This window comes from Manacus candei, unplaced genomic scaffold (assembly GCF_025592945.1).
Source record: "Manacus candei isolate 608988 ecotype Guabito, Panama unplaced genomic scaffold, ASM2559294v1 h1tg000050l, whole genome shotgun sequence".
In the NCBI taxonomy this organism is placed as follows: Eukaryota; Metazoa; Chordata; class Aves; order Passeriformes; family Pipridae; genus Manacus; species Manacus candei.
In genome coordinates this window covers 16,876,221-17,444,160 of record NW_026138098.1, presented here as the reverse complement: position 1 = coordinate 17,444,160, position 567,940 = coordinate 16,876,221, and the positions used below count along the sequence as shown (strand labels likewise).

Sequence of the window (567,940 nt, the reverse complement as noted above, 5' to 3'; positions counted from 1 at the left end):
TGGATCCTCAACACGGAGCCAACAACTGAGGCAGTTTCACGTGGAGAACAGGAGGCTTCGGGGGCACCTCATCACAGCCTGCCGGTACCTGAAAGGGGCTTATGGAAAAGAGGGAGAGGGAATTTTTATACAGGCACAAGTGATGGCACAAGGGGAAATGGCCTCAAACTGAAAGAGAGCGGGTTTGGATGTTAGGAAGAAATTCTTTACTCAGAGGGTGATGAAGCCCTGGAAGAGGTTGTCTGGAGAAGTTGTGGATGCCCCATCCCTGGAATTGTTCAACACCAAGCTGGGTGGGGCCCTGAGGAACCTGATCTAGTGCATGGCATTGCTGCCCACGGCAGGGGAGTTGGAACTAGATGATCTTTAATGTCTCTTCCCAAACAAACCATTCTATGGTTCAGTGATTCTAACTTAATTTCCCTTATTTTTTTTTACTACCTCAATTGCAAGACTATTTTGAGGTGCACAGAAAGACAAAGCCACAAGCTGTTGTATGTTTTATCTTGTGTATTTTTCTGCCTAATTTTAACATTAAAGTCAGGAGGGACAGGTAACAAGAACATCATGCTTTCTCACCGACATAGGTCCTGATCACAGGACTGTTATCTGACTGGATTCAAGCGTTCTTCTTGTCTTCTTTGTACCATTCAAGCTACCTACAGATGGCAGCAAAGATGAAGATTGAAGTAATTTAATTAGAGGTCTGACTCTCCTCTTAACTAGCATTAGTAAGGTGTTGGTACTGGTCGACGTGCTCCAAAGGCAAATGGTATATCCATTGTTATTCTTCATAGCTGTGGCATTTAATATTCTTTTAGAACCCCTCTTCGGAAAAATATCTTAAAGGTTCTTAAAAACCTCTGTTTTAATGTCCTGACTGTCAGATGATCGTGTGTTTTTTCTTCTAGAGCACATAGTTCTCTTCCAATAAATTTGTTTGAGTCAAGTAAGTTTTCAGTGTATTTGTAATTTTTTTTTCTTCAGGGTCTGTGCTAGTATGGTGAAGTTCCTTGCACTTTTAAATATTCATAGCATATAAGAAAATAATAATGGAACAGCCTGGACTGCCACAGCTGTTTCACTTGTTTTAGAAATGTTCTAATTAATAGTTGGATAGGTTTTGCTGTTAAATTAATGAGCAAAAATGGGCCGCCAGCGATCTGCACCTTTCAAATTGTTAATTAAATTCTTACTGAATTTTTTAAACCCCAGTGGCTTTATGTACAATACAACAGGTATGGCAAGGGTTCTTATGGTCTGATGTAGATATTCTTAACTGTAGAATGGATATTTGATACAAAAATAATTCCTTATATAAACTACATCTAGGAAAGAACTCTGAGGTCAAGGAAGATGGAGATATTTTATCTGATAACCTGGTGACATAGTTGCTCATCAGACCCCGGAAGGGTGGAAGAAGTTCACTAAGCTGGACAGCACTTTAGTTTTGGACTCTTCTGCAGTACTAGAATTAAGTAATACCTATATGTGTAAGAATAGGATATATCAATGAATAAGTTTTATGTTTTAGGAGTTTTGTGTTCTACTACAGCAAGGCTTCATTTACCCTTTTTGGCATCAGTTTAATGATTTGTTACTTGTACTGAGTGATGAATAGACTTTTGATGCAATATTTTCTTCCCCTGAGAGTTGTCCTAGATTCTGTAGATCTATGATGTTCAGGTTTAATTTATGGGTTTTTTCTTTATTTGGTGCTTTATAACATGATTTCGTATTAACCAGGAGAGATGCATTATTCTCACAGAGTCCTTAGCTATCTTTACACCAGGATCTCTGGCAGCTACCATACTATGGATAATAACAGTCCAGCCTCCACTAGTCTCTGTAGGCATTACCAGAACAGAACTATTTGTAACTCTGCGTGTGTTATTCAAACCGTCTTGTCAATGGGGGTTTACTCAATGTGCTTTCAATTTCTGCTCTAGCAGAGAGCTTGAACATTAATTTCTTTTGGTATTTATTTTGTGTCAGTAGCCATACTGTGGAAAGCAAGAACTGTGTTTTGTGCCCTGGAAAATCAGTCCAGCTGGATATGAGGTAGCCAAAGCACAGTCATTTTGAAAACAGGGTGGTTTAAACTCAAACACGTGGGTCTTGGTTTTGGTTGTCTTCTGGTGAATTAGTGTAACCTCACACACCTTGTTTCCAAGAACTGTGGTGGCAGCATATATAGTGCTTGGGGGTTTTAATAGTTGCCCTTAATTAGTAGGAAGAAATGGGTAGATGAGCCAGTAACATATACCACACTGAGCAAAGAAGGCACTTAATTTTTCATCTCACTTATCTACTTTACGGAGAGATCTTTTCCCAAATCTTTCTGGATTCCAAGATGGAAAAGTATCCTGCCCAGATTTTAAAACTCCCTGACAAGACATGTTCTGTGATACTAAATACATCATATTAATTCTTAAATGTTCATTAATAGAAAAGTTAATTAATCATGGCAGATAAATGTAGCCTGTGTAAAACAGAGATGAGCACAGCAGCAGAAGAGAAAAAATTTACTTTCTTGTAGAGAAGTTCAATAGAATGGCTTTTTAGTTGCAGAAATCTAATTTTATTCCCTTAGCTGATGAGGTTTAATTTTTCTAGTGTTTAATTTCTTAAAGAGTTTAAGAACTGAAATTATCTTTCTTTAATTCAATCACCATGTTAGATAAAGGTACATTTGAGTAAAGTGTAATATTTTCCTACGTACGCAGTGCCTACTGCATTGTCTAATTATACTGAAATCAGTAAAATGTTCTACATCAGTATTCCTTTGGAATTCTAACTTTTCTGGCAATTTTTACTGTGAAAGAAGAGCTTTTCCAATCATTAAAAGCACTTGTATTCATTCAAACTGAAGCTTTTAAAGTAAAAACATAGATTTGTTTCTATTGCATATAAACAACCGCATTGCATTTTGGTTTGGGTGGTTTTGTTTTAGGACTCAGAATCTATTCAATATCATATTTCTGCATATTGATTGAAATGCATTAAGCTGTCCTGTGAAATGGCACATTCTGGAAGGTAAAAACTCACTTCCCAGTAGCTTGTGCTACTGGTAGTTACTGTAAATATATGAAAAGGATTCCAAGGTTAGTAATTTCTTACTTTGCTTTGTTAGTTGCCATATAGGGGTTGAAATCTCCTAACACATTACAACCAAGCTGTGTTTGAAATACCTGGGGGATGTTTGCTTCATCCTATTGATCATCTCCTAGCCCATGCTGGCCCAGTTGCTACCACTGATGGGTTTCACATACTTACAGGTGTTTTTAATTGTATTTCTTACATTGACATATTTAATATGCATTAATTATTCCTTTCAAAAAGTGAACTCAGTTTCTTCAACAGTCTGTAATGCTGGGCAAGAACTCAAAGGTGCAGAACTAAAATCTCAGTGAAATTAGTTTGGAACACTTTCATTTTCTTATACTTGATTTTAAGAGTTAAACATCATCCTATAATCAAAGCTGTTGAGGCAACATAAACTCAGGTATGCTGAGAGCTGTGTCTTCTGTTCCTCATTCCCTGTTATTTTGTGTAAACTACTGTAGGCATGTAACCAAAACATGGGAGATATGATAGAAGTTTTTATGTGAAAGTGATAGTGTTGGAATTTTTTTTCTCTCTTGGCTTGATTTCTCATCCCCATGTGCTACTTGTAGTTGTGTGTGTTTTTCATTTGTAACTATTTGCAATGTGAGCACTGCAGCTGGGAATCTGAAGGTGTATTGCATCATTTTTCATATCATTGCTTGCATCATTTTTCATATCATTGTTCAAAAGAAAAAAATTACCTGGATTTTTCTTCCCTGTCTTCAGGGCACCAATTGATGCATCAAGGCTTTTCTATTTTATGGTGCAAAGATATTCTCAGTTGATCTTTTGCCCTTGAATTTCTTCTCAGTTTATTTGTTGCTGGCTTTATTAGTTGGTCTTATTAATTATATATGACATAAGTATGGCTGCTATGCTTAATCATACATTCAGTATAACATTTTCATACTTGCAGGTGCACTGTGAAGAGGAAATTACTACTTTCATGCAGCAACCCTTGGTTAATTTCTGCTGTCATTACTTACAGCAACAATCTGCATTCTTTGTATAGTTATGCTGCCTTTCACCGTGTTCAAGATCTACCATCATTCATAATAGATAGGTAATTGTGGAATGATAAATGGAAGCTTTCACTTTGAATTTCCCTAGATTAGAAAAATCATCCCTTTGGCTATTTGTGGCATTTTTTTTTCTACTTTTTTTTTTTTTTTACTAGACCTCAGATTTTATTTTGTATTTTCTTGAGACATCGGGTAACTTAGGGGAATTTAACAGACATTTTAGAACTGAGTTGTCATTAACCCAGGTTAATTATTTGGCTAACTCACTTGCCAGTCCTTAGCCTAGCTGCATGCAATGTCAATCCTCTGTTTGCAGCACATCTGCATAAATCAAAGTGATTCTAATATTAAGGAAGAAAACATAGACAAAGCTGCTGCAAAAGGATAGTGACGTGTGTCTAGGGTACAACTTGTAAATGTGTCTGTGCCTCTTGAAAAAAAAAGGCTGATGGAAAACAATGGTTCAAGGTGGTGGCAGGGGGAAGTGGAGAGAATTGCTATCCTTCATCTCTCATTTCTGGGGAGCTACACAGAAGCTACATATTGAAGATATCCTGTATGGGAGAAAAATTGCTGTGGGATAACACTAGAAGCTTCAGATCAGTCATTGTAACTCAGTCTGCTCTTCCTTTTTATTGCTATTAGCTTATTATTTGAATTACCTTGGGAATGTTTGCTTTTTTCCCTATTGATCTTGCTGTAGCCCATGCTAGTGACAGGTTTCACATGCTTTGATAGAATTCAGATTTAAACTGAGAAATTGAGCTCCACTTACAAGATGAGAAAGGAGGCAAGGCTTGTCTTGGACCATCTGAAATCCCAACTTTTTTGACTATATATAGACAGCTGAAGTGTTAACAGTATCTATCTCAAGTCTGTCTTGGGGGACCCGTTTTTGACCAATCCTGATGGCAATGCTGCTTGCAGACCTTGTTTGCCCAGGTCATATCACAGAGGGCCGCTGCTGCAGAGCCAGTGCAGAGGCTGCAGCTGGGGCTTGGCAGTGCAGCAAGTTGGCTGCAGCCTTTCACTTCAGCTCTCTAAATGCTTCTCAGTTTTTCCATTTGGATTCATTAGCACTTGTTGATGTCAGTCAGTCACCGAAGGCCAGATCCCAGCTGAAGCTTGCTGAGAGTCTTGCCTCTGTATTCAGTTTTGATTTCTCAATCTTTTTAAAACAGGTTTTGCTAGAAATTGATAAGTGTGGGTGAGCAAATAAATTTGAAATGTTGGTTTGTTACCAAATTGATAAGATTAGTAGGTCAAATATCAGTAATTTCTTTTGATGGAAATAATTATGGGGGGAAAAAAGCCACAATCTATCTGCCTTTTTTAGGTTTCACTTGTTCATGCTTATTAGTGTGTGGCCACAGAGCTGTCCTGAAAATGTCATAAATGCAAAACCCTGATGTGCTAAATTTCTGCAATTAGCATTTGTCCTTAATTAGGTCCATGTAGGTATCTCTGTGATTCCTTCACTCAGTTTGAACCCCAGGGTCTTTTCAGCTCTGGGACCAAAGAAGAAAACCAAGCAGGAGATTCTTGTGTATTGGGTGGATCAAGTACTATCACCAAGTTGTCGGGCAGGTGGTTGGTGACTGTTATGAAGTTTTTTAAATCAAGGCAGTTTTGGAAATGTGCAACATTGATATAATTGCTTCATTTGTCTTAATTATTGCAGATTAAATGACAAAACATCTGTACCAAACACCATTTTAGAGCTTTTTATTAATAACAGCTTATCAAACATAAAAGCAGTGATATAAAAAGAATGTGGAAATTTATTGTTAGGATCAGAGCTTCATCACAATTATTGAATATTACTAGTCCAAAGCAGCCAAACAAAATAGTCTCATATTATCTTAACATATGGTACATTCCTGGTATTATCTGTCTGTTATATCTTGTAAAACTGGGTAACAGCCTTTCCCATCTCCCGCACTGTTTTTTTAGCATAGGCAGAATGTGAAGAGAGAGCCACAGAAAATACTGAGCCACCCATTGGCAACTTGCCTGAAAAAAAAAAAGGTTTGTTCATTTTTGTGTATTAAAGGAATTAAAGGACAGGGTTTCTTGAATTTGTTTCATTTTGGTGGTTTTATTGGTGGTGTTCCCAGACTGTCCACAAGCAGAGCCACAGCTGTGGGTGAAGGAAATTAAAAACCAAGAGGTAACTCTAGGGCAGTGTTCTATTTTCTAACTGCTCTTGACCTTCAGGTTATCTAGCCAGTAGTGTAAGTGCTTATTTCACTAATGATTTACTTTTATAGCAAATGTGTCTGGATTTGCAACAAGATAATAGAGCATCCATAAAATATAGCTACAGGGGTTTGCATACTTGGAGCTATTCAAACTTATAGTAATCGTCCCTTGTGTCTACTGGAGTTTTTTGTTTGATCCAAAATTGCTGATAAAATTTAATGGTTAATTTTGGTTCATGAGCTTTGTGGGGAGAAATATTTGGTTTACAAAGAGAGGAAGGTGTCATGCTTTTCCGTTCTTTCCATTCAACACTCAGGTGGTCAGAGCATTTACCAGCAAGGCAGGGAACTGGCATTCCAGTCTTCTGAGGGCAGGATATGAACTTGTGTTTGTCTGTAACCCTTGAGTTCCTAAATCTGCGGTTTCCATCAGGCAGAGGGAGGCTGGTCCTCTACTCCAGGTGAGCACACTGAGTCACCCAGAGAGAACTCCCACCATCATACTGAATGAGCTCTAGCTTTTAACTTCTGTGGGTGCTCTCGTTAAACTTCTCCAAGTGGAATAAAAGCTTCATTTCTGATTCAGTGTAAAACATGGCCTTCTACTTCCTCACCTTAGGAAAATAAAATAGCCCCACTCCAATGTTATCTTGATTTATCTTGAGACCCCACCCAGGGTACTGTGTCAAGGTCTGCAGCTCCCAGCACAAGAAAGACATTCACCTATTGGAATGAGTCCAGAGGGGAGACACTAAGTTGATCTCAACTCTGGGACACGTCCTGTGAAGACAGGCTGAAAGAGTTGGGTCTGTTCAGCCTGGACAAGAGAAGGCTCCAGGAATACTTATAGCACCTTCCAGTACCTGAAGGGACTGCAAGGGAGCTGGAGAGGGACTTCTGACAAGGATATGTAGTGACAGGACAAGGGGGAATGGCCTTAAGCTCAAGGAGGGAAGGTTAGATTAGATATTAGAGAGAAATTCTTTACTGTGAGGGTGGGAAGGCACTGGAACAGGTTGCCCAAGAGAGGTTGTGAACTTCCCATCCCTGGAGGTGTTCAAGGCTGGGCTAAATGGGGCTATGAGTAACTAGGTCTACTGGAAGATTTCTCTGCCCATGGCAGAGGGTTTGAAACTAGATGATCTTTTACGTAATTTTTAACCCAAGCCATTCTATGATTTTATATCAATCTTTGTTTTCTGTAAATCTTTTGTTTTGATGGCTAAACCAAAATATTAATCATGCTCAGGAGTCATGCCTGAAACCCTCCCTCCTACTCACAAGGCAGGTGTGATCCAAGGACAGAAGGGGCCGAGAGAAGGGGCATTCTGGGAAGTGTGGTAAATCTAACAACTAAAGTACTATTCTTCTTCACATCTCAGTATGCAATTTTCCTGAGCAACATGCAAAAATAACAAGCCAGAAATACCTTATTGGATGAAAATACAGAGAACCCTGTGAAAGCCATCATGGCAAATTGTTCAGTTATTACATAGCACTAACTTCTTTTTTACTATCAAACTCAGAAAATTACATGTTTTATCTTAATTTTAATGCTACATTCTTTGGGCTGCATTTAGCTGTTTGTGTAACATCATAAACCTTCAAACAAGGCCTTGCCTGGCCTCTGAAGCACTGAAAGGATTATTTTCTCTGGGGAAACTGCCTTCTCTCTGGGGAGCACTGACATTGGGTCAGGCTTGGAGCTTGATATCATTGTGGGATTTATTTCCTGATGCCAGTTTATTTACAAATATTTTCTTGTGTGAAAGAGACCTTATCACCTATTCTTACTGTTACTTTTTGATATTCCAGTCCATATTCTACACCGTACAGTAATTGTGTGAAGAACTGCAGTTTAAGGCATCCTAAAGTTTAAGCTTCTATAACTTACAGACAGATTTGTAAATGTAATTTTTAGTGGGTATTTGCAGAAACCACACCAGCCAATGAAATTATGAATGCTTTCTAGGCTATTTCTTCTGGAAAAATCTGTTCTGGGTTTCAGATAATTGAAGAAAAAAGTTTAATTGTTTTTTGCAGACTTTCTCAGTAGAAAAATCTTTGCATTTCAAGTGCTGGAGGAGAGCATGCCTATGGCACTTGGAAACCATTGCCATCACCAAAGAACAGACTATTTTGCACAAAATCACATACAGAATTGAATCCAACATGCCTTTCCTGACTTCTGGTTCTCTATTCTACTCATTAGCTGGGTTTTTTCCATGTAGATAAATGAAATATAGACAGTTTTGAAGAATACTGTGTTGAAAAATAAGCATCTGGAGTCTCTTGAAACTTTGAATTTTTAATATGCTGAAAAATTCTAAGCTGAAAATAATCCGTTTTGACTATAAAGCTTCAAGCAGTTTTGCAGAGATAGGTGTTGAGAATGCTGTGTCATTTGCATTGTGAAGCATATCCTGTTAAAGTCCTTATTCAAGCTCATGGAAATGCTCACAGATTTCGATAGGCTTTGGATGAATCCCATACTTGCCAACGTGTAAAAATGCTGTCAATACAGATCTCAAGTTTTGACTGTAGAAAATTCAGTTCAAAAACTTGATTGGCAAAGACTTCAATACAACTATTTATATACTCACTAGTTTACAAAATGTGTTCCCCGAACTTAACAACTTCATCACTCTTTTCTTATTTATGCAAATCATAACTTTGTGCATAGAATTGCAATCTGCCCAATGAAAAAGCATGTTTGAATCTTTATTTTCTAATATTTTTCCCCTTTATCAAGCTTGGATGTTTTGCGAATGTTTATATCCAACGCATGCAGCATGCCAAAACCATGTAAAGCTGTTATCCCCTCTGTACATTCCTAAATTTCCATATTATTAAGTTACTTCTTATAACACCCTTGAAAGAAAAATACTTCCAGTTCTAAATGAGGAGGAGTTTGTTTTCAGGCAAATAGCATTCCTGTAGGTATTCCACCCTGCCTAGAAGTACTACTGCACCAAATATTATGCATCTTTTTCAAGGAACCTCTCGTTTTTTAATGAATTGATTTTTGTCAAGACAAGGAAAATAGATTGAAATGGGCTTACAACTCTCCAGTCTGCGGGAGGGACCACAATCAGCTGCAGGAACACTGTGGTTCTGAATGTACTGTGGAGAAAAAAAGAAAAACAGCATGAGCAATTTTGTGTCTGTTTCCCACAGGTATTTATGCAGCATATATTGAAACATTTTTTACATACATCCTATTCAGTAAGAATGAATAGTACCATAAATTAGCTGCTCCACTTCTATGTTTGGGCTTAACTGTGCCTATTCATATTCCAGTATAACTCCCCTAGCTCCAGATGAAACTCTGCCTGAGGTGAGTTTGATCACTCCCTTACATGACTCTATTCTGTGCAGTTGCCCTGAGGGTGCAGCTGCTGCAGAGGGTACAGACCCAGGCCCTGATCTGCAGCCAGTGCCTTCCATATGAGTGGGCTCTTCCAAAACTGTTGACCACTTTTGAATGTTTAAAGTTTTGAATGATGAGCCTGAATGAATCACAGTCCAGAATTTTAATATTTGAAGTTTCTGCAGGTACATTGTATTGGCACATTATATACATTATATTGGTATCTCAGTATGGGCTTGTATAACTCACCACCTTTAACTTCATCAAAATCATATTTTTAAAATACTTCTAATTAAAAAAAATTTATTTCTGCAGTCTAATTTGTTTTTATTTATTTTGAAATAGCTGGGGGGTTGTCCACTAATCACGTGGTCTGTTGCTCTTTTGCCCTCTATTTTAATAAGAGTTGTTTGCCAGTTGTTCTCTAAACTTGTTGAAGAACGTCTGCTCTGTCCAAGGCAAGAAATGCTGTTGATAGGTGGACATGGAGTTCATGTGGGGAGCTTGCTCGAGTCAATGTATATTGTCAGCATCAAAAGCTATGATTCAGAATGTTAGCAGAAAGATGGCTATTTCAACAAGCAGAGCCATACTCCATCCTAAAGGTGCAAGTTCACACTGGGTGAGAATCTGTCCTAAGGCTTTATCTTCACATAATCCTCACTTTAATGCGATGGAGTATTTGCTCAAAAGAGAAGCCCCTGAAAGGATTTCATCTGCAGAAATATACCCAGTCTTGCATTATAAATTTTTAAATCATTGTTAAATGTTTTCTTTATCTAAGAGCAATTCACCACCTAATTACCTCTATCTTAAGTATAGTTGATGCATTCTTGAATCACAGCATAGCTTCCACTAATGCTGGGATTTGTGCATTATGGACATCAGACTGCTTAGAGCACAGAGTACCCTAGTGTCTCCCTAAAGCTGGGTTCATGGTCTCTGCCTCCTCTGACCCTGCAGGTGGTCTGGTCCATGAGCAAGAGCTTTCTCCTGGTAGAGGTCTGCATCTTCAGTCCCAGTCCCACAGTTTCATAAAACTGTTCAATTAGAACAATAATTTAATTTACCTTTATTTAATTTAACTTTGTTAAATTGTGAACTGTTAAATTGTGAAAGGTGAACTGTCTCTCATTCAAGTGTGAAATTGCTGATTTTCAGAAGGAAATAATTTAACAATCCACGGGGGAAGGGACTGAGGTGACCCACTATTGCTCCTCCAGGATGGAGCCAAAGCCTATTTGTGAGCTGGACTGGATTTGCAGCTGAAGGAACAACCTCTTGTGCCAAGGCTCTCAGCCTGCCTTCTCCGTAACAAGACTTTGTGAATAGTGTGTTAGCATGACTTGGCAATCACAGACATGCTTCAGGCAAGTGAAAATACTATTTCATACTACTCTTACAGCACCTTTCCAATACTCTGACTGTCGTGTCTCATTGCAGACCCTTCTCTTAAAATGCAAGCACAGCAGCTTGCAAAGAGATGGAGTATAAAGTGAAAGAAACCAGAGTTTATGTTCTTTTTACCTAAAATTTTTTACTTTGTGTATTTAGGTTTGCATTAAGCCTTGTCCCTGACAGCAACTGCCTCTGAGCCTCCCATGAGCAAAGTGTATTTGGCTGAGCCCACTCCCCAGGGTCCACACACTTCTTTCTGCAGCAGTTGGACTTCTGAGCACTATTAGACAAATGAGGAGGTCAATGGCACACAAGGTAAAATACTGCTTTCTTTCCCTGTGCATTCCCAAATCTTGTATTGTTACCAGTGCAGTAAGACCATGAGTGATCACAGGATTCAGAAGATTACAAAAGCCAACTTATCTATCAGGTGCCAGGACAAAACAAACAAACAAACAAACACCCAAACCACTAAATGGAAATGGCTCATCTGCCACATCAGCCACAGCACATTGTAGGGGCCTGCTCATCCCTCTGGTGCCAATTTACTGCTGAAGAGCAAAGAATCAGCATCTTGAGCAGCTGATGGCAAGAGGCAGCACTTCATGCAAATTGTAAGGTCATGGATACAGCAATAACAAGGAAAGGATTTCATTAGCAAGGCCTGCTCTGTTTCCCTAAGGCTGGTCATCTTGCTAAATCTGATCTGAAAGCTGTGTATCTGTTGGTAAATTATCCTTTCCTAAGACCTTTTTCAACATCCACAAACTTTCTGCAAAAAGCAGACAGGGATGCTGCTTTTTCAAGCTTGCCTCAGGATCAGTATTACAAAAATCAAATAGGAAAGTAATAAAAATACATCTTCCTGGCAAGGTACATCTCCGGGGAAAAGTCATTTAATACCGAGATTAAATTCAAAGCTGATACATACATGATAAATTTGGATAAAACAATTTTCCAAATTATGCCATATTTTAAACTTAGGCTCTGATAAATTTTGTGTGTCTGCTTTCTCTGGGAGATGAGTCTCTTGTGGATCACTGAGATGCCAAAGTCCTTTTTTGCAGCAATTAGACAACGGACGTGGTATGTCAGCTTAGTAGGTTATTAAATTTCCACCTAGTGGGCTATCACATTCACTGGTATTTTGGGATTGACAGCTGGTTACTAACGTCTCTAATACTTCTATCACAGCTGGCATTTCATGAATAAAGATACAAATCTAACTCTGAATTTAACTCATTTCATGTTATGAAACATGAATATGTTTGGGGGAACTTAGATGACAATGCGCATTCACATTGCAGGTGTGTTTAATGGGCAATCACCTAAAGATACAAAGGTAATCATCTTTCCCATCTTGCTTCACTTCACTGAAGTGCATTTGCAAGGTAGCAAAAGAATGTTTCATAAAACTATTCAATTAGAACCATAATAATGAATGTTAAAGGTGAGCTATCTCATTCAAATTGAAATATGAAATTGCTGATTTGCAGAAGGAAATAATTTCCCTGGCAATCTTTATGTAAGGTCCAAATGATAATGTAATGCTTTGTAAGCGGTCTTTTCAGGCTTGCTGCAGAACTCTTTAGCAGGAATAAAGGTTTCAATGAAAAGAACAAGTAATAGTTGTTGGTAAAATTCTGTAGACTTCTCATTATAATTTCTGTTAGATTCTTTTTATGAAATTCTTGCCTTTTTTTTTTTTTTGTATTCTGTGAGATTTTTCCATAAAGGAATTACAGTTTTTAGGTTTCTTTCATGGCTTTTTCTTGTTCTTTTCTTCTTTTCACACACCATCATATACCTTGCAATTTAAGTGTGAATGATTTGATGGAAAATGAAGGGGGTTTGTGATGAAGGAACTGGCCTGAAGCTCCAGAGATCTGTACCAGGCTTTTGTGCAGAGCACCTGGCTCTGTATCAGGGCTTTTATGGGACCTAGAGCAGGCAGCAGCTAGTACCCAAGTGCAGCCCTGCAGGGCGTGGGGAGAAGGACATGGAGTCTGGCTCTGGTCTGGGCTTGGTGGCTCCACAGGATCCATCCCTGCTGACCAGGAGGTGCAGCAGCAGTTTCTGTTGAGCCTGGGGACACCAAGATGGTGTGACCAGTGCCCATGTTAGCCCAGGTTTAGGCAGCTTCACCATCATCCCACCAACCTGCCCAGCTCCTGCTTAGCTGGTGAGCAGACCCACAGCTCCTTGCACGTGTCACCTCCAGCACCTGCAGTCACAACACAGCCACACCCACACACCCTCAGTAGAGCATGGGGGTCCCTTTAGCTCTGTCCCTTCCCCGGGAATTCAATCTCAACCACAGCAGCATTCCAGTCACCCTCCATAGCTTTTTCCAAGGCTCCAGTCATGCTCTTCCCATCTCCTTGCAGCTCCCAGGTAACTCCTCCAGATGACACCTGTGTAGATGGAGGCAGCAACAGACCTCTCTCCAGTAAGGTAAATATGATTATTTTGCTTTTGGGTTTAGTACAGCGAACTCATTCCCCGAGCTGCATAGGTTGTGTGTGACACTCCTTTTGCAAACATTGGTGAGCTTTGTTAGGGTGCTGTTTTGAGAGCAAATAGCCTACACCCAGAAATTATGGTATGTTGTCAATTTTCTCAAATGAGGCTGCAACAAAATTGTTAATTATTGACCTGACAGTACATCAGATAATCTTTATGGGCTTCAGTTTCCCCACATGAAAAAGGGTGAGCAGTGCTGAGTTTTAGTAAAAGCTCTGGATACTGAAGGACACCAGACAGTAGAATTAAGATAATTCTGGACTTAGAACAAACATAGCTGAGATTTCAGCTGGGGTAAGAGTGCCTTGATGCCAGAATAAACACTCTAGTTTTACTCTGGCCTTCCTTTGGAAAAACTAGCTGCACACACATAGCTGCCAGCTTCTGTTGGCTGAGCTGACGCACTTCTTACAAAAACAGATTTAACTCAGACAGTGATTACGACAGACTTTCTTTGCCTTTATATGGTTGTTTCATGTTTCTCTGCATCTGGCTCAGCCTACTCCCAATTATGTCTTCACAGCCTAAGAAACAAGCTTTGTGTTTCTGGGCATCCTTTTCAATTTCTTGAAATAGTGTGGCACTGATGCTTGAGGGATGCTAAACCCACGACTTCTAGTCAGTTGTTGAAACCTGATGGCACCAATAAAGAATGAGGCTGATAAATATTAGAGCAGCCCCATTTTCCTCACAAGAAATGTGTTATTCTTGATCGCTTTCCCCTAAGATTGATCCATATTCATCTTTTTAAAGAGTGTTCTTAAATAAGCATCTGACTTTGTTTGCACATGGAATAATTATTTGACCAAACCTTCACCATATTTTAGCAGAAGGGTGTTCTATTCCCAAGGAAAGTTTGCTCCAGGACATGGGCTAGTAGCATTGCATTAGCAGAATAAGTCTGGAAGCTGGAACACATATCTCTATGCTATTGACTTTTAGTTTGTACAGTAAGAAAGTGCAGCCTATGTCTCTATATATGATAGCAGGGTTTTGCTACAAACCAGCATTATCCCAGGAGACTGTTTTGTTTCTTCATGGGAAGCTTTGTCCTGAATCTGTGAGAGTCAGTGAAATAATACCACAAACTTGCAGCCAGCCTCAACTTTTGTTATTCCTGGGTCAAAGCAAGATGCTGGGGTGCCAGAGTGTTGCTCAATCTCTTACCAAGTTGCCTTTTGTCTGCCACCACTTCTTGACCGCAAGAGCCCTTCTTGCCCTTCAACAACTGCTAAGGTGTGCTCAGGTTTGCACTGTTTGGCACTTTCTGTGGCCCCAGCACTGCTGCTAGGAATATTAACACCATGAAATTCCATGTTAGTAGTCACAAAATTCTCTAAAGAGGGTTTAACAGACCCAGAAAACAACACTGGCAAAGGCAGCAAAGGGCAGGCAGGGTCAGGGATGTTTAAGAAACAAAATCCTGGAGATGCTTCGAAAGGAGAAAACTGTGGCCAGAAAAGAGTCCAACTCCTGGGGGCCATTCCTGCTTAGCAGGAGCTCACTTGGACTTTCTATATTGGCAATTTGTAACAGATTTCTACGCTTTCCCTATCCTGGGTAACTAGGGGAAAGAGAAAGAGACATCATGACCCAGAAGCACTGTGTAGCAGGTTGGCTCAGCCACAAATCAGACTTATCTGCCTGCTGAAAGTGAGGTCATTTTGATACCAAAGGTATGGCATAGGTACTTTCAGCTGGCTTTTCTTTGCCAAAAATCGTTGAACATTTGCCTTGGTTCTGCATTTTCCTTTATTTGAGCAATATTTGTGTCGCAATAAAGAATACAAAATAGATTGTTTGAATAACATAAACCTTATCAACATGTTATCTTTTTGACGCATTTAATTAATCCCACACAGAGCTACATTAGTCCACTACTGGAATATGACACACTAATTTCTGTCCACACCAATTATGCAGAATGAGGATTTTGGCCACTGAAATGAAAACACCTCGTACAATTTTCTTATTCTGAACACTTCAGGAAGAATTGGATGAGGCATTTGCTTTTGGATGGCAAAGAGCCACCTCTGTTCAGTTAACCAGGAGGACTAACAGCTCCGATCAAATTCAGAGCCAACAGAGAGACTCTGACTAGTGCACTTCAAAACTCAGGGGTGTATTGAGGGGCTGCATTTGGAAGAGAAGTATCACTCTTAGTGTTTCTGGTGGTGTGGATCCTCTCTGAGTTCCTATTACAGCTGTGTAGCTCTGGGATATAAGTATTCATTGTTTAAATGTAATTGAAAGTTTACTATGTGGCGTAACTACCCAGGGTTGGCTTTTGTTCCAGTGTTGGTGGATGAAACCTGTGTGGTTGCATCACATGAACAGGGTTGTATGCAACAACAGGCAGTATTTTGGCTGTTTGCAGATGAGTTTGTGTTTTCTGTATCCCGAAAGTGCATCTACTGGTTCACAAACCAGCTTTCTGGAAACCTCTGGCCAGCTGACCTCATGCCTCTTAGCTAAAGAATTTTAATATATCAGCTGTGAGGATTATGTATTTTCCTACATTTGTTATGAATGTTTTAAGCAACGTGCATGCATTTTTCCTTAAAAAATCTGTTGGGTTTTGTTGGGTTTTTTTACTGTTCTTAGATTGAAAAAAATGAACAGATTTTTAGGGGACTGAAATGGCAATAGGACTGCCTGTCAGACAATGAGTCCCAAGGTATTTCCATATTTAATAGCTAGTAGGTATGAAGATAGAAAGAAAGCCACTTTGATTTAATTTTTGGCAATACTGTTTTAAAGAAGTTTAACCACTTGTTTAGAGGCCAGTTGAATAGGTTGCTTGGGGAGGCAGGAGAGGAAGGGAAGACCTCTAGTGCATGACATGGTTTTAGTTCATTAAACTGCGGAGTGTTTACATTTTTATTTGCTAAAGGCAGAAACAGCCCATCTCTTTCAGCTGAGAGCTGCATCCAGGAAAGTGTGTAGAAATACAAAAAGCACAGAGCCAAGGAATGGCTTATGATGTTGCAGCAGAGTCATGTTTCTGGAAGACATTAGTGGGAGAATGTATTCTAAAATTTGTTAAGAAAAAGAAAGTTCTCACAGTTCAGAAGCATTTCCTGTAGTTCACATATGGCACACGGTTTTGTCAGGAGTTGTATTTCTCCCATAACCTGATAAGTAATTTTTGCTTTCTGTTGCAGAGGTCACAACAAAAGCTTTTGGCTTTATTGCCATCTCCTTGCATACCAACAGTAGTTCTTTAAGTGTCATATCACAAAACTGAAGTTTACACGTGCTACTGAACCAGGCAGGTGGAAATGAAGCACTGTGTATGTGCTGACACACTTTGGTGGGTACTGTCAGTTTTACTGAAAGCAGAGGTTCTTCATTCTGCTAGAAGTTTGTTTCATGACATCTCCAACACAGAGCAGAGTCTGAAATTTGCTGCAGGGCTTCAGAGATCCCTGGAACATTTTGGTGATGCTTGTGCCTGAGCTAGAGCATTTCATCCTCTCAGTTCTGGGAATGAAGTCAGCATCTAATTATAACCGAAAAAAACCCATAAAGTTGAACCTGTGACACTTATCTCCAGCCTCTAAAATCGTGGAAGAGCTTTCACAGCTGACCATCTTTTGAATTAATGATAATTGGATTTAAATGTGATAATACTTGACTAATAGGATATCAGCAGATATCTGTGTCAGACACAAGGTGTGTAGATGGGGTAAATACTGATATTCACACTGGCAACAAGTGACGTCTTAAAATATTTACACTAAAGAGAAACTGTCGGGAGGGTCATTTTTTGAAAGGGCAATCTGAGGTGATGTTTTTGAAAAAACAAAGCACAGAACAGTGTTGACGTGCCTCAGGGTTATCTGAGGTGGGTCAGGATGGGGATGGGGATGGGGAGCAAGCATGCACAGCTTCAGCAGCACACAGGAAAGCTGCCAAATGCCAGGACCTTGCTCCTTTTCCTGCAGAAGGAGGATCGGCCTTCAGAAGTTTAGGAAATCCTGCCACAAATGAAGAGAAGTGGTTGTACTGAAATTCCAGATGAAACCTCAAATCTGTATACTGGCACAAACTAAACTGAGAAAAATGGACCAAAAGGATGTTCCTAGTGTTTCCCTTCACCTTCCCAGATGCAAAGAAAGGTACATACAGTGCATATTCAGGCTCCCATTTGTCAAAGTGCTGTCTAAACAAGACATTTAAAGCCCCGTATGGACTAAAATTCTCTGTTGCATAGTTGTAGTTGTTCACATCTGGGCTCTGTGGTACTTTCAGCATAAGCTGCATACCCCCAAAAAAATGGTACTACTATACTGGAGAAGGAAGGAGAAAAAGAGGGAATGAGAATACCAGTGCCATCCCAGCTCCAGCAAGGAAATCTAACTGTTTTTGCAAACAACCTTCATTGCTCCAAATTCATCCTAAAAGAGCTGGGACAGAGGTCTAAAAGACTTATTTCAGCAGCACATGCAGATTAAATGAGAAAAGATTCTGCTTTTGATTGCTCAGTCCCATTGTGAAGTCTTCAAATTAGTCCATTAGACAGTTATTAATTAGCATCGCTCTGGAGAAAATATCTTTATTTAATAAAACATAAAAAGGGCTTTGGTAATCCCCATTTGAGGTCAACAATCTAGACTAAACTTTTTGCTGAAGTTTTTTGTCGATAGTTTTTGTCTCTTTTTTTTAACTTCAAAGGTGCTCAAAGAGGACAGAATGGTTTAGTGAATTGGATCCAAGAGACATTTCACCATGCTTAAGGCAGATGTTATCAACACGGATCATTTGTATTGGCAGTCCTTCAAAAGTTACTCTCTAACCAAGCTCAAATCAGGTGAGTCCCATGGAAAACTCCTACTTGATTCTGGCCATGGCTTCAAAGTCTGCAGCCACACAAGCGAGAAGATGACTGTTAAATTTTAACTGACATTACAGCTTCTATTTGATCTATTAAACTTGAATGACCTCTGATTGGTAAATACATATTTTTAAACATCTGCACATTAGCAAACACATGGAGGCTGATCAAAAAAGTTTGTCTCCCCTGGGGTTTGAACGTAGCTTTTTTAGTAAAAATTTGAATGGTTGCATCTTTAATATATTGTAAGAATTTTTTCTACATTGCTTCTACATCATGCTGGTGCATTTTAAAAAATCAGAAAATTTTACAAGTTAGTGAATTTCTTTCCTTCTCCTCTTCTGTTTCTGCTTCCTCTTCCTCTCCTCTCCTTTTATTTTTTTCATAAGTAGAAGGAATTAAAAAATACATAAAAAACCAACAACAATTTCTTTGTACAAGCTGTGAGATACCTTTTTAACTCTGTGTTGGGCAGCTGACCCACTGTTCAGAAGCCCAGGAAGCTGCTGCAGACTCTGCCAGTCATCAGATTCAGATTTAAAAAAAAAAAATGGCAGTACTTGTTTGCACTTCTTTTACAAAATTAACTCTGCAGGTGAATCACATAAACAAAGCACCAGTCCCGGCAAATAATGTTGGTATTTAATTTACCCACACTGGGTATTCAGAAATTTGCTCATGTGAGAGAGTGAGTTGTGCCCTTTCTGCACTGTCGCACCAGGGTTGCTGCAGCCTCTCCACTTACTTTTGGGGGCCTGGGGAGTCTGGGGGTGGGGAAGAAGGGATCTGAGACTCAATGCAACTGTAACAGTGAGAAATGTTCTTTATGTTCATCTTTGTGTATGTGTATGTGATACTTTTGTTTGGTTTTCTGATAAAGAAAGTTGAGTTCAAGGGGTGGTGGTGGGGAGGCTGGTGAGGTGCATTGGTCACTTCTGAGCCCTAATTCTTGCAGATTCAAATGTCTGTTCCAGGCTGCTGCAAGGCATTAAAAATGCAGAGGTTTGCTTTTGTAGAGAGGTGTATCTGCCACACAGTCTCATCTGAGGGGCAGGTCTCTGGCCACACTGATTAGGGTGAAAGGCTGGAGTCACACACATTACAAACAGCATCTTCCCCAACTCTAGAAATGAAAAAAGTACTGGAGGAAGCAAGGTATTTTTTATTCTTTTCACATGAGGGAGGCCCCAGCTCAAGTGTAAGGTTTTGCTTATAGGGAAGAAAGGTCAAACACACTTGGTGGCTTTAGCCAACTTAGTTTTACTTCTTTTGTTTTAGAAAGATTCAGCACATATTTAATATGGCTCCATAGAGCTGACAATCCTCTTTCGCTGGTATCTCCAGTCTTCCTTCCTGAGTACCAATTTTCTGAAATGCATTGCTTTGTCTAGCCTGTCACTAATTGAACATTAGTTATTCTAAAAACGTCCTCTTTGTGTCTGAAGGGATTTGGTCTGGCTGTGAAAAACATCCTCCAGCTCTCTCTCTTGGTCTGCCACACTGGCCTGCCAGTGCAGAGCCCAGGCTGTCACTACCCAGGCATCCCACAGAAGATGCTGAAAAGCTGGATAACCTTCATTTCTGAAAATTGCCACAGTCAAAGGGAGGGATGGGAAAGATATTCTGCTTTTCATATAAACGGGATGAGCAGCAAACTTGGTGCTGTAACCCGAATGGTTGCAGCACACCATAACTGGACAAAGAGGCTCACAGACTAATCGATGTGCTATCTACAAGAAAAATATTTGAACTGAAGTAGGCCTCTTTAGACACTCTGTTAATGTACAACACACTACATGCACTGGCTGCTGTCCCAGTGACACAGCGAACTAGAAAATGTGCCACTCGGGTTCACGTGCTCACGTGTTCCAAGCCAGCCTGAAATTCAAAAGTTCTTTGTAAGCTTCAGTCCTGTGCCCATGACACCTGGTCATCCTCTATAGTCAGAAGGAATACACAAATTCACAGGCATTACCAAAGTTTGGCATCATGGTTACAGTTGTACTTTAGGACATTTCTTAAAAACTTTTTAAGACCGCAGCCAAAGAAATACATCACTACTTTTTCCCTGTGAAGACCAATCCTGCAGGGCACTCCAGGGAGAAACAGGACTTATACAGGGCTCTATTGTGCTATATGTTCTTTTTCAGGGGTATTTTCATTTCTTTAAAGACGTATTTATGGAGTTAAAAAAGCATATCCACTGATCTTCTCACTGTAAGGTTTTCCTACATGGTGACAAAAAATGTACTTTGCATTTTTTCAGTTTTCTGAGACCAAAAGAATGCAGTGAAAATCATGAGCTGAAAGATGTACCAAGATGCTTAAATTCACTGGAACATAGGCCCCATTCAGAAACGTGCTTTTATGAACTCTATAAATATACTTTATACAGAATAAACCATTAACTAGGAGACCATTATTAAAAATAACCTAATATAAACACATTGCAGCTTAGACCAGGGATTTTACTGAATTAGTTCCTAGCTGAATATATGCAGTCATAGGATGCTTTATGTTGGGCAGGAACATAATGATTATCTCATTCCAACCCCCCTCCCGTGGACAGGAACACCTTCCACTAGACCAGGTTGCTCAGGGCCCCATTGAACCTGGCCTTGAACACTTCAAGGGATGGGGCATCCACAACTTCTCTAGACAACCTGTTCCAGTGCTTCACTACCCTCATAGTGAATAATATCTAATATCCTAATATAAAATCTAAACCTATTCTCTTTCAGTTTAAAGCCACTGTCCCTTGTCCTATCACTATATTTAGAATAAAGTGTAATTTGATTTCAAAATTGGTGTTGATGGAGTGTCCACAATAGTGCTTAACAAATTGCTCCAGCAAGTGAGATGGTCAGAACTTTGCAGTTTACTTAAATCATTTATTATCAGCTCTATTACTTGAATCTTGTTACATGGGTAAGTTTCTGGTCCTTTTATTCTGACAAAGAGTTCTCATATTTCTGATCTCCGTGTAAGTACTGTAGAGTCACGGAGAGGTGGATGTTGGCAGGGACCTCTGGACATTATCAAGTCCAAGTCCTCTTCTCAAAGCTGCTGCATCAAGGGCTGGTGCCCAGGTCTCAGCCTACTCCAGCTTTGAATACCTCCAAGGGTAGACAATCCAAAATCTCTCTGTGCTTGATTACCCCAAAGTGAAAATGCGGGTTTTTTTATGATTAAGGGGAATTTCCTGTGTTTCAGTTTTGCCAATTGCCTCTTGTCCTGTCACAGTCCTGTTAGCACAGAGAAGAGTCTGGCTTGTTCTTCTTTACTTCTCACCACAACTATCAGGTATTTATAAACAATAATACAATGTTCAGTTAATTATTCCCTGTGATCTCAAATTGTTTTTAGAATCCATTTCTTTCCACTTCAATGACCACTGCCTAGCTTCTTCCATTTTGGACAAATTCATTCCCATTTGCAAATGTACATTCATCATCCAGCTTGTCAGCAAGTGCAGATTGAGTTGTGGCAGTGGGTTGGTCTCTTCACGTTCGCCAGCTTCCTGTCTTCTTGGTAAATTGTCATAAGTGAATTTTAATTTTTTCTGTGTTTGAGATTTGCTGAAGTGGTTCAAGTGGAGGACCATAGCAAACTCGTTTAGCTCTTGCTCTGAAGTTCGTGTTCCTAGCAGTGTATCAAGTGAGAAGACTGGGAAGGGAAAAGGCAGAGGAAGAAGGGACACTGAATGACTGAATTTGGTCAGGGACTTGGAAGTTCATAATAATTTGCAGTCATTTATTGCTCTTATTTGGTAATTCTATACTAAGAGTAGATTTTACTTGCAAGATCTGGCAAAGAGATGGTTACAACTTATTATTACAGCTTTGTTATTCAAAAGAGAGATTAAGATAGAAATTAATTGACAGTCTACCCACAGTTGCACTTTACAATTCATAATGCAGTACACGAACAGGAACAGTCTATTCTATAAACTTGCTCAGGTTCCATAGATCTATAGATTTAGAATAGACAGGCCAGTGACTCAAGGAAATCCTGCTAAAAGATACTGTAGTCATGGCTCACAAAAGCCCACTGAAGTCACGACCAATAAGTGTGAGTCACCTCAATGCAAGCACCGTGCCCCTGATCATGCACTGGGCTCTTATCTGGCTGCTTTCCTGATAGTGGGAACTTGAAAAGTGCCTTACCTCTCAGGAAAGGTGGTAACTGCTAATATGCAATCTTAGGTTGTTGAACTCAGTCTGAACCCAATTTATTTTTACTTGTGCAGAGAGGACATGAATTATCCTTCTGACACCGGATCTGAGTAAGCAGATGCACTCCGCGTGATCATGCGCCTTCTATTGCAGGAGGCAGCAGCAGGCTCCAGTGCTTCCTCCCAGCACTCTGTTCCTATATATATTGCTGTGTGGCATGGATGTGCTTACATGGTCATGTGGGAAAATGATTGTGTACCCTGGGGAAAAGCGTGTAGGAGTGAATTCTTCTCAGACAGGAGAGAGTCCGCAGGAGTTCACAGCTGAGAACAACCCTCCCTTGATTAGCCACCATTGTAACACTGTTTACAGTGGGTTTCTATGTTGCCTCTGTTTCTCCCTTAAGAAACAAAACTGCATATTTACCATAGAAACTGTCATGAGCTATGTTAAACAGGAGCACACTTTAGAAAAATCACTAATTTTAGAATGATCATAAATATTTATACCAGACAGACCATAAACAGCACCTTAGAGACCATGCTGTGTTTATATAAACCCCTCTTAATTTAGAAAATGTTGATAGACTGAGGCAGCCATAGCCAACAAATGCATATTTGAGAAAACTCCTCTATAGACTCCTGTGACCTAAATTTCCTAATTTGTATAGTATTCAGCTTTTGTTTCTGATTAAAACTACTTTTACAAGTTGCCTACCAAATATTTTTCTTTTATAACTCTATATTCATCCTAAGTTCTCACGCTACAAAGTTTGCTCAGATGTAGACGTTAAGCTGGCAGCAGAGACTGCTCCCAGTCAAGGAGTTTCCTCCTGAGGCCAGGAGTTTCTTGGTGGGTGTAGGCTCCGGGCTGCAAGCTCTGGGCACCAGGGACCATGCAGGGCTGGGTGGGGAGCACACTGCAGCTCCCATCCTCCTGAGCTGCTGCTGTTGCAGGATAAACCAACTTATTTATTTACAGAAGTCAAAAAAAGTATTTGAATTGTACATGGTTCAAAAGTACTTCCATAACTAAAACTGTTGTTCTGCTGAAAATTGAGCCCAGCAAAGAATGAGTCTGTTTTACAGGTGGATGGGTGACCTGCTCCTGTCACTGCCTGGTCCCACAGGTCCAGTAGAAAGCAGGAAACAAACAGACAAAGGAGGAGGGCAGGGCAAATTTTTTTATGGGGCCTTGTACTTGGATTGACTTAGAGTTGTTGAGAAACCATTATGCTAGAAAGATTTCTCTGAAAGTGTTTCTAAAATTTGATCTTGATCTCAGGCCATGTAAATCTCATTATCTGCCCAGAACAGATGATTGTCTCTGGAAATACATTCTGTCATCCACAGGTTATAATTGCAGTTGGAGGCAACTTTCAGATCTTCTTAACTCAAAAAAATACAATTAAATGTTATTTCTGTTCACAAGAAAACAATACTGCTGACAGTCCTTCTATTTCATTTGTAGTTTGCAATGGATTGTGCAGCAGAGTTATCCACTTCAAATCATCTTTTATTATGATGTCCTTTTCTGATTAAAAGGAGGGGTTACTCGCTTCCCTCATCTGTGAGCAGGTTCCAGGCTCTGGGGTATGGGAAATAAGGGAGCTGCTGAGTTTCAGAATCTGCACCCAAACTACTACTGGATTACTCAGTGATAATTAGATCACATTCCCTAATACGAAAGTATTATTTATCTAAAATTTCCCATCCCGATGCAGAAAACAGGAACCAAGTTGACCAAAAATCTTACTAAGGAGAAGTTATTTACCAAGTTGCCATGTCCCATTAACATGGCGCAGTATTTTATATACTTGCATTACTGTACTTTTTTCCCAAGTTTGAGCCCAGTTTTCTGAAATAAAAGCAATTTCATACAAAATGTGAAGGCATGATATGAGGAACAGCAGCTGAAGGCTCTGGGTGCGCAAATACCATTGCTGTATCTAGTTTTAGTGACATGGATTGTGGGAAAGGGCCACTCTTCTAGAAGGATTTGTGAGTTTTTATGATGGGGGCAAAGTGCAACTGAGCTACAGTATGTTCTGCATTTTTTCTCTGATATCCTGATACTCTTATATCCAGATTATGTTGAACTTTCCTTGGCATGCTCTGTGCCTTCGTATTATATTTTAACAACATTCTTAGCAAATTTACTTAGTTAACCCAAATAAAGCCAAACTCCCAAGAATCTGTTGGGTTTGGTGGTTTGCTGAATCTGTGTTTTTATCAGAATGTTTATTTTGGTGCTGTGCCCATCTGCTAGACCTCTCATTACTTTTTAACTTTATTACTCTTTTGTTGCTGCTCTGCACATAAATCATTGATGGCATCACATGAGTTTGACTGCAACTTTTCTAGATATAACTGGTTTATATGGGATAAATTGAAGTCACTGGGTGAAATGATTCTCTGAACTATTCGGAATGAATTCTTCAGAGAATTACCCAGAAAGATGTTTCTCAAGAAGTGATAAGTTCTGCAGAAGCACTTCCTTACATCTAGCCTAAATCTACCCTATTTTAGTTTAAAACCATTACATCCTGTCACAATAGGCCCTGCTAAGAATTCTGTCCCTATCTTTTTTCTAAGCCCCCTTTAGGTACTGAAAGGCCACAATAAGGTCTCCCTGGAGCCTTCTCTTTCTCAAGGTGAACAATCTCAACCCTCTTAGCCTTTCATTATAGAAGAGATATTCCATCCTGTGACGACCCACCTTTACACTCCGAGCCTCTACACGTCCCTGATCATTTTTGTGGATCTCACATCCCTACATCAAGTCCTCTTAACTAACAGCCCTTGAAAGTCAGCTACACAACCCTAAGTCCTGTTGGTGAGATGAGTATTTTGGATGGATGGCTTAGAGGCAACTGAGCTAGTTGCTGCAAAGAAAGATTTCAGCCTGGAGTAATAGTGATGGCTGTCCTCTATCTTACGTCCTCTAAGCAATTGTCTCAAGAGACATGGAGAACTTAAGATTCTATGTAGAAATTAGGCTTTCTTATTTGGGAGACAGAAGATTCTGCTTGTCTGTGGTTTGCAGTTTGAAATCAAGTTGTTGTATTGAGCATAAAAATGAGTACCTTCTGGCAAGCTCTAACATGGGCATGTGGAACTCAAGCCCAGGACAGAGTGTTTTTAATGCAGCTCCAGAAAGAAAACCTCCCACTGAGCACGGCTGGTGGGCTGGGGATAGGGAAGAATGTCTACCACTGACACTTCTGGCATTTCTCCTCAGCTCTTAAATTACTCTTCTTTTTTTTTTTTTTCCAAGGCTCATTTAGTGGTTCTGAGATTTATGTTATGACCACTAGATCCCAGAAGCATCCAGAGTCCAGAGGGCAGACTGCGAGGCCTTGTAGCCTTCACTTTTCAAAGATTTAAGGCTAGAAATGCATCTGTCTTTTGACTCTGCTAGGGATTAAAATTGTGGTTCCTTCTCATAATCTTAATATCTGTGCTTTTAAACCTATGACCTGACCCTGTATATTTTGGGGACTTGGTAGTCTTTGTGCTGTAAAGTGGCTGGGCAGAAGATACACACCCCCTTTCCCTGCTCTGTTTGTGAAGCCTTATGTAGCCATGTACCCAATAGTCTGCCCATCTGCACTGCCCCTGTAGTCCCACATGTCAGTCTGTGACTCAGACTGACCTCAGGAAAGGTCTAGAGGACAAGCTGGATAATCAGAAATGTGGCCAAAGTGCTCTGTGGACCAACTGAGTCTCCCAGTAACTTCAGGGAGACTGTGTTGCTCAAAGCCTCAATAAAGGAGGGCAGCTCCTCCCCTCACTGTGCTCTTCTTATGCTGGGACCAGATCCAGAAGGTGCAAACCTGACTTAGCACACTTTTGGTTCTCTTCAGCCCCCCTGAAAGTCCCTGGGAAGCTACTGGGGGTACAGTCTCTGCCTGAGATATTTCTTCTTCATTACTCAATTCTGCTGTACACTCACTGCTCAATTATCCAGAATAAGGATGAGGTGGGATAACCTAGATAAAGCAAAAGAATTGTGATATAAAAAATATGTAAATGAGGCTATTAGAACGTACTGTGTGTTCACCTTTGCCATCAGTTCTCTAAAAAGATAAAAGTAGATGAAGCTGTGTTTTAGGTGAGCATAAAATACTTTCTGTTATGAAGGCATAATAAAGGCAGCAGCTGAAAGCAGGGCCTGATTAATCCACGACTTGGGTAAGTGTATGTATATTTCAGATGATGTTTCATTTTTAAATTAAAAAGAAAACCCTGTTCATTGAAAATGAAGCTGGAACATTGTTTCATATGGGATCTTTTGTGGCATCTTCTTGGAAATTTGGTAGTCATGTCCTTATGGAACTCTCTAGTGAAACAAATTTATGAATATATATTTTGCTACATCAGCATCACTGACATCAGAGCAACACATGACTATGCTTTATTTCTTATTAGGGAAAAATATTTTTTGGCATCTTGACTACATTTAAACAAGGTTTAGATACATGTTTCAGTGTAGACTGTGCTTCTAGCCATTGTTAAATGCTCAATAAATTTATCCATATTTGGGAAAAAATGTAACTTATCACACCTAAGAACTGTATAGGAACTCTGCAAAACTGTATACAGAAATTAGCTGTGTTTTTTTCTGGAAAAGGCAAATACTGTATACATTTCTGAGAGGGAATCTGCCATTTTCTCCATGAAAATCACTTTCCTCCAAGTACATACAAGTTAACCATTAATCCCTTTATCTCTACTTCAAGTATTATCAGGGGCATCTGGCAACCTTACTATGCATCCACCTTTCTTTTAAAAGTGAAGGAAGAACCAGAGGTCAAACAACAGGCCCCTTGTTGAAATCCAGTGGAAACTTCATTGCACTGAGGTCCAGATCCAGAAAGGAACTTTAGTATCCAAATCCCTCTGCTCCCCGATTCCCATTTAGCTGCTGCTAAAGCCCACAGGCAGATGCTGTCTATAGCAGCTTCAGATTCTGTTGTTAGCATTTCACAATTGCCTGGTTCTAGGAGTGCCTGCCCCAAAGGTATCTCAGTTGTGAGAAACCTCAGTCCTGTTGCAGGTAAGTGGAGGAATACATTCCCCCTGGACATCTTCAGGAATTGCTTGTGCATTTTATCCAAGAGCAATTAAAAAATATTTAAGTGTTCATAGGGCAGGGCAAGACAGGTTGATACTTTAAACAGTGTTAAGACATATTCATTTTTTTATTATATGCAAGGAAGTTTTCTTTTTATGTTGCACAATGGAATATCCTGAAAAAGTTGTTTCCAAGCATTTTCTCTTAGATCTGGAGGGAACATTAGCTCATGGGCAGGAGATGCTCCTAGAAGATATTTTTCAATTTTTCTTGGATGTGAAATGGAATCAAACTGGATGCCTTCCATTGGGGGTAGCTAGTGACAATCTAGAAATGAGAGTGGCTGCACTGTGGCTGCAAGAGCTCCCTCAGCTTATGCTCCACCTGGCAAATTTGCCATCTGAATTATCCACCATTCTGTGTGGTCTCAGTGAAGTGCTAACACTGAACTGCTGATGGGGGCATTGACTGGCTTTGTGCACTATGGATGCTTCTCACAGTATGCAGTGCCTGCAATTTGTCAGAGTCCTGGAGGACAGAAACATACTGAGCAGAAAACTCAGTAACTCCATGTGCTTGCAAAAGGCAGTGTTTGCAGTTCAGTCCTTAAGAGGCAAAGAGGGAGGAAACAGTGGGGTTATCAGAGCCAAGCTACCAAAAACCCATTTCCATTTAATCTTAGTCTCTCTCTATTGTCCTTTTATCCATCTTTCTCTTTCTTTTATTTAACAGAAATGGGAATCTTAAAAGGAGATATGTAGTTTTTAATTCAGAATTTTAATGAAAAAAATCAAAAGAGGGGAAAAAACCAAAAGCATCAAGGCAGCACTGATTTAAGAGAAATTTTTGAAGTACAATTAAATAAAATGTAAAATAAGTTATTGAGAGGAGCAAGACTTGACACACATTTTCATACTGGCTAACCTGAATGGTTTCTATAATCATCTGGCTTTCACAGAGATATTCCTGAAATGTCTTGTTTCCCATTAGGAAGAGCACAAGGAGTCTCAGTTCTGACCATAAGGAAAAGTTGTTGGATGTTCAAGACCCAGTTACAGTCTCAGCAGCCTCCATGTCTGCTCTCAGGTCTGACTCCCCCTGCACGGCCACAGCACTCTCATTCCACTCGCATCTTTCCCTACTTGGCATTCAGACGGTCTCTTCTGCTTACATTAAAAGCCCAGCACTTGCATTCTGAGATGTCTTCAAAATCTTGTCAGTCTTAAAGTGAGTATTTGCAGAATATAACATCTTTATACTAAGCAAACAAATAATGAAATGCAATTTTGTAAAATTTGAACCTCTATAAAATATACTGGTTTTATTAGCATCTGTAAATGCTGTTCAGGGTATTACACAAAACATATTTAGGAGATAAGGAAAGATTATCCACTTGGCCTCACAAAGCATTGTGAGGACAGTATGTCAGTGCTGTAAAATACTTGTAGGCAAAATATGTTAAGCATTGCATTCTTTAAGCCACAAACTACAAGTTTCTTGTTCTCATGCTGACCCTTTACTGATTCATCTCATATAAAATATCACGTAATTACCAGGCTCTGTTTGGAAGGGTAAACCAGAAGGGGAAGATCCTGCACACAGGGTTAGAGTGCTGGCAGGGCTGTACAGGAATCCTGCAGACTTACATGTCCTGCAGAACAATCCACTCTGTGCAGCTCAGTCCAGTGATGGTTCCCCCTCTGCTCCATAAAGAGCTACTCCCAGCCTTACAGTTTTAAAAAGAAATCAGAAATAGTTACATTTTGGAAGAAATTACTTGGACTTTAGTTTGCTAATTACTGTAATTTATAACACTAACTAAGCCAATCACACAACTAGCTGCAGTTCCTTTTATGGTATTGGTATGCAGTGCTGTTTTGCTCTTGTTTTAATGGATGTTGCAACATAACCCCATGGGAGATTCATTATATAAATCATATCATTTTTGATCCGACAGTAGATTTAACTCTGCTAGACTGACATCAGGATGGCACATCTCTGTGACACCTGATTGGTCATCTGCCTCCAGCTCCTTCAGAGCAAGCAGAGTAAGCCAGAAACACATGAGAACTGGCAGTGATTAAAAGGGCAGAACAACTGGAGAATAAGGTTTAATTGCTAGTGCCTTAGTTGTGCCAGGATAATACTACGTGCACTGACTCATCAAATTCAAAAGATTTCTAACTACAGGGCTGTGTTTTGAGAGAAGAACGTTTGACAGTTGACAATGGGAAATTGCTCACAGCACGTAGGCACTATCCCTGCCCTTCCATAGTGCTTCAATTTTCAGTCTAAATATAATGGGATAGGGTATTTCAGACTACTCCAGAAAGCCTTTAGGATGGATATCTATTACACAATGGCCTGCGACTGTGAAGTGGACCTGATGACTCAGGTATGATGATTTTCCACTGTGATATTGCTACTAAAAGTGTTCTGATAAATCACTTTCAACTCCTTTACCACTGTCTTTCCTACAGATGACATCTAATTACTGCTGATTCACACTAGCACATACAGCCTGTGAATTCCAGGCAGGGCAGAAGGTGAGAATAGCTTCACTGCAAGTTTGGGAATTGGAGATGCATGAAGAGAAAACTTGCAAGAAGTCCAAGAACAGAGGAAAGTATGATGACAGAATTACTGTGTTGCCTGACCAACAAAGCTGAGAGCTATCTGAGAGAAATCTTAACTATTTACTGCGTGTTCAGTGTAGAGTCAGAAATTCAGCCGGAAATAAAAAAAGAGCTCCTTCTACTTCAGAAGCAGTCTTTGCACTAAGAATATATTCGTTAATTGTGTTTGAAATATTCAAGCCTGCAGAAACATGAAAATGGGTGAAATGGTTTACATCAGCCACACCTCCATCTTCTACTCCACTCCTCCCTAAACAAAATTCAAATTTGATTTGTATCTCTGGCCTTTGCTGAATGAAGGAGTAGAACACCTGTGAAAGAAGTGAGGGATAAAAATATGTGTATTTCTCAGTTATGTTTCCAAATCAGTGAAATTAGCTGGAGGCTCTCAGCACTCATCTCCCCATCACTGGTCCATCTGTCAAATGTAGGAGTAAAATAGATGTCTAAGAGGAAGCAGATGCTGGAAGTACGACTATTTCAGTGTCTCCTTAGAGCAAAGAAAGCACTGAGCAGAAGCACAGAGCTGCAGCCCAGCCGTCCCTTACCCAGCCATCCCCTTAACCCTGTGTTTGGAGCTGACTGAGCTCTTCTTGGCAGCCAGCATGGGAAGTGAGGAGCTGCACAAGCATTAACGACCGGATGGTGGAAAATATCCAGGGACTTCAGTCCATGTTCTGTCCTTTTTCACTTCTGTGCTTCTTGCCAGTAAGACAGTCACACATTTTCCAATTTTATTGAAGGACAGAGACACTTAATTTGCACCATTATGTGAAGGGAAATCCAAACTGTCTAGGAAACCATGCAGGCTTATGGTGTTGAAAAGGAATGCCCTTTGGAGAACAAAAGATGCTTGAATATAAGGAGCCAAAGTCCAGCAGGACTGGCATTAGTATAGGAGGAACTGCCCTACAGACACTTCTCCCTTACCAGTGTAGCCACAAAAACAGCAAATTCATAGTAACATCAAAAGTTATTTGCAGAAGGCCAGAACTCATAATCAATTGGGAAAAAATACCTTCCAAACCACTGTGCAGATTTATCTCCATAAAGGCACATAAATAAATCCTTACATAAATTACTGTAGGAGCTGCATTCTGTTCTGCACAAACTTGTGACTCAGAGCAGGAAAAGCAAGAAGTTGCTCTGACAAAAATTGAAACCGTAAATGAAAAAAAATCCACCGCTGTCTCAAGATTTTTTTAAACCTGTGGCAAATGTCCCTCTGCCACCTAAGTCTCAAGTTAAGTACCTATGAATTACACTGCTCTATTTACCAAAAGAACAGTACAAAAATAAAGTTAAAATACTAGGAATTTATTCTGGTTTCTAGTCATGCAAGAGTGGTGTGGCAGCCCTGACGTCTGAGAATATCCTTCAAAAATGTCATGAGAGACCATTTTTATAAGTACTGCTTTAATAGCTAAGCCCTGAGGGTTTAAAAAGTACTCAGTAAACAAGATGAATTGGAAAACAGGTAGACTGGTGTCTGGAAAATGTCTGTAGGCCACTTCAGAAAGCAAGCGCTAGAGCTGTTAATTAGAGTAGAAAAAAACCCACACTTTTTGTTCTCTTTATTGTTTTAAGTAAAGATTTTTAGTTTTGTACAACAGGAACATTCAGTGAAAATCATTGGGTTTTACTATTTTCTCAAACCACTTGATTGCTAACAACTGCAGATATTAATTAAGCTGCAGTCCAATCCTTTACCTGGCCTGTAGACAAAACACTCTCCTCTTGTCTCCTGAAATAACACTTCAACACGTTTCCTTCCCAGCAATGAGCATTTGATAGGGCCATGATCCACAGCTTCCCTCTCCTCCGGTTGCTCCTGTAGCTCCAGAGGGACTTCTGCCTCTGTCCCACCTGCCATGGGCTCTCTTCTCACACTGCAGCTGCATCCCCTGGGACCTTCTGGCTTTATGTGCAGGTCAAGGACTATTTTCTCTGTTGCTAATCTGAAAACAGGAGGTGGCCAATACGCTTTACATTTTTAATCTTCACGTCAGCAATGCCACTCATTACATCCCAGAGCTGAGAATTCTTTGAAAAGGCTCCCAAGAGGTATAAGCAAACACCAGGGGGGTTAATATAATCCATATGGAAAGGAAGAGGGGGAAATACTTTACATTTGGAATTCGCTCTGCTCTTGCTGCCCTAACATAATAATTAACTATAAATATATGTCTTTGCCTAATTATTCTTTGTAAAGACATTGCTGCAATATGTTCACCAATGGCTGAGGAAGGCATTAGTACATAACCTCCGAACAATAGTTCCTAAAGCTGCCTTCTTTAAGGAGCTTTTAGACCAGGGAAGGTGATTGTTGTTTAAAGTGTAAGACCGCATAAACCTCTCTTTGTGATTCTGTGATTGACACTCGCCCTTCTTTGATTCTGTGATTATCTCCTCATCACTGCCATGCTGTCAGAAAGTAATTCTTTCCTGTACTACCACAAGAGACAAGAAGGACTACAGAGTGAACAGCTTCTCCTGAACTTGGCTCAGGTGCATGCCCTGGTCATCCTCCCTGAGCTGGCAGGAGTAAGATGTGAGCTCTAATAGCCAGCTAGCAAGATGTGATCTTGGAAACACATTTCATCCCTCTCTTTTTCCCCCTCCTGATTAATGACTGAAGTGTGAGAAGCAGAACAACCTGCTCTGTCAGTTGAGACTATGACTAGATGAGACCTTAACCTGCTCATGCCCAGTGTGTACACTTATAGCATTTGTATGACATTTTATACTTAAGAAGAAGCATATTTTTCACTGGCTAGAATAAAATGCAATGTTATTTATGTAACTGATGTTGAGAATAATAATATAATACTTGACATTTGCAATCCACTGAAAACAAAAAAATACTGGTTTTCTAATTACTAGCTAAAATTAATATCAGAGTTGAGTTCTTCAGTATGCATCTGCTCATGGATTTTGAAATAGAGGAGTAGACTCTTCACTCATACTCATCACTGAGTTATTGCCTGATGGCTCTCTCTTCCAGCTGAGTAGAAACACTGTACCTGTACCCACAACTGTTACTCCAGCACAGGCCCAGCTGCTTCTTCAGTGGTGACTTGACTTATGCTTTCACATGAGTCAATGCAAAAAGTTGAGCAACTGGTCCCAGTACACCTAGGATGCAAAGATAGGGGCCTGTGAAACACCCCTTTGTTTTTCTCCAACATGGTAAAGGTTTGATTTGGAAGGGAAGGAATGTAATTCAGTTATTTATCAAGTAACCACCCATTTTCTCAGGTGCTGCTAGTGCAGCCCTAACCCCCCACCCCTAGGCTGACGTCAGGCCTGAAGGAGATTTGCTTTAGCAATAACACCTGTCTCTAAAGCATCATTTCCACCTCTTTCTAGTGGGAGTGTTCCTAGCTCTTGTCCTTAGGACCTATGAGTGGTCCTAACCTTCCTATCTCAGTTGCTGGGGTCTTCTTTCCACGGGCAGACTTATCCTGTATACTGAGATTATATAATGCCTTGGTGTCCTTCCTGAACAAAAATAACGACAGACCTCTGAAAGTGATATTGTTCAGAAATTCAGATACCCACGGTCTTTTGGAAGAGTATGTCAGGTAAGAAAAGGAGGATTTTATAGCCTGATAGAAAAATAAGAAACTCTAGGGCTGGGCAGTTAACATTTCTTGACTTCCCAATGCAGTGCAAAGGGAAATGCTTTTGGTGGTGCAGCTGCTGAGGTGATAGTTACAGACACAGAGACCATAGGTTGGTTCTGACTGTGGAAGGCTGTCTCTTCCAAGGCAAGTGGAGGAGGAAATGTTAGGAGGTCTTCCATCACTCACCCTTGCTAGATGGAGAGTTTGAAGAGTATCAATATTTGACATATGACTGTCACCTGAACACAAAAATTGTCTTTTAACTCTACCTATCCAACTCTGCAGCTCCTGTGTGTTTCTGCACTGTACCAGTAAGTGGCCTGATCTTCTTACAGGTAGAGGAGGGGTGACTGGTAATAGTTGTGGCTGAACTCCGAGTTTATGGACAGATCTGTTTTCCTGGGGTCAGTGGATTTGCTATGGTGCTCAGAGCCAAGACAAAGACGTCTGTGCTGTACCACAACATTCTTGACACCTGACCTGATGGACCTGCAGAGTGTAATTAGCTTTAAATTGAGAACAATAGCTGGGTGTTTTGCTCGGTTGGTTTTTTTGCTTTTTTTGGTGTGTTGTAGTTTTATGTTGGAGCATTGGCAGGAGGGGGGTTTTGTATATCACTATAAATTCTATTGTAACTGTTGGGCTCAAGTAAGGCAGCTGGATGCCTTGAGAACCTGTGTGTCTCCTGGTTCAATGTCGAATTAGCTCCAGCCAGGAAAAATTGGAGGGAGATTGTGAGTAGGAAAGCAGGAGAAAAAGACAAAGCCTTGTGAAGAAAAATATTTAAAACCCACAAACATACAAAACCAAAAGTCCACGCCCAAAAAACCCACCTCATCCTGACCTTTCCCTGATTTCAGTTAATGACACTTGGTGCATGCTCTGGATTAATCTGTAAAATATTTTCTCAAAGTGATATCAGTAAGAGACATTTTGGGGAAAAAAAAAAAAGAGATACTTGCTTTTTGGCATTATAACTTCACAGATTTGACTTTATAGTTAACTATAGTTGTGTGTGTGATTCAGGGAAGAGTGGACTATTTAGGGCACGAGTTTTTGTGTTGTTTTACCATTTCTGCAAGAGAGGGGAATTGCCATGTCACTCCCATTGCAGCCAAGTGTGTAGCAACAGACACTTTTGTAAGAAACACAAGCCATAATTTGTGTCAGTAAAGGAAACAAATAGAAAACAAATGAGTTAATGTAACCTCAGGAAAGAAGGAAACAAATGGATTGTAGAACTTAATTGCACCCCCATAAAGACATAAAACAGACCATCACCTTCCATGCTCTCCTAGACATCAATTATAGCCGAACTAGGTCAGGTCAGTAGAACGCTTGCGTCTTTTGTCGAGAAATATATGAATTTATAACTTGTTGTAGAGATAACAAATTAGTCTTAGCTGTAAAAAGAAACATATGTTGAATACCTGGAATAGCGATGTAAAATGTGTATGTATGTGATGTAATGAATATGTATGGGATGTCTGAAATAAGTACCAGACACATACACTGTATCGGGGTAGCAGGTCTTGGAGCTAGATTCCCCTTTCACCCAGTGCTGCTTGCTTCTACTATGTAATAAGTTCCAATTTGGAAACTTATTATACCTCGAGACTCTGTTTCTCACACTTTCATGTTTATCCTAAAAGTAAGGTGCTGCAAAAACATATAAAATACTATGATGACCTGAAATATAAAGAGATAGCTGAGATATTTCCCCAATAACACCCCTAAAGCAAATAATTTTAATTTTATTCTTTCCCATTTATTTCTTTTACAGTACATTAAACTGTAGATCAATTTTTTCTCTTGCACCCTTAAAGTTTCTGCTATACTGCATTTGATTGCTTGTTTGATACTTACTCGTTTCCCCTGGATCAATTCTGGTTGCCAACTTATTGTATATAATGCCATCCTTAGAATAAATGGCCAGTGAAGTGCATCACTGATTCAATCTGCCTGGTTGTCATAAGCTTCACAGACAGGCCATCGAGTGCTGCAGAAATGAGCCATACATTCCTCAGGCCTTATTGTATGAGACAGATGAAGTCAGCTGAGCTATGAAAAACAGGTACTGAGCTGTGCTAAGCTTTCACTGGTGATGTTGAGGACCCCACCATGAGGCTTTCGTCAGAGATAGCCAGGGGGGATATTTCTGCATCAAGGACAATCCAAAAGTCTAACAGGTTCTTTCCAAACAAGGATGGAAAGTCAAAATATCAATTTTAATGAAATGTGTTATGTAGCCTAGAGAAGGGATGTGGGCAGAAGAGGGAAAGCTGTTCTTTATTCTCAAGCCATTGCAGGCTATTGCAAAAAGAAAGAAATAGTTTTTTCTTCTTCCCTATGTGGAATAAAACAAGAAACTAGAGAACTTAATTTCAGATAGGCTAAGACCTCAGGAAACTCTTAGAATAGACAAGGAAAGACTAATCAGAAAGCTTGTGGGGCCTCCATCACTGAAGTGCTGTAAGAACAGGTTAAGTGAATGCCAGCCGGGAAAGGCTGAAGTACGGGTGGTTCTTGAAACAGGAGAGACCCCTTAACAGGATTTAGCACATCCTTACCTTCTTTTATTTTGCCTCACTGCAACATTTTATTCTGGATTACATTTGATTTTAAAGCTCAGAAGTGTCTGAAAGGGATGTGAGTTGTAGCTTTATGTCTATTTAATACTGTAGCATCTACCACATTACCACTAATATACCAGATTTACCATATAAATCATGGTAATTTGCTTAGCTATATATAACTACAGAAAAAGACATTCACTAATTGCCTGTGAAAATTCTAATTATGTTCTCAGGAAATGTTCATACACTGATCTTCCAGGGTGACAGATCTTTATTCATATAAAATTTTAATTTAATTTTGCATGGAAAAACTAGATCTAGCTTTCCAAAAGCGAGTACAGCTATTAGGAACCCAACTTGAAACACTCATGTTTGAAGAATAAAGTCTGTAAGTACTGTGCCACCCATAGGCTAAAACTGAAAGCCAGACCTGCAGAGCTATAGGAGTGAATCCAGTCATTCACTCTGTCATCTTAGTGGTGGAAATACAAACCTACAATCCAGCTGAAAAAGCAAATTCCTAAGAGAATGAGATGATGCCATAGGTTGCAAGCTGTGTTTCAAGGACCACATCTGCTTTATACCTCCAGTTTTTGGAATGGCTGTGTTTGAAAGGGCAGATTTCTAAGATGCTAAAACAGTTTTCCAGTGGTGATGTCTTTATCCATGTCTGATAAATACATTTGTAAGATGAATATTTTTTTCAGTTAATATACCTTAGTTTTTTCTAGAAGCCTGTTACCATTCTGATGGATGCAAGCTTTAGTGTTAAACACTAGCTCTGTTTTAAAAGAGGAAGGAGTGAAACTGTGTTGCTTTGGTAAGGAGGGGAAAAAGGAGAAATCCTTTACCCTCTCAGCTGAGGGAGGGCTTTGGAGCTGCAGAGCAACACTACATTGACTGTCTGCTGGGCAAGTAAAACCTTGCAAGGCATCTTGGCAAAGAACCTGGCTTAATGCCAAGGCTTGGTCAAAGGAACTTGTCTCCTGGTATTTTTAAGTGATTTATGTGTCAGGCAGACAGTTGGGCTGGCTGGTCACAAAACCCAGCTGGAGGCTAAGAAAAGCTACCTCTCATGCTGGAAGGCTTCTGCTCTAACCAGTAGCCTGGCATCTGGTTCACTGAAGTAAAGTTCCACATTAAGGCAGAGGAGCCTTCAAACCACTTAAGTTACAAATCTCTCTTCAGTTCACTTTTTTCTAGAGCAGGGAGCTGGTGCTGCAGTATGTATCATAAGAGCTCCTGAGCAGTAAGACCCAGTGTAGTACATAGTAGAGTTTGAGACTGGTAGATAGTGTTGGGGAAAGGAGGGCTCTGCATTCAGTGCAGGCTTTGCAATGTGGAAGCTCTAAATTCATTCCTCAGGTCAGCAAAATGCTGTTAGCTCCATGTCTTCTGCCTTTTGGGAATTGCTTTTCCATAATTAAAGCTAGATCTCTTGCTGGGAAACCCTTGATTTTGTGTACAACAGATTGAATTAAACTGCATCTTGTCTCTGAGTTACTGTACTGAGAAATCCCCCATGAAGTAGCTGGTGTGCAACCCGTGCTGGTTAGCCTCTTCTGACTCTGTGCTGCTCAAAGTTGCCATGAAAGAGAATCAGGGATATATCAAAACCCTCTGCCAGCCCCCCCAGGGGACTAGGGCCCTTGGAAACTATGCACCCTTGTCTCCATTCTAAGTGACTGTGAGGTTAGGCCCATGGTGCAGGGGCAACAGTGAACGGCTGGCTCAGAGACAGACACCTCATTTTGCAGGGAGATTTTTGGTACTGATGGCAGTTCTGCTGGATTCCTGCATACAAGAAGAGAAAATTCAACCTCTCAATGTCCCAAGCAGCAGCATAACTAGTCAAGCTAAGGTGAAAGCAAGCCAGAAAGCATTAAGTGCTGCTGTCTAGATTCATCGATCCAAGCACCAAGTATGCTATAGCTCAGCAGGTAAGTCTGGCCATCAGATTAAGACAGACTCCTGCCAGTCTTGCCCACAGCATAGCAAGATCCCTGACAGAATCTGTCAAACAAAAATACTCAAGTTAAATTTAGTGAGATACAGTGGGGTTTTTTTAAGTGGCACAACTTGCCACTTATCTCTCATTTAGTGACCTCTCTTTTAGTGAAGGATTTTGTCTTCAGGGTAATGCCAGCTTCTGACCTGAGATGCCATACCATAGCCAGCTTTAGCATATCCCATGGTACAGAAGTGGTTGTACCGTGTATCACAACTGAGTTGTTTTACAGAAGTTGAGAAAATACTGACAAAGAGAGAACCAGGTATATCAAAATAAAGTTTATTCTTAAAATGGCTAGTTCACACATAACAGCAAGGATTACATAGCGGAAAAGTGCAATTAGTGGAGGAGATTTATTTCACCTTAGTAATTATCATCTCACTGCACTGCAAATAGCTTCACACTCAGGATATTATACTTCTTAGCTGTGGACAAAAATGTGATTTATAGTTTGATGTTAACACCATTTCTGTACAGCTAAAAGGTGTGCCAATATTCACACCCGCTGAGCATGTGTTGGACAATTTCTCAGACAAGTCTTGCATGAAACACAGATCACCTTTACAGTTTGACAGCTCAGAAAGCTAAATTATAAGCATATGGATACAAAATATATATTAGTTTATTGAAGTCTAAAAAAAAAAACTTCAAAAATGAGGTAAAATAGAACAGTTTTCTATGTGCAAGCCTATATTCAGCCTAGAAAAAACTAGTAGCAGCCTTGCTCTTTAAAAGAAATTAGTTTTCACAAAGTGCAACTAAATTCACTGTCTTCAATATGAAGGACCTTGCCTATGTTATGCACTTGTGAAAAGTCATTGCTAACTTTGCAATTGGGAGTAGGATACTCAAACATCAGATGCTGTAAGATTAGATCAGGTGATGAATAGAAGCACCTAATGCTGCTACAGATCAAGAAATTTACAAATTGCTATTTTGTCACCTGACCCCATTTCTGGCATATTAGGGTGGCTTGAAAATTTTTTTTAAAAGCACGTTTTTTTTTAACATTAAAAGGTAACCATCTGTCTGCTAAGTGAGTAGGATGATGAAGTCAAGGTTAGATTTGCTATCAAATGCAAAGCATTCTCAAAGCCAGTGAGGATAGACATCTTCTCAAAGTCATAGTCACTTCCACCACTCACTTTGCTTTATTTTCTTTAGTCTTTTTATCTCCTAGAACTTCCCCTGGGATTTAGAAAAACAGCTTTGGAAAGAAGCAATTAGAACATTGCACATCTCCAAGTTATATAGCACATTCTACCTCTTTCTCTTTTCTTACTTCTCCATTATCCTGTCCAAGTTTCTTAACCTATATTGAAGCCACAAATTTTTGCAATGCATCCCTACCTGCCTCTGCTACAAGCACATAGAGGCTCATAGCAAGTCTCTTGACAGCATCTACTGCACTCCTAATAGGTGCAATGTGAATTGTGACATTCTGTTAATATAACAGCCCTGTGCACACACACATACTCTCACGCATACAGTTATTACAGCTTGCTAACATACCATTGCCTTCCATACTACTTTGCAAGTCTCTCCCCTAGAGTGACCCAGGAGACCTGACAACAGAAAGAAAGCAGCATATACTGGAGATACGGGCATGCTATTCCTATACTAGGTGGCATACGCGTGTGTTTTATCTCGGTTTTCTTTCCTTCCAAGGATAAGGTTTGGCTAAGAACTTCAGTAGCATAATATGGTTTAACAAGTCCCACAGACTAGTGAATTTGGATTTCTTCAGACAGCAAACAAAACCTGCCAGGTGGTTTCATCATGTAGTATGTGAACCAGAAAACTAATGCTGTTCTGTTGCCAAATGGAAGAATAAGTCCTTGGTATTATGGATCACCAATATGGTGATGAATTTTCAATCCGACCCAAACTCTGCCACTGGGGAAAGAGGCCACTGGACAGCCTCGGACTGCCAAGCTGATCAGGCTCTCTCTCTTGTCCTCTCCTTGGAGTTTGAAGATCTACACAGTCTTCCTTGGCCGAGGGTGTCTGAACACCATCAGGCTTCCACTCTGCATGAACAATCTTGTAATTCTGACCCTCGTTATTGTCCCAGAAGGTATGTCCTTCACTTTGGTAAGAAATGCAAAACTCTATCTTCTCTTCAGAGGAAATGGCAGCAGGCAAGTCGATGGCAAATGAGAAGGTATCGTTTTCAGAATCGCTGTAAACATTGTTCATGTACACACACTCAACATCCCTGTAGGTCTTCCACGTATCAAAAGTAATTCGAACCTGAACCTTTTTCTCAAAGCTCACGTTTTTTACTTTCACAGTGCCCGACAGCACCTTCTCTTGCAGGGCGCAGTTCTCCAGGCAGACCAAGTTCTTCTGCAGGAGGTTCCTGAAGTCCAGGTAGTCAGCTGAGGGCTGAGGGAAACCCAGAATCAAGTTTTTCTCCTCGTGCAGTTTTAAGTTAGATGTTATGTGCTCAATGTCTAAGAGGTCAAACTGAAGATCCCATCCAGGGTTCTCCTGGCACTCAGAGAAGGTGTGTATCGCCGTCAGGGACAGCCCCTTCGAGTCTGCAAACACGACTCGTTTCTTGGCTCGGGCTGGCGAGTGGTTCCAGTCGTTCTCTTGATCCTTGGAGTCACGTTTCACATGCAGGCACGGCCTGAGAGGTTTGAGTCTGTTCACAAAGTTGTTTCTTTGGCAGTCCTCGAGAGGGCTGAGAAAGCTCTTCAGTGGTGGAGAATGGGCTAGGCAAATTCTCATGGCCATGTCCACAGGCATGATGGAGCTTGGCAAGGGTCTCGGGTCCAAGACCTGGATCATTCTGAAAGAAATAATAATGTCCTGTGTTTTTGCTAATTACATCAGATAAGAAGCTTCTTAAGAATGCATATTTGCTTCATCCACTCTCTTAATTATTCATGGCCTTGTCTCTGCACTGCTTTAAACAATGCAGCCTAAATTAAAATTGACAGTTCTACCTAAGGAACTAGGGTGAGACTAGCCAGTCATTTCTTGCCAATCCTGAACTTCTTCAATTCAAATCTTTGCTTTATGCAAACCTCTGAAAAACAGATTTTAGTGACAGCTAATTGAACATATTTCCTTGAAAATACAGGAAAAAGAACATTCTAGTAACCAGTAAAACAGATCCAGTTAAAGTGCAAGTGCTCATCTACTTTAGCTTCCCTCTTAGAGGCTCTAACCCAGGTCTTAAAATTCCAACAAGCTGGATCAGCTGCTTCATGTCTGGAGAGAGACAGCACTATATTAAGCAAGTTGACCATCCCATCAGAACATCAAATGGGATTCTATGTACCTTGAAGCAGAACCATCACACTGTGGCTTTGAACCGTCAGTCCACGTTTTAGACATTTATTTTGAATAACTCAAATGAACAAAAATCCTAAAGCACCTTTGGAAATGTCTTCTATGAGCTATTAACCCAGGTCTAAGTAATACAGCTCTTTGCACTGTTAATGTTGACTGCTGAGTGAAGAGGGGGAAAAAATGGAGGAGGGGAGAAACCTCCTTATGCTTCAAGAATTGGCTTAAAAACAACTTTTGATAATCCCCAAAGACCATGACAAAAGCCTACTGCAAGTATTCAATAAGAATGCTACAGCTTTATTTGTAAAGGCTTACTCATAATGCTCTGAGATGATGAATATCACAATTACTATGCAAGAACATGGCCCATTCAAGGCCAGTTAGCTTGAATATTTGTAAAGAGGGGCTTCGATGGCAGCACATCCCTACTGAGATGGATGCAGTCCTTGCTGGAAATGCAGAATTTTGTTGAGTCATAGAAAGGCAGAGGCTTTGCCACTTAAATAAAATAGCTTTCTGCTTCCCAGAGTTCTCCCTGGTATTCCAGAGCCCTGCCAAAACCGAAGCAGAATCTGTGCTGGCCTCGCCTCCTTTTTTTTTTCTTTTATTGTGGAGGTATTTGCCATAATAAGTAGTAGAGATTCGAGAGTACCCGAATCAAACTAATGAAGTTTTGCTTTGCTTTAATAGAAAAAGAACTCGGGTTTCAAAAATACTCTCTCTGCAACTTTGGTGACCCGCTGCTCCTGAGCTTTTGCAGTGTCAAAAAAAAAAAAAAAAAAAAAAAAAAAAAAAAAAAAAAAAACCACGCAAACCAAAAAAACCCGAAATAACGAAAAATAGCCAAGCAGGCAAAAGCCGACGCCCCAACCTGAAAAAGGCTGCTGGAGGAGGCAACACCGAGCAGCCAGGGAAGGGTCGGACAGCACCGCGGGGCACTGCCCGGGCTCAGGGGACCCGCGGGGCGGAGGGGCGCGGAGCAGAGGGAGCCTCGGCGCTGCGCTCCCCGGGGCCGGCTCCGCTCGCAGCCCCGGCCGGGGCGGAGCGGGGCCGGCGCTTACCTGGTGCAGTGCATGGGGGCCGCGCCACCGCCACCGCCGCCGCTGCTACGGGGCCGCTCCCGCCGCGCCGACGCCTTTATGGGGCCGGGCCGCGGCCCGCGGCCAAGGGGCGGCCCCGGCCCGGGCGGGGCCGTGCGGGGAGATGGATGCTGCCGCTGCGTCCAGGCCGGGCCGGGGGTGCCCGTGCCGTGCCCGTGCCACCCTCGTGCTTACACACCCCCGGGGTCCCTCTCCTTCCCCCCACCCCGGTCTGGCACTGCCGTGTTCTCCCGTCCTTTAGGGAACGGCAGGAGCGAGGCCCCCGCAGGGCGGCTGCGGAGCTGCGGAAGGGCAGGGGCTCCGAAGAGGCTCCTGCTGATGGATGCATGGCACATGGATCAGTATGCTGTCTCTGTACGTATAATGAGAGTATTCATAGGACAGTAAGACTTCAGTTTCTTAGCTCTGCTGCTTGGTGACTGAAGTTCCTGCCTTTCGTGACAGTACATGACACTAAGTGTCACACAGATGAAGCCTGAAGCACTAACTGGCAATGCAGACAAGGCTTTGGAAAATACTGCTCTGTTTCCTGGTGCCAGTTATTCAGGACGACCTTCCCTGGTCCTGTGCTTCTCGAGTTGCATCCCTGCTGCTCCCATTACTCTTCCTCTTCTTTACCTTATCTTTTGGTCACTGCAGCTCCCCCTGAAAAACAGATGATATTTTCTCATCATTTGCTAGAGAAAGTGCTAGAAAACAGTACCTGTGTGTTGGAAGCCTTGCTAGTAGCCTTACTAGTTGCAAAGGCTTAATTTTTCTTCAGGAGGAACTACAAATACTTTCAGCTCCAGCAGCCTGCCTGGCAGCAGTAAGCCAGGCCCAGCACCTCCCATGGGTATAAGGGAGGACTGGGCACATGGCTGGCAGTTATCAAATCTCTTCTATTTACCCATTATAAAAAATGAGTTAATAACTCTGGAGAAGTTTTATGAGCCTGTGCTACTTGAATGTTTGTCCATGCAACTTCCCCCACAGCACCATTTAGCTGGGCTGCTGCATTATCAGAGATCACGTGCAGCAGCTGAGGCTGCTCTATCACACTATCTGCAGGCATTAGATAAGAGCTGCTTGAAACCTGCACAAAAGGAGTTACTTCAAGGCTTTGCTACACATATTTCTGGTACTATGTAGTAGCTCATTGCACTGTTTGCTGCTATGAAATATTTTGCTCCTGTTGTGTTAAAATACCTGTTTTGCCTGACTTGGAAAACATAATGAAAGATTATTTAAAGTTATATGCTTAGCAAAAAAAAAAAGTACTGAGATGCAGAGCCTTTCATGTGGAGATCATTGCCCAAGTCAGTAAATATGGACTGGATACAGCAACTTTGTGCCTAATTGGTAATCTGGAGCACATTCATGGCCGTGGACTGGTGCCCCAGTTTCCAGTTGCCAATACAAGCAGAGAGCACTGTGCAGGGCCAGGGAACTCTTTCCTCATCTGAGGAGGCATCCCTGAATCGAGGCAAACTGATAGGGTTGTCTGAATTAGCACACCAGTTTGTCCTGTCAGTGATGATTCCCTAGCTGTGCTTTTTATAGAGGTCTCAGGTTTCCAGATACTTTGGTTCTGCAGCAGCTCTTCTGTCATCAGCAGATCTGTCTGTCTTACCTTTCAAATAGGAAAATGGGAAAATGCTAAAATGGGAGTACCAGAGGAAAAACATTCATTGTCTTACTATGCATTTGACAGCATTTTGTGGCATTTCAGCTTTTCTGACATTTTTAAGTGCACAGTGGCAGAAATATATTCCTGGAAGAGGCAGGACTGATTATAAAATCAAGATCCATCATAGGGAGTTGTACCTCCAACTGCTTCTGTAACAAGGAAACCCAAACTGATCACCCATACTAGTTCCTTGTCTTTTCCTGAATAAGTTGCACATTCAATATAGTAAAATAATTGCAACAAGTTAGCAATAGTAAATACAGTTTTATTATAGCTACCATAGTTTCACTAAACCTTAAATGTATATTTTTAAAAACAGTTTGCAGCCTAGATGATCCAGATGCAATGTAAGGCACAGGCTCATTTTGCAAGGAGTTCACTGAGGTTGCTCGGTGACAAACAGGCACTTGAGTTCACACTGTTCTGTTTAAAGACAAATATGTGGTATTAGCTCCAAAGTGAATGCTTTTATATGCAGATACCTTTCTGGGTCTCACTGTTCTTCACTTGCCTGAACTAACAGAGACCCTTCAATCAGCAGCTCTGAGAGCAGATAATGAGTGATCATGCCTTTCTATCAGCTATCAGGCAGCAATGAGCTGCTCTGATCATCTGTTTGTTGGCTCTTGCCATTTTATTAAAAATGAAAGAGCTGCTTTTTTTTTCAGTCTGTGTTCTGAAATTGAGTAGTTAAACAAAGTTTTTGTGGTTTACTCTAAATGACTTTATTACTTTCAGGTTGCTCTGCTTCCCTGCTGTCTTTCCCCACAGCTTCAGAAGGGAAGGAAGGAAATATGTTGGAGTTGAGGATATAGAAAGAGTAGAATAGCCTTTAGCATTTAATTGAAGCGTATTGAAGCAAAGATAAGCAAATATTTCCTTAGAGCAAAGTTAAGTCATGACCACATTTATAGTGGTCACATAAAAGTCCAGAGAGAAAAAAAGATAGCCATTTCACTTGCATAGTGATTGCATCCCTTGAGAAATTGTTGCTGTTTGCTGGGTGGGAGAGCAATGCCAGCTCAATGCAATTAGACTGTGCAATTCAATAGGGAAGTTTTTGATTTGATTTTGGGCTTGAAACTGAAATCAATTGCTAGGCCAAAGAATATATCCACATATGTTGTTCCTAGAGCATCCCACAACACCTGTGAATGAGACAGAGCTTTAAAGAATTTAAAGAATATCTGCGGTAATGACAGGCCCAGGGGTAATTCTGTCACACAAAGTTTACAGCAGCCTTCTTTTTTTTTTTTCCCTTGAACTGAGCTCTTCTGTTCAATATTTACCATCTGCTACTAAGACTGATCTTTGTAAATGTGTATTATCTAATTAGTTTGGCTGCAAGTTTCTATGAATGTGACTGTGATGGAAATAGTAATTATTGAGGTACATAGCAAGCCTGGTCAGTTGAGCCAGTGAGCCTTTGAAAATTTGAAATCACTGATTTATCTGATGAAATACAGTGAGCAGAAGCCTTATTTAGTCTAAACAGAAGACTATTTTCTTTACTTGCTTCTCAGAACCCTTTGGTGAACTTTGAAAATTCCTGATAGTTATGAATATATAGAAAGGAAACTTGTCCTGGGAAACTCTGTCATTGTTTTAGGTGTTTCTTCATCACTAGCACAGTCCATATGAGAAAGAAATATATTTTTTATATTCTTAGAATTTTTATTAGCCCATTTCTCATGGTTCAACCAGACCTAACATGCTCTAGCCGTTGGGATCCCCTCACCGACACATCTGTAAATTGTGATCACTTGTTAATAGGTAAATCACAAAAAGTCTGGAAAAAAGTATTGCAGTGCCCCCACTGCACATCCATCCCCTACAGGAAGGGGCAAGCATGTGCAACCAAACACATGCAAAGATGGATGGGTTTTATGTTTTCTTACAGCAACAGGACAGAGGTCTAACTCATAGAGCATTGGCAGAGGGTCTAGGTCTCATTTCATCTCAGTCAACAGTGCAAGTTCTTGCCATTCTTGGAACTTTGTAAGGCTAAATTCAAAGACATTTAAATCTGAGGCATTTAAATTCCTTGAAACTGAAAGCTTTGGACTGAATTAGAAGCTAGAAATTGATTTGAAATGTCTAAGCTTTTTAAGACTGATTAATGATAGATTAGTCAATTGTAGATGAGTCATCACTTTGGAAATGTAAAGTGTAAGAGAAGTGCATTGCTTTCTGAAACAAGTGACATAGAAAAAGCAAGAAAATGTATCTCAGGCTGCTCGAATATTTAATGTAATGTGATTACATTAAATTCAGGATATTTTGAGCAAGATTCCTTAAACAGCTTTTATGCAAAATGCAGCCTGTTAGAAGTATAATTGCTTTGCTAGTACATAGTAAGATGAAATAAAGACAATGCCACATTACGTATAAATTGCTGCAACTTAGAGTGAAAAGGGAAAGCAAACTGAAAGAAGGAAAAGCATGAACGTAGGTATTCCCTCTTGGAATAAACCTGAACTTCCCAAGAAGTTTTTCACAAAAGTGCAGAAAACAAAACACATACATATATTTTATACATGATTATAAATCTGGCTTATATATATAGATCAGTTTTTCAGAATGCAAAGGCTTTCCTAGATGTTTGAAAGAAATACAGTATTTCAATATTACAACATTCCTTTTCTCAATTTTTTGTGGGTTTTATTTTTAACCACACACCCAAGAAGGTTGAACCTTGATATTCTGTGGTCAAACATTTCATAAATATAAATCATTTTGCTGTGTGTAGATAATCAGTGTTTATTCTGTATTCTTTTTCCTAGGCCCAGGTGGAGGAATTACCTCTGCTGATGACTAGTCTTTTCCAAAGAAAACAGTAAGTGAAATGCTGCTTTGTGCAATTTGGTTTATGTTTAATGCTGTGTGAACAAGCAAATGTTGGCTGAATAGACACTTCCATCAGCTATGTGGGAAGTATCCTTGTTCTTTCCAATCTCTCAAGGAAAAATGTGATTTCTTTATCCGAATGTGCACAATTCCCTACAGACTTGCAGGAGCCACATGATTACTCAATATGGTTACCATTCATGTAAGACTTATGTTGAATAAAACCTTCATCCTGATTAAGCATCGCTATATCTGACAGTGGCCCAGCTAACAGCTGCAATATGTTCACCCAGAGTGTTTAGAAGCCTTTGAAGGGTCTGAATAACACTCTTTTTCTTGTTCTGCCACCCAAGAGACTTGATCCATTCCTGTATTTTAGGTTGTCTTACAAGGTTCTTTTTGTCTTGTCTATTACATGGGAAGAATGGGGCTTGGAAATCAGTACAGTGAAATTCTGTGTCAAGTTTTTCTTGGATTTTCTGTGTGAGGAAAAAGCTCTCCTCTATGGTATTGGTCTAAGAGATGAATGAATCTTTTATCTTTCAGATTTAGTCTAATTTCTAACCACATAAGACAAAAAATTTGAGTTTCCTAGGATCTGACCTAGTTATCCTTTTTGAATGTATAACATATATATATATATGTATATTTCTCCAGTTTCACAAGGGTCAAATTTCATGCAGAGATTAATTTAATTTTTAGATTTGCTGGAAAGAATGAAGCTCTTTAATCCAAGTGCTGTAACATCATTGGTCCCCTTTCATCCTGCAATGGGAGGGGAAATAGTTATTGTCCTGGATGTAGAGAGATTTGTGGCCTAAATACCAAATTTGCAATAAATTGGTTTCTTTGGGTTATTCTTGGATGCTGCTTCCCAGAATACAGATGGTTTACTGTCAAAATGTCCTTGCTCCATATATGCATTAAGTTTTGCAATCTTCAAAAATGGTTTTAAATCAGTGAGAATACTCTTGCATGCTTCTCTGGAGAATTGCAGTAATAGAATAACAGAGGTTGCAAAAGGCCTTTTGAGGTCGTCTAATCTAGTCTCCTCCTCAAAACAGGACTAGGTTCAAAGTTAGATCTGGCTGCTCAGGTTGCTTGTCCAGCTGAGCTTTTAATAAGTCAAGTACAGAGAGTCCACAGCTTCTTAGGCAACCTGTGGCATTGCTTAACACCTCTTGTCATTTTTTCCATTTATCTGTCTGGAATTCTTTTACTGCAATGTGACAGCTGCCTCTTTTCCTTTTGCTGTACATCTCAAGTGGAAGTCTGGCTCCATCTTCCTCTATTCCCTCTTAGTAGTGGGAGGCTGCACTCTGACCTGCTGTTACTTAGCCTTTTCTTTTGCAAGTTAAGCAAACTCAGCTCTCTCAGCCTCACCTTCTGCAGCACATTCCAGTCTGCTAAGCATCTTGGTGACCCTCCACTGCCTTCACCCCAGTTAATCCATGAGGCTTTCTTATTGAGGGACCTGAAACTGAACACAGTTCTCCAGAGGTTGCCTAAAAGACTGCAGAGAAAAAGCCTCCAGGCCAATTTAGTGTAGGAGATAAGATAAAGAGAGCAGGAGCTTTAATGAGTCCTTAGGCCTAGAGGAATACATACCCTGCACACCCGCCCAGACAGTGGTTTTATGATTTTATAAGGTCCATCCAATCCCAGGTCTGTCCACCCCTGGTTCTGCCCCCTCCCACTCCCCGACACGCCCCTTCGGGAATTGAGTCTGGGGGTGTTTGGGACCCCTTCTTCCTCATCTTCATCTTCTTCAAAGCATGTACGGTCCTTGGAGCTCCTCCAAAGTTCTGGGCTTGAAGGTTGCTGTGTGATATCTTCTGGTCCAGGCCTTAAGGTTTTTTTCTACAATTCTACCTTGAAAAGAAGACTGAACACGCTCACGGAATTTTGAGGGATTGATATGAGATGGGATAGTAGGGTTGGATATGTGTAAACATTATGCTACAGGGTAAGGGATACAATACAGCTACATTAAAATCTGCATTCACTACACATCTACTTCTAAAATCTATAAAAATTAAAAAACCCAAAAGCTCTGAGGCATCAAGATGCAACCTCATATGTGCCCCATGGAGGGGAATAAACATTTCACTTTGCCTTTAATTCAGGACTTAAAACCAGATCCATGGTGTTCTCTCATACACAAAATACAAGCAGAACTTCTTTGTTTGCTGAGGCAAAGGCTCTGTGCAGTTTGGTACATAGAAGTTGGTGCAATCTCTTCAAGGCTGTTTGGTTTGTTTGGGAAACAGCAGTTTATCTCACTGGAATTTTGACATACAATAAGTACATTTTATTTGTGGGTTGTGGGAGTCTTCTTTAATCACTCTTTGTTCCAACTCAGTAGTTCCAACTCAGTAGTTTTGGGGTTCCAACTCCATGCTCTCATATGATTTCAGTCGTTTAGGAAAAGAATATTGCACTTCTGTAAATAGACTATTGCAGTCTCAGGCTCTCAGGACTTTTGATATAACATCTGCCTCCACTTCCAAATGTTCACTGTTCACTGTTCACGCTTACCTCTAAAACTGAAAAAAAGTTTTCTCCAAAATGCTGATACACAAACCATTTGCTTTGCTTGCTATCACAGTCAGGCCAACTTCAAACCTGTTTGAGGCTTTTGCTCTGACACTACCTCTGAAGATTTTCCACAACTCTATTTCCACACATGTTGCAATTTCCATCTTCCTATCTTTTCTTCTAATTAATTTTGGTTGGGTGACTTCTCATGCTGTTGATTTACATTTGATCACACTTCATGTCCCTTAATCTGTTACCCAAGCCTTATTGCCCAGCTAGCTTAGTAAAAGCCACTAAGACTTTCATTACTACTTTACCTCATCCCACTTAAGCATTCATGATGGCAACCTTTCAGTTTTATTTTATAAAGCCCCTTAAAAAACCATCCAATGCAAAAAATCACAGCTGCTCTTCCACCATGCTGTTCCTACACTAGTAAAAATTGGCTTCAAACCACTCAAGGTTGCTCAACATAGCCTTTCTGGCTAGTTCTTTTTAACCATTTTATGTTAACTAGGCAACAGGATGAACTTTGTCCACTGAGCAAAACGGAGCCCATGCACTAATTTCTTCTAGCCTGCGCTCTACTGCAGTGGCATAGATCTCACCTTGGTGACACTGATATACATTTCCTAGTCATAATGTACTATTTAAGGATATGAAGAGTTATTTGAGGGCATTTATCTGAAGAAGAATGCACTGAGTGTGTTGGAAAGGAAAAGGAATTCTGGTTTTTATTCCCAGACTAGGAAAAAGGAAAAAGCTTCTCTTAACCAGGGATAATTAGAAATTTTTCTTTGTTACAAAATTCTAATGTTTAAAGGAATAAATGTTCAACAGAGTGCTTCTTGGAAACATAACATTAAACAAACAAACCAGCCCAATCTTCCGTTTTGCCTTTAGCAAGGAGTTCTATCAAGGATCTCTTCCCAGAGAATGAGATGGGACACAGAATAACATACGGTATGAGTGGCATGGCATTCACGACCTTCTCCTGGGCTAAGGAAAACCCATCCTAAAGTTCTTGATTCTCTTTCCTGTGCCCGTATATTTTCTCTTCAGTATATTTATGTGTGCAAAACTGCACAGCTCTAACAGGAGAGGCCCATGGATCTCTCTGGAGTCCAGTAAAGGCAGTTTGTAGCCTACTGACAGGGCAGGAGCAGGCTGTCTCCTGAGCCAGGGCCTGACCATATCAACTGGGTGTTATGGGAGAGGAAGTTGTAGTTCTGTCCTTTGGGAGCAAGTGAAGGAAGGGAGGAAAGTAAAATATTTACAAAATAGAAGGTTAATAAATCTTTTTCCATCCAACCCAGATTGCTAACTTTTTTAAACTCTCTGTGCCCCAAGGGGAAAGAAAAGTTCTTCCACTGGTAGCTTTTTTCCTCAGGGCAGTAATAAAGACAGTGAGCGTGAGAGAAAATAAATTCTAGCTCTGTATAAAACAGGTAGCATAGAAATTATGTATCCATTTTATTACTGGCATCATGTATTACACATTGGGATTCTCCAGATAATAGCCATATTCATAATTTATACAGTCTGTATTTGAATATCCCATGAAGAAGGTATTTAAGGAGAAACTTCTTTGCTAGTCATAGCACAGCAATGTTGAAAGCAGGATGGGGTGTTGGTCAATGGAATGTCTGTTTTAGAAATTTAGCAGTCCTATTACCAGGACTGCTAGCTCCAAAATCAGGTTAAGAATGCCCTGCAGGTATAATACCAGAAAATAAAATAGTATGCCTGGCCCTTTTATGTAACACAATATAAGTACAGATAGAGGAAGAGAAGTGATGATTCATTACCTGTTTATCCAAAACCCAAGGATGCTGATACACATGCTACCTCCTAAGGCTTCGCAAGTCTAAACGCATGCTTGATTATTGTCAAATCATCTTCTCAGATGCTTGCACAGGAGCATGACACTGCTTTCTGTCATTGATCTTGTTCTGAATCAAAAGGTCTAGATCAGACTTAGACTCATCAGTATGTAATGTGTCTTCTAGTATGCTCTACTTCTACCATTCCTTGTTATAACCTTTACAGGCAATCTAGCACTAGTTTTGTCCTCTGTGTTTTTAAACAGCAGATAGAACTTTCAAAATACATAATATAGTCTGTAGCACACCATAGCTTTTGTAAATTGCATTCCAGGCTCGTGCTCCTCCCCTGGTTTTTATGATAGCCATATACAAAAATGAAGGCAAATTAATCCTTCTTGCAGGTAAAAGTCATTCTATCCAGGACAGGGAGCTTCCTGGACTCAGACATTTCTTTTTTTTTTTTTCTTTTTACATCAGTCTGCCAAAATTAGAAAACCTCCTTTCTACCATTTTTTATCAAAAGAAAACATTAATCTCTGGTTTGTTTAAACTGTATAAACCTATTACAGTTGGATGCCATGTTGATTAGAAACAACTGTGCCTAATGAAATTGCAGATTTTCTGAAAACACAAGGGCTATTCTAGTGTAAGCACATCAAACTGTTTGTGAAGTGATGAATAACATCTTACCACATAAATATAGAAGGTTCCTGCCATGATTCTCTGGCTGACATTTCTAATGATACGTTCTCAGCTAAGTCTATAGAGATACATTCTCTCGCTTTCATGGGTCTTTGAGGTCCTCTGTTCTAAGAATCATTTCCTTTCTTTATCCATATGAACTTGAAAGAGTAATTATACTCCTGAAAATCTTTCCCTGAACAATGTTACCACACAGTGTGTAACCCTTACAGTGCAGCTAATAACAAGGGTGGAAACTCCCACTTGAAACTCCTACTACCAGTCTTTTCTTGATGGGGCAAGGGGATGCTTAGAAAGCCATTCAGTGGGATGTGTTCCGAGTTTGGAGACAATTATACTTTCACTGTGCATCATCCCCACAGCCACAATAGTTTGCAAAAATTTAATGGAGCACACGGTTCCTTTGAATATGTGGATTTCTGTACTTCAGTACCAGTATAATTTAATCAGATTGAATGGCAAAAAGCAACTTAAATCTGTTGCAATGCTGAAAAGAAACACCATAAAAAACTATGATAGTTTCAAGAAGTGTTGCCTAACATTTATTTCATCTGTCTGTGTTGTTTACAGAAAAAAGAGTGGTTCAGCAGATCAGCTGAGCAAATCTACTTTCCCTGCAGATTCATACTGGTATAAGTTTTAACAGCTGAATGGTGATGTTTCCATGCTTTATCAAAAGTAGCAGATGGCCAAAGATCTGAAACAAGGAATTAGAACAAGACTTTCTAGCAGGAGGGAAACATGACTTTGGATATACCATACTATATACGCTTCAAGAACCTGTAGGCAAACTACCATAGAATTCTTTGAGCCACTGTTATGTCATACAATGTTTTAATTACTACTAAAACTCCATTGCTGATACATAGCATCATATCTAAAACCAGTTTTCTTCCTTTTTAAGTCTTATGAGGAGAGGAGTTCAATTAGCCATTGAGACTTCATTCTTGCAGATAATTGATTACTCATCCACTTTAAATTTGCCTTTGGTAGCCTAGCCCAGAAGGTAGATGATAGGATGGCTGATGCAAAAGTTTATCCATGCATATAGAGTGGATAGGAGAGATATGAGCATACATTCTGAAAAAACACTTAGTTTGCTTGCTTTTTTAAAATCTGAAAAATAGGGCACTGATTTCCTGTTGGGGGATACTTTTGAGTAGGAATGTCTGGAATTACCTATTAAATTGGTTCTAACATGGAGTAGGAGGCAGAGAGCAGGAGGAAATCATGCTGGAAAAAAAAGGATGTCAGGCTAGGAAACAAGTCGAGCTAGAGGCTCCATATCTCAGAGGCTTTCTTCTGTCTCTGTGCAGAGCCCTGAAATGGCTACTGACATGGCACTTTTTTGTGGAGTCCTACACTTTCCTTGGGAAGCATAAGGGAACACTTCCAGTTCATGTTGATCCTTTTCCCCCATCGCATAGGTCATAATTTAAATGTAACATGTGCCAAGAAAAAAACTAAGCAAAAATCTTTTTATTTAAATACATTGTCTAAATATGAAGGGATATTTGAAGTCTTCATAAGTTCTATATTTTCCCTGCAGCTAAGTGTTTTGTAGGCACATTTGATTTTATCTAAACATCATTACTTTAATAGAAATTCAATCTTGGTCTTTATTTAAAAAAAAAAATCAAAACTAAAAAAACCAGACTTTCAGTGTCCTTGAGCAGTGCTAAGCACAAGGTCTCTAATTCAGAGGTGATGCTAGCCACTACCCTTCCTTCGCTCTGTTTCCTTTGCCATGTGCCTCAGGAGATGCAACACAGATGTTAGGAAAAGGTGACAGCTAAAATGGTGTGTGACATTTTAAGAGGCACATTTTTTCCTGACATCCCATTCCTCTTCCTCTCTCTTTTTTTTTTTTTGTCACTGCAGTTAGAGGAGCTGTGCTAGTCACAAGAGTGTCTAGCTGCTGTGTGCCAGCCTCGAGGCTGAACTCTCCACAGTGGAAAACTCATCACTCAACTGAGGTAAGGCAGGTAACAGAAGGGAATACAGCAGAAGGCTCAATCTGCCCTTCTTGCCCAGAAGACACCATGGGAAGGGATCAGATCCATCCTTGCCTCCTCTCATGTGTAGCTAACAAAGACAGTCAAGAATTGATTCAGTGAGTCCTAATTCATTTTGGGTCATGTCAGAGGTTTGCTGCAGACACAGCAGGACTTCAGATGAACTCTTTTGTCCTGAAAAATGACTAAGACCAGACATGGTCTCAGTTGCAGCTGAGAGGCATCTTAAAAGGTGAGCTCCAAAGCAGTGCCTCACTGTAACAGTGCTATTAGTCCTACCATATGCTAACACACCAGGTGCAAAAGCAAGGTTAGTGTGTCAATGGATCTGCTGCAAACACGTGCTGATTTGGCAGCACAAATGCACAACTATTAATGTATCTTTTAAAGGGAGGGCTCTATGCCATATTCAGAAGTAACTTAAAAATAGGAGGATGTTAATTTCATATAAATATACTTGGGAGAGTGATATAAGGTAGTAAAAGGCACATAGCAAAGGATAAAATAAATCCCTGCAGGTCACTGTGGCCTTGCTTTGAATTCCTTCTGAATTTAGCCTAGAATGTCAATGCCCATGTCAAGTTGTTGTTTGCACACAGCACAATACAACTGGCCCAAGCTAAGCTTCAGACAGAAAACCCAATTCTCTTACCTCTGTCATATTTTCCCTTGTTAATCACTTGATCATTTAAAGCCTTCCAATAGCTGACAGTAAAATTGCTAGTTAATAAGCTGTTTAGAGACCCCTGAATTGAAAGGCAGAATGTGAAATGAACACTAGTCAAGATACTAAGAAATCATGGAAGGTCTTTCTCTTCTTATTGCTTGGGTTTGGTTTGTTGGTTTTTTTTTTCCCAAACATAGTTTTTCCTACAAGAGAAGCAATATAAGTTTTCCTATTAAGAAGCCTCAAAGTGCAGATCATTGTCACTCACTAGTGAAAATATCTACCTCCCTCCCAAAATCTCAACAATTTTTAGACTTCTTTTATATGCAGTTTTTTATTGTTTCGGATTTTTGGTTAATATTTATGCTAATGGTTTCATTTAGTAACTTTAAGTGCCTCAGCGTTTTACAAGGTACAAAATAGCCTGGTTTTGTAGAATTACAAGGTAATTTGTTAGCCATATTTCTAAGGCAGTATTTAGCATAACAAAAGCACCATTTTGGCCTGAAAAACCAAAGTCTTTCACTGATTTTAAAATTTCCGGTTTGAAACTTTTTGACACATAATGCACATGATGTTTATGGTGGTTTCTCTTCACTCAACTTCTTTTTCCCTGAACAACAGATAGAAGGCAGGGTTTCCAAATGGCAGCAGCTGTGTTCCAAGATTTATCAGTGCTTGGCATCAAAAGTAAAAAAAGCAGTAGAATTTGCCAGTACTCGCAATGACTACGTACCTATCTGCTTCACACAGCTCCTCCCAATATAGATACAGAGGGGCTATATAAAGCTTTGACATACTTTTAAGTTTGGAAGCCCTGTCCAGAGAGTATGAAGTCACCTAAGCCTTCACATTTGTGCTGGCATCAGCTAAAGCAGAAGCAGTGGTTTAAAAGAGGACACTGGCAGTTTGCCCAAAAGAAAAAATAACTCACTAAATCCTCTGACTAAAGTATTTGGACAAAGTGTAACTTAGAAATTAAAAAAATGGGTAACCAGGAAATTTCAAAATACAAACAGACAATCTTGGACTCCTTGTTTCCTCGTGAAGACAAAGTGTATTTCTGAAGTAGATCAGTAACTAAAGGTAAAATCCAGTCCCTTAGGCTTCTTTCCTAAAGGATGAGTTTCAGTGTTGTGCCAAGCTGACTTCTGTCCATACATTCAGATCTCTATCTAAAGTAACACTATGAGCTTGACCTGTGTGGGAGCATAGCTTGGAGTTCACACATTTCTGATTAGAGTAATAATAATAAGGTCATGACTACTCCATTTTGCTGATAGAACTATTTGGGTGGTTCAAATATCACTTTGCAGCACATCTGCTTCTACTTAACTCATCCTTCACTCTTAAATTAACTCCTACCATTCCTACAGTGAACTCTTCTACCATCCCAACAGGGTAATTACCTCCATAAAAAAGACAAGACAGCTGTATGTACATTAGTATTGTGCTCCCTGTCCATCTTCCATCCATCCTGCTGCCTCACAAGTTGCCTGCAGCCTCAGTGGCCCCAGGTGCTGGAGTCTCAGCATTGTGAGGGACCAGCTCACACAATGTCTTAGCCTGTGCTTCCAACAGACAAGGTTGTTACTTTAGGGAGTGGTCTCGGGGTAGCCCTTAGTACAGTTTCAGTTTAACCACTATGGTTTCCCACATCTTTTTTGAGCAATGCAAGTAGCATGAATACTTGTTTCATTTCTCACTATTGTGAAGCATGTCTCTGATTTCTTACACAAAAGGTTTCTTCTCTTCAGAGACATTAAATATTCCTTTTAAGAATGTTATGAGCTCAGCATCAAAGTATGTTATAAATCTGTCCAGAGATAAATAAAACAGTACTGAGGAATGTTAGCTAAGGGAATCTATTGTAAGATTTATTTATTTCTCTCTCTTCTGCCAGGACAGAAGCAAAGCCTTCAGATTCTTCTCCAGTTCTAAAGGGACTGGCAGCTCACTTAGCAAAGCATTTAGGTATGCTACTGAACTTCCCATATGCAGGTCCCTCTATGCAAGTCAATATGACTACTCCAAATATTACAATACTTTGCTAACCAAAACTGGGCCACCTGGGGAAAAAATAACTGGTTCAGTTTTTAGCCAAGGTGGCCTACACCTACAGGACTCCGTGAGGTCTCTGCTAAAAGCAAACCAGTTCTCCCCCAGAAGCTGGTGTTACTGTGCTGTTAAATGCAGGGGGCAGTTTCTACATCATACTCTCTGTAAGGTGAATCCAACTTTCCAGAGCTGCCCTCTCTGTGTTACCCGAGTAGATGCCAAATGAGAACAGCTCAGAAAAAATATGATTTTATTTGATTCCAAGTTTGTTTTGCTAAATTTTTTTTGACTAAATTTGAGGATTAGTAATACCTCCTGATGTTTACTTACTGTGATTGTTCTATCTTGGATAAAATGAGGACAGGCATGTATCAGTTGTTCTGATAAGTCTGCACTTCAGCCTCTCAGATCTTTGCTACAGCAGAGGCTGCTTTTGAATCACTCAATCTAGCTATAAAATGTGAAACTGATATTCCTAATAGACTTTTTAGATACTGTCACAAAGTGCCTGTATAGAGAACAAAATCCCTGAGCCATTTGTTTATACACTGTCATCAGTTCTTCAGTGCTCTGCACCTTCTGAATACCTGGCTGGTTGTGTCAAACTAACTTCAATGATAAAAATAATTTGTTTGCCTACAATTAAAGATCCCTAGTAACTGGCATGCATTCCATGTATTTTTTCCAAGGAATGTAATTTATCTTGGAACAAATATAAATTAGGTCAACTCGTGTCCAGTGTTTATCTATTGCACAGGAGTTTCATTTACAAGTTAAGTAGGCCACAAGAACAGCTGGGTGCTACATCATCTACACTGCAAGGGTTATTCTAGTCCACATTGAAGAGTTTCCATGCATGGACAGTATCAAGAAAGCAGAAGTAGCTCTGCTGCATGAGCTGTCCAGACAACAGAGAAAGGATCATTAGTTAAATTATTTCTGAAGAAAACCAGTTAGTAACCTGCTGTGAGAAAGCTATTTCACTGTTAGATGCCTGTGGGACCTTTATTTGTGTGCCTGTATATTGTATGCAGTGATAGGATTTCAGATGTCTTTAAGGTTTTAAGGTCTTAATCATGCCCACTCCTCCACACCAATCTAATCTTCCATTCAGCTGTTCTGTTTCCAGCCTTGAAATTGTTCAAGTCATGAGGTGGATCTGGAAAGTAAGTTAGGTTCCCACTGGGCATTTACAGGTGAAGTGGGGTAGGAGACTCCTTCAGCTAAGTACTTCTTCTCTTGAAGACCAAGGGGCCTGGCCAAATGAGGCAAAGAATTGAAAGAGAGAAGGATTACCATTCACTCTCCTGGAGGGATTCCAGAAGGACAGAACCTGAGATATATTTAGTTTTAACCCCAAGTAACCTTGATATTGAAATGACATCTTGCGTAACTTCATCTCAGCAGCAATAGTTAGCATTTGTGTCAAGTAAAAAGGACCCATTTTTGAATTATAAAGAAATTGATTCAGTCACCCTAAAATACAAAAAGGATAACTTTTAAATGTATGTTCCAGGTAGCTAAAATCCCCATGACATAGGATTACCCTAAGGCCTCAAAAATATTGCCATCTAAAGAGGAATTTATCAGGTACTGGGCATTGGCTGTGCTGTCCCAGTACACAGTGAGCACATGTCATGGAAATTCATCACAGGCCCAGGTGAAATACAAGCACTACGATTTGCTATTTTTAGGCAGTAAGATTACATTACTGTGGACCCATGATCTTGAGAGAGTGACCACAAGGCAACATTTCAACAGTCAAGGTATGTTTGATGCAAGAAGAAAACGAGTACTTTTCTGGAATGAATGGGAAAATTGTGTTCTATGGATCAATACAAGTCTTTCTATAAACTATATAGAAGAAACATCTCAGTTGTTTGTAATAATTACAGAAAGAAGTGGATCACAGAAATAATCCTAGAATAAACCGTCTGAATAAAGTGCCTAAAATTTTCCCTCTTTTGTTAGAAAATACAAAATCCAGGAAAAGGCTTTATACATACATAAATGAATGTTACATTGTAATGCATTTATGTCACTGTGATGGAAACCAACAATACTTTACTTGCTAATATTTTCCCATCCTTTAAGTGTATAATATTAACAATAAACAAAGGCTACCAACATCCCAAAGGAGAAGTTTCTAGTTGCCATGTGTTGGTTTAGCTCCATGATAACTTATGCTTAGTAGAATATATACATAACTGTGTTCATGTCTCATAATCTGCCTTTGAAAAAAAAGTATTATTTATTTTTATTGGTTTTTACTGACAATTTGTGACAATGTGTGTTGGAGTGTGACTCCGACAACCATTTGAACTTGTTTCCTACTTTCTGTCCCTCAGTTAAAACCATGCATAAATATATTCTTCACAGTAAGTCTTAGGATTTTACTGTTTTCATATCTGATTTTAATTCCACTGTAATGAAATTCCTTCCTCTCATCTCAGTTTCTATTCTCAGTGCCATGGGCTACTTTTCATCAGGAGCCTTCCATTAGAAATACTGAAATTTAGTGGATTTGATAATTATTACTTCTTGATGAAACTAAGTAACTGTGTTTCTTAGGCTCAAGTCAAGAATAGCCTAGGGTTTGGGTTTTTTTCCCCTGGACTGTGAAACTAGCTGTTCCAAGAAGCCATCATTTGAATTGTTGAGAAATTGCCTCTCAAAGATCTGTCCTGAAATAACAGCTTGAGAGTGGCATCACAATTTGCCAATCTATGTGCAAGTATTTGGAGTAGTAGACTAACACTTTCTAAAAAAACATTGCATTTAGTTCCTTCTTTGCTTTCCTTCACACTGTCTGCTCTGTATGGTGTTTGCATAGTGTAGGCAACAACTAACTTAGGTATTGAAATTAAAAGTACAGGCTTCTTATGCCATCAATGGAAAGAGTTACAGTGCTTCAGAGGGCAATTAAGAGTGCATCACTGAGAAACCTGTCTGCTTTGTTAATTACTTGGAGGACTTGGATGCTTCTGTTAGATGCCTGTGATAAACTGTGAAGATGTCTGAACCTCCACACAGCCTTTTTTCTTTTTTTTGCTTTTAATTGCAATAGGAAACAAATATTGAAATCTGTTAAAATAATTGTCACTCGAACTGCAATTTAAATGCATGGAGAGTCTCTTGCTAGTTGTTGCTCCTCTGAAATTTTATCCCTCTAAGATTATTTTTCAAGAGAATTGCTATTTCCCTGTTAGTACCTCAGTGAGTTCTATGCAGATTATAACCTGAGTAGCCCACAATTTTTTTTATTTTGATTGGCTTCAGAAAAGCTGAATATGTCATGGTTGGACAGACACCCTAATTTGCCTTTAAATACTTTTAGCATTTTCGTATTATTGTACCTCTTTGAGATACAAATGAATCTGTTCTGCTGGCATCCCTAGACAATGCTGATCTTTGGCCTTACTGCTCCTCTGCTGCTTGTGGCTTTCCTACCAATAACAAATAAAAATTTCCCAGGTCTCTGCCATGTTCCCATGCTGGCACCCCATGTAATTCTGCTTTGCATGTGTGGAATCTATGCTTTTAAAAAAGCTCTCTGTCAGCCTGGAATGTTCCAGGCACTAGAGAAAAACAAACAAAAGCTCCCTTTAAGCCCTCTAGACATGTTTCTCTCCAGCAGACTTTGACAGCAAAACTGGAATAATTTTAAATAAATCACAAGGGTTCTGGACTAAAGGCCTTTTTTTCTGTGTAACCTAGTTTCCATGAACTCTCATACACTTATCTGTGCTTCTAATGCCAGCATCACAAGCTTCTCCCTACCACCAAAAAGAATCTTCTCTAACTGCTGTCACCACAGGTGGTCACCAAGCTGATGAATTATCTTGGTTGCTGCATACACAGATACAGTATTTTGATAACTAAATCACCCACCATTAAACCTCATCAACAACTCACAGTGTATCCCCATCTCCTAGAGGGGCCACGTGGCTCTGTGTTTGCTCCTCTCTGCAATGCTCAGTCTCTCAACATTTCACCATCTCCATGTCTCCTTTCATTTTTTTTAATCCCTTTATTTTTCCAGAACAACATTTTATATTTATTCCACTTTACCCCCATCTGCTGGTAAAACAAAGCTGGCTCATATAATACACCACAGATGACTGGCAGGTCTTGTTTAAGATGCATAGCCAAAGTACTTGATGGATAGAATAAGAAAGGGAAGGGAGAAAGTTTCTTTAAAGATCCACTGCTACACATATTCAGTGATTTACAGCCTGCTTTGATTTTGTTCTGAGTTCATATTTCTTAAATTGATCAGCATCTCTTTTAATTTAGAAAAAGTATCTTGGACTGAGAACATTTCTATTTATAGTTGTAAAAATTTAGTAACAAACAATAGATTCCTTTTACTTCTCTCCAAAATTAACTCTTATCTTTATAGGAATATTTTATTATTTCCTGATATTCAGTATTAATTATCTCTGGTTTGGGTTTTTTTTTCCAAGTCTCATCTGGAAATACTTCAAATGGAATAAATTTAAAATCATTCTCCTTTTGAAATAAGCTAAATTTCTGAGCTCTTAAAATGTTCTGTTTAATTCTAGTATTTTACTTTCCTTCCAAGAGCAAGGCAAAGCACTGCAGAGACCAATTAGAAAGAGCTGAGAAATCCTCATGACATGAATGGCTGACAGCCGAAAATCCTAAATCTAATGGACTGCCTTCCTTTTAGATTGGCATGGACAATGTCTCTCGCCGTCAGCAAACAGTCTCCTAAGCACAAAGGAAAAGTTTTTTTTAAAGGCTGCCTCAGTCTGTCCATACCCAGCAGTCTCTCTCTTTCTTTATTTTTCTAATTCTTTTTCTATTTATTTTTATTTTTCCTCTTAGTTTTTTCCTCTTTTTCTGTTTTTTTTCCTCCCTTTTTTTCTCCTTTCCTTTCCTGCCCTCTAGCGACCAACCAAGCATGTTTCTAAACAAGCTGAGCACACTTCCAAAATACTTTCTTTCTATTAGGCCAGATTACTCCACTAGGATAAATGAACTGCAAAGGTAGAGGCCATTGGTATAATACAAATTACACTAAAAGGAATAACAGTCAAATGTTTCCAAGCTGTTAATGGCTGAGCCTCTCGGGTAGTCTTGATAACAGGTGCATCTTGAACAATCTCTACCGCGTATATTGGGTGGGATTTGGCATATATTTCAGCTATGGTTTTCTGACCATACTATTGTACAGAAGATGGAAGAAAAACATTGGATTTTACAGATTATTTTCTCGTACCATAGAGAAATATATAAATAAAATTAAAAGTAGGGATTTTTTACGTGATGTGAATCTCAAAAGTCACTGTGAAAGCTATTAGGACACCAATCCTAAAATATGCTGAGTGTTTGACTCAATGAATTCAAGGCTAATTGAATCCTGCTCTTACAGTATAATTTTTTTTTTTAAATTGTTTCTATTCACAGATACCTGCCACAGTTTCAAATTCAAGCTATCAGGAAGACATACTGGAAAAGGAAGTCAGGTCATAGATAATTTAGAATAATAGTATCTTTTGGGTATAGTGATGTGGAAAGAATGGGGAGTTTGTTTATTTTAGACCACGCTCTTTATAACCCTACTCTTTTTCAAACTCTTTTTTTTTTTTCATTAGCACTTGATAACTCCTTTAGCCAAGGAAAGAAGCAGTGATAGAGTTTATAGAGAAGTAGTGAAATAATTGTTCCGGTTTTAAACTTACTTCAAAGACCTGAGGAGCAGGTTGTGTTTGTATTTATACAGGTATTTACACTTCCACAGACTTTAAGATACACAGTCTAGATACTTCATCCATTTTGAAATGAAAGCAACCAATGAAGTAGTAAATGAAAGCATTTACTACTACTTCTGTAGGCCTGGAAAATAGTTTATGAATGCAAAAGCTTGTATATTTTTTCCAGCTAAACTGATGGTGCTAACAAAGGATACAAATGGCATCATTGCAGGTCTTGTTTTCAGTCTGTAGAGCCTACATGTAGAAAGGGAAGTTTTCATCATGCATACCTTGGAGAAGTTGGGAAGGTCTGGGACAGCTGCAGGCCTATGAGCCACATTTGATGACAGTTTATGCTGAAACATTATGGCCCCATGTAAAGCAGTGGATGAATTATGTATGTGTGACAACGCTGATCGAGGGACTCTGGCCATAGCCTGACTTTTTCCTGCCTGCTGAGCACAGCTTGTAATTTAAGCGGAGACACAGAGAAAAGCCAGTGGGATTACAGAAAACACACATGACCAAGGCATCATGTGTTTGTCAAACCAGATGTTTTCTGTCCCTGTGCTGGCTGCATTCTTCTGTCACACTGCTACTGCGGCTGTGTGTAAATCAGCAAACTGTGTCCTCAGTGTGAGGACACAAACACAGGCATTGGACCTTGATCTGCTACTATAGCATAGTGTGGATCTGGGACAGGTAGTAGTCTCCCCCAGCAAAAAATTCCTAGGCACAGTTTAGGCAGTAGCACTAACCAGGGAGAGGCAATTTGGATGTAACTGCCCTGTTTCAGAGACAAGGATGTTTGACAGAGTGTAAATGACTAAACTGTACAAATGTGCTGGATCTCTTTCCATGTTCTTAGGTCACTGATTTTCCTAGTATAACAATAGTCTGCAAGTTCAATTGGGTTTGGAGGTACTTATCTCTGCCTTTGGAACTGGAAGCTACTGGCCCTATTCAACTATCTTTTACAAAAGTAAGCATTTTAATATGGCTTGAGTGGAAAAATACATTTCAAAATTATCAGCTGAATCCTCTTCTAGTCAGTCCCATCTAGGGTCAGGCTTTTCCATCAAGCTGGCGAGGGTTACTAGAGGGAAGGAGGTGCTTTCCATTGTCTTCCAAAACCTTGAATTGGCAGTCAACTAATAGTATTTTCTGATACCTGTTTTTCAAGATGAATAAAGGAAACTACATCATTTATATTGTATAATTTCCACTCCATAGTTAATATGCCATCACTTAACTTCCTTTTGAGCCACAGTACTTTGCTATGTAAGTAACTGTGCAAGGATCATGAAGTTATTAGCACCAAAATGCAGTCTGAGCAGCCATCACCTCCTACTCTACATTCAATTACTGTAAGCAGCACGGGCACATTTTGGAACGAATGTGGGACGAATCGCTATCCTGTACTTTTTATGCTCATCATCACCATCCCTTACGAAGGAGAGGGCAGCAGGTTAAAGACAGGCAGTGTGAGTTGTGTGTTTTACGCTGCTCCCTCACGGCCCCCCAGCACCAACGCACACAAACGCCGCTCGGATCCCGGGGAGCGGCCTCGGGATGGGCCTCACGGTGGGCGGAGGCTCCCGGCGGGCGCGCCTGCGCACTGAGGCGGCGGTGCCCGGATCCCTCCGCCGGGCGCAGCGCCCGCCCGGAGCGTGTGCGGGGCCGTGCGGGGGCTGCGGGGGCGGCCCGGCCCGGCCCGGCATGGCAGGGCGGCGCTGCGCGGGCGGCGCTGCCGCCCTGGCTGAGGCACCGGGATGCGGCGCGGCGGCCGCGGCCGAGCCGGCCCGGGAGCTGTTCGAGGCCTGCAGGAACGGGGACGTGGAGCGGGTCAAGCGGCTGGTGCGGCCCGAGAACGTGAACAGCCGCGACACGGCGGGCAGGAAGTCCAGCCCGCTGCACTTCGCCGCAGGTACCGGGCGGGGGGAGCCGGGCCGGGCCGCGGGGCAGCGCCGGCAGCCTGGGCCGCTCGGGCGGGCGGAGCTCGAGGGTCCGGGCGCTCCATCGCCCCGAGCATCGCCTCCCCCCGGCTCTGCCCGACCCCGGGGCCCGCTCGGGGTCACCCGCGCGGTGGGGGCTGCGGGCGGTGCAGCGGCGTCTGCTCTCGGTCTATTTCCTTTTCCCTTTTTCCTCTTTTAAAAAAAAAAACAAACCTCGGCTGGCCTTTAGGACATCTGGAGCGGCGTTTGTTCTGTTCGTGTTGTGACACGTGAGCTCCGACAGGGACACTTGTCCCAGGTACAGTTCTGGTGGATTTCTGCAGGCCTGCGCGTTTTTGGAATTGCACCCATGAAGGTCCCTGTCAGATAACACCATTTCTAAGCTTTTTGCATTCTTATCTTTAACAAGTGGACTTTGTTAATTCAAGACTTTAGTACGCAAACAACTGACGTCACAGAACAACTGCTTTCCCTGGCAGCAGGCCAGAAGATTGTATCCCACCTTTTCAGACAAAGACCTGACTGTAACTTGTTTTTGTGTTGGTGGTTTTGATTTGATTACAGCCTTAGATGTAGGACCCGAAGGCTGGCAGGCTGCAGAAGACAGCAGCTTCTTTTTGACTGAGCATGGATAGTAACAAAGATGTTCGTTTCTTTACTGAATTGTCTTAGAAAAAGTTTCTACTTAAGATGTCCTTTTTTTGTGTTAAGTAGTCTTGACTCAGACCTAAGAGGTCTAAGTTTTTGAAAGCCTTCTTAGGGCAGCAGCATTTCATAAATTTAAGAAACTAGATCAATAAGAGAGCCCCGGAGGCAACTTAAAATATCCTGTCAGAGGAAAACAATTTTGCAGCTCTTCTTTTATATGCAGCAGTCCTGCCTCTTCACTAATTGACTCTGAACTTCTAAACAAATGTGTATGTTTTAGAGCCTTTTGGAGAAGCGAGGGGTTTTGTTTGGTTGGTTTTGGTTGTTTTGGGCTTCATTTGGGTGCCTAAGATGTTTCTCATTCAATATAGTGACCTAGTTTATCTCTCTGAACAGGAGCGATCCGTCTTGACTTTAAAGAACTCCTGATCTACAGAAAGATTTTTGTTTGAAAAAATACACAGCAATAAGTTCACGTAGTTGTTCGACTTCTAATGTTGGTGTGTAAATGAGTAACACCATTGCCATGCTTAAGTGTTCTCCAGACCTGATAGAGAGAAATTAATTCCTCCTCTCACCAGACTGTAGGAGATGCTGAAAGTTTCTGGTTAACATGTGGTATAAAATATTTGCATCATTTCTGGATTTAACAGTCTTTACTGCCTCAGGTCGAACTCCACTGTTGTCAGCCCACCTGCAATAGACTCCATGTGAAAGGTGGACTTAAGTAACTCTGGAACTTGGGAGTTACTGGCTTTGTTTTGCTTTGCCTTTACCCCATTACTCACAATTGGAGTAATACTAACTTCCTTTGTCTTCTACCTCTAAAGGAATTCCATTCGAGGAAGTGAAAGCAAAAATCTGTTGTATTCCTGTTTTGTTTATACTAATTGGCTTAGTGTTCTTAGAAAATACATTACAAAACTTTTCTGACTAGTTTCTTTCAGTTTTGAGACTTCTTATATGGAAGAGATGGGGTTGAAATACACTGATAGGTTTTGTATTGCCTTTTTTTCCTTTTTTAGAGTGGCATTCTGGGGTCTGGACTTGGGTTCTATTTTTTAAGACTTTTCACAGATTTTACCGAGCAATTTAAGAAAAAAATAAAACTAAGTCCTCTTTTTCCATGTGTCATTTTGTAAAGGTGGATTTTAAAATAAAGTATATTAAAAAAAAAAACAAACACTACAAGCTCTCCCTGGGCATGTGTCATTATCAGAGATAATACATATTGGGCTTTGGGGAAGGTTGCTCTTCGGATTTTGTAGTGGTAAGTTGTAGTGAAGATTCAGTCAGGAGCCCACTCCCTTCACAATAAAATGGGCTCCATCCTTTCCCACTATAACCTGCATATACTTGCTCGAGCCAGTCTTTTTCACCACAGTATGTGTCAAACTTCAAAGTATCACAAGACTTCAGGGACTTGGCAAGTACCAAAATGCCATTCCTGCAATCTGAAATTCATCAAAAATATGAATGCCCAGGGTAGGGGAGAAGCGTTGAAGCTCAGTTCTTTCTGTTACCTTTTCATCTCATCAGTATTAGCTGAATGTCAATTGTGGCACATAGTGACTGTAAATAAATACATTTTTAATTATATACAGTTACACATTTCTATTATGGTTTATAATCAGGAATTGTCAGCTAAAAATTTGTAGCTGGTCAGGGAACAAGTGCAGTGAGGTGTTCAGTTGTCACAGATGGTAGAAGAGTGTCAGCTGGAGGTCCTGAGTAGCCACCCCTCCTTCTTTGCAACAAAAAAATCCAAATGTTCATGATGATAAGACAGTTACCTTGCACGGTTGCAAGCTATAATCCCACTTTGGTGGTCTTTGTATAAAAGCTCAAGAGCCAAAGAAAATCCCCAGCCCTTAAAAATCACGATGTTGTGGTTTGAAATAGTTTTTGCAGCAGCTGACTAATGGCAAAGGGGAACTAATACAGGAGGTAGTGGCTGCCTGCCCTGTGTCAGCAAAGGCACTCCCTGCTTTCCAGTCGTGGTGAAAACAACACGAGGAGAGACCATTGTGCAGTTTGGTCATTTCCTCTGCACGCATGCATCCTTTAGAATGTGATGAGAAAATAATTCTCCTTCCATATATGGTGCCCTCTTGTACAGATACTTCCACAAGGAAGTAAGGAATCCCTGCAGTGCACTCGGTGCTGGAGAGAAGTTAAAAAAATTGGTGTGATGCAAGTGAGCTCATCTCAACACTGAATTAGATACAGGTAGTTGGGGGGTGTTGCTGTACTGGAGGCATTTTCTGAATGGATGCAGGCTTTGCACAGAGAGAAGCTGCAGGCTGCTCAGGAGCTGTATCTGATCGAACCTCTGTACTAAATAGAGGGATCTGAGTGAATTCTCTGTGCCTGTTATGAGGTTCACTGCAGCTGGTTTTCAGTTATGGAGTTGATTCCTGCTAAGGTTGGCCTTTTACCTTCAAAAACACTCTGAGGGATAGGAATGCCTTGTACATAAGAATGAGTGGCTTAGCTACCAGATGTGTAAATTTGGGATGGAGAATTTGATCAGAGGCTTTTCTAACATATTGCAGCAGTCCTGGAAAACGTTTTTTTGGTACTCAAAGAAGAAAATACCAAGCCGTCTGTCATCAAATAACAGCTTTGATGATGTGTTTGCAGAACTCTGGCGCTTGCAAAAGTCTCATTTATGTAGATTCTCGAAGAATTTAGTAAATTTTGAGTATGCATTCAGAGTAAAAGCAGAAGTTTTAAAGGCTTGAAGTGGTAAAAAACAAATCAGGACACATTAAAAAATAACAGTATTTATCATACCTAATAGGTATTTATAAATACTGTTATTTATAATGCCTAGGTAGGAAAGCTATTAAGTATTTAAGAATGAGAAATACACTACGTAAAATTTAGTATATAGATAATATGGGTGCGTGGGTATATGTACGGGTATTGATTTTTTGCAGCAGCAGCAGAAATATGCATGCATGTGCAGTGAATATGGCTTACTGTGCCAGTGCAGATAAATGGGTTTTGCATGGACCACATGTCTGATCCAGTTCTTATCCCAAGTGAGCTGAGCTCCCATTCTCTCTTAGGACAGGCAAGGTGGGTAGGTGTCATGTTGAGACTCAAAAGTGATTTTGCTGTACAGTCTGTGATTCTGTCATAGGCAAAGTGCTAGTAAGCTAAGATTTGTGTTATTAGTATTGTATTTTGAAAAATTGAAGCACATCACCGGTATAGCCTTGTGACTTTTACTTGAAACCACCTTGAAGTTCGTTCTGGGATTAAAATGTTTCACATAAACTGATTTTTATAATAATGACGAATTTGTGGTGAATGTGGTTCCTTACCAGACTTTTGAGGGAAGAGGAGAAAAGTTAGAATTTAACTAAGGCTTTTCTGAATACTTTTTCTGGCCTCTTTCTCTTTGACATATATGTCTACAATATCTTCTCTTATCAAGTAGGATCCAGAAATTGCTTAATAATGGCAGTTGGGTTTTTCTGTGAGCTTCAGGTGGTGAAAGTGCCTCTTGATCCAAGAGAGGGATTTACTGAAGTCAGTTTTAGTGAAGAACATGCTATGAAAAGGTTGAGTCACAACTAAGCTAAAACTAAAAGTTCAGTTGTAACTGAAATGCTGTCACTTCTCATATGCTTTGGTGGCTTTGTCACTGAAACACTGTGTTGTTATCAGGACAATACATCATTTTTAGGTTATGGTTGCAGGGACTTAACACCTACCTGCTGACATTCCATGGATGATTTGTAGCAAAGTTTAAATTTGCTACAACCTGAGTATCAGTGGTGTTGGCAACTGTGTGGTTATTCTGTCTGAGGGAAAAGCCCAAACTTCATCCCCATCCAGGTCTTGATCTTTTTAGGCAAACGGTTTCTAAGTCAGATACTTAAAGCAAGGAAGATCAAGTCCTGCACACATGGGTTGTTTCCCAGCAGGTACTTGACAGAAGAGTGGTACATATCAAAATACGGTTCTTACTGCCATAATAATCCCTGAGACCCACAGAGACACTCATGGAACCTTTGAGGGATTTCTGTAGGCAGTGGTCTTTGGAACATAACCAGATGGGCATAATGGCTACAAGCAGAAATCCTAAGGCTTTCTGGCCTCCTGTGGAGATACTGGAGCAAACAAGATACAGCTTGTTGTCCTAGTTTATTTGCCATTAAAAAAAGCATGCAAGATTCAGCTGAAACTGAAAAATAGTAGGTATAGAAATGTTTTATAAGAGCAATTACCTTATTTATGATATATTTCTAAGCCCAGATGTACCAGTGGGTATATTTTTTGCTGTCCACTAACTTGAATAACAGGCTTGTAAAAAAGTGCCTGAGAATGTATAAGAGCATTTTTGTTCTTCAGTCAGGGTCAAATATTTATAATAATTTTAGACATCACTGAAAATAGAGACTATGAATATGTTTAAGTTATGGTTGTGCATATTCTCGTAATAAATTTCTTCGATTTAGAATGGTGTCAGTTAAACTTCTTATGTCCCTAAGGGCTTTCTTAAGTGATTATTTTAAAGATGGAATCTGTGTACACTTTTAAGTTAATTATTCCTTAGAAAGCAAATAGCCATGCTTCTAGTCTTAACCTGAGAGTAGTGCTGCCTACTTACTTCTTTTAAAAAACAAGAAACTTTATTCTGTGAAATACTTTTCCTGTTATATGGATTTTTTTTTAAAAGCTTACAATATGATTTGTATATAGAATCATAGAATTTTTTGGGTTGGAAAGGACCTTGAAGATCATGTAGTTCCAACCTCTCTGCCATGGACAGGGATGTCAGTCACTAGACCAGGCTGCTAAGGTCCCCATCCAGCCTGACTTTAAACACTTCCACCTTGGACACTACATGCATTGGCTTGAAGCCAGTCTCATCCTTACTGTTCCCAGGGCTCATCCATTGGTCCATACACAAACTGGCTGTGGGTTGGCAGAGTATCACATAAAATATTGTTCAGTTGAATAGCCATATAAAGTGACTAAAAAATAGGTTTTGTTGTCACTGTTCTGTTCTTTTTGTTACATTTTCAGGAAGCTGTTGACTTGTGGGAGCCCTATTCATTGTTCCAGTAATCTTGACTATTTTTCTACTGATTTTAATCTAATTTTTAGGGGTTTCAAAAACAGCCTTAGTGTGTCAATGCTCCTTTAGTAAACAGTGCCAGTTGTGGTTGTTATTTAGAGTGGTTGCTGTCATTTAAGTTTGTTGTTTCAATCTGTACATGTGGACATGGAATTTTCTTACCCCATCCTGACACCTTTCCTCCCTTTTTCTCTTCAAGGTTTTGGTCGGAAGGATGTAGTTGAATATTTGCTTCAGAGTGGTGCCAATGTCCATGCCCGAGATGATGGAGGCCTTATTCCTCTTCACAATGCTTGCTCTTTTGGTCATGCTGAAGTCGTCAATCTTCTCTTGCGGCATGGTGCAGATCCTAACGCTCGGGATAATTGGAATTACACTCCTCTTCATGAAGCTGCCATTAAGGGCAAGACAGATGTCTGCATTGGTAATTTTCTCCCACTCTTCCTGTGACTGACTCATTTGTTTTCACTGTGAAAAATCCAGAACCTTTTAAAGACCATTTTTAGTCTGTGAAGCTATGGCTAGTATAAGGGTTAAAACTAAAAATCTTTTGTAAACATAAGTTCATATGTCACTTATTACATATCACTGTTTTTGATATTTGCTGATCTATGAAGGTTCACATTGACATCATGGAGAAAGAACTACAGAGTGATGTGATGGAGCTAAATTTTGTTCTATTTCAGCTTAGACTCTTATGCTGCCTTCTGCTGCTGCTCACAGTGCAGTGAAAAGAAAAAACTGATTTTAATAATGGATTCATTCTGTCTATATGTAGCAGCTGTGTTAAATTAGTTAAGATGGAGCTAAACTTCAGTTATATTGACCACTTGTTTTGCCTACACAGTTTCTGTGAAGAACTTCTTAAAGAAGAGGTAGAATGTTAAGATATGTGGTCAAGAAACATTTTTTGATTATGTGGTTGGCTCTTCTTTGCACAGCCAGAGAGAGTTGTATATATAACATTGCCTGTTTGGCCTGAGTATGAGTGCAAGATGCACGGCCTGTCACTGCTGCATACAGTTTAGGGCACAGTCGCTTATGGATTTGGATCAGCATGCTCTGGAGATGATGGAATTTGCCACTGGTTTTTTGTAGTGTGTCATAAGCTTTCAGCTGAGATTGCCTCTTGCCAGTCTGTCGTCGTTCCCTTTCTGCTCCGCTTTTTTCTCATGAAATGTGTGTAGACATGTTTCACTGGATAAACTGTTCACAGATGACATTAGGGAAATCTGACATTAAAAATCTGAGAGAGGAAATTAGGATCAGGAACTGGATTTTTTTTTTTTTTTTGTTGCTTGCAGCTTACAGTAATGATATATCTCATAAGCCTTGTCCTGTAGAATTGCTTTCTCATGGAAAACTTTGGCATTTTTGTAGTATTGTTGCAGCACGGTGCTGAACCAACCATCCGGAACACAGATGGAAGAACAGCTTTGGATTTAGCAGACCCGTCTGCAAAGGCAGTGCTGACTGGTAAGTGATAATCTTTAAATTACTTTATGACTAATAACAGTTGAACTAATATAGTACAATAGTTTGGGTTTTGTCTTTTTGATGCTACTCTAACTTCTCCCTGGTTTATAATTCTAAATAGAAATTCCCTTATGGCCTTCATCATCTCAGTCATGGCATGTGTTCTGGATAGTTTATTGTGCTAGTTCAGTAATGAACTCTCAGATGGTTTGGGTTGAAAGGGACCTTAAAGATCATCTAGTTCCAATCCCCCTGCCATTGGCAGGGACATCCACTAGACCAGGTTGCCCAGAGCCCCATCCAGCATGGCCTTAAACACTTCCAGAGACAAGGCATCCCCAGCTTCTCTGGGCAACCTGTTCCAGTATCTTACTACCCTCTGAGTAAAGAATTTCCTTCTAACATCTAGTCTAAATCTCTCCTATTTTAGTTTAAAAACATTTCCCCTTGTCTGTCATTGTCTGCCTGTGTAAATGTATTGGGTCTGGCTGAGATGAAGTACGGTTCCCCATAGCAGCCCTCACAGTGTTGTGCTTTGCATTGGTAGCTAGAGAGGCATTGATAACACATCAGTGTTTTGGCTACTGCTGGGCAGCGCTGACACACCACCCTCCCCATGCCCAGTCAAGGGCAAGATCCTGGTAGGGGCACAAGTAGGCCAGCTGACCCAAACTCCTCTGTCCAGCCAAGGTCAACCCACTACAGTAAAAAATCATTCTTCCTATTTTCTGTGAGCATCCTTTAAGTGCTGAAAGGTGTGCCTTTACGTACTTCTAGCACTCGTGTTCTCTAAAATTTTAGAAGAGGAGGATAAGTAGTGAATTTCACGTATATAGATATTTGTTTGATTGCTGAAGAAAGCCCTTTTGTCTTCTAGGTGAATACAAGAAAGATGAACTCTTAGAAAGTGCCAGGTATGTAGGTTTGGAAGATATCTGGAATTATATTTTCAAAATTGTGTGCAATTAATGTATATATTGTCTTTTGAGCTGTCATTCCATCTAGATGCTAAGCTTTGGCTGTTTTCTGTGAATAAAACTACCAAAGTAGTTGTGTAAATGCATTTTTGTTTTCCCTTTAATGCTGACAATACAGAGGTGAATGTATTGCTTAAAATCTGCTGAACATTACAGCAATGTAAAATATAAACCCAGAATAAGCTACTAACAAATAAGATAAAAATATTTCTGCCCATTTCATATCTTGTTTTTCAGGAGTGGGAATGAGGAAAAGATGATGTCTCTTCTTACACCTTTAAATGTTAACTGTCATGCAAGTGATGGCAGAAAGGTATTTTTGTTTAAAACCTGATTTAAAATTAGTTCTCTCTTACACGTTTCACAGTCATTGTTTGACCAGATTTTAAAAATGTTAAACATAAAATCTGTCTATTTTCTTCACTCTGTGTGGGAAAATAAGATTCCACCTCTCTAGCGACCAGATGATTTTTTTTTGTTTGTTTTTTAATCTTAACTATGTAGGTATTTCTATCTAGGAACAATAAGCAAACACCTTTTCAGTTGAAACTTTGGCTTGACTTTCATATCTGCAGTGATAAAGAAACAGGGCCATTCCATAGGTTCTTATTGCTGTCAGAGAGATACAGGCCCCTTATTTGCCATGCACCCTAGGCAAGTGAGCTGTTCATCACTGTAAGTATTGGTAAAGAAAGAACATACAAATGTTCAAAATCTCCATTCTGAAAAATTTTGAATCTTCTGGGTTCAGCCCCTAGCCTGTGGAAGGTTCAGATTATTGAGTATCAATTTTTGGCATCCTTGTTGTTGTTATTAGGTATGTGTATTCATTCACCTAAGTTTTGATCTAATTACTTTCCCTTTTTGAGGCTTTGTGGTGAGATATTGGGATCTCCAAAACATTGATGTGTCTCTGTTTTCTTGTCTTCTAATTATGAGACTCATCCTCTAGGAACTGTACCAGCCTAGTTCAGCAGATGGGTATCTAAATGTACAGGATAAGATTTCTCCTCACTAAATTGTAGCTGTGCCCTTAGTGCTGCTGCTGAGAGTGCTTGAATGCATTCACTAGAAATGATTACAGAGCAGTTATCTGTCTGCTCTGTGGAGGGTGAGAGTTTGGAAGAGAAGATTAAGTTTCCCCCACATCCCACTAACTTACTGCACTCCCAAATGTGGATAACAATTTCTGTTGATAATTTCTAAACTTACTTTATTGATTGGCAGGGAGATATCTTCATAATTTATTGATTCTAATGGCCCCCTTACTTCCCCTTTCACAAGGGACATAGTTTGTGCCAGCAAAGTGTTTCTAGTTAGGGTAGGCTAAAAAACAAAAATGGACTGTAGGACTCAAAAATCCTTTCAGAGGACCTTAGTTGCCCAAATGTATTAGTGATGGAGTAAATTCAGGATTTGTGTTTATGTTGACTAGAGTAGTCAGTAAACAATGAACATAGTTATCAAATATCTGATTCAAGCACTCTGTTTTTCGGGTTTTTTTTTACCTTGTAAATCTTTAAAGACTTCAGTGTTTAGTACTGTTAACAAGTTTTGAAAAAAAGAATAAAATCAACCCTTGATTTTGTGTTACTGATTACTTCTACCTTCTTTCATTTCAGTCTACTCCATTACATTTAGCAGCTGGGTATAACCGTGTAAAAATAGTACAGCTCTTACTGCAGCACGGGGCTGACGTACATGCCAAGGATAAAGGGTACATTCCTTTTTTCTTTTGTTCAGAATTAACAGAATTTGTTAAGAAAGGAGATGAAGTAAAGAACAATAATGCTGTTTTAACTAGGAAGAATTTCCAACTTGAGGCTGTTCTGTCATCTTTAACCTTTCTGTTATGACAAAAATGCAACTTGATTAGTTCTCAAGCAAGGAGATATTAAAAAAAAAGATATAATTACGGTCACTCCTGAACATTCCCTGCAGATAGTTCTTCCTGCTTAGGGTTTCAAGTCTGAGTGAAACCAGCTCATCTGCAGTGAGACAATGCAATTCATTTCTCATCTTCTGATAATTTTAAGTGTTTGTTCTGATAAATGCTAATGGGATTTTCTAGTTTCTTCTCCAGCTTCCTGTTTCCCCTCAGCTTCATCTGATCATCTCTCATATTATTTTTGTAAAATGTTCAAAGTGCAGCATAGTACCATTTGCAATGTTATAGATGCATTTGGAATTGAAATATGTGTGCTAGAATAATCATCCTTCTCATTTTTCTTCTGTATAGAGATCTGGTACCACTTCACAATGCCTGTTCCTATGGTCATTATGAAGTAACAGAGCTTCTAGTAAAGGTTGGTCTCTGAAGAGATGAAGTTGAATATTATTAAATAAGAGCGGTTTATAATAGACTAATACAAGTTACATATTTTTTTGGTACTTAGATTTACAAAACTTCACAATAGATAGCTTTTGCTTTACATGTTAGTGACTATTAAGCTGGAGCTACAGAATCTTCTGCTTGCAAGGAAGCTTTTTCTTTATAAATGTGCTTTCTGTTTTTAACTCTCTCTGCTCCAGAGTTGAATATTTTGTACCAGGAAGTAAGTACTGCTTATCTCAACCTTTCTACCCTTACCCAAACAATTCCACCAAAAGAAAACCCTAAAAACTGAGTGATATTTTGAATTTGATGGTAGAGGAATATTTCAGAAGGCAGAGTAATAAGAGATGTTTTAAAAAACCTGGTAAAAATAGTAAATGTTTTAAAATTAAAGAGTGTTCAGTCTCTTGAGGAAATTAATTTTATAACATCAGTTCTGGCCCTGAATTGTAGCCTTCACCCCAAAAAGAAATAGAAACATGTCAATTTTCCTAACATAAGTGAACTCCTGTAACTGAAGTGGTTTATCTGGATTATGTTAATCTTGAAGATAAGTATGAAGCACATGAAACTAGTGGCTTGAAGATGTGGCCTGCAAAATAATCTGCATTTTCCACCAAGGGATTTTTGAACTATATCTATTCTTAGCTGCCACAGCAAATCCTGATCATTATAACAGCTGAGGGTGTTCTATTAGATAACTTCAGACATTTGGATGCTCAGGGAATAACCCTTGTTCCATCCTGGATGACTAAGCCCCCCACTAATTCCATGTGTCTTTCTATTTTTTTTCAGCAAAAAAAATAAGTAAAAAAAATTATTAAAATAAGCATGTATTGTAGTAAGTATAAATAGTCATGATTTTGTTACTTCAGAGGCCAGTTGTAAAGTGAATTTTTGCAATGGTGGTGCTAGACCCAAAAAAATCCATAAATGAACTTTTGGCTATACACTACTGTGTGTCTTAACTGTTAAGCTAGAGTTGTATTCCACGTTGGATTTCTCCTCCAGAGAATCTTGAATTACTTTTTGCAAAGCCATACAGCTTTAATAGAAGCAATGGGAAAAAGCATGTCCTATTAGACTTGATTACAGACTGAACTCGAGGTGCAGTCAAAATGTTACTGGAGAAGAATTCCACGTACATTAATCATCCAAGACCATTACTTGCAGAACCTTGTACTTAAATGTGATAGATTGAAAATGAGTGTCTTGGAAACAGTTTGCATATAAGCATTGATTTTTATTTTAACAGTCTACTGTATTAAAACTAATAACCTTGTCTTTTTCTAACGATCTGGTTTTGATGTTGCATCTTTTTTTACCCCTTTCCCTTTTAAGCATGGAGCATGTGTGAATGCAATGGATCTGTGGCAATTCACCCCTCTGCATGAAGCAGCTTCTAAGAACAGGGTGGAAGTATGTTCTCTTTTGTTAAGTTATGGTGCTGACCCAACACTGTTGAACTGTCACAACAAAAGCACCATTGATTTGGCTCCAACACCCCAATTAAAAGAACGATTAGCATGTGAGTATAAAGTGAGATCAGTTCTATAGTTATAGCTTGTGATGTGTATTTAGCTTCCCTAGACAGTGACCTGCCAGAAATCAGATTTGGAAAATGCTTACGCTTTCCAAGCCATTGTGCAACATTGAGCAGTACATTTCACTGTTTATAATTTGAGATTGCTAGATTTTCTGAATGTAGGCATTTAAAATAATTTTACTGTCAGTTTTACAGTCATGTGGTTGTGATGGGTTTCGTAGCTTTTCTTCCCAGAATACACACTTTCCCTCACGACCTTGCCAATACGCTATCATTTTCCATACCTGTTGAAATACTCGTTTTTATTCCACAGTGTTTTGTTTGAAGAAAAGAAAAATCATAACTGTTTAGAATGCTGAATATATTTCAGTATGCCACAAACACTGAAAGTTCAAAGAAGTTGATGAAAAGCATTGATTTTTGTCCAGCGAACTAAAGGAGTTGCAGAGAGTGACCTCAAATTCTGTCCTTGAGTGGTCAAACAATAACTTTCTGGGATATGTACAAAAATTATCAGTAAATACTACATTAGACTTCGTGTTAGCATCTAAAAATGGTTTTCCAATGATAGGTCAGAAGTAGAGATTTATATATGCTTGATTTGGTACATATGTGAACAGTAGAACCTATAAAGTGGGGAGTGAAATAGATCTTGTTCAGCCAGTTTGGATATCTCTGGCTTTGGTTTAGAAACAAAGCAAAATTCATACGGTGTTTTGACTTAACTAACAAGTTCTGTCAAGTGATGTAAGGCTTGAGTCAGAGCTGAAAATGTCTGTACTGTGGTGTGCTGAATAAAACGAATAGTTTTGTCTAACTGAAAGAAACAATTCTCTTGATCCATCTCAGGCCAACCTTGTAACCTTCTGCTATATATTTATTTGTTTTTAAAGATGAATTCAAAGGTCACTCACTACTACAGGCTGCAAGAGAGTCAGATGTAGCTCGTATAAAGAAACATCTGTCTTTGGAAACAGTGAACTTCAAGCATCCTCAGACACATGAGACAGCACTGGTAATATTTCAGGATTTATTACTGATTTTGCTTATATTGTAGTATAGTTTAGAAATAAAAATCTTGGTACTGAAGAGTGTAATTCAGACCAACCTGGAATATCCAGTGTCTAGTTAAACAAATAACACTGATTAATACTTTGTTTTTGAACTTAACTTTAAGACTAACCTAAATTGCCTTTTTAGGTTGTCTGAATTACTTTTTTGTAGAACAATCTCATTTTAAGCAACAGCAAGCTATGTTTGTAAAGCTTGATGGTTTCCAGCAATTATTGGAGAGGGAACTCTGGAAAATACCAGAGTAAATCCAAAAGCACATTTGGAATCTTCCAAATTAATAAGCTTCTGCATGTTTTGGGGCTTTTTTTCTGTTGACTTTCTACACCACTAGCTCTTAACTGCCAGCTGATCAGCAAGCAATAAAGCCTTTATATTGCTAGCTAGTTGTTAATCCTAAATTTTTTAATGTTCACAGCACTGTGCTGCTGCATCTCCATATCCTAAGAGGAAACAAGTATGTGAACTTCTGCTGAGGAAAGGAGCCAACATCAATGAAAAAACAAAAGAGTGAGTGGTTTCAAATGAATACTCCTAAGTGGTTGTTTAGAAGATTTTGCAAAATACATTTTGAATTATTCCTTTTTTTTTTTAAAGCTTCTTGACTCCACTGCATGTGGCATCAGAAAAGGCTCATAATGATGTTGTTGAAGTAGTTGTGAAACATGAAGCTAAGGTATGAGTATCACAGGGGTTTTTGTTGACATTTGTTTATTATATGGGTTTTCATGCTATGAGAATGGACAGCCAAGTAGACAGGCTTTTCTAAAATAATAAATTTTGGAAGGTTCTAGATTTATACACTTCAGATATAGGCCATCAATCCATCAGTACAGCCTTACAAATGGATCATTGTTTTAAATGAATGTTTGAAATGCAGTTGTAGTTCTCTGTGTGAATGGACAATTTTTTGAATGTCTTATTCAGTGCTTCATTGTCCAGCAGTAATAATGAAATGTGTAAGAAAAAAAAGTAGGAAATATATATGAGCAGCAAGAAGCTAGACTGAACTATGTGATAGGTAGATTTTACATGAACTTGTGTGCAATAAAAATTACAATGACCTTTGGATATATGCTAAATATGTTCTTTTAATTAAAGTAAGATGAATACTTGTGAAGTGCTCCCAGTCAGCAATGAAAACATCTTTAATGCTAAATTTTGATGGTGGTATCTCTTGTCTGCGTTATATTTAGGTTAATGCATTAGATAATCTTGGCCAGACCTCTCTTCATAGAGCAGCACATTGTGGTCATCTTCAGACATGCAGGTTGCTGCTGAGTTCTGGATGTGATCCTTCCATCGTGTCTCTGCAGGGCTTTACAGCCTTACAGATGGGGACTGAAAGCGTGCAGCAGCTGCTACAGGGTATGCTGATTAATTCAAGATCTGCTGTAGTGCTTTGTTTTACTTGCCATTTCAAGTGCTGTCAAGAAATAAGAGTTAAGACAAGTAGAAAAAAAAGTGTGTTCTTCAAGAGGCAGTACTGGGTTGTGGGGTTGCATTCCCTGGTTAACAATATCATTTACTCTCTAGATTGTCAGAGATGCTCGGAATGTTCATGGCATGGCCACCTGAAATAATTTTAGAAAAATCCTGACATAGTGTGTGGGGAATTTTGAAAATTAATTTCTAAAGCAAAATTGTCTCCTTTGCATCTGTGAGCAGAGGCAACAGTGTACAAGGATTTTCAAGAGTAAGGTTTGGACATTATACATATAGGTAAACTTGATATAGTCTAATTCTGAAACTGAAATAAGAATGGTTCCACAGTACTTCAAAACAGATAGGAAGCATGTTGCTAAAGACAACTTTGCAAACACTATTAGCTCTGTCAAGCTATAGTTGTAGCTAGTGAACAAAGACAAAACCTGTCTATAATTGGTTAACTTTATTTCAAGGATTTCCCTTAAAAAAACTCAAATGATTTCCTATCTTAACAAATCCCTTCAACTGTCTACACTTACCTGTCATGCAACCTCATTTATTTTGCAGAAGGGATCCCATTAGGTAATTCTGATGCAGATCGACAGTTGCTGGAGGCTGCAAAGGCTGGAGATGTGGATACTGTAAAAGTAAGCTTAAACCTGTCCTTAAAAATAGGAGGGAATTTGTCATGATTTAACCCCAGCCAGCAGCCAAGCCCCACACAGCTGCTCGCTTACTCCCCCACCTGTGGGATCAGGGAGATAACTGGAAAGGCAAAAGCTGGAAAACTTGTGGGTTGAGATAAAGACAGTTTAATAGGGAAAGCAAAAGCTGCATACACAAGCAAAGGAATTAATTCTCTGCTTCCCCTGGGCAGGCAGGTCTTCAGCCATCTCCAGGAGAGCAGAGCCCCACACTGGGAACACAAAACACTATCACTCCAAATGTCCCCCCTTCCTCCTTATTCTGCTACTGAGTGTGATGCCCTATGGTCAGGAATATCCCTTTGGTCAGTTTGGGTCACTTGTCCCAGCTGTGTCTCCTTTCAACCTCCCATGCACCCCCAGCCTCCTCACCAGTGTGGCAGCACAAGAAGGCCTTGGCTCTGTGCAAGGCCTGCTCAGCAATAACAACATCTCTATATTATCAACCCTGTGTTCAGCACAAATCCAAAACAGCCCCAAAGCAGCCACTGTGAACAGAATTTACTCCACCCCAGCCAAAACTAGCACAGAATTATATCTCATTCTATAATTTCTCAAAGCAGGCAATCAAACAGCCCTTCACTGACTGCTTGAGAGTTGTGATCCCTGTCCTAAGACCTTTATATTGCACAATTACAGATGACAGACTATAATATTCACCACCTCCAGATGTTTGCCTTATATAAACAAGTCACAGGTGTGGATTTGGGAGCAGGTGGATTTTTTTCTTAGGACACGATCTATGAAAAATAAAGACTACATAAAAATAAATTTTAAATTTTCTGTTTAATAAAAACAGTTAATCAAAATTAGATGTGTATAACAACATTCTATGACTAAATTAAAAGTGCCAACACTACATAATTAGTGACATATGTTTTGTTTTGGGAAATTCACAGAAGCTATGTACTGTTCAGAGTGTGAACTGCAGAGATATTGAGGGCCGTCAGTCTACACCACTTCATTTTGCAGCTGGATATAACAGAGTATCTGTTGTGGAGTATCTTCTTCAGCATGGAGCTGATGTGCATGCAAAAGATAAGGGGTAAGTGCTCAAATGTTTATTTTTCTTGGCAATTTTATTTAGTAATATCTGTCAGCTTTTGAATATTGCTAGCTGATAAGCATCCCATCTTTCTTCAGACATTTTATTTTTTTATTTTCATGGAAACTTCTGTTAGAATAATGATGTTCATAATATCCAAAAGCATTTTGCAGTACTTAAGACTAGACTGTCAAGGATTTCTCTGGCCCTGTCTTTTTGCTGCTCTTCAGTGCCACTGCATTTTTACTGCTTTGGCAATAGGTACTCTTACTGTATTAGACTACTGGGGGGAGAATGAAGTTTTTGTTACAGTTTCATTGTTGAAGGTGCACTGTGTTTTAAGTTTATATCACTTGGTGAAAAAATACCCTATTTTTAAAGAGAAATTTTCTTTTCTTTTCATTGTTTCCAGAGGACTTGTCCCATTACATAATGCTTGCTCATATGGTCACTATGAAGTTGCAGAACTGCTGGTTAAACATGGTGCAGTTGTCAATGTAGCTGACTTGTGGAAATTCACTCCCTTGCATGAAGCTGCAGCAAAAGGAAAATATGAGATTTGCAAACTCCTGTTACAGGTATAACATGCTGGAGAAAGAATGCTTTCTTTTCTTCCTTGTTCGCTCTGAAATGTAAATGAACTTCTTTGAGAAATGATTTGTGCTTTGTGGTTTCTAAATGATTATAGCTCAGTGTTTTTAGTAAAAGGGATACTATTAGCACCTATATTGTCCTTTCTCACACAGTAAATAGAGGGTTCTTTGAAGGATTCCAGCTTGTGTTCAAATATTTGCTCAGTAAGCTGGAAGATGCTTAAAATGCAGCATGTGTTTATTCTACTGACATATTTCCCACCTGTTTTTGATGTGCACAGCATGGAGCTGACCCTACGAAGAAAAACAGAGATGGAAATACTCCTCTAGACCTTGTTAAAGATGGTGATACTGATATTCAAGACCTACTTAGAGGAGATGCAGCTCTACTAGATGCTGCAAAGAAAGGTTGTTTGGCCCGAGTGAAAAAGCTGTGTTCACCTGACAACGTCAACTGCCGGGACACGCAAGGACGACATTCAACACCACTCCATTTAGCAGGTCGGTGTTCTAATTAACTAGTTTGATCGGCTACTGATTACTGTGGCTAAACTTTCTATATCTGGGCAAGTTTAAAATGTAGCCTCAAAGCTATAGGATTCAGTATTTTCTCTTTAAAAAAATTAGTATTTCAGGCATATTAATCTTACATTGCTCTTCCAACCATTTACTTACTTTCATTTCCTGTTTTCTCTAGCCGAAAAGGATCCTTTATTGTTTATTGACAGGTTTTAAAACCAAATACTCTCAATTAGGGTTAAGGTGTCCTCACTAATAAGTAGTATACTGTCTTCACTGGGATTGACGTATTAATTAACTTTCAAGTAATTTAAGTGAGTTAGTACTTCTCAATGGCCTGTTGGGGGTGGTTTTTTAATTCTTATTTATTCTGTTCTTCTGCAACCTTCCAGCTGGTTACAACAATTTGGAGGTTGCAGAGTACCTGTTACAGCATGGAGCAGATGTGAATGCACAGGATAAAGGAGGTTTGATTCCTCTGCATAATGCAGCATCCTATGGGGTAAATATCTCAAATTTCTTGTATTTTATTTATTAAAAAAAAAGTGATACATTTCACTGACAGCATTGTGAGCCAATACTTTGTAGAATGCTTTTGCTGTTGAGTTACAATGTAACCTTAATTGTAAAACACAAAATGAATAATTCAATCATAGCTCATAGGTGAAGACTTAGAAATTTGTGAAATTGTGAATGCAGTTTACCGAATTGAGTTTCCTGAGCATGAATACCTAGAAAACCAGCAGTTTAAAAGGTGTTCCATAAAATGCCTTTCTTTGTCTTTGCCACTTGAATTTTATCAGCAAGATCTCACTTCTTCTTATATGGCTGCTGTTGAGACAGCAGTTGTTTTTTTGGACTTGAATCTTTGTGCTTTAATCAAGTCTTTAACCAAAACAGTTGGAGTATTTTCCAAACTGGAAGTTTAAAATCAGGCTTTTTTTCCTTCAGATTCCCCTTGATTTGGGATTCTGTTTTACTCTGTCCTTTTTTCACAAGGGAACAAAACTTTTTACTGGTATGTTATAAGTGAGGAAGAAAACGCCTTGTTTTAATACTTTTTAAAATCGTAATTAAATGTATTCTACAAAAAATCAGAATAGCTCTGATTACAGAGAAGTGTCAGTAATAGTTCTGAGTTACTTTAATGCACTGTGGTACCTTGGAATTTAACAGGTGTTTTTATTTTTCCAGCATGTTGATGTAGCAGCTTTACTGATAAAGTATAATGCATGTGTGAATGCTACGGACAAATGGGCTTTCACACCTCTCCACGAAGCAGCCCAGAAAGGAAGGACTCAGCTTTGTGCCTTGTTACTGGCACATGGGGCTGATCCCACTCTGAAAAACCAAGAAGGACAAACGCCGTTGGACCTGGTCACTGTAAGTGATGGGGCTCATCTTGGGAAATCTGTACTTATCTGCTATTTGTGACAGCTCATCTAAAAACTGGCCTTGAACAGAAGAGTAATACAGCAACCTCTGCAGAATTTAAAATATTCTGGTTTCCCTAGTGTTTGTCTGTGTCTGGTAAGGAAAGTCAGTAGAGCCTTTATAAACCTGCTTTAAAGATATTCTTGCTTCAGACATCTTAATATAGATTTGGGGGAATAAACCCAAAACAACAAAAAGGAATTTATGGTTATAATTTGATGCTTTTAATTCAGTGCTTGTAGTTTGACTAGTACGAAAATTGTGACTATAAAATGTAAGCAAACTTTGTAGCAACATAACTTTAAGAAACTATCTGTCTGTTAAGTTTTTGGGCATGTTTTTTCCAAGTATTATAATGCAGTCCGAAGCTACACTCAGAGTAATTGTTTTGCTTCATAAATTCTATTGCCAGTAGAAGCTTCTATTCATTTTTCCTGGAAAATTAATTCTTTTTAACTGTTCCTAAAGTTTTTACCTCTTACCTTATTACAGCTTTTATTTTACAGCTTTTATTGTTTTACAGCTTCATGTATGCTGTTGGCACAACAGGCCATTTCTAAACTGCGCTGTTAAAATGCCTATTTTCCCAATATGCATTTATTTATTTTGTAGTATACTTAAGAAATCTGAAATAATGATAGTGCATTCTAGGAGAAAACATTGTGCAAAAGTGTTCCTCTGTTTTAATGAGTTGGTTTTTCCTCTTCAGGCAGATGATGTCAGTGCGTTATTGACAGCGGCAATGCCTCCCTCTGCCTTACCGACTTGCTACAAACCTCAGGTCATAAGTGTGTCTCAGACTACAGGTTCTGCAGCTGATTCCCTGTCTTCTGTTCCATCCAGTCCATCCAGTCTGTCTGCTGCAAGTAGTCTTGACAACTTGTCTGGTAGCTTTTCTGAGCTTCCCTCTGTTGTTGGTACAAACTGTGCAGAGGGAGCTACTGTTCTGGAGAAAAAAGAAGGTGAGGCTTTCTCAGGAGTGAGTAACATTTCTTAATGTGTGGTAAAAAGGCTACAAAAGTGTGAAGTTTCCCATATGTGCATACAGTTGTTATGGTGTATGCAGTATTTCTGTTCCTTATGATGCCATTAATGAAGAAGAGAAGTCTAAAAGTCTTGTAGTATAAGATTTTACTACTTTCCCCTTACAGAGCCTTTAAACTCTAAACCTTTGCTGTACAGAAACAAAATGGTGAGTTGTGTTTTAAAAGTGAGGTCAAATGAAATTGGGCTCCATACCAAGCAGTATTTTACTACAAACTTTATCTAGTTTCTAAGAAGCTATTCTTGATGAGGTATCTTAAAAGATTACTTCTGTGACATTTTAGTTGTCAATATATTTTCTGTTTGAATTTGCATTTCTGGTAGCTAATTAGTGGCTTGTTTTGTGGAAGCACAAAGACTACTCCTAGTGAGGTAGAAATCTTAAAGAACTAGCGTAGACTAAGTAATAGTTGCTACTGGTTGGTGACATATTTAATCTCCATCTGAAAAAGACCAGAAATTTCTGTCTCTCTTATTATTGCCACAGGCAGGGTGAGATGTGTATACTTTGTATTACACTACAGGTATGAATGTTCATTGTGAGTTTTTCTTCTTGCACAGTTGCAGGTGTAGATTTTAGCATTAATCAGTTTGTGCGGAACCTTGGCCTTGAACATCTAATTGACATATTTGAGAGAGAACAGGTAAGTGGCTCCATTCATTTCCAGATACTCAACCCCAGAAAGCAAGGGAATAAAGCTGGGGGCAATAATGTTCATATCACTGTAACAGCGTAGCAGTGTTTCCTTTCAGCGGTATAAATGGTAGCGTGAGTGAGTAGTCACTGTTGATTAGTAATTTCAGTTTTTGTTTGTGTCGGCTTGAATACATCTAGAAAAGTACTTCTCAATCAGAAACATGATCCTTGCAAGCAATACCCGTTACATAATAGTAGTTTGTATTATATTTATTTAAAGACAAAAGGATTGGAGAAAACAGTTGAGTAAAAGTGAAATATGAGAATAATACACTAAAGTCTCTATGTTCATGTTCTTTTCATGATTGCTTTTTCTCTCAGCTGTTGTGAGGTATATTTTCGCTGTCATTGGCAGTTGTTCTAGTACCAAAAAAATGGTGTTGCTTTCATTATAGATAACATTGGACGTGTTGGTTGAAATGGGACACAAAGAACTGAAGGAAATTGGAATTAATGCATATGGCCATAGGCATAAAATCATCAAGGGAGTTGAAAGACTTATTTCTGGACAACAAGGTATATACTCATTTTTAATTATCACGTAATACTACCTTTGTATAATCAGTTTTTATAAATGATTTATTTATTCCAAATTTATATTTATTCCAAATTATATCCATTAAAAAGAATTGATAATAAAACTTGTCCTAGAAAATGGCACTTCAAACAGTAAGAATGTCTTTTGACTTGAAACGTGAGCACTTTTATTTATGTTGTGAATTACTGTGAATCTTGCCTTTTGGTTCTCTGATATATTTTTTTCTCTGTGGTCACTGTCTTGTGTTTACTTAGATGAAGTGTTGTTCTAGTGCAAAATGGTCATAAGATCTTTGAGGTAGGAAGAATTTTTCTTCTTCAAACCACTCTGAAGAGCAGAGCATATCCTCTGTGTTGAGTTGAGGCCTGTTATGTACTGTTCCATTGGGTCCTGCCATAGAATACTGTCTTTTCTCACTCAGAAATTCAGCTGCAATTCTTATTTATACTTTTCTTTAAAAATAGGGTTCGTGTGCTTTCAGTGAATCAAAATTAACATAATTGCTTTAACAACTTTAGCTTACATTGAAGTTCTTGCTGAAGCCTCTTTATTTGTGCAGCGTTGTTGATACCAGCACAATCCTGGGAATCCTGAATTCATTGTAATTCAGTGTTCTTCGTTTGATTATGGCTGCATAAAAGGCAAAATCCCCCTCCAAATCTTTTTTTTTCCTCTTTGTCTCACTGAAACATCACTTACTGTTGTTTTGCTGTGTCTCATGGAAATGAAATAAATTCATTAGAATTAGCAGGATTTTTTCCCCTCTTGATTCACCATCTGTGAATTTTCATTCTAAATTTTGCACTCATAGCAATGAGTCACTATCCAAGCTCTAAATGACTTTTTGTTCTTACAAGATTGCCATCAGTAGTCATGGACTCTGTACAGGGACAAGTTGCTCACTGTTTCACTGCCTGGAGTTGAAATGAACTCTGAAGTAAGCAACTCCTTACAAGTAGTTTCCCTGTCATGTACATTATCATACTGAGCTAAGCACACACAAATGGGTTAGTGTGTCTGAAATGCTGATTCTTGCTGAGAGAAGGACTGACCAGTGTCCACAGATCAATGAAAATAATTGCAGTTATCTGCATCCAGATCTAGCTGCTGTGCTTCTCATGGCATTTATGGTGTACGCCTGGTAAATGTATGGGTAGAGGTTACAGAGATACTGAAAAAGTTTGAAAATAATGAAATAATTTGAGGGATCACATTTAGACATGCACAAAAATGTCTGTGGCCAGAAGGCGGCAATTAAAGTAATTTGTAATCTCTGCCTTCCTTAGCAGCTAAGCTCTTCGTCTGGTAAAATGAGTTTTGAGAAAATAGTCCCTTGAAAAAGAAAAGTCTTACTGGTTATCGTTAAATATCAGCAGTCTTAAAGCAGTTTCTGAAACTGTTGTTGTGTTTTATTACATTCACAGGACTTAACCCATACCTGACTCTAAATACTTCTGGTAGTGGAACTATTCTCATTGACCTTTCCACCGAAGATAAGGAATTTCAGTCAGTAGAAGAAGAGGTATGGCATTCTTTGTAGTCTCTCAGTATTTTTATTATTGCTGTTGAAGAGGTATTGCTAGACAATTTAATAATGCAATAAATATCACTAAGGCTAAGAAAAACTTGCATAAGTATACTTCAAATTTTCAACTTTGCACCACTTATGATCTGTGCTCATGATGTCTATAATTTTTTCTTACTTATATTATTACTGCTTTTAGTATTTTTAAAACCTCTACTATATAGAAAAGCTCTTTCATATATCATATAAATTCTATGCTATCAGTTGATTGCCTGTTATACACAGTTTTAAATCCTTTCGAAGTGTCATAATCACACAAGATAAAATTCCAAAGAAACAGAATTCTAGATAGATTAGTGACCATCTTCTATAATTTGAAAACTAGACCATGGACTACTCCAAATATGGGTTATTTTAAAATCATAAAACCTGTTCATGTGCATCCACAAAATCTGGCATTATTTAACATACAGTCATTGCCTAAAAGTTTCTTGTATGATTTTTTAATTGTTTTAATACATAATTAAAAATTAGCTCTTTTGATTATTTGACTTGTGTAAAGGAAATGTGTGTTGAATGTGTTCTGAGCCAATGTGATCCTCCTCAAATTCTCAATCTTAGATGCAGAGCACTGTCCGGGAGCACAGAGATGGAGGACATGCTGGTGGAGTGTTCAATAGATACAACATCTTAAAGGTACCTGTTGCAGTGGTTACACCTTTAGAGTTTTGGCTGAAAGTCCATAAAATGTTCTACGTTTGTTGGAGTTGCATTATGTGACAAGATGTATGTGTCCTTCTGAGACATGCATAGGATAAAGATCATCTTCCAGGGAAATTCAGTGTAAGCGTATATGGACAAGCTACTTAGGGGTTAATAGTCAGGAAGAAATTTTATGAGAAACTGACATAAAAGACCTCACAGAAAACTGCAGAATGTTTAAAGAAAAAGACAGGGTGTTCTATAGGAAACAAAAGAAGGTTTCTCTTGAGGGAGAATGGCAGGGGGGAAAATACAGCAAGAAGTGAAAACAAAATTCTTGAAATATGGAGCTAAGGGTACTTATTTTGGCTTGATTTAACATCAAACAAGTGTAAAACATTTGGTTTGTATTTATATATTTTCCCCCTGAAGAAATGGTAATTTTCATTAATATTATAAAGATTTTTATTTGCAAGTAAGTACTACTAAGTTTTATTCTGAACTGATGTTACAGTTTGCCCAGTAGAATTGCTGTGCTATATCCACATATATAAGGCTTTGCAATGTCCAGCATACCTGTGCAAGGCATACATAATTTATTTTCTATTAAAAGTGTTCCAGAAGTCTTCATGGAAGGCGTTTCTTAATTTACTAGTTGATCATTTTACTAGTGATTTGGCATCAAATAGAATTGTGACTAAGCCTGCTAAATTTAAATTATGAAGTATTACTCAAGAGCTCTTTAAAATGAATTGATTCTTAATTAAGTATATAGTTATGTTTTACTTGTCATGCTACAACAATGAACTTGTGCAGGATAAGTTAGAGAATTTGTGTTTCATTGAATTCCAAGGAAGGTATTCTTGTTTAAGTGGCAGTGTAAGTGTACTGTAGTATAGTGGCTGTAGGTTATACATCTCTCCAGTAAAATGAACAGAACTTTTCAGTTTCAAGATGAAACTTTTACATTTTGACTGTTTCAGATTCAGAAAGTGTGCAACAAAAAACTATGGGAAAGATATACTCACAGGAGGAAAGAGGTCTCTGAAGAGAATCATAACCATGCTAATGAAAGGATGCTGTTTCATGGTGAGATTTTGAAATTCACCTTAATCAACAATTAATTGGAGGGTTTCTACTGTCTCAAACAGAGTAAATTCCTCAATGGAAATAGGTTCTACGTTTTATTTGAGTTTTTATAAACAAATGTTTGTATATGTCACAATGTGATGATACAAGGCATTGTATCTTTCTTCTGAAGTTTGCATCTCCTTGTCTCTCCCTGAAGGAGACTTCACAGATCTAGATGAAAACATTTTAGCAGTTATGAATGAAGATTAAGTAGTGTACCTCCTCAAGTCTGTTTTATTGGCTGTATGACCAAAATTATAAAAGGTCAAACTTTTTTCTGCTATGGGTTGTTTTGGGATGGGATTTTTTTTATTTTCTTGGTTTTATAATTTAATAAGTTAGTTTTGTTCAAAATTCCAGAAAAGGTAGCTTATCATTAGCAAATGAAAGCCAACTGAAAGCTTTTCTGTGCACAAATACATTGTTTGTCCCAATGAACAAATTAAACAAGTTCATGGTATGTACTCATAATGAAGGCCATGTAGTTCCCAACATAATGGGAATGGATGATTGAATTGGGACACATACAAAAATCTGTATACTGTATTTTAAATATTTTACCTCCTTTCTCTTAGGCTCCCCATTTGTGAATGCAATCATTCACAAAGGCTTTGATGAGAGACATGCCTATATAGGGGGCATGTTTGGAGCTGGGATTTATTTTGCTGAAAATTCTTCCAAAAGCAATCAATATGTGTATGGAATTGGAGGTGGCACTGGATGTCCAATTCACAAAGATAGATCTTGTTATGTTTGCCACAGGTAAGTCCTTCAAAAGAATGGGATTTTGCTTTTGTATATTGTGTTCTAAACTATCAATGCAGCAGAGTTTGCACTTGGCCTTGATGTTGTTTTGGCTGTTAGATAAAAATCTGGCTTTAGAACGCTCTTGAATTATGTTGTCAGTATGAGTGCTGGGGGAGGGGTTAGAAAACTTTTGTTTTAAAAACAAACAAAATAACTAAATAAATTTAGAAAATTTAAAGAAAATGTAGTAACAATCTCAGAGTACCTCGTTAAGCATGCTGTTTCCAATAATTAGAATAAACATTTTTCAGTGTTATTACCAACACTTTCCTTGGGCTAAAGAGCTTTCCAAAGGAAGCATAACTTTTGTTCTTTAAAACTGAGCTTCAGGATTTTGTGAACTACAAAGACTGACTGAAGTGGCTTCAAAGTTCCACTGTTCTCCTCACGTAAAAGTTGCAAATCACAAAGATGAATAATCATTCATAAGCACTGAGTGTTCATGGTCCTTTTTCCCTTTTAACACAGGCAGTTGCTCTTTTGTCGTGTAACACTGGGCAAGTCTTTCCTGCAGTTCAGTGCTATGAAAATGGCTCATTCTCCCCCAGGACATCACTCAGTTACTGGGCGACCCAGTGTAAATGGATTGGCATTGGCAGAATACGTCATTTACAGAGGAGAGCAGGTAAACAGCGTTTGAGTTGGTTTTTCAGACTTTTTGCTTCTCCCAAAGGCATGTAATGCATTTTCTTATGTTTGAGGTGCTAGGACTTGGCTTTTGTCTTTAAACAAACTCCAGCTGTGGTTGCAGGTGAAAGGATACGTGTTTCCTGAATGCTCCAGCGATTTTACCTTTGACGTTTTGCCATTTTTATTTTGGCATTAATAGTTTTTTCTCCTCTCTAACAAACATTCTTAACTTATCCAGAGAATGAAATCGTAATAAAAGATGTGTGTGTCACTCTTTCAGGCTTATCCAGAATACTTGATTACTTACCAGATCATGAAACCTGAAGCCACCACTGAAGCTTAAGACAAGTTATTTGTGGGAAACCGTCAGACTTTGGATGAGAAGATACCAATGGCTGCTGTCCTGTTAATTACAAGTTTTTCTTGAAAAACTTCCATTCACAGGTGTTGTGGTAGCAAATGTGAACAAAATATACTAGTTTTGACTTGATAAAGCTTTAATAATGTACAGTATGTTTTTCTAAAATTTCAGAAATGTCCTCTTTTTCAGCACTTTAACAGATACCATTCCAGGCATAAACTGGGGTTTGGCTGTACTAAATTATAAACAAAATTATCTTGAAACAATGGTTTTATACAATACTGCATTCAAATTTAACAGAAATTGTAATGCTCTATACAGGAACTCATTTTACTAATATTGTGTTCTTTAAAACACTGCATTTACACTGAAAACGTTTTCATTTGTAAAACTGTAAATAAGAGCTTTTGTACTAGCCTGGTATTTATTTACATTGCTTTGTAATATACATGTTTTAGAACTGCAATCTTGTACAAAATGTTCTTTCCAGATGTTGGTTTGTTCAGCTGTTTTTTCTCATGCAAGATAGATTTGAGAAGCCAATTTTTTCAGGTTTTATCACTTAATTGTGAGGGGAAAAAGCAAATTTTATCTGAAGAGGTTTAGAAATATCCAACTTTAGATTGAATACACAAATTTTTGTTCTGTAGTTTTATTTATGAAATATACATTCCTGAGAGTGATGGGCTATGAAAATAGACTGTTCCAGATGAATACTACAGTGGTTTTCCACCTACTTCCTCGAGTTGCATATTTTATTCCTGTAAAATGTCTTTTGAAGTTTTTTATTTAACTGTAGGCATAGTTAGCCCGTATCCTCACTTCAAGGCTAGGAGACCTTGCAAGTTACAGTTTTAGTAAATTATTTCCTTTGAATGTAGATGGAAAATTAACCTCAAGGAGTTCTTTCTTGAGTTTCTCTTGCTTACATTTAAGCCAGGAAGTTAAATATTTTATTCCTAATATGAGGACAAACGACTTGGCCTATTTTGTATGCTTATTTGGTAGATTAATCTACCTGTTGGTGCCCTGAGAATATGAGTATTGCAAGGCAGAAATGTTAAAAGCCATCCTGTCATCTCCTGTGTCTCTTCCATGTTAACGTTCAGGCTGTAGTTGGGGCAGGTGTGTAGGGGTGTGTTTATCTGCTTTCAGCTGAGCAGGGCTGGTTTGGGGGTGTGGTTCTGCTCCCAGCTCGGCCAGCAGGGCGAGAGTGGGTGAGTGGGATGAGCAGCTCTTCCACAGCAGCAGCTGCCTTTGGTAGCCCTGGCAGGACCTCTGGGACAGAGGAAGAGTGCAAAAGGTACTACCCCCTGTCCAAGTCCCATTCAGGGTTACTGAATGCACCCGTCAGTTCTGTCAGCACTATCGCAGCTCTCCTCTGTATTCTGCTTCTCTTCCATCTGCAGTTTTTACCTACATATTTCAAAAGTGTGTAAATACAAATTATAGTTTACTTGGGGTTAAAGTGGGTAGGAGTATATTTTAGTTGTTTAATATTTCTACATACAGAACACTGTCCCAGAAGACAATTTGTTTGCAGGGCATGTTATCATACCATGGTTTTAAATGTAGTAACTGGTCAAGATAATGAAATCCTCTTGCTGATGTGGTGGTGATGTGATTATGCTCTATGTAAAAATGTATTGAACCTTACCCAGTTATGTGAGGAAACTGAATAATAAGATTGCAGAATTCTTGCAGAAAGTAATATTGGCTATGAATACAAAAGGCTTTGATTTTTAGGTACTTTCTCCCAGCATGTTGCCTGTTCCTTAGGTATAGTAATGCTGGAATTGGTGTTCCTGCAAAATTTGTTAGTTATGTTAAAAACTTTTTTGTTATTGCTAAAATGCTTCATTCTGTATGAACGATCACCTAATGTCTTGTAAAATGTTGTGGTATGATAGCATTTTAAGTGGTACCACAATGTTGGTTTTGTCTGGGGATTTTTGAGCTGTTTTTTTTTTTGCATGACATACCTTGCACTCTGAAGATGGAAGCTGTAAAGATTTGATAATACTGACTATTGAGGTGAACCTTTAATCCCTTGTGCGATTAGTTCTGCTTTACTCATCTTGAAGTGTCTTTACATGTACTGTATGACATTCCATATCCATAACACTAAATAAATTTAATTCACTGGTTTTCTGGTAGCATGGGAGTAATTACAGATGTAGTGTGTTAACCAATTGTTTTAAATGTAAGCATGCACAGTACTATAACAAACTACATCACTAGAGGCGAAATTAATTACATTAAATAGAAAAGCTTTTAACGTGGATGAAAATCTGTAAATACTGGAAACTTGTAGTTTGATACATGGCTAACTAACAGCTTTAGCTAGCAGTGAAAATGTTTTAATAATAAATCCAAAGGTAAGGTTCAATTTGTGCACTTAAAACTCCATTATATGGTCCAAAACTGAAAAAGAAAACTCACTTACATTGAGTTTGTAAAATGAAAAGTAACCTAAAAAGTCTTACCTCTCAAATAACTACATGGGTAGCAGTATGGCACAGGAGCAACAAAAGTAACTACTTAGATCACTGGTAGTATTGCAATAAGTAAATAATTTTATTTTGGTAGGACCATTTATAGATAGGATAGTTTTCCAAAACCGGGCTTGTATAGAAGACTGAAACAGACGTGAGCACTAGGGGGCAGGAAAGCAAATGTTTGGTAAGATCAAGGGTAATGAAAATCTTTAAATTATCTTGGGATCACAACTTCTAATAAAATTACTCCTAAAAATTTCACCTATCTAGGTTGCAATAAATTAACTTTCCATTATGCATTAGTGTGGGAGTTTTTTTAATTAAGTAATCACTATAAAAACAAGTGGTGCAACTAAGCAAATTGAAAATATTAGGTCTTTTTCTTAAAAAATTAGCTCATATCTTAGACCTTAGTTCTAAGAAATCAAATAATGATTTCACCAGACTCTTCTATTACATGTAATTGAAAAAGTTAAAATTATCCTTACAGTGCCTGTTTAAGAGGTATGTTGGCGCTAATTTTGAGTGCAAATGACTGTTTATAAAGGAGTTGCACTGAACTTGCTCGCTAACCATGTGTGTATCTATGAGCACACACACGCACTTGCTCACTCCCTCACTTCATTTATCAAGGAGCTGAGAAAAAGTTTAGAAGTGACTTTTCGAGCAGACCATCATTGTCAGTGAGGGTGCTGCAGCCTAGGAGCCATTTCCCCTTCTACCCATCCTGAACTTAACATAATAAAACAGACTTGCTCTATTGCTGTAAACAACAGAACCCCAGAGGTGAGTTGCCTTCTGCCTTCCAGTTAAAAAAAAAAACAAAAAGCCACGGTATAAAGGCTTGGTTGGTATTCATGTAAAGCAGCAGTTGCAGCAAAGTCTGCTTTCTTGCCTTCAGTGACCTGACAGTGAGACTGACTGAGGTCTGCTACTGGGTGGTTCTAGGAGCTGTGCTTTTCCTGCACCCACGGAAGTTGCAGTAGGAGGTGGAGGTGGTGTCAGCGAGGGAAATGCCAAAGTTGAGGGCGCAGGGGGAGGTGTGTCCTTCTTTTTGCCCCTCTTCAGCAAGCATAAGCAGTGGTATTTCTGAGAATACCAAGGGGTTTCTTTCCCCTCCCTGTGGCTCACTAGAGCCAGGGGAGCCAGAACAGAATGCCAAACAGAAAGAAAAAGCATGTAGATGACTGGTTTGAAGCTAACAAGTTCTGCCCTAAAAAGGCGCAAGGTTGGTAGCTGAGAGAAGACACAGGAGCAGAGAGATAGAAAAAGAACTAATAACCTGCAAAAAAAGAAAGGCAAATTCTACAAGCACTAAAAAGTTATGGTAGGAATAACTATTGTAATTATTAGGGATGGCCAAGACAATCACGGTACATAAACTTCCCAAACAGCAAACAGGCATTGTGTAGACATTACAGGGATTTCAAAACAGCTTCTTCTGAAAAGAACACACGTGTTTAGAAGGAGAAAGTTGCAGCCAATTCAAAACATTAATGTTAGACCTACGAAATAATGTGTGCAAGAAAAGAAATAGGATTTAAAAACTGAAGGCAATAGCTCTTCAAAACATTGGTTTGACACAAACACCTGGAGTTCAGATCCATCTCTCCATCTGTAATGTTGATAAAACTGCTAAACTTATGTTTCAACTGGGATATTAATGGGTGGCAGTGAAGGGAATTGGGGTGGTTCCTTAGGTGTGCAGTGGCACAGCCAGGGGAACACTTGCTTGCAAAGTTTTTTAAGTTAGAAGCATTAAGAGTTTTCATAAGATCATGGGAGTAGTATTTGCCAACCTTAACATTTAAAATAAATGTAAATTGTTTAAGGAGCGAAAGAAGATGCACTAGTGCCTAAGAACATTTGATTGAGGCCTTTTAGAGTTGGAAAAGCAGCTTCATGTCAGCTGATAATACTGTGCACAGATCCAGGATGGTACATGTGGGAAAGGATTAATATGGAACGGTGAAGCTCGTAGAAATAGCCTGAGAAATAGACTTGGTAATAGTCTGGGCTAGAGTTGTAAGGCTTTGTGTTGTTTAGCTGCTCTTTAAAAGGCAACATTTTCTAGCAATGTGTTTGGAAGCTTATTTCACAACAGGACATTTATTCAATTTTGTGAGATCAGTAGATGTGCATAGAAGGAGAATTTCTTACTAGCCTAATAAAGAAGCGGGTAAATGAATTAAGCAAGTAAATAGGATTGATATGTAAGTAGAACTGAAATTACAAGAAAAAAAATGGAAAAACAGAGTTTGTTGGAAAAATGAGTAACAGTAAATCAACTAGTGTATATAATATTTATGACCCAGTTGAGGAGGATATTGTGTCTAATAGCTTTTAATTATTGAAGTAGTCAAAGTAGAAGCTGACAGCAGTTACATTAAGTATTGTTTTAATTAATGTTAGAATGAGCTTCTAAACAGTCCAAAAGTGTCATCTTTAAATAAATAAATAAATAAATAAATAAACAAACCTGTATATGATGACCAGTGCCTGATAGTGATTCCCTATTTGAAAGTATTTTACTGAAGCATTGAAAACATGCAATGAACAAATTAGATTTTGAATTAAAGAGCTTTACTTTGAATAGTAAATATTCATTAGAGTAGTTGTTTTCAGAGAACAAAGTCTAATTCAGGATTTAGGGAAAGAACCTACTTAGCAGTTGGTCACCAAAACCTAACAATTTATAAATAATAAAAAAACTATATGAATAATCAAAAAACTCTATAGATAAGGGCAGTGTCACAGATAACATAGTCCCAGTAATAACATAAGGCCTCTGAAGTACGTAGTGTAGAAGGTGTTATTTAATGCAAAGATTCTAAAACCAATAATCAGACAGTGAAATAAATCTGACTTCAAACTAAATGAACTAATGGTAAAGCTTATTTTGAAAGATTAGGAATGTTAAAATGCGCTAGAAACTGCAAAACCGTAGGTTTTAAGAGAAGAAAATGTTCTCCTATTGGAAGGAAAGCTCTACAAATAGAGAACAGTTTAGTATATTACTAGTAAGATGGATTTCTAAAGGTGCAGAACAGACCTGGAATGAAAAAATGAGGTTAAAAAATAAGGGAGTGGGGTAGGGGTGTGTCAGTGTGTGTGTGTGGAACTGACTGAGCATCTCAGAGTGGTGGCAACTTCATTAACAGAGAAAATCTGGTCAGTGGTATACCAGAATCTACACTAAATTAGAATGAAAGGCAGTGTCTTGATGAGGAGACAAAAATAGAGAAAAGTGCTGCTCTTAACTATGTCAGATTGCTGAATTTCTGAAGTAAAAAACTTTTACACTGAGCCTTCAATCCAACGTCCTATTTATATATGCCATGTAAGCATTTAAAATATCTTTAAAAATCTCTTAGCATTTGTATAATCAGACTCAAAATGAAGTGGAGTGGCAGAATGATGAGCTGGTGCTCGTTCATTTTAAGCAATCCTCAATAGTAGTGCTAGTCCCGGGGGGAATTCTCATGGCAATAGCTCATTATGGATAGCATTGGACAAAAACAATATGGAAACCTGCTTTTTTTATGTAATTGTGTATTAGACCGTATTCCAAGGCACTTCTGAAGTATTACCTGCCATTAAAAGTGCACTTAATTATAAATTTGGAAACACTAATAAAAAAAGAACAGATGTTTACAAAATACAGAAATAAATAATAGTAATTCAGACCTGGCCCAATTAAATGGAATATTTCAGTCAAAAGGAATATTTCATACTTACTGTAAATAGATTTATTCAGGGACATGATTAAAAGCTCCTGATAGTTTTATTTATATAAGTACCGTGTGGCTGCTGTAGGGAGTCCAGCAGAAATACTGAAAGCAGGACAATTGTTTGCAGGGAATATGAAATAGATGTGGCAACTTTTAAAAGCCAAGGACTCATACAGCATGGTCCATAAAATAGTAGTTACAGATTTAGGTGTGCCTACTCTCTGAGACTTCCCATCCCCAGAAATGCCACTTTTCAGTAAAGGAGTTTAACAAAATGTGTGAGATAAATATTTCATATAACAGGTCTTGGTTTGTTCATTTTTTTGAAAAGAAGGAAGAGTAATGATGTGATGTTGTACAATTAATAGCTTAAATATTATTAATTGTGTAATAGGGTACATTGTTATGTATTACAGATGTTTTATGGCAATATCAATAAATAACATATTTTCCTTTAAAAAAAGAAAAAACTTTACAAAATAATGCTTAATATATCTCTTCACTGGACTGATTTTATGGTACAGATTTTGTGGAGTTTGTGGTTCAGCATCTTCAACCTACTTGAAATACTGTTAAAATAGTGGGTTTGGACTTGCTGACCTACTAGTTTTAGCATAATGAATTGTCTTGTATCTGTAAACACAAATTTGTCTCATAATTTTGTTAATTTCAGAAAAATTAATCAGAACTATAACTACACATACCCTAATTTTGCAATACAGGTGTTTTAAGGTTATTAAGCAGAATAGCTGACATCTCAAGACACAATTAAATCTCCCCTGTCAATCTAATTCTGAAGGTCAAATGTACCCAGGATTTCCCAAGCAAATTCGTGATGTCCTTTAGTTTTAAAACTGACTTTATTCAGGTTTCTTCTTTTTTTGTACCATTTTGTCTCTTTTGACCCATCAGAATTATTTATTTAACCATGGCTACCTGAAAAAAGCCTCACTTTATTATCACTGTTTCTACCTTATACTGAAATCTGAATGGAGTTTGGCAGGTAATACTATAGGGGCAAGGCTATGAACACATTTTGTCTCTAAAATTTACTTCCTGAACTAAGCTTTTGCTTGTTCACATCAAGAGGGACTTGTGGGTAGTTCAGGCATCCAGATAATCTGTCTCTGTTCCCCGAGCGATGCTGAGGGGTCAAACCACTGCAGTCAGCATCACCTGGGAGGCTCAGACTCACATCAGCACCTTCTCCCTTATTGCAGACAGCAGGGACTTGCTGGCATTAAGGACCTCAGCTTCTTGGTTCAGAGCCTGCCCCTCTACAGATCCTCTACCTGAAACGAAGAAGCACTAGAAGTCTGTTCTGTCTGGCTGGAGCTTCATGATCTAAAATGTTTTGGGTGATGAGGGTGGCATGTGACAGGAATATACACATTGTAAATGAACAGCAGTTTCCATGGGGATCTCTGTATCTGTAGACAGCACAGTTGTGTCATTTTCATTGCTGGAAATCTCTGTTTCTCTACAGCAATCTATAATTTTCCTAGTTTATTTTTTCAGCCCAACTCTCAGTTCACATAAAAGTGAAGTTCATTCACCTTGTTCCCAGGTAACTTCACACCAAAATATCTGCTGTGGTGCTTTCAGTATACATCCTGTAAAAGCAAATTATCATTGAATCCCAAAATGGTTTGGGTTGGAAGGGACCTTTAAAGGTCATCTAGTCTAAACCCCTGCAACAAGCAGGGACATCTTTAACTAGACCAGGTTGCCTAAAGGCCTATCCAACCTGAATGTTTCCAGGGATGGGGCATCTACCACCTCTCTGGGCAACCTGTGCCACTGTTTTACCACCTTCATTGTAAAAATTGGATTAAATCTGGCTGATGTTAAAGAACCCAAATTGCAACTCGTAATTTTAAACCTTGTACTTGAGAAGGATAAAATCAGTATATCTTTCTAGAAGTCTTTTATATATTTTTTATATCTTTTATATATTTTTGATGTTAAATCATAAGAGTAAGATCACATCATGTAAAAGCTATTTACCATTTAAAGTAGTTTGAAGTAAATAAGGAGTATCAGCCTGAGAGTAAAGGAACTGTGTCCAGCTTGTATTTATATTTTAGGATTTAAAATCTAAGTTGAGGACACCACTAATACAGCACTAATTGTTAAAAACAAGGTACACTAATCTGCATGCTAGTGATGTAAAATGCATGTGAAATCTATAGCTCTGTATATGGAAAGCAGGACAACCAAGACCACCAGTTCTGCCAATCAGTCATTCGCATTTCCCACTGTTTTCCTCTATTGTAGCAAAATGTGAGAAGCTGCTCTCGGGCCACACAAACAATGCTCTTTATTGGTCTTTACTGAGGCATGATTGGGTGTCTATGCTGAGACTGCCAGCCTCAAAGAAGGGCTAGTGGATGACATCTGGCAGCCTGGCTTTGCCTCAGATAGATTTATGAGCTGTGAAAGATGGTTAAATTAACATCTTCTGCATTCTTGATAGGATTAGGGTTTCTGGGACATGCAGCCATTTGCATATTGCCCTGACTTACCACATTAGTACAGTGTTTGTGGCTCATTTTAATAGATTTGGATGCAGCAGGGGCTTTCTCCCTTTACATCCTACCATTTTCCAGTCACTCTTGGCAGTGACACAGCTGTGTTGATTTAAGAGACCTAGCAGAAATCATATTTCGTGCTCTGACTTCTTCCTGTTACAAATCTTAATGTGAATCAAGAGCAGCAGCAGTTGTAATAAGCCTTTTCACTTGGGGCAGGATGCTCTTCACTAGGGGTGAGTTCATGCAGACACACACAAAGTTGAATGATAATGCACTTCTATGAGAGGCCACAAAAGTTGTCCCTAGGAGTTAAAGAGACAAGATCTGACACAAGCTACCTTTCTAGAGCCTCAAGCAACTATTGAAGGTCTTGGAAATCTTAATTTAATCAATAGAAACTTAGATGAAAACTCCGTTAGCATTAAATGCCTGTTCCTGTCCCTTCACCCCCTCCCCACAAAGGACTTAGACCACATGATTTATTTTTTTTTCCAATTATGATCATCCAGTGTTGCTAAAATATAGCCTGTGCTTGTCACTAGACTGGAAATGGCTTCAGTTTGCTGTGTGTGCTGAGTGACCATGGCCACACACCCCTCAACAGCTCCCAGTGGTCTGCCTGAGCAGTGGCACAGGACACTGTCCCCTTCCCAGGAGACAGGGAAGGGTCTGGGCTGGAGTCACTGAGCCCTGGGCAGCACAGGGCAAGGCTGACAGCAGGGGAGGGAGAGGGGGCTGGTGGAGCCCCTGTGGGGTGACAGAGCTAGTGAGGTGAGAGTACGACCAGTGCTGGAAGATGCTGTACAAGAATACAGGCCACCAAGAGTGACCATCATGGGTAGGAGTGATAGTGGAGGACATAAAATGCAGCTTAGATGCACTGTTATAATCCTGTCACTGAAAGCACTGGTGTGAGATAACCGGGTGAGCTGCACAGGCAGGCACTGAACAGGATTTCCAAGGTGCCTAGAAAAGAGAGGGTATCCAACAAATCGCTGTCTCAAATTTACAAAGAGTACTTATATATACTTACTCCTTACTTAGGCTGTAATAATAAAAAAATAAATGAGCTATTCTTCTTCAGGTAATTATGACTTCTCCAGTCTTCTCTTCTGAGTTACCTGCTCCATTTTTTATGCTCACTTCCACTCTGATTTAAAGTTTGTGGGTGCTTCCTCTCTAGAGCATATTACTTTTACTGCAACTGATGTGTGATGGAAATATTTTCATTAACCTCATTCAGGGGTTAGCTCCAAATTTCCAGCAAGAAGTCTATTTCACAGTGGCACCTTAGTTTTAATAACTTGAAAGGAATTAGCATCCCTGAGAGTCCCACCACTCCAAATTGTGGGCAGAAATATACATGAGCATCAGAGTCTGATCTCCTTGGGCAGCAAAGAGCACGAAGAAGGCAATGAAACATCTGCACAACCAGGGCAGATGAGGACCCATATGAAAAGTAGAGCAAACTGTGGCATTGTATTGTGCTAGCATTAGGTGCATACTCCTAGTTTTGTGATGTTATTTCTTTACTAAGCCATGTTTACCACAGGGGCACATTAAAAGGAAGAAGGCAGCTGTTACCAGGTGATTTGGGCTCTCTCCACCATGCTGATGCTGGCAGAAAGGGCCAGCTGGAGTCTCTTGGTGGCCCAGCCATGTGTTGTCCCCATAGGTGCCCCCTGCATGTGGCTGACCCCTACCCCAGGGCTATCTCATCTCCCAGAAATGAAAATAGAAGCTTTATCTCCCTTAGATCTATAATAACTTCTTAAACCAAACTACTTTTTGTTTCCTGGTGCTGTTTTCCTACATGACTATGGCACCATAATGTTCCTTGCTCAGAGACATCCATTGAAAGAAAGGGTCACGTTACAGCTGCTATTTACCATGGGCTAATAAAGCTTTAAAAAGCCCCCAGAAGCGATTAGGATGCTGGTGATGTGTACGTGTGTGGCGGGGCCGGGCGCTGGAGGACGTTCATTGGCCCCGTGCTGGGTGGGATGACATCAGGTCCCACTTTCCATAGGGCCTCCAGCTTGCCCCCGACGTCTGCTGAGGGCTGCAAGAGAATAGAGCTGAGGGGAGAAAACCTTCACACTACATCCTCCAGGATCCAATGGGAACACAGGCAGCTCAGTCAGGGATAAAAGAACTTAAAAAAAAAAAAAAAAAAGAGAGAGAGAGACTGTAGCCTTGGAGCTGCTATTAACAGGAGATGAATTGCAAGAGACCATTTCATGCCAAGGGACTTTAGAGAGCAGCATCCCCAAGAGCCATTAACTCTCAGTGAGAGTCGTGCTGAAGCCCTTTGCTGTCAGGACAGAAGCATGCATATAAATTTTATACCATTTGTCTTTGAGCAGAAACAAAAGATCAGCTCTAAATCCTCAACATCTTGTCTCGACTAACATGAAATAACACTCCCTTGTGTGGCTGTCTTGTTACTCTTTTCCCATCAAAAGAATACTAGTGATAAATTTATTCATAATTTTGAAAGGTTTTGCTCTTAAAATTAAAAAAGAAGCAGCAAACACATGGAGTTGAGGCTATATTTATTCCTGTTAGGGCAAATCATGCTGTTGCTAAGCATGGTGACTTTGAGAGGTGCACAGTACATTTTTAATTGAAAAGGAACATAGCTTTAAAAAGTTAGCCACTAGACTTTCTTCTCCTGCTTTTCACTAAACTAACTCTGAGGATAATACATCTCATGTATTTTCTAGTGCAGTCTGAAAAAAAAGAAATTATTGAAGGATTTTTTTACTGTAGGAATTTATGCTCCTTTTCAACCAAGAATTCAAACCTTATAGACATTTTGGGATCTAGGACTTCCATTTATTCGTGTGACAAAATCTGCTGAATCCAGTACTCAGATTAAAAAGGGCTCTTATTATTTGCATAATAAAATGCTTTAAGATGTTTTTTATTCAATTAAGAATGTGTGCTGAAGTAGATACTATATACAATTTTACATTTCAGGATTTGGATCTCTTTAATTGGACCAGATTTTGTCCTATGGTGTCCTTTGTTAAATAGATACTTCAGTACTTTGTGAACACGTAATAAGAAATTAGTTAATTCTGTGCTTTACCATGACACTTTCATCAAACATTTTCTCATTTTATGGCAGTCTAAATAGAAAATAACATCATGTTAGAGTCTAAAATTTATTACAACTAAATCCCAAGAAGTCTTGTTTTACGTGGAGCGATTATTCCTAGGTTTCCTCTACAGATTAACACAAAACTTCTCCAGCTGATCCAGTGGGTCTACAGTGGATGTAAAATGGGTGAGTGAATTGCAGGGCTCAGGTGCTGGCGTGGTGATGGTGCAGTGTCTCGGGCAGTGCCCCAGTGGGCAGCAGGGTCCTGTGCCCAGGGCACAGGTTGGCACTGGGCTGTTGTTAAATGCATGTACCTGTCCAGGGTACACGGGCCAGCAGCAAGGACAGAGCTCTGAAATATACACAGAAATAGATAGAATTTATATATATTTTTATATATGTAATTTTTTATTTTCTGTCAGTGAAGCAGCTGTGTGTTTCCCTGGTGTGCTGAGACCCCAGGGGCCAGCCCTCAGTGTTTGTCCATGTTGACTGAGGCTGCATGGGAGCCTGGGGGAGATGGAAGCTGCTCGTGGGAAGGCTGGAGTGGACAGTTAAAATCAGAGCCCTGTGCTCAGGCCATGCTGCTATTCAGCCATCGGGAATGTGGGCTGGGCTCGGGCTGTGCCTCTTGCCCCTCTCACACCCTCTCCCCCCTTGAAGAAATATGCATCATTAACCATCTCAGGGCTTGAAATAAATTGGACAAAATATCTGCTTTCCGAGAGCCCAGCAATGCCTGTACACACTTCAGAAAGCACAGCACATACCAAACGAGGTTAAGCCCTAAAACGCTGAATTATTTCTAAAGCTGTAGATATTTTATACATGCTTGTACTTAACAGATCCCTTCCACATAAGAAGGAGTGTGATGGCTGGGAGAGTTAATTTAAACTCTGTAATACTGTACAGTTAAAAGCCTCTTTCATGTAACTGTGTTCATGAACTGAGCTTGGAATTCTTAAAAATCCAGATTATTACAAAGGAAGGGATTTGGTGTTTGGCAAATTGACAAAGCCTGCCATTCACTCACCTCATGTGCTGCTCAGCTTTACAGTGAGTCTCAGACAGAGCTCACAGCACAAGGGAGAGCCTGAAATATGTCAGAGGCAATGAAAGAGAAATGCCCAAAGACTTCAGGTTCCGTTATCCAAACAGATCCCTTTTGAAAAGTTGCTTGGGTTTTTTGTGCCTCTGCCTTATTCTTATGATCAGATGTAGAAACAGTAAATATACAAACACAGGCAAGTACAGCTGGTAGAGATGAGGGTGGAATTATGACTGCCTGACCAGCTTTCACTTGTTGAACCTGTGAATTCAGAGGAAGTGTGAAGGCATGGCTGAGATGAAAAATCAACAAAGATTTATTTAATTTATTAATTTTCTGATGTCATTTTATAGGAAGGGATTGTTACACACAGCAAGACATATTATTGCCTGCTCTAACCTTGCAAATGAGTAATATCTTGTAATTGTTCCTTCAAAATCAGAAAGTGATGAAAGAGAGATCAGTAGTTTGCTATTTAATAAGATCAAGAGTTTTCTACGTATAAGGAGACTAATTAGAGCCAACTGCACTAAATGCATACCCAGATTCATCATCACTGATTTCTCTCCAAAAGAAAATCAAGCAATGGTATTGACAGCTTTTGAGCTTCTGTTGGAACCTGCAGACACTGAAATAAGTTCAGTAGCCAAAGGAAAGAAAACAATGCTGCGTGTGCAATATGGCAATATAGCTGATTCTATATTTTTTTACCTCTTAAAATTTCCAGAGTTAGAGCTCCCAGAATTCAATATCCAGAAGCTAAAATATCAATCGATTTTGTTTTAAGGTAGCTCATTTATCCTTGAAAAACAGACCTAGTGTCCTGATATGTCAAACTGGCAGCACCCTTGTGATGACAACTCAAGCAGCAGCTGCATGTAGGTGTTGTGCCTTCTCATTAATTATGCCCAGGACCACCTTCCTCTGGGAGGAAAGAGCTTATCAGGTTGGCTACACTGGCTCTTCTTGCTAAGGACATCAGGTGGTCAGGAGGAGCTGAGGAGGGACAGACAAGGTGACAGGAGCCAGCCAAGAGAGGAACCAGAGAAATGATGAGGGGCCACCACAGCTGCAACAGGAGAGCAGAGGTAAGGTTGGCTGCAGAGTGGATGTGTAGACACATTTGGGAGCCTGAATGAAAGCAGGATGGTGGGGAGTGGGAGTGGCTGTGTGTGGAGTGTGACAAATACATGTTGTGGAGCTGCCATAGGACTGGAAAGAAACAGTTTTTGTTGGAAGTGAAGATCTTGGCTACAAAGCATTCCTAGTTTTGGTTGGCTTAGCTAGTGGTATCAGCTGTTACCTAACCATGGGGGAGGATAAAAATGTTGAGATAGGAAGCAAAAAGCGATGGTCTTCCACCTTAAAAAACAAATCTGAGGATCTCACTATAGTTTTCCAGCCTTAGGGTCTGCAGTTCAGTTTTTCAGTAGACAAACTGAATATTTGTTGCTATTCAGCTCTAGGCATTGGTGTTATTAACCACAGTAAATGCAATTAATACAGTCTTTTGGGTTGTTGTATTTCATTAGTTGGTGGTGCTAAAAGGAAGATTTTGAGCTTTTTTGGAGAATCGGGGGAATAATGTGGTTAAACAGAGAGCTAGAGACCCTCTTCTTTCTTCTCCCTCTTGGGTAAACAATGAATTTGTTCAGAGTTCCTAGTTGGGTTTTTAAATGCAGAGCTATGTGGATAATCAGCTTGGTTGCCATGGTGTTCCACCTTTGCATCTGATGGTGAGAAATGCAAGCTCTAACAGTGCCATGGAAGTAAAACAAAGCTTTGTTTTATTGCAAGATACTGTGCAATGCTATGGCCAGCAGCCTGCTCTATGGCTGCTTGTGTGACATACACATGAAGTGAAAGTGAGCTGTCATTAAAAGAATAATCATGTAAGTCACATACATTGATGATCAAGTTCTTGCATAGTGCTGCTGAGGATCATCCAGCTACTTGTTTTAAATGAAAATCCTTTGGCATTGAGAGCTGTGTGCAACAATCCATAGCCTCGTGAAATCCACTGGGCAGATCCTTATTACTTCTTGGTGGCCTTGTCACAGACATCCTTAAAACCTTATAAAAAGACTCTGCAAGTGTTCCCGGTCATGGGAGGTGTCTGGGGCTGTGTAGGATCACAGGCAGATGAGGAGAGCTGGTTTGCAGAGTGGACCATTCTTGTGGCTGCCCTCCTACCACTCCTCACCTGCACTGTGACTACTCAGTCTATCTATGGCACTTGATACATGAATGAGGGCCGGGACAGGGGGTTCAGGCCAAATATTGCTTTTTTATTAAACATGGGGACTAACAGTACAAAAGAATGGCTAAAGGAGAAATAGCAAAGGGACACACACTTACAAAGCTACATAAGCAACAGTTTTGGTTTAGTACTTCTCTGGGTTCAGTTCAATTTAAAATTGTTAAAATTCTGGTTTATCTCTGTTGCATCATGTTTATAGGCCACGGTGCTTACTGTGAGGCTGAATAACACTTTGCCCTAATAAGCTCACCAACAGTTCAGCTGTGAAGTTCAAACTTTTGCAACACAATGTAGGAAAGGTGAAATTCTGTGATTCAGCAAAGTAAATAATGCTGCCATAAGAATACATATGACGTGACTAAACACTTACTCATTTGTAATGTTAGAACTTTTACAGAGGTGTCTTTTTCTGTGGGAGAGCTGGTGAGTGCTAGCCTTGGGAAAATAGTGCTAGCTTCCTCTTCTAACCCAGCTGCTTTCCCAAATAATTCTTCAGGTTAAAAAATAAACTTATTTGGTACCTTCTGATGTGACTGCTCCTTCAAATGCTCTTGTTTGAGGGAGACTGGGTTTTATTTTTGACATTTACCTGTCCGCTTTATCCATGGTTTATGTGGTTATTTTACTGCACCCATCAGAGATTTGATGTTTATTCACTGGTCTTGTGTGAGAGGACCACGATGGATGCTCTGCTGTATTGGGATACTGCTCCTCTGTTCTCAGTCTGTCAATGTGCCCAAGTGCTCTGGTTCAGGAAAAATGTGTGAGCAGCAGCCCTCTGAGTGACTGCAGAGGTAATTTTGAGATATCTCTGTGGAACAATTAAACCAAAGTAAGCGTTTAACCAAACACCTCTCTGCAGACAGGTATAGTTCCAGTTTCTGCAAAAGTGACTCCCAACCGCTTATTTTGTGAGTGAAGGGGCTGAGTCCTTCCCACATTTACCTGGAGTGTTGCCCTGCTTTCTGCACTGCTGTATTGGACAGCAGGGTAGAGAAGTTGTTGATGTGCAGTCAGGTATGCACTGTAGAAATCACAATCCTTTTTTTTAGCATCTGAGTGGGATGTGTCTAAAGAAGAAAAATCACGACCAAGGAAAACTTGAGCTCTCCTTAACAAAATGTACCATGTTTTGTGTGGATAAGGTATTTAACATCTCAGACCCCTTTTCTCCCTTGGTAAAACAAGTTGCCTGCTTCAACATTATGCCGTTAGCCCGGTGAAATACCATTCATCTCCCAAATCCAGTTTGTGTACCTAGGTACTCCTGAGTTTCTCAACCTTTCTTTTCACAGCTGGTTTTTCACCAAATTCTGTTCATGTTCCTGTTTGAAGACAGTCAGTTGACCAACTGCTTTGTGGAGAAAGGACTGGACTGACTTGTGTAGCTTATGAAATCTTTGTCAGCAAGAAAGATCTTTCTAGGACTTACTGTCTAGTGAAGTCTCAGTTGTTTCTCATTCTGGTATAAATGCTTGTTTTTCTACTTGTGTGATTTCCTTGTACTTGTAACTAGGCTTATAGGAATTGATTTCTGGGGAGGGAATAGCTGTCTCTTCGTGCTTATGTCCTTTGAAAACCTTTTGAGTGCACGAGTTGTGCCTAGATGCTCTCACCAGGTTAGCTGGTGGGTGCCACACGCACTGTTCAGCAGCGTGACGGTGCTGCAGCTGTTACAGGGCTTCGATGAGACAAAGAATTACGTGAACTTCTTGTCATAAAATAGTTACCGCTTTATTGGGGATAAAAGAGGAAAGCTGACAGAGTCGGGGGGCAGTGGCAGCAGTGGGTGAGGGCAGGCGATGCCGGGAGCGTCCTGGCGCGGGGGACGGGCGGCCGCGCTGCCTCCCGCGGGCCGGGGCGGCTCAGCCCTCCCAGAAGCCGACGAAGAAGCTGCACAGCGAGTGCCACCGCTCGGTGCAGTAGGTCTCCGCGGGGTCCTCGGTGGGCTCCGGGGCGGGGGCCGATGTGGCCGGGCCGGGGTCGGGCAGCAGGCGGAGCTGCGCCTCGGGCGGTGCCCGGCCCGGCCCGCACAGGCGGGCGCTGAGCGGCGCTCCCGGGGCGCAGGGATGGAGCCGCCGTCGCAGCCGGGACAGGATCTGCCGCCAGTACTGGTGGCTGCGGGCGCCGTAGGCCGGGCAGCGCCGCGGCTCCCCGCGGTAGGCGCAGCTCCGCGCCGCCCCGCCGCCTGCTGCCCGGCAGCTCAGCCGCAGCTCGCTGGCCCCTGCGGCCGAGTGCAGCTCCCAGCGGCACCGCTGCTGCTCCGGCGTGGAGAACCGGCCCTCCCGCGCCTCCTCCCGGCCCGCCCCGCCGCCAGCGGCGGCCCCCAGGACGGCCAGGGCCAGCAGCGCCAGCGGCATCCTCATCCTCGGCGCCGCGGGAGCCTCCTCGGTGCCTCAGAGACGGGGCGTCCCGGCGCGGGCCCCGCCGTCCCGCCGCATTCTCCGCGCCCTGTGGACACAAGGACCGTGCCGGGTGGTGCCCCCGCGGCTTCCACCCTCTGCCCGCCCCGTGGGAGCGCAGCCCCCGGGGGCTCGCCAGCCCGAGCCGGGCGGGGCTCGTCTCAGCAGAGGGGCGCGGAGCGGGCTTGTCCCTCCAGGGTGGGGCTTTTAGCCCTGGGGTTTTTAGCTTGTGTCCGTCCACCCTCATGCTCCGCTGACGGCCCGCCGATGGCGGCGAGGTCCCAGGATCATCCCGGCCAGGAAGCCTCGACGGGACAGCGCCAGCAGGGAGCCCGCACCCGCCGGCTGCGGCATCGCTGCTGCCGCTCGGCTGCCAGACCCGCCCACGGGCAACCCGCTCCCCTAAAGCCCCGTCCTTTTCCCCTGCACCCGGTTTCCCCCCACGCACCCCGGTGTTCTCCGCGCTGTCCCGAGGCACTCACGGTGCGATGTGGGCTGGGTGATGGTGCGGGACAGGCGTGCGCGGCGGCTCCGCGCTCCCGGGCTGCCCGCGGCGGGCCCGGCACGGGGGTTATCAATGGTCGGGGACTGCCCCCGCCAACGCCCCTCCCCGGCCACCGCCCGCGGGGGACAACGCGGGTACATGCCGGCAGCGCTGTGCCCCGACGGCACCGGCTGGTGGGATTTTCCCCCACACGCAAACACACACGCACGCTTTGTCCGAGGAAACCGCACGCCGGTACCTCAAAGCCATCCCGGGACTGCGGCTCCCTTGGGAAGTGGCGAGGAAATGGGGTCCGGGGGCCGAGCCGGGCAGCGGCAGCTCGGCTGTGCGGGAATCTCCCTGCGGGAGCTGAGGGGGGAATGCTTGTGTGCCTGATGGACTAGAATCGATTTATTTATTTTTCTTTGGAATTGATGAAGTTAAAAAGGATTCTCATTTTGGAAGTAAAATATCGATGTGGATTATTTAGGATGGTTACTTTTTGTTAATGTGGTGACAGTCTTCTCTATAGGATGTGTTTTTTAAAAATGCCAGAAGTTTCATAAGAGCGTAGACATAAGCTTTATGTTACTGCACCTTTGGGGATGGGAGAACAGACCCCCGTTTCAGAAATCTCTTGTCAGAATTAGGCCCTCAAAATCCACATATGCTTCAGTTTTGTGGGTGATGAACTTTGTACATCTGTTCCAAAGTCCTTATTGTTCTGACTCTGTTACTCAAAGATGAAGGCCCTCAAGTTACCAGCAAATTCCTGCTGTCTCCTCAGTATTGGATCACCAGAAGAGCATGTGGCACACTGAGCCCAGCCCTGTACTGCAGAGATACTCCTCGCTCAGGGCACTTGAAGGGGAGGTGTAAGCTGTCTCTGAGCTGTCACAAGCTTTTGGAAAAACTATTATTGGTAGACATGCGCATATATATATGTGGGTATATATATATATGTATATATATAGTCACACTCATATACCTCTTGTATTTATACTCCACATTTACATCGATGTGGAGATCTTACCCAGCCCATAATACTGTCAGTGTAATGTGGTAGCTGGACCACAGCTGTCCTAAGGCAGGCAGGATGGTGGGCTCAATGCAGACCATGGTGAACCCTGATGCTCATCTCTTGACAGCTGGTGTCAGCACCCTCCCTGCTGTGCAGAGGACACCCAATGTCAGCTGCCACCCTGGCCCTGCACAGTGACCAAGCTGTTGAAAGAGCAAATTTAAAATGTTGCCTTCTTTACACAACAAGATAAATGTTGCTGTAATGAAGACTGACTTGGACAGTGTCATGTGCTCTAGGCTTTCTTCTTGTGTCATCTCTCCTTTACAGTGACTTCTTCAAAGATCCCCCATGCTTATAGTAGGCTAAAATCTGGCAAAGAATCCCCAAAGAACGCCTCAGTTACACATGGGTATTTGGGGGGCTGAACAAATAGTATTTCACACAATGTCCCACAACATCCTTCTCTCTAAATGGGAGAGGCATGGATTTGATGGGTCAACTGCTTAACAGATGAGGGGTTGGTAGGATGGTCTCATCCAGAGGATAGTACTCAATGGCTTAATGCCCAGATGAACACTGGTGACAAGTGGTGTCCTTTAGGGGTCCATATAGGGACAAATATTATTTAATATCTTCATCAATGACACAGACAATGGGATTAAGTGCACCCTCAGCAAATTTGCAGATGACACCAAGCTGAGTGGTCTGGGTGACACACCTGAAGGACAGGATGCCATTCAGAGGGACCTCGACAAGTCTGAGAAATGGGCCCATGGGAATCTCATGTGGTTTAACAAGATCAAGTACAAGGTGCTGCCCTTGGTTTGGGCAACCCCTGGTGTCAATACAGGCTGGGAGATGGACAGGTTGAGAGCAGCCCTGCCAAGAAGGACTGGGGCTGCTAGTGGATGAGAGGCTGGACACGAGCCAGCAATGTGCACCTGCAGCCTAGAAAGCCAATTGTATCCTGGGCTGCATCAAAAGCAGTGTGACCAGCAGGTCAAGGGAGAGGATTCTGCCCCTCTACTCTAGTGAGATCCCACTTGGACTACTGCATGCATCTCCGGCATCCTCAGCACAGGACAGACATAGACCTGTTGGAATGGGTCCAGAGGAGGGCCACAAAAATCATCAAAGGGCTGGGACACCTCTCCTGTGAGAAAAGGCTGAGACAGTGAGGGTTGTTCAGCCTGAGAAGAGAAGGCTCTGGGGAAACCTTATTGCAGCATTTTTGTTACTTAAAGGAGGCCCATAAGAAAGATGGGGATGAACTTTTAACAGGGCCTGCTGTGATAGGACAAGGGGTAGTATTTAAACTAAAAGAGAGCAGATTTAGACTAGATACAAAGAAGGAATCTTTTACAATGAGGGTGTGAAGCAGTGGAACAGGTTGCCCAAGGAGGTTGTAGATGCCACATCCCTGGAAACATTCAAGGCCAGGTGGATGGGTCCCTGAGCAACCTGATCGGGCTGAACATGTCCCTGCTTATTGCAGGAGGGGGTACTAGGAGACCTTTAAAGGTCCCTCACAGCCCAAACCGTTCTATGATGTGACTCAATGGAAGAAAGAGGTTAATTTATTTTTCTGTGCAATAAGTCCTAAAAAGGAAAGACTTCTGCAGAGACTGAGAGAATGACTGCTGGAGGAGAGGTGGGATGTAGAGTTCTTTCCCCAGTTCAGGGAAAGGAGGAGCATTTTCAGATAGATCTCTTGTTTCCTAGTTGCATTTTGTATTTAGAGCTCTCCCTAGTTGGTAGTTTGGAGTGCGGAGGAAATGGCAAGAGAGAGAGGATCATGAGAAGGAAATAAAATGGCTTAGGCAACAAACCATAGGAGAGGGTTTGCAACCAAGAATTTCGAGTGGAAGCTGATATCTCCTTTTGACCTGCAATTACATAAAGAACCATCTCTGAAGGACAAGGCTTAGCTGACTGTTAGCTGTGTGTGGCTGCTTTCTCAGCATGCTGGATTGTGTATATTGCTTTCATGGGTGCTGAGGACCCCCCATGGGCTGTAGGAGAAATCTTGGCATCTAACTGAGGGCTGTGGGTACCATGAGGCATAAAGAACTGCATTGTGACTTTAAACCCCTCTATGGCTCCAATGAGCACGTGGCATGTCATGTACCTCAGCTTATGAGTCTGCCAAACATTGGAGTTGCTTTCAAATTAAGTTCTGACCACCTGTAATTGCTATATATTATTACACTGAGATCTTCATCCATTTTCCACATTCCACTGCTATCCTTTATGCAGTGAGAAATGGAGTTGTCTAATACGTTTGAGATCACTTTTATAGCAGTTTATTACCTTGGAGGAAAATATTACTGTGTGTTTTAATGAACATGTTGCTATTATACTTTTTAGACAGATTACATTAAATCTCATACAAGTTATTACTCCTCAGGAACTAAGGAAAGAAAATGAAACAGACTGAAACCTGTCTAACCTCCTCATACAGTGATTAATCTTCCTTAATCTTTGCTATATTCTCCTAGTACCTATATTTAGACACATATTTTCCTCCATGATTGTGACCCATCTTTTGCAGTAAAACAGATGTTAGTCTTTGATACTCATTGCTTCCATATTAATTTTCTTGCAAAAACTACAATTTTATCTCCTAGATTTGATGGGGGGGCAGGAGGGAGGGAAGGATCATTCTTACATTACTCAAATCACTTTTGTTCTGTGTTTGCAGTTTAAATCTAGTTAGTCTGTGTTGCTGCTGTAGCTGGATTTTGACTGCTCTTTCCCTACTGTACCCTTCACCTTAGAATAACCTTTATAGCTCTAAAAGTCAGCTGGTTAGGAAGTTATTTTTGAAAATGTGATCAGTGTGCACTGTGGCAAACATAGTCGCCTTGTCTCTGCAGAGAGCCTGAAACAAATCCCTGAGGAGTTAATGGGCCATCTAAGCAAATGACATTAAGAGTGTGGTTGCTATGTGAATCCTACAAGAAGACTAAACTGGAAAGAATTACAGATATACCACGTTGGATGCAATTTGGACTCTAAAGATTCTAAAACAAATTCCAAGTTAAAGTAAACACTCATAGGACCAGTTTAAAACATGGGATTCAGTTCAATAGAGAGAAGTGCAAGATACAGATCTAAAACACCTGCACAGATACATGATGGATGCTGACTAAGTAATGTGTCACAGAAAAGCATGCACTGTATGTGATTCACTGTACCTGAATGTGAGACAACGGTTGAGCTGCAACTGCAAAAAAAGCAAACACATAAATAAGGATGTCACCTATAAGACACAGGAAGTAAGGCATTGGCTAAAACCAGGCTTTGAGTGGGACATTGTATCCAGTTTAAGCATTACTCTTCAAAAAAAGATAAAGATCAACTGAATTGAGTCTGTGAAAGAACACTGAGAGCATCAGGGACCTAGAAAACTCGATTTATAATGAAGTGATTTAAACAATGGGCTTGTTAACCTAACAAAGAAAAGAACTAAGTAGGCAAATATGACAATAGTAAAAATTGAATCTATTATTTAATTAAATCTATTTATGCATCTTTTAATTTTAGGAGTTCAGATCATACCCTTAATCACACTTGTCATTAGTCAACGAATAAATTATCCTGTTAATTTTTAACTCTGAACTGAAAAACTTATATTCTGTTTGTAGACCACTTCATTCACATTGAAGATATTGCCCAGGAAATGGTGTTAGGGCTTTGACTTCAGGGTTTGATCTTTAAAAGTTCAGTTGAATTAACTGTTTGCATTTTATAAAAATTCCAGTCATTACGAAAAATAATATTTATTCCTCTTACTTCAGTCCCTAGGATTGCAGCAACAACTGTGAATGATTGCAAGAACAGTGTTGCTTTACAAGTGGAAAGTAGTCAGTCTCCAGCCCTGTCATTATAAACTCCTTTTCAGAGAAGTGTGTAGGGTAAACAATGTTGATGGTTCATAAACTTAAATTGTTTAAAATATACAAGACCATGGCTATGTTTAACCTACTTGTTTGAGTTATCAATCTTCCAATTTCTTGTTACTGGCTCAAGAGAATAACATCATATTTAACGTGTCTACAGATTGACCTTCTCGATTACCTGGTTTTGTTCAGAGCAAGTCAAGCTCTGCATGGTATAAAAGACAAAAACTGGTGGCTGAAGAGCTATGCAGTGACATTTATCTCAATTTGGTCATGAAGCAAAATGAAATATTATCTTACACTGGGAAGGTGCCCAACAGTCCCATTCACCTCTGCTGGCCACCTCAGAAATCCAATCCCTAAGGGTATCATGTTTTTACTGGCTTTACTGGTAGAGGTGTCTAGTGCTTCCTGCCTAGTTATGTTGAAGGATCCTCTGTGTGCAGACAGCTGTGAGGTCCCTTGCTCTGAGCTAGAGCACTACAAGGCAAAGCTGTGAAGCATTTTTTATTCTCCTTCCATCACAAGCTGGAAAATAAGCATGACTACTGAAGAGTTTTGTAAGATTAAGTACAGGTTCATTTACTATTACACCTTTGACTTGCAGATAGCTGAAATTCTAGGGTCTGTGCCCTGTCCCAAATTGTACAGAAGGAACAAAGTGAAAAAAGAATTTCCTTGCTCAAATTTTCCCATTCTGAAGTCTCTCCTAGGTACGGTTTAAGTACTCTTCTATGGTCAGACCGATGCTTTTGTCCAGTTTTTGACATGTTTTTGTATTGATTCTTTCTTTCCTTGCCAATAAACTGCTACTGAAGTTCAACCCAAATAGCTTTTTGAAAAATAATAGAAAATTTAAAGAAACTGCATAGGATTGATCAGGGGATTTATAAATCAATTTCTTATGCTGCAGAATCAGTTTGAAATTATCCATGAGCCCATCCTTCAGTCAACAGATCATTGACTGAATGTGCTCTTGGAAGCAGTACATAGCAGAGTGCTTCAGAATCATCCCAGAATACAGTTTCTCCTCAATACATTTGCTTTAACAAAAAATGTTCTACATATGTTTCCACCATCTTTACCGTCTCACATTCCCTGCAGACTTTTTGACAAGCTGGTCTGAGTCATTTGCCTTGTACTCTCCAAGGCTGTGTTTTCCCACTGGAGTTCAGGATATAGTGAATTAAGTTTTTAGTTCTTTTGCTCCATACGAACTACTTTGTTCCTTGCATCATGTATATATTCCTTTCTTTAATTGACTTATATATTCTCAACTCAGATTTCTGATTAGAGATGCATATTTGCATGCTAATTTTTCTGAGTATGCAATTTTTTGTATTTAAAATGCCACCTCTTAAGTGTTTTTTTCTGTAATCTGCCTTCCACTGTGAGGATGTTGCTTTATCGGTCATGTAAAGGCTACCATGCTTACTCTTTACATTCATCAAACAAACTTTTTTACCTTACCAAAAAAACTTAGGAAGTTTTTAATTTTTGTTTCTCAAATGTTTCTCAAAGAGTCATTGAAGTCTCTGTTCACAGAGAACCCACATGACTGACCACTATTTCCTACCTTCATTCTTCCCTGTGTAATTAATGGACTGACCTCAGACAAGGCCTCTTGCTGAGCTGGGTATGGGAGCTGCTAGAACACCCCTACCACTCCAGGCTTTTCTATCAGCTGATCAAAATGGCAAGTCTTGTGGAAGGATGAACTTCAGCTTTGTCTTTTCCGTTCTTTAATCTCGTTCAAAATAACAGTGAAGGAAATCAGAGAAATAATTTTTTTCAGCGTGTACTAAACAGAGGACTTCATTAGGATGCCAAAAAGACCTTTTCCTTTCATAGAACTTATGGTTGGTCATCCTACAGTCAATTTAAAGAAGCTGAAAATACATTCCTTGTTGTTGTAGCAACGTGCATGCAGACCTACATAGAATTAAAAATCCTTGCAAGTGTTGTAGAATGAAGATGAACTCCCTTTTAAATTGCTCTTGGCCCATTATTTTAGACACAGACAGAAGGGGTGAGGGGGACCCATTTAATCTGAACACTGCTAGAAACATGAAGTGTTAAAATTAGCTCAACAAATGCATCTTGACACTATTTCTTGGCTGCAGTGTGGTGGAGATGACCAACATGCCAGGAAAGGTTGATTTTATAATTTAAGTGATAAGAGTAGCTGAACAGCAGAAGGGTGTGGGGAGCTAGAAGGATGAGGGAGATCAGCTATTCAAATGTTACCAGAGCGTGCTCACATCAGATGGTGTGAGAGAGCACTTTTATTGAAGAGGCAGGAGGAACATGAGCAGAGCAGACAGCTGGTAATGTAAACCCTGGTACTGTAGCACGAGCTCCCCATTCACCACCTATGGGACGAAACATGTTTTACAGATCACTGAGAAAACTCAGAGGGGTGGGATTGCTTCTCATTTTTCTCCTTCAGAACTTCGCATTATGAAAATGTAAGTTGTGAGGGTTTCATTAACAAAGTGTAATTGCAGAGCATTTCAAAGAGGAAACAAATTGTGATTATTTAACAAACAAATTGTAAACAGAAGACCAAGTTCTTTAAAATGTCTTGCGGATTGAGTAAAAAACTTCAAGGCTATATGGTGGAATACAAATTTAAGAAAAAAATAAATTTCTAGAACCAAAGATCTGATCTACCAAATTTCAGTTAAAATCCTAGAAAACCTAAATGGCAAATCTATAAAATATACAATAAACTGTCCAGGTATGTTTAATTTTATTTCATAAAAAATAATAGAAATAGTCCATTTTTAATTGAGAAAAATGTAACATTGATAATGCCTGCTATATATCACCACAGTAAAATACCTCACTTGAAACTGGAGCAAGTTCAGACATTTAAGTTGCCCAGACATTCAGTTTATTCAGACTGAATTCTTTTACCACCTGCTCACAGACTGAAGGCTGGAGATTGGTTCCCCATGGTGTGGGGATATGTAGACTATTACAAGGAAAAGTAAATGTCAAAAGAGATAATTGTGAAAGATGTCCTGTACCTGAAAGGTGGATGTTTTTCTAAGGAGTTTTCTTATGGGTTATGTTTATTTTTACATGGTGGTTTAATCTAAAGATCTGATGTAGTGGGAAGAAAGTGGGTGTATTGCTTTGGAATGACTCTCGTGACTGGACTGCAGGGGAGCAGGCATGTTGTAGCAACACTTAGGGAGAAAGTATATTTTTGGAAGCATATGACTTGAGGCATTGTTTGAGCTCAACTTGAGCCACCCCAAAATTACACATTTCAGCTTTATAAAGTAAGACATACTAAACAACAGTTGAAGCATTTACAATTCAAATTTTGTGCCTGTCTAGCTTGCCTGTCACTGAAAGTTAGGCTTAAATTCACAAAGGGAATTGTTCAGAAGGGAAATAAAATGTTGTTTCTACAAAAAATTAATAAATAAATAAACAGAGTGCATATTCAGATAAGTAACTATTGTGCATTATCTGGAACCAAAAGTGATGGTAGTAGTGAGTGCAGTGACCTGTGCTGCGAACAAAATCAGTTTGAATTCTCAGATAGCAGCACAGCACAAAAGGCATTGTGTTTTTTCTCTGTTCCTTGTCCTTGGACTAGACCCAACCACATCCTCAGAGGTGGTGCCTCTGAGGATCATCATAGCAACATTTTACCACACTTCAAGGAAATGGCTTCCTCTACAAACGTCTTTAAAGTTACTTTGTACTTCTTCAGTAGCATAAGTTGTTAGCAGCACAGTGAAAATCTACTCTCTTTTTGAAAGAAGTCTGCAGTGAACTGCGGTGCCCCCAAAGCCCTATTGTTCCCAGTAATAGCTGCTCTGTGTTACTTGTGATGGTAACAGATGTTTGAGGGTTTTTAAGCTCTTGAGGAGCTTTAAACTAAGTCTGGCAGCACACCAAGGAGGTATCGATCTGGTGCTACTGTAATTCACGGCTTGGATGCATTGGTACTACAGCATTAATTACCCCTATCAATTAATTTATTGTCACAATGTATTTTGGCAGCACTAATATAATGCTATGGTCCAAAACATAAGAGGCAATATCTAATTACCAGTCTGATCTCTTGAAACTCAGCTGCTTTATGTATTTCTCATCCTCTGTTAACAAATGTGCACCAGGAACATTTGTCGTGATGTTGTCTCTGACTGTATTATTGGCTTAGGTGTTAGCAAATACTCCATACTCTGTGTTATTTTACGCATTCATTTATTTAAATTACTGTGAAAAATCGATAGTTCTTATTACTTTGATTATATTTTTTTTTTATTTCCTGAAATCTAAATGGTAAGGCTGGAGAAACTTTTCAGACTGACCATCCAACAGAAGAGCAAATCCAGCTCTGCATACATAGTAAAGATCATTACTTTTTGTCAGGCTTTTAGTATGATTTCTAATTGTTACCAACCGATTGTTATAGCTTTGTTACCAACAGCAAAAAATTGGAACTAGTTTGCACACTGGCTCATTTATACCCTGTCTGTTGCTGTCTGCATTGCTGACTTTTTTTCCCCTGTCAGCTAGTCAGTCTAGCGAGCTTTTCCTCTCATCCTAGATATCTTCACTTGATCCAGTAAATCTCTCTAGACATGTTTGACTGTTTGGCCTAGATTTTCCCCTGATTGTAATAGAAGCTCAGACAACTTGCTCGCGTGTTTCATGCAAAGGCATCACGGGATTTGAACCCATGGAATAGTGTGCATAAACTCCATTCAGCCACTTCAGATTTAAAAATGAAAATAGTAAAATGAAATCATGTGTTGTCAGAGCAGGATAGCACTTTGCGTCGGGTTATGTACATTGAGAATGCCATCTAGGTATCAGAACCTGTGTTTTCTGCAAAACAGCATTGCGCTATTTATTTTTTGTTTTGAAATATTATATAAAGAAACCAAAAGCACAGAAACCTAAGATCAGTTTGAATCTGTATTTTGTCAGAAAGTTGTTCGTGCATTTCCTCAGACACGATATCCAAAAGCCACCTCTATTTTTTCAGCCAAAGGTGTTTTCTGATGTATTTTAACATTTTAACATGTATTTAACATTTGCTGTTATAATAATACGCACGTTGTCTTAGAAATATCTTTCATATATTTACATCCTGATTTCAATAAAGTACCCTAATGCAAATAGAGTATAATCCTTTATTTTAAAAGAATTTATATGGTAATCCTGCCATGAGAAAAAGAAAAAAAGAGATTGTGATGTGAATAGAAATTATCAGTGAATATAATTAATTAATATGGGAAATAGGTATTTATTTTTAAATGAGGTATTTTTTATTTTCTCTTTGTCTCTTTATTAAAACTACTCCAGTCACTAGTGCCAATACAAATAATTTTCAAGCCAAAGTGTCTGATTTCCATTTACTGCTCTGTTATTCTTGGTAATTAGAACACAGAGTGGAAATTTTTAAACAAATTTTGAACGGCAAAGCTGGCAGCTTTGCTTGTAAAAAATCAGCACATTTAAGCTAAACTAGCTGGATTGTACCAGTCATAACAGAGTGTTAACATTTGGTTATGTTTTTAAGATTCTAATTTCTTTCTGCCTTTGAGACCATAGCCTCCATAATGTAGCCCACTGTTTTATTCCTGCTATAACATTGAAAATTGGAATACATTTCTAGTTAATGTGTTACTAAGATGAACTCATAATTCAAACAATTGATCTAGAATCTTCTCTAATGAAATATGTACTTTTTTTTAAACAGCAGTAGCTGTAAAAATAACATAGGTTCTAAGATAAGAGCCAGTTCCACATCTTGTCTTATTTGGAACCAACTGTAATTCTATGTACATGGATTTTGCCAACATCTGCAAACCACAGTAGGTCTCTGATGTTCATTCCAACACTAAGGACTAAATCTTAGTTTGTAAGAATTATCTACACACTTGCAAATTTGATTTAAAACATTTAGTTTTATTTAACAATCAATGTAATGTCCCTGAAGAACAGAATATATTTGTGAAGGATTTTAAATGGGACAGTAAATGGACCTAAGGCATTGCAGCACTGGAAAGAGCTATGCTTTTGCATATTCAGCAGATAGTAGTGCTGCAGGGCTCTGTAGTGGAAGGTAGCTAGCATTATCCATGTTAAAGCAACTGTTTGCAGTGTCTCTGTGTATTTCCAGTTCCTAGGATATCATTATGCTCTACTAATACCTCTGGCTCCTCTTTAGTGTGCATTATAAGGGAAAGTGTATGTATTGATGCTATTTTGTGCACATCTGCGAGTGCCCTACCTCAAAATTTTGTGCCTGTTGGCTGAAGTAAAATCTCACTTAGAGGTAGATATCTTAAGAAATTAATTTCCTATAGTTGTAATTAAAGTTGGCATCTGGGTAGAAGCCAGAGCCCCTACTAATAACCTCATTGATAGGAAGGTTGCAGTGTAGACTCAACCCTTACTAAACACAAGAGAATCTGCACAGAGGGAGACATTATGAAGGCTCTTACCACAAAGAAAACATCAACAGACACATTCTTCTTAGATACCAGAGGATCCAAGTGCAAAATGCAAATTCTGAGGAAACTATAGAGTGAGTCAGTGGCAAAGACAGGAATAGAAGCATTGCCCTGCTTTTATTCCTATATTGGGCATGATGGAGTGAAGTTTAAGCTTATAGGAGAGGGAGAAAAAAGACACAGGGGAAAACACAACACTGTGTGAAAATTAGTGTATGCAGTAAGTTGAAAATGCTGTAAACTTTGATTTTAAGGCCTGTAGCTATTTCTTAAATTTATCTTACTCAGGATAGAACAGGAAGGTTCTGAGCAAAATAATGGAAGAAAATACTGATGGAATGGATAAAACAGTCTCTTTTGACTCCCAGAAGATTTGCAAGCTTGTTCCATCTGTGAAAAAATAAACTTGTCCAGAGAATATACATAAAACATATTGCAATATATGTAGTATCTTGATACTGTATGGTTTTTTTAAAATGCAGTCACTTGTATTTAAAATCTCTCTCTCCAAGAAGAGAAAAAAGAGATTTATATAAGAAATCAAAATCAGTTTACTTCTCCCTCCCCTTTCCTTCTCCTTGTCTTACTTCTCCCTTGTAAAATTATCTCATCCTTGACTAAGTGTTCACATGTCTCTAGCACATATTATGATCAAGAGGAGATCTGATTCAGAAATTAAAATTAAGCCTTTAGTGGTTTACTATGATTATGTCTAGGTCTCTGGTGTACTGGCTGGACCACTGAAGCAGTTTAAACCGGAGTGCTCAACAGGATGAGATATTTCAACCCAAGCATGAAGGAGCCTCCTGGAAGAGCACTGCAGTTCTCAGGTCCTGTGAACAAGCCTCCAGCAGGTCAAGAACAGGGTCTGGTCTGCACCTCTGGGCTGCCTGCAGGCCAAGGCCAGGTCTTGCTGATGTTACGTGATCTCATAAAGACTGAAGGTCGCAGCCACATTTGTCCAGGTCAATCACTGCTGCTTTGTCAAATAAATGTAATACCAACAGCGGTTACTTAAATAGTTAATTTTATTTTGAGATCTTGTCCAATTTGGGGAGGATTATTATAATCAACTTCATGAAGTGGTGTCAGTTTTTCGAATGTGATCACACTGTGTAAAGATGTATTGAGGTACTGGTGAAATGAGGTTCTGGATTAGTTGTCTTCCTTGCAGTCTAAAAAGCATTGATAGCATGTGAATTATACTAAACTGGGTTTTGTGATTAGCTTTACAGGGACTTTACAGTCCCTTTAGGGACTGGTTTTAAAGTCTTGGAAGAAAATGTCATTGAAGGCAATAATGTTGCGTCTGAAACCAATATGACTATCTGTCTATCCATCTATTCATCTCTACGTAGGTAAAGAATCTGTCTGATTTTGTATGTATAGGAGTGTGTGTACACTTATAGTCTTGGTTTTATATATTATATTCATGCTTTCAAGGCCATATGAGTTTTGTGAACTTGATCGTATACTGAGACTGCTAAACTATTTGTATAGTGAATCCAGCATTTACTCTTGAAAATAAATGAGTTTTGATTACAGAAATATGAATTAGCTGTACAAGTGAACTGGAAGTTTATGAATAATTGTTTCAGAAACTGTGTGGAGAAGTTGAAGAAAGAATAACTAAATCAACAGCTAAGTATTAAGAAGATGTTTAGTCTGCTCAGACTTAAAAGAAATAATTTGAATTTGTATCATCCAATACAGAGTCCACCAAAGCTCTTCACATATTTTGAAGTTAATATGGTTCTTTCAGAGATTTCTCTATAAGTTGTTTAACAAATCAGCTCTTGAGTTTGAAACATCTTTATAGTTAAGTAAGGAAGAATAAAAAATATGTAATATCTAAGTAAATTATTTTTCTGGGAAAAGTGCCTGTCATCTTTCCCAGATAGAAAGGCCAAAGATATCAAATTCATTTTTAGGAAATGCCCTCCAAGCATCACTCTGTGATGGCTTATGAATACCAGTCTGTAGGGATGCTGTGACACTTTCATATGATCTAATTTGGAGAGACCCTATTTGCAGTTGGGATTTCCTGTGTAAGTACCTTGGGAGAACAATCACTACAGGTAAATGGCTTGTCACTGACACTTGCTGGTATCACAACACAATGGGTACTTAGCAGTGAAGATGCCACCTTTTGTGTGTCTGGACCACTAAGCAGCTAAACTGATTTCCTTGAGAGAGAAAGGGAAGGTGCACTGTTTTGACCCTTCAGGTCCCACACAAGAGCTGCATGTTTTTGCTAGCAGCCTAACCACTTCATTTATAAGCACTTTCAGAGTTCTTGGGTATGCCACCTGTACATGATGACTCTTATGCTTCTAAAATTATATGGTTGCTCTGATTTATCTTATAGATACTCTTCAGTTTGAAAGGATGTTCTATTTTCATTACTGAAAATATCAGATCAAGTGTAGCCGTCATGTCCTCCAGTTTAGAATTGAAGTAGAGAAGATAACATTCCCCATCGAAGGACTGATGGAATCTTCTTTGATTATTCCTTATAACCTCTAGTGATAGAGGAAATGCACAGATCCATTTAGAGCCATACTATCTCTTCTAATTGTTTTTTTATTCTTTGTCTGCTGTAGTCTACTATTCCTGAGGCTGTTTTCAGTGTTTGGTTTTGGAGCTGGATCTCAGAATTCAAACAGACTGCACTTTGGCTTAGCTTTGAGTGGACATCAATCATTTAGCCATCTTGGGTGTTTTTGGCAAATTGCTTTCTTTTGTCATGTTGTTATTCCTTCTACTATTCTCCAGAACCAGCATAAGCGAGCCTCTTGGTTTTTCCCTTCTGGTGTTCTCTCATCAGCTCCCTTGGCTCAGTCCTAGCTTGCAGCTTCCAGCAAAGCTGGTTTGGACCTTCCTAGGAGAATGCCAATGATTGAACACTAGTATTTTTCACCTTCAAAGTGGGTACCCTTCCCAACTGAGGTGGGCGTGAAATGCCCATTGTGACACTTAGGTACAGTCCAAAACCCAGCAGGGAAAACCAGAAGCTTTAGTGGCCAGGCAGCCCTGTGACAGTGCTCTTGGCTCTTCTGATCCTGAGCACCATCCTCTTGCAGACATGGAGCACCTCTGCAAGGCAAAGCAGCACACATCTAGCTGTAGTAATGGTGGGGTTGAGTTAGCTCCTGACACAGCCCAGCCGAAAGATGGTTTTAGTGCAGTCTTTGTTCTCTTCTGTGTGAGCTGTACTTTTGAGTTGCACTTTACTGAACAAAGCAACATGTCCAGTTGCTTGGGTATTTTATGGCAGTGGCTACCACTTTCCAGGGTGGCAGAGCATGGTAAAGAGCTTTCTGATTTTACTATTTAAACAGAAATGCAAAGTAACTATGTTAACTAGTGTTTAATCTAGATTAAAGTAATAAAGATAATAATAATACTGTGAAAAGCAGTCTATAATAAAGTGTGGACCATTTTAAAATGCTACCTCTGTATACTTCAAGATACAAATGGCTCGTTGACTTTTTTTTGCATTTATAAAACTAGCTTAAAAATTAAGATTAAAAAATACAATCCACCACATGTTTCCAATAGAGGGCACACACAGCACTTTGCAGAATGAAAGATTTTAGAAATTTGCTCTTACTAACTGATGTGGCAGAACTATTGTCAGATCAAACTCAGACTCCTGCAGAAATTATATACTAATTTATCTCCACTTATGACAATACATTTCCAACATAGCAGATAAATTATTTCTTTGGTTTGCTTCAGAGTATGCAAATTTTAATTATTCAGAAAATCAATGAGAGTTTTCCTTACTTTTTTTGCCCATGCACCGACAAGGTGTAAACAGTTTTTTGAGAGATGATGTGTGGTATTTTTGTGGGGCAGACTGCAAACGGGTTTTCTATCTATATGGGACACTGCTCAGCTCTCAGAATTAAGAAGTCAGTTTACTCTCTAATCAAAATTATTGGACTTTCAAGAATTTCAGACAGCCACGGCATTGCTTTTTGTTTTGTTTTGTGCTCTCTTATTTCAGAGATTTAGTGAAACAGGGCCTGTCAGTAAGCTGGAAAGATGTGATACTTGATAGCCACTGAATTTCAGGGTTTCACAAGGACCATTTCAGTCTCTCATCTTGTTACAAGTCTCTATAGTGCCACTATCACAGCTGGCTGTACTGCATGGTCAGACAGCACAGGCACGGTGCACAGTTGTTTTTGTCCTGAAGACAAGACCTAGCCACTGCCACCAGTAACGTCTGGTGCTTCAAAAACGTGTTTGAGGACTAACAACGGTTCAGTATCCAAAATATGAGCACAGGCAGAGGTGATGCCAGGAGGCAGATAAAAGCCTTTTGAAGGCTTCACAGCCCCATATCCACTCTTCTTTCTTTGAAGTTCCCACATCCCTACAGTCTATCCAAAATGTATTTTAGAACAATCTTTGGATTCTTCTCAAACACTCATTTGACAGCACAAACTTTCTATTACTTAAGCTAGGTTATTAACCTATACTGGCAAGCAGTGGCAAGCCTAATTTACACACTTAGTGCAAGCTCATGGCTGGACTACAGCATCTAAACTAATGGAGCACTGATGTTCCAGGACACTTACAGACATGTAGGCACAACAGATAAGGTCCCACAGTCTACACTGACTACTTTGAAAATTTAGATTCAAGTTCTTGTTCTTAATCTTCAAGGTTTCCCCAGACTTCATGCTGATAAAAGCCACACAAAATATTCACAGTTAAGATTACGGTTAATAACTACTTGGAAATTATCCCTGGTCAGAAAAAAATCCATCCTGCAGGAGTTGTTTGATTGCAATCTTTGCCCTGGAAGATCCAACACCTCACACACCTTGCTACCCAGTGCTCCATGTTCCTTCTCTAGCAAAAGCTGAGCAAATTTGTGTTTGAATACGAAACAACTAAACAAAAGTCCTTGTCTGCAGTATGTGCTTCTTTCCCTGTGGTAAAACATGAGAAATATTAGTTGCACTGGCTATATCTTCATTGCGTAATACGTACTTTCCATGAGACACTACTATTTAGATTTGGGACAGGTCCCTTTCCATCTTTCCTTGACCTTCCATCTACAGAAATAATTGCATGGAGAAGTGGAGGCATGATGTATGATTGGCTCTAAGACTGAATCAGGATAAGTTATACCACTGGAAATGAAAAATAAGAAGTGTTTCACTGTCCCACAGTTCAGACACAGCCATCGTCTGATAGCTGCATTTACAGCCATTACGTGATGCAGTGTTGGATTGGGACACTGCAGTGATAAGCAGAGCATAAAAAATTGTATAGAATAACTCATCAACACAAGCTTTCAGCGCTGTCTGGAAAATAGCTCAGGACGTGTAGGATGCAACACTACATAATCAGAAGGCGATATTTCTGAATAGTAAATATACGCCTCTTCTTTTTTTTTTTCCTCTCATCTTCCTCATTCCCATCTATCCATGCAAATACTGATGAATATTGCATGTTGGTTTTTACAAACAGACAAACATTTCTTAGCAAACATCCTTAAAAAATGGCCTTAATAAACAATACGCTTTAAAAGTTTCTCCCCTTTTGCACTGCCTGTGATTTAGTCCCAGTCCTACTGGCTGTGCCTGACTGCAGCATTTCCCAAGGGACTATCTGCCAGTTTAGTGCAGCTTAAACACACAGCAGTAAAGTGAACCTTACCCTTTTCAACCACTCCCTGTTATTATTCCATTTGCCCAAGACAAGGGAGACCTGTTTTTCTAAGGATAAACTCTTGTTTGCTATTATTTAGGACTTGGTTCAGCATTCACAAGTAATGCTTTGTAAGCTGAGGTAGAAAACTCTTGTTTCCAGCTATTTATTCCTGTATCTGCATCGCCCAACTTCATGTGCCATGAAACCAACAGAACTGCTAGGACAGTAATGTAACATGGCAAAAAAAGTTAGGCTATTTTTGATCCATGGGTAAGGTCAGTTCACACCAACGTTGTCACTGAAAACTGTTCACTTGTTTGCTCTTTGCTCACCCCGTGACAATTTCTTCAACTTTCGGTGAAAGGTTTGAAAGCTTCTATGTTGGTCATATCTCAAGAAAATATAATAAAATCCAATTAAAAGTTTTCATCTGCAAATAGTCCTAAGTCCAAACTGACTTGTCACTGAATTCAGGAGGAAACACTCTTTCAAGTTTTATCTCTTTTTCTTAATGGACTTCTCTTGTCACTGAATTTATCAGAAAGAATTCCAGAGCACCTAGAACCTGATGCTCAGCCTTGGCAACGTTTTAGAGCCATGCTGTATGTTTATACATAGCACCTGTAGGTTCAGGTCAGATTTAAATCCGATCAACTCAATTACTCCTAAATATTTAATATGACCTTAGCTTATGAAGCAAAGAGGACATGTTCGGAGAATGCAAAGACAGGCTGCTGTTCTCATAGCCCTCAATGTGTATTACAATATTTTTTTAAAAAAAGGAAAATTCCCAAGAATTATTTTTTTTTTCTGCTTTTGTTTTATCAGCCATAGGAGTGATTTCATAAGTATTAGTGACACAGTAAGCAAACAGAGCACAAGACTGAGACAGAAATTTGCTCTAGTCACCATGAGGAGGACTAACAAATCTTTATCAACAACATACTAACTTTAGAAAAGTAAACACTCTTGTTGCATGTTACAAGAAATGTTGGTAGGAAAAGTGCAAAGTAGAATGACTGCAGCTGAATGAGCTCCCACAAAAATATTTAGTGCTGTAGGTTAAGACCTTGCTGATATCCTGCCTAAAAACCAGGAAGAGTTGAGACTGAATATATGTGATTCAAAATGCATCTAATTAGTGGATGAAATAATTAAGGAAGAATTGCTCTTGGGCCTAAAAAAACCTCATGCAAACCCAAAAGGGGTAGGTGGAGAACAACTGGCCAAAATATTCTCAGGGAAAGGAGAAAAGGGCTCAGATCTCCTCTCCATTACAGTGTATGAATGAATTACTTTTCATTTCATCCCAAAAATATGCCTCCACTAACAACACAGGGTTACTGCCTGAGCAAGTGAGGATCTCAGGCTGAGGAATATGAGCTATTGTGTTGCCTGTTTACCCTTATTTCTTTCTTCTGCTTCATCTGTGTCCGTTCTCTGCCCTAGTCTTTTGGCGGATCTCAAAACGTGGATTTGTACGAAAAGAAAGAGAAAACCCTCAGTTCCTGTGAACACATCATGAGGTTTCTGGCAGACATGGACAGAGCCTGGAGGTCAGGTAATTAAGTGTGTAATAGATTAGCTGGATGGAAAGAGGAAAATAAAAGCCTTTTGGATCATAACAAAATCAGATTTTAATTTTTTTTCATTCCTCTCTTCTGTTGTACACTGTTGAGAATCTGTGTGATTGCACTCTGGTTTGTAAGTGGTAATAAGTACTTCTGTTTGTTTCTATTTTACCCTGGTTTCAGGTAAGGGTGATTTCTAGATAACTCTCTGTCCCTATGAGTTTAGTGACATTTAAACCAGGAATATTTGGATATGTCAGATGCCTTTAGCTTTTCTGTGTCTTAATGGTGATACCCAGAGAGAAACAGAAGTCTATATGTAGGTATGTCATCTACTTAGTCCAGCAGTGGGCACCATGGAGGTTATATATCAATAATCTGGAAAGCCTTCTGGCCCCCGGCAGAGCAATGGCAAGTACAGCTTATCCCACAGCAGTGCTCAGGGTGGGTTTGGCCCTGTTTGAACCACCACAAGCATAACCATACACAAGCAAAGTAACACAGGCTGAATTGTCTTAATACAGGTATACAGCATGTTTGATCCACAAGCAGTGTGATTTAATTTTAAGATAGCAGCAGGACTGGGAGTGCGCCAAGTAGAAGCTTTCAGTGTGCAGGAGTCTACCAAACATCTTAATTAATTGTTAGTCTTAATTGAGATCTTGCCCAGAAGGCTTTGTATTAAAAGTGCAAACTGCTATTAGTGGGGTGCATTTCCAAAGAAGTGAGAGCCTCTGGAGTGAACTGACAGAGATCACAACTGTGTTGCGAATGGAATAACATCTGAGGTTTTGGGAACCCTAAGGTACAGATCTTCCTATATACTGATTTGAGGAAGCCATTCCATATTTTAATTAGAGAAGTAATGAAACAGCCCTGGGAAACCACCAGCTACATATTGGTTAGGAGTGAACCTATTAAATGGGTATTTCAGCTATCAGCTGAAATTGGCACAATTTATTGGCACAAGACTGTGTCCATACTACGTTGTACTTTTGGAAATGAGAACATAATGATGGGAATTGGCTTATTAGTTGTTCCATTGGAAACGAGAATGGTTTATTATTTGTACAGTTTGTTGTCTGGATTTTTTTACAGAGTAGTGTTGTTTCTTAGTCTCGGGAAACAAATTATAAATTACAGTTTCCTTGTTCATAATTTCCAGAACTGCAGAGAGTGTCTGGTTTGTGAGCTGCAAATGGGAACTGGAGATGAGAACTTGCACAAGAATATAAGAAAAGTCATTCCTGGCAGACTAAAGGTTTGTTTATCGCAGCATCCTGCCTCTAAACCAGAGGGTTGGCTCACTTTTAGAGAAGTTCTCTCTCTGTTGCCCATAGAGGGGACCTATAGAAATGCTTATAAATAGGGAGGATGAGTCTGGGCCTTGAATGCTCCCTCTCTTGGCCTCAGTACTGGGGTGTCCTGCAGTCTCTGCACAGCAGCTGTAAGCAAAAGTAAGTATATTTCAGCACTGCAGGAAATTAATGATACAGAAGCAGCTCACCTGTCTCCTCAAATTGTTTGCTATTCTTATCCTTGAAGAAATATAAATACAGGTGAGAGGAAGACTGGCTGAAGCTTAGGCTACTATATCTTTTGTGATAGATAGCCCTGGGCAAAACAATTGTCATAATTTTGGAGTCAATAAGGACATTCACTTTGCTTCTCACCACCAAACCTGAGAATAATATAAAGAAAGTTAATTTTAAGGATTTTAGGCTTAGTACTTTCAGTAGCCATTGTGATGTTAAAATTTACTAGTTTATTAACTGTTTTCACTAATAAATTATGCTATTTCTCATGTGAATATGTCTAAAATATTGGATACTAAGGATCTCACTGCCAGATCAGAACTGTAGTACAAGTATGTAATTTTTACCAGCATCAGTCAACAGCACAGTTACTATATGTTGTGGTTAGGGTAGAATCATGTTCTTTAATTTATTCAATGTCAAGATGAAGAGCTTCCCACTCTGACCAGTCATTTCCAGTCTCCAATCAGACACAGTTTAACTCTTTTTGTGATGATTTGATTACTTGAGGGGGCTTGCCCTAAAATGAATCAGTGAAATTATGTGAGATTTTGATTTTCTGAATCAGATGACTTCCTAGATAAGCTGTAATATTATTAACATGGGACTGCTCTCTCACAAGGCTCGAAATGTGATCCCCCATCCTAGCCCTTTCAGCAACCCTGCTCTTAAAACTCTGGGATTTTATAGCTACCTATCTGCTATTTAGTCCCACTTCTTCCTTGTGGATTGCTGACAATGTTCTGCAGACTACTTGCTCATCCTTGGTCATTCAAATCAGACTGAATTGAACTGGCTGAACATCTGCCTTTGATGGGAAGCAGTGAATGAATTCCTTGTTTTGTTTTGCTTGTGTGCATGGCTTTTGCTTTGCCTGTTGGACTGCCTTTATCTCAACACATGAGTTTTCTCACTTTTTCACTCTCCCATCCCACTGGAAGAGTGAGCAAGTGGCTGTGTGGGCTTTAGCTGCTGGCTGGGATTAAACCACAGCATTCCTATAGGTGGAAATCAATGCAAATGCAATGAACCAAGTGGTCTTATTTTGTGCAAAACAACATGCACAATCCCTCTGGAATCCCTGGCATAATTTCCTACTATCCCAGCTGCGCTGACTGAAATCAGCTCACCATAAGCCAATCCTGTGTTATAATCTCAGTGCCAGCCTTCATTTTGCTTAGCTTGTTTAACATCTGGTACTGTTTTGCAGGTTCTGCATTAATTAAATCATAGAAGTCTATTACAGAGTGACACTGTCATACAGCATCCCAGGTAAATAATGAACAGTTTGTTGAAAATAAGTGCAAACACTATGGCTTTGAGTGTTTCCATAAACCTAAAATTCTCACTAGTAAAGGCAGAGACCCTCTTTAGCACTCAAGAAGTATGTTCACTCAGCAGGTACAATGATCAGCCTCCACGTGCCTCCAGATCACAGTGGAGAACAAAAAGCCTACCATCTTAGTTACAGCAAAAATCTTAATTAAAAAGCTTCAGCTAACCAAAAAGCTTAATTAGTTTCATCTTTGTAAATGGTTTCTTTTGTTCACAGTAGCCTACAAAGTGCTCCCACAAGCAGTTCAGCTGTCATATCCAAAGGATAGGTAATCCTGGGAATATTCACTGGGTATTTTTGCAAGCAGCTGAGGCTAATGGTCCTTTATCTGGCACAGCTGTAGCTGGATGAGGCTACATGCCTGCTACCAAGATAGACAAGGCAAAGCAAAACAAAATCAGATTTGTTTCTTCTCCTCCCTCTGAGATCCTAAGTACTTGCCAGTTAGTCAAGTCAAAAGGGTGAAATCAGATTAGCTTGTTGCATGTACAACACCAGTGTTGCACACCTGACCTCCAAAGTACACTTACAAGACGACAAGAAAAAAAGAAATCACAATTTTTTTATTTAAGCAAAGCCCAAAAGACTTTATATTGCAAAGTGCCAACAAGAACTCATAACACAATGAAATGCATCAATTTTTTATTTAGGTGAAGATTACCAGTTTAAACCTTTCCAAAGTGTTCACAATTTTTAAGAAAACCCAAAATATTAAAAGAGGATGGCTGTTCCTTCCCCATGGTGGGTGAGGCCTCTATCTGGGCATGCTCCACTTGCCTGCCTTTAAAAGCAAGGCCCACCACCGTGCTGGAGGATACTTGAATGTGGGGTTTTGAAATGGATGACTTTTTTGGCCAAGGATTTCCAGGAGAATGGCACTTCCCTTGCTACCAGTTGTGAGTATTTACTGTTAGAATACAGAAGTAGTCTGTTGGGTTGAGATGTTACTTTTGGTACTTGCCTAGGATGAGCTGTAACCTACTGGACCAAGTTTGGAACCTGTGCTGTTACTACTTCTTCAGGGATGTGAAGCTCCTTTGCCTTTTCTTTTGTGTGTGACTTGTGGCCTTGCTCCCTTCCTAGGCAGAGGGGACTGTAATACCTTGGTTTTCCTCTGAGGGATGTTGTGGGAAACACAGGTCATGGGACCTGCCTCTCTATGTATCCTCCATCCACTTCCCCAGCGATAACCTGAGGAGTTACAGCATCCTGTCACTGCTCAGGAGAGGATTCACCCCATAATTTGGAAGTGCCCATCCTATTTCTCTTTTCTCTCTGTCCCCTTCTCCCCAAAGCTCAGTTTGGTCCTATCTCCTCCAAAAAGAGGTGCTGCCCCGCCCGCCCAGTCCTCCGCTGGCACCGGCTCTCGGCTGGGGGATGACACCCAGCCCGACCCCCGGCTCCGCCGCGAGTGACCGGCGGGGAAACCGGGGCCGGGTGTACCCTGGACCCTCTGTCACCCTCCTCGGATCCGGCCCGCCCCGCTCCCGGATCTGGGATTGCCCTTCCCGGACACCCCGTACACCGACACCGCCTCCCCCGTCCCGCGGGCACTACGGGACCTCGCAACACCTTCGCTGCTCTTACAAGGCTCTTTAGTACTGTGGTTTTGGGGGGCGTTTTTGGGTTGGTTGGTTTCTTTTTGGTTTTGGTTTGTTTTGTGGTTTTTTGTTTGTTTTTTAAGGAAATAATGACAGATGTGACACTGTTGAACGCCCTGCAGGTCCCGTCCCGGTCCCAGTGCGGCCCCGCCGGGCAGGACGCTGGGCGGGCCGGGGGTGCCCGGGGCGGGGCGCGTCTCTGCACTGCGCGTACCCGGCTACCGACCCGCGGGGCTCTGGGGCAGCCGGGGGGTCCCGTTTCATCCCAGCAGGAGCGGCGCTGGGGCAGCGAGGGAGGGAGGGATGAGGTCGCCGGGTTGCACTTTCCCGCGGCACGTCGGTGGGGTGCGGTAGCTGCTGCGCGCCGCCAGCCTTTAGGTGCAATACGGTAGCGGCGGGGGCGCGGCAAGAGCCGGTCTGGGTGGCATCTCTATGGTTCCGGGTGCGGCCGCGCCGGGCGGCCGGGCGGGCGGGCGCTTCCTGCCCGTCTCTCTATGGTGACTTTCCGGGGGGAAGGGCCGGCGCCGCGCGCCTGCGTGTGCCGGACCCGCCCGCCCCCCGCCGAGGCCGTGCCCGACGCGCGGAGCGGCGCCGGCTGCCAGCGCTCGCGGCGCCGCCGGTGCGGAGGAAGGCGCGCGCCCCGGCCCCCGCCGCGCCCCCGGCGCCCCGCGGCGGCAAATGGTGGGGCCGGACGATGCCGGAGCTCCGGGCGGCGCAGCCGTGCTTCCCGCGGGCCGGCAGGAGGCGGCGGCGGAGGAGGCGGCGGAGGAGGAGGAGGAGGACGGGGAGCGGGATGGGAGCCGGGGCTCGAGCCGGCGGGGCGGAGGGCCGGGGCAGGAGCGGCTGCTGCAGCGGTACCTGGCGGCGCTCGGTCCCGCCGCGGCCGCGGGTGGGAAGCGCTGCCCGGAGAAGCCCGCGAACGGGGCCGCCTGCGCCGTGGGCCCCTGCGGGAGGATGACCAACGGGGACGTCGGTTTCCTGCTGCCGCCGCAGGAGCCGCCGCCGCCCCCCCGGGCAGGACGGGATGAGCCGGGGCCGGAGGAGGAGGAAGCGAAACTGCAGAACGGGGGCTTCCTCCCCTGCCCGCCCGGCCCGGCGGGCGGCGGCCCCGCGGGAACCGCCTTGGAGGAGCCGCTGCGGAGCTGCCGGCTGCGGGGCGAGGCGGAGCGGCGCGGGGAGGCGGCCGGCAGCCCCTCGCCGCCCCGCAGCCCCGGGGGTGACGCCGGCAGCCGCTCGCTGGCCGCCCCCGGCGTGCGGACCTGCCGGGACCGGCCGGAGCCCGCGGCGCTGCCCCCGGCACCCCTCGGCTTCACGGACGTGAACCTGAACTCCCGCAACACGTACGAGGTGAGCCGCCGCCGCAGCGCCCCGGAGCACCTGCCCCACGGAGGAGGGACGGCGCCTGCAGCCCCGGCACCGCCGCCGCAGGAGCCGCCGGAGAGGGCCCGGCACCGGCTGGGCATCGCCGGCGCCGGCAGCAGCTTTGCCGAGTTCTTCACCAGGTAAAGGAGCCGGCGGAGGGGCCGGTCGGTGCCCCCGGCAGAGACCGGGGCAGGGGTCGGGGGATGCCCCGCGGGGCGCAGGCGGGCGGGTTCGGGTCTGTGCCGGACCGGCGGGGCTGCCTGAAGGAGCGTGTCTTGAGGGGAGAGTGTCTTACTGCGGGTCGCAGGAAGAGGTATTCCAACCTGAACGGACTCTTTTGCCAGCCAGCAGGCGCTTTTAGAGTAAGGCAAGGCTTTGCGTTGGACGTGACAGTAATATGATAGAGGCGCTTTTACTGCTACGAACTACATGGACTTCAAACTGGAATTTGCTTCCTGTACCAGAGCATTTTACTGTCTGGATCATCACAGTGGTACTGATTAAACTGCTTGGGGAATAAGGTTAAAGTTGTTGGTATTGGAAACTACTTTCAAATCATCGTGGAAGTTGCAAAAGCTTTGTTACTTGGTGATGGTGTAGATACAGTTTACTTATTTATTTTAAAGTGTGTTGTGGAAAGCTTCAAAGACAAGACTCGATTAACTTCTCTTAAGTTTCTAGCACAAAATCAAAAACTACAGGACATCCAGCTAAGTTACCTGGGAGCTCTGTAGCATTGCTCATTCTTTAGCATATTACACAGGAGATGCGGCTTGGCTATAATAGTTTATAACATACTCTATATTACTTTTATTAGGTTTGAAGTGGGCAGCTTAATTTCCAACAGTATTTATTCTCTCAAACCCCAGGGTTATAGCTATTGTGCAACAGTCACTCTGAAAGCCCAGTAGATCTCTAAATATCTTAAGAAAACAAAATAAGATTAAATCTATTAACTGAAGAAATGAGATAGGAGAGGTTTGATCTCAAGGTGGGATCCCAAACTGAGAAATAGGCTGCTTCTGGTGACCCTCGGGAAACGGGGAGATGGATTCCTGTCTGAGGACAGAGATAGTGATAGTTGCAGTGTAAGTTTGGTGCATCTGCTTTGTGTCAAGGATAGATTGAGAGATGTCCCTCTATTCCTGCTATTTCCTATTAGTGTTCTTCCCTTCCATGTTATGTGAGCTGCAGTATATTACCTTCCTTTTGCCTCATTTCTGGAACATTTTGATCAATAACATTTGTACCTTTTTCTTTTTACCCCAGAGCAGTAGCTGATTGAAATTCTGGAGAATTTTCCTCTTAGGTACTGCAGTTTAACCCCAGCTGGCAACTAAGCATTATGCAGCTACTGGTTTTTCTAATAGCCATAATTATATGGAAATTGTTCTAAAAAGTAGACACTTCTTGCAGTTATTTAAAGAAAATGAGAGAAAGCAAGGGGGAAGTCCTACTGCCTTCAGTATGAAAGCTTCACTGTTGTAATTGCCATGACTGAACAGTTTGACTGATCAGACAGATCTGGGTTAGGAGGCTGCTGTTTCCAGCTGCTTATTCCCAGCTCTTCAGTTATCAGACTGACCTGCTTCATAGTTCTTTGAAATAATCCATGTTAATTGTCTGTCTTCATTTCACTGAACTGGAGGAGAAACCAATGAGGTGAGGTGGGGGAAAAAGTAAGCAGCTATCAACAGAAGCTTCTCACCCAAAGTCTCTGACAGGAAGAATGACTGTGCCCTTGAGATAGTAATTAATAATTATTCTAAGATCCCAAGAAAGTTTGCATCAGTGATTAAAGCCTTTCTTTCAGGTAAGTATTAGGTGACCTTGGGATCTTAGTTGTATTTGTGCAAAATCATTAAACCTGTCAAATCAATGCTAACTTTTAACTGAAAAATAATCAGTTTTGCTCTACTTCTTCTTTCTCTCAACATGTGAAGTGGGATGCCATGAGTAGATCAGGGGTATGTTGAGCAGAGTGCTGTGGCAAGGAAAAACTGTATGACTATGGTCACTTGTCTCCACTGTGCTACTGTTATGTTCAGAGCATTAAGTGGCTTCTTGAAAGTCACCTGTCACTGCCTTGTACTCCTGTGTATGATTCTTAGTACAGCCATGTATAAGCATTGTTCTTATGGTTTCTGGTCTTACATAGACCTTACAAGGGCAATGCTTTGTTCTTGGGTTATTGGATCGCTTTTGGGTAGCCCCAGTGGATTGCTATTTGATACAGAATGGTTCAGTGAGCAGGAATGTTGTGTGGACAGTTGAATTAAAGCTGTGATGACTGGAATGATACCTCGACTATGCTCTATCCCCCAAAGCAGCCCATACACAGCAGAAGAGTTAACAAAAAAAGGTCAAGCAGGAGTAAGTATTCCAGTGCTGAGATCAAGACACAGTGATTCTGCACCTCTTTTAAAGATGAGTTCTACTTCATAGTTCTACAAGTATGTACCGGGCATCTTTTCAGCTTGTGTAGATATTGTTCCTTCCTGAATTATATATTTACTAGACAAATTCAGATATCTGGTAGCTGGTGAAGCTTTTTATTCCTGGATTCAAAGCTTACTGTTGACAACAGCAGTGATACTTGCTTGTTATAGTAGAGCACCATTTTCCCAAATAACTGTTTTCCAGTATTCATCTAACAAGATTCACAAAGAACTTAATTCCTAACTGCTACTTCTTGTAGGTCTTTGTGATGTGCTGTGAGAAATAGGTGTAAGGGGTTGTAAGCATGTATGGCTTGTTGGCACACACATGCTTATAGAAACTGTCTTTAGTCTCATTCCTCTTCCTCACCCAGAATGGTTGTGTTTATTGTCCAGAAGTTTTGAAAAATATTCATTTGGGGAGACGATGGAAAGTTGAAGGGAGTCAGTATTTGTAGGAACAAAGAATTAAGAAATCACTGAAGTTCGCATCTTTTTCTGCCTCGTTGCAAACACAATCCTGTGGTTCCATAAGTAGGTAGTTCTTCAAAAGCTGCTAATCTTTTTGTCTCTACAAATGTCCTTGGTACAGACTGGAGGGTTGAAGAGAGGTTCACTTCCCAGAGTGTTGTTACACGTGTACATAGTAGCGTCAGTAGCTCTGTAGTTTAGTTCAGTTTATTACTAAGTAGCACTCGCATCTTTTTGTGCTACGTAGGCGTCTACCTGGTCTACAGATGCACCCTATGAATGTTTAGTACCAGAATCAATGTTTTTTCATTGCATACATACGGTAACATGAAACTTCAGGGGATGTACCGTGCATCTATGGAGAAAAAATATGTTTATCAGGCTTTTGGTCAAAAACAAGAGTCAAGTGGGAATGGGTTGTCTGAGTTGTGATGGATCTTCTAAACCTTCTGTTCATGTAAAGATAAGAGAACAGATTGATGGAATCACTTCACAAGGCTTAATTTATATTTTGCTATTGCCTGTGCCTATATCTTGGTCAGATCTTACTGACATCCCAAAAAAGCTTGTGTGTTCTATTTTTGATTTCGGGGTTGTTTTTATATTGCCCAGATAAAACAAATAAACCCAAACAAATAAAAAAGTCCAAATATACTGTCAATTTATTGGAAAAATTATTGGAGAGAAGATCTAAGGGAATACAACAAATCTTCCCCGTGGAAATCATTAGGGCACCCTTCACCCTTCTGTCTTTGTTGAACCCAGTTGTTTTTCCTTTCTCCAAGTAACCTTGTAACCTAAGTGAACAAGTGGATACATATAATTGATTTGAATTAAAGCTGACTGGAGAAAGTAGGCAAGAGCACCTGGACCTAAATCTGTGAGTAACTTCAAACAGTATTCTTTTTTTCCTGTGTTAGAGACACGATTAACTTGATATAAATAAGAAATAGCATTCATATTATTGAATTGAGAAGCTCCTGTGTAGATTATTCCTTCACTGTTTGCTAAGAATGATTTATTTTATGAAGTTGCATTGACATGTTTCTGGCTTTCAGTCACATGAATAATAAATATAATGACAACTTAAGTAAATGTAATCTCCAAAGTAAAGCAGACTCTAGCAGACATTGAAAATGAGTGCTCAGCATTATTTTTTTTGACTCAATTTTTATAATAACTGTGTACATATAAAATTTGACCCAAATTTATTCATAAGAAGTTAAGGAAATATCTCTGGGCACCTAAAGTTTCTCTCACAAGTGCAGATCCCACTGTAGGAAGTTAAATCTAAAGGACAGCACCCCTGTTTTTATTAGTGCACCAGTTCCAAGCAGTTCACAAAAATAAGCAAGTCCTCAAGATCTATGAATTTCTCTGTTTGAGAAAGCTTTACTCTCAGGTCTCATGATGCATAGGTTTCAAAGAGTTTTGTGTTGTTGGAAAATATTAGCAGTAGGTGCTTGACAATAGGTAAGATGCTGTGCACCCACAGAACCATTTTGCTTAGAATGTTTGTCTAGCAAACCAAAGTGAAATTTCAGGTGTGCAGGCAGAAGAGTGTTATGTTGATTTACCTCTCGATAGGTTTCAGGTTGTCATACTGCTCCAACTTCTGTCTCCAACCAGTCTTCCCTCCCCACCCCTCCCCCCCAAAAAACTGACTAAATAGATGTCACTCTAAAGCCTTAGAGCCACGTGTATAATCTTCATCATTTTATAATACCTAAAGTATTATTAGCAATTTCTCTGCTCCCCTTGGTGGACAGTGGTACTTATATTTGCACTAAGAATTTTGTAACTCTATTAAGAGTTTTTGTGAAGTAAGTTCTCCTTAAACTAATGCTGTAGGTTTTTTTGGGGGGGGTTGTGTGTGGGTTTTTTTCAAGCTAAACAGCTGAATTTGCTGTTTAGTGTGCAGCAAACTGTTGGAGTCAAAGCTTGTTTTGCTAGGGAGTGTTTCACAGAGGCATTTTAACTTAACCTGAAAGCATCTCTTCTCCCCCTCTCCCGTCTCTTACCCCTCACTTCATTTTGCAGAAGGCCTTTTCATTACTTGGTCTCTTCTGCTTATTTTGTGTCACAGGATTTCTTACAGACTCAATATATTGAGAGTAGCGTGACAAAGTGAATGGGACCTCTCTTCTGAATAGGCTATGACTAAAAGGACAGTGTTTTACATGGGAAATAACAACCAAAGGAGGTCACTTTAATCGCAGCTGGCCTCTAAGAAAATGATAGTTTTATGGTTTTGCCCTCATGGCTGTTCAATTATTCATTAGGCTATTTTGTCCTGATTGCTTAAGATTAAAAAAGGAGTTTAAGGGGTTTTGGTCATGTTTCATTCACATGGATGCAAAAATTTTTATTCCTATCTTCAATTTCTTGGAACTACTGAGATGTTTATGATATAAAGTCTGTCATTTTTTATCCATCACTGGTCTTGTTTGTTGTTCAACTGGGAAGGACTGGGTTTGTTGGATGGGGTGGTAGACATTGCTTTAAACTTCTCAGCCTCAGCATATGCATGTCTTTTTTATTTTATTGCTTTCTAAGGAAGTGAAGCTTAGCTACTGCCTCAGCTCTCTAGTAGTACTGCAGCCTGTTACCCAGGCTCTGTCAAACCTCTGAGACTTGAGAGGGCTCCAACATAAAAATCCTACAGATTTTTGAATGATGCCCGAAGATAAGGAGAGCCTGCAAAAGAGAGACTTTGCTTATTTGGCTCTGTATTTTCAGAAACCAGTCAGTTGTGCAAGCCACCTGCAGAACATATTGCTTCTGGCTCAGCATTGGGGTAACAGTATGAGAGGTGCATGGATGTTGTTGGGTAAACCTGTGCCTTCAATTAGTAGAAAACTAGTTTTCATGGTCATAGATGAGTTTATTCTTTCAGAACTTCTGAGAACCAAACACTCAGACTAGTTTTCTTTTAAATTCCTTTCCTGATTTCTTACGTCCTGACTGAAAAGAATACCTGTAGCCTGTAGGAGTACTTTCTTGTAATTTTTGCTCTCTTCTTCTCCAAGGTACTCCTTTATTAAGAAGAAACTATGTTGAGCTTCCATTGTTATATTAGGAAGTTTTATTTAGTGTGCTCTTGTGTAGGTGAATGAGTCTCTTTCGATCATGTAGTATGATAAAAGCTTCCTTGTTGGCTCCCCTTGCCTAGGGCATTCTGTTGATCTAAACTTCCTGAAGGCCAGCTATAGGAGTAGGCAAACTAAGTAATTGTCTAGAAGTAAAGGAGAAAAGATAATAGAGATATAGATAGCAATGAAACATCTATAGCCATTCTGCCTCTGTTGCTGAGGAAGACATTGTGGGAAAAGGGTGCACTTCACACATCTTACTTGGGTTCCAAGAACAGATGAATTGTTGATCCCAGCTCCTCTGCTTTCTGTAGCAGGGGAAGCTTGGCCCTAGTCAGGTCTCAGACCTTGTACAGCTTAGTCCTATCTGTGTTGCTTCAGTTGCCCAATGCATCCATTAATGTTGGATCTTGTTTATCTTGCTGCTGGGCAATAATGAAGCTGTTTGTATGCTGGGTGCCAGAATACTTTAAAAAAACCCCAAACAATCCATGTACTACCAAAGGTATTTCAGTAGTTGGTAGCTGTGAAATAGGAAGCAGTGGAGATTCCAGAGCACTTTAGGCTGCTGAGGAACTGAGGTGATTTAGTCTGGAGAAAAGGAGGCTGAAGGGAGATGCCACTCTACAAATACCAGAGAGAAGGTTGTGGTTAGTCAGGTGTCAATCTCTTTTTTCAGGTATCAAGTGATAGGATGAAAGGAAACAGTCTCGAGCTGTGGCAAGGAAGGCTTAGATTGGATATTAGGAAAAACATCCTCACTGAAAGGGTAATCAAGCACTGGAACAGGCTGCCAGGGAAGTAGTTGAGCCACTGTCTCTGGAGGTATTTCAAAGATGTGTATGTGTGACCCTTAGGGACGTGGTTTAGAGGTGGACCCGGCAGTGCTGGGTTAATGGTTGGACTCAGTGATCTTGGAGGTCTTTTCCAACCTAACTCTTTCTATGATTCTAGCTTTTTGTTGCTGTAACCAGTAGGTGTTTTGCAAGTTGCTTGCTGTTCCTGAAATTCTGTAGGTAACTGAGTGGTAGATGGGGAAATTTCTTCTTTGTTTTGTAAAAAGTCATCAGGCAAAACTGAAAGGAGCGAGGCTTTTGCATTCTAATATCAGGTAACGGATGAAAAATGAATTCTTGTGTTTTGTAGTATTTCTGCAATTGATCACTGATGCTGTGATATAAAATATATTGTGAATTGCTAACCCCAGCAGAAACCTGATACTCAGAGTGGCTACAAAAGTACTGCAGTAGTACTTTGTAGTACAACATTGCACAATCAAGTAGTTGACAGGCGCCCTGTCTGGGACCAGAAGAGAAAAATATTAACTGAGGCTTAACCAGTTTTTGGGCAGAGTAGCAATCATCTCCAACTCTTGGGACAGTCTTCAAAATAAAACTCTACCCTGGAAGTCTTTCTCACCTTGGTCATGCAAGTGTATATTGTATACAAACATTTGAACTATAGGGATAGTGACTGCCCTGATAAATCTGGTGAGTTTTGCCTTAACTGGAAGTGAGTCGTTACTAGAACAATTTCAGGTCATTTGTTTAATTTGGTTGTACTTTGTGAGATATCTTGGTGAGCTGATTGAAGAATTTGCTATTGTCAGGAAACAAAGGAAATGTTTCTTCCCTGCTTCTGGTATTTATTTGATCCTCTGTGAGCTGTTGTAGCTCATTAAGCTAGGGAGTGAAAAAATGTTCATGGTTTTCTGTGGGATTAGTGAGTTGAATTGACTTGCAAGGTATGGAAAGCCTTGGAATCAATGCAGCAGAAGGGGGTGTAGGACATAACTTGTGCAAAGAGGAGTAATGAACTTCCCCTTAGTGGCCACTCTGTGGGAGGAAGGGGTCTTGTTCCTCTAGCACTGTTTTGCTTGGAGTAGGTTGCTGGTTAACAAGCCTTGCCTTCGCTGGAGTAGATATTCCTGGCCATGCAAGAAATAGCAGAATATCTGTAGGCACTGGGTAGAAATTCTCAATTTCTTGCAGCTGTGATCTAGGATTTCATTTTAGATACTCTGAGCAAGTATTTTTATTGTTATTGTAGAAGATTGAACATATAGTGTCAAAATAGCTGCTGAACTGCCTGACCAAATATGAAGGTGATGGAATAGTCTGGCATAGAGCCCTCTTTTACTACTTCACTCTGAAAAGTAAAGGTGAGTGACTGATGATCTCCCATTACTCGTTTTGTATTTAAGCACTCTGAATTTTAACCCCTTTGCATATGTGTCTGCTTGTTTATGTAAGTTTTTGAATGCTTGAGCTGTTTGTAAAGCTGACCTGTGCAACGGCTTTTTGTTAAGAGTATAATGTAGAGTGGTAAAAAACTGTTTATCAGTAAGTGTTCTGTACAGAATGTTCTGTAATACAACTAAATGCTTTCAACTCCTAAAACTACCAAAGTGTCTGTGTGCCTGTAGTAAAACTGTTTTGCCAGCATAGTTGGTAAAGCCACTTTGGGACTGCTGTCAAATGAGAGTTTAAGCAATAAGGTTGATGTAATTTAGTCTCTTCAATGAAGTTCCATAATAGTTCTGTTAATCTTTCTGTCCTCTCTAAAGAGGCCAGAAGCCACCTCCTTCCCTACCTCTCAGTCCTTAGCAGCTAGTCCTTGACAGTTCATTGAATTTCAAACATACCTAATTGTAGCTGAGGCTTTAGTTTACAACTAATATCAATGGAAACATCATATTTAATTAAAAAAAATACTACAGACTTGGTCTTGCTGAAGATGCATGTTCTTCTGGTTAGGATTTTTGTTTCCTTATTTTAATTTTTATTGGGGAGGAGGAGGAAAGTCAAAGGTTGCTTATGTGCTAAAGACTGTAAGTGTAGAGTAATACAGATGAAAACGTGGAAATTCCTTTGGAGAGGATGGTTTGGGATATTCTTTGGCTTGTCTTGGTGTGGAGAGAAAGAAGATATCTTTGTATTGCTAAGAGGTGTTAAACTAGAAACCTGTAACAAATCTGTGTTTGGGGTGGTAAAATTTAAAGTGAAGTTTGTGTCTAGCTGCTTCTTGTAGCAAGGTGATGGAAGACATGAACTGTAAAACTGGTTGGGTCATGTCTCCTCCGATGTAGGGCAGAGCTTCAAAACTTGTGCTGAGAGCAGCCATATAAATGTATCAAATCAAAACTGATTGACATTGTTTGAAGCTATCGAAATTAAAAATGTAGAATGTTGAATACATTCTAAATCTTACTGTTTTGTTCTAAATCTCCATGTGAAGAGTTTTAAGCTAAGCCTAAAAATACTTGCATATTAACTTAGAAATTAAGGTTGAAATGTGAGGATAAAGGATGAATTTAAAAGTATATTTGTAAAGTAGGGGCTATTTGCTTTTAATATGTTTATGTTCATGTCACTTTTTCAGCCATAACTAATGTGAGGAAATAATTATGAGTAGGTGAAACTGAGCAAATAGCTCCTGGACAGTGTCATGTAATTCAAATCTAAAATAACAGGGAAGCTGTGACACCCTGTCTTTTGGTCTTAGAAGTAATTACTGTGTGCACTCTGAACATATATTGTTAACTTTTTGGACACACTTTTTTATCAATTCCTACAAATTGTGTACTGTATATAAACAGTCTGAGATGTAGAAATAGAATCCTACTTCTGTTGCTCTGCAGGCTTTGTAAGTGGCTAACCAAAAAGGTTCTATTTCCTTTTAATGTTTCATTATTTATGCTTAGAGTTGAGTTACGTTTGTTTCTGTATGTAAATTATTGAAAAGTCTTGTTTAAAGCAGAAGGGCTGATGGTGCTTAATAAAGCAATAGGTTTTTTCTGCTGTTATTTCCAATTATTGCACATAAGACCTTAACAGAATGGACAAGACTGGAGTACAAAGAAAAATTCTGTTGTGTTTTTAAGCAGCTTTGGTGTTTTACACATGGTAAAGACATGCCAGTGTGAATTAATTAATTCTTGTTAGGTACTCAGCTGTAGTAGTAAAGGAATATGGCATCAGAGGCTTGCAGGGATCTTCAGAATTTGTGCAGACTTCTGAAAGTATGGTTTTAAGTAACAACTACTCATTTTAATGCTATACCAGTAAAAATGCATCTATAGCAATTCTTGGGACGTACCTCTTCTAACTCCTTACTGATATAGCACTCTGGATAAAGATTATTGGGTAAATAAGTAATTTCCTTATCAGTTTGTCTTTCAGCTGATGTCAACAAATTTCAGATGTAGATCTATCTTTTATGCCTAGGAAACCTATTTTAAAAATTAGGATAGGGATGGAGCAAGACTACACAGGGAGAACTCTGAATTTTGTTACATCATATTCCTTTTACAAATTCTGAGGTTTTATTGGAATCGGTAGATTTTTAATGTGCTTCAGTTATTGCAGAGAAATGCAGCTTCCAGGGCTTTTAACTGCATTTTTGTGCATTTGGGCTCATTTGTAGCATTAATTCTGTGCTGGATTCCCCCTCTAAGCCTTTCTGATTCTGTGAAGAAAAGTTTTATATCGTAGAGCGAGGATGTTCTTGACAGGATCCTGATTCCTTTCTGTTTGTGTACTGCTTCCCTGTTTTAGAATCAGACAGTTGTATTATGCAGTGTTTACTAACAGGTACTAGATACTTAACCAAAAGGACAATCTAATCAGCCCTCACTTCCTTTGTTAGTTCTCTTAGCTTTCAAATCTTGTTTTCTCAGTACTTCCCTCTTATCAAAGCTCTTGAAAGCTGGATGCAGTCAGAAGAAATGATTGATGATGGAAAATGACAGTAGACCAGATTGGTATGTGTGTGAAGTAAAAAAAAATGTTTTAGCTTTTTCTCCCTAAAAAAAAAGGTAATTTTTAGTATGCTAACAGAAGGTCTCTTTTTGGAACTATTTTATTTATAGATTAGTGAGTAAACATTTTGAGCAAGGTCAAAGTTACCTTGCAAGGGAAGGAAGTCAAAGACTAGTAGCCAAGCTTTCAGCATCAAGATTTAACCACAGTATTTCATCTATTCCTAAAATAACCCTGAATTCTGAATATTTTATTTGGAAAAAATTGTTTCTCTGGTGCCATGCTGCAAGTTCTGTAAGGATTGCTTTCCAGGGATGCCCACAGTTTGTTTGTTTGGGTTTTTTTTTGTCTAACATGGTGCAGCATTTTGAATTAAATTTATTTGTATATTAAAGTGAACTGTAAGGACGCATGGTTTGTTGTTCATGTATAACACTAATGATGATCATGTGGTTTGTGCTCTCTTCCAAGACCATATCCTTGTGTCAGTAGTTGATACCATTAGAATTTTACCATTTCTTTTTAGTGCACGATTAACAAATTGGAGAAATGCAGGCTGATTTTTTTTTTATATGCTTTATACTGATATTCATCTTAAATGGCTCAGGTGTAAGATCTAACCTACCTGAAATCTGTCTGTAGATTGCCAAAAGCATCAGGATAGGTGAAGCTTGAGCCTGAATGTGGAGTTCTAATGATTGGATTCTCTAACACCAAATAAGAAGTAGATTGAGGCTACAGACATTCCTTAACAGAGAAGAGAAAAATCCCTGTTATGACTCCTGACTGCTTTGTTTAACTGTCTTTGAGTTTGCAACGCCTTTAAAGAATCTGATAAAACTGCATTTCTAGACTCCCTGGCTAAACAGTTGGTGTGGCTTTCTAAGCTGGGGCTGCACTTACAAGTGTTGCTGAATGTATGGGTTTAAGGGCTACAGTTTTATAGAGGGAGTGGAGAGATGAGTCAGTGTCTGTATCGTGCTTTAAAGCTAGAGAACTAAGGGCAGATATAGACTTGTGAATGCTGTTTCCAAGAGCTATTGTTAAGAATACTGAACTCAAATGGGACTTTCAGGGAAAATGGAAGTAAATAAAGTTGATTGCTTCCAGTAATGCCCTACTATATCTTAACAACATCAGAGCTCTGAATCATCAGAGATAAACCTTTTGGCAGGCTCCTTTGAATCTGTTATTGGAAACCTAGGGGTGTGCCTTTGGAGTGGGAAGGAAAGCAACTTCAGGTGTTGCTGGGATGCACAAAACAGTGGAATGCAGGTAGTCTGTTGTTTCTGGCACACAGTGAAGCAATAAAAAGGGAAGGTCCATGTGTGTGATCTTTGAAGGAACTGTAGCAAAATGATATCTAACTTGAAACTAGATTACAGTTTGACATTTTTGGTTGAACAAAAGACTATTGCAAGACTACTTGGTCTTGTGGAGAGGTGAATCACTCATACCTAGAGGTAGAGTGCTGTAGTTGTATCTAGCCTGGCATTTTTCCTACCTGCTGATGTTCATGGTTGCTGCTATTCAAAGCACTTCAGCTTTCTTTGAGTGGCTGTTGTGCAAATACAGCAGCCCAGTTTCTAGTCGTTTTTTTGATATAATTTAAGATCAGTTATGAAGTAACTGTCTTGTATTGTTCAGTAACTTCCTCTAAAACTTGGAAATCTGTCATCCTCTTGAACTGACATACAACTAGCTTGGAAATTGGAAAAAAGTTGTGTTCAGATTTTTTTCAGGAGGGAAGCCAAACCCCCAAAGTAAACAAAAAAAAATCCATTAAAATATCAAGTTCCACCTATCCCCTTCTGAGATTTAATTCTAATGGTATTTAGACTTCACTAATTTATCTTAAATGACAATGAAAAAAGGAATTTAAAAGCAAAAACAGAGTGGAAACAAGCAATTGCAGTAGAACATAACCATTTCTACAGGTGGCATTAACGTTAACATTTCTGAATTACTGTACCATCAGTATGGTGAAACTTGCACAGAATGCTGTGGGCACAGGCAGTAATAGTTGAAGCAACATTGTTAAAAATAAGAGGAAAACCACTAACTGTCACTACAGCTGTTGTAGTTGGGTGATCAGAGCCCCATAGGTTTTTGTGTAGCGTAATCCAAACCTTGTTAGCAATAGATGTCTTGATGTGTGCCACTAACAGCTTCTCCTTCTGTGGCACTTCACTTAGTTTTCAAGCTCTTCAAGGCACCTGCTGAAACATTTTGGAGTGTCATTTGAGAGTGTTAATATGTGTTCTATAAAAGTAGCAGGGAAAAAAACCCTGCAACTTTTCCCATGGGTTTTTGTAAACTAGAGCTTAAATCTATGAACTAATTTAATACTTCTATCCCAAGGGTCCTTGCAACAGAAAGCATTATTCAGTTCTAAAGTGTAGACTTCTTTTTAAGGAATTTTGACGTTTTCAAACAGATTTTGAGATTCTGTACCAAAATGCTATTGACTTTTCAGCCATCTCAATAAATGACTCTTCCTGGGATCAGTGAAGCTCATGAATATTCTAAGCAGTAACAAATATATCAAATCTAGTACACTTCTGCCATTCAGTGAATGCAACTTGTAAGCATTCACAGATGCTGTTCCTTAACAAGGCTTTTGTAAGGCTTTACTGCTGTCAACAGCACATCAGATGTGATACTGCTAGCTGCCAAAACAATATATTGTGTCCTTCCATCTTCAGCAAACTTTATTTGTAAACATCTCATTAATTTCTCTTGGATTAGAATTCCTATGTGAGGTTTATTCTGACATCATAAAAAGTTTGACCAGCTTTTTACCTTCACAAGAAACAGACTTCAATGAACATCTACTCAATAAAAGTGAAATTTCTTTGGTTCCAGGCTGCTTTCCGGAAGGTTTGTTTGAATATTATATTTGTTAAAAAAGATTGAAAAACGAGTTGTTGTAAAAGCTGTGAGCATGCCTTAATCTTTTGTACAGAAATATTAATTAAAACCTTCTGTTTGTTTACACATTTTTCCTTTTTTAAATCTACCAGCTTCCTAGTTAATCATAAACCAGCTTTGATACAGTGACAGATTGCCATCAATGTTAAAGGCATACACCTTTCAGCTTCCACAAGTGCTAGAAGCAGTGGAGCTCAACTGCTAAGTTATTCTGGTGGTGTTCCATAGTATGTGCAGAGACTGGATGGTAATTGCTACCCATGAAGTCAAGAACAGTACTGCAGAATGTATCTTCCTGCATTTGTGCTTTCGGGTGAAAAAGTCTTTTTCAGTTAAGTTCAAATACAGCTGCTGCAGTAGTCTTGTTTTGTTGATGATTCTTCAAGCACTCTTCCTTCCCTCCTGAAGACAACCTAAAGCACTGTGGAAGGTGTCCTGTACTTGTAAAGTGAACCTTTGTTATTTCTGTAAACATGCAAGTGCACTTTTTTTTTTTTGCCTTGATGGGTGGACCTGTTCATTTCACTAATGGTGTGCAGTCCTGGGATTGACTGAGGACAGTGTCTTTTACAGATATTGGTGCCACAGCTTGGCTTTTTCATCAGCTCTTCTTTCCAGATTATGTCTTGGAAACCACTATTTTGGTGTTTGAGTGCTTACATTACTTCTATAGGGATGGATTAGGATATTGCAAGTTTCCCTGATGGAGACAGAGCTGTGGGATGTGTGGGTCACAACTAATGCTTACCAGAACACCTTGTATTAATTATGCTATTATTAATAGCAACAGTTTGATTCCTTGAATGCAGTGTTTATTTTTTTTTTAGCAAGCTGTTGAGGATTATAGTGTGTGCTGGTGACCTCAGACAGAGAGTCTTGGGGTTTGGGGTTTCTTAATCTTCCTGAATTCCAGAGGACCACCAGTTGAACTTACCAGTTCTTGGGAGACTTCCATGCTCTATCAACCTCTACTTCTCCATCTCTCCAGCTTGCTGTTTGCTGGTGGCTACATCCTCAACTACACATAAGCTTACAGACTGTATAGTCCATTCATGCAAACTTGCATGGAAGGGATTTTTGCAACAGGTATTTGCCTGTTTCCCAAATAACAAAAGCATTCTGGAAACTGAAAAGATAGTTTGTATTTGAAGGCTATACAATATCTTAGAAACACTAACAGTTCCTAGTTGTAAAACTATGCTGCCTGCTCAGAAATCCTGACAGCACTGGAATTTAAGAGCACTGAGCTCTTTTTAGATCGATTGAGGTGTTTGAAGCATGCTTCTTTTATCTGGACAAGCCAAAAGACTGTTCACTGTGCACAAATGTGACTGCATCCAATTTGAGAAGGAATTGTATTTTAAGATATAGCAAACACTTCAAGTGCAGAATAAATCTGGGGTTCTCTTTCCAGAGGAAGATTGTGAAGTTAGCTAGTTAGCACCACACTAAAACATCTTTCAGTAAAAGTGCTCCATATTCTGTTCACTCAGAGGTCAGCTTTTAAGCTTCCTGAGAAATAACCTTATGGACTACTGAGCTTTTAATCCCTTTGTGTTGCAAGTTTCTGGAAAGTAACTTTCCAATATGTGGAATAAATACACTTCTTTAATTTTCTAAGCACTCATACATAGCATGCTCTGTGGGAGCTTGTGATTTGAGTCAAAAAGTACAACTGAGTATCTACACAAATGGTTGCTAATATGGTCTTGTGATGGTTGGCTTTCTAAGAAGTAAGAGCAATGCAGTCATCTGCTTTTTTCAGTGTAATTGCCTTAGGCACTGGTAAAGGTTATCTGCTAAACTAAAGCGGTGTGATTGTTCACTGGTTTTCTAGTCCACGTTATGAAAGTTGAAGGTGTGAAGACTGCAGAGAATGTTAGTAGAAGTAATATTTCACAATTTCTTTTTTAAATCTCTGAGTTACACTGTGTTTTTCAACTGTTGTCATTTCAGTACCAAAATAGGTTAGTAAGACATTAAAGCAAATCCCAAACAAAAGTCTGAGAGGTGTCTCATACTGCTATCTTACATTTAATAAAGTGCCTGGTATTACTAAATAAAGCTCTGATATTTCATAAAGTAGCTTAAAATTCAGAGGTAAAGCTGAATGTTTAAACCAAATGTGACCATCAAAGCATCTGTAATGAAAGATGCTTCATTTTAAGTTAATTAATTTCAAGTCAAAGAGAAAGCTAAGGTAGCACACTCTGCATTTGCGGAGCAGTAAATATCTACAGTTCACCCCAGTGGCAAACTGCATTTAAAGAAGTGTAAATGGGCACAATATATTTTGTTTATATGCTTATAATAAACAAAAAGAAAACCCTCCTCTCTTTACAGAAACTTTTTCACTAAAAGGACAAAGGAACTCAAACCTGCTGTCCAAAGCGCTCCTGGTTGGAAGTTGTTTGGAAAAGTCCCACCCAGGGAAAACCTTCCGAAAGATTCCAAAATTATTCAGCAGGTGAGTAAACATCACACAGCTCTAGGTATGAAACCTGTAAAAATAACACATAGATATTGTGTTTCTCTGCTGTTATTTCCATATTGTTATACAACCATAGAGTGCTCTGAGAAACTCTTTTGACACTTTGTTTAAAGAATAGTAGTTACTAAGAAGTTTGAGTTTTATCAGGTACATTCCTCAGTACATCTCAGTGCTTATAAAAAGGTGATACATGTTCAGAAAGCATTTAAGCTGTTTTTGTCAAGACATCAGAACTTGTATTAAATTCCTGTAATGTTTTGACTTATTGTCTTATTTAACCAGCACACTTATTTAATATGATATGCCACAATCTAACTGATTTTTCCGTAGTTGTTATTGCCTGGAAGGCTTCCTGTGGGGATAACTTGTGACAAATTGCTTAGAATTCTGAAACATATCATCTTTTTTAAATGAAAGTTTTAATTTCCCTCAAGATATTTTGTTCCAAAATAATACTGTAAATTGAACTTGGTTTGGAGTTACTGGGGTACTCCAGAAAGGTACCTCTGATTTTCTTCCTCTGACACAAAGTTACACTTCCATATAATTGTTCCTGTGGAGTTTATTTGATAAAATAATATTAAAACGTCATAGTCTTTGAAGGTGAGCAATTGGTAATGTATCATTTACTTAATATTAGCATTAATATAACTTAATATTATAAACCTGAAATGGAAAGATTTGTTGACGTGTGAAATGTGAAAGTCCCGTGTGCTTGTTAAAACAGTAACTCCAGTCTCTTGGGAGCTGCTTTCTCTGTCTCTTTTCTTAAATTCCATATAAGCTGATGTGTTTGGCAGGTGCAAATGGCTGTGAATGAAGCAGTGTTCAGTCATCTTCTAGAAAGAGCTTTGTGGCAAAAAGAGCCTTTTGGGAGTAACTAAAGTGAAAAATGAGAGATTCTTTTTGAAGGACTTCGATGTAAGGGGGTTTGTCACACAATAAAACGTTGTAGGGAAATGATTACAGCAAGTGCCATCTTGGGGGTTGAAACTAGATGACCTTTAAAGATCCCTTCCAAACCAAACCATCCTGTGATTTACTGTGAGGTAAACTGACTACTTTTTTAACATTTTCAAATACAATTTTCTTATGTAAATGATTTTGCTTTTTGGGTGGGAAAGAGGGCATGTGTTCTTTGTTTACTTGCAGGTGAATGTTGTTGGTGTTGTGCTATGAAAATGCAGTGGTAAAAATCCGGAGAATCTGCTCAGTGCTACCGATCATCTGCTTACTGTTCTCTAGTAATGAAGACATTTGTTCTGGAGGCTGTGTTATAATCATAGAATGGTTTGGAAGGGACCTTAAAGGTCATCTAGTTCCACTCTTCCTGCCATGCACAGGTTACTCAAAGCCCCATCCAACCTGACCTTGAGCACTCCCAGGAATGGGGCATCCACAGCTTGCCTGGGCAACCTGTTGAAGATAACAATCTAAAAAAATAGTCCTATTTTCTTATTCTGTTGTCCCTCAGTGATTGTGTTTTGTTTTAAATGGCAGTGTTCCTGTTGTTTTTTTTTAACTTCTCCAAAGTGGTAGAAAAGCAAATGTATTACAACAATATATTATCTTTAAATATGATTGAGTTGGTCCTAACCATGGTCATGTGATTTGTGTCATGTTTGCCAGATTAAAATCAATGTTGGATTTTCATAATCTTGAGTAAGGTAATAGCTAACATTTTTAGCTTTCTGTTTGGCTAAAGCATGCCTGGGTTTTAGATAAAGCCTCATGAGCTAAGATATACAGTTATCAAAGGGGGATCCAGATTGACAGTACGCTCTCCACACAGTTAGATGTACAACACCCAAGACAATTGGATCTTTAATTGAGAAGTGACCCTAATGTCTCCAAATTTAGCATATGTCAAATGTCTTGTATGTGTGCTTGAGATTTACGATATAGCTCCCTGTGCACATGCCTTTGAAGAAAAGCCAATGGTTTCTTTTCTCAAAAAAGTGTTCAAATTTGCTAAGCTGGTGATGATTTAGAATGGATATAGGTACACTTGGTTACTGAAGATCAGTGGAAAATAGCATCTTCACTTTCAAATGTCTGACTGAAGCCCCTAGACTAGTTCCTCACTATGCAGGAGATGTGAATGAAAAAAATATAGGCAAGAATGAATATAGGCAAGTGAAAAAAATATAGGCCTTCAAGAAGTTGTTGATATAAATATGATTGAAACTTAATATGTTTTATTCATAAGTAATTCTGTGAACGTGGCAGATTGCTTCATAACCTACATGGAGTGTCTCTGCAAACTTGCACTTTGACTTTCTAAATTGGAGGGATCAAATGTGATCTGAAACACAAACCCTGCATTTTTCTCCAGTTTTTTTTTGTTTGTTTTTTTTTTTTTTTTTTTTTTTTTTTAGCAATCTACAGTCAGAACCATGACTACTTACTGTTAGACAACTTTTGTAAAATGAGCTTTAGGTGTAAGACTGCAAGTAGAATGGGCTTAAACTGTAGGAAAGCTACCTGTAAGGGAGTTTATGGTAGTTTATTGTTAGCAACAAATCTTGCTGTTCCTGAACATTATTCTCCATGGTTGAACACAGTTCTCTCACTTTACAGATGCCAGTGGCCAGCCTTGAGAGGGTACAAATAAACCCTTGATTAAGGAAACTCAGAAATGAGTCAGCATCCTTCAGATAAAGGATGAGATCGTAGGAAGCCCTGTTGTGAGAAAAATTAACTCACAACAGGAAAAACTTTGTAATTAATAAGAGGAGGAAGTCTTTTGGATAAGAATAATACTTCCATCAAAGTTTTATGGCAATATAATGAAACTTAAAGGACTTTCCTACTAGTAAAAGAGAGAAAAATTGCATCATTGTACATTTATAGCCAAAAGGTTGGTGGAACTCAGGTGTCCCCTTTCCATTCTGGCTGACGGAAACCTCCTTTGTTATCTTTGGTATGGTAAGGGTGACGTAGTAAATTGATAATTACATTTAAATGAATGCTTGTGGCTCCCAGTCAGTCTATCAACTAGACACTGCTATATATGCCTCTCCAGAGAAGTCAGGCAGTGATTCCAATATCTTGAATAACCTCCGAGAAAATCTGGAAACTTAATTTGGGATACTGTTTCAGACATTTTTCAGATGGCGACGCTAGCCAGCTCTGCCTTCAGAGACTGTCTAATGAATATTACTGTAAATAATTTCTTTGCAGTCTTCTTAGCACACGTAGAAGAAGATAAATATTTTTGTGGTACAGCAGCCTGGGGGGCTTGCCTGCCTGGGGAGCAGCCGAGTCCCTCACAGCTGTGCTGCCATCAGCCTGCTCCGGGCGAGGTGCACTCGCTTGAACTGGGTCAGAGGTTGAAAGTTCTTGGCAGCTGCATCTCCCCTCTTGCAGCTGCTGGCACGCTCATCCCTCCTTGGATTTAGAGCTGCCCAAGCAGGATGTGATCGAGGCCAACTCTTTTGCTGGACATCTCTCTCTTCTCTGGGCTTCCTTCCTTCACTGTTTTTTAAAAAGGGAAAACAGCAACTCCCCAGGACTGCAAATGTCAAATGCCTTTGATGGTTTTAGGAAGTGTGCCTTTTTTCATGAATTGCAGCTAATAAAACTGGCTATTAGAAGAAGTATGTAGTCATTAATGATCAGTTTGGTAAATTCTTTTCAGTCTGTACAGAAATCTGCTTTAAATTAAATGGATAAAATATTTTAATGCAGAAGCATTTAAAGTAGAAACAGACTTGTGGGCTGATATATAACATTTTGGAATGTATTGACTAGAGTCCAAGTTCTCTTTAAAAATGCAAGCTCAATTTCAGTTTTTGTGCTTATGCTTAAAGAAAAGAGCTTTTAATCTATAATCAAAACTATTCTGAAATTAAGTCATTAAGTTTAGCTCTTTTTTCATTAAAGCAGTCTTGCATACTTTTTATTAATTTGTTTAAAACAGTATGGTTGGTTTTTTTCGAATATGCCTGAATTAAACTCATAATTTGCGAATACACATTGCAAAATAAAAAAAAAAAGTAAAATGTTCACCAAATTCATTTTATCAGCAGTTTTAGCAATGCTGCTCTTAGTGGCAGCCTTAAATGAGGTGGAAAAAGAGGCTTCTTTTCTATTTAAATCTGACACACCATGAAAAGCTTGCAGTGATTTAGAAATGATTGCTTATTCAGAAGTGAAGCCATCTTTTTCCAAAATCTGTCACCTTGTGTACAAACTGGAAGGTTTTAATTTTAGACAGTCCATTAAATACTAACTGTTGACTTCACTGTTGTACAACTAACCTCTGAAAATGTGTTGGGGTGACTCTGAAATCTTTAAAAAAAATAACTACTCAAGGGCTAAAAGACTCAGTGTCTTCACTTGCATATTTTTCCAATGTTGTTATCTCCGGTCTGAAATCTAATGGAGAAATTGCAGTCACTGATTGGGCAGAATTCTCTTGGTCTCCCAGGGACAAGGATTTTCAGAGGCTTCTCTTCAGAGGAACAGATGCGTTTTGAATGGGTTTTCATACAACTCAAACCTTCTACTTTGCAATATTAACTCTTCCCTCCAGTTTTGGTTGTTGCAGTTTAAAAGTGTGTGAAGCTTTAATGCTTATAAAAATGTGTATGGTGTGTTTGTAAACAAACCTAAGGACTAATTATCTGTGAGAAGTTGTACAATGCTAGATGCTTTTTCGTAGGAGTGGTTCTTAAGCAGATTGTTATATAGAGGTTGTGTTGGCTCACCTTGCACTGCTACTGGAGAAAAGAGAAAGGCAAGACTTTTGCCTGTTTACCAGATATAGGGTTGAAATACATTGGTAACAAATTGCCTTGAAAGGAGGACAGACAATAAAATTTATTTACTTGTTTATTTATTTATGGGGTATTGGGTCTTGCAAGGAACATGTAACGCCTGAATAACAATTTGCTCTACTAGCAGCAGTGACAAGGCTGTGATGATTTTCTTTGTGGATGCTGTAGCAGTTCAGATTCTCCAGAAATGTACCACGTAGTTCCAGAATCACGTGTAGTCAGTAAAATATTTATTCTAGAGGTAAACTAAAGACATTCCCCAGTGTTCTAGATTTCTGCAGCGATTATCTTGTCAGTAAAGTGGTAGAGAAAGTAGTAGAACCCCTCAGAGTGACAAATGCTTCCTTTTGTTTTGCATAAAGGACATAAAATACAATTCAGCTCCTACTGCCAGAGCTTACCCAGCTGCTTTGACAAGGAAAACTTAGGAAGTTTTTATGCTGTCAGTGCTATACTGGTGGCACAAATACATCTTCAGGGGAGTAACTTACAGTGGGGATGGGAGCAGTGCTTTGAAAATAACACAGAGGTGTTGACTCTGCTGATGTGAATTCTTCTGATTGCTGTTATTCAAAAACAAAGTCTTTGGGGACAACTACTAAGGGTATTGAAGCAAACTTGCTTGAAAAAGAAAACATAAGCATTGTATATATTTTCATTTCTGTTCTTAGAAGTTTGGAGTAAACAAAGAATATAAATTGATGTAATAAAGATGATAAAACTTTTACTTTAATCTGGTGGGACATGATGTTTTGGGTCTTTTTGTAGTCTGGATTCTCTCTTTGATGGCATTCTTCCCCCTCTATTAGGCCTTTGGACTTCTTTAGCAAAGTATGATGTATTGTTTTGGTTTTTTTTTTTCCTTCTCTTAAAGAGGTGAGCTTTTGCAGATTAAGCAGACATGGTGCTGAGCTTGAGGTGCTGACATAGCAAAATCATCACCTAGCCAGGCTATGTCAAATTCCAAAAGGATAAAGAATTTGGCAAAAAGATTTAGGTGGTAGATCTGCTGTCTTACATGGATATTTTTTCTTTAGGTTGGGGGGGTTTGTTTGTTTTAATGTTAGCCTTATCCTTCTGAGGCTGGTATGGTACTTCAATACTGAAAAGATAAAAATAGTATGTCAAGAGATAAGAAAACCTTTAAAATACTTTTCTATTATTCTGGGGTGTGCATGGTACAGAAAACTGCAGATATGTTCTGTTGAAGTCATGATGCAAAGCTTATTTTCCTTCATCTTGGTGCTGCAATTTGGTGCTTAAAACAAATGGCTGGGTTTGTCACCTCCCCTGCTTGGCTTTTCTTTCCATTAGAAAACCAGCTTTGACTTTTGAATGGAAGTGTGCAGAGCTGTGGTTGAATGGAGTCTCTTCTATTGGCATGCTTTTAACTGATTACCTTGCTGCAATGTGCTGTGAAGGGTTTGATTGGTGCTTAGAATCTTAGGCTTAATTTAAGTGATTATTTCTCAAAGCCTTACAAATGCATCTCAGTTCTCATTGGCTCACCAGTAATGTTGAGGTGTAGTCCACTTTTGGACTTTGAGTTTAGAAATACTGATTATTACATGGCAGGAGGAAGCGGGGGACAATGTTTTGTTTCTGCTTTTTAACAGGGTGCCTTCCAAGGCTAGTGTTTAAGTAAGTCTAACTTTTATGAGTGATGTGTACTAGGGAGAGGCAGTGATGTCTTGGGAATGCCTTTTGTCCTGTGCCTGAGAAGCGCCACGGCAAAAGATCTGGCTTTGGGCAAAAGTGCTGATTACTGAGAATATAAAACATCAATTAAACCAGAAAGATAACACAACCAATGTCTGTAGACAACTTGCACAAATGGGCAGCTTTTGTATGTATATCTGTATATTTTGAGGGCTGGCGAAGGAGGAACAGACACATCTATGTGTCTTCAAACATAGAAGATAAATACTCTACATGTGAATTTAAATTTTGGCTTGCATGTTGCTATATTGTAATGGTCTTTTCCTTCATTTATTCACTAAGGCTTTGCTTCTGTTTTTCTCATTAGGATGACAGTTCTGGCAGTCTTGCGTCAATATCTGCTCTCAGTCTGTTAAACACAGGGGTATGAAATTTAATATATACTTTTTTTAGTTGTATTCAATGCCATGCATGGGACTGTGTAGCACTCATTAAAATAGAAAAAACATCACATTTTCACAGTAGCATGAATATTTTATGGCACTAACCATCAACTCATTAAATACCATTAGTAAAATAAACAAACAAACTTCACACCTGAGTCTCACTAACAGCTTAAAGTGATAGAGTATTATTGTTTATCGTTTATATTGCATGTTCCTGAATAGTAGGAAATAGGTAATGATAGAGCTTGATAGTAATTTACTTTCTATGTTTGTGCCTTGTTGCTTAATGGTAAAAGTTGTTAAAAGGCTTAATTTCTAATATTTTTGAACACCTTATTAGAGTTGAATCTTTTTTCTGTCACTAAGTCACGCAAGTCATTAACAGTGGCACTTCAGAACTCCAGATGCTTTTAATCACTTATTTCCAATATGAAATTGGAAATGTAGAAAAGCGTAGCTGTTGAAACTTTCATTATGTTGTGTCATCTATCTGCTGTGACTGTATCCTTCTGAAATTGCTCCAACTGCTGCCTTTGTAAACTTTTTATTGAATCCTGCAGTCTGTTAAACAGGAATAGTACAGGTTGGCTCTTTAGTTTTATGAAACGGTTGCTGTGGCTTTGTGAAACAGAGCAGTGATGTAACCACCAGTTGATTCTGATGCAAATTGGTTACATGGTCCGGCCACTCTCAGCTCTTCTTTGTTGGGCCCAAAGCCAGTGGCTTCTTGTGAACAAAAGAAGATGAAATGTGATGCACCTTGTTAAATATCCAATTGAGGAAAAAATAAAGTAAACAAAGAATTGAAGGTGTATGGCATTACTTTGGAAGGTTGACTTAGAAACTCTTAAGTGTCAGTTTGGTTGGTCTCTTGTGCTATGTGAAAATTAATATGTTTTCCTCCATAAATATATGTTCTTCCTATTTCACCTGCAAATTAGGCAAGAATGTACCGTTCTGCCTGTTCTGATAGCATCTGGAATTCTTAGTTCCAGGAATATGTCTAGTTTGACTCAGAATTTTTCAGTGACATCTGCTCTTGCTATAAACACTTCTTTGTTTATGATCACCTTGTAGCCAGTGCCAGCTTTAGATTTTAGCATTTAACCCAGAGGCAGCACATATGATGATGTAGGATTATGCATTAGCAGAAATTCTTCTTACATGGATGCCCTCCTAAGTGATTCTATTAATGCTTCCATTCTTGAATGATCAACCCTGACTCAGAGAATCACAGAATATGCTGAGTTGGAAGGGACCCGCAAGGATCATTGACTCCATCTCTTAGGCCTGCACAGGACCATCCTCAAGAGTCATACCATGTGCCTGAGAGTACATTCAAACAGTAGATTCAAAAGGGATGCAATCTTTCTGATGACATATCTAAGCAGCTGTATAAAATCATGAAAATAATCATATAGATGGTTTATAGACTCATCTGCTCCAGAGTCATGTGTATGTAGAGGAGAGACCATTAGCACAATATATGGCAATCCCCATTCTGTTTTCTCAACAGAAGTCATGGTTGATTGAATAAAACCTCTTTTAGTATCAGCCTTAAAATTTTGGAGGAGAAAACATGTTAGAAGACACTGTCATCTGCAGGGTGCATGCTTTGTTTAATTGGAGTATTAGTGTGCTTTGACATCTACTTTAAATAGAGGCAATCCTTAAGATGCGGTAAATTAATTCAATCTTGCCTATCAGATCACTTTCTCCTCCAGCTTGCCTAAAACATAATTGGATCTGTGGTACTTTAGCTGCATGATTGGTACTGTGAGGACTTCCACAGTCCTTGTAATCCAAGGCTTTTATCACTCATTTCCAGTTCAGTTTTTGTTGTTGGATCATAGATAGATCAAAACTTATACAAGCAAGATTCATGTTAAATTTTATGGCTGGTATTTACTCCTTTACATCTGTATAGTTTGGACACTGTAGATGCAAGTTTGTCTTCTAAGACTGAATCACTCTCCTTTGGGATTGTGAAACATTCTGGAACTTTCAGTAAATGCCTGATATCTTGTAATATTTTTTAACAACCTTCTCTAAGCTTGTGAAACCATACATGTGACACTTCCAAAATAACTTTTTTTACATATACAGGTCTTACATAGTCTTGAATCTTAGCTGTCAACTGTCTTCTACCACATGTCCTGCATGTTTGACAAAGCATTTGACTTTAAATTATATTTTTACCTTGTTATGGAAAAGTATTAACTCACATCTTTTGAAGTGAAATTTTGTGTGAGTTCAAGCTTTTTGTTCCACACCAAGAATTTTAGATTCTGATTCAAATGCAGAGTTAAGAATATTGGATTCTTTACATCTAGTCATGCAAAGTATCCAGAAAAAAATGGATATTTTAGTTGTGTAAGTTCTCTATGTGTTTGGTTCTGGGATCTAATCTTCAAATAAATTTCCTAGTGCACGGACTTCTTGAGGAAGAAGCATCTTCCAATGGGAAGTTCTGATGCTTTGTGAATGTATTTCGATTTGGGGAATAAGCCACCATGACAGTTTGAGCCTGAAGCTATTTTGATCTCTGCTTTGACTCTTTCTGGTGACACTTAGTTTTCCTTCTCTGTTCATGTGATCTTTTCTTACAAAACCCAACTGTTCGTAGCATGTACTTATTTTCAGAAACACAGTTGGATGATGAGTTCTGCCTTTTGTGAAAATCTCTGAAGGCTTTTTAGTTTGTTTTTTTCTTTCTCTGCTGCTTTGGAAATAGTATATCCGTTCTTAGCACATACAGTAGCCAGAAGCACTAGCATTATTCAAATATATTGCTTGTGTTAAAAAAGGTAAGAGTGACTTCATTTGTAACGTACAACTTGCAGTGCTGATTTTTTTTTAAACTTGCATATAAATTCAACATGTAGGAACATTGAAAAGATTCTAGACTACTAAATGAACTTGATTTTGTGGCTTCTGTTACAAAGAAGGATGTGAAAGTGAATTAGAACTTCTACCAAGAATAGGAGGGATGGCATTGTTACTGTACTGCAACCTGGATGCTGATCTCTGGCTGCTTTCACAGGATGCATTCCTAACTTACAAATGCACTGGAGTATCCTGAGGTATACAGCATGGCAAGAGTGCTGATGTTTCTGTTTTCGGGTGGAATGAAATAATATTACCTTGAGAATATGTGTATTCACTCATACAGTGAATGTCAGTTTTCTGATTTTTCTTGTGCTTGTGTGAATTACAACAGAACTCTACCAATCCCATGTGCCCAGTTGTTCAAGGTACTTGTTTGAGTGGTGATGATGAATGGTGTTGGATGCACATTATTTTAAAGCAAAAACTTGGGAATTACCCTTCAGGAGGGGAAGTGTGTTCTAGGAAATTTGTATGACCACAGTTCTTGGCCAAAACCTTAGAATTATTGAGAAGTAAATTGTATTTAAGAAGACTTGGCTAGTAACTTTTAAGTCATTGTGTTTAAAAAGAATTGGGATTTTAGTGTGAATATATGTTTAAATGATGATAGCAAACAGTTGCTATCAAGGTATTTGGGCTTTTTTGAAGATGGTAAAGCAACAGATGTTCTCCTATAGTTGAAAGAGTAGGCTGGCTGCTATAGATTTTTGACTTTTAATTTTAGTCTTGAGATGAGATTAATGTGACATCATTGAGGTTATACTTCTCGGATCATTTAATGTATCATACCCGATGTGGAAGAACAGAAATTTTGTTAGAGATTGTTAGAAATGGACAGAGTGAGGAGGCTGTGAGCAGAAAGCTCTGAGACCTTAATCTTGGACTTGGTGCCTTCTCTGGAAATCTGAAGTTGCATTGTGCATGTGCAATGGTCTTTTTGCATTTAACTTTATGAACTGTGTACTGAACTTTTAACCTATATAATAGTTTTAAAGTTGTCAGCTCTGTTTCTACAATGCTGTCAATGAACACTGACGATGTAAAACTTTGTTTCTCTCTGAGAGAACTAAGGTGTACATGAAGCTGTGTATTAGGTGTGAGATTCATTTGGGAGCAGTTTGAAGAGAAGATCCTATATGATTGGGAAGATATGTGACCTAATTAGTATTTGATTTTTTTTTTTAATTTACTTACAGAGTTATTAAAGCAACAGATGTATACAAAAGCAAACTGTCTATAGATTAAAAAAAGCTTATATGTTAGAACTCACTTGGCTATGATTAAGAATAGAGCTGTGTGATCTGTGAAAATACATTACTAAAGTATCTTGAATTTGTTCTCTAAATAAAATGATTTTTCAGCTCTTAGTATTGTATGTTTGAATTCCAGCATGTGGAAGACTTGCAGAGAAACTAGTATTTAGCCTTCATACCTAAGGAGAGTGTGACCCCACAAGTTAACTTGGTTTGGGAATAGGTTAAAAGGTCTTGTCACAGATACCCATTCAGCACATCTTAAAAGGTTAACTTGGCAGTAAATGTTTATTTAGAGGCTAAAAAAGAGGGGATCTGAGATCTGAGGTTTTCACTTGGGTCTGCTTAGCCTTTTTTCTAAAGATTGTATCATATTTCTGTTTTGTTGTGTTGCTCTTGTGATAAAAGAGTGGGATTCTTTCTTTCTCAGAATCTTGTGTGTATTAAAGGTTGTTGAATATTTCTAAGTAGATTGCATGTTTTAACCTCTGAGAAAGAAATTATGTGAAACAGACTTGTAATGACAAATATTGTTAAATTGTCACTGAGTATAGTGTAGGTGGTTTTGGTTATTATGAGTTTGAAGGTCTTGCTAAAGGCCTCAGCAATGTGAGGTGTACTGGATCTAAAGGGTGGCTAGAACTGAGAGGAAGAAATGGGAAGAGACACATGTTCTTGATTAGTGGTTTTTGTTGTTAGTGGTGAGGGTTTTTTACTGTCAACTCTACATGTTACTTAAATATACTTGTGCACTAACTAGGTTGGGAAGATTATGCAGATATCCTAACTAACTGATCCTTGGGTGCTCAGTTGTAATATTGAACTAGAATAGATCAAAGATTAAGTTGATGCAAGAAACTGTATTCTGATTCATCTTCACTTAGCAGTCCTGGAAAGGTGCACTGTTGCTATCAGCAATTTCAACTTGTAGTATCTTGCTTGCTGTCCTATAAAATAATGTTAAAATATATAATATTAAATTATTTAAGTATTAAGTATTATCATGCTTACTAATTATGGGTGAGGTTGAAAGCTGAAATTTAATTTTTATCAATAATGTTGTTTAGGAATATGAAGCACGGACAGGAAGAATGTATAAACCTCCACCCCCATCAGCAAGACGTAAAAATATTGAATTTGAACCACTTTCAACTACTGCTTTGATTCTGGAGGATCGACCAGCGTAAGTATGATTCTGCTGTGCAACTGAATTTTAGATATACTTATGATGAGCTAAACTTCACAAGTCTTATGTGAAAGTATCATTGGATTATTCTGTCTGAGATAATAGCCTAAAAAGTACCTCCAGAAGAACCTTTTAAATATATTATAGTCTATGTGAGGAGTTCTTTCTCGCTGTAATAGAGCCACTAATTTATTACCTACTGTATATCACAGCTGTCTGTGACAGTGTTGTGAGCATCCCTAAAGTCTTCAGGAATTCTCCTGATTGATTTCTTCACTGCCTTCTCAGCATGCACTTCCCTCTCCCTGCTCCTCCATTCCCCAATCTGGAAACTTAATTTCCTAGACCAGTTGTGAAGACTTAATAGTGACAGTTGTCATTTCATCAAACCTGGACTTGTCTTACCACATGAGTTTTTAAAAAGGAAAAAAAAATTGTTAGGTGGGTAATAGCAGGAGTGGGAAGGATTGCCTTGGAAACACAGGCAATCCTTTCCTGTCACAAACGCTGAGTGCTCATTTTGTATCTGGCAGCTACAGTTCAGTGTATTGTTGGTACCAAGATTGGAGCAGTCACCAAAACTCTTCCTTTCCCTTGTTCCGATTAAGTTTTCATGACTTCTTAAAATTACAGCTGAAGGCAAGGAAACAGTAGATGAAAATGTAACAAACCCCATATCAGTACAAATAAGAATGGTAATGAAAAATTGGTAATAAATTGGTCACTATTTTCAGCTATACAGTCTAGCAGTTTGAAGGAAAGAGAAGGACCTGCTGACCAGGAACACATGCTTGAGGAAAGGAAGTGGAGCAATGCTTTCAAATTGCACCATGAAAAAGCTTGTGATGGCACTGTTAAATGTTTGCTCTGTTCAATTCCAATTAGGAAATGGAAAACAGAACATATTTCAGAAACAGTGTTTCTTTCAATATTCTCTCTAGGGGTATATAAGCTCATTCAGTGCTAAAACAGAAATATCCTGAGGATTGCTAGCAGTATTTTTTTTGTTAATGTATTATTTCTTTTACAGTATGGCAGAGAGTAAGATAGGCAGTTACTGGATTGCTGATGCTTTTCTTTACTTTCATACTACGACAGCTTACAAACTACTATAAGTATGTTTTTCCAAACGACACTTGTTTCAAATTGGAGTGTCATCCCAAGTGTCTAATGTGCTGCCACTATCCATCCTTGAAAATATATTTTGCTCTCACTTTTACTGGAAATATTAAGTGATCTTTTCTGCTTGTATAAGAGGAGATGGAAAACTTTTAATATTAAAATGACAAAACTGTTTTCTATTTATTTTGAACCAAAGTAGACCAAATTGGGTAAGAGACTGAGAGCAAACACTGTGCTCTGATTTGTTTTGAAATGAGTCTTCTTGGTCACAAGGAAGCGTGTGTTTGGCAATTAGAGGATCACTATGCAGCCAAAAAACACATTTTGAGCTGGTGAACTTGTAGCACTGCAGCAAGCTTCCTTAGCTTTAGCTCTGACATAAATGGTGATCTATTCTTTCTTCCTTTGGGAAACCTATCTTCTTTTGTGGGAATTTTAAAGGGCTAGCTATAATGAATAAAAACCTTTACCTTTTATTGAAAATACGCCATGCTAGATTTCATGTGAACAACTGGGTCTCAATATGCAGGTGTATTTAGTGATTAAAATACACATGTGCAGAAATGCATTGGAATAAATAGCTGTATGGTTTGTCAGTATTTCCCTTTTATTACTTAATTTGAGCATCGTTCCAGATGTTAAACAAATTTAATAACCATACTTCGGGGGAAGCTCTAGGAGAAACTAAAAAACAGGAGCAGTAAACATCTGACAGTTCTATACAACTGTTACTGAAACACTGGTAGTGTGACAACCTCAGAGCTCACCTTAGAGAAAAGCCAAATTTAAACCTGTTCTGAAATGGTCCAGAATGTCACTTGTGTGTATTGAATTCAGGAACAACTTGTTTTCAGAAATCTTCCTGCCAAATCAGTGGAGGAGGCTTTACGTCACCGACAAGAATATGATGAGATGGTAGCAGAGGCAAAAAAACGAGGTATGTTAACTGCAAATAATCACTGTAAGTCTTTTTAACTGTGCAGCAAAAATAAAGAAAATTTTGGGTTATAGGTGAGTACATACATTAAAGAACTTCATGTTTAATGTCTGGGTTATTCTCTGGTACATAGGGGCATGCAGTTTAAAACAGAACTCAATTATCAAATTGTTTTCTTATTCCACACCAATGAATGTAACTAGGTTCAGAATGCAGCTTAACCTTTTGTTTACTTTTTAAGGAAAAACTACTTGTGTAGTATGATCAGCTAGAAACTTTCTGGATATTTGGGCTCTTTTTTCAAGCTGTGTTGCTGCAGTTGCCACTAAGAGCCAAAGTATAATAAAACTGACTGCTTAAAGATCTAGTTTCTCAGGAATTTGAGATCAATTTCAGCGCGAAGACAGATGAAAACTGGATTTTCTTCCAGACAGCTCTACCTGTGTGAACCTTCCTACTCCCACTAGATATGTTTAATTTAAAAAACAGATCTGTAGCATCTGGTACTGTGTCAATCTATGAATAGTTGTTGAAAGGACTTCTGCAGTCTTGTGCCTAGTATTCAGGGAATATGCTATTTTAAGAATCTGTAGTGCGTGCTTTACTTGGGCTGTTGTCAGAAATACAGGCTTCTGAACTGATTGATCCTCTATGGATCTGAGGCAGCTTTAGCTTTGAAAGATGAAATAAGAAATCCAAGGCATCTGACAATTCATTTCACTCTGCTCTTGTGGTGTGCATCTTGTAAGTTGTGATCTGTGGTCCGTGTTCTTTAATAACTGCATCTTGGGAGGTGCAACCATGTGTAGTGTTTTCATATGTGTGCCCTGGTTTATTACAGTAACTGTTGCCACACACAAAGCTTCAGTGAAAACTTAATGAAGCTGGTCAGCCGTATTGGTTTACCAGGGTTGGCATGTTTACACTGTTGTGTCTAATGCATGCATAAATAGAAAATGTCTAGTCACAGTGGTTCTTAGTGATGTCATAACAGCATTGCTCTGTCCTTCCCTTAGCTTTTTTAATAAGAGGGATCTACAAATGATCCTTTTCTAACAGATGGCAGAACATTGTTCTCTTGTTCACCATTGTGACTGTCTCAGGTCTTTAGGTCCTGTTTCCAGAAAAGAAAATACATAATCCTTTTAGATAGATGCTTCAGTAAAATTTGAATAATTTTTAAATTAATGTAGAATTGCACCTTTAAATAATAATTTTATCTATAAATACTGCTGATTAGTAATAAGTAATAAGTAAGGCTCAGATAGAATGTGGTATGAAAATCATGACAGAAAGAACAGTGCTGGTGATGTGCTTGCTTTTTAGTCATTCTGTGTACTGCAGAAGAGAGTTCTAGTCAGATTTTTGCTTGTCTAAATCACTGTATTTGAACAACTTAGCTTAAATTAAAAAAATGTCCTGAGAAATACACCTACAGTCCACAGAAATAGTACACACAACTGTAACTTACCCTTCATCTTTCAGACATCTAAATATTTAGATAATAGCTGAATTATTTACCAAATAATTCATATACACTAATACAGAATTATTAACATGTTATGCCTAACAGAAATTAAAGAAGCACATAAAAGGAAAAAAATAATGAGAGAGCGTTTCAAGCAAGAAGAGAATATCGCTAGTGCTATGGTGATTTGGGTCAATGAAATACTACCTAACTGGGAAGGCATGTAAGTAAAGTTCTACTCTGTAAATGAGGCAAGGGTGGCTTGTTTCTCCTCTGGAAACTGAGGACCCACATACCTTATTTTCCTTTTCCTTTCTGTGTTGTCAAGAAGTCGGTTTTTGTTGCTGTGATATAGTGTGAGGTCATTACAGAGCAACATGAAATGTGCTTTCTGGGAGCTTGATGTTTTGGGGTTTTTTTAGTGGAGCTTTAGCATAAGCAGAGATCCTTGAATACTGATTTGGTAAATGGTATGTTATTTTGCTTGTAAATTGCCCAGTGATTTTAGAAAAGAAGATGTGCAATATGTACTTTTTTTTCTTTTTTTTTTTTTTCTTTTTCTTCTCCCTGCTTCCCTATCTTAGGCGTGCTACTCGAAGAGTTCGAGAGCTGTGGTGGCAGGGATTACCCCCCAGTGTACGTGGGAAGGTTTGGAGTCTAGCTGTGGGAAACGAATTAAATATCACTCCTGGTATGTCTTAACCAACTTAATTTTGCATTAAAATGTGATCCATTGTTTTCAAAGAAAAATGTCAACTTTCATTTAAAAAAAAAATCAGTGTATTTTTTTGTGAAGAATTGTATTTTGCAAGGTTAGGAACAGCTGTGTTTTACAAGTAGACATCATAGCCTTATAAATTATGGAAGCAAAGTTCAAAACCTGCTTACAAGAACATTTTAGTGTTGTAATAATTAAGGTGGGGCTTCCCTTCCAAAAAATAAGTTTTATGTTTAAAATTAAGAAATTTTAGCTTTGGTTTCTTAAGGGAGTGAAAAGAGGAATTGCTTTATTTCATAATGAATGATTTTGATGATTATTCACAAAAATAATTATCTGAATTATTCAAGGCATCCTTTCCCTTTCATAGTTTGCATGTTCACTGTGGCAGAAAGCACAATACAGTGCACACTACAAAACTGGTACTATAAAAGTGGTACTCCAGTGGTTAGCAGTAACCACCTAACAGATTCTCCCCCTCCCTCCAGTGACTTAAAATGAAATCAAGCAACCAAAGCCAAGAATACTTATTAGTGTGCTTTTGTCTTGGATAGATGCTTTTCATACTACTTCCTTTTCTATGACTGATTTTGTTTTGCTGTCTCACAGAACTTTATGAAATCTTCTTGTCGAGAGCTAAGGAACGATGGAAAAGCTTCAGTGAGACAACTGCTGAGAATGACACAGAAGGTGAGCTCTCCTGAGTGCTCAACAACCTCCTATTCAATTTTGAAAACCAGGAAGTCTACAATGGAATTGCAGCATTAAGAATACTTAATAAAAGTGCTCGAGTCGTTCCCTACTTAAATGTTTACTTTCTTATATTAAGTCAGTGAGTGAGGGGCTTGGCAGTATTTACTGTATCAATAAAAGATGCATTAAAATATTGCATGTGCTAGTTTACTTTCAAATGAATGTTCTCCTCTGAAATATTAGGACTAAGCTCTCATGAAAATATTAGATAAAATGTAAAAAGAAGAAATGGGAAACTAAATTACAGGATGTGCTCTTGCTTAGCTCTGCTTAGATGGTTCTTATGTTGGTGTCCCTTCCATGATTTTGGGAAAGAAAAAAATATTCTCTATTTTTGATTGTGGAACTGAGAGGCGAAGAACGCATAACATGACACATTTCAGATCCCACTTGGGTTTCTTTGGCTGCCCAGATGGCCTTTCCTCCCAAATCTATTAAGATAGCACTGTTAGAGGATGTTAGTGCTGTTCTGTGTATAATAGAGTTTTTTCACTGGCATATTGCTGTCTCCTGTGGGCGTTTTTTCTATTAAAAGTAGTATCAATTATGTTTTTAAGGTTGGATATATCCTTGTTATAAACATTAATTCCTTGTGCTGTTAGTGGATACTTTTTAAAATGCTGCCATGCAATAGTCTCTTCCATTGCTGGTTTTGTTTGCAGTTGCTGTAGTCAGTCCTCAATAACTGCCAACTTTGACTGTAAATTATTTGAGTCTCACATAGGCTGCTTCTGTGACTCATCTGAAGCTTGTCTTGAGACAAACAATTTATAAAAAATTCTGTGTGTACATGACTGTAAAGATGCTTATCCTTAGAAAACAGGTTTGCAATGCCCCTTGGTTTGTAGGGTGGTGGTTTGTTTGTTCTTTTGTTGTGGGGGTGTGGGCTGTCCATGGGGGAAAGCTTAGGTAATTTGTTTATTTTGGAAAGGTAGTAGTTCTGGATGGGAATGAAAGGGAGAAGGGTCCATCTTGATTGTGTCAGATATTCTGGGAACGTATTAATAAGGGAAGACTTAAGAGTAATAAAATTTTCATCCATGGTTGAAAAGCAAGCAAGGTGACTGTGCTTGTTATTAATCTTTGGTAGCAAAGTCTGAAAGACCAACTATCATAATTTTAGGAGGACAGGAATGAAATGCTGTTTTTCAGGCTTCAGCAGAGCAGATTCTTTTCAGCCTATTCATCAAATTCTCTGATCATCTGCTTTCCAGATGGCTCTTGTCTGATTTAAGCCCTCTGAAAGATCCTTTTCCCCAAGTGCCTTCTGTCTTTTTCACCACATTATCACTACTATTTTATCATGTCCCTATGTGGAGGATTGGACAGAGATAACTCAAGGGCCAGCCAAATTTCTGGAGGTTCTTGAGTGAATGCTGCATTCCTTCCTGCCATTTGATGAATGCTAGTCCTAAGGATGCAGAAAAATCTGAGTCAAATGAGAGTTAATGAGAGCTCAGAAGTAATGTAACTTCTGCAGATTGCAACTGTGTGGTCAGTTCCGGAGATGTCAGTGAAGTTTCTCTATGTTTTGGTTACCTTCAGTAACAGTGGGACCCGAGAAATGCATGACTTAAAGTAATATGCTTGACTTTGCAAGTGAAGATATGTTGGCTTCTTGTGATTATATGATTAATCTTTTTTTCTCCCCTCTAGTGTACATAGTATATTTTAATGCTATTGTTTTAAATGACACACCATGTGAGCTGATTAGGAATGGAAAATTTGAAAAGTCAGATTCCGCTGACTTTTTTTTTTTCAAGAGTAGTGCTCTCACTCTGCTCTTAAACAGACTCACTAACTGAAGTCTCAGCAGAATATAAGAAAGAAAACAGGATTTTGAGGACTGGGTTGGGCAAAGTTAAAATTCTAGTTAATGTCTGGGCCTGAATAGACTTGAAAAAGAATGAGTAGACAGGTAGTCATTACTGATAGTTTACCTCACTTTTTGGAGTTGTTGGCATATGCTAGGTATCAGTGGACAGTGTTAGCTTTTGAATTATAGCACTGTAGAAGTTACACCCCAAAAATTAAAGCCAAGTAACTTTTTTTCCTTATATGCTAAGTCTTTGTGTGTATGGCAGTTTTAGTTTGAAGTTTATAGAATTTGTCAGTTTTAATAAGTGTTGGTTTTGCTTGCAGATGCAGGAGCATCTGTTGCTGATCGTGAGGCCAGTCTGGAGCTAATTAAGTTGGATATATCACGCACATTTCCATCCCTGTATATTTTCCAGAAGGTGAGATTTCTGTAACTTTAGCTATGACAACTTTAAAATTCTGAATAGTTAAACAAGAAAAGAAACCTAACTGGCCAAATGTGGTATAGTTTTTAGAAGTTGTTGAGGGTTTTTTTTGTTTTTTAAAAGAGAATAAAGTAGGGACACTTAATGATGGACTGTAAGGGTTGTTTTTTTTTTTTTTCTCCTGGATATATTGCATGAAATTCCTGTTATTCCTAATGCTACAGAAATCTTGATGCATTTTAGTACACTTTTTCAGGTTTATGATTTTTATATAGATATATATAAAATGGCATGCAATATTGAAATACAGTAACTTGTGCCACTAAGAATTAAAATATCCACTCTCTGAAAAGGAAAGACTGACCCTGGATATGTACTAGACATCTTCATTTTCCATTATGAAATCATTCAGTGGTAATCAGTACATAGGATTATTGGTCTGTTACTTTTAACATCTCAAAAGCATATATGGTAATGCTCGGAGTAAAAACTGGTATTATTCTAGATGTGGGTAAGGCAACAATTCACTGGCTTGCTTTCATCTTAAAATACTGGCTTGTTACTTTCCTGTATGTATGAAGTGATTTGGAAAAAAAATAAAATTTTGTTTTCTTTTCTCCCTACCCCCTCTCCTTTTATTAGGGTGGTCCTTATCATGATCTCCTGCACAGTGTCTTAGGAGCATATACATGTTACAGACCAGATGTGGGATATGTAAGTATTTTTTGTAACATGTTTATAACATGGCAAATAAGGTTAAGATGTCACGTGTTAGAGTGTATTAAATAAATAGGTTCTCTAAACTGTATGCTACTGGCACTTTAAAAATAATTAAACTTTGGCTTTTATTTCCTGACGGTTACAATGATGATAGTTCTTAGAGATAATTAAATAGCTGAAAATGTAGTGCATGTCAAGGATGTATATATTGTCTGGCTTGCATGAAAAACTTTAAATGGATGTGTTCACAAGGCATCATTCTGACAGACCTAAAGTATCTACAGAAAAAAACCAAAACATGCTAGTGGACTTCGAGTTAGCATTTCACCTCTTCTGTCCTACTGTTCCTTCCACTGTTACCATTTCTAAAGTGATACTCTCTGCTTCACTTCTGCATGTCCTAAAATCCAGAAACTCCTTATTGGTGTCTTACTGACAAAGAATAATCACTCCATCTGAGTTCAATGAAGATAAGACCGTTTTCAGCAAACATTACGTGTTTAAAACAAGCAAAATATAAAAAACTGTCAAACTCCCCTGAACAAACCAACTAAACCTAATATCTCTCTCTCAATGGTGTCAGCCTACAGAAGCTTATAAATAATGAACAGCAGGGGTTTTTTTTTTGTCTTTGTTTCTGGGGGTATCTAGGAAAATCTTTTACAAGCTCTAATGCTTCTGGGCTCAAAAACACTTGAAAAGTTTTAAATCTCATCCATGCAACAAAGCATTATTTAGCACAGGGTGTGTCTTCCTCTCTAAATCAGATATGCTTGGGACTCTGCATAAATAACTGGTTGGTTTTTCATGTTCGAATGTTTTTAGGCCTGAATTCTGTCATCTGTGACCTCATTTTTGGAGACTCTCCCATATTCTTTAAGTGAGATTATAAACTTTGCACTTTCTGAGACTGCTTGTTCCCAGGGTGGAGTTTTAAAAGGCAAATGAGTAATTTTTCATGGATAAGCTTTCTCTTTTTCATTAGGAACACAACTAGCCTGGATATTTCTCATCACACTTTTTTTTATGTTTATACAGCAGTAAATTTAATGTAATCTTATTTCCACACCTATTTATCCCATGAAAATGGAAAGCTGCTGGATTGTTTCTGATGCATATCAGTACTCTTTTCCGTAGTCGGTTAAAATGCTGAGTGCATTTTTTATTTTTTGAGAAGCAGCAGCAGCATGAATGCTTAGAGATGGTAGAATAATGATCATTGCAATTGAAATTGGTAAAATTATTTTTAGTATAATGAGTATTCAGATGATCACTTAACAACTACAAGAATCGTGCTCTTCAGTTTTTATTGCAGGCTAAAGTGTTTGTGAGAGGGTAATCATGGAAAAATGTAAACTTGCATTGTAGCTAACCACTTAGAAGTAATTTTACATATGTGAACAAATACTGTTTGGCAAGTGGAGAGATGTGTATTGGCTGTTCTGAAACAGAATTTTGACTCAATTTCAACATATGTCTGGGTCTAAACTGTCCCATATGTGAAGTTTTTCTCCATGATTGCTTTTCCCATATCTTAACAACGAAGTTGAGGCCAAACTTTGTTTCTTATGAGCTCTGCATTCAGCCTGTGTGGTTTTAACTTTCTTGCATTTCAAGTCCTGAGGACTTGTGATCATGAGACCTCCCAGAACTTCCACTGAGCACCTAAAACCAGCATCTGAAGAAATATTGTATTTCTTGCTGAAATCAAATTTATTCGCGTGCATAAAAATTTATCTGTGTTGTCTTTATTCATCTGGAAATGTTATGCAATGGTGTTTGTATTGCAGACTGTAAATGTTTCCATTTCCAAAGATATAAGATGTACTGAACCTACTCACCTATGTTTGCCTGATGCTTTTCCCACTTGAAGGTACAAGGGATGTCCTTCATTGCTGCTGTGCTCATTCTCAATCTGGAAGAGGCAGATGCTTTCATTGCCTTTGCTAACCTTCTAAACAAGCCATGCCAGCTGGCCTTTTTCCGTGTGGATCACAGCATGGTATGCACAGAGTTTTCTGGTTTTGAACTGTAACATTTTTTTGTCTTGAAGGATGGTTGATTTATTGATAACTTCCTTTTGTCCTATTGAGAAATGGAGAACTTTAACCTTGATTCTCTGCAAAATTGAGAATATCAGATACTAATCCATAAAACCCATTCTATTGTTTTGATTTTTTTCCTCTAGAAACATTTAATAATTTTACTTATCCTAAGAAGTCACACTGTGCTATGTGACATCCTCAGTTCTTGGTGGGGTTTGTGTTAGTTTACAACTAAACGTTATTTTGATGACTGCTTATGAGGTGCTTTACTATCTCTACAGATGCTGAAGTACTTTGCAGCCTTTGAAGTATTTTTTGAAGAAAATCTTCCCAAATTGTTTCTTCATTTCAAATCATACAGTCTTACTCCAGACATATATTTGATAGACTGGTGAGTTCATAGAACATAGCAACCCTAACCTTAGAACTGTTGGAACGCTTTCTATTTTTGCTAGAAATCAAGAATAAAAAAATGTCATTTGGTAGGTGTTTATGTACCTCAGCTTTCTAGGTCTTGTGAAATTGTGATGAACTGTTTTGTGCAACCACAGTTCCTTTGGCACAATTCAAACTTTATTAACCAGGATGTACTCAGTTAAAAAATGAGACACATGGGGTCCTGTGTGTTCATTTTCTTGTTGCTGCAGTTATGTGTAACATAAGTAGGGGAGAGGAGGCTACTACACCATAGTAGTCTTATGACTGATTGTGAGTGGATGGAATGAGCATAATCAGCTACTGAAGAAAGTATGACTACAGGAATAGAGACATTAAAAGTAGAGGGAGGAGGAAATTTAGGACCTGATTTGGGAAGGGATAAACTAAAAATACAGTGAACAATTTGAAATAACAAATGTTGTAAACCAGAGAGTACCAAACTACGTTATGTGCCTGCAATGGAAGGCAGTAATGCATGCATCCTTGAAGTGTGGTAGAACTGCCAAATACAGAATGTCTGTTCGTGTGTGTGTGTAAGGATAAGCTTCATACAGAAACTTCTAACCCATATAATAATTCTAATAGAGTGAATTGAGTTGGGTGGAATTAAATAATATAAAAACATTGTCATCTGAACTTTGCCTGCCTATGAGATGCAGCTTATCAGTAAGCATTAAGTCTCAGCATGAACCACTTCCCAATAGCAGTAATGAGAAAACAGAGAACACTGTGCTTTGTATCAAAGAAACCACTACAAATTTGTGGGAGGAGTTCTACAATATGTTACATACAGCATGAGCTCTCTGCCCATGTGTAATGAATGCCTTTTAAAAATAAGCTTTGCAAAAAAAATGTGGTTGGACTCTTCTCAGTAAAAATAGAACAGCAACTGTCTTTAGATTTTCCAGACTTTTAATGTGAATAGAAATTCAAAAATGTATCATAGAAATATAGTTATTCAATTTTCATTAGCAGAGGATGTAGCTCTCCATTGAGATGATTTGTGGCTTTAGATTTAGTTTAGGAAACAAATGATGAACAGAGCTGTTAAACTGTATGGCTTAAATGGTAAAAGTTAAGTTATACATTTATCATCTTTGCTTAAGTTCTTACCTGTATATTGTACTCTGAGTATGAAGAGGTTTGTAACTTTAGCCAGAGCTTCCTAAGGGAGAGGATATTCCAGTGGAGGATTTCTTGTGGCATAAGAAGAGATGGGTTTCAGAGTACAAGTTCTGACTTCAAAAACTGGAGATTTGTGGATTGCTGAAATATGGGAAAAATAAGAGTGTATGAAATAAGTTGTCATCTGCCTATTCTGAGCTAATGTAACTGAGATTTACAGGAAGCTGTATTTTTGTTTTTCTGAAGTAAGTTACAGTTGTAACTGTTTCTTTTTTTACTTAACTGTAGGATTTTTACACTCTACAGCAAGTCATTACCACTTGATCTGGCCTGTCGTGTCTGGGACGTTTTCTGCAGAGATGGAGAAGAATTTTTGTTTAGGACAGGATTAGGAATCCTTCGGTTATATGAAGATATTCTCCTACAGATGGACTTCATTCATATAGCACAGTTTCTAACAAAACTTCCAGAAGATATTACATCAGAAAAGCTTTTTAGTTGTATTGCAGCTATTCAGATGCAGAATAGTAACAAGAAATGGGCACAGGTGAGTTTCTTGTATCTCTCTCTTTCTATATATATATATGAAATCAGAGATGTCAGCACATGAATATATGGACCACTTCTTTTGATGACTCTTTTATAGTCTGCTGCTTGTCTGACTTCTGAGCAATGGGCACTTCCTTTCTAATGTCTCATTCTAGAAATTAAGCTCCATGCTAATATTGTGGGTGTTAATATAGCTACTTTTTATAAGACTGGCTTTTTTTATATTCATTTAATAATTTACTTTGCCAGGTGTTTGCCTCGCTGATGAAGGACAACAAAGAAGGAGACAAGAACCACAGCCCAGCACCGAAAAACTAATCCTTGTAACTAATCCTTGAAGTCAATTGAAAATGTGGAAAACCACTTGAAGACTAAAAGCTTTCACATCACTTCTATGTGGAAAAAACACTATAGAAAATGTGAAAATGAGATGGAAAAATGACATAGCTCTCAGCGGAGTAATGAACTGATGAAATCTTCACCCTTTTGCCAGTATTAGTTTTTGTCGTGGGAAGATTTGTTTTCACACAGAATACTAAAACCTATAAAACTGAGAATTGAGGAGTTCATATTTAATACTTTAAAAGAATCAGCTCAATGCAATAAACATTTGTAATAACTTCTGTTGGTACTTAAAAAAAAATTTTGAGGCATAACTTTTTTTACAAATACCGCAAAGGCACTTTTTTGGGGGGATGAGGGAAATTCTAAATCTTAAAGCCCCAAAACTGCTATCCAAACCAAATGTTTTGGTACAAACATTACCTCCAAAATTACCAAGTTGAAAGTATTAAGGACCAAATAAGGTGGTTTGGTATGTTTATGTGCAAGATGGTTAAAATTTGGGAAAGGGTATTGTCTTATTGTGGTTGTGTTTTGTTTTCTTTGGTTTTTTTTAAGTTGCAGCTTCATTCTTCAGTCTGGGCAAATGTACTTAACTCAGGAACTGTAGAAGTATTGTGCCCAAACCTAGAGTAAAAATAATATGAATTTTAAACAGTGGTAAGAACAGGGCTACTATTTTCACTGTACAGCTTTCAAAGTGAGTGGTGTTAAGCATTTGTTTTGGTGTATTGGTTGTGGAGTAAATGGAGTGGGTATTCTGTGAAAGGGTTTTGCCACCAGAAGTTTTATTTTGTTGAGCCATTTCCAACTAACAAATACTTGTATGTAATGGTGAACACTAGATAATGACAAAGCTATCTGCGGACTTTGTTATCAAAGAAGCACCTGCTTTTAAAACTTGGGAATAATGCAGACACAGATTTTATTAGTGTGCAATATTGAAGTTCAAAAGGTTTAGTGATACTGAATTCTTTAATTCTGTAACATCTTTTAACTGGTCATATTGTATGTGTCACAGCAGTTACTTTCAAACATTTCCTGTTCTCAAAGATGCTGTACAACAACCTGTGGTTGTAGGGGACAGAAATTTAATATGGATAGCACTGCAGGTAAGGAACACTTGCACTCTCTTCATCCATTTTTGCTAATATTTAATGTAAATAAATTCCTTACATGTGGGTTTTTTAACTGGTCCCTCTGGAAATCAAGTCAAAATTATCATTATGTATTTTTAAGTGCAGGAGGCTTCCAGTTGTCTGGTGTTTAAAAGCAGAGTCTGCATAATCGGGGTAAAGATTTAGTGTGGTGTAACTTACATTGCTTTCTGGTTTAAAAACTACGTATATGCTACTCATAACATTACAATTTGAAATGTAAATGTCAGATTTTTCTTAACTTATGTATTCACTACTTTAATTGGATCCAATTTGTCTTATATTTTTGTGTTATCTTGTACAGTTTTCTTACTTTTCAACTATAAATCTGTATATAACTGTAAATAGAAGGATCAAGCCTTCCTTTAAGACCACTAGTACCAACTCCTGTGTAAATAAAACTTATAGCAGATGCGCGTTATGCCTCTTTTCCATTCTCCTGAAATGTGCTCCAAGAGCTGGTGGCCGCGGGGTTGGTGCCTCACCGAGGAGCCGAGGGTAAGCTGGGGCGCCCAGTTCGAGCCCTCCGGCCCGACAAGGGCCTGTTTCGGTGCGCGGCAGCGTCTGCGGCGTTAATTAAAATGTACATTAATTGGGGCGGGTGTGGTCCCCGGCCCTCAGCGCCCCGCCGGCCTCCACCGCCAGGGGCCGCTGTGGCGGCGGCCGGGCCGGGCCGGGAGCGCTTCCGCCGCCGGCAGCACGCGCGGGCCGCCGCCATGAAGCCGGTAGGGGCTGAGGGGGCAGCGGCGCCGGGCGGGACGGGGAGCGGAGACTGGAGTTCCCGCGGGCTCCACGTGGGGCTGGGCGGGGTAGGGAGCAGTGCCCAGGAGCAGGCGGTGCCGCCGCGGCCCCGGCAGAGCAATGCGGGGGTGCCTAGGGCAGGTATCGGCGGGGTCTCGGCAAAGCGCAGCCTCGTCCCGCGTCCCTCGGAGGTGATTTTGACGGAACCGAGGGATGGAAGGAGGTCGGAACGGCAGTTCGGGACAGGGGGGAGCGGGACAGCCCGCGGCGTGTCCCTGGGGCTGCGGGGGGCACCGGGAAGAGCCGAGCGGGGTCCGAGCTGCCCCCGCTCCGCGGTATCGCCTGTGCCCGGCACAGGGACAGTGCCGGGGCACCCCAGTGAAGGCTTCCATGCCCGGCTTCTCTCCACAGCCCTTGCCTTCCCATGCCGTCAGTAGGTAATCCCAGTCCATTTCCACCCCGAGCACCCTTGGGATTGTTTTGGTGTTTTGGCATAGGACGCCTGTGTTGTCCTGTGCCTCCGGATTCTCCCTGAGCCCTGTTTCCCACGGCCACCGTGGCTCCCTGAGCTTTGGCACCTGCAACTCGTACATCTGCATCCTGCTGCTCTGAGCCTTGCAGGCAGCAAGGCAGCCCTGCCGGGTCCACGCAGCTGCTGGTCAGGGAGAGTTTTCAGGCCGGAGAAAGTTACAGCTCAGCATGGGGAAGTGTGCTGCAGGAGAACATTTACCCGAGGCTGTGGCCTTGTACTTTAAAGTACCCCAAAGTACTTACCGTGTGTTGGGGAACAACAGCATCCTGAAGAGAGAACAGAGTGCTTGGGAGCACACAAAGCACCCTAACAACGTGTTTGCCATGCTTTGAGTGTCCATGTGTCTAAAGTGATAGACATAGGGTTTAATAAAAAGGTTGTTAAACAATGTTTCTGTAGAACATTCATCACGGGTGTCTCTTCTCAAAAACGTAACACGGTTGTGTAAATTTGAAGCTAACTGATGATACTGTTTGGAAGAAACATGTTATTCAGCCCTAATAGAGAGAGGAACTTAATGAGATCTTAACCAGTGAAATAAATTTCACAAAAGGCTGTGAATGTGTCAGTGACTTGTCATTTTCTGTTTGTTTCCTAGAGAAGAAACAAAAAGCGAGTTCCAAGCTTTCGCAAATTACTGAGAACTAGTCAAATAAAACTTGACAACAAATTAAAGAATAAACAGTATAAGCAGAAGAGTGCTGCTAAGAAGTATCGAAAAGAACAAAAGAAGCTAAGGGAGGCTGTCAGAGATGCTATTTCTAGAAAGCCTTTTCCGTTGGAAGAATGCAAGAAAAAGCAAGTTGGTAAGTGCTCAGAGTTATTTTAGTAAGCAAGAAGGTATAAATGTTACTAAATATTCTGCTGCTTTATGTTGTGAAATTCAAGAAAACAACATTCTCTGTGTACAAATAATTGATGTTCTTGTTAAAAGAAAGGGAGAGTTGTGAAAAATATAAAATGTAGCTGTTAGGGCATCAAGATCTGACAGTTGGAGATGGTAGAAATGTGTTTGTGCTGATCATTATTGGATGTCAGAGGGGCAGTTTTCTGGGATAACACAAAAGACATGCATAAAGGTCAGTGAGCTCCAGGTTGAAGTAAGGTGTAAAATCTTTTCACAAGCCTAGGCAGGGTTAGATTTTCAAGTTTGAATATACATACCAGATCTTAATCTGTAAACATTATCTTCTAAAATAGCTGGAAAATACAAAGAAGAGGAAGAAGATGCTCTTCCACTGGACATGATGGATGAAGATGACTTAAAATTAATGGAAGATTTGGCCCAAAAAGCATCCTTTTTAACCAGAGATCTTTCTTCTAAGTGAGTGTTGTTGTGATGTCTACTTTTTGTACTAATTCAGCCTTGTGCAATTAATATGTAATGCAATACATCTATTGGGAGGTCCCTTTTAGCCTGGTGTTTCTTTGCAGTTCCAGTTTAGTGTTTCCTTAGCCTGTCAGTACATTCAGTATTAATGTATTGGCGTCTCTCAGTACATTCACCTGCTCTACCTGACCTTCAGGATACTGTTTCTGCAGTGCTCCTGCCCGTGAGGTCCCTGGCTGTGAGATGAGAAGCGTTTCTCAAACTGAAAGAAATGCTTTAATCTGTAAACAGTCTTTTTTTCTGTATAGAGTATTCAGGACATTCCCTGGACTTTGGGCCTTTATACATTTTGCATTGCAAATTGCTGGGGAAAAAAAAAAGGGTTCTGGAATCCATGTCTGTAAACACATGCAACACCAAAACATTCATACAAAAGATTTGTCACCAGTTTTCTGGAGCAAGGTGTTGGGTAGAGTTCACAGTGAAGTATGGAGAAGGACAGTGGTCCTAGTATTAAAATTGTAAGTCTTTACAAATATCCTTCTACAGAAGTCTCTGATTACATGATTCTTTGAAAATCTTAACTTGCCTTTTTTGATGAATGTGAAAACGAGTGTATACCTAACTGCTCTAGGGTGGTTTTAATTTGTTAATGCTGATTAATATCAGTATCAGTTACTAATCATCTGTAGCAGTACTGATTAACATCAGTAATCAGTTACTAATTAATAATTTAGTATAGTTTTGAAGGAAAGTAGTAAATGGCTTTTCATTTCCAAAGTTGCAGTTGTGCTGTACTCTACTGCAGGGTTTCTTGTAGCCACATAGCAAGTTCTTGATTTAAAAAAAATTTATTTTAAACCTTCCCCTCTCCCCAAGCTAACTGGATGTGACATAAGTTTAAAGTCTTGCAAAACTCAAAATTTATTGTGTGTTTTTATTTAATGACGTTTTGCAAGATGTAGGTCTATGTGTTTTACATTCATTATGCCAAAACATTTTTAGAATGGTGGAAAAATGGAAGTAGTTGCTTTTTTACCTGTTTTACTAGATTTTACCTCCTTTCATAGTGTTCCCTTAAACTGGAGAACTTTTCAATTTTCTTTACTCTGGTCGACTGTAAGAGTTCTTAAAAACTTGTCAAATATTACATCACTTATAAATTACATGTTCATATTAGCACAGACTAGATACTTATGTTCTTATATACTAAAGTGTAGTTTAGGAACATACCTGCAAAAGGTTTGCTGTTGTCCCTGGAGAGTGGGGTGTGACATAGGCTTTCCCAGTAAGCAGAGTGGAAAACTGATAGGAGTAGTGGTGCAAGTAAACATGGAGTAGGGTAAATAAAAATGTTCCCTGACCCTCTCAGTGTCACATCCTTGTTTAGACTCACCTGGCAGGTCAAGGCACAGTAAGGGAGAGAGAGGCTGTGGGACATCTTAAGGAAGGCGCTGGACTGTTTGTCCTGTGAGAGGATCCTAGTCCTGCTTGTTTGCTGTCCTTCATGGCAGGACTGCTGGGGGTTAAGAGTTTAATCAGCCTGAGCCCTGTCAGGGCAGCCCCTCATGCTGTGGGGGAGCACAGGGAGGGAGGAAGGGCAAGTAACACAGCCCCTTGGCCTAGGTGAGGGGCGGACACTTAATCCAGTTAGTTACCACTAGTGATACACTGTCATACATGGTTCTTGTCTAATTAGGTGGCTGATACATTTAGTTTGCCTTGTGTTTTTCAGTGAACCCGTTCATGTCAAAAAACGAAAACATGAAAGTGTGATTGAGAAATATGAGAAGGTGCCAAGACGAATGCAGACAGAGCCAGAAAAGGAACTCATCCATCTGCTCCCCATCAAAGACAAGAGTGGCATTATTCCTCAAGCTGTGGAAAAGCCTGGTAAGACACAGATTCCAGAACTGGTATAGTAGCCAAAAAGTATATAATTTATTCTTTTAAAGTTTCACGGTATTACGTGCTTGACACTAGACATTTTATTTTTGCAGTTCTCAATGTTGCACATGATGAAGAAGAGGGTACAGAAGAAATGGAGGAAGGAGAGGGTAATAAAACATTATGTTTGCTTTGTGTTGGGTTTTTTAATGTTTTTTTTTTTTTCTAAATCATTGCCATATCTGAAGAGTACTTTGCTGTTCCCTAAGGAAGTTTGTAGTTTAAGTGTATTTCGTTCAGATTTTTTGGATATGTTCATTACCATGTTGCCATGAAAGCGTAACAGTTAATCAAAGCTTGCTTTCTTACCTGTTAGATTCTCAGGACCTGAGGAATAGCTGGCTTCAGAATCTCTTTCTTTAAAATTATTTTTATTTTTTATCTGGAACTGATGTGTTCATGAAGTTCCCTTTATCAGTTATGCTATCTTTGCTAGTAAGATGGATCATATTGGTCTTACATAAAGAATGTATGCTGTGGTTCTGTTGATTACTCAGATCATTTTGAAACGCAGTTCAGGACATAGGCTTGTGTAGGCTTTTGAATGTCTATCTTTGTCTTTGAAATTTTTTGCTTAGAACATCAGAATACCAGGAAATTGAGATTTTTGATTTGCTGTTGGTTATCCAGTTAGGAGTAATTTTCAAATAACAGTTGCAGTTCTAACTTTGCCACTTCTGGGTCATTATTGTCTAAATATAATCTGAAGCTGAGAAAGGACATAACAAAGTAATACTCAGAAAACACCAGCAAAACAATTGTATTTTTAAAAGAAAAAGTGAATGTTGAATAATTTGCTGCAAATTGCAGAGCACTGTGGTTTCTTGGCACAGTTGGGGTAATATGTTGAGTTTCCATGTTCTCACCGTACTTCGGGAACACTGGACAGATTCAAAAACATTTAGTCTGCTTCTTTTTGCAAGCAAAAGATTTTGAAGTGGAGCAAAAATTAATCTCTGGGTTAATATAAGCACTAGCAAAGTCATTCTTAAAGCTTCTTTGACTGCGGAACTTCGTGTGTTACTCCTGTGGGGTTAATACCACACCCACTGAAATGGTGTTGAACTGTAGTTTGCAACATGGTATTTGTTAAGCCACTTGCCCACTGACCCTCTTTTCTAACTCTCACACCTTGTGCCAGACTTTGTTGAGGAGCCCCTGCCTGTTCTGACTCCTGAGGAAATGGCTGCTCAAAGGCGACAGAAGCTGCAGGAGAGGAAGATGCACATAGCTGCCTTAGCATCTGCCATTCTGTCTGAGCCAGACAACAATGTACGTAGCATTTACTTAACAGGCACGTACATGTACCTCTGTGTGCGGTAAGTCAAGAAACAGAGATCTGAAGTGACCAAACAGTAGCAAAGGCACAAGAATACATGGGTAGAACAAGGAAAAGGTCAGTGTTGTATCGCTTCTCAGGGGCTGTCAGACTGTGAAACTGCGTAGGTTGGTGGTTGGTGTAAAGGATTTGAATCAGGTGAAGGTCCAGGTGACTGTGTTTGCTCTGTTCAGGAGTAATTTGTCCCTCTGAGTACTTGTGGTTTTAGGAATAATACTGTCTGGGGTATTTTCTGTCCAAACTACCTTGTTCCTTTAGTGTGACCCTTATGTAAGCTCTGATTTCAGGGTTGTATCTGATAGTTCTCAGTGCTTCAGGATATACTAATGATTTTTTATAATTCTGTGCAAGTTTATAATAGCAGGACAGTTTGATTATTCCTGAGATTAAAATTTTTTTGGGACATGTGGCATTTCTTGGCTCTTTATGCAATGCTAAGTAGAGTGAGTAACTGCTGAGTTAAAGTACATTGTGCTTGTCCCTTGGTTTGTAGTTGATCTTCAGCTGATTTTGTCTGCCTGTTTTCTTTAACCAGATTAAAAAACTGAAGGAGCTGCGTGCCATGCTGATGGAACAGGATCCTAATGTGGCCGTGATTGTTCGCAAGCTGGTCATGGTTTCCTTGATGGAGATATTCAAAGATATTGTGCCTTCTTACAAAATTCGGCCTCTGACCGAAGCAGAAAAGGCTACCAAGGTAAAATATCAAATTTATTTATAGGGTAGTATGAGTAGTTCAGAATTTTTTCAGTTGTGCCAAATATGAACACTGTTCTTTTTTAATATAAATTTATAGTTCTGAGCAAAGGGTGACAAATATACAAATACTTGTGGAAGGTCTGAAGCTGTGACACTTTCAGGAGCAGAGGTCTTTGTTTTGAACCTTTAATTCTCACATACTTCCTTTCAGGAAGTAGGTGATATGCTGGTAGTAATGGAGAGGAAAACTAGTATATGAAAGTAGTATACCAAACCTGGGTGACTTTTCTCATAACCCTTTGAGTAAGGTCCCACACTAAAGAAAATTAGAAAGAAAACAAATTATGCAACATTGTCACCTAACTGGCATAGATTTCTTTGAAATGTGTTCAACAATTTACTGAACAAATGCAGAGTAACTTATTTTGTGCAGCTTGTTTTTAATCAATTCTTTGGAAGGTTTCTTGAGTGTAGGTTTAGTGCAGTTTAGAGTCATTAAAATAACATCTAGTTGTTAATTTTACTTCAGTCTCTGTAAATGAAATGGGCCTAGTTGGAGAAGGCCCTCTGAGCACAACTGTAGAAAAATACAGGAATATTTTAGTGTTAATACATTTCTAGGAAGTTCTGTCTAGAAGAAAAAACTACTTAGATATCTGATATTTATTTTAAACCTTTTTTTTCACCATTGGCTAATTTCAATATTTAGCTTTCCAAATAAAATTTCATTTCTCTTATGTTTACAGGTTAAAAAAGAAACTCAGAAACTGAGAGAATTTGAGGAAGGTCTTGTGAGCCAGTATAAATTTTACTTAGAAAATCTGGAACAAACAATTAAAGGTATAGTCAACACTTCCCAATTTTTGTAGTAAAGGCAAAATTGTTTGCAGCATCAGTTTCCCTCTGATTGAGTGCAGCCTGCTGTCTTTGAGATAGTACTTGCATGAAGTATGTAGGAGAATGCCTGCAATCACTAAAAATTTAAATATTTATAAGCTTCCCATCATTCTGAACAGTAATCACTAAAAAAATTAATAATGTTTTGTTCAGATTGGAAGCAAAGGAAGTTGAAGAAAAGCAATGTCATCTCATTAAAGGCATATAAGGGTCTGGCAGAGGTAGCAGTGAAGTGTCTGTGTGAGCTGCTTGTGGCCCTACCCCACTTCAACTTCCACAACAACATTATTGTTCTCATTGTTCCACTCATGAACGATCTATCGAAAATGGTAAGTGATTTTTCTGATTAGAGAAATAGTTCTTGTTTTGCTTGAAGAATAATCTATTTCTGAGCTTTATTCCACAACATCCAGATCTTGTGGCCATTTCTTTTCACTATTTTAAAGACTGTGTCCACTTTCTAATTAGTAAATACCACGAGTATCATCTGCTACTAGCTGTTGTTGTGGACTTGGCTTTGCAGAACAGTCTGTGTGATTTGCTTTTTCAGATTTCTGAACTGTGCTTTGAGGCAGTTAAGAAGCTCTTTAAACAAGACAAGTTGGGCTATGCTTCACTTGGTGTGGTTAAGGTCATTTCTGGCCTTGTGAGGGGCAGAAATTACGATGTCAGACCTGAGGTAAGAGACCTTCTGTTGTACCTCACAATATTCTTCTGGCAAAGGTTGAAAAAAAATCTGAACATCAAAGTCAGCATGGCTGCTGGCTACAGACAAGCAGAAAGTCCCCACTCTGTCAGACCACAGACAGTTTAGGATTAGGCTGAGCCAGAGGGTTAGAAAGAGAGGTATGGGGCAAGGGAAGGAGACTGGGAGTTCATCCTGACAGAGGTGTGGGTTAAGTCAGACAGGGAGACTTGAAGTGAGAGGCAAGTGGACAGTGCTGGGGAAGGAACTGGGAGCAGAGGTTAGAGATACAGGTATGAAGGAACAGGAGGAGAGTAAACAGAAGAACCTTTGACTGGCAAAGCCCACTGGATGGAATGGAATTCAGGATTTTTTACCCTCTGTTCCTATAGTGGATCACCTTTCATTGTATTTAATTTGTTTTTACCATAGGTGTTAAAAGTATTTCTTCACTTAAGAATTAAGGAAGTAGAGTTACAAAAAGATTCCGAAGACATTGCACCAAAGAAAAAGTTCATGACTTACAAAGAGAAAAGAAAGAATCTTTCCAGAATGCAAAGAAAGGTATGACATGTGCTTTCTCGTGCTCTACTTGTGCAACTTTATGTAGCAATTTGTTCCAATTTGTTCCAGCAATGATTGCACATCTGTTCTTGCCATTGTTAACTCTCAGCATCAGTGATTAGTGTTTGCATTGTACTTGAACATTTATGAGCTTCTGTGGGGAATTTAATTATCTTCCTATCTTTTTTTTTAGCTCTTTCCTGTACTGATAATGCTTTTGATTGGTTGTTTCTGATAGCAATATCTAAGCTGGTTACCCAGTAGGTACCATAAGTCACAGGGTGACTTATGTAACTCACCAAGCATGGAAGATTTGTTCTCTGGGTATCTTTGCAACCTAGATATCCAGACTGGTTGGAAACATTTAATCTGTTGTTTTAAAATCAGCTGTGTATTTTCAGTGGAAGAAAGCGGAAGAGAAACTAGAACGAGAACTCCTGGAAGCAGAAGCATCAGAAAGTAAAGAAAAAAAATTGAAGTTGGTAAGTAATTTAGAGATTATTTCCCTACTTTTGCAAAGCGGCTGCTCCTAACCGTTTGGTAATCAAGTGTCTTCATTCCAGCCTGTCAGCATTCCATATCTCTAGAGAATGTTGTCAGATAACAAACATTTTGCCTGTACCAGAGGTCTAGGTTTTAGTAAACCAAGGACTCAGTTTGCCCAGGAAGGCCAGCTTAGTCATTCCTATTCCCTTCTGCACTCTGCCCAAAAAGGTATTGAATCCATTGCAATATGTCTTGCAGGTGCCCTATTCCGTAGGACACCATGTAGTGGGTGTTATCAGCCTCTCAGAGTGGCCTTCAGGGAAAGGAGGAGTTTGACTGGTGTGGGCTGTTTAGCCAGGAGGGTGTGAGGGAACAAAGTCGAAGCAGGAGAGCAGGACTTGAGCTTTTCTGCATAAGAAGAGTGGAAATGGCAGAGCCAGGACTGGTTTGGAAGGCTTCAGTGCAGACTTGAACAGAGAGAAGCATTTTCAATTGAGTTTAAGTGAAGTAGAAATGTCTGTTTTCCATGATTAAGTATTTAGTTTTGTTTTCTTTCCTTCAGCACACAGAAACCTTGAATATTGTATTCGTAACTTACTTTAGAATCTTGAAGAAAGCTCAGAAGTCTCCACTTTTGCCAGCTGTGCTAGAAGGTCTTGCAAAGTAAGAACTGACTCTGCCTTCTTTTGTGTGTGTTGGAAAAGACATAAAGCACTAAAAGAATTTTTGACTTTGAAAGGAATTTATAAAAGCGGTGGGAGAAGATGGGTCCCTGACAAATTAGTTGTAATTACTTTATTTCTCTGCTGAAGTTCTCAGCTATTTCCAAAACCATTTCAGTGTGATGTGAAATTTCCCATGATGGAATCAATGTGGTTCAAACCCAGCAGGGTGTGATGTGATTCCATTATTTTGCCTGATTACTTCCTGAAGGACATGAGCATGTCTCTAGAGCTATTGGGAAGCCATGATTAGCAGCTGGGGGCTGAATCATTCCTTCACGAGAAGACAGTAAATGTTCAGCATTTGATTTAGCTGCTTTTAAGGTGTGGATTTTGGCAACTTAAAATACTTTGAACTGAGTTCACAGATAATATCTTTAGCTAAAAATAAAAATCTCTTTGATTCAAGGTTTGCTCATCTCATAAATGTGGAATTTTTTGATGACCTGTTGATTGTTCTTCACTCTCTTATTGCATCTGGGGTAAGTTGAGTTTACTTTTATTACAGTTTTCTTAAAATTGCTTTCTTTTGGGTACTTAATCAGTTTTGTATTTTTAGGATTTAAGCTATCGTGAGAGTCTTCATTGCATTCTCAGTGCTTTTCATATACTTTCTGGTCAAGGTAAGAGATTTTTAAAAACAAACTTTTGTTTAATGTTGTCTGATAAATCAATGGAGTAAATGTGTTTGTTTGGGATTATGTTAATAGGTGATGTTCTTAACATTGATCCGATGAAATTTTACACACATCTTTACAAGACACTGTTCAGCCTACATGCAGGTAATGCCAGATTCTTGTTTTCAATGTTTACCTAGATAATGTTTATTCTGCCTCTTTGGTGTCACAGCCTTAATGTAGTGTTAATAAACTACAGTTGTTTTAAGATGCCTGAGTTCTGAAAAAATTACTGTCTGGTTTAACTTACTTTTTTCTTAAGTTGCACATTGCATTACTGCAATACAAGTACTTGAAGTATTATTGCAATACATGGTAACAGGTTCTAATCATGTAATTTCATTAGGGAGTGCTGAGTATGTGGTCTTGGATAAGCCTTTACCCTGTCCTCAATTTAAATATTTTTACTTCCTTATAATTGTTTCTTACAGTGGCAATTTAGAAATTCTGGGGTTTTTCTCTAATTCTTTCTCTAACAGGGAAGGAATCTTTACTTTTTCCAATATTAAATTTAAATTATTTTAAAAATTAATTCTGTCTTCTAAAATTTTCTGGTGTATATTTCTGATTGTTATATTTCTGGCATTTTATTTTTCAAATCTAAATTTCCCAATAATTCTGAGAAGTTGAATAGTTTAAGAAAATGTATTTGTAAAATTTGAAACTAACATAATTTTAATTAACTTCATTAATGCGTATTCACTAATGGAGAAATATTAAGAAAAAATATTCTGCAATTCTGGATGGGTAAAAGACTAAATCTTTGCACTGTTTAATAATTTACAGATGATACAGTGGATTGTCATGGGTTGACATGACATGGATGCACTTAGAATTAAAACAGTAGCTGTGCCTAATGTTTAGACATTTTTGACAGAACAAGTATTTTCTTAGAAAGGAGTGCAGAAACAATGATACATTTTTTTCTATTCAAAGCTGGAGTACTTTTACCAAAAAAGGGTGTATGCTTATGTCTATATCCCATGAGAACTGTGTTTGAACCTCTTGGCTTTTGTGCTGTTTCCAGTGTCCAGTCCATAGCAGAGTATTCAGCTGTATGTTCCACAAAATGGTTATTTACTCTTTTTCTGAAATTCTGCATTTGAGGTGGTACCAATGAGGATATAGGGATTGTGCTCCAGTGCCTGGATGTCATGTTTGCCAAGCGGAGAAAGCAAGTTTCCCAGCAACGAGCTCTTGCTTTCCTAAAGCGACTTTCCACACTTGCTCTTCATGTACTTCCAAATTCCAGTGTTGGGATATTGGCAACAAACAGGATATTCATGCAAGTAAGTTTTACTTGTTGAAATTTTTAACTCGATGACTAAAGGTTATTGAATTTTTTGACAAATTGATTTTATGCAAAATATTTTAAAGCATCTTAAGCAAGAATGATGAAAACAGGGTGTCCTTAAATGCTGCTGAAACTCAATAACATGGAATGAATCCTGGAACTGACTTAGCCATGTTATAATTGGATGTGTAATAAAAGCAACTCAGTTGGTTTTTTGTGTGTTGTAGATGTTCCCAAAGATGGACCTCTTACTAGATAATGAGTCTCAAGGCAGTGGAGTTTATCTTCCAGAACTAGATGAACCAGAGCATTGCAATGCTCAGAACACAGCTCTGTGGGAGCTGCATTTACTTCAGGTTAGTAACTGAGTGAATTGGGAAGTAAAAGTCAGCAGTAAATAGCTGCTAAATGTTTATATGCTTTATACAAATAGAGAACAGAGGTCTCCAGGCTTATCAGTCAAATCTGGCCCACATGAGCCTATTCCATACAAAGAGGAAGAGCAACACAGTGATATGGAAGGAATGGACTCATGATAACACTGGATCTTACTGCAGGTTGTTTAATAGGATTCCTTTGGAGGCTTTTGCAGTTTGTCAAGTTCCCTTTAAATCCAGCCCTTGTCCAGGGAGGAACAGACACCTTGATCTGTTGTTCCAGTCAGAGTTTGGGGTTTGGGGAGGGCTTCCTTGGCCCTTTCTTCCTGTTTTCTGGGAGTAGGAGTTAGAATAACTGTGGAGAGTCATGTTCACAGCATGACATACAGTGAATAAATGTATGACTGAGTGTTCTCATTCACTTAACCCTACAAACTGAGTGATTTTGAGGTGCTTTTTCTATTTAAAACAACAACAGAATGTTCCATCTTATAGAAATGGAAATAAATGTGAGAATCTGTAGATAAATAAATTATTATCCCTCATCCTTCAGTCAACTGCCTTCTTTCTTCCTTTCTTTCAGAGACATTATCATCCAACAGTGCAGAAGTTTGCAGCACACCTTATTGCTGGAGCTCCAACTGAAGGCTCAGGAGCTCTTTCACTTGATTTCAGCCAAAGGTGAGTTATCAAAGAGATCGGGTTTTTTAAAATAGTGCTTTGAAAGGAAGCTGTTGCTTATGCTTTATTAAAGGAATTCCTAAAAATAACTCTCCATAAAATTAGAAGATTCTGATCTTCAAACTCTCTTTGTTCTTCTGCCAGTACAGAATGTTGGCTGCCCTTTTTTTTTTTTCTTTTGATACTTGCTGCCAGGCTGTGACAAGGGTAAAAATCTCAAAGTGCAGTGTGTTTTCTTCCCACGGGAGCAAAATTTCTGCATTTCCTCAGCAGCAGCCCTGATCTGAATATGGATCAGGATCACTGAATTGTGGTTGTCCAGAGTAAACCTGAAACCAAGTTGCAGCGTAAGGTCCATAGTATGTTAAAACTCGAGAGCAGCCATGCTGGTTCCACTGAGGGTCTAATTTAGCATCCTACCTGGCAGTGGCTGGAAGCAGGTGCCTTGTGAAAAGTAAAAACGGGGCATACATATAAGGCATGCTCTGAGGTCAGCTCAGTTGGTTAGAGCATGGTGCTAATAACACCAGGGTTGTGGGTTCAATCCCTCTATGGGCCATTCACTTAAGAGTTGGACTCGATGATCCTTGGGGTCCCTTCCAGCTCGGAATAGTCTGTGATTCTGTGACATGCTCTGAGCAGTGTCTTGGCCTCTGACTGGTCTCAGCCTGGTGGATTTCCTGAACCTAATACCAGTTTCTGTTAGTACTTTGCTCTTCATAGCGTTCTTTTTAAAACTGTTCAGTGTCCCTTGAACCAAAGCACACATTTTGTGAATGCAGCATTGTTTGATAAGGGTCCCATGAGTCCACAGCTCCTTAGGTTAAGACCTGCTGTCTTTTGTTTTGAACCTGGTGCCAGTATGCTTCATTTAACAGCCCTTGGTTCTTGCTCTGGGAGATTAAGTGAACAATCTGCTCTACACTCATTCCATGCCCCACAGAACTTGGTAGGCCCTCTATCATATCATCCCTCCACCTACTGTCTCTTCTGGCTCAAGGGATCTAGCTCAGACAGGAGCTGTTCCATACTTTTCCTCATCTTTGTTGCATATTCCTGAACTTTTACCAACTTAAGCATTTCAAGATGAGGAAATTGGAGACTCAGTTGCAATATTTGAGATGTGGATGATCTGTAGGTTTATACACTGATGTAACTAATTTCTATTGTGTTCTCTGTTTCTTTTCAACTCCAAACAGCATTAAGGTCACAACCCTATAAAAGTATCTGTCATAACAACAAGATTTTTTTCCTTAAGTGATAGTGGTCAGCTCAGAGCTTATTGTGTTTATGTAAAGCTGAGATTGATTTCTTTTTCCAACACTAAATTTCATTTGACATTTTATTGATATCTCATATGGACTATCTGAAGTTCTTCACATGGAGCTCATTTTTACTACCACAAATAACTTGGTAATCTCCAGCTCATCTTTGAGCATGTTAGAAAGCACAGATCCTGGAACAGACCTTGTGGAAATCCATAGTTTTTCCTGCCATTGCAAAAACTGGCCACAAACTGTCCTCAGTTTCCTGTCTTTTAACCAGTTCTTTTCTCATATGATGGTCTTCCCTGGTCTCACGTGGATGCTTAGTTTTCGTAAAACTCTTCGGTAAGGAACTGGGAACTGTTGGAAATTCTAGCAGATTGTGTCAGCTAGATAATCTTTATCCACCTTTTACTTTCCTTTATTAAATATGTACAGATTAAGCAGTGAGTGCTTGGAGCTCTGGCAAGCCAACAGAACAGTTTTCTTGTCTCCCACAATTGAGTATTTTAGACACATTTTACTTGACTTGCATTGTTTGCCAGCTGTTGGCTTCTGATCTTTTGCAGGTGATGCTCATTACTCTAAGTTCTCTTAAAGTGTGCTGGAGGATTAGAGTGGTGTGTGTGAGAAGCTGCCCTTAAATTGTTGATATATCAGTTGAAGATGTATTTATCTAATGCCATTTTTCTTTCACTGTGGATTTTGCTGTAGGTCTGCTACAGAACTTTTTGAGGCATACTGCATGAAAGGAATGACCTTTAATCCTCCTGTTGCATCAGTGACACCCAGAAGAAAGGTACCATCTTGTCTCTGTGTCCTTTTTTAACCACATGATGTACCAAAATAACCTGTGTCTGCTGGCTCACTGTGCAGTGCCCAGGCATTGGCACGCTCAGTTTGGCTTTCTGGTTTCTATACTTTGCATGTCAAGTATTTCTTTTAACTGGTGTAAGATAGGACTGACTATAAAGAAGAAGTAGCTGTATAAATAGTTCCACCTCCCACAGCTTCAGTTCATGTAGCAAGATGAATATGGTAGGTGTTATTTTGCACTTTGCAGTGGTTCAGTGCAGATTTCTTGGCCCTTTTCTGTAATGATGAACTAATGTTTGTTCAAAAAGCAGTAAAAAACCCCAGCTCTTTCCCCAGTGTGGGTAGTTGGCAGGACAGCTGGATTTCCAGAGCCTTTGATTCAGTATCTAGAGAGATACTGATCCCTATTAGCCTCACTGTAGCTTTAAAGTGTAAATTTGAGGGGAACAAAGAGTTAATGTATAAAGATGAGAAAGAGGGGAACAGTTTTTATGTCCTCAGCACTGTTCCAGAGGTCAGCCTCCTTTAAATGTCCAGTGAGGGGTGTCCTTTAAAAAGTGATAATTTTATTTCTTCCTATAAAAACATTTAACCTTGTCAGTGCTCCACTTTGTAACTCAGTAATGTCAGTTGAAGCCTTGAGAGCACAATTTTTTTTCCATTTTAGAGAAGCAACTCTTGAAAATGTGTTTGTACTTACTTATTCCATCATTTTACAATGACTTCTTGACGTGTCTGTCCTGCTAGGGAGTTATATTAGCACCTCAGACAAAGCAAGGCTGGGAGCAGCAGATAGGTGAGAGATTTGAGTTGTAGTGCTTGAATAAGGAAAAGCACAAGCTTTTTAAGGTAGCAGAAACAAAAGAAGAGAGAAAACAAACTGTCCATAGGTGGTTATAATGGACATAACTGGGAAAACTACCCTGGGGCTTTGCCTGCTCTCTGGTTTTTGGGCTCATTTAACAAACTTTGGCAGTATCTAAGTTCTATCCTCTCTGTCCTGCATATTCTCTGTGTGCCATGCTGCCTTTGTCAGCACCTCCCTGGTGTTGACAGAAGCTCCAATTGGAGCCCCTTGCACTACTAAAGAGAGGATCTCATTTGTCCTTGAGTGCACAATGTACTTGACTGTGTGAGTGCTTAGACTTTAACGGGGGAGCTTAAATCATGTGTGTGATCATAATTCCTCATCTGAGCACCAGGAAAGAGTGGAAGGCTTCAGCTCTGTCTGGAGGTAGAAGGGTCAGGGCATTCCTTTCTGACACAGCCTCTACTGTGAGCATCATTGCTCTCACTGGCCTTTTAATCAGAGATGCTTGATTTATATATATAAGTGCTTGATTTCTGTTTCTGAGGTGTGTTGAACAGGAAGCAGTGTGTAAGCACCTCCAGAACTGGAAGCTGTGGCTGTGTGTAGTAGGTAATATTCCAAAGTCCAGTTTACCACAAAACAAAAAAACCCTGAGCTTATGAAGGGCTGACACATCACTTGCAAGTGAAGGGGAACTTACAGGCAGGGCAGGCAGGCATGAACTGCCAATTCCATAGGTCTAGAGTCTGGATGACTGGGGACATGGGAGAGTAACAGGACTGCTAATTTAAGCTATGCATGGAAAACACATACTGGCCTCGTTTAGTAATGCAACTAATATTTTGTAATTTTCAGGATACCTTCTCACAAATGGATTCATTTGTAGATGAAGAGCTAAACAAGCAGCTTCAACAACACATCAGTGAGACTGTTGTTCACAAATCCTTGGATTTTGCTAAACACTTGAAGGAAACATCTTTGTCATAAATGTACCTATTACTCAACTTCAGTTGGCTTCTTAATTATGGAGAAAGATTGGCTGAAACTAATTTCCACTCATCATTAAAGGAATACAAGTAGGCTTTTTTTTGAATATAGAAACACACAAAAATGTAACAGCAGTTTTCCACAGAGAGTTACAAACCTGTCCACTTAACTACGGAGCCCGTGTTTGCAGGGCTGGGGAACCACAGTGAACAGTCACATCAGTAATTTAAAAAGATACAAAACAAGGCTATTTAAAAATTGTTTGCAACCATGCATGATTGTATTTTTGTTTATATATTTTCTAATTTTTATAACAGAATATAGACATATGTATTTCCAAGAACTCACTGGTTCTGTTGATAAATTAATAAATATTTTGAAAATGTTAACAATATTGGCTTGTCTAAATTACTTACATATTCCAAATCTCTATTTTTTCTGCTGCATTTTTTCTGTTTTTCTTCTGATGTCTTCTAACCATTTATCTCATCTTGAAATGATTTTGTATTTTGTGGAGGTTTTACCTCTGGTGAATCTTGGTATTGGCAAATTGAGAATATTGGATTTCAGTTCTAAACTGGCATCATGACTGAGTGCTCTACTGCAGTGTCTTCAATAAACCATTGCTGTCAAGAATGATGGACAAATACAAGGTAAGAATGTAAATATTTATCTTTTTATCTTGGAAGTAATTTTCTCCTGGTTCCCCAAATATAAGTTATTGCCTGGTTGTTTTAGAATCCATTTAGAATCCATTTTCAGCTGCATGTTGGCTTTGCAAACAGTAAGTGAAATATATGAATTAATTAAAAGATGATAGTGTCTTTATGTGAATTCCATTCTACAGGAGAGCGTGGTGGGCTGTCCCTGTCTGACAGCTCAGCTAATGTATTTTTGTAGTGTTTAGTCCATGATGTGATAATGATATATGTGTAAGTTTTTCAAAGCTTTCATTCAAGTCAGAAAATAGCTTTTTCTCTAGGGTATTTAGTTTTTTATCCTGATTTATAGTTCTTAGATAGTTTTAAAAGTAAATTTCCTTTTTTCTTTTAATACATGTTTTTAGTATTAATCACACTAATTCACCAACTTTCAAATAGTTAAACATAAATTCACAGACATTTTTAGAATAGACATCTATGTATTAATGGATTAGAAAATTCCTGTTTTACTATGTAGATTACAAAACTACATACATAACACTGATATTTATACATGTTTAGGTTGTGATTCCCATAGCTTTTGAATAGTTTTTTTTAGTGTGAAGTGTTCACAAAATGGATGTGATTTAAATTCTGAAAAATTCCAAGGGGGCCATTTGCCAATACTTTGGTCAGTTTGGGAAGGCAAAAGCAAAGAGTGAACATCTTAAACCATTTATTTTTTTTTTTTACAACATATACAAATACAGGTTTCTTCTTCAAGTCAGCAGAGAGAAAATAGTCCAGGTGGAAAATTTTGAAATTGTTCATTTTTCATAGTTTCCAAACATATAGAGACTGGCACATAGTGATGTTGCATTGTCAGAATACTCTGACATGCTTTAAGAGGCAGAGAAAGACAACTGTACAACTAAGTCATTCTGAAAGAGCCTATACATCTATTGGAGCAAAAATCTTATTTACTGCTATTTATTTTTGTGTTTAATTTGCTAACTCTGCCAAATGTCTATTACTATTTAAGTTGCAAAACATTTATCACAGACAGGAAAAAAATGCCACCATTGGTACATTCAGTGGGCTACCCTAAAAGTAAACTGAGTTTTATAGTGGAATAATAACTGACAGTGATTAAAAACCAAATGCTAATTGAAGCATTCAAAGAGCTAGAGCAGAGCAGAGCAGAGCAGACAGTTCAGTTTCAGAAGCTGCAGACTCAGCCTTTCACTGAAATTTAAAGTTACCAGCAAGGTCTTCTTTTTTGAAAATAAACTATGAATGTAAGAGAAAGTGTTCCTGAAATATTTAGATATTTCCATGTTGAAGTCTTTAAATCTCCAAAGCATGTGATTTCTAGAAGCAGACACTTCACCTAGTATTCACCTAATATTTGTAGCAAGAAAAGTAATGTGACTAGGTTTAAAAAAAATAAAACTGAGATAGTACTTTTTAGTCTTCTGCTATAGTTTGGGATCAGTAAGATAGAAAGAAGAAACCCTTCAGGTGGGAGAGGAAGTAGCTCCTGGTGTGCCCCAGTTCCTACAGATGGAGCAGTGCTGATGCAGGAGCTGGGACTGCCTGTCTTTCGTCCCATACCAGAACACCACTGCAAGCACCACGTGCTGCACAGGGAGAAGTTAAGAACTTGGTAGAAAAGCAGCAGTTTTTTAAATAGTACAGAATAAAATGCTTCTGTATTTTTGCCATTAGGCAATGGAGCATGAGATTTCCACCTGTAAACTGTTCAGTGTAAGGCCTGCTACTGCTCAGAGACAGCATGTTTCTGGAAGGTGTTGATTATTTACATTCCTTTCTTTCAAACTTTATCCTGGAAGCTGCTTCCTGTAAATAGTTTGTAAAGTAAAAATGAATTGATTTTCCTAATTGATGTCCATGCCCAGCCAGAAGCACAGAAAAGGACAAAGTTATTTTGTCAGTCTTGTCGCAGGAGGGTGTAGACAAATATTCCTGCAGAAATAAAATCCGTGGCTAAGCAAAATAAATTTCCTATTAGCAAAATAACTCAGCACATGGAAGCTCCTTAACTGAGCTTTCAAGAAAGTTAACTGCCCCCCCCATTTAATGCTTCAGGTGGTGGTGTATTTTCACTATCAGGAAACTTGGACCCAACAAAAGGAAGAGTATTGTAATTCTTTTCCATATTCACCCCAAAGTGTACCATGTTTCATTAACAAAAGTTTACTTGGCTATTTACCAATACCTAAACTTGAAATTAAGTGATATATGAACATTAATGAAAATACTAGAACAGGGTAATTAGCCTTACATAATTCCAGATGTCTACATGCCTACAAATATGGATTTTGAAATAAAAAGCCAAATACCTTGTTCTCCTCTTTCACTGTAATAAACAGCAGCAAAAGCAGCTTTTGGTGAGACTAATGAGGAAGATATTAATATTAATAAGTTCCCACAGCTAGAAAAATTACTGTATTAGTAGACATAGTAAAAATCTGCTGATTTTAAATTGCCACCAGATTTCAGGCTAGTGTTAGACCTGTGTTAATGTGACATGGTTACTGTTGTCCCTTGATTCCCCAAGGTTTGTATGTTGAATCTAATTAATTAGCCAGTGTGTGATACTTAGGTGATGGTAAGAATTTTCAGTGCTGCTAAAGATTTAAAAAAAACCAACAAACCACCACCAAAAAAAAAAAAAAAGGCCAGACAGGTAAGGGCAAACTACAGGAACCTTAAGTATTGTTTCTAAAATGCCACAATCAACATCAAAAAGAAAAAATTCTTAGTGATGTGAATCTGCTACTGTGTTAAAATAACAGAGAATGAAGCTAACATTTAAAACCCAGTTGCATTAGTTGAATTGCGCAGCAGGTTGATATAAGTATTTCCTAGTCATTCCAAAGAATTCCAAAGCAAACTGCATATAAAACTATGTGTAAGTTGTCACTTCTAACATTTTACTCGGGATCAGTCTTGTCTTATGCATGTGCAGGGTTCAAGTTGGTACTACTGAGTGAAGAGGCTGAGCTTGGAGGTGGTTGGGGGTGCTATATCAGTTCAAAAGTTTACTTTTGTAAAAGACAAGCAGTGGGAAGTGCATGGCCTCTGTGAGGATATGCCACCAGGAAATTTGACTTTTTTTGTACTGCTGTAGTTATTTTTTTTATTTTTCCTGAAAGCTGGAAATGACCTCAAGAGGGCACTTTTTTGCTTTGGTAATAGCTACTTTACAGGCATTTTCTGTAGTGTGTACTGAAAGACTTCATCGTTTCTGGTGACAGAATGCAGGTTCTGTCTGCTTGTTTACATGACAGTTAATGACTTTTCTTTCTTCTGTTTCATTTTCTAATTAATAGGGGGGCATCAGTTGTCATGACACTACTGCCTGTTACTTCTTTCTCTTGTTTAGGGATTGCTCTAGTGAGACAAAAACGTGTGCAGAGCCATTTGTTCACCACAGACACATTTCTTGTGGGAGATCAAAGGGATCGCTGATTCCAGCAGTTGTTTAATTTGTGCCCCTGTAACTCGGTATGGATTGTTTTAAGTAACTAAACACATTAGTAACTCCCATGGAAATAAAAAAAAAGACTAGCACAACTAATTTACTTACATATCAAAAGATGAATTCAGCAAACGTAAAACTTCACAACAGTGTTTCTATGTAAACAAAAATGTCAGGAGTTACAGGGTAAAAGTTCTTTATACTCTCTGTAGCAGACAAGTAAAAAGACATTTCTGACTGTATGGAAAAATGTATTTGAATTCAAAATTTTGAAATGTTAATTACATTTATCAATGCATTGTTTTGAATTTGGTCAGTTTGGAGTATTAAACATCTTGCGCTGAAAAGAAACAACCATAAAAGTTCAAACATATTTTCCTCTAAATCCAGAGAGAGGTAAAAATCTGCATTTTCTAAAAAGTAGTATATGATAAATATATTATACAATGGCATGTACTTTGGAACATGATAATAAATATTCTTTCTTTAAACACAAGCCTGGAAAACAAGAATTTATAAGAAGAAAATGTTGTTGCTTGTCAAAGTCTCACTACCAGTTAGGTGTATTTAGCTATTGTACATTATTTTGTTAAAGTAGATAAACCATAAATAATTTTGAGTGTTTTGTGTATATTCACCAAAGTTAAACAGATATGCAAAGGAAGTTACAGTATATTTAAATCTCTTTACAATCACTTAACACAGTGTTTAACAGAAATCTTCAGGTAAAAGTGCGTTATTTTAAAATAATACACATAAAAGAACACTCTGGTTCTCTGCCTTCAGTTTCCTTAGAGGCAACAAGTTAAAATTATCTTTTGTTTAAAAAGGAGAGGGTGATGACACATGTTTGTTTACAACATACAGTCCAAGAAAACTTCTCCATCCGCCTATGGAGAATCTGCAGATGTGAAGATACGGGAAGAGCAGAATCTTCTGATAGCTGACAGGCATCTTTCCAATCGACAGTATCCCATTTAGGATTCCCAGATTCTGGATGTTAATCCAGCAGAATTGCCTGGATCAGGCATCTGTAGCACAGGGCACACAGTTATTGACCAGTTCAGTCCACAGCAGGATCCTTCAAAGGCACTGCAGAAGGATTCAGTAATGTAAATTCCAGTTTTAAAAGAGCAAGAAAGAACAAATGCGGAAGAGGGAACCTGACTGGGCTCTTTCCATCATTTACTTTGCTTTCCTTGAATTCAGCTATCATAGCCAAGAAATAAGGTATCAAATTTATCCCTTAATATTTTAAATACCTTGCAAATGAAAACATTACTTGAATTCTGTTAATTTAATGACTTAGCAGTAGTATGACAGTGCATGACAAATAATGCTTTAATAATTAGGTGTATGCGGAAAGAAAAAGGTAATATTAAATTGGCCATAAGTGAGAAGGGATTATCAACACTGAAAAAGATTTCTTCATTTGCAAGGACCTGTAACTTCCCAGTTGCTGTCTCAGTGCTGTAGTAGCACTGTGCAAATGTCTGGTTAGTGTACATTGCTGGACAAGTTGCACTTAGTATCTCCATATAAACGAGACAGTCTTATGTTGTGTATTTCAGTTGTTTGAAGTCAGGCAAGATGGAAGAAACTGAAGAGATACAGAAAGGATAGTATAAATGTTTAAACACTTCTGGCAAAATTCCCACTGAGAGAAATTAACACCATCAACTTGTTCTAGCTAAAAAGGAGATGGCCAGTCCTGATGATTTTGTTATCTGCATGTAACAAAAAATAATAAAAGCTCTACTGGCCACTTCCATTTACTTTGGCCCAGAGCAAAAGAGTAACAGTACATCATTAATTAAGCACCATTACTCATTAAAATGCATACTATAAAATCAACCAGGATGCAACATTTTGGTTTGGTTTTGTGGGTGAAACTCCAGTCTGATTCACTGGAGCAAATGCCATAATTAAGGACTGGAGACCTTACTGCTGTCACTGTGCCTGTGCACACTGATGGGTAAGGCCTTTATGGATCTTTCTGTCAGTCCCTTGTACCTCACCCTGGTTTGACCAGCTACAACTTTGAAAAAAAAATCCTCTAAGTCACATAAATGATTGCTCAGCGTTGGGATCGGTGTCTCATACCTGAGCAGACTGTGGGCAGTGGGGTGACTACTCTACAATGTCACTGAAGGTCAAGCCACACGCGGCCCTTTCATCCTTGCTCTGGGGACTGTCCGACAACACCTGCAGCGAGGGCGACATGAACCCCCGATACTGCTTACTGGACTTGGTTAACTTCTTCAGTTCACTGGTAAAAGAGATGCCTTTTCTTTTGTCATCTCGTGCTGCCTGTAAAAAACCAAACAAACAAACAAACAAAAAAATCATAGAAGTCATTTAACAGTGGCTTGTTAGCTGTGAAATACAGAATTAATATGAAAACACCTAACATATTTCTAAGCAGGCCTTCCTTTTGAAATGCAGTATGTCTGTGCTTTCACAGGCAAACACATCCTACTCATTGTTCTGAATAAATTAATTTAAAATTATGCCTTGTCAAAGATATGTTTAGTAAATTTAGTATAAACTTTTATAAAAAGATCTGTGCTTATAATACAGTTACTTTAAAGCAACAGCTGCTGTGGATTGGTGGTGTCTGCAGGCAGGCAGAACACAGCTCCTTCTCCCAGTAGGCATGTACTTCATTCCTGCCATTTTCTGAAGCCTGAGCTAAAGCAACAGAACAACTTTTTCACTGGGCAGGAATAAAGGAGACTTTATTCCAGTAGCTTTTAAGCTCTGCCCATTTGAATGGTCCTTTATTATGATGGAAAGCGTGGCATGTACAGCCAGAAGATTTTGAAAAACAGAAAGCTGGTAGCAGATAAAGGTTGTCCTGGATTTGCAGGCTGTGAGGGAGTCGTGTTGCTGGATGTAACTTTGCAGTTTTGCAAAGGAAGAAAGTAAGGGAGGTTTGGAGAAAAGAGGAGTCTGCTTTTTGCTGTAGTCTGTCTTCCCCACTTGCCCTCACGCCAGTTGTGTGTCTCTCCCATTGAAAGCAGGTTCCCATTAAGCTGATCACACACTATCTACAACACCTGCTGCAAAGTATCACATCTTTTACCTGAACCTGTTCTTTGAGCTTCAGGATAAATTTTCCTGCTCCCTTCCATTTGCTTTGGGCCTGAAACACACACTCTTGATCAGAGAGAATCCTCTGAGATGGTTTAGATGTTGAGGACTTTTTGTTTGTTGGCTCTTTTGTCACCTCTTCCAGGAGCACATAATCACTTGGATTTGGATTGCTCAAAATGCTGTAGGAGTATTTAGCTTTGCAAAGAGTCTGTTTAAAAGCAGAGAAAAAATAAGACAAAAAAGAAGGCATTCCCTCAGATTCAGGTTACTAAACCGATTCCTCAGCTAATGCTGAGAACAAACCCCACCTTATCTTGTGTGAAACCAGCCTCCACCCCACAGATTACCATGGAAAGGTGCAGCTCACCTGCTGTATGACATCCTGAGCCGTGCTGAAGCGGGGAGCCTTGATGACGGTGCGTGGTTGCTCTGGGGAGACATCGTGTACCTGAACAAAGAAACTGTCATCCTCGGAGCTGATGGCTGCTTCTTCCTTTGCTTCTTGAAAGACATTTCTCTCGTTTAAATTCTACAGAGAAAATAAATGACAGCCAGATTAATTTACTTCAGAAAGGTAACTAACAGCTGGTGGTCACAAAAGGTTTTTATCACATGGAAATTAGAGACTCTGCTGTAGCCCCAGCTCCATTTTGTTAAATGCATTACAGGAGAGTTTTGACAAGCTACTACTGCTAATAAATACCTGTGTTTCTACAATCAGTGTCTGGAGACATATGCATAGTCACTTAAATCCTTTCTTTCCTTATGTACACAAAATTATGTTTTGTCATCTAATGGTGGCAGTAAGATGGGAGATGGTGGAAAGGGTTCTTTTCTCTCCTGTCCCTGCACTAAAGCCAAAAGTACTTAGAGAGCAAGAAGTCTGAGCAAACATTTTCCTGTGGTGTAGAGCAAGAGGAAGGATGTTTGTCCCTTTTCAGGCTCTCTGACTACTGCAGATTTTCAGGCAGAATTCCTCCCTGCACCTTCTCTCAGAGAATGCATTTCTGTCCAACACCTTGGAACACAGCTTGGATTCATAAGCTGTAAACATGAGCTGTGTTTCACACCCTCCAGTGGACCCACTCCTTGTTTTTCAATCAGATTTGCAGCTTCATTTCTAGTTCCAAGCTCTGAGGTGCTGCTATCTGCAGAAAGGCTCAGAATTACAGATAATGCTTTGGGGCACTCACATCACAGGACAAAGCTACAGCATAATTTTCACATGAGCCAAGACAGATTTTAACTCCCATTTTCTAACAGAATGGACACGTGGTGCACACTGACAAAGTCAGTGCTGCAGTCAACAGAATTTAGTAGGTTACTATTTCCACAAACAAATTTCTACCTTGTAACTTCTTGTAATTTTTTTTGCCAAATGTTAGAAATAAAGGAAAACAAAATATGGACTTGTGTAATTTAATGGTAATTTGTCAAATTGAAGCTTTATCAAAAGTTCTATCAAACTAATCAAAAATAACATTTTTTCACTTTAAAGTATCTCAGAGGATCTCTATCATTTGTGTAAGTAAAATCTGTGTACTAATAAGCATTTTTGTAGGCTGAACTGACCAAAGAAAGTGTGTCCAGAAATGAGATCATTATGTGTCTTTGTCCTGCTTTTTTTGTCTCTCACAAGCCTGGGCACTAGCATATTTTCAAGCTGTAGATGCTTTGCTTACAGTTTAAACTGAAGTAATCAGTCCATTTTCCTCCTTCAAATGAAAAGAAATTGCCTATTTCATCATTTTAGGTTATCATTAATAATTTAATTATCCTTTGTGATCCTTTTAGACTTATTCTATCCTTTTAGACTTATTCTTTAATATTAAAATTATTTCTAATTTTTCTAGACAGATAAGAAGTTGTTGACATCCAAACTGATTGATAATGGTTGTCTGGAGTTCTGTTATCTATGATCCTATGGTATTAACTATTATCTTTCTTTATATTAATTTCCTATCCTGGCATAATGTATGGCATTAAATTAGAACACAACATAGAACTGGTGAGTGAGTGATAATGCTTAAACATCACACAGCTGATAGTAAAGCTGAGTGAGGTCCAGTTAATGTCGCACAGGTGCATGAAGTCTAGTTGTCCTTGCTCACTCAAGAGTTATGTTTGTTCTTAAACAATGTACACAGCATTGACATTACTCACCAAGTAGTGAAACAAATACTGCACCCTTTCGTTTCCTGGTCCTAAGAGCTATTTTTAGCTATCTTTGTAAATAACAATTTATCTAAAACAGACTTACTTCCTCTCGGGTTTTAAAGATAATCCTTCCAACATATCCTTCTTCTGGGAACCAACTGTTCAAAAGCTGCACTAGCCCTTCTTCAGGACCAATCACTCTCTGGAATGGTGGTTTTCTGCATTCACTCTTTTCTTTAGATATGAAACTTTTCTCTTCCATCAGAAAATAGTCTGCAGCGCATGACTCGGTGCCTTTTATGGTAGCCAAGAGCTAAGACAGACCATAATAAACACACAACAATTAGAACGCTAAATATAAACACTGCATAATTAGTAGTTATAAATGAGAGTGAATACGGAAGCTTTAAGAATCAATAACTGTTCTGACAGTGCAGGCAGGCTTTCTGATGTGCTATTTATTATTCAGATATTTTACTCCAGGGTAATGTCCTGTTCTCTTTAGCGTAGCCAAGCAGTTCAACTATCCCAGACAAGGCAGTACTATTTAAGCTTATTTCTGTCCTGTTTGGCTGGCCAGACAATTTATTCATAATCCCAGGACAGTACAGTCTTTTCCCACTGCTAGAATAACAATCCCTGTTGAGTTAACTGGTTTTGCTACTCATGAACTTGGCCTTCTAACTTTTACTCTGTATTCCTATGGTGCTCAAGTTCAAAGAATTCTGCAGAAATGTTTGCCCTTGTTGTAAGGACAGCCCACTGCCTCCGTTGGCCAGAAAGATTGTTTTTCTCATCTGCATATGTCCAAGTATTAAAATACTGATAGGGAATATATTCTAAAATGATAAATCATTTAACTGATTATTTTCTGTGTTTGCAATGTAATTAATTACACAGCAATACATTTCTAACAGCACCTCCTTGCTGTGATGAACTACAACGACCCTGCATGAGAGAAATGCAGGGAGACAAATGTCCAGATTGATGTTAATGTGGATTCCTGCAGTTGGATCTGCAATTCAGCAGGAAGCTTACCTGATGGAGCAGCTGTGCAGCCGTAGTCCCCGCACTTACATTAAAAACAGTGAAAGGCTCCGGGCCTGGAATTCCATGAACTGTCACTTTGTAAGTCACAGCAGCTTTCCTTTCTCCCAGGCTAAACAACTGTTCAGACAACATTCAACAGGTTACTGATTGTAAAAGGCATGTAAAAGGTTGCTTAAAAGAAACTGTACATAAAAGTTGTAAGGACCTTGAGAGAGCAAAGCTATCAAGGTAGGACATGGCTCTTATGCTACAGATTGAGGCATTTAAAAAAACACCAACAAACCCTCCAAAAGAGTCCACCCTACCCTGAAGCTGAAGAGAAAGAAGAAAAAGGAGGTTTTCCAGTGAAGGGCAGACCTCCATCACTCATTACCCATTCTAGCTGAGCTCAGACTATTTATATTTCAGCATACAGATTACTGTGTGAAAACCTATAGCTTTCTTTTAACCTCCAAATCATTTATGTTCTTCCTTTATGCCTAGTAATTCACCAAGATACATGTTTGGCATGTATTCACAGGAGGATAATATCAGCAACACATCTGCATACACAGGAGCTCAGCAGGTTTTATCTAACACTTGAGTAGTCAGAATAATGATAATATAGATGTTTAAAGTTGCCAAAACATGAGTAACCCAGACAACCTAATATTAAGGGCTATTAATAGAAAAAAATCACATTCATCTATGCATGCATAAATACAAACATATATTTTTAGATATGTGTATATGTATGTATACATATTTGTACATATAAAATATGTGCACATACATATATAAATATGTGTATTTATGGAAATACAGAGTCTTTATTTTCTTGTAATAAAATTCAATTTTATTCTCATTATTCCAAAATTGTTGGTAATTTGCATCTTTCTTTTTATTTTGGTCTCAAATGCTTTGCTTTGAATTCACGCATAAAGGAATGCATGAGGCAGCACTGGACCTTACTGCTCAACTACACTCCTCCAGCCCAGGGGTTCTTGTGCTATACCTAAATACACCAGAGAAGCCAGACTTTGAAAAGATTTACCTTTCCACAGTTTTAGCCAGGTGGATAATCTTACTTCCATCAAAGCCAAAAAGTAGGCATCAGGGTACTTCTGAACAATGTGCAGGTTTAAGGGCTAACACCTTTGAACAGTCTGGCTGTTACTATGACAAGAATACAGGTAATTCACACACACACACACACACACAAAAATTGAATTACCAAAGATGCAGGCAGAGTGTTTCCAGAGGGACTTTCTTCCATTCTCCGACTGTTTATAAACAAACTGGAAATCTCTAATGTTTCATTGTGCAGGTTATGGAGCTGGACATGTCTGTAGCCTAAAGAGGAAAAATCTGTAAATACTTCACCACATTCTAGAACACAAGTCTCATAAATGGAAAACTCAAATTTGCTGTATTTATAGCTACAATTCGCCACACAAATAGGATTTAAGGCACTGTAATAGCACTGCATTAACGCTGTACAGCAGTGTAACCCAAGTGCTATGAATTGCTGAGTGGCTCATACAGCATCCTACCTTTGTTTTGCCATAATACACAATATATTCATACATAAAATATCTAAATATTAGAATATGAATGAAACAAGGTCAAATTATCACTGGGAAAACGCATGTCTGGCCAACACAGACAGTTGTGTGGTATTACAGTGACACAAAGCACATGTGAAAGAGCTGCTGGCAACATGGAAACTCCATTTCCCAGGTGTCACAGAATTAGCAATGTTTTCTCAACTCTCTCACTTTCTCTCACCCTTCAACTCTCCTCCAGCCACAGCTGCCAGAAGCGCAATTCCCCTCTGACCAGTGATCACCCATTACAGCAGTTTCTTGGGCAAAGGACAAGGCAGGGAATTAAACCACTCCATGCTTCTTAAGGGAGCAGCCAGTCTCCAGGTGAACATAACCTCACAAGCACAGCTCAGGATCCAAGCAGGTGTAAGATGCCCCTGTCTCCACAACACCACAGGATCGAGCTTTTTACAACTCACTTGGGCAGCTGCTGGCTCCTAAGGAGTCTATTACATCAGCATTGTACTGCCAGGCCATGGTATGTAGTCTCAAATTTGCTCCCTTCCTCCTCGAGAAAAATGCAACTAGCTGATTAAAAATATCCCTCTGGACAGATTCAGTCCAGGAATCTGTTGAACCATTTTGGCATAGGGTGTCACTACAAACTAGGCTGTACCTCTCTTTAGCGCTTTGAGGGGAATGATTCTCTGAGCTGTCACAGCTGAGCTGTTATTTTCAACAACTGCGAACCGGAGAAAGACCAAATCCTCAAAGTGAATCCGGAAAAGGAACTGTTCATTCCACATGGGGTTGAGAGTATTGCGGTGAATGGGCTTTGTCCGGAAGTGGCAGCTGTCCAGAGGCATCCCCAGCACATCGATTTCAATGCATGGACTGCCCGTGCTGTTGCTGGGGCACACGTTCTGCCCAGACACGATCTGAAGCCAAGGAGTACACAGAGAAACCAATTAGTGGAGTAATTCTTTTCCCGTCGTGATTCTGCTAAATATTGTTTAGCACATTCCTAAGCACAGTTTGTTAACGTGCTGATTTAATTCCGACACTCCCCTACTTTTGTAATTGGCAGGGCAGTCACTTCAGAAGCAGAGCTGCCTTAACCCCATGCCCAACACCACCGCTAGGGCATCTCTCCTCTGAAAAAAACACACTATACATCATGAGTGCAACCATTCACGGCATCTGAAAGCTAATCCAGAAAAATGTACCAGTAATGTAGTCAAAAAGGGCCTACAATTTCTTCTCCGCTATTCTGGAGTGATGGCACTGACGTCTGGCTTGCTCTGGCATATGCAACACAAGAATTAGGTTGCTTTGGCATATGCAACACAAGAATTAGGTGTGTAATTATCACATCTGGGAGAATTCTGATTCTTATGAATCTCACTTTTCTGACACTTTTCCTGGAAGGGACTAGCTTCTGAGAATACTTTTCTTTGGCCACAAATCCACGAATTATATATCTTATTATATAACTTGTAAAATATTTTTTTAAAGATTCAGTACAGCTTTTCATAATGGCTTTTTTGTGTAGCTTCTCAAGTGTTCACAAATGTGTCAAACATCAGGGCACATGTGTAATTTTACACAGTTGTGTAGTCCCAAGGAAAATTCTTTCAGGACTGGGTTTCAATGAATATTGTGAAGGAAACAGTGAAAGTAACTATGGATACAAACCAGCCAATAAAATAAAATATAATAAAATAAAGACAAATCTTTTCTCCTTCCCCCTCCAATTTCTGTTAGTTATGCTGACCTTCAGAAGTACAAGCAACAATTAAAGGTTCAATCTTTCCATTTAGAAGCATGACTGTAATGCTGGTTAAAGACTGTAGTTACATCTTGTCTACTTCTATCTGTTTGGCTGCATGAAATTCCTTTTTAATGTACTTACTGTTAAAGAATATATAGCTGGCTCCTTATTATCAAAATCTCTTTCCAATGGACAAAACTTCTGGTACATTGAACAATTTTTATCCCACAGAACTGGAGGTTTCAAAACGTATCCACAGCCACCATTAGCCTCAAACATTGCTGCATTAAGTTGCAGAGGAAGATCTGTGAAATAAGGCAGCCAAAACTGACAGAGAGCAATGGTACAATGGAAAAACTGTAACAGTGAAGAAAAAGTCGTGTTTTAGGTATCTTTTTTAAATTATTTTACTTGTGTACTATAATTTCATTCTTGATTTTCAGAGACAGCTGTAATTTATGTATCGAATTTATCCAATAAGTATACAAAACTATAAAAGCAGTTCCTTCTTATCTACCCCTTTCCATTGTCTTTATTGAACTGTAGGGCTTGCCTACACCATTGCTCTGAGAAGTCTCTAGGTATGTGCCCTGAACTGCAGAATGAAAAAGCACTGACCATGTAGCTTTGTAGATGACCTAATGGATCCCCCATGGAAAAGGTGAAGCAACACAACACAGCATAGCAAACAGTCCAAAAATGTTTTGGTCAACATTAAACCAGCATCCATGGCAGCACTTTCAAGTTAAAAATAGTTCAGTACCCTTTGTACCCTTTTATATTTGAAGTTATCAGAAAGGAGTAACAGTTTCTTGAACTGGGGGAAAAAAAAATAACCTTCAGCAATAAAATAAAAATGGAAAGTCTTGCTGTTCAGGTACTTCTGTGTTATCACAGGATCTGCTGCATTGGCATAAAACTCCTGAACTCTGGGATCACTCCTTCCAAGGACCAGATTGTTGGGGTATGAACCTGCTTATAGTGGGGTGCACAGACAAGCAGATCCCCTCGTGAGAGCAGGGAAAAGCAAGCGCCAAATACAAATTCACAGTTTAAGGACTTAAATCACATTGAAATGTATTAAAAGGTGTTCATGCACCCATACCATCTGTTTGGTAGTTGAGAGCCACGAGCTGTACCCCATGGAGCCAGAAGATCAGTGGATGGGGATTTGAGGAGTCGATGCGAGTGGCAGCAGGGTAGGTCCTCAGGAGCTGGCAGGTGGTGTGCTGGATCAGCTTCTGGGAGTAGCGCCTGCACAGCCGCTTGGCAGCGTTCTCGTTCAGGGAGGAGATGTGGTAGCACTTGGGCGTCCTGATGATGGCACTGAGAGAGGCTGGGGAGTTGTAAGGAGAGCAAGGATCTTCCCAGGTTTGCCGCATCACATCCAAAGGACCTGGAAGATAAACCGTACCCTCAAGTTACAGCTGCAGGGCCAGAGACTCCGAAAATTCAAGGTTTTCTACTGGAGTATGTGCTTTAGTTATGGCAAAAAAAGGTGATTCTGGAAAATTACAGTACTCAAGTTAAATGTCACGTTCCTTCTTATAGAGGAAGAGCAATCCATGAGAGGAAACATAATGTTTAAAGTATTGAAGTAATACCATGATTAGATTAGATGTGCTAAATAAATAAATAAATATCTAATTGGTGTTTGCCTGAATATAATAAAGGAATAAAATTCCCTTCTTCCCAATTTATACATTTTTAATGAGGAAGGGAGGCAAGACTGAAAGCCATCTGTTAAGTCTCCAAACAGGCAATCTGCAGAGACTGTAAGACTTAGGGGACAAAGGCAGCAAAATAGTTACATTATTTAGAATTTGGCACCTGACTTCTTCATTTTTAGGACACTGGCCTCTAACAGGAAATCTAACCTGTCTGCTGCAGCTGTGCCCTTGGGCTGCAAGAAATGCAACACTCCCTGAGCCAGAAAATAAATTCAAGAAAAGGTACAATTCTAACTTTCTGTTTATGGCAATCACTTAAAAGGCAGGGGATCTGGGTCTCCAGAACCTTTTCTGTACTTCCTTTGTATTTCTTTACATCTGTTCACAGGCAGAAGCACAATTTCCTGGTTTACAAACTGAATCACCTGCAAAGTCTGATTTGCACAATTACACATTTGGACTTGGCCTGCTTTTGAACTAAGTCCTGCTTCAGACATTAAAAATTCTTTTCTGGATCCAGCCCAACAGTTCTGCCTTCCATTTGTACTTTGAAAATATTCATTTATACTTTTTAAAGCATAAACTTTAAGATACATCACTTAAAATGTATGTTAGTTTTGAATTGTTTATGAACTAAGGTCATCATATCTCTGACCGAGGAATCCTATTTTAACATTCCACACTCAACACTTTAGATATAACAGTGTTACTCTAATAGCTGCTGCACTAACAGAAAACCATTCCAAAGTTCAACATCTTACACATTTGATCTTTAACAACTTGGTCTGGTACATGTGTTGGATTACAGAGTCATTCCACATGACTGGTGAAAGAAGATGCTAACTTTACCTTTTCCAGATGCTTTGGCAAGAGCAGCTGACTCCCCAGGGCTCAGCCTGCCAGGATTGTTGCCAAAAATGGACTTCCTGCTTTTTCTTTCTTTTCCTCTGCTAGAGCCAGATGGGTTTAGAGTTGACAAGCCTGTTCCCATAAATGTTAAATAAATGAGCCAAAAAACATGACCAAGAGGGCACAACATTTTCCATCATATTTTACATTATTTTTGAAGGCATGCATACTCCTGTTATATAGTACACAGGACAAGCAGTGTATTTTTCTCCATAATTTAATTTTAACATCCTTACATAGATAGATGCCTTTATATATGTATATGTTATATAGGGTTTTATATATAATGTATATATATATATGTGTATATATAATGTATATAAAAACTCATACGAAGCAATATTATATACAGTTCTCTCTCTGTGATGTAACTTTTCTCCATTTTACTTTTTGGCTTGAGGAAGGTATTGGCTTTCTCTCAAATTACCAAATAGTCCTAACTGATACTAAAAAAAATCTGCAGTAACAGTCCCAATGTATTTATCCTTAGAATAATTTTTTAAAAAAAAAAAATATTTTCTATAGAAGCAATAAATCTAACCAGTAGTGATTATCATGGAATTCATCTGGGATAGGATACCTACATAATTAAATAAATGCAAGACTATGATTTAAAGATATATAAAAGTCCAAATGCTGTTGATAGAAGAGTTTAACTTCAAGATGTTTGCAGAGTTATCTTCTTCTGTTTATTAGTATTTCAGTGTTGGGAAATACAGTTAGGTGTGCAAAATCCATTACACATTTAATGGTTAATATGCACTAGAAACGGAGCTGGAAAGCTCTTGTATAGCTATTATTCAGACTTGTACCTTCTAGAAACATAATTATTAAAATCATGACCTAAATCCCTGTGAAGTAAAGAGACTCAATCCCACTTAAGGTCAGTTTCTTTCTGTTGACTTGAAGAGAGCACAGGACAGATGAAAGTAAAGAAAGTCAAAGTCAAAATGCACAGTAGTTATTCTGCCCACAGCAGTGAGGTGTGGGATGGTCTCAGAGATCCAATATGTATTTGTGATATAGAATATAACAGAGTAAACACTGTTATTTGCCTAACTGTGACTCCTAAAACATTCCTCATTAATTCACATCAATTCATACCTGTCTAAAGACAGTCCTGGTTTTAATACTATTTCAAATAGTAAATCACAAAGAGGATACATTGGCTTCTTTTCTACTGAAGTCTGTCCACAGTTGTAAATTTTCAGCTCTCAGTCTTTATGGCATGTGTACGTGAACTTAGTAAAAATATGCAGATAGTTTCAATGGAACTGCTTGGATTAGTAAAATTTAGGATATATATAAATGTTTGCAGCACTGGAGATGTACTGTCTCTTTGGGCCAAAGCATACACATAAACAACAGAAGATGGTAGAAACTGAGATGAAGGAATATGAACTGACTAGAGAATGAAAAGTTATGAATTGTGTGCTTCCAGCACTATTTAATCCCAGTTTTCAATGGATCAAATGGATTTGGCAAGGAAGATCCAGGTTTCAAAATCCTGTTGTGGAGACAGTCACTGAGGAAACAAGCTAACCTCATAAATCACCAGGGTGCAATGCAAAACCTGGGCTGACAGACCCTAACGTGATGGCCACAGGGGAAGCTGCAGCAGGGAGTTTTATTTCAGTCTTTCCCATGGCCATGCTTTGCATGTGACACATCTCTTCCCAGAGGCAAGCTCCATTTTGCACTCCAATTTAAACTTGACTCCAAAATACAGCTCCATCTCTTCATACAATCATAAATTTGCAAAATAATGGAGGTTGACAATGATATGAAAGTCATCTGGTCCACCTCTCTGGTCAAAGTAGGACCAGCTTTGATCCCACCATACTGTACACAGATCCTACTATACTACCATAATGACAGATTGAATGTTTTGTATTTCTCTACAACCCCTATGCTAGGTTCTTTGACTTACAGAGATTATTGCCTGTCTCTTGTGTTAGATATAAGCACACTGCTTTACTGCTTTTAGATTTTTTAATCCAGACAACTGCAAACTTCCCTGCCCTTCTTATTCTAATCATACTGACATAACAGGTTAAATTGTAATTCCCACCTTTTCACCACATTTCAGACCAACAGACAGTCTACAGGTTTGCAGATCTTGAAAAAGAATTTACAGCATTTTTGTATGTATGTAGGCTGTCTCTTTTCATATTCACTTTAATTTCTTGGAAAGTGATACCACAGAGGCAGATGGTCTGATACAATGGAGACGGTGCCTGAATTTCATGCCAGTTAGCTCAGGTGACTCCCTGCTCTCTCCCCTTGATTGTGCAAATTCTGCTTTTATGTACTCAATTTCTGTACTCATTGTGCAAGGATCCTCAGCACCAACACAATGAGCCGTGTGCCAGTGGGTTACAGCACTGTGTTCAGGTGTGCTTCACTGCCCTCATCTTGGGAGATCCCAGAGAACAGACCTGCACCCCCTCACATACTGGTATGATGATATCCAACAGACTGTAAGGGTCAGAAAGCACGGAAGCAACAAGAGCTGTGGTGGGTTCCTTGTTAACACAGATTTTATAAACAAGAAATGTTATTTTCTCCACATGATAAATTCTGTTTTGACCAGGGAATGCTTAGGGAAGTCTGTGTTACTCAGTAGGCTAGGATAAGTGAACATAATGGTCCTTGTCCTTTTTTATAGTCACAAAACAGTGATTAACATTCAGGGACGTAGGCAAGCGTAAACAGAGAGTAAAAATATATGAAGACAGGAGAAATAAAATATTTACAACACTGATTAGACACTGACATGAATTCTGCACTCACTATTTCCAAAAGTCTTGCATTTTCTGAGTTGGTTAGGAATGCAGTCAATAGAGCTCCATAGTTATGGATCTACCAGCCCTGTTTCCATCATTAATGGCCAATATTGGGGTATGGCACTGCACCGTGTCTGTGCCCTCTGGCTAAGCAGAGGAATACAATCACTGGCATGGTGGTCATGGAAGTCTACATTACAGAGCAGGCAGTTTTTGCCTCAAAGGAGACAAAGTTTGTTGGAAAAGTAATTTCTACAGCTTCATGTGTTCATCTGTAAAAGAGCTCATTTTCTTAATTGTTCTATTCATGACCCCTTTAAAGCACGAGGAAGAAATCTGATAGGGAAAGCGGGTATTTTGTTTATAACCAAAATTACATTAAAAATTAAATATTTCAAAGTTTTCTTAGAACATCAGAACTTTTTTGTGTGTCAAAATGCTTGGAACAACTCCAACTATCTCTGTTTAATCTTGAATATCTTTCTTTAAAAGAAAATATTTTATTTGAAAGATATCTCATTGCAGATTTCATCAAAAAGAGTATCATATTTGAATTTTTAGAAGTCATTATTTTTACAAGTGACACCTACAATTCTTAAAGTTATGGAGGATTATCAAAGAATGTCTGTCCATTTTTCAGCATGTTTATCTTGCCCATTTGACACTATTTTATGTTTGGTTAGCTTCTCTAATCTGATTATAGTTCTATTTGTATAAGATCATGATTTGGCAGAATTGCTAACTTTTCCGCAGAGAACCATGCCACTAAAAAGTAGATTTTTCATTCAAAACATTAAACATATCAATAAACAATAAATTCTCAATATAAAAGTATTTATGTTCACAGTATGAGCCAAAATATACCCAACCTCACATTTCAGTACTGAACAAGTAACTATCGGTGATCTTTTCAGTTACTCCCTCTCCTTTTCTCTGCAAACATTATTCTTCCTACTGTACAGAAGAAGACACTCCTATTTCCTTAACTCCTCCCATGAAGATTGTGTGTGAGTGTGTAGTCAGTTGTTCTCACCCACCCCATGAAAAGGCTCCTCTCCTGTCCCCTTAGGGAAGAACAGATGATGCAGTGTAGGCAAAGGTGAAACACTCTAAACTGAGGTCATCTAAAGAAATGTGACACGCTGTTCCTTCAAGGTCTTAAGGATATTTTCCTTCCTAATTCAGTAGGTCCTTACATGGAAACTCGGAGCTCTTAAGATGAAGCTTTCTGTCATCTGGCATTTGGCCCTGAAACAGTTGTCTAAGTTGTGAAGACTGGCAAATTTCACTTTTGTAAACATTTTAATATGACAAACAGTATGTAGTCACATAATTTATGAATACTGCTTCTCAGCCAGGAGCTGTTATTACGAAGCCTACCAAATCATCAAGAACGAACCCCCTCGACTACTTCAAACTAATTCAAAACATAAACATAATGTCTCCAAGAATTACACAGCTTAGAGCAATAAAACAGGGCAGTGTACTTACCAGGGAACTTTACAGCTTGACAGTAAATGACAAGATCTGATAGCTCTGGGGCTATTTGTCTGCTTTCCTTCTTATTTTGCAGAAGATAGAATTCTTCACCCAGCTCCATGTCGTAAACCTGAGTGACAATTCCAAGAACATGTAATAAAATTAATAATAATATTACTGAATGTGGAAGAACTCTAGCATATCTAACTTATGTCTTTAAAATATTTTATCTCTTTCTTCCTATATGGTTTGTGTCTTCACCTAACACATCTCCCTCCCATGTGCATACCTATGCAGCAACACGTGTTACTGATTCTCCAATACTGTGCAAAGGCCTTAATCACAGTCAGTTCTACAAACATTTAGACAAAACATATCCATGTTCAGGAGAAACTACAATTTATTAAACAGAAATGCACTGGTTCCACTGTCAGATGATTTAATAAGAGGCACTGTGGATATCTGATATCATACTGTGGTGTTTTAAAGTTATTTTGATACACAAAGATGCTGAAGATTCAGATGAAATCTTCAGTTCCATTGATATTAATGGAAATTAAATACCTAAATAAGCTCCTGGATCTCGTTTCAATGACGTTTTCCTTGAGACCAACAACAGTTAAATTTTCAGCCAAACAGCCTCTATATACAACCACCTCTGAAGACTTTCCTAGAACAGTATGTTGAGTATTTGTTCTATTTAATCTGTTTTTTCTGGTGTCTTTCCATACTTGCTATTATTTGTCTTCATTAAAGCACATTTGCCATCTGATGTCTCAGTTACCTAAACTGTCCAATCCTTTTGAAGCTGGTTATGAATCAAAGTGTGACTGGGAAGAAGGGGGGGGAAAGCACAACTACCTTTCCTTTATTATTGTAAGTGGTACAATCAGCCTTCTTTAGTCGTTTGGCAGTCTCTTCATTGTATTCAAACTGCAGTTTATCACCTGATAATTTATTCTCAGGTCGGTCTTCAAGAATGTTATCTAAAAATTAAGGGGATATTAATAAACATAAAGCCAAACAATTTCAACTGGAAATTTAATTTGAATTAACAATATTTGTGGACAGTGCTGTGAATCTTATATGAATAACCAGATGCTAAAATAATGCATTAGCTGGTCAAAGCATCATCTTCTGGTAGTAACCTTCTCCTTCAAAAATTTAATGCTTGGCTTTGGTTAATACATTGCACTTCCTTTAAAGCCGATCCTTTAGTGTTCAAAAGATCCTTAAGACCAAACCATATAATGAATTAAGTTTGCCATCTGAAAACAACTGGAAGTCCGGAATGACAAAAAATGTCCAAACACAATTAACTACATCAAACATGTACACGCTTTGTACAGCAAGTTTTGGCTTTCCTCTCCTTACTTTCACCACACACAAATATTTTTTCCATCTATAGAAATACCTCTTCAAAGTTACATATTTATCAAAGAATAATAAACCTACTAATATAGTCTTTCTGGACCAAAATATTGCAACTGTCACAAAAGGAATGGTTTTATTTTATTCCTGATATTCCTGATGCTTTGACCATAATCTTTTTATGCACAACCAGTGTCGCACATGCAGCCTTCTAACAGCTTCTGACCAGTTAACAATGCCATCTAAAAACATCTGATTGCATTTACAATATGAAGTAAAAACCATACATTCACATTGTCACATTGAACAGGCTGAAGATGCAATGCTGATTTCATGCAGTTAAAATGCTCAACCAAATGGCTTTTACCTTCCTGGCTGTTAGGAGCAGGAGAAGCATTAAGGACATCAGCTACAGGGAAACGAGTCAGAGAGGGAATAAGAGTAAAGGAAATTAAGATTTACAGCCAGAAAAATGAAAATTTAGTGTCAGTCGTAAAACTATTAGCCTTACTCAAAAAATATATCAGTAAGAAAAATAAAACTGAATCTCTTTTAGAAAGTTTACAGACCATTACTTTGATTAGTTTTTCCAAAATATTAACATAATTAAAGAACCCAAAGAATTATTTTTGTAATAAAGCAGTAAATCATGCTGCAGATTTCTTCATATATTGGAAGGTGTGAATGTTTCTTGCTAGCTTCAGATTTCTCAAACCTTCTCTTAACTAGAACATTGCTCAAAAGTCACTTACTGCAGTTATTTTGCAATATTTTCTTCACAAGTCTGTTAGCAAAGATCTAAGTTTTCACAGCAATTTACATCTTCACTATCTCCACCCTGTCCCACACAAAGACTATTCTCAAGTAGCCAGTTAGGTCAGCTTTCTAGCAAAACACAACTGAAGGCAGCACTGACATCAAACCTATAAATTTTCATATTAGCATTAAATAATAGTGCTATTCCATAAGCAGTGTCAGGTTCTGAACTGCATTCATTAATTTTGTGACTATTTTTTAAATCATTAAAGACAGAAGCAAGTAATGTAAATAAGAGACAATCTGAAAAGAAGTCCTGTGCTGCAGGACATGCTCAAGCCTTACATTTTCTCTGAACATGGCACCTAGAACTTAAACAGCTCCCCACTAGACTTAAAGGTTCAGTTCATCACTGTTTACTCAGGAGAACACCCCCAGTTGTGTCAGACCAACTGTCCATCCAGCTGAGCATTCTCTGACAGTGGCAACAGAAGATACCATTTAAAGAGAGCAACTGGCCCCACTTCCTGAGTACCATCCCAACAACCACAACTGCTGAATATTAGAGATGTTGGACTAAAATATTCCTACCTACGACATTGGCTTATAAATCTGTCCATGAATTTGTCCAATCGTTTTTTTTAACATGCTGATGCCACTTGGCCCTGCAATTTCCCATGGCAGCAAATTCCAGAAGTTTACTACCAGTTGCACAAATAAATACTTTACCTGTTTTAGACTGAACTTCCTGAGTTCAGTTTTACTGAGTACCTCCTAGATCTAAAGAGTAACAGTTCTGTACTCCCCTTATTCACCACTTCATGATTTAGCAAATCAGCTTCCAATTCACCTCTCAGTCCCCTTCTCTACCAGCTGGAGAATTCCAGCCTTCTCTGACTAGTGCAAGACCACCACTGCACTCGCTTTACTTTTTTGGCTGCCCATCTCTCTAACCTCTCTTAACCCCATCATATCCTTCTTGAAATGTGGAGGCAAGAACTGGACACAGAACTCAAGTTGTCACACATTAAGGTTTAATACAGAAACCAAAAGATGTTTTGTTTTCATTACTGTCCCTGATCATCTCCATCTTTTAGCTGTCACTGAACACCAAGATGAGCACTTCAGAGAACTCAATAATTCCATGATTTCTGAAACTGATACTGCCATCGTTGATCTTAGAATCATATAAACAAGGTTTAAAGGTTTTCCGTCAAATAACCTTACATTTACTTACACTGAAGCACATCCGCAACTTTTTGTCCCTTTGGTCAGTTTTGTGACTCATTTACAGAGTTTAACAATGGTGCAGGGTTTAACTACCCAAAGAGCTTGGTTTCACTTTTTTCATCACTGCTGTCTCACTGGGTAAACACACGCTGATCTACATTGATATATTCTCTGAAAATTACTATTTAAAAAAAGCAAGTAACCCATTTAGATGCATTCAAGCTTGTTCAATCCATACATGGAAGTTCTGACAAATATCCTTTGACAAAACTTGAGAGGATTAAATATATTTTTACATTTTCTGACTCCAGTTGTTTTCTCTACCTGAATCAACCAGTCCCACAGCAAGAGAAGCAAAAAAAGAAAGCATGACTTCAGCTCAGCTGCCTCATGTGTAGTAGAATCAAGGAAGTAGTGGAAGTTATTAACTGCAATATTTGTTATCACTTCTGGCATGCCAGTCATTAATCCAATCTATAAACTGCTCCTAAAGGTGGATTTATGCTAAACTGCCAGTTCCTGAAGGGTAGGACAGCTGAAGTGTAGACAGCCCATGAATTTACAAGGCAAGTCACTGAGGGATGTCTTGCTGTTTTCTCACTGAGCACCTGATGCTTCAATAAAACCATCTTCACTGAATAAACCAAGGACTCAGCAGCTCCTCTACCTTTACTATGAACAGCTGATGCCTAAGGTGTAACTAGTGGGTACTTCAGAGATCATGCAGATGCCAGGGCTATGCCTGTTGCAAACTTGAGCTTTCAGCTGTCTATATGAGTAACGTAATTACAAAGACTAGAATTTAGCATACAATGCACAGTTAAAACATATAATGGTTGGACTCCAAGTCACATCCAAGTCCTCTATACAGTCAAATTAATTTCACAGTATTAGAGACTACTGCACCAAAGTGCCACCAAGGACGTTTAGTACATCTTCCTCTCACAAGGTAAGACCAAGTTACCTACCTCATTTCTGAACTAGAATATTTACATTCTTATTGCTACAGTTCTAGCAACAACACTGTAATAAATAAATAAATGAATAAATATTGTTACCATCAGAGAGAGATTCATAGTCATAGTCATATTCATCCTCTTCATCTTCTTCCTCTTCATTGGTAGGTGTGGGGTTGCTAGCACCATTGCTAGCCTGTGCTTGCATATGTGCCAGCTGGTGAGCCTGCAACAATAGAATCACTTAGTAAATTATTGGTAATTTTTTAAAAAGTAAAAGGGTTTTCATCACTGTTTGCATCTTATTTTATTTTATTTATATGAAAGCACTGAATGAGAAATAAGTGAGATTTTTAAGTTTGTTAAGATCAAACTAAAATACCATTTTAAGGGTGTGAAAGTAAAGAAAACCCGTATTGGAAGAAAAACACTTAATAAGATACGAAAACTAATTAATTACAGGAAAATTTCCACTTTGCACATCACTCAGAGCAATGCTGCTTTTTTCCAGTCTGAGGTAGGCTGTTCAAGAAATAGTTTAAAACCTTTTCAAAAGATGGAGCATGTCCATATACTGGTACTAATCAGTGTGATTTACTCATTCTGATACAAGAATTTAAATCTAATGCAACTGGCGTTTACATTTTCAAGGATTCAATCTAATTGCTGACTAACCATAGACATTATTATATTGATGCTACTAGAGATGCAGCCCTAATCTTTAGAAATCAAAAAAATTCTCATATAGGTATAAGCACTATTTGAATAGCAGAGTCCCCCATGAAAAGGGATTAGGAAAGACAGTATTTGCCTGGCTTGACTATGAAAAAAGAAACAAAGTAGAACTCTACCAAAAATTACTACATATTGTAAATATATACACATACTTAATGCATATCACTATTTCTCAATAATCGTGAACAGTAAATGTTATAGACTCAGAGAGAAAATTCATTTATGTTTATCATTTATTTAGGGCTATATAAAACTAATATACACTAAAATTTAGTTGTGCTGTATCTATACTGTACTATACGTCTTGTCTAGTTATTTGAAAGTGTTGCAATCCACTGTGATTCTTCCAAGCATGAATATGCATTAGATTATTCTGCTGTTCATATGGGAATAGCACAAACTTCAAACACAAATGAACTATTTCTAACCAAAGTTGGGTCTCACTACTTGCTATTAGGGAAAGACTTCACCTTTTGTTTCAATATATCCACTGGTGTTTGATGGGCTTTCAGCTTCTTGTTTTTAAGCAGGATTTTTCTTTTCAGTTGGCCAGGGGAGGGAAGCATGGGATCATCAGAAAAGTCACTCTCAAATAAAAACTTTGTCACCAACTTATCTCCAAATACATTCTGAAATATTAAGAACATGTGATATATTATGGAAAATCCCAAGGCATGTGCTTAGTTTATTTACTGCAGTTTATGGCCTACCTTGAAGATTTCAGCCATCTTGCGTTGCTGAGGCAACGAGCAGTGGTTTTCTATGGAAATGATAACTGGCATGTCAGAAGTGATGAATGCATTGCGATCAATAGCTTCAACTACCTCCTGGGGGAAAGAAAGGCCATGGAAAGAACATGGGGTTATTCTGCAGCATTCAGCTAGCTTACTGTTAGTTGAAAGGGGAAGATATCTGTTTTCCTCTCTAAAACAAATTTCCTCCAAAATTTGTTTTCAAAACAAGACAGCATCTTGTTACAACAGGACTGGTAATACATACTTATGTTACTTACATTGACAATAAAAAGACAGAAAATTACAGTATATATGCTACAAAAACTGATTTAAAAAGCATAATCTTTAGCATTGAAGAGTTCATGTCTGACAGTCCATAGTTCATACTCTATTAGGATTTAGCCCATTAGGATTTGTATTTTTCTAGTTGGCAAATTTTTTCCTTCATTGCAGAAAAAAATACTGATTTTCTTCTCATTTTTTTCTATATGCAGTTATTAGCATACCTTAAAAGAGATCTTAGTAGTAAGAGTGTGACCATGATAAATGATAGGCATTCCATCATCACCATCCCAGCAGTCTAATTCTACACTTCTGCAGCCTTGTAAAAGAACCTACAATGCAATTGAACAGTGTTAGCACGTCTAAGTCACACTCTCATGCCATCAAAGCAGAAGACAGACTCTGCAGAGCTCAGTGAAAGCCTAGTGATTCAGCAAGAGTGCTGGAAAGAGCAATCTCCATGAAGTAAACAGCCCACAGGAGCTACCCGCATTCCCTAAGTGAAATCCTCATTTACCATTGAAAAAGAAAGGGAAAATTAAGAAAGCATGTATGTTCTTAGGAGAGTTACCATAAAGCTTTGAAATTCATGGTATCTTACAGAACACAGGGAATCTGTTTGCAGAAGGTGGTTCCTTAATTTTCTGAGGGAGAGAAACATTTCTATATTTCTCCCTGAAAAAGCAGCTACAAGGCAACATGGCAATTTATTCCAGGTTGCTCCCATGACAGCTTATGGGGATAGTTCCAGTTTGTTTGCTGGTTCTTTTTGTTATTGTTAGTTTTATAAACAGAAGATTGTCTGAAAATGGTGTCTGAAGAAACAACTTCTATGAATATAGTTAGAATGGAAATGTGCCAGGCCATCTTAATCAATTATATTAGGCTAATTTACATCCATTTTTCATTTATTCATTTATTTATTTTAGAAAGCCCTACTTGCTAGAAAACCACTGAAGGAAGCAAAGAGGAAGGATGAAGGGAAAGATAAGCTAGCCCATCTGGTGACAGCCCAGCTTCTTACTGCTATCAGTATTTAGCATGCCTGTCATCTGTACCACAATTAAATATTTTACCGAATAGAAAGACCTCAACAATCAAACCCATTTCCAGCAAAAACATTCAGGAACAAAGAACAAGTTATTCCTCCTACTCAAAACCTGAATAATTTGATTTCAGACAGTTGTGTCCATAGCTGGCACACCATCACTTCTGTGAGAGCCAGCCACACCGAGCCAGAACAAAGTGTCCCTTCAGCTGGTGACTTGAGGGACAGGGAGAAGCTTTTCTGAATCATGCAAATTTTGAAGGCAGCCGAGCCCTATCTCACTTCCCATCTATTACCAACACAATACTCACATCACCAGGTACTGCTACTACAGGAACCTCTGCAATTGCATTATTCAGTGTGATCATGTTACTCAGGATTTCCTAATACAGCCTCATCCCTCTGTCTTATAACCCCAGGTGAAGGAGCACACGGGACACCAGATGAGCCCTTCTCAATGATGAGTCATTAACATTTAAAGTAATGAAAACACTACTGACAGGAAGTTCGATGCTTTCTCTAGCATTTCGTAAATACAGACATGAAAAAATATATATACAAACAAACACAGAACCAAAAGTCCTAGGGAGAAATTGTTTTGTTCCTGCTCACTGCCAGTAAGGCATAAAGTCTAAAAACCTGTAGAATATTCCTAGAAGTAATGTTTTTAGAAGTTATAGTTCCATTTGAAATTTGTCTTAGCAGTGCAATGTACAGTATTTCAGTAGTGTTTTTGACATCTGAATGAACTAAAATATTAGATCAGTCTTTCCTGTGGGAAAGTCTAATTTTAGTAGGTTGGGTCAGACCAACTGGTGTCTAAATGCTATGAATCTCAAACTAAACCCATTTTTTTTGCCTTAGAAAAGGCATTTGAGCACAACTGTGCTTACAGGCAGCTTTCCCACACATCATGTTTTCCAACATTTTGCAAGCAGAGGTTTAGGACATCTAGATTTTCAAAGCAAAAAGGTCATGTTTCTGCAACTTGCCAGTAAAACAAACAAGTTCATGTTGAAAGCTGCACAGTGATCCAATCCTGCATACCTGGCTGTAGAGCTCTACTGAGGACTCCCCTTTAAGCTGATGGCCAGTAAGGTAAGTGTTGTGTGAAGATTCTATGTAGTAATAGGAGAGAGGAAAGTTCAAGTCCTCAGCATTCTCCTGTGATTCATCATTTTTGGAGGCAAAGTTGTCTTTATCCATCAAAAATCTAGAAGTGAGAAGATGTGAGGAAATTTTATGCTGTGCTTAGCATTTTGTGACTGTCATACAAACATCAATACCCTAGTATCATCTTGAAAGATATATATATAGATAGAGATATAGATACAGATACATAAATTAACACATATGTAATTACCTTGCAAATCCTTCAAAAGATAACAGCCCTTGCTGGCACATATTCACACTGGGTTCAAATTTCTATGAGGAGGAAGAAATTTAAGAGATACATCATAACAATTCTTAGAAATATGTCTTTGTCATGTTTTCATAGTGTAGTCTGCTCATAGCACTCACCAGTAAGTATGTAAAACCAGTCTTTTTGTGGATAATTATGTGCCTGCAAACTGTGTTTTACAAATCACTAAACAAATATACTGAACTCATAATTGTAAGTCATAGAATCATTCAGGTTGGAAAGGATGTTGGGAGGTCATCTAATCCAACCTCCTGTTGAAAGCAGAATCGGTACTTAAGCTGAAATTAAGAAGGGTCTGTGATCCCATTCCTATCTACTATGCTTAAACACAACATACCACCATTTCAAATTAAAGAGACTTGTAGTAGTCAAACTTGATGTTTCTTTAGAATTTCTGGCTTTTAAACTTTGCAGTTTTATATTACATGTTGATAGTTGAAAGCTACAGTTTTCAGCCTTTGTTAACTGCCAAGTGGGGGGTTAATCTCGAATCATATTAATTATGCATGTCTAGAGGAATAAAAAATTTTCTATACACTTTCTAAAATTTTCAGCAATTGTACAAAAGGGAATAAAATGTCCATGTTTGCTCTGGAAATTTTTTTATAAAAAAATAAAATCATGTGGAAATGGTGCTTTTTTAAGTTCCAAATTAGGGTTAAGCTCAATCAAATGTGGTCACAGACAAGGAGAAAACAATGAACTGTCACAAATACTTTTCCCAAGTGATGACATCCCTTCCCTGCTAAAGCACACATAGCCAATAGAACTCTTTATTTGCATGATTTTAAAATGAATTTATTTATGGACATCCATAAAATTTTCTAGCCCAAAATAAAGATAGTATTAAACTTCAAACTCAAGTAAATGGTAGTGACAATATCAGTGTGAAAGGAGGTATCCACGCAGATGCTATTCTGACTGGCAGACAATGGTAGTGGGGAAAATGGAAGTAACAGGATTTCAAGTAAAAAGAAATTACAAGATATTTGTATTACAGACCTGTATAATACTGAGAATTTCATCATAGGTACAGTGTTCTCCTTGGCAATTCACTAGGAAGTCGTTTAGCTGCTGGATTCCCACTCCAAATATTCCCAGCGATGTGCTTTCAACTCCAGTACCATTGGTAACAATGCTGGCAGCAGCAATAGCATCAGATATTTGCCTCTGGTTGTCTGATAGCTGCTGCCTGCTCTTAATGAACAAACCAAGGTCTGAAACATTTCTAGTCAACAAATCTTGAAAGAAAAATAAGAGAACATAATTAAAAGCCAAATAATTATGTGTATTATATAGACTGTATAGAATATAATGCAATATACAATGTGCACGAGTATCTGACTGAATATTTTAGTAAATGAATAGTAAATTAGAACAAACTCATCTTGTTTTTATTCATTAACAAAAGAACAAGAGTCCATGGGAGCAGACTATAAGTGTTCAATTATTATGAACAAAATCCTGGAACCTTGAACATGGATCCACAGTCTCTCACACAGTCACCCAGGATTCTCCTGCTTCCCCTCACCACCACGAACAGCCCCAAAGCCTTTCCTTCACTGTGTGCAACCCCATACCCTTCCTGTTCAATCACTGTTTATCTTCTTCCAGTCCCCTATGCCAATTGTTCTGCACCCTCCCCACAAGATGCTTGGCAGAAAGAGTGTTTTCTTTAAATGTGGCCAAAGTTCAGACTGAGATTATGGTAACTGGGGAATGTAAAGAGGGACAGAGGCTTCCTTCCCCTTATCCCACATAAAGCAGATCCACTAGGAAATCAGATAAGGAAAAAACAGCCAAATGAGACACAGGACACAGTTTCCTCATTTCTACTCCCTATTTTTGCTTAGTGTTTTAGCCCTTCCAGAGCTCCTGCAATCTCTACAGATCCTTGAGCTCAGCAACTCAGCAACAAGTTTTATGCCTCTGCTATTATTGGTTACAAATATATTTGGCTAATGGAAAGCCAGAATACTTTTCCTTCCCTTCATTTCTGTCTTACATCCTGCTTAGCAAAGGCATGGCAGCATTCCTCTACTTAAACTTATAACTGATGGTTCTTTTTGAGACTGAGACACTTTTTATTAAGGCCAATAACCGAAGTTGCTCAGCAGTCTAACAGCTCAATTTTCCTCTTTAACAAACCTAAATCAGGCTGGAATCCACTGTTGTTTTCATCAATTTTCAAATTAGTATAAAGTGGAGCAGGGTCTAAGCCGGATCGGTTGCAAGGCACAGCATAGATATCGAAAAGGTCTTTCAGATCCTTGCGGCTACGGACGCTGCAAAAAGAGTAGGAAAGTTCAATTTTTGCTCTTTTATAAACTTGGATGAATGAAACCAGTACAAAATAAAGATATATTTTACCTGAAAGATTTGAAGAGCTCTACAAATTCCACAAAAGTCATGTTACTATCAGACACCATGAAGTTCTGAAACCCCTTCATTCCTCCTTTAACGCGGCCATGCCAGCTACTGCTGCTCCACGTGCTAAATCAGAAAAAGACTGCTGTAGTTTGGGTACACTAAACTTCTTTTTATTGAAACATTTTGCATTACTGTAGTAATAGTTTATTTGTGCTCTCCTTAATGCATTTATTACCAATATCTGGAAGAAGCAAAAAAAGCAGTATCTTATAAGATGCATAATGACGGTTTGTACCTTCTTGTTTTACAGCAGCTACTCTTTTCCCTCAAGACAACTGCAAACTTTGCCAGAATAAATAATGTATATGCATGGTATTTAAAGTTTTCATGTGCAAAACAGCCTGATGCATATGGTACAAATGAAAGCACTCTTGTTTTGCCTTTGAAGAAAACAATGCCATTATTCTTGTAATGCAGGCTCTTTATGAAGCTCATTAAAAATTTGCCATGGAAAAAACAAAATGGAAGCAGAATTCCTTAAAGCTCTGCTGTCAAAATAAAATGCTAATATTCTGACTGGATACAGAGGAAAACCAAGTATTTTCCTTATGCACCTGGGGTTTCTTATATCTGGGAGCATTGAAGGTGCAGATTTTAAGAAGCATAACCCTTCCCCTTTCCTGACATTCAACTCTCATTGTTTCCCAGCCCACGGGTTTTCTAGGATGCTTCCCAAGAATGGTTGGGGTTGTCATCAGATACCTCAAAGACAGGTCAAACCACAGTTCTCTTCTTCTTCTGTTAAGATCAGACACTAGCCCCTGGAGGGCTACTGTCCATTAGAACCAAATGAGGTTCTAATGATTTCCTCCTTTCAGCTTTGTGGACTGAAGGAAGGAAAGCAAACTGGAATTTCTTGAGAGAAAAGGCAAAAAATGATCACGGAAACAACTAGCTGTTTGGTGCTATTTATTTTAATTGATTTGAGTAATACCAGTACCAAGAGTAATAATTGCTCTGTAACTGCAATCATTACTCTAAGTTGTGCAGATGAATAAAGTTTTTGAAATAGAACCAGCACATTTCCAAAAGTGACTTCCTGAAATCTTCAGCCTACTACAGATTTACACTTGTAAGTGTAGTTAGGCCCCCACTTGAGAAGCATGAACAAGTCCTCAGTGAATTACATGTAGTAATTTGCAATGAGGGGCTGAGCTCTTGAGCCCCCTCCAGGGCCTAAACAGCAATGAACACACCCTGCAGGAATGGAATCTGCCAGCACCACCATCCTGAAAAGGGAGGGATCTAAGCAAACAGCTGTCTGCTTTAAACCATAACTGCAGAAGTTGCAGTATTTGTTTCAAAATATCAGACTAGGCAACCGTGTGTCAGACTTAATTGCTCTGTAATGTTATACACAAATCCATTAATCTATGAATTCTGCCATCAGGTTCAGTACAAATAGTTCCAACAGCTGTGATGGAAAAACAGGACCAGTTTGTTGTCCAGTGTTCCTGAAGACATGCCTGCAAGCAGGTGACTTTTTACCCAAATATGCTAGATCAGAATCCTCAATTTACTCCTGGGCTGGGATGAATGCATATAATTGAAAACAGAATGTGACTTAGAAGTAGAAAAAAATACCATCTACTTTAGTTGATAACATTCAATTTATTTGACATCATTATGGCATGTACTGACATACTGCATATAACTTTTTTTTGACTAAATAATTCCTAACATTTTTATGAGACAAGAAAAATAAACCACGATGAGGAAAGTTTCTAGACTCCAGAAAACAGACTGGATTTGTAGAGTACCAAATGGAAGACCAACATCAGAAGAAAATGTTCAACATTTTCCTAGATCTGATCACTAAAGACTGTCTTCCAGAGTCATTCCATGGGTAATACAGGTTGTTAAAAAAAAAAGCCAAAAACCCCAAGAAAACCTCACCATCACCAACAACCAAAACTGCAATTAGTAGCAGTCTGGATTACACCTGTATACAGTTAATGAGAGAGGCAGTTTATTCTCTGTTCACAAAAAAAGCCCACTTCTCTAGTTTTCCATATCCTGTGGTCCATTTTCCAGCGGCCTTATCACCCTCTTTCCTGATTCCTCCACCTTACAGGTGGCACTAGGTTTCCAAAGACCTTGGAAATTTGTCATATGCACATCTGCTTTGAAAGAATGACAAAACCAGCTGCAGGCTACCTGTGTTCAGAAATCATCTGGACATTTGGATTGTACAAGGATTTATCTGAATGTAAATTATTTGTAAGGACATCAGGAATATCAAGGTTATGAGTTATATATGGAAAAATACCATTTTTCACTCTGTACCCATAAGAATTACTATTATTTAAAATGTACAATAAAGATATCCAGGTCCTCCTCTTTTTCAACTTTTATCATTATATTTAGAAATATTTTTCCACTTTAAAAAATGTTATTTTATTTAGCACTTCTCATTTAGTGGAGATGTTCTAATTCACTGCTAAGGTAAAATGATGCACATACTATATGGCAAGAGAAAAAGAACTAGAATTCTCTCTTGCTGCCCTCCTGCTACACTGCAGGACCTAGCAATCACTTGTCACCAGCTCAGCTTTCTGTGCTGCTGGTGGGACCCTCTGCCCACTGCTCTCCTAAGCTCCAGGTTCTGTGAGGGATTGTGCACGCACCTAATGTGCACAACCAGCTCATGTCCAACACTGCCTCCAACTACAAAGCCTTATCAGTGTTTGAGTCTAAATCCAGATGCTAATCTGAATTACTAAACTCTGCTCATCTCCTCATTAGCTGTCATCTGTGCAGTGCTTATACAAATGTGTATAAGCACTCCCAGCGGATCCGGTTTTTCCTAGGTTATTTCATTATCTAGGTCATTCAAACTTTCTGTTACTTTGGAAAACGGATACTTCATTTTATCTTAATTTATAATGATACTGGCAAAACCTGTAGGGTATAACTAAGTATATAACTTGACTGCAGGATAACAACAAAAATAGAGCAAAAGAGAAACAAAAAATGGCTGTGTTCAGCCTGTGTGGGTTCCCAAACTTACTTTGCTTGCATATCACCAGGGTTAAGGGCAGCAGCTTCAAGTAAAAACATTGTGCTGCTCACAGTCTTCATGTACCACAGCTTGTGAACCACTGCCCCAGTCTGCTCCTCCCTCACTTCTACCTGTGCTGCCACAGACAGCCATCCTGCCACTGTTTCATGTTTGGTGTGTTTTATATCTGAAACGGCTGAAATAAGCTATGGCATGTTATTGCCTGACAGATTGCCATATATTTAATGCAACATAAAGCAATAGGACATGCCATGACCGTGGGTGGATTGCCTGAAGGTACAAACCTTACTGTGTCCTCCAAGACAGTTTGATGGTTTGAGTCTGAGTAAGCTCTTCATCCAGACATCTAATTACAGAAGTCTCTGGAGCACCTATTCCCAGAAGAGCACCTAAATTCTATACTGGAGGCAACCAGTTGGTTTACTATAAAAGATATCCCAGGAGTGAAGTAATACACATATAAGGTGGAAGATTACAAGACTTTGCAGGAAAGCAGAGAGTCAATTATTTGATAACTTGGACTCACTGATAACAGTTGAGGCACATGTGAAGTGTCCACACACATGAAAACTGGCAAGCACAATTCAGACCTAGCAAGGGTCCACAGACTAAATAACAAGAATAAAACTCTCTCCAGTGCTCCAAATCTCTTAATGGCTCACAAAAATTAGGTCAGGTAATGGGTAAAACATGTAAGTCTGATCTGAGATTTCCTCAGGACAGCTGAAACAGCCATATAGCTGTATCCCCAGCAAATTTTAGCAAGAAGGGTCATAGCAAGTTTAAGCAAGAAGTGTCACAGCAAATTTAGGAGTGCTCTACCAAGGGATGTATGGAGTTGTTGGGGAAACTTTGCCAGGGAAAACCTGTGATAACTTGGGGAGGCCCACAGTGCTAAGCTATGAAGGGATCTGTACAGAAACCCAGGACTGAGAGGATTTAAAAGAACATTAGCTGTCCTTCCCCGGGGAATGCGAGTTCCCCGTTGAGCCTTTTAATCTCTTTTAGAGAACAACAAGCATTTTGGCATAAAAGTAAAAAGCAGATTTGCAAAACACAGAAGCATTTTCCAGAGGTGGTAAAGCAGTATTTCTTCAGTTTAATGTAAAAGAAATCTGTTCTAATACTCAAAAAAAAAAAAAAAAAGATAAAAGCTTAGAGAAACAAATCCAAGTTTGTGAATGATAGCAAGGAACAAAAAGTAAAAAACACGGTAAGTATCTCAGAAAGCAGTGTTAAGCAGTGTTAAGCCAACCACATCTGTCCACACGTGGCTCTACTACTCACGCCTGTTGCTAAATCCAACTATTTAAGTATAAATAAAATCGCCAGGAAATACACAACAGGAACCATTCCACAAGACAAATCTCTTCAAAAGTAATGTTATACCAACACCAGTAATCTCTTTCATTTTTTACTATTGCTCTTGTGGAACCCCCAAGATTCATACTCATAACCATATTTCAGTATTCATTCTCTTAAAAGGTACTGGAAAGCCTCTGTTTAGAATGTCTTCTTGTATGTTATAAAGTACCATCCACATCCCTGACATATTATGGTTGTTATATTATTACTGTAATCACTACCATCACCACCATTACTATTTATACAATTAATACAACAGTGCCCTATACCACTGCACATAACATAATGAACTTTTACACTGCCTAAGTGACAAAAAAAGGATGAATGTTCAAGGAAAAGAAGTTTATCAAAGAAAGATTTCAAATACGTTCCTCTGATTCCCAAGACGATACTGCAATCACCACCAGAAATGTCAGTAAAAGTTATTATTCCCCCAGGTAGAAATGAATTGTGCTGAGAAACCTCAGAGCTTCAGTTCACACATCTATAACATTGCTGTTGATTTGCATTATGAAGATGTCTATAACTATGTTTTGGAGAAGATCTGGAGAAAGAGTTAAACTCCACATTTGTGTAGTTTTGGAACAGCATTCCAATCTGCTTCTGTAACAGACATAAACTCAAGCATGCTGCTCGGGGACTTGCTACAAAGGCATCCTCAGGTACATGGTATTTCAGCTTAAATGTCCTGTGTTGTCCTACAATGTGTTTTAGATGTCTACAAAAAGGTTAATGGCATTTCTGGCATTGTTTTTGTCAGATTTTGCTAGTTTGGCACAAAACCCACATTTGATGATAAGTAGCAGTAGCTTCTTTTCTTTTTAAATCAAAGCATTGATTTAAATCCTTACCTAGACTGACTCTTGCTTGAAGATATTACAGGAGAGGAGACTGGTCTTGCTGGTGAAGGTGATGTAGTTCCTAAGTTTGGAGACCCGGATGCTGTCAGAGAGTGAGCTCTTCTTGATGGTAGGTTGTTAGATGGAGAAGCATTAATAATAATGTTTTGATCTATGGAGAAAACAGAAGTTTTCATCACAATTACATCTGGCCTAATAAAAATGTTTTTGTCCAATTCATTAACACAGAGTAGGACACTAACAGCATTCTAGATTTGTCCCAAAACAGCCAAAAAAGTCCAAACTGAACAACACTTACAGACATATTTCATCTTAATGGAAAGAGAGTGCTACTGAAACTAAATGAAAGAACAATTGTTAACAACTACAGAAATTAATTTAAAAGCTTACAGGATTTGGAGTTTCAACTGCAAAAGTAGGTTTATACAATAAATCTATTTTTAACATGCCAAAAAAATGTCTGCATAAAAAGACTTTGAGCAAAAACCTGATGGACTTTTAAGTACTGAAGCAATATATCTACCTGGTTCTTCTTGTTCATCAATATCTTGAGGATCTGAGCCACTTCTATTACGATATTCCTTACAGCTTTTTGCCTTCCGTGTTGCCATTTCATCATCAGTGGCCTCTCCACTTTCACCCTGGAAATAATGAGCACCATAAAAAACATCCCAAACCCACTACTATTTCCATTCTTTGTCAGTTCAACCTGTAACAAAACCATGAGGCAAATCAGCTATTCCTTATGAAACAGACTCCTGTAAGACCAAGACCAGTAGAAAAGAGACAACTTAAATAGGATAGATAGTGAAATGTGGGACCACTGGCTGTTACCTCAGTTTGACATCACACAGAAAATGACAATGATTGAATCTCTCTAAAATGTTTCAGCTGGTTTTACACTATTTCACTGGTGCACAGGAGCCCTAAAGAGGATGGCTCTTCCCATTTAAGGATCTTCCCTGCCTGCCCACTAGAAGAACATGTGGGTAGTGCAGAGCTGCTAGTTCCTGCATTATCCTCTCTCCTGCCTATTGCTGAAAGCAGTTGAGTCCAGGAAAAAAGAGAAGACTACCAGACTAGGTCATGTTTCTGTCACCCGCGAGACAAAACTGCATGCTAACATGAGATGGAATAACTGTGGTAATATTTCTGGAAATATGAAAATAAAAACGATTTTAAAAAGTGACATCAGCCTCCAGATGTCACTTTGCATGCTAATATTTTTATTATTACCAATATTTTACCTTTATACTGAGGCAGTATCTAAAGGTTGCAAGATGATTCTGTCCCCTTCTGCTAGCCCCAGCACCTACACGTCCCAAGAATGCTTCAAGCATGAGAAAAGAAACCAAAACTATTGGAAAACAATAACCACAAAATCTGAAACCGCAATAAACAGTTTTAAAATTATCATCTTTTTTCCTCTGGTTCAGAACACAGTTTGCTACACAGTAACTACAAAAAGGAAACAAATCAGCCAGTAAGCAACTAAATACACAAATAACAAAATATTCTACCCTTATGAGTACTTTCTTCTTTTTCTTAGCTGTGCTTATTCCCAGAGTGTTGTTTCTCTGTACATTAGGTTTCTCAGTGCTTTTGGTGAGAGATCCCGTGCTTGTGTTTCTTGCACTCCATCGTCTGCCTCCGAACAATTCAACAGCCTGAGCCAAAGTTGGGCCTTCAAACCTTCCATCCTCCTACAAAAATTCTCAGTGTTAACAAAACAAGGAGAATAAGAACAGACACATTTTTTAAAGCAATAATACAGACATCTCTGAAGAACCAGTGAAAGACAAAACATCAAGAGGAGGCAATTTTTAATTACTGCATGAATACCAAAGGACTATTTTGTTTGCTGTTTTGTGGGGGTTTTTTGGCCCTAACTCTAATCGCTCAGTATTTCAGCTTTCTTTTCAAGTACTGTCATTGCTTTTTCTTTAATAAAATACTTATTCCAAAACTCCAAACATATAAAGAGCTTTATAAGAAAAAAAAAAAAATTAACCTCAATGTATTCAAAACTTGTAAGGTTTGACATAACATTGTTTGGAGAATCAGATCTTATTGACTTAAAGAGTGTTACAAAGTTGGAGATCTGGTGCTCATCTTTAATTGAACCCTACTTACAACAGAAACTAATTGGATTACATTAAGTTGTTGATATCTTTGAAATTTTCTTATACAGAATCACAGCATCTTTTACCTGGTAAAGGCTGACATACTGTTTCCGTAGCCACTGTAGTCTTTGATCAGGGAATTTCCTCATTTTTCTTACAGCTTTAGTCAATTCCAGCAATCCATCATACAGCATTCTGGCAGTATATTTTGGAGCAACAAAGTGCAGCAACTTATTGTCAGTAGTCTGAAGTCCATAAAGTAGTGTTATACCATTTTCTTCAAGGGACATATTACACAGTTTATTTTGAACACACACAGTGTGCATATCAATGCCCGAGTGTCCCATATATACAGCCTTGGCTGAAAACAAGTCCAAAAAACCTTCCACCAGTCCAGTATTACCAAGAAACTGGTATTTACCAAGCTCAGCAGTATTACCCAGCGCACTCAGTTTTGCCTTAGCATTTGCAGGGCAAACTGTTGTGGGTTTTGTCCAAGTCAAAGTACTATTGTCAGGCTGAAGCTGAAGAAAGCACCGTGCTGAGAGATGTGTCTCTTGGTCATAATGAATGACGGTTGCCCCTTGTTGCATGAACTGATGGACATCAGCCCTGATAGACAACACGTACCAGGGAATGAGTTCTATCCCATGGCAGAAAGCCTTTTGTTGCTCTTCTGTTGAATTTGTGTCCCATTCCTTCAACTGCTCAAATATGTCACTTTCAGAATCTGAAAGGTCTCCAATTATAAATCTGCATGTGAGCAAAGACGAGAGATTTATATTTAATGTTACATGTGCTGATTTATACTATGATTGATGAATACTTTTTCTGCTGTGGTTTAAATAAATAGAACATTATCATCACTATAATTGCAACTTACAGGAACTTCTGTAGCTTTTATAATACTACAATTTATGTTATTGAAATTCTGAATTAATAGATGCTGTAACAATATAATTACATTTTCTTAGAACTTTCCAAACTTCGCATTAACAATAGAGATGTCTGATTGGTTCTTAAAGTCGAGTGATTACAGTTTTTAAATTCACAGCATAATATTGCTTCAGTTGATATATAAGGTACCATATGTGAAAACTGTTAGCAGGATCTACTGGATTGAAGACAAGACTTCTAATCTCTGTTCTATTACTGATTTAAGGTGCAGACCTTTCACATTATATAATACTCTGATTAACATTAGTAAAATAGTGGTTAAAATACACACTTTCCTTATAAGAATGCAGGAAGAATTTTGTCAGATATTTTCCACCAGAAAATTTAATTTTAGTTAACAAAAATATTAACATAAAACTTGTATGCAGCAACTGAAATGTTTGAAATATTTTGCCATAATTAGAAACAGCAGATACAGAGCAGCAATACTGAATCAACAGAAAGAGGCAGTTTAAATAAAATGCCTTCCCTGAAGAAGCTTCTAACATGTATGAGTGAATAAATGTTCAATATTTTGATACTTCTTCAGTGAACATAAAAAAAGAAAAAACTGTTCTGTGCACAACAGAACTAATGAAGCACATTTTCCTAAGGATATCCAGCCAATAAAATACAAACCATCTTCCTCTACATATCCTTCAAGACATCTTGTCCTAATACCCTCTGTGCTTCCCCTTCATATTCCTACAGTACTCTCAGTTCCTGCCCCAGTCCTACCAACTGAGCAGAACATGATTCATGCTGTGAGTCAGAACGAGTCACATACTCTATCTCCCAGTGCTAAACTGTACAGATGACCATTAGTTTTCCCTAAAACTCTTCTTTACCTGGGCCACAAATTAATTTATGAATTGGTGAGGTCTCCAACTCTTCGCCAAATTTATAAAAAAGTGGCCAATAGGCTGAGGATTTATTGCTTGTGGTGAGGGGACTGACAGCGTAACTATTTTCTTTAAGGAATATTTCTAAAAATAAAGGCCACACATTGTAACTGAGCTGATATAAATTGTCTTACAGACACATGTAAATTGAAATATTTACCTGTATTATACAAGATTAACATTTTAAAATTAAACAAACAACTGAAGCAGCTCTTCCTCCTCTATGTCCTCAAAACAACCAAACAAGTCTCTGTAAAAATGCTAGGAAATGTATTCTGAGACAAGGTGTGGATGGCTGAAAGAGCCCAGTACAGCGGGGACAAAAATCATAGAACTTTGTTTCTGCCTTATTTCACATTTAATAGCATGTTGCAGGCCACAGATTAAACTGTAAAGCAGCAGGTGAGCCAGGCACACACACATAACCATGTACAGAAACAGAACTCTGACAGGAGCTGCCAAAAACGACACTGCCACGATTACTGAGAACACTTACAGAACTCGGTTTGAACCAGAGGCTTTCTTTCTATGTGCTGCACTGAGACACAAGGAAATGAAAAGATAAAGAAAACAGTAAGACAGGTTGCAGTTTGAGAGGAGAAAATTGCAGGGTAGGTAAAAAGAAAAAAAATTAGGTTTTCCCCTATTATTTTATAAGTTATTTACTGTAATTAGAAAAGCTTCATCTTAAACATGAAGATGAGATCAGGCTAAGAAAACAATGCATCAAAGTTTGGAGTATCTTAATAGATCAATTGATTAAAAAATCCATAAAAACTGTATTTTAAACCTGGAGGCTTTTTGTATTTTCCTACCTATCTTTATTTATTTGAGAACTTTATTTGAGTTCTAATAAAGATTAATATTTGATATTTATCTGGCATGTACAGAAACTCAGGGTGATTAGACGGGTCACTGGTTACAGAACGATAGAGCTTATTTGTTTACTCAACCAGGAAAGTAATTATACCCATTGCCCACTGATTCTATTAGATGCCTTTCATTTTCTTCAAATCAAATTAACCTACCAGCTTTGGTGTGTTCATGTTCCACAATGCTAATCCAAATCATCAAAAGAAAAACTAATTGAAAATCTTTCTTGCAATTATAAAGTAATAAGGAACATGTTATGCAGTGTATTTTTCTGCCTTTATGACCACACTGTTACAATTATCAGGTAATACATATTCATGATATAAGTTGGATTTTATAACACTGTATGCAAATATGACAGGTCTCACAAGAAAGAGGACTAAATTTCTTACTTAGAACTCTTTATCAGTTTATAGAATTAAAAACAAACCAAAAATCACAGCTTCCATACAAGAAGGACAACAGAACATGGCCCTTCTGCCTCTGCACCAATTTGCTCCTGTGCTTTACCCAGTTCTCTGCATGCCCAGGAAAGAGATGGCAAGTGCATAAGGAATTTCTAGTCTATGAAGTACTTGAGCTAAATCAGTACTTTCACAAGTATTCTCCTACAAGTCATTTTACTGCTAAAATCAGAACTTACTGAATACATTACTAACTGAGTAGTTAGTAGCTCTGAATCAGGAAACATAACTTTAAATATCTGTCTGCAGTTTTGTTCATTTGAATTTTAAACTTTCATTTCAGATTCATATTGGCTTTTTTTTTATTTAATTTCTACTTAGAGTGGAATTTACTAGATTATATTTAAATATAAAGCACAAATAACTAATTTACCAAGAAATTATTTCATAAACACATAAAAAAAAGAACTCAATTTTCTCCATACCGTTCTTTTACATTTAATTTCTATTTTGTTCATCCTAGTGAAATGTTGATTTGCCTAGCTCATTCTCCATTTGAACTGCAATTTGCAAGTTGATTTTGAAGCACACTAATGAACAAAAAATAATGCCTGGAAGAAAGTATTTGGACTGAAGTAAGTTAAGAGATAACATAAATGGACAGAGAAGTGGGTCTGTCTTTCTTGCCTTAATCTACTGCTCCAATTCCCAGAAGCAACTAAAGCCAGATGTGAATAATTCTATTAGAAACCATTCTTTCAGGAAATAATGATTATTTATTTGAAATGAAATTTAGAATTACATGTTAATGAAATAAATGCATTTTAAGCAGGAAGATGGTAGTTGCTTCTCAGGTGGCCATTTATTAGATTTTATGTTTAAGCAGCTGAAATACGTTGGATGGTTCTGAACATATGGATTTCTGACAGACATTATCAATAAAATAACTCCAGCAGTGACTTCAGCAGGTTGTTTTTATGCAAACCCTCGTGTAATTTTACAGTGTTTCGTCTCAGAACAGTACAGTTCTGTTACTTAATTTGATGTTTGTCTAACAGTTACTTAGTTTAAAGCTGACCCACTTATGTCTACATGGGCTTTGCAATCAGACTTCATTGCAAAGCAAGATTCTAGAAGATCATGGGATGTCTTAAACTTTGCATTTACCATATATCCTGCTGGTGAATAGTACAGAATATATCAGGTCTTCAAAGTGAAATCAGAGACTACTTTTGACATAGAGCATAATGAAGTAAAATTCTTTGCAAAACAGCAGGACTACAGCGACTTGAGAATTCAAAATGTGTACTCACAAATGTTTTCTTAACAAAATTTAAAAGCCTCAAACTAATATGCCCTTAGAAGAACAGGTCTTTTGAAGGATAATAAATAACCTTTATTTTGAAGGGGGTAGAACACTGCCTGAGCATGTAGAATATTATGTTCTGAGCTCTGATAACAAGTATGTCCTGGTGCTATTCCTGTCACTAGAGATCAAGACTGTAATTGTAACTGTGGATTTTTAAAGTTGTATGTGTAAGACGAAAAGGATTTACTCTTATCATGAAAGGAAGTAATTACATCATGAGGGAAAATATAACTATACAGAGAGTTTCCAAGCAGTTTGAGTATCAGATACTTAGAGTAACTGCAGTGGAGAAAAGCTCTGAGTTTGAAGAAGATAAATACAAGGGAAAGTGCTAAAGTTGCCCTTATTTCTAAAAGCAAGCCTTGGTAAAAGGAAATTAAAAATTAAAACCATGAAATACACATGTGATGATAGTAAATAAAATGAAACCTACTGGTACCGGTTTTTGTCCTTTAAGGAGTTTTTTCTTGAATCGCTCCCTTCACTAACATTATCTTCACCCTCCTCAGATTCCAAACTGCGATTGCAGCTCCGGATAGTTTGAAAGATACTGTTTGTTGTTGATTCTTTTTCTGGATTATTCAAACCATCTTGACCTACTCGTTGCAAGAAATTATCTTGTCCACTGTAATCTGAAACAAACTAGAGATATCTAAAAGATTAGTATAGTTATGAATAGAATCTTGTGTCATCTGTAGAAATTTTTACAACTAAGAATATTTTAGCACATATTTTCTATTAGCTTCCAACAGGATTCTGTGCCTACCTGCAATCCAAACTAGACCAAATGACTTCACAAATCAAGTAACGTAAATTACAGTAATTCCTGAAAACTTTAAAAAAGCCTCAGTTCTTAATTTTTTCATCTAACATGACCCTTTGCTACTAATATAATTTCTCAGTACTCTGATATTGAACTACATATAAACAACCAAATCTAAATTGCTAAGCATCTATGAGAATTAAATCAAGGTCCATGTAACTGAACAGCCTAGTAACAATCTAGTTTAGAAAATTTTAATCAGATGATGCCTTTGTATAAAGTTACATAAAATAAAGCACTGGATGGCTACAAATCCTTATCTCATTTACCTCTAATGTTTCTTCTTGGGAGTTATATCGTGGACAGAGTCTGATGAGGCTTGATGCTCCATCCAAAACTTCACAAAGCTCCTTTAAAAATACACCACAGAAAGGAACAACTTTACAGCCTGGAATATTGAGTGCTCGGTTGACCACTTTCCTGTACTCAGATGATGACTCATGTTGTGCCATAGCGTCTTTCAGACTTCGCATGGTTTCAATATCAGACTGGTCCATAAATTGCCACATTTTTAAAACTTTTCTTGATCTATTGCAAAAAGAGATCACAATATTTATTAAAATAATTTAAAACAATTTACCTTCAAGTCCAACACCCACAGCATATATGTATGTAATAAAGGAAACTATCATTGCTCAGAAACGAACGAATGAATGAATGAACAAATGAATGAATTAATGAAATCAAGGTAATTATTTTTAAGATATTTCTGCCCTCAGAACTATTAATGAATAAAGCTAAAAAGGAGACACAAGCAGTCTGATCTACTGGAGTGACATGTCACATTTTAACAAAAGACCAGCTGTATAAGATATACCAGCAGGCCTTCTAACACTTTCATTGTGTCATTGCCTGAAATTTCTAAGGACTTAGAAAGAAATACGAAAAGACTAAGGAAATGACATAAAGATAAACTGGACTGTTTCTTACAAATTCCTGTAATTATATTATGAACCATCCATAAAGTTAGCAAAAGCTGGTGTTCTTTAATTAAAAGTATTTTTACAAAATTAAATAGGGGGCTTTTTTCTGTTTTGCTCACAAATTATTTATTTTTGTGGAAATAAGGAACTAAGGACCATGTTTCAGGTCTCAGGCACCAGTGCAGAGCTGCAGCTGACAAGAAACTCTGATTTTAAACAGAAATAGTTCCAAGAGTTGCAAGTACCTCTGGCAGTTCTCTCACCATCTGAGCTCTATGTCTGTGCAATTATATGGCCTTTCTGCCCACCTCTGGATTCAGACATACCAAAAGGTCTATAGAAATGCTCACAATAGAATGCCCTTTAACCCTACTTTCTGTCCCTGTCCCATAAACACTGCTAATCAGCACTGGCCTTCCTCTCCTCTCTTTCCCTTGTGTTGTGCAGATGCTTTAGAGATAAAATTAATCCCTTAATTGGCTTTGCATTTTCCCTCATAAATTACACAGCTTGGAGATTGTGGATGTATTCTGCCAAAATGTATTCCCCACGCCTATGAGTGTTTCAAATATGTTTTATATACCAAAAATATAAACATAGTTCGATCAGTCCTTACTAAATCACAAAAAACAGCAATGTTTTAGAGCTTTGTTAAACAAACACTACATACAAGGAGGGTTAAAGCTAAGAGAAGGGAAATCTGATCTTAACTCTTCCACATTCGGTCCCATTTGCTGCCCTGTGAACTGTCAGTCCCAAGGCACTGCTTTCTGGCTCACCCAGCCCTGCACGGTGAATCTGTAATTCCCTAAGGAAGCAAGCAGTGAACTGTCTTTAACCCCCTACACTCTCTTTCTCCTGGAGATACTGCAGGTCCTTCTATATAAGACCACAACAACATGAGATCCCAACATCCCTCTGTATCAGTTAATGGAGGGGTTAAAAACCAGATTTGGCTGTTTGGTTTTGTTGGAGTTTTTTAGTTCTTTTGGGGTTGATTTTTTTTTTTTTTACATTTAAAACTGATCCTTTTAGAATGTCACCACAATTACGTTTCACTTGTGTCCTGGAGACTCCTACCCCAAGTTACATTAGTTGTAGTTCACTAGATAAACCACAACTGCTTTCCCATTTTCTTCTCATATTTAAAAAATTTCTATTAAAAAAAAAAAGAAAGATGTTTTCTAATGCAACATATTCAGCACATACCATGAAAACTGATAAGAGTCTCCAACGCATTTTGAGAAAAAAAAGCATTTAGCATGCTTCATTTTTCCAGAAGGGATTACTAGAAAGTCACTGTGAGATGATGTGATTTAGCCACAGATTTCTGTTTAATTCATTGTTCTCCAGAGACATCTCCTTAACAGAGGCTGAAGTGTAATCCATCACTGAAAAGCCATTTAGAAAAAAGAGTTGCCAGTACCTTAGCCCTGCCAGAAATTCCATTACAGCATTGTAGTTGCCCATATTCCAGCAGCATTTTGCCACATGTACTAAATATGAGAAGACTTCTCGTTTCTCCTCCATAGAACCTGCAGTCAGGATCAGCCAGGTAACCCACGAGCTCACCTTGTAAAATAAACCAGACAGTACAGTCAATCAAAGCAATGTCACTTGGAGCATTCATGTATACTTGACAGATAAGGTGGGTTTTTTTGTTTTTTTTTTTCCACCAGGAGGTTATCAGACAAAATTCCACCTATACGCTCATGGCCAAATCACATATGCATTGCAAACACAACTTACACAGAGACATATTCCCATTACAGCAGTTAATTTATTAACTACTCCAGAAAAACTTCTATTAAACAAATAACTACTGCATCTTAATACAAGATATTCTGAATATGCGTTGAGGCCACAGAAGAAAATGGATAGCTTAAGCTAGTGCTGGTTTCTAAAGCTGCCAGAGAGATCTGCAGTGTAAATTCTCATTTACATGGCTTACAACTCTCAGCCTCACACTGAATAACTCTTGTTTTTTCAACACGGACAGTAAAAGTTGATAAACTGGAATCTTTTTGTTTTGGTTAATTTCACCAAACTGGTAGATTTCTTAATGCTCAAATTTGCAAATTCCTACATGCATTGAACATTTAAAGTAGTTCACATTATCTGTTTGCACGATCACAAATGAAGTAAACAAAGAAACCCCCCACCTTCCTAAGTGTGACCATATGACCAACTTCTGTTTGATGATTAATTAATGCCAGAATCAGAAATCAACTTAGTATGTGACTCTGTTTGCATTTAAACAAATAAAAATCAAATCTTCATTTTATCAGTGTGCAGATTGTCTTTCCAGTTTATTTCCCACAACATCCATAAAAAGTAGCTATATTTCACATGGAAACCTAATTTAAACCAACTGTTTCTTTTTACAATATGACTCTCTGGAGGCTTGATTTTTGTCATTGTGTAAACACTTAGGGGGCAATAAACGTGATTTGTTTACTGACACTGAGTTCCATTCTTTGGTCCTGAAGGATGCAAGTGTTTACAGACAATACCAGTGTGAGGAGATGCTTATAAAAATTAGAAAATGCTAGTTCACCCCTCAGGAGGCATAGACTTTTGTTTTAAAAACCAAGCATGTGAAATGAAATGTAAATATATAGGGCTTCCCTTTAGGCAAGCCCATACAGACTCAGTGTTCTAACCCTCCCACTCCTGAGGGAGAATTGTCAAAGAATGAATAATCTAAGTTACTATTCAACCTTCCAGATGCCCAAATCAATCAAGAGCAATACATGAGAAAGGTCCAGATGAGAGACAAGCCATAGTTACAATATATGCAATATATATGTTTGTACAAAAAAAAAAAAAAAAATCACATTTTTTAGGACTGAATTCTTGGAAAAATTAATTCACGGAGGACATACTCAGGAATGAGTACCATGACTATGGGGATGCTTTAAGAGGAGGTGCGGATCAGGGGACAACAGACTAACCACTGCAGCAGCTCAGAATGAGAATTTGAATTCAGATGAAATCTTATTTGAAGTGTTCAATTGGTTATTCCTAAAATATAAAGCCTGAATCGACAAAGAAGTGCATACCTGAAGAGCATGAAGATATGGAAAAATAAAAAACCACCAACCAGAGCACTGCATGACAAAGGGGTCAAGTAAGGGCAAAACCAGAATAAAAAGGTAATAAAATAAATCCATTAGAAATCAGAAATTGTGAAACAAAACAGTCAGATCTGTAATTCAGGGTTGGCATAGATTTCTTTGTGTATGCTGGAATAAAATTACATGTTGTTTTTGGACATTATTCCTATTTTCCAGAAATGGCTCTCTTAGGGAATGTAAATGCTAAACATGCAATCACACAAAAAATCCCCAATATTTGTTTGGTATGAAATACCAAGTGTGGTAATGACAGTTTGATTAATATGATTTTAAACATTTTAAAGAATAATATAATTTTAAACATATATGTTTTAATCTAAGATAGTAAAGATGTAATGATCAGGAGAAAACAGTATCAAAACTGAGAAAGAATGTCTAAAAAGGCAACTGACTTCAGACTCCCCACTAAGAGGAAACCTTGAAACTAGGGCAACCACTTGTTGAAATTTTATTTAATAGAGAGTTTAGGACTGCTATAAACAGTTATGATGAACTCTTACAAACAATCTGTAAAAGCAAACAAAAAATTATAAATGGCAACATGAACAAGCCTTTGCAGCCTCCAGATACTGTATGCACATGTACAAGTAAAAAAAGAGTACAAAAGGCACCATGAAATTTATGCTCACTCCTCTCGCAGGACAACAATAGACTTACTGGAAGAATAGAAAATATTTAAAGAATCACTAAACAAGAAAGAAAAATAAAGTGTCTGAATCTCTAAATTTTAAAACAGAATGGGCAAAGGCAGATATAACAGTTTGGGTAGAATCAGGGGAGAAAACTGAGCACCTAAAAATACAATCCACTCCTGATAGGCAGTGAACATGCCTGCTTTAGAAACTTCCGTATTTTCATTTTTCCTGGAGATCAGGGAAAGCATGAGGAGCAGACTGGGATACTTCAGTCAGATGCAGATAATGGAAAATTTCATTCATGTTGTTTTATATGTTGAATTTAGGAATGGAACAGAATGGTTCCTCTACATATGCTACAGACTGTTTTGACTTTTATAGAATATCTAGCAGTAGCCAGGAGTATAAATTGACCTTACTGGTGGTTCAGAAGAGCATCAAGTGTCTATAAAGTTTTTCTATTAAATATTCAGAGACTGCTGATTGATTAATCTGAATGTATCATACAGACCCCAGAAAAGGGAATTATGGGCTTCTCAAAACATGTATTAGCCTTGTAACCCAAAACTGATTTCTTGGGAGAATTCATCAGTGAGATTAGAACTGAGATGATTAAAATGCAACAGTACTGTCAGAAAGAAGAGAGCAGAGGAAAGGAGCTGGGCACAAAGGTCATCCCTTTTCATTCAGTGAGGTTTTTGCTGAGTGCTGTGCCTAACATCTGCAACAGTTTTCTACTCCTAGTTTTTTTAGTGAAGACAGATGGAAAGGAGGATGCTATGCAAAGTAAGTCAGATAACAGCACAATGCAGGCCTTTCTCAAAAGTTAAAGGTGGTCCTGAAGCCCAGCTAGGAAACAAACACCAAATTAATAAGCAGAACTATCGGTTTTCCATTTAAAATGCCTGGGGGATTTTTCTTATAGAAGTTTCGAAGGTGGGAGATCTGGTTGAATCAATGGGCTTTAAAGGTGCAGAAAACTGAAGCTGAATCTCAGCTGGCTGAGGTCACTTCCCAGCTCTAAACTCCCTGAAGATTTTATTCTGCTCTGGCAGAACTGATGGACCCAAGAACTTTATAATGAAGAACAATATTCAAAAGCTCTTCAATAAATGCATACTGGAATAGCTTGACATTCATTTGAGGTGTTTACTCATAATGGCCACAGTTAAAATAACTGATGTACAAACAACACTGAAATGCAGGTGAGTTGAAAGGACTGCAATCTTCAGGAAAAACCATGAATGACAGCTCAGAGGAAATGTAAGCGTATTAATTAAAACATACACTTATTAAACAACATTCAGTAAACATACCTTAAATTTTGTGATTTACTGATAACTGTGTGAGGAGTGCACAGTATATCCTCAAAGGTATGCCTCCATAATCACTGACATTCTCAAATGTCTGTGTAGCTGCCACTGGATCCCCAAAATACCTGACAATGCATATACTAAATTTTTGCTGCCTGGGATGCATAAGCTTCCTCTGCATAGATGGTATTCAAGAAATAACAAATTTGTCAAGATCTTCATTCAAATGGAAGTTTAGAAGTGGGACTCAGATGCTGTCCGTGTACACCTGAGCTAGATGCACCTCACACAGAACAAAAGCAGAGAGCAACTCTGCATAGGTACTTATTTCTTGGTGGCTATGGAATTCACCTGAAAGTTGAATTCAGAATCCTGTTTCTTCCCCTTTGACAAGCAAATAGCACAGACAGTATTTTGAAGTGGCACAATTTCTCTGTCACTAAAATCAGGGTTTTTCTAGCAGGAGGAAGGAAGCAAAGGAAAGCTCCACCCTGGCAGGCTCTGACTTCGGGACACTTCAGCCAGCTGAATACAGAACAGCTCACTCTTGGTTGGCTTGCAGAGCTACCTCCCCAGTTGCATCACCCCAGAGGAACAGCTCACCTGAGGATGAAGCACCACCAGGTAGCCAGCTGCCTAGTTATCAAGCTGCCACTCCACTACACTGCTGCTACACAACTCAGGCAATGTCTGAAGCAGCGCTGGGACCACAGACAGCACAGCCCAGCCAAAGGAGTACACAGTATTAGCCTTGCCAAGGAGACCAAAATACATTGTAAATATTTCTCAGACTGAGTAGTAAAGCTTTTTGGACCACGTTTTTGTGTTAGATAGCACTTTAACGTCAGATCACAATGTATATATCAACACAGTAATCATTATTTCCTTAGTTTACTTTTTTTCACACTTGACTTACATAGTTCTGTTTACATAACTCATTTTAAACTCCCTTCAGAACAGAAGTCACCACAGCCAACCTATAATTAGATTTCCGCTGCACTGATGATGAGTCTGAAAAGCATGAGAAAATGTATCCTGGCTTCGTTACTATAATCCACATGATTACAAGACACAAGAAAAGTGATAAATTAAAACACGATCCACTTAAACAAGTTGATAACAACACCAGTCTTTTCATTCAGATGGATAAAAATGAGTGTCCCTCAGGATTACTGCATAGTAATATTGCGCACTAAACAAGTAAAATCCAATCAAATACATGCTTAGTTAAGATTTAAATATTTTCTGGTACCCTAATACAGGGGAGCACTGAGAACATTGTGCCGAATTAATTTCAGACATATAGTAGAGTAGCCTCATTTGCAAATTTTCAGAATTACAGGAGTCTCCCTCAAATCTAAATCTGAACACACAGGACCTGCATCAGATGTCTGGGTAACGCAAGCTGTACTGAGCAGTGTTTGCAAGTACAGTAGGACAAAAAGATCTGTACAGTTTCATGTTTTCTGAAATTATCTTTTTAAATCATCCCTTACTATTTTAACTGCACTAAAAATTATTCTTTTCAATGACTTTTTTTTTAAGGTTTTTAGGCTTCTCTTACTTTGATCAAAAATTTCAAATAAATTCAAGTTAGATATTGTTAATGCATTTGGAAAGGCATATTATAACTCAGCATTAGTTTTTTTTTTTTTACTTTTAAACACGGAAAATCTACACCAGTGATTAAAATAATCATGAGCCTATGTTTTTGATTACCTAATCACTGAACTACCACTGATTTCAAGTCTCTATGCAGGCAAAAGTCTCCCAATTTGTCAGGGGCAGGACAGAGTTTATTACTGACGCTTTTACTAATAAAATCTGAAGGACGTAAAAGAGACTCCCATGATGGAATTTGATCCTCAAGTTATGGTACATGACCTTAAAGTCTTTTCAAGTGTTACCTACAGGACTCTATGGGAGCCCTGCTACATGTACACAGGAAGGAACAGTGTTTAGTTGAATTATTAACTGTATCTCTAAATTTGTCATGGATTTTATTTACTCATTCTCTTATTTTATTCTTCTAATACTCAAGATTATACAAATTCATATACATACATATATATATATACATATATACATATATATACATATGTACATACATATAATTCTTTACTATCCTCTATACAGCTGCTAGAGAATGTATTACATGATTTCTTTTAAACAGGAATGAATTTATTGTTTATATTTTATCAGAACGTAAATGCGGTGGTGATAGGTATTGAGGGAGAAAACTATTAACAATCTCCACCTACAAAGTGTAGTATTTTGTCATTTGTAGTGTTTTACACTCATTTCCCAAGTGCTTAAGTTTTTAAGGCTTTTACAGCAGTTCCCAAGCTACATACTTCAGTGAGTGATGCTACACAGAAGAAACGATGTCTTCTATTTTTATATAACTTCTTTAGGAACTTCAAAATTCTTGAGAGATGCAGCTTTCAGAGATGAAATTTGCTAACACAGATCTGTGTCTGAAGTTTAACACCATTGCTAGCAAACAAAATCATTTGGTTTACCAAGATTATAGTACATACTTCCTCAACACCTAACATAAAAATTAGCCATGATATTTTTCTATAACAAACTGTAGCTGATTCAAGTACTGACTACATTGGAGCAAGAAATTTTAATACTGATGAACTGAAGTCTGTGTGTAAAAGTCTCTGAACACAAAACAAGATGATGATTCTTCAGGTATCCAAAGGATAAGCATAGCAATCTAACCCATTTAATCAAATCATTCTGGTTTTAATAATTTTGTTAAAAAAAAGAAATTTAAGTAAAATCTGAAGAACATGAAAAAATCCATGTAAAAAAATAACTCTTATCAGATATCATGTGGTGTTTATGGCAGAGGGAAAAGCATCCATTATCTTGTTTGAAAGCACAATTCTTAGTGTACCAGTATAGTCCAATTTCTCCCTTTAAAAAATAATTAAAACCCACTAGCAGCATGCAGCATTAGCACTAATAGCTGGCTGTAATAAGTTCCCTTGCATTGTTAACTGTGCATCAGTGCTTACTGATGAATATAAGGATCACAGCCTATAGCACAGAACTGGAGTTTTTTACATGGGTTTCATTGAAGTTTAATTATTAAATTTTTTTTGGCTTTTTGTATAATATGCAGCATAATTTCCAGGTGCATTTTTAAAATCTGAGTATTTTAAATTGCGTATCTTATGCACAGATGGTTTACTTTACATGCTTGAGTGAAATTATATAACCTTACAGAGAACATTTACCGTTTTAAATCTGATTAAACACAATTCCAAACAAGGACTGGAAACAGTTTGATATTTGTACAAACATAGTCTTTTTAAAAGCATTATGCAAACCCATTTAGGCATTGCAAAAAAATGCTGAACTAAGAGACAGAGTACAATATTTATTTACATTCCATTATTTCAGTAAAATGATATGTCTCTGTTTTGCTAGTGAGGTTTAATTTTGTGTTTTGAGTGAACAATGAAAAAAAACTTACAAAATGAAACCATTAAAAATAAAACTATCATCTCTAAGTGTCCTAAATAGTCATATTTTTAATTAACTTTACTGAATATGAGAATCTCTTAGTGAATGGTGAACCCAGCCCCGTAGTACTGCTATACTGGAGTGGTTCTAACTTTTTTACCTTCTTAGCTTATTTTTTAGCAATCATATCTTTAAAAAAACCACCTTATGTATTCAACTTCTTATTTTGCATTTTTAGTTCAGTAGTGGGACTACCTTCAGTCAGCTGTTTGAATGATCTTTCAGTCTGGTGCAGCTTTCGATCTGTGACATCACATTTGATTTGTATGCATATCTCAGCATGGAAAATGAAATGTTTCATTTGTTTTAAGTTTTATTCCTCCTCTTTTACTTGAAGATGTAGCCAGAAAGATCAACTTACAAGAGACTTTTTTCATGTTTATATAAAGCAATGATTGAAATTATTTTAAATGTTTACACAAATATTTACAACATGTACATTGGACTTGTGTTTCTGTGGTTGTTTTGATGGTGAGAGGCAGAAGAGTCAGTGCAAGTAAAAGCTATAAAGGTGCAAGAGCCTGGGAGGGTAAAGATACAGAAAAAGAAACAGAATCCCAGGAAGACTGTGGCATATGATGCTGAGTAAGGACCACACTGCTGAAGGCAAAGCAGCAGGGTGAACTCATGTCATACAGGAATCAGAGAAAATAACTAAATGAAGAAGAGGAAGTCATGGTAGGCCACAAGGAAAGATGGAAAAAAGCAAGTTACAGTTCTCAGGGTCCTGAAACACACTTAGGTACTGTTTTCCTAATTTATTCCCAGCTACCAAGGCTCTGCTAACTGCAGAATCTCCTTAATACTTTCTTCCCACAGTTTTACATCCATGGAAACTAAACTTCTGGTAGTCAGGGCTCTATCAAAGCAGAAAAATATATAAGTGCACAGTCTTAGAGAATCCCAAAGCCAATAGTTAAGTAAAGGTAGATGTCACTATATTTCACTCTAATCCTCCCACACTGGTCACTAATTCAGAATCAGCTTTTAATTAGATTTATTAAAAGAAAGAATATCTGTCTTTAGTTTGGTCTACTGCCTTGCTCTAAAAAGACTCTATGATCAATTTGATATTATTAGCAGCAAATAAAGCATCATCTGTGTCTCACCAATAAATATGTGCTGCGCCCAAGTCTCCACTGTCATGCAACTACAGTTTTAATCAAACTTTAAAGACTACAGACTTTATTTACAGTTGGTGATACTGAATGCATGTAGCCCAAAATCTTCATGATATATCGACTGACATTTTAAACAAGTGTTATAAAGTGTTCCTCATTAATATGTACTGTCAGAAAAAATACTAAAAAGCATATTGCTTTATGAAAAATCCTCTAAGTAATATAATTGTTATTTAACAGAACAATAGCATGGAATTGTTTTTTCCCCATTATGTATCAGAAGCCTGTCATCCTAAAAGTAATTTTGGCTCCCACATTATAAATACACTTCAGTAATTCTATAGGCAATGCCAAAAAAATCAGCAAGTGCTCACTGAGTTTTGCCAACAAAATCATGACTCTTTGCACAAGAATTTTCTTGCCATTTATAAACAAAGACATTTTGAAAGTTCATGCTGGTGATTGGCTATGGCAACTGATATACTCCACCACAAGATAAAGCATATAGCAAAACGGTGATTTATTACAAGCAGTAAGTAATGTACAATAACTCCGTTTAAACATATAACATCTATGTTTTTAAAAAGTTATTCCAGATTATACCTAAAATAATCTATTTCACTAAATACCATAGAATCTATGCACTGAATATTTAGGAATTAATTCAAATGACATAAAAAACTCTCCTGTAGCATTATCAAACACATAATGGCAGACTACAAAAACCGCAAAGTCACAAACCTCTAAGGCTAAAAGATAATGTTGACTATTTTATCAAAAGGCATCTTTAACACTAAAATTCTCATTGGTATGGAACAGACTAGACATTTCTGACAAGACTTCACCATCTACTTGCTCTTCAATCCTGTGATTCCTCAATGTCAGAACACAACGATGGTCATTCTAATTGGTACAGCAACTGCAGCATGTCCTCTAGAAACTGCTCTGGCACTGTGCCTCACCAGCTCATACTAGAGCTTGACACTGCACCTTTGTTCCACTGGCCTCACTCTCGTGATCACTGTAAGAGAAGCACCACAGGAAGGAGTGTCCTAGCTGGGTCAGCAGCTAGACTCCTCTCCAGCAATGCACCAGCCACAGTGTTTTCTTAAATAACTAGAGCTAATTTAAATTATTTTTAGGCTCTGTTTAAAGACTGGATATTGCAGTTGCAACTTTTATGTAGGCTCCCATCACAGAATGAGGTGAGAGAAGACAATGTATTTACACTATTTTAGTTGCTAAATCTTAATAACGTGTAAGAGTCAGGAACACTTCAAAACATGCTAAATATTCACTCACTGATTCTTCTTTGCCCAGGAATCAGGAAGTTCACTGGGGATTAATACACATTCTTCTCCATCTTCCAAATTTTATGCTGGGTTTTTTTTGCTACCTGCAGAATTTCATCCCCTATTAAACCATAAGAATGTAGTGAATAGCAAACTAACAGAGCTTTAAGTCAACTTTATCTTCTTTTTCTTGCACTTCTGTGAATCTAGAAACTGCTAACATTGCACATGGTTAACACAAAAAAAAAAAGAGAAAAAAAATTGTTCCACGTTTCTGCAGCTAAAATCTGAGATTTAGTTGGTTTTTTTCTGGTTTGGTGGATTTTTTTTTACAGTTTTCTGAATCCTCAATCAATTTTCTATTATTTCTATTTCTCATCAGAAGATCACTTTAGTAAAAATAAATTAAAATCTTAATAAAGAACTCAAGATTTGGCTTGTGAAAATGTGTCCTGCCAAGTCACACTTCTTTGTATAAGGACATTCACGAAGACACACACAGTGATTAAATAAATAAATAGTGCAGATTAGTGTACTTATATTACAGAGAATACAGAAAATTCTAGTTTATAATACTTCTGTTCTGACTCCTAAGTCATGCTTAGTCTACAAAAATCCAAAACAAATAAATAGAACTCCAGCTCCTAAACAAAATAATAAACTGACTGAAACTGTACCCCATACTGTTAGTATATATACAAAGAAGTAGAAGTCTGTAATTTTTTCTTCATGTTTATTTTACAATGTGCAAGAAAAGGTTGGGCTGCTGTTTTCCAAACTCACTGAGTAAACTGGTCACATAACTCCTATTAAATTCAGTGCAAGTTATTTAGCTAAATCCCTGGTCATCTTAATTTACATTTTAAAAATCTGTCACTACAGCTAAATTCAGCTCTGAGAGATAAAGGAAATAACTAACCACATAACAGGTAACAACCCTTACCTCATTAAACCTTGTCACAAGATCTTCTACAGCATTATGTTCACCATTGGGAGAAGAAAGAATAGTAGCAGATATGGAAGCCTTAAGAGATGGCAGCTTGCTTTGACATTCAGCATTACCCAAATCCCTGGTTAAAAAGCAGAGGTAGTCAATGGGTAAGACTTTCCGGTAGAGCTCCTGCTCCTGCTCGGTCAGAATGCTGGCAACCTCCTCTGGGAACTGGATGAGGTGCTGGAGTTCGATCAGCTCTTTGCTGATCCCAGCCACGTTGGAGAGAAGGATGCTGGAGCCAGCCATAGATGTACATGCTTGACGTTCTAAAACAAAATAAATAAAAAATTTATTAGGTTTTGCCTTTAACTCTTGGACTGTGCCGTGCAAACACAAGACAGGTTGTTATTTTGGTTTTGTTAAACTGCTCATTCATTTACTCAGCAATACACTATATCCTAACTACTTTCTTTATATTTAAAAAACCTAATATGTTCTTTTATTTGGCATTAGAGATGCCAAAGCATTATGTGCTTTTATAGGCATTAGAGATAATGCCTATCTCTATATCTGGTATTAGCTAGATAGCTGGCAACTAGGGCTTGTGTGATTGTTAAACCACCTGCCAAAACATACTTCCCAACATATCCAAACACCTGCTTCAGGCACCTGTGGCCTTGTCAAAACCTCAGATAAAAGGGTCACCTGGGCAGAGTGTGCCTCTGTTTTGCCTCCATATTAGAGTGACGGTGTAAAGAAGCTTGAGGCCTTGACTGGGGCACTGAGACTCCACTGCCACAAAAAATAATGTATAATGATCACTTAAAACCCATGTGGTTCAGTATTTTTCTTCACATCCCACTTGCTATAAGATAAAAAACTAAAACAAAATGCCAAAGTTACAAAACATTTTTCATTCCTCTCGGAAAAGGTATCTATCTAGGAGCATGCATATTTTATCCATCAATACAAAACATTCATGGTAGTTTTATAATATCCTTGCAGAGATATCTCTTGAAAAATAAAACTTTTCCTAAGAAGGAAGAAGTCAAACTTTGTAAGATTATGTGGGAAGCATGAAACATCAACACAATGATTCCAAAACCGTGAGTATGAGTCTTCTTACTAGATAAGTTTAGAATGGGTTCTTTGAACAATTTTTCAAGAAACTGTCATGGTACTCTAAATTAAATAGTACAGTAAAGTATGTACTATTCCTCATTCTCAGAAAAAGGAGTTTATTTTTTTGCACTGCTTCACAAAAATATCTTCAGAAATTTTTTTCACACATAATAGAGGTATACTCTAGATCTTTTACCTAATTTTTTAAAAATATATATACATAAACTCTCATTTCATGGAGGGAGCAAATATCCTTTCTTTTCTCTAAAAAAACCCAAGTTCATAATGTCTGATTACAATTCAATCCCCTATAAATAAACACAAAATATGCTACATGAGGTTCTCCCATTACATTCATTTTATGCAAAGCATTATTAATCAGTGGGAAGTTACAGAAATAGAAAATTGCCTTTTCTTAATATATTCTGTTAGAAGTCAAAAGATAAATTATAGTAGCCTTAAATAAAGTCTTTGGGCTTATAGAACCTATTGAGAAATGTTCAAATAAAGAAGAGGCTTCTGAAAGAGCAAAGACAAATTTTTTCTGTGTCTGGACTAGCAAGCAAAAAAACTAGTGGACTTAATTTGCAACGAGCAGTGTCTTGGTTATATAGTGGGGAACATGTGCAACTTCAGTGATGGCTAAGAAGTGCTGTACAATATCTGTGAATATCAAGAAATCTCTGTCATTGAAATGCCTGCAAGAAAGATCAGGGAGAAAAAGACTGTTAAGAACACCACATTGACATGTCATTGCTGGTTTGGGCAGCAGGTGAAGTGCCGTGAGCTTCCAGGCTTCCTTTCAGTCTTGTTTCCTTCAATTCTACATGAGACTCCAATTTTGTTTCCTACTTCAATCTACACAGAACAATTCTGAAATGTTTAGTAATAAAAAGCTCTTAAAGCTCACGTGCACTATTCTTGACAACAGAACATAAGCTTATGTCAAAATAAAACCAATACAAAATATAATGTTCCTTTTATATTAGATGGATTATGTATTTACACAGTGCTTTACATATATGGACTGAACTGTCACTGTCACAACCTGCATTATCTCGGAAAGAGGAGGATAAGGAAGGCATGACACAAACATTCACTACCACCCATTTGTTCCCAGAAGTCACAGTGCCTCACTGACTCCCCATGCATGACACCTCTTCTCACTCAAGGCAGAGAAAGTACAGCCTGTACCAGCCTCTCCTGTGTCTCACCGCTGAAACAGAGGGTATATTGGTTGTGTTTATGTTGTGAATTTATTTTAGAGCACAAATGCACTTCTGAAGTGAATCTCCCAAACGTCCTCCCTTACTGTGCTTTAGTTTAGTCTCAGAGCAAATGAAGTGGACCCTTTTCAGATGAAACTGCACTAGAAGATGCACTTCCAGAAGGCAACTAACACGTCCCAGTTGGTAAAAAGCTGTAGCTGTCAGTGGCATCCGATCTCTGGAGCAGGTACTGAGGTCAGGAATGGACAGTTTGACCAGACAGCTCAGATCATGGCTTGGCTGCAGCTGAACATGTATCACAGGAGACAGCCAGCAAGTACCATGCAATGCCAGATCAATACCAGTGCTTTGCAAATTCAACCTTATTTGGTAACTACAGTTAAAACCACTTTATCAATATTGCAGGAAAGGAAGGTATAACTCTATAAGGAGTTATAAGTGCCTATTCAAGGAGTGACTGATGGAACAGAGGTAACACTTGAGTGAAGATGTGCTGTTCCCTGATGCACTGCTCGCTGACGAGATTTAGAGGTGCATTCTTAATAATTCACCTTCTCCATTACAATACCAACTACAAACCCCATCCACATTCCCACTTTCCACAGTCTCAGAGCTTTGCTCAGAGACCTCTAAATCTGGCAAAGGTTGACACTGAATTTGCAGTAGGTTGATCATGATCCTTTGTAGATTGCAAGTATAATTACCCTTTGGGGTCCACTCTCATCTAAGAGCAAGGCTCAACACACTGAAGTGACCAGAGATAGGAGGCTGGCTCCAAAGCATGTCTCCATACTGCCAGAGACTACTAGGAATATCTCATTAGAATTTGATTTCACTAGACTGACTGCCCATTGATCAAGTCCAGCAGAAAGCTAATGCATGATTTTGAAAGCCTTTAATGAAACTACCTTTAATGAAACCATCATCTTCCGTAATGAAGGCTTCACAAACCAGCTTCAGTCTTCTGGAAAAATGAAGCTGTCAAAAAGAAAATCTTTCCATAGAAGCTAAGCTAAGAGGATTCAAAATCAGCCACTTGTGTTGCTGGATTTGGAACAAGACAGAAAATAGATAAAACACTTTCTGATTCAAAACACAGAATTTCAAACTAGCATTTCTCAATTCTTCATTAAACTGGAAGAACTTTATGTAAATTCTCTCTGTAATGTAATAGTCCATGCAACAGGCTGCTGCAGCTGATATCCAACAACAGGCACACAGAACAAACAGAAATCTGAAGCCTCAGAGCTCATGGCTAAAGTATGGCTATAAATACTGAAGAAGTAGAAATATAACTTATTTCTCTTGACTGTTTCTACACCTATAATTATTTATTTCTTCCATAATTCACATCTTTGCAAGTCTTGGTTGGCATAATTTACCTCTCCAGATTCAGATTTTTTATCTTTTCTCATTCCAATCTTCTGTGTTTTATCACAGAAAATCCAGGATCCTGATTCTCAGTTTCACCACCCCCCATGATTTATGCTCTGCACAAAAGTCTGTCTGTTTGTACCTACTAAACTATCCTTTTTCCTGGACTGTCTTTTTGTCTTTTCTTTTTTTATATATATGCCTAAGACTTTTGCCATTTTTCACTCCAGGAACTGATTTGCACTTCTCTGTTTCTGCTATAAATCTCGCTATCCAGTCTCATACACAAGTCCTCCAGCTTTGTGTTGTCAGTTTATGTCCTTCAGGAAACAGATAGTATCTTTCTGTGCTTCAAAGAAAGATTAACTTGCAGAATGGAACTGCTTTCAGGCTAAAATCACAGTAGGTTTTTTACAGCTAGGGAAGGACACAATCCTCACTAAAATTAGCTGCTGCTGCAGTAAATGATACTGTTCTTTGTGCTCTACCACATCAAGTTAATGCTAAAACTACTACAAGAAAATGAGTGCCCTGACTATTAATCTGCAAGTTGTCTAAAGCTGAAATTGATAGCTTTGCTTATCCTGTTGATAAACAGCTGAAGCAGATAATCTTTTAAATAGCAAGCATTGCTTTTATTAATCAAAACAAGATAACTTCTGCCTAGCTTTAAAAAAGGACTCATGAGCTGACTTGAGCATTGCTGATGCACAGAGGAACAAAAAGATTTCATCTTCTCTACCAAAAGAACAATCTATATAGGAATTGAAGAAAAATACAGAATACCTGCTTCAGGTTATTACTCAGCCTAGGCTTATCCTAAACTGTAAAACACCCTGTCTGAAGAACAATGTGTTTTTATTATTTTTAAAGACTTTCTACAAGGTTTAAAGGAGCTCTTCCATCAACAGAGTAACTTAAAATTAACTCAGCCTTTATTACTATGCATCTTGGATAGGGTCTATAAAAGCTGAAAAAATGAGTTTCAAGTACATAAGTATGTAGGAACTGTATGTGCATTTTTGTGCACGTATCCAGAAAAATTTCAAGCCGGTCTTGAGAAACTGTTTGTTTTTTTTTTCCCGGTGCTTTTCCCTTTGAACTACATTATATTTGTTTGTTATATTAGCTAGAGTATTGCTTGATTCAGTACCTTTTTAACTTGAAAACCAGGAAGGTTCACTTTAAAGAAAAAGGCAAGGAAACTCTTATAAATAAAACAATGAAAAATACTGCTAGAAAGGCTAGTGTTAATTATCTGTAACCATAAAATTTTTCTACATTTGTATGTTCTACTAAACACAGTAGTTATGTGACAAGTGATATATCCTAACAAAAAAGCAAAATTATCTGTATGTTTATCACATCTCTTGTAAAGCTAAAGTTAAAAGGTGTTTATTTATAAAATTTTATTTCATCATGCACACAGATAACTTATTAATACACAATATGATATAAAAGTTGGACTGCTGCCATCAATTTTCTCTAAGCAGAAATTCAGGATTTGGTCTGAGCACAGTTAGTGGAACCTATACAAAGACAGAAGGGCAATAAATACAACCCTGCTAATCCTATGTAAAATTCGTCGCCAACCATGCAATTTGTACTTTGATAAAATCACATCCCTTTCCACATGAACTGTGTTCCATGTAAACACATGAGCAAGTAAGGAGAGTGGCACAGAATTACTTTTATCTCAGCTCAAACACAACAAGTCTTACACTGTTGAATGTGCTATGCATATGGGAGCTCATCCAGGGAAAAGTCACTGCATTTTCTAATGAGCACAATCTCAGTAGAATAAACATGCCCAGAATGTGAAAATTTATTTTCAACAAAGCTTGATGAACTGAAAAATTGAATAACTTGATTTCTGTCTTAGTTTTATCTCTAGGTCCTTTTCTTTCTACACTTAAGTTTTTTAAAAAAATGTATTCTCTCTATACATTCCAAAAAACAGCAGTTTGAAAGCAGTAAAGTGAAAATTACTATCACTAACAATGTGTTCACTCTCTAGAAGGCTACTGGGGAAGATCCTGTGATTATAACAAACTGTGTGTTCTAAAGCAAAAGACAGATTTCAATAGCTGTAAGAATAAAAGTAATTATTCAATCTATTATAGCATTTTATAACTTAGTTGCTTTTTTGATAACAGACTTTGCTTCCGTGACGTTACACTAATGTGACTGAAACTACCAAAATAATCTTAGAGGATTATTTTTCTCAGCTGGTTTTAAAATGTAGTGCAATAAATGGATTATAATAGATGCCTTTTTAACAAGCCATGCTACAGATATCATCTAAACTGTTCATATGCTTTAATAGAACATATGTATTATGTTTACAGTGAGAAAATAAAAACAGATCATAAAAAGACCAAACCAACCAACAGCTGCAGGTGAACAACTGTCAGTATATAAAATGCAGAAGCGTTCTGTTCAAAAAAGAGGAAAAATACAATAAAAAACTCCCCAAACAGAAGACATCTATGCAATATATGGTAGTTTAATTGAACACCAGTTTCTGATACAGATCAGCATAACTGGGATAGCAATGTTTTGCTGTCCCTTGGATGCAATGTATATCAGTACCATAATAACCAAACCAACAATCTTTTGTTAATTTCCTGTTCCTCTTCTATCTAATTAAAAACACACCTCTCTCTCTTTTAATCAACATGAATTCACTGTTATCAGTTTTGACTGCAAACAACTCACTCCAGTATCAAAGGGTACAGAATAGGATCAAGGTTAAGTTTAATTTCACTGTAGAAACAAAGGAAATTAACAGATCCATTTCTTCTTCAAATTTTCTTATCAAAGAATCAGAAGATGCACAGGCTTTCTCTCCATATACCTAAATCTAGCAATATGGGCTACCTCTTAAAACTGCCTATCAGCATGCACTGTAAACTATTAGAGCAGGGGAGCTCTGGATCTACAGGGTACTTGCACTAAATAAAATTGGAGTTCAGTATGACCTGAGCATCAGTAAGCAGAAGACATTACTCTGAGATGACTTGAAGAAAAGAAGATTAGCTAGGGTCTGTATGGAAAATAATTTTTCATTAGACCAAGTAATACTATTGACATACTCTGAGGGCATAGGATCTTTCTCAGGTATGGAATAGAAACAGCAAACTTCACAGCTAGTTCAAGAAAACCTGCTTTGAGTTTAATTCAATCATGGTAATAGCAAGATTTTGGAGAAGGTGATCTTCTCTTGGGGAGCAGCAGCAAGTCACAATAATAGGCCAGGTGAAAAAACCCAATAGTTTCTACAGTAGAAAGGGAAAAGCAAAAAGGTAGAAATCACCTGTAGAACAGACTTTTGCTAAAAATAGTTTCACTGTGAAACTATACACAGATGTTTCTACCAAGGCTGATATTTTATTGTTGAATAGTTACGAAACCTCTGCAGAGAATTTTAAAAAAAGGCAACTAGCATGTTGAAGTATAACTGAATTAAATTAAAATTATATACCACAAAATCCTGATTCATGAACTGACTAGCATAAGAGAATTCAGCAAAAAGAAAGATATGCAGTATTTTAACAACATCCACTTACTCCTAAAATCACTTCTTGCTTTAGGAACTGGCAAGGGGTTCAGTTCTGAAAACCAGACTCTGAACACACCTTTTTATTTTTGCAATTACAGCATCAGCGAAATGAAATCCCAGAAAAAAATGGAAAGTACTGTATAGACAGAGATACAACCTGTATATATAACTTCTAACTTAAAACAAAATTAAGTTGTCTAAACAAATGACATAATTATCAGGACAGTTGAGATGTACATGCATGGGAAAGAATTTCATTTTTTTTAGCTGCAGATAAACATCCTCACAGGGTAAAACAGGGTATTTATTAATACATTAACATTAAATTAACAATTACATAGCAATCCTTACATCTTTCAGAAGTTCCTACTCAAAAGTATGAACTTGAAAACCTGTTTAAACTCTGCTTGTGACTGGATTAGAAGATCCTGGTTGTAAGCTATATGTATGAACACTGACATAATATATGAAAGGAATTCAAAGTATCACCATGATTTCATCACACCTTTACTGCCATGCCTGCCTCCCATCATCCCCAGTGTATAGTTACACACCACCCTGTGTAATTACATCCACACTGCTGCTCAGATTTCTGGAAGTGTATCCCAGGGCTTTTACCACTCCACTAGCCTGAGTCATCCATGGAAATATTTTGCAGTGTACAAGGGAACTTGGCTGCTTGTCTGTGAATCACACTATACTGTCAACACATTTAACCAACCATTTCCTCTCTGTATGCAGGTTGGCTGGTACTGGCTACAGCTGATAGAAACAATCACAGGCTTGTCCATAGTAAATGGATCCACTGAGTTTTCTTCTGGTTGTAAAGTCACAAGAAAAAAGATGGAGCCAGTAGCAGTGTAACAGTAATTTTGACTTCGCAAAATCAGCAGCAGATCTCAGGACAAAATTTATCCCATTTGATGCTGATTTTCCAACTCCTCTCCATTTCAGGGCAACTAGCAAAAAGCTGAGTCTGCATCCTCATGCAGAAGAGGATGACTGGCCATGCCTTCAGAATATCTACATAAGAATCAGTGTGATATCGTGGGTTAATTCCAGCCAGCAAACATTTCTTGTGCACCTGAAGTAACAGGCTTTGAAGGCAGTGCCCTTACAAATGACCCTGAGGCTAACAGGGTAGCAAAGGGATAGCTCAGCTCCAAAGGGCACCCTGTGTTACGCAAGGTTTGGCTGAACACAGACATGCTTCCAGATACCATGGAGAAACAAATCAGCAGCGTGTACTGCCAGGAGTCTAAAGACATCCACCAGCTACGTGTTTCATCAGAAAGCAGCTTTATTGCTTCCAGTCAATATGTATGGCAATGGGCCACCTGGGACCTGCTATTTTAGGGGACCTTCACCTACTGCCATAATTCATTAAACTATATCCTGATTTCAGAACACCTGCCACAGGAAGGTTTAGTTATACATTTGGTAGATAGATTGTGAGTGTCTGGTTGGTTGGTTGAAAACTAGATCTCAAAAGTTGTTTGATATCAACATGCCATCTGCCTTGCTGGGGCATGCTGCAGCACGTGCTGTGCAAGACCAGATATAGGATTTCATTGCTTCAGAGACAACTGTCATCATGAAGGCTGGGAGAAGGGATTATGGGCAATAAGGACTGACTTCTAAATCTACACCTTTATATCACAGTGTAAGAGATCTGTGAAAAGGCCATAAAGAGACTCATACAACACCACCACACTTGCTCTTGGACTGTTTTCAGGTTTTTCATTATTTTCCTGCAACAAAATCCCATCTAATGAATTCCCTCCTCTGCAAAACTCCTGAAAATGTTTTCAGAAATATTCCACTTCCACATACATTTCACAAATCTTTCTCCTAAAGGTTGTCACAGTGGTAGTTCTACAGGATTTTGACTTGAGCAACACAGCCGCAGGAGGATTTTCTATGCAGCATCTGCATTCAAGACCTTTTAAAATACTGGATATAAATACAGCATAGCATATGGAACATTAAGTTCAGATGCTAAATAAATGTACATATAAATTAACAGATAAATTCCAGCCCATAAGAAGGAAAGGGTCAAAAGGAAGGATTTATGAGTTTACTTTGGAAGAAAAGAGTATTCTAGAAAAAGAACTGTACGATTCTCAGTGCAAAAAGAACTAGTTACTGCTTGAATTAAAGCAGAACTCAAGCTTTAACCTCACCCCCCAAAATTGATAAAAAGCATGTTCAAAATCAAAGCAGGAGTTGTTGTTCAATGACAGAACAAAATTAAATTAAAATGCATACAACTTTGAGTTAACTCTGCAATGAAGAGATATCCAGGGGTTAAACAGAGTACAAGAATCTCAGATCAGGTTCCAATATTTGACTATTTTGCTCAAGAAAGTAAAAATTAAATTTTACTTGTTTTCCATTTACATAAAGCAGAAATTAAGCAATTTTTCAATTTTAAGAATAAAAGAACTCTGTTATAAATCAGAGAGACTGAGAGAAAATGCAAACAAAAATGTAATTTGAGAATATATATATCACCTATAGAAAACAAGGGTGTTAAAAATAACATTTATATAAAGTTAGGTACTCATTAAAGCAGAGGCTCATGATACTGATTTTTTATATTTTCTTTTTTTTTGTTTTAGGAACTTTTTAAATTTGAAAGACTATACAAACTGTAGCTGCAGTAAAATATACATTCATGATGTAAATAACTGCAAAACTGCAACAACAGACATTTTCAGTGTTTCAGAGCCTCAGCCTTGAAACATTCCTTTCTAGCCTGAGTGCACTGGTCTTCAACATCAGCAATACCTGCATTTAATCATCTGATCATCTGTCCAATTTCCGTCTTGGCTGTACAACTTTCAACAACTACCACAAACACAAACTCAAACTGCATTTTTGACTTTAAGATTCTCAGACACACATTTTGTAAAAAGCATCATCTTCATTAATTTGGTCTTATCCTGAAGACCAGAGTACATGTGACAGAGACCCTTCACGGACAGGTGAGAAAGAGGAATGTCTGTTCCCAACTGGTCCAGTTACACAAATACTGCACAGGAATGCCTATTCAAATAACTATTTAAATGAAGATAGATTCATTTGGAAAATAATCAGTAAATGTAGTCCTTCAAGGTACAAACAATGAGAATGTTTACTATGGCTTTGGTGTCACACCAAGTGAAGCAAATACTAAAACTGCCATTGGTGTTAGTTGTACAAGATGAAGACTAGATGCTAATCTGAGAAATTAATTTTAAGTATACTTATGTCAAGGAATAACATGAGAATTAAGTAAGATCTGATAAGTGTAAAATTATTATGACTCGTTATTCTTGCCTTCACATAAAAGACAATTCGTGCATGAAAGATGCTACCAGATTTTCCACATAAACAAAAGGGCAGGCAAATATGCTGCATAAGGTATTTTGCTTATTATTATTACTGTTTAGTGGAACCAAATTAATCCAAGTCACATCCAATAAAAACAACAACACTTGATTAGATGTTCCTGATTTAAGCCCTGAAGCTTAGCAGCAGAAGAATTTTAAAGGAACGTAATACGCTTGAAAAATGTTTGATCAATTCAGAGGTTTCATCATTCTGGTCTGCTTTCAGCAGTTATCTAAACAGAATCTGATCCTAACACTAGTTTGTTTGAGACCTGTCCTCCACATAATTATTTCAAAGAAAAGGGACAGAGATTAGAACCACTAACAGGAACCTTTTTCACTTATTTTATATTACACTTCGAAAAATACAAATTCAATTTCCACATACCTGCAGCACCTACACAATCTAGACCTTCGCCACCTAGCTTTGGTGAGGATTCTATTACTCACTCTACTGCATGCTCTGAATATTTCCTGATGATGAGAACATTTTGTGAATAGGAGAATTATTGTATCAGCTATAATTTGATATCCAGGGTTTTTAGAGTTCAAACAAAAACAAAATCCAGGAAATATATCTGTATTTAAACAAAAACATATGCATTGAAATGTCCTGAGACACAGCAGAGAAAACAGCACGATGTACTAAGGCACCAGTCAAAAACCTGTACTGGAACATCACAAAACTATTGTGATAATATTTTTATTCCTTTTGTCAGCAGTGTACAGCAGGAAGAATCAACCAAGAACAATACAACCTTTCAAAGCACTGGTATAGATAGCACCAGAATTTATAAAGATACTTAACAAAGAGTTAATAAGCTTAGTACTGCTACAAAGAAATACTGCAGTAATTCTACCTCCAAGCTCAAAATTCACAATGTAGAGGAAAATATGAAAAGATTCTCTCATACAAGAAAAAACGAAGGATAAACCAAGGACACTAATTTAAAAAGATGCCAAAAATGGAGAAAAATTATGAACTGGAAATACATTGATGGATTTCCCAACAGAGTAAAGGGCAAAGTTAATACTCATAATTCACAACTATTTAGCACTTGCATTCCATTATTAAAGAGATGGCTTAAAAGTATTTTAACACATACTAAGAGAGTATTCACTGGAACTCAAAAAGAGGAGGGAATGTTTAAGATGTGAAAATGAATACATGATTAACTGGTGATGACCCAATCAGTAACCTGGCTGCAGCCACAATATCCACTGGGAATGCTGTGCAGCAAATCCATGGCTCTTCTCACATGTCCTCCAGTGCACTGCCACGGTGGTCAGCTACCTCTACTCTACCCCCACACATCCAGAGCTGTGCTACTCCCATTTAGGTTTCTGCATTCGAAATATCATTTGGTCCTGTTTAGACTGCACAAAAACACAGAGGTAAAATCATAGCCAATGCCCTTCCTGTAATCCTTATGTGTATTCCTAGGTAAAAACAGGTACAGCTGCTTAAATTTAAATTAAAAGAATTAAGAGTAGCTATTGCAGCTGGACTAGATGATCTTGTAGGTCCCTTCCAAATGAACTATTTTGAACTACTCTATTCTATGTATCATTTACATTTTTTTCTTGTAGTTGGAATTAAATGTGGACTGCCTTCAAAGCTAGTATTAATACAGTCACATTTATGAACTACCATAAAAGCAACGTTAGACTATAGAGGCATAGTGTCAAGTTGAGCAGTATAAAAGGTACTTTGGCTTAAAAATGAGTTTAACAACTTATAAATGTCTTCAACATTTATTGGTTGTGATGGAGAGGCTATAATGAATACAACACAATGGATATAAGGTGAAGACAAAAAACTAGAAATAGAGTTTCCTCTTTCTCTGAGAAATACAGTATCATGGGCCAAGTATCACAGGCTGAGTGTTTTCAGGACAAAAAGTATGTTACTTAACAAATACTTTAAAAGAAAATATAAAAATATCACAGTAACGTAAGATGTTTCTTCCACGTAGATCCTGCAATATCAAAGAGACAAGCAGTTGGAGACGCACATCAGGTGAAAACTGTGAGAACCTCTAAAAGTGTCTGCCAGTGCAGGTAGCCAAGGTCACCTGGAGAGCATTTCATGTATAAAACTACAATACACAACATGCAAAGGGATCTGTGCAGGAAAAACACAGATGGCTTTCCTAATGCATGTTTACTGTTTATTTTTGGGGTGGATTAGTGTATGTTCTTTTTCTCTTCCCCCAGACCAGTCTTCTCTCCAAGCTCATTGATGAATATATACTGTAAATATACAAAATGTCAAATTAACATTTTTCATGTAGGCTTAAACTACAACCCAGAAAGCCAGCCTGAGAAAAAGAAAGCCCATAACTATAGAGGAATAAAATAAAATCATTGCCATACTGGAGTTTTTTTCAGAAGGGAAGTAATTCAGCTTTTTCTTCTGTAAAGTACTTTCTCTTCTGAGTTGGAAAAAGTAAACCCAATCTCTCTGCCCAGAAGAGCAGCAACCCTCTTAGTTACCCCTAGTCTCAAATTGTTTCCTAAATTGCAATTTGAATGCAAGTTTCCAGTGTGGTTCGATACCTCTTTGGTAAAGTCCAATCACCATAGCTAAATTTACTCAGTAAAGAAAAGGATTGTGTAATGAGTTTACAAAATTAAATTAAAGAAGCTATTCCTCATTTTAGAATGCAATTTCCAAATTTTAAAAGGTAATTTTGAAAGGTATCTGTCAATGCTAACAGCTAATTACACCAATTACCAGAAAATTTTCAAAAGGGTTATAACAGCAGGCATCCTTAACAAGCTCATTTTTCTCATGAGGAAGCTGATGAGAAGCTAAAGGAAATTTATATACTATTTTTATAAGGGATTATAAATTTACAACTTCCCATCATAGTAAGTCATGTTTGTGATGTTATATAAGTATTATATCTTGCCAGTTTTTCTTTTAAGAAAGTACTGCTACCAGGTAGCTATTCTTAGCAAGGTTTCTGGAATCACAAAGACTGTGCCAGAAGCATAACTCGAAGGATGCTTTGAGGCATTTTAAAAGGAAAAAGAGAAATAACCAGCAAAACCTAGGTCAATATGATCAAAGCCCTTCCACTGACACAGAGAACACATCAAATGCACAGTGACATACTTTCAGTGGCTATACTAATGACTGAATGACCTACACATCTTGGGCTACCTCACCATTCCAGAAAGAGCCACGACTGCCCTGCAGCACGGACATGGCCAGGTGAGCTACCAGGCACCCATGGATTTTACTGAGAGCAACCCAGAATTCAGTCTGTATTGTAAGATTACATACAAGAAGCAGTTTAGCTGGGATAACACGTAACTTATTGACCTAGTTACTTGTGGAGTCAAAGGGAAAGTTTGCATATATGTTTTAGTAACAGATTTTCAAGTGCCACATGTCCAACTATAATAGAAAGGACATCCATCAAACTAAATGCTTTTCTTGACAGTACAACTAAGAAGTCTAGAAATGGAAACATAGCAAATATTAAGAAAATGTGTTATTCTTTGTGATTATAACTGGTCAAAAGGATTATAACCTGTATTCTGTAGAAAATTAAAGCTCTTAGCATACATTTAAAATACTTCCAGGAGAAATAGTTAGTATTCCAAACAAGTAACTAAAAAAAAAAACCAACACCAAAACCAGACATTTTTTTCCTAGTAAAAAATTAGTTTCTACAAAATTCTAATATTTTTCTTCATAGTACCATGTGGTTTGAGCATCCACATGTCATATATAATACATCTTTCACTCTTTGGATCCTTCCATACATCTTCTTGGTGAGCTATCAAGACAGCTTTCTCCACCATATCCAGAGAAAAAAAGTCAGCAAATGTGTACTGTTCATGTGAAGGTCAATCTTCACAAATTCATATAAAAAATTACTGCAGTCAAAAGGAAAATTCACCTGTATATATAAGCCAGTAAATGCTAGAGCATCTTTTAATTTCCATGAAATACAGTGGGGAACCTAAATTTAAGCTTACTAGAAATCCTTGAAACTTTTGCTACTCCTATACCAAAAGGTAAACCTCACTAAGTGAGAAAACACAGCTGTACAAACAAACTAGAACATTTAAAAATTACCAGAAAGCAAAGAACTTATTGACAGAATAAACATATAATTTATAAAATTTCCATTTAAGGAAATCCTAAAATTCCTGTAGATTATAGCAATCAACAAAATATGCATAAGATTCTCAGCTCCTCCAAATGATCTTAAGTATCCACTTATATAAAGGATTCCTAATGGAAAGCAGAACATAAACCACCAAATCATTCTTCTGGACACTACTTCTTAGATTATTTAAAATTCAGATCCAGTAAATTTAATTTCTTTGGTTAAATTATTTCTAGAGCTATACATCAGTATGTAAAAACCGATCTACAAAAACAGCAAAAACATATTTCAAGCTGAATTATTTGTTGAACTGTACAGTCTTACAGCAAATTTCATGGGGCTAATCACAAAGAATGTTTCCTCACAAACCACAGCTAACATCTTAATATCTCAATTTGTTATTTCTCAATTTCAAAAATAGTATTAATAACATTGTATTAATATGACCTAGCAGTTATATATATCATCATTTTTTTAGCACTTCTTAATAGACTGTTTGGTTTATTTCCATTCGGTTTCTATCAGCTCTCTCTATTCAGTTGATTCCAATAGTCATGATTTAACCAGGCTAACAGACACAAACCACACAAGCTATGTTGCCTGTTGAAATTCATTGATACCCTCAAGAGCTGTTCTAAAGCATGCATCTATCTCAAGGGAAATGCTGGTATGCTTATTAAAACTGAAGTTCAAGAAAGAATCTATAGTCCTGAGACAGCAAAAATATCATGTAGCTTAATGAAAAGCACTCAGCACAATAACAAGAACTGCCGAGAAGTCAAAACTGAGAAGACTTTGTTTCTTTCTTTCAGATGTATTTAAATGACAGAGTGGAGAAGCCTGTGTGATTTAGCCTTGGAATTGAAGTCTGTTCTACGATGCAGGAGTTTAAGCCATATAGGGATTAGTGGAATACAGCAGACAGCAGAGAACAGGTCAGGCACATGTCTGTAAAGTCAAAAGAAGTAAAAAAATAGACTACATAAAGTATTAAATCAACCTTAACTTCCTAACAGAGATTTCAACATCTACAACTTGCCTCAATATAAGTCCCTTCTTCCTACCCCAAATATAAATTCTTCAAGTACTTATTCATTCATGCAGGTTTTTTTACAGCCTCACTAGTGAATTGCTCTAATTCTGCTTAGACTAAACCCTGCTATAAGCAACTACTTTCTATAATTGTTTTTGTTTAGTTCGTGTCATTTGGGAATCAGTGTAAGCTAAATTAACAAAGATAAGGTTATACTCTGTTCAAGTAAACAGAGGATAGCTATACTGCTGTAACGAGTTATCTTATAAGAAATGAAAGTATTTATTCCATTTGGCTTTCACAGGGTTAATACACTTGCTACATAAAAGCTGTTCCAAGCAGTCATAAGACTTTTTAATGAACTGTGTCTTTGTCACTAGCTTTAGCAGATTATACTAGAAAGGGTATTTGCAGTCCTTTCCTAACATGAAAACTTTCAAAGTTAGTGATTTTGCTATCCAAAAACAAACTCAAAACTAGCATCTTCCTCAGATTTTCAAGAAATCTCCCTTAACCTGAAGACTTCAAATGCAATTCATTCCTTCTTTGAAAGTACATAGAAAAAAATTAACGATTCTCTTTCCGTTCCTTCCTACACTGCTACCTGTACTGCAGTTCAGGTTTAAAATGGAGTTCAGGCCAACCTTGTCAACGATATTGTCCAATATAGTAAGAAAATAGAACAACTAGAAAAATAAATCAATCTTGCTTTGTGCAGAGTTGGACTAGATGATCAGCAGAGCCCCTTCCAACACAAACGATTCCAGAATTTTTACATGGCAGTTCAGCATTCTACATTACAAATCTCAGTTAAGGAGTGAAATAAGAAGTAGTCAAGTTAGTGTATTCCAGACACAAGAATTGCAAATCCTGTGTATGGAATGGAGTTTTGCTTTCCTAAAGGCAATGGCTCTGAAAAAATAAGATGGAACACTAAAACTAAGTGTTTTCTATGAGTTTTTAGGAGGCGGTGGTGGAAAGAAAGGAGGTGGCAAAAACAGGTCCTCCCACATAAATCAGTGATGACACCAGTAACGTACAATCATCTTTTCCATATTTTTAAAGACACAAACAAACCACAGAGCATGCAAAGAGAGCTATAAAATTATTCCAGGCTTTAACAGTGAGACCAGAGAAAGACTTGGATCAGAAATGCATAACTTTAGTTCAAGAAAGTAAAAGTGAGAGGAGACTTTACTGTAGTAGAATATATAAGCATCTACAACAGGGGAAATATATCAGATTTTAAATACTTTAATCCAGCAGAAAAATGCATAACAAGAACAAACAGTTGGTCCTTGATGACAGACAAACCCAAACTAGAAATGTCACCCTTCTTTGACTTTGAGCTGGAAAAAGCTGTGCATGTGGATGATAGTTCTAAGGCAGACTCTGAAGGCTGTAGGGTAGCACTGCAGCCCTTCAACGACTGAATTTAGAATAGAGACAAATGGGTTTAAGTAAATGACATCCTAAAAGAATGTCAGCCCAGCTAAAGGTCTCCATTGACTTTGCAATTCTATGAGCTGTTTTACTTTCCCAAATGACGTGCTCTTATCGACCTCCTATTTTAAAATTTGATATGCCATCATCCATGCAATCACTCAACTTTTTTTCCTCTCAAGATTTCTGAAATATTTTTGGAAATTATACTGCCTGTGTTCAGTCAAATGCACGTCTTTTCTCACCACCTCTGCTGCTTCTGTCCTACCAGTTATGGCAGCCAACACCACCTGTGTCCATTTTCTTCAAGTGACATCTAAAAGAAGTCTTTCAGTTTGACTGGACCCCTCCTCTGTCAAATCCCCCTTCCCTTACAATACCTATGGTGAGGTGCTTTCTGTTCAGATCCATTTTTTGTCCCACTCCCAGAAGACATAAAGGAAAACTGATTATTTTCTCTTTACAGTAATTATTATCTATCTGAAGATTAGCATGTAACTCCTGAACATTTCTCTATAGAAACTGCTCAAAGCTGGGCAGTCTACAATAACAAGGCTCAGAGGACTGTACTGCACGGCTTTAACATATGAGATACTTAATTTTGCCTCCCAGTAAATGAGCAAATATATCATCACAACCTGGCACACTTACCAGCAGACAGCTTGTGATGCCCTGCAACCAACAAGTGCTTTTTCAGGCTGTTTCTCACCAGTCCTCCCACGCTGACATAAAAAGTGACAACATTTTCTGCCCCGTACAATTAGAACACTGTTACCTTCATGACTCTATAAATTTTGATATTATCCTTATTATTGAGAAATAAAATATTATAATACTAAGCTTATTCTACCATCAAAAAAACCACCTGTAACTTCCATTCATTGTGGCAGGTAAAAGTAATGCAACGAGAGTAATTTTGGTTTTTTTTATAAAAAATGTAGTGTATTTCCAAAATATGCAAATATTGTTTTGTTTTGTTTGTGACACCCAACACACTTGCAGTGTTTTAACTTTCAGTATTAGAGAGAGAGATCAAATATGCAGGAACACAGTCCGCAGGAGTCTGCTGCAAGTCAAATAAAATAGAAAAGTTAAACTACCACTGTCACACTTTTTACATGGCTCATGGAAAGCACAAAGTATGTTTTTTTAAAAGATATAACATTTTAAACATAAGCAGTATTTTTAAAAAATAACATATTTTTGCAAAAGTGAGCATGTCAAACACCAATTTTCTGCATAAATTTTTGGATAAAATTATTTCATATTTGTGTGACTAAAATGCTTATGAATTTATATTGAGTTTATCCACATGTTTTGGCTCATCAGTTAATAGCTTTTGCATAAATTATATTTGCAAACTAAAAAGTATCAACTTTTCATACCAAAGCTGATCTACATTTGTTCTTTTTAAATCATATATTTCCACACAAGCAAAACAAGACTATTTTTTTTTTGATGTTCTAAAGAAATTTTGTTTTTTGAAGGATCTGGTTGTTTCTTTTGCACAAAAAAAAAGTCTCATATTTTAGGGGGTTGGGAGCACACAGAAATCCTAGTTATTGACACACTAGTTATTCTAATTCTATTCTAGCTCTATCTCTGCAAACAAGAATTCTAAATATATTTTCATTTATCCCTGTTCTCTTTTTTTAGAGCAATTCACTCTATATATGGTTATGGAAAATACCTGAATACACTAAGCTTGTATGCAAATCCTACCACCATCTTCAAAAGAATCAGTACCTGAAGCCAGCACCTCTTCCTTTTTTGTGTTCAATGCACATATTTGAATGGCTGGTTGATAGCTGTTAGGAGGTTTACATTCACAAATTCTGTACCCATAAGGTAAACATGAACTGTGTGATCTAATTTGATCCCTTCTACTTCATGGCAGTTACAGAACAGCATAGTATGAAGACCTACAACCTAGAAAAAAATTCTACTTTTAAGGTTCATTTTCTCTGTCAAATTGAAGACACTGTTAAACTTAAATAATAACAAAGCTATTTCATGGTGCTTTAAAGCAGACATCACAAGTAAGTTTCTAAAATGTTAATTACATTTTCTCAGTCAAGTGCCTACATTAACACAAACCCAGAACTCTTTTCAGCAAATATGGCAAAAGCATTCTTTTCTGACCACTCGAATCATTTAAAAAATATTTTTAAGTTTAAATTAGTTACTGCACTGGTTTCTTTGCTTGAATTATTGATGCCATAATGGTTTTTTTGCAGTTCTGCTAACACTATATTTTGTTTAATTTATCCACCAATAAAAACAACATTTTAAAGATCTCTGAAAAGATATATGAAGTTTTTTAACCTACAAATTCTACCATGACCTTGTGCAGCTCAGGATTGTTGGGCACCTGAAAATAAACTTGGACATTTGGTACGTTTTGCCCCTCTGAGATCTGCAAAAGTCTCAATACAGTTTCAGTGGCTGCAGTTCCATAGCTGGAGGTAGAAGGAAATGGTAATGATTTTCCTGAACACAAAGTTCAGTAGAAAAAAAACCCATGTAGTTTAATGGCTTTAGGTATGGTTATTTTTGGGACTAAGTCCCAAAGACTAACAGTGTTTCAAGTCTGAATTATTCTGAATTCCCATTTGAAACTTCTAGAAACTCAGAAGAAGAGCAATTTATTTGAAAAAAATCTTATAAGAATTTTTAAAATAAGTACCATATTTATGGTACTTCAATAACTACTCTGCTTTTAAAAGGAAATGTCCATGTTAAAGAAAATTTTGCTCCATTTCTCTGAAGAGATTCCTAAGTCTGAGCAGGTGAACAATTTCAGATCAAATCTTTTCCAAAGCTAACAGTAATGTAATCAAGGCATATGAAGCAATAGTTTTTCCAGACTGAGAATTCTTTTTCCACCTCAAAGAAAAACGCTCTCAAAGGACACCGCTCCTGCCCGTGGATCGTGGCAAAGAGAGGAGAGCTCATGCAACAGCATCAGATCTATCCCTAGAAGACCTCAACACTTCATAAAGAAAGCTGAAAATGTGCATGAAATCTGTTGTACCAAGCCCACGGGAAATGTAGGATACAAATATATAATTGCTGTACAACCGTGCAGAGCCCTTAAAATTAAGCACAAGAAGAAATTAAAGGTACTTTTAGTATCAAATTTTATTTCTAGTTCTTTTATTGTTGCTTTGAAATATTTTCATTTAGTGCTTGATAAATCTCACTGGCAAATCACTTATTTCAGAATTATTAAAATCTGTAGCAATGCTTCTTTTATACATAACCATTATTTCCAAAGGAAATACTTAAACATCAGAAAACTATGTCAATATGAAGCCCCTTAAATAAAAACTAAACCAATTATGCCCTAAGAAAAATCCTCATATCATCTTATTTTTTAGAAAAATTCTTACACCATTCTATCTCAAACCAAAGCTAAAACCATTACAAAACAGCCTATCAAAGGCAGGCTCTGACTTGAAATTAATTAAAATAATTTTCCCTCCCTTTCTGGTACTATTACAAGGTATCTCAGATTTGTTATCATTGACTGAATAAGCAGATTAAAAACATCATTATTTTGCAATTAATACAGATATCAGGGCACTTTTTTTTTTTTTCTGTGCTGTCTAAATCACTGAGGTGAAAATAACGGTGTTGACAACCAAGAAAACCTTTCCATTAGAATGGGATGATATCACCTTGAATGGTGAATGTTTGTCATAGCCTTTAGTTAACAGCCAGATTAGGGAAATGGGAGACATTCCTTTCACAGAGTAAAATAATATGAACATTCATTCAAGTTACACATGCAAGTTTAAAAAAAAATGCAAATTTCTTTATGACCAATTAGTAGCAAAGCATTGCTTTTGCATGCTGCTACGCATGTCATTCAGAAAGGGGAAAAAAATGAACTGCCTTAAGCAACCACAAAAGACAAATTGGTTGCAAGTTATAAACTTGTATATGGAAGATCTAGGAAGAAAAGCCCATGCAAGGAAAAAGCACCAGTGGATTTACATTCAAAAACACAGTACTTACTTATAACATTTGAGTCATTTATAAACTTCAGGAAAAAAATAATTACCTGGTTCCAGTACTTTTAAAAGTACTGACATTTATATTTGCCCAGCATTTTTTGTAATAGTCACTTGTTTTTTGTGAAATAAGAAACAAAGGAATGTATCATAACATAATTTAATATTGAAATAGTTGCAGTGTGAATCGAATAAATGCAAAGCACTTTACCTAAATTACTTAAAATATTTATATTGCATTCCATTTCAAGCAAGTTGAAATACAAAATACACATTTAAGACATTATTTCACATCGTTTGTATTAAATTCTTACTTCTTTTTCCACCTAGAAACAGTTTTGTGTCCTTAAAACACTGTTATTGAACACAGCCATTACAGATCAAACATTAGATTAGAAAACCACCACCTAATTTATTTCTAACTCTGGAAATAAAATTATCACTTTCATTTAACTACCTACATATAATCAGAACCGTGTGCTACAGGCCACAGAAAGGCAAATCTTACCAGCAAACGTGCCTTCCATTGAATCTTAGATTCCTCCTAAAATGCCAGAAGAGCAGGTACTTCCAGTCCCACAAAAAGTCTGCACGCTGCACTTGTCCAAACTAACAGTCAGGCAACAGCTGCTCAGTTTAAAGCTACAAACTGTGGCAAAATGCATAACTGACATGCCTTGTGTAAGCCATGAAGAAGACATGCATTTGGCTGGCTCACCGAAAGGTCAGGTTACCCACCTCCCCAGATAAAAGCTGAAACACTGGGATTCGAATGGAAGGAAGTTTAGAAATTAAGGATGAGCATACATCCTGCTACGACTAAAAGCACTGGATTTTGACAGCAGAGTTATAAACAAGAATGATTTTAATTCTGCTGGATTTTTGTCTTTAAATATATTAAGAAATAAGTTAGCCTATACCCAAGCTTTTGTACAAGTTATATTTATATCGGTGTTGTTTAAACAGGCCAAAAGTAATAAACGGAATTACTTTTGTTTTAGGAAACTTCAGCTGAAGCATTACAAAGACCATGACACTGGTTACTTTATTAGCAAATGCCCTACCTTTACAGCTATTATGCTCTCTGCACTAGTGACTCCAATAAAAGGCAATAGCATTAGCTTTAATGGGACAATGGGTTATGACTTAGGCAACCATCCAAAACACTTTCTTTGAGAGGCAAAGAAGGAGGAAAACTCCCTGAGGCTTCCAGAAGTGTGATTAACCGTACAGAAATTACAAACAGGGGCAATTAAAAAGACAGCATAGCCTTCAGACTGCATCAATGTTCATAAAGTAAGCAGACACCAAAACTCTGCCTTGATCCCACCGTCATTACCAAGCATTTTTATGCCTTCTTTTCTTCCTTCTAACCTTAGCCTTGTCTACACACAGTTTACATCACTTTCACCAGCAGCAGGACTACATCAGTGAAAAGTTTGTTATGAAATTTGCAAGAGTACACAAGACTGAAAAACAATATACTGCCACAATGAACCTTTCTCCATTTCCCCAGGAAGTGTGAGAGAGCGATCCGTGCAGAACTGGAATGTGAGCAGTACACTCAGAGACACTTTGTTTATACGGCGGAATATACGTCTTGTCTGAAAACTCTCTACTGGAGGAATGATCATGGAACGTGGCCAACACACCATTATTTTTTCATTGACAATACAAGCATATTCTTTCTTAATTGGAAGAATGACCATTTAGTGTTGTTTCCAACTTCCAGTTGAAAACCAGTACACTCAGATTTCTGAAAAACGCCTGTTAAATATGATAATATAAGGATGCCCATGGGGATACAATATTGAACTTTAAAATTAATTTTATTTATAAATATCAATTTTATTAATGCTATTTGACTACAAAAATACAAAATAAACCACCAAGTTAAACATTTCTCGCCATTATAGGTTCAATACTAAAAAATTTTTCACTAATTATAAAAGCAAATATCTGAAAACCTAAAGAAAAAAATCAGAATGCTTTCAATTCTGCAAAGAAAACTGTACAGTATATCATAGAATTTAACAAAGAAAAAATGTGTCTGGAGAGAACTAAAACAGCATTATCCTACTAAAGTGGATTTTTCTCCTAATTTGTTTCCTAGAAACAAGACTTCAAGGGAATCTTCAAGATGACTATTGAGTCATCTTAATGCTTGACTCCTTGGGGTTTTATGCTCATGATTGACATGCTAACATAAACATACCAAAAAAGTTCCATTCTGCACTTTAGAAGTTCCCAGGGACACTACTTTTACAAGGTCCATTCAAACAAATGTTCAGATCTTTAAAATAATAAACAATAATAAGAAGTTTAGGGATTAACTATCTGCACTTAGAATCCCATTTCATTTTTTCTAAAGACTAATTAGTCCTCATTAAAAAAAAAATCTGATTTTAAAACAAACATCACTCTGCACAAACTTCTGCTCTCTCAGCCTTCATCCACAGACCTTAGCATGTTCTTCATTCCCTTCCTCACAACAAGCCTCTAATAACACAGACTCATTTGATGTATTTAAACTCGTTACTTTCTTGTGGTAGAAATAACAGCTGTAGACTATTGGCAAAAATATTGCTGTAAGCTGAGACCCAGATATACAAGTTTAAGGATCATCAATGTACCAAAACTGCAACATTGTACTGTTGGAACTGAAATCTATATAAGATCACCTGCAACTCAGTTCTGCTTCTTAACAGCTCAGCCCTATACACAGGTTAGGATATCCAGATCCATACAGACATGTACCTTCCTGTATCTTGAGTATGATACCTGTTATGCCCAAAGGAGCAATTTTACAGATGAAAATATTTTTAATTCTTTTACTTAGATTATTTATACTGGTTAACTTCAATCTACTGCCTGGTTCAATTATGTGCCTATCTTGCAGTAATACACCCTACTGAACCCAGAAAGAAGACTATAAGGGCAAGACAAGCTATACTGGCAGAACTTAAATTTTTGTCCCTATAATGTATTAAACACAATAGATTCAAGGAAATTTTTGTTAAATTAATATTGGCAAGGATCCTCCTTAAGTCTTTCTCTACTACCCCTCTGACCAATCTGGCTGCAACTAGGCCTGGCCAGACAGTGACAGGTTCAAGAGACTGATGGCAGTGATCTTTCCCTTCTGCCAGTTTACAGAGACAATCATCATAGCCAGCTCCAGACAGTCCCAGATGTCCCTAGATTTACAGCTGTCCTCCAAAATCTTTCTCCTCCATCCTGCCATCTCAGCCTTGATCTGTACTTCCTGCTATGTCCCTCTTCATTCTCTTCCTAACCAGGTGATCTGTACGTGTTCCTGCTCTTCTTGATATACATCTTGGAGGCAACACAGCAGGCATAAAATCCTTGTCACCTGACTCACACTCTTGCCTCAGGCCACATTATCTACATACCGTGTGATCTATCTTCTGTATTTGATTTCCTCTCCTACAGTGTATTGCATGACTCATATTCTTACCATAGACTCTGAGCCTAAGACACATTTTGTCTTTCAAGGTCTTAATTTCAGCTCATTTGGATTTATCCCTCACTCTAGAGGGTCTTAACCTTTGTGCCCAAACACACACAGACCAGCTAAATCATGTTGGCCTTTCTATATCTGTGTACGTCAAGCTTGTTATCACCATGGCTGACATACAGCTATCAGACAACTGCCCCAACTTCTGGCACCCTGGAATTTCCCCAATACTGTAACAATACACCTCGTGCAAAGGGTACAAAAAACAGCAGTGGGAAAAGCCCCAGAGACTTGGGCACCTGTTTGCTGCCTGTTTGCAGATGGCAAAGTCTGATTACAGAAAAAGGGTAAACTCTAAATTCTGTGGGATGAATTAAGTAGGTTTTCTTAAGATCAATGCAGTCTGCCTCCATGTTCATGACAAATTAGTTTCCTTCCATTCTTGGTCAAAAACTGCTGTTGTGTATTTAACAAGTCCTGTTGAGCTTTGTCTAGAAGATGAACAACAATGATCAAACACTTAGCCTGATTTATATCAAAGAAAGTGGTATCAGACTTGAACAGCTTTGAAAGAAGCTGAAGTGAAAAGAATATTGACACGAAATGATTGCAGTCTGCTCCATCCTCAGACATCTCTTTCTATTTCCCTTTCCTTTTTCTGAGATTACAAACACAAGTTATTGGGGGTGCAGGGGAGGGAAAATTACAAGTCTCTTTCCAACTATGACTTTAGATTTAGGTATCAAATGTAAAGTACAAACATTTTCACATACTCTAGTTCCTTCTTTAAGAAAGACACAAACCTTTTTTTTCACTTTCTATATAAAAATGTCAACACCATATAAACTGTGATAATGACTGGCCCCTCAAATATGATTCCAGTGAAAGTTCTGGCCCATTCACAACTATGAGCAAACTTCTGTAACAATCAATTTTTAAGAAACAGAACAGGCTGAGAAACAGGATTTCCTTCCTACAGGAAAAAAAATCTGGTTTCAATCCAAATCCCATTGAAAGACACTCTCAAAACTTTTTGCTAACCAAAAATTCTGAGTTACACACAGACGTACTAAAACAGTGCAGCCTAAATATCTTCAGTATTCATATGTGAAAATTATGTTCTCTGTAGCAACAAGGATGCTGACAAGGATGTGAATGTCACTGACCAGCTGTGGGAACTCCAGGCATCTGTAGTTCCCGGGAGTCCACTCTCAGACTGTCCCTGTGCTACCAGGACCAGAGTCGCAGCTCCTCAATCGGGAGAGCCTGACAGCTCTGTGAGCCATCTGAGAGCAGGGTTTGCAGGCTCACTGCTCCAGGCCCAAGAGATGAGTCTCCTACACAGTAGGCCCTACAGGAGTTTTTAAAGACTCTTAATCTCGGATCCATGTGACTGGGAATTCTGGCTTAGGAGGTCTGGTATGTTTGGAGGCCTTCTGTGGAACTAACACTGGTTGATCTGCCCACAAAACCACCCTAGCTCTGGGGACTCAGAGCATTTAAGGTCTTTAGCTACCAAGGAAAACCTTACAACAATATTCCCTGGAGCTGGACTGCTTGTGACTGTAAGGTTCATTGCACAGGTCACTAAGTATCTCCTGAAGGACTGAACACAAAGAACTCACAATGTGCTTGGTGCTAGAGAGGCATAAACCCACGAGGCTATCCCAGCATTAGGGACTCGCTGTTTGTAGGGTCCCTATTTCCAGGGCAGATGTTACATAAAAGTCCTAACTACAGAGAGTATAAAGCTTTTGATAAGTCTTCCTTTTAAATCATGAAGGCACTTCTCATTAGAGTTATGGGCTCCTCTTTAAACAGACTGTGCAAGAGAGTGCTGAACTTCATCTCCAGAAATTGTAAACATATTGAAGGAAAAGTAGTGAAATGGCTCATATGTGGTCTCATATTGCATACCTCCAGAACAAGACTGGATATGTTGCCACACACTGTGTACATGGGCTGCCCGTTAGAGCAATTCAGTGGAGTTCAGGAGTCCACCCACTCTCTGTCCCCTGTGCATCAGAACGTAAGTTACTGGTCAAAGCTCTAATTTACTACATGGCTTGTGACCTTCTTACCACAAAAACTTCATTCTCCCTCATAGTGGTGTACTAGAGATTGACACAGGTACACAAACTAGATTTTCTTTTTCTTACTGGTAATAGAAAAGGAAGAATTTTTGGATTTGTGACCAAAACATTGCTGGTAACACAGGGATGTTTCAGCTATCGCTGGACAGTGCTTACACATCTTCAGCCTTTTCTGTTTCTCAGACAGGACAGCTGACACCAACTGACCAAAGGGATATTCTGCACCATATGCATATACGTGTATATTCTATACCATACATCATGTTCAGCAATAAAAGCTGGGGGAAATTGTAGGAAGGGTATTTGTAATTAAAGTCTCTGTCTTCCCAAGAAGCTGTTACACATGATGGAGTCCTGCTTTCACAGAAAGGGCTAAACACCTACCTGCTGATTGGAAGTAGTGAATTAATTCTTTATTTTGGTTTGCTTGTGCACACAACTTTTCCTTCATCTACTGAACTGTCTGCAGCTCAATCTATGCATTTTTGCACTGTTACTCTTCTGATTCTCTCCTCCATCCCACTGTGGGGAAGCAAGTGGCAGCATGGTGCTACCTACTAGGGTTAAACCACAACAACTGTTTAACCACACCAGAATCAATATATTCCCTTTTCAATGCCTCCAAACAACCATTAGCTTATGCTTGAGGTTAAATCCAGCCACAAGAAAAGATGCTGAACAGATACAAATAATCTTTTTATCAATCTATATGGACAGGACAATCTCTTTCTTAAAGTGTACACACCCATGAATGACAACTGCAACTCTGAATTCAGAATATGGCTGGGTTCCTTGCTAATGCTAATGGCTCAGATAGTAACATCAGCAAGTAACACACTGTAAATGCTTTTAGAAAGGATCACAGTATAACTGAACATGAACCTTCCCCATCAGAAAACTTCAATATCCTAAAGCTGCAGCATATCTCTTCCTTAACAGAGAGCAGTACAGTAAATCATGCCTAGACCACTACAGTAAATACAATCTCTACTATCTACACAGGTTGTCAGTGGAATTGCAATTCAAGTTCCAGACCTCGGCTTTTTCTCTAATGTCTCACATCCTTTGGTTCAGAATCCAACAACAAAAATGTACACCACATAACACTGCCACCACAGAGATCCCCAAAGTGCACAGTGCAAAGTGTGCTGGTACACAGAGCACTCATGTGCAGTCACTAGCCCAGCCTCCACAAAAAGATGCAGCCATATCAGCAGATCAGGGTGTCTGCTGCTGCTTCCAGTTTCAAAGCTCAGTTCTGAAGCACGACTCAGTTCTTTTAACCTTGCTTTCCGAGCTGTCAGAGGAATGTATATACTTATTCTTCTAAAGCACTCATCTGCCCAGAACCAATAAAACCCAAACAAAATAAAAAGGAAAACCCTACCAAAACAGGACACTGTACATATCTGTCTCCCAGACAATGAGTGGTATGTGAAGCTTAGTAACGTTGCTCAACGTGCTACTGAAATTCACTCAGATGCTACAGTTTGCCATCTGTACCTGTCCTTCTTACAGTATTTTAGTGTCTCTCTCTCCCATTTGATTCATCTAAAGAGAGACTAATTAAAACCAGAGAGGGACACTCTTGGGGATAAAAATAAGACAACCATATCCAAGCATAAACTATACCATTATTGGAAAAAATGAGGTCAGTATCTGCACTAGTTAAGCAACTACACTGAGAATTATGCACTGATTTTGTCATATTCCTGTTAAAGTTGGGCAAACCATAATATCCACAAGCATCACTTCTACCATTGTATGACTGACATACAACATTCTTTTGTTAGGGTATATCAGATGACGATAAATTTCCATATGCTTGAGTAACTTATGAAATATTCTAGGCATTAATTAAAAATTAATCGATAATGTACATTCTGTGCAAAACCATCTTTTAATGCAATGCATTTGTACCAAGAATTCTTTTGTCTGTTTAACTTCCAAAATTGATCAAACTAAATCACATATGGGTATTCTTACTACATAGGAAGATGATCAGCATGGAAATTTAATATGCAACATCCATCCTCCAACTGGCATTTTCCAAATACACAATACCTGCATTATTTGAAATGATCCAATACTAGAAAGATGATGGATCCAAGAAAAGACCAACAATAAATCAGTAGTGAACTGTACGTACTTAACCACACAGTGCTATGCTGACAGCTAGCTGTATAATGACAATAACAACCACATAGAGTACATACTCCTTTCTCAGGTCCTGAACTAAGTCAGCCCGTGAGCAAGAGCACTTGGCAAATGAGGAACACCCTAAAAACAATTGCTTAGGCATTAAATTTGGATGCAGGCAGAACAGATTCCAACAAGAAAAAAAACCTGAAAAGGTGTTGTTTTGAAATAAGAATCTATTCAGTTTAGCATGCATTTTAGTTTATTAAACTAACACATCTAGTTATTATGACACATAATGATTGCAAAGGAAAACATCTGAAAACATGAAAACCTTTTTTAACTGTTAACTTCATATATGAGTACATAAACTACAGAATATTATATAGTATTAATAATTTTGCAATTCACCCTATATTTAAAGAGGATAGGGGTCAAAAAAGTAAATCTTCATTACCTTTAAGCATTGTTCTTCCAGTTGATCCTCCAAAGATATTTAAAAGACCACTTCTTGCTCCTAATGATGTAGTTGCTTCTAGTAAAGCACCAGTTATATAGTTAGAGAGTGCAGTCCTCTGTAAAGTGGCACGATATTGACAGTAAGCATCTGCTACACATGGTTTTACACAAAACCCATCATCTTTGTAAATACAGACTGTAATAAATGTTGGGAGCTTTCTCCGAAGATGAGGAATATATTCAAAAATATCTTCTGCTCCCTCCTCTTCTTCTCTCACTGTACTGAAGATCTGTGAAGAATGCAAAGCATGGACTGTTAGTTCATTTGCTTAAGATAATACAAAGAACACCAAAAAATTCCAAATGACCATGACATTCTGTAAAGTTGAACAACCTGCAAGATCTATGTATCCACAACTGATTTGTTAGGATTCTGAGCTGGGGTCCCAAAAAGGGTATTTAAATAAGATGTCATTCTGGCTTTCAATCTATGATTACAAGCATTCTAATGAAAATCAGTTTTAAGGATAACCATTAGACTAAAAAAAGGCCACATCAATACACCTGGTTGACATTTAAAACAAAGAATATGCACAAAATTGCTTATAAGACCATTAAATCTACTGTCTTTCCAGAAAACTCTTAAAGATACCAGTAGCAGAAAAAACAGATCAACTCAGGGTTGGCACTTTTTCTTGCTGAGTGGGGTGGGGTTTTGCAAACAGAAATGGTTTTAAGCACTCTGAGCCCTCTTTCAAAATGTTCTGGTGTCACGTTCATTGCGTTACTTCCAGCCTACGCACAGGTCCTCCATCTAATATTGGTTTAGTACTCTTTTTCCAATATTTGTGATAACACACTAATGAACTTCAGCCTGTGGCTTAGCAACTAAGTAATGTTTGCTTATTTAAAAGAGTCTAATGATCAAAGCAAGAATCTGGAAGAAATCTTTTCATTTAGTATACAAGGAGAGCCTTGATTCTTTTCATTCTTGTATGCTGACTTACTGATTAACATTAAGAATTTGTTTCAATGATCTGTGCTTTGTAATTACAAAGTGCAAACTACCAAACTAAAAATTAATACAGGGAAAGGTCATTGTAACTGTCACTAGGACAGGTGCTATGACAATTTTCATGAGGTTGTTCCCCATCAGTTCTTACACGTACAGAAGAAATAAGCTGATGACTTCATGACAGTTTTTTGTAATTAATGCCTTGTTTCTCGTTGCCATCCTTCCCCACACATAAACAAATTACAGCTATCCATCAACACGGCAGAAACAGCAAAACAGCATCCACTCCTACAAAGCAAGCACACATGTGCTCAGTCAGATGATAAGAAACTGTTTGCACAGTCCGTGCACGCCACATGTCAGAGGCACTGGCACCCTCAGCACAGGACATACACGTGCCCAGCCACGTATCCAAGGAGTGAAGTGGCTCCCGGTACAGGGATGTGCACACCCATCCCCTTCTGCCCTAAGACTGGGATCTGCCCTGTAACTGCTGAGGGTTCCAATGCCCTGCTCCCACAAGGGATCTGACCCTCCGGTAAAAGAAGCCGTGAATGATGAGGTTTACTTTTCATCCAGATAAATAAACTGCATAAAATCAAATACAATCCAGTATATTAAAGCACATATTTGTTATCTTAGCTTTAATTTTTGTATTAACCGTTTCTTGGGGAAAACAGTAAAATTTTATATTGAAAATATAATTATTAATTAGCAATATAATTCAATTATTTGAAAGAGAACACTGACATATTTATTAACATAAAATAAAAATCAAAACTTTCACATGTTGACTATGGCTATATAACTCAATTCCATTAAGATATGGCTTTTGTAGCCTTACACAGTGAAATGCCGTGGTATATATCTTTTTTCTCCTCTCCCTGCAAATATTCCAGAATTTGTTTGGTCTGAGGCTTCTAGAAACATTACACCTCTGCTTGAGCATCTTTATCTTCTTTTTTTTGGTATATGAATTTTATGGACTCAGACTGTCAGCAAGAACACATCTCTACCATTATTCAGAAAGAAAGTGCACTCAAAGTGGATGGGATACGTGCAGATCTTTTAATCAAGCAAGTGTCTGCAAGGAACAGTACCTTTTCAAAAGGTGTACTGTGAAATAGTAAACCTGCCTTATGCCTGGATTATGAGTGTGTCACACACAGCAGACATAATTAGTCTTTTTAGCTTGTTTAAAAAAATATTTAGTTAATGAATATAATTTAACTTCTCAAAACTGCAGTTACCATCCAAAATATTTTTAAAATTGGGTTCTGCAACTTATAAAGGCATGTTCTGTTGCCTACACAACTAAAATTTCTTTCAGCTGCCAAAGCAAAGAAACCATTTGTTGACAGAAGTAGGCGACAGTGTTTTGCTGGAGAGATTATACATAGAATAATGGTGTTAATCTCTTCTGTATAAAGTAGACTTCAGGGCACTAGCTGTCTCCAAAGACTCTGCACTTCACCTAACATTTTCAAATTCTGTTTGTTTTCATGTATTAAAGTTCTGCATGTGTTACCTCTGCTGCACACTGATGAGGTTACAGAAAAAGACAGAAAAAATACAATGTGTATACTTGTCAGCCACTGAAAAGAATTGAAACAATCAGAATAGCAATGTATCCCTCAGGTAACTGATAGGGGAAATCACCTTTCAGAAAGACTGCACCAGGCAATTGGGGAAACTTATCTTGCCTGGGAGACAGAGAAGTTTATTCCAAGCCAGGGCTTACAGTTCATCCTCGCAGATGGAGTTATATTGATCCGTATCACTACCAAAGAATTACTAACATAATTAAACACGAATGCAAACAAAAAAAGAGTACAATATGGCACTAAACTGACAGCTACCTGTCAAAAAGCAACGATTCACAAGGGCATATCACTCTTGATTCACTTTTGCCTTACATATCAAATTAAAGATTTCAAGGCCATCTGCAGTCTGATGCTGCCATGTCTCACCTACTACATATCAAGCAATAACTCACAAGAAACTTGGGACAGTATCTGAGTCTAAAAGTGTTGTGGTATTAAACGTCCTGCAGTGAGCACACGTAAATGGTGACGTTTATACGCAAGTATAGTACTTCAAGATTTACTTTGGACAATAAAAGCATGCATTCTAACACTTTTTCTTTTATCTTTTTTTTTCCCCAAAATACTTTTAAAATAAGAAATAAGCTGAAATAGGAAACTCCACATACACCAGTATTCCAATGAAAGTATACTATGGTTTCAATAGATTTTTACTTTTTTCTATTTTTTTAGGTAGATTTTAATGGTAAGTAAAAGGAAAATGAAAATTATTTTCAACATAAAATTTTTCAGACTACTACAAAAAAATCTCCATCCTCGAATTCAAAAATGAAAATTAGCATTAAAATAAAGATTAAATTCAGGCAGAATTCCATCCTACAACCAAGTCCATATTTGGAAAATAAATGGAAAAACAGATTTTTCACCTCTTAATAATGTATGCAACAAATCATCAAAACTTTACTTTAAAAAAAAACCTTAGTTTTGCCTGTAGTAACTTAAAATGGTATCTGCAAGTTAACTTATTGATAACCTCCAGGCAATAAAACTTTCTTACAGTGACAACAGACATATTTTGTCAAGATATTAAAAATATCTTTAAAAATAACTATAAGAACAAGTAACTCATGGTGGCCTTGAAACTATTCCTTACTTTTCTCTTACTTTTTTCCTGTTTAACCATCACTGCAACTGCAAATTGCAATATGTCCTTTACTCCATACACATTAAGCTTACCACGCAGAAATGGCAGGAACCTAAACACCATAGTTCCTTATTGCCCTACAGTTTACAACAGATATTTCCCCAAAATTTAGCTGGAGTTCAAGGGTGCTGCTGTACTGCAAATATTGGATATGGCAGTTCATAAAAAATAATTGTTCTGATTTCTTACTTAAACATCCATGCATCTTTTATTGTGATCTTTTCTTTCTCTTTTCATATTTTTTCTCCCGCAGGTATTTAGCTTGAAACTTGGAGGCATGTTATCATGTTGCCAAACATCAAGCATCTGCTTAGTGCATATGAAACCCCAAAACTGGAATTATTCCCACCAAAAATTCCCATTATAAGAGGGCAAGCTTAATTTCTCTAACTTTATTATAATAACAGAGAATACGTGTACCCAAGAAGTTCATCACAAAGAATAGTCATGAAAAATGATGCTTATTGGTACACTATAAAAATAAGAGAAAACAGGGTGTAATGGGGTTTTAATATTTTACTGCATCTGTCCAAACTCTCTCTAAAAACATCTATCAATAGATCCTGAACGACAAAAACGAAATGCTGAAATGCAAGAGGTGTGTGTGTATGCTCGGGTGGTACTATGCATTTCAGTCTGATTTCCTGGCTGTTCACCCACAGAGCGTTTTTGTGATGGAGGACTGCTGACAGCCCATGCACAGCCTTCCTGCAACACAAAGCCTTCCTTTGTTGCATGTTTTTAAAGGAACTTTAAATGCCTGTAAACCAGAATGGTATATTAACAAGTAGTAACACTCAGGACGGTATGCCTTGAAGATCACTTAAGCATCTCCTTTGAAAACACAAAAGGTTTTACAGAACATACAAGTCTAAACACAATTAGCATCACAGGAAATGCTGCTCTTTCCAAATTTGTTCTGTTCCACGAAAAATTACATTAAAATGAGGAAATTCTGATGGTGATTTTTCATTTTGGCTCTGTTTTTTTAGAAGAAAACCCTTACTAACATTGACCAAATGAAGCTAATAATGATCCCTTGGAAGACATGACCAAGGATCACTCCAATTGCTTTTACATGTATTTATTCTACTATGTAATTCAAACAACTATAGCATGGAACAGTCCATAACAGCATATAGTCTGTTATGAAAAAAGCACTTTTGGCAGAAAGAAACTAATATGTCAGGTGAACTTGCACGGAGGGGAGAGGGCTGAAAGGAGAAACACACATACCAGAATAAGAATTTGCTCAGAACAGAAGAATGAGGCACTAATGCACAGTTGATCAATACTTCAGTTTTATGTCTTAAAAAATGGCACTTCAGCATCACCCTTCGGAGCATTTACTCATAAAATTTAAAAAAAGAGGTGATAGTGACAGTCAAATTTCCGAAGTTTTGGGTTTTCTCAGCTTTATCTCCTTCAGGTTATGACAACAGCCACAATGATTAGCTCATGACATTTTAAGATCACTGCTAAAGTACAAACTCACAGATTACGAAATGCTTTTTTGTAATGATGTTGCCTACCTAGAGCCAGTACTTGTCAATGGCCAGTTCCTTCTAAGGATATTGGGATATTGTGGGGCTGAGTTTTTTTTAAAAAAAATTAAAGAATAGTCCCCTATTACTCCCTACTATTATCACCTTTTGGAAAAAATGGTATTAGAAGTAGAAATAACCAAATTTTGTAATGACTTTTCTATCAATAAATTACTTTCCCCAACATTCTTACATGAAAAATTGTTCATCTAAGTAATCTAAAAGCACCACCCAAACATTATTCTGCTTAAACAAGAGTGAGGCCAGTAGTCCAAGGAACATTTCTTTTAGTTACAAATACAAAAGCCACTTTGGACATGAATATTTTCAACATTTATCTTTGACCTAATTCATCATGAGAGAACCACTCATTTAAATACTCCCCGAATAATGTTGTTAATCACTTGATTTTCAAAGATGCTGCAACAAACAACTGTCAATTGGGATCTGCAGAAATGATGAAATCTAGGAAAAAAGGTCTGTCACTGATCTGGGATTTAAAGGCAAGTCTTGAGAACCCACACAGATTTCTAGGCCAAAACAGAATAATTACTGACCTTGTTTTTAATCTAGTTCAATAGTTTCAAAAATAAGTCTTCCTGTGCAAAAATAGAAATGAATCACACTATTTAGTACAGCCAATACTCCACTCTTCATTTACAGTTATCTAGTCCGAGTAATCATTCCAGGTGCAAAGACACTTGGACATCCTGGAAAAGCACTGCAGCTTTCCAACTTAAACTAGCTCCAAACAACTTTCCCATTTCACAGCACTGCCTAAGCCAGAGATCCCATCTCTGAGAAGGTTTACTTGCTTGTGTGCACTTATTGCTTACAGCACTACTGAAGCCAGTTACAGTGCTTCCTTCATCAGCTTCCTTTCTGCACTCACAAAGCTCAGGGATCTCTGCAGAGAAATTCACAATAACATTTAGTTCAGAAGACAGAAAGAGACCAGATTTGGTACAGATGGGTATTTGCAATGTCAAGGGAAAAAAAAGATCTCTTAATAAAAGAACACTTTAATATCTACAGCAAAAATGGCTGTACCCTATCTTCAATTGCTACTGCTAAAGCCACCAACTAAAATGTTGAAAAATATTTTACTTTCATTGCAACAAAATATAGATGAAAGACTGCCTAAAAGGAAAAATATTTCATATTAAACAGCAAGTTAACAAACATCTCTGAGTAATGTCAATCCAACTCAAACTTTCCCTGCAAAAAGCCAACACTTTGGCAAAATTACAAATATATAAAAACACCTTTTCTAAAAAAAAAAAAAAAAAAAAAAAAAAGTAAATTGGTAAATGTACCTTCCTTTTTGGCAATTTTACATTTGTTGGTTTCAGGAGAGTTAACCTGTTCCAGGACAGAAGTTGAATGTTATCACACATTAAGCACGGGTTCAAAAGCTTCCAGCTAAAAAATTACATTTAAAACAAATAAAGAAAGTAACAGTAGGAGAGACTGGATGTGACCAAGTATAGGGTTCAATTGTGTCTCACTACAAATGTTCTGCACTCAAAAAGACCAAAGATTGACAATTCCTACATGACTTTCATGGAAGAAAAAGAAAGAGGTACCACAGTTTTAGTGTGTATACTTCTCTAATTTTCAGGAAGAAAGAAATCTTTAATTCCTGGGCTTTCTAATATACGAAGCTCTTGTGACAATTTCTGATCATGTATCAATTACAAGAACTGAAATATAAACACTGAATGCATTTTCTGTTATGCCTAGAATAATGTATACACTTGTTTTTCTTTCTATTGTGTTTCTATTATCAAGAAGACATGCCAGAGCCCCATATCTAAAATGGTTGTGCAGGTTGTTCAAAGCCAAGGGATATTGCTGTGTTTGACAAAGATGATGCTGTGAACAGCAGAAAGGTCTGCTCTGTCAGCACTATTTCTTAGCTCTGTTCACTGAGAAGCCTTGTTCACTTTAGCAATCAAATAGGTGAGGCCTTCAGAAATCCTTTCAAGAAATTGAACATTTTGGTAAGTATTTTTCAGTGTTTGGAGTACAAAAGCTAGACATTTAGACTCTTAGAACATTGTCTTCTTCACGGTATTTAGCCGCCTATGACCAAATAAGCACAAGCTAAGAGATCTGATCAAATTTTTGGCTATGTGTCTCACTGAGTTCTGGTATTTTATAAGAACAAGTAGGGCTACAGATAAAATCTGTGGTCAATTAAATTCCATTCCTAACTTACTATTCAAGATGAAGTAGATGAAGACAAACAGTCATCCACAAGCTTTATTAAATTGTACCATCACTGAAATTTGCAAGAGATTCACTACCTATCTCAAGCTTCTCTGATTTCTTGTTTGTCATGACACTCCATTGCAGCGTGTATCTCTAGGTGCACTGCAGCAAATACTGAAACAGTTATCTGGAAGCAACTGCAGTTTTGCAAGTTGGCGTCAAACTCAAAAATTCCCATGGTTTCTCTCCCAGCATCTCATGATCCAACTTTTTTGGCTAACGGGCAACATTCTTAAAGTATGAACAGCCATAAAATAAAATAAAACATTACATATACTTGTACATACACATGTTCTTCATACTCAACAGTATCTGGAGATGTATCTGAATGTCACCCTTCAGATGGCTTTGCAAGCCAACAACTGCCCCACAAAGCAGAACTGACAGCAGTTTCAGCAATGGCACTTGCCATGTAGCCTGCCTGCAGCTTTACCAACAGGAGAAAAAGAACTGTCATCACCTGAAGGAACTCTTGCCAAAACACAGCCATTTGGTGCAGGTTTGCATTTGTGTTTGAGAAATAGAAGGGCTGTTTTGACAACTGATCATCAAGAAAGATGGAGCTATAAACACACATTTACAGCAAAATACATGCAATTCAGTAAACACTGTTCAGAATATCAGGGGTTAACAGTGTTCTCTTCATCTTAACTTGCTCATTTCTTGCTCTCTCTATGTATTTTCACATGGTGCTTAAACAGAATTTCTCGACTGCTGAGATGCTACTTTTTGTAATGGAAAAATTCCTTAAAATATCCCCAGTCTGCTGAAATGTTGTTCTGTATTTGAAAAAACTGCCTAGAAAATAAGAGAATACAGTCCATGGTACAATCTGAAGTGTACTTCAGATACTAGAAATACTGTGTTGTCTTGGGGGACGGGGGCAGAGGCAGGGAGAAAGCCTTCCTCGAAATACATACACACAGTAATCAATACCACTACAATTTTGTCCAGTACTTGACAAATGCAGTATTTACTATAAGGTGGTTCAGGTATGTTCAGGGTGGTCTGGTTCACAAGTGTTGTTCATCTTTTGCCTGGGACACTATAAGGAAGAAAAACAGGAACTGCTCTGAGAATGCAAGAAATGGAAAGATTTGTTCACTGCAGCAGCACACTAGCATGGAAGCATCAGGAAAGACAAAGAGATTTCTGAGTAGATAGCTGTAACTTAAGCATTGCTGCATTAAGGATGCTGAAGATAGTGAAGGGCCTAGAGAAAAAGCCATACAAGGAGCAGCTGAGGTCACCCGGCTCGCTCAACCTGGAGAAGAGGAGACTGAGGGGAGATCTCATCACAGTCTACAACTTCCTTGTGAGGGGAAGAGGAGGGGTAAACATTATCTCTTCTCTCTGGTGACCAGTGACAGGACCTGAGGGAATGGCAGGAAGCTGCCAGGGGAAGTTTAGGTTTGATATTAGGAAAAGGTTCTTCACCCAGAGGGTGGTTAGGAACTGGAACAGGCTCCCAGGGGAAGTGGTCACAGCACCAAGCCTGACAGAGTTCCAGAAGTGTTTAGACAACGCTCTAAGTCACTTGGTGTGATTCTTGGGGATGGTCCTGTTCAGGGCCAGGAGTTGGACTTTGATGATCCTTGTGGGTCCCTTCCAGTTCAGGATATTCTACAATTCGATGCTTTGAATGCAGTGAACAGGGGTCAGTAAAAGAGGAAAGGAAGGAAATACAGTTAAATTAACTACAGTGGGGTTTTCCTTTAGTTTCTTGTTGGGTTTGGGGACTTTTTTTTTCTTTTTTTGCATTATGTTCTTTTTTTTCAAGATTGTGATTTTACAAAAAGATCTGTCTTTGCATAATTTGCAGTTGTGGGCACTGAATAAAAGCAAACTCTGTATTTTATGCCCTCACTTCCCAGAAACTGGTGAGGGGAATAGGAGTGGACATGATGCCAAGACACAGTCTAGCATATACTATCACTTTCTGCTTACAGTAGGAATAAACCTACCAAGTCCAAAGAAGTTGCTCTCTTTGGGGCAAGGTGTGTACAACTGGCAGAGGAGGTGCATGTATAGAGTCTGTCCAGTCCCCTCACACATCTGAAGGAAAGAACACATCACAGAAAAGGAATAATGGTCTTCAGGTACCTCTTCATCATAGGGGTCGATGCTTGTCCCAGCATACTCATAACAAACTCTAATTGACTCATGGCTTTTCCAATAATGTCCAGTGTTACAGAAGGACTGTCACTGCATGAGACCCAGATCTTTTCCTTTGCTTCTCTGTCCTCCCTGGATACCCTTCCAGCACCTGTCTTAGCAATATCCTTGTCGCACTGTCTGTTCTCAAAGACTTTTCAAACTTTTGTGCTCTCTTCAAGGGAAATGAAGATCTTTACAATGTCAGGACCGAGTGCAAGACAACAGTACTGTGCAACAGAGCAATAATGCTCACTTACTCATCAGCAATTTTTGCTGTGTATTAAATTCTAGACAGTAAGTTGTAACTGGGCAAAATGGCCCAGAGCAGCAGAGGACACACAGGAAAACAGATGAGTTGACCCTGGTAGCATGGAGAGTTGTGTCGATGGCAGTTGGAAGGCTGCCAAAAGAGCCAAAATACTAATATTAATTTACTGATGTTATTTGAACTTTGTACAGCTTCAACTGCAATTACAGAACATGCATTACATCATCAGCCAATATTTTGTATGAATTGCATCCTGTTAAGGATGAGATAATTTCAAGGAGCAGAAACTGAATTTAATTTGGATGAAACCATCTTGCACAGGCAATCCTTAAGCACAGCTCATCATTCTTCAGAATAGCCACTGGTACACGACCACTGTCTTCAGTAGGGAATTTTTTTCATTTGTTATCACATGAAAATGATGATGCAGTTTTTAAAAATGCATTTGAGAGCTGGATTTATTTATGACCAGAAACTAAAACAGCAGATCCAAACTTCCAGCAAATCATCATCTTCACTTCTGATAAAACTTGGTTAATTTTCTATTTCTGTAAGGTAATGTTACTAATTTTAATAGCCCTTACCAAAGGAAAGATGGACTTCACAGATTTGAAAGAGAGAAAAAGCAGTTTGGTCTAATTGGAACACATATTTAACACAGCATCGCCAAGCTCAGAGAGTCCTGCTTTTAAAGAACCATGGCAGACAATATACTTTGGATCCAAATAACTACTAAGAAGAATCAACTTAAGATATAAAACAGAGGCTGAGACAGGCATTAACTGTCAGTTGAAAGATTTTCTGTCAATACTTGAAATTTCAATTTGATTAAGAAGAAAATGAAAGGATGACACCAAACACAACATAAGAGCTCTTCACATCACTTTCCAGCAATGTGAAACAGTGAGAGAGACCTCTGTAATCTTACCCAGAAAAGGACAAAAATATCACTTTCTGGTCAGACAGGTCAGCTATTTATACTTCCGTTGGTACAAAAGTGTATGTGAAAAAATATATCTTTTAATAGTTATTAATTATTTTATTACTAAGTTCACTTGCTAACTTTTTAATTTTAAATCATAATATTTATAATTTTGTAGCACTTCTCAACTTATTGAGTTAAATTTCTGTTTACTGTTCTATCCTTATCAGTTCTTCATACAGCCAGTATTCTCTTTTATTTCCTGGGTGTTTATTTACTTCCTCCAAACTTCTATCAACAAATTCACTTACAAACAATACGCTGTCTTAGTAACTAAATAAATGAAATTAATCTATTCAAACCTATGTTTGAATCTATGTTATTTCCACATAACTAATGCACACATTGGGATTTTTAATGAAAAGCTGATAGTTTTAGTAGTCTGATGTGGGTCACATCTTTGAACATCTGATCACGTGGATTGGAATTTCTTGAGTTATCAGCTCTCAAAATTGCCTATTGTGTGTTTACCATAAAAGTATATGCCCGACACATTACTACTTTTTAAAAATATATTTTAGTAATAACTTTTGAGATGTCTTACTGATAAAAAAAATCATTAATATAAAACTTCATAGGTGTGTCATAAAAAGTATTTAGAACAAGAAAAAGACTAGTAGGTTGACTTTTCAATTCAGCATAGAAGTTTTACTGCAGCTAAGTACATATATAAAATAGACTAATTAGGATAAAAACTCCTTGTCAGAAAGCAGACTCAAATAATTCATAGTCCAACCAGAGAGACATTGGAATATTAAATGTGTCATGATTCAATAATTACAACTTAAGAGAGATGCAAATTTCCATTGTAAATTCCATACATCTTTGGTACCTCAAACTGTAATGGGATGCTACTATTACAGTGGGTCACTGAGCTTTCCAAATGCAAGCAAAAAATAGTATGAAATTCTAACAGAAGCCACGAAAAACTCTATTTAATACACCCCTTCAAAGGTAGAAAAAAATTATTTCAATTAGGTCATTAAACATTTCAAACAGGCACCATGTTCATATTTTTCATTTCTGAAATACTGACGGTGTGATAGGTGCATTCAAGACAGGTGAACACTGAGCAATCAAAGTAGAGGAACCCAACAGCCACCTTATTTTTTTTAACTATTATTCCATATGTGGACTGATAGCAAGTCTAGATTTTCTCTAAGAAATGGACAAAAAAGCCCCCGCACATCAGGTACAGGCAGAAATCTGTATGGTTTTGTACCTTAGTAACAACTTCCCATTGGAGGAAAGGCTTCCACAGAACTCACACATTTAAAAATAGCTGCATTCCCACTCATGTGAAGTGATTATTTAAACAACTTTGAAAGATGAGCTTCCTGAATCACAAACTGACAATAAGCATGAGGGGTAACACACAGGACAGAAAAAAAAAAAACACTTAAGAGATCTCCTGTCAATGTGACCATCTTAAAAACAAAGAACCAAAAAGACAACCTAAAAATTCTAGCTGTTGAAGACCATATCTCACCATCCCTTATACGTTTGGTTTCTCATCCTCTTTCTGGAATCTCATCTATTTGTCAAAGTTCACTATAGCTACTTCTGCAAAACTCTGGCTTTACCTGTTTTTTAAAAATAATATTTTAATACGTATACCTAAATAACTGATTCAGAAAGCATATAGTCTGTTTCATTCCTGTATCTCTCATATTAAAATTCATAAGATAATCAATGGTAAGGGGTAAAGTTCACAGCACTGGCTAATTCAGTTTTTACACAGTGCAATGTTGCACCCCTGTGACTAAAGGAACTGCTTAGAATTGCTTATGAAGGTCTCCAGCTCACCATAAAGGTGCCAAAGCTCCAACACAAAGTATATGTAATAAAACCATCTTTGTAGTTATACAATGACTATTATTATTTGTACCAAAAAAGGCTCATATTGGGATTTTATTGTACTATATATTTTGGATTTACGTTGAAAGGTGGATGTTTTCAAATCTATCAGAAACAGTTCACAGTTCCACAGTCAGAAACCTAAGTATTCCATAAATGTGAAGTGCAACAGAACCTTACTGTATCTCTAAATATTTTCATTTATAACCAATTGTAAATGATATTGTTGTAAAAGACTGGTAGGCGAATTACTGCAGTTGTAAAATTTATGCATCCTATCCATGGCATATAGCTAATAAAAGAGCAACTTTTCCTTAGCACAGGAAACTTAGTTCTCATTTTCTAATTTTGTAGACACTGAATCCATGCCTATTTGTTTGCTTGTACTTCAGCTGCTGGGTTCATAGGGTCACATGAATAATTATAAGATTATTTTGGATAGTAGTTAGGGGCCAGGAAATTCTCAGAGTTTTCATGACTGAATTGTTTAATAGACTTTTAGGTCAGGCTACAGAACATGATTTCATGAAACAAAATAACTTTGTTCTATAAAGAGGCATTTTCCACTTTAAGGTTTTTTTTAAATTACCCAGAAATAGAAAAGGCACCATTGCTTGCCTAAAGTAACAACATAATATTGATACTTTGAACTTAATTTTTAAATAATGCGTCTAATTTTACTTTACTGATATAAAGTGAGTCTTCATTCATCACTGCTCACTATGAACACCTAATGACAACCCCCCAAAAAATAAAAAAGGGCTACCTTGTAAATGTTTTGAATAAAATTTTTGGTTAAAACTAAGCAATCACAATAATACATCACAGTACAATGAAGCACGTTGGTACCTTGAATCAGGAACATAGTACCTTCAACACTACTCATCTTGCTTAGTCATTAGCTGCTAAGGAAGACTGTGCTGTATCTATAGAAAGTTTCTAAAGTTTAAGAAAGCTGAAAATATTAAGACAGTGTGAACAACTAATACACAGTGCAGTAAGCTAAAGAAATAACTTCCCGTTTTCCTTCTTTCCAGATGGTGTGTTCAACCACTGCCTTAAACTTAATAACTGCTCTGCAGAACGCAGTACATTCAATTTTCATATCATATTTTTATTTCATGATACAATTTTGATAATAGATACCTAATATACACCAATAGCCATACTTACATTAAGACAACTGTATACTAGAATAAAACTGTATCTACCAAAGTAAATGTTTCTGAGTATCATCTGAATCTGCTAAAAAGATGAAAGGATGGTAACACTATGACTAAGTTAAAATTGATGGTGTCTCCAAATAGAGTTTTGGAAGCCAATTCCAAGATCTAAACACAGGACATTGATTCATTAATTGTATTTCCAGTTCAGTTCTACTTGCCTGAAAATCATAAAATAAATAACCTAATGTTCTGCAATTTTCAAAAGTTCTAATTCCTTCATCACATTTAGACATGCTTTTTAAAGTAAATATGCTTGTTCTAAGAGAAGAAAATGAGTATGAATGAGAAAGAGCGAGTGATGGAAAAAGGGAGTAGGAATGAGAGCACATTCGTTCTGTATTTAAATTACACTTTTTAATTGTTGATGAAGTAAGTTTCTGCAGGATCAGAGTATATGCTCTCCTTTCTTTTCCCACTGGAATGGAATGTCACTGGAGGCTTCATTTTCAGAATTTAAGGCATCTGGCTTAAGACCAGAAGAACAAAAATATTTTAAATTAACTTTCCTTATTCTCTGGGGATTGTTACAGACCCAGGGACTACAGTTTAGTCATCCATGAGATTTATTTTGCTTTAGCATTAGCTTCAACTAAACTTTGTATATACAAGAGCTTCCTTACGAAAATTCATAGCCACTCTGCTCACTGTAATCATTTTTATAAATTGCAATTATATTACACTGAATTACATGCGTAAGTGACCTGTGTGTATGCTTAACCTCTCAAAATGAAGGATAAAACTTAAATTCCTATTATAAGCTTCTCTTTCATACTATCACACCAGTTTTGAGAAAACTTTGTCTCATTTATCTGTAAGTACACATGCCCAATTTGGGATTCTTTAAACTTTTACAAAAGTTTTTCACCTTAGTGAGAAATAACAACTTTAAGAGAACTGAGTACAGATTTGTTTTGAATTAACTGCAGCAAGTTTTCATGTACATAATAAAGTATTCATGTACTTTATTAAGTAAGCAAAAACTGTTGTTTGGAATAATTTTAAATAATTATCATAGAAGAAAGGAAAAATGTTGGAACTATTGTATGTTTCCATGAAAGCCTAGTAGTAGCATAACATTTTACTGAAGTCCCAAATACCTACAACTTGACAAGTACACTCTAAAGATCTTTAGAGAGCATTTTTGTCACAGTATCATCATTCTGAGAATAAGCAGGAAGAATTTTTGTTCAAATAGTGCTACTATAAGAACTGGAGGGGACAAAAAAAACCCAGAAAAAATACTGTTATAAAGGTTATATTGACTGTAGTAGAGAAGAAATAAGCAAAGATAATTTCTGAACCCTTATTTTCTCAGAGTCACATCCAGAACAACTATTCCATTGAGGGTAAAGTTTACATACATTTTTTATAACAGAGGTCTCATCAAACCCCAAATCTACATTAAATATATAAACCTATTATAATACTAGCACAGAAAAGGGCAATCCCGGGGTGAAAAAAAGTAATTTCCATCTGAGACACATAATTCTAAAACCTATTTAAAACTGAATCTTTATATTCCAAAAATTATTTTACCAATTGTACTAATACATTCTTCTACAATGAAATCTGCCTATGAAGATTTATCTATCAAAGACCACATGAAAACAGAAAATGAAGCAATGATGGACGCTTAGCTGCTTATGAAAATTTAAAATGTAAAGCTTGGGCACTAGTTTAGTTTTAGTAAAATGACTGATACAAAAAACACACTTGCTGAGAGTCATGACCTCTCTCTAAATTAATAGATCAGTAAGAACAAGTAAAGATGGCAACAAATACAATTCCAAAAACTATATTAGGATGGTTTTGATAACTGAATATGTCCTTGACAAATGTGTGACTGTAATTCAACATTTTAGTCTAGTCACTCTTTTTTTTTTTTAATCTTCTGACTGGCTAACTATGTATTTACTTTATTCATTTACTTTATTCACACGGCGTTACTCCTCTGGACTTACTAAGACATCAGCGAAAGCCCATATTCACATACATGCTACTTATCAATGTCATTTAATAAACTGTCGTATCTGTACATCCCACAGCTCACCTTTTTTATCACTGTTTACACACTTTAAAACAGTAACTTTATCTTCCTAGGCATTTATTATGCTCCTCGGAAGATAAGTCCCACAGCTTAATGCTGCCAGACATTATCACAGTATATGTGATTTTTAACATTATAAATAATGTATCAACCTTCAGTTCCCCTTTGTTTCATCACTGTGTAGCAGCACAAAGAAACAATAGATATTTTGACCCTTTACTCAAGACCTCAAAGCTTTGTCATAATGTTCCCAAGTTATTTGCTTTTAACATAATAAAGCTACAACACTAAACTACAAAGCTATCAGAGAGAAAAAACTCCTCCTGCTACTTAAGTGAAAATAAGACAAGTTGTCACAGAGATACAGTTTGTGTTCATTAAGTGTAACCATCACAACTTACTCTTACTAATTATCAGAGCTTATGTACAAAAAAACCCAAACGTTATTGTGTTAATTTTAGAAGTAGGTACTTCTTAAGTTAGTAGTTGGCACTTCATTAACCAACCTACAGAATAAATTGCTTGCACTAAGTCAAAAGCACTGTTCATACTTTAAATTCCTGAAACATAGTACTTTACTGGAAGACTAATCCAGTACATTTAAAAATCAGACAATTTCCAAGTTTTTTAGACTATTTAAAAGTACAACATATGTTTAAGAAAAGGAAACAATTATGTCACTATCATCACTATTGTGTAGTGAGCTACCTATAATTTTAGCTTCACACACACATGATGGGAAAATAAGACACAACAGTACTTTTAGCATTTATAAAAACATGCATACTAATCAAATGTCATCCTGATCGCATTTCTAATGAGCATTTTTCTATTGATTACACTAGGTATAGAATTTGCTCTCATTTATATTCTACTGAATATTCAAAAAAACAAATCTTATATATTCCCTTTATGATTTCAATGTACTTTACTAAAAAATAGCAACTGTTATCTATAAATCCTTGCTGTGCATGCAGTATTTCTTCATCAAGGCACAGTAAGAATCAGGTATTCACTGGGGGTGTTTAATGCCGACTTCATTAACTCTATCTAAGTATTTACCAAAACAAGGTAAGAAAAAGAAAAGCCTATACTTATATTACTTAATTTATAGAGTTAGAATCCAATACTAAGCAACCAAGTAGACTTTTATAACTTCAAGTACTAAAATTCTCCAAGTGGCTTTACAATCAATTAAACACAATAAGCTAGTAAACATTCACATGCAGTATGCCTATTTTAAATAAAAAAGAAAATAAAGACTTTTCATAATTACTAATTGGTTACACCTGCAGGGTATTGCCTGAAAAAGAAACGTTCCAGAAAGAAATATCTTGCTTATTAAATCAAGAATATATTTTTCTCCAGCACTACATTCTTCTTTCTGATGAAGGAAAGTTTTCCTGTTATTCCTCCAGTAAGACAAACTATTTTATACTTTATATTACATGAACCATACCTTTTCCCCTTGTGTTTCACCATATCCATATGATATCAACTTGTAGGAAAAATGACAGAATTGTATAGAAATTGAAACAAGCAGACAAGCAGAAACTGCAAGTTAGCTTCCAGCAATACAAGATGACAGTCTGTTCTCGTCCACAGAGACTGCCTAAGAGCCTGGAGAGAAAAGAAGTGCATTGCCAAATCTTAATCCCGTTGCTGCATTTCACATGGTGCTGCCTCACCTCTGCAGTTCCTACAAGTGTACTTTCCCAACAGTCAGTGGAAATCTGTTCCTTGTAAAAACTCCATAAGCATTTCAGTTTAATCACAGACACACAGATAATAAAATCTGAAACATTTAATATTTAATTTTGCTGACCTACTGGAGCTTGTGTTTACATTACTGCAAATGAAATGATGCAATGCTAAATTTATCTGAAAGCACCATCTTAGCCTCTTATTATTGTATGAATTTATAGCAAAAAACTACTTTACAGTGCCAGCAATTAAGCAATTCCTAAAATGTATTTATAAATACAGAAAATAATGTCACTGGCATAATGTAAACTCACCGTAAGTAAAAGCACAAAAATTCTTCCCACATTAGACTTCTCATCTCTAAGCTACTAATACAATTATATTACTGCAGAAAATATACAGATTAATAGGAAAAAAACTTTGAGACAAATTATATAAACACAAGAGGATTATTTCTAATTACAGTTCTCTTGAATCAATTCCCAAGCTCACTGCTGAGGCTGCCACACTGCTCTGCAGTAATGCTGCAATGTCCTTTCCTATCGACCCACCATATTTCTTCACAAGGGGGCACAATTTAGAAAGGAAAGGCCTGCTTCCCAAGTAATTTCTGCAAACCTAAAAATTCCAAGGGCAACTGTATGCTACATTAAGAGGAACACCAAGTGGATGAAAGATAATTTTTCCTACTTCAGGAACTGAAATAAGTAGTTTTACAAATCTGTTTTCTTGGTGATGAAAGTATATATGAAGAAGCCAGTATGAAAGTACTGCAGCGCACTGGGTACTTTGTGGCTTCACGGTCTTACACTTCTCAAAAAGGGTCCTTAAAGTGGGTCACACTTCAAATAAACATGAATAAATCCATATCTGGTAACCTGGGTAACTTTATCTCAGAAGCAGGCCTTGTTACTATTTAGTTTACCCTCAAATAATGCTTTTCAGTAACTTCATCTGTGGACACTGATTGAAAAGTGACAATAGATGAGAATAACAAGTCATGCAAGGGAAAAAAAAAGAAGTGTGTGATAATGGTGATGATAACAAAGGTAAAAGTAGGAAAGCCACTGACTAGCAGAAGCTTTGAAGTGACAGTTGTATATCTTCTGAAAACATTTTAAACAACATGACACACCACTTACTGACTTTAAGACACCTTCCTTTACAGTTATGGAAATGCTAACACAGAAGAAAAACTCTGAAAAGATATGCTACAGTTGCATGCTAGAATGCTGGAAAAGTAAGTAACATGCAAAACATCCAGCTATCAGTAAAACCTGATAGCCTCCTCTGTGTTCTCTTACAATAATTAACAGACAGCAACAAGTACAGAAAAAGGGTACATGGCTGAGAGTATTGTTCATGTTCACAGAAAACAGACACAATGATTTCTGAAAGAAACTATAACAAGTGTTTTAATATTATTGTACTTATCAGGACTATCAATATTATATATAACAGGCCATCTAGGCAAGTAATGCAAAAATAGCAGGAAACAGCTCAGGTCTCTAAAAACATTTTACAAAACTTCACAACACCTTGTCATTAAACACCCTAAAGAACATTAGAGCCATTTTAAGTACTGTAGGCTCTGGTATTACAGTACAGATTTCTCACTGTTCCAAAACTGAAGCAAGGACAATTTCATATGCAAGCTTTGGTTGAATAAGATCTTCTGGAATATGTTGTATCTATTTTTCTCCAGAATCCTTCCTTTTACTAAAAGTAATGGAACACCATACAACAACTACACGTGAAGAACTTCTCTTCAGAAAAAATAATTTGGCTAATCGCTGATTTTCTGGTATTGCCTTGATATTATTCCAAGATAAACTTGAAGTTTACTGGCAAGCATCTAAGGGCATTTAGTTAATAAAGTATTAACATTTTCAAGTCTGTGGACATTTTAAAGGACACATTAATGGTTTCTTAGCAACATGGTTTTGAATGAAGGCAACTGATAAGAAATACAAGTTAAAAAAAAAGGTTTAAAACCATTTTAGCTAAGCAGCCCTAAGATCTGTAGCTTTACCTATATCCTGCATGCTGCTGTGGTTTACATTCTTTCATAGCTACTACTCTAAAAATGTTACAAAAGCATTCTTTGAGAATCTAGAACAAAGCACCTGAACAAAAGATATAACTTGAACTGAAAATTCCTAACTCCTGGCATCCATAATAAAATCTTCACTCTAAGTGCCTATGACCACATCATTATCCAAATAGTGTGAACCCTGATACCATCTAGCACAGAAACTGCTTTACTCTTTTAAGCTTCTTTCATGTGCAGCATGTTCCACTATGCAAAGAAATACTTCAAGACAGCCAATCTGTTCTTGGCAGTCCCAACAAAACAACAATCTAACAGATTTATTCAAATACAATTTAAGTGCACTTCTGGCAGATAAACAATGAAATTCTCTTTCCTCTTTGGGGACTTAGGGTTTGTGTAGAAGAACAAAACACTATCTAAATTCTATGTATAGTTTGGTAATGCTCTCTATCAGTTGAAATTAAGATCATCATGTCCCCTTGGTCCTGAATATATTCTTTTCTACACAAACAGGCTTGTCAAACTAACTAATTGACAGCACCCTTAAAGTGCCTCCCTACAAACACACACACACACACACACCAAAAAAAAAAAAAAAAAAAAAAAAAGGAAAGACTGAGAGGAGGCAGCTGACAAATCTATGTTCATTTCAGTTGTCAGGCCTGAGTCATTTCTAAGATCTCATCAGAAATTCTGGTATCACATGCAGGATATGAGGTAAGTATTGACATACTTAAATCAGTCAGGAGTCAGGCATCAGTAAGACATCCTTGCTCCCTTGGTCTTAGCACAGCGTCATCAAGAAAACCAAATGCTTTTCCTGTCAAATACATTTTTCACGTATTTTTCAGTGCCATACCACATGGACCTAATAGCATGAGAAGATTTACAAGAGATTCCATTTATCTGTGGAATCCAGCAGATGAACAACACTGTTCCCTCCAACCCACATCAACAGCTTTTTTGTTGTTTGTTGTTCTTCCAGTCCAAGGAAGAAAAGCTGTTTTCCCAATAATGTCAAGGAATTTTAGGTAAACAAACCACTGCAAAATGCCTAAAGGATGAGAGTTTAGAGTTTATTGTGCCAGCACAAGGCATAAATGGTGCAACCCGCTCTTGTAGAAGGTGACATTGTCCCCAGCTGCAGAATTTTTTTGACAAAAAGGTGACGGTGCACTATGATTCAGCTTTGTTTTGCTTCCAAAGAGAACAAACCATCTCTGCAGAAGACTGACTATATGACCTTTTAATTAAGAGTCTGTCAATTCTAAAATAGCTTTAATTTCACAGTGACCTTCTTTGACACTGCAAAGAGCAGAAACTTTGTGCTATGGTACAGAAGCAAACTGTATTTCTTACTAATCCTTAAATACAGATCTCATTAGTTTTCTATTTCTCCATCCGAACAGAACTGGAGAGAGTACATATCTGCAAGGAATTGTATTACAGAATACAGCCTGTGTTAAAAAAAAAATAAATGAAGACAACATTCAACATATCCCCTTTGGTCTACTTGCCAAGTCTGTCTCAAAGTAGAAAAACCCAGATGCAGACAAGTTCTCCCACATACCTTTCATGAAATTTGTCTGTGTAGGTTTGTCTCAAAGGGCTCTAGTTTCTCAGACATTTTGGAACTTGTGTCTGTACCAAGACATGCATTTGCAATACATTAAGTGCTCCAGTGCTTTCACTGAGAAAGCGTGAGCTGCGTTTTGAGCTCCAGTAAGTTATGCTTTTCCTCACAAATATTCTGTATGATTTGATCCAAACCATCCCTGGAAAGCTTCTCCTCGGTGAAAGGAGAAAAACATTCCCATGAAAAATTATTTCCTCCAAGAACACAAATGGGAACTCTCCAGCTCATAAAATTACACCAGTAAAGAAGGAAGGAAGACAAAAATTCAGGAGGCCATTTTAGCAGAATTCAGAAAAACAAACTGAAGTCTAGCTTACACTTTTTGTAGACAACAAAGACCAACTGGAAACTCTGTATTGCCCATCAGTAAAGACCTTAACGTTTTCTTTCCTGTATATTTCCTAATTTCTAAAGCTTATTGAAAAGTTTTACAAGTACTAGATGGGTAATTTTTTTCTCTTATTTTCCAAAATGCCCAGGAGGAGAACAAACTATACCCCAAAATCAGTGCATAACAGCACTACAGTTTTACCAGTACAGCAGACATGGAGAAAATAGGCATGTAAATAACATTTCCAAGATGAAAACTATTCAGAGGAAGAGTCTGAAGGAAAATCTGTAACTTCTAACTTCAGTGTCTTGCTCTTCGCTGAACAACTCTCCTTCAACTTCCTTCGCAATTACAAGGCTGGACTGAACTTTTGTCTGCTGCCTGACCATTCCAAGGGATTACCCACCTTTTCCAGTGAGTTAAGATGAACTGGTGTATGAAACAGCCACTCTTAGACTGAGATTTTTCAGAGGAGACACAAATCTGTGACAATCCTGCTACCTTAATTATACACAAAATTAACAAAGAGTTAGCACCGCCAAAACTTCATACACGTAACACACATTATTCTCTTTTTAATTATGAATCCTTCCAAGACATGTAAAAGAAATTATAGTGCCAACTTTCTCCATAAGAGATCTGAAAATAAATCTAATACTAAAAATTTAGAAATAGTATGAGAATTATTTTCTAAAAAAATTTTCTAAAATAATGTTTACAAAGCCCAGCTGTCCCTAAGTTTTTGGCATCAAATTTTTTTGTATCAGATAGATCAGTATTTGTAGTTTGAAGATTCTAATTCTAAATTTCTATGAAAAAGTTATGCAGAAGAAACTACCTATGAACAGCTATGGGTATTAACAAATAACAGAATTTTCCTCCACTCAGGCAATGCAAAAAACCCAACATGACTGTAAGAAGACATCCAGGAGAAAGTTTTAGTTTGAGAGTGGTAAACATCATGCAAGAACAGAACACTTTTAACCTACCCAGGAATACTCTTCAGAAGTTCATATAAAGAACCAGTGTTAAAGTCATACTACTCTTACACACTGACTTTCTGTTGATCTAATTTGTATTTTTATGAGCTAAATGGTTTTTAGAAAGCTGCTATTATTTGTGAACTTCAAAACTGGAGCCACTCAGACCATTTCCTTCGGCTGGATCAGAAAATAGAGCTGCATGCTGTGTTTAATAGTTAAGATTTTCATCTGATTCCACCTACTGGTAAGAAAATTGTTTTCTATAGCCATGACAATGGTATAAACAAGCAAAAAAGCTCTGCCCACAATCTTATTCAACTAGTGGAAAGTAAAATGGGCAATTAGGCTTTTACAACAAGTAATCTGATTAAAAAATGCACTAGTGTAGACTTTAAGGAAAGATATTCCAATTTCCTTTTAAATTCACAGTCTGTATTGAGGTTTGACGAACTTTAAAGTCTAAACTTGTTTGAAATGCATAGCAGAGAAGATTGGAAAAAAAGTGAATTTCATTTTAAACTGTTCTTTAATACAATCTATTTAGTGTTTGCATTGTTCTTTACATGAAAAAATGTTTCTTTTCATCATTTTGCATAGAGGAACATTTTAATGAGCGCAGATTTTTAAATGTTTTTCAAACATACATGTGAACACAGAGGACATTTTAATCACAACACAAAGTAAATTGAATAAATCTTTTATATTCAGATAATTTGCTCAGAACAAAACTTCTTTTTGTTTATATTCATATAAACATAACTGTCATTAAACAAGACTATCCAAGAGAAAATATCATCTCTGTTCAAGCCATATTAGAACAAAAAGCAAGGGAGGTTGGCTCCATGTTGGGCAAATTCACCTCAGGAAAAGATTATTTTGTCTGGCTTGTAGAAGAAAGTCAGTAAAACACCAAAAACAAACTTTATAGCAGTTTGGGAGGATTCCCAAGCTGGTGAGGGGTTGGATCCTAGAAAACTAAGGCATGTCATATACATCACAGACCTTATTCTCCTAAATAAAATGTGTGTTCTAGGCCAATTACCTACATGACATCACAAACCCTGTGAAAGGACCTAACTCTTCTGCTTGGTCCCACAGGGTGGAAAAAGACCTGCCTCCCTAACTGTGCTCTTAAGAAAATTTCTGTCCAGTTCTACAATTAAAGTGGAAGAGGACTTCACCACAAACTGCCTGAAGTAATCTTTGAATGCCTTTTAAATACCATGAAAACACTCTCCCCAACAAACATTAGGAAAACATATCTACAAACGCGCCCTTCTTTTTTTTTTTTTTTAATCTCTTAATTGAAAGGCCTGTTTTGGGCCAGAATTCACTTATGTTTCTCCTTTGGCTGACCATAATTCAATCAGTTTTGGGAAAAATATATATTTTTTTCCTAATATAATATGATAAGAGTCATTCAGCATTTCACAGGAAGAAAATAGCAGAAAATGCTTAAAAAACTTATGAGAAAGGATCTTTTTAAAGCAACTTTAAACACCAGTGTTTGTTGAACCTTTTGAAGTGCTGTGGGCTTTCTAAGGGTAAATAATCATATCAAACATTTTATCATTTATTTTAATCATATCAAACAATAAGATACATAGCACAAACCTGAGAATTTACTCCCAGTGTAGCATAAATATGTTTCTGCAAGAATGCAGGACCATGTGAAGAAGCACAAACCTGTGGACATTCTGGCAATGTTCTGCTGAACATGCATTTCCTGGCCAGTGAAAAATTTAAAAGGAGGATGAAACTCTCTTCCTTCGTGTAATATTTGACACAAAAAAGTGCCAAAGCAGCTTAGTTCAGAAAAAGCTCTGTTATACCATGCTGCAAAAACATTTCAACTCTAATTTTTGCAAATAATGTGAATGCTTGTTCTTCTGCATTTTTAAACATTATCTATCTTTGACTGCTGAGAAATAAATTAGTTACAAGAAGAATAACAGAGCCATGAAGCATGCAGTCACATATAATAAGTCTGTTGAGTCTACTGTAAGGAAATTTACTGTCAAGAAGAAACTTTTAAAATATTTCTAAAGTAGTCAGTTGCTTCCAGTAATAAAACAAACCATGAATGCTTCCATGTGCAATTAAATATCCCTCTTGTTTGTGCACCATGACAGAACTAATAAACCTTCAGAACTGGGAATGTGGTGCAGCACAGTGCAGAGACCTGAACTAGCTCTGTGAAATCAGGAGCATGTGGAAGCAATAGTATTACCTGTTTTTTCCATTTTGTTGTATTTCAGCTCTTTCCTTGCCTTTTCTTCAGCTAATGGAAGGAACAATGACATAATGTGGTGATGATAATTCCATTTCACACATGCACGGACTACAATGTATTTGAATAATTTCTTCCTTTTCAGAATATAAGCACAAACTGTCTTTTATTTGATCCGATCTGTAGTAAATCACAGTATGAAAGACATTATGAAGTACTTTTTCAATTATTTTCTAACATGCTAAGAATAAGTTTAGAAAAAAATAGTTCTGTATATTTGGGCTGATCAGTTTAAATTAAAAACAAGGCAGTTGTACTATCAGTCTTCCAGTATATAACAGGATCTTCAATTCCTTCATGTCCACAAAAGAGCAAAGAATAAAAACTATTCACCAATATAACAGAAATTCTCTATCAGAATCTGCTCCACTTGTTATCCCATGCTCTGTCTACTCCGTAAACTGTCCTGAAATGTATATCATGAAGCCATGCAGCCATGCAGCACTGTGGGAAAAGGAAGATATTTAACACTGGCCACACTCTTTACTATATCTGCCTAATCTAGTTTGTAAGTCACATCTCCACTTGCATCTACTAGCAGTCTAACATTTTTAAAAGCACAGGTTTCTGTACAAAATGGTACTTAATGAAACTGTGCTCCAAAATGCAAGGCACAGACACCTGAATGCTGTCATATGACAGGAGCCTACGGGCTCTGAGAGGCTGCTCCAGCCTCACCTGCCATGCTGGTGCAGACGTAGAGCAATATCCAACCTATCCAACCTGTTGTAGAGCGATATCCAACGTGTCAAACAGATCATAATGAGGCAGAGGCTTGAGAGATCTCTATCCAAGATAAGATCTTTGACGAATTGGTACAAAATTTTAAATCTCCAGAATTAATATTTGAAGTGAGGAAAAATGGTTACCTTTCCATTTGGGTTTTGGGGTTGTTTAACCAAGCATCCAGTTGTCTAACCAAACACCAAAGCCAAGTTTGGAATTCCATTTTGCCTTGAATTCAGTTTTTGGATTTTTTTCCCTTTGCTTCTGACTAAAGAAATATCTGCCAATGCCAATTAAAAGTGACAATGCAGTAAAGAATAGAAGAGGATGTAAAACTTTAATAGAAGCCTCCTGTTAAATATATCAAGATTACCAATAAAACTGTATGAACAGTGTTATCCACCAGATGGCATGTGCCTCACATTTTACTTCAAATCTAGTCAAACTTCAGTGACAGGCATGAATATCAGTTTCCTCTTTGTTTTTCTTCTAATGTACAAATTTCAGTAATAGTTTAGAATTTATACAGTTCCAACATATGAAAATATATGTGCTGCAACCATGGTATGGAAAAATTAGTTTATTTTTACACTTAAAAAACATATAGCCATCTATGAGCTGTTTTGAAACCTTAGCCTTTGCTCTCTTAGCAAGGAGATGCTAGTATAGTTCTACCAGGAAGGTTATACCTGTAAAACTATCCTTGCAAAGATCTGAGTCAGCATAAATATAGCAGAATGATTTTCTTTAATTAAGTTTTATTGTCAAAAGAACTCTAGCAAGACAATAATTTTATCATTATGGGTACCATACCACATATTCACAGTTACTTAGGATTCTGAAGTTTGTTTGTGCACGTATGTGTGTATACAAAACAGGTCTAAGTGGAAATCAGTGATGACAGTTATGCAGAAGCCCTGTCAAACCCTTCCAGAGAGTGTTTCAGTGGACCTTCAGCCCAAATTTTCAAATTGGACTCCCAAAATCAAACCTATAAATCCCTAAGACTTCTAAATGTTGCTGGTCTGATTATGAGAAACACAAGGCATTCAGCATCTTGGAAATCATGATAGCCTTATCCAAGTTATGAGTTTTTGGCGTCTAATTTAAATTCCTGCATTTAAAAATTTTGGCTGCAACTTTTTTGAATAGTACTAAAGCATGAATTCTACCTTCAGAAAAGTATAATGAGAAGTAACATATAAACAAAGCTTTCTCAGATCATCTCCCTCCTGTTTTGGGGGATCAGCTCTGACAAAGAGTAATTCAATTCTTCATGCTTTGACAGATGTCAGTCAGATCAATTGTATCTGTCCATGGTATTCCACCAAGTCAAAGGCACCATACTGGACCATATGACAACAGCTGCCTGGACAGTAGCACTTTGCCTCAATTAGCAAATAGCCAGCCTCTGAACCAGGGATGTGCAAAGCCTCATGGTCCTAGAGCCAGCTGATACAAGCAAATCTCATCATCAAATTTGACTTGGGCAGAACATACAAAATATAATTTATTGTACGTCCTTTGTTCTGACCGAAATCTTGTGTTAATAAATGCAGAGGATCAACAGCTGGACCAATATGTTAACAGACATATTAATAAGGACATCCTCTAACTACAGAAGATCAGATGAAAGAGACAAACCTGCAACTGAGAGGAACCTGCACTGCACATCATTGGGCAGAGGAGAGGGAGGCAATGAAAAAGGGTGGTATGGACATGGCTGGAGCAAAGGCATAAGTTAGGCTACAGAATGATGATGCAATGCTTATGGGGTTTTTCATTTTGATTTCTTTTAAAAATTACTGTTCATTTTTCTTCTGTTCTCCAAAAATGAAAACAATTTAAGTCTAGGTTGTCTTCATGGGGGCCAACACAGTATTTGTCAGCAGAACACGAAACAGATAATCTCGCCTCAGTCAAAAACTACAGAATTTGATCCAGCCAAGTGGTGGATTCAGTCATGGATTTCCAAGCTGTGGTGCATATACTATTACTGATACACAAATGTCACCTAAGCAACCAAAAACTTTTCTTGTATGTGCATGTTAAATACTGCTGCTACCGTGATAATGGTAATAAGCAAGAAAAATCTGGGACCTCTGCTCCTCCTCTGAGGAAAAAGGTGAAAGTCTAAGTCTCTGGAAAGCACAGAGACTCAAGGTATCAGCAGCAATGCTGAATTTTTAATCAAACTTGAGATTCAGTAACTTTGCTTGCAAGTCTGAAAAAAAAAAAGGCAGCATGTTATTTTCATCAGATACTTTCCAAAGCAGAAAATATTGCTGAGGAAAAAAACAACTATAAAATATCATCTAAATAAAACCCCAAGAAGCTAGTAAAACTGCCCAACTACTCAGCCTTGCCACACATGCTTGACCTTGTCACACCAAGCCTTGCCAGAGAGTCTCAGTTCACAATGATTTAGAAATCAAATGATGACTCATAATCTCTCTCCAAATTCTATTAATTTTGTTTATATTTCTACTTGAAAGTGCAACCTTTGTATATAACCATCATGACAGCACTAACACTGGTTTACATATGTCTTAGTTCCACAGAAAAACAGCAAAACTGTTAGTTCTGGTTAGGTTTGGAAATCAGATTTTGTTGGTTTTTCCTCTCTATATTTTTCAAGTCCCAAAACTCAAAGGACTCTTTGTCAACTATCTCTTTTATTTTCCTTCCAAGTTTTTCATAGAACACTGACTCCTTTTCATTAGTTCTTTCAGTTAACTACCTTTCATATCTCATTAGCAAATTCTGCCCACTAGTGTTAAATCAATTTCCACGTCTTTTACTTAACAAAAAAGGGTTTTTTCAGTTTTTGTTCTCTCAGATCCACTGAGTCACAACCACATGGGTACGTCCTGTGAATCTGCTTTCATCTTGGCTGTTGTTTTCCTTGTGGTCTGCAGACTGGAGAAATTTAAATTCAGCAAGGATCAGAGGAATCTGGTCATTAATGCCTAATATAAATACTAATTAGCAAATACTTCTTTTTTTATCCTGATGAGTGCAGTAGAAAAAAAACTAACAAATGTACTACCCTCCATGATAGTTTGATGAAATGGACATTAAAGTTCAGCCAAAAATACCAGCTCTTTTGGAAAGCCAACCGCAGCCTAAAAGTGTAATAGTACAATAATTTGCATATCAATTACCCAATGTAAAGTTTGAAGGCTGTTTACTAATCTTCACAGGAAAAAAAAAGATCCACAAAAAGAACATGGAAAGAAAAAGGACCAAAAAAAATTAAAACTGAAATATAATAGCTATAAATGGTACAGATGCCACACATGAATTTATATGAGCTCAACAGTGCTGGACTTAAAGCAATAGAAGCAGGAATGCTGATTAAGACCATACAATTGAAACTTCAGCCTTAACTATTAGACTCAGCTGAAGAGTAGATTATGAATACTATGAAAAAATAGTATCTAGTAGTAGAGGGCTAATAGGAAATATATTCGGAAGTTTTTCTCCATATAAAAGATTGAAGGATAAAGGAGACTCCCTAAAGACCACTAGCCTAGGGAATAGTAAGCAAGCTCAGGGTACGTTCAAGAATGGCATTAGGGGACAAGAACAAACAGCTCCTTGGTAGGCCTAAAGTAAAAAGAGCAAAACCAGTTAGGAGGAGTTAAAAATAATTAGCGTTTTCAAGGGAGAGAGGAGAATGCTTCCCCCTTCCCATCACTAATTTTAATGAGAATCCTTGCGGAGACTTCCAAGGTCAGGAAGACTAGAAATAGAGAGCAGATCTTGGAGTCATCCATAAAAAGGGACCTGGGGAGAAGGAGCCTAGAAAAGCCATAGGGAAATGAAGTGAGTGCAAGAGGCAGGAGTGAGTCTTTTCAAATGGCAACAGCTGGATCATATCCTGAGGTAAATGCTGTTAAGGCTGGCATTTGTAGAAGATTGCAGAGCCCTTAAAAATGGTATGGGATAAGGCCTATTAAAAAAAAATAAAAAAAAATAAAGGTGAGGGATACAGCACTTTGTCCATGGGAGTAAATGCATGCTCTGAGGTTCTGGAGCCAGGACCTTCACTGTAGACAAAGCCCCAGCTCTTCCTCTGCTACTCACGGGTAAGAAACTCAGTGACCTAACAGGTAAGGAATATTTAAAGCCCTCAATCCAGGGGGAACCACTGGCCACAGGAGCTGGCATGCTATCAACTATCTTTGTGTGCTTTTTCTGTCATGCCAGAGGGTGCAGACTAAATAAAATCTGACCACTTAGGTCACAGAGAGGACTAAAGCAGAGCAATGCAGGTGAGGCTGGATGCCACAGAACAGCTTGCAACAAAAATAAGAAGGGGCAACAAGAGATCCTTCCACAATCCTACACAGCAATGACCTCAAATCTGAAGACAGGGGGCATTACTTTCATTACTATCTATATAAACACCCTTTGGGTTAGGAACTAACTCATTTAAAGGTTTTGAAGAAAGATATCTGAAACCAGGACAAAACATAGCTGCTGTCTGTGTGGATATGGAGTAAGTTCACTGTGAATAAAAAAGAAATGAAGTGTAAGCACAAGCCAGTCCTAACAGACAGGTAATATACCAACTCTTCCCTGTCTTGCCTGACACACCTGTCCTGCTTTATTCTGAAAGAATACATATACAAACTCAGTTCTAAAATTTCAAAATAGTTTGTATGATTACAAAAATTAACATATCCTCTAACCAAAGCAGTCCAAAAACTGGGGGGTGGGGGGGAGCAGAACAGGACAAATATGATGTCATGGTCAAGTCTTTATACAGATCCTGTACCAAATAAATCAAAATATTCTCACATGAATACAAAAACTTGGAACTGCTTGAAAAATTCCATCACACACACCCAAATTCCCCACACAAAGCTTCACCCTGATGTTTCCGACGCTGGATTAATTTTTCTATATCAAGTGAGCTCCCTGTGTAGCAAAAGCTTCATAATATATGAAACATCTAGGTACAGTAAACAATACTTCATCTTTCGAATTTCAGCATAACTTTACCTGTAATGGTATCTAACTTATCTGGTTTACTCTTTCATCATTTTATAAAGGTAATTTTAATTCTGAAACAAACCATTGATGCATTTATCTCCTCAGCAGCTGAACCACTGGGTGGGAAAACAGGAAACAGCTGGTCAAAGCTGAAGTGTGATGACAAATGTATTCAAAACTAAAAAAAATATGACTCAAAACTGATCATCATTTACAACGGCTGAATTTGCAGTTTTTACAAACTAAGGGCAAAGAAACACTGTGCAAGCTAAATTACATATGCAATGATTCACAAATGCCTCCTAAAGATGAAAGAACCTTATTGCTCAAAAGAAATATTCAAATTGTTATAAAAGCCTATCCACAAACTGTTGGTTCGAAGAGAACAAAAAATAAAGAAATAAACCCCCCTCTATTTCTGAGGGGGAGAATAAGAAAACTAATACACTGCTCTTTTAAATATGATCTATGTTATACTTCATGCTTGTTGATAACCTCCACCTATCTCTTCTACAGCCTCCACCCTGTTGAATGACTTGGTGTGAATAGACCAAAGCCTCTTTATGCTGATGGCAAATCACTACATCTCAATGAAATGTTCACATAGCAAAAGGTTTTGCACTCCTGTAGTTCTCCCTGACTGTATTTTAAGTAAGGCAAGTGTCAAAACGACACACAGGTAAGCCAGAATACAAGTTAATTTCCTAAAAGGAAAATATTCTGAATGCTCATGAAATAATATTTTTTCCCTTTAAAATATATACATTTACATACACAAGCCACTGTGTGCAGTCCCAAGATTGTAAACAACAGACAAGAAGTCCAATGTTTACGGTTCCCATGGCAAGGGTAATGTGCTTTTATAAAGCAAAAAATCTTACACACAGGGTCAGAACTATAATGGCCTCAAGCATGCTGTAGGATGCTCTAAGTTTGCAAAGTTACTCAAGATAAATTCCTAATTTAAAATGGAGGATACTGAGGACAATTTTCTCTCAGGAGTCTTTTCTTGATCAGATTCACAATCACATTTAGAACAACTCTCCATGGTTTAGACACATTCTTATGTTTTTGCTGAAAGATGAACTATTCAGAATTATCATTCAAGCCTTGTATTCAGCCTAGAAGTATTTCAGTGTTGATTGGCTGATATACATTTTTCTTAAACACTTGGTTTTTCTTTGCTCTTATGTACATAACTCTAAAATTCCCTCATAATAACATTTATAACTGTTAGTAAGTTTGATGGGGGTTTTTTTTCCCCCACTGGAAATTTAGGATATGTCTCTTCTGCAGACTACAGTGCAGCACACAACTACTAAGCGTGCTGAGATAAAAGAAAATCTAGCCACAGCATATGGAGAGTGTTTGGGAGAAGTTTATCTTCTCCAAACTCTGAGTGAGCTCACTAACAACTGCCTGCCTCTATGTCTAGAGAACAGATGAGATCATCCCTTGTGTGTAAAACAGCTAGGATACAGCTAGGATTCAGAAGCAGGGCTTCCAAGCAGTGTGGTAACACGAACAGTAAATAACAGCACATGCAGCTGAAAGGTACTGAGGGAAGCTTTATTTATTAATGATCCCACCCAAGTTATATTACAATGCATTATGTATATTTAGTATAAATATTTTTAGTTTAAAACTATAGTTTTAAAACCGCTTAATACAAATTCAGCATATGTCTGTCTCTTAAAATGTCCAACGTAAAATTATGGTTCCCATAAAGCCAATAGCTCCATTCTGCACATGCTTCTTTTTCTCCCTCCAAGTAACATTATCCCAATAGGAGATTTTAAACAGATTACACTATGACCAGGATTTCACCCATTCTCTAATACTTGAAGGGAATTCCTAAACACTTTAAGAACTAATGTAACATGATGTAACATGAAACCAGAGCAGCCAATAATACATCCTTTGTTTTGCCCACAATTTACTAATGAAGGTCTGTATCTGTTGTGATTGCTTGAAAACAATTTTTACAGTGTTAGAAGAAGAGCATAAAAAATAACCAGTACATAAGAACCACTTTTAATCACCTTAAAAGAAGTTCCCATTATTTTGCTGTGGATTCAAAATCCAAATGGTAGCAACACTCAACAGGCATTACAGTTACTGGAAAAGCTAAGGGAAAAAACCCCAACCTATTTTCACAAGAGTCAATTAAAGTATTCAGAGTCCTGCAACAAGTGCATGTACTGATTGCCAGATAAAATTGAATTTTTTATTACTGTTGCTTGTTTCCATGCTATGACAGCACACTTCTTTGTAGGTCTCCATCTTTGAGCATTTGCTATATTAAGGAAATTTTAAGTTTTTATGTATTTTAAGTGTTATAATTTCAGAGATGAAAAGACTCTTTCGAACTTCAAACAAATGGGAAGACAGGAATATTATCTGTAAGTGAGAACGACCACAGGTCAATCCAACATTTTTTTCTCTCTCATTCTCATGTGGGGGATTGAAGAATGCATCTCAAAAGTGAGTCTTCAATCTCAGTTCAAAAATTTTTGTATCTGGTTACAGAGCTTCATTTAAAAAAGTTCAATTTTATTTTTACAGCACTTACTGAAGGGAAAACATAATTTCATGCCTATCTGGCTTCTCTGATTTTTTTTCCAAATTGTTAATTTTGCTCATGAACTGTTTACTTTAAACGAAATATATAATTTTCTAGTAAAATTATTAGAAAAATAAAAATAAAATAAAAAAAAGAAAGAAAATCGTTACAAATGCCAGAGTTAAATGTTTGTGTTTCCAGCACTGCCCCACTTCCGACATTCCTGATGAGAGCTGTATGCTGTCACACTGCCCTGAGTCACGCTGGTTCCAACTGCTGCACTGATGTCATTAGCTTTGGTTGGTGTGGGAGCACCCTAAGAGCTCCCCTGCCACTTGATACTCCAGCTCAGATGTACTTGGACAGTACCTAATGGCTGTGTTATGTTCAATTGTTATTCCTTTTTTTAAGCTGCCACCAGTCTGTATTTTCAAGAAAATTTCATGACCAGAAGACACATAGCCATACTGTATCAAACGACTTTTCACAAACAGAGAAACCAAATAGCCTCATATCTCACGGAGGATGCCTTAGATATTGTGGCAAGTATAATTTTACAGTAGAGATTTTTCCTCTAGGTCCTTGAAATTTCATACCAGTAAGATATCTGCCTACCAATTAGTGTCCAGCCAAGCTTATTCCATTTTAGAAAACTTTCTTTTTAAAAGATCCTGAAAGATCATAGAAAAGCAAGATAAATTGAAATGTACATGAAATCTCACAAATCCAGATTTTAGTTATTCACTCACCTACAAAGTGATCTTTATATGGCACAGTTTTTACTCACTTATACCAGAGTAAACAACCCAACTTTTCAACAGGTCATATAGGTAATGGAGATAACTTAGTTTCAACTGAGAAAGAATTTAGAAAAGTGTCCAACTCTAACACTCTAAAATGAACTCTTTAATGTGCTGCAGGGAGATTTTCTAAACCAGACCTTCATGCTTCTTTACAGTTAATGAACAGTCACTAGAAGGAAAGTCAGAAAATGTGGAAAAACTGAAGGCATAATATATTGCTCTTGCCAAGACTCCCACACTATTGGCTCTAAATACCTAAGTGTGCTCACAGCTAAAACTTATTGTTCATAATTTGGCCCAATATTGTTAAAGGTATAAGGCAAGTACAAAATAATACAAAGTATTAGGAGATTTACTCAAATTATATCATGCAATATGGTAGTAAAACTGATTTCTTCTACAGACAAAAGGCAAATCTTCTATTTTTAAAGCTAGCCTTAAAAACTGGAGTAACTCAACCCAAAGCAAATATAAGTATAGAGCTTCATTTAAAAAAAGTTCAATTTATTTTTACAGCACTTACTGAAGGGAAAACATAATTTCATGCCTATTTGGCTTCTCTCTTGCTTCCCTGATTTTTTTTTCCAAATAGTCAATCTTGTTCATGAACTATTTACTCTAAACAAAGAAACAACAAACACAGGGTCCAGGTAGAATAAAAACCAGCTTGTCCATACCTATCAACTACTTTAACATAAGAACATAAACCTTTATGTCTAAAAAACACAGTAACACTAGTAATTGGCAAAATACTCATGCACAGTCAGATAAAAAAAAACTGTTAGAGTGGAGGAACATGCCAACCACTTGCAAATTATTTGCTTTATGTCATTTTTTTCCTTTCAACATACTGGACTAGAAATTTTATTTCAGAATGGAAAACCAAAAAATCTCAAACCCCAAATCTGCCTGTAATCTACAATACAGAATCACAAACTAGCCTTTTTTTAAATAAAAGTACAAGTACAGCATAAACTTTAGCATAAAGAGCAGTGTTACATTTTAGGTAAACATGCAAAACTCTAAGGGAAGAGAGGAAAACTCTATTTAAAGGATTCCATCTTTTAAAATATGTAGTGAGAAGGAAAAACTGTGGGAAAAGCACATAATCCTAACAAAAAGATGGTATGACAACACACCCAGACCTGAAATTCCTACAGAAACAATTAAAAAGAACCAAGAAGTGAAAGCCAGTAACAATTTAATTTTTTAGGCTGCTTGTGGGTTGTGAATCTCACAGTTTGGCAGAATAACTTCACTAAAAAGACTCCTATGGCCAGGTGATTTCATGTGGACACTCCACAAGCTTTGTGTCTACTAAATCAGATCAGTCATCTGAGTGAAACACAGCATATAAACAAGGACTCTTATGCTACTTATTATTATTAGCAAAGAGAGTTGGATTCTTTCAAGCTTTTGTTTCATTTCCTAAGGATCAACATAGGCCTCTTCATTATATAAATTATGCTTTGAATACACTGAAAAAGTGTATCTTCCAAGATATTACTAGATAAAAAGAAGGCTATGCTATTCATTCTAACAAAAGATTGAAAATTAAGGTTACAATTAACTCAACACCTAAGAAAAACAACCAAAAAATGTTCTTCTGGACATACAGCTTTACTAACCCTTCCTTTGCTCAAAAACATGTTAGCATTTGACGTAACGTGTTCCTTGAAACAGTCTAAGCAGACATTATTTCCATGATGGACAGTGAAATAGTCAATCTATCTATACTTTCAGAAATGCCAGAAAAGCATGCAGCAAAGATACACTGACTTGAGTTGCTCATACAACTCTAGCAGGGAGGGGGATGGCAGGGGGAGGAAACTGAGCTCTCTGTACGTTCAGAATTAAAATTAGTGCTTTTATTAATTAAAAAATATCTATTTTAATTCTGAATTTATTCAGAATTAATAATCAATTTTAAACAGAAAAGAATACTCAAATACTATCTATTAAACAGAAAACAACTTGTGCCTGGCTCTATTTATTTAAAAATATTATCCAAGATGACTATTTGATATCACTAATAAAATGGAATAGTAAAAATTGTTTACCTGCAAATCTTTTTTCTCCCCTTAACTTCTTGTTAATAGATACCACCAACATACTATACCTCAACATTAGAGAAATAAAGAACTCCTAATACAGGACTCCTTACACTAGCCATGCATAACCAAAAATCCTTGCATTACATTGATTTTACACAGGAATCATAAAAACACCATGGACATCAAATGGAAAAAACCCAAACAACCTGATGCTAACAAATGTTGAAGTACTATACCAAATCACTAAATTAACTATGAAACACTCCTACAAGAAAACTCTATAATACAATCACTAGTCTGGAAACAGATGTGGGGCATTTAATGCTTTTTTAATTGTTGCCTTATTAGTATTTGGCATTTCAGTAGTGCCTTAGCAACTATGAAGAGTGGCAGATATATTCAAGTGCTAACTTCTATCTGAGCAGAACGAAGCAAGCCAGCAGAGTTCTTGCTTCCTAAAGCTCAAACTATGGGCACCAGGAATGTAATGACACAGCAAAGATAGTACTGACGCCTACAAAATAAGCTTAACTAAAGAATTCAGCTATTACACACTGCAACTATGTTGTTGCAGCTGCCATCTGGACATCTCAAAGTCACTTACCTGGCTTGAGACAATGACCCTGCGATAGTCTAGTGAGCTGCCCAAATTTAATCTCTTAGTCAACAGTGGACCTGGTTCCTTTTGTCATATTACATTACCACTATGGCATCAGGAAAAGAAGAGGTGTACCTCAACACTGTGAACCTCAGGTCTCACAGATTCCTGAAACTCTGACTTTGGCAATTAGTCAGATTGCTAACATGATGCAGCTGAGCCCAACCCAAGTAATGGCCCAAGCAAAGCCAACACCAAAGCTCGCCCTCTGGTTAGCTGTTTGTATGGCAGATTCACTGCACCTGCCACTTCTTTAACATGTATTAATGTGAGAAGCTTGCACTGTTCCAACACAGACAAACAAATGTCTCATGAGCAGCCATATTACACACACCCATCTGATAAGTGCTGCACTGTATATAGCTACAAAAACCATGTGCAACATAGGAAAAAAAGTTCAACATAAACATCTTCTCTCTTCATACAACGCATCCAGAGCAGAGCAGAGGAATCTAAATCTCATATAGAATATCTACAAACTAATAATATGCTACATGGAAAAAGTTATAACTTCATGTATTTTCTATATAGTGCAAAGCCTCACTCCCATCTCCCTATGTAGGGGAAGAAAAAAGAAAAAATCATTCAGCAAGACAACAGTTCAGTGCCTTTCCTTTATTAGCATTAGAATTTTTATGTAAGGGATATGCACAAATGAGACCCACATTTTCCTACTTAAAACATAAAGGTCTCTATTGTTCCATGTTACACCAGTACTGCTATGAAAACTTAATTTCTCCAACTTTTTTTTTCCTCTTGAAGAACAGAACTACTGTTCACTTAGCTGTTCCAAACAGAATGCATGCTCAAAGGGTGAGATAAGGGGAAAGGAAGAACAAATTACCACATTCATTTACTACTTTTTCCTTCTTCCTTTGATTATTAGCATGAAAGCTTCCTACCAATGTTCATAATTCATTAAATTATTTTAACCCAGTGCATATGTTCAACAGGTCCATATATTTGTCACATCCTCTAAGTTAATTTCTATGTTTGTGTAAATCCATCTATAATGCTCATAATATAAGCCACAAACACATAGAAATATTATTACAGAACCAATATTTGGCACTAAAATAACAGAAAAACTGTTGAGAGAGTACTTGATGTATGTTATACATAAAGAGATTAAATACAGAGGTTGATAAGGAAAAAAATAGTTTTACTGTCCATCTGGAAGAAGAAAGAAAAGTAGTTTTAAGCTTTTTCTGACCACGTGAAAACATTCTGTGTGTTGTAATTATGTAGAGTGCTTTACAGTGCCTGTTTATCTTTGCTCATTTGTAGACAGACCTTTTCCTATTTAAATAATTATTCAGTGAGTACTTATCACATTTATTTCCGAGTTTGCATATATATGCATTATAAAAAAATGTTCAAATTAAAGCCCTCACACCCTAAAATGCTGTTATGTTCAGTATTATACAGTAGCGCTGGAGAGTGGGGAAACAAGCACACATGATAGAAGCTAAAAAAAACTCATATCATATTGGAAATGTCCAATGAAGAAACCTAAACACATCCTTCAGCAACCTCAGCTACAAAACATTTTCCCTTCTGTCCCCCTCAAAAACTTATAATGATACAAGCGTCCCAAGCATACACCATGTTCTGTAAGGCACACAGAATCATGTTCATCCCTTCGTGGGAGCACGACCATGCACTGTGCAGTACATCTGCTCTACCAGCAAGTCTGGATCTCCACTGACTAGTATAGCCAGCTTCACAGGAATGAACAGTGCCACAAAGTCTTGCAGCCTGGTACAAAAACATGTCATAAACATGCTTATAGAACTCTCCAATCAACTGTTTAAGTGAAAAAATACTAGTTTCTAGAAGGACATGAGGATATTAGAGGAGGGAACAACTGTCACGGAGTTCCTGAACAACCAAGTCCCCTCCTCCCTTATCACTGACAAAATTTCATATAATCCATTTGATTAGTTTTACAGTAGGATTCAGTGATCTTAGAACTTTTCCAATCTAAATGATTCTATGAATCTATACAAGTAAGTTTTCCTCCATTTCAGTTCTAATGAAAGTTGCTGAAGAGTTTGAGCACTAACTGCTAGAAATTTCTTCCAACAGAAGGGATTTACATTTATTCAGGACCAGTTCATAAGCACAGCTTATCTGACCACACTCTCCTTTATCTTGATTCTTTTCCCCTCCCTAGAGCTTATTCATTTTAACACGTAGATGGTGTAGATCTATAATACATATTAATACATCTATTTTATAGATATGCAAAAATATAAATGTATATCATATACCTTTTCAATTTAAAATATGAATATAAAAAAATGCATATACATTCTAACCTGTATATAGGTGTTATATTCTTATATACAAGTAATATTTAGCAAGATTTAAATTTATACATACATCTATATATAAATATGTACCTATACACATTTTATATAGATATATATGTATGTACATATATACATATACAGTTTATACACATATAAAATTATTCTTTTTATCCCATATCATTTTAAACCTAAAGAATTTTGAAAGATGACAATACATTTTTCTAAAAAACAGTGTTCAGCATAAGGTTGCTCAATGTGGTTAAGTGGAATATCCTGTTCAGTGTTACTAAGTATTTACTAGTTGAAGGTGCTTTTTTAATGGACAGGTCATCAGGTTATGAAAACTTAAAAAAACCAAAGAAACAAAAACAAACAAAAACCCCAAACAAAACAAACAAAAAAAACCATTATGAAAAGCTTACCTCATACCATAAAGACTTTTCAAGGCAGGAATTAAACTTCCATTTTATTAAGGACTGAATTATAGTTAGCTGTTCTGTTGTAATCCTAGAAAGCTTCAAGCCACCATTGTTTCTCCTTTGCTCAACATAATTCCAAGCAACAGTTCCTATGTGCCCTGAAGGTGAAGTCCTAACAATTGCTCTCGTTCCAGTATAAACTGATTTTTTAACCTCCTTATCATTTTTACAGAAACGTCTTATTAATAGAGTAGAACGTTCCTTTTTGTTTCGAAAAAAATCCTCTTCCAACTCATCTTCACAGTTATCATTGCAGTCTTCAAAATGGCTCAGAAAGGGCTTTGAGGGCATTCTTCCAGTAAAGTTATTTCCATAGAAGTTGTGACCTGAGCACGCCACTTTAACCTTTCGTGGTGCTCTTTCCAGACATAAATACTTATCCCTTAAAGCATCTTCATACAACTGCTGTCCATTTGCATTCCCAGAATTATTTGTCAACCCCATTATGCTGCAAGTGCAGCCTGAGGAACTAGAGGTGTTACCATCACCAACGTTCACAGGCTGCAAGCAGTCATCCAAAATGAAGCTGTTGTGTAAACTGCACAAAGCCTTTGATATATTCCTTTCACCAGCACAATGTAAGTGAAAAAAGGCCACTTCGTCAGGATCACCGCTGTCATTCTCATTTACTGCTGTCTGGCTTCTTAATGAAGGTCCGTTCATTTTCAACTGAATTTCAGCAAGCATAGCTCTTTCTAGTGAAACAGGAATTCCAGTTTCCAGGCATGCCTCTCCCCCTGCTAAAGGATCACAAGACTGATACAACTGGCTGCAGGGGATATTGCTCTTGTAGTTTTTCTGTACAATGTTACAGTTAATGTTAAGAAATTCCACTGGATCAGGGATGGAGCTACTCCTATCCCAGAAGTTTTCCTTACTCTTGTCATTAGTCAGTTGTTCTTTCGCCAGAGAGAATATTTTGGGCACTGAGCCCTGAAGACTTTCTTCTTCCAGTCTGTGTAAGTATGACAGAGTATGTGTGGTTTGCCTTCCTGAACTGGCAGTATGTCTTTTTATAACACTGGTGTCCAAAGCATTTTCAGTATTTTCATCTCCAGCTGACTGTGCAGGTATCACTTTACCCCGTACCACAGAGAGGAGAACAGACGCTCTCATCTCCTCAGAGGTCATCTTGACACAGTCTTTAGTTACCAGATGTATGCTGGGGATGGTGGGCGGGGGACACTGTCCACCAATCCTCACACCATGATTTCAGTGTAATAAAAGATTCAGTGCTAAATAAGCAGGGAACACATAGTCAAATATATATTGATTGCTTGTTCTTTTTGAACTGGCTTTTACAAAAAAGTAATTCTTTTGACTGTTGGGTTACTAGGCTTTCCCAACCTTACATTAGTGGCATGAAACACTAACATTTTTAGACCAATTTCTTATTGTGATATAGCCATTCAGCTGGTCTCTTTCCACAGTTAATTCTTCTGTTATATGTAGCACACATTCTGTTGCCTCAGATTGAAGATGACCAAACATCTGCTCCATGTCAAAGACGCATCTCCCCATAGGGCATCCAAAAAGTTCGTTTTCTGTAATGAAAGAAATATATATATATATTTTATATTGAAATATATACAAAGAAATTTCTTTTGCGTAAAAAGGATGACCACACAAAGTAAGTTAATTATACTGAAACCAAGAGAATTCCAAAATACACATTTAAATCCATCTTAAAATCTCACTTAACAATTTTGGAAAATTATAGTCACATTTTACACACTTTAATAGCTGTTCTCATTTCACTGTGGAAAGCCACATGACTGCAGAGAACTAATTTTACTGAAGCTGTAACACTGAAATTGAACATACAAGATAAATACAAAGGGAAAAAAGAAGATGTCTTTTCAATATTTTTTCATAGCTAAGTTAAAATAATTTTTAAACCTACACTATCTTCTTAAATTATTATTTCCCTATTCAGAACTACAACTACAATTGTTTTGGTGTTACGTGGTTTTTGCTTTCATTACATTTTCTGTTGATACCACAAAATCATGAAGACACAGTATTTTTGCCTCAAGTTTACAACTGAAAAAGCATGAAGACAGATTAGGGTAAAAGACTGAAATATCAGAAATAATCTTTTTGACTCCCCCCAGTTGTATGCTTTAAGCTAAAATATCAACCTGCCCTTCTACACTGCCATTAATTCTCAGCTTCTTTCCTGCAAACAGCATGGTAGAAGTAAAACTTGGAATCAGAATATATGAGGTTACAGATAGCTCAACAAAGGAATCAGAAAAATAAAAGAAACACACATAGATAAATCACAGTGAATTAAAAAAATATGCTCTTAAAATTTCAATTTATCATATTTACCATTGAAAAATCTAAAGTGTATTATTAAAAATATGGAAAATACAGAAAGTTATATTAAGACCTAAATATACTAGAACAGTCTAAATTCAATATAAACAAGAAAATAAACCCTCAACTTTGAAACTTCAGCAGCAAAAAATATCACAAAACTGAGGCAAATGATGAAATCAGTGGTTCAGCTAAATATAATAATTAAGTCATCTATAGTTAATAAAACACCTAGGAATGATGGGAGGGATAAAAATCAGGAAAGCTCAAAGAAATTTCAAGTGTAAAATCTATTTTGATACCCTTCTCAAGTAACTAAGTATTTTATTTTAATGCATTTTAGACTGTTGGGTTTAATTTTTATCGATTACTAACGTTCACCCAAAAGCAGTCTGGCACAATCAAAAAGTGAAACGCACTCATTAGGTAATAGGATATTTGAGATGCTGTATTCTCACACAATTACTTGTGAAAGTGTAACTAAACATATCATTTTGCTGGTGTAGGGTAGGGGTCACAAAAAGGGAAAGATAAATTTACAAAAAGTTACATTTTGCTACAAATCTCTGGCTTCAAAGTTTACTACACAGAGAACAACACTGTTTCTTCAGACAGTAGCTAGCAAGGGTAAAAATTGCAATTTAACACTTCAATCAAGTTCAATTTTACTGCTTTAACAACTGGGAGGGTTGCAAAGGAAAGTGACGGAGATAGAGCAAAAAGCCACAAGTTTCACATTCTCCACCCATTACAAATGGGTGCCAGATCAGCCAGAGGAGAGTCAGGATGAGAAACTCAGATCCTGTATGAGAGAGATTTAGCACCAGAAAGGAAAATAACAGCTACAGTTCATAGAAAAGTTGAGGGAGATAGCAGTAGTTGGATAGAGTGATGGGGATGGGACTTTAACACTAGAGTCATGTTACCAACACAGTTCACAGACCACCCTATGAAATACTGCAACAGCACAACTGTAGAGGATGTGCAATGAAAAGCAACACTCAAGCAATTCTTTGCATCTACATTCCCTGGTAGTCCCTATATCTTTAAACTGTATCCTTAAATTCATTTTAATCCACTTTCTTCAATCTTACTTGTTTCATTTAAAAAAAAACCAAACAACAAACCAACACCACCACCACCACACATGCACAGGAAAAAGGAAAGTACTTAAGCAATTTTCTTCTACCATTTCCTATTTTCCTTTTCCTCTTCCCTGTCCTCCTTCCTCTTCAAATTCCCAGACAACAGCTTACATAACTTTTTGCCACTACACACTTGACAAAAACTGCAAGCAATCCATCTAGAAATGATCCCATCTTATTTCTTCTGGCAACCTTCCATGCCTTTCAGTCCAAATCTACATATGATGATGCTGATCAAAGGAGAAAGATCTAGGAAGGAGAAGCTGCTTTTTTTTCTCTTGATCTCTGAAGTTTCTTTCTTTCCATATCAATAACAATAATTCTTTGTAAAGGTATAAAACATGTATATGTGTTAGTAATGCTCTTCAGTACTGAGTTTTTAAGGAATTCTGTGATCTATCAAAATGTCTCAATCTACTGACTTATTTTTCCTGTTTCAGAACAAAGATTTCCAGACAGTCAAATGAAAATAAAAGCCACCTAAATATAGTCATAAATGTACTCCCTGTAATATTGCTAAGCCAGAACAAAAATTAATGGACTGGATTGTTACTGCAAATATTATACCTCTAATTATGCTGTTTGCCAAATGAAATTCTCACAAAACATCACGCTACGAGGCAAAAAGACAACATTATTATGCAACTTTAACATCATACGATGATTTTGAGATCACAAAACTGATCATGCATGTTAACTTGAATTTTTTTAGTAAAAAATTTTTTTGCTAAAACCAGAAGTCCATTTACATCATACAGTGCCCACAAAGCTCCTTCAGAGGCTAGAAGTGATCTTTCACAGTCCTCCTTCCTTCCACATAATTTTCTCATCTCTCTCTTATGCCAAAGCTCTTCCACACGTGTCCTCCCCAAACAGCTTCTCTCAGACCTTTTTCTTTTCTCTACAGAACTATCTCAAATCTTCCCCAGCATTGGTCACCTCTCTCCTCAACCCCTGAGGCTATATGCCTGCCCATTTCTGTCTTCTCTATCTGTCTGTGCCTGTTTGAAATCCAACTCATCAAGAATAATATCTGCTTAAGAAGCTCCCACTGCATGTCCAGCTGTTCCCATACTGTTGCGACCACCGCAGTGTGATAGGGAACTGATCCATCTCAAGAATCTTTTACTCAAGTTACTTCACAGCCAGAACATCTTCCCAATCCAGTTCATAGTATGGTTGTACTAACATGTGCCACAACAGCACAAGGGAGAAAATGACCAGCATGGGGAAGGGAGGAAAACTCTGCTTAAGGTGATTTACAAGACTCTGCAATTTGCAAATGTAATTTGGTATTTCAGCTACGTCAATCGAGCAGGTAACTGCCACCAAAGCTGGCAGACTTGCTCCTTCCCTCACTCTTCACCTTTTGTTCCCATTCCCCCCATCTCACTCATCTAGAGATCATGAGTCCACAGAGTTAATTCAGCTGGCTGATTTGTCACAAAACTATTCTTCTCATCCAAACAAACTGACTCACCTTGTGGTCACATGATCACTATATTCCACGAAAAGAAAATATTAGGAATGCCCGGTAGGGACCACACGTCTCATTAGAAGCTTCAGTTTAGATCATGTTTGCTAGGATGTCTAAATGCACCCTAAACTTTTCTTTTAGTCTATTATGTCTAGTGTACAAGTATGTAAAACCTCATGAAACAGTAAGTGAAAACCATGATGGTAGAGCTGCTGATCTACAGACAACTGTAAAAATATCTGAAGCTGTGGCTCTGCTGAACAGATGACAAGGGTTTCATGTGTCCCACATTATACACTTCTCAGTCTCTGCTTTCCACTGTAATCAACAGATTTCAATTTACTGTGCCCAGCAAATTCCTGAAACTGATGGAATTCATTAGACATGTTATGAAGTGTGTTAACACAGTTTTATAAATGCTATCAAGTGTAAAACTCACAAGCTCAACCAATAAAACTGTATTTTGTATTTACTGTAAAATTGCAGAATTGTCACTCCCTGTGCCTTCCCTTACTTGCCTATCTCCATATGGGTGGCCAAAGCCTAGATCTTCATATAAAATCCTCATACAAACACATACATGCACTTGCATATAAAAATAGTGCTGAAATTATTCATAACTATATTCTTCCTGTTGTACATTCAACTCAAAACACACTGATTCACAGTTAAATCTGAATATAAAAGCATACAAAGTAGACAGCAAAGCCTGCAATGTATTCAATACGTGCTGGCATTTTCTAAAGCCACTAGATTAGCTGATGAAATCCATTAATAACTACACTGGTTCATTTTACAAGGCCTAAGTTATGTCAGAAATGTAGTGTGCTCCTTCTATCAGCAAAGGGAAGTAAAAATATAAGCAACTAGATCCAGCATTAGTGAATCATTGTGGATGCAGAGGTCAGCCAACAAAGACAAATGAATAATTAAAATAAACTGTCTGGCAACCATTCAGCGCACACACATTCACAAAATGTATTAAGTCTGAAAACATGTGACAAAAAACTAATTTGTCTACTTTTTTTTTTCATTTACACTGACTGCATACACTCTAAAACTTAAAGTACAAACTGGTTCTAGTTAGAATTAATAATAATTAATAATAATATTTAATTATTTCTTATTCCCCAGACATCTGGAATTAAAGTCTACAACAGTCTAGGTAAAACATTTCATTACAGTGTTTTATCTCGGAAACGAGCAGGAGATACCAGTACAAGAACAGGGCACCAATGTGTCATCACTTTTCTAAAGTCCTCTTCTGCCCAGGGATTTACAGGAAAACAGCAAGCAGGAAATAGCTAGACTCTTAAGAATCACTCAAGATGTGCACAAATCCTATTTGAACAGTGGGAAGCAAGTTATAACAACATTTTATTTGGCATACAGCATCATGTGGAACCTCAGATTTACAACCAGCATCTGCGTTTCAACAACAAGAAAGAAGAACTACAGTATTTATATATCTTGTCATTACAGTCTTTTTTCTAATTTCTAGAATACTTATCTAAACATGATCAAGTATTAGATGTCTCAAACTATGCAAATGTCTGCCAGATGGTGAACCCTCTCAATTGCTTCATCATTCATCACTGCATCAGGCAGAATCTGAAGCTTCTGCCAGATAACAGCTTCACTCTTCATTTCTTTACAGAAATTCCTTTTCTGCATGAGGAGATGCACTGAGAGAACCCAAAACTGCACTTATCTTACTGTCAGGGTCAGTTCTGTATTTCTTTTTAGATCTGATCTGCAATGAGCTGTTTAAATAAACTTTCTGTTCAGTGGTTACTTGAATTTCCTCATAAGTGACCTTATCTGAAAGCTGTAATTTCATCATTGACACTTGGATGAACAAGTCCTTCTATCTGAGATGTATAAGATAGAAAGCAGGATTATTCTTCTCTCTTTTTGAACAAGTGCTTCTGGAATAAATTTTTTAAAGTTTTGAGGAACTGTGAAAACAGTCTTAAATGCACAAAAAAGATTTTCGAGCACTGAGTCTCAAATTCGTAGGAAACGGGAGTGCAGTAGAATTTAAAACAAAAATCTTCAAAACACAAAATTCAATAAACTTGTCACTAGTAAGTAGATTTCTTAGAAAGATTAGATAAACTATAACAGAAAACAAAAGATTCGACATTAATAAAACATATGAAAGACAAGGATAAATAATGATCATGCAGAAGAAAAAAAGGAAATATAGTGAGAAATAAAATAAAAATTTTTAGAAAAAGCAGGTAAAAAATAAATGGACTAGTGCATCAGGATTTATTTTAAGATCTGGGAATTTAAAAAGTAATTATACAAACAATGCAAAAAAATTAAACATGATTAAAAATCAGGTTTAAGGTTTAAGCCAGCCTACTGGCAAGCTCTAGCCAAAGCAGCTGATCCCTCATTCCCTGGCACTTTCAGTGAGGTATTTTCACCATCTCCTGAACAGGAACTCCTGCAGGGAGGAGAATCAACTAATCCAGAGGAAAATCAACCCAGGAAGAATGGAAGAGAGTCTTCAGGTAAAATTATCTGATGTCCCTCACAACTCAATCGTGTTAATTGACAGAGACAGCATAAGCATAAAGCAGGGTGGAGACTGAGGGAGAATCCAAGACCAGAGTAGAAATGTATCTGCAGCATCTCACATTGAGACAGCTTTATTAAGTCACCAAAATACATCCTAAAAATCAATCTGTAGGAACAGAGACATGTAAGTATAAAAATCTGAGAGGTTCAGGCAACACAATTATAACTAACAAATTAGCTAGACCACAACAAAACAAAGGCAAGTTCCACTACTCAAATATAATAAGAAACAGTAAGATTAGTACCAGCTGAAGTGTTCAGAATTCAGATGTTATCCTCTGCTTCACTGGAATTACTTACATAATCTGCAGTGAACAGCAAGTAACACATTCACAGCACTGCCCACATGCTCTGTGTATATGTGAGTACCAACAATCAGGCATTCAGATCCCTTAAAACACCTGTAACATCAGACTGGGAAATAATTCAGCCATCATCCCATTTCAAGGCTTTGTCCACCTTTGAAGGCTTTATGGTTCCTCTGAATTCAATGTCAACATTCATATCTTCATTTTATCCTTTAACAAATTCTCACATTCTACAGACACACACCCTTCTTTTACGTGGTTTCTCTTTAGTCAAATTATGCCATTTCTCCTCAGTTGATAAAGCACAGTAAGTTCCTTCATTAAGGCCAGCTGGTATTAAATATGCTGGAAAATAAAAGGAAGCTCTTCTAGTGATTGGGGCTCTAACAAAAGCAAAGAAGCAGAAGTGGGGGTGTTTTGTGTACAATGAATCTCAATTACAAATTACTTTTAAAATATTGCGAATGGTGTTTCTGTTAAATTATGGATGAAAACAATTGTTGTCATCAAAATACAATTAATAAATATGGGGGAAATGATTGTATGTATTTCCTATCATTTGCCAAACACTTCTGTGGCCTTAAAACAAAATGGAATGCTTACATACAAGCATTACTGTTCTGAGAACTTGGTTATCACATTCAAAATCTGCCACTTGGAAATATGAACCGTTTACAACTCTAAAAAGTCAACAGTAACCTGGGACTACACACTAATGTTACTTGTAAACATGGTATACTTCCTTCATTCTAGTTTTTATCAAACTCTTTCTCTGAAGAGTCATTAGCACATATGAACTCAGTATGTGAGCAGGAAAAATTACATAATTTGAAAGTCAGATGACTTCCTGAATGCAAAGGGAGAGTAAGTAGCAAATTGATTGCAGGCCTTCACTTGCAAAAAAAATCCAACCACAGATTCACAATGGCACACCAGTGACATAAGTGGGTGTTTCACGCTCTGATCCCATTCTTTTCCTACTGCACCTGGGAAAGATGCTTTTGGAGATGCTGCCTTGACCAAAGGATACTGTTTGTCTAAGTCAGTTGCTTCAAGCCTTCAGAGGTGAATGCCTTGGTCAGCCAGCCATCACCAAGCCCTGCAGTGGGCTGATTCTTTCAGAGTAGTGACGGAGTAGGTTTCAGGTATCACAGCATACCAACCAAACTCCACGTCCTGCCTGGAGCACCACCTGTGCCACCCAGCAAAGCTGCTCTCCCTGTACTGGGATCCAACTCCAGCACAGTAGTTTCTACACCAGTAGGTTTATTTGCCTGGACACTGGTAACAGAGTGACAATTCAGCCTTGAGGTGAAGAACCATCTACCAAATATCCTATCACCATTACCTCTCATCTTCCCTTTTCTCAAAGCAGCACCAGAGAGGTCTGCATCACAAAGCAAAAACCTATGCCCTTCCAACAGGAATCTGCAGCCCTGGCAATCCTCTTTCTTGTCTAGTTCTAGTTAACAACAAAGTGCCATTGATAGTAGTCTTCCTGTCTGAGCTCATTAGCATTTTTACCCAATGTGAAATCATGCCTTTAAGGTACTTAAAATGGCACACTGACATATAGTTCAATAAAGAGCAATGCACCTTGCCATAAGAAACTATCACCCTGTCAAAGTTTTAAAACTACTCCAATCCTGGGGACAGAATAAGCAACAAGAACTTGTCTTGTTCATTCTTCCTTACAACATTTTTCTCATGTGAGCACTCAAGTCTTCTCTCATTTCCCTCTCTCACTGTCCCATATTAGTTGTAATTCTAGCCACTCTGGTGAGAACAGAACAAACCTGTAATAAAAATATTTCTGAGTACTAAAATGTCTGAGGGTATGTTAAAGGCACATATATCACTACAATTTATCTTCTGTAAACCCAAGCTAACACTTTTACTCACAGTATGCTAAGCCACAGTAGCCCTACTTAAAACATTACTTGAATAATAATCTATATGTTATTGCTCAGCTGTCATAACTGCAACAAGAGTGAGTCTGAAACCTCAGTATATGTTTCAAATGAAAACTAAACACTAATCTGTATGTGGAAAAAAGTTCAGTCATTTGTCAACTTATGCACTTACACTATAGTTCTAGAAAAGAAAAATATTTCAAATACTGAAAACTAACATTATTAAATTACTGCACTACTCTTCCATTTTCTCAAAATGCATTTTCTTTGTATATCATTCCTGACCTATTCATGTCATTCATTCAGGAATCATAATATTTAGTCTCTTACTCTTTCTCTTTTGAACATCTGCTATTTCATCTGCCTATTATTATCATGCCTAATAGAGAATATAAGAGTAAAAACAGGGCAAAAGCAAAACAAGGCAAGAGCAAACAAACTGTCTGCTTAGAGGGGAATTAATTACCTGCTTTAGAAAGATGTAATTTTCAGGAGATTATTGATTCAGCATCCCTGAAAATACATGAACAATTTCTATACTACTGCTACTGTTCTAATATTGTTAGATATTGAGTACTGAAGTGAACCACTGAAAACAATGGTTTCCAGTTTTGAACCACTCAAATATAGCAAACAATATTTGCTCAGCAAGTCAACACTACATTTGTTTTTTGCCTACGATGGCTTTATCAGTCACATCATTCTCTGGGAGAAAGCCCACCCTGACATCTGACTAAATCAAGCCAAGTAATCTCTAAGATATTGGCTCTTGCCAAAATTAACTGTGCAAGCAGCAGGTCAGCACATAACTGCAAATTATTTTTTCAGGATGTTGCAAGATGTTTATTACACTAACATTAAAACTGATTATGTTGCTAATGACCTCTAAGTGATCATTCTAAATAAAATGTTTTAATATTTTAAAACTCCTGCAGGCATCATTGTAATTCACATTATAAATACTACTTATCCAATCTTAGTCAATAAATAAATAGGACAGGAAGACAACCAGGATGAAAGTTAGGAGGTTTCTTTTATAAAATACTGTCACATCTTCCAAGGTAAAATTAACCAGACGCAGAGAATATACACAGCAAATTCCATGTTCCTCAAGCTCCACTTGCATTTTTTTAACAGCTTGACCTATCTGAAGGAGAATCACGCCTGATCACACAGCATGTCTTCATATATGATTGTGACACATTCAGGTGATCCTTTATTTGAGGATCTTTATTGCAATGAATGTCTACATCCTTGCTAAAGAAATAGAGATTTATTTGCTTTTCCTGGTTATCTTTCAGAGAGTCTACGAAAATAGTCCACTAAGTATTTCTGACTATTTGTGAGATCTGTATTTACAACCTCTGGTTTAAAAATGTGCATTTGTACTTCACCCATTATTTTGGGATAAAAAGATAACCTTCAGCAAGTATTCAAATTAAGTTCAGTCATCATAAAGCAGCTCACTCCTGAGCTCCTTGCTTCAAGAATAGTAAGAATCTGGAATTCTAAATATGAAAATCTGCTCCCTTGATAAGATGGGACTTCATGCCAGATTTTTAGTCTACTTCAGTCTTCACAATATAGTTAATTGGGATAAGAATGTGTGGCAAAAGCTAATTCTATACTTATCTAATGCAAACAATCACTTTTTCAAAGTTTCTTACATTTCTTAAAAGTTCTTGTACTTTCAGATGAATAGAGGGAATTTTAACACAGTGAAGTTGTTGGTAAAATTAACGGGCAAGTATTTCAGAGGATATTTAATGTTCATGTAGAGTAGCTAAAGGTAAAATCTAAAACAAAAGAACACACAATAACCAAGCAATATATACCTTAGTGCTTCTAGAAGTAATGAATACAGAATAATCATGATGTCTAAGGAAATGCCACTTGCAACTGAAGCTTTTCTTACAGCTGTGGTATAACTGAAGACTTTCTCCTATATGAACCCTCCACTAATGTGTGAACTCTCAGAGCAACTTCTTCACAGCCGGAGTGCTCTGCAAAACTTCTCTTTTGCATCTGAGTAACATTTGCATGAAATTCATTAAGTCTTCCATGTTTCTGAGATCTGCACTTTGTAATAAACCCAAGTGTTACAGGCTAGTTAAAAGTTGGAAGGAAATATATACAGACACACAGTGTGACTTTGCAAAGTCATTTCCATAAGAAATGTCTAAAACTGCAGTTATAATTCGGAAAGTTACACTTCCTTCTCTGGAACACCCTTTTTCACTTGACTTAACTGGCAATATGTGCCCAGAGACTCTGATAGTATCCGAACAAAACTGCTTCATTAAAATCTGAAAATGCTACTAGGAAATCTTGCTGGGTTTTTTAACCCTAGACATACATTCCAATATTTATACACCTCAGTAATAACATATTATGTAAAAATGAGTGTTACATATATACTTTCTCAGTCAAGCAAAAAGATTTATTTGCAACCCTTTGACTGTGAATCCCTGCTGCTAACATATTACTTAACATTTAGGTGAAGAAGGTCCTGGAAGGGAGGAGGCATGTACATATCCCTGAGGTATGCCCTAAGCCTGAGCAGAGAAGGGAAAGCACCAGAGAGGACATGGACAGTGCTGCAGCTAAACAAGCCAAGGAACACAACCACAACAGGACTGTAAAAGATAACGAACCAGCGAACGCATGCTGGAACACTCAAGGTTACTTCTGCTGTAACAGCTAAAGAAGGTGAAATTACTCCATTTTCTGTAATGTACTTGGGCACAATAACGACACACCAGTGCTGCAACCAGCACAACACCACCACACGATGTTAACCGAGGATGGGATCAATGCAGATGTCTATCAGAGGGACTGTCAAGGTTGCAAGAACACCAAGTCCTTAAATGCCATAACCAGCCCCACCTGTGATGCCCCACAATAGGCCCAGGAGCCATTTCAGCTCAAGACTGTCCCCCAGTTCTGGGTTGAGCTCTGCTGTTGGCATCTCTGGGCTCAGACCTTGCTCTTTGCTGCTCCTGACCTTTTGACCAGACTTACCAGATCAACATCAGGACCCAATTCACCAGCTGATGCCTGTCTTGATACAGGTGGACTGGAGTAGAGCCTCAGCCTGTGGCTCATCCTTCCACTAACATCTCCTGCAGCTCCCCAGCAAGGCAGGTCATTGGCCTCACCATCAGGCACAACCATGTGCTCACCAAAAATGATAAAAAGAAGTTGAGGAAAATTAACGATCAAGTAACTCTCAAACAGCACAATGACTAACTTCTCTATGTTGCCAAGAGCAGGGATGGGGAGGTTACTCTGAAACGCTGAATCAAACACTATCAGGCCAGTACTGAGGCAGCAAACTGAAAGATAAGGAGCAGCCCAAGGTCCTGTAATCAGGCTTCTCTTGGGCAAGATGACAACAATGACTTCATCCCACTGAGGGGAAAACCCTGCAGACCAGTGCAGGAGGAGGCTCACCTGCAGGACAGACTGTTCAAACAAGTGATGACCCTACCAGGCAGCTGAGTGCGTTATGAAGTAATAACTGGCAGGAGAAAAGATCCCTGAGGGGAGGCAAAGCAGCAATGAAAACTAATGATCTGTGCAGTCTACACAGTTTCAAACAAAACAAGGGCCTATGCTGGCAACAGTGCTCTGCATGCAACAAAAACCTATGCAATGTTTCAAAACAGTGTAAAAACAAAAAATGGTTTCAAGACAGTTTGCAAGACGAAGCGTATCAGGGGCTTGCCACAACTGCTCAAGTTCATTGATGATACAAAGAGAAAGTGTTCACAAAAGGTAACTCAGAGTACCAGCACTCACAAGGTGCAATGGGCAGACCGAAGCTCTCCCTTTTCACAATTAATATTCTGCATTCTATACATGGTTCTTTGTTTAAATACTAACAGTTTACAATGTGGATGGTATTACTTTCCTCTTTGGTACTTTCTCCTTGTTAGGAAGCCAAGAAGGAAAAATAAGGTCGTGTGAGGAATGTGGTAAGGAGGAAAAGAAATACAGTGCCTGTACATCTAGAATGAAGTTTATGGATAACAGTAGATGACCTGTGAAAAAAGACCACATAAAACCAGCATACGTAAATGAATGCAGACTAACCTGTCCTTTGAGATTTCAAATTAAATATTGTTCATCTGTCTTTGTAGGCATGCTACTGCCACACCTCAAAACAGTTACCTGCTCCTGCAGACCTATTTCTTTTCCATCTTTTCCAAATCAATTGGCATCCCTTAAGTTCTAGGGATTTTTTTCCCCCTTATTTAAATTTTTTTTTAATCAGTAGTCCTCTTATTTTATTATGAGCTTATCTTGCAAGCTACAAAGGACCATGTCACACTCAGACCCACTATATATTCAAGACACTTTTTTATTGATTTCCAAAACTATCTGCCTTCCCTTTTTACCTACCTTTAAGAAAAATAAAATCAGCAGAATAGGAAAGACAAGCTCTACCTTCAAAATCTACCCTCTCAAAGTATTTCACAAACTTAGTTCATGAGAGTAATCTGAGAACAGGTTAAATTGGAACCAGACAGCACAGTCCTCACACTAAGTCTTCACAGATAGGTTTCTGGCTTATTACCTGTTCATTAATGCTGGCTGGTTTTATTTAAGCATTTTAACGCATTTATAAAAGCAGAAACAGCTACAGAAGGAATAATGCTAATAGTACTACAACATTTCAACATATTTTTGAAATTACAGTATATGCATTTCATCACTTCTGATTTTACATGTGACCTCTCTGAAAAATAAAGAATATATCCACTACAGAAAATATGCTATAAGTATAGAGAAAAAGCCAACAGTGAGGTGTACATTATTGATATAACTGCATAACAGTTGTGCATAATCTAGGTGTGCATAATTATTGCCTGTAATAACCATAAAACCCAAAACTCTTGCTTAGTTTTAATGATTCACTCACCAGAAAAAAATTACATAGCAACCTCTACATAGTCTTAGGTACAGTTATGGTAGAAAGAATGTGTAAGAGGTATTATTACTCTACTACTTCTAAACTCTAATTCTGGTTTTTAATACTTTAAGTTCAAATATTTGACAAAAATGAATTAAGTATTTTTGGACCATAACAGAATATATTAAAAGTAAGCCTAAATTTTATAGATAATCTCCTTCATAATACTCTTATTTTACATAGTCACACATCATTCAACAGATTGTCAGATTATCTGAACACTGAAAGTTTTAAAGCCCTGTATAGGAGAGAACCAAGTACTGGAAGTGCCTACACCCAAACACACACTAAACAGTATGATAACAGCCCCTATGCTTTTTTAATTGAACACTCATTTTTATATCAAGTATTTTAAAAAAATAAGGTCTTTAGATTTAGTAGAATGAAAGACAAGCCACATGCATGAAAACTGTAATTCTGTAGAGATGGGATTTTTTTGTTGATATTTAAAACTGCAAATGGAGAAAGAAAATTACCATCAAACTTATAATCAGAGGAAAAAGCTGAGGTTGACCTACACGAGTTCACTGTAAATTAGAGATCTTTTCCTGGGGGCTTTGGGCCACATCTAGCAAGCAAGAGACAGACAAGTCCTACCAAGAATGTATCAGGGACTCAATACTTGCAAAAATCTGTATGCAGAAAGATCAGAGCTTCCCTTTTTCTTTGACAGAGGAGAGGCCCCAGCTTTCATGCTTTTCTGGCAAGTAGAGGGAACATGGCCAACTTTCTTTGCATTTGCTGGCCAAAAACTGAGACAGTCTCTGTCTCAATTCAAACTTTAAGACCTTTATTGGGATGCATATGGTTGCTCGCAGAACAGAGCTTTGTAAGCAAGATGGGTAAGGCAGGAAAACCAGGAGACAAAAGCTATCTTTTTTTCTTTTAATTATCCATTGATTTCTTTGAATCAAATGCACGTAAAATGTATGGGAGAGTTCTGCTAAGTGTAAACTTAAGCAAGAAGAAGCAAGTGAAGGGTTTGTTGCCTTTTTTTTTTTCAGAACTTTCCACTTTTCTAAACAGCATCCTCAGAGCACTAATGCTGTCATACCAAACAATTTTCGCTGCTTTAAATCTGTGCACACACCTTCCTCAAATATTTTTACAGCTCTCCCACTAACTCATAAGTCAACTCTATGCAGCTTTCTATAAAGCACCACAGCTGAAACGAAGTTCAGGGGTGCACTGAAGCTGCTGGTCAGGATAATACTGTGCTGTACCATTGTATCTGTGGAATGTTATCTTTTGTCCTCAGAAATTTTAGCCTCAAAACCAGCTTTATGTACCCAGCCAACAGGACAACTGATTGTTAAGGATAAACATTTTTGTTATCACCTTGCATAACAGAATAAAGAGGATATGGAACAAAATCAGGGATGACACAAACATGGAGGCAAGCTTTGGCCAAGTAGAATGACATTTGCAAGTTTTAAGAGAATACATCAACTTGCCACTTCTGAATGGTTGAAAGTGAAGACCTTCAGAAAACCCTTTGCTGTCTATGCATCTCTACCATTACTATGCATATCAGGTAATGAAACTCCAAATAGATGTTATGATCTGAATCCTGAAAGAGAATTCAAGCAGGCATAGTAGTCTAATACACAGACATTTGAAAGATGTTACTGCATATTTTAACACTGACCTGTTTTATAGCCTGCTGTCTAGGGAACTGTCTATTTCTACAAACCACTACTGAACCTGGCGTGCAAATCTAAAATCACAGTTTGAATAGTATGGAGAATTAATTTCTAAAGAGCCCTCACAGTATTGCTAATTCTTACAGTCATGTAAGAAAGGCTCTGTTTTTTTAGAAGCCCCTAATTGTACTACTATGTAATTACTCATAATCTCAGCTCTAAAAACATATCCTTTAGTTACAAAAACAAGATGAAAATGGGAACAACTAAGATTTAAGAATTTTAAGAGAAAAAGGAAGGTTCCACGTTTATTAATTTTAAGCCATACCAATCATAGAAGGGGAAGGATAATAAGGATTTGGTACGTGATGCTCTGAACAGTTGGTGCTGACAACACAGTTTTCATAATAAAATCAGTTGCTGGCATGCCCCATGGATCTGAATGACTAGAAAAAAAACAGTGAAAATACATTTCAGCTGTAAATATTATCCACTTATTAATACAACATATTACCCATTCTTTTTTTCCAATTCTATGAAAGATAATCTAAAGTTTTAGTATTTCCTTATCTTGGTAAAGTAGAAGGACCATTTACAACTCAAAATGTTGCTGATTTCCAAGTTATTCCTATTCCGTTATACAAATGAATCTTCAAAATTTTAAACAAGGGTTCGTATTTTCCCTGATCTCAAGTAATTATATCTCTTATAATAAAGAAAAAAGAAGTTTTAAGACGGAGTTCCAGAATTTGCTTCACATAATCACAGCAAGTAAAACATTCTTCCAAAAAGTGTTCATAATTGAGTGACAGAGGAATCTAGGTAAAACATTTGCCATAGCTCAGAATTTGTTGGAACGAGAAAAAACTTCTGCTGACCACTAAGAACCAAAAAAAGGCATTGAATAATTCAAGAGACTCATAAAACCCCTTTTGCTCATTGGCCTAAACTAACATTCTAAAAGCATATTCTTTCCTTATAGCAACTCAAAAATATTTCCATGACTATATATATAAACAAATTTAATCTGTGCAAATAGATTGGCAGTTGACAATATCTGCTTAACATAAACAAGAAAGGACAGTAATAACGTTATATTCTTTCTCTACAGCAAAAGTGGCTGCTAAAGCTAGATTTTTAATGATCACAACATTCTTATACCAGGGTACTATATATATACTTAACTTCTACTTTATTTCAGAAAAGCTAGATGAGAATGGAAACAACTGAACACTGTATTTTGGGATTCAACTGCATTTTCAAATAAGTTTAAACTCTAGATCATCATCTACAAATGTTTTCTGGTTAAGTATCAAGAAGGCAGGTTGGGCTTAGTTAAAAAAACCACGTTCCTCTTCAACTTATTAAAAAAAACCCAAGTAATTAAAAAATAAATAAACAATTCTGTTTCATGCTGCAACCATGTAGTGGAATCTTGCTATTACAGTCTCTGAAATCTGTTTTAATTAGGGGGCTAAAAGGCATAAGTATCACAATGAAAACAACAGCACCCAATGTCACATGGGTTTGGGCTAAGCTAATATAATTTCATGAGGTTCTGAAACAGTGATAGTTATCTTCTAAATTTTTCTACAAAAATAAAAGTTAAAAAAGCTATAATTGTACTTAAATATTTAAATTACCCAGACTAATGATATTAGGAATGCTGCTAAATGGGATTGTCACGGAGGTTTAGTAAATGACACACATGTGAAATCATCCATTTTTATAACGCTTCTCCATATTCCATTTCTATGTCTACTGAGTGAAAACCACCACTGAAGCGGAACTTCTTGCCTATACTTTGCTGAATTAAAGCACAGAATAAGAGCAGATGTATATTCAAATTTATTATAACAGCGACATTTTATGTGGTTATTAAGACAAAAATATTGTCAACATAAGCAGGTGTTCAACTGATTTTATCGTTTCTATTTTTGTTGTCTATTCCATCAATTGACTATTCAGAAAAGCAAAAACAAAACAAACAAGAAGGTGCAATCACAACAAAACAAAGGTAATTATGCAAGATGTACCCCTTTCTGTATGTCCACTTTGTTCTTTTGGGGGAAAAAATGCAAACAACAGACTATTCATGCTACACTGAAAAACTTCAAGAGCTCTGAAGGAGCCATATTAAGAAATATTCTTCATCTAAAAAATGCAAGAAGTACTGCAATAATGCAGAAGTACCATAAAACAAAAGACTTCAAGAAGCATTATCTGCCTGGTACTCTTTGACATCTTTGCCACTCACTATGTTATGGGAAAGCAGCCTGCAGTGTAGCTGAAGAGCAAACGGAAATTACAGAACAAAACAGGGAGGCAGCCTGTTGTCAGCCTCTCCTGCAAGCAGAAATCTAGGGAGTTCCAGCCTTGCATAGATATTCCTCTACATTTACTGCTCCTCATAAGCTCGTTGAACTAAAACACATGCACATTGATCAGAAACTTAGAGCTTTCACAAGAAATACCTGCAGATTATTTTCCCACAGCTTTCAGCAGAAACAATGCATGTACTCAGAGAGAACACCTGATACGCTCGTAAGTCACCAAAAGTTTGCTTTTTCTAGAAAAAGCTAGAAAAATACTAAGCAATTATTAGAAATCTCTGCCCACCAATGCAAGTATCTGATTATAAATGCATTTTACCATACTCGTCCAAACTTAGCAATAACTAATTGGTTGAAAATCTATCTCTGAAAAATGTCAGAGTATGAAAATTAACTAAAATTAGAACAGAAGCAGAATACCATCTTCAAAACACAATTCAGCCTGGCTACTAAAACACTGAGTTTTCTTTTTCCCTTTCAATTTGGTACATAGCTGAAATCCAAAACAATTGTAGCAACCCTGAAGGAACTAAAAAGGAGGCATTCATGCCAAGAAAGTTCCTCAAGAAGAAATCTACAGGTTGTTCTTTGATGTGAACTGTTGGTAGTGCACAAAGCAGTAGCTGCTCTGCTATGACCCCTTTTTATCTTGCTAAATTCCAAAGGGAAACCAAGTTGGTTTTCCCTAAAACACTGCTGAAAGGTATTTGTACCACTACAGAAAGAAATTAACCTAATCCAAGCAACTAAGTTTTGTATTTGAGTAAAGGAATGCATCACGAAAATGTCTGAAAGAAGATGCAGTGTAACAAAAACCTCAAATACCAAAGATCACTGCAGCAGCATTCTTGCCGTATGCTGTAGCACAGACAGAGAAAAATACTGTGGGAGGAGAGGTCTCACATCAGAGCATTGTCTGAAACAGCAGACAGCAAGGTCCTACTACACAAGGCAAGGTCAATGCAACTGGAGAGTCATCTGTTTAAGAAAACACACTATTATTAGATGCAAGTTATGCAGCACTTGTGCATACTGATAGAATAAAACCATTACCCCAAAAATAAATGTTTTCAAATGGTAGCTTCGACTTTGCTCTCAGCGTTTCTACTTTTGTGTCTCATTTAAAACACTGAAGTGAGCAACACAAAGAATACTGAAAATACCCGAGTATTTAATTTTTAATTACTTACGAAATGTTACAACTGACAAACACAATAATATATTCAATTTAATAAAGAGGCTCCACTGAAAATGTTGTAACAAATTATTAAACCTTACTTACTGATAGCACTGTAGAATAAAAAGTAGGCCAGAGTTGACAGCCTATTTAAACTACTATGATGTGCCTCAGACTACTGTGAATAAACATTACAGTAAATATACTGGCCCACAGAATACACTGCCTTGTACAAGACTCAAGCCTGCTCAATACTCTCCCTACTCAAAAGCTACACCAAATACATACCAGTTTTGGATGCAAAGAACACAAAAGACAGCTCCATGGAGCACCTCACATAGGCCATAAGGTGTGTGTCCCTGCTGCTTTAAATTATTTACTGAAAGAGCTGGGATTACCTGCGGCACCATCATTGACACTTGATAAACTGGAGCAACGTAGTGGGCTCTGACAGAAAGATAATTCTGGTGGACAGTTGAGCTCATTCCTTCTAGCTCTTGTAGTTTACCGTTTTCAGTAAGTGATGGCACATATAGCTCTTGTTTGAACATGTTGGATTATTTATGAATGACTGGGCAATCAAGAAAAGAGTATTGTGGATGGCCTACTTTAAAATCAGTGACATTAATTATGTCTTGCAAAGAGATGTCAGCATGACAGAGTATATAAAACCGGAGGACCAGACTTCAATCTCACAGCAACATATTTACAAATTAACTTTGTTGTTTCAAATAAAATCAAAATTCTGTGCCTCAAAACAGAAGAAAAATATTAGAGACCTCCCAATACAGGAAATTCATAGAAAAAAATGTCACCAGTTTATCCTCAGGTCTTAAACACAAGTCTCACTTCAGTAGATGAATGTTTTGCTCAAAAAAATCAGAGTGAAATATGACCAATATCTGGCAGAACCAGGACTACGGAAAACCCCACCCACAAGCAGATATATGTATAGGTTTGCCAAGACAAATAAAGCAATGTGCAGAGTAAGCTGGACTGCTCTCACATAATATGTACTCAATCATGTAGGTCCTCAAGTACACGTGCAACAACTCTCTTCTAAATGATTAAGAAGGCTCAAGAAGGGACAGAGTTAACCTAAGGAAAAACATGGATTTCACGTTAGCATGCTAATAGCTTTCTAAAAGAAAGATGTGATGAAAAGTATTATTTACAAATTAATCAGATTTCATATTAAAGGTACAGACAGCCATTAACCTGCTGTCTGCATAATCAAATGACAGTCGTCGCTCAAATGAAATCATCAATGGCTGCATTGTGAACAGGCATGACAGTAAGTCTGTCCATGCTGGAGCTGTATGACTTGTTCCAGTGTTTCAGTTAGTGATATTTTCAAGAAGTACATAAAATAAAAAAAATGTAAACTATTACTAATAACACTTACCATTGTAATTTATAAAGTTTAAGAGTCATAGTCATGACCCAAGATCCATTTTGTGCTAAGTGCTGTAAAAACATTAAACAAAATGACAACCCTTGTTCTGGAGCGTGGTCTTCAGTGTTTTAAAGGAAGACACTCTTCAAGAAATACTTTTGTAAACATGCATGTAAACTAAACTGATCACTAAAAAAACCTTAATTTTAACACTTTATGAAAAAAATCCCTACGCAAATCATGAACTTCTAATGAAATAATAGATTAATTACTTTTTGCCTCCTTTATAACTGAAGACTTTTTTAACTAATCTCATTTCCCATACGTGCCTCGGATTTTGGTGCAGGTTCTAGTCACTGGTGGATCTTAACCTGCATATTTCTCTTAACTAAAACAGCCCTTTTGATAGAAGAAATATTCTTTTCTATGGGTACTTACAAATAGAGCTCAGATTTTTCCATTACATTTTTTTGGATAACCTAAATATAGAGAATTTATTTTTCTCATATTAAAAACTCCCAAATTTCAAATTATCTTATCATCTCTTTCATGAACTTGTTCTATGATCTCCAGTAAACAGAGTTTTCAGAAATTTTTTATTCTGCAGTTGGGCTTTCATGTTTCTTGATCTAAAAGTTTTACTTTGTGGGGAATTATTTTTTCCTTCTTAATGTCTTGGAACTCTGGTTTGAACACCACACTTTCACTGTACAAGATGTATCACATGAAATCTGTGTTAACTGAGACGACAGGAACTGCACTGCCTGGTCTGCAATCACAAAGTCTTAATAAAAAATTTCTTACCACGTATGAAAACAGGAATGAACACACTACAGAATCTGATTAATACCTCAATATGGCAGAACAAGAATGAAATCTATTTAGATTACTAAAAAAGTAAGACTTTTAGTAATCCTCTGCCAATTTATGTCGATTGGACATGCTCTTTCAGTCTTGGGAATTTCTCCGTCAAGCACTTCCTAATACACAAAATGTTGTGTCTGTTTCACTTTGTCTCACTGCCCACAGATTTGTTTAGGTGTTTTTGTAATGATCACAAACATCGGTTGTTTGCTATTGACTTTTCAGGGGATGAGATACCACAGATCAAAGATGATTATTTGTAGATGGAAACACATGCCTTCTCAGACTACATAATGGTCGCTGCTTTGCAATGATTATTAAGTGGCGTCTTCATAATTGGCAGGTTCTCTGATCTCCTTTCAAATATACAAACGTAAAGGACTGAAATATTTAGCAAACACTTGTCATACAAACATAGAGGATTGAAGTATTTAGCAAACTTTTTGTCAAACTTGTAGCAAACTAAATACAACAGCAAGGCCAATTCTGCTTCTCACACAAATGCCTCGCTATGAAACAAAACATTTTACTATTCCTTGAAGTACAGCCGATCCTTCAGGCATTTCTCTAGCACTCTTAACCCAGCTCTTAAACTTCCTCTATCAGAAGCCCAGTTTGCAGTCACCTGTCTAGGCTCTCCTCTGTATCACCTGTGCTGGTGGCGTCCCAAGCGCGTGCAGCGGAATGGACAAGCATCGCACTCAGACACCTTGGTCCTGATTCGACTAACACTTCAATGAAACTACTTCTCTAAGTGTTTGCAGACTTTGAGTCATTGTAACTCAACGACACTTCACCAAGTGGGGCAAAGAGAAGTCTGGAGCTGGAAGGAATGCATTCGCACCTTCATGCCTGGGCGCCAGGGCCTGCAGCACCTGCAAGGAGCGCCTAGAGCCCGCAAGAGGAGCTTGCTGAGACCCACTGAGAGCACCCTTGTCATTTATAGCCACGGGGTCCTTCCAACACCACATCTCCGATAAGCTGCACCACTTTTGGACTACAATTTGCCAGACTTTAAGGTAAAACATTGTTTGTAGAATCGCAGTGGAAGAGAGCATGTGGAATAAGGGCAATCATCCCATTTGGCTTTTGCGTTTGGGATTTTCTTGAACCCTCCCGGAGGAAGGCGGGGAGCCCTGCAGCCGAAGGTCAGGCGAGGAGGGCGCAGGAGGGCGCGGGCAGCGGGTCCTGCCGGCGCTGCCGAACATGGCCGAAAGCGGAGCCCCCGCCCGCCCCCGGGCTCGGCCGCACCGGGCAGCCCTTCGCAACCCCCCGCCGGGGCCAGCGGGGCTGGAGGTGCCGGGACCCTGCCCCGCGGAGCCCCCGGAGGAGAGCCAGCCTCACTCGGGAGTCGGGGAAAGAGCCCGGGAAAGCGGGCGGGGGGAGCAGGGGACGCACCTTTCAGCGTCCCCCTGGCATCTTCTTCTTCTCCTCCTCCTCCTCCTCCTCGGGTCGGCCGTGACTCCAGCGGCGGCAGTGCCTCGGTGGCGGAGCGGTCTGCGGGACGGAGCCGCCCCCGCCTCGCCGGGGCTCGCGGCCGCCGCTGCCCGGGGCGGCGGAGGGAGCAAGGCGCCTTCCCCGGCGGGCCAGGGGCGGGGGCTGCGGGCGCGGACCGCCCCGCCGGGCCCGGCAGGGACGGGGGGAGCCGGGGAGGGGCCGGGGGCAGCGCCGCCGGCTGAGTCAGCCGCGCTCAGAGGGCGCGGGGCTGTCCACGAGGGTTGCCCCGGGACCGCCCCTCGTCGGTAGTGGGGAGCAGGGTTCTCCCGCCGGGCAGCTGCCCCCGGGCCGGGTCGCTGGGATCATACTCCGCACACGCGGCCGGCGGGGTGCGGCAGCTCCTCCTTGTCCTGCCCTGTGCAGCCCCGCGCTCCCGCAGGCACCGCGGCGAGGCGGGCGGCTCTGCAGCCCCGCGGCAGAGGGGGGTGCGCGGTCCGGGGCAGCTCCGCACCCCACGTCCGGCAAGTGCGGCGGGTCACCCCGCCAGCAGCAGGGAACTGAACCGCTCCCTCCGGCTCCCAGTGCGCGCCACTGCTCATAAAGGGGCAGGCGGCGCCGGCTGAGGGGGATCCTCGAAGCCTGGGAGCGCCCCGGGTCCCGTCCCGCCGCTGGGCACTCGCCAGCTGGAGCCCGCGGAAGAGCTTCCTCCTACCGCCCGCCAGCGAGCGCCGCCGGCCGAGCGCCGCAGCCCCGCGACCCCGTGCGCCTGGACGCGCTCCAGCGCCATCGCCGTGCGCGCCCCCCGAGCGGGGCCGGCGCGGGGGCGGGCCGGGCCGGGGCTGTGTCACCGCATCGGAATGTCGGCCCGCGCCCCCCGTCCCCGCACTGCTCATCCCCCGCAGCGTCCCGGGCGCGGAGCGGAGCGCGGGAACCGCGGCCGGGCTCGAGGAACATCACCTCCGGGGAGAGCGCGGAGCCCGGGGAAGGGGAGGGGAACGCGGCGTGGTTTCCATCGGCGGTGCGGAAAAAACGCGGTTTGGGAGAACTCAGCAGTGCATTTTTGCTTACGAGCTTTTCCATAAGGAGTACAAGAAGGAATGGAGCCCCATAAACTTCTAGTTTAAAGAAAGCATTCTCATTTTTTAAACTGGCGAGAGTTGTCCATAGATAACACGGGTTTATTTAGGACATTTTTACGTGAAGGGCAACGATTGTCATAACAAAGGTATGTGGAGATTGTGTCCCAGTGAGGGGCTATAAAACTTACAGTTCATTTACTTCATTCTCTTCCAATGCAAGGAACTCATCATACTATTTTCTATACGACCACTTGAAAGTCAGATTTATCCCTACATATTCTACTCAGCAAACACTCAGCACCTCATTGCAATAGTCTTGTGACCATAATACAGGAGTACTGATGCCCTGTAGATACTGATGATAGCAGAGAAAGTCTATTAGCACAAAGTCTGTTCAACGAATACATTAAAAAAGCCAGTGAAATTACCCAGTGGTGAGTTATGTATTTTCAAAAACTTTATATGTTGTTATTTGGATTTTTAAGCAAATTAGGACAGATATAGTGTGTTATATATACCATCATCATGGCTAGGCTCCGCGAACAAAGATTTGAGAAGGATTCTATCCACACTTGCTACAAGCGTGCTGGAGGCTAAAAAGGCCAATGCAAGATAGGCAAGTCCGGCTGCAAAAGGCACAGCAGAAAGTCTCCTTAGGTGGTATTGGCAAGACACAGTTCCTTCTGCGTTGTCTTTTCTCCTCAAGAATGATTCTGCATGTGTTCTCAAAAGAAGCAGCAACGTTTTATATACATATATATATTCCTGGCTTTACATTTATTATCTATTCTGACTCTTTCCATGGCTTACAGGTTCTGATTATTAGAATAGGGAGAAAAAATGCATCCACTACAGTAAAACACGTTGATATTTTTAGCAGTGAAACATCTAAATCTTTTATTAAGAAACATGAGACATGGCCAGTCTGAACTAATTCAGGTAATTAACTCATAATATTGAGCATTCTACACTGAAATACAGTATAGACTGGATAAAATCCAGGTCCTACGGAAAATTTAATATTCCCTTTGCCTCCAGCATGGCCTGGATTTCATTCACTGCATATAGTACCCAAAAAATGCCATAATACAATATTTGCAAAAAGTAAAATCCAAGTAGTGAATCTTTTCCAATTCATGTTCTGTGTGATCTGTATATTTTTCAGTACTTTCATATATGTAGATACTGAATACTGGCCCAAAATACATTACATAATACTCTAGTGTACTCTACAATTTCTTAGTGTTAGTTGCTTCACATCAAATCTTGCAATAGGTTTTCAGCTCTACTATACTGACAATAAACTATCCTCTAAACACACAGGCAACAAGAACCTTTCCATGGAAGCTTTTTCCAGTTTCTCTCTGCTTTTCCATGTTTTTTCAAGAGTGCAGGAAAGTTACTATTGCATTATTCCAAGGGAAAATATATATAATTTCTCCTTTGCAATGTGTTCACACTTTATTTTTTTCAGTTTGCAAAACTCCAACAATAAAAGATATCCCGTCCTGAAAAGAAAGTGATACTTTTTACAGAATGGAAAACTTGAAGAAATCACCATATCCTTGACTTGCCAAAAAATTAGGGCATCTGTCAAACTTCAGGCACACATCATTGGGCCAACTTGGCATACCAGGGATCAATAACATGCTCAGGCACTTTGTTGTATTAAGGATTTTATTCCTGAGATCCAGCTCCTGACCTGGAAATTGAAGACTTCCTTGTTTCACTGAGACACTGGAAGATTATTTAACAGTGAGATTTTTGAACACTGTGAAAGAGACAAGTCAGATACAACAGTGGCAGGTGATATGTACAGAATAATTAGATGCTCATTCCCTCCAGGATGACATCTGTTTCTGTGAACTCTGTAGGAAAGAAGAAATTACCAGTATAACAAAGCTTCAGCACTGCTCTTTCTAAAATGTATTTATGCAATTAACAGTTCAAAAATTGCATCCCTGTAAAGCATTGGAGGATGAGAAAAATTTGAATATGAAGTAATAATGATGCCTAGAAATATCTAATAAAGTTGCTACTTTTAATGTGATTTCCTTCTTTAAAAACAAGTCAAAAATTACACGCAGCTGATGAGAAAGATGAAATTGCATCCCAGCTACACATTTGCAGTTGAGACAAGGCATCTTCTTTCCATTCCAACAGAAGTACATGATCCTCTGCGATGCTGCAAGCAGATTTACTTTGGAAGAAGTGCATTTCCTTGGTGACAGGTTAGAAAGCTGCCTGTTAGGATAGTTAACCCAAGTAATCTGTTTGTCTCCATTATGGTAAGATTCACTGGGTTTGGACCTCTCTCCCTGGTTGTACACACAACAGAAATAATTCCCCTCAACCAAAGTCACCGATCTTTTTTCAAAATTAATTTGTTCCCAAGGTGGAAGAACTCTGCAGGCACCCAGACCTCCACTTTCTCTGGGGACTCCCATGCCTGAGCTTTACAGAAGTGAATTTTGAGCTGCCTGGCAACCTCAGTGCTATACAGATGAAGAAAATATTTTTTTGCTGAACTTGACTCATGGGTCACAGTTTCTTTTTAACATTCTCAGCCAAGCAGAGAGTGCCTTAAGAATGCTTCAGTTTTCTCTCCCATTGTCCATCAGTGTCTACCCTGTTTTCATGAGAACTCACTGTTAATCTGTACTGTTAATCACTGTACCGCTACTCCATCAGGCTTGACAATACAGAAAGACAACACAGCCAGCTCAAATACAGTACTTAAAGGCAGAGAAAAATACAAGACTTTCAGAAAACTTTGATGTGTCTTTTAGCTCTTTTATCAGCTAACAGTCTTCTACTGACCATGTATTTTGGAGTTTGGGTTACAAAACTGATTTAGAGATGAACTTCAAAGTGATGCATAAATATTAAATTCCACACATTCCTATGAGATGGTAAGTATTATTAACATTATACAGATGGGGAAACTAAAGCAATGTGAGTTTACTTGGGCAATTTTCCCATCATGAAAAAAAAGTAACTACAGTGGTAGCATCAGTAGTCAAGAATACCTGGCTTTTTTCTGCACTCACTTTGAATGGCACATCACCCTGCAGTATACTCTATAAAGGAATATTTTGTTTTCAATCATGATATTATATAGCAAAATTTTCAAACAATTTATTTAACAAATTACATAAAACACTTAAAATATGCTTTTCATTTAAAAAAAATAGCCAAAAGGTTTTTCTTTGGGCTTTGCTCCAAAATTCACCCTTCAGCTAGGACTAAAGAAAAGCACGCACACTTGCACACATGCAAACAGAAATTCTAAAAGAAAATTAGAAACATATGAAAATAAGGATTGAGAATGTTTTCTTAACTGCACTCTGGTTTCAATACAGCAAAATTTTCATTGATTTACTAATGGATAGAATTTTTCTTGTGAAGTAACACACAGGCCTTATCTGCAATTAATTCCTTGCTTCCATTAAATGAATTATCCTACAGAATTACAGCCCATGGAGGCAGGGCAGCTCAGCTCTCTCTATAAAGCACAACCCTACTTAAGTCATCCTCATCCTATGAGGAGAGTTTTTACAGAAAGAGTTTCAGTTGAGACAACCATTATTTTAGTAAGAGCTAGATTTTGAGGCTATTTATTATTGCTAGATAAATAATCACAAAGTACAAGTTCTATACTGATTCTCAAAACAATAAATAAATAAAACAAACTACTTGAATTTCAGAAATTGTTTTTAAATTATTAACTCTGGACTGGAGGTTTCTTATGAAGCCTGCTATTCTATGAATGTTACAGCTTTGTAACTGCATAACAGACTTATTGTTACTTTACGTGATGTAATGTGAGGTGTTTTGCATATCTGACCACTAAAACCATCACCAGTCATGGAGGCAACTCTGAAAGTTTAATGAACTTGCTCAATGACTTTCTGACATTTCAATTAGGAAGAAAAAAATTTAACAAGATAAAACAAGTAACTGTTAAAAAAGACTGAAACAATGACCTTTGGAATTGATATCAGCTGTTTGACTTTCAAATCATTAGTAAAGTCATCCTCCAATTAGTCTTTGGAAGAGATACAAAAGGTTTTGTAGTAAACATGAAAAAAACTCATATGTTGTTTTCAAATATCTCTAAGATAAGGATAATTAATTATACATATGGAATAATTGCAATATCACTTTTTTGGCTATTCAAATTTTACTCTGAGAAATTTCATATATCAGTGGAGTAACTTCTAATATAGATCAAATTAAAGAAAGCCTTTTACACCTTAACTGTAAACTGACAGTTTAGGTGTACTCCCATTGTATAACTTAGCTATATTTTTAGTATGCCATTATTTTATGGCATCATAAAATATGACAGTTTTTTAAAAGTTAGAGACTATATTAGAATGCAGGTCTTCAAAACATTGGACCAATAACTCTTGTTTACTTCATATTACAATTCAGGGACAATGGAAGTCAAATTAATACCAGTAATTGAATAAAGTTAATAAATGCAATAAAACTGAACACTATACCATAATTTTCTGTTAATTCTCTCTAGAAGAAAACAATAAAACCCCAGAAGATGGAAAGTACATAGCTATTAATTAATCTATGAGAGTTTATGGGTCATTAATAATACATAAATATTAGTGATATTAAAGTGGCACGTAATAAACACATCCCAGATCATATTATACAGTCATGATGAAAATGTATTGAGAAGCCTGCTTTATTACTTTCCTCATATAAAGTTCCTCAATACACAGTAAAGTCTTTAATATATTCATAATGATAAAATGAATTGTTGCTTATATGAAATTACATGGTCCAATCAGGATGGAGTATTGTCTTGAGCACCTAAACAATAAAGTCTGATTTATGTAATCTATTACATGTATCTGTCCTTGTATAAGGCCATTAACTGTTCCAGTTCAGCTAATTAATCCTGTTGAACAGTATTTCTAGGCTTGTTTCTCCTGAGTGACATTTTCAAGGAAGCTTCACCAAAAGACAGTTTTTTATTGCCTCATAATTGTGCCTTTAGTTTGAATACCTAATTATTATTGTACTCACAGATTCAGTTCATCTGTAAAACAACAAATGAGCTGACTTGCCTGTGCTCCATCATCCCTTTAAACAAGCAGCCAGGACAATGAGTTATTAATCTAATAAATTATAAAATCTATATTGTCTTAATGCTCATATCTAAACAACAATGACTCTACAGGTTAATTTAATATTAACTCCATTCAGTTCCTTTACTGTCAACCTGCCATAGCATATATTTGACCAAATTCAAGAACCGACACAAGAATTTGTTTAGGTAACCAACCAGAATGGTTAAAGCCATAAGATATTTTAACTGTTTATTTTTAATAGCTGAAAAATTTGGGTGCTAACACAGTGGGCAATGATATTAGAAAACATGTAAGTACCCAGTATGTTTGTATTTTTGCTCTTCTTAATGTTGAGATACTTTATGTTGGATGATTCCAAGTACCCTCTTTGTAAAAAGTTTAACTCAAAATCTTGTACTGTTTTCCATGTGTAGTGTAATTCTAACGTAGTATTACACTAACAGACTCATTGAAAAGGAAAATAAAGTGAGGAAAATCTTTTAGCAGTGTAACAGCACCCATGTTTTAGCCTGGTGAGCACTTCAATGCATTGCTGAAATCTGTAAAAGGTAAATAATAATAATAATAATAATAATAATAATAGTAATAAGTAAATAATAATTTAGTGTTTTCTACAAAGTCAGGCTGGCTGATTAGGTGTTGAAAATGTGAGAGCACGGGAATGCTTGTGGTTAACAGTTATTCAGGAATGAGCATATATGACCAGGACTTTCCATGGGAGAAGCCAGACAATCAGACTGCAAAAAAGGTAATAATTACTTTGCTTTTTGCTCATGAAATTATAAAAAGGATATTAACTTTGCAATATCTATTACAGCCTCTCCCCTAAAAAGGAACATTATTAAATTTACTGTAAATTCTAAAAATACGTACTTTACAATCAACATGTAAAATTCTAGTATTAAATAAAGAAAAAAAAATTGCCTTACTCCATTGTCACATCAGTGCATAGTTTCACAGCTAGTCCTGAACAACTCAATTTTATGTAACTTTAAATACAACAGAACCTTAGTAAAATGTTTTTTCTTTTATAATAAAACCAAAATAAACTTCAGCTTCTGTTTTATATGCCAGTTGAGATTCTTTGCAGTAATTCCTTCCACATCTGCTCTGCAGCTTTTAGATTTATAAAAGCAGTATCTCCCAATTTCCTTTCATCAAAATATCCTAATGCTGTGCTTTATAGACATGTTGGTAGAGTTTAACACTGAGTCACTAATTACAATTTGGAGTCATATATATACTAAGGCTAAGAAAATAAATACGTGTGGTTATGAAGAATTGAATACTGAAAATCCCAAACAACCTAGTCAAAAATTCTTCAAGTGTGATAACATACCAATAAAAGTACACATGAAATTATCATAGACATTATAAAAATAAAATTGAGAGTTAAAGAAAAAGTAAATAATAAAACTAAACACAAGTATCACCAGATTCTAAATTAATGACCTAAGATCACTTGCAGAAAATTTGCCAACCAGATTGTTACAGAAAAACTGTCCCTTAAGAACTAAATGGTTTGGGAAAGAGGCTGGTATGGGAAGATCTTCATAAACCATTTGTCCAAAACATAAATTCCTAGGATTTCTCAAGGCAGTACAGTATTAGTATCTCCCAATTTCAAGTTTCTCAGTTGCCAGTGTATTGTAAATGCCATTGGCTTTCCAGCCCATCGATGTGAGCATTTGAGAGGACAGAGAGCGTAACGTGGACAACCTCAAACCACATTAATCTTCACTATATGCAGGATTAGGAGTTTTGCATTGTCCTGACTGATCTGTAGTGCTGTATTTCCTTTTCTGTGCATTGTCACTGCACACCCAATATCTGAGGAAATCTGTTTTGTCACAAAAAATTATCAGTAAAGACTGCAAAAATAAAGCTATTAATCTTGAAATGAAGTTCTAAATATCCAAGAAAATGATACAAAAGGCAAAATAGAAAAATATGCTACAAAAACATCTGAGGGCATCACAGAACCTGGAAAGACCAGAGTCCTCCAGAAAATTTAAAAGAGCAGATCAAATTGGCAAGTATATTTCTCTCAAGGAAAACAGCATATAAGTTTGTTGATCAAAACTGACATCTAGAGAGCTAAAAGCTAACTAATATAAAGTATCATCCAGTACCTCAAGGCCAAGGTTTCCGGGTTTCAATAAAGGCATACTAAAGAAACAGAAATGTGGGTATAACTCTAGTTTTCCTATTTTCTTCCAGCTAATCATGGGATACAGGCTGTAATCTGAAGCAAGGAACATGCTCTCAAGGGTATTCTTATATAATCAGCAGAGAACAAACCGTTCCTTCTCTTCCTTAAATCTGTACCCAATCACACAAACAGGGTTCAGTGGGACAGCTTTGCTGCAGAGTACTTGCCAGTAAGAGAACGAAGATTATCCCCCAGACTTTTCCTTTCTGTTTTCTCTCCCCTCCCTCCTATAGAATGGCAGATACAAGGGGCTGTTCTCTAAAGCTGGGTCAAGATGATTCATGATAGACATCGACATTAAAATGTACAAGTCCTATTGATGCAGAAAATATGGTTAATCTGTGAAGTTTACAGTCTTTAAATCTATATGTGTATACATAGATATGGGTACATAGATGTTTCACACCTTCCTCCCTTCCTTGAAAAAACAACATAGCCTAAGTGTGCTGATAATATCATAAACTGAAATCAGCCACCTTTACTGCAAATTAAGAACTAATGAACTGCAAAGGAAATAAGCTACATGGTTCTGGCAGACAAAGCAGGAAAGGGAGATGAATCACATGAGCAAACGAGGCTTCCAGGGTAGAAAAGGCTATCTGGCTACTTGCAGTGCTCCCATGGGAGATTTCAGATTTTAATAATGAAGAAAATGTTTTGTCATATGGCAAGGATAAAGAACATCAGCTAAGTGTTTTCGTATGGAACCCCTACATATATTACTACAAACAGCAGAACATAGGATCTTGTTCATATTACATAAAGATGATGTTTAATGAAGAAATTGAATACACATCTATTACAAGGCTTTGGTTGGCATGAAGTATTTCTGGTAAAGTGAAAAAAAACCAACAAAATCAGGGTTACCTTTTAGAAGTGAACAGCTTTTTCCTTCACTTCCTCATCAAAACTTAGTAGTGACTGAACAGTTTTTATAGTAATATAAAGGAATTTTTGTTTTAAGAAATAAAGAGCAAATGGGAAAGTAGAAAGTAAATATTAATATCTGATTCACAGTGCACTGTGAGGGTTTTTTATGAAATAAAATGGATTTGCCACGTAGCCTTTCCAAATAATATTAAAAAGGTTTTTCTCTAGCATTACTTAGCCTCCCAAAAACTGTCTGGTACTTCCTATTAAGCAGAATAACACCTACCAGTGCCAGTTAACACCAGCAAAAAAATCCTCCAGCCAACCTTCCAATGGAAAACATTTTGACAAGTATTTTTTCTAGCTTACTGTAGTACTTAACTGTGTCACCTCCTCCCTTTCTAACATTCTTCTCCCTTAAATTAAGTTGGAACCACCCTTCTCAACTCTCCCAGGCTTTAGGCGCAGCACAGTGCACCTATGCTCAACAGCTTGCACGACTTCCCCATTTAATCAACTGCTCTGACTGAAGAGGCTCTTCCAGCACACCTGGTCCTGTCCATAGCCCTGTGCTGTGGTGACCAGAGCAAGAGAGTTACTGGGAAACTCTGGCATTGGAAATATTGGGCAGCAGGGCCCTGGAGATGAGGTATGAGATAATATATAGGGCCTCCCTGCCTCAGCACTTGCACCAAGAACCTGCTCAAGAACTATGTAGGGGTCTCACCCCAGCCCCAAAATAAAAATCTAGAGTGGAACAGAAATATTTTTTTTTTAATACCCCAGCCAAATAGGAGAAAAACAGCGGGCAACAATTACAACCTGCTGATAACTGCTCAGACAGCATACATGCCCTATATCTGTGTAAAATTAGAACTAGTAACCTAAATTCATTCTAGCTCATCACTTTGATTCTTGCCCCAAAGAATTTAATAGCAAGAATGTACTTGTTATCTCTCCCTTTTTTCTTTTTCTTTTAATAAAAAGAATGCTTAGGACATAAGCTACATATACAGATTGTTTCATACCCAGCAACATCATTATCAATGAGATGTCCAATTTCATTACCTGTTAATTCATTGACATTCACATGAAGGGACCAGGCCCACTCTCTCCTTGCTCCCCAGAACTTCAGAGAGTGTTGCCAAAGTCCTCCTGTACCCTCTAGTATCTTTTGCTCTGAAAGGGAGTGGATGATACCTTTTAAAACATCAAAGAGATTATTCAAGGATCTGCTGAGCAGCATTCTGTGTAGTCATTTAAATGCTTTAGTGGTACTTGGACTCCTATTTAAATGTAATATTTACAGTGTGTACATCACACTGCATTGAAACTTTTATTGTCCAGAGCTGCGGATTTGGATTTTTAAGAGGGTTTAAGCTTATGCACTAAGGAATAAATTAAGAAAAACAGCCCCACCTGCCGACAGAACAGCCACAGTACAGAGTGAAAGTTTAAGAACTTCATACTTGCCAACCAGAAAACACGGGTCTTCTTTCCATCTCTTTCACAGAGACTCAGAATCACCTCATTTCAGCAGAGCCAAAACTCAAATCTCTCCTTTTTCCTTTGCTCAGTATGTAAATTCAGATGACAAATTAGTTTCTCATTATCCTTTCCAGAATTCACTGCTCCTCGACAGGATAACATACGAACTTCATTCAGTTCAATAGAAGCTAATTGAAGAGTACAAAGTATCAACTGAAACCTATCTGAACAATTCATCTGCATATCATATCTCATGTACTGCTTCCTGTGCTCAGGACTGTAAAAATGCTTTACTGAATCAATAAGGGGATAACTCACAGTGCTTTTTCTTTTGGGTTTGTGGGGTTTTGGTTTTGTTTTTTGGTGGGTTTTTTTTTAGTGAATAGACATAATTCTAAAATTTTGTTTCAAGAGATTTATTATCTAGCAATAGATAATAGCTCTCATCTCTCATGCTATGTCACCTACCATTTGTAAATAAGGAAGATTTCAATATTATCTATCCAAAAATCTTTTTCCCCTTCCCTTAAAGCTTAAATTTCTATCTATTACATATTTTTAGCTGTTTGGAGAACCCACAAAACTGCCAAGAGAAAGTGGCAAAGTTTCTTTTACAATTAATCTTCCCTTGCCTATGCCTGGCACAGTAAGTTCTCTTGAAGTACCTTGCTTTTTCCTTTACTGATGCCTGTGAAACAGATGGCATCAAGTTGTCCTACAATAAGTTAATTTTTGAGCCTACTAAGTGAAGAAGGGGGTGCTGGATAGACAGGCTAACACTGCTAGTTATTTCCCACTATGTAACTCAGCATTCCCCATCTATTTTTCCCTCTCTAATGTTTCAAGTCGCACCCAGAAATAAAATTTGTTCCATGCATAAAGCTCTCAAGTAAGCTTCAGAAGTCCACTGACACTGTAGGAAGAAGCGCTTACAAGGATAATAAAAAAAGTACTCCAATATTTTTGTAATATTTATCAATGATGACGGTTTTACACATGAGATTTTTTCCCTGCTTTTTCCTCCTTGGTGAAAAGTTAATTATTGACACATTAAATAATGGGAAGCACCAGGATGAATTAAGTATCACCTTGTGACAGAGATAAGACTTGAATTCAAATCATGGTGTACAGAAATAAAACAAAACAAAAAAATACACAGAAACAAATCACCACTTGCACACAGGAAAATTTAACTTTACTGATCTGTCGATGCCACAGTGTTTCCAGTCAAGAAACTGCTGTATGGAAGCTGATGGAGCTTCTTTTTGTTTCTAGCCAGTTGCAAGGCACAAAAAATGACATAGCATGATAGTATTAGCAGAATTTAAGGCATATGCTCGTGTTTAACAGGGACTGTTTGATTAACAGTTCTTTCAAAAAGCTTTTACAATCACTACATTCAGTTATATTCCACTAATCAATGCAAAACCAGAGACTAATTCTTCAGGATCATTTTATTAGCAATGATGAATACAAATCTCTTATGAAAATATTCTTAACATTTCAATATATAAGAATTATCTATAAAAATATACTACTACATAACAAAGCCAATACCTTCTACAAAACATATAACTCAACATATATTTAACAATACATAGGATATAGTAAAAATCCTTTAATTAACGCTGAGGGTATTTTTACCCCCTTTTGTCATACAGTAACTCATATAACATAGGAAATTACTCATTCTGATATACAAAAGTGTTATCACCATAGAAGTCTACATATGTTCCACCCTGAAGTCACCTGCATCTGCAGGAATATAAAGCCAAACTTTTCTTTGGATGGACAGGCAGTTAGGACCACAAAAACATTCTGCTGGTAGCTGCAATGTCCTGCTGAAGTCAGTGTTGCACATCTGCTGTCAGCACTGCCAACCCTGAAGCCCTGCAGGGACAGAGATCATGTTTCTACTGCCTTCGTGGGACTGATGCCACAGATGAGCCTACTGTGGCTACATAGGAAACAGACTCTTCCTGGTTAACTACTGCTAGTTAGCAAGAAAATAACTTCTAAAGAGGCTACCTCTATAGAAATAAACCTTCTTCCAACAGACAGCTTGAACAAAAGCTCAAGGAAGAGAAAGTGTTTATTCTAAATGATGATCAAGTAGTATCCATCTTGTCATTGCCAGTTACAGGAGGCTCCATCTTGGTGTTTTGGAATTGGGAAAGAGCCTAGTTTCAAGTTTCAGAATAAAAATGACACATTGAACTAGCTATTTTACCAATGCTGATAAGGTGAGGCTACTTCATGCCTAGTGTTAGACAAATGCAGGAAATCCATTTTAATTATGCAGACTGCCCTTGTCTACACAATGAGCTTGTCAAATTCTTGGTGTGGATGTATTTAAAGGGCTTTTAGATCATACTTTTGACAACCAACTTAACCTGAAAGAAACTGGCTGCTGCACAGTAACAGTATATAGCTTTTTCTGCCATCAGCTTTCTATAGAAGAGTTGGGTACATAAGGCTTTAAGGCTATAAAGTCCCACTGAAGACTACAGACAATTACAGTGTCTTGCATAGTGAAGAACATAAGAACCATGCATGTGATGCATCAATAACAATTAAATCTTTTGACCCTCCCTATGTTTATGTGCAAAACAATCAATAATTATTACTCTTTCTACTCAGAATCCACTGAAATCAGTACATTGAATGAATATATTGAAATTCAAGAGAAACTTAACTTTATAACACAGCAACTGCAATGCAACAATATTCCTTTGTATTATAAAGGAAGAAGTTTCTATTAGAAAAGTATGTTTATCAAACTTTAAAGTAAAGATCACAACAGGACATTAATATACTTCTGACTCGAAGCTCAGAAAAATATCTTTTGACCCTGAGAAACTTGCTGTATTAAAACTTTAAAAGCTAAAAAAGATCAGAATCTGAAAGGATCAAGGCTCAGCCAGTTACCTTTCAGATTCTCACACTGTTAAGCTTTGAAGAAAAGTTTTACCATCTTAACAGAAATTTTAAGAAATATTTTTCATTAAAAAACCCCTATCATTTCACAGTACCCATACTTTTGCAATTTCATTATCTTCAAGGGTTACAACTAATATTTAGGTTTTCAACCTATCTTTGAGAGGAAGAAAAAATATAAAATTGAGGCAGTTGAAAAACTTAAAGCTTAAATATCTTCCATGCCCAATATCATCTAGAAAAGCTAATTACAGAAACTAGCTTGTTATACTTTATGACTAGAGAAGCCCTAGTCAAGTCCTTCATTCTCCTACCAGCTAAATAATTCTCTAAAAGATGGACCAAAATCAAAATAATGTTCCAACACATACAGTGTTCTCCAACATAGGATCTTGTTTAGATAATTATTTTAACAACTTAAATATTTAGGAAGGTTTGGGAACAGCAAGAGGAAATAAGCAGATGGAGCCATAAGGAGACCCTATAGGTTTGAACAAAGAAAAAAAAATAGTCATCTGGGTTTTTTGGCACCACAGGTATGAAAATATATCAAAAGAGTTTCTGCAAAAACTCGAGATAAAAATTACCAGTCACTATATTTGGATTCTGATTTCAGATCAGCTTATTTTCCAGATTTATTTATATGTTAAGGGCAAGAAAACAATCCTTTCTTCAGCAGCCTGTTCTTCTCTACCAGGTGTAAACAAGATTCATTGAAATCATATGAGCTAAAGAGTTCTTGATGTAAGTTTCCACATTATTTTTATTCTGTACTGACAAAGCAGCATTCATATGCTGTAATTTGAAGTATTATCTAATTCCCCTTCCTACTGTTTTTATACTGTCATCGAGTTCAGGTTACCCTGGTTTTGCTCTTTCCAACAACCTTACTAAAGAGATACGTAGCTGGATCAGCTCCCACGTCTAACTCATCACATAACCACAGAAGCACAAGCACTGAGCCAACAGGAGGGAACAAGGCTAGCTGACAATCCAAGTTTACATCAATCTGAACTGCTCTGGAACCACACCTTTATAAGTGGCAATTCAAACATATGCATATTAAACATGAAGTGAAGCAGTAAAAAATGCAGTTTGTTTTCCTTCCCTTCCCTGAAAATTATTGCTTAATGGCAGAGATGGCTGAGCAGCAGAAAAACAATCCCAGTTCACAGTTCCAAGTATTAAGCAAAATAGGTGCCAAACTGGAATTTTATTACTATGAGGCTTTAAAGAGATAGGAAAGCAGTTTCATGCTACTCTTGACCCCTTCAGGAGTAGCTGAACTTCAGCCTTCAGGAGAAGCAGAAAACACATAACTCTGAGCAGGAACTGACTCTTTCACTCAAGTGGAATCTGCTCATACCCATAAACACATACGGATTCAGGGTGCTGGTTACGTACAGAAACTCGCACAAAGAGGCTCCTCACACCAGATACATCCCAAAGTACTATATGCATTCCAGCCCTTTGGGACTGAAGTCCCTGGATCTGCCCTGACAGGATGCAATGCTTGTTGACAAAGGAAAAGACACATGACTAGACATCTACAAATCAAAATAAGGAAACATCCACCACTTTCAGTGATTTTGAAACAAATGTGTATCAAGTGTATAGAACACTGCATTTTCCTTTAGAAAAACACTACAGTGAGTAAATAACTGAAAACTTCCTCATGATACAAATGTCCAAACAAAGATCAACTTAAAATTTTCTTTAAACTCTACTGAGACAAGACCTGAAAGTACATAAGACTCAATTTGGGAAAATCCCACTTCCTGATACTAAACATTTAGTCCTCCTCAAACGTGAAGGACACACAAGTGTTTTTTCTTAGTGTTTGTTGCTATCAAGATAAAGCCTCTAAAAGTGAGAAGATGAGCAAGAAAAGTGATAAAGGTAGATTTAAAAGCGCCAGCTGGAGAAATGGGGCTGAAGTTGCCCACTAGCACTGCCTGATGTAGTGTGGATGCTTGAATGTGATGTGTATGCATAGCTTTACCCTTCCACCAAGCTCTCCTCAAACCTTTTCTGTAGAATCTCTGTACGGCCTTGGCCAACCTGCATTTTCTGTGAAACTGCAACTACCTGCACTCTTGTACATTCTTAGGAAGTAGGCAAAAGCTTTATTGTAAATGCTCCTAACTTTATGAAGGCCAAGGAGACTTAAACTTGGTCTCATAAAGAACTTTCATACAGAAGAATCTAAATAAAAGGGTCGTAAGCAGCATTAAAAATAACCTCTATTAAATACCTAAAAAATATAATCTTTTGCATAGAATAAAGAAAAGTGCAGCTACAGAGTAACATTCCATACCACAAGAAATGGCTAATTTACAAGTGGTATACAATTAAACATTGTCTTTCATCATTGAGAGTGCAGCAATTGAGAAAATCACATTTGGGAAAAAAAAAAGGGGGATTAGGTTCTTTCACTGTGTCTGTAAAGCAAATGCACACACTTAACATTCTTTTTAAAAGAATGTAAAGCTGATAGATAATTTTCGTAAGTTAATTTTCTCTTTATATTACTTGGAAAGATGAAATATCTTTTGTTCTTTTAAAACCCAAATTAAAAACCAATCCCCATTTGACATCTGTTTTGTGCAAAAAAAAATAGCTTGTAAATGTGCAAGCTTTATCTGTTCTATAAAAGTTGGTTGCTTAAAGATTACTAACTCTCATTCCTTTCTAACTTTTTACTGCAATCTCTCTGGTAATCAAGCACAGAATAGTATTAAATAAGCCTGGGAGACTATTTCCACTGCTCTGAAGAATAAAGAAAGGGTCTAAGAAGTGGGGAGTCAAGAACTTTAGGAAAATAAATATTCATAGAATCACAGAATATGCAGAGTTGGAAAGGACCCATCAGGACCATCATACGCAACTCCTGGCCCTGCACAGGACACCCTAAGGATCACGCCATGTGCCTGAGAGCGTTGTCCACTTCTGATAGGAAGCAACAACTTTAAAGTATCTTTCCACTGCTCATATTTTCAGGCCTAAATATGAAAAAGAAGAGCATATACCTAATCAATTACTAAAACATCTTCAATTTTGGTTTAAAATAAAAAAAAAAATCGATTTATTTTATTGGATATAATTTGGTACTACAGTTTGGTAAATGGGATGTTTAAAATAAATAAATACTGTGTATATATATCTCTCTCAAGATTGCTTGTTTCTGCAACGAATTAGTGTCTATACTCTTAGATTTCACTTTGTTTAGCTTTTTTCACACTTTGTCGCCACTTGCGAATGGCAGTTCCAGAACTACTGGCTACTACACACAGGGCACCACCCACAGTCCACCAAGTTGGCAGATGATTGAGAAAAAGAATTTGCAAAATAAAAGCAAAAACCACATCCATTGTTCTCATTATGGATACAGGTCCAGCTTTCTCTATCTGTAATGCTTTTGTGAGAAATATCTGACCCCCTAAACCTAACAAGCCTATTAATATTAGAAAAACTCTATCTTTACCACAGTGTGGTAGACGCCATTCATTCAAAACAAACAATACTATAACACATCCAATCAAACCAATGACTGCATAATACCAAATTGACAAAAAATAATGCACAGATTTTCCCACCTTCCTTAGTATAACAATAGTCAAAGCTGCAGATGCTGTGCTTGCAACTGCTGCTATAGTTCCTTTAAGGTGATCTGTGTAAGTTCCTTCAATCCCCACACCACGTGACCCAAACAGAAATGGTGGTCTAGCAATAAGAATCACTCCAGTGATTGCGAAGAGGGTAAACAGAAGATCCCAAGGACTGTATTTCTCTTTGAGAAAGATCCATGCCAGCAATGACGTAAAAACAGGACTGCTAAAAGTTATAACAGTGGCATCAGCCAGTGGCATGACTTGGTAAGCGTAGTAGAGGAGAACCATTGCAGTAGAGCCAAAGAATCCTCGGAAGAAAAGAAAAATTCTTTTACCTTTTGGTCCCAAAAACCCTGTTCTGAAAAACAGAAATGTCACATTAATGTCACTGGCTTGCTTATATCATGACTAACATTCAAACACATTTAGATGTACGCATCCATCCAGATAGTACACACCTTTCTAGATAAGGGACTTCGATATCCAGATATTTTAACTGTTTGATCACAGAACAATTTACTTTCATCATGATCCCCGATCACATTCAGAGTTCAGAACCTGTTCTGGCTATTAATTTTTTGTGTGCAAAATAAGCCAAGAGTATCTACAAATTATCTTCTTTTTAAGATCACCACTTCATGGAAGATCAAAGCATTTGATAAGATAATCCTTGTAGAAAATGCTACAATTCAGGGAGTCAAAGATTTTCAGTTTTCTGAATCGTATTAAGAAACTACCAACTAATCCAAAACAATGCAGTTATGCAACTGAAGTTCAAATTAAAATAATATTGCAATCTGATTTAAGTGAGTGATAATCGTAGATATACTTTTAAGAAATAACTTTAAATTTAAACATTTGCTATACTTACTTGTAGTATATTAAACCAGGAAGAACGAATGCCATTTGGAAAATACATCGAAATGCACTCACTTCCACTGAATGTATATCTTCCAGTTTTTTAAGAAATAAAGAGGCCACTGAGAAAAGGAAGGCAGACAGTACGGTATAAAACAGACCAAGTCCTGGACACGCAGCTTTCTTCTTTGTTCCTGCAACAGACATACTACAGTTAATAAGGATCTATTAGAAAACTTCTCTGATCAGGTAATTCTCCACTGCAGTGCTCCATACATCTGTAGCAATTCTTGTGGTAGAGGACAGGGGGATCAAAGAAACAAATGCAAATATTACATGTATTTACCAGATCTACCTTGAAAATATTTTTCACTGACCACCACAGGTGTCTTTTTTTCCTTAACACAAGGCATAAGAGATGAATTCTAACACCTGGGATACAAAAGTTCTCATAGTTCTACACAAGTTAGCTTTACTTCTTGTAGCTATCAGACTAGTATGGGTGATTTACTATAGGGACTAGTTATGATTCTGCCCAAGGACCAGTAAACTGGTCTGTAACTGACTACAAAATGGCCCATGGTCAGATTCTGAAACTTATTACCTTATTGCCTTAGCTAATTAAGGTTCACAAGCAAGTATTTAATTTCCTTTCTCACCAATCCACACATATAAAAGCTGTGTAAAGAACATCACTTTTGTTATACCTCATGTTTACTTTGTAACTAAATCACCCTAAATATGACCTAGACCTACAGAATTTTCATATAACATTTTTATCTCGCTGTAAAAATTCAAATATGTTTTTCAAATAGGCATCACATATACATTTTTAAACAGAATAAACTCAAGTGACTAATGGTAAAGCATCATAGGCCTGATGACTATCATAATTCCACAAAGACCATAGTTTATGCTTATTTATCATAGTTGTCTTTCCTGAAATAGTGTCCCAAGTCCAATGTTTCTATTCGAGTTTCCTGATTACCTCAGGCTCTCTTTAGCAACATACTCTTCCTCGTTCCTCATTTTCTCCACCCTTAACAATTAAAAAAAAAAAAAAAGCCAACACAGAAGGAGAACTGCTGCTGCTGACCTCAACACCATCTCCAAAGAAATTAGCCTTTTTTGTTAACTGCTTTGTTTCATAAAAGGAACAGCCTTTTCTCTGAACCTAGAGGTGAACACCATGGAAAAAGAGAACCCATCTAAAAATTTGAATGGGATGTTACCTCACTGTCTTTTTTTCTCTGTCTGCCTAAAACACTGGGATTTACCTTTTCTTCTACAACACTCTCTAAAGATAGGAGCAAGAACTCCATGTCCCACAGACAGTGTTTTGATAAAAGGTGCCTCATCTCACATTAGTGCAGCAGCCTGTGAGCCTTATGGATCCTCTAAAACATAATCAGCAGGGTACTGCTGTGAGTTGCTTAGCAACTAAATATGGTTTTGAGAGGCTTTTTTCGCTTTGTTTTGGGTGTGTGGCTGGTTTTTTTTAATTAACAAAACTTGTCACAAACTCTTTTGATCCTCCTCGAGATCAGCACTCAAGGCTGAGAAACTGCATCTTACTACCTAAGAGCTGAGACTGTGGGCTGACACAGTTCTAGAGGCCCAGGCTTTAAAACAGATCTGAAGTAGGCAAAAGGCCTGCTTCTCAAGGGATCCTGCTACACTGCAGCTGAAAGTGAGTTACAGCTTCTACTAGAAATATTTCTATTTAGCAACAGCCACTTACATAAAAGTGACTATAAAAACTACCACCAACCAATACTGGACAGGGACATCTACCAACTATGAAACAGTGGATTTCAAAAATGTTCATGAATTATGCAATGTCCTAATCCACACAGTCACACAACAGAACTACAAAATCAACAACGTCTCAATATTAAAGCAAGAGGAATCAAACTGGCCTGTAATTGAAATGGGAAATCCAAACCCATGGTGGCTTATGGATGAACACAGCACAAACAGAACTATTAACTTTCATTTCAGGCATGATAGCTTGTCTGATTACTACAGAACAAAGCCAATCGAAATAATGAAAGTGTTGAAATGGAAAACCAATCCAATTAAAGCAAAATATGCTGAAAGGATCTTATACCCAGAGCTAAGCTTTGCACTGGCAGGAACAAAGAAAAAGCAGAAGGAACACATTTCTGTAAGCTACCCAATATACCAAGCCTACCAGAAACATAATCTTTTAGATTTAAACCATCAAACCATTTAAACCACATTTTTAGAGTTTAAACCATCAACATCTTGCATTGCCAAGGCATGTACTCACTGCAATGAGAAAGTGTTTTATTTCCTTTTAAAAATAAAATAGTACAAGTTCTTCCACCAAAAACAAGAACTGCAGTTCTGAAGAGTACTTATTTCAAAGTAAGTTGTAAGGAGAAGTTAGGTTAAGATAATATTCCCACCCCACAAAATCTTAAGCCTCCAAATACTAGCCCAAAACCATCAAAACACTCAAGCACTCATGCTTTTTAAGACTACAGGAGCCTGGAAATAAAAAAGTTTCAAGCAGTACCCAAGTCATCTTTTTTGAGTGGCTAAAGATTTGGTTTTCCAATTTTATTCTCTGGCCAACTCCAACCTTCCTAAAAATTTTCCATTCCTGTTTTAAGTCCTAGGCAAATGCCTCCCACTGCACACCGTTTTATGTGTAAATTCTGTTGGTGTTTTAATGCCATGCTTTGTTCTAAAAAGTTTTTATACTTGCAAAATGCATACAGTGAAGAAAATCACATTTCTCACATATATGCATCTCAAGAATAGCAGCAGAGACAGACGAGTACTGGCTATTGCGAAGGTGGTCAGCAAGAAGATGATTCGCCCAGACCTTCAGGAAAGGCAGAAGACTGTGATCCATTCTTCACATAATAAAAAGCAGAACAGCTCTCCTACAGTCTTCTGTTAAGTGCCAGGAGCACAACAGCCTGCATATGAACTAATCACGGTCATGCTAACAGGATCTAAGGGTGATTCATATAGTTCAGTCATAGACTCTGTCAAAAATTTTGCTAGACAGACTACTTAAAAACAAAGTACTTTTCTTGGTGAGTTAATGCAAGTTTCTCAGTTCAAACACTGGTTGCTTCCCCCCCCCACAGCTTTGCCTCAGAAGTGACACTAATGGGAATTTCAGTGGTCAAGTACGCTCTTCTCTTCTGAGCTCTCCACAGGACACTATCAAATCTATTTTCCGCTAGAAAGTTAATTAGATTCAATTTAATGACAAATGCATTTTCAGCGATGTTGTTTAAAAACTACACATGCTAAAGAACTTCAGATAACAATTTCAGAAGTTATTTTAAGATGGCATTTATGTTTTAAAAGGACTCCATGTAAAACTGACACGTTGGGTATTTCAGAGGAAGTTTGTGGCTTTAACAATTGAAAATGACCAAGATGCGAAACACGGATTAAGACAAACAAAGACTACACTCACACTAAAGCATGGTAAGAATTGCCCAGGAAGTCACAGCCACAAGTTCGTGGACTTGCTGAACTGCACTCGTGCCCCTGCTCAAACGTATTTAACAGTGCCAGAAGTTCACACTGCCAGAAGGTGCCTCTTATTTACCCGAAACTGTCAGGTCTTTCTTCAAAACTTTGACAACAGGAAGTACTGTTTTCCGAGGGATAATCGCTCCCGAAGCGCTCTCAAGAGGCGACAGAGGAGCCGCCCACCCCTGGGGATGAGCGGCCCCAGCGCTCTGCCCGCTCCCGCTGCCAGGGGGGCACCGGGCACCCGGGGCGAGGGGCACGGAAGAGGTCGTGCCTGCCGTCCCTACGCACTTCTCCGCGGGGGCCGGCTTGCCCGGGGAAGAGGAGCGGGAAGAAGCGGGCGGGGCCGAGCGCGCTCCCGGGTGACCCGGCGGGCACCAGGTGTGACCCGCCTCGGCAGCGGCGTGGCGGCCGCAGGTGCCGGGCGCCCTCTGCGGCCGCCCGAGCCCGCTCGGCTCCGCGCCCGCCGCCACGTGCGGACAGCCCGGTGCCCTCGGGCCGCTCCCCTGCCCCCGCGCCGGCAATGTCACCCCGACAGCGGGCAGGACGCTGCCCTCCCTGTCCCACTCCTCCTCCTCACCAGCTGACACGCAGCAGCGCGGCCAGGGCAAGCCCGAGCTGCAGTCACAAGCGCGGCGCTCCTCGGCGCCCGCCGCCTCAACGCCGGGCGCCGGGCATAGGGACGGCTGCTCCGCACCCGCCCCGTCCTCCTGGCCCGGCTGCACCTCCGGCTCCTGCCCGCCCGCCGCCGGAGCAGCGGCGCCCTCGTCGCCCTGACCCGGCACCATGAGGACGCGGGGCTGCCGCGATGCTCCCAGCGTTTCTCGGCTGCCGGCGACACCTGCCCTGCTGCGCATGCGGCGCGGCCGCCCAGCACCGCCCGCCGCCCTCCCTCGGCCCGCCCGCAGCGCTGGGCACCCGCGGGGCGGGGGGTGCGACCGGGTCCCGGCTCCGCCACCCCCCGCCAGGCCCCGCCTGGAAGCAGCCGGGTGGCCGTGCCCTCCCGCGGCCGTACCTCACCGGCTGCCCGGCGGCCGCCGAGTGCCCCTCCGGGGGCAGGAGGCAGCGCCCCGCCGCTTCCTCCCCGGCGGCCCCGCGAGAGGGACCCGGCGCGGGCAGCGGTGGCCGTGCCGGGGAGGAGAGAGGCTGCGGTGCCTCGGGAGGGGGAGCTCTGACCCCGCCGCAGAGCGGGTACCCGGCGGGGCCGCACAGGCCGCGGCTGCCGCGAGCAGAGGAGGCAAAACACCGGGAAACAGCGACGCGAAGTTGTTTTAGGGGCGTTGTTGCGTCACGTGCGCGCCCGAAACGAGCGTCTCGCTGCTCTGGTACGCGGGACTGACCCCTCACAGCGGGCGCTCCCCAGCCCCTACGGGCTCATCAGCACAGGCGGCACCTGCCACGGCCTCTGCGGGTGTCTCAGTGTGATCCTGCCGGACCAGGTTCCACCCCATCGGAATAGCCAGGCAGACCCTCGTGGGCCCGTCAGTGTTGCCGTGTCAGTGAGCAGGGGCAGAGCATCACTCCCTGGAATACCTGCTGCCTGCACCGGCTGCACTCAGGGGTCCAAGTGGAGATGGGAACCTGGCAGGCGACTCAGGATCGTTAGTAGGGTACAGAAATCACTTAACCACCTTGACGTGGTGTATTCTCCGTAAGGAAACAATGCCGCCTATGTCTTTGGGTCGGGGAATCGAAAAGGATGCAAAGAAATACAGAATAGCCCTTTTTCCTTACCAATCAAAAAGTGCAGAGTAAAAAAAGCAGGATAAATTTCAAATACCAAAAAATTTCCCTTTCGAGCAAGTCGAGCTGTTATCAATAATTACATTTCTATTCAAAGAAGACACTTATGTTCACACTAATCTCTTAACTGCATAAATTAATCTGTGTTTATTTCTTTATTCTTAACAAGGTGAAATGTAATATATAGCTTTAGCAAAATGAATACTAAATGGTAAATACAAACTATTTCACCCAAAGTTTTAAGTTTTTCCTCCAGCTACCTCATAAAAGCTATTTCAAGCTTTCCTTGCCACTAATTTAGCACTTTTTATAGTCCATGCTAACCCACCATAAGTATTTCATTATAAGCCATAAGTATTTCATTATCTTGGAGCTAGCATTTGATTAATATGACCAGAATTATTTCACAAATTACTCTTAACTAAAAATTAGATGTGCTATATCAATTATTAAACTGAAAAGTCAATTAATAAGGTCGTATTGGAATCAGAATTATTTCTAAATATTTACATTAGCTGATCTTCTAGTGCTATAAACAAATAAATAAATAAATAAATGGTACGTTAGTTATAAATAATTTTTATTAAAGCTCTTATCAGCATAGCCCTCTACAAATTCTATATTGAAAGCTTTACTAAATCTTTCCTCTGGAGATGCAATTGCAGCTGCTTGTCCCACAGAGCGGACAAGCAGGCCAGCAAAATTTTCCAAACAGAGAGCCTTAATTAAGAAGTTGTTTTTTCTTAATGCACTTCCCTATCCCTTAGAGCTTGGTTTAATTTAGAGAGGGAGGTGCAAATAAACCTGGCAGCCTGCTGCATTCCCAAGAAACTTAAACTTCTCTGTATTCCAAGGCAGCTTTTACATGTCAGTGTTCCATGAATTGCCAACACAAAGTTAGAGCTGGCCTTGCCCAGACAAGTTTTGGTGAGAGAACAGTGGAGATTCTGTTTCTCAGCAGCCATCCTGGGGTGTCAATCCTGCAGGTCTCTCAGAGGAAGACCTGGCACATCCCCTGCCCAGCAAGGGTGAAAGAGGCTGGCAGAGCGCACCCACACAGATTTTTGTGGCCTATCGTCACAGTCACTAGGTGAGTTACCTCTGTAGGCAGCAACAGCAGAAGCAGCTGGCTAACTTGAGTCTTCTGTGAAGAAAACTAGAGCTAGAACATAGTCTACAGTACAGACAAAGAACAAAATATAGCGAGTACTTACCATTTCTGGCTATTTGTCTATAAACTTGTTAAAATACACAGATTATATATTTATTTTATAATACTGCCACTATGAAACCTAAAGTAAATTTTTTAAGTGCCACAATGCCAAGTACTGAGCTGTAGAGAGTTTCAAAGAGACTGCAACAACCCTCTCCATACTCCTCCACGTCTGGGTTTGAAAGGGACCATCTAAGGGCAGTGTTTGTTTATGCCAAGATACATAAAGTGTTCTGTTTGCTCCTGGTCAAACTGCCAGACTTGTCTCAGCTTGAGAGCTTCCAAGTTCTCCTTGTAAAGTACAGCCCTCTTCTCTGAGCAAGGAGTCAGAGCAGTTGCAGCTGCCCAGACTAACCAGCAGGCAAATGTAACTTGCAGTCATGATGCCCTAGATTGGAAAATTAAGTAGGTGCATTAATGTGACAGGTTAATGTTTTATGTAGCCCTTTCAAGTACAGATTAAGCCTTGTCTGTGTAATACTGTGCCTAGAACTAGCTGTTCCTTTCTCCAGCACATCACCAGCTTGCCATAGTAAAGCAGTAGGGACCTCCTGTAGCCTCTTCCCTGAGTGCAAAGTGTATAAGAAAAAGCTTTATTAAACTTGGGCAATTTGATCATTAAAAGTTAAACTACAGCATCAAGCTAGAATGGCATTTATTTGGTTTCCAAAGTACCATAGGTGCAGAAAGGGAGATACCTCCTGCACAGTCACCACTCTCCCCAAAGGGAGCTTTCTTGGATTACTCTTTTTCAAAGGAAGAATATTATCATCTCATCCAGAATTTAGGCAGACACTTTATGTCATTATATATGCCAGGAACAAGCCAGTACTTCTCTGCAGGTTGAGATACAAACCTGACAGGTACTTTAAAGTACTGTAGCAAGTCACTGGTCTGGGTCTGTGTGTCATGTAAGGGACCGTTTAGTGTCCTATTTTCATCTCCCTGCCTGCAATTGCAATCTCTGACTCCTCAGAGTGGCTTTTCAGAAACTTTAACAAGCACAAATGACAAAGCAATTAAGTGAGTTTTGTGGAGAACCGTGGGAGTTTTCTATGAGATTATAAGAACTTTATCCACTATCACATTACTTCTTTTATCCACCGCTGAGATACCCTAATAAGCTTTTTGGAACACTGCTGCTCTTGGGGGTTAGTGAGAACTAAATAATATAAACTAAGGGAGCCCTGGAACTGACCTAGCCCTTATTCACCTCACTTAAGGGCAGCACTAAAGGTTTTGCAGAGCTCCAGTGGCAAAGACGGCAGGATGGACTCCTGGTACTGCACATGGAACACCCTGGTGACATCTATCCCAGTTTGATATGAACATAGCTGTGTCAGCACAATTATGTACTGCTAAAGCTATAAAAAAAATAGAAGATTTAAATCAAAACAGCAGTCTGTATTGATGGCTTTTATTCTGTAAAAATGCTAATTCTGTAAAGATCTTTTAAGATCTTAATTTGGGATTTAAGTTGTCTAGCAATAAATTTATTAAAACTACTATAGACTAATGAAGAGGAAGGAACAATAAATAATAAACTTGCATTTTTTTCATTTCCTTCTGAAAAGGTTTAACAAGAAAATAGATAAGAATTACTTTATCAGCTTCTGAAATGGATCCAACTTTTAAGTGCATTGTAATAACCATTTACCTCTGCACCTGAGTGCCATAAAGCAGATCATTATGGCAGCACCAAGGAGTTTCATTGTCCTGGTTAGTCATTCAAACTTCTGGCCAACCCAGAGTTGTTTGGGAATCATAGAATAGCTGAGGTTGATGGTCACATGGTGCCTTGAAAGGTCATCTAGCCCAACCTCCCCCCCCTCTTCCCACTAAAGGCAGGGTCAGCTAGAGTTCAAGACTGTCTCTTGGGCGTTTGAATATCTCCAAGGATGGAGACTGCACCACCTCCCTGTGCAACATGCTCCTGTGTTCAATCACACTCACATTAAAAAAAAAAAAAAAAAAAGTTATGCGTAAAATGAATAAGCACTTATAGTCTTTCAGCCCAGTGAAAATGTGGTCCATATAAGCTCCTGCCTCTCCATCAAATTTCCAGTGCCTGTCTTAGTGGGCTTTATGACCGTCTTATGTGTTAGAAGAGACTCATATTTTTCAGCTTCCCTGTTAAGGTGGATGGTGAATGATTCTCAGTTTTGCCATCACCACAAATTGTTTCCACATGTATATATATATATATATAAAAGACTGTTGCACAAACATTTAATCTTGTGCCACAGTATGTTCAGAGTATCACAGTTTTCTTCTTCTTGAGCTTATGGTACTGAATAGTGCTATGAAACAGGAGACGGGGTGGATCATTGTAATAATAGGGAATCCTGCAATTATGGTCAATATAATGGTGATGTCCTGGGGCTATTTTTAGCTGCATTTTTCAGACTGCACTATTAGCAGTTGCTCTTCAAGAGACTGAAAGTACTGAGAAAAGTACCTTCAGGTAGAAGTAAGAAGTAAAAAAAAAAATTCTGTGGTTTTCAGAATGATTTTTTTTTTACTTCTGAAGAATTGAAAAATAATGGATAAGCAGGACAATATTCAAATTCTGCTTCTGTACTTGTTAGTGTGCTTTCAATCCAGTATTCAAGGTGTGCTGCTTAACTGATTTTGGTCACATAAAGGTCATGCAGCATTGCTTCTATCCTCAGATAGCTTAAATACACCGCTGGGTATGTGCTTCTCCTGATAAGCATCTCCTCCTGGTACGTGCTTAAATTTAAATATTTTCAAAATAAAATTATTTATTTTGAAATTTCTAAATTTAATGTTTCAACAATATAAGCCTCCAACATAGTTTTCATTTAAAATTCTTTCCCAAATCCATCCCTATTTCTGGACCTTTCAAAAAATTGTGTTTGGCAATTTTGATAACTTAGCTTGTTTTTTTCCACCTCTTCCTTGGAGAGGTTTCGGAAATCACCTAAGAATTTGCCCTGTTATTTAGTGCAAATTGCTGCTTATGTATAGCTGAGATTACTATAAAAGCCTGTTCAACAAGCCTGTTTAACATAGGTACAAAAGCCAAAGGGCTTGGAAAAGGGAGGGCAGATATTCTTTGAACCACAGACAGAGAAAATAGGAGCAGGCAGCAGGTTATCAGTTATCATTCTGCAATGTTTGAATAGAAATAATGTAATAATGAAATTCATGCTCTAAATTACTTGGTTAGGGAATTAGTAGTAGATGAGGGGAAGCGCTTTCTTCCTTCTTCATGGCACTCAGCACTGTGGAGAGAAGAGAAAAAAAAAATCATGTAACTTTGTGGTGACTTTGCACAGATTTGTGTCAGGCAGCGCAGTACAAAACTCAGAAAGCAGAAGTACAGCTTGAGTGCCATTGAGTATCAGAGCTCCCAAAGAAGAAGAGAGAAAAGTGGGAGTTGATCAAAGTTGCTATTTTCACTTGTTTTGTTCTGTTCTATAATGGCCTTTGTGACTGTTAAAAGAAGGTAACTTGTTCAATTACATTTTTTCACTGTCACTTTAACTGACTTTTTACAGCAGTAGAGATGGCTGAATGTATAGTTTCTCTTCGTGGAAAGGGAGAGAACTATTTCAATCAGCTGCATTTCTTGGCGCTGGCACAGTATGTTTCCTATTTTGTAAGCTATCTGCCTGGGGCTGCTCTGCAGGGCAGGAAGGGGGAAACTTCCTTACTTGCAACTCCTATGAATTATTAAGCATTTGTTTACATGCCTTACTTGAAGGAAATTATTGTTCCTTAGCTTCTACTTGTTCCCAGAACAAAAATTACAATGTGCATAACCTTGTCACAGGTGATGGATCAGTGTTACTGTATTGGAACGCTATCATACATTTATATATTAATATATAAGTATATAAAACACTATTTATTATCTAAAACACTAACATGATTCAGCCTGTGCACCTCTCACCTTGTTCCAACAAGCTAGAGCAATGCTTACTCCTCTCAGTTTCCTTGTAGTAGTATGTTGAAAGGGGAGTGATTTGAAATGCAACTCCGACTGTTTTTATGGAAAGAAAACCTTGCAACACAGGTTTAAAACCCTTTCCCTTTGTCACAGACATAAGTGGGGGCTTCATTACCTCCAGGAGCTGCAATGCAGAAGAGCATTCCTTGTTATAGCAAAAAAGCCTACTGCTGCCATGCGTGCAGAATGTATCTATTCCAGGCATTTTGCTGTCCACAAGAATACCCCCTTAAGGCAAGAAGCATGGTTTCTTTTCCTTCCTTGCTGGAGGCTGACGGGGTATCCTGGGAAATCATCGTGCTGCAATTCCCATACTGTTGGGGGTTTTTTTTAAGCATCACTTCCGAGCAGGCAAGACACTGGAGCACATGAACCCAGGTCTAACTCCAATGGTTATTTTGGTCCCTGTAACCTCAGCTAGCTTAGATCCTGTGAGCAGTGCCAGAGTGGCAGCCCCTCAGGAATGGGCTGACCAAGCTTTTGCGCAGTGTGCTGATCTCTGCAATCTGTTCTTGGCTCCCCAACAAGTGGACGCTAAGTGAGCTCGGCTTTGATGACACACGCAAGCTGATTACTCCCTCTGAAATACCAGCAAAACTGGGAATGTTCTGACATGCAAGAGCTGGTGCCCTCAAGACCTTGCTGAGTTGTCCTTGTCACTGGGAGGAATGCCTCTGGTCTGTGGTTGTACTTCCAGGAAATTGTCGCTGTCTAGGTTTGCATGGAGCTTGTTTCCTTCTTCCAAGGGCAGCTCTGGGCTGCCTGCTCCTTGCACAGGCACAAGGAGGGCTACAAGGTGCTCTCAGAGAAGGAGACACCTTTGCAATTTACTGGCTTAAGAGGGCTCTGGTTGTATACAGTGATATTGCTCTAGCATAGTTGATATGTAATAGTCTTGCCAGGTGAAATTTACAGTTCATGTCATTGAATTAATGGATTATTTTGCAACTGTACTTGGTTACACTTATGCAGCTTTTAGACAACAGTCACAACCATAGGATTTTTTGAGAAACAGTTGAAATTATCTTCCATTTTTCTTATTCTTAAATCCTCTGATATTGTCACTGTTCTCAAAATAATTTCACAGAAATTCTGAAATTACTTGTAATTCTGGAACAAACATTCATTTCCAATTTGGTTCAAGATAATAAAATATGATTATCATACTGCTGTTGCAGTTTGATGAACTCCAGAACCCTGTATAGAAAGGCAGAGCTTTCCTATCAGCTGCTGTACCAGATATTTTTTCTTAAAGTGAGTTTAGTTTGAAGGAGTTATTGTTATTTTAAATAATGCTAAGGTAAAGTTAGAGATAGGATTTAAGACTGGACTAGTGCCAGGGCATATGAATTATTTAAAAACAGTGGATTTTTATTTGTGTTTGCAGTCTATAAGCCAGGTAGCTAATGCCTTCAAATGTAAACATTAAAAGGATGTTCTCTTTTCAGGAATAATCTATATCTCAGAAAATTTAGAGATTCACAGGTGCAATTAAAGTTTCTGTTCCAGATTTGTCCTTTTTCTTCCTTTGTTTCACACTCTGGAGCAACATATTCACTGGTATTTTTCCTGAATGGGCAGTATCATTATGTTATTGTATATGGGGGACAAAAAGGGAGCAGGATAGGGGTTTCAAATTTCAGTTATTTGGAAATTGTGACATTGGGGTTGTTTGTTTGTTTGTTTGTTTTCCCAAAATTCGTGATCTGTTCCTGTGATTTAGAAATTACTCCCTCACAGGATAATACTATTACCTGGTTAATCATAGGGTACTTTGCAGCTAATATTCCTGGAGTTCTAATTATTAAGCTCAAAGCTTAATAATAAGCTTATAAAAAGGCTAACTTCTGTTCTTCCCACGGGAGTCTACTTTGGTCAGGACTAAAACAGCTGAATATGGCCCAAGTTGTGCAATTACATTCTCAAGTGTTTGCAAATAGTTTGCCAAAATTTTTTAATTGTTGACATAATTTCAAGGAATTACGTTGCCTGTATCTTCCAGATTTTTCCGGCATTGTAAATGGTTCTGAACAGATAATTCATATGTACAACTTATATATTTTATTTTTTGGACCTCAGCAACGAAGTTGAACTATGTGCCTCAAGAAATGAAGGTAGGAAATACCACACTGGAGCATATTCATTATCCCACTTCTTGGCTTTTCACCCAAAGTGGCTACAGCCAGATGCTTCTGACAGAAGTGCAAAGAACCTCCTCTTCCCTAATAAATAGCAATTATGTTCAGTACTAAAAAACAGAATTACAATTTTTATGTAATTTGTCCATGTTTGACTTTCTGAATGTTATGTTATTGTACTCAACAACTGCCTATTACAACAAATGCCACAGTTTATTTTAGGGGGGAAGGTATTTCAGTTTATGGCTTGGTGTTTAGCAGTGTCAAGTGTCATCTTGTTCCACATCTTCAATGAGTTTTTCCACATCTCTCTGAGTCCTTAATCATCCTGCAGTGTGTTTTTTTGAGATGGCTACATTAGTATTTCATGCAGCATCTCAGATAAGGCAGCACCACTGAATTGCCATGACATGTAGTATTGTATTCCCCCTATTACCCTGCACATTTGGTAACATTATTTATTCTTTCCCGTTGTTGTTTGTTGAGATCAGTGTCTTGCTGAGTTGCTCAGGACAATATCAAGTTGACTTCCTTTATTGCTAATTTTAAACTTTGCAAGATTTATTTCCTATATTTTGCATTTCTGGACCCTCAACTTACTGTTCAGCTTGTCCCACATGCTGAGGTACCTCATTTCTCCTGAAATTTTACACTTCCATTTTCATTTATAATTTCAGATAAACGTGGATCTTACTGGTTATCCAATTAACTTCTTATAAAAATAGACATTATATTTATTACTTCCAGTTCTTTTGCACATAAATGGTTTTTAATGAAGGACTGTGTATTCTTAGCAGATCAGCCTGTTTATTCTGAAGCTCTTTCAGCATTTTTGGATGCTCACCATCTGGGCAGGTTGACAACTTGCTAACATACTGCTGTCACTATCCAGGCCTTCAAACAGGAAGTGAGAAGGGGTCAGAAAGTCCTTTTTCAATTGAAATAATTCAGTAGGAGGCATAAAGTAAGGCCGAGTTGAAAACAACTTTTGAGAATTCAGAAACTGATTTGATGAATGGGAGATTGGGAACAGTAACATAATTATTGCCATCATCCACTTCAGTTTATTTGGAGTATAAATAAACAATTATATGAATATAAATATGCGTATTTAGGGGCAAATTGCTTTCTACTGTAACAAATTTGAAGACAGAAGTATTACACTGCCATAACTAATTGGAGAGATTCAAAGTCTCAAAGCGCAAATACAACACTACTTCTGTATAGCACACTGGAGGTCTTTGTAGTTATAGTTCATTTCAGGAAAATTCCTGAATAGAAATAGGGTTAGGTTCGCCTCTGAGCACTTTGTTTAAGTGAACTATAAACAGAGACATGCCTGTAACACCAGCCATTAGAATTCAGAGTCATCAGTAACGAAGAAAAGTTGCCATTAGCAGTAAGTCAGGCAGTGTACCGCAGCTCTGTCTTGAGGAATTGAACTCCCTGAGACCTCGACATTTATCGGTCAGCTCGTGGCCACAAAAACACATTCAGCCATTCTAATCAATAGAAGTCTAAATCACAGCTTTACTACCACACTCAGGTCTCCAGATCAGCGAGTACGTGAGGAGAAGGCTTGCAGACATATGAAAGGTAGCGGCAAGTGTTGGCAATATGTATAACAAATCAGAGAGAAAGCCTGCTAGGCAGTGGGGGAGGCATTAGCAGCTGAGTGAATTGAGTGTTTGGGTTTGTATTTTCCATCTGCTGAACCTGGCTTAACTTCTGTCCTGGCAGGGCCCTGGCCCTTGTGGTGGGCTGTAGCGTGCTTACCACTCCATATGTGTCACCACAGTCGAGACTAATGTAACAAAGAGGTGTCAAAAGGAAAAAATTCCACATATTAGGATCAAGGATGTAGTGCATTAAGTTTGTAAGCCTCTTACTATATTTTGCAAGAGCTGGGTGATTGTCTGGATTTTCAGGGGTCCCCACAGAGGAAGAACACATTCTGGTTTTGCAGTAAGGAAAATACTTCCTTGAAAGGGAAAATTTCCAGACTCCTGAGACTTGCTGTGGGCTGATACTCTGTCCCTTGTAACATTTTGGGCATGATGACTTCTCTGCTTTCTCTTGGTGCTATTGTAAGTCTGAGGACCGTTCGTTACTTCTGTGGTTTAAATATTCTTTATTTTCCATTGAATGCTAATACAATATATTGTTATGCTCATATACATAAATACAGGTTTTAGACAGTGAGCTTCCCACTAAAACATATCAAAGCATATCACACATCTTATTAATTATGCCAATAATTGTTTCCCATCCTCAAGTGTACTTTGAATGGCTGTTACAACCCCTTCAAATAAAGGTAAAAAAATTAAGATAATAAAGAGAAGTTATAGTTAAAATTAAATACAAACCAATAATACATTTCTGTTTGTTTTGTTACCTTACACAACAAGATTTTTCCTTTCTGAAGGAAAGAGTGTACGAAGAGTGCATTTTGGAATATTTTTTCAATGGAAAATAAGTAGAAACAAAAAACCCGCAAGTCCTAGACATTACAATAGACAAAATAAAAAAAGTTACACGTGGTGTAGTGTCAGGTATTCTGAATGTATTTTATATATCTCTTCCAGAGTAAAGAGGTGTATATTCTTTTATATTTTTGCTCTATTAAAAATAATGAAGTAGTTGTAGGAATACAATACAATTCCACTAACCTTTTTTTTATGTCTTAAACGTTAACACAACTAAGCAGCATCAAGGATCAGCAGTACCCATTAATAACCTTCAGTACTGTCTTCTGTAATACATTTAGTACTTTACATACTCTGTCAGTCATACACAAAACAATTAGGGAGTTTAGAAAATCCATTACAACTACAGAAGACAACCAGTCAGCCACAAGTAAGATAGACTTTGCTGAAAGAAAAGGGTTTTTTTAAACAACGTTTTTAAGAAGTATCAATGTATATATGATAAAAGGTTCTATTCTAGTTATTGTCTGAGTCTTTCACTGATACCAGAGGGAATCCTGAGCAGAGAGCCAGGATGGAATATGGCCTTATGCTCAGATGAGCTGTTAAAATGCCCAGTCTCTGAAATTAGAACGAAACAGCATAGGGAACCACCTAATGAGCCTTTACACTCTTCTACGTTAAGGATTATGAGTTCCGTTCTAAAAATAACCCGGCTCCTCATGTGGTGCAAAGAAATGCTATACTTGCACAATAAGAAACTGCCTGTAGTCCCTGTGAGTATCCACCTGACATAAACTGACTAGAGAAAGGGATTTTCAAAAGAGAACAGATTTATATTCAGCATTTTATAGTAATTAGTTGACCTTCCAGAAAGGATATAAGCATTAAGAACTTTCCAAAAGAATTAGTACTTGACTGCAGGTCAAATTTTCTGCAGGAACAACTAAACCAATAATGCAGTTACATACTCCAGCAGTTTAATCTCTTGCTACCCTCCACTGTACTGCTGTTAGCTTTACAGACATCATGAATGTAAAAGTCTACTGACTCACACCCTTGCAGGCTTTTAAACTCTTCTTTTAAATCCAGGAGTAACAGTGAATTCCCATAAGTCTGTCATGTTATTTCAGGAAAACAATCACAGCACTACTGTAGCATAGGGCATAGCCAGCATGGCTGGCTGGCTCTGAAATATGACTCCATGAAACAACTTTCTCAAGGTAGAATTGTGAGACAATATATTGGGCAATAGTGTTTGTAAATAAACGTTGGTAGCAGATTAGCAAGGTTCTCCGACTCCACTTAAATTCATAATATGTCCATAATAAGAGGGATACATAGCTATTACCTCTATAATTTGATAGAGAGTGCATGTAGGCAAGTATAATGGGAAAAATCAGATCAAAGTCAGCGCATGTAACTCAATAGGACCGTAAGTAAAAGACTGAAACAAAAGACAAGATGAAGCCGAAAACACTTCATGATTTGCTGGTAGATTGGAGATGGGTTCATGACTTTGCATTTCATTTCTTTGCCATGCAAGCACTGAAGAAGAAATGGACAAACTGAGTTCATAATCACAGATGTGCAGCCAACACTGAGAAATATTAAAAAAGATTATTTGGGTTCATCTGGGGTTTGAAATCATGCTCATATAAAAGCTAAAAATATATAAAGAAAATAAGGTTTGACATATAAAAGAAACCTGTCAGACAAGAGATGATTTATCAAGATGATTTTTGAAAATGTATTTATTAAGAAAAAATTTGGACGTTTCAGCTGTGAAACATAGTTTAAAATCTTTCTAGACACACTGTAAATACTTATGGAATAGGTAGTTATTAAGCCAATTACTGACCAGAATCCAGGCAGCTATGAATAAAAAGGTATCCAAAAAATTACCATATTAGAATATTATTGTTCAAGTGGGATTTTTTCTTTTCAAATAACATTTAAACCCCCTCCATTCTTTATAATAGAAACATAGTGTTTAGGACTGGCTTCTTAAAATACACATTAATCAGCTCATGTGATTAGCTGCCATGCATATGATTAGTATTATTTGCCAGTCAACATTTGTGAATGTTAGAAATGTTAGAAATGTGTATAAATATACATGCTATTCATGTGTATATTTTAAAGATGGCACTGGAGCCACAATGCTTGATAACTTCAAGTGAAGTGCAGAGGTTTCTAAAATAAACTTGAGCTCTCTTCCTGAGCTCTACCAAATCATCTTCAGCAGCAGTGTAGGTTTCTCACAAGTGATGCACTAGATCTATGTAAACAAAAGACTATTTTAACTTTGAGTTTGTAATAGATTTTGATGCCAAATTCAAATATGGCACAGCTTAACAGATATAGGTATCCTTCCTGGAGTTGCATATGCTATACAAACTGAATTTATCCTGCCAAATTCAAAATTCCCTGAATTTCAGAAGGATCTGTTACTAAACTTCATTGCAGGATAGTAGAAAAAAATTACTTCACATTCACTAGCTTCATTCAGAATAAGGAATAAATTCATTGAAGACTAAATAATTCAATTACAGTGAAAAGACTTGACAGGGACACACAGAATTCATGCAAGTGATGTGTGACAGTTCAGCTATAGAAATACTGCTAGCTGAAAAATAAGCTGTGCTTCTAGCTTTCAGCACAGTAACAGCCCCAGTGTTATACAAGAGATTTGTTTTGTGCTGCTTCAGCATCAGGTGGAGAAAGACAGACCTTTACCTTGTCTTTTATTCTGCAGATTTCTTTATAAATTTTAGAGAATTGGGTGCTTCCAGCTATACACAGTACAAAGCCCCATCCTACAATTAGATGTGTATTACTGAACCCTTCATCCTATAGCCAGATCTATATAACTAAATACTTTTTTCTTGGTAGAGTTCTGTTTAAATTAGTGAAGCTTCACATAACTGCAAGGATATGTCCAGGTGATAATTTATAGACTTGTGTTACAATGTAGTATTTTTATCAAGGACTTCTTTTTGTATGTAAAACCCACCTGATCTTCAATATTGGACATCTTCTATGCAGTACAACATTGTGTTGGGCAATATGCCTTCTTGGATTTATTTTATATGTGTATAATATATACACAAATAAAAAGTATCACCTGCAAATAATATTTGGAATGTGAAAGACACAAAATGTAAACATTTTATTTGGCAGTTTTTTCAAACAGGTGAATAAATAAATGGAAAAGTACATCTTAATATTCTTTATAGCAACAGATGCAGTTGCACACATATTTACATATTGTGGATGCAAAGAACAGTTAATTTAATTTCCTTTTGTTAAAAAATGCAACTTCCAACACCACTAGACTTGACAATTAAAGATGAAGATACTAGTAATACTTTGTTCTAGCAATCTCAACTTTTAAAGGCATTCATTTGGAAGTAAGATAAGAGAGTCATCATGCATTTAGTTCATTTTGTCCGCTTACGGTAGAAAGTCTCATGTAATTTCAGAATTATGAGTGTCATGCGCTTAAGTCAACTCTGACATGTTTATAAATCAATGTAGTCCCCTTAAAACTTGAAGCAAAGAGAAAATCTATGGATTTATCGATGGAGACATGTATGAAAGATCTTGGCGCCTGTACGTTTAATTCTTGAAACTTCACAAATTTTGCCTTTTCCGCATCCCAATAATAGACTTGAGTAAAAGAATAATCACTTCCAAGAATGGCATATTGATAATTACTTATCTGAAGTGGTTGGAATACCATTGACCCTCGGGATGGCATCCTTTGTAAATCCAGAAATGCTGAACCACCCCATTTCATTACTTTAGAGTCCCCAATAAATCTTGTTAAGCAAATGTATACATCCTCTTTCACTTTGAAATGTTTCACTGCATATGCATCTTCCATATCTTGGATATCAAACCGCTTAACAAATTCATTGGTTCCTTTGTTCCATTGATATATTACAGGTCTTTGGGAACTACTTGACAGAATTAAATGTGGTTTGCCAGATATTTCAAGATACTCCACATCAGTATCTCTGTACCAGGCATGCAGAGACTGATGGGAATAAAATCCATTCCCATTCCACTTGTAAACTGTGGTGAAACCAGCCTTTGAACTGTCTGCAACAACAAAATACCAGTCTTCAGCAATCCTGAAAGTTTCAATGTCATTGGGTTTTCGGATTTTAAGGATTTCAATATCTTGAATTTTTATAAACTTATTAGCAAAAATATCTCTTTTATATATGTGGGAGCCTCCAAACAGCTGTGCGACAATGACATACAGCTGACTCTCAATAACTATAGGTTTACACACAACAGTCGAAGTACCTATGAAGAGAAAAGTAAAAGACAGGGTTAGCACCACTTTTGGATCAGCTGTTGGAATGTTATTTGTCAAGCTGTATTCATACCTGTAATGTTGTCATAATTCCTGAACATCACTTCCACATGGTCCCATTCAAGAAAGATGCATTTTCCAGTAAAAGGCTGAGCAATAACCACGTGTTCATCATTCATATATGAGAAAGTATCTACTGACAGAGATTGGTATGGCAGGGACTGATAAACTACAAATTCTGCAAAAGTGCACACAACAGATGATAATTATAGGGATACTTTACATACTGTACTGAAAAAAATCTGCTTATCAGACAGCAATTTTTTACCAATTACAGTGTTTCATCACTAGTCCAATTTTTCTGTTGATAAAGGAGCACTGCAATTTGGTTTTCAATCTTTCTTAATCAAAAGAGGTGCTGTTTTATGTTCCAGTTCTCCAAATCCTTATGTAACATATTAAAGTCTGAGTAGATGCTGCAATATAAGACTCCGCTCGCAAATGATTCCCATGTCACACTTACACCTGCACAGAATTCATATTGATTTTAGTGGAAGTTCCATCCAGCATGCAGACTTCCTGCTAAAATGGGCTCTAGAATGAAAAACTATAGCTTTGACTTCAATTTAACAAGATTAAATAATTTGAAGCACATTACCTGTAATAAAGCAATCAAATTCTTCTGGAGAGAGGCTATTGATTTTGCGCTTCTTATATTCTGCTGGGCTTTCACAGTAAATGTCTTCGACTGTTGCATTGGTGCTGCCCAGCCATTCCACTAACCACTTCAGTTTGCAGTCACAATTAAATGCATTGCCTCTAAGATCTCTACAACAAATCAATCATGCATTGAAAATAAGTAGTCAGCTGATGTATTCCTCCTTGCAGAACAAAAAAATAGGCTCATGTTAAATATGTGCCCTCTTGCTTATTCTCACTTGATGCCTTCCTGGCTTAATTTGTCCTGACCCATAGTTAAATCCACATACCAGCACACACACAGATTTAATTATAGTAAGGTAAACAAGGAGACCTTAACTTCATGATCAGCCAGACATTTTTGTTGATTTCCCCAAGTTTACAGGTACTCAAACGCTTACCAAACTATTGACCCCTGTTTCTTTTGGACTACACTTTCTCTATAAGAGCATTCTAGATAACAAAATAGGAATTAACATAACCTTATGGTCAGCCAGTCAGTATTCACTGTCCCCTTTAGATATACTCATTTAGGGCTTTAGGAGACACAAGCAAAGGTGCTCTGTTCAAGTCTTTTACAGCTGTCTTGAGTTAGATTTCCGATCGTATGTACAGGAACAGGCAAGTGCCAGGACCAGACTGTGTAACCACCTGGCCATGGTCAGTCATGCCAAGTAATGCTACCAGATACACTGACCATCTCCACATCTTACTACTGCAGCTCTACACTAGGAATTCAGCCTACCTTGTGAATACAGGGAGCAGGCTTTTTCTGTGCTTATTATGCCAAATCAGATGAACCGGGATGTGGTATAGTGTAAACAGGATCTATTTCAGTGAAGCAACTACAGAATTTACCTGTTTATCTATATTTTGTATTTTTACTGGTATTTGGTTATATTTAAACAAGCTGATGTTTTGTTTTGGTTGCAATTAGATTTAGCAGGGGATATGGTACTTACTAAGACACATGCTTTTGTGATACAAGATAGCTTTCCCAGAAATTGCTTGCACATTAAAATGTTACTCCATTAAATACCTTCCCCTCATGCCTTGCTCTCTCATGCATCCCTAAGGATACTTCCTTCTTATTCACAAAGTATTAATGAACATGCATCTTTATTACATAACTACTAACAATATTACTTATCTTCATAACTGGTGGAATATTCAGAACTAATGTAAATTCTCAACAACAGTAGGTAAAAAAAGAATCCTACTCATTCTATATATTCTCTATCCAGTAATAAAATCCCCTTACTTGCTACTGGTTTGAATGGTTACTCAGAATGTCCTCTAAAATAAACTCCTTATACTTTTAGTATAATTGATAGATTAATTAATTGCTTTCTTACACATTTGTTAAAGAATCCAAGCCTTTGAATATGTCTTTTGGAAGGGACTGGAGATTATTATTTGCAAGACTCCTGCAAAAGAAAACACTTCGGTATTAGTACTCGTTCATGGAACTACACATTTTTGCAAGGTGTAATATACTGTGTGGGGTTTTTTTTCTTATGGTAAAGAACACTGGTATTCTCCAGCACTTCATTGTAAAAGACTGCTTTTAAGGCTAGCTCATTTACTTTGTGACTTTTCCTTCTGTTAAACTGCCAAGCCTCCTTCTACTTTCACACCCTTCAGCAGCCTTGCAGCATTTACAATACCTCACTTAGCAGAGTAAAAAGTGCAATCACCTTTGGTGTTTTGCCAATGCCATTTAACATTTTAAAACAATTAGTCATGATTGGATCTACTGATGTTTTCCTTAAGAGATCTCAATACATGGTGTTCATATTACTGCACTTTCCTCACTTTCTTGTAATCTTTTCTGGAAGGAAAATCTTGGTAATATGTTACATTGTGATGGGTTTAGGTTTAGCTCATAGTTTTTGGAAATATGCAGTAATAGACAATAAATTGCATGAATTTCTATCCTGGAATGTGTGTGTGTGTGTGTGTGTGTACAGGACCAGCAAAAAGCTGCCATTAATTCCCAATTTTTAATATTGGGAGAATTCATTTCAATTCAGTGAGTATTCTAGCTAGTAAAAGTGACGAGGAAATGTGAGCAGGCTTTAAACAAACAATACATAACATTTCAGTCAGGCATATCTGTGTGAGTCCACCAAAGGTCTTGGAGATGTCTTAGAGCACATGACAGAAAAAGAATGATGTTGTAGGGTATAGTTTACACCTCTTTCAATTAACAAAATTATTTATTACTTATGAGAAGAAACAAAAATGGAAAGAAATCATTCCAGTTTAAGATCCCAGTTAGAATTTGCAACTAGTAGGACTTGGAACCTCTTCTGTTTTAATTTGTAAACATAAAAGTTATTTATTAACCACAATTATTTTAGTCAAGCAAAGACACTTAAGCATAAACTTAAATTCAGGAACAGGCCTAGAGATACTACATCTGCTGCCTCATTTAAAATTAAGTGTTTGGCTTATCAGGAGTAGTAATTATGAGATGATTCCATTAGTCCATTCTGACTTCACCATTTTCAAAGTACATCTGATTGCAATACTGTATGTGTACGTATCGTCTGCTTCACTTATGCGTAATTTTATGCTCAAGAGCAATTTTTGAAAGTCAGGTGACTCACATGGAGAAAGCTGTGTGGACTTGCAAGCTGAGACAATTTAAATGCCTTGTATAGTTTTTTATATATTATTATATAGCAAACTGAAAGGGATGATGTACCTGGAAGTAGCAGTGGTTCACCACAGCCATGGGAATATGACTGACAGAAAAATTTAAATAAGTTTATGCATTTGTCAATTTTTGAATGAAAATTATGTATTTTATATTTCACTGTTAAAAAGCATACTTATACATTAGAAACCATTGGCTTGTCTAGATGGTGCTGGTGTTTGGTGCTGGTATTGGCTTTATAATAAGAGAGTAAATGTTGACTCCAACATGCAGTTACACTACAATCACAATTCTGAAAGAAATGCAATCAAAATTATATATTGGGCATAGAAATTATGGTCCAATGCTAACTGTAAGATTTTGACATCAAATTAGTAAATTAGTAAAAAGAAGTTATTTTTCTTTAATTTTTATTTTCTTAAATCTACTCTGATCAGAAAATAAATCCTGTTGCATAACAATAAATATTAGATGTCTTTCTTTTACAATAAGGACACACTGTAATTATCAAAGTTAATGGCATTATAGAAATACAAATGTTTGGATAGCTTACCTCATTGCAAAAGTAATGTTGTGAAAAGGGAGTGAACAGATTAAACAGAACAAAGTTCATCTTATCTAACTTCATAAAACTCATTTGTATGCTTATTTACTAAGATTCTTTTTACTATATGTTATGTACACAAGTACTGTCTTGTTTTTTAAATGAAAAATGTCTCGGGGTGCCAAATGATTATTCTTAAAATGTATGTGCAATTTTCTCCAAAGGATGGGGAGTGGTTCTGCAAGCAGATTAAACTAGTCACATTCTGTGGTGCCTTTGCAGTTATTTTCCGCAAATTTCTCATTGTCTTTGTGAATAGCACTCCATGGACAATAGCAGCATGATGCACAACTCTATGTCCCAAAAATATGTGTGCAAATGGCAGTGGCTCCTCAAATGTGGTTGTCTTTTGCATATGTTTTCTCTTGTGAGACTCCTGAAGCCTCCCCAGAAACCAATGTAGCAGGCAAGACAAGATGTTACTCTTGGACTGTATGCTCTGTGGAGAAGAAACTGTGCCTTTCTCTGTGTTGGAAAAGCAATTTTTTCACTGGCGGCAGCAGCAGATAATAAATAAGTAAATGAATATAATAAATAATGTACTGGACCCATTTGTGAATATGAAGCTATTCATGTGCATAACTATTTTGAAGATAGGGTCCCAGTTACCAGCCTTATCCAATTATCCACCTTTTTTAACAACAGTATAATTATGCCTGTACCTCTACTATGGGTTGTTATGGGATGTGCACAACCTTTTTATGTAGCGTTTTCCCTTTCCTCTCTCTTTCCTCTTCCTCAGACCTAGAACCATTCCACAAGTAACTTTATCCACATGAGTAGTCACAGTAGGCTTGGTGGTAAAGGATGTGGTGAATTGCAATTCCACTATTATATTTATGCATTAACTATTTAAAATGTAACCTTTGCTTTCTCTCCTCTGTCAAAATATAGGAAAGAAAAAGTTAAATGACCCTGTTTCAAAACCCTCTTGGAAGTCATCATGTTAAGGCCAAAAGGTCAGAATCCATTCCTCTATCTATAACACACAACCCAACAGAGATGCTTCAGAATACAGTTGCTTAGAACTGGGTATAAACCCACATCAGGCACGCTACACATTTTAGTCTCCCTTTTTCCCACTATTTTTGTATTTTTTTCTGTCTTCTTATAGTGTGTATTGTGTTTTCAATGAATTTATTCCTTGTTAAAAGATAAACTTGCTGTAAGGTAAGAGACAAAAGCCTGTCTAGAAACTGTCTCACCAGCTCAGAGCACAACGATGCTGCTCCTGTGTTTGCAGTGAAATGTTGTAGGTATTTGTTGCCAGTGTGTGTTTCACCTGCTGAGCAGAGTGTGAAAAACTCCCTCGCTGGGGTGGGCATAGGGTGAATTGATCCCAACAGCCACACTGGCATCCAGAGTGCCTTGGACTAATTTCCCCTATTGGCTAATGCAGCAAGGGGCTGCAGCATGTCAGAGAGCAAGGGTTGGCCAAGACAGCCAAAGGGCTGAGCAGCATCACAAGGAATGTTATGCAGACCCCAGTGTCAGTGTGTGACAGGTCCTGACTGTGGGATGCTCCTGCTTGTGTGCAGGAGAGGACAGGGTGCAGAGCAGGGCTTTGAAGCCAGTCCTGCTGGAGTCTGGTTGCTCTGCTTTACAGTGAAGTGGAGTGAGTGGATCAGTAAGACATAATAAATGCATCTTATTGCAAATCTTTGATTTAAAATTGTTCTGGGTGGGAATTTTCAAATTTGATTTAGTCAAAGTCTTTTGGATACTGTTAGTGGCTGAAGTGGACATGGGTACAGGCAGTGATGGCCTGTGCCTGGAATGGCTGTAAATATTATTCTGGATCCATGCCAGACTGGGGTGCCTGGGAAGAGCTATGTGTTCATGCCTCAGCCTCTCACCTTCCTAACCACAGCTCCCACTTGCCTCCTCCCCATGTCCCAAACTGGGACTCACTTCATCAGTGCCAAGATTCCCAACTCCTTTCTCTCTGCTCCCACATGCTCAGTTGGAAATCCCCAGTGCTCAGAGCAGAGAAAGTCAGGGAGCTACTGCCAAACATGTACTGCTTGGAAGCTGTTTGGGTCATTGCCTTCTATACATACCATAGTTTGGAAGTCTTTGGTGGAAACACAAAGATTAACATGCTAATCAAATTGCTATTGATACCACTTAAACAAATATGAACAGATACATATCAAAATGAGAAATTCAGCAACACAGTGGTTCAGTTACTATATTAAATATATCAAGTAATATATCCAACCACTTTACTTACAGGTGAATTAAAGATTTCAGTCCTCTGAAAGTATTTCTTGAGATGGACTTAATGTTGTTGTTCTCTATGAACCTGTAATGGGTCATAAAGTCATTCTGGTCAAAGCAATGCCTGGAACTAGGAAGCCCACCCACTCTACTCAATAATGCCAGGAAATATACTTTTGTCCACTCACAAATATTCTAGATGAGGAAGGCCCATGAAAGCATCATCACTAATAACATCAAAAGTGTTGGACGTAAACAACCTGCATAAAAAAGTGCAAAACAAAAGACCAGCTTTAGAAAATGGTTCAGCAAGCCATGGTAGGCCAAATTTCCACTGCCTGGTTTCATGTTTTTTTCTGTGCACTATAGGACTGTAAGGCTGATATACTGCACCATAGTCTGGTGCAGAGGGAAGGACCCAAAAAATGTCTACTGGGGCTATCTGATAAAATTCCATTGACTTCTGTGGAATGTAAACGTGGGTTTATCATGCCAGTAAAACAATGGGATTTTACAAGTGCTTCTGGAGATATACTAGGACAACAATGAGATCTTCAAGTACTACAGAGGTTTAAATTCTCTTGGTTTAAATTGCTGGTTAGCCAGACATCAGGCTGAATTTGCACCACTGACAAGCAGGAAAATCCCTTCAGTTATAGGTTAACTTTGTAAACTTATTTAACCTGAGGGTACTGAGAAGTTATTGAGAAAAAAAAAAAGGAAAATCTCTTCATTTAGGCAGTGTTCAAATCAGAATTATTTTTAAGACCAGGTTGTACCTTCTGGAGATAGCTCTTAGTGTGCATCTAACAGTAAAAATATCAGCAACCACATTTAATTTTATGTAATTTTGTAAGTATTAAAAGCGCACTAGCATTGATTCTGCCAGTATTATTTATGCTTATCAGCCATGTTTGCATTTGTCCATTTTAATTCAGCTCTGGACTGCCACAGATTTAATATGGTGAGACATCATCAACTACGGGGAACTTTACCCCAGTGGAATTCTTGAGGCACATCTATCTTTTAATCAGTTGGACCTGATGGATAAATAGATTCATGCTATGACATCCTTAGACATTCAGGAATTAAAGATTTCCAAGTACAAATTAATCCACTTAATGAGTTCATCTCTTATTTTGAAGTTTTCATTAAGACAAAATTGCAGTTGATTTATTTTCTCACTTGGCTGTTACAGAATATGTTTTTTGCACTTTAAGTGTGTTCCTTTATGAATTGTATGAAAAATTATAAGCAGGAAATTCTTTCTTATTGTCAGAAATAAGAAATACTTCAAATTTAGAGAAAATAAGTATTTTTGTAAAATCTCTGAACCAAAAGACAAATTTAGTAAATCCTGCAACTAATTTTACTTTTCTGATGTGATTTCACTCGATAATTCTTCCTTTTATTTACCCTACTGTATAATTTAAAGAACAGGGTGGTATCTCTTTAAATAGTATAGGTACGGTAGAGATTGCCAGGTTTATAGCATAGGTCTTGCACTTGGTGAGCTCATTTGCCTCCCATCTCATACCTCTCCCCAGTGACTGTGTCACATGTATTTGATGCACCAAATGGTTTTTCTCCCACTCTCTGACCTCAAACACCAGATTGCTTGATCTGAGACCCACCAGCCAACTACTTCTGGGGCCAGAGACTGAAGACACTGCACTGTAACCAGGGATTATATGGCTTAGCAGGAACTGTACAGTGATAGCAGGTAAGAATCCTGGTGCCATGATTGCCTCCCTTCTTTCTATGGGCTTTCATGCCACCAGTTTATAAGGGCACTCTCAGCACGTTGCTGATACACAGAGATACAAGTGCTGAAGATGAGAGCAGGGAGATTTTCTCTATATTTAGGAAATACTCCTGCTGGCACTTCACGGTAGTTGTGTAGGTTCTTCGTACTTTTGTTGTCACATGAAGAGCACAGAGCATACCATCCATACTACACAAGAAGAAAAGCTCTCCTGGCCTGGGAGTTACAAGTAGTGTTTAACATGAGACCATGATTTTTTCAGAGACCATTGCCACTACTACATTAAAAATAGTAGTAAATAATAATAGCAGCAGACATATTCCATATTTAGACTGGTGCACTGGAGATACCAAATTACATTTGGACTTCAAAAATGTAGTGCTGGAGACCAGTACTATTTCTATATGTATTTCTATTAATACAGAAATACATACAGGCTTCTAAATCTTGCTGTTGGCTAAATTAAAGCATCAAAACAGCTATAATCATGCAAAGCTAAAACTTACTGTAATTTTTAATTAACCTGAGTTTTCTATATTTGTATTTCCCTTACTATCTTCTGCCAAAGATGAAAATTTTTCTTTCTCATATACAAACTGGAGTATTGTCCCCACAGATACAATCCTGCTCCTATGGTCTGTGTTAAGGAGTCATTAGCCTTAGATCAGCAGCCTGACATTTCAAAGATGGCAAGCAGCTCAACTACCATATTAGAAATATATCTGGAAACCAGATCACTCATCAGAGCCCATAGTGGAACAAAAACTGCTTTTCTGGGGTCACAGGTTTTGTTGCAGCATTTACGGACCCCAGTGTAGAATGTGCGTTTCACTCTACAGCAGAAATGGAAATTATTATTATTACCAAAAGGCCATAAAGCCGTTGCCAGACCCCACTGTGCCAGGCACTATAATAACTCAAAATAAGATGACTATGTCTGTCCTACTCCACCCTACCCAGTTCTGCCTGCCTGGCAGTGGCATCGCCAAGTGTAGGTGGCGTATCGTAGCCAAGAGAGATGATGTCCTACTCACTCTCTTCAGACACAAGCTCCACCAATGCTGCTGCTTTTTTTTTTTCTTCTCCTTTGAAAGGCCCATTGCAGGAATTATGTGAAATGTGTCCCTTTTGTGATTTGTGACCAACTGGGAAAAGATTCTCTGGAATAAAGCACCATGGAAAAGCATTTAGGTTTCCATAGTAACTGCATTTACCTATTTACCCTGTATCCAAAATTGTACAGTATGTCTGCACCTCCTTATCAGCTCCACTTGAGGTAGCAGAGTACAGCCAGGGTCAGGGCTTCAGCTATTGGTATGCCAGCCGTTTAATTTAACAGTCATAGGGCTCCAATACATCAACATTACACCTCTGACCACATCCAGAGTGCACGGGAAGTCAGCTTGGGACAGACATCCGATTTTCATTTTGATCACATCGGGGAGTCTGTCTTGCCGGATTTCTGAGACAAATCTGGGTGTGTGTCAGCCTGGCAGCACATCCACTATAAACAGTTCAGGTTACACCCCCTCTACCTCTGTATAGCTCACAATTACATAATCATATGCCCACATTTCTAGGAAAGCTCGTGAGCCTGTAAAAATCCTATGTTGAAATGCAGCTAATAGTTAAACATCCCAAAATATTCTTTTTTCTGTGTATACCTCATTGCAGTATTTGATTTTGAAGTAGCTGTTTTAATTTTTTTAATTGGAAGAAAATCTTCATTACTTTTAGGCATGAAATAACAAACAGGTTCAAATCCAGGTGCTATGAAGGCAAAACTCCCACTGAAGTGACTAAACTTCCACAGAAGTCAATGGCAATTTTACATGGAAAAGGACCTCAGGATCTGTCCCACTGCAATGAGGGGCCTGATCTGAGGGGTTCTGAGCTCACAGTCTATGGGAGTTACAAATGGAGAGCTTTATACTGGGAGCAGGTCCCAGGACTGCAGAAAAGAAACAAGAGTAGTTGTTGCAATGCTCAAGTCCCTACTATGATGTTAATTAAAGTATAATGAAGATAACAAACATTCTGTCACCAAAAGCTTCAGTATGTAATAATTCCAAGTAGCACTGACAACAGATAGCCTTGCAAAATACTAAGTAGAAACACTTTGAAAAAATTAAACATGCACTTTCAAATTGCTAAAAAGTCTTGTATTTTATCATCTAATGAATCTTCTGCTGATGTTTCCTATAAAATTAATACTGAGACCCTTTCTAAAATATTTATGAATACATATACATTTCATAACAAAAACTGTATCATATAAATATTTCTCACAGAAGCTGCAGAGATGGTGTGAGCAAAAAACTCCCTTCTGGGATTTTAGTAAAAGCAGATCTCACAAAGGATCTGTAAAGAAGAAAAAAACAACCATATATTAATGTAGCATCATATATCCATGGTTATAATACTGATCTGGTCATCACAGAGAAATCTTCTTATATTAGTTAAAAAAAATACTCCCCCTCAAAAAATAATGTTGCAGGTTTCATGTAGTACAGAAGAAGGTATAAAATGAGATGTGTGCACATACACAGACAGACAGATGAAAGAGATATAAAAATCAGGATTCAAAGATGCAACACAATTTTAACACATTAGCTGATGATTCTGAATGCTGGAGGTACTCCCTGCAGCAAGCATCCTTCTGTATGCACTGAAAACACCACACATTCTAGTTCATTTTAAATCATAAATTAAATAACCAAATGCTTACAGCCCTTACAGTGAGATAACATCAGGCGGAACGCTGCGAGGAATAGATCTGGCATTTTCACATAAAGCATTATCTTTGGTACAAGTACACCAGGCAGGACATTTTGGCTTCACTGGTTTCTTCCCTTCAGTCAGCAAAAGCACAGATAAAAGGCATAAGAAATAAGCAATTCTTCTAAAGGGTCTGCTGGCATTTCCCATTCTTTTGATCCGCTCTCGTTCCAGCCAGTTGAAAGAATATCCCAAAACATGAACAGGGTTCTTTATTCAGCCATTGGATGTCTTTCTATAAGTCCAGGTCAATATTTGTCTCTGCTTTCCCAACCCTTTTCTTTCTCTTTCACTCTGTTTTTGTAGACAGAAACCTGCAGCTGATCTGTATGTTTCCACTCACTCAGGCAACGTACTGCTCAGAGAAGAGACCTGCGAGGTGCTGTAAGATGGGGAAAATCCAACCGGCTGAAGGGAAAAAAAAAGGAAGGAAAAAAAAAAAAGACTTGCATCACCACAAAAACACTGAGCACAACACAGCATTAGATTGCAAAGTGATGTAACTGAGAAATACACTGCTTTCTGTTTTCACAGGGAGGCCCTTTCCCTGTTACCAAAAATAGTACAGCATTATGTTTTGCTGGTGGGTGGGTGAGTGGGTGTGGGGTGGAGTGTATGTGTGTGGGGGAGAAATCAGTCATCTCTTACTGGATCCCTACAACCTCGTGAACCTTTCAGAATTATGCTTCACATATTTCAAGCAGCAGAACTAACGGCAGTATCCACAGGAAAATGAAATCGAGTGAAACCATCAAAAGCATTGCTGCAGAAGCTGTTAGATTAATTTTTATCCTTAGCCCTTATTGCACATATTTATACCACTGAAAAACAAGCTGCCACACATGGAAAATATTACAATGTATGAGAGAATGCCTATGACTGTCATTCCTAAACAAAATATTTTCTCACGCAAAATAAGACCCCAAGTAACTGCAGCTTTTTTTTTTTTTGCCTTTTTTTTTCTTTTTTTTTAAAAGAACCCTTCTTATTTGTTACATGTTTCCTGCACTGGTTAAATAAAGTGGATCAAGCACAGCTCAATATGGACAACATTAATTTGAAGTTCAAGTTAAAATATTTATTTGCTTGGAAACTGTTTTGATCATTTTAGATGGAAAAAAGGAAAATTGTTATTTAAACACCAGTTGTGTTAAACATGTAGTTAAGAATGGACCTTCTTTGAAAAGTGACAGGATAGGGAAGGATCTTGGTGGTAATGATGAATCTTTACAATACTGCCTGAAGGCTGCAATTGAAATGAGTGCAAGGTGTGGGATGAGTACCCTGTAAGATACAGTTCTCAGCTTGACCACTTTACAGTAAACTACAATAAATATTTCATAGAGAACTTAAGCAGCACCTAAGTGTTATTATATTAAGAATGGTAAGACAAAACTAATGAATGCCAAATGGCTGGAAAGCCATATGGGATAATTTTTTGTTTTCAATATAGGATTGCTATTAGAAGAGTTTTGCAAACTCTAACGGGTCTTAACACTTCTCTGTAGGACTGTTGACATTACACAGCTCACAAAGCCTACTAGGGTCAACCCAGTGGTACAGACATTTAACACAGTCAGGCTCACATAGATGCTGTCTCCTCACCAGGAGATGCTTGATCTCCTGATAAGATCTCTCTACACTTCTGGTTACCTCTCCCTTGATTCTACAGGGACCACCTGGCTCTGGCCCATTACTCCTGCTCTACAGGCCATGAAATCTCAAGATCAACACTGGGCCATGTCTGTCTTCCTCAGGAACAATGCCAGCAAGGCCCTAGTGCATATCCAGATATGGGTGCCCAGCAGGAATTTGATATGCTATGGGTGCATATGGCAAAGGGGAACAACAGCCTACCAAACTGCAAGAAACTCAGTGTATGGATACAAGGCAGGACCCCCAACATTGCTGAATGGATACAAGGCAGGACCCCCAACATTGCTGAATGGATACAAGGCAGGACCCCCAACATTGCTGAATCCTTGACTGGGCAGTGTCTGAGGTCTGTCGGCCTGGGATGAGAGGAGGTGCACAGAGCTCACACCAGGTGGTGGGGCTGCATCCTCTGAGGGACTGGGTGCAGCCAAAAATGTCCAGAAAGCTTTCAGAAGCAGACGGCCACCTTCAAAGGCCCTGCTGGGAGAGGACTGCAGTGCCTGTGCGTGGCTTCCCGCCAGGCATCCGTGCCTGTGGAAGAAAGGGCAGCTCGTGCTTTCTCAGCTCCCTCACTGTCTGTGTTGTCTTTTTATAAAGCTCTTTATTAATTTAAGTGAGGGCCCATGTTTTTGCTCTTAAGAAAATCTTCCCTGTCAGCAGTCAGCAATTCTCCTGAAGCAGAATTGACTTCATCTAAGAATGACAGAAACCTGTGTTATTTTTGAGCCCTTCCACCTTCTGTAAGAAAATGGTACAGAATTACAGTAACCAAAGCACTGAAATAATTATTAAGCAAATGTCAATGCCTTCCCCTGCATATAAAGGTTACTTCTTGCTCTGGAAATGATCTAATTGTATAACTGAGAAGGGAGCTGGATTTGTGGGACTTGCATAAGTAGGGTACACCATCTTCTCCCCTCCCAGATGTCCAATGGCATAGACTTGGTGAGGTAAGAACAGAAAATTCTCTAACTTTTTTTTCTGAAAGAGAAGAGGCCTGTTGTTGTTTGTTTGTTTATTCCTGGCAAAGCTACCCATTGCCATGGCAATATTTTGCCACTGATGGTGAAACCCCGTGTTTTATTTCCTTTGGCTCATTCACTGAAATCCACCATCAATTACCTAAGCATTTCTCTTTAGTTAATACTCTGACCACATTGCGAACCTCCTGAAAACTTTGCAGTGTAGCCTTTTTTTCAGTAACAAAAGCACATTCTGCAGCAGAGGAGTAACCTGACTCTGATTTTGTCCATGCCGAGAACCGCCTGGAAGTTAGCTTTCTATTCCAAACTACATGCCAAAACAACTGCTTTTTCCAAAATTGCAAATGTTATGAATAACAGCTCCATCAAAAGACAGGCATAATTTTCCAGGGGCCTTTTCTGCCAAGCTCAGCATCTCATTTCTTGCCATGTGGTAGTTTAAAACCACACTGGTTTGTGGATTTCCAGTGGCACAGCTTCTCCCCAGCCCCAGCGACACTTGGCTCACCCTTTGCAATGCCATGGCTGTTTGTTTGCTGGCCGGCGGAGCAGGCAGTGGCCTGCTGTGCCCACGGACCAGCGCCTGGCTCTCGCTCTCTGCTTGTCTTTCTGGGTGTTTCAGGTACTGAGTAGGCATAATGGATTCAAAATTCATTTATTTTTCTTTCAGCAAGGTTCCAGCAGGGGGGATGAGGGAGTTGTGGATGCGTTCCTCGGTCTGCTTCCCATCACTTGACGTTCTGGCCGAAAAACCCGCACCTTGCGGTGCGGCGGAGGGGGCCGGCGGGCGGGCATGTTCCGGGACGGCCAGGGGGACCCCGGCTGAGGCCCGGCACGGGCCCTGCTCCGCCGCTCCGCCGCGGCCCCGTATCCCGGCAACCCGGGGCCCGGGCGGCGCCCGCCGAGCCGCGGCCTCGGCCGAAGGGCCTGAGGGAGCGCCGCGGCCGCCCCTCACCGCCGGGGCCCCGCCATGTCAGCCCTCGCTGCAACAAGGAAGGGCTCGCCCGGCCCCAAGCCGGGCGGCCCCGGTGCTTCTGCACGACTCTGCCGATATATTTCGCCTCTTCGGTGTTGAGCCAGCTACGCCCTAGCGACTCATCGTTCCCCACGCGGTGGCTCTCTACGTGGTATCAAACAGCTTGTTTCTTCCAGTGTATCCAAATGGTCTGATAACAACATTTTTTGATGATAATCAACCATCTAGTAACAAGCATGGTGCAGGTATTTGACAGTAAAAATTAAAGCTACTTTGGCTTGCTCTCACTAGAGGTATTCACCACCCACCACTGCCTGTGTTCCAGGCAGTGTTACCACAACTTCTGTGGCTTGCTTTCTAGAGCAAAAATATGCATTTATTATTATTAATATTTACTAAGCATACATTTTTAGCAAGTGTTCTCCAATATCTGGTTAAAATGTGAATACTTCTACACGTAAACCTGTTTGCTACAATATTTGAGGAAAGCAAACACAAATGTTCACAACATAGAACCAAAAATTATTTAAAAAAATATTTAATATTTTTGAGAGATAAACTCTGTTCCAATGACTATATTTGCATATTTGTATTAGACCACTATGTTTTTACTACCAACATACTACAAAATTTGAATAAGCTTCCTGTGGTTTCATGCTCAGTACATTTCCCTTTGCAGATACATATACTGTTAGAGTTGTCCTTAATTTCATCCTGCTTTTAGAAAACTGTGTTGCCTTTTTTTCTGCTCAGGAGGAGCTGCCTGCACATATGTAGCCTAATCCAAAACCCACTGATGATGATAATGATGAGACTTTAGTGAATTTTACTGTGCTTGGTGTTCAGCCCATAATATTACACCACGCAGATGGGCAATAGTCCGAATCACACCCAGTATTCAAGGATCTCCTAAAGAGCAAAACATTGTCATTGCTATGTTACCACTGTGTTTGGAGCAGAAGGATTTTGAGATCAAAGACTCCTACAAACATGAGTCTCAGTTTTTTGCTCTCTCAGTGCCACCCTTTTAACAAATTCTGTAGCAAATGGCAAATTTAAAGCAGCTGAGAATGAGGCTGTCCTTTCAATAAACAAAACTAAGTCTTGTGAATTCTAAACAGTTCTGAAAAGACTGGCACCAAGAGCCATTGCCAGGAAGAGGCCTTCTGCAGGTTAGGCATAAAACTTGAGATGCCTTTACAACAGCTCATCGCACAGATGAGCTATGGGAATGATCACAGGGCTGCCCAAAACTTTTTATTTGGAAAATTCTGATGACTTTGCCCTATCCTGTCTATACAGGTTTGTATTATGGGTATCCTTCTTTATTATACCAACAGAGTTTCCTTAAAAGCAGGACAACCAGGCCAGTCCCTGCGCCAAAAAGCTGAGGAAATGGCTACTTAATTGCTGCCAGCTTTGGAGGAAAGAAAAACTTGGAGGGTGGTCTCCTTTCCCTTGCATAAAGTAGTCAGTTCACAGTTCACCATGGAGTTAGAAGTGATCACCTCTGATGTGAGTCAGGTCTTAGTTCTCATGGCCAGAACTGCATAGTGATGTAGAACACCTACTCCACTGAGCATAACCTGGTGAGTGTGAAGGGGTCTCCAGAACTGCTCGCTGGCTTAGGTACACCATAAATTGACTGATGACAAAAAGTATGTCAGACAAGATGTAGTGGTATCTGAATGATCTCTCTTTAAGAAAAACATGCACGATGTATTTCATTCAAAGAGAAGCCAGGCAAAATTAATCTATGTTTAGGTTTTATTTTGTTGCAAACAAGGACCTTCAACATCTTTATGATTCTTGATGTTTCATTTTCAATTGTAGGCTTTTAAATAATAGAAAATATTAGAAATTGCCTCAGAAGACACTTTAAAGATATGGGATTTCTACCCTTTGCAATTTTTGAAAGGTTCTCTCAGGCTGAGAGGGACCCTGGGAGAATACCTCATCCAACCTCCTGGGTAACCAAGAGGGATAAAGGCTAAGAAGCTAGATAGGAAGTATCCAAAATGTAATATATTTTGACATCACATGGCTTTTAAGCCAGTGTCACAAAATTTTAAAAACCTAATCCATCATCTTTGAACAGCTGATGTTGACAATACTGCTAATGTTAAGTGGGTTTACACATTCTGTGAGATGCCTGCTACATGCTGGTCTATCTTCCAGTGCAGGCAAATCAGTGTCATAACTTGGTAGCTTTACCTTATGTAAGTAAAGAAAAAGAACAAAACTACCAAACAGAAAATCCCATTAACTGTCTTTCAGGTCAGATCATGGACATAATCTCTACTGGACTGACCCTTCACCATGAGAACAAGTCTTATTGATCTGGTAATGTATTGACCCCCAGTTTCTCCTGGGGGTCTCTATTCCTGCTCTTTGAAATAAAATTGGGCCACTATATAAATCCCAGAGCTGGGATTCCTCAGCTCTTCCCTAGATCCTGCATTCTGTTTCCCAGCAGACTGGGACCAGTTGCTTTCTCAGGTTTCAGAAAGGCTCCTAAACTCTATTACAAAGCAGTGTGCTTTGCAGCACACAATCCAGTAGCATGAAGTTAACTGCTGTCCTGATTACCAGCCACTTTTCTCTAGACCTGAACAAATCGTTCTTGCTTTGCTTCTGTTGTCTCTGTTTTGCCTTGAAAATCCTAACAATGGATATTTAGAGCTGGGGGGGAAATGAAAGACCAAACATACAAGCTCAAGAGCAAAGCAGAGCCCAATTCAAAGATGTGTGAAGCTGTGCTACTTCATGGTTCACAGCACGAACTGAGACCGCACCTAATACAGGGGGAAGTATAAGAAAAGAAACAATATAAAAGAACACTAGGTTTCCACTTGGTGCAGAAATCTGCATTTTTTCAATCTTTCAAGAAAACTTTCAAGAAGATTTGCTTGTAGTTGATTTATACTCAGGGAAGATCAACTTCTCACATATTGAAAATGGGGACACTTGTGAGACAGACAACATGCCCATCCACTTCAATGGAACCAGCATCACATTCATCACATAGCATACATCCTACTGTAAGTGGCCTCTATATGAACCTCTCAGGGAGGAAAAGTCTTGTTCAAATATGTAAGTTACTTTTTTGCCTTTCACCCCCCTACATAGCTAGATGAGACATTAAAAACATGGTACTACTGAGAGAATCTATGCTTGATTTATAATTGGAAATGGTCTCATGACTTTTGAAGAAACAGGTGTGGTGATTTTAAGAATGTACTTCTGTGCAATGCTTTCCTTAATGGGATGGTTTCTCTCTTACCCACTCTTCCAAGTACTCTTGATTCTGCTCTCTTCCACAGCTCACTACTGGTGTTTCTGGCTCCAATGCTATTCTCTAAACTGGATTAAATAAATGATTTGGTAAAAGAACAAGAAAACAAATCAAACCCTAAACAAGCCCAAGTCTTTCGGAAAAAAAAATTGCTAGAGCCAGAACCAGCAGCTGAAGTGGGCAGAGAGCACTGGTTTCATAGTTAGAAAAAATGTATAGGGAGCCACACTCTTGAAGGGCAGTTCTATGTTACAAATGCTCACAAACATTTAAATGAACCATAAAACAGAACTGGTGACAAAGTACCTCAGTCTGTACCAAAAATGGACAAAAAAGGAACGTCATAAAATGCCCTAGTATTTAGCTAGCATAGCTTAAAAGTGATTATCTGATCAGAGGACAGACTTTCAACAGGTGTATACAAACTGACACTTGATAATTATGATCTCTGCTGGCTCCTTGCACTATTTCTTAGTTTATTAGTTATTCATAGATTATTCATAGAAGGTATCCTTCATGCCTACAGAAGGAGGCATAAGAGGGATAGAAAATCCAGTCCAGTAGGAACCCTGTATCCAAAACAAAATGTCCCAGATTTTCTAGCGTGAGCGAGTGCTTTCTACAGACCCAAAACAACATACTACTGTCACTGTAGCTAAATGCCATTTAATTGGCAGCTAGAAAAGTCTGTGATACATTTCTTCATGGAAAAATGTTTGAACTCTTCCAGTTTGTCAAGACGCTAATTAAAAACAGACGGCATGTTACAAAATCCTTTCTTTGACCTGTGCTATCTTACGTGCCCTTCTGTACTTTTTTCATGGCAGTGGCTCCCTGAAGAATTAATCTAATCTTTATAAACTTGTCTTTAGTTTTCCTTGTCATTTTGCAGACAGAAAAAAAGTAACAAAATATTATTTATTTAAATGTACATAGGAAATTTATTTGTAACATTGCAGAGACAACAGGCTTTTGAGGAGAGTCTTTACTTGTTAAAAACACAAGGTTTTCACATACTGAATAATTCAAAATGAAAGAAATCTTAGTGCCACTGAAGTCACTGAAATAGTTCGAGTAAAAGCCTTGCTGGAGTGCCACTGACATAATAAATTGCACAATAAGAAGGACATGCCTCATCAAACACATATTATTGTTTCATCATTGCTAATCAAAATGCTTTACAAAGCAGGGATTTGGATCAGCGCTGAAACATTTTCAGGGGTTGTTGGTAATAGCTCCATAAGTATTTTACTGATGTTTTTATTGTTCTTAACAATGCAAGAAATTTGGAAAAATACCTTATTCAGTAAGAGTTAATCCTTGCTACCTCAAGCAAATGCCAGATCTGCCTGACACCCCACCCTACACCATGGCAGGCACGCTGCCACTGCATAAGCCCAGCACAGATTCTCCATCAAATAAGATACTGCACCAAGCTGAATTTCCCTTCTCCTTATGAACCACATTCCCCAGCAGAGGAGACTCTGGAGGGCAGAAGAAGCCCATCACATCTGTTTGCTCATATGCAAACATGTTATTTACTCAGTACAGCTTTAAGAAGAGATGCTCTTTTGGCTGCTGGCCCTCTCCCTCTGCAGTGGGAGAACAAAACCAATACAGCATCTTTATCTAAGAACTGTCTGCAGTTTTAAATATAATTTTCATAGCAGCAGAGAAATACATGTTTTATTTATGACTCCTCAGAAGCTAAAGGATTTTCCCTACCTTGAGTATAGTAACATTCATCTTTTGAGTTCAAAATGCTTCCTAATTATCACTTTTCTAAGATAACAATCCAAATACCATACAGCTGACTTTTTTTTTAGACACCAATCACTTATAGGCAACTGTAAGTTTCCACTGTTGCTCCCCTTGTGATTTAGGCAAGAGTCATTAAAACTGGAGGGCCTAATTCCCAGCCTCAATATAAGGCATTAGTAAGAAGTAATAAACTCCTCAATGAAGCAATATAGCTCCCCAGCTAAATAAATGGCACACACTACTGATTAAACAAAGGCACATGTGGCATTTTTTCCTAAGAATTTTTTATAGAAGCAAATGGATAAATATATAAGAGAAGGAGAGAAGAGCAAAAAACCGGGAGTGGGAACTCAAGAGAACCGTTGAGACATCACAGATTTTGGCCTCCAGACATGGAGAGGGGGTCTTGAGAAATGTCTCTAGAGAACTTCTCGAGCAAGTATTGGCTGAAAAGAGCTTGGAGCTGCAAATAGTCTCCTGCTGTTCAATTTGCTCTTCATTCAGGGAAATGAAGGCTATACATTCTTTGCAAGTAAAGACTGAATCAAAGATACCTGATTCCATTAACAATTTATTTTCCTGAACAGAACAACTGGAAATAGTAACTTTTTAGATAACTGATCAGGTCAGGAGTAGTAATAATGCTGTATATTCTGATGCCCCTGCCTCCCCTCAGGGAGGCAGATGCCCCTTCACATACACATTATATATATTAAGATCTCTCTCATGAGCTATATATAGCTTCTATTCACAGGCGAGCACCACAACCACTTATTCATTCTTTTCATGCTTTACCTGCTGTTTTCAAGGCTGCCCTGATGCTAAAAATAGCTTCGCATATTAGAGGAGGGTTGCTATAGATTCCAAATGAGTGATGTTCCAAAGACAGCTAAATCCCTCTTTGCCGAGGACATGGAGGATCCGTGTGGATGCAGCTGACAGGCAGCTGTGACCAGAGCTGTGATGCCCTTTCATAAAGACTCTCGGGCTCTGAGGTTGGGGTATCTGTGTTGTTTTTAAGACTGCACTGAACTGCAAATCCATACAAATCCTGGATGTCATCGCAAGTTTAAGGCTTTGTTTTTCATACTGTAGTGTTAGATCACAGTACAACAGAACCTTCATATACTAATGGCACATTAGCTTCTTTTTAACAAGGAAAACAATTTAATAGTCTGTTGTATGGGCATATTTTTCTGCAGGCATTGATGTCTTCAAGTAAGAAAATATCAAAATGCTTCAATAGTCTTCTCACTATAGAGTGGAAAGGATGACAATTCATCATTTACTTGATTACTTTCAAGAAAGCAATGAAATGGCATTAAAAATTGTACTACAACAACTGCTATTGTTTTGAACTTGTGGCTGTGTGTCCTGTGACAATACTGACAAAGCTAATGTTAATTTTGGAGGGTACCTTCCTGTCTACAATTTAATGGATAGTGCAAGTGAAAAAATGCTTGTACATAACCTTCCAACTCATTTACTGCATAAAACAGGGAAGTCTGCAATAGTTAAGTGTCATTTGACTTAAGATTATTAACCCTTCATTTACAAAATTTGTCTAAGAAAAGGTTTGGAATCATAGGAAAGATTTTATTTTACCAAGCTTGGACATGTAGAAGTTTTGAGGACTCTTTCCAGAATATATTTATCTCTATATTCTGCAACTAAAGGCATCACAAAATGTTTTCCAGCTTTTAGAAATAATTTTTCTATGTTAGGAGAATATCACTGGTTGCATCCTTTCAGGATAGTGACGATTGGATTAATGGAGATAAGCAAGTATCTGAATAAAACTTACTTTTCTTTCATAATGTAGTAAAATCCTTTCAAAGTATAACAATCTGATCTTGAATGTGAAGGTAAGATACATGAATTAAAGGGTAAGCTTCAAGAAATAATGGATGGCAAAATATTGGCCATTAAAGTAACTCCTGCATAGAAATATGGATGTTTCATTCCACAGTATACATTAGCTCCCAGACATGTAATAAAACAGGTTCATGTCTGTATACAGAATATCTTAAACTTCCTCAGCCACATTAATTTTTTTAAAAATTTAGTGATTTTTAGAAAATTACAATGAAAAGTTGAAACTCAACAGGAAAGCATATGATAAAGATTATGCTTCAGGAGGTCTGTATTAGAAACTGAATTCAATGTTTCATCTCAAAAGACCAATTTTTCTAGCTCTTAAAACTTGTGGTTGGATTATGACCACATCTAAGATAAATGAGGTGGTTAGAATAGTATTTTCCTGTTGTTAACAGACTCATATTATAGAAACCTGCCAAATACCAACCCTGTTAAGGCTGAGGTTCAAATAAGAGTTGTACAGGGAAAGATTGTTAAAATATATTAAACCAGATCCTAACATAACTTTAAATAACACAATCCATCTTTTAAGAATGGTGTATTTGAGGCCAGTGTAATGCAAACTTGCGAGAAGATGTAATGAAATGCTAAAGGAAATGTTTTTTCACTCAAATCCCACTTCACATCCTGACCCTTATCTTCCATGTGGTTATGTTTTATTTCCATTCAAGAAAGGCAGTCATCTACATATGAAACTGTTAATGTTTTGACTTGCAAATTGAATGTGGCTTCAGCAAGCAGCACGATCTCCCCCAGGGTGCAAGCAGGAATATTTCTTTTTACTTGCCGTAGATACTTTCCTCGGTGTTTTTTTGAGTCTGCCATTTTCACTTCTAGAGTTGTGGGTATTGCACAGCTCAGTGTTGCTGGCTATATAACAAAACTTGATATTTGTAACTAAGTTAGAGTAATTATTCCCATTTAAGATAGTTATCTTTCCCATTCCACTTAGGTGCCATGGAATGAATAGTATTCTGGCAATACTTTCAATAGAAAGGTTGATAGTATTTCAGTACTTTATGTGTGAATGATATTGCTGATTAAATAACACAAAATTGTATTTAATTTGAAATATAATCCCTATTATTTCCAAAACCCGGCAATCAGTAGTATACTTTTACTAATAAAAGGTTAGTTCTAGCAGAATGGCTAATGGTATTATTAATTAAATGAGGTCTCACAGCAGTACTCTAAAAGTATGTTCATTAAAAACTGTGAAATAGGAATTTTTAACTGATTCATCCTACTTCACTGCTCAGAGCAGCCTCTTTATATCCCTGTACCCTTGAGTTTCCATTGAAGGATCAGCTACTGATCACCTCAACATAGATGCTGTCAGCTTGCAGCTACTGTACTACTTTACTAAGTAAGTAATCCTACTGATATAATAAGATGAAGTGACTGTCATCATTACATCATATTATGCTCCTATACCTTATTTTTTAAAATTTGTCTGTGAGATTCCGAACAATTGACTACACCACGGTATACTGCAAATAATCTCTGACATATTTTCTTAGCTTTAGGTCAACTACTGGGAAACACTGTGATGAACACGTCTGACCAGGTGCATAATACAGTTTGTAGGACTGGTCTTCTTGATTCCTGTATTAAGATCTCAACTTCTAAATTAAGAGGAAACATATCTCCAAAAAACAGGTGTTTTTTGGAACATGTATGTAGGAATGAGACCTTATTTCTCTATTGCACTTTATCTTAGACTCAGACTTTGAAGCACCTTTCTTTTCCAGGTTATGCTGAATACTAGGTACATAAATTGTGCTTAACTGCTTCCGTGATTCAGAAGATCATGATTTGTGGGTCACCCTTCTGTATAGAAGACTTTAGATTCCAAACATTCACTGTCAATGATTTGCACTTTTCCTCAATTCTCATAAGTGAATATTATGAATATACATACATGGTAGACATTAGGCACAAAAATGCATGTCAGGGAACAAGAGAATGTGTATCGTTTCCACTATGGTTTAAATGTGCAATGGACTGTAATTTTGCTCACATATTCTTTTATTGCCACCAAAAAATCCATTGGGAAACAATATAATTTAAAGAAAACAAGTACATTGCTTGTTTGTCAGTTGTTTGGGGTTTTTTTATTTCCACATTACTATATTTTCCTTCTCTTGCTAACTATTGTCTATCATTTTTCATCTTATATAATAACTCTGATATTAAACTGGAAAAGATTTCCCTTTTTCTTGTATTTATGTAATTGAATGCCATCAGTCACTTTCCACCATAGAAGATCTAGACATAAAAGTAAGATTAAGCATTCTTTGCTCTCTTAGGAAATTGTTCATACTTCAGGGAATTTAAGCATAATGAACTTCTAAAATCTCCTCAAAGGAAAACTGGAACACAGTGGAGGAGTTAGTTTCTGTATTCCACCTATTTCATTGCAGGTTGATAAAACTAAGAAGTAGTATTTTGTATATTTTGGTAATTACTTTTTAATTAAATTCCTGACAGGCTGAAGTCACTACCCTTGTTTATGCATGCCTACATAATAATCTTTTAGTGAGCTTTGTTCTCAGCACAGCTGCCAGACTGTAAGCTCTGGAGACCAAAATTACCTGCCACACAACAAATGTGGCACTAGCAGTGACAATTAAAGGACACTAGACAGAAGTCTACATAATATATCTCTAGGGGATTTATCAAGTAAAATTCTTTCCATTTTGCAAAAATAATCCCAAACTTTAGAAATAACATGGAAGGTTGCTTCCAAGAACCATTTGTTTATGCAAGTCTGATTTATTATTTCCATAACTTAATCAGTCTTTACAGGAGCATACTAGTATTATTTACACTATACATCCTAATAAGGGCTCGAAGACAACTTTATTTTAATGATATTTTTGAAGTACACAAGTTTTAGGATCAAAGTTGAGCTCAAAGTGTTCCCTTAATTGCAACAAAATGAATGAATGAAACAATCTGGTTTTCAAGATATTATAATTATAAGACTCTTACATAACTCTGTAGTCATAGTCAAGAAAACTAAAATAGATGTTAGAAGTTAAAACAGTTATATTTCTTCCATAGTGTATCTGTGATTCTTTAGCATGTTAAGAGTGGAATTGATGCTACCATCAAATAAACTGTTGAGAAGGACTTAAACTACTTCAGTCCATAATAATGAAGATTAAGGCTGCTCCTCTGCAAACAATAACAAAAAAACTTTTTGTGAATTGTGTGTAAAGTTGAAAGGCCTTATCTGTGTCGTAGGAGATGGAGCAAATGGAATAAATCATGTTAGGCTGTATTTTCTAACATTGTGGCCTAAACTGGGATTCTATTTACCAAACTGATCAGCTGAGAATAAGGGTGCAATTTCCTCATATTTGACTTCTTGGGAGATTTTCAGATGAACAGAAAGATTCAACTTCATTTTTAATAAAATCCTTTGATACTTGTTTTTATCCAAACAGCAGAATGAGCTTAATCTGGAATTTGAGATGTGCACTGTTCTCTTCTTGAGCTTTTCATTAATGTTTATAATACTAATTTCTCTGGTCTCAAAAAAATGCTATGTAGACAGACAACAGAACCAGCATCTTCAGGGCATTAGGCAATAAGTGGTTGTGGAGACTGGCAGTGATTTGTTCATCCCTGAGGTACAGGAGCCAGGAGTAACAAAGGTCCACAGGTCAAATTCTACCTCATATGGCCTTGTGAAATGCCATCATCTGTTGGCTCTCTTTGCAAAAGAACTATGTTTTTCAAATTGTTTTTCATATTGGAAGTCTTAGTGTTCTAGAAATTCTGTCCCCACACAATGTATCTGACATTGATATCCAGTGATGTTTAACAGGAGTAATTAAGAGGAAAATGTCCACCAATAGCTGGAATTTAGGAAATTTGATACTCTTGTAATAGGATTAGATATCATATTACTACTCTATTTTATCTTATTAACAACTAAAATGCAATACAATGATTTTCATTACTCATACAAAGGTCTGGGATTTTGGAACTAGGAAGGAAACTGATGATAAATCAGATGCTGCTTTTCCAAAGGCACTTTTCTAACAATGATTACACACTGAAATGGTAATTGCAACTTCAAAATAGCATATAGCTGCACAGCTGATCTTGAAATAATGGACACAGCATGGGTTTGCCTCTGATTATTTTTTGTACCTGACTCTATACTGGAAATAACTTTAAACACAGAAGTGCTTTTCTTGAATAAATTACGTTATCAGCCAAACAAATAAAACTGCATTTGCCTTTTAGCACAGCAACATTGACATCTAGTGGCTAGTTAAGCTCCACATTTGATATTCTTTGTATGACAAAAAATTGTGGAACACACCATTTACTGAACTTGACAAAATAAACGTGCATTGCAACACTCTGTTCTCTCACGTAACCTCCAGATGGTTACAAAATGACTAGTCTTTTAATGACCAGTTTGGAGTGACCAGTACCAGTGATGGGAACTGGTAAGCATGAGCCATTGTTCCTCCTGTACAGTCCCACTTGTTTTCCCTGACTGTCAGAAAGTCTTAAGCTTGGGAGTCAGCTGCCTGACTGAAGTGTACACCTTCCTCAGGGCTTGTTGGGAGGCACAGGGCAGCCCTGAACTTGTACACGGGTACATCTAAATGAAAAACTACACTTACTGAATGTGGTGGCACATACTGGCATATGTGAACATCCATTTTTAGTTTTACTTGCTTTTCTACAAATTACTAGGGGGTTTCAGATAGAAGGAGATAAAAATCAGGAACATGACAGATGCTGAGGTACTGTTTGCACTATGAAGACACGAAAATAAATGATTTGGCAACTTACTTCATAGACATGTAAAAGATAGGAAGGTGCCAATATCAAATAATTTTAGAAAGTCTAATTTCCTCACTTGTCAACAAAATAACTGACTTAATGGAGAAAAAAGGAAAGATTAGACAGGACAGGTTGCAATTTTACTAGCCTTCTTGATCGTTCCACATTACTGTCTCATAATCAAACTCAAATGTAGTCAGGTATGTCCCCTGCAAACAGCTCTTAAAATGGATGTGCTTGACTGTCTTGTCCTTGTTCTCCATACCAGTGGTAGCTGCCTCTTCAGGCCTGCTGGCAAAGCCTCCTGATTTTTTTCATTAAAAATTGGACCAATGTTTTAATTGGCTAACCAAACTAATTTTGATTCAACAAATCAGAAGCTGTTGAGTTCAAACAACTTTATCAGAAGATCTTCTGCAGGAAGGCTGATGTGTTTCTTCCTGGCTAAACACTGTTAAGGACTAAACAGCTATACTTTTTGTTTCTTAGAAATATATAGAGAAATCTGAGTCTGGAGAAGAGCAATAGAACATAAGAGTTCTCCAAAATGTAACCAATATAGAAAGGTTAAAGTACTTTCTTAGGCTGCAAAGAGGGAAGGCTGTGGGCATATGTGTCTTCCAATTTTTAAAGTTGTTATTCAAATGATGATCAATTCTTGCTTCCTCTATCAACTAATGAAGGGCATTAAGAAATTATCTCAAGTAGCAACAAAGAAGATTTTTCTTAGATAGTAGAAAAAAATCCTTTATACCTAAGAGGTTAATAGATTAAGCTATTTATGCTGTGAACTTTCCTATACTGGAAGCTTTCAGGAACAGCTCAGTAAGTATGTTGTATTCTTTGAATTCTGCATCTCTGTCATGTATGTACCATGTCTGATTTAAGCTTTTTGGATACACTTCGCTCATTCTAGATTTAGGGCAGGACTAAAGTAAAAACTACAGTGATGTCTCCTTTGTGAACCATGAAGTTCAGGGCTACTGTAATTTAAGACGATTGTGTCACACTACTGCTAAGTGATCTAATAGAGAGCTGCTGCTGAAAGGGCAACTCTTTTCTCATCTCCTCCTTCACTGCTGTCCCATCCCTGCATCCTAACCTTTTTTTGCCCCACCACTATTAGTCAGACACCACAGCAGGACAGTCGCAGGAGCTAGGCTGGTAGAAAATTAAATACTGCAGTTCAGCAGAAGTGGTCAGATGAGCACCGGGGCCACTTCAAGAAGAGGAATGCTCTCTTCAGCGGCAGCTAACCCATAGATTGATTTATCTGTAAAGGAAAGCTGTGCTTCTAAGGTTTGGTTGTACAATCATTGAAATCCAACTTAAAACCATAGCACCTCCTGCCCTGTAAAGAGTTATGACCCTCTCTCTTCTTTTTCCCATATCTTCCAGTCCTGTGGGACTCATATGGGAGAAGTGCCTTCTTGGTGTCAAAGCATACTGTTGCTGGATTTAAACTGTGGACATACTCCCACAGGAGCAAACTATGATGCACATACCAGGGGCTAAGGACAGGTTCGGTTCCAACTTCTAATTTATTTGGGAGGCCATTTCTGATCCGGTTCCCCAGCTGTAGCTTACTGTAGCCCATATACAAAAAGCAATCGGGTGATATTTGAAAGCAACACAGATATCAGAAAAGCATAGCATAGCAAGATGAAATTATCTAGCCGCTATTCTGAGAAAAGCTGTTTATAAAATAACTTCAGCATCTACAGCAGTTGCTATAGTTGGACTCACTGCAGAATTTTCCTGTCCCAGAAACTTTGTTTTTTCTATATGCAGGCTTTTGTGGCCACAACACAATGCCAAGAGATTCAAGAATTGTAAATCTTTCCTCTACCTTTCCCACTCTTCTTCAAAGTGCATAATCAATGATATGTTGGCCCATTTTCCAGAATCATGTCAGGATTCATTCACACTAAAGCAGTCTGGCATTTCCATAAGACAGGAACAACAAAAAGATGCCTGCTATTACAGCTTTGAGGGTATACATTATTTATTTTGAGATATTTAAATTATTAATTAGGAGAATTCCATTTTTGCAAGTCTCTGCCCTTTAGAGGAAAAGGGCCACATTCTGTAGGACTTCAGCAGAATACTGCATACACTCAGATAAGCATAGTCCCACTCAGTTCCTTTCTGTGGGACACTAGCATCACCTTTATATCCCTTCGCAGCAACAACATAATGAGTAACACAAACACTAGGTCAGTAGAAAAAATACTTTTGTTTTTAAAAGGGAGATTTGGTAGCCAAGGTAAAGAGGTACACTGTCAACTATGGTGTGTGATCACCATACTGTGTAACAGCAACTACCTATAACTTGTATTTTACACTCTGCATACTGCAAGGACAGCAGTAGTATTTTAAGTATTTCCCTGTATTAAGTGTATCTGTGGTTTAAGAATCCAAATCAATAACACAAATGGAAACTTTGATGCAGTCCAGAAGAAAGTATCTATGATGGATTGATTAAAGCATTTCAGAGCTCAGCAGTCAAAATGCTGGTTCAGGTATTGTGTTTGATGGGAAACTAACACTTTGACAGCTACTTGCTGTATCTGATGACTTAATGCTGAAGATTGGTACTTCCCAGCTACCTTATCAGAAAACACTTTCAGTTTATAAAGCTCCTCTCTCTGATACAACCCGCAGGCTCTAAAACTCTATTGCCCAGTTGCCGTCGGTCCTCACAGAGAAACTGGGTCACATTTTGTCCTTCTAGCTGCGAGATGTGATCGAAAAGCAGAGTCGGAGTTACAGAACGCCGTGCCGAGGCTGTGCCGCGCCGAGGGCAGCGCGCACCTCCCGCTCGACACGGGCACGCCTGGCAACTGCTGCCCGCCGCGGAGCGCCTCCCGGGGCCCTTCCTCCCTGGGGCGTCCCCTTCTCCCTCGGGGGTCCCCTCCAGAACGCCGTCCCCCCCTTCCCCCACCCCTCCCGAGGGACCCTTTCCGCCGGGCCCCGGTGCCCGCAGCCGGGTCTGAGCCGGTGCCCCCCGTAGTGGGGACTGACCTGCCCGAAAGCGCCGGGGGTGGTGCGGGGGCGAACCGGGGCGAGGAGGAGAGGGGCGCGCCGAGACCTCTCCGAGCCCCTGCGGCCGAATCCTACCTTCCCAGAGGCGGAGACCGCGGCAGCCGGGGCCGCGCACCGGGTTCCCGGGCAGGGAGACTCCCCTCGCCCCTAAACATGATGAGCGGCTTTCCCCTCCCCTCCCGTGCCGGCTCGCCTTCGCCCTCCCCCGCGCCCCGCTGCCCCGCGCCGCCCGCCCGCCGCGGAGAGAGGGAGGGAGGAGGGAAGGGAGCCCCCGGCGCGGGCGCGCTCCGCCTCTGCCCCGCTTTCCGGGAGCGGCTGGCGGAGCGGTGCCGGCTCCGGGAGCAGGGCCGGGCGGCGCAGGCGGGCCTGGCCGCGCCGCCGCCATGGAGCCCAACCAGCTGCGCCTCTCCGCGGCCGTGAGTGGGGCAGGAGGGAGGGGGAGGAACGGAGGGGGCCCGGCAGGGACAGGCCCGGCGGAGGCCGCGGCCTCCATGGCGGCGGGGCCGGGGCGGGCGGGGAAGGGCCGCGCCGCCCTCCCCGGACGGGCTGCTCGGGGTTCGCGGCCGTGCCCCGTTCCGGCGGTGGGAGACGGGTCAGGCGGGCCGGGAGAGGACTGGGCGGCTTCCAGGACATGGGAACGGCTTCAAAGTCGCGTCGGACCCACACGGGCCGGCGTTCGATGTGACTTTTCTCCGTGGAGCTCCACGAAATTCTAATCCTCGCTGTCGTGGTCTTCTGATGCCTACCTTTTACTCCTGCTTCTTCTTTCGTAGTTTTAATAAAGGGGCAGTATCTTGTGGGTGCTTTTCTCTTTGTCAGGGCCGTTCACTGTACAGTATATGCAAGCACTCCTTGTAGTTGATTCTACAAGGAAGAGTAAATTTGAAGCTAATTGAATTTACTCTCAGGTTTTTTTCCCCCAAGTTGCGGCTACAAAGCCTCATAGACATCAGGGTGGGAAGAGTGTGTTACGGTGAAGCATTCTGACTTTACACATGGCACTCTTTATCCAGACAGGATGGCTCGTCGAGCCCCCCTAGAGATCCCACTCTCCCTTCAGTCCTTCTCAGAGTAGTTTGTATCAAAACGAGCACTCGGGCCTGTTCCGGGCCACATCTGGGCTGTGAGCAGACTTGAGCACAGACCTGTGTGCTGGGCAGATAAAGGGAAGGATGAGAGTGACGCTTATGACGGAGTAGCAAGATTAGGGCTGAGGTCAGGAACCACGAGTTGGGAATTTTTGTCTAGGATTGTTTTGACTTTTTTTCTTTTTTAACTGCTTTTTTGTGTTCAGCTGTATGTTGTGGTCAGGAACCAACATGAACTGTGATGTGTCCATTTCACTAGTGTGCATTTACCTCATTAGAGAGACGCCTTCTCTGGATGCAAATACCTGCTGTAAATGCAGTGCTGGGGAAACTGTAGTGTCCTATATTGAGATCAAGAGTTGGTATCTATGTCTACCGTCAGCTGTGGACAGCATTCATTTATTTACTGTGTTTAAATTAATGGGGTTTAGGACTCCTAAGTTAAGTGGACTCTGTTCTGTCTCCGATTGTTTCATTATTAGTTAATCCAAGATGTTGGGATTACTTAAATGTGAGCTAAATGTACTCCAGAACATATTGGGATTTGTTTTAATTTTGTGGTTTCAGTTTGTTTTGTTGTTTGGGAATAAAAAGTTCAGAGTTGATGCAACAGACAAAATACACGGTACCATTTAAGTTACATACCTTTTCAGGTTTGCATTTTGGTAAAACACTTGGTATTTACATTAATAATTTACCAGAAGCATTCTGAGTCTCTGACAAATTCCATCAAAGCAAAGTTTATATTAAAGGGCTTATTAAATAGTGAAAATAGTTATCTTAAATATTGTTGACAATTTTGCATGCCCATGTCTACATCTGCTAGCTTGGGCACAAAGCTTTGGTATCTGCCCCTCTTTTACTACAGTTAAATACATTTTCTTTGTCTGGGATTGTTCTCTGGGTTTTTTTTTCTTGTGGGGAAGGGAAGAAATCTGTCATGAAATTTTACAGTATGAAGCAGGTGTGTGTTTTCATTGTCCTTCCAAAATGGAAAGATTCATTTATGGATGAGATTCTTTGATGGAGTTAATGAAATGTTTTACCTAAAAGTCAGGTCATCTTGATATCATCCTAAGGCATCAGGTCAGTAATTGTTCAGTCCCAGTCTCCACGAGTGCCATCCGGCACTGCTGGAGCTGCTGATGCCAAACTCAGCTTCAGTGCAGTACCTGCCCATCTGCTGTTGCCTTCGAAGGAGGAGTGACCTAGAAGTGTCAGGACGTCAGTCATGGGTTGTATTCTTTTTCACTCTGAATTTATCTGTGAGCTATTGTAGTGATTCAGAGGAATGTCTGAAGCTGTGGAGTTTTCCTGTCAGAAGAGCAGCCTATGCCTGCCTTAGCCATACTTGCCCCTATATTCACAGTTAACTTTTCAAAAGGCAGTCATCAACTTCTTAGAGCCCTACAGTATGATTCTGTTGGACCAGCTTTTCTTGCGTCTTTTTTTCTTTTTGTTTTAATCATTCCTGGAATCAGGTGAGAGCTGATTACTGAGGATGTCTACTTCTTTCCTGGGCCCCATCATCCAAGGTCAACTACTTAGTGAAAATCTCCTTTCATTTGGTCTTTCCTCTTTCAGCCTTTTTCTGTACTACTTCTGTCTCATGTTGACTTTCATGCTCATTGTGTTGGCTGGGACCTTCTCCCCTTTTGAGTGTGAAGGAAGCTCCGTGTTCATCTGGGAAGCATTACTTTTGCTATTTAAAACATTCCCGGATTACCGTCATATTTTTTTAATTTAGAGGCCAAATATAAATATATTTTCTGCACACTCTTAGAGTATTCAGCCTTTTCTAAAGACCACATAAGCTTCGTTAATAAAAGTAGTGGTAGGCTGGCTATTAGAACCACCTCAGCTATGGAACTTAGTACCATTGCTGCTCTTTTGCCAGTGCATGACAACCACTGACATCTGCTGCACTTTTGTTTGTTTGTGTGTCTGGTAACTGATAATTTTTCTGTTTCTTGGGAAATAGAAAGCATAAAGGTAAATCAGAAAGTTCTGGTTTGCTTTTGTTCAAATATATATGTATATGCAAGCTATGTATTCTTCAGAAGAGTTCAAGAGTGGAAGGAACATTACGGTATTAGTTTATTATTAGCAATAATAAAAAAAAAATTAAAAAAATCTTAAAACCAATCCTTCACTGTCAGTTTGATAAGATAGTGTTTTACATACTCTGCATGATACAAATCGATTGTTGGGGTCAGTAGAGAAGGCACCTCATCAAAATTATCCTGAGGAGATGTGTCTTTTTTGCAGAGTTTGTGTTTCTCAGCTTTTTGTCTGAGGAGGGCTATGATTGTACGTAATGTAAGAATCAGCTGAATCAAATATGTTTCTTTTCTCATTCACAGTCTGAATTACCAAGATACTTAGGTAGTGTGTGTTTGAGCCTTTCCACCTGCAGATATGTAATAACCTTCCCTCTTGTTTTTACCTCAGTCGTGTAAAAGTGTTTTTTGGTGTCTGTGCTGGTTTCTGCAGTTCCCAGCTCTGGCTACACTCTCCCTGTGCTACCCCTTCAGCTGGCTGGTGTAACTGGTTGCAGGGGCTCTGGATGAACTGTCAGGGAACTGACCTGAGTTAAAATACTCCTTTTGGATAGGTTCCTTTGTAACTTGGGTGAGTTGTTTTGTCTGGTTCATGTGTAGTTTCACAACTGTAACTGGGCGACTGGAAGGAAGGTACCAGAGTAAGAGTGAGGGAGAGGAGATAGGATCTACTTAAACCATTGCTTCTGCCGAAGTATTGTCCCTTGAAAAATGAAGGTGATGTATCTGGGCATCAGTCAGTGCTTGGTTGCTGAAGACATTAATTTGACATTGTAGTCCCAAAGTTTATGGAAAAGACTTCGTTTTCTGGTGGGAATGTTGTGCTGATTAGGTGGTATGTTTTTGCAGGCATGTTGTTGGTTTGTATTTTAGTTACAGTTTCGATCAGATTTCCAGTTACCAGTATAAGATCTAATGTTCTAAAACGCTGTACCACAGCCCAAGAAACTTTTGTTCCCATCTTTCTTTGTTTATAATGTGGGCATATTGGTTGCTGTCCTCCAGCCCCCTGGAAGACTTGCTTCTGGGGAGAATACTCGCCTTTTTCTTATATAAGGAACATTGAAATTAAAATCCAAAGGTATTTATCATACTTTTGGTTTTCTGCATCTATGCGAAGATTAAATATGGGGACATCTGCATATAAATTATTTATAGAGGGATCTTTAGACAGATTGACAGTGTCTTTCTTTACCCTGTGTTATTTGGAATATGCTCTGCATTGTCTGTTGAATTTGGCTTCATTTAGACGTATGTGAGAATTTGCACTTTTTTGCTTCCTCTCTGTCTTTCTCTTTTATTTATACATGATAGACAGTACTAATTTGTAATTATGCCATATCCATGTTACATTAGCAGATATATTGACTGGTCTATTATTTTCAGGCACATGGCCATGGAGGCTATGATTCTGATTTCAGTGATGAGGAGAGTGGAGAGAAGTCTCTGCAAAAAACTAAAAGGTAATGTAGTATAGACTTAACACTTTGCATTACACATTTTGTGCAAATGGCCTCTTAGTGTGCATAGAAGATGATGCTGTTGTATGTAAAGTCTGGTGTTGAAATGGTTTTTGAAAAAATCAATCTCTTTGATTTCTGCATCTCCTCATGTCGAGCTTGCCAAAGCTTGTCATCTCCTAGGGGCAGCTGATTGAGATCTGTTCTGCCATCTCCATCTGTTGTCTATATCCTCCTCACTTCTTGGAGCAGAGTGTTTCGTTTTTCCAAGCATTAGTATCCACTGCTGGGATTTGGCAGCACTGTTCACTTCACTATGAATCCATCAGGACAAATGGAACTGCTAGGAGAGCAAGGCACAAAAGGCCAAGTGGTAGCAGGCTTTGTAGATATAAAACATATAAAGTGAAGAACTAATGCTACTTCTTTATTATTTAATTTGTGAAGAGACCTGGGAATTGGTGAATTGTATTGTATTCAATCCTTGAAGTGTAACTGCAAATAAGATATTTGCTAATTCTTTCAGTAGTTCCCACTATTAGTGACCTGGAAATTTGTAGTCTGATTTCCTTATATTGTAAAGATTTTTATTTATTTATGTATTTATTTTGTTTTGGCAGTATAGTCCTTTGACACTTTCTGCACCATACTGAACATTTGGCCCACATTATGCATGTACTTTTCTTTTTCCTGTCTCTCCCTTGCTTTTTACTGGACTTTATTTAAGAAGACTTTCTGGAAACTTTCCTAGGTCACTTGCATATTTTCCTTTGTAGAAAAATTGAAAGAATGGATTTTGTAGTGTCTGACTGCATTCTGGGAAAAAAATTTCATGTTTTAATCGTTGGAATAAGAGCAGGCATTGTGGTGTTTCATTTATTTTATAAATATAGCTGTTCTCCATTAAAACAGTGACTGGTTTTGTTCAGATTTTGTTTTCTTTAGAAGGCCATTATACATTCTACCCTTCCACTTTTGAGGTGGAATATTAACTAACCATCAGGAGCCTTTCAGAAATACCATCGTTATCCTTGTTCTGGCACACTACTGCTGATTCCCAGTAGGGCTCTTATGTGGGTTCACTCTATGTATATATCTTCTTGCTCTATGATGATATTTATTTTCACTTTAAGGAAAATAGTAGTCTTAAATTTTTTCCAAATTGCTGTTTTATGGAGTCTCCTTATGGGAATTTTGTGCTTACAGATCCTTTTGAGCAAATGATGCCCTTAGTTTCTAGACTTCTATTCCATAGCTTGGAATACAAATTCTCTGGCTTGCTTTCTCAAGTTTCTGACTTCCATTCTTTCTGTCAGCTGATGATTATGGAAAAATCTTTTCTTCACCTCTACTCATGAATGAAACTAAGTAAATATACCTTTTACTAGCTAAAATGCATCTCTTTATATTTAACTTTTCATTACTTTGTTGAATTCTTAAGGTATTTTTAGTTCTATGTTTTAGAACAAGTATGGTTCACAACATGGCAGTTGAGTTTTAAATTTTGATTCATGTGATTGCACTACAAGAGGCAGAGCTGTTTAATGAGGTGATGGGCCATTGGCATGGAAGGGTGGGATAGGGTTATTAGCAGTCACTCTCAATCAGTGAGCACACTGTCCTTTCTGTTCCTACTTTGCTGTGTAGCTGAGATTTGTAGCTGAGATTTGTAGAGGACTTAGAATGTAGAGTGAAACTTCGGAAACTTCGGAGGTTTTTCATTGTGGTTCTATAGTGATAGTATTGATAAAAATAAATATTACAAGTGGCTGTTTTAAGCATTTTCCTTTAAATGCTAACTGTAAGTGATTGCCTTTCTGATTTTGTTCTGCAAATGAGGTAAAGTCCAAGCTGATATTGGTTCTGAAGTTTTGTTTCATTCATGTAGAAACTAGCAATATAACAGTTTTTGTTAATCAAGTTAGTGGAAGGTTTGGCATATGGAAATTCTATTGCTTATGGAAAGTTCTTGACTAACTTTTCTTCTTTTTTCCCACCTACCTTTAGAATAGAGGAAGATGGCCTTCTGGTAAAGCCGTTCCAAAAAGCAAAGCAAGGCAGTGTGGTTCACAGGCAATTCGCAGCCGAAGAATGTGATAGGTATCTTTTATATACTGCTTTTGTGAGATATTTTTTACCTTAAGGGAAAGATAGCTTTCACTGAAGCATGTTTGTTATTAACAGGGAAGAAGCAAGAAAAAGAAGATTTCACTTGATATCGATGAGTGCTGTATCCTTCTCTTTCATTTTCTTCAAGTTTGAAGGTGGGGCACAGGTTATCCATTATGGTAAAATACTGGGATTTCTCAGTTATGACAGTAGTTGACAGTGCAGTACCAGATACTGAGTCATTCTTCAAAAGAACTACTTTTTGTTGTTGAGGTACAAGTTAATTGAAAAAGAAGGCATATATAGTGTTTTTATTTTTGAAGAGGCTTGTTTTCTGAATAAATAATTACAAATTTTGCTCAAATTGTGATACAAAATGTGTTTCAAATTATGTCTCTGAGGCCAATGTATTCTAAAAAGCATTACATAATTTTCCATGATTTTCATCTCCAAACTAAAGCATACAACCTTTAACTCTTGTATGTCGACGGTAAAAATGTAATAAATTGTTCCATTTTAGTAACCAGACTATTTTTATAATGCAGAAATACAAACCTGTTTTAAACCAAAACTGCAATACTGAGAAGCTGTTGTCTAAATTACAGCTGAGAAAATAAACCAAGTTTCTGTGTATATGAGAACAGAGCATGTTTGATAAAGGAAGACAGTTTTATAAAGGTCTGGCAGCTGAATGAGATTTTAAACATGAAATTGCCTTGAATTCCTGTATTTGGAAAGTAGCTTCTATGAGAGGTTATTAAGTAAAAGTTGCTAATTAATTCTGTTCTTTCTGGAAATTACTGAACTGTTTGTGAGGAAAAAAATGTCTTTCTCTTAAGTATACAAAAAGTTTTTTAGTTTTGTTTTTTTTTTTTTTTTAGTTTTAAGCTATGGTAAAACAAAAGAAGATAAATTCTGGAACAATCCTTAATTGCTTTATTCAGTATGAAAGACATAAAAAGTTAGTGCATGACTACATTTTATACTATGGTGGCAAAATAGAGGACTTCCGACGAACTGGGTGAGAACCATTAGCAAACTTTCCCCTCATGACCCTAAAGCTTCCCTGTTATGTCAAGCTGGTAAATGTATATTATAGCTTTAGGGGCAGAAGTGGATGTGGCTGTGTGTGAAATTACTAATTTTTTTGGTCAAAAATGGTAACTACAGTAGTTGTAAATTGTAAATCCAAAAAAACAAAATTGCATTGTTTCATTTTTTAGATAAGACCTTACCATGAGCTGAATTATTCTTGTTTTGTTATGCAAAAAGAAAGATGACAGGTGAGCATTAATTGAAGGTACATTGAGAAATATCTGTCAGTACCTTCAAAATAACAGTCTGAAATACTTTTGAAATGTGCAGAAATGCTATCCATTGTCCAGAATAATGATAACCTTCTTTAGAGATATATATATAACTGCCTTTTAAAATTACTGTCTTCAATAAAGAGTATAAAAAGTGTTTTCAGATAGGATCAAGTCATCCACAATTGCAGTGGCCATTTTCCACCCTGAGTTTTTTTTGGTTTTTAGGGAACAGGTATGCCAGGGAATACATTTTTGGTAGTTTTATTTCATAGCAATGTATTCCTTTTTGCTGTGGGGTGGAGATCATAACTGTGGAATACTGATGGTTACCAAATTATTATTTCATGGACTTTTCACTTTAATATTACATTGTACTAAAAAAAAGTGTGTCCTTTTATAGAGCAAATGACAAGACGGATCTTGATGTTATTAGAGAAAACCACAGATTCCTGTGGAATGAAGAAGACGAAGCAGACATGAATTGGTACTGAAAATATTATAGAACATGTTATTTTTAGATCACTTGTACTAAATTTGTAGTGTCCCCTACTAATAAGAATTACTGTGCATACTTAGTGATCATTCTTTGATCTTTGATGCATTTGAAAATGAAAGACCATTAGGAGGTCTTTCATATTGCGATATTGCTCAAGTGGCAACATGAGTTGATGACAGAAAAACTAATAAATAATTGTGCATTCTCTGAGATTCAAATGACTGTTCTGAAAACTCTGAAGAAATCTGAGTTTGAAAAAAGTTTAGTATGTATTGCAGATTTATTTTATGTATATTTTTCCAATTTTATGGAAATTACTCCTTAGTTTAATAAGTGTCTATCTGTTTCATTTCTCTGCAACTTGTGTTCTTTGCATGAAACAATGTCTTGTTAATGTCATTACAATGTAAAGTGAATTGTGTCATGTTCTGTATTTAATAAAAAAATACCTTTTGTTATAGGGAGAAGAGGCTTGCAAAGAAGTATTATGATAAACTGTTCAAAGAATACTGCATAGCAGATCTCAGCAGATACAAAGAGAATAAGGTATGTTTAATTATTGTAAATCACACTGGTTTTGAAGTATGTCCTTTTTAAAAATTGCCTTATAATTGTGGATACATTGTGAAACTGGAATGTTGTACCCCTTCTCTAGAGAAAGAGTTGTGAGAATTTGTCAAGTTACTTAATAAGCAGCAGCAGTTTGAATCCAAGCATTGTCACTGCCCCAAAAATGTGCTTCTGTGGGAATACGAGAATTTCTGTCAGATGGTGTTTTATGAAGAGGTACATTGTGTGTGAAAAAGGCAGAAAAAGCAAAGGGGTTAAAGGAAGAAGGCTACAGAGGTTGCTTGGAGAGGAGCAACAGATGAAGCCTAGAAAACCCTGGAATGTTACTGTTAAAAAAAAAAAAGTCTAAAAAGAGTTTTGTACTTGAATGCTGGCAGAAACAATTTTGGAAAAGTCTATTCTAAAGTAGCATCTTTTGCTGGTTGTTCTTTTTTTCTGTTTGTGGAAACAGGATCTGTATGTGCCTTGTAAATAAATAGAATTTCTTAAGAGAAACAGCCCAGTTCCAGCACCAGGTTTTCTTCTTAACTGGAACAGCCTTTATTTTCTCCAAGTTTTTGGCTGACTAACTTCTTAGTCAGAGAGCATACAGGAATTTTCTATTGTGGTTTTGCAAAGAGTGTAGCTAACTCAGATGTGTCTTGATGTTAACACACAGTAACCCAGTGCTGTAAACAGTGTCTATATAGTTCTTTTAGACTATTTATAGTATTGAAAACTACATTAACTGGTAAATAGTTGAAAGAACTGGGCTTAACTCTATTAGGCAGAAAAGATGATAGTCATCTAAAGACAATTGGAACAGTAAAATGTGAACATTTAATTAAAATTAACAAAAATTAAAATGCTGAAGATGCCTTCCCTCCTTTTTTTGAGTAAATTTCATTTTACTTTCCTATAGCTGTTTCATATTGCTCAATGTCCTCTCTGTCCCCTAACTGATTTCCCTGGAGCAGACTTACAGATTTTGTTTCTTTCACTGCTGTGCCAAGTTTCCGTGTGTTTGCTATCTTTTGTGGGAAACCCTTCTGCCCTAGATTTTTTGTGTATGTGTGTTGTGTGAAAAGTATTTCCCTGTCAGACTTCAAGTGTGTCTGTCCTAACTTTGAGGTCACTCTTAATTCCCATTTATACACATAAGTCATTACCTATATTTTTGGAATTGCCATGTCAGCATAACTGCTGTGTCATGCAGTTCGTAAAATATTTATGCTTTCTGTTCTCAAATACATTCTGATCATATGAAAGTCCTTTCTTAGAAATTCTGAGAAAAATAGGAAAAACAAGAGATTTTTTTCAATTACTGATTTATCCATGCCTATGTTTGGTAGAGAAGGATTTCAAAGCAGGCTTTTTTCTTGGAAGTCTGAAATGGGCTGCTGATCCCATTCGCACCGATGGAATGCAGTCTGTGCTTTCAGATTTTTCCTGCCTTGATTTTTTTTTTCTGCATTTTTAGAAACTGTTGGATATCTTTAGCCCCTTGTACCTTCTGTTTTGCAGTGCTGGTGCTATGAGAGGTTGCAGGGTGGACAACAAGCTTCTTAGCTGGCCAACTTTTTGTATGATAGTTGTTGATGCTTTATATGATGGTACTTCATATTGATATAAGAAAGTGGAAGCATTGATTTGCTGGAACAACCTCCCCAGTGGCACGTTACAATCCCCACAGCTGGAGGTTTTGCAGGTGCAATTGCACAGGGTGCTGGATAATCTCATCTCTGCCCCCTTTCCCATGAATAGTTGAACAAGGCTGAACAACAATGGTTGTCGAGGTGCCTTCCAGCCTGGGCTGTTCTTTGATTCTGTTGGTTCTATATCCTGCTTAGATGGTGTCAAAGTAAAGTTGGAGGTCAGTTTTCTGTAATGTTTTAAACGTTTATATTGCACAGATTGAGACTTGCTCATACATGCTCATCTGACTTTTCACAGCTGTAATTGTTTTGCTCCAACAAAGTCTTCAAGTCAGATAATTTTTCTAAAGATCTCTGCATAGAGATTGTAGCTCAGATCTCTTTTGGAATTTTTCTTCCAAGAAAAAACTATGTTTTCCGAAACACTGGATAATTATAAGGGCAAGTTTCATGGGAGCGTCTCTCCTGAGGTCTGAAAAATAAGCAGAGCACCTTGTCAAAGGCTGAAGCTCAGAAGAAAACAGTAAGAAGCTCTAAGATATATGAAATGTGCAACCACATTGCAGTTGCTGGTTCAGACTGTTTCACTGACATGCACACATGGCTGTGCACACACACACACACATGCACACACACACACACATGCACACACACACACACATCCGCACAGAGATGGCTGACACTCCCCTAGTCTCGCAGCACACCCCCTGTGCTGTCAGCCCTAGACATACAGAGGTGTTCTCACACCCAGAGCTGACCCGTGCAGACTCACTCACCCTTCGTGCTCCCAGGCCCTTCACCTTGCTGATGGTCTGGCTTGGTCTTCTCTGCTGCTCCCACACTCACTTGCACTCATCTTGGTTGCTGGCACTGCAGTCAAAGAGGACCTTGTGATCCATGATCCCACTTTTCATTTTGTGGTTAGAACATACAATCTTTTCCTTTTAATCAAATGCCAATGTGAACCTCTGGTATGAGGCTACTTAGAGACAGTGTGTTCTGACAGCTATTGCTTTTGATGGGTCTGTTACTCCTTACATTTTCCCTAGATAAGAAATTTTTAGGTCAAGGTTGTCTTTGAACCATCAGTGCATCTTGTCTGCAAGCTTTCAGGCTGATAAATGACCGTCTGTATTGTCAGATAGTTTAATTCTATTGTCAGTTTTGTGATGCAGCAAGGGAACTGCATTAGCTCTACTCTGCATCTAAGCTTTACTTTGATATGCATTGGACTTGAAATGTTTTCTTCTTGTTGTTGTCTTATTTTTCTAGAAAAGTTCTTATTTGCTGTCTCTGCTTTGTTTTGCAGCTTAACAGATTGGAAATGTCTCCTATTGCCAAGAAATGAAATCTGTTTGACACCTGGTCATTAAATAGAATACATTTTATTCTTTTGTTTTTATTTCCAGATTTCTAGGCCAACTTGTCTTCCACTTGGAAATGTTAATATTTTTGCTTTTGTAATTGTTTTTCAGTATGGAGACTTTCCTGTGAAAATAAAAATCTGTAAAGTATTTTTATAAATAAAATATCATTCTGGCAAGCAGAGGCAGAGAGATATATTTAATTAAAAGAGAAAGAAATTAAATTTTTCTGACTGAGATTGAATGGATGAACCACATGCAGGAAATCAATCAACTGAAATGATTCTTTCTGATACTGAATACATTGAGTATTTACAACTTAATTTTGGTTCTTAACAGTTTGGATTTAGATGGCGACATGAGAAAGAAGTAATTTCAGGAAAAGGTAATGCTATCTTTCATTTTTTATTACATTTCTTGATGCTTTTTGACATAATTTTGTTAGACGGTATTTGACAATACTGATAAGTTTATCAGATAATAATGGACGATAAATTGACTTAACTTCCAACTTTGCTGTTTTATGCACATAGGTCTAGACTGCACACTGATCTGCATATTTTAACCTTAAAAGAACATTTGGTTTATTCTCAAAAGATCAGATTTGTAGTGAACACCACCATAACGCATTTGATAATGTAGAATACTCTTAATTGAAGTGTCTCAGTACATTTCCTCAGGAAATTATTTATTAATAGTTTCTCCAATGCTGTTCTGCAAAAGGTTAACTTTTTAATCAAAGTTTCTTGTGTGATGTCTGTTTGAGGTTAAATTGGAATTGAAAGCCTCAATGGGAATAGTGGGAATGGTTATCATGTCTCCCAGTCCTGTTTCTGAATCGGCAGCTTAATTCTGTGTGTGAATTCTTACCAGTGTGTTACTGGGACCTTGCACAGCAGTCCCCATTCCATGGCCTAGGTGCTTGGGCATTTTCAAGTTGCTGAACAAGCAAGAAAATGAGATGAATAGATTACTCTTCCTGTGGGTGGATCCTCATACGTGTGTAGTTTTCGGAAGTCATGGATGCAGACACAAGAAAATCGTATGGGGTGATATTGTTGATCAGTGTCTCTCAGCTACAGTTTTGTGGAGAGCTGCATTCTGTAAACAGCTCTATTATAGTATACTACAGAAAGTTAAAAAAGAATTATGTTTTTAAAAATATGTATTTCACATTAGGAAGTGTAAACATTAATGATGGGATTTTTAAGCTATAAAGATTAGAACTTCTAAAGGTGGTTGTAGTAATATGTTGCATTCAGCACTACAGATTGTGTTACCAGATAGTTACATTTGGTGCTTTATTGAATGCTTTAAAAAGATAATTAAAATTAAATGAGAAATAAATTATTTTTATGTCTTCATGGGGGAAAAGAATTTAAAGCTGCATTGTAATTTTAATATCTGGTACTCCATATTTTAAAATGTGGCAAAAGTGCAGAATTACAAGTTTCAAGCTTTTTAATGGAATGCTGATGGAAAGCGTACAATGGAATATAAGAGTTGATAAATCCTCCCTTTCACCACTGGAGGGCGGGAGAACCCAACGCGCTCACGGATGTCGGACTCTCTTCCCGAGTGCGGTTCTAAACTATCCTTTAAAAAAGGCCTGGGTCTTCAATGCTATTTTCAAATATAAATCAGCAATATAAATTGATTTCCTCAAATCTAATAAAACGTTATTACCTGCCTGTCTGATAATTTGCATTGTATGTACTTAATTTAGCTGTGTCAGTAATAGTGGTGATGAGAACCACTGCTGGTGCCTTCAAATGTTCACATTGCAAGTGGTGTTTCATTGCAGAACTGAAGTATCTGAGGACACTGCCAATCCACTAGTTAGCAGCTTAAGCAGAATTTTCTGAGGTTAATCGTTCACCAACAGTCCTGCTTGTGAGCCTATTAATACACATCCTTCACATCCCTTCTACCAGCCCTGTATACAAATCAGGCTTCTGCAAAAGGAATATACGTATCTTTATTTCTCCAATATTAGGAAGTCAGTGCTGTAAACAACATTGGTTAGGTGCAAATTGTATTAAAATCATTGTTGCCTTTCACATAATGAACTGAAGGAAGCTATTAAAGCTGACATATCATTTCTCACAAAATTGGATTTCCTTTTCTTGAAAGAAAGGTGTTTATGAAAGGTCATTAGAATACAAGTTGTATGTCTGGTGTGTCAGGTAAATTAGATAGGCAATAAGAATGTGGGCATCATTTGGTATGTACGTGATACTTTCAATAGTTTGATGTCATTAAAGATGCATGTCTGTATCACACTTCCTAATCCATCACCACTACTAAGTAAGTAATTATTTAGGGTATAGAATGTCTCCTAGTAACATTCATTTTTTCAGAGTTCAGTATTAGGCTTATTATTTCTTAGTTTATCTTCATCCATAGATTTCAAAACACAGTTCCAGTTTTGTTTTTCTTTGCAAATAGGCAGCATTAGGCAAGTTTGATTGATTGACTGATTGATTGCTTTGTTGTTCTCTGTTATTGTTTCCTTACTCTAGATGTTATTTTTAGATTGGCACTCTTTTTTGTTGGAAAGAAATGGAACACAAAAAGCAAAAACTGAGCAAAACTGGAAATAACAAGCCTAAACCTATGCATGTTAATCATTGAACCACACCTTGCTGGTTTTGACCTCTTTACAGGTCAGTTTTCCTGTGGAAATAAGCACTGTGATGAGCAAGAAGGCCTGAAGAGCTGGGAGGTGAATTTTGGTTACGTTGAGCATGGTGAAAAGAGGAATGCACTTGTGAAGCTGCGTAAGTCAGCCCTTCAAGGATATGTACACTTAAAAGAAGAAAAATATCTCGTGCTTTAAAAGCCATCGAACAAGACTCAGTTATATTAGTTCATGCAAAGTGAAAAATGCAGAATAGGATATAATTTTCTTAATCACAGGTGGTAGTATGATGGTCTTGATTTAGAGAGAACAGTTATTATCATTATATATAATGAAGTTGTTACAGGTTGACCACTTCATACTGTATAATGAATGATGTCATAAAATTAGAATAATCGATTATAAGCTGTTCTGTATACAGGCATGTCTAGTTTTAATGGACAATATGACATTGCAGGGAGGGTTTCAGCATTGTCATTGCTCATTCAGTTACAACCCTTAGGAGTCCTTAGGGTTTTGGACCAGACAACTTCTTGCACACCTTCAACTACGGATTTTAATATTTATGTTTTCTTACAAAGTTCTTATCTTTAATCAATTTCTTTTCCATTCTTGCATCTTGACTGGGATTTTCTTTTTCAGTATTGTGTATATTTTGATACATTCATCACATAATTAAACTTACCATAGTTTACACAGTTACTTTGTGTAAAACAAGCTAATGGTGGCTTTTTGTTTTGTGCACAAGACACTCCATGTAGGAGCACTTGGTCTCTTGCAAAGCTCTAAGACGCTTATGGGTCTTCAGTGTTATCATAGAACAATTTGATCTGTCCCCAAAGATCCATAAAATGTGATGTCTGTACATGATAAGCACTGACACTTTTTTAATGAATAGTTGCCAATGCTAAACCTGTGATCTTTCTCCAGGTTTAGTAAAATCCGGGTTTGTACTGAAGAATTTCGTTGTGGTATTTTTCTAAATCCTGGCTGCAATTACATTGTAACTACAGTTTTGAAGGAAAAGCTACTGGAACTGAAAGATCTACTTCTAAATTTTGTTAATTATGCTTATCAGAATGATGGCTGCAATGTTCTTATTTTCTCTTTTTCAGGACTATGTCCAGAATGTTCCTACAAACTAAACTTTCATCACTGGTAATGAAATATTTTAAAATTTGGGGGGTGAATTATTGATAGGTTACAGTTATGATGAACAGCAAATAGGGGAAAGACTTCACCTAGATGATTAGGAACTTCATTTATGCTGAACTAGCATAAACGTTCTGTAGTTCTTATAAAGTCACTGACTTGTCCCTGCTGAGAGTTAGGGACTGCACTAACGAAAGTGCAAAACCCCTCAAACTGGAAGAATCCCATCCCTACCACCACAGAAGTTTCATTTGCTTAATTTCAGCCTAGTGATTATTTTTCTTATCTGAACATTTATGCAAAACACTTTTTAAATTTCCCCTCTTGCTGTGTTTCAGAGCTGAAATGCTTTTCCTTTTACTAGAAATAGTGGCTTTATGTGTGAGTCAAGTGACTGTGCTTGGAAAGTTTGAATTTGAATGTTTGTTCTTCTTAAGAATCTTATTAATTGGAGAGAAAATTAGTGTATTTTGAACCTACAAAATGTGTGCATTAAGATTAGATTTTTTTAAATTTGTTTTTTATATAGTATCTGTAATCTTATTGAATTCCACAGCTATTGACACTCAGGTTTTATGATTTTTTAAATTTTGATGTGGCATTAACTTAGTTGCATGTCTCAGTAATTAACCCATACAATTATCTGCAAAGCATGTGAAAGGCAAACCTCTGAGCCAGGAAACAATGATTTCTTTTCTAAAGTAACACAAATCAAATGTGCATCTAGTAGTCAATCCATTTTGAAAGTTAATTCATACGCCATTTCACTAGAGCACTGTGTAGGCAGATATTAGGAGGGATAGTTCATTAACTGAGATTAGTTTGATCTGTCTTGATTTTTGGAGCTAAAGTCGTAAAACCACTTGAGTTCTGAATAAGCATGGTCACACATTTTGACTGTTCCAGAGTAATACTTACTTTGAAAGAATTTCACTGACCTCTTCTTACAAAGAAGTAGGAAAAAGCCTATGTTCTTACAACAAGCCAGTATAAGTAATGCTGAAAATAAAACACATGGCTTGGTTGTTTGCAGCAGCTTCTTAGGCTTGAGAGTCCTCTACCTCAGGTTTTGTTGCTATCAAATATGAAAATATATTTTAAAATCTGTATTAACTGTATTTTTCTCCCTACATATATACAAAGTTATTTACTAAAAGAAAAAAAATCAAAATAAATAAGAATTCGGCATGTTATAAAATTGTTTTCTGTATTTAATATTTGTTTGCCAATGCACTGTTTTTGTTGTCTGTATCAGTGTCATATTAATGAGTTTAGCATTTCCTGTCCTTTGCCTTCAGCTCTAGAGCTCTTGTGTTTCTATAGCACTTTTCTTTTTAAAACCAAATTAATTTTTTCAGTTTAACTACTGTTAGGTTTCTGAAAAAATGAGAACTGTTTGACTGAATTAAATGCTTCAGATTTCCTGTTGCATAAGAAGTACATATAATAGAGGAGGTGTATATTCATCTTTTTTAAAGGAGGAAAGAAGTCAAAGCACACAAGAAAGGAGGCACAACTGTACAGGACTCTAAAGAGCCAAAAAATAAGAAGACTAAATTTTCTCGTTCAACAAAAAAGAAGTCCAAAAAAAAGACCCATAAAGGTACATTTAAGTTTTAAACCTTCAGTTATTAAAATGTACAAATGTGTTAGTTGAACCTTAGTTTTTCTATAGCTGCATAGATATAGATGCATAATTATGTATAGATAAATACATTTAGTTATACATAGAGATATGTAACTTTCTTGATTCTAACACAGGTAGTCAAAAAGATAAATTTCTGAGGTAAAATTTCCTAGATGCAAAAAAAAAGATAAATTTCTTATATGTAACAGAGGGGGAGAGCCTTTTGAAAAATATGCATTACAAGGAAAATTTATCCAAGAATTGGACATTGCATACCAGAAAGGGTTGTGAAGTATTTCATTTCATGAGGCTTTGGGGTTGAAAGCCTTTTGGAAATGTTAGATAACCTTTTTACACCACAGATCTTGGGATAACATAATTGAACTAAAACTGAGACCTTTGCACTCATGCAAAAAAAATCCTTCTACTTCGGTATTTGCTTGCTTTTTTTGAGTGTGGTGTGTGCATGTTTGTGCACGTTTGTGTGTAATACATTGTGAAACAATGTGTGTGAACAACTGTGTGTAATCCTTGTGAACAATTTAAGATAACAGATAACCAAGGTAAGCTTACTATTTTTTTTTTTATCTTGGTGCTTCTTTACAGATCAGGTTTCTTCAGAAGATTCAGATAGTTCTGATAAAGGTAAAGTATTTTAATATCTCTTATGTTTTTGTAATAAGTTGTATTATTTCATTTGTCATTGATCTTAGTTTTATTAGCTGACTTTTTGATTATTTTATAAGATAAAAATGCTGCGTGCAAACAAACAAATATGAAGGTTCAGATTAATTACTTATATATCCTGGAGAAAAACTGTAGGGAATTTTAAGAAGGAAATTGTTTAAGCAAAGAATGAAAATGTGGGCAGATAACAGAATAGAAATAATCAGAAAAATGAGAAGTCAGACTGTTCCAGAAAAGAGTAGAGGGTGCAAAAATAGGTACATTATTAATTACATGGGTCCAGGTATGCAAATGTATGCTGTGTAATCTGTGCTGTGTAAGGAAAGTACTTTTCTGATATAATAACTAGTACATTTTCCTTCACAGAACTGTATGTACTCTGCTCAAAAAAATTAAGATTTTAAATACATCCTAGGCTTTAATAAAGTCTTTTCCAGCTACCACCAGTAGTACCTCAGAGACCTACTTGTTGCACGAGCACTCAGTCTCAGTAACTCTTTAGGCACTGGTTGTCTCTGTAGCTCAGTAATTCCAGTCTCCAGTTTCTTTTTGATTAAAAAAGCCCCATCTCCTGGTCATGCCAATTCTTGCTGCAGACTGTCTAGAAGGGATTGAGTGTTTCTACTGATTTCTGTGCTCTGCTGTACGTTTTTAAGGATGTCTTGAGGCTCCAGGTTTTCACAGTTAGCTACAGGAAGACCTGAAGCAGTTTTCTTATGACTTGGACCATGCCCAAAGTTTCTGTTTTGCCAGGAAAGCTTTATTGGAAGATCAGTTTTTTCTAGGTCAGTGCATGTTTCTGATACGAGTTTTCACTCCTATATACCTACACAAAACAGTTAGGCAGTAATCCGTGTTTTCTGACAATTTCACTGGTAAGTCACGATATAAATAGTCATTTAAGTAGAAATAAGGTAATTGATCCATTTGATGTCATTAATTGAAATTCTATTGTAATTCTGGGTTTGCGATTGTTTGATTTTAGGAACAAAGTGCTGTGCTGCTGTTGTGTTGAGAGCAGTGTTTTCACACAATTGTTGTTATGTTTGGCCAAAATGTTAGTTCATGGTATCCAAGACTCTTTTTGATGCTACATTGATTAAAGTTGCAAAACATTTTCATTTTCATTTTATGCAAGGTAAAGTGCTAATTCTCATGATTGTAGTTAAACATTGCTCCTAGTAATATACCATCTAAGTAAAAAAAAAAGATTAATTATTTTACAACTTATTTAATAAACACTTTAAATTTTTTAACAGATTCTAATAACAGCGATGCAGAAGATGGTCCTTCAGATGCTGACTTTTGGAAAGGTCCCCTACAAGATGCAGATGAAAAATCACGGTTAGTTTGATCGTGTGAACTTGTAGCTGGTAAAATGTACAGTGTCCATTCAGAACTGAAAAGGCAGAGATTTTTCCTGAGTGTTTCAATGAATAATCTGACATTTAAAGTTATGTCAGATCTTTTTTCATGCTAACCTAAGAATGTGTTTTTAAAGAGGAGTCATACACAACTCTGGATGAAAACCTTTCTCAAACCACTGATACCACTGCTGTCTTACCTTCTACTATGCTGTTAATTATTTTAGAAGTAAATCCTAACAGCTCACTACTGTTCCTCAGTCAAGAAATTGTGAAGGATATTGGAATAATTCAAAATTATCTATACGTTCTACGACTCTAAGAAGAAGTTTACTAAATATTTTTCATACAAAGATTATCTCCTAGGTAAAAATCCAAAGCAGAACTGTCTTTGACATTTTTGTTGTTGTTGTTCTTACAGGGAGGAGGAGTTTGATGAGTATTTTCAAGACTTGTTTCTCTAAACCTTGACATTGATATAGGCTGACTTTCTTCATGAATTGTCAAGATGGAAGTCTGGAAATCCAATCATAATTTACCCGAGACCTCTTTCTTCCAGCATACTTTTTCTACAGTCACTCATATGAACCATTTGGGTAGATTATCTTTGTAGAAGGCTTCAAATCTAAAAACTTTGTCTCTTATGATAGTTTGCATACTCATGAAACAAGAGAAATAACTCTTTCAGTGCAAGAGATATATGGCACCCAGACTTAAACAAACAAGAATATGGTTTATTAACATTACATCAGAAGTTCACTGCTTTTTATTTTATCCCAAACTTCAGGTATTGTCAGATTTTTATGAAGGAGCATTTGTAAGTTTCTGTGAGTAGTTTAAAGCCATACACTTTAATATATTTGTATTTTTAATTTATTTAACAAGAGGTAATAGCCGTAAATTTATTGGCCATGTAGACTTTAATATTCAGGTTTTAGTCTCCGTAAGTATTTTCAAGTGCTATTGCAGAAGTTCAAGTTTTATCAAATATGTACTCTGCTTGAATTAAGTAAATTGTGAAATGTCTCCCATAATCCTTTAAAAAGTTCAGTTTATTCTGACTTTGTTTTAAATTTTAGCTAAAATGCGATGTGTCTTATAATTCCATTTATAAAAATTTGGTTGGTATTTTTGATGTAAAACATACGTATGTGGCTTTCTACCGGAGATGTACATGTGACTTTTATGTTATCTGTGGCTTCTGATCTCCTTTCCATTAATTGAATGTTAATCCTTCTTTAAAGTGTAATCCTAAATATACAAGTAAAGCATGTATATTGCTGGAGAAACTTACTGGATTTGTATTCCTCTTCAAGGTGCAACATATCTTTAAACATTCATTCAGTTATGTTTCACAAGAAACAGTCTGCACATGAACAAGTACAGTGGGTATTTTTTTCTGTCAGGTGCAAATTACTTTGGATACGAAGAACAAACTTTTTTAAATTAAATTTTCATGTTATTCTGAGGAAGTTACTATTGTATAAAATATATCTTTTGATAAGTACTTTTCACTGTAGATATATGTATAGAAAGTATTTATAGTATTTGATGTGGAAAAAGGAACAGCAGAGATGGTTGCAGTGTATTTATGAACATTTTACTCATGTGAATAAGTTGAGAACTCTATTTACAAGTATTACTTAACAAAATTACATTTTGAACAGTTTGTACTTACATAATAGATGACAGTACAAGGACATGTTTAGGGTGTCCTTGAGTAAGAAATAAATGTAACCTTGCATGAAGGCTTCTTTAGGTAAGAAGGTGGATTTAAAGGTTAATTCTCTGTCATCTTGCAAGCTTGGTTGAGGGTCAAATCCAATCTGCAGCAATCTGCTTACACGTGTGCAACTTGCCCAAAGGGGTTTTTGTCGAATGTGTTACTATATTTGTTGCTTCAAGTATTGTATATTAAGTATGTGTTCTGGATAACTAACTCCTCTTTGGGTCTTTAAAATACAGTTATAAAAATTTACAGTATACATAGTAAATACATAATTTAATACAGTTTGAATAAAATTACATTATCAAACAACCTTGAAATAGTTTTCTTTAGTAGCTGCATTTAATACAGAAAATAACACATGATATACCCAGTTTTATGTCATAACTGTTTGCATAAAATATTTGGCTCATTTATAAGTCAGGATGTTTTAAGTGTTTGGGGTTTTTTTGTGGATTCCTTTAATTTTGAGTGATAATTGTACACAGTATCTCTGTTCTTAGAAAGGTGTATATAGAGCAATTCACTCATTCTCCCTTCTCTGTGAATACTGAGGGCCCTTCAGAGGGGAAAAAAAGTGTGGGTCTTCTTTGTTTAAAGGGGGAGGAAAAGTGGCAGGATTGAGTCTGCATGTTGAATTTGCTTATTGCAGGAATTGCGTTTGACATCCATCTCCTTGGATTTGGAACTGGTTCCAGTGAATACTCAGATCTGTGCATAATATACCAACCATTTCCCCTCCTCCATCTGCAGGAGGAGCTGGCTTTGCAAGACCTGAGTAGAATGAATGGAGTGGACTGTCATTGTTCAAGAACAGGTTTTGGTAGCTCTTCATTGTTTATGAGGAGCTAATTTGTGTGCAGTCTGTCTCTGGTATTAGAGAGAGGTAATGTGAATTCTAATGTGCTCTACCTCTGTTTTCCTTTCCCTTCTCATTATTAAATTGTTGCCAACTAATTGGTTTTCAAATACTTTAATTTATTGCATTTTCAAAAGGGTACATTGGGAGTATGTGAGCCTTTTAAAATGCTTTTGAATGTAGATCCTACTGTGGATATGCTGGTATCTTAGCAAACTCTCTTGGCAATTTTGAAAAAACACAGTGTACCATGGGCTTGCTTTTTATAAACAGAGCCAGGGAATTGTGTTGAGCATTCCTAAAGTGAAGGAGATGTTTACTCTAGAACTTTATATAGTGTTGAGAATGAAGGGAATGGATGGAATTCCAGATTAAGGAAAGACACGTAATATAAAAATCTAAATATACAAGTAGCAATAGTTGAATTTTTTGTTTGAATTGTACACATTAGATTTCATTCCATAATTTCATAGATCTGCCAAAAATTGTATGTTTTCTGGACAGTGTGCAGAATGATCTATTTTAATAAAAACACTCTATGTAAATTGAGTGACATGGAAAAATACCTAGAGCGCACAGTTCACACCGTTATTATTTTCAGTTTTTAATTGTAACCATTTTTTTACTTCATTAAAAATTATTTCCAACAAATGGCAAATCTTTTAAGAGGATTGTTAAGAGATCAAGCTATACTATTCTATGCAAAGCAGAAATCCACTGGGGTTCATTGACGTTCTTTCTAGATGTCTTTTCTGTAGCAGGAACAGTTTGAGACAAAGAATTACAAAACTACACATGTTTTGGATTTTCCTTCTTCACCTCCACCTGGATTTTCTGCTAAAAAACAGATAAGAAAAGTAAAATGAGTATTTTCTGTTAATTTTAGCTGCTCTAATTTCTTGTTATAGAGGTGTTGCTTTTGTTTTATGCATATTATGTGTGTTTGACCTTCTGAAATTTCACTGCTTGTCTGGGAAATAGGAATATGAAACAATGACACATTATATATACATATGTGCATATAGTGTAGGAGTGGATACTAACATTTCTCAAAGGACCAAACACACACTGAACCACTCTTACTGGAAAGTTTCAGCAGTTAAGTAGATATGACTGTCCCACACATACAAAACTGAGGAATGCAAGCCATGCAAAAAAAAGGAACTCTTTGATCAATATAATCTGTGAATCTATTTTTGAAGCAGATGATACAAAAACTTTAATTTGACCTAATTACATAAACCTTTATTCAACCCTGCGTGAATCCCTTTGTAATTACTGGTTAAAAGAGAGAGATAGTTTTTATATTTTTATCTATAACTACTGATTCTGTTACTGTCTCTCTCAAATGATTCCACAGATGTTCATTGGTCATAGTTAAGATTCTTTCAATGTAATCAATTGCGTTTCCAGGTTCATTTAAGGTAAGATACCAATATTAGAATTAAAACTTACATTCGAAAGCTGTGGATCACCATGTTACTAGGTCATTTTCGACCCTTTCCACCTGCATTGAAACATGTCACATAATCAGTGTCCTACCCTCTGTAATTTGTGGATATAATCAACACTATGTTACTAACTATGTATTTGATTTTCTCAGTTTAATATTCTGCTCTGTTTTACTTTCTCTTCTGAACTTTCCACTGTAGTGGTTCAGCAAACATGTTTATTTTGTTTTGTGTCTGCTGAATGGCTAAGAATAGCCCGGTCAGTGTGATCTAGAGAAAGGACCATGGTTCAGCATGTATCAAATTCTTGTTTGTATGAACTGACTTAACAAACCCATATATTTACATGGCCTTGATTTGACAGTGTCAGATCTGTCCTTCCCAAATGTGCATGGCCTCATTCCAGTGTGTGTTTAAAAAGATGCAGAATAATTCCCTTTCTTTTTGGGATGCCAATTATTCTATGCAAAGGCCAGATCCTTGGCTCCTGCATATCAGTCTGTGCTTGGCTGTTTTCCCTGTGGGAAAATACTTCCTAAGTCAGTGGCTTAAGTGATTCCAAAATACCAATATTCTAAGATGATCCTAACTTCAAGTGAGAGTGGAAATACCCAACTCTTCCTAAATGAATTATTTCGTTTTTATTTAAGAAGCTTATGCTTAAGGGCATAACATCTGACTTTAGTAACTATACTCTTTACCAAGAAAGCAAATATGTAAGGAGGTTTGAAGTTGTGTGAGGAGATCCCAGATTGTTTTGTTTTGTCTTGCTAATATTTCTGTGAAGTTCAGGTGCTTACATTACAGTGTAAGGAAAAGAATACTTTTTATGTACTGACAACCAGCTAGTTCTCAGCAATAAATTAATCTTAAGTAAAATTATATGAGCAATTTCAAGAAAAAAAAGTGTCATTGAAAATAAATTTGGGACACAATTTGGAGGGTGTAATTTCTGTGAAAGTGTGTGTAAGTGGTATCACAGCATGAGCAGGCCAAAATATTTGACTCATTTTATTAAACTTTTCAAAAAATCTACTTTGATTAAATCATGTAATTTACAGTACTTTTTAAACCACTTTGCAATAACTTTTAATTTTTTTTTAAATTTTATTTTAACCTAGTATCAATATTTTTAGGAGCCAATAATCCTGGTTCCACTTCACACACTGACAGTAACTTGATGGGTGGCCTTGAGTAGCCCCTCTTTTGTGTGAAATGTGAAGAATACTCACCTATTTCCCACAGACCCTGATGAGCAAATAAATTATTCAGTACTGTTTTATGTTTTAAAAATGTGAAACACAGAGTAAACTAACTTTTCTTCTTCAAACTAGCTGACAATTAATCACTTTGGCTTAATCACACATGGTTTTGTTTTAATCTCTGAACCAGTCATCTCAGTTGATTGGCAGAGCTGTTGACCTGCTGTTGCACATGCATTACAGAATAAAAATAACTGACTCATTTGACTCTTACACTGGAGTGATAGGTTCTCAGTTTCTGTAAAATCAGATTCTCTTCTAGGTTAGGATATGCAGAACCATGCTTTCAATTTCAGGACTTGGACTCTCTTTGGAAGATTAGTGTTAAATGTGTAATATGAGAGAGTGTATTTCAGCCAAGAAACTTGTGGTAGGGAATTAGAGCCCAAAGCTTTATCTTAAACTTGGAAGAGATTTGGGGATTTGCAGTGCTTTTTTATGTTCCAAATGCATACCCTCCATTCCCTTATGTTTTTCATTTCCAACTTAAACAAAGCACCTGAATACATTTGGGGTTGGTGCCACACAGAATTTTAATACATATCTAGTATTTCAGATAAGCATTTAATTACATTCAATTTTAAGTCTTTAGGCAAAAGAAATTTTACATTCCCTTCACGTTTGTGATGGTCATGTTTTATATAATCCTGCAGTTCGGAAAATGAAGTCAGCGTACTGGATTTGTGTCATCTTTCAAGTTTACTCCTCTTCCAAGTAAAGATAAAGCTAATTTGGCAAATTCAGAACTTGCATACTATTAGTATAAAGTAGTAGAATATTGCACAAGTGCACTGCATGTGTGAATTTGAGAGAGAGAGAGAATATGTTGACTGCCTTACAAATATATGTAAATGAAAATCTAAGAAGTTACTTAACCTTTTTGGGCAGCTGCTTCTTCTTCCTTTTTCTTTTGTTCCTCAATAGCTTTCATCTTCTCGTCATATTCATCAGCTCGTGTTTTCCATTCAACCCTGTTGTTTTGAAGACCATCAAACATAGGTGTAATTTCCTTGTGAAACCTTGAGAATTCCTGTGCAAACAATTTAAATTAGTACATTAAAAATTTTAAGCACTGATGAGTTGTAAAACCTGAAATTGTGGAAATACTGCTGAGAAAGCATTTAATTTTTCTGTTAGATCTAATTCTAAGGCATATTATTGAAAATACCATATCGGGATAATAATGCCCTATTGTGCACATAGTCTGTTAGGAAAATATTGGAATTGTATACTTCACATTTTAGTATCTTCCCTAGTCCTACATATGATAGTCTGACTCATATAATACAGTTCTAAATATGATACATGATATTTTATTGTATAATTATCAGGAAAAAAAAAAAAGTCTAGTATCCTGTAGTATATTTCAAGCAGATGAGGATATATATGAAGATGTTAAAATATTACATGTCACTTTTCTGCGTGACTCTTTGGGATAATATAAAAAACTAGACAAGGATTAATAATGTTGACATTTCAATGCCTTATAGAAGGTACAGAATATCTATATATCCAGAGTATTTCAAGTTTTCTATTCCCTTTGCTGTACCATTAACTGCTTTCTGTAACCGTCCGCATGTTGTTTGCTTATATTAAATGGGACTGTGAAAAATCAAGCTGGACTTTGTAACTCAGTCGTTCAGGGTAATAACAAAGCCTCAGCACCTTCAAGTTTCACTGGTATCTTCCTTTTATATGAATTTGCTTCACATCTCTTGCATTTGCTCTGTGGGAGCAATTCTTTGAAGATTTGAAATCTTTGAAAAATTATGACAGTTGTGATGGTTGTTCACCCCGTGACCAAGAGTCCTGCTGCTGTCTAGAATTTTTTAACTGCAACAGCTTGTCACTAATTGTGCCATCAGAACGGAAAACAAAACCAGTCACTCTTACCTTGTACACAAATGTACACACAAAATCTATGAAACCAACTTGGAGCTTAGGTAGTTCATCTCCTTTGTTTCTGTCCATCATAGGCTAGAACAGAAGAGCAGCAGTTTAGAATAAGTAGATATCATGCTTTTTGGTATCATGATCTAGTAAGCATCATAGATGTTTTAATGACAGTTAATATTGCTTAACACAGTTAAATTATTTAGTACTTACAATAGGTTGTTGCTGTAGCACAGTTCGTTCCAGGTCACCTTGCTCCCAGAATTCGTTCGCAACCATGAGGGCAACCTGAATAATCACAATTCAGTGGAATTATCAGCAGAAAGCAGTAAATTTAAATAAATAAAAAAACAAGGCTTTCCAGAAAATGGGGAAAAAAAACCTGTCAATTTTTTTCAGCAGTACTATCTGCTGTACTGAAGGCTTTTTCCAGCAAATTAATAATATCCTGATGCATGCTGAGTAAATGATAGATTATTGTCAATGGGAACAAGGCAATATTAGCAACATAACAGTCTTGTAGTACTGCAAAGTATAGAACTCAAGAAGACTCCTCAAGCATCCTACAGTTGTATTTTGATTATGCATTGTTAAAACATATTCCTTCCTGTAAGCCCAAGTGATGTGCTTCAGCAGGATGGTCGATAAGCACTGGAGTACTTGAAGTACTTATGTACCATTCTGTATTGCAGAATTTATTTTTAGCATGTTTAAGCTATGGCTTAGCAATGGCACCGAGATCTACAGAACAGACACAATTCAAACCATACTGTTGTTAAATCTGTACCTTAAAAATAGCTGGAGAGCAGTAAAAGTTGTATAGCACAAAAATACAGCTGCCAGAATTTAGGATACCAATTTTAGAGGAAGGACAAGTAGAGAAAGATTGGCAGCCTGTGAAGTGGTTGAGGAGGGACATCATGGAACACCTACACTCACAGTGACAAAGATAGAGGTTCTTTTCTGAAAGCAACAGGTACTTAAATATATTTATCAACGGATATTAAATTTTTTTTTTTTGACTGATCGTACAACAGATGGGCAGTAAAACAGGGAGTACATCTAGTATTGTCTATTTCAAAAGTACTTACCTTACTCTGCACTTCCCAAGGCTTGGTTATTGCAGACAGGTCACATCCAGTCATCATCATAGCCCTTTGAAAACAAAAAACCAAAATGAGTGTCATTTTGGGTGTCAAGAGGATGGTGTCAGGTTTTTTTCAGTGCTACCCGGTGACAGGATGAGAAGCAATGGCCATAAACTAAAACACAAGAAATTCCACCTCAACCTGAGGGAGAACAAATATACATTGAGGGTGGCAGAGCACTGGAACAGGCTGCCCAGGGAAGTCGTGGATTCTCCCTTTCTGGAGATATTCAAACCCCACCTTAACATGTTCCTGTGTAACCTGTTTTAGGTGACCCTGCCGTGGCAGGGGAATTGGACTAAATGCATATGTCCCTGCCAAACCTAACTATTCTATGATTCTGTGATAGGATGATTATTAAAAAAAAAAAAAAAAAGTCTGGATTTTAAAATGAATTTAGATACCTAAGATGCAGATGGATGCACATTTTGCACATTTTGAGAAGATCGTAGACATCTGTTTTAAAATCATGGTTATACTTGTCATTGGACAATAACATCAAGTCTTAATTTGCATGTTTAGGAGCCCAAATTCTTTTAAAATCTAGTTCTAGATAACTGGTTGAATAAAGAGTAAAATATTAACCACCTACATGATGACTTCTTTTTTTGTTGGGTCAATAGATATATACTTAATTGCCTGCTCTTCTGTTTCCATTTTTTCAATTGCATCCACAATCTTTTGGAACATAGTTCTTTTCCTGTTAAAACATACCAATAGAACATATATTAGAGAACATAAGTTACTATATTAATAATTAAATAGAAAACCATATTTACTATATTTGTGCTTTTCCAAACTAGCATCCTAGTCATAGTAGTATCAAAGTGAAACCCTCTTGTTGAACTCAAACTTTTCAGGTAACCTAGACATTTAGATTTTGCTATATACTACTGACATGTAAAGTAATGTGTCAGAATTCTGACAAAGAAACAAATAACCAATTTCCTACCTCTTTATATTAAACTGGGGTGGCATTCTCATTTCTTTAGTATTACATGTGCATTTCTGTACCATACTGAACTGGGAAAAGTGAAGCAAATACTAATAAATAGTCTTTCACTTCCTCCCATCAAAAATCCAAAGAATTGCTAAGACCTGACTAAGAAGAAATTTCAAAAACATAAAAAGTATCTTGCTATTCCTTAATAAATCTTCTAATTTTTGTTTAGAATCAATGAAAAAATGGAATTACTGTTATTTAAAATTTAATAACTACTATTAAACAACTTTCTGAATTTTTTCCTGTCTTTAAATTGTCCCAATCATAAAACAAAAGGCTCCATATATCTTTAAAGAAAATACCCATTATAAAAGCACATCAAGTCGCTAACTTGGGAACAGAATGGATGATTTGATATTTGAAGTCTTTGGCATATTTAGCACATCATTTGATGTCCATAGGGTTTTTGTAAACCAGCATGTTCAGCATCCTCTTATTTAGTGTGAGTATTTACTGTATGGTATGCTGAATATCACATATGTGCACAACGTTATGATTAGGCTTCCGAATCCACACTTCAGGAATAGTGTTTGTTGTAACTAAGGCATATTGAAATGACCTACTGAATTTATATGAAATATTGTATATGTTTATGTATTCTCTAATTTGTAAGCTTATAATGAATCTAAGAATGTCTTGGGTTTTACAATAATTAGACTTAATAACAATTTTAAGTAAAGTTCTATGCATATAAACAATTAAAAATTACTGTTATACATTCTATCGGATTGACTTCAGTACAAAGTTATACAGAATTTAGTACTTACTTGAAATACAAAGCCAAGTCAGTTGCTATTATTGCAACTTCAAATAAGTGTAGGACGGTTTCAAACTGGCGCTTATTTAGGTTCTGGAAGATGTTTAAACTCTGCAAGGTGGAAAGTTTATGAATTCAATTCCTTTTATAACACTGTCTTTGGTTTGTACTATACAGGTTCTTGCAGCATAGTATAATGAAATTGGCCAACTACAGTCCCTAAATGAAAATAATGCTAGAAATTAAAAATTCACACTCCGTAAATCTAATAATCCTAGAATTTTTAAAGCTTTCCAGTAGAGACCTTTTCCCCCTGTTAACCTGGATTGGTACTATTGCCTGCAGTTAGGGGCCTACCATGGTAAGTGCAATGCACTTTTCCTCTAAAAGGGAATGAGACCATCACACTCAGCAGTTTTCTGAGTGTCCTGGCTTTATTTCTTTCTTTAACAGAAGAGACAATGCCTGTGTGAGCACGGGGAGCAGCGATGCTGCTGGTGAGAGCCTCCAGAGGTCCTGACAACTGCTCTGGCCAAGAGCAGGAGTTAGTCCCCAGCATCTCACATTTGAAAAAGTACATTGACATCAATAAAGGTGTTTTATTTCTTTGTTTTTTAACGAACAAATGCTTAGCATAAGGATTTATTCCATGACCTCATGAGGTCAGGCAACAGCACCACCACAGGGATTAGAAGTGGAAAATGAGGGTGGAAGTGGGTGCCAGCCATGCTGCTGTAAACAAGGGATGGAAGGAGTGCATGCATGCACATCTTGCTTTAAATCACTTATTTCCATGGAAAATACAGAGTAAAGAGTGTAAATTGTCTCCCTTGCTGCAGCCAGAGCCCGGCGCTGAGGAGGGCAGGAAGGCCGATCCCCGGTGGAGGAGAAGGGCCTGTGGGGCAGCTGGGCCTGGGGACACTGAGGGGAGCATCACCTCGGCAGCGGCTGGGGAAGGGCAGCTGTGGGCGGCTGCCTGGTGCAGGAAGATCAATAATGGGAGCTGCAGCAGAGCCTCATGAGACCCCTTCTCTTTAGCAAGGTAAAGGTGTGGGGTGGGTCTGGCCTGGCAGCAGGGGGGCCCTCCATAAACAGCTCCATCCCTTTGTTCCTCAGCTGCCAGAGCCCGAAGCTGAACTGGGTTCTCTGTTCAGGCACAGCGGTTTAATGACAACATGTGGTTGTCATGTATGTATTGTATTTTATGCTTTGGTTTCAATATCAGCTGTTTTGTGAAAATGGAAAAAACTCTGAGGCACGCGAGTAAGGCCCAGAGGAAAAGCTTTTCTATCTGAAGTGAGTCTGTTTCTGGTGGAATTACTGATATTTCTCTAAAAGTGGAAAATGTGTAAGAATTTGGCTTAAACTCCTGAATTTTAGCATAATTTCTTGATCTGGACATAGAGGAATGAATGAGACCCAGTGAAATTTGGAACACTATGACCTAATTGGATCTTTTGTGTTGATCGTAGTAAGCAGAATGTCCATGACGTACCTCATCTTGCAGCAGGGTTTTACTGTACTCTAGATGATGCCTTTCTAAAATGGAAGAGCCATGAAGTTTTGCCAGTGGAGCAGCTGACCTGTTGAAAAATAGGCAATTATTTATATTATTTTGAAGGCAATAGTTTTTATTCAGGTTTCATGTATTTAGGGTTAAAATGCTTCTGATCTCCATGTTCAATAGTTTAATCTGTATGCATTAACCATTGGTATGACGCAGAGAAAAAAGTCCAACTTGCTTACCTTCATTTTTGTGAATGAGTGATGATGGAAATTGGAGAGCACTGGGTGTTCAGTGCCCACTGAAGTTGAAGGTGTTGTTAAATACCTCAAAACGCAAAAGCTGTGTTATTTAATATATGCCTCTATTTTGTCTTGCATGTTCAGTTTTGCTGTTTGTACAATCTATGCCAATCCTGTGTACCTTAAAAATAGTTTTTATCCATCCTTTAGTGTTTATTTTGTGGTATGGCTTTTGAACTCTCATATATCTGTAATGACTGGGTCATGTTCCCTGGGATTCTAGTTAACTCTAAGTTAAATCTGAAATAACAGTATAATGGAGTTTAAGTCCTCTAATGCCCTTGGGCTTCTCCCCTCCCCCCAAAACCACCATTTTATGGACCACACAAGTCCTGACAGCTTAGGTGTGTTCAGTCTTATCACAAAACTAAAAGCATTCCCCTGACATCGGACTAAGCTTCAAGCAGAGGAAATTCTGTGTCAGACTATGATGGTGGGATGAAGGGAGAAGTATCCTGCCTACAAGGGCTCCAGGTGGTTCTGAATGTTTAGAACTGTATTTTCCTCCTTTCTTCCCTCAGCTAATAGCTGTATTCCTCAGATAACCCCGGATGGGCTACATCATACCTATATTTTCTGATGTGATTAAGACTGTTGTGGTAAAGCCTAATGAGTTTTATAAATAGCTTTACTGCGTATGACCTCATGTAGAGGGCTTTCAGCTAGGGAAGACCACAGTAGGAGGATTTAAACCCCACCTTAAACTTGTTTGGATGAGAGGCAGTCCACTGGATAAGAATCAATGTCTGTCATTCTCTCTCTCCTACGTCACCTGGAGAATCCCTGGGAATAATCGGAAAATCCCCCTGCGTCACTGTTCTAGCACAGAGGCTGAAATGCCTCTCCTGTGAGGAGTGTATTCAGGGTCAGAGGGGGAGGATAAATCATTCTGGAGACATAACTGGTGGAAACTATAGTCAGAAAATTTTAATCTTCTGGTACACGTGACATTTTGAGAAACGTGTGTTCTCTGGCTAGCACTTGGAAACAAGCCCTCACAGATCATGTAAGAGACTAAATGGTCGATTCTTCACTCTTCAAGACAAGAGTGAGTCTCACCATGATTTATATTGTTGTAATACAAAGGTAAATTTAAAATGAATTAATATCATTTTATAACAAGCATCTGTTAATTCATATTGTTTCATAACAAACAAGATAGAAACCACAAAGAAATCCTTTAGAATATTTTCTCAGAACAAGAGGGAGCATGAACTGCAAAGCTGAACCTCCTGATGTGTAACTTCTGGGCATGTGGACTCGGTGGTAAACTCAAACTTGTTAGCTCAGAATCCTGTATAACATGAGGAGGTTACACCTCAGGAGAGGAGCTACATCAGTCAGAAAACTGAGTGTGAGAAGGAACAACTGAGCTAGTCATATTAGGCAGTGGAAAAGAGAGGAAAATATCCCATCTTACTCTAAACTGGCCCTTGTCTATGTCACATCCTTAATCCCTCTCCAGAAAAGTGCTTATGCCCCTTTGTCTTGAAGAAGACAAAATGCCCTTTTTCATTTCTTTGTGGCCTCGTGCACGAAGTTTTGTCTACTACAATCCATGTATTGCTGGTGTCTCTTAAAAATGCAGCATCAGGTGACCCTTCTAAGATTCTGCTTTTGCATTTTGTCTTTGTGTTTCAGCTGTCTGAAGTGCTCTGAAACAGAAACCTTCTGTAGCATAATTATTTATTCATGCCAGATGAATATGGAATATGTACCTTATATTTTTTCAAGTTTTGACTTTTTTTTTCATTTGCCACTAAAACCAGTACATTACCATGTTTTTGAGCATTTGTACTTACTTCATTTGATACAAGTTATTGGTCCCTCTGTGATCAATGTCATGGCAGAAAGCAGCAGCAACCATGGCAAAGGCTTCTAGATCAGTATAGTATTTCTTTATTTTGCCTGTCTGTAAAAGAAAACAGATAATTCCAAGTGTGTGTCTTCCTGAGTTTCCCATTTGGAATTGAAAGAAAACTAAATAATGAATGTAAGGTTAATATTAGCAACATTACCATCAGTAGAGTAAACATTGTTTGTCCCACATTGAATCCATGTCTCCAGTTATGGTAAGTGATATCTCGATAACCCTTCCTGACTGTGTACATCCATCTTGTAAGAACCTATTAGGAACAAAAGTGATTAAGACTGTGCTGCTAATTGAAACAAAACAATGGAAGTGCTATAAAATTACTGGAATATACTATGATTTTACTGTAATAATATGCCAGTTCTTTGAAAATAAATGCTTTTCATTGAATTAAACATTGAAATGGCAAATTGTTCTTATAGAAATGCAGGTTGATTTAGTCCCCTATATAGCTCACACAATTCAAGATTAGTTTTATGTTTTTATGACAAATATGTAAATGTTTCATTAAAAATGGAAGGTTGTTAACCATACCGCTAATATTTTAGTATTATCTACTTCTAGATTAAAGTACCTAAAATCAGATATTTAAAAATAAATATAAACAGGAAAAAATAAACTAAACCTCAGCTGGGACTTTGAACTTTTCAACAACATTTATCTCAAAGAACAGTCGTATTCCACAAGTTATCAGGCCGTGCTCTGTAACAGGAAAGTCACTGAAGCGAAATTCATACAGTTCTAAATCTTTTGGATCAGGTAATTCTTCTTTCTGTTAGGAAAAATCAAAAACAAGGGGTTTTCTGGCAAGAACAAAGTTGGAAAAGCTTTTTTTTTTCATTTTCTTCAGTAGAAATATTGCTCAAGGAAAGTATGCTTACTGTGTCTTCAAAGGCCTCAGGTGTCAGTACAAACTAATGTGTATTAAGTCATGAAACACAGTTGTGATACTGCTGGGTTTCTTCTCAAAGACAATAAATAAAAGCCTTGGAAAGATTCTTCCTACTCTGAATTCCAACACAATTTGTTTTGGCCATCTCAACATTTCCTTAGTTTAGAAACCTCGAGCCTTGGAAATTCTCCTTCCTGGTATAAAATCCAATGATTCTCACACTTTTAGCCTGATCTCAAGGGTACAGTTCATCTTTTTCACAACCAAAATTGTTCTCACTAAGTGTTCTTCCCTTTTGGATCTTATGAATAGTGAAGCATATAGTAACCAAAACCAACCTGTCTAGACCAAAACATTTTTTACTATTACAGTTGAATAAAGCATAGCAACAACATTTTGTTTTTACTAAAAAGTTTCCTTGCACGCCTGCCTACCCATAGCCTTGTCTTCTCTTGGAGACACTGTAGGCAAGCAAAGACTCCTGTACATTATTTGACTTCTGGAGTGCTAGCTGTTTGCTTCTGCTCCATAACCAGCCCTCAAAATAGGTCTGTCCTACCTTTTCTTCTGTGATAGTCTCTCTTTGTACTAGTCTATATATACTTAATAGACAAATCGAAAGTGGACTGGAAAATCCTACAAGATCAGATTTAAAAACTCACAAATCTTATTTATGTTTTCATTTGTCTGATGTAGTAGATTCTTGACTGCTTCACTATTGAATGATCTCAGTATATGCACAAAATAAAAATTGTTACAATTTCTAAATGTACCAAGCATATAGTATGTATTGTTATTATGGTTTATTTAAATCCCTTCAAGTAATTTACTTTCTAGTGCTGTAGTTGCTGGTGATTCTGCCTTTCTGTAGTTTACAGCAGTCTATTCTGAACAGTCTGACCACTGAAGAAAATGAGGGATCATTCCAGAAGTAGTAGGCTGTGTAAGTACATAACCTTTGCCCCATGTACTAAATTTCATTAGAAGTTGTCTGGTTGCCATTCCGAGATTTTTCTCTCTCTGAAGGGCAGACACAGAGTTTTGTCCGGCTTGTACTGACAACCTCCATAAAACATATACTAAATTTTAAAATGCAGAAGATACCAAAGTTAAGAAACCCAGCACCACTCTTCATCTGTGTATCCCAAAGCCTAGGGGAAGCAGTATTATATTTTAAAGAATATGCTCCAATCCAAACAAGAATTAACTGAAGGAAGTCTGATGCAACACTAAGAGTAGATTATATTATTACAATGACTGCCTTCCTCCATAGCAGTCTATAAATGATCTCTACTTTTTGGATAAGGAAAAAAGATGACTGAATGTATGCATGTATTTTAAAAATAAGGCTAAACATCCATTTCCTTCTCCCTGGGTTTTTCCTTTATGTCTACGCAAATCAGAGATCAAGGGCAAAGAAACCTAGACAAGTGATGGTTTAAGACCCATTACTTTGTGAATCATCAGATCTATAAACACCTGCTTTATCCCATTAGGTATCTGGGACTCCAGGTCTTATAATAGGATAAAGCATATGCATGTAGCCTTGGAAGTGCAGATGATATTAGACCTTTGAATTTGTGACTTCACAATGTTGAGAGAACCCACTTTAATTGCTTTTTGGAGATTTAAAAATCATACCAATATTATGTTTTCACATTTGGAGCCTTTACCATAATACTCAGGTTTTGCTCTACCAGTAGAGAAATTTTATAATGTTTATCTATTGTTTTTTGCAGTTTTGCATGCAACCAAAATAAATTTCCTTTAACAGGTATGTGAAGCTACACATGATCTGTTGATATTTTTGTTGCACCACTTGCAAGCTGTCTGAGCATCTGTTTTGTAGAAGCCAGTAAAACATTAACACCAATGCATTCCAGCATGCACATGTACATAGCTAAAAATAGTTTCAAGGGGTCTTTTCCCTATGGCCATGTGTACCTCAGCAAATGTGGTGTAATAGTAGGAAATATGTGAAGTGGTTGGTACGGGAAATCAACAGATTTGTGTGTATTTGACCTTTTTTCTTCAACCTAGCTATGTTTTGATCTATTAACAGTGGAAGTTCATTCAGTGTTTTCCTGGAGCACATCTTTGAGGTTTTTTCAGATAAAGTAGGCCAGTGAATGTGCTCCAGGACTGCTGCAAAAGAAAAGAAGTGCACTAAATGGGAAAAATTAGGAGTTTTCTTTCAAAAAGGCACTTCCTTTCTAGGTTGAAGTACTAAGGCAACCAGAGAACTGCAGTCTGGAAAAGAAATGACTCATTTTTGTTTTAGTAGTACCAGAGTAGTAAAACAGAGACCTGATTAGGTCAAATCTGTTTTGTCACTGTGAAGTCACGGATCACTGTCTTTGGACTTCTCTGCCTAAGGAAATGCAGGAAAATTAATCTGAAAGTAGGTTTGTTCCACTGACACTCCTACATTACTCCTACATACTCTTACTGAGAATGAAAGTGGCCTCACTTCAATATCCCTTCTTTTATTTTCAAAATTAAATAAATTAAATTCAATTACAGATATAGCATTGTCTCCATGGATATTTTAAAAGGTTAAACACTTTAAATGTTAATTCATATAAACACTTCTTTATATGGCCTTGACTATCCAAGTCTGTTGATGTATATTTGGGACAGAATGTTTCCCTGTAGGTAACAGTGGGGTCTCACATACAGGGACAGTAGAGGTTGACCATGTATTACTAAATAAGCTCCATCTAGCCTGTGGCACTGATAGCTAATGTCAATTGTATTAATCAGGATTTGGCTATATGCAACTTTTTCTACGAGGACACATTACTGTCTGACAGAAATACATCACCAGAATTTTCAGTTTAATGACTTACCAAAATCCTGACGAGATCCTTTTGATCACATTCATCCAAACTATTTACATTTAATTTCTCCTTGTATTTCTAAAAATGAAAAAGGGTAAGAAAATTAAGTTTTTGTGTAGCTAATTTCCCACTTTAATTTTGTGGTTGTGTACAGAAACTTACCAGGATAGATTCAACTTCAGCAGGAGTGGCCTTTGTCTGGTACATAAGCATTTCCTGAGCAATGTCTTTCCTGTTTTCAAGCTTGTTCATTTTATCATAAGTGTCAGTATTTAAAACAGACCACCCTAGGAACTGTGTGAGAGTCTAGAACAAAGCCAAACAAAGCAGAGATGATGCCAGGACAATAAAATGAACAATTTGAACTTACTTTTCTTAGCGTCCAGTTTCTGGTAGCACCCTTTGTTAGAGGCCTTTATCTTCCATCAACTGGTTCTGTAAGTACTCATAGCTTTTAATGAGGTTGTTTATCTCAGCCTAGTAATTAAGGCCCCATATTCCCACTTTATATAGCAGACTTTGAGGCTTATGAAGCTTAAGTCAGGTGAGTGGACTTGGATACACTGTGTAGCATCTTATCTTGCCTGAGTACATATGATCATGGATATTATGTGAACTCCCATGATCACAGGCTCAATATCCATTGGCAAGAAGCATACCATTCTGCTTACCCATGGTGACCATGACTAAATAGTCAAATGATTGAAAATAAAATTTTATGTGACTTCTTTTCGTTACTGGCATGTAAATGATCGCTCATAATTTTTTGGTTTTATATAGGCAAATAAAATCTCTGATTCTTAAGAAACTGTATGGTGAAGAAGATAGACATTTGTCTAGATGTTAATACAGCCTATTTGGAAATTTTCAGACATTTAAAATTACTTTTTACTATAGTGTTTTTTATTAACATTACATGCTCCTTAAACCCTCTAATCCTATTAAGCTTACTTCAATGATCTGTTCATCATACTCATCAAAAGGCTTTCCATCTTTCCTGTTGTAAAATGTTGCAACTCCCACAATTTCTTCTTTTTTGTTGACAATAGGCAATGACAGGACATTTTTAACAACCCATCCGGACTCATCCACTGGTCCTTTCTGTAGGAAAGCCAAAAACCAGGAAATGTACATTTCTTTGAAAGTAATAACACAGCTATTGATATAATCAATGCAACAACAAGATTCATGTATCACAAAGGAGAAATTATTTATGTAATCAACTGTATAACTAATTAGTGGCAAACATTAGCATATTTGTCTACAATATCTATATTGTAGAATATAGATATAATTAATTATATCATATCTATAATATAATAAATATATATGTATAAATATATAACTATAATTAATTATATATCTATAATTATTAACATTACTGAAATTACCTGAAAGGTGAAGTATTCATCTTCTGGTGCATTCATCATGTTACAAATCTGCAACATAAAGAAAATGAGCCATTGTTTAAATGGAATGTAACGGGTATCAAGACATAGCCTAATATTTTAAAAAGGCATGTTTATTTTCTAAGCTAGGAACAGTAAACATCCCAGCCAGCTAGAGAAATTAGAACTTTGTTTTAAAACATTGTTCCTATTAAATTAGATGTGGTTATTCTACCAGACATCATTCTGGAGTGTTTGTAGCAAACTCCCTCATGTAGGATGTCTCACAGTGCAAAAGCATAATGATTAAGAAAATGACTTCCCGTTTAAAATGGCATGGGGGGTTTCTAGAATGAAATAATTGAGTTCTAAGGGCTCTATTAAACATGCCATAGGGTTACTAATAGCTGTCATACATCATGACTTTGAATTACTTATATTGTCTACACAAGAAGATAGAAGAAAAAAAAAGAAAATTTTAAAACTTTGTATGTGATGGGTTTGTTACTTTGACATTTTTTTATGAGACTTAGCACACCTGGAAAGTGACATCAGATGCACACATTATTCCTCTGATATCACCATAATCAGAGGAAAATTTTCCAGATGTTTTGGCCGTTTGTGCCGAGGCCTTGTCTCCATCCAGACTACTGATTCACATGGTTTCACTAGGAACCAATGACACTGGAACAGCATGGTATTTTTGTAGAGGATTTTGGTCATGTGGAGGTTTGGGATTGGTTTTTTTTGTTCAATCAGAACAACTGTATGAACTATAACTTCTAGATTTTACTATTGTTATGAACTTACAAGTCCATTTTCAGCAACATATGTTGGCAATCCACTGATAAGACACCAGTGATCTGCTGGAGGTGACCTTTAGAGAGACAATGAAATTAAGTTATTCCTACAGTATAGACATGTTATTCTATCCCAGCAATATATCTAGTTACCACACATTTGCAGGGTGCCAATGAATACTCACGGAATGACTTTGATTTCTTCTTGTCCATATAAAAGATAGTCAATAATCTTATAAAAGTTAACTTCCTAAATGAAAAGAGAAAAATATGTAGGTGACCTGTACAACCTCAATGTCAAACTTAAGATTCATAAAAAGAAAAATTAATATCCTTACTCGTCCATCAGGTGTCTTGGGGCCTTTGTATGGCTCTGCCTCCCCCAGCCGGATTGGCCACTCATCATAGAACTCCTGGAAAATGATACACAGGGTTTAGCAAAAGAAAAAAACCAAACCAGTTCTGTGTTCAAAGATAACATCACATCTGTGGATTGCAATTTTGTTTTTTTGTTTTTCCGTAGTTTACTATGGTCACATTTCAGACAATATTAAGAAAACATTGTTCATTATAATCCAGGCAATGTTTACCAGTAAATTGCAGGCTAATCTGAATCTTATCTCTAGGCAGCTGTACAACTTAATTGTTGTTTTAGAAGGCAGGTATTTCAGACCTGCACTTCCCTCTTCTACCCTTTCTCATATGGAATTATTAGTATGAAAAATTATTTCAAAATTAGCCTTCAGGTTTATCATGACTGTATCCTTTACCGTGCTTATATTTCACATGTAATCTTTGTAACATGGTTAAATTTATATATAAATTATCCCAAAGGGCTAGAAAGGATGGTAACTTCGTGTCTTTGAGACTTAAGGTTAGGAGTAGGACATTTCTAGCAAGTAGGCAAAAGAGTTGTTACCTTCTCTTTAGTCATGTCCAGCAGACCAATGGAGTATCTTTCACAATTCAGATACATTCGAATAGTGTACAGTGCTTTGTGAAACTGCCGCTCTATATCTGTTAGCTCTTCAAATACTTTGTTGGCAGACCACAAAAGCATCTATTTACAAAAGAGAAAAAGGGTAAATATTCATAACAGTGGGAAACACATGCATCCTAGGCATTCCAGAACAAAATGATAAGGTGCATTACTGTTATCATATGAAAAAATAAATAGATGGTATCCTTACTTCAGTAAGCATGCAAGAATATAAAATAGTGGGAATAATAATGGTTTCACACAAAAATTAAGTATTATCATTAAAAAATTCTTCTATACCTGACTTCTTCGTGATTCAATATTGTAGAGATACGATGTGTGATGATTTCTTATGACCAAAGACACAAAATTGAGGTATTTTTTAAATACCTAAAAATGATAAAGAGCAAAAATAAGACTAAAGTATCAAACCAAGGGATAGAATCACTCAAACTACTAATTGAACTAACAGCTATATCGTTGTGTGTAATTTAATGTTATTACCTCTTCATCCTCTTTTGAGAACTCGGGGGCATTTAATTTGTTGAGTGCCATCAGAACAGCAAGCACCTCTTTACCCTGTGTAATTGGAGTTGCCAACATATTGACTGTTTTATAACCAGTTTTTTTGTCCAGCAAGTCAGAAAAATGATTGTTCTGAAAGAAAAAAAAAATCACAAATTAAATGCGGAACAATTAGTTACATACAAAGAGCAAATGATCATTTCATTTGACAACTTCTGTTTGCAATGCTGTGAGCACAGTTTCACACTTCAGTAGGTTTATACTTGCAAAAAACCCATTTTCATTATTTAAGTCAATCTTGCAGAGTTATATGTACAAGCTTAATTTAGGCATTGGCTATGAAGACAGTTTCTGAAACCAAGTTCTGTGCAGGTCTTTATTATAATGCTGAGGAATTTGAGGAATTAAAAATGTGTGAAAATCTAGAATAAATTAAAGAACAATAAGAACTGCTCCCTGATTACCTGTGAATCTAATACATATGGCTTGCATGTAAGAGATTTACTTCATAGCTATGTCAATATTTATTATTATTTAATTATTTCTGTAGATAAAATTCATTATACTGTTCCAACACCCAGTATTTAAAACTACCATCTGTCCTGGCTAAAAATGCTTCTGGCAGAGAAGCATCCCCTGCACGTACACATGTGGCTGAGCTGTTTCTTATTTTTTCCTGTCTGACAGGCTCCCAGTCCTGTTGCTCCCAGCCCAACATGCTCTTCTGGTGAAAGGGAGGGTATAGGACTAGGGGGATCAGAACACAGAGCTGCTTTTGCTGTGTGTGTGATCCTGTGGGAATAAAACCATGTGACTAATGAATGAGCCACAACTAACTATCCAACCAGTTTCATCCTTGAAACTGAATGCTTAGGAGGGTTTAGCAAAAGTTATTATTTTAAATTTTTAGTGTAAAAAATACTGAGAGGCTAGTTCATGTTTCATGGAAAACTGTTTTATTTCCTCATATCAAAGAAATTCTTGGTGTTTTCTTGAATGGCTTTAGTGTTCTCTTAAAAAAAGAGATTTAAAAATTTTGGGGGAAATCTGTTTGTCAAGGGCTGTTATGTTTTGTGATGTTATTATGAAAATACACCTGAATGAGGTGAGTTATGATTTGGGGGGTTGAAGTCTATTGATATGTGCATACTGAGAAGTGACATGGTTCTACTAAGCAGCTAAAATAGCCAGACTGTCTTCACTGAGCCTTTTCCATCCCCTCACATATGCCACTGCTAAAGGGCAGTGCTTAGACTTCTTCAGAGAGATGAGTGGTCAAGCCTTGATCTACAGTCAATGACAGAGTCTCCTTGAATTTCCTTTAACAAGTCTGCTTCTGATTTCTCAAGGTGATGAGCAGTTGGTGTTAAATAAGAATGTCAGGAGGCAGCAAATGTCCTGGTAACCAGACTGCATTGGAACACCATGGATAGGGATGGCAGCTGGCCAGAGCAAGCCCAACAGAGTCCTGTTTTAAGGACATCCACGCAGAATCAAGATTCCCAAATCTTACCAGTCTTCTGCTGTTGACAAATGTTTGTAAAGCCACTTATAAAGCAACTGACTTGTTACTCCATGTCCACCCACAAAGCTGGTAAATATTACTGCTACTGATCACTGCATTAGCTTAGGCAGCTGAGGTCTGAGTGGTGGATCTCAAGGTGTCTTCCTTGCTGATAGGCTGGAGAATGTTGCAGAATGCCACATAATGGAATTTCAGCTTTCATAAGTTATAGAGAGAGCTGCTTAAACAAAAACCCCAACAAATAAATATTTTCTAGAGCATAAAATCAAGCTTGACTGTACTCAGAAATGCCAGAACTAAATTTTTTGTCTGCTATTTAGATCTTTCCTCTTAATTTCCTTTCCCCCTCTTTGGTCTAGCAACTTTTTCTAGTATATTTTGAATTTATAGCATACACAACCCTGAGAAGGAAGACTGAATTTTATTATGTGATCAAAATATTAGGGTTGGATTTTTTTTTTCCCTTCAGTTCTTCATACTCTTTAGATAGTCTTCTACATTTGCCTTTTATGTTTCCTTCTAGAGCTCCATTTGTTGAAAGGAATTAAATTTCTGGAAGTAACTCTTAAATGTCTTTTTTATATTTACAGCCTGGACTCTCTTACTGAGAGTTGATTCTCTCAAGGACTGAGAGTTGATTCTCTCTCAAGCCTGTGTCATCCTTATAAATAGCATTCAAGGTGTCAGGCTGTGTTTGGGTCCCTGGAAAGTGTAGCTAGTTTTGAATATATTGTCCACATGAAAAAGTGATGTCTTCTCTATTTTTGACAAAATTTCCCTGTTTTACTGTTTTCAGTTTTTCTCAGAGAAAGGCATAGGGCGATCTCACTCAATAGACAGAAAATGCCAATCTATCTCTTCTGTGTAAGAATCAAATAGCCTGCTAAATAAATATGTTATTACATGGAAATACTTGGTTTTCTCTGAGATGTACTACCTACTGACATAACCATTCTGGACTTGGATGTGGTTTTGGGCTTCAGTAACAAATTCTAAATCTCTGTTTTAGCCACTGAAAATCAAGTAAATCATATAGATAATTTAACCCTATTTTGTAGTCCTTCTGCATCACTAAGAGCATCTAGCATGATGGTGAGGCTCAAGTTTCTGGTTTTAGGGCACTGTGTACTGCTATGAGGGAATAAATAAAAATTTCAGACACCCCTGTATTTCTGAATGCTTAAAATGGATGTATATATACCAAAGAAGCTGAATCAGCAGGACACAGCTGCTATGTCTTTGTTCAATAACTCCAGGCTGAAGGTACAAGCAGTGGTGTTAAGAAGTGTTCAGAAGAAGCAATTTGGTCATGTGAATTTTTCAGAGGATAGAAATATTTTAATGCAACTCTCTGTTCAGAAAGTTCAGTAACCACAAGCCACCCTGAGTTGTGCCTAAATAGCACAATGTAGAAAGATATAAAAACCTTGTAACACATTGACAGCATTCCCACTGCAAATACAAACACTCCTGTTTCATATTAATTTGCATATACAAGCAAAAAAATTGTGCTTAGATTTAGGCTTTTCATTATTGCATATTTTATACATAATTGCTATAAGTTTTGAAGCCTTTATTTCCACTTATTTCTATTTATTTCAGATTTTTTAAAATATCTTAACTTGGGAACATAAGCTCCTTTTTTTTTTCCCCAGAAAATTACTTTTCGCAAGGACTCAGAAATCATGTTCATAGACAAATAAGTGAGAAATGTGATCTGCAGTACCAGAGCCCAAAGAACATCTTGGTATTCCCATGACTACATGAATGTAGTCTTAACTGTGGTACATCTGAAAGCATTTCCTGCTAGCTCCACTTAAAGTTGAGATACCAAGGCATTTGCTATACAATAATCAGTTCTTTAGATACATCCCAAGATGTGCAGTGTGTCCTGGATTTGCACTAAGGTAGCACCAGCACCTACCTAGCACAGCCAGCTAGCACAACCCTTTCAGTGAAGAAATGTTTTTTAATATCCAATCTAAACTTCCCCTGGCACAACTTGAGGCCCTTTCTTCTTGTCCTGTCACTTGTTAGTTGGGAGAAGAGACTGACTCCCACCTTGCTACAATCACCTTTCAGGTAGTTGTAGAGAGTGATAAGGATCTCCCTGATCCTCCTTTTCTCCAGGCTAAACACCCCCAGCTCCCTCAGCTGCTCCTCATAAGACTTGTGGTCCAGAACCTTCTCCAGCTTTGTTGCCCTTCTCTGGAGGTGCTCCAGCTCCTCAGTATGTTTTTTGTAGTGAGGGTCCCAGAACTGGAAACAGGATTCGAGATGCAGCCTCACCAGCGCTGAGTACAGGGACATGATCCCTGCCCCGGTCCTGCTGGTCACACTGTTGCTGATCCAAGTCAGGATGCCATGGTCCTTCTTGGCCACCTGGGCTCACACTGGCTCGTGTTCAGCTGGTGTTGACCGGCACCCCCAGGTTCTTTTCCGTTGGGCAGCTTCCAGCCACTCTTCCCCAAGCCTGTAGTGCCACATGGGGTTGAAGTGACCCAATAGAACAGAAGTGATAAGACTTAATCCTGCAGGTGAAGTAATAGGGCCAAGAGAGTAGATGCCTATTTTTCTCCACCTCTTTCTTCTTGTAAAGCACAGAGGAAGAAGGGCTTACTGTGACCCCTTGCAGTTATGACTGTTTTACTTCTTTTGGGCAGGAGGTTTGTGTTGCATAGATGAGCTTAGACTGGTCAAAACGTCTCATCCTTTGGATGTGTGATGACCAGGAGTGGGTGTGGAGCACTACTGGAATGGAAACTGCAGGAATCTCTGACATGAGGAGCTGGTGTCACACTCCCATATTTCCTTGCATTATCTGTACATGTTTCTGGTTTTCTTTCTGGTAGCTCTGCAGTATTTTCTTCTCTTCCTGATATTTTGTTCTTCCACTATTTGTCTTCCACTGGTTCAGGTTTCTCAAAATTTTAAGCGCTCAGTAGGTGGTATTGGTGTGCCATATTGCCTCATCTCATACTTCTGCTTAGCCTAATTTCAACTCACGAATGTTTTTGTTTCATAACGATGTAATTGAGTATGAATAGAAAATGAAAAACAGCTACCATTAGCTACAAAATGTCATCAATCTGATTCAAGACCAAACCAAATTAGTTAAATGAGTTGCCCATTCCTTAGGCCACACTCCAAAAATCATGTATTGTCAGGGATGTAAATTGCATTTTGAGATGTAACTTACTAGCATTACAGAACAAATTGACTTTGTTATCTTCAAGATCACTAGGGTTGTGAAACTGAATCAAGTAGAAATTAATATATATTTAACAGCACTTGGGGGTTGAACTTTTCGGTTTTGTCAGTGAAATGCCTGCTTGTTACTTGCCATATGTATTTTGGCTATTTTGGAACTTTTTTAAATTGGATTTGTATTGTATTGCTTTAAGTATTTTTTCACATAAACTAAGAAAACTAGGTTAAAAGGGAGATTTTCCTTTTAATTTTTAACATGCATTTTTTCTTCAATTTTGGGAGCTTTCCTCTTTTAACACTAAATCAAGGGAAGAATTGTTTGGTGTTTCCTTCTGAAAGGCACGATTAATAGAAATTTGTTTCTATGTTAAAATATTTTCTGGTAAACTGACTGAACCTTTGTCTTTATAACAGATAGGAACATGTTTACATTTTTCCAGTTAATATTTACTGTGTTGAGTGTGAATTTCTGACAATCTGAGTTTTATTATCAAGATGATAAGATAGAGGAGTGGAAATTAACATTCACAATGCACATTCTTCTGAGGTGAAAGGCCACCTCCTTTCAGGCACAGCCTGGAGTCTGGGGCCCAGCACATTCACGTCAGTTTGAAACTCCTGTCGCTTCAGACAGGCCTGGAATTAAAGTCTCTCCCACCCTTTCATTAAAGAGAAGTAAAGCTGCAGTCTGAAGCTGGATCGGATTGCAAGGGGATGATACAAGTACTTGCAACTTGAAGATGTATTTAAGTTGGTTTGTGTCATAGATTTCCAGTGTTTAAATTCAGTGACACAAAGATCACTGTTCTGGGTGCTTAATCTGAGTTGGAATGTTGCCATGGCCTCTTGTTTCTTCACTTCACTGAGGTTTGTACAGGACTTCTAAAAATGAGACATCATCTTATTTCAGCATCAGAACATTTCACTCCCTTTGTAGTTCTAATCCAAAAGCTTTCACTTCTTTTGAAGCATTTTTTTCACCATTTTTATAATTTTATACTCTACTAAAGCCAAGAATATTTTTTCTTGAGTTTCCAACCCTCAGTTAAATCCCTGTCTTCAGATACCTCTGAATTGAAAGGAATAGTGTAATAATTTAAATAGATTATAGATTAAAGCAGATATATATAGTATTTATTATTGGTTCTTACAAACTGAGAGTGTGAGATTTTGATTCCCCAGAAGACATACTCCTTGTTGAACTATTTCTTAATTTTATTTGGAAATAATGCCTTACTAAAAAATGTAAAGTAATTTTGCTGTCCTTTGTACTGTTGCCTGTGTTATCAGTTACTATTTAAAGAATATTAATGGACATACCAAATTCTTATGATACCTATTATTTTCCTTTGTAATATTTGAGTCACATACTCTGCTGGACCCTGGGAATAATGTGAGACAAATTGTTAGGGTAAGGGTCCTACCTGGCCTTCTATTTCTCACAACTCTTAAATCCTGGATTAAACACTATTAGCTCTCACAGTCAACAGGTCCATAATCATGTGGGGAGAGACTGTTCTGCCTGCTAATTGAATTACAGAAGGTCTGTATCTTTTCCTCTGCTTTTCTTTTCTGAAGCATTAGTCAGGATGAGGAGCTTCCTCACGTTTATTGGTACCTTTCCAGGTTGAAGAAAGAGATAATCCCTAAAGAACTGGTTACCAGGCACTAAAAGTGGAGTCATTTATTTTTTCTCCCAATGATTTATTGCTGTTCTGATCTTTTATTACATTTATTTTTGTTATAAAGGCGTGATGATTAAAGAATGAAAATGTCACACCATGGGTTTGTCACTGTTGTCATGTACTTGAGACTTAAAAAGCATTATGCTGTTTGGATATGGACTGTGTCAACAGTAGAAAGTGGCTAGACACAACATTTTTAAAGTACTATAGCCATCTAGAAGTAGTCATTGTGCATTTTGTATTCTGACAAGGCAGTAGGGGCAAAATTCCTCTCTGGCTTAATTCTGTTTGTAATTTTTTGGTCAGAACTTGAGTAGCAGATAATCTAGCTTGACTGAAGTGTTTATGAAGTGAACTGAAAAATGATCACCCTTTCAAAACATGATAAAGGCTTCAGTGGCTGCCTGTTTCAGCTGCCATGGACTAATTATATTCCTTACATGTTACTGACTCAAGCTGCAGTTCTGGATTCCCTATGGAGGTAAAGATTCTGGTGACATTAGTGGGACCTTTGCCTGTGTGAGGAGTGTGGACTTGGACAGGAATATTTTGTACACGTAGAATGGAAATCGTGACAATTTTGAGGTCTTTGGGATTGTTTTTAAATATCAAACCTTGGTCCCAGGGAAGTCTCTGGGAGTTTTTTGCTTAACTTATAAAGTGTAAATATTTATATGACATTTAGTTACCAAATATAGGTTAAAGAGACTGTGATTTAATTGCATTTTTAAGTGTGTGCTTAATGGCAGAGACCTCAGTAATCCTAAGAGAGTAAATGGGTGCCTAAGTAAAAATTACCTTAGAATGACTGAATAATAACTGGACAGATATCAAGCTGATATGAATTAATTTATGAGTGCAAAATACCTAGTAGGATTAGATGGACAGAAAATTTCTCTTATTTAAGCGTATTCAAATGACATTTCTCACAAAATTTTGAACAAATTCTACTGCAAACACAGCAATATTTGGGCAGCCCTGTTCTGAGCACCTCTCGCACACTGATGTTGAGAAGCAGTGCAATATCTGATAGGAGGCACATCTTTCTTGATCCTCCTGATCTTTTCTCATGTAATCAGTCTTATGAATTTAGAAGGATTATCCTCCAATCCCCCCACGTGGTGGTAAGAGGCAGTAAGTCAGACTCTTCTTGTCAGAACAGCAGTCATTGAAGAAAACGTTAGTGGTCAGTTGAAAATCAACTGATTTGTTTTATCAAATCAGTCATTCTTCTGTTTGCTCCTGTGATTCCTATTTACATCTGAGGTAGTTTACTATATATTGGAATGTTCTTTTCACATATATATATGTTTTAATTTGTTTCTGAGCTTTGAAAATAGCCCTTTATAACTGTAAGCATTATAAAATGTATTATTTTTTCATTTACCTCTTGGAAAGCATAGATAATGGCAATTATAAATATTTTTATTATTTAAAATGAGCTTAGGACATTGAGGTAATTTCTATCTCTGAAATGACCTGGAATTTTTAATTGACTGTATAGGAAATACTGAGAATCCAGACTGTCATCTTGAGAATAATCTTAGCACCATTTGACTATGCTCAGCTTTTCCACATAAGACTAAAATGTCACCATCTGATGATATAAGGTTAGCTATTTTTAAAGAAATCTTCAACAATCCAAGCATATTTATGTTTCCCCATATATTTCAGAGTAGTTTCTAAAACAGATGTCATTCATGCATGTTTAATTTTTGTTAGGTCACTCATAATTTTAATTAACATTTATAATAACCTTTATCAGCCTCTTAAGTACAGAAGGTGATTCTATGCAAATTTAATATGAACTTCAAAAATATCAGAACAGATCAGACTCATTAATCTTCTTCTATAGATGGTTCTGAACAAAAGCTCTGGATCTAGACCTACTTGATTGGATCCATTTAAAATCAAACACTGACTTGAACCTGAACATATATGTTGGCGACATCTTCATCTGTCCTCAGTCACCTACTTAAAAGGATGCATCTTCATTACAAAAGCTGCAAATTAGGTGTATTCAGAGATAGATGTATGGCAGCACAGAATGATAAGGGAGAGCACTTGCAAGCCCATATTGGAAAACAGAATAGAAGCCTGCCTTGTTCAACAGAAACACAAATATTCACTGGTCTCTATTTATCTAATATTCTTCTCCTTTATTATAGTCATTGACATTACAACAACTATGAGGATACTGGAAATACCTCACAAGGCTACATGATGTGATTCTACTGGAATTTATGCAATCTGCTGATGCTTTTCTCATGTTATTGGTCTGAATTTTGTCTCTGAGATGTTTCAAAAGAATGACTTTTTACCTGGGTAGGAAGCTGAGTAAGCAAATGCACAGAAACCCAGTCCCCAAGAGAAGTCACTTACCTTTGTCACATCAGGTACATTAAAAAACTTCTTGGTATGAGCAGTCCATCCCACTATCCCGATGTCCAGAGGAAGAACAGTCTCATTTTCTGGTTTTACCAAATTGTCCTCATAGTTGGAAGTTGGAGTGACATCCAAAAGCCTGGTGGCTACCTCTGGAATACCATTTCGGGAACGACAAAGAAACATACTACACCGATCAGCTGCCAGCAGCTGTGCCAGCCTCTGCAGGGCCTTGTGCACTATCTTTTCCATAACACCTGCTTCATCTTGGATTTCTGTTATCAACTCAAAAAGTATGTTGCTTTCCTCCAGACGAGACATGTCTTTGAAGCTGACTCCTTCCTTCACATCTCCAGGGTTCACTTTAAAGATACTTCCCAGCACTTCTGCCCTCATTTTTCGGTCAAAATACTCCTTGGCAAACTGAGGATTGTTCTCCAGGTATTTTTCAACAGCATCTTTATTTACGTCACCCATTTTTGCTGGATTTTTCTTAGGATTTCTTTTAGAAATTCATCACCATCAAAGCAGGAGTGGTAGGAAGAAGTCCTAACTTGTTACTAGTAAGAAAAATGTACTTTGTACATATTGTATAGCTCACAGACATAATACATTCACCTTCCTCTGTGGCTTTCAAGCCTTCTGAAACTCTTGAGATATGACAGAAGGCACTGGCTTAGCATCTTCTTAGTGTGAGATCTTGGAGACTGCTAATTAAAGAGATGTCAGGACACTAAACCCCTGAGCATTCTTAGCTCATAAATCCTCAAGGAATCATTCTAGCATTTTAAACTAACCAATTAATTCTTAGACCTTATAAAATTGTCTGAAGTGTAGATATGTATACCTGTATGTTATCTCCTTCATTCACAGCATATATATTGTACTATGCACACGAAAGTTCCCATTAAAACTTAATATGAGCTAGATGCTCATCCCACATTAGACACGTGCACAGACGTACACACGTGTATTTGGGAGAGTGACTTAAGGGCAGGAAAATTGAATGTTGTGGAGAAATCTTTTAAATTGTGAAATTTAGTTTTACTTGAAATAGGGAGTAGATGATAGAAATTGGATTACTGAAAGTAAATAATTATTAAGCTATACATGTATAAAATGGGTGAAATCCTAAAGACCTCACAAAACTAAAGAACCTACAAAAGTCCGAGCTTGCGCAAGTGCTACGTGAAGATGGAATAAAAGAATTAGAATTTGACTCACCACAGCCAGACATGACTTGCTTATATATTTTTTTTCTAAAATAGATAGCTAAAAGAAAAAACAAAATCAGAAAATTGATTAAATTCTGAGTTGAGGAAACAGTAAAATTTTTTATTCTATAAACATAACTGTCCAGTCAGGTTCTATGCCTTCTTCAGAAAAAAATTGATATTTCTGCTGTCTTAAATAGCAGAAAAATGATAATAACTGACAGATATTTGGCAAAGAGGGAATCTTGACTCTGCTCTTAAATATACATGGTTATGCATCTTTAAAGTTTCCTACCATCAGAAGTTCAACATTACTCACATGAATTGAAAAGGAATGATGGAAACTGTTGAATTTTAGGAGCAAACACCCCAAGGCTATGTGAGTGAGAAGGCTGAGTTTAAACTGAGTGCCAACTATGACAGCAAATCATCTGTGATCATTGAAACAGATCTGAATTTCAGCACAGTAGGAAGGTTGCAATACAACTAATCTTATTTCTGTTTGTGGCATCCACATTACTTAGAAGCAGAAAGAAATTCTTGATGTAAGAAGAAAGAAACATATACCCTTTGGCAATTCTTAATTTGTAAAGAATAATTGCCAAAGTACAACTTCATCTGTCTTCCAGAAGCCACAGTGTGTCAACATTCGTTTTTATCAACAGATCTATAAGAATCAATATGGGCAACTAACACAGATCCTCTCGTGCACAAAGAACAGGTCACTGATTGGTGTGTAGCTAACTCACTACACTAGTTTTCCCTCTGACCATGATATGAAACACCAGGTATGACACTAGTTTTTGCTGGACTGCAGTTGCCATACAGAGTTAAAAATGCATATGAAAATCAGCACAGTATAAACATATTTTTTCCTGGTTCCTTTTCTCTGACTGAGTTGTTTCTCCCCAACAGCGTGGAGGGCAGCATAGGACACTAGTGTGTAAGTTTACAGTATCTTCTCCACGGGTGACCTGGCAATACTAAATTGTGGCAGCACAGCAGGATGTTCTCACCACTGCACACACGTAGGGTTCACAAGAAAACAGTAGAAGAAATGCACATATATCTTAGTCTTTTAATAGTTTCATGATTTGATCAATATGTATAAAAGCAATAGAGCCTTGAAAAGAATTTTATATGTAATTGCACATCAAGTTAAATTACTTCTTATCATATTCCTAATTTCTAGCTCATTACTTCTAATACTGTGCTTTAAAAAAAGAGGATGTTGTTCGATGAAATCATATGAAGGAATAGTGACCTTTTTTTGCATTATTTGTTTGGTCATGTTTGTTTACTGACTTTGGAACATTCTACATAGTAGTTTCTTTGAAGTAGGAGGGGTTTATAGAGGATCTGTCTCATGCCCAGTTAAAACATTCTAGAAATTTTTCTTCTATGTAATATTTACACATTCCTCTCTATCACATATGAGAAACCAATTTTACAAGCATTAATTCTTTATATTGTCATCACATTAATCCAGTGAAATAGAGTGGTCTGTCACTCTCTGGAGGGAGAAGAAAAAATAGGCAACCTGATTGGGTTATACCATTTTCTTTGGGGGCAGGGAGGTTGGTGGGTTTACATTTTGTAAACTAACAATTTTATTATCATTTTATTATCATTTTTTCTGTGTGCAAGATCATATAAAATGCTTATCATGGTTCCACAAAATCTCCCTCATGCCCATCTGTTTTTACAAAAAATACACTATATTTATAAATTACACTATTTGTCCTTTGAGAAAACAGGTAAAGATCATATTTTAATTAGGTACCACCATAAGGTGATAAATCTTTCTTTGTCACAAAATATTTCAGTTGTAGCTGGATTGTCCTATAATCATTCTTATATATCAAATAATTCTTTTTGGTTTTTTCTTATTATATGTTCACTATTGAAATTGCACTCTTGCTCTGTAAGTGTGAAATGACATGGAAAGAAGTATCAGAAACCGATAGAAGTTCTTGATGAAATAGTTTATGTTTGGAAGACAGGTAAGTTGGCTTTTTTTCAACAACTGCTATATTAGTCACGTTGTGTTTCATCATGAACTCTATCTTCATACTGATTAACCATGAATAATAGAAGTTGAAGTGATTTTATAGAAATTAAAATGTAGATTGATACATAAATGTACCTTATATTTATGGAATCCCACTTTTTAGAGTTAGGAAAATACATTGTGTTTTCCTATTTATTGATGCCTTTTTGTTTTTCTCATAATAGTATTTTAATGACTTGTGCAAATTTGGGCATTTAAACATTTTGAAGGACTAGCATTGTAATGAATTTTAAAGTTTCTCTGCTGGAATATGACATTTGTTTTCTGTTTTGTCTCCTTTACTCTCCTTATTTTCCACACTACTGAACACTTGAGTAAAACTAAGTACATTTGTATTTAAGTTTATTCTAAGAAACTATACCAAAAAGTAATTTCATGTTTCTGGCACTTTAAACATGATTTTGCTGATGTCTTTCCCCCCAGAATTTTAATGAAATCACCTATTAAAATACATTTTAATGTAGGTTCCATTATATGCATGGAGGTTAAATATTGGAAAGTAACCTTGCACAGTCATTTTCACTGCACTTTTAAGTGCAAAAATAATATGCATTTGGATTTGATTCTTTTGCATGATGAGATTGTTTGATATAAAAACATGATGACCAGGGTGCTTATTTTTAAATGGTTTAATTTTAGAAAATATCAGAAATATCTGTGCTTTGTGATTTTAATATATATGATGTCATTTGCCTTTGACGTTCATAGTTACTACAGAAATTGAACTATTTATGGAGTAGTTCTTAGTAGTAGACCATTCCTGAGCCCTTGTGATACATGGAAACTCCTAAGAAGGATAAGTGACAGACGTGGTTATTTAAATAGATTCAAGCAGCACGTAAATGTCAAAGGCATTTATAAGGTTTCCCAGTTCACTTCAGTGTTTGTCTCTGAATGTCTCTGTCCAATCCAAACTGATAGCAGTTAATGTGGTTTATTCAGTTAAGATTTTCTGAGGAAACACAGATCAAATGTGTTTATTTCAACTGTATGACTTCTGATGTGGGTAATTTTGTGGTCACTGTCCGGACACTGGAGATTGATATCTCTGATATAATCCAAGAAATTAATATTCAGAAATATTATTGATTTTTTTCTAAATGAGTAGGATATGAGAATGGATTCTGTAGGTTTTTACAACAGTTATTGTGTGACCCTAAAATAGCCAGGTTTTGGCACTGAACTGTTTTAGTGTCACTGATCTTGTATATTCTGGGGACCTTTATAAACATCTTCAACTTGTATGTTTCTTTTACAATAATTTTTATCCCTTTTCTTACAAAATAATCTTAAAAATGTGAACATCGAAGATAGTAAGCTAACTGCTTTTTTTTTTTTTTTCATATAGTTGTTAGTTCCCCTAAAACTACTAATGATTAGCTCTGGGACTTCATGAAATAACAGAATCACAGAATATGCTGAGTTGGAAGGGACCCACAAGGATCATCGAATCCAACTCCTGGCCCTGCATAGGACCATCCCCAAGAGTCACATCATGTGCCTGAGAGTATTGTCCAAATACTTCTGGAACTTTGTCAGACTTGGTGCTGTGACCATTTCCATGGGGAGCCTGTTCTAGCACCAGGCCATCCTCTGGGTGAAGAAACTTTTCCTGATATCCAACCTAAACCTCCCCTGACACAGCTTCAGGCCATTCCCTCGGGTTCTGTCACTGGTCACCACAGAGAAGAGATCAGATCTTGCCCTTCCTCTTCCCTAACAAGGAAGTTGCAACTGCAATGAAATCTCCCCTCAGTCTCCTCTTCTCCAGGCTGAACAGACCAAGTGCCCTCAGCCGCTCCTCGTACGGCTTCCCCTCAAGGCTACCATCTTCATTGCCCTCCTTTTGAGTCAGCAGAGGTTATAGACTCTAGGGGAAATTTCCTAAAGTAAATGGCCAGTTTAGCATGAAGGGATTAACCTGGCTCGCCAGATGCACTGTAGCTTTGACCAAAAGCATGGGTTTCTTCATAGCTTGGCATGAATTTTTGCATACGGACTGAGCAAAGGGCAGCAGCCTTTTAATTTCAGCCATTCTGACACTTACTGAGAATGTTACTCAGCACCACTGAGAAGGGTCCTACTCTGTCTTCTTCATTCCCTCCTGCCAGCTATTTATACACTTGATAAGATCCCCCCAAGCCATCTTTTCAGGCTGAACAGTTCCAGCTCTCTCAACCTCTCTTTTTGTCAGATTCTCTTATATCTCAATGATCTTTTTGTGGCTCTTCGCTGGGCTCACTTCAGTTTAGAGCTCTTCTGCAGGCCAACCTGTTGGCAAACTTGACATCTTTGTTTCAAGTTGTTTCCGTTTTAGTAACATACCTAGAAGAACATTTCAATTGAGAATCACTATCCTCAGAAAGATTTGCTAAAGAAAGTAAAGGTACCATTTTAAACTAGGTTTGTTAGTAAATACTGTTTGTAAAGAGTTCAGTGTAAATTTACTCCCTAAACAGAATGTCGAATCATTCAATTACAAAATCAGGTAGTACACAGGCTGGCATGGAGCAAAGGCCAATCTTTTCTACTCCATTCTGTCCTTGACCTCTGTACCTGGACTGCCACTGAGGGGAATGGTTGTGATGGTGACAGTGTACACAGTTGTCCCTTGCAAAGTACACCGAGCTCCTTAGCTCAAATCATGCCATTTGCAGTTGCATATGAGTCTGGTTTCACAGGGCAGTGGCTACACTTACATCCACTGCTCTGTGCACACAGCAGTCATTCACTCATCTGCAAAATCTACCTCTAAGAGTTTAATGTTTGTGAATGGCATTCTACAAATAAATAGCCCTAAGAGGACAGCAAAAAGTCTTTCAATCTATGTGCAGTCTGGCTGGAAATGGATGTTCCATTTCCTATTAGCAGCTTTTGAGCCAACTTTCTCCTAAGAGCTAGACTTATTCTTATGGCCACAAATAAAATTCTAGTTCTTTTAATATTTAAAGCTTAAATGTTGCAGGGTTTAAAATGTTTTAAGTAGTATTTTGACTCTTGTTTCTTCTTTTTTTTTTTTTTTTTTCTAAATAAAGCTAAAACAACTCCTACAATGAAAGTTTTCTTCCCACCATTTCCTCTGAAAAGCTGAACTTTTCTGTGTATTTTCTCTTTCTATTCCTAATGGAAAATATTGCCATTGCTGAAATCTGACTGGGAAATGCAGATGTGACTTCACTGTAGCTGCACTACCACAAATTTCCAATTATAACAGGTCAAAGGAAGAGTTTTCTTAGTCATTGCCTATGGGCTGTAGAGATTGTAGAGATCCAGACTTGAGAATGAGTTAGAAGTTATAATTACTAAGACTCTTCACCAGGTATGAGTTGCCAAATAGTGCAGAGGTCAGTGGAGGTACACAATTAAAGAAATTCTGTGCCATGGCTAATACAAAATTACATGTTTCTGATTTATTTAGTTTAATTTAAGAGACTGTAATAGCTCCTGCAAATATATAGAACCAATTCTATTAAAATTTATTAGCAGAAGTACATTTTTGTTTCAGTGAAGCCTGGATTGGTCTACTTTCTGTAAAACTGCTGACAACAGGCAGTATTGTATAACAGGAACACTGACCTACATTTTCAGAGGTGGTCAAATCTCAACAGGTTTTGATTGATTTGGATGAGTGACTGTAAACTCCTTTGAAAACCACTGCCATAAGATTTTCATAGATAATTATGTTATTGAAAAAAATTATAGAAATAAATTTGATCCTCCAAGAACCTCACTGGCAATATAAAGCAGTATACAGGTTTTTGAACAGGACAAACTTAAGAGAAATTATAATATTTCTGGAATTGACAGAGAATAAAGAAATAGTATTTTCTTTGGTATTAAAGGAAATATATAGATTTAAAGCTTATAAATTAAGCTATAATCCATCTTATTGCTATCAGTCATGTGAGACACTTAACAAAGAAAATCCATGTTGATTTTGATCTTGTAAGTATAATGAATTCATATATTAAGACTAGTGACTGTTTTGTAGAAGTTTTATAAAAATGCATATGTATCATTGGTCTCACCATTGCCAGAGATCAGAGCAAATTTCTAAAAGCCACCAGAAGGGTATAGGTGGTTCTCCTCAGTCTCTGTAGGAATTAGCAAACTTGAAAATCTCAGTTTAAAAATGGAAATGTTGACTTATTGAAAAGCTACCATTGAAAGTTTCAGGACAATTAATATACATACACCTTTCTGGTTCCCTGTGTTTAATATGTTTTTTACTCCAAATAGAAGCTTAATATTAAACATAATGGAATTTTTAGTGTCTGATATTATCCAGGAAATCAAAGGCTGAAGAGCAGACTTGAAACAGCCCTGAGCAACTGATGTTTGAGAAAGTGAACAAAAACATACTGTCTATGCAAAAAGGCTCCAACACAAAGCAGAAAAGGAAGATAATTCAAACAGACTGCATTACATATGTAAAGAGATTGTAAAGGACAGAACAGTAAAAAGTTTAATATTTTTATGAATATATGAAAGGAATAGAAGGCTGAAGTAAATTTCTGGCAAAGACCAGGCTGAATAAATTAGTTTAATTCTCTACATCAACTACTAATGAAGTGGTTTTTTATGCTACATTGGTGCCTCCATATTTAAATTATGTTTTTGCATAATTTTTAAAGTAATGAACACAGACTTTTCAAATTACAGGCTTCTGCCTTTATTCTTTCAAAATTGGGAAGTGAAAAAATTGGTGAATTAGTTCTCTTGGTAGCAATCATGCTTTTCCTATCCTGCTCTAGTTACATGCCTAGAAAATAATTAACAGGTTTTCTCTAATGCTTCCTAAAGATGTTGAAACTGGAGAACAAATATTGACTGAGAGGCAGCAAAACTTGCCTGGACAGGAGAAAATAATGGTTTATATAACTGAAAACAGTTTGTCAAAAACAGAATAGAAACTGTGGAATATCTGATTTAAAACTGATGTCCAAAGGGTCAAATGTGATGTGTACATGTATTTGGGTATTTGCAGGCCACACATAGGTGCTGCTGCCTTTGCAGTATCACCCAAAAGAGCTCTTTCGCCTTCCTGAAGATCTGCAGGGCCCCAGTTCCTGTTGCTGGGAGCCAGTCATGAGATGATTTAGCACCCCAGACAGCCTTTTGGAAGCAAGAGGGAGTCAGTCATGAGGACGTGAATTGGTTCTGGCATGACAGGGCTTTCAGAAACATTAGCAGAAACTTGCAAGTATTATGTTTGCTGCTGTTTATAAGGGAAAAGAGGAAAGGAATTTGGGAAGGAGGTGGAGGAAGCAAGTCTGCACCTTGTAACTGGGTTTAGCACGTTGGGTGAGAAGGATTTTGGACTGCAGTGCGTAAAATCACGGGGGAGGTGGAGGCAGTTCACTCTCTGCCATGCAAAGGTGGGGTGCCTCTCATTCCATTTGTTCTCCACATACATGTGCACTCCCCTTCCCCCAGGTGCAAGCTCTGCTTTTGGGTCAGGAAAAGCAAAGAAAGGCATTTGTTCCTAGCACCTGCTTGGCTGCAGATCTGGGTCAAAGACCACCTGAGCCCATGGGTGTTATGCAAGAGGCTGTTATGAAGGGGCCCAGCCTGCAGCAGGCACTGACCCACATACCTACTCCCCCTCCAACTCTGGCTTTGTAGCCCAGGGGGTTGCGAAAGCCCAGGACTACATAAAGTGTTCCCTGTCCAGGCACCGCCATCAACACTTGGGCTCTCCAGAGGCTACAGGGACCGGCACTGTCTGTAAGGGACCTGCTGTTGTGGGCTGGGGACAACCAGGTGCCTTGCCTGCACATGCATCAGGGAAAGCTGCTGGATGTCCTGGTGACCTGGCAGGGCAGCCTTCCTCCATTCCTCACTTGTGTGACAGAGCCTGTTTCTGATGCTGTTCTCTGTTTGCTGCAGGTACAGGATGGCCCACACAGAGAGAGCTCTGCCCTGGCTACTGCTGCTGGCACTGGCCTTGCTGGGCAGCACCACCGCGGAGCGGGACTGCCGAGTAAGCAGCTTCAAAGTCAAGGAGAACTTCGACAAGACCAGGGTAAATCTCCTTTCTCTTCTGGATCTGTGATGTCTTGCCTAGCTCCTCTTCCCAGGCTACAGAATTTGACATTCAGTAGCACCAGTGTGTTCGCATTTTCACTCAGAGTCACAGACTGCAATACTGAGAAACAGCAGAAGCGTGTAATGTTGCCCACACCTCCACAGATGCTGGATCTTGATGCATCTGATAAATACTGCAGAAACTGAGGTTTAGAGACTGGACTCAAACTGTATGGTCTAAGCAAAAGAAGTGTGATGACTTTGTTGTTTCGATGAAAAATTAATAATCTGGTGTTTTCAGATATGATTGCAAGGAAAAAAAATTGTACATAAATCTGTCAAGATCTGCCACTTGTTAATCTCTTTCCACCAAATTTTGTATTCCTAATACTGGAGAGCTGCAGATACAAATAAGATAACTGAAAAAGGTCAATATTTCCACAAACTCTGACTGCAGTAGGATGTATTGGTGGGTTTATGCTGTTGGAACAGCTAGATTTGTTTCTTAGGTACAACTTGGAGGCAGGGGGTCAAAGATCTGTATGCCATTCCCTCTGTCACCTGCCCTAGTCTGTAGTGTCTGTAATGTTTCCATTCTTCTAGGTCTAACTGAAGCCTTTCTTATTTCCTTGCAGTACAGTGGCACCTGGTATGGTATGGCAAAAAAAGATCCTGAGGGACTATTTCTGCGGGACAATGTGGTAGCCCAGTTCACTGTAGATGAGAATGGACAAATGAGTGCTACTGCAAAGGGCAGAGTCAGACTCTTCAAGTAAGCTGTTTGCAATTTTCCTCTTGTTCCATTTCACTAAGCTTCTGCTGCACTTACTGGTGCTCCAAACCTGCCTGCTATCCCTGTGCCAGTCACACTGAATCTGTGCTGTTAGATTTGACTGTGATATTTTCTTTGTCTCTGGCTACAGTAACTGGGATGTCTGTGCTGACATGATCGGCTCTTTCACTGACACAGAGGATCCTGCCAAGTTCAAGATGAAGTACTGGGGTGTTGCCTCTTTTCTGCAGAAAGGAAGTGAGTACTTAGCTACAGAAGATGCAGAACCACTTGGAAGCCTAGTTGTATTGCATGTCCATGCTGGGGCAGGAAAAAGTGCTGTTGAATTTCTTAAACACATGTAAAAGAGGTAATAACTATCATACACGAAACCTTAACGTGAACAAGGTAATCACTACTTTTTATATGGGACAGCTGGCTGGCTTTCTTTAAACAAGTGAAGATCAGGTCTTTGTATTTTTTTTGTTTGTTACCCAACAATATAATCGAAGGTCACTGTTTGGAAAGAAATGAAAGGCAGATGAAGTATTTCAAGACTTGGTTTAGTTCAGAACTCAGTTACCGGATGTTTCTGCTCTGTCTGAGAAACCTAATGTCAGACCTAGCCAAGCAGCAAAGAGGACTTAGCAAATGTTATTTTGTTTGGTCTTCTGTCTGAAAATGTAGAGATTTATCTGTTTTAAGAGACAAAAACTATCCTATAAATATTATATATATGTCTATATATTCATATTTTTACGTCATTTGTCACACTCTATGCAAAATTAGTTTCTTGAGCCAAGTAGAGATTCAGACTCTTTGTAGCTCAAGACATTTCCTTGGATTGCTTCCAAGGGAAGCAGGTGGAATTTGAAAGTGACAGGAGCTCCATTCTGTCCAAAGACACAGTTAAAAGAATGTTTTGAATGCCAATGGTTTTTAAATTGTTGCCAGGTCTCCTCACAACATGCTGCTGAATCATGGATGCTTCAGATTGCTGGCTGAGCCCAGATTCTACCTTTCTAAAAAGCCTGGTGTCCCCCCACAGGAAAAAAAGGGGAAGAGAACATAGTGCTGCTTTCACCAGTGCAGATGGTAGTGCAAGGGAGAATCTTTTGCTCCAGGAGAGGAAGGTGCAGATCTAACCTGCTTTACTGCAAACACTTAGATTCACTTCTGTTAGCACAGGGTGTCTATGTGACCAGGTATTTATCAGGTTACATAGCTAAATAGTTCAGAATTCTTTGAAATTGTAACTGTGTTTTAAGAAGAGGGTTTATTGTACCAAATACACTTTTAACGCACACGCAAAGTGCTCGACAATCTTTTTTCTCTAAAAATACAGTCTAAGTAACATCCCTGGTGGGAAAATAGTTACAGTTTTGAGTCATCTGGAAGAGGATTAGCATGTCCTTGCTAAATATGTTTATTTTCTCTTTAAAACAAACAACTTCTTCCCAAACATGGAATGAAATACTGGACGCGGGAATAAACTACGAGCTAATCTGTTATAATTTGTACCAGTCTTCATCTTAATATTTTCTTTACAGAGTTATGGCAGCAATCTCTTCTGATTTTCTAGATTTTACTCGTGTCTCTAACACCTTTGCTTCTTTGCTATGGTTTCTTCCAGATGATGATCACTGGATAGTGGACACAGATTATGATACATATGCTCTTCATTACTCCTGCCGCCAGCTGAACGCAGACGGCACTTGTGCTAACAGCTACTCCTTTGTGTTCTCCCGGGACCCCAAGGGTTTGCCTCCAGAGGCACAGAAAATTGTCAGGCAAAGGCAGATGGACCTCTGTTTGGACAGAAAATACAGAGTTATCGTTCATAATGGTAAGAACCTTCCTTTTCTGAAGAATTTTATTTCAGGGTTTAGCAACTAAAGCGCTGGGATTCTCTTGCTCATTAAATGTAAAATGCATGAAGTCTTTTACTTAGTGGTTGTAACATTGTATTTTGAAAACTGGACCTTGCAGTGTTATTTCCAACTTTTACTTCCATTATCTGAAGGAGAGCAAAAGTGTATAGCTTTTTATGTAGCATATCAGATCAGCTGAAACAGTAATTAGAGGAAGTTGTAAAACAATTAAATCAATGTAGTGTGAGTAAACATTGTACAGATAGACTTCACAGTTGTGTTAAAAAGTAATTGTGTTTCTTTAATCAGAACACTTTGCCTTTTTTCAAAAATCTATTTGAAAAATTCTTTAAGAAATCTTTTAGGGACAATCAGAAGTCTTGGAAAGGATCCTTACAGCAGACCCTTTCTCACAGGTCCTCATGCCAACCTTTTCACAAAGGGTAGTGGAAGAGGGACATATACTGGAAGCATGAGTATCTTGAGTCACACAGTCAGGCTGAGCTTGCAACACAGGGAAGGATACAGATTAGCTCACTTATTCTTCAAGTACATTAGAAAAGGGAAAATAATAATCATCTAGAACAAAACATAATGTACTTCCTGATAAAAATTACACTTAGAGTGGGTAATAGTAAAGAATGAGGAAGAAAAATCAGAATATTTAGAACAAATAAAATAGTAGTGTATCTGTTCCTACATTCCCCTCACACTCTGAAAGACATCTACAGAAGACTTGACCAGTGAATCAGTGAACTCCCAATGTAACAGTGTGGCAAAAGATTTAATGTGATTCTTGGATACATAAACCAAGACTCATATGAGGCTTGTGCTTGGCATAAGTCTGCTTGCTATGTCACATTTGATGATAACGATAACTGGAAGAGTACTGAGGATGAATTAGAAGTTTCAAAGAAGAGCAGAGAAAATGATTGAAAGTCTGTAAAATGTGTCCTCTAGTGAGTGCTTCAAAGACCTTGATATTTCTCATTAGAAAGAGATTAAGGGCTGACCTGAGCAAAGTCTGTGCTTGCCCACACAAGCAATGGTAATTGGATAATAAAGGACTTGCAAACACAGAAATAATAAATTTAAATGGATGGAACTTTAAACTGGACATTTAGAGCAGAAATAAATAGCCATTTGTTTAACTCCAAAGGTCATTAACCTTTGGAACAGTTTACCAAGAGCTGTTGTATATTCATCACTGAAATCTGTAAATCAAGATTAAAAGCTTTCCTCAATGACATGTTAGAACAAACAGGGATTGACTGAAGAAACTTTTGTGTCTTCTAAAGAAAGTCAGAACAGATGAGCACAGTCAGCTCTTGTGGCTCTGTTACCTGTTCATCTGATCTATAAACAGAGAGTAAGATATTGCCATGTTGTAAAGTGGGTATGCTGATAACAAGGTACCTGAAAGATCTGCTAAGGTAGATGGTGATCAGTAACCTGCAAAAAGTACCTGATAACAATGAAAACAAAAATTTTATCTTGAATGAGAATTTGGGGACAATATAAGACAGTTGAGACTTATGGCAGTCAAGAACAAGAGACACCATAAATGCAAATGAAACTGACTTTTGTGAGTGATTTGTATGATTGCATAAAGGGTAGGATAGAAAAGAAACAATGTCATTAGATAAATCAACAATGCTGTTCTGATTTGAATCCTGCGTTCACTGTTTTTCAAATGAGGTACAGCAAGAAAAAAAATTTCTGAAGATAAGAAAACCAAATAATGAGATGATTAGGGATATTATATTAAATCTAAGATAAAGTGTAGATATACAGCTGTGATTCTGGGAGCTGTGTGTTATGGTGGTTCCTTGTATTTTTGTCAAATTCAGAGGAAGTACTATCCCACTGTAAAATAAGGATACTGGGCTAGTTCAAGTACTGGTCCAGTTCAGCATGGTGGAATCTGTATTTCTATTATTTCTACTCCATATGAGGCCTGCAAGACAATAAATGTATTGTCAATCTTTGCAAGAAACTATAAACCAAAAAGAAAAATCGGAATATATTCATTTATTCATAATTTGTGATATAACTTTTTCAAATATTTCAGAACTTCTATATAATAGAATGCTTGTGGTTTTCTGCAGAGTAAAGAAGCAATACTGTAATTTAAACATAAGACCTCAGAATGCCTTTTGAAAGTTCAGCCTTAAATATTCTCTGACTTACTAACCTTAATTTAAAAGTTGATCATGCTTCCTCTAGTTTGTTATAGAAATATCAAATCTACCAAGTTGCACTGTTATTTGTCTGCCATCCTAATTTAAACTCAAATTTTAGGTGTTGAGTGCAGTGTCTGATGTATCTGATAGAAACAGTGAGTTCCATACTGTTTGTAAAGAAAAAATAGTAGCCCCGGTCCTTTTTTATTGAGGATTATGCCAGAGTTTATCTTTATGAGCCCAGCACCAAAGTATAAATTAAAGCCAGCTACTTGCATTTTCCCCTTTATGTAATCAGGACCTGTAATTATTATATTGTCAGTTGATTCTGAATATTCCAGTATCATTAACCAAAGTTCCTGCAGGGCAAGTACATTTGGGAGTGAAAGAATGATTGTGAGCTAAACTGAAAAAAATCATTTATTGAAAGTTTTGTATCAGAAATTCTTACAAAATTCGCTTAATTCCTAATATGACGATTGGAAGCCTTGCTACTTTAGTTTTAAATCTGCTATTAGGAGATAAAGAATTACTAGCAAAACAAGCCAACTTCAGTTGTCTATATTGACCTGCATCCCATTGTTACTGTGCTAAAATTCTGACTGATGATAATAGATGCTGCAATAACAACTTGTATCTGTTTCTAATTGTGCATACTCTGCTGTCTTGAAGCTAATATTTTTCCTAACAATTTTTCATTAACTTTTTAAATTAATGCTGTACTCAAATTAAGAGAGTGAATATGTGTGTGTGTGTGTGTGTGTGTATGCCAAACCAATAGATGTACAAAACTTACCTTGATTAAAAAAAACCCAAAAATGTGTTCTTCGTATACTGGCTCTTCAAGGCAAAAAGAGAAGCCTAGGAAATGACAAGTTTTTTGTTCTAACTTACATTGCATTTCTGATGGTAGCTCTTTTTCAAATATAGATGCAGCTGTGATACACTTAGTCTCTTAGAGTAATACCTTGTTACTTTAAGTTATGCAATATGAGTGTGGATATTAAGTGAGAATACTTGTAAATACAATACAGTGTCATGTCAGCAGAAGTGAAAGCTAAATCTGCTGTTAGCAATTGCTAGAAGAAAAAACTGTGAATTAAGGGGTAGTGTATTCCCTCAGCTAATTTACTATTGCCATTAGAAGTTTTGGAGGTCAGGAGATTCTTATTTTGCTGAAAGACATTCTTAAATTAATAATTTTTAAAAGGCAAATAATTTGAAGCTTGTTAAAGTAAATAAATAACTCTTTTATCACTGACCTGTCCAGTACCTTATTTGCCAAAGTATTAAATGCTCAGGACATGTGTAACAGGTTTGATGAATTCCTGTTGTGTTCTGAGTTGAAAATTCTTTGGGATTATAAACTGCAGAACAAGGTAATAGCATTATTGTTATTATTACTACAAGTTACAGACTGCTGGACATTTTAAAGAAATTAGACATGGACATTTTAAATTTGGTGAAAGCTTGTGTATTGTAATTTTGTCTAGTGTGGTTGAAAAACAAAATTTTTGGTTTTGTGTGTTACAGGATTTTGCTCTTAAGGAGGTCCAAAACTATGGAAAGAAACCATGCAACAGCACCATGGATGTAAAGTTAACACATTGATCGGGTGTTCCCTGGAAAATGTTTCAAATGGCTTTGTTTAGATTTTGAATATATTTATCTGACCTATGTAGGTCACCTTGTTGATAAACCAATGAAACATTTTAATAAACTTGGATTACAGGGAATGAAAATTGTTTGTATGCAAATCTGTACATATGTAGACATTGGTTTTATTAGTAGACTGTTATCTTAGTGCACTGTTTTGAATTGGTCTCAGATGGCATTAAGAATTTAATCTTGCTTTTTTTTAGTGGTTTCAATTTCTGACTAAAAGAGTACTAATCATAAAACCCAAAATATATGTATTTTAATTTCTTTTCAATGCCGTATTTTTTCCTAGAACATACTGAAAATCATTCCCGACAGACTTTTAGAAAAGAGGAAGGAATTTCAATGACCCTATATATCACTGATTAACATTATTATATGACTACTGGAGACATAAAAAATATGCATCTTTTTAAAAGAACTATTTTACACATGACAACCATTTTTATTTATTCTTTATTTATAAATTAATATGCATCATGTCCATATTTTTAATTTGAGATGGAACCAAACTGGTCATTCACTTGGTGATAATATATGTTTATCACCTTGTTTCCTACATGGAATTGTTTAGTTGGCTCAAACATAGGTTCAGGCAGTCAGTAATCTAAGAGTATAATCAAATTCTCTTTTACAATGGGATTAAAAAACGCACACACTTTCTGAGGATGAACATTTTCATTAATGTTCTAAGGATGAACATTAAACTAGAAAGTTTATTTCTTTTACTCAGTAGAAAATAACAAGTAAAAATGAATCAGGTGCCCTCGATATAGATTCATTATAACCTCATTAAAGTTAATGATATTTATGCCATCTGAAAATGTACCCTCATAGAAATTGTTTCATCTGGCAAGTACTTATTTCACTGAGTTCACTTCTATATTCCTATTTATTTCAGTGTAAGAGGAGAATTCAATCCATTGGATTAAATTGTACAAATCTTACTGAGGCAAAGCAGTGAAGTCAAGAGAATTTTACCTGCAGGAAACAAAAATACAGATTTAGCTTTTTTTTCCCCCTTCTCTGGCATATAATACTATATCAGAGTGACCTGTTCGACCTGGAACAGTGTAGACAACATCCAAAGTGTGGCACAGCTCAGACTTTAAATAATTATCTGGTAATGAAAGACAAGTGTGGCTGTTCATGGTTACTTCTTCTGGCAGTGGTTTCTGTACCTGCCCTATGCCTTTCAGGGTTCCCGGTACAACAGAGAAGAATTTCCTGACATTTACGTCTGAAGTGGGCAACATTATACAAAATTGGATTGACAGCAGAGTTGGCAAGAGTAAATAATGCTGTCCAGAAGAAAACTGATGGCAAAATATTTAAATCTTTTTTGAAGTTCTGAACTAAAATTAAAAAAATAATTACTACTATTGGGCTCCACATAATGAAGAAAGAGATCATCAACAGCAAAAGGGCTCGGAATAGTTTGTAGTCTTGCTGGGAAACACGGATCTGATGATTTTCTGAGTAGGCTAAACCAGCATTTAAACTTCTTCTTGATGCTTTTGTAATCTGCAGCAAAAGAGAAGAAAGTAACTTTCACTGAAACATAGAAGAATTATTAACACATTTTTACAAGTGAAAAAGAAGATCTTGGCACGTGATCTTTCTGTCTTCTTTTGAAAAGTGACTACAAAAAAAGGCATTGCAGAATTCCATTTGTACTTTTTGTCAGTGGTTCCATTTAAAACATTCTCACTTCACTAGCAATTTTTTTTTCCTCTCAGCTGTGAACTCACCTCAATATTAGTTAAGGTGGTTGTTCTTATCATGGCTCTCTACCAGTCAAAAATACTTTTCAACATAAAACAGAGCCTTACTTACTCATGAAATCCCATTAAATTCAAATCATTACCTCATTTGTTCTATCTAAAGAAACCCATTGATTTCTTTCACAAATGCAAGCTGGAACATACTTAACAATCGTTGTTGATGGGCAAAAGGGAATGCAATCCAATTCTCTTATGGCCATGCTGATATTATAAGGTAGGGATTAGAAGAAGCATTAGTTTATTATGGTAGCTAAATAATTTTAAATGTGAATGAGATTATATGTTGTTTTGTGTCGACTTTTAGCTTCTCAGTCAGTAATCAGAATTGTTTTCAATGCACTAACATGAAATCTTACAGATCCTTTTGTCACTATGAAAATCTGTGTCGTATAAAAGTACTCTCTGATAATAAACCAGACTATGGGTAGTTTGGTAATCTAGTATTGATGGGTGTGAATCATCTGTCATTAGGTAGAATATTGAATCCCAGGAACTTGCAGAAAACTGAATCTCATGCTCTACATCCCTGCCTTCACTGAAGTTGGCAGGGAAGTTGACATTCACATCTGAGGCAAATAAAATAAAACTGAAATATTTAGCAAAGAAACATTTATGCTAAATAACTAAGATGCCATTTTATCCCCTGCATGCATAAAGAAGGGATATTTTCAAAAGCCTTGATCGATTTGCTGTCTGAGAAGGAAAGCGAAAGGTGTAAGGCTCTTCCTGCCACTTTTATGTGTGACACTTCCCTTTAGCAGAAACTACAGGAAGGATTACACTAATACAAGTAATACTTAATAGTTTACTGCTTCAGGTAGAGATGAAAATGTTTAGAGAGAGAGACTAACTTGTTGTTCTTTCTGTAGTTTTCTGAATTTGTGACAGACATAGATGGTCTAGAATAAATACTCATTAAGAACCTAGATATATTCCAAAGATTTCAACAGAATGTAGGTGTATAAATCAAAACCTGTGATCCAAAAATGGGCTTCTCATAAGCTGCTGAGCCTGAGAAGGGGACAGGATTCTGGTAAATAAGATGCAATCTCATGTTAAGGAAGTGCTCAGTGGAAATGGGTGGCAGTAATATGTCGTGGATGCCTTTTTGGCCTGCCCAAAAAGAATTTAGATACCTATATGGAATTTAGATACCTATTGTGGGCATCTGGACCACACTTGGACAAACAGGAAATTAGAAGTCAGGTATACATATATAAGTATGTAACTTCCAGAACACAGACATCTTTCCTAGCTCTAGCCTCCAGACTAAGTCTTGCCTGAGAGGCAGAAGAGTACAAAACCAAATAAATTACAAATCATAGCTTCTAATCTGTCATTTTTGCCCGGGTTCTGGGAAGTGTTACATAAAAATAATACTCAATTTCATAGTAAATTGTTAAGTAGACGTTTTTAGGGTATATTTGTTAACAAATTTGAGGTCTTATATCTGTAGTCAATCATCATCATCATCGTAGATGTTGTTATGTGAATACATGAATGTTTTGAATTGCTTCCAGCAACACTAAGCATTGTGCTACGTGTGCACTGGCATCATGAAGTGAGAATGAGTCTGCCCTTGGGAATGACTCAGGGACTGAGACATTCTCCAGCAGATTTCTGGTTACTTCCTGGAGAGCTGTGTGAGAGGGAAGATTCAATTATATCCTGCTATGGGCCTCAGGCCTTTTTCAGTTCAACATAAATGAAATGCATCTTAGCATCTCTGTTGCCAAGCTGGAAAAGAAACAGGAGCTTGGCAGCATGTCTGTCTTGTAATCCAGTATTCCAAGCACTTTTTTTGCCTTCTAGCTCCTTATGTGCCATTTTGTTTTCTAAATTTACTTGTAATCTTGTGTTTGCAAGGACAAGACAAACACCATTCCTGTCCTAGTCTCTGACCAAGAACTGTGGCATCCCTTGGCTGGCAGTTTGCAGTTCTATCAAAGAGCTCACACTCCCCACTGAGGTGCTGTATGCTCTTTGCCTACAGCAAATATGGGGTTCAAAAAGCATAATATGAGAAGCTTAATTACCCAATAAAGAAATCAAGAATCTTTTGGGGGCAGTTGCTAAAACCTAGGCATTTCAGTGCCTAGTTTGAAGATTTCTAGATCCTTCTCACTCTGTTTTTGGAAGAGAAGGGTGTACGAAATCAGGCAGTTTAAAAGGAATTTAGGTACTAATATTATGCTTGCTAGAATATAGATGAAAACTCTGTGGTGTTGGGTATTTTGGCCTATATTTCAAGAGATAAACATCCACTTAGAAAGAAAGTGGAAGCAGAGGGTTTAATTTACAGGTTTTGTTTGCAGCATTTGAAACTGTGAAGGACTAAGTATAATCTAATGAGATCTGTGTATTAGATACACCTGCAGAAAGCCAGCAGATCCAAAAACTGAATGGATTTGTTTCTAGTCCTGGCTCTCTCTGCTTTCTTACAAATCTCCTGTGGCTGGAGTTTAGGCTCAAGGAAAGCAAAATCTAGTTTTTAGTTATTTCAAATGCTTGACTCTTTCAGCATTTAGGAGAATTACTTTAGCTTGAACAGCATATAAGTGGAGAAGTGTATTTAATATTGTATGTATATGAAGACAGACTTTGTGTTGAGCCTCAGGTAATGTGCCATTCAAGCATGTTTTTAGTTGAAATGTGTAGGCTGATATGCACCGGTTGAAGTGCTTCATTTTATACAAACTTATCATTTATTGAACAAATGACATCTGTTCCCTTTAGGTGTATTTGTATTCAGTGACAATATGTTGATGCCTAGTGAGTTATTGTTTACTTCCCTTTGTTCTACAACAAAATTTAAAGGAAAAACATACCTGTAAGATTTTGGAGTAACTGACAACAATGACTGATCCTGGTATTAGAAAGAAAACAATGGCAAAGGTCGTATCCCAGACTATTTCTCCTGCAGTGCTGGGCCAAGCCAGGGTGCAAATCTGAATCTCCTATTTACAAAGAACGAAGAAGAAAAGCAACATTGTACCATCATTTTTACTACAGCATTGTTCTTATCTTCCTCTATGCCCATGGAAAAAGGGGCTGCAGACTAAACTGAATATGGGAAAACCTTCTACTTAGACAAATTGTGAGCTAATGTATTACTTCATCGTTTTAAAAGCCCATACAAATACAAACAGATGTGTCTGCAACTGGAATGCTGCCATAAATTTCATATCAAATGCTGATAGCAACTTTAAATTGAATCTTACAGGCCTTAATCATGTATTTGAGTGTCAAGTTGGGTGTACTTTTGTATGCATTTCAAAATACTAGGCAGAAAAATCTGTGCATGGGCATTTGGTACAGAGGAGGCCACAGGTGCTGGGCAGCTCTCCCAGGATGCTGATCCCTCGGTAAGGGGAAGCATGCTGGAAAGGGGATCTCTGACCCACACTGGGGAACACAAAAGAATCCCAGCCGATGAGCGTTCCCCATCTAACGGGACGGTCCGCCGGGAGAGCGGGGTGAGGTGGCGGCCGAGGGGAGCTCCGGGCGCTCCTCTGGGCGCAGCCGCTGCCCGCCCCGGGAGCGATGTCCCTCGGTGCGATGATGTCCCTCGGTGCGATCTCCCTCGGCGACCTCGCCCCCCCGGTGGCAGAGGCGGACGAGCCTTCCCCGCCGTCCGTCCCCGCTCCCGCCTCCCCGCGCCGTCCCCGCCGCCCCCGGCCCGGCTCCCGCGGGCCCGCCCGGCGCTCGCCCTCACCTGGCCTGAGGCGGCGGGCAGCCGCACCACGGTGAAGAAGCAGCAGAGCGGGAGGGTGGCGAGGGCGGCGAAGCCCCATATGAGGAGCAAGGCGGCCGCCAGCACCTTGCGGCGGCGGAACGCGGCGTGGCGCAGCCGGGCGATGCTGACGACGCGCTCCAGGCTGACGGCCGAGAGGGAGAGGATGATGACGGCGCCGCTCAGGCTCACCACATAGAAGAGCATGTGGCAGACGGCGTCGCCCAGCTCCCAGGACTCGGTCCAGCGCACGATGACGATGAAGGGGATGGGGGTGATGAAGAGCAGGTCGGCGCAGAAGAGGTTGAGGACGAGGCAGTTGGCGGCGCACAGCCTGCGATGCCGCCGCACCAGCAGACAGATGCCCCAGATGTTGCCCGCCAAGGACAGCAGGAAGATGGAGGCCAGGGCAGATGATTCGCCGACACGCAGGGCCGTCACGTTGTGGCCCCTGAAGTCCGAAAAGAAGGGGAAAAATGTCCTGTTCCCTCCTGCTGCCCTCCTGGACCCCAGCATGAGGGAGGCCAGTGGGCATGAGAGACCCACCATGGACAGTAGCACTAGCCCTAGGGGAAGGGCTGTGCTCCCAACCACCACGGTGGCACCTGGGGTGCCCTTCCAGCACAGAGCAAGGGGCTGACTGCCATCCCCCTCCCTCCTCTTCCTCCTGCCCCTGCCACCGAAGGCTCTGCTGTGCCAGCCGGGCGGTTTATGGCCCTCACGCTGGAGTGGAACAAGGAAGTGGGAAAGTAAACACAGTGGAGCTCACACAAAGGCGAGGCTGCTGTGCATGAGGCGGTAGTGAGGGGATGCCCGACACCTCCCTGGGGAGGGTTTGGGTCAGCATGTTGGCACCTCCATGCCAAGGGGCACAGGCCCAGCCACCTCCTCCAGGGCCAGCCCTGATCTGCTCAGCTCTCCAGAAGGGCCCCTGGGGTGCCAGTGACCTGGGGAGGTCACCCAGTCAGCTCCCATCCGCTGTGGATGTGCATGGCTTAAAACAGGGATGGCTGCCATACCACTCCAAGAGCTCTCCTCAGGAGTCTGGAATAACCGGCACCAGTCTAGGGCAAAAAAAGAAAAGAGGAATTTACCCATTGACTTTGTCTTGACAACGCCATTTGGAAACAGCAGACCTGTACATTGCTTGTGCTAACTATGGAGAAGTGTCACTGTTGTGATTTTGGGGATCTGTTTACAAAGTTGATCCAGAATCTTACCCATCTGTGTCATGCGTTCTTGCTGGAGAAGCTTGTTAAAGTAAGACAAGCCTAGAAAATATCATATTTTCTCTGAGCTTCAGTTCCTGGAAGCAGTTGCTCAGATTGTAAATGAAAGTAGGCCTTTCCACTTACGCTCTTCATTTCAGATGATTTGGAAATAGACTGGGAGTGAAGCACATAAATTGCCACAGACAAACAGATAATGTCTCATAAAAAAAGATAAAAGGTTTTCATAAAGTATGTAAACAGTTGTATAACTTCAGACAGCTCTGGATGCATTCGTTTGGCTCACACGTGCCAGTGTGGGTGCTCAAGGGCACAGTTACAGGCTGGGTGTGTGGACCTGCACCTTTTGATTAGGTGAGAATTATTCCAAACTGATGTGCCAATGGGACCTGGTGACCGGGCCGTGCTTCTGCAGGACCCTGGGTGTGACCCTGCCATCAACCTCTTACGCAACAGCATTAGTGGGGATTCCAGATTAGTGGGGATTCCAGAAACTGAGTCCTTCTAAGGGACGATCTCCTAATGAGGGATGACAAGAGTGACATCTTTCCTGGACCACTTCCCACATCTTTGCCAGTGGAGAATTTTCATTGCTTTTAGTTAGGTTGTTTCTCTTGAGCTCATCAAACAGGGAGTTTGCAGGGCAGCCTAAACAGGTGGATGAAATGTTCCTATTAACTCCTGCTGGTCGATGACTGTATGAAATGTGGGCATAGTTGCTGTTAAGTGGGATGGACTATTAACTCAAGTGAAGACAATATGAGAAGTTGCAAAGCTTGAGTTTTTTTCATCCAGCAACACAAGTGACTGGCTAGTGTCTCGATACACATGCTTTATTCTACATCACTTGATGGGAGAAGAAAATCTGCACCCCTATTACAAAAGTTTTGGCAAATTTAATATGCTTACTGATAAATTGTATTTATGATCAATGCTTGACATATCTAACCACAATCTATGTTGGCTCTGCTATGGACTGATTCTTTAAAATTACTAGTGAATCTTGAAATGCAGCAAATACCTTCCAGTTGCCAACAACTTCACTGGTTTGGGACTTTTTACAATCTAAGAAACTTAGCCTAAAGTTCTGGACAGCTGGCAATAGGGGTGGTGTGGTCAGTTCTGAATAGCAGTGTGGAATGGCGAAAGAGCTATTATTAAAAGTCTGATTGTAACTGTGTGCAAACTTGGAAGGCATTAACAGGACAGCTGGAAATGGTATCACAGATAAATACAAATTTTGTTGTGAATAAAATCTTTAGCCTCTTTGGCATTAGTGGAAAAAGAAATTAGAAACAGAGCCTGTCAATTCAGGGTAAAAGCAAACACATTGGAAACAGAATAAGGGAAGGAAAATGTAAAGTGAAACATCCAAAGCAGCATTATTGAAGAAATTAAGATACTTTCAGCCAGGGAGAAAAGGAATGCCATAGAGGAGCAGAAGGTTTGAAAATGAGATGATGTGTGAAAGTATTTAGATAGACCCTTGATCTTCTTTAGAAAGGATCACCTTTAGCTTTAGTCCTTAGGTGTGAGGGAGAACCTTACTTACTTGACATAAGCCTGTTGTTTGCTCAGGGGAACCAAAGCAAAATGCTGCTTTTAGTATGTTGTTAGTGAGTGAGCTTCACACTAACTTGTGTACAAAATACTGTGCCTGGGGACTGCAGAGGTGTGAAGAAACATGCACATTTCCATGGAGTTCAATCAAATGAATGAGAGCTCATTGCAGGAACAAAAGTAATCTGATTAGTCATGGGTCTAATATATCCATTATCTTAAAAAGTAGTTTTCCCTTCCATGAAGTACGAAAGCTGTATTTGCTGTTGGGTATGTACAATCATAGCAACAACCACAATGTGAAATCTGAGGAAGGGAGGAACCATAATCTTGACAGAGCTCCTCTGGCATTACTGTAATAGGTGGGTGCTGTGTGTGGCACTTGCACCACAGGCGCCTGTGACAAGGAAGTGATTAACAGAATGCTTGGAAACCTGTTACGATTGTTTAACCTATATAACTTTTTCAACCTATGTTCTCTTTTATGCTCAGAAGTGGTGAAACATCGAGTCAACTCAGATATCATTGTTCCTAGGTTGAAGGAAGGTCGCGGGGACCCCTCTGGAGCTGGTTTTCCTAGCAGGGAAAAATCTTGTCTCCTTTTTTGTGGTTATTCTTTTTCATCCTTAATGAAAGCCCAAGCCTTGGCCTCCTATGGCAGATAAGGGCTGTGCTACCTGATACCATAAGTCAAGCTCTGCTTTTCAGATTGTTCCCCTGGCAACCATGAGCTGTCATGACAGCTTATTTATTTCTTGAGCGTAAAAAATATTCCCAGAGAGAGGGACCACTGGGAGATTCTGGGAGATGGGAATTCTTGTTCCACTTGGACATGATCTAGTAAAAGGTTTTACCTTAGTTTTGCACCCTTTTGCATGTAGAGTGGTGTTTAAGTCTTTGGGCCTATTGTCGTGCACCTCTTTCACAATGAGTAAATAGCACTGACCTCTGTAACAGATGTATTGCACATTTCATATTTGCTAAGTGATTTAAATTCATTATATGAGAAATGTTGACTCTGTCTTCACAAGAGGTTCCAAGCTTGCAGATGACTCAAACTGTGTCTGTACAATAAGGTTTTTACCATAAATTGCATCCAAGGTTAGCTTTTTATTTTCACTTTTCCTTTTACGTACCATACTGTTGCTGTTCTGCTTCTAGACACTACGAATTCTGTGCTTATAAGAAGTCATGTTACTGTCATATTATGTTCCAAATACAAGTCTGTTTTGATTTATTTTCTTTTTTAGGAAGTTTTCTAACTGCTCACCCACTGTATACTTTCATATCAGTGAGCTGAAGCATTTACACCAATGTGCAAGGGACAATTTTAAACTTGGACTGCAAATATAGAAGCAAGCTCTCACACTCCAGTGTCCACTGAAAAAGCTAGGTGCTTTATATGTGTCATCGTGTCAAAAACTAATCCCTGTTTCTTCTGGGGCATGAGCAAGTAACTGTTTCTTCTGAGAAGTCTCATTTTGCTGTGGTCAGTATCCATCAGAAGCTGGCATGCTTCCTGGGATACGTGCCAGTGGTGCTGTAGTTTCAAGCTGTAGCAGCAGCATTATTCACCAATGCCTTGGTCAAATGCAGAGCTGCTGATACTACTCTCAGTAGATGTGCTTTCTAATAAAAGCTGTGTCAGTTTTTTGTTGTCAAGACCACCAGAAGTTTTGCCAACATCAATATTGAATTTCCTTGTGGCTTTCAGTAATGAAGGGATTTCTCTCTGAACCAAGTGCAAATGTAAGTACATAATCCATGTAAAAGAGAACTCTGTTTTGCTGTATGCTAACCAAGCTTCACCAGGGTGACTCAGCTCCAGCTAAACTGTTCTAACTAACTGAGGTTGTTTTTTAACAGTTTTAAAAACTTTAGTTCACTCACACATCTATCCCATGGATTTAGGGCCTTTATCAGTGAATACAGGGTATCAGAATGATTTGTTTGGACATTGCAGGATATGGTAGAATGCTCTCACCAGGAACTGAGATCCTGAGTAAGATTTATATGGAGAATTATAGTCTGATGTTTAAGGGCCACTGAACCTTTGCTTAACTTTCAGGTGTGCGTAAAGTTACTTAAATTCCTGCTAATGACCTTTGATGCAGAGACATCAAAGCAAATATTGTTGTGTACATCTGAAAGATTTACAAACCAAACTTGTCACCAGCCTCTCATGCTCATGAGATGTACTCAGACATTTCCTGAACACATTGGTCTGCTGGGTTGTACGCTGTGCAGAGATCACAGATATCTTTATTTTCCCTCATATTCAAGAACCCAGTGATTAGAGAATGCTCTTACTTGTGAGATTTAAGGAGAATTGGCTTGCTTTTCTTTCCCTTATGTCTCATCTTAAAGAGTAGCTTGTTGGGAGAAACAGGGGTTCTTTAGGTCAGAATTGGAATAGAAACTTTACTTTTTAAAGCCACATTTTTCTGAAATAAGGTCAACAGAGTGCCTGTCTGCTGCAAAGAAAATCTGGCCATATTGGAAGGCAAGGCACGTGCTTAACTAGCATTAACCTAGGGCTGGAGAAGTAGAAAAATCACTATTGCAACAGCAATGAGGGAAAGTTCAAATAATACTTTAAATTCTGCTGTAAACCCTTCTGATTTCTCAAATGTAATGTTAATCATATTATTTTCCACGATGTCCGTGTTTAATATTATCAATGGCTATTTGAAATGACTGATAAGAGATGACTTAGAGCTTCTTAAAAACTGAGGCTTGAAAGCATGGATGCCTTAATTAGGCTGTAGAGTTTCCTGTCTTGTTGAATGAAATAATATTGACCATATCACAGTTGTTACATTGACAAAACTAGCACTTTCACTGTTGCAGTGTGCACATTCACCAGTTTTGAGTTGATGAGGGTAATTAAACCTGGTGGCACTGTCAAGAAGCCAGCTGGATATCACTATGATAAGGTGTCAGGCTTCATTCTTACAGGATATTCTGAAGCATCTTATCTTGCTCTTTTTGAAACTATTAATTCAATATGAAATACTTAAAATCTTAATTGATCAGAGAGAGACAGCAAAATGTCCCTGACTTCCGGTGTGGATTTCTGTTCAAGTCTGAAGGAAGACTGGGTGTAAGGGGAGGTCTCACTTCTTGGATACATGTCCTGTTTGAAGTCTGCTTTTTTTTTGCAAGAGGCTCATTTGACATAGACAGCCAATGTTATAAGAGAATTCACATCTGCTACTCCTCCAGAGCATCTCCTTTCTACACACCAAGCCTTTCTTGAGCAGTCATGTTTCTCACTGGCTGGCTTGGTTAACTCTCACTCAGTACACCAGCTTTCTGGAGCACCTTGTGGAGGGGATTCCAAACTCCCCAAATGCCATAGAACTAGACACCATGGTGCTGTTCATTAAAACAACGTGGGGATGAGGCACTTCCCAATACTGGGTAATTAAGTGACATCAAGTGTTTGTGTTATTTATCTTGTTTTCCAGCAGGGTTGCGATGGTTCAGTGCAATAAAATGGCTTTTTCTGCTCAAACTAGAAGTTTATGCAGACATAGGAATACCAGTAATTTTCCACCTGAGAAACACAAGATTAAACTGCTTTCATGATTCTGGTGTGGTAGCTACTAATTCTGCATGGAGTGAAATAACATTGAGGGTCCATGCAGAACAACAATTGTGTTTTTATTTAAATCTTATTTATTGCAGGTCTTTGTGTGTAATTTAAAATAGCACTTCAAGGCACTGTGAGAAATCAATGGCTGATATCCCTGACCCAAGGCAGACTCACGTGTCGGGGATGGTTTAGGTAGTTATGTAACTGTCCCCGTAAATCTCCAGTGGGGGAGATTTCACAGCCTCCTTAAGCAATGTGTTTCACTGCTCATCTACTCCAACCACCAGAAAGATTTTCCCTGTGTCAGACTTTCTCCTGTTGCAATTTTGAACATTACTCTTCTCACTGACCATAGGAAGACTTTTTTTCTTTCCTAGTATTGGTAAATCTTTATATTAACGCCCAAGCTTCCCTAGACCATCAGCTTTCTACTAGGTTGAAATTCTATTCCTTGAAATGTGCATAACCCAAAGTGCTTGAAATAATTAAAACATTGCTGTTGCTTCCTGTCTTACAAAGAACTAAATTTACAGCTTTACCATTAAGATGAGCTCACTAGGCACAAACTTCTTTCCTGAATATAACTAGAGAGAGGAGCAGCAAACCTTTTTCCTTTTTGAATACTTTAAGACTAAATAAAATAATTTTTTGTCTTAGAGGCCTTAGCTTCTGAAGAATGGAAAAAACCCAATGATATGAGCTGCATACTTTACAGAGTGGGAGTTTTTTAGTTGGTTTTAATTACATGTAAGTGATGACAATAGTATTTGTGGTTCTTCTTTCAAAATAGGTATTTTTATTCACTAGAATGTAATTTTTATATTTTTTAACATATACCACACTATGATCCATATCTTTATCAGCAAGGAGGGGTTTTTTTGTGCTTAGGTGTAATATTTAGCAGGTAGGACTAAATCTGTTGTTAAAGTTCAGAAAAGGGTCTGGAATGAACAAAACTTTTTAAAGGTTATCACATTATCAACTATATGAGTCTTCCACTACAGTACCAGCTTCTAATGAGAAAGTGTTTCATGCTAATTTAAGAAAGCCTCAGAACTGCTGAAGAGTGCTGACCCGTACTAGGCAAATTTATTTCATCTATAATACATAAAAGATCAGGATTTCCTTTTGCAGAAACTATGCTGAGTGTGCAACTGGGAATAGAACACTAGCTGATTAAGGTGTTGTGAAAATACAACTAACTTAAACTTTCAAAAGTAGTTTAATTAGAGATTAAAATTATTGGGGTTCAATGAAAAGCATGGCTTTTACCCTGAATTTTTAAAAGATCTTTAAAAAGACATGAAATTAAGACAATTTCTCACAGCAAAACATTGAGATTCTGAAGCATAATTTCTGTTTTACTCATTAGTTCATTATATCTTTGGTCAGAAAGCCTGTTGCTAACACTTGAGCAAATTGTCAAATACAAAGATTAGCCTGAGACATGGTCAGTGAAATTGAAAAGTGGATAGAGTGGCTAATAAAATAAATTCGGCAAAGAGAGTGGTTAATATAGTAAATTTGGCAAAGATATTTCAGATATAAAGATAATAGATTTTAACATTTTCTTTCTGTCTTATGAACACTGGATTTAATCAACAATAGTATCACTTGATACTCTAAGTTATTGAAAATAACTTGGAAAACACATTCATATTTTAGAAAAAGGTTTAACCATCAAAGATTAAGGTGAGCATTATGAGGTAAATACATGCAGCTTTGCAGCAAAGCATGATGGAAAAAGCTGATATTAGCTAGCAGTCAGGACCAGTATGCCAGTATGTCCTCAGAAAACCACAAGCTTGTAAAAGAAGCAAATTTATTCTCAACTAGTGTATTTTTGTAAAATTTCCTCATTTTAATAATTTCCACAGAAGGAACTTCTTTTTGGACTTCACTACAGATGCAAGGAACAAAACACTGGAAACAGATTCAGGTTTACAGCAGGTGCTAGAGAAAAATAACGCCGCAATTCCAAATCCATAAGGGAATTCTTTTGCGAGTTTCTAATTTGTTGCCAGAATTTATCATTAACTTGTTTCCTGTAGCAATACCAAAATACAGTGACACTTCAAATCCACTAGAGCAATTTATAAAAACTGCACTTTGGGACATTTGTCAAATATAAGATTGAATAACTGACATTTCTCAACTTTAACCTCTAAAATATAGAAGTACAAACAAGTTCAATTCAGCATAATTCTATATCCAAACTTCAAAAATGGCCTCTGACATTGTCTGAAATATAAGCTTTTCAGCACCAATGAAGTTTGTATTTGCTAGGAAGTTGGTTTTTTTGAGAAGAGCTTAAACCTTGGTCAGAATTTCGGTCACCCCTGATTGTGGTTCAGGAAAATAAGCTACTTATGATTGATGTTTTCAACATGAATCTTAAGCAGCAAAGATCTAACATGGCCCTCCTGAGTTTTTGTGTATTGAGATGACATTTCACATGTATATGGTTCATGTCTATATATACTATACACACTACACATACACACACCCACCATGTACATATAAATATATATATATATATAGTGCACCTATGAGGGCCAAAAATCTTTTGCAGCTATTCTTGTTAGTTAAGGTACAAGCACAATCATCAGGATTCACCAACCAAGAACTGGATATGCCAAATGTTAAAATAAAGTCTGACACAATAGCTGTGCTTTTACTGTTCTTATATTTAATAGTGCAAAAAAAAAAAGAGTCAGTAGTTTACTATTTAAGATATTCCTAATTCTAAAAATATTTCCATTTGCAACCAAAAGTGCAATAGCTGCTTTTTTGCAAAAACATCAGGTAAAATATTTGAGGCCAAATTATTATACTCTTAATGTTTCTGTAGAACTGAATTATAAAACTAGCAGTCCTTTATGCAACCTTAAGAATAAAGCTTTAAAAGATCTCTTGCTGAGCACATTGGCAGTATGTGTAAAGCAAATATAGTAAGTCCATTTGGAGCTCAAGCTGTACAGAAGTCAATATGTGCTAACAATTCTCTGTGCTGGCTTGTTGGATACATCATTTTACATCTGGGACACTCGAGAAAACTTTCATCAAGGAGGCTTGAATGTTTTGGGGAAGGACTTCTGTCATACGTGGTCAGCTTCTCGTCAAACAGAGCTTGCAGATCTTCTTGTAGTTCCACACGTCCAGATTCTCGGAGTTTCTGGAAAAGGAGGAGCTTTAGTGTAAGACTGGTGCATACATGCACTGATCAAATACCACAGGGAAAAACATTAAGGCCTGATGGCACACAAGCCTTGTGTGTGTTACAGCACTAAGCATTGTGTCTTGTTCACCAGCAGCAAGTTTGAGCAGAAGCATAATGCAGCTGTCACTGTGCAACAGACAAAACTAGGGAATACATTGTGATACAAAACACAGTCGTGTTCCCTGCTCAGCAATCTGACTATTCTACATCTCCTGCAGCAGCACTGTAGGAAAAGCAATGCCTGGCTAGCTGGCTGTCACAGGGTTCTGCTCCTTGGGACCACATACCTGAAGGATGTAAGGACACTTGCTATGCTTGAAATAAGATCCCAAAGTGAGATGTATGTTTATGCAAAATCCCTGACTGAATTCACCTGCAAGTTATTCAGTACATACCAGAGGTTCCAGACGGGATATTTGCTCCCTGGCCTTGTGCAGTTCCTTGAGGACTTTGTTTAACTGATGCTCCAAGTTCTGGCGATCAAGCTTTCCATTCTCTAAGTCTGTGGTGCATGTCTGGATCTGGCAGCCCCCCAAGTAAAAAATAAAGAATTAAAGTCAGAATTATTAAGAATAGGGAGGAATATTTCCCATTTATATGTTTAAAGTCAGTTTTGCTCTGCAATCACATCCTACAATGGGATTAAAAGGAAAATTAAAAAAAAATAATTAAAAATCACTTGTTACTTTCACTACAATGAAATTCATACATGTCCATTTTATCAAAATCACCCTTAGCAGCGGTGAAGTTGAAAGATTTTTTGGTTGGAGGGTATTTCAGTTTGGACAGAAACTATGGATAACACTGTACACCCAAGTTTAGCAAATAAACATAACTGTAAAAATGTACTTGTAAAAAAAAATAAAGAAAATGGAAAAGATAGCAATGCAATTATTTCTATAGCTTTATCAAAAATATATTGCAAAACTTCAACAAGCTGATTGGTTTAAGGACGTTTCCTGTACCTCATCTGAGGATGTAACTGTTGAACTAGTGACTGTGGAGAAAATAATATCAGGTTTGATCACACTCATCAGTAAAAGGATACAGATTTTCCTCTTGACAGATGTGTCAAAATTTTTAGAAGCATCAAGAGATTATTCACAGTTGAATATTCATGCCTAGTATTGCTTTATTTAATATACTAATCATTCTTAAATTTGACATTAGTCTAGAAAGACTTTATGCATAATAGAGATTAAATATCAGCATTTTAGCATATAATTGGGTACCTGTTGTTCCAACAAAGCTATCCTTGTGTGCTCCTCTTTCTGTTTGAGCAACGATTTATGAAGAAGTTGCACCTACAAGGCAGAGGAACACTTGTAACAAACAACTTTCATATACAGTAGTTAATAAGCTTGAAAAAATGATGAAGCTAAAGTGGGATGGAAGTAAACTTTTACATTCTCACGCCAACAGAAAATATATACCTGTTATGCAACAGCCAAACTCGATTTAAGTATCTCTACTTCCCTGAGGAAAACCCCACAGAAAAATCATTATTGCACTGAAAAGGGGAAATGCAGGATGATGTTATTGTTAAAAAAAGAAACACAAAACTGATGTTTCCTAGGTAATTGCCAGGATGCTGAGAAAAATTACACACAAAACCTACATTTGTACTAACATGACACAATGTTAATAGTATCAAACAATGCAGCTTTTTTTATAAGAGAAAAGAACAAGTTTAAGGCTCAGAAAGGACTAAACTATAATAATTAAGTAATTGCAGACATTAAAATATCCTCCACTTTCAGTATGTATCAACTTTTATGACAATGCTGCTGTTCTGCTTCAAAAAATAAACATCTTTTAATCAGCGAGAACCAGCCTGTGTTTAGAGGGCTGAACTCCTGTTCTGGTTTTAGTATACTTCAGTGTCTAGTAAATTTTATTCTCTTATTTCGAATTTCAATTCTACATTGCTTTATTATTGACCCCAGAATTCTAGTAGCAAGTCTATCATATTTAGATGCCCTGAGGTCTGTCCTTCAAGGATGACTTTCCAGTTTCTCTTCAGCAGTTATGTGGCCATGATTTCATGTCTAGAAGAAGAAAGAATAGATTTTTTTTTTTTTTTTTTAGTGCTACCACGCTGATAGGAATATTCTAAGACACCACTGTAATTCTCTGTGTAGCAGAAGTGGCACACTCCTCATGAGTATTTCATACAAACGAAGGTAAGCATTGAGTATTTTTAAAGACAAACATACAGCACATTCATATCTTTCCCCAACTTAAGGTCCATCCCTTCCCTTGCTATCAGTCCCTTGCTTTCTAGTACTCAGGGGTACTTGCAGAGATCTTATCCATCATATACAGAATCAAATGCAGGAACTCATCTGAATGGAAAAGCAAAGGAAAAATAATGCAGCTACATGGCTGCAATGGTTGGCTGAGGGCACTATCTGGGGACACAGCTGCTTATTCAGTAGGTATGAAACTACAAACCCACATGTGCATTGTAGCTGCCAGGTGACAGCAAATATCAATGATATTCCATAGTTAGGAGCACACAATAAAATGAATTTTCACCTTTCCTATCCTCCTTTACTATTAATCTTGAGGATGAACTATATTAGAATCAATTCAATATTTTCTCACTTCTCCCTCATGTCCCACAAGACCAGGGAAATAAGTGAACAAAGAAGTTCCTTGTTTAGACAACTCAGTTTTAATCACAACGACATGAGTCTAGATCTATGCAGAGAACAGTTATCAGAGTGAGTGATGGGCCATTCTGATTAAGTATGACTTTTCATCTCTCTTGGTTCTTTGCTATTATCTCAAACCTCCAAATGCATCCACTTACCTGACAAGAAAGATCTTCAGCTTTTTTTTTTCCTTCTCTGAGCTTTTCTTTGAAAATTTCATTTTCCTGTTTTAGTCTCTGCACTTTCTCTTTCATTTTATTTTCATTTTCTTGAGCCTTCATTTCAGCAACCCGTTGTGACTGCAATGAGGCGTTTAAACTCATTATTTCTCCTTGTGTTTCTTCATATTTCTTTTTGAATTCATTAAGTTCAAATCTCAGCTGGGTTACAGTGCATCTTTCAGTCTCAAGATCCCTCTTAGCAGTTAGTAGCAGGTGGTCATAGTATTCTTGCTTTTCCTTTTGCAGATGACCTTAATGAGTCAGAAATAATTGAGTTAATAATGTGGAAAAAACCCCACTTAAAAAGCAGGGCACTAAATCCTTAAGCATTTTAAGGCTGGTTAATAGAAACTGACATAGTAGGCTATTACATAGGTCAGATTAGCACCAAACTTTAGTTAGAACAGCTTTCAATATTTATAATGCATAGTCTCCTTACCTATACAGTTACTGGAAAATTGCAACTTGGCATGTGCATAATATTTTGTGCTACAGCTACTTCCATCACTTACCCTTACAGCAATATTACAACCTTTGCCCCAAGTACACAAGCTCCATGACCCACACAGTTCTTACATGCCCTCATGCATTATACTGACACATGGGAATCTGACCCAAAGACACCAGATTCTTACTTCCACTTTTAGCCTCCCTAGCATTACTCCCTCCCCAGAGATACCCTGGGGATCTGATAGACTCCACCATTGTTGACCAAACTCAGACCATCCACTATCTTTTGCAGACCATCTTCTTCAAATTGTATGCCTTAATTTACTTCTAAATGGCAAATAGAAAGAACTAGGATAGTTCTTTTGCTAAAAAAACCCCACGACTGCTTCTTGGCTAGTGACTGTTACTTAAACCAGAGTTTGAAAAATTTCTGCTTGTTGACACAAGAAAAGTTTAGTAAGTAGGAAAAAACTAAGAGGCCTGCAGTAATACAGTCAGTAGTAATACAAAATAGAAGCAGAACAAGGAATGCAGAATTTCATGGGATTTGCTGATTTTGGCACTGTTTCTTGTCTTTGATACTGTTATGATTGAAGACTTACCCTATTTCTTCAAAGTGTAATTTACCAGGGAGAGTTTCTAACTTGACTGTTCTCCCTTCCCTCAGCTACAAACTAAGCCTTATGTTCTCGTTAGCAATACTCCCTTATAGGGTGGTGACATCCTCAGAGACAGACAAGATTTTCCTTGGAAAATGTTGTCATATCTACTTTCAACTTGTATAGCTAGATCCTTAGAAATCTGGATTTCTGCTACTGTCTAGCTGCTTGAAGAAAGGAACTTCCTTACATCCTAACTCGTGGTCTCCTGGCTGCTCTGATGACAAAGCTTTGACTGCAGTAACTCTCGAGTTACATTTCCTGGTAAGCTACTACTTCAGTCTGTCTTCATCTAAAAATACTGTTCACAGATTTCTGAACAGCACCAAAACAAGATTTTGATGATATTTTATTGTTTTCCATAAAGATTCAAACAATACAGAAACCAAGCCACTGCATGTGAGTTACTGTGGTAAGTCCGTGGGTATGCTCTTACCCCACATTTAATGAATTTACCTTGCAGGTCACTTGCAGCATATATGAAATAATAGTTTGATAATAACTAAAGCAAGTCAACACCTTCTGGTTCTTCTGCTCAATGTGATTTTAATTTTATTAATACTGAGAGGGTGTGCCTTACTGAGGAACTGCACAGCATGGAAGTGTGAGCTGGCGGTGTCCAGATCCATATTGCGAAACACTATTTTGGACAGGTTCCAAAACCTATCACAGGTTTTCATGCCCTGCAACAACTGTTCAGGTGAATAAAGAACGTGGTAATCTTGAGTCATTTTTATAATATTTATTTTGAAAAAAGTAAATTTAAAAAAATCTGATCCACACCTAGCTAATAAATCCTTAATGCTTCCATTATGTCGGTTGAAAGTGTACTTTGAAGGATGGGAGACACCTATTTATCTCAACACTTTCAGCAAACAGAGAGGTTGCTAATAGTGTGTCAGAGCTGTTAAAACCCATCTTTGAAGTGGATAAGAACATGAAGTACTGTTGGTAAGTAACACAGATAACAGGAAGCAAAGAAATATTACTTAACCAAGTTTTACCAATAAGCAGCCAAAGCGTTGAAAACAAAGTCTTGATTTTGATTAATTGTGCTATCACTTGTTTTCAGAAAATTTATTCTATAGATAATTATGGTTTGAGTCACTTGTGGGGAAAAAATAAAGTTGATACCTTCTGAACTGAATCCTTTAGATTCTTGTTGGTTAACTACTTCTGACTTCTGTTCAAGTTCAAAGATCCTCCCAAGCAATCCCCTGACATATGCTTCCCGTTGCTGGTCATACAGTAGCCACTGTTGGTTTTTCTCAAGAGCCTACAGGAAAATGAACAGAAGGAAAAAAAAAGTCTCTTGTAATTTATCAGATTTTAAAAGTGTTTGTCTTATTCCTTAAAAATAAGAGAAGTTATATATCGCACAGTTTAAAGATAAGCTATGTCTCCTGCAAATTGTAGGAATCTCCGTACAATAAATAAATCCATCTTCATTTAGAAAGATAAGGCAGGATGCTGAACATAAGTTAAAACTGCAGCAATATTAAATACTCATTAGATTACTTCTTGGAATGCGAAAATGAGTTAAAGAACAAAGGCTTTCTCGAGTCATGCCTAGATTATGGAAAATTAACTTTTCAATCGTGAATATAAAATAAAACATAAAATAATAGACCTTGAAAATGGAACCTAGAGTTTCTAAGAACAAGAACATGGAGTTTTTAGCTGATTGGATCATAGAATTATTCAGCTTGGAAGGGATCTTGGGAGGTTTCTGATTCAGCTTCATGCTATTCCAGGCAGTGCCAGACCAGGTTCCTCGAGGCTCCTGATTTGTCAGTAACCCCTTTGTTCTGATGTTCTAAGCAAGGTTTTTCAAAGATGGTGGAAATCTTATCTCAGTTTTTTTATTTTGCAAGGTTTTGGTTTTTTCAATTTAAATTATTGTCTTATCACAAAATAATTTTAGATACTATATTTTGGAGGGAAATATACCCTCTGAGGTTCCATGCTACCAAAAGTGTATACGATGATAATTTACATTCTTACACATCACAATACAGATTATATGCACTTGCAACGCTGTACAGGAAACTTACATCTTTCAATTGTCTTTCAACTTCAGTGCTGTTTGTTACAGCTTCCTGCAGACAAAGGACAACCTGTTAGTTTAAAATAGATGGCTGAAAGAGCAAAGCTAATTCTATATAACTATATAACTATTAATTTCACATAAATACATGTGCCTTTTGTGTTTAAAGATCTTTAGAGTTGGTTGTTGTTTTCCTTCTTAAAGGATCTAAGTTATGTAGAAAACCATTTCATATATTTAAAATAGACTGTTCTGCAAGAGATGGGAAAAAGATTTACATTTTATTTATTCCATAACTCTGCAACTCATAGTTACACTAGAACATTTCCTAAGAAGACCATCATGTGTTTTCTGTTGAACTGCTCTCTTGGAAGACCTGAAGGGTGTTCTCCAAAGAGCTTTTGAAAAATCAAGATATTTAAGATATTATTTAAGTACAGAAAAAAAGGTGGTTGTTCTATTTTTGTATCCTTATACATTTGACAATAAGCCAGACCCACAGGAGTTATTGGGGGAAAGCTCCAGACAGAGACCTCGACAGCTTCACTGGGATAACAGGAAGATAGTTAACATCTGGGAAGTCGTGCAAGCCTATCCGGAACAATAAGGACAAACTGTCTGATTTTCTGAGACCTGATCCACAGTACAGTGCTTGAAGTATGAGTCGGAGAGTTCTTGAGACCCATTTAAATCTAAAGAGCAGGTAAACAGTTCTATTTCTTCCATAATCTGACATGTTTATTCTCTGCATGATAGAATGAATTTAGGAAATTGTGTAGATGTAAGTTGGAGGTAACTTCAATCAGAAAAAAATAGATTGCTACCCAAATCCAAACTACATTTTTCCAATGTTTACCTATGGGTTTTGCAACATGATTTACAACAAATTTTATAACTGAAAAATACAGAGGAGCTTTGAATGCGGTCATTAAACTTCAGCACTTCCTAACAAAAATAGGATTTAAAGACACTACAATTGTTTATATGAACGTTAGAATCCTGCTCAGTGAAAACTGTGTCATACAACTGTTGTTTCTATTTCAGAGCTCACATGCCACCTAGCAGTTTCAAGCAGCATTGCTAGACTTGTTTTCAAGTTTTCCATGACATCCAGTCAAAACATCAGTCATATTTGTTGTCCTCTGTTGATAGATCAGTTAAGATTTTAAAAGAAAATTATGGTTTTAGAGTAATAGGTATTTTTGTAGTTTATTGTCAAAAATATCCTGAAAATCTGTTGACTTTACATACATTTTAAATTATCTAACACAGTTCAAAGTCGCTTAAAATTGAAAATAAATATATTGCATTTAAAGTGGTATTTACTAATATACTTCATTTAGAAGTGATACATATTCAAAAGTGATAGATTAAGATATTTTGCTATGTATTTGCCTAAAGCAGAATTTCTAAGTTCCTTGTAGAGCACAGGGAACCAGCACCATCTATAGGTCAAAAGCTGGAAAAGAAAGACTTACAGGCACTTAATTTTAGGTGCCAACTTCCCTGTGCTCCGCATTGAGATACCTGCATTTTCCATGGAACATTAGAACAGGGAGAGTTGTAAAAAACAACTAGTATATTAAATGCACTTGCAAACGCTGCCAAGGATTGGCACCATACCTACTGACCACTTAGAATGAGAGGAGAAACTCATTATTCCTGTCCTACCTCGTGTCTCAGTGAAGTATTTATAGTGTGTGATGCCATAGAAAGTACAATTAGTTTTAACAACTGAGACACAAATGAGGATTTATAAGAACAGAGAGGAAAAAGATATTATCATGACTGAAGCTGAATTAGGTGAGGATCTTAGTGTGTCTTTATTAGTGCCCCACATCTCTATTGCTGCTGCCTTCTCAGCCTGTCTAATCATTGAGTACACAAATCCAAGAAGGGCACAGTATCTGCTTAATCAACAGGGATCATTACATGTAGTATCACTAGTCACACTAGCCATGTGAGCTTGCATAAGGGACCTTGCAGTACAGCGTGAGAGAATTCCCTCCCCAGCTGTGTTGCCTGAAGTTGTGCTCCCTGACTGTTCTTCATTTAGCATTCAATCTGGATATCATCTCTCTACATAGAAGAATATTTCAGAATGCAATGCAGCTTACAAGAAAATTAAAACCCCATCGTAGTTTATAACAAGTATTGGTGCTTAGTGGGCACAAATTCCAATTTGCAATTACAGCATTTCTTTAGTGCTTACCTGGGATGCCTGAGAAGTGCTACTGGCTTTGTTCTCGAGATCAGAACATTTTGCCATGACAGCAGATAAATTACATTTTAACCGGTTAATTTCTTCTGATAGAGAACAAAGTAACTGTTCTCTCCTTTCTGCTTCCTTTGTTTTTTCCTCTAGTTGATTTCGTAGTAAGGAGACTTCACTATTACTGGTTTTGGACTTAAGCTTGTCTTTCAGGTTTTGGATTTCCCTGTCTTTCTCTCCAACAAGATGGTTGTGTTTTTCTTTTTCTTTTTCAAGGGAATGTATTTTCTAAATGAAACAGAATAAAAAAGTGACACAAGTGAGTAACTTAGTCTATGCAACAAATGCATTAGCAAGTTTACAATAGTTTGAGTGATCTGAGCAACCAAGTCTAGTGGAAGGTGTCAGGGAGGTTGGAACTAGATGATCTTTAAGGTCCCTTCCAATCCAACCCATTCTATGATTCTATGATATTCACTTTTAAAGATTCTCTCTTAGCCTTTAATTAGCTGAGAATATTATTTTTACTCAAACCAGACAATACTAGCACAATCACCTGGAATATTTCAAGTGATAGCAAAATGAGTCTGAAGTAGATGAAACAGGGAAAGAACGCAAAGAACCAAATTTCACAGGCTTGGTAGGTACTCAGTTTTGTATATGAATACAGATCACTACAGTATATGAACCTTCAAACACAAGCAGTACAAGAACTCAAAAAAACTTCCAGTAAAGACATTGATGATATATTTCTTAGCTTATTTCTCAGCATATTTAGTAGCTTTTGGGAAGCAGTAGAGCTTTCTTGCAAACTACATGACAGTAAGCGAGGTTACGAAAGAGTTATAATAAAGCATTCATGAGAAGGATCCCATTTTCCAAATTATGTGGCCCTTCAAAATGTGCTTAGTAGGTATTTTCAACAGGCACTCTCTTTTGAGTAGGCCTCCAGCACAGGTAATTATTACACAGAATTAGTACTGCATTTAAGATACCTTGGGGCTTTCCATGAACTTCTGATGTGAGAGCATTTAATTTTTGGTGAGAAAGGCCGATGCTGAAATCCTACATGTTGAGAAGTCATTAGAAGATGACAAAGAAACTGAAACAAATTGAATTTTAGAGAGCCTCATTTAGGGAGTGGTTGAACACCATAGAATGCTCACTAAAATTAAAATATTGACACCACAGAGTACCTGGTACATCTAAACATGGGGGTGATTTTTCACTTGAAAACTAGGAACCCAGTATTAAGTAACCAACACTGAGCAAGCAGCAAATGCTAACAGACACAGTGAATACACTAAGGAATTTAGCCACAACTGTACATGAGCTGCCCAGGCATAGCTGATCCTTGGCTTAGGATTTCTCAACTGACGTTGTGGCACAGACACAAGCAAAGCCTTTTTGCCAAAAGAAATGGCCTAGAAATATTAGTGTGCCTAGTCTCCATTAGCTGTATACTTTGAAAGAGTCTACTTAAAGTTTTGCAGTCCTTCTGGGAAGCCTGACAGTATGTGACTTGGTCACATATTAAGTCTTGAACTTCTCTCTCTGCAACCACAGGTTTACCTTGGATGGAATTTGCAGTCTTAGTTTCTGCTCTTTGGTTGCAATGGAAGAATAATGTAGGGACCTGATTACAGTTTTATTTACCTATAGCTGAGTGGGAGCTTGACAATTCACTTCAAGCAAACACTCAGCACTTTTTGGCATGTTCTTAGACAAATGTTTGCAAACATAATATTCTTTGCAGGAAGTGCTTAAAATAATTCTCCGCGACCTGTTGGACACGAGAGGACAGGTCCTAACGGACTAGTTGGCACCTCTGGCCTCAAGTCTTTGTATTTAGCAGCCTTGTCAGATGAGTGTGATTTTATTAGTTCAGTCATCTCTGAAAAGTACACGAGAATGAAAACGTCAAACTAAAAGTTTGTCTAAGTTGTCTAACAGTACTAAACCAGCAGCGACATCAAAGTAAGCGAAGTTTCGAGAGGAAAGGTGGGGCTCTGGCTCCCGGGCCGGGCAGGCCCGGAGGCCCCGACACGGCTCGGCCGGCTGGGCACACCCCGCTCACCTGGAGGAGCCCGCTCCTCTCCGCCTCCGCCATCCCGCCGCTCCCGGGGGCGGCTTCCTCCGTGGGATGATTCCTCAGCCCAGCGCTCTCCTGTTTACCCTTCTCCAGCCCACTCTCAGCTCTGGAGCTGCTCGACTTTAAGCCCCACTTGCCCATAATACGATCTTTGGCGGTCTTGGGGTTCATCTTTCGGCGCCCGTAAAACCCAAACGCGGCGTCACGGAACAGCGATCCCTTTTAGCGGGCAGGACATGGCTCCCGACAGCTGGAGTCAGGCGCAGGGCTTCCCGGATCCTGCTGCCGGCTCTCGCTCCGTGGGACGGGACGGGGCCCGAGCACCCTAAACCACAGCCCGTCCGGCCCCGGCCCGGCGCCGCTTCCGGGAGTTTGAATCCCGCGGCTCCGGCCCGTCAGTTCCGGGGGTTTGGAGCTCGTCACGGCGGGCGGTGTGGAGGGACGGGCGGTGCTGCCCTCTCGTGTCGCTTGCCGGCGGTGCCTGTCCCCACCCTCCGCCGCGGCGCTGGCCTGGCTGGGGCGCGATGGCTCAGCGTGGAGCGGCCCGCTCGGTGCGGTCCCGTACCTGTCTCTGTCCTCGTCCCTCCCTCAACACGTGTGCTTCACATTACTTTTTTTTCTCCTCCTGAAGCTCTCCAAATCTACCCAAAATCTAATAACTTTAGAAATTCCAAAATAAGGTGGGATGGTTCTCTATGATCGTGTAAGAACTAGGCTGAAGTATGCTTACATGTGACTCATCTTGCTGTTTTCCCCCCTCATCTCTGCTTGGCACACGTGGTGCAGTGGCAGCGTGCACTTCTCGGGCTTTAACATCTGTTCCACAGCTGAGAAAAACTTGCTGTAACGCTGAGCTCGGGGAGCTGGGAGCTCTTGTGCCTGTCATGGAAGTTTTACCTTGTTACTGCATATGTTTGTGTTAGGACAAAACGTATGCCTCCAAACAATACAGAGGCAAACAAATACCACCTTTTTGGTTAGTTAGTTGGTTGGGTTTTTTTGTTTTTGTGGGTTTTTTTGCTGTTGTGGGGTTTTTTTGTTATTGTGGTTTGTTGGGGGGGGGGGGTTGTGGGTTTTTTGTTTGTTTTTTTTTTTTTTTTTTTGGTACGCATTTTCTTAATTATTTTCCATTTTTAGTTATGCATATATATTTTAATAATTTCTCAATCTGTCTACTAGATCCAGCCTGTTCCGTGACGAAGCTGCAGCACTTACTGTGCAACACATCGTTGTTCCAGAACGCAACGGGAGGGGGAGAACTTACACTGGTTTTGGGGACCGTCGCTAGTTTGTGACTGTAGGCTGTCACGGAGGCAAGCCAAGACCATTTGCAAACAATGAAGTTCTGCAAATTAAGAAGGGAAAAAACATAACCCATCGTGAAATTTCATACCTTGGTATACCAAGATGAAGATTTCATATATCTTGAGTACTAGAGTCGTGTTTAATGTTGATGTTGCTTAATGCTTACTCTTGCCTTAGTTACTTACTAGAGATTTATCACACAGCTTCAGAATAAAAGCAACCAAAAAACCCTCCAAAAATAAATCTGCACTCGTTTTTGCACTGTGTCCTTTCTGTTACAGGATTTCATTAGCGAGAGCTGTTTTTTGTGCAGCAAGACAGAACTTGGTGTCAATTTACAGGACTTTTTTTTTTCCTAGATGGAGTAGCTAGTCCGTCATAGATCCACCCATAGACCTTCTTTATTGTAAACCAGCAATTCCCTGCCTCCTCTTCCTGCTAGCATTTCAGTCCAGAAGTTAAGGAGTGTGAAACTGAAGACTTCCTTGAATTTATTTTGTAACAGTCGACATTTAGGCAAGACGGGAAAGAATGCTTCGGGTAATTGTGGAATCTGCTACCAATATCCCTAAAACCAAGTTTGGGAAACCAGATCCTATCGTTTCTGTTATTTTTAAAGGTAAGGAAAACTGTCATAAATGTAGTCAGGGAGGAGGTTTTGTGTAAGACAGTGCCCTTTGTAAGCATTTGAAAATCTGTGAATACATGTTTTCTTGAAGCTATGTCTGATGTAGTTTTAGGGAAGACTTTTTAATTAGAGAGACAGGAGTTACCTGGATGAAATTTGAACTGGATGGAGTGCATTGGTCTGTCTGTCCAGCTGTGCTTCTGTTTCAGGATTCACATTTTACAACCTTTTGCAAGGGCTTACCCCTTTGCTTTAGAAACACAAATCTAATTGCATAGATAAATCCACTTTTAATTCTGCTATTGAAGATTACCTTGTTTTCCATCTAAAAAATCCTTCTTGTCTTGATCACTTTGCACAGCCACTGCTCACTGTTACACAAATTTTTATTGTGACTGGGTTATTGTTATTAGTAGCATGTTGAAAACAGTAGTTACTGAAGGTGTTTGTTTTTATTTTTTGGGTTGTTTGTTTTTTTTTTTACAAACTGATGTGCACTTCAAAATTTTGCCTGTTGAGATTATTTAATTTAAAGATTTAGGAAGGAAACCACATTTTACACTTTCATTGCTCGTCAGTTATATATGGGATAAGAAGACAGTGTGATAAAATTAGCACTTATATGTAAAGCTATTTTACTTTAACTGTTGCCATCATTTCTTCACTTAGTCTAGAGGAGCTCCATTTCAGATACTGATTTATCTTTAGGGTGCCAAAACCTCCAAGCAATTTTGGATCATGTAATACATTAACCCAAACTGTTACAAGCAGGCATCTTAATTCCTGGTGACCTGGTTTCCTAAGTTTGGGGTTTTTTATCCCCTCGTGTGTTAGAACAAGTGGCAGAGACTGTCTCAGTAGCTTTTGGAACTTCCTAGCTCTTAAAATATGATTTTACTTGCCCTGCAAAAAGTGATGATACTATAATTTTTCTGTTTGTTCCATATTCTGCTACTTCTTAAGTATCCATATTCTCTTTTCAGTTCCTTGTCTTTTTCTTTGCTTTCCTGTTACAGTTTTGCCTTTGTGTTACCTCTGTTCCTGCAGTTTTATACTCCAGAGTTGGTTTACGCCTCCACTTCTTTAAATGTCTGTTTAATCCCTCCTTGTAATCTTTTGTTCCTAATATGTGCTCTAATGCAGTTCACTTTTACTAGTAAATATAAGTTACAGATTTTTTTTTTCCTGCATTGCTGGATTTGTTTTTCAGTCTTTCAGTTATCCAAACACAGAACTTGGACAACAAACATTGAAGGAATGAGTTTATATTTATGCTTTATGTGCTATAACTGGGATTTTTAATGTTCACAAACATGCTTAACCAGTGTCACAAATACAACTTCAAAATTGTGACAGGTTTAGTAGGATATTTAATTTCTTATGCCACTTCTACTTATATGGGTTTACTACATACCAGCAGTCTGATTTTTTGCTTTCTGTCCAGAGTGATTCAAGGGCAGAAAATATGAGGCTTTTGCCAAGCTGTTAAGCAGCTCCGATTTAATTTGTGAGTGGAGTGCCTGTTTGCCAAATGCAAGGGCGTAGGGATCATATCAGAAATATGTTGAACTTCCGGCTGTTAATGTTTATAGATGTCTTTTTATATACACTGATGATTCCCCTCTCACTCTGTTAATGTGTAGAAATGGGAAACTAGTCTTATTTTATTTGGGAAGATTTATGTCAAACGGCATCAGTCTTTAACTTTAGTCCCTACCCCATGTAGATGCTGGGGGACATAAAAACACATTTGGGAGTGCATTTTCTAGACTGGGAAAACCTTGAGCATTTGCAGGACTTTGGCCATAGCCCTGCAGTACATTTTCATGTTCTTGTTTGACTCTGGAGTGTTCTTGGTGAAGTCTTAGTGAGTAGCACTCATTTGACAGAAAATTGCTGTGGAAGCTGACATTTCATTAAACAATATTGTGTTCAAACTTTAATTTACAGAGCCTTTGCTGATGGCAGGTTCAGTAAATTTAAGGCTTCCATGAAATCACAGAGTGTCTCTTGGGATAAGACCTTTGTGGCTATGGTGTAAAGCAAAAGCTTACGGTCCTACAGCTGTTAGTATGAAAGTGACTGCAAAGGTTTTATATGTTAAGACACGTAAGTTAATACGCCTTCATCTGTGAATAGGATAGACTTCATCAAATTACAATCAGTTAATACAGTGATTTATATTAGCCCCATATTAAGAGGAAATAGGCAGCTGTTTCTGTTCTGATGTCTTACATTAAAGGGGTTTTGTGCGAACATTTGACTCTTTTTTTCACACATTTATGTTCAGTCCAATGGAATGGAACTTTTATTTACTTTAAGAACAGCTCACTGTTCAAAGAGAACTACACCCTGAGAGTAAACTAATATCGCTATCTGGAACTGGGTGCTGTTCTTACAGAATTCTGAGTTCATCATCACTCAGCGTGAGACAAATTGTTAGTCCAATTAGTACAAAAGACTGCTGCCATTTGCTAAAATGGCACTGAGTGGCAATGATTAAATCAGTGTAGTGGTTTTGGTTTGTTAGATTCTTGTCTGAGGGTGTAAAAATCTACTCAATTGGTTATCTGTGCAGTCAATATTAGGGCATTTAGTGCTTTGATCATTCCTTTTGACTACCTCGTTGCAATTTACGCATTAAAAACTGAGGTGAAATGGCATTTAGCTTGATTGGACTAACTTGAGTAAAATTTCTTTTTCCATCTGTGCTGAATCTAAGAGCTTTCCAGCAGGCCTGCAACAGTGCATAGCTATGTTAGTTTATACTTCAGTGTGTGAAAGAAAAGAGTATTAGAGTGCAATTATTCACTGCATTTATATTTCTGTTTTGCAGAGAATTAAATTAGCTACATTGGGGTTTGGAGATTTTTGGAGATCTACCCATTTGATCTGGCACTTGTTGCCACTGTGCAATCTTAATTCTCCTTTCACAAAACTGTTATGGAAAACTTAGTTAACTGAAATATGATTCTCAATGAATCTAAGATTTAGGACTGTTATAAAAGAAAATGTTTGCTTCCGCTATTCCCCACCTGCTGAAATTTATTAACATGCTATTTATAATAAAAGAAAGAATTTAAGATGGAAGCATTGGTTGTTTTGCAGTACTGTAGTTATCTTTCTAATGATGGAACAGTTATTATTTAAACAGCTCATCTTGAATGAATTTTTTTTGAACGCTGAGTCAACTCATTGGCCCCTAAGTTCTTATTACAGTCATTTCCAATTGAGAATATTGACCAACATGTGGTAGTCTAACACCTTGATGAAGATAAAGCTAATAGTGATTTCTTCTACAGTACCATAGCTATTGTAGTTGATGAAACAAATATATAGAGTCTCCTACCTGTAGCCATTATAATTTCTTGTTTTGTGGTAGGGCCAAACTAAAAATAATGACTGGCCATATCTTACAGTTTATCCTTAGGTCATTCCTAGTCTTTGTTATATAGCTGGAATCATTACCAGTAAAGGAAGAAACCTGAGGGCCTGAAACTTGTGAGCACCTGGAATAACTGCACAGTCCTTCTTACCCTGCCTGGCAATGGGATTCTTGGTTGGAAAAAAGAAAGAGCTTTGCCCACAGCTTAAAAACCAAACACCCCCACACCCCCCCACACAGTGTACTAAAATACTGATAGAAGTGTAATAAAAGGAAAGTCAGTAAAGAGAATATATACAAAATACATCCGTGAGGAATATGAATGCCACACTCAGACTGACTAAAATTACAACTGAAACCCAACGTAAGATGTTTCCCAGTGTTTTTTTATCTGAAGTTCACACAGATGCATGGCACAAAAAGTTTTTTTCTCATTATAATCTAGAATAAGCATATTGTTAGTGGAAACATAAATAATTTATTTGTATGAAAATGGGTAGTCCAGATTGTAAAATTTTGCTCCTTGTCAAGAATTTTCTTGACTGTTGTTCAAACCAGGGCTTTCCTTACCTTAGAGAGCTACACTTGAGCTCAGGCAGGGATCGTAGGACTTTTATCCATTAGTTCTGTCAGAGTCAGGTCTGTGATTCACTGTCTCCTTTACAAACAGCTGCAAGTGTTCATTTTTTCACCACCACTGAAAACATCTTTTCCCGGACTATCAGTTTTTAAGGGAAGTGCCAAACCCCAGATCTGGGACACTCAGTTTTGAAAATGCATTGTCTCCTATTAGATAACATGAGGTTGAATTTCTCTCACTAGCTGGTTAATTACTACTTTGTTCTGCAAAATGTGAGTCCACAGCATGGTATGTTATGAAAGCTTTTTCCTTTGTCCTGCGGTGTGAGTCAATATCCTGTATAAATTGTAGACAATTCTTGTTACATAAATGTGAGTCAGTTCTCACAATTTGCAGCATGGGCTGACTTTTTCAGTACATCCCACTCTCATCCAGTGAAAAGAGCCACCACAGTCTCCTGCCTAAGTAGTGGGTATATGAACTTACCCATTTGGCAAGTTTCTTTCCCAGGCCTTTGCAATGTTTTCCTGGCTAAGTATAGTTGTAACTTGTGAATAATAAAAATCCCGTTATCTTTACTGTAGTCAAACACAAGGAATGTGTCTGAAACTTACCCTTCTTGTGGTGACTAAGCATTTTTTAGATCAGCTGTTGTTTTACTGACTGTACTTAAATATGCTCATTTGTTATCACAAATAGGTGCAAGTTCTGTTTAAAGAGCTGTGGTGTTGCCAGTGTTCTTTGGTGCTTCTCAGAGTCAAAAGATTTGTTCTCCATCAGAGCTGTGTACATATAGTGCAACTGAAAAGTAAAAATAATGCCACAGTATATATAATTTACACCATACACACATTACCATGATTTGTAGGTTGCCCAAATGCAAATTTTACCATGAAGTATGGAAAATTTGTAATTTTTAGGCCACAGTCAATGTTGGTGAAGTGGTCCACATAACCTCTGGAAACTGATTTTTCAGGAGGGATTGTGAATGTGTATTTCTGCTAATGTTTGCTCATTTAAAGCAGAAAATACTGACACTGTAAGCATATTTTCTAAAGATTTTTTTTCGTGTGATTTTCTTTCAGAACTAAACACAAGTATTTTGTAATTCGGATGTGGTAAATATGTAACACATTTTCATTACTACTTTCCCAAGTAGTACTTTAATACTATCACTTAGAGGTTACTGTTTGGTTTGATGTCTCCAAGTCTTTTAGTCTTTCTTTTTTTTTTCATTATTCAAGGTGCAGTCAAGGGTCATAAAAGGCTGAGAAACCTAAATATTTATTTTGCTTTTTGGGAATACATCTAGCTATGCTTAACAAAAGAGAATGAAAAGCCTCAACTGCTAAAATTGCCCAGGGGACTTTTTGATTGTAAATTGTGCAACTACTGGAAGAGGTAAAAAGATCTGGAACATTTGGTTTAAAGCTCAAATTTTCTTTTGAGAAGTGAAAGGAAAAATTATATTTGTGTAGTGCTTTAGCAAAAACAAATAATCACCCTTTGTTTGTATTTACAGATGAAAAAAAGAAAACAAAGAAAATTGACAGTGAACTTAATCCTGTTTGGAATGAGGTAATTTTTTTTAAATAAATCCTTGGTCGTTTTCAAGACAAAATGCTTTTAAAGTCTGTAAGTCAGTTTTAACAGTTGTGTATGTTGTTAGGAAGAGGAACTAGTGTAAGTACATGCAGGTGAATGGATTCATCTTGCACCATGTATTGCAATTCATTAAGTTATGTTTTGATGTAAAATTAGATGGATAACTGATGAGTTTATGGCCTGGTTTTGTTCCCACTTTCTTTTCATCAAATGATAGCCATTATTTAGCCACATGTATGGGAACATAAATGGATTGTTTATTACATACTAGGAAAACCCTACAGAATTAGAATAAATTTTACATTGCAGTTCCTCGTGGTTTATCTGTAGGACTAGTCCTATTTTGCATCTTCAGTAATATTTTTCTTGGGGAAAATGTTTTCTTAGTAGTGTTTTTTCACAACCATAAATAAAAGTTAAATATTATTCTTACATTTTGTAATTAGAACTACAAAGAAAGTCAACCTACAACTATTTGTCTAAATTCTGCAGAAACTGACCTCAGCCAATACTGGAGAGGAATCGTATCAGATATTATGAGTGAGAAGAGAATATGTATGTTAGTGTGAGGAAGTGGAACTCAAAAAGAGATTATGGCTCACTGCTAAACAACTCTGTTATTGTTACTAGTAATTAACAAATCAAATATGGGCTATGAGCGTTTTTCACTTTGCTTTTGCAAATGTAAACTGGTTTGGTCTCTCACTAAATGCAAAATTTGTTTCTGAATAATTTTGTTGTATGTGTTACTCTTCTGTTAATTAATTTCTACATAACTTGTAATTATAATTTGGGTTTGGTCCATTTTTTTGTTCAGATTCTTGAATTTGACTTGAAAGGAATTGCTCTGGATAATTCATCTTCCCTAACAATTATCGTGAAGGATTTTGAAACAATTGGACAAAACAAGTATGTTCTTTCTTCCCCACCCCTCCCCCTTCTCACTGTTAAACAAAAGTTTCAATACAGAAGTACAGGGGGAACTGATAGCTGCTGTTTGCTGTGCACTCTTCTCTGTCAATGCCATGTAGTGTTGGCTGTTGCTGTTTTGAAAGGGAGTACATCAAGCCATCTCTCTTGTTTTATCAGGACAGATTTGGTATGAATTAGGCATACAGTCGTGTTTATTGATAGCAGTCCAATTCCATTGTTAGCTTTTTTTTACTACTCTGCCTCCTCCCAATATGTAGATTCAGGTTTTTACAATATTCTTAACAGCTCAGTCATAAAATTAAGCCAATGCCCTCAGGTCTCTCATTCTTGAGATTCCTGCAAGTCAGTAAAGCAGGAATATATTGCACGCCTCTGACTTTAGGGAAATCCCAGAACTTGAAATAGGAAAGTTTGTTAGTAATCAGAATTTTGTAATGGATTTTATAATGTATCAGAAAAAAAGAAGGTGATTATCTTAAGCACCTAAAATGTTTTACTCTGTATGTGGGTTCAAAGTTAAGCAGGTATGTGTTATTTTTTTTCTGCTTGGGTTTTTTGTTTTTCAAACTGTATTTGTAAATACCGTCTAGACTCATAATTGTAATGCTTAACCCCCAGTGTGTGCAAATGCCTGTTTGGTTTGCTTGAGTTTTATGCTTTGGAAGTTGTTCTCCACATACTTTTTCTGTCTATAATTTAAAAAGTAAACCACTGGAATTCTTGGGAAAGTGACTTCCATGTATGGAATATGTAGTCCTTACCAAAGCCAGAGTGACACCTTCAAAGTAATGCTCTTTGAAAACAGATCCTCAATAACAGCCACCTATTTGCAGTGTGTGATGTGTGTGGAAGGGCTGTTGGCAGGGAAACAGGATAAGGGGGTGAGAAGAGGGAAACACATGAGCAGGCATCCTGATTGTAACAAGACAATAGGAAATAGCACCTTGTGTTTGTTTTAAAGACAAAAAGCACTGTAACAGCAGAAGGGATTTGATATTAACAAATCATCACATTTAGACAAAAGAGTACATGAAAGGGGGGAATGTGAAATAAGTTTCCCACCTATCACTTGACGTATGCATAACCTGTATTTCTGTAGAGTTACCAATTCTATTTACCGAGTTGGAGAGAGATTTAGGACTACCATATCAAATTTGCTATTTTTTCACAGTATCCTCTTTCAATACTTAAGAAAAAGTCTATAGTTAGATATATACCTGCAGTGCTGCAGCATTTCAAACAGGTGCTCAGTGGAAGAGTGAGCAAATGACACTCCCTTGTTTTGTCTGCATGCTAGTTCAGGATTGCGAAGGTGGAGTGCAATGCCTGCCTAAGGTCCTTACTACTGAGAGCTATTCTAATCACAGTTTAAGAAACCCAGTGTTTGCTGTGTGCTTTCGAAATTCAGGAGTAGACTCATTAACATGGGAGGTGTATCAAGTATTTAAGCTAAGTAGAATTTGAGTCAAAATCAAGAATCTTTCCCTTAGAGGTTCATGTTTTTATATATTTTACTTTAAAGCCTAGATTGAATTTGGATTTTGTTTTTGACTGTAGAGTAGGCCTAGGGGCCTCTATTGCCTAAGAATGAGCAACGAGAAGAAACTACACCATGTCTTTGGGTTTACTTTTTTTCTTCTGGAGGAAAATCAGTGGGGATTGCTATTGTTATTTTGAAGGTAGAGACAGTGTTCTGCACTGTCTTTGCTGCAGTGTAGGCTGGAAGCAGAGCAATGAGTTTCTCAACCCAGCTTCCCTCTCTGGCTGCTCACTCAACCAGCTCCTGGCCAATACACACTCTGCTATTCCATGCGTGGTTAGTCCTGACGAGTTCCAGGCACCTGGTCTGTTGCTGTGCCTTAGAAGTGACTACAAAATGCATACTCCCCTCTGGAACAACAGAGCAGAAGATTGCAATGTAAGACATGATTTGTTCCAGCTCCTAGAAACTGAAATAGCTCTTCATCCAGTTCGTTCTTAAACTGACGCAGGACGAGTAATACAGTGGATGTTGTTCTGCTTTTACGCTGTGCCAAAGCACTGAACTCATTGCTTTGGCATGTTTCTGTAAATTAACCCTGAAAGAACATTTGAATATTTTTCCATTTCTTTTTTCCTGGAGAAAGAATTTACTGCTTCATTTACAGGATCACTAAACTTTTGCAGATAGATTAAATGAGTGCTCTTCGTAGTAAAAAGACACAGTCATTGGAAAAGATAAATAAAGCAAACCACCACTGTATGCAGGCAGACCATCGTAGGAGTAAACCAGAGAACTCATATGATTCATGCTTAGTTAGATTTTCCAGCATAAAGATGTTTGAAAAGAGAACACATCTGTTTTCTATTACGTCTAAAACCTCAGTAGAAAGATTTCAAATTCTCAGAACACAAATATTTATGCAGTTAAAAAAAAAAAAAAGGACCAAAAAAATAACAAAACAAAACAAAAAAAACCCCAGTAACTTCAGTTGTCCCTGTGAAGTTAGGAAAAAAAAATATTAACAGGAAGTTAAAGTTGTGTCTGTATGAAGCGATTTTCATTCTATTTGAAAGACTCGGAATTATGTGTTTCCCCATGTCCTTTGTGTAGTTAGTAACCTAGTGACAGAGGAAAAACAGCTTAGGCACACCCTTTTCTCTAGCAGAAAAATGCAGCCACAAATGAACAGTGCAGCAAATTATTTAATCATGATTAAGTATTTTTCATAGTTTAATAATTTCTAGATTGTTTGAATCCTCCTACAGCTGTACTTTTGTGTGGATTCTTTTCCACATAAGTGTGACTGTGTGCAATTGCAAGCTTCCCTTGTATCCATTGTATGCAAGATCCAGCCAGTTTAAGATGCAGTTTTGGGCTTTTCTTTCTTGTACAAAACAGAATCCATGTTTGGGGGGTTTTTTGAAGTTTGTTCATGCAAAGAGTATTATCAAATAACTAATGCTAAATAGATTTTTTTCTTAATAAAAATTGCTCAACATAACACAAATAACAGTAGGTGAGTATTGGTTCTTGTAGCATAGACTCTATAATGAAACATACACACTGAGAAAGAAAGGTTCAGTATAGCAATTATAAATGCAGTGTGAAATCAAGTTTGCTGATGAGAATAATAAATATAGACCTCTGCCAAAATAAACCCTTAAAAATAGGTAAAAAGAATTTAAATGCTTGACTCTCAGGCAGTTGAAACCTCTGGGCTTCCAGTAGAAGTAGCATATAAGCTGCTGGAGGACATGATATGCTAAAGAATTTAGTATAGATTGCTACCTACAAACCAAGAGGAGTAATAAAATGGTTGGTACTGTGAGTTAGCATTTCCTGATCCAGACAGGGATGTGAAGTTTCACTTCTCTTGGTTATTTAGGCAGCTCAGAGGAAGTGCTAACCACAATGCTAACGGATTAATTAGCTTTGGCACAAGTGCAAAAGTTGTTCAGTAGTTAGTCATCAGGAGTTCATTGATTTCGTGCTTATAAACTGAGTATTTCCCTTTGGTTACTGGCAGGAAAGTGTCATAGGCCTAGTGCTGGTAAGGTTCAAAGCTTAGAATTTGTCTAAAGCTTAGAAGTAGATTAAGATAGGATATAGACTGACTTAAATTTCTCAGTCTTGCTAGAGTGGAAAAAGACTGGAGACTGTTGTTGCCCAACCTGCTAAAGGAGAGGGAAACAAAGGACTATAGAGGCAACTGGTTGCAAGCAAGTAGTGTGTATAACTGATTCCCTCTTCAGTTTTCTGAAGGTGATCAGTGTTTTAAAAATGGTTACTATGCGTTCAAATGTCTGCAGTTATCATTTGCACAGGACAGATAAGGATGTAGAAATGGAAATTTACAGTGAAAAATTCCAAAAGCTCTACTTTGAACAGCTATTCTTGAGTTAATGTCACCAGATAGGAGGGTGTGGTTGCTGAAACTGTCATCTTGATATGAGATAACTTTGAGTGGCTTCTGAATTGCTGATGTTTTTGAAGTTAATGTATGTCACTCCAACTCATATCAAATGAAGATGTCGAGTCTACATAATTTTTCTACAAATGTGCATAGGAGAATATTTTCTTTGTCTTTCTCCATTATCCCATTTGGCTGAACTGCTTTTGGCTAGTCTTGTTGGGTTTTTCCCTTCTAAACACCTCAAAATATGTAAATTTCTATTTGTTATTCTCAGATGGAAGCCATAGTCACGGTTGAAGGATTTAAGGAAAATAAGACTATTTGGAATTGATATTGATTAGTTTTCCATTGAAGGAAAAACAGTGAAGTGGGTTTCTTTCAGTATCCAGCTGCATAAAGGAAATTCAAGCATTTGTTCCAACTGTAGGAATAGTTTGCCATTTGCTTATATTATAATTGCTTTCAAAACTATTAACATGTTAGAAGGCTATGTTTTAAAGAAGAATATGCATTGAGCTACCCAGTATGTTTCTCTCTTACTTCTGGGATTTGCAGTCTTTATAGAATGAACCTTTTCTACTTTTCTCTGACTGCTGGATGGTATCAGTGGCTGTCTGCATGACACCTGCTCTTAACATAGAAAAGTATATAGAGGGAGATGTTCTCTTTGGTGTGTAATGTCAGATTTACTTGACTTCTATATAACAGCAATTTTTTGAATTTTGAAGTGACAGGGGAAAAAATACAGCCTTTTTCTGCTAGCAAGACCATGTTGTTTCCTGGGCTGGGTAGATGTTACATGCACCACAGGATGTTTATGTGATGTTCCAAACTGTCTTGTGGATTGAATGCAATTTTATTACATAACAAGAGAAATTGCTTTTTAACCTCCCTAAAGCTGAGAAACACATGGAGACAATGTTTCAGCTAATTTCCATCTCCGTCCAACAATTTGTAAAAACTGAAAATGTACCTATGGTTCATCTAATGCTTACTGAAATAACTAGGTGTACTTCTGTAGTTTTTTAAAGGACACTGGATCAAGACTACAATACTGGATCCAAGTGTCTGCTCAATAAAGGGAAGAGAGATAGGTGTTAGAAATGGCATCAGAGTTTCAGTCATGGTCATCTTAAAGATTAGAACAGAATTTCATTAATTTCACGAATTTCCTCTGCAGCATGGCCTGATCTTAAATCTGCTTTTCACATCTAGACCATCCCCTCTGTGTGATGAGTATGTGAGGGATAGCTGGAATACTACTGTGCTCTGGCAGTTTGGGGAGCAGAAGTGAAAGGCTTGAATAGTGAATCAAAACTGTAAAGAAGACAACTAGTTTAGGAGAACTGAGATGCACTGGGAAAGCAGAGTTGACTGAGGAGGTGACAGCACCAAAATAATTCTAACAGGTCATTCAGGCAGCAAGTGTAGTTATTTTTCATACATTAAACAGGAGTTGTAATGTGTAATACCAGGATGATATATTTGCAGGACATTAATGTACTTTACCAAAAAAAGGATTTATTTTCTCATAACATAGCACCCAAGAGTAGCCATAATAATGCTCTTGCTCTATGTCGAAAATACCCTTGTGTTCTAAGCTTCTCCATAAAACAGCACTGTAATCTCAAGGGACCTCAGTTAGGTTCTCTGTGTACAGATCTTTTTTCTGTTTTGGCAGCAAATCTGGTATTTTGTTTATAAAACATGTTGTTTTAATACTTACAAGATTATCTTGGGTTTTCTTCACTGATAAAAATCTCAGTTATTCCAATAATCCACTTCAGTATAGGAGTAAACTGTTACTACATACTGTGGGAATGAAATACAGTGCCAGGTGTCATAAGACCAGTGCCACACTGTGAGAAACTCTGCCTAAAAGAAGTCTCTTGGATTAAACGTACATGGTATTTACACGTTTTCATGAGATGATGGGCATGGCAGATGCAGTCCCAAAGCAGGCAGAAGTAGCTCAGGAGAGTCTAACACGTCAGATCCCTTGAGCACCTTCTTTTGGTAGTCCTCTCTAGAACCATATTGAAACATTCTGAGGCTTTAGAAGCAAGAAGATAAGCCTATTCCAAAATGTAGATGGGCAAGAAGATCAATTTTGTGAATTCTCTAGTAAGCACATTGATTGCATTTGTTCTCTTTCATTGTTTTCATTACAGAGAGGTGTGTATGTATCTGGTTTTGTGTCTCTTTCTATGTAGTACAGTAGCTATCATACCTAAGTTTTATCCATTACTTCTTACCTGGGAGTTTGCAAAGCTACATAGGGAAAGGAAGGATTATATATTTTAGTTTGCCAATGAGAATTCAGTGGTTGAAACAAGAAAGTACAAATTAGCAGTACGCAGTCATGACATGACATTTGCGAGGATCTTTTGTTGTGCTTTGAGTTTTCAAGTCCTGGCTAGAGTTACTTAGTTGACTAACAGACACTAGTAAAAGAAAAAGGGGAACCTCTGTTTGGTGTATACTTGCATTGTAATGATTTTTATTTCATTTCAGATTAATTGGCAGTGCATCCATCGCACTTAAGGATCTTGTAGGTAATCAAAGCAGATCTTCTCCCTTCAAACTCATACCTCTACTAAATGAAAGGGGACAAGAAATTGGAGTGAGTGACTTACAATTCCTTATTTTACTGTATTCTTAATCAAAATGCTCCAGCAACAGGGTTAGCATCAATTTAATGCTTGGAAATGTGTAGCAAAAGCTCCAAACAGATGAAATTTATAGCAAAATATAATTATGTCTGCACCATCTGAGTCAGTTTAATATCCTTTAAGTTATAAAATTGCATTCTGTGTATGTATTATGTATTTCTATATATGTGTTATAAATATTTTGGGCACAGAGTGTGCATGGAAATCAGTCTGATGTTGAAAAAGTGCATTTTCCAAATACCAGATGGAGTTCCCATATGCACTTTTTTTTTTCCTGTATTCTTTCTAATAGCCACATGTGTCATAGCACTGATTCTGGAAAGCACATGATCCTGTACATGTTCACTGCCAGCTCAGTTCAGAAAATTACACAAGAACTTGTTTAACTTGGTTTAGCACATGTTTAAATTTAACTGGTTATTGACTTAGCTATTAAGTAGTTTCTAAAACCTGGGGCCTTACTGCGTTTGTGTAGTCTAGCTGTTAAGGCACTTCATGTTGCATTGTAGTACACTTAAATAAGAAGAGGCTCCAAGGGTAATTTCTATTTCTCATCAGCTGCAGTTTAATATCATGATTAGTTGGTCACAGGGTTGGGCTTTTTTTGCTGTGTCCTCATGTTACTCTGGCAACAACGAATAATAATGGTTTTTTCAAAAATCCGAAACTGCATTCAAGCACAAAAAAGACAATTCTATAATTAGAATGGAAAATGACATAGTGTTTTTGTTCCAGGATGGAACTATGAACAAGCAATTACAAATGCCAGATAGAAAATTTTACTTACGGTTCAGACTTGTTAAGTTGCTGATCAGATAGTGTTATTTCTCCATGCCTCTGTTTTTCTGTCAGCAAATTTAGGATGTCACCTTGTCTGCCATGAATATTGTGGAACCACATAAATTAACATTTGTAGAACATCTTACATGCTTGTATTGTGACAGATTTTTCTAAATATAAACAAATGGATTCCATTTGTTAGATATTATTTTAAAATCTATTCAATTACTTTCAAATTGTGTAATCTTTATTGTTTGTATGTATATATAGCCTAATAACAGTTTATCAATTTACTAGCAGCTGAAACTTTATAAAAAATGTGCTGTGACAATGAGTACTTAGCTGTTCATGTACAGTGTTAGAACAACTGGCTGCTTTAAATCAGCTGTTGTCAATACTGTGTGTTTCTCTATAGGCAACAATTGATTTGGTAGTGGGATATGAGCCACCAGCTGGACCTGTAAATCCGAATGATCCAGGAGGGACCAATACTCAGGAAGGTATTTCCATCTTTTCTCAGAACAGTATTGTTAAAAGCTCATGTAGCTGTTTAAGATAAGGCAAGAAAGTGATTCAATAGCAGTGTTCATCAGAAGAAAATGTTCACCAGAAACAAGCATGTCAAGACTGCCAGGTAGTGATTTTAAAGAAATTAAGGATGATTCAGAACTACAGCTAAGAAGAAAGTTGGCATTTACTAACATAAAATGGATTTTAGCATCATTTTCTCCAGTGGAATCAGGTTACAAAAGAATGATGTTGCTTAAAACCTTTCAAAATGGCTTTTGTTTAGGAAAGAAAAGTTCTCGAATGCTCAAGGAAACAGCAATTATCTGCTCTAATGCTAGGAATAGCCCTGCTCTAATGCTAGGGCTGACCAAAAAACAGGGGAGTCACATCTATTACTTTCTCTCTCAGGAGCTTTGTGAAAAGATTTTCTTAAGTCATTGAACCTTTTTTCCCCTACAGAATAATTAATTTTTGGAAGACACTGTTTTATCATATATTAGGCTTGATATTTGATTAGCCAATGAAATACTGTGATCAGTAGGGAATATTCTTTGATCTGTCTGTATATTGTATTAACCAGGCTTTTTCTGAGAGTGTTTTTGAGATCCTCTGGTTTCCTAGACTGTGTGAAGTAACAACAGGTTTTTGCAGTTGCCTGGCAAATAATTAGCCTAATATCAAGGCTGTGTTTGTGCAGAAGGAAGTAAATGTAATAAATATTATGTATTTGAAGAGAAGTAAATCAGTTTGACCATTATTTGCTGATAAGAAGGAAAAAATTAAAATCAGGAGGGAAATTTCTGGAGGGAAATTTCGATTCCATTGAGTTCACTGGTATTCTTGGAGTGGAAGGATAGAAAATGCAAACACAAAAGCTGTGTGTTAAATTACCACACTTCAAAATAATTTTATAGAAATGTGAACTTGAAGACTAAAAATGCAAAATTGACTTATATGAGATTATTTTGATTGTTTTTTTAAATGTACTTGAACTATAAGATACAGCTAAAATAAAAAATGGCAGTTTTTTAACTAGCATTCAGCAACCACATGAAAATTATTTCAGTGTGAATTATCAAACACCGTAGTTAACTGTTGTAAATACCTATTTTCCATGAAATGAAATCACTTTCCCAGCTGAGATTGCTACAGCTCAGTTTTAGAAATTAAAAATTAAGTGCTAAGTTAGGGTATGTAATCAGTCAGTTGCATGGATCCATTCAGGCAAATGGATTTTGAGAGATGTTAGAGAAATAGGTGGAGTCTTCTGGTTATAAAATACATGGTGTGTAAGTCTCTCTGATTTTATACATCTCTTACAAGGATCACTGAAGACTTCCTCATGCGAAGTGATCATCACCCTATAATTCATAAAGTTAATATGCAATCTATTAACGCTAACCATCAGAGACATGCTCAGTCTTCTCTCGATTTTGCCATAGTCACTGTCTTTCAGTTAAGAGAAGAAGCTGGAAACACGAGGGAGTGACCACTTTTGTGGTCTAGATATTTATGGATTCTGTTTTGCAATACTGGAATCTCACTGTATGATTCAGTTTTGTAGTGTCATGTGCTTGTAGAACTGTCTTTCACAGGTATGCTGATTTCAGAACTGTCAAAGAGGCTTACTGAGAAACTTATTCCACACTTAAATGTTGTATAGAAGGATTCAGAGTTTTATTTTAGATGGCAGACCCTGAATGTCTTCATGATTCTGAACTAAAAACCAACATTGTGCTATAGCCTAGTCTTGCAGATGGAAAACAGCTTCAGCTGGAATAAAATTAACCCCTTCTGGTGTACTGTGAAATAGTCAGGTGATGGTTATAGCTGACCTGTGTTTTGCTTCAGTCTGTTGATTCAAAAAATTGTATAGGAATTGTATTAGGCACACTGCATACTGAAGAGAGACAGATCTAGAGGTAGTTTGGTTAGGATATGAATTTGTTCTTAAGCAGCTTTCAAAAGGAGTTGGAAGCATGGAGTTGGCAAAAAAAATTGTTGACATGAGATAATAATACAATTTTAGTGGAACTCTTGGCTGTTGGACTCTTACTCCTGTAACTTTAACATCCAGCTCTGCTATTTGTTTATTTATTGCACTGTTTTTTTCTGTATGAGATGGAGAAGATGATGGAGATTATGAGGATATACTGGATGGCCCAGTTGGTGGTATCACACCAGCAGTTCCAAGTGGCACGAAGGAAGCCCAGCTGGCTAAACGCATCACCAAAGGAAAGAAAACGCGGAGAATCCTTTCTAACAAACCACAAGATTTCCAGGTATAAGATTTATTAAATATTGCATGTTCCCTTTTTCTGCCAAGCATGACATTGCTCCTTTCACATAGCCTGAATATAATTTAGTGTCAGCTTCTGCAAATCTAGTGCACTGTAGAGACAATTAGCCCCTTCCTTTGAAAGGCAGTATTTCAAAAGTATTCTTCAAATGTGCCTGTTACTGAGATGTCTGATTTTGTACAGTTCTGACTGAAACCTGGTTGAACCTTATTTATTGTGTAGTTATTGTATAAATTTCAAACTACAACAGCAGCTTTAAAAATAAGTGGTTATGTAAAGTTAAAAAAATCTACTGAAATAATTAACCCAAACTTGTCTTGTAAAATTCAAGTAAAACTATACTTTCTATCATAATTAAGTCTGAAAAGTCTGTCTGGTCCTAACTGCCAGATACTTCAGGTACTGGCTAAGTTTTCTGGTAGTATAATAAGAAATGCTTGTCACCAGGATGATGGATAATATAGAGAATGAATTAATATAAATATTTGTTGGTTTGGGGTTTTTTCAGATTCGTGTTAGAGTCATTGAAGGTCGCCAGTTGCCTGGAAATAACATAAAACCAGTAGTCAAAGTTCATGTTTGTGGTCAGACACATCGGACAAGAATCAAAAGAGGAAATAACCCGTATTTTGATGAAGTGAGTGGTGTAAGAACACTGTAGCTGAAATGTTGATGCTATCAATTGTAGAAAAGTAGTTAATACTGCTTTCATTGTAATCAATTATTAAGAATCTGCTAATTTTTATGTGTAATTATTGCTAATACTCATTTTGCCATTTCGAGTCTCTTTATCTATTCACATCACTAAACACATCTCTGTCACCAACAGTCTTAGCAGATAAAACTGTCTAGAAGGAACTTGAAGTTCAGCTGAGATACATAGAACACATTTGCTGGTGCGGTTGGCCATGTGACAGAATCACTTTGAGTAGTTGTGTGCTGGTCATAAAAATCACAGAAGAATTAATTAGAAATCATAGACCTCTATGGTGAGTGCAGACAAGTGCTCAGTGCAATGCTTTGGGTCAATAGGACTGCCACAGAATCTGGAAATGTCATTGCCTTGCTACCCATGATTTGTAAAAGCACAGCTAGATTTCTTTGTCCAGAGGGGCTGTGCACCAAACACACTGAAATACAGGAGAGAACTCAAAGCTACATAAGGGACACAAGAATGATCCCATAGCTGGAAGAGTAATGTTCTCAAACTTAAGCTTAATAGAGAGGATGCTGAAGATAACTCTCATTATCTGGACATTTGTGGAAAGTTCAGAAGATTTTGGAACTGCATGGCAAGCATGTTTAACACATGCAGGCAAAACCAAGGAAGTTATAAAACTTTGAGACTAAGCTCTAGGTAGCAGTCAAGATTTATGAAGCTGTGGAGTGAACAGGGAGGGCAAAAATTCAGTCGCAACTTATTTTGAAACAATTCCTAGGACATCTCAGTATCCAAACTAGACTAAAAATGGAATAGGATGGACCATGTTTACATACCCTTCCATTTTGTTGGATAAAATACTGACTGGAGTATAACTGGGATCAAATACCAAACTGATTGAGGCATATGCTATTATGAAAACAAAAAAGCTAATAAAGAGTATATTCATCTTCGTGCAGTCAAACTCTCAGTTTTATTCTTATGGCCTTGAATTTCAAAATTTCAGATCATTACAATCACTGTCATTGCTAGCCCTAAACAAGACCTTTTTGACAACTACAACAGAGGTGGCTAGACCAGGATTTAATGCCCTGGAAAATGAACAACCATTATAGTTGCCAAAGTTGTTCCTCTGAGACAAATGTGAAGTGCAGAGCAAGGAGCAAGGGTACTGCTGAAATTTTGCAGCATAGTTATGTTTACTGCATTCATTCAAATGGAAGTTGTGACTGACTTGTCTGTTTTGTACTGAGTCTGTTTACTAAATTTAGTTTTTTATTCTGCACTAAATTATCATATAATATGTCCAGCAAAGAGGCAGGGTAAAAGTACTGCATGCTTCATGTGCCTCTTAAAATAATGGGTTTGCATTTTATGTTCGGCTAGTTATGTGTTTGTCATTTTGAGACAGGTTTTTTTTGTTTCTTTTTACCCTGACAGATATTTTTCTACAATGTCCACATGACTCCTTTAGAGTTGCTTGATGAAACAGTTAGTATTCGGGTAAGAAAAAACAGCACATATTTAGAAGGCTGCTGGATGCATATGGCATTGGCTGGCCATTTCACCATGTTTAGGAACATTCCTATTTCATGCTCCTCTGTCTTTTTAGGTGTATGATTCTTACTCTTTACGAGCAGACTGTCTAATGGGTGAATTTAAGGTGGGTATAAAGTAACTTCTATGTCTTGACTAAATTAAATAAAATGGGAGAAATTTTTTAAGTACTAGTTTTAAATGTTTAAATTTATGCTTCTTTAGCATGGGTCCAAAGAATTACTTGATGATGTCTTGCTTTTCATGCCAGAGACCATTTGCTCAAAGCACTAGTAAGCAGTTTTCTTATTTGAGTAAAAGATTATTATTAATGAAATTTGTGAGGTTTATATGCCAAGTTCTCTAATTTACATCCAAGAGAAAAAAATATTTACCAAAAGGTAATTTTTTTTCCCTCAGGAGGTGAGGTGATTATTTGATATGACATAGGGTTTGAAGAGATAATGTTAAAAGGGAATTATAATAGGCAGAGTAGTGGTACTGTATGGTGGCATAAGGATACACATTCTCAAATGATGTGTAAAGGCGTTCCTTTGGTCAGAAGTTAAGTAAAAGAGTTGGTGGAAAAGTCTCTTAGTTAAAGCAATTTGTGATGATATTAGTGAGATTGTCTTTATTTGTAATTATGTCAATACTGGGAGGTAGACATCCGCCTGTTGAAGATATTCCTAAAGCAATATAGACAAAGAATTCTCATAGCAATTGTAAAGGCTACTGGGATCTCCTATTATAGCATTTACAGTATCAGTGTTGGCTGTATTTTCTGTTTGCTTCTTTGATACTGCATAAATTCAATAGATCTCTGGACCAGCTTTTACAAAAATATGCAAATGTGGAAGAGTGCTCTTCTCTAAATGAAACGCTTTCTACCACAAAGCTTTTTGCTTCTCACTGCTTATTATCTATGTAATTTCTAGTGACTCAGTCAGTGATATATTGCTCTGCTATTGTGGAGGATTGATCATTCACTAAGCAGGTGACAGCACGTCATTCAGCTGCTTTGTGCTCCTGCAGGCACACATTCCAAGAGAAAACCGCAAGGGTAATTCTGTCTAGAAAAACACCCTTTCAGACTTTACCTGAAAGGAATACTAGCCCCAACTGCCATGAGCAAACATACTTACCTTCCTGAACATGTTTGAAATCTGATAACAATGAATAACAATCATGGCATATGTGCAATCTTGTCCAGATATGAGACAGTGGGGGAAAAAAACTGGTCATATTCTTAATAAAACAAAAAAGGAAATTATTCATTAAAAAAACAAGATTCATTTCTGGAACTGAAGGATGAGATGTTGAGCAGGAAATAAGCAGGGAAACAAAAGTGTTCTGAAAACCCTGTCTGAACATAAAATAATGGCTGAACACAGGGAATTCAAGAAGCAGTAAGCTAGCCCCACCTTCTGTCTCTGGTAAATGAAAAAGCTGGGGATCTGAGGAAAGAATAAAGTAACTACAGATGTTACTTCTAATACATATTTTTTTGCATTGTCTTCTTGGCTGCTGTATCCATTCATAATCCCTCATTTGTCAGGGTAAAACATTTTCTCCTCCCTATAAAATGCTATGTAAACTGTCTTTTGTTTGTGACAAGAGAACAATGTAGTAGTACTCATGAAAAACGTGAGAGGAGTTTCCCAACCAGTTTTTTGTTTTGGTATTTCTTCAAAGATAATACCTTTAATCTTTATTTCAGATTGACATTGGCTATGTTTATGATGAGCCTGGTAAGTAACAGTTACTCCAGAACTTTTTTCCTAGCTTGAGATTAGAGGTTGAAACATTTCATTAAATTTCTAAAGTAAAAGAAGAAAGTTATTTAAGTTTGCTGCTTTAAGTATTAACTTTAAATAATCCAACAATATGTATCCCTTTCAGTGATTTCAAGATACAGTAGAAGCCCCTTTTTGTATCAAAGATCTAAAATTTGAAAAATAATTCAAAAATATTTGATAGTTATGTCCCTGAATTAGTATGCCACAGTATTTTAACACTAGATTTCTTGTTTTGAATGGCACTGTTGAGACCTGTCTAGGACAGAATAAATTTTTAAAATAATTAGGATAATTTAGGTTATACTTTTGGAATAGTTGGTGGTTTATATGATGTCTGACATTTTGTAATGGATATTATTGGGGGCTAGTGGTGATGTTTTGTTTTATTTCAGGCCATGCAGTCATGAGAAAATGGCTTTTGCTAAATGATCCTGAAGATACAAATTCAGGACCCAAAGGCTATATGAAAGTCAGCATGTTCGTCCTGGGAACCGGAGATGAACCACCAGTAAGTTTCATTTAAATGTCTTTCTTCCCCTTTCCACCCCACGGATATTTATTTATGTCCCCCTAACATTTTTTTTAATACTGTATAATTTGCTCTGTGAGCAGTATTTAAAAGACAAGATTTACAAGTGGTTTGCAGGTTATGCAGCACTAAGTGGCTAACTCAAAGCTTATTTTGTTATTCTGCCCAATTAAGCGACCTCTGGACCAGCTCTGGGTGTGTTACTCTACTATGTGTAGATACTCCTTCATATACTGAAGTAGAGATGTGTTAGACTGTTCTTGCATGCAAGCTGGTATGTAGTTCTCCTTAGCAGAGCTAATTAGGCCGAGTAACATACTGATACCAGTTCCAGGGCTAAGTCAGGAATGTCTCCACTGCTACATAACGTAGACAAACCCACAGAGAGAAACCTGAGTACCAGAAAGCTCCAAATTTTTCCAGGTGAAAATCAGACCTGTGCCAGGCACAAGTGCACCTGTGCCAGACTTGTGCCAGGCACAAGTAATTTGATGCATATGAAAGCAGTAGGTAGTTTTAACGATCCAATCTTTAGCTGTCTGCTGTTCTGTCAAGGTAAAAACAGGCCCTTTTTTCTTGTAATGTTTTTCTTACTTGACTATTGTCTGTAGTTTAAGTTCTACTGTTCTTCCTGCCTGATATTTTTGCATACTGGTACTACCTAGTTAAGTATAATACGGTCCTCAGAACCATGGAAGATTCTTGTTGCATATTAACTCTTCCTCTCTGCTGTCCTCATTATTCTTGAAATCACAAGGATCACAAGTTATTTGTGGTGTGTTTATTTTTATTTTTAAATGAGGAAGCAGTAAGTTCTGGTAAATATATATCAGATTTGTAAGCCTTTCTAATTGCAGTAAGATGCCTTGAGATGAGTATGAAATTTGCATGAATTGACATTATACATGGGCCAAAATCATCATCATCTGATGATGATGATTTTAAAAGTATGATTATAATGGTCTCCTGCAATTGAGTACTTTAGAGCTAAAAGTGTAAGTAAAATAGTTTATCTAGAATGAATTTTTTGTGGCTTGATAATTTGATGCAGACATTCTTCATAAAAAACTGACAACAGTCTTCTGTTGAAGAATGTTGCGGGCACCAGTATAACTAATCACCTTAATTCTGTACATTATTCTGTCTTTATTGTGTACCACTATATCTCCCAACAGGTTGAAAAAAGAGAGAGAGATAATGAAAGCGATGATGTGGAGAGCAATCTGTTATTACCTGCTGGCATTGCACTTCGATGGGTCACTTTCCTTCTCAAAATCTACAGAGCTGAGGACATTCCCCAGAGTATGTAGCTTCTCCCACCTTGTCCACTGGTGTTTTTATTTACCATTAGAAACATTTATTTGTGTTAGCTATTCAGAAACATTCTTTGAACATAAAACATTTTGAGGTTTTTTCATTTTTAATTGAGTCAGTCATTCTGTGATGGCTCCAGTCCTTTTTTAATGCTCAGTAAGTCTACTTAATTCTTGTGATGGTTAATTTAATGTGTTACCCATTAGATTGGTAATGTTCATCTGTTGCTGAGTGGTAGTGGGGAAGGGTCATCTTCACTAGCCCTCTCCAATCATAGAGGTTACATGTAAGTAACAACACTCGATATGCAGATAAGGTTCTGTGCACATCTCCTGAAGTATATGGTGCATGTGTCAAATTCCCGTTGGATCCCAATCCCTGCTAGCTTTTGAGAGGTTATTAGACAGGTGGTTCCCTGCAGCCCTCTTTTCCAATGTCATTTAGATCCCAGGAGATAAGTAGTACTGCATCTTCTTTTGCCAGCAGTCCATTATTTCTTCCCAGGTGCTGGTAGCTGCAGCTGTGTTCAGCAGGGCAAAGGCCACAGGGCTGCCACAGTCAGTCAGCCCCTGCTGCTGTGGCCAGGGCCATCTGCAGTGCCAGCACCCTGCTCCTGAGTGGCCACGGGAAACAAGGGTCTAGGAACTGGCTGCATCTCGGAAAGCAGCAGGCAGTTTGTGGGCTCTAAGCTGAGTACCATAAGCTTAAATAATAGCCTTGGAGGGCAGGGAAGTTTGTAAGCAGTTTGATCTTAGTTCTTTTAGTGAGATTTTACTTGTGTCAACCCTACCTGGCAGAGACAAAGGCTGTTTCTCTCATTATATGCCATATGTGTTTTCGCATAGAATGTAGGCGGCTTTTTGTGCCTTATTAGCTTATTTTCTCACCTGTATCTGTGACAATAAATGGCAATGTCTACAGATACATGCATAATGGTTTTCAAATACAATGATGCCTTTAAATTCAGGAGCACATCATCATTTCTTGTGATGTTTGAAAAATCTATATTTTTAAAAATGCTCCTAAGCAAAAATTCACCATTTTTACCAGCAATACGCTTCAGAATTTTGTTTATCAGGTTAGACTTTATCCTTCCTAGATCTGTAAGGTGGTTAATTTTGGTGGGATTGGTATGGGCAACTTATTATTTAGACTGACAATAATAATAATAATCATCATCATCATCATCAACAACCAACCACCTTAATTTAATCTTTGACACTTCTCCAGTGGATGATGCTTTTGCACAGACTGTCAAGGAAATATTTGGAGGAGAAGCAGACAAGAAAAACCTGGTGGATCCATTTGTAGAAGTTTCTTTTGCTGGGAAAAAGGTAATTTAGTAAATATCTGAATCTTTGTATTCTAATCGTAATCTTAAGAACAGATTTCATATGCTAATATGAATTTTTAGGTTTACTGAAATTATAGAAATAAAAAAACAGTGAAAAACAAAGTTCACTTTGTAAAGTGAGGAAAAACAGCAAGGTACAGTAGAAAGGGTGTAGAGCTGATGACTAATAAAAGGAATGTATGAGTAAATGCTAGAAGCAATGCATGCCAGATTGCTTGCCTTCTGGCTGTTCCTGATGGCTTTTTGTAACTCATGATACAGATCTTTCTGGACAGGTTAACAGCATTTGTGTGTTTTATTGCTAATGTGTTCCTTAGAATGCCAAATTTGATCTGGAGCACAACTGTACAACTTATATTCATTGGTAGCCTATCTTTTTTGTCATTTCTTTAATATGTTATGTAATCAGGTTGCCACACCCAGTAATGTAGAGGATCTTTAAAAGATATGACTAGCAAATAATATAGCCTCTCCCATATTCTTCATCTACTCTAAAATCTGCATAAAGAATGATGGAATCAAGTAATTCCTCCATTTCATTTCTTTGCTGTGTTCAGTACTACTGTGAAAGCACATTAAATTGTGGCTTGTGGAAATAACAGGCTTTAATAATTTCATTTAATTGTAGCAAGTGAAAATAAAAGGTAGGGTAGCTCCAATCTCGTATTTAAACACAGTTTCCAATTTTCTTTTCCCTCTAATAGTCATTAATGTTGCATATGCAGATTGCTTTAGCAGTAGTTATCAATGGAAAACTAATGGCTCACTGCAGCATAAACCACTCAGGATTCATCATTAACTACTACCTATTTTTTCCAAACAGATTATGATGTATCCTAAGTCATAGCTGGTATATCCTGTTTTGTCTGTTTAATCTTTGATGTGCTGTTTAGTTGATTTCATTTTTGGCAGGTTTGCACAAATATAATTGAGAAAAATGCCAATCCGGAGTGGAATCAAATTATTTATCTTCAAATCAAGGTCAGTTTTTTCCCCTTGTTTCTGTAGAAAACAGCCATCCTTCTGGAACTCAGGGCATTAACATTACAGAGGTGAAATAAATAATGAGTTATTTTACTTTAATTGCTTTTTTTCAGTTTCCTTCAATGTGTGAGAGAATAAAACTTTCAGTTATTGACTGGTAAGTTATGACTTTTAATCAAAGTACTAAACAAAATAAATTAAGTGAAGAAAAGTCTGGTTCTGTTGTCAGGTATTTTTAGTATTTTTTATGGTCTGTGAGAGTATCTAAGCAAGTGTTTAAGTATTTTTATGGTTTCTTTACAAGAGACTGATTAGTGTAACGTGGATTATTGTTAATTTTGTGCAATGAGCACTGAGCACAGTCACTTTTAAGTGACAGTGTAAAAGTCAGGTGATTTCTTCTTGGTACAACCCACTTTTGTAACTAGTCATTACCATCTTAGTAATATTAAAGCGTTCTAGGTGATGCAAAATGTGTGTACTAGTAGCTTGCTTCTGTGTATGATGACCAATATTATATTTAAATAAAGTCTTTCTTTTTTCTTTCTGTAGGGATCGTCTTACAAAAAATGATGTGGTGGGAACAACCTATTTAAGCCTCTCAAAAATTGCTGCTTCTGGAGGAGAGGTTGGAGGTAATTGGTTGAGCAGTGTCTAACTTACTATCTTCTCTTGTGTTACAGAGAATAGCAAAGATTAGTGTTCTAAGAAAGTATATTTTTCTGTAGTTCCCCAATTCTCTGGCAAAAAGATTATCTATTTCTGGAGTTTTCAAAACAAAGCTTTTAGAAAAAATGATGTGGGACTTTTCAAAGTAAAGTATTAAAATTTTAATGTCTAAACCACATCATCATTGAAATAGCAGTAACTAATTCAAAATTCAGCGTTCTGTTCTGTATACACACACACACACACATATATGAAAGTTAGTGAACTAATTAAATTTGTGAGTACTTTGCCAAATTCAGAAAACTATGTGATATCACAATCTTTCATGAGTAAGATATGCAAGTTTACTTACATGTTTAAGATATTTAATTTCAAGGCAGCCTGCAGTCAGTGCTTCAGAATCACTGATTCTTTGGGCACTAGTAAACAAAACTTCCATTGCCACCTTGTAAGAGTATCTGTTCTTTCTTTGGGAGGAGAATGTAAAAGCTGTGGTATTTTCCTGAGTAATTAGCCTGAAGGAACTATCTAGAACCACATACTCATTTCTGGATACTATTAGGCTGCTTTCAGATGCTGGGGGAACTTGGATCAGTCTTGGATCAGTAGCTTACTAGAAATGGGCACTGCATCTCGTTGCATGAGTGCTTCATATTCTTACTTAGTAACTCTTATTTTATTAGCTTCAATGAATGAAAATTTTATTGCAATGCATGATTGCAGGCAATTAATTTATGTGCTTCAATCCGTATAGATGGCTGGATATGTAATTTCATAAAAACTAAAAAACAAAACTGATTAACTGGAAGAAGACAACAAGATAGGCAAGATATGAAGTGCCTAACATGTTGTTCCCATTGGAAAACAGCTTTGTAATAAAACTCTTCTTTATGATTTTGGATAATATTTTTAAAAGTCCTGTTACATTTATGTTTTAATATAATCTTGTGATTATTGATTATTTCTTTGTGATCTATATTTTCAATCACCTCATCTTTTTATAACAAGATATCTGATTTATCTGATTATCTACACTAGTATAAAGGGCACTGGCTCAAAACCATTTCTGCCATTGCCACAATAGAAGTCTGTTGTGTTTATAAAATCTATATATGTACTTATCTGAGACAGACCAGTTTGTCCTTAACTTGGTGGCTATATCAGGCACTTAAAAACAAGATGGCAAAAACATAGTGGCTCCAGTCCTATAGCGACTTGAGGCAAGAATTGAATGGAACTGTATTTTCAGTCATATAACTTCAAGCTTCTAATGTAGTTCTCTTAGAACGACTGCTGTTGAAGGAAGAGCTCGTGCAAACATTCTTTTCATATATCCCATGTGCAATCAGAAGCAAAAGAAAAAGGCAGTGGATTAGGCTTTAGGGGGAAATTCAGCTCTGGAGAGATCACTTATACTCCCTGTATAAGTGCATAACTTGAACTGCTTTGTGATGTGTATGCTTTTACAATAGTGTTGTCACTTGTCATATAACTACTTCTCTTTTCATAATATAGAATTTTCATCTTCAGGAACAGGGGCTTCATCATATGAAGGTTTATATCTTCATCTGTTATTGATTTTTCTTTCCAGTGCCCAAACTGAGGAGTATTACCTAAGATAATCCATAATCTTAAAAATATTTTTTATAATTACTTTTCTAAAATATTTCACCATTATGATTAAAGAGTATCAAAAATAACTAACCCTAGAAAACAGTTTTGGCACTGGAATTGGTTTGAAAATGTTTCTGTTTGGCTGGTGCTTCAAGCTGTGTGTTAGAGATGAGCATGTAGTTGCTTCGATTATAAAGTGCTTAGTCTAACAATGGCTTGCAATTTTTAACTTAACTACGAGATCACATCTATTTTTGCAGCTGCAGAGCCTTGCAGAAGTAACTGCCTAAGATAATTAGTGGCTGTTTTGCTGATGCTTAACAAGCTATATAAATAAAGTCTGAAAAATAAAATCTGATTATGTTACTACCTGGAGAGATGTGTTTTTCCGTAAATGTCTAGGTTGACATCCAGTTTTAAAAGACTTTGTGATAAATATTTATATAGTGAGGAATAAATATGAGTGGATTGCAGTTGAAAGGTAGCATTCATTCATCAGCACAATACTTCATTTACTGTCTTTCTTAATAAAATAATATTAGGTTAAAGACAAATAATTTCTTGGAGTCATTTTCTGTAATACATGATAATCAACCTTCTGAAAGTAAACAATTGAATATTAAATGTTAAAAAAATAGAAAATAATTCTTTTGATTCTAGGTTTGGGTGGGGTTTTTTGTTTGTTTGTTTTAAAATTTATATTTTGTTTAGTTTATTAACATCAGTAAGTAGTGAATATATTAATACATATCTGTACCTCAAATCTAGTCAGACTGAGATCTGATATGAGCAGTTCAGTGTTAGAATTTTTAAAACACTGAACATCATTCCAACAATTCTTTTTCATTCAAATTTTGATTTCTTTCTGATTCAAATATAAGGATATGGAAGTATCCCAATGCAAACTAGGGAACTGCAAGTCATTATTTTGTATTGTGCAGATTTTATGTAACTTTGTGTTGACTGGAAATTACATCAAGACATCACATTCATTTTTACTATCTGTTTGTGCTACTCAGCAGTAGCATAGTCATACAAGGCATAACCCTTCACTGTCACTGTCTTATCTTAGCCTTCTTTTCCTGTGATAAATTAATGCCTCCATCTTTGTGCTGCAGATCACTCCAAGTGATATCAGTTGCAAGGTTAAGAACCTGTTCTCATCTCTTTTTTTTTTTTTGTACCAGGATCATTTGTTCAAAGGCAAAATCTAGGATACAAGAAGGAAAAGAGTATAGAATCTTTTCTGTTCACTCAAAACTATGCAGTATTTTTCTGCATGTGTGTTGCTTACCTTGTTCTAATTATCTTTACATCACTTATTCAATTTATCAATCAATAGCCTTGGCATGTGTTTGATTGTTACTGAAAGCACAATTAACTCCCTAGAGTATAGATTTTAATTAGCTCTAAAAGGAGCTTTTTATAATATCATTCATCTAATAAATTTGCAAGGCATAAATGCAAGCCCAAAAGATAACAGCAGTAATGCAATTGAGGCTTCCCTATATATATTTTTCTGCTAAAAACCAGAACATTGTTAAAAAATACAATTTTATGACAGTAAGCATTAGCAATGAAAATGCTTTTTCAAGTTTTTGGGTATTATAAATATCTGAAAATAAAAAATAGCTGTGGTGGGCAGTTTTCTAGCTTAGCCATTAAAACTGACAAAAATTTCTAAACACTTATTAGTATATGTTTTTAGCTAGATTAAAACATTGGGAAATTTTAAACTGTTAAGTCATGAAATAATTTTATTCGATTTAGTTGGTTTATTCATTTTAATCAGTTTATTGTCATTGGAATTGATTGAGAATCAACTGAATTTGTGGACTTTCAGTCTTGTATGGATTTTAGCCTACTGAAAAGGGAGTTGGTGAGAAACAATGCGCTGTAGCATTTTGCAGTAGTCTGTTTTACACTAAAGGATAGGCACAGAAAAATGATTTTAAAAATTAGAACAGTAGGATTAGCTCTGTTAACAATAGGGGGTTTTCTGCTACGGTGTGCATCTTCTTTGTGACTGTTTAGCTTGATCATTGGCTTGTGAATTTAAATGATCACAAATATTATTTTTCTATGAGCGTAAATGTATTGCCCTTTGACATAAAGGAAAACCATATATTTGGGGTGGGACAGAAGTTCTGTTTATTCTGGGGGGGTTTACCGTGTGAAGTGTTATTTAGTATAAGTATTGTACAATGAGGAAGGAAGTTAGGAACAAGTATAGTATAATTACTTTACATTCATATGGTATATCCAGAGAATAAAGCGTTCTTACATTACTAATACTAATACCTAACTAATATCTAACCTTCATTCTAGTGGATTTGATAGTAATGTTAGTTGCCTTTCTGGCTCAGTAATTAACAATATAATGGTAATTAACAAAGATATAATTGTGATGTTTTCTGGTAGTAAACACTGGAGACACTGAAGTTGGCTTTTTACCAACATTTGGGCCTTGTTACCTAAACTTTTATGGAAGTCCAAGAGAATACACTGGATTCCCAGACCCATATGATGAATTAAACTTGGGAAAGGTCAGTTTCCTTTTTAATTGTTTTAATAAAAGAATTAAACCCAGTTGTTTCTAATCAATAAATTAATTAATTTTAATGTCTTGTCTTTTTTTTTGTTTAACATTACACTCCTTTTGGAGTTTCTTTTTGAATAATATATTATATTTAAGATTAATAAGGAAGTATAATAATATTTACCATTCCTATCTGTCTTCATTTTAAAGGTGTTTTTGATAGAGCAGCAGTGTTTTTGATGATTTTCACTAACTGCATTTTTGCATGCATTTATATTTCTTATTTCCTTGCTTTTTACTTCTAGCGTTAATTAAAACCGAGTGCTTAATTTCACTTGTTCACATATGTACATTCATGCCTCTGCAGGAGTTCTGAGAACACTTCAGTGAGACCAGAATTATGTGCAGCTAAAGAAAGTGTATGCTTCTGTAGGACAAATATATAAAGTTGGATTTGATGTGTGTTTATGTTACAGGGAGAAGGAGTTGCTTATAGAGGGAGAATTCTGGTTGAACTGTCTACAGTACCTGAAAGCAAGCCTGTTAATAAAAAGTTAGAGATGATTCCTAATGATGACTTGCTGGTTGTTGAGGTAAATACTTGTTTTATCCTTGTCACTGTTGATAATGGAGAGGTGCCTTGGCTGGTTGTCTTTGGAGAATCATCTAACTCGCAAACATCAAAACTAGATTTGAATCTCTGAATTCAAAGAAGTGTTTACTCGTGGTTATTGGTGACTGAGGAGTGGTGGCTAAAAAAATGTCATACCCTCGTAGCAAGAACTGTTAATTTGAAACATTTTATAGTATCAAATACAGTAATTTATTATACACGTTATATGTTTTGGTTTCTTCTCAGAAAGTAGTAAAAATATTAAAGTTATTATTTCCATTAAGAAATCATTGCTATTCTTTTCTACAATTGTGGATCCTGTTTTACAAATATTGAAATACAAGTAAAAAAATTGTTCTTGTAGAAATACCAGCGCAGACGGAAGTTCTGCTTGGCTGCTGTGTTTCATTCTGCTACCATGCTGCAAGACACTGGAGAGCCCATTCAGTTCGAAGTTAGCATTGGTAACTACGGCAATAAGTTTGATACCACCTGTAAACCTTTGGCATCAACAACTCAGTACAGTAGTGCTGTTTTTGATGGTAAGGATGCTGCCAGTATGGGGATGAAAGACTCTAAAATTCTGGGTTTGAGATGCTGTTTTATAGCTTTGGAATGTCAACCCTGACTGCACTGCACACTTACTGAAAATATGACAGAGCGTGTGGCTTTTCACAGCTCTTGAGATGAAGTTGCATTTATGGAATGCATGCTGCAAAGCCTGCTGGGGTTATTAATGAGGTTTTGACAGAATTCAGTGAAATCTTTTTACTATGTCCTAGATGTGCACAGGAAAATTTGCAAGGAAAAAAAATCACATTATTTTACAGGTATCTAGGGGTTAAATAGGGAAAACACCCTTTGAATATTCTTATTTAGAATAAAATAATAACTTGTTTTTAAGCCATGCATCTTGCAGCCCAGAAAAAAAACCAACCTAGCTATATCACAGGAAAATATATTTTGCTATAATTTTTTTTTAATTAACTACCAAGAGGAGTATTTCTTCCATTTGTATTAAAAGAAGTAATCAGACTTAATCTGGAAAATAATTATTTGAATATTTTATTTGTAAAAGTTTTCCATTCAACAGACACTACCGTGGCTTGAAAATAAATCCTTTGATGAATTTGGACTAGCTTGCATGTCCTTAAATGATTTGTAGTACATAAATGAAATAAATATAGCAACAATGTACAATATTATACTCCTGCCATGAATTCCAAATCTAACATTCAAATGTTTCACACCAGGTAATTATTATTACTACTTGCCATGGGCAAACACAAAGCCAGTTGTAACACTGACTTCCTTTTGGGAGGACATAAGTCATAGATTAGACGCCGTGAATGTACTCCTAAACATGGCTGAAAGACTGGTAAGACACTTAAAATCTTCCTTTTGCTGCTATGCTTTTCATGTTTACTTTTTTTTTCGTTTAGACATATAATCAAAAAGTGACATTTTGAGCAAATTATGGAACAGTTTTCTGACGCTTTACCTCCTTTTTTCTGATTCAAAATTAAACACAGCTCAGTGTAACAAATGGCACTGTTAATCATAGGTCTGCATTTTGGCAAGGCTCAGTACACTCCTGATTGAATCTGCGGGGAATTCCCAGGGGAAGGAAGAGTCCTCGGTGTTAGTGGCATGTTAAGTCTGTGGAATTGTTATTTGTTTTATAAGCTAGGTGCAATATCATATATTGTTACAGTGAGGAAGAACATCAGGTTAGTTCTGTTAAATACGAATCAAGTTTGAACATCTAAGTCTTTTTTTGATTTGGTCTTTACACAGAGAAATAAATAAGATCAAAGTCTTAAAAGTCCTATTGACCATAAACCACAATGGAAGTTTATAAGTGCAAATCCTTTTCTTTTAAATTCCTCAGCAATCCAATTTAGCCACCTTAAAATCAGGAATGCAGGCTAAAATTTCTGAAAACCGATTAGCTGAGATGTGGTTGAAGCTGATTGATGAACTTACAGAAGATATAAGGTAAAAGTACCCTTTTTATCTCTTATGTTATCATTCTAGGCCTGCTCAGAATCTTTGCTATTGCCTTTACTAAGTCAGAAAACAAATTCTAAGGACTATAAAACTGACTATCCCTATGAACTGACCTAAGAACTGGAATTCCAAAAGTCTCTGAAAGTAGTAAAACATCATGAATATTGCCAGTGAAGTAATCCATCTAGTTTTGTAATTCCCCTTTATCTCAGGATAGTTTTATTACTAACAGTGATAAAACAGTATCTCTTGAAAAAAATCTAAAAATGGGAAATTAGGTCGCTCTGCTATCTTTCTACCATTTTGCCTTCTTTAAAATTCCTCATGTACCTTTGTTTTACCCATGTTTTAATGTTGTATCTGAAACTGAAGAGGGAAGAAATTCTATGATTTACTGGTAAACCCAGAACAAAAAGTCAAAAGCTGTGGAAGACTAAGGGTCATAAAGATTGTATTTTTGACTAAGTTGAATTCACAGAAGATTTTTCCTTCTTGTGCTAAAGTTTAAATGAGTTAAGAGTTTGAGAGAGTTTTCAGTGCACTACTTAAACCTAAAATGAGGTTACTTTCTGGAATTTCTGATCGGGTACATTTGATTTATGCCTAAGTACTTGCACTCAGGGCAGATAGCACTTGCATTCAAATTAGTAGAACTAAGTGCAGTGGAAGACACTATAGTCAGTATCAAGGTTTTATAGAATCAAAACCCTCAGAAGTGCATAGCATGTCATTAAAAGTAGGTCAAAGAAGAGTCAGTCCTTTCAAACTAGACAGTGTCTTCGAAAATTTTTACACTTTTTCTAAAGGATCATATTAAAGACCTCCTGGTGAACTCTGTTAAAGGGATACAGTCATTGGTCTTTGAGAAGCTGCCTTTTCCTCAAACTTCCTCCAACTCAAAAAAGCTAATTTCTCCTTGTTTTTACTGTGATACTCTGAGACTCATGGTGTGATTTTTTGGGGTTGTCCTGTGCAGACCGCAGACCCAATGATCCTTGTGGGTCCCTTCCAGCTCAGGATATTCTATGGTTCTATGATTTCTTGGTTCCATTGAGTAGTTACTCTGCCCTCTAGTGACTCAGAAGCTCTATGTCATGGATTTTTTTTAGAGTTCTTTGATGTTTTCATACCAGAGGGTTAGATAGTCATAGACAAGAGCTGTATTTGTATATTGAGTTTCTGAGAATTTACAATTTCCATTGAAGGAAAAAATCCTAATGTTAGTCTGAAGGCACTGATTTCATTTTTGAGATGTACATTCTGAGACAATAATTTTTTTAATGTGAATATACAGGGAAATGGATTTTGCTTGATTTGGTTAGCAGCAATTACATTAAAGCATACACATCAAGCTGTTCTACCTTGGTGTTTGTATATTTAAGTACACCATTTCTCTTGCTGTAAACACTTTGTCAGGTGGAAATCTCTGCAGAAATAAATGCTATAGCACTCTTCCCGTGGTTTTTAATAGCAGGAAAAAGTGGCACTCAATCTCTTGCCTCTGTTTGCACGGCTGTATTCAGTGTGTGGCTAAATAAAATCCACTAAGGTTATTAACCATAATTAATATTCTCTTTTCAGTAAACCATTTCCCCTCATAGAAGGCAAATCTAATATTACAGTCCTTGACACTCAGATAGAAAAACTGCGCCTCAAGTCTCTCAAACAGATTGGAGAAGCAGCAGCAAGGATGAGAAATGAAGCTACTGATGTGAAAGCCACTCTGACAGAAATTGAGGACTGGTTGGATAAATTACTGCAACTCAGTGAAGAGGTTAGTGCTACACAGTACTGGTGATTCAGTTAGTTTAGCAATACCTCTCTAACACAAATAGTTGTAAAGTTCACTGCTGATCAAGCAATATCCACTCTCCTTAGGAAAGAAATTTTATATGCTGTGGAAGTAAACATGTTCCCCTCTGTAACTAAGATTTACTTAAACATAATGTTCTTGTATGCTACCTGTCTTCACTGAGAATGTGTGTTGGGTAATGAACACTCTGTGATTTATGGAATAGACTCTATTCTGTTTAAAATGATTGTATTTTGTTCTTTCCTTTCTTCCAGAATTGCAAGTCACATTACTGGTTCAGAGACTGCAGGATATTTGTTGTCTTTCCACAGCTTGTTAGCCATAGAAATCAACTTCTAACAGAGTTAAATCTCTTTGTTTCTGTGTTTTTTTAAATTTTCAGCAACATTTCCTGGTTTCATCTCTGCTATCTCATAACTGGTTGTCACAACATTGTAGAAATTTTTGATTTGTTGCTTCTGCTCTGAAAAGATACTGATTACAAAAAAGAGCAGACTTGCAGCTAGCATAAAAGATGTGCACAAACTGCAAAAAGATATTAGATGGTTTATGTCTTCTGCTAAAAGTCTTGTGATGATATACCCTTAATATGGAAGCATCATAAGCACTTAAATAGGTAGCAGGTCAATAAGGTGCATTACCATTTGGGATCAGTCACTATAGTTGTCATAAGAGGATTGAGATACAAAATGTCTCTAGAAATATTTAGAAAATACATAAGAACTGTTTTTTTAATAGAACTTACTTGCCTTCCAAAAATCTCAGTGGTATCTTCTATGATTCTTTCAGAATTGTCTTGCTTAGTAAAGCAATTTCCTCTATTTATAATAAATTCATGGCAATTGTTGATTCTTAGAGATAAATTCTTTGACATAAATCCTAATTTATGTTTCTGTTTTCTAAGCACTAAATTAACTTAATGTTCTATTAATTATTATTCTTATCTTTCCTTTCCCCACAAATAACCTGCAGCCACAGAACAGTATGCCTGATGTAATCATATGGATGATCCGAGGGGAGAAAAGACTGGCCTATGCTCGTGTTCCTGCACACCAAGTGCTGTATTCCACAACGAGCCCTGAATCATCTGGTAAATACTGTGGAAAGACCCAAACAATCTTTTTAAAGGTACTTTTTTTTTTTTCTTCTTAAGAAATAATTAACTCCCTAAACTGAGATGCCCTCAGACATGAGCATGAAACATGCAAACAAACTATGAAAAATGGAATATCTAAACTCAGGACAGATTAAAAGCCAACTGCATGTATCTTCTTCAAAATATCACAGAAATTGTAAATTCATCATAAACCAGTTAGAACCAGATTGCCCTTGATCTCTGGGGCTTTTCTGAAAGAGCACAAACTTGTGACAGGACTTTTAAAGTGTTACTGTTGGTATTTCCGGGTTGGACATGCATGTAGACTTTCAGAGGGAATAATAAGTGTAAGTCAGAGAAGTTCCAAAAACGCATTCAAAGTTTTTGATGGTTTTCTGCAAGTGATACAGAGCATGTCTACACCCAGAACTTATGTCTCTCTGAATTGTGTCTTACTCTTGAATAGGAATATCTCCATTTAAGTTTATATTATCTTCAATTGAAATAAACATAACCTGAAAAAAAGCAATCTGACTGTAAAACAATAGCACTTACAGAGTTTGTCAATGTAGCAGTAGTTACACTGAATAATGCTTCAATGAAGACAAGCCTGTACCTTCACAGTTCTTTGCAAGCCCCCTTATCATGCATTGATTCAGTGTGTAGTGAACCATCCCGACGAACCTCTGCCTTTCCAGAGTCTCCTGGCAAGACACTCAGACATCAACAATGAAGTTATTGTCAAAATCTTGTTGAATAAAACTTGGGAGAGAATATAGAGGAGCAGGGATGATACTACTGTTACTATGTTTGGTTTTTACATGCCCTAGGCAGGTATTATTTAAAGAATGTTTCCTTCCTGGAATATTTATTACTGGCTTTTGAGAAAAAGCAGTACAGGAAGTGATAAATAAATCACATATTATTACTCCTCATATCTCTATGTTATTGCATATGTTTTACTGAAATCTACAATACCTTCATAACATAACAAAGAATAACATTTTTGTTTGTGTGCCAGTACCCACAGGACAAGACGAAAGATGTCAAAATGCCTGCAGAGTTGCGAATTAACATTTGGCTTGGGCTCAGTGCAGTGGAAAAGAAGTTTAATAGCTTTGCAGAGGGAACATTCAGTGTTTTTGCTGAAATGGTATGTCCATCATTGCTTTCTTACTTTAAACTTGGACATGAATATTAGGAATTCAATGCAATTGGAACTCTTTTGAATTTCTTTGCATGCTGGACAGAGAGGTAGAGTAGTATTTATTATAATGAAACAAGTAGACCCCATTCGAGGCAATTAATGATCAAGTCCATTGTGCCTAGCAGACGAACTTCAGCAGACCAGATTCTGAACTGGTTAATCAGGTACAAATCTGGTTAACTCCAGTGATTTCAAAGACATTTATTTTAGATTTTTATCAGTGTAATTAAGATTGGGATCTAGACCATTATGTTTTGGCATGGGAATAACCCTTTTCTTTTAATTGCTTCTTCACTACTACAAATTATACTTGAATGCAAGTAGTTTTGCTTAATAATGGTTCTTTCGTAGCAGTGGAAAATTTACTGCTACAGGAAAACTGGTCAAACCCAGTAGATTTTGATGACAAAAAGCTATGTTATGATAACATTTCAAAGGTAAGAGGTAAGAATAAAAATGATTGAAATAGTCCCACAGCATATAATAGAGATTTTGAATGGTAATGGTAAGTGGCAGATGTCTCTTATATGTCACATCACCCAATGGTGCACATAATCCAATATCAGTAAAATAGCTAATGAAACAAGACATTTTTACAATGGTGTCACCATTGCAGTTATGCTTAAATATTTAGCAGTGCTGTAGTAAGTTGCTTGAAGCAATGGGTGTTCAAAGCCATTTTTTAAGTATAGAGGTTAAGGTACTATTGAATATCTCATTTTTTGCTCTTCATACAGCAGTCCAACAATTTTACAGGAATAAGAGCAGAAAACTCAAGACTATCATAAATTACAAATAATCTCAGGAAGGGAAGTAGACTATATAAACTGGGCTAACATCAGAATCATGCCCCTGGTAACTACTATGATAACACTTTTCCGTGTTACAAAATAAGATATTTTAAATAGGAGGAGATTTGAGATGGAAAAGAATGACAGAATCATGCATTTAAGGAACAGAAGGAACTTGTTTGAATAATATAACAATATTTTATTTAACAGAGCTTTACTTTTGAGGAAACTCGAATGTAGTTGTAGAGAGGCAATAAATTGAGAAGATTTGCTTTACCAAGCAGCATAGAAGAAAATTAAAAAAAGAAATTAATGATTACATTGCAGAGTAATGGAGAAAGGGAGTACTTAATTTCAGAGAAAGGAAATGTGTAACAGAATGATTCATTTGTAAAATTTACAGAAATATTTGTTTATTATTCCTAAATAATAATTTGATTTTTACTTTCTTCCCACACAGTATGAAAATCAGGCTTTCCTTTTTGGAAAGTGGGGTACCTCAGGACTTGTTGGTCGCCACAAGTTTTCTGATGTCACAGGAAAAATCAAACTGAAAAAAGAGTACTTCCTACCCCCAAAGGGCTGGGAGTGGGAAGGAGAATGGATGATTGATCCTGAAAGAAGGTCAGATTTTTTTAATTCTATGTGGGCAGCAATAAAGACATTTTAGTCTAGACTAAAAACTCCTCTATGTTTTCTTCGCTGAGGAGATTTTAAGTTCAACATTCTATGACTGAAAAAAACAGCCAATAGTCAAAGCTAGTTAATAACACTAAAATTAACATAACCTTTTTTAAAAAGTGAAATAAAACAGGCAACAGAAAGAATGCATCCATTTCCTAGGAACCAGCTTATGGTTTAGCGGTCCCCATGTCCTGATGGCTACATTACTTATTCTTTGGGTCTCGGTGCCTCATTTTTATAAAAGGGATAATAATAGTATTTCATACCTAGAAAGCTACTGTGAGGTTTATGTGTGTCTCTGTGAGATTCAGAGATCCTGCTGTGATTGTTTGACACAAGACCCTTGGATTTCTGGGTCTTCCCTTGGTAGAAGCTTAACCCTGACACCCAGTATAAAGCTTGGATTCGTGTTGTAGCAATACCATTACAGCATTTGTGTGGTGGTTTTTTGTCTTTATTTCATTAAGTGTTGAGAAGTTCCATCATTCAACAACTGATGTAGGTAATTTCTCAGACTGACTCAAGGCAGGAGTTGTTTTCAGATTCTAAGGTTGTGGTGCCATATGACAGCTCCTCCCCTGGCAGACCAAATTCATGAGGTGTCAGTTCTCCGCCAGCTCTAACAGGGTCAGTCTTTCTCTGTCAAAGGTTTTCAGCTTTGGAGTTGTGCCAGTTCAGCTGTGTTGCCACACTTTAAGCCAGACTGGGTACATTATTTTTTTCATAAACAAAAACCAGCATGAGAAAGAGACTATTTTCTTCTTTTTTAAAAGAAAATATTCACCCCATTTTAAATTCTTGTGTTATGATGGTGAAAAAAATACAGAACTGTTGCTGTAGAATAACCATGCAAGAAAAATGTATGCTATTATTTGATTAATTTTAAAATTGTATCTCTCATAAGTATGAATGGATGGGGGTTTTTTCATATTAAATTAACAGCTTTTATTTCAGTGAATAATCTGACATGAAGAAAAGCAATAACATGGAGATATTTTCTCAGATAATGGAAAAACCCCTTCTGTTGAAATGCATGGTTTTGCCATGCATCTGCTTTTACTGGGAGAAGATCTGCCTGGCTGTATTTGGCCAGCAAATGGCAGTGTAGAACACACTTCAGCGCGTTCTGAACTGCAGTGAAGCACTGAGGGAAAGCAAAAGGCTTTTGATTGATTTACTGTTCCCTCATTTCTTTTATTTGCAAATTAGAAAATACTAACCAACTGATCGCTTGCCTTGTCAACAGCATAAAGGGAAACAAATTTACGTACATTGCCAAATTTTGGTGCATGCGTAGATGCGTGCGCCTTAGAGACACGTGTAACTGCCATACACAGTCTGGGGTTTCCTACATTTAAATATATGTTGTTTTTTCTTTTTCAAGAGGACGTATTAAAAGCAGATCCTGAATAACACAACAGTTAAAATACTCATGCTAGTCACTCATATTTATGGGTAATGTTCCTCTTATTGCTTACTACTACTGGAGTTGCTTCAGTTTAAGAAAGACATTCTAAGGAAATAGGTGTCCCTCTTATAGATGGAAATCCAGAATACCACCATGTGTGCATGTTCTGTGCTTTGTCTCTATATGTTTCTCTGTAGGGAACTAAAATATTTTTGATTTATTATTACATTTATTTTGGATGTGCAGTTTGTTGACTGAAGCTGATGCTGGTCATACTGAGTTTACTGACGAAGTATATGAAAATGAGAGTCGCTATCCTGGAGGGGAATGGAAAGCATCTGAAGAGAGTTACACAGATGTGGTGAGGCTTAAAGTTTTCACTGGATAAATAAAGGTTTAAGAGAAGGAGTTCTATGCTTTGCTACACAGTGTATTTGCTCTATTAATGCACAGAACTGTTATGTTTTCCCTACATAAAAGAATGGAGAAAAAACTCCACCCCCACGCGAGTTCACATGTCCTCTGGGATGGATGTGGGAAGATGATGCTTGGAAATCTGATCTAAATCGAGCAGTGGATGAGCATGGTGAGATTTACTGTTTATTTGCTGATTATCAGGAAAATCTGTTGTTGATACTGAAGGATTATGTACATCAAGACTGTGGCAATATCCTGGGCATGACAGTGGTTGCCCTGTGCAAAAGTATCAAGGAAATATTTGGGTAACAGTTGCTTAAGGAATCAGACTAAATGACCTTGAGAAAGTGTTCACTGTCTGCATCTGTTTCTATTTCCATTTTAATCACTGTTCCATCAAACTCACCGTTCTCATTGAGTCTTTTTTAGATCAAAAGCTATTTTGTACAAGATACATAATAAATGCATTTATAAGTGCTTACTAGAGAATCTCATAGTCTAAGAAGCTGTATGTTAGTCTTAACTACAGCAGCAGATGACAATATTGAACCAAAAACTTTGACAACTTAAAAAAATGAAGGTTAATGCAAACAACAGTCTATTAACATGAGAGGTTTCATATGGGAAACTGTGTGTATAAACAGCAGGCTTGGAAATAGAATCCACCCTATTTTTTAAATAAGTTTCCAGAACATTTTTCGCAAGTCCGATCTTAATGAAGTCCAGTGGTTACAATTGGGCCTATAAGACATGGATAAGTAGCAGTAACTGAGGTTTTTTAGAGAAGTCCAAAACTTGAGACATGAAACCTCTGTAATTGCACTGAGAATATGTGGCAAAACTAGATTTGGATCTTTCGAATAATTTACCTGCGAGCCTTTAGCCGTGTGATGAGTTGCCAAACAATGCTAAGAAGTGAATCAGGAGGTCTGGGGACTAAAAGAAGTGAGGAACCTGTTTGTGTTGGTCACACACCACACACGTGTGTGAAGGATTCCTATATTGCTGAGAGAAAAATAACTGCACTGAATTTGTGTGGGAAGAGAGACATGCAGGACTGCTCAGGATGAAACAGACAGTGTGCAACTGATTCTTGGGCAATTCTGAAATGAAAAAAGACTTGAAAGCCTTTTTGTGAAGAGTCTGGTGCTCCTAGACAGAGTTTTTCAGATTAGATGTACTGCTATCCTGATGAGGTTAGAAAATCCTAAGTGCACCATTTTCCTGGTGTTACTTTGACTTCCATATGCTTGTTACTTACACTAAATTAAAACTGCTACCAGCTTAGAAAGTTGTGATATAAACAACCTTATAAGACCATAATTTGGATTCTACAGCAATAGGAAAAGGCAATATATTGTAGCAAAGAATTTACAGGAGATTGGTTTGGTGGTTTGAAAATGAATAATGAAAACAAAAATCTCTTGGGAGATTCTGGAAAGCCCGGAATTTTGCAAAACTATAATGAATTTTTATTTGTTCTAAAACAGCTGAAAACTCTCAAATAGATACTACTTTTAAATATAAGTGAAATAGCTAGCTATTAGGATAAAAAAATTTTTTTCTTTATCTTAGTGTATTGATATCTGTCTTAACCGGAACCTCTGTTAGGAGTCTGCAGTAACCTTTTAATGAGATGACTTTAAATTAAAGTCTGAGTCCTAGATATTTGGCAAATGAATTATATTACATAGTCAAAATACCAATTCTTAAAGTTTTATGATCAGAGTTCGTATAGTTGGTCTTCCTTTAAATGCCAATCTGCTGGAGTTACAAGAGTGCACAGAACTCTTATTTAAAGTTAAAGATGAGTTTTTCCAGTGGTGAAGTATGAAAATATGATATCAACATCTGAAAAAAAAACAAGAATGAGAAGAAAAGAACTTGAAATATATTGTATCTGTTTTAATATTGAGATTTTTATTGTCACATATATTAGCATCATTAAAATGTCGTCAGTTGCCCCCTGGCTATTGGACATTTAGGTTCTGCAATGCTGAATAGTCTTGTGTGATAAAACTTCATCCTTTACAGTCTGGTACACTCTATTTCCCATGCTTTTCTTCTTTGTATCTTGCTTCTATTTCTGAAAATATACCAACTAATCGATTCTGTTTTAGGATGGGAATATGGAATTACTATTCCTCCAGACACTAAGCCCAAGTCATGGGTTGCTGCAGAAAAAATGTACCACACACATCGACGGCGAAGACTGGTGCGGAGACGTAGGAGGGATTTACCTGAAGCAGTAACAGCAGGAAGGGTAAGCAAAGGAGAGATCCAGTCAGGGACTTGCACATTGTAACAGTCTGAGTTTCCTTTTTTTAAAAAAAAAAATCTGCATGAATTTCTCATTTCCTGAGTAAAGAAAAAATGTAATACCAAACAAAAAGAAAATCTAGAACAACCTTTTATTTTTTCATTATATTCCTTTTCTTTATCCTTTTGTAAATTGATGTTACTAGCTTTGGTTTATAAGGGGAATTTTAGGCCTGCCAGAGCAAGTGCTGCTTTTTTTCATTACAGTCATACAACACTGTGGATAACAAGAATTTGTGTCCTCTAGGGAATGTCATCATATGAAGATCAAGAAGGATGGGAATATGCTTCCTTGATTGGCTGGAAATTTCACTGGAAGCAACGCAGTTCTGACACCTTCCGTCGAAGACGATGGAGACGAAAAATGGCTCCCTCAGAGACACATGGTGCTGCAGCTATCTTTAAACTTGAAGGTGCTTTGGTAAGGGATAGAGTATCAAAAAAGTCTTTCAAAGGTCAAACTGTTAATTCACAGTAAATAAACATGTGTATCAGTCATTGTTAAACTGTTAGACTGATAAGTAACTAAGAAACTAATATAGTTTATATTGTTTAAATTATTTAAAGTCTGAAAGGGACCATTAAAGTTGGAGTAGAGACTCTTGTATTAGTATTTTTTTATATTTTATATTGCGTAGAAAATATTAGATATTATATATAATTTATATATTTTATATTTACTTTTGATTGTTTTTATTACTTTATTTTTCAAATTTTTTTTTTTACTGCATTACATGAGATTTAGAGCAAAAGGCCAAATTACTAAATAAGCCTTCTTTAAGTAAAAACAAGTAAAGTGAAAAGGTAGCTCAAGATTTTCATGCACATAATTTAGATATATTAACATCAGCACAACAAACAACCGACACTGAAACAGCTGCCCCTGATTGGTATTTGCATGTATAAACAACCAAACACAAGAAAGGAGAGCAAGTGTTGGAGAAGCCAGAATGTCATATGTCACATGTCACAAATAGATGACCAGAATGTAATTATTCCTCGCGTTTTCAGGTTACACAACTTCACAGATAAGCTCTATTTATCAAAATACAAATTGTAGCAAATCATGTGAGAAGGCTACTTTGTTTTTATAAAATATATAGGACTTCTGAGTCTGATTGTATAGCATTAACAACAGTTTGCACTTTTTTCTTGGTTTGTTTCTCTTTTTTACATCAAATGATGACCAAGGATTCGCTGAGAGCATTTTCTTTTTCCAATTAATTTGGTTTCACAGAGTTTAATAATTCCTGCATCAGTTTTGCTTATGACTGTACTTCCTGGGCTATTGCTTGGATAAAGCCTTAGAGCAGTTCTCTGCAACAGTGCAGTGCAGGACACCTGCAACCTCTCCTTCAATCTGAACTGAGAGGTAGCTAGTGTAACTCCAGAAATAAGACATCCTGGAAGTAAGATGAAATGGTGGGATATGATTTCTGCACAGCTTCAATGGCAACAGGAAATGACCTCTGGACATGAGTAAACATCTTAAAGTACATTTACTCACAGAAGTAAATTTCTCCTTGCTATGGAGGAGAGACTGAAACCCATAAATTCACACACAGAGTCCCCTTTTCTCAGATTCCTTCTATGTTTGTAAATACTCAATAACTTTTTTCTATATATAACTTCAGGGAGCAGACACCAGTGTTGATGATGGAGAAGGAAAGAGTTCTGACAAAACCAAAGACTCAGCTACAAAGGTGTTTGGTGCCAATACACCTCTTGTTTCCTGCCACTTTGACAGTAGGTTCTTTAACAATTCCTTTCTGAAAAACCATATCTGTTTCTCCCCGGTTTCATAATTCTTTACGTTTTGCATCTAGCTTTATATACCTTCTGTTAAAATGACTATCAGATCCCTGATTGGGCCCTAATTAGGTTATTAAAATAAAAATTACAGTTAGTCATTTTGATGTTTTAGTTCACTGTCACAGCCATTTTTAAAACCTGTATGGGACAGGAATTCTAAAGCTAACTATTGCAGCACCTGAATTTACGCTGTCTTAAATGATGCATCTTTAGCATTGGGGTCCCTCCATGACAATGCAGGGAGCTAATGCAACAGAGATGATGTATATACAGTCAGTTTTTTGTTGTTTTAGCTCACTTAACCAGCTCAGTGCAGGGTCAGACAATGCCTGACCCAGAGGAAGCAGTACCATGTAGTTGAGTTGGCAAAGTGAACAAAACTGTAACTTTGCCAACCTGGATTGGTTTTAAATGCCTTGTAATCACTGTAATGTGATTCACAAAAGCAGGGACACTGAGATGGGAGCCACCAGTGCTAGTTAACAGGAAGAGAGGCCAATCCTGAAATTTAAAATCCTTTTTGAGGAGCTCTGACTGGAACACTTGTCTTTCTTTGGACTCTGCAGAACTTGATTTCCCTGCTGGGAATGGATGCCTAAATCTTAAATCTTTTAGAACCTGAGGAAAATTATTGCAGTTTCTTTTTAATAAAGACCACAGTTGGAGGAAAATGACACCTTCTCCTGCCAGAGTTCAGAGGTTTCAGCTCAATGAGGCTATGAGTGGCTCAGATTTTTTCAAGGGCTGAATGGGTTAGAGCTGATATCTTTTAAAGAAAGGCTGTAGTAACTGCACCACATGCTGTCCTGGGTTTGGGAAACTCTCACATCTTCTTTTAAAGTTATTCCACCTTACCTGCAGTGTTTTGTTGTTGTTTTTTTTTTAATCTTTTAGTTCAAGAGACACAGTTGCAATTGGGATAATTTTCTAGAGCGGAGAGCTAAAAATGTGAAACACTCAGGTCCCTGGAGGTGCTGTAGTGAATATTTAAATTAAGCACAGGAATGCCCAGTTATTGATTCTCTTTGGATGAGCTAGATTGTCATGCTGTTTCAAACAGGAGTTTTTGAATACAAGGATTTTTAGATGATCATATGGCGAAAAAAGCCCAAATAGCATTAGTGGGCTTTTTCATTTCTGCTTTGTGTTGGAACAAATGTTCTCAGGTGCTAACTGAGGTATTAATATACCTGTCACAAGAAAACCAAAAATGTTACTACAGTTCTTGCGTTAAAATGTGAAAGGCATTTGAATAAACTCAAAATATCTTCATTACAGAAATGAAGCCTGTATAATGCACTTGAACTGTTTTTATTTATTTGATACAGGAGTATATACTTACCACCTTCGCTGTTACGTCTACCAGGCAAGAAACCTCATGGCTTTAGACAAAGACAATTTTTCAGGTATGGAAAAATGCTTTTGCCATGAACCAGTAAATTGATTTAGCTGTAGAACATCTTAAGGTTTGTGTGTAGGTCCTAGCTACTAAAACTGCACTGTAAAAAAAGTCTCAGATTTGTTAGGTATGATCTCAGATTGGTTAGTACTACCCCAGAAGCAGCCAAAAATGCAGTGTTCTATGTGTGCAGTACCTGTTGCTCCCAATGAATACTCAGTAAGAGAATGGGATTTCAAATAAGGTCTGAATTTCCCATGACCAGTCCCTTCCTCTTGCCTTAGTTTCTTCTTCTAACCAAAGTCTACATGCAGTTTTTTTGTGCAGGAAGCTTGCATAAAAGCAAGGATGGAGAAAGCTGGATGGCTGTCACATCACCAAGTTTTTTTTATATAGTGTTCAGGTTTTTTTATATGAATTCATTATGGAGATGAACTTGTAGAAGAACTACACTGTGCCTTACTAAAAAGCATAGCTTTTTTTCATTTATAAATGTGTACTGCTTGCCTTTTTATTTCCAGCTCTTAGGTATTCCAATGGTATTGTATCCATTTGACATCTTTGTAGTCAGGCTAATACCCAGATTTATCAAAGATTCAATTTTTGCAAATTAAAATTAAAATTTCACTGTGAAGTCGGAGAGCAAATTGAATTTAGATTCTGTAAGAATAAAACTTTACACTTCCTTTAAGGAAGTTCAGCAAAAGATAAAGCTGAAATTAATTTTCTTTCCCCATTATCCTCCATTTGCATCCTTTTCTCCCTGTTTTAAGTAATAATTGAGTAAATGTAATGCATTTGTTACAGAAGATATAGCACTATACATATTTCAGTGCTATTTTCTGAAATGAGGAAGGTTTCATACAACTACCTGTGTATATTTGGTCTTACTTCACTATGCAGCACTTAAAGCAATACACACAATAATAAATGCCTCTAATTTGCACATGTGTAATTCAGGACAGGCACCTCATATGCAGTCATACATAAACTAGCTCATCTACATTTTATTTTCCCCTAAAATTAGCTTGAAGAGTTAACCAAATTTTGTAAAACTCTGATCAGGTACCTAGTCAGAAGCTACTGACCTAAAGATAACCTTTAAAATTGCCTTGAATCCTTAGGAATTGCAATTTATACAGGAAACATCAACGACCATCATCAGATACCTTCTACAGAGCTCTTGATGATTTAAGGACCTGCCAAACACTGGGCTTAGACCACTTTAATCATTCAACTGTTTCACAAGAAGAGATTGCTATAAATAAGCATGTTTGAAACCAAAAATTGATCTGAGCTATATAGCCTGGGAGAATTTGTTGTTTGGCAACTATTCAGAACTAGAATTATTTCTTTGTATTATTTATGAGGCTGTATATCAATGGAGATAACAAAAAAGAATTGCTACAGACAAGATGTAAGAGGAGATTAGTATAGACAATGTTTCGTTTTAGCTTTCAGGTTCTCTTTCTGATTTACAAAATATTTTATCATTTTCATTTATTACTCTGTTAATCAAGACTTGTATAAAGGAAGCGATTTAGTAATCAAATGGAAATTGCTCTATTAAATGCAAATTACATATATGTGTTTGTTTTTGTTTTAAACAGAATGGCTTAGAGCTGGTAACAACACAAAAAAAGAACATGCTGTATTTGATTAAAATTGTGATTGTGTGCTTTATGACTTGATGAGGCTTTGTTTGTCTGTAACTCTGTGCTTTTAATCTTTGTATGATATTCCAGATCCGTATGCTCACGTTTCTTTCCTCCATCAAAGCAAAACAACTGAGATCATTCATTCAACTCTAAATCCTACATGGGACCAAACTCTCATATTTAATGAAATTGAGATCTATGGGGACCCACAGACAGTAGCTCAAAACCCACCTAAAGTTGTTATTGAACTTTTTGACAGTGACCAAGTGGTAGGTGAAATCCTTTTACACAGATTGCTTTTTTATTTATTTATATTGGTTGAGAATACATTAATGGCTGTGATTGCTATTTTTGGTTGCAGGGTAAAGATGAATTCCTTGGAAGAAGTGTTTGTTCCCCCATGGTCAAGTTAATCCCAGAAGAGGACATCACACCAAAACTGCTCTGGTATCCTGTAACAAATAATGGCAAAGCTAGTGGAGACATTCTTTTTGCTGCAGAACTTATTTTGAGAGACAAGGTATATGTTTCTTTTTTTGTGTGTGTATGTGGAATGTAATATGATACATTATATATCCTTTCAAAGTGAGAGAATATGTGAAGAACTATCTTAATACTTGCAAGGTATTTCATCTAAGGAAGATGAGAAAAACTTATACTCATGTTTATGTCTTAATAGGGTGGTGCCAACCTTCCAATTCTTCCATCACAAAGAGCACCAAAGCTTTACATGGTACCTCAAGGAATCAGACCAGTAGTTCAACTCACTGCTGTTGAGGTATGGCTTACTCTTAAACTAACTGAATACAAGTACAATCATCTTATCCTCTAGACAGTAAGTTTGTGTATTTGCTTAAAGAAAACTTAAAAAATCATAGTGAGAAATATAGGGGACTCTCTTCCTTACATGTTTTGGAATTTCACTGTTTCCATTAACTTTCCTAGAACTAGAACCTTGAAATATTTTGCCAGTCAGATTTTATTATTTAAAAGACTTTATTTCTTTCTTCCTACTTTTTGAGTATTATATTAAGCATATTTGTATCTCTTCCCACTTTTGCTTGTACTGGATTTTATTTTACAGATTCTGGCTTGGGGGTTGCGAAACATGAAAAACTACCAACTGGCACCTGTTATGTCTCCCAGTCTCATTGTGGAATGTGGGGGTGAAATGGTGGAATCTGTGGTGATCAAAAACCTCAAAAAGACACCGAATTTTCCATCTTCTGTTCTCTTCATGAAAGTGGTACGTTACAAAAAAACAGCTGTCTACAGCAAAATAAGTTATTCCATGGTTTTAAAGGTCAAGGATTTCTTCTGAATAGAAGAACTCAAACATATGCTTTTGACTTACTCTAAGCAATTTATGAGCCTGAAAATTCTAATAAAGATCATGTAAATGTGTCTGTACAGTCATTGATAAGTGTACCATTTTATATACACAATCCAGTGCAGTATATATATTTTTTTATTTGAAAAGGCATTAATTTACCTGTAGGTATGTGGCTACTTTCCTACTGCTATGATGGGATCTGTGCAAGAGTCTAGAAAATTCAAGACTTGGGGCAATTAAAATTGTTTTTACTGATTTTTATTAATTCATAATATAAGGTTAGAAGTTTTGATTCACCATACAACCATAGAACACAGTAGTTCAATGTGAAATAAATGAAGCAACGACTCTGATTTAGGGGGGAAATCTTTATTCAGTTTTCTTCTGTTTGCATTATAAAAAAACTCCAACCTTCTATTTTTAGCTTTTGCCAAAAGAGGAGTTATACAGTCCATCTCTTGTTATTAAAGTAATAGACCACAGACCATTTGGACGGAAGCCCATCGTGGGACAATGTACTATTGATTTACTGGAAAGCTTTCGCTGTGACCCCTACACTACTAAAGAGGACATTGCACCACAACTGAAAGGTAGAAAGCTGGAAAATAAGAAGTTCTACTTTCTTATGTGATGCTAGATTTACCTACCTTCAGTGTTTAGTCTGTATGCTGTAGTGATGAATAGCTACCTCATGTTGTGTACTTATTTGGGGATAATGTTGTCTGAAAGAAAGAAACTCTAAAACAGAGTATTAATTAGGGCAATATTCTGTGGAGCGTAAGAGAACATTATGCAAAGGCAAGTCCAGTCTTATGCTTGATGTGCTAGTTCCCAGAAGTTCCTCTTTCGTGTCAACTTAGAATTTAACTACCTGCAGATTACCCTGGCAATGGTACCAAAGTAACAACCCAGGATTCCAGCAAGAATGCTCTGAATACAATCCTGACATTTTCCTCTATATTTTTTCCAAGTTTGACTCTTTTTTAAAGAAGTCTGTATATTTGAGAAATGTTTGCATGTCCTGCGCAAAAATATATTGTGGCTTTTTAGCAAAAAATGGCAACTAATTGCTTTCTTTAGAGTATCAAACATATAACTAATTAATTATTTTACATTTTCTGTGACTGTTTGGATTTCAAATCTGATGAAACTGTTTAGTAAGATATTTTTCCAACACCATATTGCCTTAATAAAACCTTTGGCTTACAGTTAGTCTGCTCTCTGCTGCACCTCGCCAGGATACAGTAATTGATATGGAAGACACACAGCCACTGCTAACAGCTCAGGTAATCTTTGAAATTTGATACTTTACTTTATTCTTCAGATCTGTGATTTCTGAGAAACTATCTAGACAGCAAAACTGTCAGAAACATATGCAACCTTCTAGAAAGCCAGATGGAACAAAGGCACTTTGTGACAAAAAAGGAAAGGAAATATGTTTGTCATTGTAACCTTTGTTTTCATATAGTAAACATCAAACTATAGCATTTTTGTGCTTGGTAAGGTTCACCCAGTGTTGTAAGAATTAATTCACTTGTTCAAAGCTACTGAAAGCACATGATAGAACACTAGCAGTTGCCCAGTGATGGTGGTTGGAGCAGCCTCATCTGGCACAGACTGAGCAGTTCTAGATAAAGGAGTTAGAAGTAGGTGTGTGTTTTGGTGGGTGCAGACGTTCAGCTGTTCATTTTGTCACTGCCGTGGCTTTGTCTCTCTTACCTGAAGTCATCCAAACCCAATACCACTGAAACAGTTTTATCTGCACTAACACTTCTCTTCTTTCCTTTTCTGTTGTGCCTTGTGAATATCTTTACTGCTCTGATTCTTTCGGGACCACCACAATACAGTTTTACTTGCCAGGTAAAAAATAATTTACCTTGCAGAATTTTACTCTTGAGTTGAAACATTAGTGAAAACAAATTTCTGACAGTGCATTTTCAAGGAAAAATTTTCAGTTCTCTCAGGAATGTAAAGTGTTTCCCTTACCTAGAAGATGTTTTCATTAACTTCTGATTGGCCTGTGTTGTTAAAGGAAGCACAGAGGTTATGTCCTTTAATATATAGTAATTTTGCAGGCTCTTAATCCACAATTTTGACTTTTGAAAATGCAGAAAATTTTACTTTGCTGCAGAGGTCCCAAAGTAAATACTACTGAATTTAGATTTTTCAACTCTCACTCTTATTTGAATATATTAATGATTACATTGTTCTTTCTTCATTTCTTCTTCTGTATCCTAAAGTCATGATATTCAGACTAATTTAAGTATATCATAGACCATGGTCTTGTGTTTCTTGTCATCATACATGTAAATTGTCCTTAATATTTAACTTAGAACAGTCTCTAACTTTTATCTGAAATAGGTTTTCTCTTCTAATATAAGTGCAGAGAGTTATTTCCTTTAAAATTTTTAAGAAGAAATATTTACAAAATAAAGAAGATTTAGCTCTTCAAAGTCACTGGCAAAATTGATTGTATTTGTGTAGTTTCAACTATAAAGGGAAAATTTCAAATTTTATATAAGGCGAAGCACAATTTCTTTTAGTTTGACATCACCCAAGCCAAATACAATTCTGGATACAGTGATAGCATCCTTATTAGAGGAATGAAAATTCAAAGCAATTGAAATAAGTACAACTGTGGGAAGTATAAATGCTATGCAGACAATACTTTGAGGACACCAAAATTTCATCAATCACATTCCAATTTCCAGTGTTTAAGCAGTATGTCAACAGCACTCAGCAAAATGGCTTCTCCAACAGCAGTGCATGTATGTATGTACCGAGCTAATGCATGCAGGTGACCAGAATATTGATGTGGTGGGGTCATGAGGGTGTACATCTCTTGGCAGTTCCGCCACAGATTTTGGAGGAGATGATGCTCGTAAGTCTGGTGTGGTTAGTTATGGATATTAAGGTATCCTTGTTCTGAAAGTCTTACTATGCATATAAAATATGTATGAACTACTAAAAACCTGGTTTGTGTTTCAGCTTACTTGGAATCTGTGTGGTAAAAGCATGAAACACAACAGGAATTACTTAACCACACTATTAATATTTAAACTTTGTCTAGAAGTCTACTTTGTGGAAAATAAAATAACTTTATGATAAGTAAAATTCTAACTTTTAACTTTTCTAGGCATCCACTGCATCATAGAATTTTTTTTCCATAATTCCAAATTGTTCAAAAAGCTAATAGTTCACTGTTGATGTCCTGAAAACATCATGTGTGACAATCTACAGTAAAGTCACTGGATACATTTTAAAAAGGACAGTACCTGTCACATTGTTTTTATCATGTGAATATCTCACTCCAAAATCTCTAATTTATCATATGGCATTTTATTCTGTGTTTTGGCATTCCATAAGCACATCCTGCTTACAACTTTCAGTACGAATAATATCCAAAGCTTGAAGATTATTTTTTGCTTTGGGAATTTTTAAAAAAAGTCTTAAAGTTTTATTTTTTCCTTAATTTCCTCTTTCCAAAACTACCAAGTGCATTATTTGAAGAGACATTTGAAGGTATATCAAGGCAAAAAAACCCCCCAAACCCAAAACATATACTCTAATTTAAATTCTTCCAAAATTATGCTCCAAAATGATGAAAGATTAAGACTTCTACACAGTAGGAAAAGGCTTTAAATTAGGAGTTTAAATTATTATTGCATAATTATGCAAGTTATCCTTCACATTGTCAACATTACCAACCAGAGTTTAAACAAAGTGAAATTTAAATATGGCAAAGTATTCAAAATTATCTGATGAATTCTGCCTGTAAGTTTTGCGAATCGCTAACAGTATGATTTCCAAGAAAAAAATCACTCCAACTGTCTTCAGAAAATGACAGTCCTAGGCAAACCTTAAAAAATTATGCTGTGTTTCTGATTTGAAGTTAGACAAGACTAGTAAGATATGGTAGACCTGAACACCCCAGCAAGATAATTACTTAGAGAAATGGGAGTAAATGAGTATGATATACCAGAGTGATGTCCTGACCTATTGATGCATTTGGTTTGTATTCATAAAATGTTTTTGCATATTTCTTCTGCTTTTCACAAAAAATTATGGCTAATGCTTTTAAATGAAAACACAAGGTATAATAAAAAACACTAGCACAACTGACACTTGTTAATCATGGCTTCCAAATGGGACGCATGATGCTTGCTCTTAATGGACTATCAGGTCGTAATTATGGTATCTGTGATTTAACAGGTGAAGCATTTTGGATTGTGCACATTGCTTTTATACTTATATGGATAGATCTATAAACACACATATACTGGTTGTTACTGTACCTTATAATTCATGTTGAGCATTAGCAAATTACTTTATAGAGAAGCAAATAGTGAAAAAAGGCAAAAAACCCCACTTGAATCCTCCGTATGTGAAATTTGTTTGGAAAAGAATCTTTGGAATAGGTTCAGTTTTGTAAGTGCTCTTAGAAACATTTTTCATCTGAAATAAATCAGATCCAGTGCTTTGTGCAACCACAGATGAAAGCAGAGAACGATGCTACTGTGGAAATCAATAAATAGAATCCAGACTGTAACACTACAATGATACAATAAAAACCAAGCTTCTCTCAGTTTTGCTTTGCTACGTGAAGAACAAAGCACAGGGTGATAATGTTTTACAGTCCTCTGTAAAATCTGCTTTTCAAAATTTATATGTATATGTGCTCCAGCTTAATATCTAGAACATATTGACAGCAGAAAAAAAAATCCAAGTTAAACATTTGGTGTCTGAATAGTCTTCAAAAACATTTCTAAATTATTGTTAGTAAGTTACTTCACATACATACTGTGTATAAAACCTTGAACTTTTAAAGCTTGTTTAACTGTCTAATATTCTACAAATCATATCTTTACCATTGTTTCTATTTTGCTCTTTTTTTATGACTTGATCCTCATGAGCAGCTTACAGAGAAGGTAACGTATACTACTTTTACACATTGCTTTCTTGTAAATGAGATATCCAGTTGAAAATCAGTATATCAATATTGCCTCTAAATTAGCATTTTAAGCATGTAGGTGAGAACAGTAATCTCTGAAAATATTTGGTGTAAAACCTACAGTGAACTTGTGATGTGGTAAATTTGGGAAAAATATGAAAGACTAAAATAAGAAGCCATATATATAAAAAAAAAAAATAACAAAACCAAAAAAACCAAACAAACCATCACCTTTAATGATCTGTATAATAATTTAAGGTTCTCTTTAAATCCATACAGTCTTAAAAAAAATTGAATTTACACAGTGAATGAATGCTATTTGTTACCAATGGAAGTATGTTTTCAGGGGTATATAATCATATTATGTAACCCTTGTGAATACAGAAAATAGCACTCTCTTAAACACAGTGATTATCAGACTTAAAAGATACTGTATTATTGGAAATGTATAGATTGCTAGCACCTAGGGTGTCATGAGGCTTATTGAAGTACTATTTTTTAGGAGGCAAGACTCACTACTCCTTTTCAGCTGCACTCAGTAAACATTAAGGTAGATCTGCAAGACTCTGTTATGATACAGGCAGTCTCCACTGGTTTTAAGGAAATGATGTATGGTTAGAGCAGTTACAGGTCTGTCCCAGTTTTATTATATGGAAGTGGTTTTGAAATAACTAGGAATGTTGGAAGCAACTAGCACATTTATCCCTCGGGAAAGTTTGAACATGTTCACTGTAGTTCTCACAGTCACACAATCCCTGTAACGAATCCCAGGTGTGATGGTGCTGTTCCTTACCAATGACTGCACCAGCAAAGTGTACCTGCACATCCTCTGACTCCAGTAATTTAGAACTCGGGTGGTTAGGCTGTACTGCCCTGCCAGAAGGTGGAGGAGAGAAATACACACACCTCCCAAAATCAGTACTTTGAGAGAGGTATCTAGATACCAGTAACTAATCACATGCTCGGAGGTGGCTGGCTGTTGACTATCAACACAGCTGGATTACAGACTAGATACCTAAACCTGGGTAAGACACATTCCATTTTTTTAGCCTTAATAATTAATTACATTCTAATTCTCTTTCAGATGAACATTTAATATTACCTAACTGATAATAAGTTTTAGAGTATATTATCTTTTATGATGCTTAATTGTTCATTTTTTCTGCTGTACAGCATGATATAAAAGAGGATTTGTCTTCTAATAAAAAAGTCTTTTATTTGCTTTTCTTCAAGGAGGAAGAAATTGTTGATTGGTGGAGCAAATTTTATGCTTCAATAGGAGAACATGAAAAATGCGGACAGTATATTAAAAAAGGATATGACACTTTAAAGGTATTGCTCAGGATAAAATAAATTAATGTATCTCAGAGTTTATAGGCCCAAGACCTGATCAGAGCTGTGCCCTCTGTTATTTTAAATGCTCTTCAAAATTTAACTATACCTGATTTCCTGTAAAGGTTCATTACTAATTCATGTGGTGAAATGAAAATTTTAAGAAGATTTCTTGGCTTCTCTTCTACTTAAATACACTTATTAGGAGATGTATCAAGAGTTTAATATTACCTTCAGTCAAAGGGGATTTTACTCTTGACTTCTTTGGGTTCCAGGCAGATCCCAAATAAACATACACATTGATAAAGTATGAGCACAGAGGATCAGTACTTTTACTGTTTGTTGGTTAAAATTTGAAGTCACTTTTATTTCTCATCTAATACACATAATGAAGAAAGTAAAAATAAGCTTATGGCATGATACTTACTCTGTTTTTAACAAGGCCTAAATGAAGCTTGATCACATCTCCAAACATTGCATTTGCTTCCACTTTGGTATGAAAATTATGATTTCTAAACTGCATTGTTTTCATTTTACTTTTCCTTTTTTTTTAAGGTGTATGACTGTGAATTGGAAAAAGTACCTGAATTTAATAACTTAACAGACTTCTGTGATACATTCAAACTATACAGAGGCAAATCTGAGGACAATGACGATCCATCAGTGGTTGGGGAGTTCAAGGTAAATTTCAAATGGCGGGCAAAAACCAAATGCTAGTTGCAGTCTAAGTAAGTGGTTATCATTGAAGTAGGTCTACATGCAAGCTGAAATATGGATGTGTGCATTAATAGGGGCAAAAGATGCTTGTAACTACTTAGGTACAGACCCTTCTGTGTCAAGGAAGGTACAACTATGCATTGCTCACAATACACGTGATCCATGTTAATCTAAAATAAATATCATTCCTACTAATGTAATCTTCCCTGGTACGTGTGGGACAGAACCTTCCCAGATAACCTCTTGAACAGACTGAAGTTTCACCTGCAGACATTCTGAGCAAAGAAATTCGTTTTTAGAATGAATTTGGAAAAGGTATTTTCTACTATTTCTGTGTCTCTATGACTTATACAGATTAAAATAATGCTAACGTAGAAAAACCAAACCGAACCTTAAACGATGCTTTTGGAGAGGGAAACAGATACAAGGTATTTGTTACGTGTTCTCAGCTGGAGCAAACTGAGTAATTGTGTTGACATAAAACTAGCTGAATTAATTTAAATTGCCAAAGGATATAACCTTACCTTTTTAGTAAGTCTCATTATCCAGAACACGTTAAAGTAAAACAAAAGACTTCCAAGTGACTGTGGATCAGGCCATAATATTGCTATTCCTAATTAAACCAGAGTGTGCATGTGTAGGATAAATAAGAAACAACAAACCTAGCTGAGTGACTTTTTTACATTTATCTTGACTGAGCCTTTATATTACTTTGTAGGGATCCTTTAAAATCTATGCATTGCCTGACGATCCCACTATTCCAGCTCCTCCCCGCCAGTTCCGGGAGCTGCCAGACAGTGGGCCTCAGGAGTGCATTGTGAGAATTTATATTGTTCGAGCTCTGCAGCTTCAACCCCAGGATAATAACGGGCTGGTGAGACTTTTTGCTTTTGGAATGTTTGCAAGCTAATTGGTGTAGTATATTTTAAATAAAGTTAGTCTTCATAAATATTCCTTAACAATATTTTTTTCTTATTTTCAATAGTGTGATCCTTATATAAAAATATCTCTAAGTAAAAAAGTAATTGAAGACAGAGATAATTATGTGCCTAATACTCTCAACCCAATTTTTGGCAGGTAACGAACTTTTTTGTGTTTTCAATTTACTGTATTTTAAAATGTTTTTCTATTTTTTAAGATAAACCATTATTTGAAATATCCAATGCTCTATTCATGGTTGTATACTGACAGTTAATTATGAGTAAAATTGCATAAGGTATTTCCCTTTGATATCATTGGACAACATAGAAGTTTGGTTAGGCTGTCGATTTTCTGTGTCACATGGGTAAATTGCACAAAGTCAAAGAATGTCTTTATCTTAAAAGCACCCTGTGTTATGCATATAAGAATAACAAAATATGCTTATAGAATATGGAGAAAGTTTTAACTCTGAAAACTACTTGGATGTCACAACAAGTGATCAGCTTAACCTTCATTCCCAAGCACACTGGTCTTTCCATCAAAGGCTAATGATATCATTGAACTATGTGAATTAAAACTACTAATTAGGAATTAAGAGGTTCCTTCATTTTTATAATTACTAATGGAATTCTGGGTCTGGTTTGGTGTCGAGAGTTAAAGGAGGATTTTGGTAAATTAGGAAGTTTGGAGAGGAGGACTAGAAGGATCAGAGAGCATTCAGAAAGCATACTTTGCAGTGATGCACTACAGGATTTCATTTGTTTAGACTATACAAAGAAATAGACAGCAAAGAGATTTGATTACATATACAGGGTACCTTCAACATTCCAAGTTTTTGCAGAATTATTCTGGAAGTCAAGGTTTAAAAGTTTGACTAGAAGTAAAACAAACAAACAAAAGAGATACAGAGAATAATTAACCATGGAATACTCTACCTAAATGCTAATGGATTCAGGAGTAGTAGAAACCACAAGGCTGCAACTCTTTAAATTCAGAGAATTAATTTTGAGAAAACTCTACAGTTGTTTAATGTAGGACAGCTAGATGACAGAATAATCTCTTCTAGTCATAGCAGCTTATCATTTGGACTGTAGTTTTTAAGGATCCTACTGCATTTGTGGTTAAAAAAATTAGAAGTTTCTAATCATAGAGAAACAATGGATTGAACAACCATATTTTTTTACAGAGTGGCTGGTAGAGCCACACCATTTTCTTTCTCAGTCCCAGTTCAAGCTGCTACACAGAAAACATCTAAGTAATACATTGTGCAGAAAGGAAGGAGGTAATATCCAGAGGAGTACAAATGAAATTATTAATAAGTACAAATAGAAATTGGAGCATGAATGGAAATTACTGCTAGATTTATCAGCATTGGAAACATCCCTTTAATATCTCGTAAAGGCTCTTGCTCAAAAATAAACAAATAAGTGCTTTTTTAGTTGGTTTATTTTAATATTAAAAATAAGAAACATTGTTTAAAAGAACAATAACCTTAACTGAGTATTTTTATTTTTAGAATGTATGAACTCAGCTGCTTCTTGCCTCAGGAAAAGGATCTGAAAATTTCAGTCTATGACTACGACACATTGACTCGTGATGAAAAAGTGGGTGAAACCATAATTGATCTTGAGAACAGATTCCTTTCTCGTTATGGATCTCACTGTGGCATCCCACAGCAGTATTGGATGTAAGTAATTTTGTCTATTGAAAATTTTTATCTGTAAGATCGAGTACCCAGTCTCTGAAAAAATCTGGGCTTCATCTTAATTCTATGGTTAAAAAACAATGCTATGGCTTCTCATGGATATTTGTTGTGCTCATTCTGTCGTCTGAATTCCAAGTGAAGCTGTAAAGTCTTCAGAAGAGCCTTGAATGAAAACCATGATGTCAAACATTTTAATATTCTGTTAATACAGCAATGTGTGTTATTTCTGTCCAGGGAACTCACACTTAACAGTATTTTCTGATGTACTCATGGAAATAAATAAGAAAGCATCTATTAGTGTAAATTATTTTGGTTTATAAAGAAAAAAGCACTCTGTCTTGGAAGGTAATTGAGCTGATACAAAATTATGTCACTGTATCAAACTCAAGTGGCCTCTGTTTAGTAAGTTATAGTGCTGTCCTTTCTGCATTAGTTTAATAAATACATTTTATGTGTTATGTAAATACCCTGCATAGTGAATAATTTTCGGATGTGTTTCTTTTGCTTTCCTAAAAGTTCAGGTGTGAATACCTGGCGTGATCAACTAAAACCTACCGAGTTATTGCAAAATGTAGCCAGATTTAAAGGCTATGCTCCTCCTGTGGTCTCTAACAATGGTAGAAAAATTAACTATGGGGGACAAGACTATACTTTGGAGGAAGCTGGTGAGTTTGTTCACTTATTTAATATTTCTGTCTTAAATTCATATTGATACAATTATAAAACTTTTCAAGTATTTATGGAATATTAGAAAAAAATCTTTGATGTTTTCAGATTTGAACACATTTTTCTGCTCAGTTTTAAATATCTGGTTTTAATTTTAAAGTTCAAATGCAAATCCTGGTTCGTGAGTGCCTGTTCTTTTCCGATTTCCTTCATTTCAGAAGCTAACAAAGTTCTCCATCAGCATCTTGGCCCAGGTGAAGAGCGGCTAGCCCTTCATATCCTCAGAACACAGGGATTGGTACCTGAACATGTGGAGACAAGGACCTTATATAGCACCTTCCAGCCCAACATCTCCCAGGTACTGTAAACAGGCTTACTTATGGTTTCTCGAATGCAGAAATGGAGCATTCTGAAATTTATATTATGTTGTCAATAGAGTGGCATCACTCAGGGGAAGCAGGGCTACAAACTGTTACTACTTGGCTGAAAATCTAAAGCAGATTAGTCTAGAAACATAACAAAAGACAGTTATGTTTTGCCATTAAGACCTCCAAGTGACATCTTAAACACTGACAGAGTGGAAATTAGGAAAGATTTCATTATAACTTTGTTACTGAAATAAATTGGAATATGTATTTATACCTCACCAAAAATAAAGGAGGTGGCCTGGCTCAAGAGCTTTCTAGCTGCATTCAGCAAATGAGACCAAACTTGCCAATTCTCTACAAGGTTCAGAGATGCAAGTTTAAACATGAAGTCTTATTTTGGACATCTCTGCTAGAGAGGAACAAAGGCTAACATTAGTTTTCTGGCATTGTCTGACTCACCAGTGGTTGGGGTTTTTTTTAAGAAAGTTTTTGCAAAAACCAGAAAACTTCTCTGAAAAATAAAATGCCTTGCATTTGAAATAGAATGTAAAATCTACTGTGGATGCCTTACTTCAGAATGTAGTTAAGGGGACTGATCACTTACACAGGGTAGGCCACCAGCTGCAAACTGTCACCTGTATGACACTGGGCTGAATACCACCTCTGAAAGAACAGTGAGAACTATTTAGGCACCTAGCTTGCGCTGATTCACTAGGACTTAATGTCCCTACCATCTTCTGAACTCTTGGCATTGTTCATTTGAAGAAAATTCTATAATGTGAGGGATTGAGCTTGCTCTGAAGTCTGTAGAAGTTCTGACATTGGTAACGTGAGGTAGGTCACTAAAATTAGTACTGAGTGTGCCAATAAGCAGTTCCATAGAACTACAGTGACAAACCTGTATACAGCAAACACTCCCTCATTCATCTTCTCCACTGCTACAGGGAAAGCTCCAGATGTGGGTTGATGTTTTCCCAAAAAGCTTAGGACCACCAGGCCCTCCGTTCAACATCACTCCCCGAAAAGCCAAGAAGTGAGTATCCCTATATATTCCATACCATCTGGCAGCCCTGACAGAGGCAATTCAATTCTCTTTCCTCAAACATCTCTCTTAGGTATATCTTGCGGGTGATTGTCTGGAACACCAAAGATGTCCTTCTGGATGAGAAGAGCATCACAGGGGAAGAAATGAGTGACATTTATGTGAAAGGGTAGGAACACTCTGTTATGTTAACACTTGCTTACAAATGAGTAACATTCAGAATATCCTCGACCGTAGGTTCCAAGGATTATTTGGTTCAGCCAAGTCAAATGCTAACCTCAGAGAAGTACAGAAGTATTATGAGATAAAGCATGACCAGTTAGTTTGTGGTGAAAGATCCCAGAATTTCATCTCTTGAGATGGGCAGCAACTAAAAAGGTAGTGAGTTGGATTTGGTGCTACATAACCTGGGTTCTTCATTTTTATGTTCCCTGATCTTAATGTAAAAAATTCAGTAGAAATCAGAGAAATATACTACTAGGCTGTTGATTTAATTTTTCCTAAGAAAGAACTCAGCAACTTGCTGCTGATACAAAACTGGTCTTAGGAGATGAGAAATTCGGTTCAGATGTTCCTATTTACAGTGCCAAATTGGAACCAAACTGAGAAAGGGCGTGAAAAACTCTGCAGCCCTCTGTGAGCAACTCAGACAGCTTGTTTGCAACCCCTTACTGACACAGTTACTGTACAAACAAGCACCACTGTAGTCCCACTGCAAACACCAGACACGTCTCTCTGTATTTCCAGATGGATGCCTGGTAATGAAGAAAATAAGCAGAAAACTGATGTTCACTACCGATCATTGGATGGTGAAGGGAACTTTAACTGGAGATTTGTTTTTCCTTTTGACTACCTCCCAGCAGAACAACTCTGTGTAGTTTCCAAAAAAGTAAGTATTCTAAAGATTTCAATACTTAGAATACAGATTGTAATTAGTCTGATCATTTGTACCTACATATTGAAAGAGACAGTTTGGCTCAGTTCTGCATACTTTTCTCAAACTGCTATTGTGACCAGATATAGTTTTGCCTTTAGGCCAGGAACAACACACTGGCAACAACAGCAGTCTTTTTAGCAAGAGCAAGAGCAAGATCAGATCCTTAATACTTCCACCAAACCCAGAATTCACAGGTACTAACTGACCACAGCTTTGAATTTTCATAAGTAATTTTTAAAGGTGCTTGGGTTTTGTTTTTTAAAATTTTAGGAACATTTTTGGAGTCTTGACAAGACAGAATTCAGAATCCCACCCAAACTGATCATTCAAATATGGGATAATGACAAATTCTCCTTGGATGACTATCTGGGTAAGATTTCTAATAAAATAATTACTGTTGTCTCAAAGAAAGATATAAAAAAATGAATGATATTAAATTATCACATAAGGACATAAGGACTGTGTTTACAGAGTGAGAAACTGAGCATGCAAATCCTGGGAAACTCCTGGTTTCCCTCACAGTACAGGCTTACTTGTGATCATGAATGAATGAGTGAATATTCACTCAGTAAAGGCCTACTTGAGGTGAATCAAGATATTTTTCATTCAGGTAAGCCCTCTCACAAAGTGCATGAAATTATAATGTGCATGAAAATTTGCTTTGCTTCTTTCTTTAATTAAAATTACTTAAACAAGGTTACTTCAGTTCAAAGTAAGAGTGTTGACGTAATGCTGTTATTTAGGTTTAAGTGATCTATTTCACAGTGTTATTAATCCCTACTTTTTCTAGACATATTGCTCTGCAGAAGATTCTCTGCCCTGTATTAAGACAGCTCCAAAATCTTTAGCTTATATACAAACCATATAGGCCTCAAAAACTGAAAACAAGTAGTTGATTTAAAACTGTCGGTAAAGGTACCTAAATCATGCACTTAACTATTAGGAATTACATATTACATTTCTGTATTTGGGTATCTTCTGTTTAAGTGTGGGGGGAAAAAATCCTCTATTAAAAATCAATAGATTTATTAAGAATCAATAGATAAGGGGTAAGTAGAAAAATGCATTTGATCTTACATTAAAGAAGGAGGAGGTGATCTTGCTAAATCCAATTTATCAACACCAGCAAGATGGGTTTAAACACAGCCTGATGTGTCCCACTTCCCTGCCTCACAACATCCTCAGACAAACAAGAATGTAATGTGTCTGTTGATTGTATTTCCTAACATGTTTAGAGATAGAAAAGGTGATGCTGAACCACTGTGCTGAATGATAGGTTGTCTTATGCAGTGTTTGTTTCTTTATCCACCTCCTAGGCTTTGTGGAACTTGATTTACATAAAACAATCATTCCAGCAAAAGTTCCAGAAAAGTGTGATATAGACATGATTCCAGAATACAAGGCAGACAGTTCTCAGAAAGCTCCCAGGACTGCCTCTCTCTTTGAACAGAAATCCATGAAAGGATGGTGGCCATGTTATGTCGAAAAGGATGGCTCCCGTATTTTAGCGGTATGATTGTTACTTCTTTAAAAAGTACTTAAAACATGCTCACAAGTTACAAAAGAAGACTGTGAAGAGTCTCTCACTTAGCCATTATCTTTCAGTGGTTGGACAGAGTAGAAGGGTACTGGGTAAGTAGAACAATGCGTGCACAAGTTCAGGAATTTGGTCCAGCAACAATTTTTTGTTTTAAAGTGTGAGCTTAATATTTAATTTATTTAGTTTGGTTTTAGCCCTGCTTGAAAGACTGTGGTGCCAGGTTGAGTCATGTTATCTCACCAAAAAGTAGCCAATTAAGTTATTGTGTGAATGAATGCATAGTCTCAAGCAGCTCCAGGGGAGGACGTCAGGAAGAATTTAAAGTTTAAATCCAAAGGATTTTTTTGTAAACACCAAATAAAATTTCTGTACTGAGAACCCAGATTTGCTTTGTGATTATGAATGCATTCAGAAGACCTAAAGCATTTTAATCTATTCTGTGAAGAATATAAATGTGTATTTATCATTTGTAGAATATTAAGCCTTTCAAGTGTGTCCGCTTCTTCTTTCTAATGTTTTTGCCTTTAAACTTTTATTACTGGAATTTAATAAATGAGGAAAAATTTTCAGAAACACCTACCAGCCAAAGCAATATGAAAAATTAGATGCTTGGTCATTTGGAAAGTACGCAGTCCTTGGGTTGCTCTTGAAAGAAGAACTGGTTTTGTTTTGCTAGATTGAAAAAAAAAAATTATAGCTTTAGGCAGAAGTATAGATGAATTAACAGAACAATTTTATGTGCAGTGATTTGTTTTTTTCTATGTGTCATTCCCTGATACTGTGTTGTGACACTGTCATAGTACAGAAATCAGTATATTTTGAGAAGGAAATGGGCAACACACAGGTGCACACAATGAGCTGATCCCAAACTGTAAGTACTGCTGTATAAGTGCCAAGCAAGTCCTATTAGTGCTGTTTCAATAAGATCCTTGTCTCATGTCACCTTTTTTCTGAAGGGCAAAGTTGAAATGACACTGGAAGTTGTCAATGAAAAAGAAGCTGAAGAAAGGCCAGCTGGTAAAGGAAGAGATGAACCCAACATGAACCCCAAACTAGATCTACCAAAGTAAGATAGTTTTCTCACAATAGTGTTAGAAATATCCAATATGTAGCTACTATGATGTTCTTGACAAAATCTGCATGTAGCAATCTATTAGATGTCAGTTATCCTTTGCAAGACTTTATTTGTAAAAGCCAGTCTTGTTTCTTGTTTCCTTCTTTTATCCTCATTAAGATAAAATGCAAGGTGGTTTCAGTATTAATGGCACATGTTTACTGGAGCTGCTATCTTGCATTACAAAATTGTCTGTTTTCTTCAGCCTCCAAACCATGTGTCGTAATGTGTCACAATCTCATGATAACTATTTCCTGTTTGTATAGTATAAATAATACTTGCTTCTTTTAAAATGCAGCCGACCAGATACTTCCTTCCTCTGGTTTACAAATCCCTGCAAGACAATGAAATTTATTGTGTGGCGCAGGTTTAAATGGCTCTTTATCGGCCTTATCATCTTGCTGATTCTACTCTTGTTTGCAGCAGTGCTCCTCTATTCACTGCCGGTAAGAATCATTAAATGTTTGTTCTCCAGCTGTGGTATGAAGCTACTTTAGACAGGAGTCATCAGCAGGGTGCACTCCTTACTCAGATGGGAGTCCCTCAACTCTGTTTTAGCAGGAAATATATGCTTATAGCTATAAAAAAATTCAGCTGATTTTCACTGAGAAACAAAGTTTAGGTTAAGAGTAACCCATTAACTAACGACAGAGCAAGTGAGTGCTTTAGAAGATTTAATAACCTACACAATTAAACTAGTTAATAGTTGGTCTAGAGTCTGGATTTCAGTCTGTGTTAGTTGGAAAAAAATTGCTCATTTTTACTGTATTTTAACTGAAATTACCACACCCTAAATACATTTTGATCCATTTTAATATCTTAAATGTCTTTTTCAAAACTAAACTGAAGTATTTTATGTACATCATTTTACCTCTCTTGTTCCTTCCCTCTTCCTCCCACAGAATTATTTGTCAATGAAGATCGTGAAACCAATTTAAAGAAGAGTTTTTTTACCTCATCTTTTTAAATAGTACTGAGTTTTCACCTCAGGCTGTGGACCAAAATCAAGCTCCTCCATCCTTTGTACCTGCTTGTATTTAGAACTGTAAAATAGATAATTAAGACTTTCAATAGGGGTAGCCAAGATTCAAGAGGTCATGAAAGATGTTTTTTAAGAACCAAAGAAGAATCCCCCCCTTACATTTCATGGATATTTTTTTACTTCAGTGATATCTACAAGTGGTGAAGTTCTGACTTCTTTGCTTTTAAACTGGATTTTTCACGAAAGTCCCTCAGGAGGCTGCCTGCTGTTGCTGTCTCTGTTTTTTAATGGATACTCTCTTTTGAGAATTCCTTTCATTTCCTTGCATTTTAACTAAAAGAAAAACAACCACTACGTATAATTATCTGTACCAAAGAAACATCACAGTGCAATCAAAAGGTCAGACATTGCTTCTAGAAAAGTTTTCAGCATCATGCTGCTTAAAATTCTTAGTTACTACACTGTAGATTTGACAACACTATATGTGTATCTTGACAACAACTTCATGTGCATAGAAATAAATAATATACGCTTTATTTACTATAATTTACATATTTTAAATAAAGTTATCCACAAGTAAAATTCAAGTTTCCAGTTTTCTTCATCAATTACAAAACTACAAAGTATTAGGAACTGTGTAGCGTCTATCAGAGGATGTAGTGCCACAGGCCTGGAGTCTAACATATATTACTGTTATCTTCACAGTGAAGAAGAAGGAAATACCTCTGCACAAAGTTCATTTATTCATTAATTAGGAAATTAATAAAGAAATTAAATCTGTTGAATGGTTTCACCGTTCTCCTTGTATTTAGAGATGATCTTGTATCAAAACACAAGAGTATACACAACCCAGATTGAACCCTTGTTTGAAATCTGATCTGCACATTAATAGTATCTCATTTTGCCTCAGTCTCTTCTCTCAAAGCAGAGTAAAATATAATCTGCACTAAAAATCAGGTCACAATCTGTGATTCCACCTTACTTTTACGGAAGGCTGAAGCAGAAGCGTCTCTGGACATCCTCTAGTCCTTGAAATGTAGGAAATCTGCAGCAGAACCTGAAATCAGCATTTTGTATGATTGTCACACTCTTAACTGGATAAAAACTTCACCTGTCTTTAAAAAGATGGCAAAAATAACTGCAAGAATTAATTAGTCTTGAAAAACCTCTGTCGTATTTAATGATGCACTTAACACACAGTACTGTAACATAAGCATGTTGTGAAGTAAAATAATAAATTATACAGACCTTACTCTGTTGAAGAAGCTAGAGTAAAGTTATTAAGTAAAATAATTTCCAGAATGTGAAGTTCCATTGGCTAGAGTGGAGCAAGCAGCAGTCATCCTGTCAAAAACATAACACCACTCTTATTTTTTAGTTGTTAAGAAACTCTCAAGGATCTTGACCGGTGAACGAGACCTGAGCTGGAACTAATCACCATCCAGATGGATTGTCCCTCCACTAATGATGAAATAGCACTCCG

General features: G+C 37.8%; 14 protein-coding genes and 4 long non-coding RNA genes across 34 annotated transcripts; 8 read left to right on the top strand and 10 right to left on the bottom strand.

Annotated features, from left to right (window-relative positions):
* The first annotated feature begins 26,761 nt into the window (after positions 1 to 26,761).
* On the top strand, positions 26,762 to 30,244 carry LOC127476990 (uncharacterized). Its single transcript, XR_007906804.1, has 3 exons — positions 26,762 to 26,827; positions 28,701 to 28,937; positions 30,191 to 30,244. It is a non-coding gene; the product is annotated as an uncharacterized LOC127476990 (long non-coding RNA).
* Positions 30,245 to 38,822: 8,578 nt separating this feature from the next.
* PPP1R3C (protein phosphatase 1 regulatory subunit 3C) lies at positions 38,823 to 43,030 on the bottom strand. The gene is made up of 2 exons (XM_051800588.1): positions 42,924 to 43,030; positions 38,823 to 41,356 (listed from the first exon to the last, which is right to left on the bottom strand). Exons 1-2 carry the CDS (start codon positions 42,935 to 42,937, stop codon positions 40,411 to 40,413), a joined length of 960 nt encoding a protein of 319 aa, XP_051656548.1. The 5' UTR covers positions 42,938 to 43,030; the 3' UTR covers positions 38,823 to 40,410.
* A 21,603-nt stretch (positions 43,031 to 64,633) lies between these two features.
* Positions 64,634 to 94,058, top strand: TNKS2 (tankyrase 2). The gene is made up of 27 exons (XM_051800523.1): positions 64,634 to 64,931; positions 70,902 to 71,126; positions 72,083 to 72,178; positions 73,056 to 73,092; positions 73,393 to 73,468; positions 74,778 to 74,872; positions 75,395 to 75,461; positions 76,832 to 77,018; positions 77,930 to 78,051; positions 78,526 to 78,617; positions 78,705 to 78,783; positions 79,304 to 79,475; positions 80,103 to 80,182; positions 81,139 to 81,284; positions 81,697 to 81,862; positions 82,159 to 82,378; positions 82,789 to 82,898; positions 83,591 to 83,779; positions 84,540 to 84,792; positions 85,436 to 85,518; positions 85,967 to 86,087; positions 87,534 to 87,631; positions 88,256 to 88,330; positions 89,320 to 89,425; positions 90,043 to 90,229; positions 90,743 to 90,899; positions 91,185 to 94,058. Exons 1-27 carry the CDS (start codon positions 64,724 to 64,726, stop codon positions 91,245 to 91,247), a joined length of 3,510 nt encoding a protein of 1,169 aa, XP_051656483.1. The 5' UTR covers positions 64,634 to 64,723; the 3' UTR covers positions 91,248 to 94,058.
* A 14,141-nt stretch (positions 94,059 to 108,199) lies between these two features.
* Positions 108,200 to 108,808, bottom strand: FGFBP3 (fibroblast growth factor binding protein 3). Its single transcript, XM_051800601.1, has one exon. It carries the CDS (start codon positions 108,806 to 108,808, stop codon positions 108,308 to 108,310), a length of 501 nt encoding a protein of 166 aa, XP_051656561.1. The 3' UTR covers positions 108,200 to 108,307.
* A 24,226-nt stretch (positions 108,809 to 133,034) lies between these two features.
* TBC1D12 (TBC1 domain family member 12) lies at positions 133,035 to 176,246 on the top strand. 2 transcript variants are annotated; one of them, XM_051800561.1, is made up of 14 exons: positions 133,035 to 133,960; positions 149,856 to 149,979; positions 156,811 to 156,867; positions 162,099 to 162,214; positions 164,194 to 164,276; positions 165,850 to 165,967; positions 166,329 to 166,435; positions 167,072 to 167,152; positions 169,358 to 169,452; positions 170,101 to 170,172; positions 172,052 to 172,180; positions 172,505 to 172,614; positions 174,075 to 174,333; positions 174,585 to 176,246. In XM_051800561.1, the coding sequence occupies exons 1-14, from the start codon at positions 133,137 to 133,139 to the stop codon at positions 174,651 to 174,653; spliced, it is 2,244 nt and encodes a 747-aa protein (XP_051656521.1). In that variant the 5' UTR covers positions 133,035 to 133,136; the 3' UTR covers positions 174,654 to 176,246. The 2 variants fall into 2 exon arrangements, with proteins under 2 accessions (XP_051656521.1, XP_051656522.1); XM_051800562.1 differs by lacking the exon at positions 156,811 to 156,867 and having other exon boundaries at positions 133,040 to 133,960.
* Positions 172,160 to 176,422, bottom strand: LOC127476989 (uncharacterized). The gene is made up of 3 exons (XR_007906803.1): positions 176,320 to 176,422; positions 173,775 to 173,927; positions 172,160 to 172,263 (listed from the first exon to the last, which is right to left on the bottom strand). It is a non-coding gene; the product is annotated as an uncharacterized LOC127476989 (long non-coding RNA).
* On the top strand, positions 176,219 to 193,073 carry NOC3L (NOC3 like DNA replication regulator). 3 transcript variants are annotated; one of them, XM_051800548.1, is made up of 21 exons: positions 176,219 to 176,332; positions 177,706 to 177,913; positions 178,308 to 178,431; positions 180,173 to 180,330; positions 180,438 to 180,494; positions 181,526 to 181,656; positions 182,259 to 182,420; positions 183,169 to 183,262; positions 183,473 to 183,648; positions 183,870 to 183,998; positions 184,437 to 184,568; positions 184,970 to 185,050; positions 185,617 to 185,717; positions 186,186 to 186,258; positions 186,336 to 186,399; positions 186,487 to 186,558; positions 187,561 to 187,742; positions 187,975 to 188,103; positions 188,708 to 188,805; positions 190,785 to 190,869; positions 192,553 to 193,073. In XM_051800548.1, exons 1-21 carry the CDS (start codon positions 176,246 to 176,248, stop codon positions 192,682 to 192,684), a joined length of 2,475 nt encoding a protein of 824 aa, XP_051656508.1. In that variant the 5' UTR covers positions 176,219 to 176,245; the 3' UTR covers positions 192,685 to 193,073. The 3 variants fall into 3 exon arrangements, with proteins under 3 accessions (XP_051656508.1, XP_051656507.1, XP_051656509.1); XM_051800547.1 differs by lacking the exon at positions 176,219 to 176,332 and adding an exon at positions 176,401 to 176,559; XM_051800549.1 differs by lacking the exon at positions 176,219 to 176,332 and adding an exon at positions 176,635 to 176,716.
* A 971-nt stretch (positions 193,074 to 194,044) lies between these two features.
* PLCE1 (phospholipase C epsilon 1) lies at positions 194,045 to 343,090 on the bottom strand. Of its 4 annotated transcripts, XM_051800517.1 has the most exons (35): positions 342,515 to 343,090; positions 318,918 to 320,518; positions 279,259 to 279,550; positions 249,821 to 250,137; positions 239,266 to 239,411; positions 237,186 to 237,444; positions 236,527 to 236,735; positions 233,944 to 233,985; positions 231,696 to 232,362; positions 231,007 to 231,189; positions 230,010 to 230,127; positions 229,478 to 229,637; positions 224,180 to 224,302; positions 223,958 to 224,094; positions 222,812 to 223,050; positions 221,750 to 221,811; positions 221,434 to 221,599; positions 219,563 to 219,670; positions 219,033 to 219,149; positions 218,793 to 218,951; positions 217,690 to 217,813; positions 215,013 to 215,054; positions 214,136 to 214,260; positions 213,287 to 213,404; positions 208,950 to 209,081; positions 207,536 to 207,826; positions 206,572 to 206,735; positions 205,336 to 205,597; positions 204,347 to 204,465; positions 203,122 to 203,250; positions 202,187 to 202,396; positions 200,294 to 200,455; positions 199,916 to 200,134; positions 198,934 to 199,140; positions 194,045 to 197,922 (listed from the first exon to the last, which is right to left on the bottom strand). In XM_051800517.1, exons 2-34 carry the CDS (start codon positions 320,103 to 320,105, stop codon positions 198,961 to 198,963), a joined length of 6,969 nt encoding a protein of 2,322 aa, XP_051656477.1. In that variant the 5' UTR covers positions 320,106 to 320,518; positions 342,515 to 343,090; the 3' UTR covers positions 194,045 to 197,922; positions 198,934 to 198,960. The 4 variants fall into 4 exon arrangements, with proteins under 4 accessions (XP_051656477.1, XP_051656478.1, XP_051656479.1 ...); XM_051800518.1 differs by lacking the exon at positions 215,013 to 215,054; XM_051800519.1 differs by lacking the exon at positions 233,944 to 233,985.
* A 499-nt stretch (positions 343,091 to 343,589) lies between these two features.
* LOC127476985 (uncharacterized) lies at positions 343,590 to 353,421 on the bottom strand. Its single transcript, XR_007906799.1, has 3 exons — positions 347,192 to 353,421; positions 346,712 to 347,155; positions 343,590 to 346,672 (listed from the first exon to the last, which is right to left on the bottom strand). It is a non-coding gene; the product is annotated as an uncharacterized LOC127476985 (long non-coding RNA).
* A 1,331-nt stretch (positions 353,422 to 354,752) lies between these two features.
* SLC35G1 (solute carrier family 35 member G1) lies at positions 354,753 to 365,141 on the bottom strand. Its single transcript, XM_051800587.1, has 3 exons — positions 364,825 to 365,141; positions 360,736 to 360,916; positions 354,753 to 360,222 (listed from the first exon to the last, which is right to left on the bottom strand). Exons 1-3 carry the CDS (start codon positions 365,099 to 365,101, stop codon positions 359,463 to 359,465), a joined length of 1,218 nt encoding a protein of 405 aa, XP_051656547.1. The 5' UTR covers positions 365,102 to 365,141; the 3' UTR covers positions 354,753 to 359,462.
* Positions 365,142 to 377,463: 12,322 nt separating this feature from the next.
* Positions 377,464 to 409,530, bottom strand: LGI1 (leucine rich glioma inactivated 1). 6 transcript variants are annotated; one of them, XM_051800575.1, is made up of 9 exons: positions 409,181 to 409,393; positions 390,755 to 391,203; positions 390,307 to 390,378; positions 386,441 to 386,512; positions 386,266 to 386,337; positions 382,122 to 382,193; positions 380,726 to 380,895; positions 380,141 to 380,305; positions 377,464 to 380,057 (listed from the first exon to the last, which is right to left on the bottom strand). In XM_051800575.1, the coding sequence occupies exons 2-9, from the start codon at positions 390,943 to 390,945 to the stop codon at positions 379,237 to 379,239; spliced, it is 1,635 nt and encodes a 544-aa protein (XP_051656535.1). In that variant the 5' UTR covers positions 390,946 to 391,203; positions 409,181 to 409,393; the 3' UTR covers positions 377,464 to 379,236. The 6 variants fall into 6 exon arrangements, with proteins under 6 accessions (XP_051656535.1, XP_051656539.1, XP_051656540.1 ...); XM_051800579.1 differs by having other exon boundaries at positions 409,277 to 409,366; XM_051800580.1 differs by lacking the exon at positions 409,181 to 409,393 and adding an exon at positions 393,943 to 394,035.
* Positions 394,531 to 401,228, top strand: LOC127476987 (uncharacterized). The gene is made up of 3 exons (XR_007906801.1): positions 394,531 to 394,655; positions 396,688 to 396,753; positions 400,669 to 401,228. It is a non-coding gene; the product is annotated as an uncharacterized LOC127476987 (long non-coding RNA).
* Positions 409,454 to 431,601, top strand: LOC127476977 (protein FRA10AC1). Of its 2 annotated transcripts, XM_051800594.1 has the most exons (14): positions 409,454 to 409,617; positions 413,736 to 413,812; positions 415,817 to 415,909; positions 415,994 to 416,039; positions 416,863 to 416,939; positions 417,629 to 417,712; positions 418,186 to 418,270; positions 421,632 to 421,677; positions 423,959 to 424,072; positions 425,049 to 425,091; positions 426,564 to 426,688; positions 427,319 to 427,357; positions 428,659 to 428,743; positions 429,185 to 431,601. In XM_051800594.1, exons 1-14 carry the CDS (start codon positions 409,585 to 409,587, stop codon positions 429,225 to 429,227), a joined length of 990 nt encoding a protein of 329 aa, XP_051656554.1. In that variant the 5' UTR covers positions 409,454 to 409,584; the 3' UTR covers positions 429,228 to 431,601. The 2 variants fall into 2 exon arrangements, with proteins under 2 accessions (XP_051656554.1, XP_051656553.1); XM_051800593.1 differs by lacking the exons at positions 409,454 to 409,617; positions 413,736 to 413,812; positions 415,817 to 415,909 and having other exon boundaries at positions 415,995 to 416,073; positions 416,800 to 416,939.
* Positions 431,602 to 432,080: 479 nt separating this feature from the next.
* Positions 432,081 to 460,903, bottom strand: PDE6C (phosphodiesterase 6C). The gene is made up of 22 exons (XM_051800603.1): positions 458,768 to 460,903; positions 449,945 to 450,097; positions 449,741 to 449,830; positions 449,381 to 449,521; positions 448,800 to 448,874; positions 448,647 to 448,711; positions 448,472 to 448,538; positions 447,665 to 447,712; positions 447,225 to 447,374; positions 446,436 to 446,579; positions 446,283 to 446,351; positions 443,167 to 443,313; positions 442,687 to 442,794; positions 442,471 to 442,580; positions 440,358 to 440,445; positions 438,873 to 438,973; positions 437,695 to 437,802; positions 437,046 to 437,109; positions 436,168 to 436,242; positions 435,955 to 436,038; positions 434,938 to 435,091; positions 432,081 to 432,185 (listed from the first exon to the last, which is right to left on the bottom strand). The coding sequence occupies exons 1-22, from the start codon at positions 459,245 to 459,247 to the stop codon at positions 432,130 to 432,132; spliced, it is 2,577 nt and encodes an 858-aa protein (XP_051656563.1). The 5' UTR covers positions 459,248 to 460,903; the 3' UTR covers positions 432,081 to 432,129.
* A 6,715-nt stretch (positions 460,904 to 467,618) lies between these two features.
* On the top strand, positions 467,619 to 474,841 carry RBP4 (retinol binding protein 4). 3 transcript variants are annotated; one of them, XM_051800599.1, is made up of 6 exons: positions 467,619 to 467,782; positions 467,945 to 468,080; positions 468,718 to 468,854; positions 469,006 to 469,112; positions 470,488 to 470,700; positions 474,442 to 474,841. In XM_051800599.1, the coding sequence occupies exons 2-6, from the start codon at positions 467,952 to 467,954 to the stop codon at positions 474,453 to 474,455; spliced, it is 600 nt and encodes a 199-aa protein (XP_051656559.1). In that variant the 5' UTR covers positions 467,619 to 467,782; positions 467,945 to 467,951; the 3' UTR covers positions 474,456 to 474,841. The 3 variants fall into 3 exon arrangements, with proteins under 3 accessions (XP_051656559.1, XP_051656560.1, XP_051656558.1); XM_051800600.1 differs by having other exon boundaries at positions 467,705 to 467,818; XM_051800598.1 differs by lacking the exon at positions 467,619 to 467,782 and adding an exon at positions 467,841 to 467,863.
* Positions 474,842 to 475,004: 163 nt separating this feature from the next.
* On the bottom strand, positions 475,005 to 480,743 carry FFAR4 (free fatty acid receptor 4). Its single transcript, XM_051800605.1, has 3 exons — positions 480,067 to 480,743; positions 479,180 to 479,308; positions 475,005 to 476,091 (listed from the first exon to the last, which is right to left on the bottom strand). The coding sequence occupies exons 1-3, from the start codon at positions 480,631 to 480,633 to the stop codon at positions 475,684 to 475,686; spliced, it is 1,104 nt and encodes a 367-aa protein (XP_051656565.1). The 5' UTR covers positions 480,634 to 480,743; the 3' UTR covers positions 475,005 to 475,683.
* Positions 480,744 to 488,311: 7,568 nt separating this feature from the next.
* On the bottom strand, positions 488,312 to 500,402 carry CEP55 (centrosomal protein 55). Its single transcript, XM_051800586.1, has 8 exons — positions 500,015 to 500,402; positions 497,938 to 498,225; positions 495,733 to 495,777; positions 494,813 to 494,954; positions 492,507 to 492,820; positions 490,924 to 490,995; positions 490,087 to 490,212; positions 488,312 to 489,646 (listed from the first exon to the last, which is right to left on the bottom strand). The coding sequence occupies exons 1-8, from the start codon at positions 500,198 to 500,200 to the stop codon at positions 489,440 to 489,442; spliced, it is 1,380 nt and encodes a 459-aa protein (XP_051656546.1). The 5' UTR covers positions 500,201 to 500,402; the 3' UTR covers positions 488,312 to 489,439.
* A 1,306-nt stretch (positions 500,403 to 501,708) lies between these two features.
* Positions 501,709 to 567,203, top strand: MYOF (myoferlin). 3 transcript variants are annotated; one of them, XM_051800521.1, is made up of 54 exons: positions 501,709 to 501,953; positions 507,450 to 507,505; positions 508,350 to 508,441; positions 514,876 to 514,984; positions 516,229 to 516,313; positions 518,445 to 518,605; positions 519,132 to 519,260; positions 520,725 to 520,787; positions 520,897 to 520,947; positions 522,541 to 522,571; positions 523,012 to 523,127; positions 524,324 to 524,450; positions 525,693 to 525,796; positions 526,729 to 526,797; positions 526,914 to 526,957; positions 527,353 to 527,435; positions 528,985 to 529,023; positions 531,505 to 531,629; positions 532,099 to 532,215; positions 532,600 to 532,777; positions 533,489 to 533,613; positions 534,127 to 534,233; positions 535,827 to 536,019; positions 537,031 to 537,186; positions 538,176 to 538,307; positions 539,613 to 539,776; positions 541,491 to 541,605; positions 541,725 to 541,830; positions 543,782 to 543,924; positions 544,228 to 544,401; positions 545,615 to 545,726; positions 547,121 to 547,198; positions 548,937 to 549,118; positions 549,211 to 549,369; positions 549,529 to 549,627; positions 549,934 to 550,095; positions 550,607 to 550,772; positions 551,392 to 551,468; positions 555,099 to 555,110; positions 556,367 to 556,465; positions 557,021 to 557,146; positions 557,901 to 558,056; positions 558,168 to 558,259; positions 559,620 to 559,790; positions 560,325 to 560,473; positions 560,693 to 560,832; positions 561,787 to 561,875; positions 561,958 to 562,053; positions 562,632 to 562,773; positions 563,092 to 563,191; positions 564,138 to 564,331; positions 565,318 to 565,427; positions 565,774 to 565,921; positions 566,378 to 567,203. In XM_051800521.1, exons 1-54 carry the CDS (start codon positions 501,866 to 501,868, stop codon positions 566,411 to 566,413), a joined length of 6,177 nt encoding a protein of 2,058 aa, XP_051656481.1. In that variant the 5' UTR covers positions 501,709 to 501,865; the 3' UTR covers positions 566,414 to 567,203. The 3 variants fall into 3 exon arrangements, 2 of the variants coding, with proteins under 2 accessions (XP_051656481.1, XP_051656482.1); XM_051800522.1 differs by lacking the exon at positions 528,985 to 529,023; XR_007906798.1 differs by lacking the exons at positions 561,787 to 561,875; positions 561,958 to 562,053; positions 562,632 to 562,773; ... (3 more) ...; positions 565,774 to 565,921; positions 566,378 to 567,203 and having other exon boundaries at positions 560,330 to 560,473; positions 560,693 to 560,829.
* Positions 567,204 to 567,940: the final 737 nt, after the last annotated feature.

Excerpts from the sequence above, each read along its gene's own strand:
- TNKS2 (XM_051800523.1), top strand. The coding sequence starts at position 64,724 with ATGGCAGGGCGGCGCTGCGCGGGCGGCGCTGCCGCCCTGGCTGAGGCA. Across the intron at positions 81,863-82,158 it reads TTTGCAAACTCCTGTTACAG|CATGGAGCTGACCCTACGAA; the intron begins GTATAACATGCT and ends TGATGTGCACAG. Across the intron at positions 82,379-82,788 it reads AACACCACTCCATTTAGCAG|CTGGTTACAACAATTTGGAG; the intron begins GTCGGTGTTCTA and ends GCAACCTTCCAG.
- LOC127476977 (XM_051800594.1), top strand. The coding sequence starts at position 409,585 with ATGGAGCCCAACCAGCTGCGCCTCTCCGCGGCC. Across the intron at positions 416,040-416,862 it reads ACTTGATATCGATGAGTGCT|TATGAAAGACATAAAAAGTT; the intron begins GTATCCTTCTCT and ends TGCTTTATTCAG. Across the intron at positions 428,744-429,184 it reads GATGCAGATGAAAAATCACG|GGAGGAGGAGTTTGATGAGT; the intron begins GTTAGTTTGATC and ends TTGTTCTTACAG.
- TBC1D12 (XM_051800561.1), top strand. The coding sequence starts at position 133,137 with ATGGTGGGGCCGGACGATGCCGGAGCTCCGGGCGGCGCAGCCGTGCTT. Across the intron at positions 149,980-156,810 it reads ATTCCAAAATTATTCAGCAG|GATGACAGTTCTGGCAGTCT; the intron begins GTGAGTAAACAT and ends TTTTCTCATTAG. Across the intron at positions 162,215-164,193 it reads ATTCTGGAGGATCGACCAGC|AAATCTTCCTGCCAAATCAG; the intron begins GTAAGTATGATT and ends ACTTGTTTTCAG.
- PLCE1 (XM_051800517.1), bottom strand. The coding sequence starts at position 320,105 with ATGACCTCTGAGGAGATGAGAGCGTCTGTTCTCCTCTCTGTGGTACGG. Across the intron at positions 232,363-233,943 it reads TCTGGTTCAAACCGAGTTCT|ATTTATAATTGGAGACCTTT; the intron begins GTAAGTGTTCTC and ends GCTCACATGCAG. Across the intron at positions 213,405-214,135 it reads CTTACAATAATAAAGGAAAG|GTTTACGACATGGAGCTGGG; the intron begins GTAGTTGTGCTT and ends ATTGTCACTCAG.
- RBP4 (XM_051800598.1), top strand. Across the intron at positions 468,081-468,717 it reads AGAACTTCGACAAGACCAGG|TACAGTGGCACCTGGTATGG; the intron begins GTAAATCTCCTT and ends ATTTCCTTGCAG. Across the intron at positions 468,855-469,005 it reads GGCAGAGTCAGACTCTTCAA|TAACTGGGATGTCTGTGCTG; the intron begins GTAAGCTGTTTG and ends CTCTGGCTACAG.
- MYOF (XM_051800521.1), top strand. The coding sequence starts at position 501,866 with ATGCTTCGGGTAATTGTGGAATCTGCTACCAATATCCCTAAAACCAAG. Across the intron at positions 549,628-549,933 it reads TTCAACTCACTGCTGTTGAG|ATTCTGGCTTGGGGGTTGCG; the intron begins GTATGGCTTACT and ends TTTATTTTACAG. Across the intron at positions 562,054-562,631 it reads AGTGACATTTATGTGAAAGG|ATGGATGCCTGGTAATGAAG; the intron begins GTAGGAACACTC and ends CTGTATTTCCAG.
- PDE6C (XM_051800603.1), bottom strand. The coding sequence starts at position 459,247 with ATGGGTGACGTAAATAAAGATGCTGTTGAAAAATACCTGGAGAACAAT. Across the intron at positions 449,522-449,740 it reads TTGAATCACGAAGAAGTCAG|ATGCTTTTGTGGTCTGCCAA; the intron begins GTATAGAAGAAT and ends TTTTGTAAATAG. Across the intron at positions 442,581-442,686 it reads CAATGTTTACTCTACTGATG|ACAGGCAAAATAAAGAAATA; the intron begins GTAATGTTGCTA and ends TTTCTTTTACAG.
- LGI1 (XM_051800575.1), bottom strand. The coding sequence starts at position 390,945 with ATGGGAAATGCCAGCAGACCCTTTAGAAGAATTGCTTATTTCTTATGC. Across the intron at positions 386,513-390,306 it reads ACACCATCTCTGCAGCTTCT|GTTGTTTACGTCCAACACTT; the intron begins GTGAGAAATATT and ends TTTTTTATGCAG. Across the intron at positions 382,194-386,265 it reads CTGAAATCTTTAATTCACCT|GAGTCTTGCAAATAATAATC; the intron begins GTAAGTAAAGTG and ends TTTCTTTTGCAG.
- FFAR4 (XM_051800605.1), bottom strand. The coding sequence starts at position 480,633 with ATGGTGGGTCTCTCATGCCCACTGGCCTCCCTCATGCTGGGGTCCAGG. Across the intron at positions 479,309-480,066 it reads TGCCCGCCGCCTCAGGCCAG|GAGATTCAGATTTGCACCCT; the intron begins GTGAGGGCGAGC and ends CTTTGTAAATAG. Across the intron at positions 476,092-479,179 it reads GTTACTCCAAAATCTTACAG|ATTACAAAAGCATCAAGAAG; the intron begins GTATGTTTTTCC and ends CTTTTGCTGCAG.
- CEP55 (XM_051800586.1), bottom strand. The coding sequence starts at position 500,200 with ATGAACCCCAAGACCGCCAAAGATCGTATTATGGGCAAGTGGGGCTTA. Across the intron at positions 492,821-494,812 it reads TAAAGGATTCAGTTCAGAAG|GTCATCTGCAAAAGGAAAAG; the intron begins GTATCAACTTTA and ends TGACTCATTAAG. Across the intron at positions 489,647-490,086 it reads TATCCCGTCTGGAACCTCTG|AAACTCCGAGAATCTGGACG; the intron begins GTATGTACTGAA and ends CTCCTTTTCCAG.
- FGFBP3 (XM_051800601.1), bottom strand. The coding sequence starts at position 108,808 with ATGAGGATGCCGCTGGCGCTGCTGGCCCTGGCCGTCCTGGGGGCCGCC.
- NOC3L (XM_051800547.1), top strand. The coding sequence starts at position 176,416 with ATGTACATTAATTGGGGCGGGTGTGGTCCCCGGCCCTCAGCGCCCCGC. Across the intron at positions 183,263-183,472 it reads TCTGGAACAAACAATTAAAG|ATTGGAAGCAAAGGAAGTTG; the intron begins GTATAGTCAACA and ends TGTTTTGTTCAG. Across the intron at positions 185,051-185,616 it reads AAGAAAAAAAATTGAAGTTG|CACACAGAAACCTTGAATAT; the intron begins GTAAGTAATTTA and ends TCTTTCCTTCAG.
- SLC35G1 (XM_051800587.1), bottom strand. The coding sequence starts at position 365,101 with ATGCGCAGCAGGGCAGGTGTCGCCGGCAGCCGAGAAACGCTGGGAGCA. Across the intron at positions 360,917-364,824 it reads GCGCTGCTGCGTGTCAGCTG|GAACAAAGAAGAAAGCTGCG; the intron begins GTGAGGAGGAGG and ends TGTCTGTTGCAG. Across the intron at positions 360,223-360,735 it reads CCTGGTTTAATATACTACAA|AACAGGGTTTTTGGGACCAA; the intron begins GTAAGTATAGCA and ends TCTGTTTTTCAG.